At 40.2% G+C, this 576,716-nt stretch overlaps 7 protein-coding genes and 3 long non-coding RNA genes across 26 annotated transcripts; 5 read left to right on the forward strand and 5 right to left on the reverse strand.

The window, feature by feature from the left end:
- Positions 1-6,250: 6,250 nt before the first annotated feature.
- On the forward strand, positions 6,251-236,882 carry LOC110833768 (Cbl-associated protein). Its single transcript, XM_087358416.1, has 28 exons — positions 6,251-6,394; positions 8,726-9,376; positions 90,482-90,633; positions 96,640-96,713; positions 99,417-99,527; positions 115,728-115,796; positions 122,308-129,255; positions 164,473-164,690; positions 168,516-168,834; positions 169,765-169,854; positions 170,189-170,322; positions 170,518-170,532; positions 171,363-171,435; positions 173,237-173,272; positions 174,803-174,962; positions 176,661-176,778; positions 177,443-177,475; positions 178,614-178,706; positions 184,921-184,982; positions 186,109-186,281; positions 220,594-220,798; positions 221,675-221,818; positions 223,727-223,841; positions 226,274-226,385; positions 228,079-228,201; positions 230,022-230,197; positions 231,728-231,810; positions 232,114-236,882. The coding sequence occupies exons 2-28, from the start codon at positions 9,281-9,283 to the stop codon at positions 232,280-232,282; spliced, it is 10,101 nt and encodes a 3,366-aa protein (XP_087214542.1). The 5' UTR covers positions 6,251-6,394; positions 8,726-9,280; the 3' UTR covers positions 232,283-236,882.
- LOC147872192 (uncharacterized) lies at positions 7,307-8,748 on the reverse strand. The gene is made up of 2 exons (XR_015537766.1): positions 8,624-8,748; positions 7,307-7,870 (listed from the first exon to the last, which is right to left on the reverse strand). It is a non-coding gene; the product is annotated as an uncharacterized LOC147872192 (long non-coding RNA).
- A 1,497-nt stretch (positions 236,883-238,379) lies between the features above and the next one.
- On the reverse strand, positions 238,380-268,453 carry LOC110833756 (A disintegrin and metalloproteinase with thrombospondin motifs 1). Its single transcript, XM_087358419.1, has 15 exons — positions 267,165-268,453; positions 264,652-264,788; positions 255,669-255,761; positions 252,864-253,087; positions 252,231-252,383; positions 251,490-251,603; positions 250,200-250,373; positions 249,042-249,170; positions 244,289-244,476; positions 243,153-243,277; positions 242,793-242,925; positions 242,229-242,554; positions 241,360-241,625; positions 239,746-239,980; positions 238,380-238,752 (listed from the first exon to the last, which is right to left on the reverse strand). Exons 1-15 carry the CDS (start codon positions 268,393-268,395, stop codon positions 238,465-238,467), a joined length of 3,816 nt encoding a protein of 1,271 aa, XP_087214545.1. The 5' UTR covers positions 268,396-268,453; the 3' UTR covers positions 238,380-238,464.
- On the forward strand, positions 245,304-384,698 carry LOC110833757 (uncharacterized). Of its 4 annotated transcripts, XM_087358425.1 has the most exons (4): positions 245,304-245,377; positions 245,560-245,621; positions 246,137-246,316; positions 374,309-384,698. In XM_087358425.1, the coding sequence occupies exon 4, from the start codon at positions 374,315-374,317 to the stop codon at positions 375,956-375,958; it is 1,644 nt and encodes a 547-aa protein (XP_087214551.1). In that variant the 5' UTR covers positions 245,304-245,377; positions 245,560-245,621; positions 246,137-246,316; positions 374,309-374,314; the 3' UTR covers positions 375,959-384,698. The 4 variants fall into 4 exon arrangements, 3 of the variants coding, with proteins under 3 accessions (XP_087214551.1, XP_087214552.1, XP_087214553.1); XR_015537764.1 differs by lacking the exons at positions 245,304-245,377; positions 374,309-384,698 and adding an exon at positions 247,876-248,141 and having other exon boundaries at positions 245,393-245,621; XM_087358426.1 differs by lacking the exons at positions 245,304-245,377; positions 245,560-245,621 and having other exon boundaries at positions 245,650-246,316.
- Positions 276,223-293,308, reverse strand: LOC110833760 (uncharacterized). 2 transcript variants are annotated; one of them, XM_087358390.1, is made up of 4 exons: positions 293,229-293,308; positions 286,839-287,015; positions 281,641-281,813; positions 276,223-278,352 (listed from the first exon to the last, which is right to left on the reverse strand). In XM_087358390.1, the coding sequence occupies exons 2-4, from the start codon at positions 286,963-286,965 to the stop codon at positions 278,095-278,097; spliced, it is 558 nt and encodes a 185-aa protein (XP_087214516.1). In that variant the 5' UTR covers positions 286,966-287,015; positions 293,229-293,308; the 3' UTR covers positions 276,223-278,094. The 2 variants fall into 2 exon arrangements, with proteins under 2 accessions (XP_087214516.1, XP_021927909.2); XM_022072217.2 differs by lacking the exon at positions 293,229-293,308 and having other exon boundaries at positions 286,839-288,103.
- Positions 384,699-386,985: 2,287 nt separating the features above from the next.
- LOC110833767 (uncharacterized) lies at positions 386,986-394,181 on the forward strand. The gene is made up of 3 exons (XR_002544324.2): positions 386,986-387,049; positions 387,713-387,826; positions 393,917-394,181. It is a non-coding gene; the product is annotated as an uncharacterized LOC110833767 (long non-coding RNA).
- A 559-nt stretch (positions 394,182-394,740) lies between these two features.
- Positions 394,741-396,551, reverse strand: LOC110833765 (peptidyl-prolyl cis-trans isomerase). Its single transcript, XM_022072234.2, has 4 exons — positions 396,342-396,551; positions 395,713-395,929; positions 395,491-395,627; positions 394,741-395,408 (listed from the first exon to the last, which is right to left on the reverse strand). Exons 1-4 carry the CDS (start codon positions 396,534-396,536, stop codon positions 395,337-395,339), a joined length of 621 nt encoding a protein of 206 aa, XP_021927926.1. The 5' UTR covers positions 396,537-396,551; the 3' UTR covers positions 394,741-395,336.
- A 356-nt stretch (positions 396,552-396,907) lies between these two features.
- Positions 396,908-432,853, forward strand: LOC110833759 (cell division cycle and apoptosis regulator protein 1). Of its 4 annotated transcripts, none has more exons than XM_087358422.1 (21): positions 396,908-397,266; positions 397,409-397,484; positions 397,673-397,815; positions 398,031-398,111; positions 401,504-401,712; positions 404,561-404,766; positions 406,202-406,343; positions 409,074-409,205; positions 410,473-410,698; positions 412,075-412,370; positions 417,078-417,300; positions 418,275-418,349; positions 420,550-420,750; positions 421,977-422,153; positions 424,955-425,077; positions 425,334-425,543; positions 427,039-427,269; positions 427,591-427,771; positions 428,747-428,854; positions 430,647-430,882; positions 432,026-432,853. In XM_087358422.1, the coding sequence occupies exons 2-21, from the start codon at positions 397,433-397,435 to the stop codon at positions 432,260-432,262; spliced, it is 3,489 nt and encodes a 1,162-aa protein (XP_087214548.1). In that variant the 5' UTR covers positions 396,908-397,266; positions 397,409-397,432; the 3' UTR covers positions 432,263-432,853. The 4 variants fall into 4 exon arrangements, with proteins under 4 accessions (XP_087214548.1, XP_087214549.1, XP_087214547.1 ...); XM_087358423.1 differs by having other exon boundaries at positions 396,908-397,174; positions 420,568-420,750; XM_087358421.1 differs by having other exon boundaries at positions 396,909-397,174.
- Positions 432,854-437,212: 4,359 nt separating this feature from the next.
- Positions 437,213-514,038, forward strand: LOC110833763 (uncharacterized). Of its 10 annotated transcripts, none has more exons than XR_015537942.1 (16): positions 438,049-438,274; positions 439,886-439,949; positions 441,174-441,335; positions 461,120-463,016; positions 464,281-464,452; positions 465,992-466,123; positions 488,629-488,685; positions 494,244-494,367; positions 495,305-495,430; positions 498,990-499,013; positions 500,863-500,898; positions 501,085-501,204; positions 503,306-503,449; positions 505,561-505,634; positions 506,376-506,444; positions 510,897-510,967. XR_015537942.1 is itself a non-coding variant. In XM_087358989.1 (16 exons), exons 3-16 carry the CDS (start codon positions 441,204-441,206, stop codon positions 510,903-510,905), a joined length of 3,063 nt encoding a protein of 1,020 aa, XP_087215115.1. In that variant the 5' UTR covers positions 438,049-438,274; positions 439,886-439,949; positions 441,174-441,203; the 3' UTR covers positions 510,906-511,120. The 10 variants fall into 10 exon arrangements, 9 of the variants coding, with proteins under 9 accessions (XP_087215109.1, XP_087215116.1, XP_087215115.1 ...); XM_087358989.1 differs by having other exon boundaries at positions 506,429-506,444; positions 510,897-511,120; XM_087358981.1 differs by lacking the exon at positions 506,376-506,444 and having other exon boundaries at positions 438,051-438,274; positions 510,897-514,038.
- Positions 440,951-448,121, reverse strand: LOC147872193 (uncharacterized). The gene is made up of 2 exons (XR_015537943.1): positions 447,396-448,121; positions 440,951-441,993 (listed from the first exon to the last, which is right to left on the reverse strand). It is a non-coding gene; the product is annotated as an uncharacterized LOC147872193 (long non-coding RNA).
- Positions 514,039-576,716: the final 62,678 nt, after the last annotated feature.

A 576,716-nucleotide genomic window follows, 5' to 3' on the forward strand; every position in this document is an offset into this window, starting at 1 on the left:
TTACTAGATACCCCATCAGTACACATGTTAATTAACCTAACGAGATTCTTTGGTATTCCAAACTCAACCAAAATGCCATACAGTATGACTTCTGCTTCCAAAAATGGAGAAAGGTTACTTCACCTGCATTAAAATTATGAATGTTGCAAGTCTTAGCAATACCTCCAGCAATGAAATTGTAGCTAGGTGAAAGGTGATCTTTAGACAGCTGCCTCAGTACTAGTTTTTCACCACTAGATTTGCAGACTTATATAATTTAATCTTCTTGGGCTACCAGCCTTGTCAGGTGGCTGCAAGGTGAAAACACGAATATTTCGAGAACCATCTTCATCATCCTCAGGATACTGAAGTTCGGAGCACCCTGATTACCCTGAGGGTGAAGATGGTTCTCGAAACATTGGTGTTTTTGCCATTCAGCCACCTGACATGGCTGGTATAGCCTGAGAAGAATTCATTGTACTTAGTTGCCATAAAAACTTCAGGTTATACCTTGGCATAATTTTTACATCATATATTCTGATCAAATGACAAACCATCACGTTTTGTACTCTAAATTCTCCACTGTGAGTGACTAAGCACAACATAAGTGTTCGCCAACTATGCTGAAAGTTCACCATAGTACATATTTTACCAAGATCAATATGGTTTCTTTTAAAAATAATTAATTTTGTATTTCATAAATGTTTCTTCTAGCCTCTTCATCCAGACCGGCTCTGGGGCTGTCCCATCCTGTGCAATGGGTACTGGGGTCCTTCTTTGTTGGGGATAGAGTGTGGCTGGGGTATGACACTGACCACTCACCCTCCCTCTAGTGCTGAGGTTTAAGAATGAGTAGGAGTTATACTCCTCTCCCCCTAAGTGCCTACATGGCATATAACAGGACAGCTTTACCATTTTTTTTTACTTTTTAATGTATTTCATTGTTATGTGCTCTTTGCAGCTTCTAAACTTACAAGAAACCATCAAAATCTATTAAATACTAATTTTGGGTTATTCCTATGCATTTGATTTGTTATTTGGGACATTTTTTCATTTAACACATTTTTTGATAATGTAAACTTTATTTTAATTTTATTAAAATTTTACAACGTTTCTTCAGATGCTACTGCAACATCACTTCTGCCAATATTCCATTATGAAAATTGCACCTTTGGAAGTTTTATTGGGATATTACTCAATTTTATTGACCATTTGGAACATTTATAAAATAACACGTACTGCAATACTATGAAGTTTGATTCAAAATTAAAACTTGTGTATAATGGGCCAAAGGATCTATTACTGGCTTTCAGTGAATTAATTATTTCATATATGATAATTAAATTTAGCTAAGAAAAAAGTGACTCACCTTTTTGTTTAGTAGAGTAATGGAAATCCTCTCTGCTGGATGTTCCTGATGATTTCACATCTGGATGTATAGGAACCAGACACTGATTGGCCAGTTGTGATATTCATTGTTACATTACAGACTCGTTTCAATTTAATGTCCATATCATATGTGAGAATTTGCTTATCTGATATTGTTGCTTGAGAGAGTGAAAGTGGCAGTCTGTATCACGTGAATCCTCCATGACAAAATGTCATCCTCACCTTCGGGTGCTGAACAGATAAAAGAGGTTGGAAATTTGCCAGTTTATGCAATTACCGATTTTTTCAGTTTAATATCCCACGCAAAAATGAATTGAGCTTATCTACTTTAAATCTTAGAACACTTTATTCCAGATGACGACATCTCGATGCGTTATTTCTTGTTAATGTCTTTAAGGGCAAAATAAATTGCAATTCCATTATGGACGCTGTTGGTTTACGTGTGCCGGCGAGTTAAATAAGAGAATTTTCTACTTTTAGTGTGAGCAGTGTGCTAAGACATAGTCCTTCAGTCAGGTGAGTCATCGCTGCAAATGACGTATGTAAATCTTTGGGCGTATTTAGCATAAGCATTGTCTCCCTTGAGGGCACGTTCTCAATAAGGGAAATGATCTAGATAGGTTGTCTTGATAGATGATCTAGCTTGGTTATCTGTTTCTTGTATTTCTTTAACGTTTTACATTTATATTAGTGTTCCCTGGGTGGATTATTTGCTTTAATTTATATTTCTTCATTTATTTTTCTTTGTGTATAATATTGTTTCTATTTTGGGTTTGCCTGTATTTGGCTGTTATATTTAATACTGTATTTGTATATATTTAGTTAATCTGGTTGTGTAATGTTTTTTTATTTAATTATTATTGTGTGTATAATCAGTGTTTGCCTCTTATTGGCTTCTTGCTGTTGGCAAACACTTAAATAAATGAATTGAATTAATTCTAATATACAGTTGTGATGAATGTGGTGCCTGCAAATAAAAGGTACCAGCATATCACTTAGCTGTATTTTTATTGTTATCTTTAACTACTTTTTTGATATATTTTCTCCTGCATTCATTTGTTCTTGGGCAGTTGGTAACAGCGCTCACTGAATAGTCTGTTAATGGAATTCAGAACATCAAAATTAGTCAGTATATCCAAATATTTGACATTTTTATTTATATTTAATCTTATTTAGTTATTGTAGTATTCTACTTATATGTGTTTACATTTTTAAAAACTCCTTTGAACTTGCATGAGTAGTAATTCTGTTGTATCACTTCTTTTGCTAAAAATTGACTGCAGCAGTGCTTTTGTCTTGTAGGATATATTTTTTGTTTGACAGAGAAATTTGTGTTTTTTTATGTGAATGAGCTGTCATTATGGTGCTTCTGCCCTTTTCGTATTTAGTTAAAGTCAGCCTATGAAGTTAATTACGTTAGTTGTGATACGGTTTACCTAAATATAAATTTTGGGAGCTTATTCTGTAAAATGATGTTTCCAACCGTATAGGGATAATTTTTATATACAGTTACCATAGAGGGTATCTAAAATTAAACATATCTGAGCAATACATTTGTGTTATAAAATATTATGGTTGAAGTTTTGTAATATTTTATAATGAAAATGTATTATACAAGAAACAGCATTATAAGATAGTATTGTCATCTGCTTATCTCAATGTAAATCAGTAGGTTCTAGGAAAATTGGTAGTAATATGTATGACAGTTTGAAATTAATATTTCTGTGCAGTTCTTTATAAAAATATAGAAATACTTTGTTTTATGATAAGCAGTTTTCTGACAAACCCCCATAAAGCCCAAATCATTCAAATGGATCATAAATGGAGACTAAAATGAAGGGAGGTGTTCTGTCTCCTCATGAAAATTTTATTTTTGGACGTACATTCTGCAAATTGATATATCCATAGTCTGAAATGCTTTTATAGGGTTATGTTCTACTCTTACTGTCAGTCAGGAATATGAAGAATGGAAACAAATGATCACATGCAGTATTTAGAAACTGCCTTGGATTCAGATTTAGACATGAAGAAAAGGAAGATCCCAGCCAGGATCTTGAAATTGTATGTGACCAACAAAACCTCCCAACTGCAAGGGCAGAGCCTTGGCGACAGTGTTGCTGGTAAGTGAGGTTATAATCATATCTGCTGAGCTAGGGCTGTCAGCTCCCAAAGCCAACGAATTTGGGGAATTATGGATGTAATTATCTGAAATGCTTGTATTTTACAAATGTATTACCAAATAGGAATAGGGAGTTTGGTAAGAACTTGTAAGGCCTACTTTTCTATTACACACAGTTCCTGCTGCACAATTCTTTGTGTTAATGTTTCATTTTGGTTATGTAATTGTAATCCATCAGCAAAACACAATATTGTTTCTTTTATGAAAAGAACTTACAACTTTAGTACCGTACAGTCCTAGATTAAATTTGCCATATACAGAGCATAATAATTTTGTTTTGCACCATCACACAATTTGTATTTTTTTAAAACTTTTAAAGGCATAATATTTACGCCAAAATTTCGTGAATATCGGTTGATTGGTCAAAGATTGAAAGGGGAGAGAACAAAGTACAGTAAGTTAAAAATTCTATTTTAAATTTCACGCCGTTAGATTTGTCATGTTGGTAATAAACTCCAGTGAACGGTGGCGTGTTGAGAGCGCGGTTTTCAAGCTTTGTGTGCAAAAGTATGTTTTCTGGCGTTTCTCTTACGATTTTACAGTCACATTTAATCAACGTTAGCAGCCTGGGATGTGTTTATTTTATTGAAACATATATCCAGTGAAGACTTTGAAGTAAGTCATAATTGCTTCGATGAGTATTTCTTGTGTTTTAGGTTATGGTTTGGAAAATGAGTAGCCATCTTTGGTTAAATTACATACTACGTAGGTTTCTGTGTGACCTTCGTACACAGACCTAACAGTACAGAGTATTTTCCCTTTGCCAGTCGATATGTTCACTTGTTACTCCTGGATTTAGTGCTTTACACTATATTTTGAATTTGATTATTTGAATGTTAAGTTGCTCATTAAGAAATTGTCTCCTGTTACTTCCTAAAAGTAATTTACTGACACGTTTTCCATACTTATCCTTATTCGAGACTGAGGTGAATTTAAGCATAAAGTTGTTAAATCAGGTACTAAATGTCACTTCAGATCCTAATTGCTTTTCAGAATCGAGCGTCAAGAGGAGTTAGCACTGACTTGTAATTTCGACATTGGCAGCGTTTTGATGACCTGATCCTTGCAAACCCAGAATTAACTAGCGATGAATTGCATTTTTGTATAGGCATAATATTTTTAATATATGTAACAGAAGTAATGGCGAAATACCAAAAAAAATGTTTGTTTTAGGGGCTCTATTGATCCGGGGAAACTTTAAGGGAGGGAAAGGGAGTGGTCGTGGGGGTATAGAGCTGTCACGCGCATGCGAACTATACCAAGGGGTTGATTCTATAACGGAATCCATTACTGACACCAGGCTGCAAATAGTTTTAGAAGCAAAACCCCTCTACCACCTGTGAAGTTAGGATAGTGAATTAATTCCATGTAATTTGTTCACAGTTTGTGTGCGAGGGCTTCGGACGTGACATTGCCACGCCCATCCTAATCTTTACATTGCAATGTGACGTCTTGTAGTTTTCTTAGAAATATATGCTTATACTCTTTTCCTATAGAGGTATCTAAAGGATGATTGTCAGTAGGATTTGACGACGAAGTTTAAACATGAAGTTCTTGCATTTGTAAAGACCATTTTTGCCTGTTGAAACTCTTCGAGTGTGTGTGGGCTAAATTATTAGAATGTCAAAAACACAATTAGCAGAATATATCCTTCCGCGTGATGTGCTAGTTCTGGACAATATCAATATTCGTTCCCTGACTTTTAATTTTATGTACAGTCTGCAAATATTAATTCAGAATAAGTTGATTCCTTGGTACAGACAGGTTTGGCCTTGGAATATAATTTTAGTGTTCATAAAACAGAAAAATCACAGTCAGAATGTACGCATTGTGAAAATGCTTAAGTTCTGTGATCACGCTAATGGCTTTGAAAACGTTCGAAGGTCGTCGAATGTCTTTTGTTTTTGTGTTTTAAATGTAACGCTCTGTGCATGAGGTTATTCCGTATTATGGCTTAATCTGCCTCGTTGCTGCCACATAGGTGAACTGGATAGCTGGGCTACAGACTCGCTCGCTTCAATTGCTCACATCAGTACAAAGCAGCAACCTCCATCAGTTAGTAAATTTGTGTCTGAACTGGACGCAAATACAAGAAAGAAACATATTCTTCTTACTAGAAATAATTGTTAGTATATTTTATAGAGATTCTACTGTCAAATCAACGCAAATGTAGGACATTTTTAGGTCAATTTCAGTGGTTTGAATGATTTTTCGTGTATGTTGAGAACAGTATCACAAAACCTAAAGTGGCTTATGATGCAAATAAATTACCGTATGAAGACTAAGACAAAAAAAAAACAGGAGTATTTATTATGTATGCATTAAAATAATTTCTGACTGGTAGAATTCGTTCATATAACCATTTACTCCGGAACCCATCGTACCAGAATATAACATTAACAACTCAAGGTTTGTGGGAATGGAAGGCTTCATGTGTTCAGCGTTATTTTCAATAAACCACTTGAGGGGAGGGCCTGCAGTCATATGTATGGGCGGGAGGGGTAGTTACTTCAATGGGTCTACATACGAAACCGCCATAAAAGATGGCCAAGCCATGTTTTGCTGTGGTGGGGAATTAGGCGTGGGGGAGGAGGGGCAGAGCAGAGGGGAAGGGATCCCCAGCTAATGCCTGCAGACAGCGACTCGAGCGCTGGCAAGATGCGTGAAGCGAGTGAACCAGGAACATTCGACAGGAAGGTACAGTTCGGCGGAGAGAGGGGGGGTCTGTGACGTGTGTTGGACATGTGGATAGTGCAGTTGTAAACACTGTGTATTGTCACTAATCGACGTTTAGATATAACCAACCAAAGGCAAAGTTCTGGTGTTGTCAGCCTACAAAGAATAACGGTATTTAATGAGCGCTGTGCGATGTTTTAATTTAAAGTGTTTAAAATAAGATGTAACTACTTTTAAATATAAGCGACCGAAATCAACATTCTGGTGGTGTTGTTTTTTTTTTCTGACAGCTGCTTTAAGATATGACAGTCTTTGAATTTGGACGTATTTTAGTGTAATGTGGGTTAGTGTTGTTAAACACTTCGTGATGACATGAAACGAAAAGATGTTTAAAATTAACTAGCCGCAAACGCTTTGGTGTTGCTGATAGATACGTAACAACAGCATTTAATTCGATTAAAAGTTTAGTAATTACGCCAGTGTAAAGTGTGCAGTTAATTAGTAATGATCTGTGAATTTATTTTTAAACTTTGGGTCCTTCTGGTAAAATATTAAAATGACATTCAATATCGAAACAGAGAGAAACGTAAGTTGATTTAAAATGAGAAGAGGTGTTACCAGTTGGTACTTCACCTGGAAATTTTCTGTCTCATTTTCGCAGTGCGTCCTTGTGTTCTGCAGGTGGCGGTTTAATTAGTATACATTAACGAGATACTCTTTATTAGTACAGCTAATGAGGCTGTTAATGTAATGTATAAAGGCAACGTTTGTGCGTTGTTCCGTGTCACCTGATTATAAGTTTGTACACAGGAAATATATTTACACGGAGTAACCGACAATTTCTGACGTTGCTATTAATTGAGTTAGTGAATTAAATCAACTAACCCGTTTATACTCAGGAGAGTGACTTGCATTTGACATACAAAAGCAGGATTATAAACTAATGCCATTTGAAGCGACTTTCTGGTTTTATTTCTACAAATATTTCTTGCTGTTTGAGAAGAGATTTGAGTCCAATTTAGAACCAAATTTACGCTGACGTATTAGGAACTGCTTTTTGATGATATTTAAAAACCAGTCAGTTGAAAGTTATATTTATTCACAAGGCAGGCTATTGGCGAATGTATTTACAGAGGAATATAATGTTTGCTGAATTTACAAGTGGACTATATTCACATAAATGTTTGCCTCTTAATCATAAAATCTTCAAAAGACAGTATTTATTCATGGCCTCGCATATATTTGAGGAACGTTTTGAACCCGCAATGATTCTCTAGATACGAATCATTTTGTTATTATAGCAACATTAAGTTCTTACATTTTCTTTGTTTAAGTCAATTTCTTCTCTAAGATACCAGTACAATATGTGTACATGCTACTTTGTGTTATTCTTTATTATTCAAAGCCCCTCGTACTGTTTCAGAATTGGAATTTCAAATTATCGTATATGACAGAAGTAAAGAAAGGGGAGAAAGTGTTTTCACATAAGGAAAGTTCATTAAATGTAGTATTTGAGGTTTTCACGGCAGCGAGTCTGAAGATGACTGTCGTCTGGTAGAAGTTTACCGACGTTTAAGAGGTCCTTGCTGCCTCCATCATCAGGGCGATACTTCGGTAAACTTCCATCAGATTACACGACGAAACAACCTAGAAGACAGCCATATTCAAAGTTCATTAAAGTTTATGACTAACTCCAGATACAGAACTTTATACGTTTTGCAAACTGAATAATTATAATCGCGGTCCGTATCTCGGTATACAGATGTCTCAGCCCGGATTAATCTTCTCCTCTTACTAGGTTTACGGACAAACTGAAATAATAAGGATCACTTTTGATTTCTTTATTTTTACGAATTCCTTTAAAACTAGTTAACGGGTGGACATGCCCATTAAGAAAAAAACTACTGTCCTTAGCAGAATTGATCCTACGAGTATGCTTTAAAAACATTTTTGGACGAGTTTTGTTAAAATTTGGGGGCGTGATGCTGACCACTCACCCCCATCTAGTGCCGAGGTCAAGAAAGAGAGGAGCTATACCTTCTCTCCCCCCAAGCGCCTACATGGCGCATAGTGGGACAAACTTTACAAACTTTGTTAAAATTTGTATCCGTCAATTTTAACGTTTACGCGAAGCCCAACTATAACTTAAATCACATTTATCAAACACAAAATATCTTCTTTAGACTGATGACTTATCGAAACATTTACCGATGTTTAATTAAATAAATACATGCAGTATAAAATATATAGATTGACTTTGGCAAGGTTTTATGATACGTCTAAAGTATTTACTACTGATTAGCTTGATTAACGATAGATAAAATGTAATAAATAAACATTAAGCGTAATGAGTGCTTGAAAGAAAATTAATTTCTGTAATTTTCTCTTTATTATTCTTACCTTCATTTGGTTAAGCACAATGCTGTCTCGGAAGCAGATTTTAAATACAGTTGTACAGATTTACAATGAAACTTATTGTGTCTCGTGTCTGTTGTGTTGAAGGGCCGAAGGAAGGCAGAAGGAAGGCATGACGTTGGCAGGATGTAATCAGCTGACTGGCCCTCGCTATCCTGGTAGCAGGAATTGAATGAAATACACCACGCAACACGACAGAAGGAAGGCATGACGTTAAACACAACGCGACAGACACTTCGAAAAGTGGCCTAATTGTAGCTGTAATTACCAACAAAGACAGTGCAGAAGAGTAGGTTAATAGCTAACGCGAAAAACCAAGACACGTGCCTATGGAAATAGATGAAAAGACCTTCTAGAGTGAAGTTTTGATTTATATTTTAAGGTTAGGTGTACTTTTGCATTCTTACGACTTGGTAAATTGTGGTTCCACTATCTCATCGAAACCTATGTTAATAATCAATCATCAAGGAGGATTTTCTCGTGACTTTCTGTCACCGGTGGGAATTTTAATCTCCAGTTTTCGAGAGTGTCTTTGAGCTGTGACTACAACAATCGAATTCCCTTACGCCTTGTACCGCCAGATATTATAACAATACAAGTTCTGTGCTGTGATCGGTTTCCCACCGCTACAGTGATGACACCATGAGCACCAGAGAGATTTTCTTAGACGGGGGATCCCCGTGGGGATTCCGTATGCATGGCGGCGCTGATGTCGGCCAGCCTGTGAGGATATCACGGGTAAGTCAAGATTATGTCAGTAGTGCATGCGATCGTAGTGATCCTTGAAGAAGGACCAGTGTTAACTAACAAACGAATGCTTAGCAGAGGAAGAGGATTTATAAAGCGCGTTCGAAGTACAATCTGTGCGAATTTAAATAAGCCGTCTGTCCTCTTAGCGTTGTGAAGTTTCGCATTACGAAATTGCTTTCCTTCGTATGGCTTGTCATCCGATACGCGAATTCGCTTAACTGTAATGTTCCGAACAAAGTTGAACACGCGCTGGCGAATATTAATGACCTTTAATCACTTAAACCAAAGAGATGATAATGTTGCGTCATATTGTGATGATTATAATTGTTTAATTTTAACCGTCTAATCACAATAAAATATTTTATTAAATATTAAAATATTATTACTACAATTAACATTTAATATTTAAAATATATATTAAAATGATGCTCTTTCTATCGAAATGTTCGATTTACAATTAGAGCATCATCTTTTTCACGACATGTTTCGGTTTTCAATGAACCATCTTCAGGTGTAGAATCGATATAAATTCAAATGTAATATTCTAAATGCAATCCTTCGTCAGATGTCCATTAAATATCAGAAAGTTATCCTCTTCTAGATCAATTGTACTTTGTTATCACATTCAATGTTGTTTCGTAAATGTATGTCGCGTATAGCGTGATCTTGCGTGGGTGAAATGTTTGTAGTGGTTTTTTATAATCGGTCAGATATGAAGAGAGGAGGAGGTCTGTCTAGAAGTAATGTTGTTGAAGGCAGGAAAGGTGTTTATTTTCTTATTCTTGTTTACAGGATATTTTATATCACTTAGAATAATCTGACGTGTTTTCGTTAGAAACGTGAAAATCAATTATAACGTTGTTCTTATGGGAAATAGCGATTCGCTTTTCGAACTCTCACCATGAACGTTAACTGTTATTAAAAGCTGGAGTTTGTAATTACGGTTCAAGTAACCCCACCCTAAATTTACTCATGTTCCCAATTCTACCGTTCTTTGTTTTTAAAGCTGGGTAAGTCGCTGAGACTTCTCCAACAAAATGCTAAAGATATTTGATCTCTTGATTTGACTCTCTCAGATAATTTGAGAAATTCCGGCAGAAACAATTCTTGAATGATAAGGAATTATACTAATGCCAAACGTTTTGTTCGCGTAGTCAAATGGGCGTGCGTTCTCTGACCATTCGAGCATTATATATATCAGGGGCTCTCTGTCTTCTCCAGACCTAGGACCACATTGATCCTTGGTTTTAGACTTGCGTGCTGCAGGGTTTTAAATGAGGACAATTTATTAAAACTTCTTGGCAATTTATTAAGCATGCAACCAACTTAACGATTACAAACAAGTTTACATATCACCGAATATTTTTCTATGACAAAGTAAATCTTAAGTGAGATACAGTATTTGAAAATGCTTTTGCTTGAGTGATATTTAAATATCAGATTTAGATTTTGTATTTATTTGTTGTTGTTCGCATGCATCCCTCCAAATGTTAATCAGTAAAATGTGTCCTAGACTTTTTTCTCAAGGGCGAGAGGCACTGCCAAATACTGAAGGCACAACAAACATGATTTTTGATATCAGGTAACTATTTTTTATCGTACAGAGTGACAGAAATTTTGTAATGTATGAGGGTTGCATAAAATATATCGGAGGGCCACGTGTTTAGAACCCCTAATGTAGATCGGGGATGCGATGGGATGATCGTCTGTTAAAGAATCCTAACAGAATGTTACTTTCAGATTTGATTCCGAAACGAAACAGGACATAGGGCATAAACCGTCACAGGCCAAGAATAAATGAATCTAGAGGAACTTTTTTACTTCTTTGAGCCGAATAGTTGTTGAGTGAGTTCGCAGTTATCGATAAATCTTACTTTTCTTGCCCAAAGAAATCGATAATTACCCATTTTATTAAATCGAATACTATTCAAGGTCTTAACACAAGGAGCATGGCGAAAGTCAGGAATGGAGTAAGGTGTTACATTGGCGTTCGACTTTTCTATAGGATCTGACAGTCATTTGCTGCAGTCTTAGCTCATACCTTCTTCAAATGCCAAGATAACTTATGAAAACACTGGTAAGATATGTGAAAATTTAATGTTTATGACAAACATACGAAATTTAGTTGGTGGAGATAGAATAATTGAACAAAACTGGGAAGATGTATTAATTGGAATACACGGTTTTTAAAAACGTATTACTCGTTATTTTCGTACCACGTTTTACTTTATTTATTCCAGATAGAAATTTAATATCGCGCAGAGATTATTGTACTGAATCCAAGCAAATATTTTTTAATAAATTTCATATCTACTTTTGGTGTCACATATCCTCATGAAGATGATAATGAATTTAACTTTCACCTTCATATAAAGCAGGTGGTCTGTTGGAGTGATATGAAATCAAATTATTTCTGTTTGATACTTTAGCGCGGATCGCTTCGGAACCAAATTTTACCAAAATGTAGGTAATTTATACCAGCATCTACACTTTTGTCTACCGTGCCGTTCAGATTTTCCTATTAAAATTTTGTACGAATTTATTTTTCATATGCTACATGCCCCTCCCTTTGACTTGATTACCATTATTATAATAATGTCAAAGCACTTAAAATAACAGCATTAAATACGTTTGGAATGTACAACAAAATTGAACACAATTAAGTAAGGTAGATAAAAGTGAATTTAATCGCAGAATGTATGGTTTGAGGTTTTCACAGCGGTGAGTATGAAGATTTCTGTCTTCTGGGTTCATCGCCCTGATGATGGAGGCAGTATGACCTCCGAAACGTTGGTAAACATCTACCGTACTACCCAGCGCAACAAACCAGAAGACAGAAATCTTCTTAATGCAGAAATTAAATTTTTGCGTTCATTAAACCTACTGGAATATATCGGATACAGGATGAAATGTAATACAGTTAATGAAATTTAACAGAGACAGAACACATTTAAATATCCATTTACACGGAATAGATTCGACTTGAAAAAAGACAAATCTTACGACCTATCGACTGATGATGACGTTGGTTAACTTTCAGTTCATGATCGCCTCCTATCCCATTTCATACATGACACACTTGTAGGCCTAACCTTCGTTGTATGAAGTGAGTTAGCTTGTCTCTTAGTCTTTGTCGTGCTTGGAGGATCAATAGCTCGTAACAGACGCCCTGTTACGTCACTAATTCAATTTGAAGTTTCAAGACCATCATATCCGCGCAATTTTTCGTACCGCAGAACGCAATCTTTTAACTATTACATGACGCAAAGTCCTCTTAAGCATGTTAGAATTCCTCGGTTGATCTAAAAACTGTTTTATGGAATTATAATTTTTAACTTTTAACTTTACACTTGAAGATGGTTCAATGTAACCGAAACATATAGTAAAAGATGTACCAAATATGTAAATGATATTTTAATATCTTATGTATAAATTTTATTTATATACAATTGTGATTAGACGGAAAAAACACGAATAATTAAATTTTAATTCACAATATGACGCAATTATATCAACTTATGTTTTATGGAAGTTACTAGCGGTATAAAGAAAGACAACTTTGAGAATTTACCCTTTGAAGCTCGAAGCCCATCTAAAAAACATTTAAACATTCGGGCGGTGCCTCAGAGGAAACACATCGCGTCACCATTGCAACGATCAATTGATGGATGATCTTGATGGAAATATTCACTCTTTAGCCTGAGAATAATTAGAAGTCATACAGTTGGGCGTAATTCAGAACTACAGAATTTTAACGGTGGTACCTGTGGGTACCACTGTTCTTTAAAGTGTTAAATATAGTTCATATCATTGCAATACATGTTTCTTAAACACATTTTAATATTATCCTTTAATCTACTCCTAGATAACACAAAGTAGTCTATTTGGTTGCTTTGAGGTTTTCCCCTCATCGCTTTGTATTTATTTATTGTTTCCCCTCAGTTTTATGGTATGTCTCTGTTTTAATCAGCCTAACAATTTTCGTTGGAGTAGAAATTGTGAAAATTCTCATTATGCAGTTTCATCCATGTTAATGGTCCAGAAATTACCGTCTATTTTTCATACATGTTTATTTAGGGAATTCGAAATTCCTGTGCTATGTAACTCAGAGTTTTGTCTCGGAAATTATAAAACAAGGCCCTATATTAAGCCACCTAAGTTCACTGCACTTCTTCACTATCGATTATTATCGAAATCTGCGGTGGGCTGCGACAGCAAGACAGACGGACCATCAGAGCACGCCGTCGTATTATTTATTTCTGGAGCTCGGGACAGGTCGCCAGCGGGAATCCCCAAGAGGATCGGTTAATGTCCCCGATCATGCTTATCGTGATCTTTTTCGGTCACTAGTATACGTGCGCTTTATAGTTGTCTTTTTTTTTTTAGATTCTCCGTTCACTTGTCAGAGTGCGTGCTTAAGGAAATTATTTTATATGTGCTGTCCAATCTTTTAGCGGGGATAAACGGAGTTTCTAAAGGTGATATGCCAATATTAGCCTCAAGGGATTGCTAAGAAGTACCAAAAACACAGAGAATATTAAAACTTAAAAAAAGATTTGCCTTTCTGTACTTGTTAATCGAAAACGTAATATAGCCTGCATCCTACATTTTAAAATCTACTTTCATTTCCTTGTTAAGTAAGTAATCCAGCACTGATAATGACAGCTGCTTCGAAATCCCGTAAAAATTAACGAGCTGCCTGCCGAACAAAGGACGGTTTGTGTGTCTGAAAATAAATAAATATGTATCTGAACTGTTGGAACTGAATAACCTGACCTTGAAACACTCTTGAGTACAGAAAGCGTTTATAAAATTCAACACGTAAAGCCTGTGTTAGCATGTCGGTGAAATACGAGGTGTTCTTTACGTCGACTGTAGATGGAAGAACGTGTATAGTCTCACGCTCTGGCCGTATTCACTTCCGAATGAAACGCCCATCATAAATGTGGGTAGGATGTCTCGAACCATATTTCAGAGATTGGACTAAGCTGGTTTAGGAACGTGTCCAATAACGGGCTGATGCTGAAAGTTCGGGCTGTAGAGATTTTTATGTATTTATTTATTTATTTATTTATTGAAATTGAGGATAATCGTGATCGAAAGTTTTCTTTTAGTTCTGAAATGTTGTGGAAAGGGTGTTACGATGGAATACATATTTTGCTAAGATATAAGTAACTAGAAAGGCGTCCAGAATTTTAATGAAGAAACCTATTGAAAGGCAAATAGGTTGTGATAGTGTTGAACAGATTGAACTGGCTGAGATATTGTCTGGGTTTTGTTATTTTTGATATTTTATCTCTCAGGTTCATTGCTATTATTAAATTAAATCGTACAAGATTTTATCTTTGCCTGCTTTTGGCAGATCCACTGCTGGTGGCTTTATTTGTTGTTTGATTTGTCCTTCAGATTATGAGACGTTTAGTCACACTGAAATAGCGGTCCGACCTGAGAAAATATTTTAACTGCTTAGTATTTACGTCATTGGGGAAGAGATGGTTTCTTTCTTAATTTAACCGTTATGAAGGATTTATTGTAAATATGATTAAAGTGAGACTCTTAGATATATTTGTAGATCGATTTTCGTGACCATGTATCTCCTGTTCCCTAATAATTTTTCAACGAAATTATTTATTTGGCTCTTAATACAGAGTTCACGGTGATGAAATTTCTAAGCGAATAAAATCATTTCCTGATAATACGAAACGTTTGTTAAGGCTGTAATTTTGTCGAATGTAGAATAATAACATGGCGGCCTACCAAAATCTAGAGGCCGTATTTAAATTTCGGTATGATCGTGATAAGTGACGAGATATTCATTGGAGCGAAACGTGAACATTTCCATGGAGGTCATGATCATACCTAACATTTTAAACGAACGTTTATTGTGTTCTAACCGTGGTCACGATTTGAATTCTCGAGGTGAACGTTGTGATAATTTGTAGCTAGTGGAAATTATTCACGAAAGTAGATTAGTGAATTGTGTAATTACTCATTTATAGTTTTTGATTTTCTTACAGCGTTTATTGAAACATTTGAAAAAAGGTACGAGTCATACGTTATTGTCTCTTTGTTCAAAGTCGTTATCTTTTGTTATGCCATGTATATTTTGGTTTATTAAATTGTGTTGTATAATTCATTGGGGTCCGTAGTGGCCGCTTGGTCGCTGGGACCGTGGGTTCGAATCCCTCTCAAGCCATGGATGTTTGTCCGCGTTTTTCTGTGTTGTGCTGTCCTGTGCCTTGCGTCGGGCCGATCCCTCATCTAAGGAGTCCTACCGAATGTAATAGATCAAGCCAACGAAAAGTTGGGACCCGCAGATGCTCAAGGCACTTGAAGAACGGGTCGTTCCCACTATCCCAGTATATAATTCATTATGTACATATATAGTGACTAGTAGCCGAAACAGTACAGTGATTTATTGACATAAAACCGATGGCTGGGTTTGTAGTCTGGCGATTCTAAATTAGATTTAGTGAAACACAACGAAGACTGGGGTTTTACGGGTTTCTGTTATCGGAACATTTAACTTGTTACTGTTTTCTAACGTGTTAACGTGAAAATATTATTATAATTTAGGTATCTGGCAACCCTATTACCAGGCTTTGCTGTCTAATTTTATATTTTGTTTTTGGAATGTTACGGTTGGCGCAATGAACGACGAAATATACCGAGGTTTTGATTTGTCTGTGTGACGTATGTGACGTGTGAATGAAGGTTCTAGAACCTTGCTTTTCCGTTCGGGAAAAAGAGTTTAGATAATCTTCCATAAATAACTGCTGCCCATCAGAGTGTATATTTAGCAACAGTTCCTCAAACATGATTATCAACGTATTTGTTCTAATTTACTTTCCAAGATGAATATATCAACGAGTTTGGTTGAATAACATTTAAAATTGCATATTGTTACAGAGGTACATTTTGGGGATAAGGAAATTTACAATTGTAAAGCGGGCCTCTTGTCATCAAGACATCGCCCGCCCTGGGCGTCCGAAATATGGTGATTGACTTTGTGGAAAAGACACGGGTTAATGTCCAACAGCGCTCTTTTGTAATGAAGGCAAAAATCCCTCAGGTTCTCAAAGGCCACCTTGTATCACGGAGGATGTCAGTTGCTATAAATTTGAAGGTTTTTGGTAATAGACTGGTGGTAAGAATTGGAACGATACTGGGATAACACGAACTTGGGAATTTTTCTCTTTGCTGTTCGTAAACAAATATTTTATTGGTCTCTAAGAAAAAGAGGGGACGCATTTGTACGCAATGCGAGCTTTATTTAACTTGTTCGTGTTCTTATGCTCGATACTTAATAGCACAGGTTATCTGAAATGGAAGATTTCGTGTAACTACTAATGACACTTAAAGTGCATTTCGCCGATGGAGCAAACGTCTCCTTGTCTTCGTCCGTGTTCGACTGTGTTCTGTCTATATGCATGCAGAATGAACGGTTTTGATTAAATTTAATTGGAAGTTTTTTGAAGGTTATCCGTTAAATTGAATTTTGTTTAAATTACCATCTTATATGAAGATCTAATTTTATTTTAAAGTATGTTTAAAAATAATGCTGAGCAGATAAAATATTTGAAACAAAATTTGTGACAGTTATTAAAATGAATAACTTGTTATTTGCTTTGTCTTAATACGACGTGTTTTTGAGATAGTGACTGTCACTCGCATATTAACCGTTTTAAGCCGAAGATGATCTAAATTATGTTTAAAAACCGAGTTCCTACCGCAAATAAAACACAACCTGTCTTTATTATAAAGATCATTTTGTTAACGCAGTTTTAGGAAATACTCTGTGAAGTGTACTAAACCCAGAAGGACACTGTACGAAATGCAGTTACTGACTGTTAACGCAGGTGGTACATTTAGTTACCACTGAATTTTATAGAATTTAAGCGAACTTTCAAGAATTATAGGTACACACAATTCGCTGTTTGTGGTGTCCTTTAAACTTTGCCAGCCTTGATGAAGGTTATTTGTAAAATTGTTCACTAACAACGAAAATACTTTTAAATAAAATTGTTTTCAGTCCCAGCGTAAAATGTACCCTCGTAATTTTATAGGATAGAAACGAACGTAGTGTACAACTCTGAACTAACTCTAAAATTATCAATTTTTGCAGTTTATAATACTTGATCTCTTCGCACACGAATGAGATGATAAGAAAATTAAAAATAAAGGAAGATAAACGAATAATTTGAAGTCTAAATATTTTTCTTATATTATTAAACATTCTTAATTACCGAAGTTTCATAGAGTCCAGTGAGACGCATCCCAATTAAACCAACTAACTTGTTACAAAATGAATCTATTCATTCAAGAGAACCTGTTGCTATGATTACGAATAATGACTTGAAAAGTATATGGAAGGAAGCGGTAGTGTCCTAATTTAAATTTATATCCAGGAGTTTCTCTGGAGGGACTGGTAAAAACTACGAAACACCTGTCAGGATCCGGCTTAAAGGAGAGAGCGAAATAAACATGTATGAAGAACCACAAAAGAACACAGGAGAATGTAACGACAGTGAAAATTGTTATATCTGCCTCTACTGACGCTAGATTTTGATATTGGTGTTTCTTCGAAAAATTTGCTTGGTTAGTATTTTAAAACTTCCAACTTTTGCTTCAAGATTAATGATGAGAAAATATGGCGAAGGAGCGAAACAACACAAACCTGTAGATTCTCTGGGTTAGACTGACCTGCGACCTTTAGAACGTAGCGACCAGTAACGCTTTGTTCTAATTATTGTCCATGTGAAACTGATGTAATTTCTATTTATATTAAGTGACATTACAATTTTAATTTTTTATAAAGAAATGGAGGCGCGTGATATTAGCCTACACTCGTATAGGCGTTGACTATCTTCTGTTCCTTCCTGATAACATTGAAACTAATTGACCAATTATCATTTTAATTCATCACAAAGGGCATGTAATTAGATGAAACACCACTTCATATTTTTAATCTCCTATCATCGACATTGTCAGCATGACTGCAATGAAACGACTGACGTCAAAGTCGAATGACAAGAACTGCTTCCTATTCGAGAAGTTTCGAGTTCAAATCTCGGCCTGAAAACCGATTATCCTAACTGTGGGTCTTAGTGATTTTCCTCAGATACATCAGGTAAATGCCTGGATGGTGCCTGAAATTAGATCACGACCACTTCCTTCCACATCCTTACAAATTCATTATTCACTTATCATTGTATCGTTTGATACTACGTAATCAAAAAAATTGACAATTCGTTATTATTCCAAGAATAAACGAATAACATAAAGGCCAAATAGACTCGTGAACAGAGAGGACACTAGTGTTATTGGAAATTTGGTGTTGGAATATATTGTAGATTAATAGATATTTTAAAAATGTGCAAATTTTATAAAAGGTATTTGTGTGTAAAATGAAAAACAACATGGCGATTAGCGAAACGTAAGTTTGGTTTTGGGTTCAGCTGCGGTAACAGAAGGAACATTGTGATGCTTCGATGCAGCCAGTTTCTTGAAATGTCTGTAAACATGGCTTACACGTTTCTTTGCCTTAATGCTTTTAACAAGCAACGAAATTTTAAAATTTCCAACCCTCTCGCGACCACATGGTGACGCTTCAGGTATGTGTACGTTCAGATACACGTGTCGCCACTTTTCTTGTGATTACATTTATAGGCTATGTATGTGGGGATACAAATTTGAAATTAAAATAAAATAATCGACTCTTTATATTGTGTCATATGCCTTTGATTTCTTTGTGAAACTGAAAGAATTGTCAGTTGCTTAAACAAATAATTTCGAACGTTAGTATTATTCATTAGAATTAACAACCCAAACATTGGTTTTTCAATTAACGATTGATATTGAATATTTCTGTCTTCTGGGTTGTTTCGCTGTGTAGTATGGTAGATATTTACCATACTACACAACGCAACAACCCAGAAGACATAAATATTCATACTTACCGCTGTGAAAACCTCAAATCATACAACGATAGATATTTTTTGTTAATTCCATCATTGTAACACAAAACACAGAAAAAAATTACAATATCCACGTTTGTATTGTATTGTAGAGATGTTGAGATACGTATAGTTTCAAACACTCTTTTATGGAATCCGAAATTTCATTACTCTGGTCACAAAAGCCTGCAACTTAGCCCTATCCTGAGCCAGATTATTTTTGAATCCACACCATCCCGCCCTATTTTTATATTTCTGAATATTATATACGGATTAATTGTGCACGCATGCACATTTCTGTCTGGAAATCCTGAAAACACCACTTGGAAGATGGAAGTGTAAGTGGAGTATAATATTAAAATGGATCTTAAGGAAATCGTGTGGAAAGTATGGTTTTGATTCGTGTGGCTGATGATAGGACCTTATGGCGGTCTTTAGCGAATACGGTAGTGTACTTTCGTATTCCATAAAAGACGAGATTTTTTGATTAGTTGAGCAACTGTTAGCTTCTCAAGAAGTACTCTGTTCCGAGAAGTTAGTTACAAATTCCCTTTCACCACAATTCGCTTGGTATTTTATTATTAAACAGTGAATGTGCTCTGTCTTCTTGTGGCCGCTGTTAACTCTTTACACGAGTTCTGTGCAGATGAGACGTCTCTTGCTTACAGTCGACCGTAACATGAAGGCAAGAACTTACTTAAGTCACCTTGTTCAGTGACTTTGTTCAAGTAGTTATGCGCTCCCTCGTCATGTCAGTGTGGCTTATTTCCCAAGTTTCCTCGAAGCGTGTACTTAGTTTCGTCCATTCTTGGAGGGAAAATGAAGTAGGAATATTTTTCAAGGTCACCAGCGCTTTATATAACCAAGAATAAACACGTGAACGGCAGAAAGATTGCAATATTTTGTTATAACATTTCTAAAAAATATAGACCTAGAATTTAGAATTGTTACTAAACTTTGATCTCAATATTGGACTACAGTTCTGGGCATTAATACTTACTTTTGGGGAGATAAATAAACTTTTAAGAATGTGTTAGGAAAGCTTAGTAATGTAACGAGAATTTTCCATACGATCATTGTCATTTTTCTGTTCGACATCTACTCATGACCTGTTCAGGATTCGCTTTAATGCGGTTGTATGTGTTGATCGGAGCTCTTCTTAGGGGAATATTCTATCGACATTTTCAAGGCAGGCCTAGAGTTTGTTCCCTGTGAGCGTTACATGTCCCACACACCTATTCTTTAGTTTAATAACTGCAACAAATAGTAAGTAAAGAATAAAAATTTGTAGGTAATTATTATCTATAGTGTCAGTATTAATATTCCCAGTTATATTGTCGTTCTTTGCTGCTGGTACAACATTTTGTTCCCAAAACACTTTCAGTTTTTGTTGTACTGCTAGAGCGAAGAAATTTTACATCCGTATAAGCAGCACATAAAATTATATTTTGATGTATTTTATTGTTTACTTGCCCGAAACCGGACAAACGGACGATAAGATAACCTGAACTCATCGGTATCATATTTTTTCGAGTTTAATACGATCTTTCCTTAAACAGGAAAGAAGATGAAGTTCCAGGAATTAAAACGAGAAGCTGAGAATAGGGAAAACTGGAGAGCTCTTTTTGGGCAGAGCAATGGACCTGTCTTAAGACAGAATACTGAATAATAATAATAATCCGATCTTCGTGTAGTCACGAATATTAATTATATTGGAGAATTCTATCTTCTGGGTTGATGCGCTGTGTAGTCTGGTCAATGTTAACGAACGTTTCAGAGGTCATACTGCCTCCGTCATCAGGGCGATTCTTAGTATGAAGATTGCTGTCTTCTGGGTTGTTGCGCTGTGGAGTCTGGTCGATGTTAACCAACGTTTCAGAGGTCATACTGCCTCCGTCATCAGGGCGATGAGTATGAAGATTTCTGTCTTCTGGGTTGTTGCGCTTGTAGTCTGGTCGATGTTTACCAACGGTTCAGAGGTCATACTGCCTCCGTCATCAGGGCGATGAGTATGAAGATTTCTGTCTTCTGGGTTGTTGCGCTTGTAGTCTGGTCGATGTTTACCAACGGTTCAGAGGTCATACTGCCTCCGTCATCAGGGCGATGAGTATGAAGATTTCTGTCTTCTGGCTTGTCTGTTGCGCTGTGTAGTCTGGTCGAGGTTAACCAACGTTTCAGAGGTCATACTGCCTCCGTCATAAGGGCGATTCATCGCCCTGATGACTAAAAAACGCAACAACCCAGAAGAAAGAAATCTTCACACTCACTACTGTGAAAACCTCAAATCATACATTACTTATATTTCTTACGATCCTGTCCAAGAACTGAACTTAATCATCTATAAGACCTATTAGTTATTTTTTTAAAATTGGGGAAAAAAATTTGTGTATCGAGACATGAACAATCGATGTTAGATTCTCCAAGTAAGCAGTTTTCTGCTGTAAGCCTCTCATCAAGGAAGTGTGAAGCAAATGAAGCCGTTGCTTGTACGAAGCGGCCGTGTTCAGGCGCAGTGGTTTCTGACTAAAAATATTCCCTGTCTCGTAATTTGTACTCATGCCAAAAAATCTTGGTCCATGTCGTCATCTCTTTGGTTAGTTCAACCCAGCATGTCAGCGGGAATCAACCGATATAACTCGAGGTTCATGAGCTTAATCGGAACTAAATCCCCCCCCCCTTCCGACTTTGTTTGCCGTGTACTGTACGTGAAGATGTTGAATAGGGTCGGCGAAATTTGTTTGATTTAAATTTAAATTCGTGCGAAATTTGAGTTGTCGCTCTGAATGTCTGCAGGTGACTGTACGTGAGAACTAAGGACTCAGGAGAATGTTTGTCAGCACAGATGAAGAAAACGACATTAATTTTGTACTATTCTTTTACATTTCTAAATCTATCTTTGGTGATCGATAAGAAGGACTTAAGTCGAAGTTTGACGTAAACACATCTTTACTATATTGTCTATCTCAGTGGTATTCAACCTGGGGTACGCGAAGACATCTTAGCGGGTACGTGAAATTTAAAAAAATATATTATTTTATGATAAACACTGAATAATCAGTAATGTAATTTGTTTAATTTATTTTAGATGTAGATTATATACTACGTATAACTTGAATTATACACCAACAACTTTGGGGGTACAAAGTTGAAGAGAAATTATATCTGGGGGTACGCGAACAAAAAAGGTTGAATACCACTGGTCTATCTTATGTCTTATGATGAGGGAAGGAAGATTACATGTGGGTGAGAATAGAGTTCTCAAGAGAACATTTGACCTATGAAGGAGCGGAATAAAAAGTTGGAGAGTTGTTTAATAGTTTCTTGTATTCGCCTCGTTTTATCAGGACGATTAAATAATGTGGTGTAATCGTACGGACATCGAGGTGGGCGCCTAGCTGCACTCGGTTCGCGTGGAGGACGTCAATGATTCGTTATGGTGTACGAACAACGGCGTGGGTGGTGACGTCAATGGATGCTTTGGTCAAGAAAGACGATTTTCAAGCAGACAGAAGCAAAACTTGATTATTGCAACGCTGGTTTAATTAATTTTTCACTGCGGAATTTCTCTGGGCACAGAAATAAGGAGGAGAAGAATAAGAATAAGATAAATTCTTCCATTTACAGTACGATGGGAATGACAGTGCATTGGAGATACAAGAAATATATGCAGAATTTTTGTTTAAAAATCTCAAGAGGGGAGACCGTTTGTGGAGATCTAGAAATTGGTGGGAAGATAATATTACAAGACTGAAACGATGACCTCTTTGGAGTACAGTAACTTTCCAAAGGTGTTCTTTACGCTATATCTCGTAGGTGGTCGTTTCGCCAATGTTACACGAGGTAATTGTTGCGTTTTAGGTAATTCGTGCACTAATGTGACGCCAGACCATTTTGTGTCTCACGTCAATCTTGTACTAGTGTGAATTTAGACGATTTTTGTGCAACAGTGTCTTCAAACAATGGGACATCGATTACTATTGCTGCGAAAAACGTGACAGACCGGTCCATGTGTTCTTCAGTCACCTCAGAGCGTGAAGAACACTAACAATTCATCTCGGAGAACTAGTAGTAGTCTGTCCTTACCGGCTGTCAGTTGTCGATTATATTCCTCCAGGTATGATTCGGATATTGATAAATATTCTACGGATGAATTTGTCTGTTACTTGTTTGCGTTGGGGAAAGTTGTGGAAATCTCAGACTGGCTGTGGGTGAAGAAACAGAATAGCTGAATAGAAGTTCTGAACAGTCACATATAAATAAGACTGTTCGTCAGGAATCTTGGCCGAGTGACATTTCGCGTGTTAACTCATGTAGCGAGCGAACTGCAAATACTATTTGAGGGTTTCTGACACATTCCTCAAGAGTTCGACTGCATCTCACCCTCGCCGCTGTGCTACAGTAGACAAGGCTTCACACGAAGGACGTTTTTGATTTCAGGAGTTACAAATATTCAAAATCTGTAATTATATTTTAAGTTTCAAATTCTTTGGGTCATATAAACGAGGCAGCTCGAGTCGAAAAATTTCAGTCAATTCCATAACGAGACTTTCTGATAATTTAGGAACTGTGAAGTTTACGAACAGCAGAATTAATAAGACAGCTCTCATTCTAAATTCCAATACGGAATGTGAATAGGATACGCAGATGACAGTAATAAACTTTCAAGTTCCATAACTGTAGGGAATTTCTTGGTCAGATGCCCATCTTGATCTGCTGAAGGTGGACTATGTCTCACGGAACAGAAATAGCATTGTGACTTCTTCAGGGACAGTAAAACAGATCTTATCCGACTTATTTGAATATAATGGCCTCAAAATTTAAATCTCACACTCCCATATATTTTACAGAGACTTTAGAACATGATGCTATTTTGTTTCGGGCTTTGATATGTTTCGTTACAGCAATAAATGGCTCGCATTTTAAAAGTTATAATTTTGAACTTTGCTGAAGTTCATGTTTTGTAACATGTTCTGGGTCAGTCAGAATTATTAATTAAATATATGTAAATTGGTAAACTGTACCACATTTGGTGTATTTTTGTATAAAACACTCACCTTCATTAGTGCCTAGATTAAGAATACGAGAAGCTATGCCCCTATCCCTCCATAAATGTGCGTGGCGTGGTGCTTAGTTAAACAGCAGGGGAACTTTACTTCGTCTTTATAATACTGTCAGTAGCTTTCGTGAACGTAACAGATTCACATGGTAACACTAACAGTTAAAAACTAAATTGTAAAATGTAAGATTTGAGGTTTTCACAGCGGTGGGTATGAAGATTTGTGTCTTCTGGGCTGTTGCGCTGTGTAGTCTGGTCGATGTTAACCAACGTTTCAGAGGTCATACTGCCTCCGTCATCAGGGCGATGAGTATGAAGGTTTCTGTCTTCTGGGTTGTTGCGCTGTGTAGTCTGGTCGATGTTAACCAACGTTACAGAGGTCATACTGCCTCCATCATCAGGGCGATGAGTATGAAGATTTCAGTCTTTTGGGTTGTTGCGCTGAGTAGTCTGGTCGATGTTTACCAACGTTTCAGGGGTCATACTGCCTCCGTCATCAGGGCGAAGAGTATGAAGATTTCTGTCTTCTGGGTTGTTGCGCTGAGTAGTCTGGTCGATGTTTACCAACGTTTCAGGGGTCATACTGCCTCCGTCATCAGGGCGATGAGTATGAAGATTTCTGTCTTCTGGGTTGTTGCGCTGAGTAGTCTGGTCGATGTTTACCAACGTTTCAGGGGTCATACTGCCTCCGTCATCAGGGCGATGAGTATGAAGGTTTCTGTCTTCTGGGTTGTTGCGCTGTGTAGTCTGGTCGATGTTAACCAACGTTACAGAGGTCATACTGCCTCTATCATCAGGGCGATGAGTATGAAGATTTCAGTCTTCTGGGTTGTTGCGCTGAGTAGTCTGGTCGATGTTTACCAACGTTTCAGGGGTCATACTGCCTCCGTCATCAGGGCGATGAGTATGAAGATTTCTGTCTTCTTGGTTGTTGCGCTGAGTAGTCTCGTCGATGTTTACCAACGTTTCAGGGGTCATACTGCCTCCGTCATCAGGGCGATGAGTATGAAGATTTCTGTCTTCTGGGTTGTTGCGCTGTGTAGTCTGGTCGATGTTTACCAACGTTTCAGAGGTCATACTGCCTCCGTCATCAGGGTGATGAAACGTTGGTTAACATCGACCAGACTACACAGCGCAACAACCCAGAAGACAGAAATCTTAAATTGTAATAATTTAAACAGACATTTGTATTTCCTCGTGTTAAATTTCACTTGCTAATTGCATTGCGTCATAAGATACAAAAGTAAATGGTGTAGTCTCTGAATTATTCCCATTATGCACAAAACATTTAAGGGCAGTATTATAAGTTATTAAGTGTGTGGATTATAAAAAGTTTCAGGAATTATATTTATTTTGTTCCAATAAATATTGTTTGTTGTTGGTACACAGTGCTTTCCAATGTGATCTTCATACCAATTTATGTTAGTATTTATTTAAAGTGAAGTATATAAACTAATAAAAATAAGTGCCAAGAATTTTCTCTTGGCTGACGTGCCTGATTTGTGTTCGGAAGACGCCGTTAAATTTTAGCCAAAAACCTATTAACGAGACCGTTAGTTCGTCCAGGCGAATTTTGGAATGGTGTCTCGAAATAGGCCGTAACTGATTCCTATCGATAGTAACAATCGTATTCTGATCTTATTCTCTCTGCAATAGATATGACTAAGTTAAAGAACCTACGAAAGTATCAAGAAGGAATGTAGGCTCAGAGTAGCCGAGAATGTTAATTGGTAAATGGCAGCGAGTTGAGGGATTTAGAGTCAATGAGCCACGTGCGATTGTACCCACGCTTGAGTCTTCGCTCTGAAGCTTGGCGGACCTCTTAAGGCATCTGGCCTGAGGAATGTTTTAATGTAAACCCTTCAAGAGATCTCTATGGGAAGTTTAAAAGTAGTTCCGTAAAGCGTAGTGGCTTCGTTGACCTGGAGCGTTTCGTTTAACTGCAAGTTTCCGTTAGTGGTTTCTTTACGAGGTATTTAACCGCGCTGTTTCAAGGCTGAAGGCATCTAGCGTCCAACGTGGAAGTATTGTCAAATTTAATTTATACAAAAATTAAAAAATCTGTTTAGCCACAACGAAATTCTTCAGGGGTACGACACTTTGTTTTTCGTCCCTTATTCTTGTGAGCAGAACAGTGTTTGGTCACCAGAGGCAATGAATATCGAACCAAACCGACCTCAGCAGCCATTCTGGTTCACGAGACTGTGGAAACTAATTTCGCCCGGAGCTCTTTGCTTTTCTGGACAGTTCCATGCGTAGACGCTTATCAGGAGAACAAAAACCACTGTGTACTCCAGACTCGCAGCAAAGGAATGTTTGAGTACTCATATAGTTGTGTTATGTGCAGAGGAAATATTACGACCCAGATAAATCAACACAGGAAATTAAAAAAAATGACAATGATCTTCACAGTTTGCTTTCAACTAATACTGTTTGGCTATTAAATTTAGAAATGTGGGCAACGAGATAAATGTAGTTCCGGTACGTATTTGGAAACGAGAAATGCGTACAACATTTTTGGTTTATGATCACGATATTATTTGAAAGATCGTGACGTATAAATGATGACATTAACATGAATCTTAGAGAAACGAATTCAAGTGGCTCTGGATAGGCGTTTCAGGATTCCAGAAAAGGAAATATTTTTACCAGCTTAGTAGGAAAGCCTTTCTACGATGGAGTTACGAGTATTTATGCTTGTATTATTTTTAAAATATTACGGAACAAGAAGTTCTGGGAAGAATTTATGACGTAAGATTTGAGGTTTTTCACAGCGGTGAGTATGAAGATTTCTGTCTTCTGGGTTGTTGCGCTGTGTAGTCTGGTCGATGTTTACCAACGTTTCAGAGGTCATACTGCCTCCGTCATCAGGGCGATGAGTATGAATATTTCTGTCTTCTGGGTTGTTGCGCCGTGTAGTCTAGTCGATGTTTACCAACGTTTCAGAGGTCATACTGCCTCCGTCATCAGGGCGATGGAGATTTCTGTCTTCTGGGTTGTTGCGCTGTGTAGTATGGTCGATGTTAAACAACGTTTCAGACGTCATACTGCCTCCATCATCAGGGCAATGAGTATGGAGATTTCTGTCTTCTGGGTTGTTGCGCTGTGTAGTCTGGTTGATGTTTACCAACGTTTCAGAGGTCATACTGCCTCCATCATCAGGGCGATGAGTATGAAGATTTCTGTCTTCTGGGTTGTTTCGCTGTGTAGTCTGGTAGATATTTACCAACGTTTCAGAGGTCATACTGCCTCCGTTATCAGGGCGATGAGTATGAAGATTTCTGTCTTCTGGGTTGTTGTGCTGTGTAGTCTGGTAGATGTTAACCAACGTTTCAGAGGTCATACTGCCTCCTTCATCAGGGTGATGAAACCTCTGAAACGTTGGTAAACATCGACCAGACTACACAGCGCAACAACCCAGAGGACAGAAATCTTAATAATTTATGACCTATGTTTATCTGTGTGGTGATGCTACCAAGGAATATAAAGTAACAATTAAACAGTTTGATACATTGTTCTGCAAAATTTCCACTAATAAACACGAATAAATTTGTAATCCTAAAATGTTCATACTATCACCATATTTCCTATTGCCGACATTCAGACAGTATTTCATGCATAGCTTATATGTTTATAATTTATGTCAATGCAAGAATGGGATTTAAATTTCTCAGAGCAGCGAGTAAGAAGAAGTAAGTAGAAGTTTACTGACATTTCAGAGGTACTTGCTGCCTTCACCATCAGAACGGTCCTCATTAATACAAGATTTTACTTTCCTAACCCCAGTGAAACCACAAGCTGATTATCGAGTTGATGTGACTGTCGTATTTTTTTACAATGCACAAACGAGTTTTCTTAACAAATGTTGCACTTTTTAAAAATATTTTATACCAGGATTTAGGGTCTGTGCAGTTAGTGGCGCTAGTGTCGTTCACACCTTAAAATTTGCATGACCAGTATTTTAGAATTGCTGATGACGTGAATTATAAACTACTGGACTGGAGAGGGGAGACTGTAGTGACATGATGTCTATACCAGTTTTAATTAAAACCTGTCAGTTGCTTTAAATGTGGTTAGAGAGCGGGCAGACACACGGATATGATTTAACTGCATTCATAAGCCTATAGACAGATTGTTTCTGAAATACATAGCATTGCTTAGGGGCGTGTTATATGAACAGAACCAAAGAGAAAAAATTCTATGTAAACATGGGTTCTTGGACTTTTTTAGGTTAAGGATAAATGAAGTATAAACCAGGCCACTGGAAATATTGTATTTACAAATAGCTGGTTCTAACTTTACCTTTTACTGTTTTGCCAACAAAAAATAGCAAAGAAATGCTGAAAATGTCTTTTTACTTCCTCACAGCGTATTGCGCGTCGAATTAAAGGTTTTAGTACGCGCTTAAAACTGATGACGGAGGCAGTATGACCTCTGAACCGTTGGTTAACATCGACCAGACTACACAGCGCAACAACCCAGAAGACAGAAATATTCATACTCATCGCCCTGATGATGGAGGCAGTACGACCTCTGAACCGTTGGTTAACATCGACCAGACTACACAGCGCAACAGCCCAGAAGACAGAAATCTTCATACTCACCGCCCTGATGACGGAGGCAGTATGACCTCTGAAACGTTGGTTAACATCGACCAGACTACACAGCGCAATAACCCAGAAGACAGAAATCTTGAATAACGAAATACATTTTGCATTACCTTATTCTTGAAGGATTAGAAAATACTTATTATTGAGCGTGGTGCCAGTAACGAACTAGTAAAAATATATTCTGTATTCTAATGTAATTTTAGCCGCTATGTTGATATCTGATCATGCAGAATTCTATCGCGTGCGTTAAGGATGTAGAAAATCTTTATACTGTGGAAGATAAGTGCTCAAATGATGATTTGGTCGGAGAAGGAAAATTAAGAATAAATAAAGGATTGTGTCATAACTGTGTGGTCATCAACAGGCAAGCAGTGATATCGCTGTAGGCTTAGCAACTCTTGACTCCAGATGGGCCTGTCTTTGAACAAGGTTTACTCACATAAACTCGTGCTGACTTACGATTCCAACAGCTCACAGTATGTTGTCATGTCACGCGATGGTCCGTGGGTCACGTGTGACTTGTGCATCACACCCACTGTAATGATACTTTAACGGTACACAAACCTGTAGTCTTGCACAGAGGACTCTTTTGCATGTATATTTAATGCAGTGTGCGTTGAAATAATTTTGACACATTTTGGTCTTATGACAGATGCTCAATGTGGAAAGGTCACATTTTGTGACACGTTAAACTCAGAGGGTATATTTAAATACTAACTCTACGGAGCAGAATTCTTCGGGAACAGCGAATAATAACTTAGTTAATCAAGAAATTTTTCGTTCTTTAGAGAACCCAAAAGCTGTCCACTGATCCCAATCACAAGCTAAATTAATCCAGTCTACGCCCTCACATCCTGTTCGTTTAAAATCAGTTTGTCACTTCTGGTCTACGCCATTGCCTGTTCCTTTAAGGATTTTTCGAATAAAATTGGTAATGCATTTCGAATTTCTGTCTTGCGTGGTACACGCCTCGTAAATTACATTCTTCTTGGTGAGCGTATAAGGCAGGAATTAATGTATCAGTAATTTTTTTTAAATTTGACTGATTCCAAAATAGCATTGATGCACATACACACACATACCGAAAATCGTGGTCAAGTGTGATTGATGTGTACAGTCATCTCTGCTGTTATACGATAGTTGCATTCATGTAAGACGCCGACCTATAGAAAATCGCGTAGTAAAAATAACACCTTTCACTTTCCGGCCTATAAACCTAGCACCTCACACCCTATTGGCATATTGATCGCCCTGATGACGGAGGCAGTATGACCTCTGAAACGTTGGTTAACATCGACCAGACTACACAGCGCAAGAACCCAGAAGACAGAAATCTTCATTATCATCACCCTGATGACGGAGGCAGTATGACCTCTGAAACGTTGGTTAACATCGACCAGACTACACAGCGCAACAACCCAGAAGACAGAAATCTTCATACTCATCGCCCTGATGACGGAGGCAGTATGACCTCTGAAACGTTGGTTAACATCGACCAGACTACACAGCGCAACAACCCAGAAGACAGAAATCTTCAGACTCATCGCCCTGATGACGGAGGCAGTATGACCTCTGAAACGTTGGTAAACATCGACCAGACTTCACAGCGCAACAACCTAGAAGACAGAAATCTTCATACTCATCGCCCTGATGACGGAGGCAGTATGACCTCTGAAACGTTGGTTAACATCGACCAGACTACACAGCGCAACAACCCAGAAGACAGAAATCTTCAGACTCATCGCCCTGATGACGGAGGCAGTATGACCTCCAAAACGTAGGTTAACATCGACCAGACTTCACAGCGCAACAACCTAGAAGACAGAAATCTTCATACTCTGATGATGGAGGCAGTATGACCTCTGAAACGTTGGTTAACATCGACCAGACTACACAGCGCAACAACCCAGAAGACGGCAATCTTCATACTCACCGCTGTGAAAACCTCAAGTCTTACATAGTAAAAATAAACCCGGTACCTCCGCAGAGATTAAATTAGTCCTTTGAAAGTTTAAAGCGAAAGGAATGAAACTGCATAAGAGCAAACTCGTATATGCAAAAGTTTGCATTTCACAAACAGTTTTTATCGATTCATCGATCTCATTAGAGCAAATTCGCGTTGCAGAGATGACTGTATTTATAATTTTTATTCAAAATCAGCGATGTAAGAATTACTATTTAGAATAAGAATCAGTACGAGATACATTGTAAACCGTTATAAATAATAGTAAAATATATTTTTTTCATTTTTTGACTTGCTGGTTTCAAAATCGGCGTTATTCTGAATCGGCGCGAATCGAGGGCTACCTGTATAATCAAAAGCGGGACCTACGTGCATGCAGAACAGACTGTACACTTATGAAAATCTTTATGTTCGTCGCTAAGAGCTATTACTGCAAAAATTTAACCTAATAAATAGCAGATCTACTTTACAATCCATGAATAGTAAATCCCAATGCACTGCACATGTCTGGTAAGTTCGATTATTCCTGAGAAACAGTAGCTGTGGGACTGTATATGGTTTAAGCACTACAGTGGCTCCGTTTAGGCAAATTTGGAAAGTTATTTCACATCTATGGAAGTATGTCTTTATTTACACAGAATGTAAATAAATTATCTTTAAAACTTTGTTCGTGAATAAAACCTTTATGAAAAGACAAAAATACACTGTTTGAGAGTCAGCTGCGAGATTAACTCCGAACGTTTTGCCAATTTCCCGGTAGATGGTAGCACCCGTTGTTTTCCACTGTACTGTATCTGTCTTTGTGAATCAGGTCAGACGCCATAAAACCGAAGTGCGTGGAATTGTTTATCAAATGAAATGCGATGCACGGGTTCAAAGACGTTTCATAACATATTACAAGACGTCACCAACAAGATCATCGATATGTGCCTGATACAGTTTAGTTAATGGTGACTAGAAGTGTTTTTGCACAAGAAATGTACAGGGCGTCCACGTGTTTCTGATGAAAATGTCGAGAGGATACGCAGGATCTTTATCCACAGTTTAGTCGACACGAGCTGTACCACGTGAGTCGCAAATTCGACAGTGCATCAGGCGTTAACGAAAACGTCTGTTTCTGCATGCTTACAATTTGCAAATGATGAAGGCAATCACGCCGCCTGATAGGGTAGCCTGCGAGGAATTTGCAGTAACCATGCTTGAGAAACTGGAAGAAATGGATTAATTCCTGAGGAAATTTATGTTCTCAGACGAGGCTACATTCCACGTTTCTGGGAAGGTAAACAAACAGAGCGTATGCATCTAGGGATCACAACATCCAAATGGAACACATTAGAGACAGCCCCAAAGTTAATGTGTGGTGTGGCCTATTGCACGATCGTTTGATCCGATCCTATTTCTTTGACGAAGCGACTATGACTTCAGCCATTACCTGGGTATATTGAAAAAAATTGTATATCCACAGTTAAAAGAACTGCAGCCTGTCGTGTTTTTCCAGTAAGACGGAGCTTGATTGTGTTTGCAATCACTCCGTAATTTTGTCCTATGGTGATACGTAAAATATTGAATGTACCTAAATCCGGTGGCTGACATAAACGACCTGAAGGACAGAATTGCAGCTACTATTACATCAGTTGACGTTGACATGCTGCAACGTAAATGGACGAACCCTCAATATCGTTTGGATATTGTATATACCGGGTCTCCAATTTATGAGGTTACGGTCGTGCTTACATTACGTTATCGGCCGCTGCTGTTGACGTAGGCGGGACTTGTACGCGTGAGTCACGGGCGAGTCAGTTTCGGTGCCGCTAGTAACAGCGAACTACGAATATTTCTCGTCACTGATACATGTTATTATATTAATTGTTCTTACATTAAATTACAAAAAGAAAATATTCGACAATTTCCCAAGAACAGCTTCGTCGAGTATTTCGAAACATGTTAACGAGATGTGAAACTTGCTTGCAAGCACAAGGAAGTCACTTTGAACATCTTTTGTGATTTGAGGTAAGAACAATTAATGTAATAACATGTATTAGTGACGAGAAATATTCGTAGTTCGCTGTTACTAGCGGCACCGAAACTGACTCGCCCGTGACTCACGCGTACAAGTCCCGCCTACGTCAACAGCAGCGGCCGATAACGTAATGTAAGCACGACCGTAACCTCATAAATTGGAGACCCGGTATGTGTGTGTATAAGTTTATTTAGCGACACTTTTTAGAAGCTCAGACTATATATCAAAGTGTGATAAATAGTTCCCATGTTGAATGCGTGTGATATTCAGAACGAATTTTGAGAGTTTGTTTCGCAGATGACGCTCAAACTGTGTGTCTGTCTTTTCATAAAGGTTTTATATACGAGTAAATTTTTAAAGATAATTTACTTACATTATGTATGTTGACATTTTTAGCATTTAACTAATTCAAAGCAAAACGTTATTTTATTTGTAACATCGGGAAATATTGATAATCCCAGTGCAATACTTCAAGCATGTGTTCCAGTATAACGTTGGTCACATTGGGCTGAAACGTATTTTTTTAAGGGAATGGACGAAATAGAAATAAATATGAACTGATGTTGTGTGTTTTGCTACTGTTCAGTTACATGCTTTCCTTGCACTTAGTTCCTTTTGAGGTTACATCTACAAAGATGAATTGACAAGTTTATTTCTTATTGAAAGGAAATTTTCTCTTACAAAAAGAATTGGATGTATGCGATTTATAGCCACATTATGATTGAATTTTATGATACTGGCTATACCATTAATCTTTAGACTGGATCCGGCAGCTGACACTACACGCTTCTCGCATAGACCCGCCGCGGTAGTCGGTTATTCACGGCCAGCTTTCCCGCTGTAGTTTAACTTCCCTTATTGTATTTTAAGAGTCTGGAAGTGACAACCCTCTGCTTCTAAGCATACCTCACATCGTGAGAATATGTTCCTCGACGCATGTCAAGTTATTATATGGGAATAGTGAAAATTTCATACGTAATATTTTCTTTTCCAAAGAGGGCGGATTGGTCACACCCGATTATTTCAGCCCCCCCCCCCCCCACAAATGTCACAGGGATTTAAATCGGGTAATCGCTAAGACCACAGTCTCGACTTATAACTCGTTCGCTGAAGAATTCATGTCATGCAATCATAGAATTGTTCCCAGTCTGTGTTGTTGCATTATCTTGCATAAAATACCCGTACAATTTTTCTTCAGCAGTCATTTGATCGAAGAATCAATCTCTCATTAAGTTCGGAATTGTTTTGGTTAAAAAACACGGGCCCAATTGTCCTCCGCGCACTAATTACACACCGAACTCCAACTTATAAATCATGAAATGGCACTTCGTGAAGTACATGAGGATTTTTTTATGCTCCAGTATCCGTTATTTTGGCTGTTTACGTAACAATTTCGAGATTTATTTTAGTCCAGAACATAATTTTGTTACGATATTGTAAATCGTTGCTTTACATGACAGGATACTTCCTATGAAATTTTCTATGGAATATTCTCCATGAAGAATGTCGTATATGAATAAATTTTCTTCAATACGCTACATTTTCGAACCCTGTTTTCCACAACAACAATTATCTGTGCGCGTACTATCTCAAGGACAACCACGCTAACATACAGCGCTATCGAGATGTACCAGCAACCATCTAGTGACAGATGGTTACGCGGCCATCAGTGCGCATGCGTAGGTGTGAGGGCATACGAATTGTTCAGTATCAGTTTCTTGAAGATATTTGTGACGATTGAGGGAGCCATATACTGTATTTTCTTTCGTAGTTATTTTAAATTTGATTATAATTTACATATATTACAAATAAAGCAAAGTAATTAAATTTCACAGAATAATATGATTGCAATAAAATATGTTGCTGATAATGTTCACGCGTCTAGGCGTGGTTCATATTTGTGCTCTAATCATTAACAACGACGTGATGTACCCCCAAAGTTATTGGTGTATAATTCAAGTTATACATAGTATATAATCTACATCTAAAATAAATTAAATAAATTACAATACTGATTATTCAGTGTTTATCATATTTTTTTTTTTTAAATTTCACGTACCCCCTAAGATGTCTTCGCGTACCCCAGGTTGAATACCACTGATCTAGATGAAATAGAAGGTAATTACACACGATCATTCCCCCGTTCACATACGTAGAAACATTGTTTAGAAAATCTAAGCTGGGATCGTTCAGATTCACTGTGGGCTTTCCTATTTGCGTTTTCATTCTATTAAGTCGCCAGTTTTGTCTTTTATCCGGGTGGTAATACATATAAGGAGTTTTTATTGCTAAATATAGACAAATTACATATGGCATGACACCATAAATAAACTTAATGAAAATCCGTCCAGTCTACTTATTCAATTCGATAGGACGGACATCAGATTTGAAGCTGTAGTTCGGTTTGTAATATGTTAGGTTAGGTTAGGGACAACCATGCGCAGAAAGTCCTTTCCAAGGCCATGTCTCGCGATTTTGAAATTCTGTCAGCGGAGGTCATATAGTTTCCTGGTATCATTGGCAGTTGTGTGTTTGGCCATACCCACCACCCGACCGCCTCAATGGCCCTGCTTATTCTGTGTTCTGCAGGAAAGTGCAGAGGACACTCGAGAGCAAATGAGTTAAATTCAAAATAATCGTACATAAGAAGAACGTACAGTTCACACAAGTCGGAATGAGGAACAGTTCAGAAGCGAACAGCCGACACAGAAGACAGCAGATACGTAATTAAGAGGGCGGTAGTTCAGTTCGTGTTCAAAGTCCACACCATGCATTCGCCGACATGCAATCGTGGTCACTCGTAGAATACCAGCTCGTCACATCTGATGATTCCTTCTTGCCATGATGGCTGTCTCCTGGGTTGTAGCTCAGTTTTGTCTGGCAAGAAACTTTTCACCTTTTCAGACGCAGCAAGGACCCCTGCAACATTATAGTCCGTATTATTCTTCTTGGCCTCTGACAGGCGTATTGGGGGAATGTAGGGGAAAGTAGTGGGGGGAATTTTCTCAGAAGCAACGTAAGAGGTGCGATTGGAAAGTTTCAAGACTGCGCCTATAAAAACCCGCACAGTTATCTCAGGTATTAAATTCATCCATCACCCTCGAAGTAGTTCCCCTCGGAGTGAACACAACGATCCCAGCGCCGCTGCCAAGCCTGGAAGCATCCCTGGAAATCTTTCTTTGTCAGCCTGTCTACTTCGAGGGTGATGGATGAATTTAATACCTAAGATAAGTGTACGGGTTTTTATACGCGCAGTCTTGAAACTTTCCGATCGCACCTCGTACTTCACTGAATCATGCTGTGCGCGACTACTATCCGTGGCGTAAGAGCCCTCTGAGAGCCAAAGCTGACTAGCTGGCTGCTGGCCTCACGTTCACGATCATCCAACCAGATATAGGATGACGTGTGGTCAGCACGACAAACCCCTAGCCATTGCTAGCTTTCCTGACCGGATTACGCTACTCATTGTAACTCCCCAATTTCCTCACGATGCTGTCGGTCCCATACACTGGTCGAAAGCTCATGAGAAAATTTCTTCTTCCCCGAGACTCGAACCAGCGCGCATTCCGTATCGCCGGTCCGAAGCATGATGCCTCAGACCGCGCGGTCCGCGACTACTAGTCTAATGAAAAACATCTGCCGTACGTACCCAATACTCGACACACGTAGAAAACAACCCCGCACTCTGTATATTGCAGGAACAAAGAATGATATAGTTTGTTGTCGCAGATTGAAGAGACGTTTACACGATACACCCACATTTCTAAGTTTATGGTAGTAGAAAATTAAAATAGACGTAATATTCAGCTCAACTACTAATAACCCCTAACCAATCACTTGACCAGAAGTTCTAAGTGATAAGTCAACGTCTTGTGAATAATGTATTTAATTTAATTATCACATGTGAATTCATAAAGGTACGTTGTTTTATCGAAACACGTGCTCAGCGTAGTCTTAACAGTAGGATCTGAATCTAAACTGATCGTGGATTTAAACGTCTGGTGCATTAAATGTTAAGAAATAAACAGAACGGGTTACTAGCAACGGTGCAGCAACATCCGGTGATCTAGTGACATCGGCGAGTTAACGGGTTCGGAGGTTAAACGTTCGATGTCAGAGTCAACATTAACATGTCAGTGTCTGTTCTTTGTGATGAAGTGAATGGGTGAATGGAGTGTGTTCAGGCTGCAACGTAATAAAACTACGTTGTGTGGTGTTCAGAGTTCGAATTCAAGGTAGACATTCCACGGTGAGAAGCCATTTGATAAAACTTCTCTTGCTGTGGGCAAACCTGGCCGCCATGTGAATGATTCCCAATAAGGATGCCGCAGAGGCATATGATCAGGTGTTATTTGCGACAGAATTTTACAAACTCAAAGGATAATAAGAACTGAAACGAGGTAGCATCAAAGTTGGCCGGACGAAATAGTCTTGCAACAATTTTGTGGGAGCTAAAATTTCTACCGGTCACATAGTTTTTCTTTGTTTGTATGTCACAGTGCCTGTTTGTTGTTTTGTCTGCCAATTAGTTTCTTGAACATGGCTTTCTCCTGGTTTGTTGCACCGTGTAGTCTGGTACGAACCTCTTTTTCCTTCTCTCCGTCTCCCTATGCGACACGCCCCCGCGTTCCTATTGGTTCCCACTCCCTCGCGTGACTCTGACACCAGTCCCTAATGGTTCGGGTTAGGCTCTTCTTTAACTGCAAATTTCCTATAAATCCAGCGTTTTCCACTCACACGGCTTACTCATCGCCCTGACTATGGAAGCAGCATGGATCTCTGAAACGTCTTTCATCAGGTAAATTTCTACCAGACTACACGGCATTACTACCCAGAAGACATCCATTTTCAAACTCACTGCCGTAAAAACCTCAAATCCTACAATTTAGTTTCTTCCTATGCATTGAGCAATACAGCATTAGCTTACCTGATTTCAGTTAATTTTATTTTACAATACTTTGAGGCCATTATCATTCATATTCGTGAGTGAGGTTAGGTCATTCAGCGTTGTGACTAAGCTGGGGGCTGGAGTGTTGGGGTTTGATTCACGGCAGGGCTTTTATCTTCGACACCGCGTTAGACCGGCTCTAGGTCTCACCAATATTCCTATCGACGGGTACCGGGATTTCTTTGTAAAGTGGCCATGAGTCATATTCAGTCTGAAACAGTGTTCACTACTGTTTTAAAAGCTGAAGGCCCCGAGCTATTTATCTCTGCGGGACGAAGTGCGGGGAGAGAGGAGAAAAGCGACGGATACAATCAGGAGGACACTGCTTAGTTGGTATATACAATTATTATTCACCCTAAAAATATGCTGGCAACTGACGACCTGCGCTCAGTGACGTGTATAGGATCTGCCCTCAGCAAATTACATAACTGCTTGGAAAAACCAGACAGTTACTAAAGGAAATCAACACGTAGACTTCTGTGGATGTATTTCCTTCTGTCTGCCACATCCCACATCAATGATTCCGCATTACTTCCATCACTCTGTCCCGGACAGAACGGAGATTTAGTTGTCGATACACCGCTCACCGGGGTTTCGGGCGGGGGGGGGGGGGGGGGGGGGTTGACCCGCGTTATAAGACAACCGCGCTATAACCGATGCCTACAATTTTTTTTCCAATTCATTGATTCTCGCTCCGAACGGACTCCGAATATATACGCGAGTGAAATCCTACCATATCACCTATCACTTCTTTAAAAAAGTCTGTAACTTCTTGTTGCTAAGGAACGTTAATATTTTTCTCGAAATTTTTTCCAACGGCAGTGTCATACAGTAAGACTCACGGTATATCCGAATCCGCGGTATAAATGACGGCGTTATATCCTGAGAGCGGTGTATTTTCGTCAAACTTCACATTGGAAGCTCAACTTTTTTTTCTGAAAATTCTGTGTCTTTGGATAATTTCCACCACCACTACCCTTTAAACTCAAAACTGACATGGGGAAGATTTTTTATGTTGTATTTTATACGTGTCTCTTAATGCACGATTAATAACGATGAGCGTTCTATGTTGCACATCCTTGTTCGAGGATGTGTCGTGTGCGATATTGAAAATATAAATGAATGTTACACGCAAGGTTAAGAAGCTTTTTAACGATGCACTGGACGTCTGATAGACTGGCACAGGACACCTCAACAGAGGAATAGTTGGTTTCGCTGTGGCGTCTGGCAGAAATGTTATTGCTTCTATAGATTTATGTTCAACACTTTTGGTTGTTGACGGGGTAAATGGTTGCAGCCGCAGAGGTTGCGGCTTCTAGTTCATCTTGGCACGAGTCTTAAATGTATAAATTATGCAGAAGTACTTTCCGGTCGCTTTAAGCTGCGGGACATAATTTTCCACCAACATAACCTCCCGGCCCTAAGTTTTAACACACGAGAACTCCTTATGTTTAAAAATCGAATTTATTTTGGTGACCCTTCGCAATCCTGTGACAAATCGCGTGATTCATTTCGATCTTCAACTTTGTTATTAATTCCTGTAACTACTACAGGCTTTAGGTTCAGACCATCCGAAGGTCCCCATTGCACACACAAAGGACAGCCAAGAATCTTCGAAGATCTTGAGCCCTGTGAAGGACTATCAATACGATAGAGAATCGATTCCCGTTGGAGAGTATGAATTATCCCTAGTCTTACAGTCGTCTCCATCTACAGAACAGCACCAAAGACCATCCATGATGTGTGTGTCAGGAGCTCCTTTGAATGTAAAGATGGCCGCCTTCTGGAAAATTGCATCGTGTATTCTCGTAGACGTTGACCGACGTTTCAGACGTGTTTACTGCCTCCATCATCATGGAGAGCTGATGATGAAGGCGGGCTGTTGTGTTAGTGGTGTTGAATTTTGTGTTCTAATAACACAGTGTTCATTAGTTCAGGGATATAAACTAATTTTCCGTTTTTGATCTCTATATTTTCGACCATTTTAGCTTCCGTCTTCCAAGAATCGCGTTATAAACTCTGTCCACTGTGATTTTATGTCTCCACCCCTAAATGTTTTCCATAATGAGTGTTCTCCCATTTTTTCTATGCGCACATATCATAGTATTTTATTTTTAGTACTCCGCTCAGGTTTTAATTAATCCTTATTATAATTTTACACTGCATTCCACGCTATCGTCCACACATTTTTTGAAAGTGTAAAATATTTTACAATATAAATACCGTTGAAAAGTTTACAATGACTGCTGTGTAATTGCTAAAATTGCCATGAAATTTTAAAATTGCTCAGCTTACATAATTTGACTTATACCATCAAACCGCATTTTTAGTGACAACACGACATTATGTTCGTCCATTCTTTATGTGAGATTTTCACTGGCGCTGAAGTAGCCACGATGCCAGGAGGACTTGGAGGTAAAGCTTCGCTCCAACCTCAGCACAAGATATAAACGAGCGGTTGCTTTACTCCCCGGCCGATTTACCCCTGGGTATAAAGCCCCTGCACATGTGACGTATGCTAATGATCATGAAGTGAATCGGCCCTCAGTACGTCCCACGTACTGACCACATATGACGTAATCAATTAACTACAGAACGACCTCTGACATACGATAAAAAATTGCTAGCACCGCTAATTCCCACCCACATGTCCGTTATGACTTGGAGACAGATGAATTCCATGAAACTTAATAATTCACCTTCATTGAACATAGTAGCCCCCATTGTATGTCCAAAAATAGAGTTTATGTCGACTGTGAAGCGGTTACATGCGACCATAAAAACATCGCCCACTGTGAAAAAGACTCAGAGGCGGCAGATTTTCTTTGATCGAGTATTAGACCGGCTGTGCACATGCGCACTCAACACTTCTGTCTTGCATCATTTCTAATCTTGCACCTCATAGAATTTCAGACGGTTATCAGAGTTTTGAAGTAAAATATCGCCTTCATTTTATACATTTTTGAAGATGGAGGCAACGTGTTTCTTCGAAGCGATGGATCTACCGACGCGGCCCCAAATACCATAAGAATAACACAACTTACGAATGGTCTGTAGCATGGGACGTAACTCCAGCGATGACCACCAGGATGGCGTGGAAGTTCCTCAAAAACCTCCGTTGAACAGGTATCACATATTTTGTGAAATGGAGATCGAGAACGCGAAGTGCTTCCTGGGGTTGAGTTGCCGTTATAATTCGAGGTGGCTTTTTTATGGAGTTACGTCGCTTTTTGCACAAACTACAAGAAATGTTTAAGGCCCTTCTTCCAGTGGTTGCATTTTTTTACCGTTTGTTTAATAAGTATTGACACCACTCAAAACATTTGTGTTCATCGTGTTATATATCCATGCCACATGAACGTTATTTTATACTTAACCCGTGTTTGAGAAATTATATGCAAATTTATTTTACGTAAGACAAAGACAAAATGCCACGGTGGTCTAGCGGTTAGAACGCTGGCCTTGTAATCCTGGGGTCTCGGGTTCGATTCCCGGCGGTGTCCGAATTTATAACTTGTGTTGGGCAAGGCCGTGGTCTAGGCAACACGGAGTTTTCCTCCGGGGGCTTCCCCGGTTTATCCGTGGCATCCCAACAATTACTCCATTCACACACAGAAGAAGGCAATGGCAAACCACTTCTGGACTATCTGCCAAGAACGTATATGAACAGGTCCCAGTCCGAGAAAAGGATGGAAGGATCCTGTTCATATGGACCTGTCGTCAGACAGAACACTAAAAAAAATAAAAAATAAAGACAAAGACGATTGGCTCAAGTTCTGAGTTTGCTCATGTTGTACATTTAGGCTCAGAGTTTAACATTTAATTTTTGATGGTTAAATTCTGTAGTAGTAAATTTAAAGAATTGTTAAAATCCATTTGTACTGTACTAACATACTATAAATGGAAATTCGTCCTTTTAGTCTTCGGAAGTGCTTCTAAAATGGCCTACATGTCGGTCCTTACTGACGCTGACTGAGGCACAAGTTGTGTGATTAACATTTTCTAGATGTCATGATAAAGCTGTAAGTTGGAAGGCGAGTTGGGGGGAGTGGCGCTGTGCCACGATGATGACAGATGGAGTGGCTATGTAACGTGGTAACCAATAACCTTGTGACCCCGCGGGTAGAGAGACAAAGGACAAAGCAGTGAGTGAGTGGATGCTTCGTGTACGTCAGGAAAACTCTCGCTGCTATCAAAACCGCTCGTTGTATGTCCAATGACTGATTGTTCGAGCAAAATACACATCAGATTTCCGTGTTATCTCAATTCTATCTTGAAATAGGGAGCAATTACATTTCCCTATGCATTCATAACTACTGTATAGTAATTTAACTTTCCTGCGTCACTATTCCGAGAACTATCGTGGCTTTCCTAAGTCACTCCATGCAAATACTTAGATAAAATCTAAAAATCGACCATGGCCGTTTCTCTTAGCGTCGTTTCTAAATTATCAACCATAATCATTATGCCATTTGAGGCTTTATTATGTGTTTAATTAATAAAGCATCGCGAAAGAACCAAGCAAAATCATTGTGATGAAATAATCAGTGCTTATTTTCTTGATTACCGGAGAAAATATAGTAAATTCGTAATATGTGAATAAATTCACTGGTTTCGTTGAAAGCTGAGATGTAGGAAGTATACGTCTTCTGAGGGACGTAACTACTCATGAGTTTAAACAAGTTGGCCAAGATTCATACGCAATATGCTACTTTTACTTCTGGAAACCAGGCTCCAAACTGAAGTCAGAAGGCTATCTGACAGCGATGAACCGTACTGTGATCAATGTACCGTGCGGACATCAAGTTCCATTCGTTCAGTTTCCTCTACTTGTCATGTCATTTTAAATAAATTACTTTCCTCTGAGAAATAAACAGCGCACATATGCTGTATTTCTTGGAAACGTATGTTAGTATCTATCTACTACAGTACGATTAAACCAAAATGCTTGGGTGGGGTTGAGTGGAAGAAGGTTACATCGTCCATACGTTACCCCATGAAGAGAAGTGATTATAAGCCGTTAACCACTGTTAAACACAGAAGAAAGAACAGATAGATGGAATGAATACTCTGAAGGCCTGTATCAGGGGGGAAACATTGTCCAACAGTGTGATCGAGGAAGTGAATGAGGTTGATATGGAGGGAACAGGGGTCCAGTACTACGATCTGAATTTGACAAGAGCTCAGAAAGACTTAGGCTCAAACAAGGCAGTGGGAGTAGATGAGATATCTTCAGAATTATTGCAATCTATGGGGGATGAAGGAAGTAGACGGTAATTCAATCTGGTGTCCAAAATCTTTGAGTCCGGAGAAATAATATCAGACTTTTAAAAGAGCATTATCTTTGCACTTCCCAAGAAAGTGAGAGCACACAAATGTGAGAACTACCGCACAATCAGCTTGATATCTCATGCATCAAAATTATTAACTAGAATAATATACAGAAGAATAGAAAGGAAAGTTGAAGATGCACTAGATAAGGATCAGTTTGGTTTTAGAAAAAGTATGGGTACTCGAGAAGCAAATTTTGATCTTACGGATTAAGAAAAATAAAGATGCAATTATGGCATTTGTAGACTTGGAGAAGGCTTTAGACAACGTAAAGTGGAATAAGATGTTTGAAATCTTGAGGAAGGTAGGGCTGAAGTATAAAGATAGACGAGTTATTTACAGTATTTATAAGCATCAGATTGCCATAATAAGAAAGACAGGCATTTATTAAAAAGGGAGTATGACAAGGATGCAGCCTATCGCCCCAGCTGTTTAACTTTTATGTTGAGGATGCAATGAAGGAAGTGAGAGAAATGTTCAGGATAGGAATAAAGGTATGGAAAAATCTTACCAGAAGAAGAGATAAAATGGTGGGACACATTCTGAGGCACCCAGGATTGGTTAATTTGGTAATGGAAGGAACAGCTGAAGGGAAAAATTGTAGGGGGAGACAAAGATTGGAATTGAGGATGTGGGCTGGAAAAAATGTGGAAATGAAGAGATCGGCGCAAGATAGGCGAAAATGGAGGATCGCATCAAACCAGTCGAAAGACTGACGACAAACAAACAAAATTCAGTTGTTCAAAATTTCGTGTATTTAGTTTTAAAATTGTACAATATTATTTTACATTCCTGTAAGCCGAAATGTTATTGTAAGTTAATATTCTAAATCAGTAATAAATCAATAAATACGAGTTAATTTTGTTCTGTATATTATGTAACCTTTCTGTTATACGACACAATTTTAAACCGTGCCTATCTGACAAGTTTCAGCAACGATATTACTATTATCCAAAGTCAAAAGTCTGCAAATTGTTTTAAAAGACGAGGCAGTGGAATTGGCGGATAGACGAACTGAGAATCACGGTGCGCCCATATGTGTTTCAAAAGTAATAGTTTTGAAAAGATTTGGTAAAATACAGAACATTTTATAAATTATTAGAAATTTTTGACCTTGCTTCAAGGCTCTGTCGACAACCTGCATGTTGAAATTACTAAAAAAAAACAGTTTCAGACAAGTTTTAATAAGAATTCAAAAATGAATTTAGCTGTTGAGTACTAGTTTATTGCAGTATTATCTCTGGAACTGCACTGAAAATATATTTACACAATTCTTTCATAAAGTAAATTAAACATGGAAAAACTTCACTGTTACTTTAACCAGAATCCTGACAAAATCACCAACACAAAACTGAACCCCAGACTTCCAGACTTCTGTCATACTCAATCAAAGGCGAACCATTGGTTAATTATTACATTAGGAAAGGTCATGGACCCACACGTGAGCGATAAGATACATTTCGCTTATGTCACTCATGCATTTAACACGTTAGCCATGCAACAGTTGTTAATTATTGTGAGTGAGATAGACCGACCGCGACGAATCGTCTCCTTGAAGATGAGTATCACTCTCTTCCGACAGAGTTCAGCACAAGGGTTGTCGTTGTACTGGCTGTGAACGTGTCTTCGGCGTATCAGTCACCACGCAAAAGATGGCTTGTCTTCAGGATCGTTGCACCTTGTAGTTTAGTCTGGTAGAAGTTTACAGATGTATCAGAGGTGCTTGCTGCCTCCATCATCAGAGCGATGATTTACTGATGATGGAGACAGAAAGAACCTCTGAAATGTAACTGACGGTATATATCGTCGATGTCGTTGAAATGTCCATTGAAGTAGAATATGAGACTTAACTCTTTCGGAAGCATATGTAAATTAACCTACTCATTAACATAATTAATTTTTACTATAGGAATAGAGTTTGACATTTTATTTTACTGTTAGATGCAGCTGTGAGAAGTTTTTGTAGAAACATTCTAAATGCAGTTAATGACTTCTTATATCACACAGAAAATATATAGTTGAGTGAAATGAAGAAGAGATAATGAAATCTGTTCGAATGGAGACTCGCGAAAGAAATCCCGGCTGTTTTTGAGGTAACATCCAGAATTGTCCTGTAGAGACTCAGCAGAAGAGAAGCCAAGGAACCCCTCAGCGACTATATCCTGTGTCGCAATACTAATTCGACCCGGGGATCTCCCTAACGTTGTGGGTTGTGGTACAAGAACGCCTTGTTCTCACGCAACCCAATAAACTCTTACGTTTTACAGACCAGTGCTTTACGAGTTTGTAGGGGAGCGTTTCAGAACAGCACGTAGTTTCACAGGGAGGGACTATATATCCGTATTAATTACTTAACGTTGTAACGCACATACGATAAAGCGACTTGTTTATTAACATTGAGTAGAACTTTAGACTTTGGGGGGGAAAACCAAAGGTACAAATGTGGTTATGACATGTTATTTGAACTGTGACAATTACGGATAGATGTCATGGCTACATCAGTTCTGTAGACAGAATGAGTCCAGCGAATGAACTTCTTATTCTAGGTTTGTTTATTTTTTTTTTTCAGACGGTTTGGTTCTAGAGGGTAGATGTCTCGGGAGATCGATATGCTTTTGGGATCTTCGGAAATTAGGCATAGGTTATGAAGATGTGAACTAGTAAAATATTCTGTTCAATGACTGGCTTTTGTGAAACTTCGGGTTGCATAACAACACGGAATATCTTCATCTGTAAAATAATTATAGAACGCTCAAATAGACTACTATGTAAACAGTTAATTTGTTTAATTACATTGAAACACGCAAAGTTCAAGGTTTACTGTTATTGCTTATTTGATGATATCTCTAAGATCGCCCCAGTGTTCTCAGTTTGCTGCACACTTGTATATTTCCTAATTACCTTTACCTTAGCTCATCTCAATAAAATTGGCTGGTTTTTAAATTGCACTCTTACTTATCGAATATAATTAGTGTGATCAAATCAAGGCGAATGGCATTGGCGGGGTATGCAGCAAGTATAGAAATGAGAAATTCGTACAAAATTTTGTTCGAAAAATTGACGGGTATGATAATACTTGGCGGCTTAGGCGTGGATGAAAGGATAATATTAAAATTGATCTTGAATAAATGACCTGTATGAGGGTGTGGGCTGGATAATTCTGATTCAAAGTTGTAGAAAGTGACGAATTTCTGTGAAGAGATTAATGAAACTTCGGGTTTTATTAAATGCGGGGAATGCCACTTTTCTCTTTTCAATGACTTGTGTAAGCCTGGGGTCCCGGGTTCAATTCCAGGTGGTGCTCAAATTTATAACTTGTGTTGGGCAAGGCCGTGGTCTAGGCATCACGGAGTTTTCCTCCGGGGGCTTCCCCGGTTTCTCCGTGTCATCCCAACAATTACTCCACTCACACACAGAAGAAGGCAATGGCAAACCACTTCTGATCATCTCTGCCAAGAATGTATATATGTATGAGCAGGTCCCTGACAACCTGAAGAGGTTGGAAGGATCCTGTTCATAATATATGGACCTGTCGTCAGACAGAACACTACAAATAAAACTTGATGTGATTCAGTCTTTATAAAAAGTCTTAATTGATAACTTTGAGGCAGTCAAGAATTGCTTGGCAGTAGCCTATACAAATGTTGACAGAGTAATGTTATTTTTTCTTATGTTCACGATTAAACTGAACTTCACCGAAGTGTCTGTCACTCGTAGGATAAGACACCTTCATATGCCATTCGACAAATCACTACCAATAAGTTTGGGTAGAAACTGCAGTGTGTCCCACTTAACGTGGAACCCACCACGACACCATGCGGCAACAACAGCGAATAAAACTGTCGGTAAGTGAGTTAGTCACAACGCAAAACATAGCCGTTATTAGCAGATGGATCCAGAGTTACGTGTTATTCTGTTACATTTAATCTCAGAAGGTTCTAATTAAGGTTATTGTGACCAAACTTACCGGTAAATCTTCTAACGTCGATCGTACACATTTTCGCCATGATTCTTTCGATTGTAGATTTCTGATGTGGCCTGGCTCTTTATTTGATTGGAACTCTTTATGATGATAGTGATTCATATTCCTGAGTGCAACAGGGAAATCTGTGGAACGTGCCAGAAGTGAGACTAGTGAAGGAGAGGGAAGATTTTGTCCGCCCTACTCTGCAAGCCCTCGTGGCGTGGTGCCCAGGAACAAGGGTAGCTTTAGTGCAGGGGTCAGATGTTTTGATATTCCACTGGAGTCTCTCTGTGGTGAGGTAATATATCTTTCGACCACATCGGTTGTTTTCACACTTGTCAGATGGTAATAACTCAGCCTGTCCTACACAGAAAAGTATGACCAACTCCCCGACCCTGCTACAACTATTACGGCAGTGTTAATTTAGATGTGAATAATATCTATCGGAAATGATGAGTCATCGCATTTTCGTCTCCGTGTGTCAATTTTTTATCGGTTTATACAATGTGTTTGTTCTTTAACGTGATGGATAACTTCCGTTATATAAGATGGTTGTAGGGTGAAATGGTTCCACTCAATTGACTATAGAAACGGCAATACAATGGTCGCGCCCGATACACCGATTATGAAGTCCTCTTCGAGAAATTAAAGAATATGATCAGTCTAAGGAAATGTGACAAAGATGTGTTGTTAAGCTGACTTGTGGTTTTGGCGTATTCGTCGTCTCGTTTTTTTGGTGATAAACGCAAAGTTTTCGACGCTGTCTCGACTTCTATCATCAGATAAGAGTATGAAACGCATGCCTACTTGTTTGGATACATTGGAAGGAGCTATTTCTATCCCCGGAAAAACAACAAAGCAGGTTTTATACTTTCAACATTTGACGGAAGACTTTTCAAAGAAATATTATATTTAAAACCGTCCGGGGTTTTATAATTGGTGCACAATATTGAACAGACTGTTAACAAATTTAATGAAATGCAAATAAAAATGTTAATACTCACTGACTGTTACACTTGTACTGTTGATTTTATCAGCAGCTGAATTTATGACTGCACAGGAATCTTCGTAGCCGAATATTTATCTATCCTCATTATATAGACAGTGTTTCTGAAATGTTGATTTTTCATTCAGCGCTGACACGGCTGATTGGCATAGAAAATTTAAAATTCGCACTTAATGCAAGATTTGTGATCGGTTACCCAACAGCATGTAGGTAACTTGATTAACTGTAATAACAATAATTTTTTTCTGCAACAGATCAAACTTTCTACAACTGTTTCGATTAATTAGATTCTTTGTCAATTACCGGCAGATTCCCATGATTTTTCTCAGTAGTTCCAGCCTATTTCCATGGTCGTTTCGCTTCGTCTTCGTTAACCTGACTCATCTTTTGTATCAGGGTGCAATTTCTGTTCCAATACCTACTAGACTTAATACAGTGTCGTGAAACTGTCGAGGACATAAAAAAATAAACAGACTGAAGATTACATTACACCTGATTAACTTTATAAAGTTAATAATGATTAAGTTTTTTGTAAGTAGTGTAAGAAAATGAACTCATGATAGGGAGTCGAATTCATCAGCATTTTTTACCCCAGAGGATTCTGATCGGACTTTGATAAAATCTGGTATTAGACCATCCACGGAGACTAATTTAATTTTGGTCCCTATTATTCCAATGTAACCCATACTATTAACACGAAGCTCTAATAGAACATTCAAAATTTATCTAAAACTGCTCAAACCTACAAAGAATCGGTGATGGTTAGAGCATAGACAGCATTGAAATATACATCTTTCACTGGAAATATTTTTCGATATTATGAATACATTACGATAACATTGAATGTAACTTCTAAGTGTGCATCTCTACGTCTCTGGTGCTATTGACTTTGTTACAATAGATTTTTGCTTGCAGCAAGTGAACATCAAACTAATGTCTTAGGCTACATCCATAACTCTTGTTTTCCGGTAGTTGTTAAGAAATTGTTCAGTCTGAAGAATACTTCACCGTCTTTTGGCAATCACTTCTTGTCTTCTTTATCAATTTTCCCAATCATTCTCCTTTACCTCTGCAATTAAAAGTTTATAAAATGTAACTATTACCTCTGACATGTGTGTTTGTCTGTCTATATGTGATAATTCGAGAATCGCTAGGCAAATTATAATGAAATTTAATGTTGGGAAGTTGCTCTAAAATATGAAGATCGTTTATTTGAAGACGTATAATAATTTATACGTGGAAGTGACCTTGGGGAATCTCCAGCAGGACTCCCGTCTCACGTAACCACTTGAAGCATCCTGTTGATGACGTCGCCCTGTCAGACACACAGCTCTTGTTGAAGGAAACTGATCTGCATCTAAGTCTCTGCCTCTGATGGAGCCATTCATAGAGGTCAAGGGTTACGAGGTGTTTTGCCTTCGAAACAAAGGAAAACACACGAATTGAAAAATACAGTAACAGAGCAAACGCGCCGCAATTGTTACGATATGCATACGTTTTCTAACTTGTTATTTTATTTGTTACCGGAATATTAAGATGGTAAGATGGTAAAGTTGCGTCATATTGTGATGTAATAAGTATATATTAAATCTTGTCCGTCTAATCACAATAAATTCTTATTAAATATTAAAATATTACAATAATTAACATTTAAAATATTTAAAATATTAAATGACGTTTTTTATTGAAATATTCGATTTACATTATACCATCATTTTTCATGTTTCATGATGGTATAATGTAAATCGAATATTTCGATAAAGAACATCATTTAATATTTTAAATATTTTAAATGTTAATTATTGTAATATTTTAATATTTAATAAGAATTTATTGTGATTAGACGGACAAGATTTAATATATACCGGAATATTTTTTTCGAAGCTGGTAACATTCCTATTTTGATTTGTTTTCAGAGAGGAATATTATTCTGGCATTTCCTACTTTTGTTTAGTACTTAAAAACGAACTTTAAGAGGTTTATTAAACATAAAGAATGAAAGTTTTGTTTAGTGTATTTTCTGACCCACCAATCACAGCCGCTCTCACGTTTTCATGTAATTATATAGTACTCAACAGCTGATATATCGCCATTAATTACGAAACAGTTAGTTTCTCGGCTACAAAGATTCATCTTCTTCAATGACCTTTAAGTCAAGGACTTAATGACAGTAATACTGCTGGAAACAAATTTCAACAGTTCGTTTTTAATTATTGGTATTTTTCTCTGAACCTAGTCTTATTTGACGTTGGTATGACCGAATTGGACTTAACAGTGAAATATCCTCGGAATGAAAATCGATTCAAACTCAATCCCGCGACAGTGACGGCCTCTCTCAGGAAATTGCAGTATTTCCCTTTAAAATATTAAATTTCTTCACATCTGTGATTTATGTCGCATGAATTTCCCTTCAGAATCTGTTCGTGTTGTAAAGAGTAGCAAAGCGTGGAGTGAGGTTATGAGATTAAACTTTTGAAATAACATCTGCACTTCCACACTGCACTCACGCGTGTTTACGTGAGGAGTCGAAAGTCATGTAGGCCTATTTCAACCCCAGATTCTCCCCTCGTAATGACACTGACCTACCCTCATGTTATAGTTCCCCACTCCTCAAGAAAATTCATTATTTCACCCTCGTGTGCTTCGTTCCATTTAGCCCTCTTCCCCTTAATGGTAAATTGCCAAGTTCGGATGTGAAGGGGAGGGCAGGGATTGTCTGAGAGGGTGTCTACCGTCCTGTGTAATCGATTTTATTTTAGTTACATTTTGTCTTGATCCTCACAGAAACATTTCAAGACGATTTCGTTTAGGAAATTATTCTGTAAAATCTATTTCTTCCAGACTTATCACTGCATCGAAGATTTTCAGATAATGTCAAAGAGGGTAACAAACTAGAAACGATGGTCATTAAATCAGACCTCGCTGTAACGTCTCTGGCATCCGACCAGGGTGGTCTCCCAATTTGGGCAAGGGCTAGAAACTCCACATGACTAAGAGAATAGGCCTACTAGTTTATTTATTTATTTAGTGTTCTGTCTGACGACAGGTCCATATGAACAGGATCCTTCCATCCTTTTCTCGGACTGGGACCTGTTCATATACGTTCTTGGCAGATGATCCAGAAGTGGTTTGACATTGCCTTCTTCTGTGTGTGAATGGAGTAATTGTTGGGATGCCACGGAGAAACCGGGGAAGCCCCCAGAGGAAAACTCCGTGTTGCCTAGACCACGGCCTTGCCCAACACAAGTTATAAATTCGGGCACCGCCGGGAATCGAACCCGAGACCCCAGGATTACAAGGCCAGCGTTCTAACCGCTAGACCACCTCATCTTATTATTATTTAGTGTTCTGTCTGACGACAGGTCCATATGAACAGGATCCTTCCATCCTTTTCTCGGACTGGGACCTGTTCATATACGTTCTTGGCAGATGATCCAGAAGTGGTTTGCCATTGCCTTCTTCTGTGTGTGAATGGAGTAATTGTTGGGATGCCACGGAGAAACCGGGGAAGCCCCCAGAGGAAAACTCCGTGTTGCCTAGACCACGGCCTTGCCCAACACAAGTTATAAATTCGGGCACCGCCGGGAATCGAACCCGAGACCCCAGGATTACAAGGCCAGCGTTCTAACCGCTAGACCACCGTGGCGGTTTAGACCTACTAGTAAGTTAATAAAATGTTAAACCGGGCCTCGTACTAATAGCGGAGTTTTGTGTACATACTAATGAACCGCCAGGTTCAATAAAAGGCAAGGGACTTCTTGACAACTGTTAGCTTCACAAGGAGGACATTACTCCATGGAGTTAAGCCTACGGTGGTTCGAAATACCACGTGTGACTGGATAAATAGATGTATGAGTTATCGAAACGACAAGAAATGGCAAAACGCAAATTCATACGTCATATTTTGTAGTGTCAAATAGAATTTTATTTTTTATTTTATGATAACAAATTTTATATTTCACAGATCTGTAGCTTTTATTCTAAGCTTGTATCAAATTCATGTTTTTCTAAAGAAATACTGAACATCATGTGTGAGCTTGCGTGAAGTATAGATTCAGATGGACAAATCTATACGTAAATGTATTTCTCTCGACATTTTTAAATGGAGACCACACGTGTCTTCAACTACTTTCAAATGCTTACATACATGTGGAAATATAGACAGATGCAGCCCTAAAATGGGTGTCTTCTGGGTTGTTGCGCCGTGTAATCTGGTAGAAGTTACCGACGTTTCAGAGATCCTTGCTGCCTCCATCATCAGGGCGATGAGTCTCATGTAACTGCACGCGAAATAAACTAAAAGAATTTAATTTATAAAGTTATTTATGTACACTATTATGAAATTAGTTTTCTCACTGTTGTAATGCAATTTTTAAATATTACTTTGTTGGAGTTAAGTGAATTTAACCTTCGGCAACAGATGATATGAACATGTCAGCGCCAGCCATTCTTGTCTTCCGCGATCTACTGTTTAATGAAAGCAACAAATGTAACTTTTGCATCTGCTAAAACACCTTTATACGTAAATTATCGGATGTAATATTAAGTTGGTTAAATTATTTTAGTTGGACTTACGTCTGCACTAATACATGCGTATATGCAATACATAGACATCAAAAGGAGATCAATAAAATCTTCTCGGGCAATCATCCGCGTTAACTGGTTACCCTAGTAAACCGACGTTTCGGGAACCAAATCTGTCCCCATCTTCGGGGCTCTTATGTGACTGGATACCTCGTAAGTGGCACAGGCGAACTTCCGAGGTACCAGTTACATCAGAACCCTGAAGATGGGGACAAAGTTGGTTCCCGAAACGTCGGTTTACTAGGGTAACCAGTTAACGCGGATGATTGCCCGAGAAGATTTTATTGATTGTACTCGCCGCGAATGTCTCAAATCCTGTATCAAAAGGAGATGTTAACATTGCAAAATCATGAAAAACGCACTTGAAATATTATGTGTAGGTGTGGTCTGAATCGAAGCGCATCTTTCCACGTGAATTCCAGTTTCGTAACTTTCCTGTTCTCTGTAATTTATTTATAGACTCATTTGTTAACTGGTAGTTCCTTCCACTATCCAGGCAGCCATTTGTATATTGTGAGGTAATGGCACTCCTTCTCACATGGACCCTGTCAGCGCCGCTTCAATCACATCTCTAATCAATACTGTACTCTGCAACTAACTGCCTTCCTAGAACAAGCCTTCCAATTATTCCAACCGCATTCAACGTCATTGAATCTAACTTCAAACGAATAGGTTTAGCTCAGCAAATCCCTCTCTCATCTCACGCCTCATTTGAAGTTGGGCCTGTATAGGCACTGCACTGAACAGGATCCTTCCATCCTTTTCTCGGACTGGGACCTGTTCATATACGTTCTTGGCAGATGATCCAGAAGTGGTTTGCCATTGCCTTCTTCTGTGTGTGAATGGAGTAATTTTTGGGATGCCACGGAGAAACCGGGGAAGCCCCCGGAGGAAAACTCCGTGTTGCCTAGACCACGGCCTTGCCCAACACAAGTTATAAATTCGGGCACCGCCGGGAATCGAACCCGAGACCCCAGGATTACAAGGCCAGCGTTCTAACCGCTAGACCACCGTGGCGATTTACGTCAGGATACTATCTTAAAATAGGCCTTGGCTACTTGCCTTTCATAGTCGTTACTTCAAACATGTAGGGCCTACAACCCACGTGTCCAATACACATCTGGAAGGTCTGATGTTCCCACTGCGGTGAAGATAATCGATGTTTATCTTCTGGGTAGTAACCAAAGTCGATAACCTTTAGAACTTAGAAAAATTTATTTTCAAGTGATCACTTCTGCTGTGACGCTGTATAACGAATTCAGTTGATACAGTGCTGTTAAATACAAATTCCAAGAAAAGAACAACGTCGTAGTAGAGTGCTCAGTTCTCCTGCTTCATCTTTAGGAGGTCCCTGGTTCAAATCTCGACCCGGATACCGGCTTTCCTGACTGAGAGTTTTCGTGGTCTCCCTCGGTCGTTCGAAGCGAATTTAGGGTTTCTAATATCATTTCAAGGTGCACTGTGCAGTTGATACAGAGTCGCTCTCCCAGAGAGTCGCGCAGTGTGTGCCTTCGCGGAAGCCGTGCATCACGTGTTCCTGCAGCAGTATGACGGATGTGGCCCTCGGAGCGCAACGCACTTCGTGCTACTGTTAATTATTTTTAGATATAATCACGCGCAAAACGCTCAAACGAGGCTCAGTTTAGATTCAGGAGAATTGTCCAGTCCGTCTGTAGCATACTTAGACAGAGATGTTAAGTTGCGGTGTAAGTTGTCTGTTTCCGGCGATAAACAGTTGCAGTCAAGGATCTCAGAAGAATCCATGGCAGAGGCGCTCAGAAGGAACTTACGGTTGAAGTCCTCTGACAAAACACGTCGCTGTCGAGTGATTAGCTCTCCTACTTTTTAGACTGAAGGTCCCAGGTTCAAATCTCTTCCGGGGAAACGGCTATCATGATTGAGAGTTTCCGTGGCTTTTCTCAGTCTTATTATTAAAATGACAGAAAACCTTGAATTAGACCAATGCCCTTTGTCCTGTATTGTTTCTCATTTGTCAACTTTTACCTTGAAAGTGCAGGAAGCATGTTCTCCGAAACGATAATAACCAGTTTCAAGAAAACACATTGTGCCAACACAGCAGACAACAATATACCGCTGTAATTACATAACTTATTAGCAGTATACAGATATTACAAATGGAATAAGTTTTAATTTGATAAGAATTATAGGATCGGATGCATATCTGACGAAGCGCGCAACCAGATTGCTGTTTCAATGCAATTTACAACAAAGTTATGTATAGACTTTCTTTATAAAAGGGAGTGTACGAATGTCGATTCCTATTGGTGGTGGTGTTCTGGGTTTTGGTGTTTCGTCGCTAGATTCCAACCTTCGGAGAAGCGTACTCTCTTCAGGGCTAAAGTTCGGCGATTCTGGAACGCGGAGGGATTTATATAGGGTTAGAGTAAGTGAAGGCTGAGAGAGTGGACCAATCACGGACGAGAAATTGAATGATTTTTTCCGAAAAGTTGGCATCTGCAAACGAGTCTCGAAACACCAAAACCCACAAGTAGATCATCCTCACCACCACAAAAACCCCATATCTGATATCGATTCATATTGATTATAATTTCGACCCAGACATAAGAAAATTGGTTTCTGTGATCCAGAAAGATGGATTTAGTATTTTATCACATTCCATAAGAAATGCCTTTGCTAGCCGGCTCGTAAATTTCGACAGTCCATTGCAACGTTTTTATAGTTCAAACTTTTATCTACGTATGATAACTTGCTACACTGTCTTATGGAACTCTCATACCTAACAACCCCAGAGATAAAAAATCCTAAATCTCCAGATTTTTAGTCCACTTAGGAGATAAATACGAAAAGACTGAATCACAAGACTGACTTGTAACATGATCTATGAAGATGGCTGTCTTCTGGGTTGTTGCACCGTGTAGTCTGGTAGAAGTTTACCGACGTTTCAGAGGTCAATCTTCAGACTCGCCACCGTGAAAACCTCAAATCCACCATGATCTACGAGGTGCGATCGGAAAGTTTCAAGACTGCGCGTATAAAAACCCGTACACTTATCTCAGATATTAAATTCATCCATCACCCTCGAAGTAGTTCCCCTGGGAGTGAACACAACGATCCCAGCGCCGCTGCCAAGCCTGGAAGCATCCCTGGAAATCTTTCTTTGTCAGCCTGTCAAGCACCATCTGCGATTCTGCCTGAATCTCTTGCCAAAGACTCGCCAAAACGGCTTCGGAAACCTATGAAATGCTAAAGCAAGCATTTGGGGAGTCCGCAATGGGTCGTGCACAAACTTTTGTGTGGCATTCACGTTTTAAAAATGGCCGAACCTCTGTCGATGATGACGAGCGTTCTGGACGACCATCTTCGAGCACAACGCCCGAAAATGTTACGAAGATTCGGCAGGCCATTCACGAAGATCGACGTCGTACCATCAACGACTTGTGCGACATTGTTGGGATAGGCTATGGGACCTGTCAGCTGATTCTAAAGGAAGAACTCCACATGCGACGCATCATGACAACGCGCCAGCGCACACCGCCCTCAAAGTTCGGCAGTTTTTGGCCTCAAACACCATGGCCGTCATCCCGCACCCTCCTTATTCGCCGTGTGACTTCTTCCTCTTCCCAAAGATGAAAATTCAGCTAAAGGGAAGGAGATTTGAGACGATAGAAGAGATTCAGGCAGAATCGGAGATGGTGCTTGACAGGCTGACAAAGAAAGATTTCCAGGGATGCTTCCAGGCTTGGCAGCGGCGCTGGGATCGTTGTGTTTACTCCCAGGGGAACTACTTCGAGGGTGATGGATGAATTTAATACCTGAGATAAGTGTACGGGTTTCTATAGGCGCAGTCTTTAAACTTTCCGATCGCACCTCGTATGTATCAACTGTGTACAGAACTCCTTTTTACGTACATTTCTTTGGTAACACTTTCTTTACAAGCGAGTATGATGATTACGTGGGTATGAACACGTGTATTTGATTCTGAAATCAGAACCAGACACTGAGCGCATAATCTTAAAGCAGAGTTTCTGGAATACTGTTGGAGATCCGTGCAATATTCAGAGCAGCTGTCAGAGTCTGACATTTGCGCCTTTGAACTACAGATTCACCAAAGGATGTGATTAAGTTCCAGAGGACGAAAGTGGATTATGAATAAGGAAGATCAGATAACCTTGTGCCTGGCCTACAGACGTCATACTAAACGGACTTAGATTCATGAATAGTTTTCCTCATATTTTGGTACTCATATTGCCTGAGTAATTCAACAGTTTTCTTTTTAATTGTCTGTTAATAAATTTGTATATTACATGTAACTGACCTTCGAATATGAATTGAATAGTTTGAAATTGACGGAGATCTTACATTCAGAGAGAATCAAAATGACGTATAAGTGACGTATAAAATAAAAATTTCAATGTTAATATTTTGAGTTATAACGTTGTGTCGACTTAGAGGTTCAGTTAGATCGCCCTTAGTTTTCCACCACAAATATTTACCTTAAAGCGTCGTTGCCTATAAATTTATTTATTTTTATTTGGATGTATTTTTATTTAATAAAAGTTAGCCATTAACCGATTTTAATCAGAACTGCGGTTTGTTATATCCCCTGTCAGCAATGACGTGTGTTGATTGAATACGTTTCGGTCTAAGTCAGTGGAATAACTAGGATTTAAATATTTGTTTAATATTGTCAGTCTAATCACAATAAAATTCCTATTAAATATTAAAATATTGCTATAATTAACATTTAAATATTTAAAATATATTAAAATGATGTTCTCTATCGAAATGTTCGATTTACAATTAGAACATCACATTTCATACGACATGTTTCAGTTCCAAATGAACTATCTTCAGGTGTATAAATTATATAAACTTAAATATAATTTCTTAAATGCAACTTTTAGTCAGATGTTTGCATTTAAGAAATTATATTTAAGTTTATATAATTTTATACACCTGAAGATGGTTCTTTTAGAACCGAAACATGTCGTGTAAAAAGTGATATTCTAATGTAAATCGAACATTTCGATAGAGAACATCATTTTAATATATTTTAAATATTTAAATGTTAATTATAACAATATTTTAATATTTAATAGGAATTTTATTGTGATTAGACTGACAAGATTAAACAAATATATATTTATCACAATATGACGCAACTTTATCATCTCTAGGATTTAAATAAAATTTGTACTTTTAATATACAGTTATGTGATACACCAGACTCTGTAGTACATGCTTACATGCCGTTATAACATGACGCCCAAAGAAAACATGTTGAAGCACCAAGCACAGTCCCGACGTTCTTGGAGGCAGAGCGATATTTAATTTCTCTGCTGAAGAGGACCCGAAATAGAGCACGACGTCATAGGCCTACACAAATAATAGCAAAACAGCGAACGTGGGTTCACACTGGTGCGTGCAGTCCTGGTCATAAACACAATCCAGTAACGCACCGACGCGTTCTTGGTTCATGCCTCGGGTGGATGCATTTTCTCTGGGTGTAAGTTGGCTTAATAGATGGTTGTCTTCTGGGTTATAGAGTCGTGTAGTATGACAGAAATTTACAAGCGTTTCAGAGGTCTTTGCTTTTACCAGAATACAATGCGGTACAACCCACAAGACGTAAAAATCTCAAATCCTACAAAGTTTATTTAGTAATTTGGGAGTTCGCTGTACGTATTTATTCTTTTATCGTAATCTGCTCTATGAAACTTATGCAGCTGTTACAGAGACATGATATTAAAGACGCCATGTTGTTTAACACCGTGTTAAGTCACCATACGTTTGAATGAAGGTAATGTACGGGAGTTTACATTCCGTAGGGTCCGCGTGGCTTTGACAATTTTTTTTTTAAAAATAAATTATAATGCAATGATAATATTTGTTGTGAATTAAATAACTGATTCAATACTATTACTCTTCGAGAGACCTTTACATACGTGTTGTTCGGGGTCGTTCACTTTATAAACAAATGAAATTAGATCAAAAATTATTGGGCCGTGTTTCTTTTATGAGACTTGAGTTACTCAAGGCGGTGAAGATTGTCAGTGTTTGTCTTTTGGGTTATAATATCGTGTGGACTTAATAGTGAGGTTGATAACGTTGATATGCACAAACAGAGGTATGTATTTTTCCTCCAAAAAATGAGATTATAATAAAGACAAATATCGTATAAGACGGTATAAAAGTTAAGTATATACATATCGGTATTTCACAATTTTTCTTCTCATTTTACCTTGAAAATCCTAACTACAGTATTAAGCACACCATACGACACTTTAATACATTTTTATATACATGTTTCTTTATTAGATACGAGGTGCGATCGGAAAGTTTCAAGACTGTGTCAATAGCGGGCGAACCGGATGTAGTACGAGCTTCTGCCGCTAGGGGGTGCGGCCTACATTCATACTGAATCAGTGTGCCAGCCGGCATCATCGAATTAGCATTTGTTTCTTAGTTACGGGCGTTTTGGTAGTGCATTACACCGACCCTCCTGCGATTTCGGAATGGCGTGTGCATCAAATTTTGCCAAAGACTCGCCAAAACGGCTACGGAAACCTATGAAATGCTAAAGCAAGCATTTGGGGAGTCCGCAATGGGTCGTGCACAAACTTTTGTGTGGCATTCACGTTTTAAGAATGGCCGAACCTCTGTCGATGATGACGAGCGTTCTGGACGATCATCTTCGAGCACAACGCCCGAAAATGTTACGAAGATTCGGCAGGCCATTCACGAAGATCGACGTCGTACCATCAACGACTTGTGCGACATTGTTGGGATAGGCTATGGGACCTGTCAGCTGATTCTAAAGGAAGAACTCCACATGCGACGCATCCTGTCTGAGGACCAGAAGCAGAATCGACTTCTCGTTTGTCAGGAGCTCAAAGATCTTGCAAGAACCGACCCCAACTTCCTTTCTAAGCTCCGTGTGACTTCTTCCTCTTCCCAAAGATGAAAATTCAGCTAAAGGGAAGGAGATTTGAGACTATAGAAGAGATTCAGGCAGAATCGCAGATGGTGCTTGACAGGCTGACAAAGAAAGATTTCCAGGGATGCTTCCAGGCTTGGCAGCGGCACTGGGATCGTTGTGTTCACTCCCAGGGGAACTACTTCGAGGGTGATGGATGAATTTAATACCTGAGATAAGTGTACGGGTTTTTATAGGCGCAGTCTAGAAACTTTCCGATCGCAACTCGTATCTTTACCACGTTGTATTCACTGACATTTTGTTATGAGTAATGAATTTGTAATGAAGATGGAGAAATAATTTCAAGGCCATTGTCAGAACGGTCGCTCTGAGTAACTGAGGAAAACCTCGGTCACTATGCTAATTTTCCTGACCCAGTCGCTCAGCTACAGCCAAGCTGTCTGTTCCATGAATGTTCTCTCTCTGTGCGTATTTCTCCGTTCTGTGGCGCTGTATACAATAAGGAATCGATATGCGATGATGCAGTCGATAATTCACGGTGAAGAGGGGACAGACTCAGATCTGACCATGACGTGTTTTATGGATGGGGGGAACATTGTCAATCTTTCTACCAGTTTCTAATATCGACTGGGTTCACTAGCTGTCCTGAATATGATATCTCGCGTTTTCTTTCAAGCGTCAATTCGAATGCCGTGACAGTGCCTTTAAATAGGCCATGGCCGCATCCTTCTTCATCCTTTTCAATTCACTGTGCAAAATACAAATATTATTAACATATTTCTCATGTACGCGATTCGTATCTCGGCCATTAGAACATGTTATCATGAGCTTGGTCAGCTTTTGTGGAGAAATATCGGGTCATTATTATAACACATGCAATGTTTGGTTTCTATACTAACATTTGTGGTCACTGGTCATCTGAATCGACTCTCGCGGAAGTTGCTGTAGACCCTGGGAAGCTCTGAGCCACCGCCCCTCGGCGCCACTGTCACTGATCTCGTATTCGATCCCTGAACACAGAGTGCGTTGGCCTCGCGTGAGAGTGTCAGTGGATATTAGTGGCTCTATCTGGTGGCCGGCTGATTAACTTAACACACTCAGCATGCATCTGCCTGTTTGTGACTGGCTTTGTGAAAGGAAAAGGATTACCATTTCGAAATGAAAGTGTAGGTTACTGGATGATGATTGACCTTTCAGTATGTGCCTGATAAAAGAAAGCATAAATCGTGGTATTTCTAAAGCCACTGAATATATTTCAGTTTTATTTTATGATGACGGCAAAACTTGTAAGGCGATTTTTATTCTGGTCGACATCGATCGAGATTCAAATGATAATCGAGGAGTCTGGAGTTCAAGTCTAGGAGATGAGTTTTGGGGATAGCCGAAATTAATTTAGGGTCTTGATGTTGTGTTAACCTTCCGAATCTCGTATCAGTTATTATGATGATAAGAATAATAGTAACAGTCTCATGATTATTAGAATTCAACTTTTACGAACTCGACTTTGATCAAGGTTCAGATGCAAAGGAAGCCACCTGCTGATCTCGTGTATTAGTCAAATGCAGAAAGTATGCTGAAATTCGGATTTCATGTCAGCCCGCTTTCCCTAATCAGCAGTAAAACATGAGAGGCTGTTCTGAACACATGGACAGAAGCCTGCTGTTCAAATAAAGTGGTTAAAACAGTCGTTGAATAAATAATCTGCTTCCACTTTATGCAAATTTTAAGCACTTCACAAATTCTGTCACCAGTAGACTAATATTACGAGTGTCAGTCTTGCTTTACTGAATTTAAGTGTTCTTTACGCGAAGTGAAGTCTCATGTCCGTCCGTACGTTTGTGACCTAATATCAGCACGCTTAGAGAAAGAGTTTTCAGAATAATTTATGTTGAAAGATCTCGTTGCAATACAAATAACGTAACATGTCAGTTACAGCTGCCCCCTTAACTGAAATCGTAAATAATTTTTTTTTCAATTTGCTTTACACTCCTCCCATATGAATAATACTTTGTCCGGCCCTCAAAAAGTTATTTGTTAATTTGTTATTCGTTACTACAAGCTTATTTATTTTCTTTACACCAAAGGATTTTTTTTTAAAAAATCGTTGGCCTAAAAACCCCACAGTTAAACGCAAGTTTTGTACCTGAAATTTGTGTCACATTCAAACAGTTGCGGGATAAAATTTAAAATAATATGCAACTTTATAGTAATTTGTGCATATTTCAATAAGATTTATATTTCAGCGTACGAGGTGCGATCGGAAAATTTCAAGACTGTGTCAATAGCGGGCGAACCGGATGTAGTACGAGCTTCTGCCTTTAGGGGGTGCGGTCTACATTCATAATGAATCAGTGTGCCAGCCGGCATCATCGAATTAGCATTTGTTTCTTAGTTACGGGCGTTTTGGTAGTGCATTACACCGACCCTCCTGCGATTTCGGAATGGCGTGTGCATCAACTTTTGCCAAAGACTCGCCAAAACGGCTACGGAAACCTATGAAATGCTAAAGCAAGCATTTGGGGAGTCCGCAATGGGTCGTGCACAAACTTTTGTGTGGCATTCACGTTTTAAAAATGGCCGAACCTCTGTCGATGATGACGAGCGTTCTGGACGACCATCTTCGAGCACAACGCCCGAAAATGTTACGAAGATTCGGCAGGCCATTCACGAAGATCGACGTCGTACCATCAACGACTTGTGCGACATTGTTGGGATAGGCTATGGGACCTGTCAGCTGATTCTAAAGGAAGAACTCCACATGCGACGTATCATGACAACGCTCCAGCACACACCGCCCTCAAAGTTCGGCAGTTTTTGGCCTCAAACACCATGGCCGTCATCCCGCACCCTCCTTAGCTCCGTGTGACTTCTTGCTCTTCCCAAAGATGAAAATTCAGCTAAAGGGAAGGAGATTTGAGACGATAGAAGAGATTCAGGCAGAATTGCAGATGGTGCTTGACAGGCTGACAAAGAAAGATTTCCAGGGATGCTTCCAGGCTTGGCAGCGGCGCTGGGATCGTTGTGTTCACTCCCAGGGGAACTACTTCGAGGGTGATGGATGAATTTAATACCTGAGATAAGTGTACGGGTTTTTATAGGCGCAGTCTAGAAACTTTCCGATCGCACCTCGTATAATATGGGAATTTGTAATTTCTGAGTAAGTGTTATTAAAGATAAAGAAAATTGGTTGTTCATTTTTAAAAAAAAACTGCCAGGAGGAGTTTTTGGTCCGAGGGGAGAAAACGTTGTGTGACCCTGTTTTGAACAGTACTTTGATACTTTTATAAAATCAGTAATGTTTTAATATTTTTATATGATACGGCGAACCGTTGTACTCGGCAAGAAATGTAACAGAACATGCATTTCTTTACATAACGATCCTGATTATTAATGTCCCACGCCAAAGTCAATAAAATAAACAAATGAGTAGCAGAAACCGAAAAAGCAAATTTTCAAATAAACTTTGGACCTTTGTGTCGCACAAACTAACATTTTTTTTATACGTTGCATTTCTTTAACATTTCTATCATTGAAGTGAATCAGCTATTGCTAATGCAAGCGTGCATCTTCCCACTTGCCGATTCTTTCCGTCTGTCTGATGGTCCTACTTTCTTGGAATTCGCAAGTAGGCTGAGTCCACGCCTGCCTCTTCAGTCATATTCAGTAACTACGCGTCTCAGATTCAGTGGGAAAAAAGTCAATAATTCAGTGCACGTACATTCAGGACTCACACACACTCTTCGTGGTGTTCCAAGACCGTCCTGTCTCATTTCGGGGTACGCCTAAAAGGGAACCCATATTTCATTTTAAAAATTCCCTGCCGGCAAGTCCACATCGCCACGGTGGTCTAGCGGTTAGAACGCTGACTTTGTAATCCTGGGGTCTCGGGTTCGATTCCCGGCGGTGCCCGAATTTATAACTTGTGTTGGGCAAGGCCGTGGTCTAGGCAACACGGAGTTTTCCTCCGGGGGCTTCCCCGGTTTCTCCGTGGCATCCCAACAATTACTCCATTCACACACAGAAGAAGGCAATGGCAAACCACTTCTGGATCATCTGCCAAGAACGTATATGAACAGGTCCCAGTCCGAGAAAAGGATGGAAGGATCCTGTTCATATGGACCTGTCGTCTGACAGAACACTAAATAATAATAAGATGAGGTGGTCTAGCGGTTAGAACGCTGCCTTGTAATCCTGGGGTCTCGGGTTCGATTCCCGGCGGTGCCCGAATTTATAACTTGTGTTGGGCAAGGCCGTGGTCTAGGCAACACGGAGTTTTCCTCCGGGGGCTTCCCCGATTTCTCCATTCACACACAGAAGAAGGCAATGGCAAACCACTTCTGGATCATCTGCCAAGAACGTATATGAACAGGTCCCAGTCCGAGAAGAGAAAAGGATGGAAGGATCCTGTTCATATGGACCTGTCGTCAGACAGAACACTAAATAAAAAAATAAATAAAAATAAGTCCACATAAACTGTGAAAGAATGCCAGAAGGAACAGAGCATAGATAGGGCTTGCAACCAACTAGTAGAGCAGACAGTCTTTCAGCTATTCTAGAATTTGCTTTTCATAGAACTTAGTGGCGAAAACCGTGTTCACGAGAACCCACCTCTGGTCCACATGAATCAAGTTTTCACGCTCACATGTTACGTCCTTTAAGATATGGGCCTATGTTACCTCTTCCTCACGTGCGTCCTTTGTGTAGTCTGTTTCCTTTAGATTTCCGGACTGCATTTCTGTGTGTATTTCTCATTTATCTCATGTTTGGTACATGCATCTCTTTCACTTACTCGCGCAAGGCATCTGTAGGTCTGTATTTTGGTAAATGTTACAAACCAGCATACCTGCCATGGGCCTATAACATTTCTGTGCCGTTCAGGTTAGGTTACAGTTCGATTGGAGGCTATTATTTAAACTCCGTTGTTTTATCGAACACTTGTGGTTTGTAACACAGTAAAACTATTTCAATATTTGAATTTTGAACGCTTCGCTGATGTTGATAAAACATCCATTTCTCTATTACGTCGTAAAAATATGGCTGTGTAACTAATACCATGTCTTGTGAAACTGTTGGTGCCATAAAAAATGTTTTACGAATAGTTATTAAATTTTACTCTTTTAATTTCTCAGGGGGAAATATAAACTCAGGAAATTCACGCCACACTTCATGTGGCATTAATCTACAGTTGCTACTCCATTCGAATCTCCTATACAGGGTGATGCAACAGTCGAGGCACGCTGGCCATACTTAGAATGCAGTCTCTTTGTACGTAATCTCCTCTCAGTGGGTTCAACCACTTCCTTGTCAAGATATTCGTAAGGGAAATGTAAAAGTAAAGCAGCCCCACTACACGCCATGTACACGGCTTGGGGGGGGGGGGGAGATCCTACTCATTCTTGACCTCGGCACTAGATGGGGGTGAGCGGTCAATGGTACCCATTGTATAGAACAGTGGTTTCAACCTGGGGTACGTGAAATTTAAAAAAAATATGTATTATTTTATGATAAACACTGAATAATCAGTAATGTAATTTATTTAATTTACTTTAGATGTAGATTATATACTATGTATAACTTGAATTACACACCAAAAACTTTGGGGGTACAAAGTTGAAGAGATATTATATCTGGGGGTACGCGAACAAAAAAAGGTTGAATACCACTGGTATAGAAGACTGGGTGGGCCCCAGAGCCGGTCTGGACGCAGAGGCCAGAGGAAAAATCCTCTGCCCCCGTCAGGGATCGAACCCCAGTCGTCCATTCTGTAGCTAGACTGATGAAAAGTATATCAAATCTAAAACTTCTTGACGATGGTGAAGAGTCAATTGAATAAAAATTTTCTTGGATATTACCCATCGTCTAGTAAATATAAAACGTAAAAACGACGTTTCGGAGATGGGACTCTATCTCCGTCTTCAGGTTCCTACACAGTTGGGCCCACTAGATAGAGCTAATCCCTATCTCCGGAGATAGAGTCCCATCTCCGAAACGTCGTTTTTACGTTTTATATTTTACTAGACGATGGATAATATCCAAGGAAATTTTTATTCAGTTGATGAAAAGTAATTAAATTAAATACAAAATCTTAAGAAAACAACACATCCGCGTTTTCATTTCAAATATGTCATGATTTTCGCACTGTTCTGTAGATTAAAATATACATTATATATTAAATATACTTTACGGGTGTGGAAAAAGTCTGGCTTTGGGGGAACAGCACGCACGAAATATGTGGTGTTAAGGATCATTTTGTATCGATGAAGTGAAGCTCGTTTCGTCCATGCTCGTAGTGGTTATAATTCAGAGATAACAAGGTCAATGTCAGATCACGCATGCGTATTTCAGTTGCTTCCAGACAGTGTTGCGCATTACCGCTGTAAATTTATCGTGGACGGGGCTGACAGAGTGAGCTAATGGCTACGTGCTAGTTTGTCCGCGCTCTGAGCGCCCTTGAAGGTATTTATATTATACCAGAGCTGGAACAGAAGGTTGCACGCTGTGAGGTACAGTATTCTGCAGTGCTTTTTTCGTGGTTGTCGTACTCCATCCCTAGAAAGTCTCACCAAGCATATTCCGTATTTCACAACAAACATGCACTGTGATGTGTTGCATTCTTCATATTTAACCTCCGATTGATAGTGATATCGTACATTTCTTGTTTCTGCTAAAAATAATATCTGTTTTATTCAATGTCTGTACTCGTAATTATAGTAAACCAGGAAGTCTTTTAAATTGGGTGATAAAAGATACTATTTTAGAACATATCGGAACTCGCCATGCGCTTGTAAACAGAGTGATTAAGAAGTCCCTGTCACAACCTGATGATGCATGTGACATGTGTTCACACACATCTGTATCAACAAACTGGAGCTCATGTTCGCTACAGAACAATTTCGTTTGCAAAAACCAAGTGAACTGTATCTTTCCTGGATCTGTTGATAATTGTGTTGATGTAAAATCTTTTCGGTTGTCAACCCGAGGCCGAATTCTACTACATGAGGACACAGCTGAAGTGTAGGATTTGAGGTTTTCACAGCGGTGAGTCTGAGAATTGCTGTCTTCTGGGTTGTTGCGCTGTGTAGTCTGGTCGATGTTAACCAACGTTTCAGAGGTCATACTGCCTCCGTCATCAGGGCGATGATGGAGGCAGCAAGAGCATTAGAAACGTCGGTAACTACACACATGGACGCTTTTAAGTTACTTATGATAACGAAGTAATTTTAGTCGTTTGATAGCCATTATCTGCAAAACAACGCGTTTGAACAATACTTTCCAGTAAGCTCATTAAATATTTGTTTTGTTACAGCCACAATTTGTGAAATGTTTTTAACCTGTTCGGAAATTTATTAAAATATATCTAAAATGTATTTGGCCGTTATGTGAAACTAAAGTCAACATTATCCATGGTATTACTATAATTAACATTTAAATATTTAAAATATATTAAATGATGTTCTCATCGAAATGTTCGATTTACATTAGATCATCAATTTTTACACGACATGTTTCAGTTCTAAAAGAACCATCTTCAGGTGTATAAAATTATATAAACTTAAATATAATTTCTTAAATGCAACTTTTAGTCAGATGTTTATCAGATTTCAAATGATGTTTTCTTCCAGATTTTATTGTTAATGTTAATTATAGTAATATTTTAATATTTAATAGGAATTTTATTGTGATTAGACTGACAAGATTTAAACAAATATATATTTATCACAATATGACGCAACTTTATCATCTCATTATCCATGGTAGTTCAATATTCAGAAAGCGCATGTTTTTAGTAAAGATAACGCAAAAGTTTGTCCAGATTCTGTGTGATGTCATTACGCGAAAGTTAATTCCATGTGACATATTCGGCCTGGCAAGTCACGTGCTGCTACTAGCAGACCGAAAAATGTCGTACATGTTATAATTTTATGTAAACTTAACAGGTAATACTTTAAAACAATGGAAGTTATTAAATGACAATAAAAACAAAACAAATGAATAATGAAACTACGGACAGCGAAGTAGGTGGAAGCATCAATGACGTGTGAGAAATATCTTTGTATCTCCACTTAGGAATAGGTTTACGCATGCGCACATCATCACTTGCCTCAAAGGCTGTCCCACTATACGCCATGTAGACGCTTAGGGGAAAAGTTGCTACAGCTCCTACTCATTCTTGATCCCGACACTAGATGGCAGTGAGTGGTCAGTTGACTAATATTCCAGTGATTAATCACAATCACGTCAAACCAATTTTTTCCCCACATTCCTCATAGTAGGATAATTCATATCATTAAATCAAATTGAAAAATGAACGTAGCGCTTTGTTATCGTCCAGTTAGTCGATATGGCTACCGTAATTTGAACCCTCGATCGACTCCACAGTTTCGATTGTTGTGAATCGCCGAATCCAGGTCTCGATGTAGAAGCTCTGCACTAGTTCTAAGGTCCTTTCGTTCACTGAGAAATGTCACAAACACTCACACTCCTTCGTCTACCATTCAAGCAAATAAGCTACTTCTTTGTCATTTCCATGTCTACAATGATTTCCTGGCAAAGTTTAGTTTAAAATTACGTTTGAGACGATTGAACGCCATGGAGCAGTGATATAAGGCTATATAACAGTAGAATAAAAATTTACTTGGATATTATCCATCGTCTAGTAAATATAAAACGTAAAAAACGACGTTTTGGAGATGGGACTCTATCTCCGTCTTCAGGTTCCTACACAGTTGGGCCCACTAGATAGGAACCTGAAGACGGAGATAGAGTCCCATCTCCGAAACGTCGTTTTTTACGTTTTATATTTACTAGACGATGGTTAATATCCAATAAATTTTTATTCAATTGACTCTTCATCATCGTCAAGAAGTTTTAGATTTGATATATAAAAAACAGTAGTTTATTCATTATATTAGACGTCCATTTTAAGCATTATGTACTACGAAAATAACAAAACATCATCAACTACTACAAGGATTGGGCCTATTAACCCGTTCCAGACAATTGCTCTAGGGAACTTGTCCTCATTAGTCTTGTAGAGTGCATTTGAGTAGTGAGTGACAAGCCCACTGCCTCTGCACAATTTTTACTCAGTCCTGATTTGTCTGCTAGAGCCATCTAGTAGTGAATCAGGAGAAACATGGGTCAGAAACATGGCCGCTGAATTTTGCCGAAAAGCATCTCTTTCGTGCTTGCAGGTTTCTCTTACATGCAGTGGATTAAGGAACCAAGGACGATCTTTTGACCCTGGGCACAGGACACTGTGTACTTGTAATGTTCTCTGTTTCATCTGGGTCCTGAATACACGAATTCTTTTAAACGTAACTAACTGAAGGAACTGTTCTTCACGATAAGCCATGTTGTTTTGAGTTATCAGTTCCGTGATAACCGGGTTCAGTACGAGATAAAGAGACAGTGACAGAGTTGCCGCCGACGTGTGATGGAGGGCATCACCCCAAGGATACTAGATTTTGGGCCTAAGAACGCTTACAGACGGATAACTTTGCAACACTTCCCGCATCAGGTAGGCTACACACTCGGAACACTTTCTAGACGGACAGACGAGAATTTAGAACGGATAAGAACAACCATGTAACTTATAATTAATTGAATTAGCGTCAAAGTTAAACATTTCTTTCACACGAAAGTTTGACTGTACAAAGGTATCACCTCAGTTGCTTAAACTATGAATATCAAAGTCGTTTGAAAGATCATCGGAAGTTTTCTTTATCAAATCGCTGATGAGGTAGGCCACTGGTTGTGTCGTTTCGGCTTCAGGTGCACGATAGTATTTAATATAAATCTCAAATGCATTATTTGTAGCCTGAAAGTTTGCTTAATACCGACTCCTTCCACCGTTTTCGTTTTTCATATGAACTTTTCATGCACATTTTGATTTTCGTAACACGAGTTTCATCTCTGCATGTGATCATGGATCCAGGTATCATAACCAGAAACCAATGTTTGTGATGGCCATATTAATTTATTTTTCTGACGTTTATGTAATTTAAAAGCATTATATATATTGGACTCGTATTTTTATTTTACGACTGGCATTTTCTCTATTATATAGTTCTATTTTGCAAATTTATTTGAAAGTGGGTTTTCAAAATTCTTCTCATTTAACGTTTAAGTAGTTTAAAGTGGAATAGAAATCCTTTTCACTTTTAAATTAAATTCATTAGACCTACAAAATAAGTTGTCATTTTAATTCAGATTCAAGGTACATTTTGTGAAACCTGAGTATTTCTTTCAATATTACTGAACGTCGCCATTCATTTAATTCGGAATGTAAGCATGTGTGAAATTTGGCACTTTTTAAATTTGTATATAAATACGTCTAAAATTGAGTCCTTCCTTTGTGGTATAGGCTATCTAATAGTCTTCTTATACCTAAAAAACAAGACCTTACATGGATTAAATTACTTCCATTGTGTTAAGGATTAGCTTGTTTGCCTTACGATGATAAAAATTATATTTTCCATCCATAAAAATATCATGTAATGAAAACGTACAGTAGATTCCGGTTAATTGGGCAGTCGGTTAATCGGGGCAGCTGTTTGTTTGGGACAGATCTTAATGTACAAACCTTTTTAACTCTTTACGCGGAACTAAGCATAATTGGGCCAAAATGTCCTAGTCCTGATGTGTCCCAATTAACCGGAATCCACTGTAATTCGTAGGACGTTCGTCATCTGTTCTCAGGCCTTGGGTGTTGTCAATAGCTGCATGGATTTTGCTCGAGATGTCAGAATCAGCTTCTCTCATGTCAAACCTCGATTTAGACAAGAGAGTACCTCGATGTCAAAGGAATCATTATCTGTATAAAATCTAAAACTTCTAGGTCCGGAGATAGGGATTAGCTCTATCTAGTGGGCCCAACTGTGTAGGAACCTGAAGACGGAGATAGAGTCCCATCTCCGAAACGTCGTTTTACGTTTTATATTTACTAGACGATGGATAATATCCAAGGAAATTTTTATTCAATTGAATCATTATTTGGTCCACTCCCCTCCTTTTCTCGGCGATTAAAATGTATGCGATTGATTAAAAGGTCTGTTTAAGGTATATCTTAAGGACAATCTAAGAATGTTGTTGATACCCAAAGTGGTTGTTTGATCTCAGAGACGTAGTTCAACCTTAAGAATCCTCAGTAGAAACGAAATACGAAGCAGAAATGGCAACCGTTCGGCCCTGGTTTCGGTGCATTTTCTTCTCAAAATATTCTTACGCGAAGTTAAAATTTTCTCAGGTGAAATATTTTTGTCGTTGACGTATACTCGTGCGTTGTGACTTTTGGTGAACTGAGTATCTCTAGTTTTAACAAGGAGTTTAAAACTATGCTGGAAAGATGCATCATTACAGCATTTATAGTATGTATTCCGAAACAAGTTTTGTGAACTTCCTAACAACAACAAATCCGAGAGAGAAAAAAGAACGTTTGAGAAGCAAATTGTTCGTTCAGGTAATCAAGAAATCCTCGCCTTGTATAGAACATGAAGTTCTTTGCCGTGTTTATAAGACCCCGTCACTTTCCCTACTGTGAGCCATATGAATCCAATCCACACCCCCGAACTATATTTTCTTATGATAGTTTGTGTTACAACATATAAAATACAAAAATGCATACAAAATTATTTTTGTTGTGTGTTGGCATAACTGAATAATAAATATCGTACGCAATAAATCAGTGTAGAAACAACATAACACAGCGTAACAGAGAATTTAATCTACTTTTTAAACAACTGTATTTTGTTCAGGGAAGATTGTGTAGGCCTGTCACAATATAAGTGGCGTATGCAAGTCACAGAGTGTCTGTGAATTTGGAGTGATGATGTCAGTCGATTTTCGTGTGGGCACGGATTGAAATCACAGTGGGAGGGAGCCCTCGCCCGACGAATGTCAAACGTACTCCCTGTTGGAATGTTCCGTTGTGTCGATAACTGCACACACATTTCTTGCTTACTCATAAGAAGGCGTGTGCACCAAACATTATACGAACACGTAACATGTCATTTTCGTGTTTTGTCGCTTGTCTTGACCGGGTTCAAATCTAGAAGGAAAACATCGATGTCGAATTCAATAATATATTCACTTTTCTTGTTATTTATATTTGAAAATTAGCATAATTTTTTTAAAAAGATGGCTGTCTAGTGGGTTGTTGCGTGGCGCAATCTGGTAGAAGTTCACCGACGATTAAAAGGTGCTTGCTGCCTCCATCATCAGGACGATAATCGTCTGCGAACTTCTACCAGACTGAACGTCACAGCACCCCAGAAGACAGCTATCTTGATGTTCGTCTCCATGAGAACCTAAAATATTACTTGTTTCAAAAACTTCCCCTTAGGGAAACGCTTTTGGGGTCCAGGGACACAGTGAAGTTAATGGCAGCTACAATGCTGTAAAGGGACACGTGTCTCGGATATTATCAATTGTAAATCAAAACCACGGCCATATGGATAATGCCTGCGGGAAATTTGACCTGGATTCGGGGGGCGTTGGTCTAAATTCTGCTGACAGTTTACGATTCTCAGCCGCTTGAACCAGTACGAATTCTTGTTTGGTGCAGCAGGAATGATCAAGTGGCGGGTACGTTTTGTTTCACGCTCATTAGCTTAAGATTTCGTAGCAATCTGTTTTCATTACCCCGAATATCTGAATTTTGTTCGTGTCACACGTTGTAAACTTTACATAGCACAAAAATTATGTAACAATTTGAAATTGTTATATAAAAACTCATGGAACGAAAAATTTTGTGTTGAAATATTTCGTTATTTGTACATTTCTCTGCAATAAATTTTAACCCAATTCAATTGTTTATTATCAGTGTGCTGTATCAACAGCCAGAGGGCCAAGAGAAGAACACAATAATAAATAAATAAATAAAGGTAACAACAAAGATATTATGAATTTAGAGGACATTTATACATAAAGGCAAATTGCTACTGAATACATCTTCGTAACAACAGTTCAATTAAATTAAGTAAAGCAGATTAAAAGGAAAAGAAAATATTCGAAACATACAAGGTACGAAACCAGAGAATTTATAAAATAAAGATGATAACACGTAGTCAATGTCGTGTATAAGAGTTGTGAAAAGGGAATATATATGTTCAATGTAATTAATATTTAATATCTGGATAGTGACACAGTTATTGTGGAATGTGATTAAGGGAAACAATTTTTATTTCAAATATATCGAAGTCCCTGCAGACAACATCAGCAGCTGATGCGCATTTAGCAGAAGGACAGTTTTTAATTGAAGGTCTGTAACTGAACTTAGAAAAGTCTGTCAGATTCCGAGCAGGAATTCATAGACCGACAGCTTCCAGAAGGGAATTACAATATTTCACCGTCATCATAACTGATAGATATCTAATTATGTCATTACGACTACAATTAAAATATAGATATATATTATGTAATTTATTATTACTGTTTTTTTTATATCTCATATTATCCACCTATAAAATTGTGTTGCTATCCTAGTGTGTTAATTTGGATATTCTAAAATTTTAGTTCAGGCTTTTGTGAGCACTTAATTTATTTTCTATTTTAAGTTCCATTTCACTATTTGACTATACTGAGAAATATTATTTTGAAGATTACTGTTGTTCTGAATGTTGTACCGTGATAGTCTCATAGAAATTTAATATCGTTTCGGAGGTGCTTACTGCCTCAATCATCAGGGCGATTTTGTAGATGTTATTTGTGAATCATGATTGCCACCTAACTTAAACTCATAATATTAAAAATGAAGCAATTAAATATTAATATATTACTCTCCATTTAAAGCTCTGTATCATACGTATACCGTACCTCACGAATTGGAGACTTTGTCCTTACTGGTTCGCTGTTTTGTCCTGTTCTCTTATATTTTAATAAAATTGTTTTTATTGTTAGCACAGGTATTTCTGAATCACAGCTCGTGCTGTTGTAAATGTGACCTAGAGCGTGTAGTATCTTAATTTGAAGCAGTGTGTCCTCATTTCATCTCGCTACGGTTAAGATGGCGATAGCACATACAGTAAAGAATTTATCAAGCATCTGAGTTAATCGTAGTTGGTATTCTGCCGGGCATAACTGTTATACGAGGTGCGATCGGAAAGTTTAAAGACTGCGCGTATAAAACCCGTACACTTATCTCAGGTATTAAATTCATCCATCACCCTCGAAGTAGTTCCCCTGGGAGTGAACACAATGATCCCAGCGCCGCTGCCAAGCCTGGAAGCATCCCTGGAAATCTTTCTTTGTCAGCCTGTCAAGCACCATCTGCGATTCTGCCTGAATCTCTTCTATCGTCTCAAATCTCCTTCCCTTTAGCTGAATTTTCATCTTTGGGAAGAGGAAACCTTAGAAAGGAAGTTGGGGTCGGTTATTGCAAGATCTTTGACCTCCTGACAAACGAGAAGTCGATTCTGCTTCTGGTCCTCAGACAGGAGCCTTGGCACAAATTTGGCTGCGATGCGTCGCATGTGGAGTTCTTCCTTTAGAATCATCTGACAGGTCCCATAGCCTATCCCAACAATGTCGCACAAGTCGTTGATGGTACGACGTCGATCTTCGTGAATGGCCTGCCGAATCTTCGTAACATTTTCGGGCGTTGTGCTCGAAGATGGTCGTCCAGAACGCTCGTCATCATCGACAGAGGTTCGGCCATTTTTAAAACGTGAATGCCACACAAAAGTTTGTGCACGACCCATTGCGGACTCCCCAAATGCTTGCTTTAGCATTTCATAGGTTTCCGTAGCCGTTTTGGCGAGTCTTTGGCAAGAGATTCAGGCAGAATCGCAGATGGTGCTTGACAGGCTGACAAAGAAAGATTTCCAGGGATGCTTCCAGGCTTGGCAGCGGCGCTGGGATCGTTGTGTTCACTCCCAGTCGAACTACTTCGAGGGTGATGGATGAATTTAATACCTGAGATAAGTGTACGGGTTTTTATACGCGCAGTCTGGAAACCTTCCGATCGCACCTCGTGTGGTGTCCTACCTTCTTTCTTATGCAAGAGATGGAGTGTTTAGGCTTGTAACACCAAAAATATGGCAACCCTAGTCATGCATGCAGCTTCTATGACTGTCTTCACCGAATATAATGTATGATTCAGTAGGTAAAGTCTCTTTTATGCATGGCGTGGAAATGATGTTGACATTAAGGTAGGAGATCTTCTAGTGTTTTATCCTGATCCTTTGTTTTTGAGGATAGATTGGAGGGAAACTTGTGAAGCCAAGAATTTCGAATGCGTTCTGCGTGACAGAACGTGTGCAATAGATGGGGTGATAGCTGTTGTATGTTTCTGACTTGAAAGACGCGATTTACAATATTCCTGCTTGGTTTTAGTAGGCACTGTATTCAGGAGACGTAGCCATTGTTTGGGGACTTCATGGGATTAACATATTGGCTGTACTATCGCGGGCGCAGTTGTACGGCTTCGTGAACAGACCTCAATGGAAGATCTGAGGTTTTCACGACTATGAAATTTGCTGTTTGTCTTCTGGGTTGTGACTCTTTACCTACGTCTTAACGCTGCAGATAGAGGCAGAAAGCCCATGTCTCTCAAAGTTAACTGCAAACACTTAACTTAACCCAGAGGACCATACTCCACGTTTTTACCGAATGTCGTAGTTGAGTGGTTAGCATTCGTACTTCGTATTCTGGAGGTCAAACGTTCAAACCTCGACCCGGAGACCGACTTTCCTGATTGAACTTTCCGCAGTTTTTCTCGTTCCTTGCAGGCAAATTCCAAGGTGGACGTGACCTCTTCCTTCCACATGCTTTACAATTCATTGTCAGTTCATCATCAGGGCGATGATGGAGGCAGCACGGACCTCTAAAACGTCGGTATACTTCTGCCAGACTACACGTCGCTACAACCCAGAAGACAGCCATCTTCGGCTTTGAAACTTTGTTCCAATATTCAGATTAATATCCCTTCTGTGATATGACTCAGCTTCTGTGTGACTTTTCGAAATTGTGCTGTCCTCTGCCAGACTGAATTTTTAATTACTTTGGTATTAATAGTCTTTATTAAAATGGATCATTCAAATTCAGTATTGTGGCCCAACACATCGCATCACATTTTACCCAAAATTTGATTTTATTTGTTGTCGGGGAAGTACGATATTGGAACTTAATAAACTCTTACAAGAAAATTATATTTTTGGCATGATGGAAAAATCTCAGAAGCTAATTATTATTTTTAAGAACAGCTATTTCAGTAGTCACAGGACTAATATGTTTAGTCTTTTATTATGAGCAGTGTAAAACGCGATTAAGTAAACTCATAATCCATTGTACACTCTCCTTAAACACGCAGCGGTTATCGGAAAATTGATGATAGTTTCAAATACCATCATTTGTCTGCTTAGCGAAGTTTGATATTCACCTTGTTCTTCATTTGTTTCGCGCTGTCTGCCCTCAACTTCTTCATGAACACTACTTCAGACTGTTTCATCCGTCTCTTCCTATTTCTACAGAGACCACGCAGGTTCTGTCTCCTTCTGGCCGCACACCACTGTCCATGTTAACTCGAGACGAACCAGTAACTTTGAAAGACAACGGGAATAACGGATTGTCATCGCCAACAGACCGTCTCTTTTCATGGACCAGAATTTTTACTTAGCTTGGCTTAATTTACAGAACAAGACCGAACAGCTTCGTGTAGCGGTAAAGCCTTTGTACTCGGGAGACACCCAGTTCAGATCTTGGTCGGATTACCCGGTGTCCTGCACTTGTCCGCGTTCCTTTCAGGCGAATGCCGGAATAGGACTGAGATGGGTTAAGTCCACCTTCTTATAAATCCTTACGAACTTATATTAATAATCACTTTTCGCCCTGATGATGGAGGCAGCAAGGACCTCCGAAACATTGGTAAACTTCTACCAGAAGACAACCATCTTCATTAATTATCTATCCACCTGATTCGACGCTGTGTAGCATAAATAGTTGGAACAGTGTCGATAAATAACCTAATGTTCAGTATGATTCGAGGTTCTGTGTTCTGGGTTGTAGCGTCGTGGAGTCTGGTACAAGTTTACCGACGTTTCAGAGGTCCTTGCCCTGACAATGTAGGCAGCAAGGACCTCCGAAACGTTGGTAAACTTCTACCACACTACGTTGTGCTAAACCCCATAAAAATAATAATCATTTTATAGGACTGTATTTTGCTTTGTTGAAGCTACATTTATTTGGCAAGAATATCGTCTCTTCGTCGTATTTTATTATGATTGCATGCAAGTACACACATCGCTCTCGTATCGGCCAGGTGACAGAATTGGACATGGGGCTACATAGATTATTCACGGTCTACGTCAGTTCACCAGTCTATTTTCTGGTCACAACCTTCAAACAGGCTATAACCCTTCCCTCCCCAGTCCATACAAGGTCACTATACGATTATGCCATCACATTCAACGTTAAACCACCTCTGATATCGTCACTGTGTCCATGAACGGCCTACAACAAATATTGTGTTTGACGTAACGCCAATATTTCAGCATGCGAAGTGTTCCGAAGGACGAACAGAGGCAGAGAGAGGACGAGGGTAGCCGAAACAGTCCCCACATAACAGAACGCGTATATGTTAGACGTAATTTAAATGTAGAAATGCCGTCAAATGGCGGACGAAAACTGAACTAAATTTAACTACTCACGACATAATGTTTTATCGTAATGATAGATTTTAATTAATAATGTATCGAATGTTTAATCAGAGCAAGCTAAACTCATTTTATGCAACTTATTTTAAATGTTTGTGCTTCGTTTTGAAAGTACTATTTGAAATGTACATTCGTCGTTAAAATTGTCCGATCTTCATGAAGACTGATGTTATGTAATCTATCTACAGTTTTTCGCAAAACTTTCAAGTATCAAGTTTTATTAAAATTGGTTTATCCGTTCTGAAGTTGTTTCATGTAACCTCAGGAAATGATCACGCTGTGGGTCACACCAGCTGTGCATAAACTCGCCATATTTTTCCTACTACTCATAAATACCGTAGGTAGAACTGGATCCACCGATTATGGCCGTTGACCTTGTACGGGGTGCCCAGTATGCTGACCACTCAATGAAGGAAATAAGGAGTTTCCGTCGGTCAGTATAGTCTGTGTCACTGCAGAAGTGTAGAAGCCTGATAATTGTTGTCTTGCGACTGTGCTGTGTTAACAACATGCTAGCTGTTCGCTGCATTCTCCTTTCAGGTCGTATAACAACACTCAGACAGACAAACCACCGACGCCTTAATCAAAGAATGACGAAATGAAAGCCTGGCTATTGGAAATAAATATCTCATTTTGTGACAACGTGTTGAAAGCTCAACTGTACAATTTAATCAAATTAAATAACTCTAAGCACAAATATTACGTGATTTATCAGATTTTAGCAGACAAAGAACGTCCTGTGCTGAGACTTCCCGATTAAAACCCCATTGAACTTATTTGGACAGATGCAAAACAATGGGTTGCAAGCAAGAACACAACATTTAAAATTAAGGACGTCGAGCATCTGTGTCGCCAGAGATTCGAAGAAATTGGGCAAGAGGAATTTGATAATATATGTCAGCATGTTGAAAAACTTGAACAAATTTATTATGAGCAAGAAGGCATAATCGAAGACGCTATTGAACGTATTATAATTGAAGATTATGGAGCGAACAGCAGCAGAGGTAGTGATGAATCGAGTGATTTGTCAGGGATCGAAGGTCTGTGAATAAGATAAAATTATGTAATAATCTCTGCAGTGTTAATTATCTAGTGATCTGTAGTGTAGTGTAGAGAAATCTACTTTCCTGTGTTACATATCGTGGTGATATCTTATTTGGAGTGTACCGTACGCGGCCTCCTGCCATCCCTTCCAGCAAACTTCCGGTAACTGACTCGCTCCAAGGTTCCAATTCACAAAAGTTCATCGGCCAAAAACGCTGGTGACAGCGCTGGCGAAGGTGTGTACGCTCTTAACCTTGTGATGTGTCATAAGTTGTTCGGTTAAAATCGTGGCTTTGCGATTAATTATGTAATAATCCCATCGCGTATCTGAATAGGATTTAGATATCCTGATCAGCAAACGAGATCAAATCCGTGTCTTCGCCTATCTGATGCACGTTGTATCCAGGGTAGATAAAGATAGTAGCCACGAGAAATTTGAATTGAGGGTTCCTCTAATGCGAAAAATTCGCGGTAGACGGTGGCAGAGGTCTGCATGGGCCGGGGTATAACAGATAATGTTACGGGCCGGGGTCGGCCCTCATTCAAATGCAAGTAATCAAACTTCGTATAGAATTACATATGGGCTCCAACATCAGTTTTAGGTCCAATTTCTGTCTCGTCCCAAGAAGATTCTGTGCATCTGTCTGTAATTCACTGATAACACATTTGTGGGTGGTGCCATTGTGTGTTGTTAAGAGGCCCCACTGCAGCAAGGATTTTGAGAGGGGCGTAGTGACTGTGAAAATGTAATAATAATGAAATACTAACATGTCCAACCGGGTGAGGGATTTTGTCTCAAAGGGTCTACCGTTATTGAAACAGGATATCATGTGGGGCAGGACTTAATAAAGCTCTTTATTAAGTGTTCCTTCTTAGGAACGACATTCACGAGCTGTGTGTCAGTTCGGGCGGCTTTGATTTGATAACCATTCAGTTTAGAATTATTTTTTAATCATTCTCTTCAGAAAACGAAATGCACTCTGAGGGCATCTGAGTCAACGTGCTGAAGTGAATATTAGGTCTTGCTTCATCATATTATGTACAATATTGTACAACTTTAGCTTTCGAGGATGAGCCACTTAGTGTGTTCTAAATTATCAAACGTTTCGGTAAATATTATAGTTGCCATCTTCAGGGTGAATATGTGATGGTTGAACGTTATTGGAATCCTTATATAGGGAAGACAGTATGTTCCAGTTGGATGTGATGGGGCTGTTACAGATGTTAAGGAGCGGGGTTAATTTTATTTACAGAACAGCGGCCCATTCGGTAACCTGAAAATAACACACGCCTGTCGAAACGTATAATTACATAATTTATCTCATCAAAAAGTGTGGAATGAAAACAATGTTAATACTGAATAATTTATAATTTGTACTGTACAGGGAATAATATCAATGAGATTAAATAAGGGAATATGAGGTAGATGACGTAGGCTTACAAACGCTTGGCTCGAAAACCTAAAGGGAAAATATCATTTGGAAGACCTAGGCATAGAAGGAAGGGATGTATTAAAATGTATCATAAGTAATTAGGGGTGGACTGAATACTTCTGTTTCGACAAGGGACCAGTTTCTTGTTCTTGTAAAACGGTCGACCTATTGAAAATTCAAGGTTCATTAAAGGCGGGGTACCTGTGGAATGCAAGTGTGTCCGAGTTGGCATCATCTCTGATAAGGGCTGGATACAGCGAGCATTGGTGGAGCTAGCCAGGCGTGAGTCTCGACGGTGCGTGTGGTAGGACTTCCGGCTTTCAGAGTTTCCATGTGGCACTCCTAGGTCTTTACGTCGGAATGCCACACGCACTCACATCGCCAAGACAGTTTCTGATTCACCTTATGCTACATGTTTGCAGTGATATCGAAGTACGCACATACGAGTGTTGAAATTTAATTTCGGATGCGGGAAACAAATGAACTTATGACTCCGTGGAGTCTTGAGAATGTAATGGTCGCTCATCTAGCCAACATTTTTTCAGTTTTATGGGACTCTCAAGGCTCCTACCCTGAGCCAGATTAATCCAGTCCACACCATCCCACACGTTCTTACTTTAAGATATGTCTTATTATCATCCTCTTCCTACTTTCTCATCTTTCGACTGAAAGTTTTTATGGTTTTTTGTCGTTCCCGCACGTGCTACATGCACTGTTAATCTAATCCTCTGTGTTTTCCCCTCTGTCGCTCTAGTTGACAGTGTAGTATGTTGTAATAACCAGCGACCACTCCCTTCCCCTTGCTTTCCATTTCAAAATGCATAATCATCTTTCATCTGATTCGATGTCAGGCAGCCTCAGGAGTTGATTTTTATACTAAGTTATGTACGAGGTGCGATCGGAAAGTTTCAAGACTGTGTCAATAGCGGGCGAACCGGATGTAGTACGAGCTTCTGCCTTTAGGGGGTGCGGCCTACATTCATAGTGAATCAGTTTGCCAGCCGGCATCATCGAATTAGCATTTGTTTCTTAGTTACGGGCGTTTTGGTAGTGCATTACACCGACCCTCCTGCGATTTCGGAATGGCGTGTGCATCAAATTTTGCCAAAGACTCGCCAAAATGGCTACGGAAACCTATGAAATGCTGGATGAATTTAATACCTGAGATAAGTGTACGGGTTTTTATAGGCGCAGTCTAGAAACTTTCCGATCGCACCTCGTATTAGGTGTGGCTCGGGATCGATATTTAACTTGGAGACCGTTTAATCTGCCTGAGAGTTTCTGTGGGTTTCGTAAGTTTCGGAATTGTTTTTATTAATTAAGCCGCAGTCTATCTTATGTCGTTACGTAACTTGAGATTCCGACAGTGTTTTCTTGGACCATCGGGTCGGAGCCGACCCCTGGTGACATTATGAACAAGTTCCCTCTGACAGGGACCTGTTCATATGTTTCCTAGGCGAATGATCCAGAAGTGGTTTGCCATTGCCTTCTTCTGTATGTGAATGGAGTAATTGTTGGGGTGCCACGGAGAAACCGGGGAAGCCTCGGAGGAAAACTCCGTGATACCTGGACCACGGCCTTGCCCAGCACAAGTTATAAATCCGGGTACCACCGGGAATCGACCCCGGGACCCCAGGATTACAAGCCCAGCGTTCTGACCGCTAGACCAGTGTTGGTAACAAAGCTTAATTAGATGAATTTGTGCTGGACACACACCAAATTTGTTATTTTTGCATCGTAAATGAGTTTATTTCCGGTTACTGCTTTCAGTCGTACCTTCAAAGTGAAAATTTGCTGTTACCCGCTCTCCTCCATACGGAGGACAATGTGCTCTGTAAGTTATTCCCGGAACTACTTCTTTGCCGTGAAAGACTCCTGTCTGGGCGCTCCATCGTTGTTCATTTGCAGGATGTGCTTCTGTTTACATTGTACTGTGCAAACGGTCGTTCCACTGTAATTTAATCTTCGTCAAATTAAAGCGACTAGGTGTCTCTTTATTGTTGGCCAAGATTGCAATTTGTGTTTAGCGGATTTTTTTTTGGGGGGGAGGGAGCTGATGAAAAGTGACGGTCGTACACACACACATAACAAATCTTGTAAACCAAATTTCCAGTAATTTCAATTGAATAGTAATTCAATAAATGTGACTAAATATTGGCGGGATATTTGGGAGCCGATTCCCGGCAGAATCCAGCTGATTTCCTTGAGATACTTCGTTTTTGCCTCAGTAACTCGAGGCAGATGCTGGGATAGTCTACATCCATTTATTCCGCTTCCTTCCCGATTCGTCAGTTGCTCCGTACTTAAATCATTGATAAAGACAACAGTCCCAGAAATCGTTTTGTTTCTGTAACATCCATAATGGGGTTTTCGGTAAAGACGGCTACAGCTTCTCGCTTACATTTAGTAATGGGCTCTGAGGCTTCCACGCTCACCCTATACCAGGGGTCGGCAACCGAATGCTCACAAGCCAAATTCGGCTCTTTGTGTAAAATCCCTCTCTGACATAATTAAGAAAATTGTAAAAAGTTGAAGATAGCCCTTTTCTGGGATGTTACACCGTGTAGTCCAATATGTATTGACAAATGTTTCGGATATGTTTGCTGCTTCCATCCTCAGGGCGATCTGATGATGGAAGCTGTAAGCAGTTCTGTAATACTTCGCAACATCCCAGAAGACAGAAGCCTTCACGCTTCATTCATTTCTACATAACCTCAGAAACTGATACAGCTTCGTGAAAACTGAGTATGTAACCATCACTGACTGCGAGTGTGAATAAAGACATTTCCATCGACCTGCATCGTTCCGCTAGTTACTTTACAACTGTTCTTCGTAAACGAACTCTCCCTTACAATATATCCCTCCTGTGTGGCAACACCAATTAGATTCAAGAGCGCTGCTAATGGTCTTTTTTATATTACGTTTTCTGTTTCATTCTTTCGTTAGCTTGTAGTAACTACACGCTACATTCTTGCGAGGACTTACAATGGTAGAACTGCAATTGCTTCAAGAATAGCCCACAACTGTTACAACTGCAATACTTAAGGCCCCTAAGATTTTAAACCTAGATGATCAACTGGCTATGTAGATACCCAACTTAAAAACTACCAAACTAACTACTTAATTAACTAATGACAGAGCTAAGTAAGTGAGTGTCCGAAAACTTCGTTTCTTGTAGAACCCGAGTCATCATCTCTGTAATAATGGACCGTATCTTGAGCCAGTTAAATCCACTTCACATCCCGTGACCTGTTCTTCTAACATTCGTGTTTGTTATTTTCCCATTTATTTTCACGTCTTTTCAAATGATTTTCCAATCAAAATTTTGTAATATTTTTATTTTCTCTCCTCATGCTATATAGCGCGCCTCCTTTCTAGTTTAAAGCGGCAAATTGAATTATATGAAGTGGTTGGATACATTGACACTTCATAACAACAGTGAAACCTATTATTAAAGTGTGGAACTTAAGGAGAAATACCAAGAGGTGTTCCATCTCTGGTGTAGTTTTATGGACAGCCTTAATTCTACAGCGTAATTGTATTAATTAGTCTCAAGTTACATAATTATTATTTACTTAAATATCGATGAAATTATGATTTTTTTTAACGGAGGTCTTGGAGGTAGGAACTGAATAAGTTGAGTTATAATTAAAGAGCTAATTTATTTGGGATGGTTAGTACTCGCAAGACGGTGTGGATGAAGCGAGAATACTTAAAAGTTGTTAGCCACCACATGTCGTCTCTTGCTGGAGGAAAGACGAAGGGAGGATAAGAAATTCTGTATATTTCAGTGGAGCCCAGTCAGTTGGTAGGAAGGACAGATCGCCAGTCGAGTCGATGTTTGCTTGTCAGAACGCGTGTCTGTTTCCGTTGTTTTCCGACAGGTGAAACAGTGAAAATGAAAAGAAGTTGTGGTCTGGGAGTTGTCGCTCAATGAAGGTTTGGTGGTTGGCACATGCGTAGTGTTCAGTTACTGCATGAATTGTTAAAGAGAGCGATAGAATTGGTCCAAGGTTATGTTTCTAACACACGGCGTAAAAGTAATCGTGAAGAAGTTTTAACAAGACACTACTTTCTTAGGAAGTTTGGCTTGGACATTAAAGTAATAATATGGTGCCGAGATTGAGAGTGAGCTGAGGTTTCCAACCATACCATGTCACTTAGATGGTTGTGTACATAGTGTAAGATGAATCTAGAGTGCAGTGATTTTGTGTTTTGATTTACGTAGTATTTTCAGAACTTAAGTTTGCAGATAAAACCCATACGTACACCGTATTCCTTTTAGTGGGAATTACCGTGTTGTGTTAACTATGTCACGTAAGATGTCTTTTTGCCTTATCACACGTGTTTGTGTTTAAGCCAATGCGGTGTGTGTCTGTGCCTGCTAACCTGCTTTTGTCAGTATTGTATAATAGACACGAAAGTGAAGTGCTTTCACAAAAGTGGTCATTTCCGAATTAACATGTTAAGAAGTGGTTACTGACGTGACGTCATGTTGAAATTTTGCCATGGCGGGAGCGGACGTCGTAGAGAATACGCGGTTAGTAGACAACTCTATAAAGTACAGTCACAGTGTAAAACAAATGCGTCAGTGGTTCTCAGAAGTAGTTTCTTGGACGATTCCAGCGGGATAAAATATCACAAAATTTTGGCCAACAACAACAACAACTGAGAATGAATATTTTTTAACGAGACATAAGAAAAGTGTATTTCTAAGCTTGTGTCTGATTTAGATTTGTAGCTTATCGGTTCATGCCGCGGACTACATTTTGAGGACCACTGGATTTAGGGTCAAATATTATGATATATACCATGCTGGATTACAACTGTTATATTATTGTATTGACTCCAACCAATCAAGAAACCACCAAACCACCAATGTGATTGGAAATAATGTATATATTTCAAGCATTTCATTTGCAACTTTCTGCGTTATATTGCTTGATGATTGCTGAAGATCAGCTTCATCCTCTAGTTGCAATGATTGTGATTAAGTGTTAAAACGTCACTGTCGGTTAAACCTCAGTTTTCAATAAATAGGTTTTAAACCTGTGTGATGATAATGCAGTTTTGTGAAGTTATTTGTCGAGAAGTTTCGGCATAAACATACCACCATCTGGGTTGCGTCATGCTATATCAGGAGTTTTCGTCATTGCCAGTGCATCACTAACATATCCAATTACATGTGTGGTACCGTAGAGTAGTGTATAAAATGAACACGAGAATAAATTTGCTTAAGAAGATAGTAAATGGAACTATCAGCTGAAATGTTTTAGATACAAACGCATTTTGAATAACATTTTAACCAAGTACTGACTGAATATGATACAATTTAACCCTGATTTTACTAGAGTAGTTTTTGGAAATCGTGTTTAACTTCTGTTATTCCCACAATCTTTCCAGGAGCTTATCAATAAGAGGCTGATAGTTTTTGATTTAATGTTCTGTCAGATATAACGTTAAGAAAACGTGTTTTATGATATAATGTGACTTCCTTATTACACGGGGGAAATAATCGTGGTAAAAAAAATAATAAGACGTCTGCACATCGGTGGGCCGCAGATTGAGAACCGTTTTACATCATACTTGCACAGAGCTTACTTAGAAATAAAATATGTATAATATCTCTTTAACTGCTCAAAAGAGTTGTTTAACATTTAAAGTTGTCTGTAACAAATTGAGATTTGAGGTTCTCACGACGGTGAGTCTGAAGATGGCTGTCTTCTGGGTTGTTGAGCCGTGTAGTCTGGAATAAGTTTACCGACGTTTCATGGGTGCTTGTCGCCTCTATAATCTATAACGATGAAGGCAGAACGCACTTCTGAAATGTCGGTAAACTACGAGATTACCTGTTTGCAGCATTAAGTCTAATTCAGTAGTATTTTTAATAAATTTTCATAATGTTTGAGTAAATTGTTCTCACTTCATAACTCTGAGACTCACGAGTCGATAAGAAAGGACGAATCGGTTTCCAAGTTGAAAAAGGTTGTAGCACATGAAATTGGATAATATTTGTGATACTCTGGCAAAGACGGAAATTTTTCCTGACGGCGGATGTAACGCTGATGATGGCATGTTTATGCTGAAAAGAGTTTGTATAAAGAACACCTAAAAGTGTAGATGTATAACAAATACAAAACTACATTCTAATAATACACGACGGAAATGTATACAATAAACACTGTGGTAAAGAAAGAGTGGATTATCGTCAAACTTCTAGCGACTGTGAGATGTTTTCGAAAGTACGGCTTGGCGTTTTTCTGCCCCCATTTCGATTTCTTATCAGATAAACAGAACATCCAGTAGCCTTCGGGAATTCCTGGCATGGTCAATTAGCGTCCAATTTCGAATAACATTTTTTTTCCAAATACTCACCATAAAGGAACTTTAAATGCGGACTTGGAATTTATCTTAAGCTCAGTCAGTTACGGTATTTTTTCGGCGTAAGGTTTTACAACTGTAATGAACTTAAAATTTATGGAAACGAGGTATCCCCCCCCCAGCCTAAAAACATTTAAAATCTCCTGTTTCTCTTCCATGTCAACACACTGCCTCCCCGTTACATCATCATTCCCGTTAAAAATATTTCATAAGAACCGCCATTTTGTTTTAGAACTACAGAAAAATTTGTAAGATTTGAGATTTTCTCAGCGGTGATTATGAAGATTTCCGTCTTCTGGGTTGTTGCGCTGTGTAGTCTGGTCGATGTTTACCAACGTTTCAGAGGTCATACTGCCTCCGTCATCAGGGCGATTAGTATGAAGATTTCTGTCTTCTGGGTTGTTGCGCTGTGTAGCCTGGTCGATGTTAACCAGCGTTTCAGAGGTCATACTGCCTCCGTCATCAGAGTATGAAGATTTCTGTCTTCTGGGTTGTTGCGCTGTGTAGTCTGGTCGATGTTAACCAACGTTTCAGAGGTCATACTGCCTCCGTCATCAGGGCGATGAGTATGAAGATTTCTGTCTTCTGGGTTGTTGCGCTGTGTAGCCTGGTCGATGTTAACCAGCGTTTCAGAGGTCATACTGCCTCCGTCATCAGAGTATGAAGATTTCTGTCTTCTGGGTTGTTGCGCTGTGTAGTCTGGTCGATGTTAACCAATGTTTCATAGGTCTTACTGCCTCCATCATCAGGGCGATGAGTATGAAGATTTCTGTCTTCTGGGTTGTTGCGATCTGTAGTCTGGTCGATGTTAACCACCGTTTCAGAGGTCATACTGCCTCCATCATCAGGGTGATGAGTATGAAGATTTCTGTCTTCTGGGTTGTTGCGCTGTGTAGTCTGGTCGATGTTTACCAACGTTTCAGAGGTCATACTGCCTCCATCATCAGGGCGATGAATATGAAGATTTCTGTCTTCTGGGTTGTTGCGCTGTGTAGTCTGGTCGATGTTTACCAACGTTTCAGAGGTCATACTGCCTCCATCATCAGGGCGATGAGTATGAAGACTTCTGTCTTCTGGGTTGTTGCGCTGTGTAGTCTGGTCGATGTTAACCAACGTTTCAGAGGTCATACTGCCTCCATCATCAGGGCGATGAGTATGAAGATTTCTGTCTTCTGGGTTGTTGCGCTGTGTAGTCTGGTCGATGTTAACCAACGTTTCAGAGGTCATACTGCCTCCATCATCAGGGCGATGAGTATGAAGACTTCTGTCTTCTGGGTTGTTGCGCTGTGTAGTCTGGTCGATGTTAACCAACGTTTCAGAGGTCATACTGCCTCCATCATCAGGGCGGTGAGTATGAAGATTTCTGTCTTCTGGGTTGTTGCATTGTGTAGTCTGGTCGATGTTAACCAACGTTTCAGAGGTCATACTGCCTCCGTCATCAGAGTATGAAGATTTCTGTCTTCTGGGTTGTTGCGCTGTGTAGTCTGGTCGATGTTAACCAACGTTTCGGAGGTCATACTGCCTCCGTCATCAGGGCTATGAGTATGAAGATTTCTGTCTTCTGGGTTGTTGCGCTGTGTAGTCTGGTCGATGTTAACCAACGTTTCAGAGGTCATACTGCCTCCATCATCAGGGCGATGAGTATGAAGATTTCTGTCTTCTGGGTTGTTGCGCTGTGTAGTCTGGTCGATGTTAACCAACGTTTCAGAGGTCATACTGCCTCCGTCATCAGGGCGATGAGTATGAAGATTTCTGTCTTCTGGGTTGTTGCGCTGTGTAGTCTGGTCGATGTTAACCAACGTTTCGGAGGTCATACTGCCTCCGTCATCAGGGCGATGAGTATGAAGATTTCTGTCTTCTGGGTTGTTGCGCTGTGTAGTCTGGTCGATGTTAACCAACGTTTCAGAGGTCATACTGCCTCCGTCATCAGGGCGATGAGTATGAAGATTTCTGTCTTCTGGGTTGTTGCGCCGTATAGAAATCTTTACAGAAAAGTTATAAATTCACCGCATTTACAGAATGTCAGGTTAATGACTGTCAAGACGAGGTATACACGTGTAAACTTTGTCCTGCAACTTTCTCTTGAACTCGCTTATACCTTACAAGCCCCTCAGCTAGAATCTTATCAGTTTGCAAGCAATTACTCCACTTTCTCCCACCAGAAATCGTGTTGGCAGTTCACATTGGAATGGTCATTGTTTGTGTATTAATGTAGTAACGTACGCAAAACTTTATTTCGGAGCGTGTTTTGATAGTCACTTTACAGAAAATACATTTCGTTACATAGATTCACTTACTCTGTTTATTAAAGGGTCGGCCTGCCGTAATTAAATATTAAGTTTTAACTACTTTTCTAATATTAGTAAAAAAAAATATTATGTCGTATCAGGGATTTTGATGGGAGGTCGATTCGTACTAACTCATTTAAATACGAAGAAGACACTCTTTTAGTATATTGCGCCTGTAATCTCTGCCCCAGAGGTCTGTCACCTCTTCATACGCACAGCCATGAGAACCTGAAATCTCGCTTCTAAGGCGATCCTTTTAAACAGAATCTTGTTGATTTTAACTTAAGTTGTTTTGACATCTGCCAGACAAGTAAAATGCGTTCTACTTACACTGCCTATTATTTTGTGATAATTATTGACGTACGTTACGATGGACAGGACGCATGGCGCAGACTGGAGAAACAATAAAGGCATACAGAATTTTTGGTAGGTACCACAACTTCGGTAAGCGTAGAGAATTGGAGTTTATTTATAGTTTATTTAACGACGTTTTTTAGTAGTTCAGACTATATAGAGTCGAATTAAAGGATGATAGTGGATAATGAAATGGAAAGGAAAGGATTTGGAAGGAAGCGGTGGTATCTTCATTTACGGAGCTGTCCAGGTGTTTGCTTGGAGGGACTGAGGAAACCTACGAAATATCCCAGGCAGGATAGCCGGTCTCCGGGCAGACGTTTGAAATCCGGGACCTCCCGAATACGAAGTAGGAGTGTTGACCAATCGAAATGGAAGTTTAATATTATCATTGATCTTGTAATTGATTGTGTTACTCAGGAGGTGTAGGTTCGTGTCTATTTGAGACCTTGTGTTGAAATTGTGACAAACCTTCGCATTTCTTAATAGCAGGAAATAACTAATTAGCTCAATGACGGACTGATAACCTCTTGCATTGTTTAGCACTTCTGACAATAATTGCTTCCAGACTTTAACATTAGCAGAGAACATCATTTTAATATATTTTAAGTATTTAAATGTTAATTGTAATAATATTTTAATATTTAATAATAATATTTTATTGTGATTAGACTGATAAAAATTGAACAAGTATATATTCAACACAATATGACGCAACATTATCATCTCATTAGCTGTTATCCAAATTATCAGAAGCATTTTTTAAGATTAATTTGATTATTCCGTCGTCTACATCCTGATATGTTGTGTGGTTGTTTAACATGATTACCACGCTCAGATTCTGTGCTGCTTTATTCTTTCTTTTGTGTATTTCAGCTTGGTCTCCTTGATTTATCCACCTTAAGCCGAGGAGAAAAGTGCAAACACGAAGTTCCTTGTTTTATAACAGAAAACCTCCTTAAGCAAGGCAGCCTAGGTGATCTGCCAAATATTATTAAGGTGATAAAATCAAGGACGATACAGTGGGTTCAAATCTCGGCCCGGAGATCGGCTATCCTGACTGGGTTCTTGCTTAGTTTTCCTCAGTATCTCCAGGCAAATACCGGAATTGTGCCTTAAATTAAGCCACGACCGCTTCCTTCCTCATCCTTTCAAGTTAATTATTCACGATCATTATCTCATTCGACGCTATAAAGTCTGAGCTACTGAGAAGGCGTCGTTAAATAAACTATAAATCAATAATATACAATGGGATAGTAGAGTAGTACGTAAGGGATAGATTCTAGGGGGTTCAAGGGAAGAGGGAAGGAAAAGTTATAAAGAAATAGGCAGCTTCGATGTGGAACAGAAATTCTTCTCAAGAACCTAATAGTCGGCCAGTCGATAAATGTCCTGCCCTTTACGGAACGAAGGACAGTAGTCAGACCCTTTGGAGCAGATAAGGGAAATAACGGATAGGACGTACCACAGTTCGAAGCATCCTGTAACCCCCGCTCCCCTGGGTTTGGTTGCTTTCCCTTGGAAGCAAGGCGCTGTGACGTGTTGGTATTTGTTTCACGCAACATCTATCTTGTACGTCCCACAGGTGAATCCTGGCAGCAAGGCGGCGCAGAAGGGTGTCCGAGAGGGAGACGTCATATCGTCCATCAACGGACAGTCCACTCGCAATATTACCAACAGCGACGCTCATGCCCTCTTGCGGAACGCCGGCCAAACTCTTCATCTGGGCCTCAACGAGTGAGTAGAAACTGTAGTATAAATACCTCCTGCTTGTTACAGTCCACAGATCAGGATAAAATCCCTGCTAGGGATTCGTTATACGCGCATGCGCAAGATTTTGCGGTGAGTGACGACCCGTCCTAAAAGCATTTCGTTCCACAACCACTGAACGAACAGCAGATAACAGATCAAATCTAAAACTTCTTGACGATGGTGAAGAGTCAATTGAATAAAAATTTCCTTGGATATTATCCATCGTCTAGTAAATATAAAACGTAAAAAACGACGTTTCGGAGATGGGACTCTATCTCCGTCTTCAGGTTCCTACACAGTTGGGACCACTAGATAGAGCTAATCGTCCGGAGATAGGGATAGAGTCCCATCTCCGAAACGTCGTTTTACGTTTTATATTTACTAGACGATGGATAATATCCAAGTAAATTTTTATTCAATTGAACAGACAACAGGCTTTCATGTGTTCTAATGGGCACAGCTTTAAGATTACCTCACAGTGGCACAGTGATTTAATCTAGAATATTATCGCAACACCCGCAGAACACAGTTCAGGTGCACTCACCACACACTACTCGTAACTGCTTGATGTTTTCAGTCTGTGTAGTAGCGTAAAACTCTGACGTATCACACTTCCCACCAATAGCAGCCCTCTAGTCCAGCTGATAAGAAACATTCCCCTTGCACCGACCAGAAACGACTTCCCCCAGCAGGGTTTTCCTCGTGATCTGTGGACAGTACATGTGACCGACTACGCGCTGGACGACCATGGTCAAAGTTTGACGCTTTTGGGAAAGTACGTTCGTGGACACATGGAAAAATTTAGTTATTTAACAGAGTTCTATGAACTGCAGAAGTTGTGTGGTGTTCATCGAAATGAGAGAATGGTTATGAATCGTGTTTTAGGATTTGAGACGAACCATGGTCCCTATTTGACATTCCTGGAATATTCCTGCGGCTGTCTGAACGGCCTTAGGAAAACATGAAAACCTGTCAGAACTTCCAATCGTGAAGATTTAAATTCGAACCGGGGACCTCACAAATTCTAACCATTACACTACCACACTCCTCGGCCATGTGGCGCATAAAAGAATCTATGAAACGCAATCACTCGCAGGTAATTTCTCGCGTATGATACGTGATTCTTGTTACATTTTAATTAGATGTTCAGACATTGATAAACGTTTCCCTGCATCAACGCTGGGTTAGGCGTATGGGCTTCTTGTGGGTGTTGCTCAGTACTGGAAGCAGATGTATTGTGTTTCCGGATCATTTAACTGGGCGTTACAGTGTACCATATCTCTCTGTTCCACTGCAGAACACCGCTGTGTAAAACGATGACTTCAGTTCCAATAATACAGGATGAGCTCAAAAGAACTTTACAATTTTAAAACGAAACAGAAAACAAATACGGCGCATTTAGAACTTCACACCTGCACTAGTCGATAGAAAAACTCTCAAAGTTTTGTACACACCCTACGGAGACTCGATATGTGCTCCACGAGACACACAGCAGATGTCGAGACGATAATCCAACTCGTCCGAAACTTTGTTTAGTGTCCCCAGTGATGGAAGTTGTGTCAGCTGTGATTAGCTACCTCAACTCTGGCGTAAACGGATACTCGGCTGGGTGGTTCCGTGTGAAATTTTGTGTAAATGCACGCTGCACAGCTGTTACAGACTGTTTCTTCAGTATAACTGCAGAACACACCAACTACTCTGTTGGGCGGGTAGCCATTTTCAAAACTAGTGGCATCTAGCGGAGGCGCGCAACAACAACGACGACTCGAGTCATTTGAAACAAAACTTTGAGAGTTTTTCTGTCGATTTATATGGGTGTGAAGTCCTAAGCACGCCGCATATGTTTTCAGTATCGTTTTAAAACGTAAAGTTCTGTTATGCTCACCCTGTATATTGTTTTATTTGTTAATGGCTGTGCACCAAGAGGGAGTTTCAGCAATAACGTTGCAGGGTGAACACAAATATTCTGAAAGGTTTCAGATATTTATTTGACAAGAACAAACAAAAATGGAATTTTACAACACGGGAAAGAGGACTTCAAAATTTCTTGTAACGTGCGGGACAAGTGACGAATTTCGACAATAACCACTAGGAGCGCAACTGTTGACATGGCAGTAAAATGGCGACTCAAACCAAGAAAGCGCTTTGTGTATTCGGGTTGCATTGGGCGACAAAGTCTGAATATTTTTTTAGCGGGGTTTTCGGAGAAGTTCTATAAAATCCTCCATATGCGAATTCAATTCGCTTTATCAGGTTATGCCAACGGACTCGTATGCATAGAGAATTTTAATTTATAACGCAAAATCCGGAATATAAAATGTAAGGTGATTTTAATCAAATAAGTTAAAGTTAGCTGTGTAAGAATACAAGGAAGTATATGCGCATTCTAGCCCAAGCAAAGTCACAGAGATTACATGTAAGTTAACATAGGCCTACGTGCTAACTCCCTGGATGGTTGAGTCTTTCGATTGGTCTTGACATCGAGACATGTCTGCGGTATTTCTGTTTATGCGAATTTGTGATGTTTATTTTGTCGTAGTATTTTTCTTCAGTGTGAATAATGCGACGATATTTATTAGTTTTAATTTGTTTAAAAAAGTAAATGCTCTTTGTTTTGTGTGACAGCCAATGAATGGGATGGTGGGTGTTGGTCATATTCCATTATTTCCATATATTTTATTAATGCATCAGTGACTTATCGGCCGACAACACGAGCCTGCTGGTGTCTTGTACACAGTAAAATATTTCCTGGTTCCAGGAATGCTAAGAAAAATTTTATAAGCTGAATAAACATTAACTTTTATAGGATATTATTTATTTGGATTGTATTTAAGGAGATTGTATCACATTTAAGACTGTGTAGCGTGAATGAGACGGAATATAAAGGATATGTAATGAAACGATTGTGGCATATTTGAAGGTACTATCTTACAATTCGATTGAACGACTGGTGTTTGAAATTTGTGGGCTAAAATCCTTTTCTGAGGGCAGGAAAACCACAAAACGGTCTTGATAGTCGGTGTTTGAACAGACCCAAATTTCAATCATGTGCGTGGAAAATTTTGTAAGTTTTATTTTCATCTTTCGATGTTTGTCAGCGTAAGGAATAAATTATTCCATATTTTTCTTCAGTTGTCCCAGCACATACAGTAAATTAACGACAAAAACAGAGATGTGAGCCAATAGATCTCAAATAACTCGTGTGTAGTATACGTGTATTTAAAACAGGATTTTAGACTTCGCAATCTCATGTGATTGATTCTGTCCTGTTCTATTCAGATCGGGTGGACTGTGGGAAAAATGTGTTCCTCCACCCAGATCGCTGTCCTCATGTCACGGCGGTAAATAGGACAGGGCTGACCTCAGAATCTGAAATGCGAAGTTCCCGTCGACACACAAAGTCCCTCTACGGACTTAATTTTTTTTTTGATTCGGCATGACCGACCCTTCCTATGATGTATGTGCCTGGAACAAATGATTGATGCGATATTTTTATTGGCTGTTTCCGGGATGCGTTTACAAAGGAACTTTTATGTTGGCTTCAATACCTGAATTTCTTGCTTAATCCAGTATTTGATACTTTTATTATTAATGTAATCCTTGTATGCAGGTCTGTATAATGGTTGCATAGTTGTGGACAATGGCTATAGATTTTCGTTTTAGCGAAAACCACGTCATTAATTACGACTGTTAACGGCAAATAATTACCAATTAATATGACGAGCGTAATCATGAACTATGCAACTGTTTCTTCATTATTGTTGCATTTAATAACAAGAAGTTGGTTTTTATATAAATCAGGGGTTCTCCGATGTATTTTGTGCTGCCCGCCCAAAAATTGTATTACTCTGACGAAAAATACTTACTTGATATCATAATAAAGTTTTATTGATATTGTTAGCATTAGGCAATATTTTTAATTGTCAGAAATTGTTCAGCTTTTTGAAATACGTTAAAGTAAGGCGCGTTTTAATGATGAACACTTGAAGGGATTCTTGCGAATTGCAACGAGCAGAAGTTTAACACGATATTGAAAGATTACTCAAGAATAATCTGTACCAGATATCGTATCAAGTACTGATTTTGTTACGGTGGTCTAGCGGTTAGAACGCTGGCCTTGTAATCCTGGGGTCTCGGGTTCGATTCCCGGCGGTGCCCGAATTTATAACTTGTGTTGGGCAAGGCCGTGGTCTAGGCAACACGGAGTTTTCCTCCTGGGACTTCCCCGGTTTCTCCGTGGCATCCCAACAATTACTCCATTCACACACAGAAGGCGGCAATGGCAAACCACTTCTGGATCATCTGCCAAGAACGTATATGAACAGGTCCCAGTCCGAGAAAAGGATGGAAGGATCCTGTTCATATGGACCTGTCGTCAGACAGAACACTAAATAATAATAAGATGAGGTGGTCTAGCGGTTAGAACGCTGGCCTTGTAATCCTGGGGTCTCGGGTTCGATTCCCGGCGGTGCCCGAATTTATAACTTGTGTTGGGCAAGGCCGTGGTCTAGGCAACACGGAGTTTTCCTCCTGGGACTTCCCCGGTTTCTCCGTGGCATCCCAACAATTACTCCATTCACACACAGAAGGTGGCAATGGCAAACCACTTCTGGATCATCTGCCAAGAACGTACATGAACAGGTCCCAGTCCGAGAAAAGGATGGAAGGATCCTGTTCATATGGACCTGTCGTCAGACAGAACACTAAATAATAATAAGATGAGGTGGTCTAGCGGTTAGAACGCTGGCCTTGTAATCCTGGGGTCTCGGGTTCGATTCCCGGCGGTGCCCGAATTTATAACTTGTGTTGGGCAAGGCCGTGGTCTAGGCAACACGGAGTTTTCCTCCTGGGACTTCCCCGGTTTCTCCGTGGCATCCCAACAATTACTCCATTCACACACAGAAGGTGGCAATGGCAAACCACTTCTGGATCATCTGCCAAGAACGTACATGAACAGGTCCCAGTCCGAGAAAAGGATGGAAGGATCCTGTTCATATGGACCTGTCGTCAGACAGAACACTAAATAATAATAAGATGAGGTGGTCTAGCGGTTAGAACGCTGGCCTTGTAATCCTGGGGTCTCGGGTTCGATTCCCGGCGGTGCCCGAATTTATAACTTGTGTTGGGCAAGGCCGTGGTCTAGGCAACACGGAGTTTTCCTCCTGGGACTTCCCCGGTTTCTCCGTGGCATCCCAACAATTACTCCATTCACACACAGAAGGTGGCAATGGCAAACCACTTCTGGATCATCTGCCAAGAACGTACATGAACAGGTCCCAGTCCGAGAAAAGGATGGAAGGATCCTGTTCATATGGACCTGTCGTCAGACAGAACACTAAATAATAATAAGATGAGGTGGTCTAGCGGTTAGAACGCTGGCCTTGTAATCCTGGGGTCTCGGGTTCGATTCCCGGCGGTGCCCGAATTTATAACTTGTGTTGGGCAAGGCCGTGGTCTAGGCAACACGGAGTTTTCCTCCTGGGACTTCCCCGGTTTCTCCGTGGCATCCCAACAATTACTCCATTCACACACAGAAGGTGGCAATGGCAAACCACTTCTGGATCATCTGCCAAGAACGTACATGAACAGGTCCCAGTCCGAGAAAAGGATGGAAGGATCCTGTTCATATGGACCTGTCGTCAGACAGAACACTAAATAAATATGTTAAACTATTAGGAAGGCAGTTTGGGTGTTTAATAAATTGTCATGAAATTTAAATAAATTTCCCTCATTTATAATCTTGCATCCTGCGAGTTAAGTAAGTTAAGTAAGGGTAAACATGGCACTAGGTCTGGAGAACCCCTGGTTTATATGTAAAAACTCGGCATGAATATCATGCCGAAGAAGCTATGCCATAATTTTTCAATCCTTACTTTCAGCAGATAGGTTGCTTGAAAGGAGGATTGTGAAGTGTTTGAAAAAGACGCATGTTTTACTAGAACATATGCTTACGCTCATAATACCTGTTACTGGTATCGTTTTATCTTCCAGGGAATGCAGTGGCTCACCCAAGCGACGTATTCACAGAAACATTCAGCAAGAATCGAAGTCGGAATGTGTAAAACGTAAGTGACATAAATTGTCTTGCACTCAGTATGATAAATGTTTAGCTCAGGGGTCGGAAAACATTTTTTCTAAAGGGCCAAATAGTAAATATTTTAGGCTCTGCGGGCCAAGAGGCAAACTCGAGGATATTTGTATAGGTAAGCCTACTTATGTAACAAGAAAAAAACAAGTTTTAACAAATTTATTGAACAAAATGTAACGTAATAATAATAAGTAGACTACAATTGTTTGAAATAGAGCTCTACTAATGAGAAGAATGGAATTGCGTGTTTATGAGATGCCATTTCACCAAACTGAGGTTTAAATTCAGTACTCCCTATCACCAAAATTGATTGTAAATGTTCATCCTTAATGCTGACCTGTATTGAGATTTTACATATTTTATCTTTGAAAATGTCTTTTCACACAGGTAGGCGCTGCCAAATACAGATATATGATCTTAATTGACCGTATTCATCGCTTGGAAGACATTTATAGAATTCTTTCTCTCAACTACTCAACTCGGCCGTTTCGTTATAGCGCGTATTTTGAAATTTCAAATAATTTAAATAGGTAAAATCCGTTCTTAGCTCGCGGGCCGTACAAAAAGGCGGCGGTCCGTAGTTTTCCGACCCCTGGTTTAGCTTATTCTTGAAGGTGACTCGAATAACTGACAAAAATCGCGGATGAATACTGGCGGATTGTTTCCAAATTCATATAAGAAGGAAGCAGGAGAAATGTTGCTACATTAGAAACGAATTATACATTAGCCAGTTACATATTTACTTGGTAAAAGATGTAAGAAAATTACCTAAGTCCAATCGCTTGCCCTTTTAGCAAACCCTTGGGGAAACACAGCTGTTTCCTCTGAAGGAATATTGTAGTAGGCCAGAGAACCAATCTAGAAGCCATCTCCAGATATTACGCTTGTAAATGTAATGATACCTTTCTTCCTTTCTTTCTCGTTATTATATGTGTTACCGCCAATGTATGAAATCCGGCAATGTACAGAATGGCTAAAGTCAGTAGGCAAAGTATGGAATAAATCGTAATGTTAATATTGTTAGGTTGTGTAAATTAAAATTAATCAAAATCGATTGGGTAAGCTGTCAAGATGGAGGGTGTGTATGATAGTCGCGAAAACACCAAGGTACTGAATCTGAACCTAACAAAAGTTTTGAGAATTAATAAAATTGTTTTGTATACTAACCTAACCTAACAAAAGTTTTGAGAATTAATAAAATTCTTTTATATACTAACCTAACCTAACAAAAGTTTTGAGAGTTAATAAAATTCTTTTATATACTAACATAACCTAACAAAAGTTTTGAGAATTAATAAAATTGTTTTTTATACTAACCTAACCTAACAAAAGTTTTGAGAATTAATAAAATTCTTTTATATACTAACATAACCTAACAAAAGTTTTGAGAATTAATAAAATTGTTTTTTATACTAACCTAACCTAACAAAAGTTTTGAGAATTAATAAAATTGTTTTATATACTAACATAACCTAACAAAAGTTTTGAGAATTAATAAAATTGTTTTATATACTAACCTAACCTAACAAAAGTTTTGAGAATTAATAAAATTGTTTTTTATACTAACCTAACCTAACAAAAGTTTTGAGAATTAATAAAATTGTTTTATATACTAACCTAACCTAACAAAAGTTTTGAGAATTAATAAAATTGTTTTATATACTAACCTAACCTAACAAAAGTTTTGAGAATTAATAAAATTGTTTTGTATACTAACCTAACCTAACAAAAGTTTTGAGAGTTAAAAAAATTGTTTTATATACTAACATAACCTAACAAAAGTTTTGAGAATTAATAAAATTGTTTTATATACTAACCTAACCTAACAAAAGTTTTGAGAATTAGTAAAATTGTTTTGTATACTAACCTAACCTAACAAAAGTTTTGAGAATTAATAAAATTTGGTTTATATATACTAACCTAACCTAACAAAATTTTGAGAATTAAAAAAATTGTTTTATATTAAGTTTTTGCAAATATAAAAGATAAAATAAAATTGTATAAATCGTATTATAGAAACGTCTTTGTTATATACTTTGCCTAAAGAATCTGAGGCATTTTATAAAATTCCTAGGTATTCTATAGAATAAAATAAACTTTTAGTTGCATACATTACCTAAAAGTTCTAGGCATTTTATAAAATGCCTGGGCATTCCATAGAATGCCTGAATTTCATACTTTGCCAATTGACTTTAGGCATTCTATACGGTGCCGGATTTCATAGTGTGTCGGTAACATTACATAATTGATAAAGCTATTAGACGGGTTTCAGCCACAGAAAATATCAAAACCTCAGGAATGAAAGCCGGAATATATTCCTTTTCATAAATCAATTAAGTAATCAGTCAACTTGTAAAGCGAAGAACACATTATGGACATGTACACGTCCATCTGCCGATCTTTTCGTAGGGAGTGGGCAACGGACATTAGCGTTGTCATTGTCGCGTAACAACGTTAACCGTGGTTCAACTACTGAAACGCATTAATGAGCAATGAGAACATCGTACATTAGTGCAACGATTACCTAAGGGCATCGTTGTTTAGTGCAGCAGTGACCTACGTGATGTGGCTTAAAGAACGCCTTTGGAATGCCAGCACAATCCAAACAACGCGTGTTTATGATCTTGTGTTGCCACAGGAAGTTTTTAAATCTGAGCCACTTAAGCGTCTGATGTTGCAGGGTCTTCCGCCACCAAGACGACGACGACGACGTCAACTACTGTGCGGACCGCGTCGGCGTCTCTGAACTGCAGCACGGATGCCAACTGTAACAGTCAGATCCCGACTAAAGGTCAGTTCCTGACACCAGGTTCTAACTTTCAAAGTGCACAAACGTTTGACTGCTTTTACGTAACGTCACATCTGCCCTCGATAAGTTTCTGGGCGTGTGAGCCATGATTTGAATATTGGCGTACCGCGATAATTTCAGTCTTTGTATATTCTTCATCGTTATAACATTTTCACTCCAATGTGGAGCACAGGTGGTTTCTCTGATCTATTTAGACATTTGGGTAGGACTCTTTGGACGAGTGATCAGCCCGTCGCAAGGCGTCTATCTGTACACAGGACAGCAAAACACAGAAAAACGCGAACAAACATCCATGCCTTGAGTGGGATTCGAACCCGCTGTTATAGTATCCGGTAATCTTTGTACATTGAACAAGCTTTATTTCGTACTTACGTAATTCTTTTACATTGTCACCGATGGAATATGTCAAAAACGTCTATTTCTTAAGTCGTTTTCACAATTAAATTTTCATATATTCGCCTATTACCTTAGGGGTTCTAACCCTTTTTCGCTGGCGTACCACTAATTCTAATTTAACACACCAACCAAATGCGTTCAGGGAAAACTTATTTATGTTAATAATTATTTTTCGATTTTCTTACTTAGTTCGCTTACCACTCAACATTGACTCGCGTACCATAGGTTGATAAACGCTGTATTACCTGTCTGGTCGTGTGTAACGATTAAACCGCTGAATGGATTTTCGTAAAAATTTATTTTGGAGCGTTTTACTATAATTTAACTACAAATTCTAAATTTGGTTGAAATTTGTCAAGATCCACTTCACATGACGCTAAAGGAAATTTCTAAAAGGACTTCCGCTACTATACTACACGGCCAGAGTCCTAAGGGAACATACCCATGAAAAGTTGTATGTGTAGACTCTTATATAGACGGTCAGAGAAGAAACTTTTATGAGCTTATGATGGATGATCATACCATCACAACGTTCCTACAGCACAGGAAGACCCGGGCAGACGATATCTGTACCCGAAACAGAGTAGGCCTATGTGAACAACCTGTTACCTATAAAGATGTTAGGATACTTCTGTGTCTACAGCCTATGAGCGGAATGGTGTAAAATTTCAAACAGTGGCGGAGCGTGACTTTTACAAAATTGTTAGCGAAGTCCCAAAACGTGGTCGTGTGGAGGATCTTGAAGATTTTGTCAGTTGAGCATTTTTTTGGCATTTCATGTTTCGTGATGCACAGCCAAAAGTTAAAGTACGGAACACGCGTACAACAAACATTGCCAAATTAAAGTCGCGAAAAATGTGTTCCTGTCCAAACCCAGCACGCAAGCAAGTGTTAACATACCAAGACTTTGTATGATCTTAGATTTTCTCAGCGGTGAGTATGAAGATTTCTGTCTTCTGGGTTGTTGCGCTGTGTAGTCTGGTCGATGTTAACCAACGTTTCAGAGGTCATACTGCCTCTGTCATCAGGGCGATGAGTATGAAGATTTCTGTCTTCTGGGTTGTTGCGCTGTGTAGTCTGGTCGATGTTAACCAACGTTTCACAGGTCATACTGCCTCCATCATCAGGGCGATGATTATGAAGATTTCTGTCTTCTGGGTTGTTGCGCTGTGTAGTCTGGTCGATGTTAACCAACGTTTCAGAGGTCATACTGCCTCCGTCATCAGGGCGGTGAGTATGAAGATTTCTGTCTTCTGGGTTGTTGCGCTGTGTAGTCTGGTCGATGTTAACCAACGTTTCAGAGGTCATACTGCCTCCGTCATCAGGGCGATTAGTATGAAGATTTCTGTCTTCTGAGTTGTTGCGCTGTGTAGTCTGGAGATGTTAACCAACGTTTCAGAGGTCATACTGCCTCCGTCATCAGGGCGATGAGTATGAAGATTCCTGTCTTCTGGGTTGTTACGTAGTTCCTATTGTTCCGGTGTTAGTTGACGTGTCTAAGCTCCATACATTCCCAACAGTTTTAAAATTCGATTACACTATACATCCTGAAGATAATTACTGTTGTGTGGATGATTACGGTATTGTTATTGCACGAGGGGTGGGTTAAATGAGGGAGGAGCTCCCATGTTCTTTCGATGCCGCCTTGAGACGCTTGAGGGATTCTGACCTTATCCCACCCAGTCATTCCTGTGTTTGACTTGAGGTACAAGATATCAGTCTTTCGCGGTGGCTGACGTGACCCAGGTGGCACTGAGGTTGGTCGTGTGGGTAAATAGTTGCCCTGTGTAAGTGGAAACGGAGGTAGAATTGTACTGGGTGTCGTAATATTTTCAGGAAAAGTTTTAATTAAGCTTCAGCACCCATGTTCCTAAATGCGTAAGGCCAGTATATGAAAAATGCGAGAAAAATAGTGTGACTGGATAATGCTAATAATGACGATAACATTTAAAGTAATAATGGAGATGCTAACTTAATTTATACGTCTTTATAGTAAAATGTGTTTCCACTGTCTCATCAGGCGATTAGTTGAATAATCAGTTTGACAAGTCTTTTCGAAATATACGAATATTGGTCTCACCTAAATTTACATTTATGTACATGACTGATTGTCTGAAGATGGCATACCGAAGCCGAAACATTTTACCATTACAACTTTAATATTTTAACTGGTAAAGCTTGTGTTGGTGTAGACAGAAGTTTTAAAAAAAGAGTTTACTTTTCTTTGATATGTCTGCGGTGTTAGGAAAAATAAAATGATTAAGTCGCCGAGGCAATTTCGTGGAGAAATTCTCCGTATTAAAAGGAAAAAGCAAGAACTAAGTAATCTCATTTACATTTAACGATGTGTGCCATGAAATGCTGGTTATTAAGTGCATTTCGCGTAGAATTTATAGGCGTTTCTATTGTTGTTTCTGTTTCTGAAATGTAATGTTTAGCGACTTAACCCACTCTTCCATAACAGCGTAGATTTCTCGTAGTGAAATCGGGTTCCTCGTATCTGACTACGAACGCTGATAACATTATGTCAAATCCTATTCGTGGTTGTCTGGCTTACTGAATGTTTAGTGATTTGTACTTACAAGAAAACAGTAATAGAAAAAAATTACACAATGATGAACTTAAAATTTGTGATTAAATTAGCAGGATGAAAAGGGCGGTGAAAGATTAATGCGATATTCTATTTGGCTTTAGAAATCGAAGGCTTTTACGCATAGATTGGAAAATAATATTAAAGGGTTATTGGCTAAGGTACGGTTCGTGGTATTTGTGTATTCCATAATCACATGTAATTTATAGATCAGCTGAAAAATAATTTACTGAGATCGTTAGTTAATAACCTTCTTCTCTGTTAGTTTTGGTGGTGAAAAGAGTTTCTGTCTCGAACACTATCAGACGCAACATAGTTGTGAACTATCGGAGATTTTAAAGATCTTGCAGGACCAGAAAAAATTGTAATCTGTTCCGTTACGCGTCGGAACTGAGGGCTCGCGCGCAGGAAATGCGATGAGATTGTTCTCATGCCCCTTTTGTGAAACTGAGAAAGACGATGGAAAGAAGAAAGAAGAGCAGAAAGCCCGTAGAGACGTCGGAAGACACGAGGAGACGAGGCCAAACGAAAGTGATTGCCGTGTTCCTGACGGAGGACGATGTCGTATACCGCCGCGTCATCGCTGGAAGAAACGTCGAGATAGTTTGGCAGACGTTTTCCGTGCTTTCGGCACGGTCGTGCGGCACCGGCGTCGGAACACGGTGAAAATGGCTGCAAGGCGCACGGGTAAGTCCTGACGCCCAACAAGGTTTTATTTAGTGTTCTGTCTGACGACAGGTCCATATGAACAGGATCCTTCCATCCTTTTCTCGGACTGGGACCTGTTCATATACGTTCTTGGCAGATGATCCAGAAGTGGATTGCCATTGCCTTCTTCTGTGTGTGAATGGAGTAATTGTTGGGATGCCACGGAGAAACCGGGGAAGCCCCCGGAGGAAAACTCCGTGTTGCCTAGACCACGGCCTTGCCCAACACAAATTATAAATTCGGGCACCGCCGGGAATCGAACCCGAGACCCCAGGTGTACAGGTACACGAACTTAAAGACTACGGACGCAAAGACGAAATCCCGTGTAAGCCTTCATCTGGGAGGACAACAAACAATGCTAAATACAGATTTCTGTCTTCTGGGTTGTTGCTGTGTAGTCTGGTCGATGTTAACCAGCGTTTCAGAGGTCATACTGCCTCCGTCATCAGGGCGAGCTACCAGACTACACAGCGGAACAAACCAGAAGTCAGAAATCTTCATACTCACCGCTGTGAAAACCTCGAATCATAAAATATTAAATAAGCTGAGGATTGGGGGGGGGGGGGGGGTTGTACTCAGAAAACATATTGAAGTATTAAAGCCCGTAATTTCTCCTTAAAATTATGAATTAAAATTAAAATTTCTGTTTTTAGTAATTGTTCATTCAACAGTTTTTCACCTCGCCTTTACCAATGATCAGAGATAGGTAGTGGTCTAGCGGTTAGAACGCTGGGCTTGTAATACTGGGGTCTCGAGTTCGATTCCCGGCGGTGATCAGATTTACAACTTGTGTTGGGCAAGACCGTGGTCTAGGCATCACGGAGTTTTCCTCCGGGGTTTCTCCGTGGCATCCCAAAAATTACTCCACTTTCATCATCATCTCGCAAAAAGGTGGTCCCGATCGAACCCGTGTACTGATGGGTCATGAATTCTGCTAACCACCAATGCACACCATGCTGAATGGTGTGTACTGCATACGAAAAAAAAATAGTTTCGTGAAAACTTTAATAACTCTTTTTATACTGTCCTTCCTTTTAAAGCATCTTTATTCGATTATCGTGGCATTTCAGAAGCTTTATTACAGCGTAGTGCCTCAGAACGTCTAAATCTAGCGGTGTTAAACAAAGAATTAAATTTGGAAAGAATCGTTTTATGGCAATCGAACAGAGAAGGATGGTTTGTGGCGTTGAGTTACAATTCTCCCCTCGTTTTCCGTTTGAGTCGGCGTATGAAATTGTCCAAGGAACGATACATTTTTCGGCGGAAATGCTACACAATAGCAAATATGTGTCCGTCTGTTCTAAACCATCTCCAGACGTCTACCGATGAAACACCTGTCACAAACAACCTCACGTAGGTGCACGGATTTTGTTCTATAAGTGTTATTCCTTCTTCACGTAAATTTATTTTCCTGATTATGCCTTTGCATGTTTCGGCCACTTTGTGATCATCCTCAGGTGGCACACAAATCGATTACTAATATTGTATACAAAAATAAAACATACATTAGGAAAACAAATGTTATGTGGATTTAAAGACTTTTTATAGTAATTACATTGCATTACACAGCAGGACGCCTCTAATTAAGACTGTCCTGATTGAGGATTTGTTGGGGGGGTCCTGAGATCCTTCAAATAAGTCCTAGGATGATATCGTAAAATATGCCACGACGAATTTTTCTTCAGTGTCCTTACTGATTCATAATTTATTCCAATCATTTCATTGCTAAATAAAAGCTCCGATTAATAAATTCTTGAATAACAGGTATTTATGTTGCCATTACTCAGGGTCCTGAAACAATACTTCAGATGAACACGAGGCTATCAGCGAGTTAGGAGAGGCTTTAAAAAGACACGTCCTGTTCCTCCCCCCCCCCCACGCGAGTGCTTAAAATATCCGAAAATAAACCCCTTTTAAAAATAACACTTGGACCAATGACCAGTACTGATGCACACTTAATGTCGCTTTTGCATTAAACCGATGCATGCGTCAGTAGAACTGGGCATGAGAGAAATGACAAGCAGAGACAAAGGGACGCAAAAGCCGAGTGGTTTTGCTTCCTGGAATGCATTTGGATGAGAGATGGTTCAGACAAAATCCTTTTGACAGTATTTTACAGTAAAATGTTCTGTTTTAGAACAAAATGGATTGCACAGTTCAAATTTGTTATGGTGCATAGAAGTATACAATACCAGATTTTGTATGTCAAAGATATTATAACATTTCAGGTTTCTAAGGGTGAAAGTTTGGGTTATGACACCGTGTAGTGATGTAGCTTTCTCCTTCCAGAGAAACATGTATCCTCTATCTTCAGGGTAGAAGAATGATGTAAATTTTACATACGGACGAATTACTTATGGGGTATTCGTCTTACTGTGTTTTTTATGCGAATGAATTTTAATATTATGGATATTACATGCATCAGTGTTAATAAAGTCCTGTATTAAGTTACAACAAACATTTTTCCTTACGATATTTTATAATGCGGTTAGAATGTGACCTAATAAGACCGTTACCAGACTTTGTACATTCCTGTAATTACTTTTCTCACATTATTGCTATTCTTGGGTGCAAAGTGTCTTTATCAGCGTAATTAACACGTGTGGTTGAAATCTCATTGCTGCTGAATCTTTATTTTGCTCTCATTATTAATAGGTTAGCAAATTTGAAAACGGTAATTTATAACGGGGTCCTTTCCTGGGGGTAAAACGCGGCCGGGGTGTGACGCTGACCACTCACCCCCATCTAGTGCCGAGGTCAGGAATGAGTAGGAGCTATACCTGCTCTCCCCACAAGCGCTTGCATGGCGTGCATCAGAACAAATTATTTTACAAAGGAAGAGGTTTAATTTTTGAAACCAAATCGAGTCGTCCAAGAAATTAATCTCTTTATTTTATACGAATTTAGCACGGGAAATTTTACTTTGCGTTCAGTTGACAGATCTCTGACGCTTAATTGTCTTCATTATCAGGAATCGATGGTGATACTCTAGCAGTTTGATCAGCGAATCGAAAAGAAGCAGACAAATGCAATCGCATTGCGCAACGTCTATTGTATTTTGCGTCTCTTTTAAAAATTTGGAGTTTGTAGCTTCTACAATAAAAATAGCACACACAGACGATTTTCACCGTCCCTGTAGCTGTCACAATTACACACACACGCACAGGTAGAGACGGACGGACGGACGGACGGATATACTTCTATTGATTCAGTGACGTCAAGCGTGTACTAATGAAACAAGTGATTCGATACGGAATGAAACAGGATAATTGGGAAGGCGTCCTCGAATAAGCAGCGTATAACTCTCACAATTTTCGTATCGAACACATCATCTTATAAGAAAATGCTGTCTTCAGTTGAAGGATTTGGTGCAAAACGTGATTTAGCTTCAGAAATGCCGAATCGTATTGTGTTTTTACTACGAATTAGCAGAACATTTGTCATAAAATGATAGGGATCCAGTATTCATGTTCTTTGTGACCGTGCTTTTGACATATTTTAATCAGTTATCCACGATTGCTTGTTTCTTTAGCGTGAAGCTGTTTGCTATTTATGGCGGGTTGCAGCGGTACTCAGGGGTTTCTGGAACCCTTGGAGATGGGAAAAATTTATAACAGAAAAGTACAGGTTGCGTTCAGAATTTCGGAAACCCGTTACTACCATTGCCTTATTGTGAACTAGGTTTTCAGGTTACAGTAAAACCCTTCAAGCTGGACATCCCTTTATATTGGACACTTTTAATTGGAACCTGCAAATATCCTATAATTTTACATGTCCGCAATATCATATATCTTGGACACCCATATATCCTGGACACCCCTTTATATTGGACACTTTTAATTGGAACCGGCGAATATCCTATAATTTTACATATCCGCAATACCCTATATCTTGGACACCTCTTTATATTGGACACTTTTAATTGGAACCGGCGAATATCCTATAATTTTACATATCCGCAATACCCTATATCTTGGACACCCCTTTATATTGGACACTTTTAATTGGAACCGGCGAATATCCTATAATTTTACATATCCGCAATACCCTATATCCTGGACACCCCTTTATATTGGACACGTTTAATTGGAACCGGCGAATATCCTATAATTTTACATATCTGGAATACTCTATATCTTGGACACCCCTTTATATTGGACACTTTTAATTGGAACCGGCGAATATCCTATAATTTTACATATCCGCAATACCCTATATCTTGGACACCCCTTTATCCTGGACACCCCTTTATATTGTACACTTTTAATTGGAACCGGCGAATATCCTATAATTTTACATATCCGCAATACCCTATATCTTGGACACCCCTTTATCCTGGACACCCCTTTATCCTGGACACTCCTTTATCCTGGACACCCCTTTATATTGGACACTTTTAATTGGAACTGGTGAATATCCTATAATTTTACATGTCCACAATACCCTATGTCTTGGACACCTCTTTATCCTGGAACTTGAACACCCCTTTTGTTGTAAGTTGGACAGGTTCACGCACTTAGCTTCGATGCTTTTCAGGGAAACTTTTTCAGTTACATATTTTGTTATTTTGAATTTCTGACTGATGAATGCCTCCTCTCTGGAGGATTATCTTATGGACATTGAACCCATCATTTGAATGCATTGCAAGTGTTTAACTATGAACCTTTAACTGGACTACAGTATTGCAGAAGACACAGTTTTAACTCCGTCAGTACTGTGCTTGCATTTGAGTTCAGACTGTGTTAACAGAAATGGAAATTTTCTTTTTGCGATGGGGAAGCGAAAATTGGTGGGATTAACTTTAGAAAATGTTATTGAGGCTGGGGTGTAATGTGCAATACATGGGAGTGGGCTTCAAAAGATTATTATTAATACTATTGTCATTAATTCTTAATTTAAGTAATCCCTCAGTAGTTAGTGTATGTAAGTAAATAGATTATATTGTCATTAGACCACAATCTGATTTTTCTCTTTCCCTCTATCTTGGACACCTCTGTAAGTTGGACACATTTTCGTGGAACCCCAAGTGTCCAACTTAGAGAGGTTTTACTGTATCACATCCAATACCTTGTTCCCTTTACATCCTCTGCATAAAGACGATTTAAGTCTAATGTCGTGACTGTTTTTCCAACCAAGAGTTTTGTTGACTGCCACCAGGTACCTTAAATTTTCCTTCCGGCGCTGCATCCATGGTAACCACCTGTCAATTTAGGTGACTGCAGTTGCTAGACTACAGTTTGTGGGGGACGTGGAAATAGAATTGATGATCAAATGTGATTGGCATTGTTTGTCATTAAACTGTCCCATGTTCTATTCAAGGTTAACTACATTTGACTGTAGCCATTCCACATTGATACTGGGTGACATCTTCGGTTTCCTTTTATTAATTTTTTGAAAGATACGTTAATTGATGTATTCTGGGTTGTTGAGCCGTGTAATCCGGTAGACGTATACCGACGTTTCAGAGGTCCTTGCTGCCTCCATCATCAGGGCGATGAACAAAAACCCAGAAGACAGCAATCTTCAGACTCACCGCCTACATACGTTAATAAGAGTATATTTTATTGCATACTTTTATAAGGTATTTTTAAACCGTTATTCTTTTGGTAAAACCTAAAACTAAGATTTGTCAGAAATGATTGTGCGTTCTTCGATCATAAAATGAGCGTGTAATGTGGGAATCCTGTTAGTGTATTCGTCCTTTTGTCAAGCGGAAGACGGACCAAAACCTAATCTGTTGAGCCTCCTGACGGAGATGGTCTCAAACCTGAACCGAACCTGAACCTGTGGTTGAACTACAGCCAACTTTGGAAACTTTATCATTTCAGTAACACCCGGACGCTGGACGAAGTCCGAAAGAACACTTTAATACATTGTATCGCACGATCGTCAGAAACTCTCAAACTTGGCTAAGAACGCTTTCGTAAGAAATGTGTACTGCAAAATGGAACGGGTATTCGGTTTTACGTGATCGTTAGTGTCACCCCAGAGATTCCCTGTAAATACACCTGTTACAGACACATCATAGACATTCGGTAATCCCATACATGACAGTACAGCTTATATTGTTTTTGGTAAAGTCTTATCGGCTTTTGTCTTTAATACCTGGTCGACTGTCAAGCCTGTCGGTTTCTATGTCTCCGACGTTGGATTACTTGCCTAACACAATAACTCCATGGTACTTGCACATGGTCTTTCTTAAGAAGTTTGTATTTATTCATTTTATGAAGACATTCTTTGTTACGGAATCCAAAATTTCTTTACCGTGTTCACAAAAGTCTTTTACTGGACCCTTTCCTGGAAAAAATCGAGTTATTTCAGTCTTTCATTATACAAGATGATTCAAAAAGGACTTTACAACTTTGAAAGGGTATAGAAATTTATTCAGAAGGCTTACAGAATCGGTTGAGGTGTCATTTTGTAGCAAAATGAATCAAGTGTTACCTCAAACAGTCATTTTGGTTCGATGTGATTGCCATTGGTGATACTGCAGACATCCCACCTGAAATCAATTTCTTGCCAAACACGATCCATCATATCCGGTGTCACTTCTGCAACTGCGGCGGTGATTCGAGCTTTGAGCTCAGTGAGATTGGCAGGTAAAGGTGGAACAAACACACGATCTTTAATGAAACCCCATAAGAAAAAATCGAGAGGTGCCAAATCTGGAGAACGAGGTGGCCATGCTATCGACCCTGTTCGACCAATCCACCGACCTAGGAAACGGTTATTGAGGAAATCCCGGACTTCTGAGAGGTAGTTAGGTGGTGCGCCATCTTGCTGGAAGTGAATGCGTCCTTCTTGGCCATCTTCGTCTAACTGTGGTATGAGAAAATTTTCGAGCCGTTTTCAAATACACTGCCGCTTGCGCTCGCGGTGACGGAATTCGGTACTACAGCACAACGTGAGTCAAACTTGATTTGGTTTGTTACAAAATGACACCTCAACCGATTCTGTAAGCCTTCTGAATAAATTTCTATACACTTTCAAAGTTGTAAAGTCCTTTTTGAATCACCTGGTATGAGCCCATATCTAAGTATACCTTCCTCAAAGTCAAGTTCCCTCTTGAAGTTTTTAAACCAAATTTTGTGTCTGTTTCCTGCTTTCGTCTGTTGCACATGAACTGTCTATGTCACTGTTCTGAATTACCGAAAAGTAATAGGCAGAGTGTACGAAACTTCTCATTGTGAATGTTGTCCGTGTTCTTTGACCTTCTACTGCAGACACCCTCCACAGAACATTCTTCTCATATCCCCCTCAGTCTGAGTTACTCCCCAGGGGCAATACATATCGACTGACATATCGGCTGACATATCGACTGACATATCGGCTGACATATCGACTGACATCGGCTGACATTCGACTGACATATCGACTGACACATCGACTGACATATCGATTTAAGTTGATATAAAATCATGTACCTGTGGAATCCACTGGATTTGTATGCTTACAGTATTGTCACTCGAGTATAATTGGTTTTTGTATTAATCTGTGGTCTAATGTAAAGTTAAAAAGTTTCGATTTTGTACCTCCTCGACTCCAATACGCCTGCACTACTTTGTACATCCACATTTGGAGCAGGCTTTTGTTTTGTAGCATTTTAGAGCGCGTCAGACTGACCCATTTGCATCGTGGGATTTCACATTTTAGTCTTGGAGTGTTAAGTACAGCGAGCAGAGGTCTCATAATCTAGGAAAGAGATATATTAGACCAGGGTGGTCCAACTTTTTTCCTTGCTCGGGCCAGAACAGTTTTCCTGTTGGGCCCAAGGGCCAAAAAAACCCTACTGTCACTATTTTCGCATTGTCGTTAAATACTTATTCAGAAATGACAAATTACAATTGCTTATGCTGAAATATAAATTTTATTTAAATGTTCACAAACTACTATAGAGTTGTATATTATTTTAAATTTGCCCCTGCAACAATTATTTTTAATAAACTGGTTGTACTAACTAGTAAAAAATAACATATACTTTCGTAGGCCGCCAGTTCTACCACGCTGTATTAGACCGTATTAAGGTATATTTATATAGGAACGTAAAGATAACGACACGAGCCCTTGCCGATTTTTCATAAAATATTATTCAATGTATTTCAATGGAACAGTTTAGGAAAAATATCGTTGGAGACGTAAGTTGGGCGAGACTCGTTCGTGGAACGGACGAGCTCGGAGTCAATATTGAAAAACGTTGAATAATATTTTCTGAAAAGTCGGTAAGGGCTCGTGTCGTTATCTTTACGTTCCTATAAAAATAGACCCTTATTGAAGTAAATAAATATAGTATACCATATCGCCGAAGGGAATGTAAAGCTGTCACACAAAACTAGTAAAGTATTGATTGTTCGCTGATTTATCAAAGAAACGTAATTACATCACAACCCATAACGGAGAACAGAAGAGGACGAATTTGTCTCCTTAAGGGCAGCAACCAGCAAGACGAATCATTCTGGGCGGACTGCATAGCTTCGTGAGACTTCCGTCAACACTGCACGGAGGTGAACGCCAGTTTCCCGCTATGGATCACAGAGCTCATTCATTTTAGTTACGCCCTTCTAGCTCCCCCCCCCACCCCCCACCCCCTACCTTTCTGCCGGTTGACTTCCTTCCTGTGCCCTTCCGAATGACTACGCCCTCTGGTGCTGGACGTAATGCAGGAACGGTGATGACATCAGTAACAAGCTGTTGCTGCCAGTGAGGGTCCGTCTGGGTTCGTGACTGCGAAGTAAGTGGAATCGAACCCTCGACCTTCCTCAGAAAGTTCATGTATCTAGGGAAGAATACGTACTTCGTGTGCCGAATAGGGGTCCTTGCTTCAAAACTCGCTGTTCCATTGAAGTGACGCTAACTGAATATCATCAGCTGTTTGGGTTTATATTGGACAGTGACTCGAGGGTTTTCATCGACGACGTATCATCTACAGTGGTTAAGTATCGTGACTGTCTTCTAAGATATTTTCCTGTGTATTTCTGTACAATATTACTGACGTTTCAGAGGTATTTACTGCCTCCATTATCAGGACGATTATAGAAATTTCACTGTACTACATGACGCCACATACCAGAAGACTGTGATCGTCATGAAGATATCCGTCTTCTGGGTTGTTGCGCTGTGTAGTCTGGTCGATACTGACTCCGTCATCAGGGCGATGAATTGCCCTGATGACGGAGGCAGTATGACCTCTGAAACGTTGGTTAACATCGACCAGACTATACAGCGCAACAACCCAGAAGACGGATATCTTCATACTCACCGCTGTGAGAACGTCTAGTCTTACATAGTGATCGTCATATTTGTTGCCGTCAGAACCTGAAGTATCACATTGTAGTTCATGCATAAGCGAACCAAAGGAATTTGGAAGGAGGTGGTTATGTTAGCACAGTATAACTACCACTGCATTTGCTTGGAGATGCAGAGGAAACGAGCGGGAACCTCAGTAATGAATAGCCGTCGATCGAGATGGAATTTGAACACGCTACATCCCGAGTATATTACCGCATTACTAAGTTGTAAAAATTTTTCGGGGGTTGGGGGAGAAGTTGGTGATGGATGTGTGTAAATATTAATATTCTTTTTTATTGCGTGAGGATATGAATTAAATTCATCTTGTCGCCATTGTCGAAATCTTGTGAATACGATAATGAACATTCTGGTTCCATGTAAAACAAGAAATTTGTTGACCAGCTGAGCGACTGTCACCTTCTCAAGCACTCTCATCTATGCAGTTTGTTTCATTTGAATCTTATTCATACTGAAAAGTTTATATCGACTGATAAATTCTATAATTTAATCTGTACATGTGATTGGTTTACCTTCGATCGTTATTGACGGTTCGCTGTTCTGAATGGTTCATAAATTAGTGACCAACAGATTCACAAATTGAACCTTTCACATTCGTGTTTATGAAATCGAAGACAGCAGACATGATTCAAAATTCTGTAATACGATTTCGTTAAAATAATTTTATTACATAAATATTTTGTCCAAAAATGTATTAACAGTTGAACTCCTGACTCGTTTGTTAACTAACAGTTAATACCTGCTACTTACCTTGCTTTGTGTGTGTACTGTAAATGATGTCCGTTTGTCACGTAACTTCGATCGCTCTTTCTGTTATGAGACGATCTTTTGGTGACATTGAACTATATTAAGACGTTAATAATAACAACAGTAATGTAATTGTGACAAAATGAGTAAAAACTCTTGATTTAGCATCGTAATGAACAGGATATATTGTACATGGTTTCCGATTCATTATCAACTGATCTCTCTTTTTGTCAGCAGTTGAAATCTGTATTGAAACCAAAATAAAACGTAAATAAAGAACAGTGAAAGTATCCAAGCTGCTTAGTCACTACAGGACTAGTGCTGACACTCAACAGGCTGGTGGTTATAAAGTGCATTAGTTGGAGCCAACAGCAATGTAAGAACATTCGCGGATTACAAAAATGTGATGATAGAATTTCAATAATAATAATTAATAACTTCGTACATCCAGTATCAGTAAATCCCATTCTAAGGGATTGATGATGATGATGATAATCGAATGGCGGGCTGTTCTGAACACTGTAATCAATGTCTGGGTTCCATGAAAGCAGGGGAATTTTTGATCAGTTGAGCAAATACTGCCTCCGTCTTCAGGGAGATGAATCGCCCTGATGACGGAGGCAGCATGACCTCAGAAACGTTGGTTACATCGACCAGACTACACAGCGCAACAACCCAGAAGACAGAAATCTTCATACTCTGATGACGGAGGCAGTATGACCTCTGAAGCATTGGTTACATCGACCAGACTACACAGCGCAACAACCCAGAAGACAGAAATCTTCATACTCTGATGACGGAGGCAGTATGACCTCTGAAACGTTGGTTAACCTCGACCAGACTACACAGCGCAACAACCCAGAAGACAGAAATCTTCATACTCTGATGACGGAGGCAGTATGACCTCTGAAACATTGGTTACATCGACCAGACTACACAGCGCAACAACCCAGAAGACAGAAATCTTCATACTCTGATGACGGAGGCAGTATGACCTCTGAAACGTTGGTTAACCTCGACCAGACTACACAGCGCAACAACCCAGAAGACAGAAATCTTCATACTCTGATGACGGAGGCAGTATGACCTCTGAAACATTGGTTACATCGACCAGACTACACAGCGCAACAACCCAGAAGACAGAAATCTTCATACTCTGATGACGGAGGCAGTATGACCTCTGAAACATTGGTTACATCGACCAGACTACACAGCGCAACAACCCAGAAGACAGAAATCTTCATACTCTGATGACGGAGGCAGTATGACCTCTGAAACATTGGTTACATCGACCAGACTACACAGCGCAACAACCCAGAAGACAGAAATCTTCATACTCTGATGACGGAGGCAGTATGACCTCTGAAACATTGGTTACATCGACCAGACTACACAGCTCAACAACCCAGAAGACAGAAATCTTCATACTCTGATGACGGAGGCAGTATGACCTCTGAAACATTGGTTACATCGACCAGACTACACAGCGCAACAACCCAGAAGACAGAAATCTTCATACTCTGATGACGGAGGCAGTATGACCTCTGAAACATTGGTTACATCGACCAGACTACACAGCGCAACAACCCAGAAGACAGAAATCTTCATACTCACCGCTGTGAAAACCTCAAATCGTACATCTACTTAGTTATTTCCTGGAGTTGTTTCTAGATTTTTATTAGTTCTTTAGTTACGACTCAAAGTGGCTCCAGTGATTACCGATATGACAAAATATTATGTTCCACATTCGTTGAATTTCGGTGCTTAAGTTTTTGTATTTTAATTTATTTTCGTACTCCTTCTGTATTAAATTCTTGTCTGATGGAATTGCTACATCAGTAAGCAAATTTTGGTACGTGTGGGTTATCGGGACACAAAACGGGAGAGTCGAATATCTGGACTTGGATTGGACGGAAAATTGCGCATGCGTATCAGAATACCCGTATACTCGGTTGTTGTTATCGGCTAGTTCGTTCAGTTACTTATTGCTGTTCGGTACCATGTTAAAAATTTGGGATCTACCTAACGGTGAGGAAGATTCTGTCTCTTTTATGCAGGTTGAAGGAATACTACCGAAAGCGAGGTACTGTGCGAATAATCACGTTATGAAACTATATTTCAGTGATAACTTTCAAGTATATGTCATTTATCCACATACATTAACCTAACCTAACTTATTTTTAAAGCGATGTGACCCGATAACCAACAAGTACCGAAATTTTATATATTTTTTTATTCGTAATTACCATGTCAGGCCTGTTTTTCAAAACAACTCGATCTGTTTCGTATTCCTTGATTCTACAGTGCTGTTGTAAACATTCCTTCCCCCCCCCCCCCCCGCCCCCGCCTGCCTGATGATTCCGATGACGCATTACGTAGTGGAGCAGGTGTTAGCAGCCAGCAGACGTGATGTAACGTGGTCACGTTTCTGTTTACAGGAGACCTCAAGGACGGGCAGAATGGGGGCGTGAAGGAGAGCTCCACTGTTTCCACAACAGACTCGAAAGGTGAGCACATTCATCTTGTTGGAGCATGGTGAGTCCTAACAGCTTGCTTCTTTGCTAACAGCCAGTAGCTTCTGCGAGAGTGGCCCAATGACCCCCCCCCCCCCCCCCCACTCGTCGGAGTAAGATGGCGAATACACACGCGTGCCCATGTGACTCAAAATGTTGTTTGCATGACAGCTTGAAGGTATCTCAACTACACATGACCTTGAGTGCGCAGAAGTTGAAAATGCGTTGTGATCATAAGTCGGACGTTGCAGCTGTGCGCGCAAAGCTGGTGGCCGTGTCCAAACTTATACCAGTTTACCTATATTAGCCTGATTTGTGCCAACCACAGAAAGACTTATAACGTTGTATGGGGAGGTTACGTCAATCCAGTTGTCTTCAGTGTCGTGTTTTAGTTGTATTTATATAAACTACTTATCTGCCTTGACATGCTCCCGTAGAAGATATTTTTTTCATGAGTGGTCTATATTATCTCTTCGCTGTTTTCCTCTTTTCATGCTACGAACGAGATATCTCGTTCAGAAACACCGAATTCTTGCGCCCTGAATTCTTGTTGTCCTTTGTTCCCTACTAAGTATGCTCTGTATGATTGGGTACTTTCACCTCCATTTTGATTGGACAGATTCCGCTGTATAGGGTACGGTGGTGACATTTCGACAATTTTTTACTGTGTGGATTCTCAGGATTAAAAAATACAATTTTTAAAACATGTTTATGATATAATATGAAGTATTACACACAGGAATGTTATGTCAAAGTTTTCCAGAAAGCAAAAATGTGTTCGACAAAGACTTTTAAATATAAAAATATTGATCTAAATTTTACCGCAAATGGTACACGTTTTCCTCACGAAAAGGCATTTTTTTTCCCGAAAGCACCAACACCCAATTCATTGTATCAAGTTGGTAACAAATCCAGCCACAATTCTCGATTGATATCTCGAACAAAATTCACAAATTGTTTCATTATTTCTTGACTGGCAACACTTTCTTCATAACCTTAGACAGAAGTTGGGTAAGTTGTCTATGTTGTGGTTTTTTTCTGAGCCGATGTCCTACTCGAAATCTTTGTCTGAGAGGTAACGTCATTACTTTGAGCAACAGTTGAAACAGAACTCGGAGCACGTCGTAGTACCTTTTGTCAGGAACGACATCTTTTTGTAAGGGCAAATGAACACACGAGACCTTCAACAGCTCCTCCCACACTCGCTGTTTCGTTGTACGCTTCTGCAAAGAGTGAGGAAATCCGATCTTCACTGACAGCTTCGGTTGGATTTTTGTGCAACAGTTTCCACAAGATTCTTTTCGACTGTTTGGCGACCGAAGGCCTTTGGTCATCATTATTCAACAACTTCATTTTCTTTGCGTACATTGTGTTATGTCGATTGAGATATAATAATGTTAATGAGAAAGGAGTAGTGGCATATTATAAGGTACTGTTGATACCTTAATAGGATAGCAGATATCTCGTTTTGGGTTCGAATCCGGGAATCCCCTAAATGCGAAGCAGGAGTGGTGATCACAGTATCACTAATTCTGTGGGTTCATTTGTTACCATTGAAGCAGATGTGTTGGTACCAGGTGGCGTGTCTAAGTTGAAGTATTACAGTCTTCGTCTCCTAAACTTCGTATTTGTTCTGTCTTTTGTTTGGTATAATTTTGAGTCTTACGAAGGAGCCGTGTGCATTATTTAGAATTCTCTCACACAGAGTAGAACTTCTCCGTCTGTTTCTCTGATGTAGTTGCGAACGATGATTCACTAATTGACTGATTTTCGTGAAACTATGTGTGATCAGTAGGCTATAGGAAATTAATTTTTATTAACAATGCCAGTATGGCGAAAGATTATGAGATCGGAGCGAATGTATCGCGAATGGGAACGGAACCCTGGAGATTTTTATTGTGGTGTACTTGAAGAGTATCCGATATAAAATGTTTGTTGTGGGGTTATTTACGAAAATAGCGAAATTCGCTTCAATACTGATAAATATTAATACGAGGGTCGCTCATTAAGTAATGCCCCATATTTTTTTCCTCAGAATATATTTATTCAAGATGGCTGAAATTTAGTGACAATATAAATCAATGTTTCCTTTACACATACTATTTTTCCACATAGTCCCCATCAACTTGTACGGTTTTACGCCAGCGTGGAACAAGTGCATGCATGCCTTGCCGGTACCAGCTCTTGTCCTGTGCACGTAGCCATGTCCTCACTGCTTGAATTACGCTCTCGTCATCTTCAAACCTTGTTCCGCGGATAGCATCTTTGAGTGGCCCAAAGAGATGGAAGTCGGAGGGTGGATGGGGCAGCACCGTCCAACCCAATTTGGTGATTTCTTCCCGGGTTCTCAGACTTGTGTGAGGGCGTGCATTGTCGTGCAGGAGCAAAATTTCTGCTGGATGCTTGTGAGGCCGAACTCGTCGGAAACGCTTCTTGAGGGTTTCAGGGTCCTGATGTACGCGTTTGAATTGATGGTCGCACCTCTTGGCATCACATCCACAAGAATGACCCCATCACTGTCCCAAAAGACAGTCATCATGACTTTTCCGGCGGAGGGAGTTGTCTTGAATTTCTTCTTTCTCGGTGATTGAGGATGATGCCAATCCATTGACTGCCTTTTTGTCTCCCGCTCAAAGTGGTGTATCCAGGTTTCGTCACCTGTAATGATCCCTCAGCATCAAAACACTCCAACAATTCAGAAGAAATTGTTTTCCTTTGAATCCTGTGGTCTGCTGTGAGACTTCGTGGAACCCATCTTGCGCACACCTTCGAATATGCAAGAGCCCGGATAATTGCAATTACACTTCCATTGCTGACTGAAAGCTGTTGGGCCAATTGTCGAGTTGTGACGCGCCGATCCTCACGAATAATGGCATCCGCGCGGTTCAACATGTCTGGAGTGGTGGCTGTGGCAGGACGCCCAGAGCGCGGCAGATCACGGAGCTCGGTTTCTTCACTTCCTGAAGCTTTAACTCTCTTAGCCCAGCGACCAACGGTGCTCCTATCGACTGCACAGCTTCCATACACAGCACACAAACGTTTATGAATGTTCACCACCGTTTCTTTTTCAGCAACAAGGAATTCAATTACAGCTCGTTGCTTGTAACGAGAGTCGTTCACAGACGACATTTTAACAGTTCACTACAGCTCCGCCATTGGTTGGAATCATTTGAAACTCCGTACACGAACGCGAGAAACATCAAATCTCAAGCATGTAAAAGTACACTTTTCTATCTTCATTATTGGCTGAGAAAAAAAATGTGGGGCATTACTTAATGAGCGACCCTCGTAGTTGTAACATTTGTGAAGTTCGTCTCGTGAACGGAAGGTTGCCGCTTCGAATCTCAGTCTATTCATCAAGTACTAGTAGGTACAGTCTAACAGACTACCTATTCTAACGATATTTTCCTACGTGCATATAAATTATATAACTTATAGACCATAATTAATTCGTACCAAATCTCTTCTGACTCAGTTTTTTGAATGACTAACCTTGTCAACAGCTTAACCTATACAGTCGATGTGAGCAGGTCGTTAACAATTAATCGATTTCTGCATTATTTGTATTTGTGTAATCGAACTCTCGCAATTTCACTACCAAGTAGTCTGTTAGTTGTTATGCCTTTGCAATAGATGGCACTGACGACATTGTTCCTAGAACTCTGGTGTTTGTTTTTGAAAATGGCTGGGCTCCAAGCGTCCGGTCGGCTGAATGTATATAGACGTTTGCGACGAAGCAGCGATGACAGACAGACAGACAGACGGTAAAACTGGCAGCGTCCCTCAAACACAGTGTTTCACGAACAGGCGTTTAATACATACACACGCAGGCCTAATCACGTCCAAATCTGCCCTGACAATTACTCGCCTTCTATCCAATGGGGCCAGGAAGCTTTTTACCCGGACGGTTCCTGAAGACTTAAGATCACGTGAGCTTCACTTTCATTTCTCTGTACGTCTTTATGGTGTGTTGCTATAAAACATTTATCGATGTTTGTCTTCTGGGTTGTTAAGGTATGGTGACGTGTAGGTTAAAATCCGAAGGGCGTTCACTGCACTCACTCACTCACAGGCTGGCCAGCGACTGGCGCTCTCTGCGGGCGGGAAAAAATTCACGCATGCGCATGAAGGCCCCCCCCCCCCCCAAACCGGAGGACACCTTCCGTGCTTCATTTGTTTCAGTGGGAAAAATTAAGATCCAATACATTTTGAACAGACCTCGTACATGAAGACTTTGTATCTACAAACATTCTCTCAGTTCTACCGAAAGTTCCCAGCGCGAAAAAAGCAACAGGCAGCTTACACAGTGTCATCCATCCCCCTGTGCCCATTTGACTATTGCTGTCTCGGGTACCGTTAGTTGTCTTGGCATGTAAACTCTCAGATCTGCGAGGCTGTACTAAATATTCGAGTTTTATCGCATTGTTTACGATACAAATACGTGAATTTGCGCAGACAAGAACAAAACGTGACGTGAAGGTTGGTTTCTTATTTTATAACGTTATATGAACTGATGAGGTTTGAAACGTCGATTTAGATCGGGAAAGGATTGTATACGGTGAACTGAAAAAATGGGTTTGTAGCGGTGGTCTATTTTAGTACGCCGGTACTATACCGATATTCGTCCGAATGGACTGAGAAAAACTTTTTTTTTTCGTTGGCTTGATCTATAGACATTCGGTAGGACTCCTTGGACGAGGGATCGGCCCGTCGCAAGGCCACTACCTGAACACAGGACACGCGGACAAACATCCATGGCTTGAGAGGGATTCGAACCCATGGTCCCAGTGACCAAACGGCACAAGACCCGTTTAGTACTAAGTAATAATAAAGTTACCTGACAAAATACGGAACATCTACAAATTTTTATCGATTGGTCGACACTCTAGCAGAAGTCTGTAACGTTGTCTTTATGACTAAAACTTTACATTTTAAGATATAAAATGGTTCTAGTAATTTAAATGTATACTTTTATATCTGAATATTTTTATTTACAAAACCATTTTATTAATTAGAAATTATAATATTATAATTATGATAATATTAATAGATAATATGCAAACGAAAAATATACTTCGTGGGTCACTGGTGATCTGTTGAAGATGGAAACGCATTTTTAAGTGATCAAGTCTTTCGAAGATTTTGTCATAACATCGCAATGAAATTCGTTTGGTTTCACGTGTTACAGTCGAGGACATTTGGACTCAGAGTAAAAAATATATAAGCATTTTCACGTTTTTAACTCGTTCGTTTCTCCTGTTTTATGCAGCTTAGAAGACAAATTAAAGTCAGCATTCAGGAATTTAAAATCTAAGGACCGTAACGGAGTGAACGTTAATTTCTACGCAGTGCATGTGTTTCCTGACTTGTTAACTTTCCCCTGGCATTTGTTACGAAGAAATGAGAAGGGCCACGAAGTGTCTCGGGACAGTCATCGTATTGAATTTGACCGAGGACACCATAAATAGGTCAATCAGTACAGTGACTGGGCAGGGCGATCTGGGTTCGATTCCCATCCGAGGCATAGGATTTTTTTTTCTAGCCTTTGCGTCCATATTGGGGATCTGAGGCCCACCCAGCCTCCTGTCCAATGGGTACCGGGGTCCTTTCCCGGGGGTAAAGCCGGCCGGTCCGTCCTGCTGACCGAGGTCAAGAAATAGTAGGAACTACACCTCCTACCCCCTAAATGCCAACGATGACATGTAACGGGGGTGGCTTTAATTTTACGCCAGAAATGTTTGGTTAGACGTAAAGGATTCATGGGTGGTACAGAAGCCCTCTGGTTTATAAAAGCGCTTCCAAGGTTACAAAATTTTACCGATTTTTATAAGCCAATAGGCTTAATTTATTTATAATCTAAATCAGACCTTGTTTTAAGTATCTTGTGATGTTTTCCAATAACTTTCCTTGCATAAATGAACGTTGCAGTCAAGTTGTTACTTTTGTGTCGTATTCGGGAGGTCCGAGGCTCTAATCTGGGTCCGAAGATCCGGCTGTCTTGAGGGTTTTCCTGGTCCCTTCAGGCAATTGCCGCGATAGTTATTGAAATTAGGCACTTATCGCTTACTTGAATGTCCTTTACAATTAATTCATTTTAAATAATCCTATGATTCGACGCTGATAATCTGAACATAAATAAATTCACTGTATAATATGTCTAAAGTTGAATCGCCTTCGAACTCTACTTCTGTCCAATGTCAGTGCACTGTTTTTCTCTGCATTTCTTTGGTTAATGATACAGCTCGTACACAGCTTCAGAAAACTTTATTTATTTTTTTGTAAAAGTCCGACCGATTTCAGTTGGGAGTGATAACACGTGTGCAGCAGGCTTACTAATATGTGCCAATTCCACCCAGATGTGCAACTAATCAGGTATTGTGTCGTGTGCGACTGACATTAACAGTATTTTTATAGTTCCCATTAATACTGAGAAATGTAACTTTAAAACAGAAATACTCTTTGTTTTCTCCTCCCTGTGTTCGTCCTTCTTGTCACTCAACTTCAGGACAGCGTCGCCGTCGAAGACAACAGAGCACACCTCAGTCTCAGCTGCCTGAAGACACGATCACAGACACACGTAAGGCAAGCAAGGTATCGCGCAGTGTGACGTCATTAGAAGGTACTGGTAGCAAGTCGCGCAGGCGCAGAAGATCTAGAGGAAACAGCAGACGGAAGTGTCGCGCGGGGAACGCTCTCGTTGTCGAAAGTGACGTTTCAGGAACGGAACAGAAGGCGGAAGAACTAGATAAGGAGATGTCCACGACGGAACCTGAAACGGACGCAACGATGTCAGATATTGGCGGGAAAGCTGAAGGTGATAACGCTCACAGAGGCGAAACATCTGAGGTTGATACAGAGGATGTTGTCACTGAAAAGCTACTAATCACGGAAGAAGTTTCGTCCGTTCATATTAAGGAGAGTGTCCGTGAAATTGTTCATGAAAACAGATTGTCAGCAGGAGGTTCGTCTTCAGAAGTTGGTGACAATGCAAATGACGCGTCACTTGCTATTGGGAAGGGAAGTGTACTGGAAGGTACTCGAAAGGAAGACGTATCAAGAGCTATTTTGAACTGTAACAAAGGCGAGAAAGCTGCACCACTTGTAGATGTAAAGTCGACTTGCAGATTAGGAATAAAAAAGGAACAATTTTCTTTTGAAGGTAAACTATCTGATGAGATTAGAAACACACGAACCGGAAATGTACAGGTGTCTGAAAGACGTACTATTTTGAGAGATAATGTTGAACAGGAAATGACCGAAATTGATATTAGATTGAAGAAAAGTTTACAAGTCCAGGAAATTGATCAGGGAAAGAAATCGAATGTAGACGTTGGCTCAGAAGCCTCAAACACTGGAAATGTGATAGACGTTCATCACCAGAAGGATGTTACGGAAGTTGACATATCGATTATTGGTCGAGGAGAAAACGAAAATAAAATAAATGAAGATGAGGATAAATGTGAAAAGTCAGAAATTTCTTCATGTATGGCAGCCTGTGAAAATGTTTTGTTGTCAGATGGCAAACATGTACGGGGAAGTAGTGCGGACAGGACTGAGTTTTTGATTGAGGATGGAAAACGGAACTGTTGCCGCGAAACAGCGGAATACTCTTTGAAATCGGGAGTGCCGAGTTCAGAATTAAAAGACCGGAGATATGTCACTGTAGTGAAAGCTGTGGACATCTCAGACATGAAGACTGACCATAGTAATGTTGCTGAAGAGCAGAATAGTATAACTGGTGATAAAATAGAAGATTCGAATTTTTACAGCAAAGCAATAGAATGTAATGTATCACTTTCCGATAATGACATTATAAACTTACAGTGTGCAAAAGAATTCGGTTTATCCGATGAATGCCCCAATAGTCGACGTTCTCCTGCTGATTCAGTGACAGTGGAAGAACTTATATCACCCGGCAATCATCAGGACGTTGAGGAAATCACAGATGGTGTAAACTTTCGCGGAACTGTTTCGGACGTTTTGATGAAGACATCAGATGGAATTGGTAAGAACTCTTGTAAATCAGAAATTTATGGTCATGAACAAGGTGAATTTTCATCGGAAAGTTCAGTTTCCAAAGATTCTAATTATGTGAGAAAACATTTCGAATGCAGTGATGTGACTGAAGTATGTAGCACAAAGGCAGATGCGAGTCGAGATGATGATATAGCAGGGCCTTTTGCGTCGGGCGACGTCAGGACAACAGAAAGCAATTCACAGCCGACGCTATGCGCTGATGTGAATTGTGACGCAGAAGTCACACTTTCAGTTAAAAGCGACATTGCCTCGGAAGATGAGAGTGTAGTTCGGGTTTCAGAAGTCTCTGCAGAGATAACGGATCGCAGGCCTTTGCATCAACAGAAAGACGCCTGTCTCATTTCAGAACAGTCCTCGCCGGAGTGCAAGGCTGTTGTGTTGGAAGCAGTGGGAGACGAGGTGTGGGAAGAAGTGGTAGAACTGCCCTCCACAGGAACATTTCGCGAGGATGATAGACTTTCGGAAGGCGTAGTGCCGGGTGGAGATGAAAGACGTCGCCTCATGACGAATAGTCCTGTCTTAGTACAAAATACAAAACTGTCTCAGGAAGAAAAGGAACTGTTGGATCCACGTCCTCTGGTTGATGCAGAGGATGAGGAAACCCTGAGACGTTTCATCCACAGCCTCAATCTGGCGGATTACAGTAAAGAAGCAGTTCGAGCTAGAAGTGTCATTTTGAAAGATGGTAGCACGATAGAAGAGATGTACGCGGCAAGAAGGGGAAGGCGACGAGCGCCTTTGGAGACTTACTGCAGTCTGCAGAGGGGACTGGATGTGATCCTAGAGGAGAATAGCAGTGACTACAGTGACGGCGAGAAGCGGGTGGAAGGGGCAAGGGTTCTGGAAGACAGGCCACGGGACAAAGCGTGGGAAGAAGCTATCTTCATTCCAGAAAAGAGTGAGCTCTTGTATCTTAGTTCTGAGAGTGATGAAGGGGGATGCGAGAATCTTGATGTTATGGGAAGTGCAGAGTCTGGGATTCGAAACCGCTCTTTGTATTATTCGGAAACAGTTGAGGCTGATGGTATGGGCAATGGGGAAAGTGTCTGTCGTGTTTACCAGAGGGTAGAAAACGAATCGAGGCGTGTGACAACGCGAATTATTTCCGAAGAGGTTAGTATCGATGTTTTCTCTGAAGAGATGGAACAAACTTTGGAAAATGTTGGTGAAACACAGGAGTATGATAGTGAAGACGACGACGGGGAGGGAACGGGCAAGGTAGTTTGTGGGGGAGGTACGGGGGTAACGGTTGAACTGGCGGAAAGCAGTGACGATGAGGACGTGAAGGGTACGTGGAAGAGGGGAAGGACACAAGAAATGCAGGACGCTGTCGAGATCGTTTACCTTGAAGAGGACAGTGGCAGTACCAGTAGCAGCAGTTGCAAAGCGACGAAGCAAAACGAAGGAGAGGCTGCAGACGATGCTGACGCCGAGGAGGAAGACCCTGATGTGTTGTACGAGGGGGTTGAGTTTCCCGTTGTTGGGGCAGGAAATACCGTAGACGTAACGGGTGGTGACAAAGGAAACTCTTCGAAGACCAGTATAGGAAGCGCTGTGTACGAAAATGTGGAATTTCATAGAAACACAGAGGCAGTGTTGACAACTGAACAAAGGAATTCGGACATTCCTGTTAATTTAGAAGAATCAGCGAACTGTGTAAATGAATTTTCATCAGATATTTATGAAGACGTCGAATTTGTCAATTTAATGAGTTTACCACGTAATCCCAACGTAATTCCTTACAGCGACTCCGGACATTATGACAGCACGCATGCGTGTGTATTAAACGACGATCCGAATAGAGTTACGGAACAGATCACAGAGGGTGATGAAATAGTTGACAGCGGAAGAGAACGGGACAAGGAAGATGAGGCAAAGTCTTCTGGGCAAAGCATGCCCGAAATTGAATGTAGTTCAGAATTAGAAAGCACAGCGCAAGTCAACGACGACGGAAACATTAAGGAGGTCCTTAGTGATGTAAGGTGTCACGAAAGTAAGTCCTTTGTAGAAACTGATCATCAGTCTATAGAACAACGAAAAGTAGGAAAAGTTGCTTCTGAAACCGTTATTGTTGATAATCCACAAATAAATTCCAATTCTAAAACAGTCGATATTGTTAAACGAATTTTATGTCTATTACCCCAAAGAGAAAGCATAGATAATGGAGAATTAAAGTCTATTATATCGCAGTTGACTTCAGAGAGTACTGAGACTAAGTCGTTAAAAGAAGCAGACGGCATTGAAAAAGATACTGGTCTTCAAAGGGAAATTAATAAGAAATCTCCCCAGATTCCGCCTCACATAGAGGCAGACGCAACATTGTCTATTAGCGATATATATTGTAAAGAACTGGGATGTAATCCAAATACAAGAAAAGAACAAAGCGATTTAGGCTCGAAGTCGCCTCGCATGTCACCAGAAACTATCACAGGGCACGGAATTGAAGCGGTTCATGACAAACGCTCACGTGAAACAAATTATGAATCTTTCCGAACTCCGTGCCAAATCGATTCACGCATTAGAATGTTGAATGAAGGTACACAGTTTGGTCACTCCGAAAATAGTGTACATCCTGAAGCTCTTCAGTACAATCCGGCTTTAAAATCGGCAAGTACCGCGCAGAAGCAGAGCATCGAACAAGAGAGGTCGAATAATGTTTTTGGGGAATACGAAGGCCTAAGAGATGATGACGATGGTGTCGATGACCTCTACTCGATTACTCCAACAAATCGATCTCGTCCTGGGTCTTCGAGTAGTGACGCAGGGTCCCACGGGACAGCTGTCTATTGCCCCGGGAGATTTTCACCTCAGTCTTCAGACGCAGATATTTCGTCTTACGCTGAGGATACCGTAGCTGAAAACAAGCCAGTGCGTAATAAAATATATTCTCCTCTGAACATTCGAAACAGAACACCTAAAAATCACAGTCACGAAAATGTTTCAGAGTCCAAGAAAAATATTTCCCCGACATTTAGAACTGAGACAGAAATTAATAGCAAGATGTCTGTGTCTCCAAAGACTCTAAAAGACCTTTCTGTTGCCAAGGTAATGTCCCTGCCGCGTGGGGTTCATTTACTTAATGTACTGGGAATCCGTGTTCTTTTGAGAAGTCCTGAGAAAAACTATGACAATAACAAATGTGTGAACGTCGATATGCAATATTGTACTCCACCGGTCTCCGTCGCGTTTAGAGCCAAGGACAAACCCCTTTTGTCTGGCTCCTTGCCAGATATCTCATCCGTGCAACAGGAGACGACGTTAAGAGACCAGTCAGTGAAATCCCCTCTCCCACCTGTTATTTTTTCCCCTTCTCCAGCAAAGAACGACTGGTTAGGAATGCCTACTAAGGAAGACCCAAATTTGATGGTCTGTCTGTCACCCTCACAACGACGAAGTTATCAAGGTGAAGTACCGACACCGGAAGAAGCCGGATATCTTTTGGATTTACACCGCAAGTTTATCCAAAGGCGTGGATATCATGAGAATCCTCATCCACCGCCGTGTAGAAGAGCGTCTGGGATATCTAATGAAACACCGTTACCGAATTATTGTCCCAGCGATAAGTGTCTTCATCGAGAATGTGGCTGTCGGAAACCGGCGTCATCGTCTGAGGCATTTGCAGAGAGTGGGGAGACATCTCCAGCTTTTGAACCCATACCACCTTCAAAGTTTAGAACTTTACTTGCGTCATTAGATTCAAAAATACACTCCAAGGGGAATACGAGGGAGGTAATAGGCGGGTTAGTTGGTACACACGTGGAGGAGAGAAAAGAACTAGGTTTAAGAATAAATGAGGGTAAGGAAAAGGAAGGAGGGGGAGAGAAAGAGAGAGGTTATGATACGAGTAGAAGTCGACTATTGGCAATTCTCCGAGCTTCCTCTGAGCCTCAAGAAATGCAAACGAGACACTTACCTCCATCATCTTCCTGCAGTCCACCACCGTTACCTCCTCTGCCTCAAGCGTACGAGCACCAGGTCGCCATGCTGGGATTCTTACAGCAACACCGAAGACCAGCAACGTTCTGCTGCACTTCCGATCAAAACGACTTCGAGCAAAGACCTTCCAGTCACCCAAGTCCGAGTTCCGGTGACAGCGACCTGCAGTCGCCAACAGTAAAATCCATAGATTATGGTAAGACTTCTTCAAGGTCGAATACGATTGAAGGAAGCAGAAATAGGAAAGAGAATGTTTCGTCTTGGAACGGACAGGGTGTAAGTGATGAGAATAACAAGGAAAGACTTAAAGTGCGTTCTCTCTCTGATTGGCTTCACCTGGTTCGTTATGGTGGCGGAACCAATAAAGACACAGGTGGTACACAAAGCAAGGACTCGACTCCTCCCGTCAGCGCTTGTGTGAGTACACAGTCTTCACCAGGACCCATTAGACGGGTCATTAAGGACCCATCACCTAAACCAGAAACACAGAAGAAAGAAATCAGCTGTATGAAAGAATACCAGAAATTAAAAAGGGATATTTTAGAAAGACGATTCTCTTTGCCAGAGAGACAATTAGAGCAGGCGTACCAACCGGAACAGAAGTTAGTAAAACCACCAATGCTGCCAACTTCAGCACGTGATGACGAAAGACACGAGCAACAGTTAAAGTTGTTACAGCAGAGACAGCAACGTCAACAGATGGTTAACAAAACACGACCTCCACTGCCCCAACAACAAAGCAAACAAAAATCGACAGAGAGAGAATTGGAAACGCAAGAAATATTCGTTCCTGTACGAGAAGAACAAAAGCAGGAATCGATTGTCGTTCAGGAAGAACAGCATGTAGAACGTCGATTCGATGCTGATAATTATCGAATATCGAAGAAAGGAGACATTGCGATTATTAATAGCAGTGTCACAACACGAGTATCGAAAGACGATCAATCGATTGTAGGACGCAAGGGAACTGAAGTGGAGAAGAACGTTAGGCAGATGCATCAGCATTGCAAATCACTGCAACGACCAAAGTCAATGCCACCTCCTGTAGAATCTCTAGTGACAGGTGGCGAGATCTTCCGGCAACAGATGTATTTAGAGTACATGAACGAAGTCGCAGAGAGATCTCAGAGACGACGACAGAAAGTAATTCGACTGTCATCTGTTCCACGTGACGAAGCCCCGGCGTCGGAGGGAAAAGACGCCGCCCCTGCCGCAACTGTACAGCAGCTGGAGAACGAGTTCATGGGAAAAGTGCGGGAGAGAATGGACAAGCTAGGACTCGAGTGCGAAGAAGTGTTCGATGATGGGACACAGAACGAAACGGAGAGTGGGACAGACAATTGTTACGTCATATCGGGTGGAGGGGCGAGTCACGGGGTCGGTGGTGGGGGTACTTCTGTCAGTCAGCTACCAAAGCATCTGCAGGAGTTCCTGGTCTTCGCCGGCGCAACCGATAGTGACGTCAACAGTGACGTAGACGGTGAGTTGACACCGTGGTCTGTGTGTTAATTGTCTGTCTTTTGACTAATCTCCGTGACTCTGTAGTGAGTACATGAGTTGTACAAGTAATTAAGCGTGTCTGGACTAACAGCGTACCTGGAACTAGTGGCTAACATACATAGATTACTGTTCCTAACCACCGCTGTGTTGCTGGTTAAAAGTAAACTTCCTCCTTACCTTAAATCCAGCAAAGTGATTGATCAGAGTTGATGTTCCAAGTGTGAACCGAACTTGTGGTTACGTGCTGTGCGGGTTTCACCTGTCGCTCATCGAATGTGCACTGATAAATGAATGGCGTGCAGAAATTGCCTCATTATAGCTTCGTTCGCCGTAAATCCCACATACGCATCTGCTAGAAATAAGAGAGACTAACTCAGTTAAAACACTCTATTTCAAATAGACTTTCCACAAAACACATTCCAAAGTACAAATGCTGCTATTCGAGAAAGTAAATTATCTTTAGTGCTTTATTTCCTTGTTGAAAATCGATAAATATAGTACAAATTTCCGAAATGAAGTTCACAAAATGCTGGCAGTCGAAGTTCGTCTACACAATATTTTAGAATTTAGTTCCACAAATGATACGCAACGCTTCTTCGCCAACTTATTTTATTTTTGTAGGATGAGTTGTTTTAATTCATTGAAATTACCGACGTTGATAAATTCATCAAAAAATATAATCAATCATATATTTAATTTTGAAGTGCAAGGGAGAGCTTTGGAGATAAATCTGGAAGAGGGCTGCTGTCGAAGAAACGACGATCTAGTGTAGCGCCTGCAATACAGGCAACTTCTCTGCCTCACGTGTTCAGCGCGTAGTCTTGGGTTGTTGGCAGGCGATGCTGTGCATCTGTAGTGAAATTGAACGCAAAGGCGAGGATGATAGAACCGGATTTTAGTGCGAAACAAGACGTAAATATAACAAAATTGTCAATCTTAGTTTCTGTGCAAGAACAGTGCGATATTTATGGCACTCGGAATGAAGATATTGACATTGAAAATAGTACAAATCCCATGCGTTTACTATCACTATTTTACACGAATCACACGTGGTGACGTTGTGAACGTTTTAGGTGAAACACTGATAGAGTTTGTTGTAGGAACAATTACTTTTTTATGATTGTAGGTTCGTTTGGGAGCTACCAAGTGAAGAAACTTGGATACTAACATGATTATAATGATGTAGACAGGATTTAACTAGCTTAGATGAGGTTTGAGTGGAGGACTTTTGTTTTCTGCATTACAGTTTTCGGTTACACATCCAGAGAATTATTTATTTATCTATTTCTTAACATTTCATATTTAAAACAACATCATGGCGCCCACGGGAAATTTTTCATTTTTTTTAAATTATGAACCATTATGTATAGGTGGGCAGATGAAATGTTTTTACGTCGTGTACAAACGCTTGAATCTAGACGTTGACTAATCATACACTTGTTATGAGTGACTAATTTTAAAAATCAGTATGTCATTGTATTACTTGTTAAACAGCATATTTCGTATTTCTTATTATTAAATACAGTCTGGAGTTGGAAACATACTTAATCAGCACATGTTTTTGACTGTACAACCATCTTCAGGGAGAATAACAAATACAGTCATCACTTGGTGAACATCTATCCCTGCTATATTGAAAGAAGCTGAGAGACAAACTTTTACGCTTACGCTAAACAATTAAAAGTTTAACTTTGGTATTTATTTATACTTTCTTTAGATAGCACAATTTTATTCCTCGAATTAATCTGCTATTAACTTCTTTGTTACTATAATTACGATTGTTTAGTTCGTGGGCGAAGAAAATGGTGTGGGAAACAAGAATTTCGGTTATGGATTTGTATACTTGCAGATCGAGGATTTGGTTGAGTAATTCGCCGCCAGAGCACAGGTAGCAAGATTTTCAACATCAGGCGTTAGTCACTTCCTCGTGTGTGCTGGCAGCCTCTCTGCCTTGAATACAAACATGACGTTATGACGCAAACTACACACAAGTTATCTTTTTAAGACTTGAAATAATAAAAAGATTTTTCTTGAATGCAATGTCTATGACTTGGTTTCCATATGTAGTCTGTCTGGTTATGTAGGTGTTAAGATATCAGTAAGATATCTCTGCGGTGTTAAGATTTTAATGAGCAACTGGAACTTTATTACGTATTTTACACATTTGTAACTGCACAGGCAGACTCTATGAGTATAGGAGAAGAGGTGAGGAGAATGTTTGTCAAGGACAGATGAATTTGCGAAAATTACGAATTTAAGAGCTTCAAGTATTATGAGGACGGCGACGAGAACTGTAGAACGTGTGATGGAACATATAATTATATTAGAAAATTTAAAGCTAAGGGAGTTTTTATTAGACATTGGCATAGATGGTTTGGAATCATTTGATTCACCTGTCTTGAAGCTTTCGAACATTTTTGTAATCATTCCTCATTTCTTCCATGCGTGCTGCGTGTCCCGTCAACGTAACTAAATATGCAAGAAAACAAAATATGTCTGCGCGTTGCACGCGGTTAGACCGAAGGACTGGCAGCTGTTGAGCCGCGGGGGTTGGGTTAATGGCGGCAGCGCAGGCGCATTATAGCGCATGAGCAGTTCGCGGAAGCATTTTGTATCATTCAGTATTTGCCGTGATGGTGGAGCTGGCGTCGCTCCAAGGCAGAAAGTAGGTCTGTAATGTTTATCGAGAATAGTTCACACACACTTGTGGTAAAAGGAAACGGTACCACTTCTTGTAGTCCACAGGCCATGTTAAAACAGCCGAAGCATTTGCAGTGCCAAAACAGGGCTTGAAAGTTCGAATAAAAGTAAAAGAGAACGGAAAATTACTACGTGTATATTTTGACATTGACTCTTACTTCTTACGCTATCTGTTGGCGGTACTAGTGATGTTGGTATTGTTATTACTAGTAGAAGAGCCTGTGTTTGTGTTACAGTTGAGTAATTCCTGGCCGCCTCGGTGGTGTAGTGATGGCGCGCTAGTCTAGTATCTAAAAAAGTCCTGTGTTTGATCCCAACCGTCGCTTTTAATCATTAAATAAGAAATAATTGAATTCTGTCAGTACATGATCGCCAGCCGCCTGAAACTTTTGTAGCCTGTATCTCATGATAAGTAATGCAAATAAGATACATCTGGGACAATGTTAATTCCTTCATAACGTTTGTTCGGGTGGTGAAGCTCAGGAGGTTAAGAGTGGGAGTAAACGGAATTAGTCTAGGATCGTGCTAAAAGGTGACCTTTGGTATTAGCGGTGTTGGAAACCTTTAGGTTCTGCTACAGAAGACATGTTCTGGTAAACGTTTGACATCGTACGGAGAAATGAAGGTAGAGTCGGTGGGATAAATATATTTTAATAATACACAGTTAAACCCCGCGAAAACAAAAATCATTGTGTCATCAGAAGAAGACTAAAGGATAAATTTCGAGTCTTGAAAGGGAAATAAGTATTCATATTAGTTCGTCAGAGCAGAAACAAGAGGCCGCTATTTCAGGAACAAACCATAGAGGTTGCTGACACTCGATGTAGGCGAACTGCCACTAAAACATATTATGTATAGCGCGTGCGCAGATTACTTCCTGGCTAATTTTAAGTTCCACACAGAATTAGGGCAAAGTACAGTCCCTCTCATGAATCACATTTGTCACGCCTTTGTACACAATCTCTCCCATCGCATGGTTCTGAACGTAAATTACAGCGACCACTCTAATTGATAACTTTGTTGAGTCTGTGCAATGCGGTCTGCTGATTTGTGATACCGTGAAGTCTTTTAAAGGGTTGCCAACGTTTCGAAAGTACATATCCCTTTCATCTGACAGTGTTGTAGAGATGGTCGAATTGTTTTAGTGATTTCACGCAAGATGGTATTTGATGAAAGAGTTCAATGTTAAATAAATTATTACACTAGCGTTAACAAAAGAGCGTGTTATTGCGATTTAGCAGACCTAATTGACCCTGATATTGTTTTACTGCAGAGAGCAGAAAGTCACTGATGCAAAACTACTTCACATTGCACGCGGCAAGAAAATGTTTTCCTTGTATTTCATTAAATATACACAATTCTGAAAATTGTTTCACTTGAAAGAAATTTTTAGAGAAAAATTTTGTTCTGTTCAGTTTTATCTATAATGAGCAATTTTTAATGCACTGAAAAACTGATAAGGAAACAGAAAATGGGGAGAGCAATAAACAATCGATATTATACCATTTAAGTTTTATTTAAATAGGAGTCATAGTAAGGTGTGAATTTCGATTGCTTTTAATACCTTTCGTTCTGAAGTCATAAAACAATTATTTATTACAAGGACTGTATATTTAAAGTAAGTAGTCTTACATGTAGGAATGTCATATCATACGTAACTTATTTTTTTAAAATAATAACTAATTTTTACCGACAACCTTCTTTTTCAATGTTTGTCTCAAAAATAATTCAGTATTAAAATCAACAGATATTTCCGCTGATTTGTAAACAAAGTCTTCTTTAATTGTGAAAGCTTTATCCCTACAGTTATATGATGATTCGTATTGGTAATGTCATTGATTCGAGGAAAAAGTGTCTGATTGTGTTTCATATATTTTCATACGAAGACAAGTGCATTAAATTCAGTGGGGCTTCCTTCTTCTTTCCCCGTGGACAGCTACGATCTGTCGAGCGATTTCTTCCTGTGTGTTTTTTTTTAAACAAGAAGTTCTTGGCTGGCTGGCTGTGTCCATCGACACGATGACGTCATGTCGTTAACTTACCTAGAAAGGTCTTCAGTGCAGATGAAATAACAGCTCACCAAGAGCAAACTCTTAAAACATTTTCAAAGTTGAAATGACAGTGAATTCTTATGGCTTATGCTGGCACTAGTAACTTGGACCAATGTTGAAATTTTACCACAATTCCGTATACTGGATATAATCGGAAAGAAATTAAATTCGCTCTAGAAGTCGTTCATTCCAATCAGTTTTTCCCAAGTCCTCCTTCGAGAAGAAAAATAAATCCCTCGTGGGGCACCCATCATATCCTAATTTATTTAATTGTCGTTGAAGCATTAGGCGAATTATGTAATTTCTTAAGCTCCTTGTGTTCTCCGCCCCTCTTGGAAAAAAAATTCTATGTGGCACATTTTCTCAGACATCGTAAATCAATACTTTGTGTGTGGGTTTAGAGGCACATCAGCTTTTGTGGTTAATTGCATGTATAGCTAGAGGCCAAGTTTCTATATAATACATAACACCAATGCACAATGTTTGTTATACACCTTGATTTTTTACTTCCTTGAACAAATAACAAATAATTAATAACAAAAATAAGTCATAACGTAAAATAAATACGTAATAAAGATCTACCGCCACGGTGGTCTAGCGGTTAGAACGCTGGCCTTGTAATCCTGGGGTCTCGGGTTCAATTCCCGGTGGTGCCCGAATTTATAACTTGTGTTGGGCAAGGCCGTGGTCTAGGCAACACGGAGTTTTCCTCCGGGGGCTTCTTCCCCGGTTTCTCCGTGGCATCCCAACAATTACTCCATTCACACACAGAAGAAGGCAATGGCAAACCACTTCTGGATCATCTGCCAAGAACGTATATGAACAGGTCCCAGTCCGAGAAAAGGATGGAAGGATCCTGTTCATATGGACCTGTCGTCAGACAGAACACTAATTAATAAATAAATAAGTGATGGCCACGGTGGTCTAGCGGTTAGAACGCTGGCCTTGTATTCCTGGGGTCTCGGGTTCGATTCCCGGTGGTGCCCGAATTTATAACTTGTGTTGGGCAAGGCCGTGGTCTAGGCATCACGGAGTTTTCCTCCGTGGCATCCCAACAATTACTCCATTCACACACAGAAGAAGGCAGTGGCAAACCACTTCTGGATCATCTGCCAAGAACGTATATGAACAGGTCCCAGTCCGAGAAAAGGATGGAAGGATCCTGTTCATATGGACCTGTCGTCAGACAGAACACTAAATAAATAAAAAATAAAGATCTGAGACAAATGCAACGACTCTTTTGAGTTTATTAAATATTTAAAAGAGGAGAAAACTATTATATTATTAGTACTGAATAGGATCTAGTGACACACTTCTCTTATAACGCCGATGATCCTTCTAGTTTCATAAGAGACCAGCTAATTATCTTCTGTGCAATTAAATCCTTTTAAGAGGGACACAATTATTTATATGAATTGATTTCGAATAATTCGGCCCTGTATTGTCTGCTGCAATAGTTTCAAGGTCATTTACATAATTTAATATAATTTGTTAATGGTGAAATTTAATAGAACTTGGAATCCTTTATCACTTTTGAAGCTGTTGGTTTTTGTGTGTGGAAATGTATGAGATTATGACTCCTTCCGTTTCCATCCTCATTCGGATAAGAGGTCTGCTGTCTGCTGTTGCATGGTGCTTGTCGAAACTGCTTGCGTTGAGAGCATCCCTATCACGGAGACCGTCTTTACACTGTGCTGACATGATGTAGAGACTCAAGAAATACCAAATCCATTTCCGTGTTTACAAAAGCCCTTCATCAGCCCCTGTCAGGTGAATCCAGTCCGCACCGTTGCATGCTATCTTTTTATGACAAATTTTAATATTATTGTGTCTTACCCTCCGTGGTCAATGTGGGTTCTCTTGTCTTCAGGGTTTGTGACTAAAATTGTACGTTTCTTATCTGTATCTTGTGCGCTAAATGCCCTGCTCACTTTACCTTCCTTGATTTCGTCATCGTAATGATATTTGGTGAAGAATAAAAATTATGAAACTCCTTGCTATGCAGTGTTATACAATCTCCTGTCACTTACTGGTTCTCAGTATCTCCTCAGTTTCCCGTTATCAGGGTATCCTCAGTCTACATCCTTTACTTACAGTGATAGATCAGTAATCTTACACATCACACATGATTAGGCTGAAATCGGACAAAAAGTGTGAGTTGTACAGAGTTTTTATAGATTTGCCACATCCAGTAAATGTAGATGCATACGATCTATTGGCCAGAATACGTATATAAGGATAGATAGTGTAACAATCAACGCCACGGTGGTCTAGCGGTCAGAACGCTGGCCTTGTAATCCTGGGGTCTCGGGTTCGATTCCCGGCGGTGCCCGAATTTATAACTTGTGTTGGGCAAGGCCGTGGTCTAGGCAACACGGAGTTTTCCTCCGTGGCATCCCAACAATTACTCCATTCACACACAGAAGAAGGCAATGGCAAACCACTTCTGGATCATCTGCCAAGAACGTATATGAACAGGTCCCAGTCCAAGAAAAGGATGGAAAGATCATGTTCATATGGACCTGTCGTCAGACAGAACACTAATAATAAGTGTAACAATCATAGTCGAAAGCTGACCTGGGCTTCTGTTAATATTCCATACGCACTTCAGTTAATCTTGAAACAGATCAAAATCGATGTCTGTTTCACCCTTTCCGTATTATTGTAAATGTTAATCTTAATTTAATTTGATGCGAAGTTACCTGTGCCTGACGAACACGGTTGTTTATATACTGGTGTGAAAGAACAGTTGTTGGCTCCACTGATTTGTGTTCAGTAATTGTCCGTTTCGGAATTCAGCCCACTTTCTGTTCCTATCGGCATGTCCTGTGTTACGCCATTCAAATCTAGTGATTTTTTTGTAATGTGTCAGGGAATTATGAATAACCATGTGTTGATAGAACTGTTTCGTAGATCTCCTCAGTCACTGTAAGTAAACACATGCAAAGTATTTTTAAAGTAGACCACGGCATTTTCTTTATACACTTCTCCGAATTTATCTTTCGTTATAATGTTATTCCTCATTCGACGTTCTAGACTATAAATAACCTATAGTAAACATTGCGTCTTTAAAAAATCACGAAAGAAAAATAATTTTATCTTCCGCGACTCTAAAGTATTACTTCTGTATGTGAGGCCGACAAGAATTGTTTCTATAAAGAATTCTATTTGAATAGGCCACTGCAATTTTTAATTTGTAGAAATGATGGAATTTAAAACCAAGCGTCTTTAAATTTATTATGTGCTAATGCATGAGCTGCTATTTGCATGTGCTGTAGATAGATGTAGTTTTTTAATTATATTTTACGTCATGATACTTGATTGTTATACACTATTAGTCGGCATAAGAGCTCTTTGATCTATTATATTTGATTTGGTCTTCACATTATCAGATTGTGTTTGTTGATAGAGCTTAGTTTTTGCATGGAATTGGTTTTGATTAGTTTTAAAGCGCCTGTTATTTTACTAAAGCCTTCTTTCAAGTCAAATTTTCCACAAATGTCGTTACTAGTGTTTATAAAAATACGGCAAATTACTCGTCTGTGGTGAGAACCCTGATTGTGGGCTGTAAAATTATAATAAAATTATTAGCCATATCCAAAATTTTCTGCATCCAAATTTTTGTATTTACTGGTGAAATCCTCAGACATCTATGGAGTGGAAATTTTTGTGTGACTGGTGACATGCTCTAGCGTACGACATTTGAGATTTTCACGACGATGAGAATGAGGTCTTGCTGTTGGTTACGAACGTTATCTTGGCGTTACGACCCAGAAGACAACAATCCTCTAACATCTGAAGATGGCTGTCTTCTGGGTTGTTGCGCCTTGTGGTCTGGTAGAAGTTCTCCGACGTATCAGAGTTGCTTGCTGCCTTCATTATCAAAACATTAATTATTGGAGCAACAAGCACCTCTGAAACGTCGGAGAACTCTACCAGACTACACGGCGCAACAACCCACAAGACAGCCATCTTCAGACTCACCGTCATGAAAACTTAAAACGTCATTGCTGTAATATTTGTTGTCAGCAGTTTGTAATTTACGAACCTTAGCCCGCTAGATCCTGAAGTGTAATTAATTTACGATCCAGTTGCCGTGTAAACGAAGTCTTTTCTTACGTTCTGAAAGGCGAAATGACTTTAGGAAATAACAGGTGCACTAGGATAGATGCAGCTTTGTAACTTGACATTGTGTGGAAGGAACGAGAAGGACTCGCGGTGGTGATTCTGGTGGTGATACTGCCTGTAGCCTTCTGAACGAGATAGACCAAGCTCTGAACCTTGCCCGAGGCTTTCTCACGGCTACCACACAACCAGGTTGGTTTGTTTGTTGAAACCAGTGAGAGGGTCCTGCCTGAGGAACGTTCTTCAGATGCGTCCTCTATGTGACGTTTGAGGCGTTCGTCAAATTGTGCTTTTTAGGATCACAGTTGTTCCGAAACCGTTCTTTCTCTCAAACGAATTGTGTACTCTACTGATATGTACGTTTTGTAAGACTTGAGGTTCTCACAGCGGTGAGTATGAAGATATCCGTCTTCTGGGTTGTTGCGCTGTGTAGTCTGGTCGATGTTAACCAACGTTTCAGAGGTCATACTGCCTCCGTCATCAGGGCGATGACGGAGGCAGTATGACCTCTGAAACGTTGGTTAACATCGACCAGACTACACAGCGCAATAACCCAGAAGACGGATATCTTCATGTACGTTTTATTTGAAGACAGAAATCTTCATACTCACCGCTGTGAAAACCTCAAATCATATGTTTTGTTCCCGTCTTTCCTGGGTTGCTTAATACCAGAATTTATCCTATATGCACCATGGGGGGGGGGGGTTATGGCAAAACCCCCAAATAGGCGATGAGTACATGTGTAACAGACCTCTGTAGTCGATAGTGTCGTTAAATATTCAACGTATTTTCATTACGTGACTTAGTATTGAATGTAATGCCAGATCATGTGTTGTGCTATATAATGTGTTCAGTTTACTTTGCTAAGAGGTTCCCTAAAATTTCATATAAGAACCTCGTAAAAACTTCAAATTTAAATAAACAGTTTCAACTTTTTTCCTTTGTTTTCCGCGCGTTGTCTGCTGCAGCTCTGTCGATAAGTTAATCCTGTTCAGGTAAATCTGACAATCACCAGACCCGTGGGCATTGGAATTTCTAGATTTGTATACGTTCTTTTAAATAAAATAGGAAGATGACGGCCACGGTGGTCTAGCGGTTAGAACGCTGGCCTTGTAATCCTGGGGTCTCGGGTTCGATTCCCGGCGGTGCCCGAATTTATAACTTGTGTTGGGCAAGGCCATGGTCTAGGCAACACGGAGTTTTCCTCCGGGGGCTTCTTCCCCGGTTTCTCCGTGGCATCCCAACAATTACTCCATTCACACACAGAAGAAGGCAATGGCAAACCACTTCTGGATCATCTGCCAAGAACGTATATGAACAGGTCCCAGTCCGAGTAAAGGATGGAAGGATCCTGTTCATATGGACCTGTCGTCAGACAGAACACTAATAATAATAAAAGTACCCGGTATGCGGTTCTTAGTCACATAGGTTGCCGCCGTGTATGAAACGGTTTCCAGTGATGATTCTTAGATAAAACAACAGCATTTATTTAAGAAACGGAGCCCTCTCACTGATTTTAGATTGTGGGTTTGAATCTGTGTTGTGTGTCCCACTTTGTCTAGGTCTGATTTGTTTGTCATTTGTGTTGATGTGACAAGTGTAAAGTGTTTGGCCTTGTCATGTTGTTACAGCGTTTGTGGTATATGTCTTTGATGATGATTTGAAATGTTTTGAAAGATATATTCAAACTTACTGTTGATTTATCACTGTTTGTCCCCAGGCATTACTTAAATCTGTTATAAATGGAACGCCAGTGAAACAGAAACCTGTACAAAACGGAATGTCGATTTTATATTTTATTAATAAGAGTGGAAGGGTATTTTTCAAATTTGTTCCCTGTGATCTAGCGTCCGTCTTTGACCTTTATGTTACTTTACTACAGTTAGAAATTTATTGTTTACAAACTAATAAAAAGTGTAAAGACGCATACAAGCTTCATTGCAGATAACCCTACACCGTACCGAAAAGTATTAGAAATAAATCTTAGGCTATGTTGTAACCATGTGCAAAGCCGTTTGTTCGATTTTCTTTAGCGCCACTGGTCGTTTTATTTATGAATCTGCCTTGACCTTAAAGTGAAAGAGGCCTGTACTGTGATTTTTAATGTAAAGATTTTTTCTGTGACTCTGCAATCCAATCGGGGTCTTGGCCGCCTCTTTTCGGCGGTTTCTTGATGTATTCAGACGTTTGGTAGGGCTCCTTGGACGAGTGATCAGACCGTCTCAAGGCCTCTATCTGTACACATGACAGCTAAACACACAAAGACGCGGGCAGACATCCATGCCTTGAATGGGATTCGAACCCACGGTCCCGATTTCCAAGCGCACGACTCCCACACCTCAGACCTCGTGGCCACTGACCGTCAATTAAAAGATACAGAACAAAATTAAATTTTCCAACAGTTTTTAGTGTAGTTCACATGTTTTAATTGAAGATAACTGCATTATAGGATGTTGCGCCGTGTTGTCTGGTCGATATTGACCGATGTTTCGGAGGTTATTTTTTTTTCCATCGTCAGGACGATGAGTGATCGCCCTGATTATGGGGGCAGTACGCACCTCTGAATTGTCGGTCAATATCGACCGGAGTACATGGCGCGACATCTCAAAAGGCAGCCGTATTTATAGTCGTTGTTGTGAGACTCTGAAATGTCATTCGGTAATTGGTTTGAGAGATGAAAGAAGCGGTCGGACAGGCGTTGTTTCCGGATTCTGGGTTGATTATTTTAATTTCGTGAGAAGGATGCAATCAAATTTGCCAGAAAGCCGTGTGAGCATCGGCGGTCCTGTAACCGATAACTGTGTAGCCTTGCTGTTATCCGTTTCAGACACGTTTCGCTGTGCTGGTAATAAACTTCCATACGTGGGTTATGCCGGGAAATTTATTCAAAGGATGTAGGCCAGTGTTGTTTCTGCTGTAATTTTAATTAGGTAAGTGAAGCTTCCTGCAGGAATAATTGATAGGCTGTAGGTTGATGTACGTTCTTTAAATTGAAGATGACCATAATTTCTCTTCTATTGTTTCTTAGTTTCAATTCCTACAAAGTAAATGTCACAGTAAATTTGATATTTGGGAAGTTTCCAGCTCTAGTCTCGACCCTACCGTCTTATATTTTCGTGGTTGTCCTCAGGCGAATGCCAGGATTTTTCTGTAAATTAGATCATTGTTGAGAGTTAAAATAATGTAGGCAATTCTCTCATCTCAATCTATTTATTTTATTTATTCAGTGTTCTGTCTGACGACAGGTCCATTATTCTGCCCAAAAAGAGTTCGCCAGTTTTCCCTATTCACAGCTTCTCGTTTTAATTCCTGGAACGTCATCTTCTTTCCTTGTTTGAGATCGTCGGTTATCTGTAACCGTCTTCTTCCCAGTTCTCGCTTTCCTTCAACCTGGCCTTCGGTGATATCACTCAGTAATCCATTCCTTCTCATAATATGTCCCAGCCAGTTAGCTTTCCTTCGTGTAATGGCCTGCAGAATGTTTCTTTGCTCGTTGACTCTCCTCAATACTTCTTCGTTGGTCACTCGATCCGTCCACCTGATCTTCTCTATTCTTCTCCAACACCACATTTCAAAGACACTCCATACGTAACACTTCACTAGTTTCTTCTTCATCTCCAAGCCCAACTTGCTAGTGAGAAGTATCGTCTTCTTGACGAAAGCTGCCTTGGCCATGGCTATCCTTGCTTTTACCTCCTTGGTGCATAGAGCGTCCGTCGTGATTAAGCTTCCCAAGTACTTGAAGTGCTCCACATTCTCCAGCTGTTGGTTTCCAACTACAACGTTCAATGGTTCTGCTCTCGGTGCTGTCCTCATTACCTTTGATTTTTCAATGTTGATTTCCATTCCATACTCTCTACCCGTTTCCACTAACTTGTCCATCATGTCCTCTTCCTTCGCCAATCTATGCTAAATAAATTATACAGTTAATTACATGTCGTTAAATAACTTGTGTGGCGTAGTTTATGGTGATTTCCCTTAGTGTCTCGTTAGAACCCTGAAATGAACCACCACCGCATGGGACCTGCTGTTTCTTTACGACGAGGTATGTTCGTTTAGGGTCTTCTGGGTGTAGAGTCCTGTCGAAATGGTGACTCGATTGACTCCTTCAGAATTGCCGTCAAAGAAGGAGCGAGTTTGTCAGCCCGTCTGAAACATTTTAAAAGAATTGAAGCTGGTATATAAATAGAACACTGAAATAAACCATGACCACTTCCAGTTTTCCGCAGTCATCCTCTAGTGTATTTTACGCTAAATGACTTCTGAAAGTTGGTGCATCATATTTAAACGCAGACCATCCAAATGCAAGTCATATTCTGGAGGTCCCGGTTTCAAGACGGGGTCCGGGAACCGGCTGTCTTGCTCCACAGATCGGGAATAGCTCGGTCTACCCGATCGAACAGAAAACGTGTCTGTCCTCTTTTTTACCTGAAGACGGAGGATGGATTATCCTTCGAAACGAAGTAATTAATACTTCTGAAAGGCTTTTTTCTAAAAACGGACGGCTCGTAAAGTTTAAAACAAATAAAGATGTGAACCACAGTAGCAGTAGAGAGTTATAAAATTCGACCGTTTAAATCTCGTGCCTTAGTCAGTCTTCGGCAAATGGGCTATAACTTTTCGTATTTTCTTATCTGGTGAATCAAAGGTTGTAAACATATAGTTTGTTAACTCCTCCATTTACGACCTTTTGACTTCTATGACCTCCACCAGCCTGGCAAGGGTGGAACAATTCAATTTGTAGGCGGGAGCGACCCGTTTAATTTGTTGGTGATAAAGATTATATTTGGCGTAGAGGACCAAAATTTTCTGACTCACGAATTTATTATGGTGAAGCTAAAAAGGAAAACACTTCGATCTTTAGACATTTTTATGGATGTCCTTCCTCCGACTCATTTTAACTTCCATAACCACTGCAATTATTACAACATTAGATGGTATAGTTGCGTCATATTGTGAAAATATATTTAATTAATTATTCTTGTTCGTGTAATCACAATTTAAAATTAAAATTAAGATAATTAAAATATCATGTGATGTTCCTATCGAAACATTCGAATAATTAATTAAATATTACAGCATTGTTAAATATGCAACATATATATATGAACGTCACAGCTATAGGATATTTTATATTCGTCCAGCTGATGCCTGCAACATCCTTTTCGTTTCATGTTCCCAGCCTCTACTTAATTCTGTTTCCTGATTTATTTATGATGTTTAAAGTTCTTCTCTCTGCTTTCTCTCTCATATTTGTTTTAGCTCCTGTGTCTTATTTATATTTTCGGTGAGATTATGTGAGTGAGCCAGCGAGCGGAAGTGACGTAACTGGGTGAAGGCGGGAACTTGGATTTGACCTCAGAGTAATTTTAGCGCCAGAACTCATTTTACCAAACTTCTCCGACATCTGGTAGGAGAGACGAGATGCAGATTATGTTTTTCTTTTCGTATCCAGTACACACCATTCAGCATGGTGTGCATTGGTGGTTAGCAGGATTCACGACCCATCAGTACATGGGTACGATCGGGACCGCGACATTTAACACTCCTGCTGTGACCCCCTTTTCGCGAGAGTGGAGTAATTGTTGGGATACCACGGAGAAACCGGAGAAGCCCCCGGAGGAAAACTCCGTGATGCCTGGACCACGGTCTTGCCCAACACAAGTTGTAAATCTGAGCACCGCCGGGAATCGAACCCGGGACCCCAGTATTTCAAGCACAGCGTTCTAACCGCTAGATTGTTCCCATGATCCTTTAAAAATTAAATTTTGTTCATTTCTGTATATCGTAACGAAACAGAAGTATCCGTCTCTCTGTTCCATAACACCATTTTCACAGCCCATAATTTAAATTTTATACGTGCACATATTTGGTTCTATTAGATTTTGAAACAAAGAATGTTGAATCTCCCACAAATCTGAACGTTTGTAATAGGCCTAAATATATGTTAATAGTTCACTTAAATACTGAAAGCCGTTGTCTAATAGCAACACGTTTGCTTGAATCTTTTCATTATCGACTTCACGATTTGTCTAAAAACTTTCTGCCTATTAATTACGAGTGAAAACGTGTCTATAAGTGTTTCACTGTATGAAGCCTTCGTGTAGACCTGTAATGGTCGGTTGTCAAATTTGATCATAGAATGATCAATCACAAATTAAGAAAGCTGACTCATAAATTTCCTCAAAGTTGTTCATGGCGCAATTTCGTGTTGACAGACGGGGAGACGTCGAAGCTAATAATAGAAGCTCACGCATTTGTGCGAAACGCAACCTGTAGGCCAATGAGGAACCAACTGTATGTGCCCTCCCCAAGGAGAATAATGTTTGAACAAGTCGACCGAGACCCATGAAACTCAGTGCGAAGTTCGTGGCATTGCCTTCAGGAGTTTCTGAAAGATGGCTCCACAAGCTAAGAGGGTTGATCGACGCTAAGCCATTCGATGGAGATTGCTTACGATTTCATTATTATTATTATTTGTGTTTGTTTTGTTTTATTTTTTAATTACTGCTGTCTGTAATAGCTAAATGATTGTTGTACAGCACACTAATAATGAAGAACTGTATTGAATTATAAGGCTGAAGTTGCGACAGTCTTGATAGAAAATGTCTGTTTATGCGAGAGCACAGTTGTGTGTTCAGCCATGATAGCACACGTGAAGGCGAGATCAAAGTAGCTCCACGGGAAAGCGTGTCTGCTGGCTCGTAGCCGAGCCCTCAAGAGAACTGACTGGGAAGCGTGATGCACTGGCGCTGTATTGCGTCTGAAACTGAAACTAAAAATGGTTGCCATGGAACCAGAGGTGAAACTCAATGGAATGTTTTAAGGAGCAGAGTAGTATACAGGTCCAAACTGTTTCAGTTTCTACTGAAAACAGATGTCTGCCGTGAAAGATAGGTATCATGGCCTTGGCACTTTTATAAACTCAAGTTACTGAATGCAGACTCGTGCATTAATTTAGGGACGTTCGCCAGACCTTTGAACTTTAACCAAGGTGAAGGGTGTGGCCTGGAGATTCTTCACTCATTTTGGTTCTCAGAAACACCGATAGGTCTTCGTGTAAAGTGTACATTTTTGTTGGCCGATTTTCACATAAATTGGAATGCATGAATATATTTTAATAAAAGTCGCCGACAGTCCTATCAGATTTTATGAAAATTTCTTTAAACTCTCTCGTGTTACTTCGTGGGTACGCCAGACGGACGGATGGACGAAATTGTTTTATCAGACGCTTCACAGGGATGAGAAGGCGCATTAATAGTAAACTGTAACAAATTTGTAGACATGATCATAATCTCTTTGTGAACTAAATTTCGGTTGCCAGCCACCGTGTTCATATAGTTCACATAACGTTTGCTATAGTACTTTGTAGTGAGTCGCGGCATCTCGTAACCCATGTTGCAGACAATGTGTCCCAACACTTTGAATTTTTTTATTTAGTGTTCTGTCTGACGACAGGTCCATATGAACAAGATCCTTCCATCCTTTTCTCGGACTGGGACCTGTTCATATACGTTCTTGGCAGATGATCCAGAAGTGGTTTGCCATTGCCTTCTTCTGTGTGTGAATGGAGTAATTGTTGGGATGCCACGGAGAAACCGGGGAAGCCCCCGGAGGAAAACTCCGTGTTGCCTAGACCACGGCCTTGCCCAACACAAGTTATAAATTCGGGCACCGCCGGGAATCGAACCCGATACCCCAGGATTACAAGGCCAGGGTCTAACCGCTAGACCACCGTGGCTTAACACTTTGAAGACCACCTACTTAATAAGTATCTCTGCATTTTGTATAATGCTTGCTGCAAACAGGAATAATTTTCAACAGGGTGAACCAGTTGATATTTGTAATTGTGAAACGTTGTGTTTTGTTTGCGGTACAGGCTAAATTCTTTATTATTTAGACGAGTTTAGGCTTAAAAGATTTAAATTAGGATCAACAGATCGTATTTCGTGGATATGAGACGTAGCCACCTAGCGGTTGAAGTCGCGTGGACTCGAATTCGGAGTATAAGTGTTACGAAATGGATGCAGGGATTTGGCAGACGTTCAGTTGGTCGTCTACCGTCTACCGTGGTGAAACTTGGCCGTCGTTGAGAGCTGGGAAGAGTAGTTCGCTTCGGAGTTGTGGGGAATCCAGCCGCTCCAACTATCGAGACTTATTTATACAAGTTCTGATTTTGTGGATAACGCGTTAACTGTGTGTGCTGCTGTGTTCACTGGCTTCAACACTTCTGCTGTAAAGATTTTTTTAAAATATTTGTCAACTGCTTTTTCATTACCACGAGGATTTCTGAAAGAATTGTAAATTTCACTGACTTCGGACTATTTTGAGAATCCAATTACCCAACCATCTAGGTTTCCTTTCTTTTCAGGAAACTGTTAATTGTAAACAGCTTTATTAGTAGTCGTACATCAAACCATATCAATTTTATCCAATTTCACAAATTCTGTTCCTGTGCCTTTCACGATTATCATTGGCCAGCTTTGTGGATTTGTCTTAGGAAACTTCTAAATTCAACAAAAACAAGTAACTGAATTTCTGAACGAACCCTTTTCTGTCACAGACATCTTTTGCCCTACTATTGGCACTGAACATGACATGTATCAATGTGTTGTTTATTACACCCCATATTTTAATTATGGTCAGAACACATACTGGAAATTTTGTGAATAATTAATGTAAAGTAATTTATTTAATTTACTTTATATGTATATAGTTTAGACATCTGAGGTTCATTATTTTATGAAATTTACCACGAATCACATAACTACTATTTTGAATTTCACAGATTAAATGTGATTCTTATAGTTTCTTCCTTTTACTCAAGAATAAATTGGCTTACCATTACAAGCCATTTTTCTGTAATAACAATTAATTTGTATAAAATATTATTATGTAACATTTTACGACGTAGATATTTCTTCAGCTGTGTTTACGTGATTATACCAGTCTTGCGACACTTTTACAGGTTATATAAAAAACAAATTACATAATATTTAAACTTTTCTGGCAACTACTTTTGTTTTATAATAAACGTAACTTGGCAACAGTTTGTCTAAAATATCTCTAATTATTTCGTCTACTTGTATAATATTTCAAACGTAAGGAGGCTCAGGGTCTGTTTTATGATTTTATAATAAAATAAGCAACTTCTACACTGGCAACAGATCTATTAATTATTATGTCTTTATAAACTTTTATAATGAGTTTATAATAAAATAATTTGCTCTTATTATTCTCAGAATCGTTTAAGTAGAAAAATACTGAAGAAATTATTTTTATTTTACTCTTAATAAGACTGTGCTACAGTGTGAAAATTTTTGTATTCGTCTGTAACATTACGATAAAATGGAACTCTGAATTTTCGAAGACTCTTGGATGGAACTGATTGTGAATATCTGAGTTACAAAAGGAAGAATTTAAGAACTAAGGACACGCAGGGATGCATGTTCCAGGTTCTACTCCAGTATTCACTCCCACTTTCAAAGCTACTGTTTTTAAACCAGGTAACGTAATACGTCACATTGACTGTTTATTTTGTGCTGCTGTTATTCAGTTATGTATTTTGTGTAGTCTGTTTAATTCAGAACGTGCTTGAGACTGTAATTAGATTTCGTGTGGTACACTGAGAACGAGGACGAAGACGGTTCTCCATTAAACCACCTTACAGAGCTGGTAGCCCGAGAAGAATTCATTATAGATTTTATGTACTCTGTTATTCGTGTCGTTATACTGTTAAGATTTCTCTCGATTAAGGTTCTAGGAAATGGTTGTTATTATTTAGTCAGGATGGACACCTGTGAAATCGGTAATTTTCAGAATAAATTACTGAAAGCAGTTATACCTGATAACATAGGATTAGTGCCTAAATTATTATGAACTTCCTAAAAAAAGTAAAATTCGTGTAAAATTTAAAAAATATTCGTATGTTCTTTTAAAATGTGTAATGTACAGGAAATGCAGTGTATTATTTTTTGATCTAAATAGATTACATATTTGTGGCACATGCTGTAAACAGTGGCACAGAGAATAATTTTAAGTATGGAAGTTAAACTCTTGCTGCCGTGTGTCATAAACGTAACATAAACATATATTTATGATTAGATTTTGTGAAAATGTGTACATTTTGAATAATGCTTTAGAGCAGTGGTATTCAACCTTTTTTGTTCGCGTACCCCCTGATATAATTTCTCTTCAACTTTTTACCCCCAAAGTTGTTGGTGTATAATTCAAGTTATACACAGTATATAATCTACATCTAAAATAAATTAAATAAATTACATTACTGATTATTCAGTGTTTATCATAAAATAATATATATTTTTTAAAATTTCACGTACCCCCTAAGATGTCTTCGCGTACCCCCAGATATAATTTCTCTTCAAGTTCGTACCCCCAAAGTTGTTGGTGTATAATTCAAGTTATACATAGTATATAATCTACATATAAAATAAATTAAATAAATTACAATACTGATTATTCAGTGTTTATCATAAAATAATATATATATTCTTTAAATTTCACGTGCCCCCTAAGATGTCTTCGCGTACCCCAGGTTGAATACCACTGTTTTAGAGGACCCCCCGTCCCCTTGAAAAACTGTTTTCTCATAGACAACGATAACATTAAAACAGATTTTAAATAAATAGGTCGTGAGAATGAGAGGTGGACACAACTGGAAGAAGATTTATGTCCGTTGAAAGAATTTGGTGTCAGGTGTTGAGACTTTAGATTCTTCTGTTAGAAATCATTTTTATCAGTTAATTTAATTGTACGTAAACATAAACCTGGCCGTCAGTATCAACATAAATTCAACTCGTGTCATTGAGATTGATTTAGCTTATATGTAGGTCATTATTTTTGGAAAAACGTGTAACTAACACTCCCACATACGCTTGTCCAGTAGAACTGTAAATGTCGATCGTTGCGAAGTTAAGAATAGATGTGAGTGCCTCGTATTCTGTAGCTTACGTTCATTTTGTTTAACGCCAAAGGCGCTATGTTCGGTTAGTAAAGGGGTCACGACACAGGCGGTAATGCACAGTATGCAAAGACAGGATCGCCCTGTATTTATTTTCAGAATTTCTTTTTTGGATATGCTCTTTTTATGTAGGCCCTTATAAGGGTACTGATGTATGATTTGTGGTTTGTGGTATGAAGATTTCCGTTTTCTGGGTTGTTGCGCTGTGTAGTCTGGTCGATGTTAACCAACGTTTCAGAGGTCACACTGCCTCCATCATCAGGGCGATGAGTATGAAGATTTCTGTCTTCTGGGTTGTTGCGCCGTGTAGTCTGGTCGATGTTAACCAACGTTTCAGAGGTCATACTGCCTCCATCATCAGGGCGATGAAGATTTCTGTCTTCTGGGTTGTTGCGCTGTGTAGTCTGGTCGATGTTAACCAACGTTTCAGAGGTCATACTGCCTCCGTCATCAGTGCGATGAGTATGAAGATTTCTGTCTTCTGGGTTGTTGCGCTGTGTAGTCTGGTCGATGTTAACCAACGTTTCAGAGGTCATACTGCCTCCGTCATCAGTGCGATGAGTATGAAGATTTCTGTCTTCTGGGTTGTTGCGCTGTGTAGTCTGGTCGATGTTAACCAACGTTTCAGAGGTCATACTGCCTCCGTCATCAGTGCGATGAGTATGAAGATTTCTGTCTTCTGGGTTGTTGCGCTGTGTAGTCTGGTCGATGTTTACCAACGTTTCAGAGGTCATACTGCCTCCATCATCAGGGCGATGAAGATTTCTGTCTTCTGGGTTGTTGCGCTGTGTAGTCTGGTCGATGTTAACCAACGTTTCAGAGGTCATACTGCCTCCGTCATCAGTGCGATGAGTATGAAGATTTCTGTCTTCTGGGTTGTTGCGCTGTGTAGTCTGGTCGATGTTAACCAACGTTTCAGAGGTCATACTGCCTCCATCATCAGGGCGATGAAGATTTCTGTCTTCTGGGTTGTTGCGCTGTGTAGTCTGGTCGATGTTAACCAACGTTTCAGAGGTCATACTGCCTCCGTCATCAGTGCGATGAGTATGAAGATTTCTGTCTTCTGGGTTGTTGCGCTGTGTAGTCTGGTCGATGTTTACCAACGTTTCAGAGGTCATACTGCCTCCATCATCAGGGCGATGAAGATTTCTGTCTTCTGGGTTGTTGCGCTGTGTAGTCTAGTCGATGTTTACCAACGTTTCAGAGGTCATACTGCCTCCATCATCAGGGCGATGAAGATTTCTGTCTTCTGGGTTGTTGCGCTGTGTAGTCTAGTCGATGTTTACCAACGTTTCAGAGGTCATACTGCCTCCATCATCAGGGCGATGAAGATTTCTTCTTCTGGGTTGTTGCGCCGTGTAGTATGGTAGATGTTTACCGACGTTTCAGAGGTCATGCTGCCTCCGTCATCAGGGCCCTGATGACGGAGGCCTATATTAATTTATTACATAAAGGCAAAAATGTTAACAAAGCTTTTTAACCCCTCAAAGCATAGTGGTACATGTCAGCCGCAATGTCTCGACAATTTATAAGTCTTCATTTTTTATTTTTGGTATAATTGTAAAGGTAAACTGCGATTATGTCCTTGAACAGCGTTAACAAACTAATCTTAGCAATGGTGAAGTGTTGTGCATTCTTTGCGGTACAGACCGAATTATTAAATGAAAGCAGATTGCCAGGATTGCTACTGTGGAAAGATTTTAGAAACTTTATTCTTATTAAGCTTTCTTGCCCGAAAACTTATCATACGCCTAATCATCCGACTCGTAGATCAGTTCTGTATTATCTTTTCACAGTACATTGCTATTCTACAATTAGTAAGGTTGCGATAGGATAGCATAGCAAACCACGGCACGGGATTGGATAGGTTTCGGCAAGATTGGACAGGTTTGGATAAAATTGGACAGGTGTAGGCAGGTTAGTATAGGTCACTTAAACTTAAGTTAGGTTAGCTTAGTATAGGTTGATTTGGGCTAGGTTAGGTTAGGTTAGGTTAGGTTAGGTTAGGTTAGCTTAGGTAAGGTTTGGTTTTGTTATCATTTTGTTTTTGAAGTTCTCACAGCGGTGAGTATGAAGATTTCTGTCTTCTGGGTTATTGCGCTGTGTAGTCTGGTCGATGTTAACCAACGTTTCAGAGGTCATACTGCCTCCGTCATCAGGGCGATGAATATCATATTCGACCAGACTACACAGCGCAATAACCCAGAAGACAGAAATCTTCTTGTTTTTGAAAGTTTATGTCGTCCGGAGTCTATTGTGCGACGTTTGAGATCGTGTCCTCGCACTCTCAAATTTACATAAACTTCCTCGTCAGGACTCGAAGACAGGACACTTTTCAATAGTGTGGCATTTGTTTCTATAACCTCCTTTTCGAAATAAACAATTCTGGTAATGACGCGTTTTTCTGGCGTGCTTATTATTGGAGCTACTGAAAATATCTTTACCGGTAATCGAACCCAGGATAATTTTTTAATGGTTCTGAACGTTATTTCTTCAATTTCTTCTTCGAACTCGGAACACTTTCCGGAGTTTTGACCCCGATATATCTTCCTGATCTTAGGTAATAAATATGCCAAGTTTGGTGCAAATCGATATACCCGTTCTCGTGCTGTAAGAGAACAGACAGTTTCACAATTGCAACTTCTTGTGAAAAGTTGTGTGACTCGAGCTTCAGACTTAACTGGTTAACAACACTTTCTACACAGAAAAGTTCTTTCTGAATGTTCAAAGAGCGCTGTAGTTAATGTAGAGACATGATAAACTATATTCTTTTGTCGTGGTGTTCTGTTAAACACAAACTCATTGCGTCCAGACGGCCTGCAAGTGGATCTCACTGAAATGGCGGGGAAATGTTGAATTATCTGCGCTCAGCGCAGGATCCAATAAGCAGATTTTAAATTAACAGTCCTGAATCCTCGGATTGGACAACATACGCAGGCGCAGTAGTCCCCGCGTCCTTTTCCTTCTCTAAAGACACGTGACAACACTTGACGTGTAACAAAGCTTAACTTTAAAGCAGGGATTCTTTTCCTCCGCGCCCATCCTCTTTCTAATGTACGGAATCTTCTCTTTTGGCATCAACATTCCTTTTTAATATTTTGGAGAAATAGGAAGAAGATAGGTAAGTTTGACTTTGCGGTCGGTGAAAGTGTAGTCAATTGGCTGACAGATACGGTTTTGTGGACAGGTAGAAGTCAGTAGGTACATAGTAGGCTAATAGGAACCAGATTACTTGCTAGATGAGCTCCCTAGTGCTGTGGATAGTTGAACTCGGCACGGCCTGGTCGGTGCTCGGAACGGCCGGGTAGAAAAAGCGCGGAGGTGCGCGCGCAGTATTTATCACCTTGCTCTTCACCGCCGCGCCAAGAGTTCGCAAGTACTCTGGTCCTTACTGTACGTAGACGTAGATTACGTACTCAGGGGTGCGAGTTGGTAGGCGGACGCTTAGATAAAAATATAAGCAGAACCCGCGTGCCGGCGGGTGAGTAAGCAGTGTTTGAAGTAAATGCACAACGATTTGTGTTCTCGTGAATTATTGTAATGTGTGCTGTTGCAGTGTGTGAACTGGCCCATTACACTCGGCAAAGAAGTTACGCAGAATATCCTGAGGGTGTTTATTGGAGATAAACCGCTTTTACGTATACACCAAGGATGAATTTCTGTTTATTTTGAAAAGGTGCCGTGCGCATCATCTTAGGGCCACGTGATACAGTCCAAGTCCTCGGCGAACACTGACAGACAGACGGTCAGACCGCAAAAAAAACTTTTGTGGGGGAAGGTAAAGTCCAAAATCTGCTCTTGATGGTTCATCCAGAGCGCCGTTGGTTTTCAGTTTCCCCCTCCCCCGACCCATCTGTATAGTTCTGCTCCTAATTACTTATTTGTTTTGGAAAAGACAGGAGGGAATGGCTGACTCAAACCAGGAACAAAACTTGTTGTGACAGAGACCATCAGTTAATCTTCAGAGAGAAACTCAGTCTCGTTAAGTTACAAGTAGAAACACTCATTTTAATTTTAACTTTGTTCCTCATTCGATGAGACACAACATCGAAATGTATCATTTACTAAAACGCCTAGCAAATTATCACAGGAATAAGGCATTCATAATTTACATCTTTCTCTATGTAGGGGAGGAAGGGGCAATGGCGTTCAGGCACTTTTTTTACGAACGGTATCAGATAGAAGCTTCCAGCTGGTGCTGACATCTAGTGCTCCATTCAGTGAAGTGCAACAGTGAATTCCGCCATTTGCCTCTGGTTCAGTTATCGAGGTAGTTGCACGTGTCTGTTTTGTGCTGCAGTGATCTAACACACTTAAGGTTATTCAAGACTTCTATCTTAACGTTCTGTTAGAATTTGTACGTTCAAATGATTTAGACGTGCACACATGTTGTAAACTAAGATATATGCGTGTTACTTACTAAGAAAACACATTTTATTCACTCATTACCTTATTTACTTCAGTGACATCTTGAAGCTCAATTAGTGACCGTTATTACCCCTAAGAGTGGGGAATACCGGTCAAAGCTACTTCTTCAGTTATCATTTTTCTAGAGAATTTTTGTTAGGTTCAGCATATTTTATACTACATACTTAAGAAGTAGACCCTTCAGACCAAATGTCAGTTTATATAAAGTATCAACTTTTGCATATACTTTTCGATTTATCTAGCTTTTCTCTTAAGTGACCTCCATTTACCCATTATCCCCTACATCTCATCTGAGGTAAATATTTTTTCAATGATGTAAGTACTTAGTAAATTGTTAGAATGTTAAACAGTTTCTTTCCCAAACAGACGGTAATTATTCTGATTTTCAAGAAATGTTCTGCCCCGAGCATCGGTTCCGTCATTGTTAAAGCCTGCCTCGATTTGCGCCGGTCCAATTTGCGCCGATTCAGAATAACGCCGATTTTGAAATCAGAAAATCAAAAAGTGAAAAAAATATATTTTACTATTATTTATAACGTTTTACAATGTATCTCGTACTGATTCTTATTCTAAATCGTAATTCTTACATCGCTGATTTTGAATAAAAATTATAAATACAGTCATCTCTGCAACGCGAATTTGCTCCAATGAGATCGATGAATCGATAAAAGCTGTTTGTGAAATGTAAACTTTTGCATATGCGAGTTTGCTCTTATGCAATTTCATTCCTTTCGCTTTAAACTTTTAAAGGACTAATTTAATCTCTGCGGAGGTACCGGGGTTATTTTTACTACGCGATTTTCTATAGGTCGGCGTCTTACATGAATGCAACTATCGCATAACAGCCGAGATGACTGTACACATCAATCGCGGGGACCAACGAATTTCCGATTGTAAGTGAATAAAATATATATTTTAAATTCCCTTTATTTTATTTACGTTATTTCAGAGCTTTAAATATAATGCCATTTTATTACCCGTCAATGTTTGGATGCTGGGAACGCGTGTCATTGACTTCCCATTTATTTATAAGGAGTTTCAATTTACGCCGATTCCGTTTACGCCGGTTCGTCCAGGAACACATTCCGGCGTAAATCGAGGGCTACCTGTATATCAATAACCAGTTCCGACCAGTTATTGTCGCCACAACCTATTCCACTTAGATCGAGTTTATCAACCTGCCATCTGCGTCTTGATTTTTCAGTCAGTCTTCTCACGAGAGGATGTAAACAACTGTGAATGCATGTAATTTATCTCTTAGGTTCTAAAATTTGCAGTAAATGTGATTAAAACCGTTTTGCCACAGGCTATTTGGCGCTGAGAAGCGTTTTGTGTGGAAATTTCATTGCGGAAATGAAACAAATGTCTTTACGATGTCTTCCCATCGGAGGTTAATATTTGAAGGATCTCGGCTTTATTGCGATGACACGGTAAATTAAAAATAAAATAGCACATAGCAACATGGTATAAAAGACTTCAGCCAGACCTTAAATAAATGAAATGGATAATTGAATGGAAGTTACCAGCTTTGTTTTGAATTTTGAATGAAACTTCCTTCACGTACTGTAGTCAGGGCATAAAGGAATGGAAACGTAACTTCTATGGGGGAAACAAAAATGAACACAGAATTTTTATGAGGAAGTCTTTTGGAAAACTGACACATGAAATGGTGAGATGGAAATGTACTAAACCACCGTAGGTCGTGGTTAGCACTCCTGCTTCGTATTCGGGAGGTCGAGGGTTCAAACCTCGGCTCGGAGACCGGTTATCCTGACTGGGATTTTTCGTGGTTTTCCTCAGTACCTCCAATCAAATTTTGGGATATTACCATGGACCGCTTCCTTCCACACCCTTTCCCATTCATTGTTTACTATTATTCTCTCATTCGTCGCTATGTTGTCAAAGCTACTAAAAATAATTCGTTAAATAAATAAATACAAAACGGTGCCACTAGAAAGGAGGTTGGGAAAGTTAGAGTTGGACTCAACTGGCTCAGGATCGTGTGGCCATGGGCGATGTTACCATAAAGTATGTCCCCGGGGTTCCTACTTATGTTATTTCTCATTTTATTTTATCTCGTGACCTTGTTCTACTTTTTGAACTGGTAATGTTTCTTCCTTGTTTCTGTCTAAAAAGATTCTTTGCGTCATTTGAAATGCCATCATTCACATTTGATGATCTCGTTCCACTTCCTTTGCTTCGTCTCTCGCCCAAATCGTCTAAACAAGTGCAGGAAATGTTGTAGGTGTTGTTGAGGCTCGTAGGTGGGTGGGTGAATCACTGGTTGGCACTTGTCCGCTGGCTTCACCTCACGACTCATCTACAGCTTTTATTAGACTGTTGTCACTTTGTTGCACGAAACTCAGAAACCGAAAGGGATTCGATACGGGAAATTTAACGACGTTTTCCACGAATATTTGTAACATGTTCATCGATCTCATTTGTTCCTGACCCATAAGAAAGACGAACAAATAATAATAATTCAATTAAATTATTTTTATTACAGATGCAGCACAACAAAATAAAGTAAATACAATAATAATATAATAATAATAATAAAGTTCCTAGGTAACAGACAGATTAATAATTAAAACAAAGCAAAAAATAACATGATTATTTATAAATTAATAATAATAATAATAATTAAATAACGAATCTTGTGACCGACAAAAGATAAAAAAATGTTGACATGTCAACGACGAATGATGAATTATTTCTATTACTAGAGCAGAGCGCTCCTTTCGGAGTCCCTCGGGGGGTTGGCGAAGTTTTAAAAACTTGACCAACCCCCCGAAGGAGGGGTTGGTCAAGTGTTTTAACCCCCCTTTGGGGGGGTTGGTTGCGTTTTAAAATCTTGAGTAAGAAACTAAACCAACCCCCCGAATGGGGGTTAAAACACTTGACCAACCCCTCCTTCGGGGGGTTGGTCAAGTTTTTAAAACGCAACCCCCCCCCCCCGAATGGGTGCTTAAAACGCAAGTTTTAAAATCTTGAGTAAGACACTAAACTAACCCCCCCGAATGGGGTTAGTTAGTTTAGTGTCTTACTGAAGTCATTTGTTTACTCGGCATTGTTGTGTTGGTACAACAATGCCGAGTAAACAAATATAACGTAACATTGTTTGATGACGTCATTTTTTGATAGATGACAAATCACAAATTTTTAAAGTAGATTGTTGTTGAATCACGAAAAATGTAGGAGGAAGTGGTCGTGGTTTACTTTAAGGTACTGTCACGAGATACACTCGGAGAATATGTGGTTTTCCGCGCCGAGATTTCTTTCAGACAACATTGCAACTCGTTTCTTAAAATATTCCCACCCCCACGTTCTAAATACACTGCTCTTCATAAGTCCTCGTATTCCTTTGAGATAACTTTTCCGCATACGGAATCTTCCTGAGTTAACGCAGGAAAGTAGAACTGATATTGTCCTCTTTGTGTTTGTGTTTGGCAGTCGTTATGTGGTGGAAATATCTTCTATCAGAAACCATCCACAAAGCGGATCGTAAAACCTGCGAGTTACTCTGCTAACCGAAGAGTATAAAGATGTTTTTTCTTTCTTCGAATTTCTTTGTACCGGAGGGCGGTCATCCGTACTTAGCGACCTTTCGCCCCGTCTGAAGCGATAACTCGTCTACTTCTTCGCCATTTTGGGGAAGGAACGGGAAATGCGATAAAACCATAGTCGTCATCTTCAGGAGCTCGTACTAGCTGCTCATCCAGTCCCCAACTTTTCAATATTCCTCTCAGACTGTAAGATATGGAAAGACGTTCAAGAAACTTAGCCAACGTGTGCTGTTTGTTTAACAAGAGATAATTCGATTTGATAAAATACTTTCTATTTTGCACTATGACCATTTTATTCATTAACATATTTCCATATTCATAGAGATAACTCTCGTTATAAGCGTAGTTTGCGTTCATACGAATCGCCGCGTGTATCTAAAACGCGTAAAACGGGAAACATAAAATGACCGTGGATGTTATGAGTTTTCATCATGAGAAGCCTTAATTTGTAGTCCGCGGCGAAAATATTTTGGGGTGAATCAGTGAAACTGCGCGCGCAAGTCGGTGGTCCAGAGCGGCAGGTTTTGCCATGGTCGCGGATGAAATACTGATGCTTTTCGTGATACCGAGATGAAACCGCGGATATACGACAACGCTGATAGCGAAATAGGGAAAACTTGAGTCACTTGTATTTGTTGTTTATTTAATGACAGTGTTAGTAGCTCAGACTACACAGAAAACCCAAGACTTGATTATTAAGACCTTATCATTATTCGTTTTCGATGTTTTAGCAACATATCTACTATAAAAATTTGTGATTCCTCGTTGTCGTCAATAAATTACGTCATCAACAATGTCAACAGATATTTTTTTACTCGCCATTGTTGTGGAACACAACAATGCCGAGTTCAATACAACAATGCAGAGTAAACAAATAACGCTTCACAGCAAAGAAATCAAAATCTATCAACCCAGTTGCATTATCACTGCTCCAGAAGCAGCAAATCGCATTCTTGAATATTGACTGACAGTTGGCCTAAAACATCAGAAAAGTGAAAGAAGAAGTTATCAGGTATTTGAAGTACCAACTCGAACAACTCCTACAAGGTAAACTGATACTCATTCGATATATTACGATTACGAAAGTATTATTTAAACTGACTTTTGATCGATTTTAAGACGAAGATTTGCAGGGGTGGGGCTGGACGTAAGTAGTTGACTGAACAAGAACTGTTGGTCTCTGAACAGGGACGTAAAGAACTACAACATCAGACCTACTTAACAAGTAAAGAAAAGCGAAGGGAGATTTACATTGATAAACGTAGAAAATCTTATTCAGCAAGAACAGAAGAGCAAAAACAAACAAACGCTTTTTTGCAAGGGTGGGGTTGGACGTAGATAGATGACTGACCAAGAAAATTGGCCTCTGAATAGCGATGTAAAGAACTAAAACATCAGACGTACTTAACAAATAAATAAAGCGAAGGGAGACCTATATTGATAAACGCAGGAAAACGTATTTAACAAGAACACAAGAACAAAAAATCAGACGAAGATTTGCAAGTGTGGGGTTAGACGTAGATAGTTGACTGACCAAGATCAGTTGGCCTCTGAACAGCGAGGTAAAGAACTAAAACATCAGGACTATTTAACAAATGAAGGAAAGCGAAGTAAGACTTACATTGATAAAAGTAGAAAAACGTATTCAACAAAAACAGAAGGGAAAAAAATCAGACGAAGATTTGAAAGGGTGGGGTTGGACGTAAGAAGCTGACTGACCAAGAACAGTTGGCCTCTGAACAGCGACATAAAGAAGTAAAAAATCAGATTAGAGAAAGTGCTCCGAATAAGACACTAAATTAACACCCCGAAGGGGGATAGTTTAGTGTCTTACTCAAGAATTTAAAACGCAACCAACGCCCTCGGAGTATTTTAACCACCATTCGGGGGGTTGTTTAGTTTCTTACTCAAGGGTTAAAACACTTGAATGAGACACTAAACTAACCCTTCCGAAGGGGGTTAATTTAGCGTGTTACTTAAGATTTCAAAAAGCAAGCAATTGTTTTAACCCTCAATTCGGGGCGGTTAGTTTAGTTTCTTACACAAGGTTGGTGGCGTTTTACAAACTTGACCAACCCTCCCTAGGAGCTCCGAAAGGAGCGCCCTGCTCTAGTTTATTATAAATTACAATATGTCTTATTTGGGACAATGAAAAAATATAGTTTTGTGTAATGTTGACTCCAACAGTGCATCTTCACGTCACAGACGTCGAATAATGCACGCCATCTGCACAAGAGAACGCTCGAATGTAACATACGAGGTGCGATCGGAAAGTTTCAAGACTGTGTCAATAGAGGGCGAACCGGATGTAGTACGAGCTTCTGCCGCTAGGGGGTGCGGCCTACATTCATAGTGATTCAGTGTGCCAGCCGGCATCATCGAATTAGCATTTGTTTCTTAGTTACGGGCGTTTTGGTAGTGCATTACACCGACCCTCCTGCGATTTCGGAATGGCGGAATTTGCCAAAGACTCGCCAAAACGGCCACGGAAACCTATGAAATGCAAAAGCAAGCATTTGGGGAGTCCGCAATGGGTCGTGCACAAACTTTTGTGTGGCATTCACGTTTTAAAAATAGCCGAACCTCTGTCGATGATGACGAGCGTTCTGGACGACCATCTTCGAGCACAACGCCCGAAAATGTTACGAAGATTCGGCAGGCCATTCTCGAAGATCGACGTCATACCATCAACGACTTGTGCGACATTGTTGGGATAGGCTATGGGACCTGTCAGCTGATTCTAAAGGAAGAACTCCACATGCGACGCATCGCAGCCAAGTTTGTGCCAAGGCTCCTGTCTGAGGACCAGAAGCAGAATCGACTTCTCGTTTGTCAGGAGCTCAAAGATCTTGCAAGAACCGACACCAACTTCCTTTCTAAGCTCCGTGTGACTTCTTCCTCTTCCCAAAGATGAAAATTCATCTAAAGGGAAGGAGATTTGAGACGATAGAAGAGATTCAGGCAGAATCGCAGATGGTGCTTGACAGGCTGACAAAGAAAGATTTCCAGGGATGCTTCCAGGCTTGGCAGCGGCGCTGGGATTGTTGTGTTCACTCCCAGGGGAACTACTTCGAGGGTGATGGATGAATTTAATACCTGAGATAAGTGTACGGGTTTTTATAGGCGCAGTCTGGAAACTTTCCGATCGCACCTCGTATTACAAGTAAAAGCAAAGATGTTCTACTATACGCCATGTAGGCGCTTGGGGGGAGAGGAGGTATAGCTTCTACTCATTCTTAACCTCGCCTCTAGATGGGGGAATGGTCAGCGTCACGCCTCGACCGCGCTTTAGCCCGGGGAAATGAGCCCGGTGCCCATTGAATAGGAGGCTGGGTGCACCCCAGAGTCTGTCTGGCCGCAGAGACTAAAGGAAAAATCCATTGCCCCTGTCGGGGTTCGAAAACCAGTCGTCCGGTCGATAGTCAATCACTAATGCCAGAGCTATGTTGCATCTCCAATTTTATAACGGTTCTTTGCATATACGCTGCTAAGAACTAAATGGCACCCTAAATATCCTAAAATAGCCTAGTCCGAGTGGTTATTATAAAAATCCGTAGTACAACTTCCTTCGGAGGGGAAGTAATGCCGGCGGTCCCATGTCGTAGATTTACGGCACGTAAAAGAACCTTACGTGCATGATACGAGATGTTTCGTAAGCAAAATTCAGCGGCCATTTCTCGACCCAAGTCTCTCCTGATTCACTACTAGATGGCTTTGGCAGACAAATCAGGATTGAGTAGAAATTGTGCAGAGTCAGTGAGCTGGTCACTCACTACTCATTAATGCACACTTCAAAGACACAGAAACCTTCCTCATGGGAGGAGGCCAAGACTCGAGTGGTTGTTAGGTTGTTTTGGAGCGCAGCTGTATCAGCTGTCACATCGCAACGTCGTATTAAATATCATAAAATTACTGTCATTAATGAATACGAGGGAACGTGAGGAGAAACGGTTGTAGCATTTTTGATTTTCTTGACATTCTGAAAATAAATATCATTTATTTCCCCACATAGTATTAATCAGATGTTTGTAAAGGAGTTGCATTGTATTTGCTTGTTTCTTTATGTGGAACTTATTTTTAAATTTGTATCTTAAGTGCGTCATGTTTGTGTTGAATCAAATACATATATTTATTTTACAGTCTATACACAAATACGTCACAAATACAACTTGGTATGTTTTTCATTATATTTTATATTTACAATCATATTAATATTTATTTATTTCCTATGTCAATTCCATACTCATTTGCATAATAACACTTGGAAATTAATTCCACAGATAATGAACGTCTGAATACAGACACCAGATCATTATGAAGACGGAAAATTCTACAAACATACTAAAAGATCAATAAATGCAATGCATCAAAATGTATAATAGTTTTTAAAATAATATAGATTGATAAACCTGAAGATGATGTCATAAAACATCGAAACATGTCGTCCAAAAACAAAAATAAAAGCGCTGAATAATGTAATGTCGTACTACGATAAAGGAGCGCCATAAATATAACATAATATACTTTATACTGTAAATGTTATAATATTTTAACAACATTATTTTAAATAAGTTTGTGTATAGACTGTTAAATAAATATATGTATTTATTTTTAAATATTATGTGCATTGACTTCGTGCTTCAAAGGATTAAGTTACTGTCCCAGAAATTTGTCTGTAGGAACTGAGGAACAGCATGTAAAACCTTTGTTGGGTTTTGGATCGCCGGCCGCATTTAGAACCAGTTACTCCCAAAAAGCGAATTACAAAACTTGGCTCTGTGCCAACTCCGTCAGAACCGAGATCTCGCGAGACTGTGACGATCCGATTACAATGGAGTTTTAAAACATGGGGATCATCCTCCATTTTATTACACATTTGCTTCGGAATTACATCTTTCAGAGGTTTTAGAGTTTCAGAAATTATCCCTTTTCAGACAGAATTATAAAACAAATAATATATAGTGGAAATGCAAGTGTTTATCTGCCTTAACGTCTCAGTTTAAGGGGAACGGCTGTCTGCTGACGTTACACGTGAACCGAAGGGTTCGTAAATAGAACCTCTATCGGATACTTTATATGAATCTTTGTCTCCAACGTAAGAACTTTATTTGCCGTAATCACGAAATAACTCTGCTAGGTCGTTATTTTAACGTCATTCGTGGTACATTTATTTATTATTATTTATTTAGTGTTCTGTCTGACGACAGGTCCATATGAACAGGATCCTTCCATCCTTTTCTCGGACTGGGACCTGTTCATATACGTTCTTGGCAGATGATCCAGAAGTGGTTTGCCATTGCCTTCTTCTGTGTGTGAATGGAGTAATTGTTGGGATGCCACGGAGAAACCGGGGAAGGTAGAGGGTATAGAACGAAGCTGTCGTGGCCTGTTTTGAGGTGTAGTCTAAGAATATTCCTGCAGGAACGAAATAATCTCTCTGAAGTCCCCAATCAGGATGGACTACCTCCTGGTGCAGTTTCCGATTCCAAATACGAGGAAGCAGGACTGCCAACTGCCGTACCACGAGCCCCTGTTACAGTCACGTGGTATTCAACTGGGTCTTAGTGTATAGGACATCAACAGTCTAGCTTGATGGGCTTCGTGACTTATTTTGGTGCCTCCAGGATTATGGGTGCAACAAAATTTTGAAACGTAATTCACGTTCGGTATAATTTTGTATATATTTTTGTGTCATGAAGTGTCATATATAAAACGACAGGGTGTAATAACGGGCTTGAATATTTTATTTATTTATGGTTGATTTAACTACGGTCAGTAGCTTATATAGTTCTGAGTAGAACGAAAGGATGATTAATTAAGTGGAATCGTAATAAAGTGGAATCGATAGACCCTATGGAAGGAAGTGGTTGTGGCCTGATTTAAGTTACTGTCTCGAATTTGTCTTGAGGGACTGGATAACATTTTTGTATTCGGGAAGATTGGGGTTAAAATTTCGGTCTCTGGGCTGAGACTTGAACCCGGGGTCTCCCAAATACGAAATAGGTGGCCGGCCACTTATCAGCGACGTTCGGTAGGTCTGTGGACTTTAATTTTGAAGGTGGTAAATCTTTTTCGCGCTACGTAAAGGTAAATTTTCTGACTACTAAATTATTATCAGCTAGTACGAAAGTGAAATCATGAACTATTCAGTCACGTGGTCGTAATTGTCTTACCTGTGCGCTGGCTGCTGTGTGGAGTACACGGAAGTGCTTCTCGTGTCTCTCTTTTTTATTTCATCTCTCTTATTGAATTTTGTATGGGCACTGGGACAGTAACGTAACATAGAATATTTAAGCCGACCCTTAAAAATTTATTCCAAAACAGAAGTACTGTATGTCAAGAATTTCGGCTCCATCCGAATTGGTTATGTAGAGAATGTCTGACATTCTGGTTCAAAAACATTCGGGTGTCTTCAAAACATATACATTCTGTAGTAAGTAGATGCTTAACCCAAACATTTTAAGGTGAAAATTACTTTTTATAATTATTTCTTCCTTTTATACCAATACATCGAACACCATTGTCGAGCATTTTGTCTGTATTCTCGCAAGGCCCTGGGTTCAAATCTGAGCCCGGAGACACATGTCCTCATTTAAGGTTTTGGTGGTTTTTGTCAGACGCTCCAAACAAATTTTTATTTTATTATTCCACGCCCGCTTTCTTCCACATCTTTTCTAATTCATTCATTAATCGTCCCATTATTTCATGTTACATAGCCGAAGCAGTTGACAAAGCTTCGTTAAATAAACCAGAAATCAATCATCGCTAAGTCGATACACAAAGAAGACGTCTTCGTAGGTTGTCGTACGACTGCAGAACAAATCTTTTAAATGAAACTTAAAACGTGGTAACTGTGCCAGTAAATCTCTGTTCACCATCCATGTGTTAAGATGGAGATTTGAAGATTTCTGTCTTCTGGGTTGTTGCGCCGTGTAGTCTGGTAGAAGGTCCTTGCTACCCCCATCATCAGGGTGATGCATCGCTCTGATGATAGAGGCAGCAAGGACCCCTGAAACGTTGGTAAACTTCTACCAGACTACACGGCGCAACAACCCAGAAGACAGAAATCTTCAAAATCACCGCCGTGAAACCTCAAATTCTACGCAAGGAGATTTGTCTTCAGTTTTCCATACGCTTTTATGAATCTTTACCTTACGGTTTGCTTCAAAACTTGTCGCAGTCGTCTTCATCTCTGTGGTTTGGATCTCATTTAGAACGTTCTTGTATGTGTATTCCAGTGTCAACAAGCATTGAAAACAGACATTTTCTTGTATGTTACTGCTTAAATTAGACACATTCTATTTTGTTGGTCAAATTAACACGCGGACTCTTTAACTGTTGAACAGGAGTTTGGTCGCCATCTCTAAAGCCATCTAGCGGCATAACCGAAGACTCTGACGCTAAGAATAATCAGGATAAGAGGACGGAGGGGGACGATGCGCCCCCAGTGGTTTGGACCCCTAAGAGTGCCGGCGCCAGTCCTACCACAGAGCGGAAGGAGTTTCGGCCAATCAGCTTCCAGTCTCCAACACTGCCAAGGAAGAACAGGAGTGCCACCTCTGACGTGAGTTTGCAACTGGGCATTAATGAACTCCAACCTAAAAAAAAACAAAAAAACACAGGGTTACTCGTTTTCAGATATTTTCTTTGTTGTACTTCATAATTCCTAGTAGACATCGCAATGCAGTGGGAAAACTCTGCTGTCTTTTATTCTGTAGTCTTCCGGTTCGAATATTATCCTGGGGATCGGATATCCCGTTTTGAAAAGTTTTCTGGGGTTCCTCGGTTATTATTTAGTGTTCTGTCTGACGACAGGTCCATATGAACAGGGTCCTTCCATCCTTTTCTCGGACTGGGACCTGTTCATATACGTTCTTGGCAGATGATCCAGAAGTGGTTTGCCATTGCCTTCTTCTGTGTGTGAATGGAGTAATTGTTGGGATGCCACGGAGAAACCGGGGAAGCCTCGGAGGAAAACTCCGTGTTGCCTAGACCACGGCCTTGCCCAACACAAGTTATAAATTCGGGCACCGCCGGGAATCGAACCCGAGATCCCAGGATTACAAGGCCAGCGTTCTAACCACTAGACCACCGTGGCTCTTGTTCCTCGGTATCGTCGGACAAGTGCTGATAAATAGGCCACGACTATTTCCTCCTGAGATCCTTCACGAATTGTAATTCATTTCTCAGTAGACGCTACATAATCTGAGCAGTTTTCATAGATCGAAAAGGTAACGAAATACTGACGTGTTTATAGGAACACACAACATGGGAAGGCGTCATCCCTTGAATTATTAAGAGGGGTGACTCATTTGCTGTTCATATTGTTGAGGTCTTTTAGCCCTGGGAATAATGCTCTGGATGTCGTGTTTACAGTGTGCAGTACCCCGACACTTTGGAAATGTATTATGAAAATCTAATCCCATGCTTATGTGTTGCGATGTTGGTGATAAACTCATGTATTACGTATTTTCTACTCTGAGTAGAAATCAGGTTGTCCCAGACAAGAATAAATGGAGGTCTAGTGAGTTGTAGCTTAAGTGTAAAATCTGATTAACATCAGATTCTATCAGCGTTAACCTCCGTGAACATACCCTCTGAAGTTTACAGGTTTTATCATGTTATTTATGTAATATTTCGAATGAAATACCACAAAATCCGCTAATATGGGCGAAGTGAATTGTAGGAACGGCTTATGGGTTGGTCGTGTCTGTCCGCGTGATTCAACTCGAAAACCATTGGACGGAATAAGACGAAATTTGGTGTAGAAGTTTTGCCATTGGAGACTACCCTAAACGCGCACCGACAAAACAGTCACAATAAAACTGGAATAAAAACATCACTATGTCTAAAATAACTTAAAGCCAAAGCCACCACATTACGGGCCATGTAGGCGCTTGGAGGGAGAGAGGTATAGCTCCTACTCATTCTTAACCTCTGTGTTACAATTGAAACGTCCAACACGCTGATGTGATTATTAAGTCTGGTATTTTCTTCAAATGTTTTAATATTATTATTATTTATGACAATTAATATATATTCTTAAACACAGGCTTAATCAGAGGTTAATGCTGCGGTTAGGCCGTGGGCTGCTAGACCTCCGACACTGGAAGAACATAATATAAAAGTTTTATTACAAACACGACAGCTACGTATTATTTTAAGTGTTTTCTTCGCCTGTTTCGACTTCTTTTCATTTATTAACTCGTGTTTGCTTTCTAATTGGCTTTTGGGCTATTCAGTCGGCACCCAAATAGAGGAATTTTTATTTTTATTTAATAAATTAATTGAATTTCTTCGAATTTCGGTGCTGTTAGTGGGGTTGAGGGGAGATTTAATTATGTCGAATTTTTGCGTGAAATACCCTACGAGGTGCGATCGGAAAGTTTCAAGACTGTGTCAATAGAGGGCGAACCGGATGTAGTACGAGCTTCTGCCGCTAGGCGGTGCGGCCTACATTCATAGTGAATCAGTGTGCCAGTCGGCATCATCGAATTAGCATTTGTTTCTTAGTTACGGGCGTTTTGGTAGTGCATTACACCGACCCTCCTGCGATTTCGGAATGACGGATTTTCATGAACAAATCAACTTTTGCCAAAGACTTGCCAAAACGGCTACGGAAACCTATGAAATGCTAAAGCAAGCATTTGGGGAGTCCGCAATGGATCGTGCACAAACTTTTGTGTGGCATTCACGTTTTAAAAATGGCCGAACCTCTGTCGATGATGACGAGCGTTCTGGACGACCATCTTCGAGCACAACGCCCGAAAATGTTACGAAGATTCGACAGGCCATTCACGAAGATTGACGTCGTATCATCAACGACTTGTGCGACATTGTTGGGATAGGCTATGGGACCTGTCAGCTGATTCTAAAGGAAGAACTCCACATGCGACGCATCCTGTCTGAGGACCAGAAGCAGAATCGACTTCTCGTTTGTCAGGAGCTCAAAGATCTTGCAAGAACCGACCCCAACTTCCTTTCTAAGCTCCGTGTGACTTCTTCCTCTTGCCAAAGATGAAAATTCAGCTAAAGGGAAGGAGATTTGAGTCGATAGAAGAGATTCAGGCAGAATCGCAGATGGTGCTTGACAGGCTGACAAAGAAAGATTTCCAGGGATGCTTCCAGGCTTGGCAGCGGCGCTGGGATCGTTGTGTTCACTCCCAGGGGAAGTACTTCGAGGGTGATGGATGAATTTAATACCTGAGATAAGTGTACGGGTTTTTATACGCGCAGTCTGGAAACCTTTCGATCGCACCTCGTATATATTTTAGTGTAACTGAGGCTGTGCATTTATTTCTTAAATATATTCTTTGCAGAATGTCTGTAAAAGATGTTTTTTTATGGATATATGTAGGATTTGAGGTTTTCACGGCGGTGAGTCTGAAGATGACTGTCTTCTGGGTTGTAACGCCGTGTGGTCTGGTAGTATACCGACGTTTCAGGACCTCTGAAACGTTGGCAAGCTTCTATCAGACTACACGGTCCAACAACCCAGAAGACAGTCATCTTCATTGTTAATCGATTTCTGTGTGTTGTGTTTAGAAGGGGATCCTAACGGTGGTTATTTTAAACAGTTTAATTCTTCTTCTTCTGTGGCTCTCCGGTACATATTCGGTCCATGGCCTCCTCAATTCTCCCCTTCCATTCAGTCCTCTGTTAGGTCCGTCTGTCCGAGGCTTTGATTGAGGTTTCGAAACATCTTCCTTTTTACTGTGCAAGGTTGTTAGCCTTGCGACCAACCCCCAACCTGGAGGACCAGGGTACCTGTCTTAGTCTGACCTCTCCCCATTCGACCAATCTGGCTAGGGAGGCCCTACCAGTAGCTCTTGGGGTCACTGAGGTACTCAAGCCCCACCACCAAGACAAGGTGCAGGTACCATTAAGTGGGGAAACACTTTCATTAGATTCGCTAATTTACTAAGTGCCAATGCTGACGTATATAATTTAGTTTATTAAATTGTGTTTATCTCATTCATGAATGAGTGTATACAACTTTTTGGGGGATCTTGTACATAAGTGTAATTGACTGAATGCCATTCGTGACTTAGCTTGTTTAAAAACATTTTTCAGCTGCATAAGTGATAAAGCGTCTAATGGAAGTGTAAGTGCAGACTGTGACTTAGGGACGTTGTGGTAGGAAGTGGTAATGGAATATCTCAAGATGCTGTCCGGAATTTTATTTGCAGACGCTAAAGAAAACAACAGAAACTCTCCATCGTGGTAGCTGACTCTAACTCTAACCTCAAACCTTCAAACTATTTGTAACCTGTAGCAACTCAACTGATACAATCAGTAATTATTCTAGCTCATTTATTGAGTAGGATTTGAGGTTTTCACGGCGGTGAGTCTGAAGATGGCGGTCTTCCAACCTCATTTATTGCTTCAGGACATCCAGCCTGGAGTAACTACATCGTCAGTTGCACAGGAGCCAACATCGACAACGTCTTTGTCATCAGTGTTTCCACCCTGGCAACATCAGCAGTCCCGGGACGACAGCACTCTCAGCTTTGGGTCAACAGTTCAGTCACCAACCAGTGACAAGTCGGTGGCCTCTTCCACAATCGCTTCGACATTGGACAGACGACTGGTGCAGAGTCAGAGTGCGCCTGCATCCGGTCTTTCTGCCCTCGCTGCTGGCGGCCCCAGTAGCAACAAGCTTCCAAGGGCGCAGAACCCAACCATCACACTCCTGCAGAAAGCTAGAGGTGTGTGTGTGTGTGGCAACAAAGTTAACCTAACTTTTCAAAACATTCAACTTTAATTACTTCAGATCTAAAACTTCTTGACGATGGTGAAGAGTCAATTGAATAAAAATTTTCTTGGATATTATCCATCGTCTAGTAAATATAAAACGTAAAACGACATTTCGGAGATGGGACTCTTATTTACTAGACGATGGATAATATCCAAGAAAATTTTTATTCATTTAATTACTTCATTTGAAAACGGTATCCATTAATGATGCTATGCTGGTAGGATATTTTATTTTTAAAAATTGAGAAATTTAAATTTAAATTTCAGCTTTAAAGTAGTAAAAAGATGTCTCGTCAAATTATTATAATAGTGCTAATGCACTTTTATCAGAAAGCTTTAGATTGATACTGTCCATTAAGTGCATTTCCAGTGTTATTTTACAGTGTCTCATTGTTTTCTGATTTCATTTGGGGTAAAATTAATTTATTTAATGATTGAACTCCACGAATTATTTTATAGTATCAAATGGTAGAATGTTGATGCATAATGGATCAGAAAGGACATGGAAGAAGTCTGTTTTAGGAAAGTTTTGCGGCCCGATTGAATATTTAGTTATTAAATTACATTCGTGTGCAGAATTACGTGTTAGAATGATTATAAATTGTGATATAGGCAGATGTACCAAATAACTATCTATAGCACAAGGAAGACACGACAGAGTCAGCCAGTTATGCAATCCAATCGTTTCAGAGAGTCCTTCCAGGCCGGTCACTTTGTATCGTTTTTATATCAACTTTGTCCCTGTATTAACTTATTTATATTCACAATTCATAATCATATATTGTCTGATATTTCATTGTTTAACCTTCAGAGCTAATAACAGCCTTATTTGTGATAACTATAAGTGAACTTCTATCATAATGAAGGTCTCTTGTTTTCAGAGGGGCAACTTCCACGTGGAGCGTTATATTTAGATCATAAGATGAACTCGAAAGAAGAGGATAAGTCATATATATCGCAGAATGAGATCTGTAAGTCTGCATTTAAGTTGTAAGGACCTTTTTTTAGTGTGGTAAACTGTAAAGATGATCCATAATACGTTTAGGATTGTATAAGTTAAATATTGATCTACTGAGTTATATCATTTCACATAAACAATCATTCTGTAATTATGGAAAGTTGCTGCCAACATAATAACATCAATTTTAAAAATGAGAAATATTAAAACAAAGTTTATCTAATAAATATTGTTAATTACTACTAATATGCTATCATATTTACTAAGCCTTGGCTTTTAGAATATTTAAAGTATCTGATAGTATAAATGAAACCTACGTGTGCTACATGTTGGTATTTTTTCCACAGTATATACAGTAAAGAAGGAATATGAAAGCAAAGGAGAAACTGATCAGCGGAAGAAGATTGTAGAGCTGGGACCGAGAAAGTTTGAAGGCATTGGGCCGATGACAAAAGAAGGAATTCCTATCGTGCTACGATCTGTGAGTTTTTCGCCATGTCTGTGATCAACTTTGTAGCCAAGATTTTAGCAGACTTGAAGGCAGACTTCAAATTTCTGTATTTTAGCTTCTGTTTTTGTAGAAATTTGATGTTTCTTCCCCAAAATACTGTTATTGTCTTTGTATTAACATCTCGTGGTTGCTTACTGCTTCTTTGCCTTTTTTCATGCAAACCAGAATGGAACTCAGATAGTAAGTAATCTACAAGGTTTTTTTCTGATCCAACTGAAGTCAAGTATTGTTCAATAAAAAAATAAAATTAACTTTCCTGTCAGTCCAGGCAAATATCAACGTAGTGTTGTAAGTTAAGCCACGCTCACTTCCTTCCATGTCCTTTCAAATTCGTTATTCATTGATTATCTTGTTGTTTGACTCTACAACAATCTAACCTAACACTTACAGTGTCATTATATAAAAATGTACAAAAGAAACAAGAAATGGATTGGACGTAAACCTCCGTACCTCCACGGGCAACTGAACTGTGTGTGAAATGTGACTCATAGCTGATAAAGATTAAATTTCCTTCTTAATTTCTGTGAAAATCTGATTCAGGAGTATTGACAGTCACAACGTGTAATACTTGAACTTATTTTCCATCATCACAACATGTCTCTCTCAAATTAATTATTTTTTTTCAAAACATGTTGCTGGAATATTCAATGCTGTTCCAACCATGAATTAAATTCTCTAGCATTACATCCAGTTTTTAGTGTATATGAAATAAGTTAATCAGGAATTTATTCTTACTAAGAAAATGGCTTAAGAATTATTTTCATTGCCTTTCTCTCTTGTGTGTAATGTAAACATCTATTTCCTACAATCAAATTACATTTGCAGCTTTAGCTGACGAAATACTGATAATCGTCTTCTTCTATGGCTCTTGGGTCCGTATTAGGTCCATGGCCTCCTCAATTCTCCTCTTCCATTCAGTCCTTTTGTTAGGTCCATAATACTGATAATACAAGAATTAATTTTCTCAGAGGCATATCTGCAACTGATTACCATTATTGTATATATTTCAGGAGGTGAAAGATGCAAACCAAGCAAAATGGTACAAACGAATGTATGATTCACTACATAGAACTGGAAAAGATGGTAAGTTTCATTGTAATTGACATTTTTTTTACACATTTTACTTTTATTTTAGGGACCTGTTTTGAGAAATGTCATACGTACATATTCCGCATTGAATTTAACTGTAAAAAAATGTTTAAAACTATTTTGGGATTATACCATATTTTGAAAATGGGAAGAACACATGCTTTTATTCAAATTATTCAGTATTTATGGTTATCAGCTCTTTAAACCCATTGGTACAATCCATACAACAAATGTCAAACTCTTAGAATTTTCGAAGTTTGAAACTGGAAGTGTGTAAGCGTACGGCTGGTGCATAATTCCAATCATTTATAATCTCCATATGAGCCTTTTGTGTACCTTCCATTGTTTACAAAGACACCGCCATTATATGTGTCTAATTTGAAGAAAACCTTGAATTAATCTTAATGACTTTTTTGAGTTGTGTGGGTCTATGTTCCATCGAAAATTGAAGGTGAAGATTATATTTTTGTTTGGCATCAGTTTTTTTTTGTAGTAGCTGCTGTGGCACATAAGTTACCAGCTGCAAATCCAAAACTAAATACAAACTTTATGCAACTGCCATTCTGTTGTTTTGCAGTCTACGAAAAACATGTTTTTACAAACTCGTACTTTATAATTACTTTTCTCAGAGTTTAATTTAATCTATTACAGAACAGGATTTCAATTGTAACTTTTAAAATATTATGTTATAGGTCTAAATTACCATTGTGAATAAATATATTTTACTTTCCTCTACGAGTGAAAAAAATATGTTAATAGTCTGTGACTACTGCTCACCCAGTTATAGAAATTTAGTAATCAATTCAGTATCCTACCCTGCTTCTTATTCTTCTTCTATGGCTCTCCGGTACGTGTTCGGTCCATGGCCTCCTCAATTCTCCTCTTCCATTCGGTCCTCTGTTAGGTCCGTCTGTCCGAGGCTTTGATCGAGGTTTCGAAACATCTTCCTTTTTACGGTGCAAGGTTGTTAGCCTTGCGACCAACCCCCAACCTGGAGGACCAGGGTACCTGTACCTCTCCCCCTCGACCAATCTGGCTAGGGATCTTACCCTGCTTACCTTTATAATTATGTCTTATGCATTAATTTTTTTGTAATTGTTTTCTGTTGGATTTTTCAGAACAAAAGAAAAATAGTTTTCCAGAATTCTTTATGTTTGCTAGAACAGTTATATTTATATTTTATAGTATGTTTTCTACACTGCACATTAGAGTAAAGGTTCAATACAAAATTATGAAATGAATATCATTTACAAAGAATTTTTAAGGTATTAACAAAAGTACATGATTTCAAATAAAGAAAATTTTTGAGATATTGAGGAAATTATGCAATAAAAAGTACATTGTGTGGCTTTCTGAGAGTAAATAAATCTAGAAGGTTGTTATAGCATGGGAATGTAGTATAGATAGGGAAATAAGAAATGCCTATATTATTTTGGAAAATTTAAACTGTAGACTACAGATTGAAGAAATACGCAATAGACTGCCAACTGCAAACACAGTTTATGACATAAAAGGATTACTACTGATAACAGTGTTTTTTATATAACAGTTTCCGATAATATTAAGTTGACTTATTTTACAATTTATTAAATACTGAATGCAATTTTTATTCATAGTGTAATAATTAATATACATTGTTTTAAATATTTTCAGTAGAGTTCATTCAATGTAATACTTGTGAAATTGTGTTAGTCTAATTTAGTACAATGTTCCACAATGTCTGTGTCCTTGTGCTGTTCAATCATGATTATTACAAGTATTTAAATAATATTTACAAATCCATTCTTTTTTGCAGACGAATATGTTACAATCCGATACAAACCACGGAGAGGTGATGACATTTCACAATATACATAAATAACATATAACACTGCTGATCTATAAGCTTGCACAATGAATTAAAAGGTTCTAATAAGCCATGATGCTTTGTACATAACTATCTAATTTCATATTTTTCTAGCCTGCCACTAAAAATGGGTCTTGTAGCTATAACATGGGGTTAATAGTGGTACCAAATTTTATAGAAATTTGTTGAGTAGTTATGTAGATGAATCTAGTGGATAGCTAAACAACACCTCCTCTTATGTGTTTATTACATGTACTTCATGCTAAAACCAGATGAAAACAGAAAAATTAAACTAGAAATTTCAATTTCAAAACACTTGACTGTGATTTTTTATATCATGGTACCTAAACAGAGGCATGGGTATCTCTTTTTATCACTTTATTTGATGTTTTTAGTGTGAATGTAAAATTTAATTTATTAAAGTTATAAGGAAGATGAATTTTTTTGAGGTAACATTACATACTATATACATGTCAGATCAAGATGATATTATTTATATTGCAAATATAACTCTGCATTGCTAATTATCTTCTAAAATTATTTTTAGATTTATTGTAAATAAGGTTATGTTGTATCGAAGTTGAGGGAAGTGGAACGTTTAATTTCCTGGACATTGTTACATTAATTTCAGACAAATAAAATTAATCGTATGTCTGTGAATGTTGACACAAGACAGAGTGGCTGACAGAAGCTGTGGTTATTCTTTTGCACTGCTTCCTTTGACACGCTGATCTTGCTTTTGGTTTTCACATTCAACTTTACAATGTTACAGCAAGGTGGCTATGCTTTCACAATTTAATCTTGGCTAATTAACTCTTCTACTGTTATGGGTGGTGCACTTTTCCAAAATATGATGTCTTATGTAACACTGATTATTTGTTTTAAAAAATTACATGGATATAAAAAGGAAATGTAAGAATTTAATATGTTAGATACAGACTGAATTGTAAAGGTAATTTTAATAACAGTTCTATTTATATGTGCAGTTGTCAAAATTTTGAAACTAACTCGTGTCGAAATTCTTACAGTCATTTGAATGTAGATTAAATCTATTGCTAATGTGCTTTATTTATCAAATGTGAAATGGTAAAACTACAGTTTAGAATATACTATAAAGCAAAACAAAACACACCTAACACAGCAAGGATGTGGAACAACTTTGTTTAACTTTGGAATCTGTCTTTGTGGCTGCATGCAAAGCACATCTTGGAGAGAAATAAGATAAAATGTTAAATTTTCAGAGTGAACAAACAAGAATAATATATTTTAAAATTAAAATCTGCATATGATCTAAAATATTGCCAGTGAATTTACAAAACATATATTTAAATTTCTTTTGTGGGCTGAACAAATGCTGATATTTGGTAATGCATTATGTAACTTAGATAAAATTTACAATCTCCCTGAAACAAAAATATATATTAAATGGGACATATAATTTACACTTTAGCACATATTCTTACATGTAGTGTATTGAAACACAGATCAGAAGAGAATGTAAATTCTGTTATGTAGGTCACTACCCGTACACATCTCCTGGTGGTTATCTGTCTGAGCCTGAGCCAGGTTTGTACGACTCTGACATTGGCTACTCGGCTAAATATGCAACACTTGATCGGCGGCGGATCAGGAACAAGGAGAATGATTTTACCACCAGCACACTGCCAAGGTCTCGGTGAGTTGAGAGTCAGTTTGTTATAATTAATGTAGAATTTTATATGGAACATCTACCCTTCAGTTTAATGAAGTATCGGGTTCTCTTCCTTCATGTTTGAAGTTCTGGGCAGACCTCTTAAAAGCTACACTCCTATTGCAGACTTCTAGTCCTAAATTTTGTGTTGCTAATGTTATCATTAGGTCATGCACATTAATGATCTCCACAGTAAGAGCCAGTTTAACTCAAGATTTAGTGTCTTGGATTTTCATGTAGAATGAAATCCTACTTGAGTCAGAACTTTTTATTATTTGAAACTGCAAATACGTTACAGACTCTTGTTACTGTTATTTTATTTTTAAGATCTCATTACGTAAGTACAGATTTTTTTTCTATGTTAAGTGTATCAGCTACACCACGATATTTGATTTGTTGACTTATAAATAATATGTAATCTGTAGGAATATTTATAATCTATTTTATATGAAAACCCATATTTCTAGTTCCAATTGTCCATCAGTTATCACTCAAACCAAAATTAAATTTAAGAATTTATGGCTGCCATGTTGTTTTACATTATACAAAAGATCATGTTAACAAAGTTGCAAATTTTTCAGGTTCATTACCAATCATAATTCCATGACCTCATATTGTCACTCCTGCTTCCCAAGTTTCATGAATCTGCATGTTATTATTAGTGATTATAGGAAATTATAAATTTGAAATTGGGGTACCATGTATAGTATAATGTATTTACTAAATTTTGTGCAAATCTATCGGGTTGTTCAGAAGTTTAACATAGGGTCACATAGAAAATGTGCTGTTCTCATAAGTCAGTATAAGGGTAATGAGGGCTTATAGATGAAGAAGATTTTTCAATGGTAAATAACTATACTGTACAGTATTGAATGTTTCTAGTATGTCTCAGAACATGTGAACATAATTCTGTTTTGTCATTGTTACTACAAGAGGGGCTCCGCATTTTTAACTATCCTGGAAGTCAGATGTGTTACATTTAGCCTCCATTCAGAAAGTAACCAATACATAGAGTGATCTGAATGATGAAATGATTGACAATGATGCATTGAAGATCAGGACATAGGAATGAAAAATAACTCAGCAATTTTTATTCCATGTAGAAGTTCAGTGTGTGCTCCATTTTAGGCTCACACATCAAAGAAATATTCTGTTTCTGACCTGACATTTGTTAGTGTTTTATGATTAACGCTTTCAACAGAATATTTCCCCTTTTTAAATTGTCCCAACGTGGTGTAGTTGGCGGAACAAAAACTTCATTATTGTTATAGCCACATAGAAGAAAGTCAAGGTGGGGATAGATAAGGTGAATGTGCAGAAAGGACATGTGACCCCCTCAGCCAATCCAATGATAGAAAACTGGTCATTCAGGAATATTGCAGCTTTGTTGTGTTGTGGGAATGGGCACCGTACCATCTTGTTGGAACACAACATCCAGTTTTTCTTCTAGCAGCTGGAACATAACCCAAAACACCGTCATGTTGCAATAAACAGTACAGTTTATTATTTGTTCAATAAAGAAAAAGGGACTGGCCATTTCTTTCAGAGGTCACAATGGAAAAGACATTCACCTTTGGGTTGATACTGCAGTTGCTAAAACACAAGTCAGTTGACGTGCCCACATTTGGAGCAGAGACTGGCTTAGTCCACAAATATAATGTCATAGTGTGTGTTTTGTTTCAGTTATGTTCCTCACCCTGCATCAATCAAGTATGCTACTGAGGTGTACAAAAACCAGCCTGGCAGGATAGAAGACTATGAGCCTGGGCACTCGTCGATCTCTGACAAGGAGACAAAACAGGTCAGATCTTCTGTCACATTACTCTTCTCAAACAGTTGCTTGCACCAAAGCATCTTTTGAGCATCACCTGTATTGAACATATGTCCAAAAGTTTAAAAAGTGAAGAATAAATAGTAAAAAAATAATTTTTTAGCAGTGCAGTGAATATCTGATAATCCGTAATGAAATATAAGTCGAGATAGTCTCTTAGTAGGTTAGGGAGAATAGATTTTTGTGGGGCCAGGGGACACACAAGGTCTAATAACAAACTTAATAATCTCTTTTTTGCCTGCAGTGAAATGTTTTATTAACTTTCAAATTCTGATGATCTATCCAGTATTCACTGTTTGAAATGGTGAAAAAGTTGTTTTGGGAATGTGTATTACATTTTTCTCCGTTGTAACACCATATAGTCATTTTAGGTGGTTACCAACATCTCAGAATAAGAGTTAAAGTATGACCAGCATCCCAATTGTTCTGGATTGTATATCTTGTGTTCCTGTATGATGAAATTTAATTTAACCAGTAACATTGTGAAAAATATCCTATCCTTTACATCAGAATTTGTATGGAATATGTCCCCATTGTTTCCTGTGATGCTTTTGTAACATGTAAAGTTTCATTGTAGAATGTGGACTGTGTCTTGTAGTTGTTGATTTTCTAATTGGTATTTTCTTCCTTCTAGTGGTGGGACGAGGTTCTGGATATATTTGATGGGGTACGATACACATTTTTAGTTATTTTCCATAAGTTTTTTCCTGAAAAATCTTGTATTTTTAATATTTCTCTGTAAGCTCAAATGTTGTTATGTTGTTTAAATTAAGTACAAGAAACACATTAACTTACTTACATACATAATTGTCTTGTGAACCAATGATGTCCTTCAAAACCAACCACAAACTTAAAAAAAACTTTTGATGTCTCACTGCAAAGAGGTTAGCTCAAATTTAATTATATTTATGTGGTATCCAGTTTGGATAGTGCATTGGGGGTCCTAAATGGGGTTCTCATGGTTTTCTTTGTTCCCTCCAAGTAAACACAATGTAGTACACTGAATCAGGCTCCAAATACTTTCTCCACTGCCCTTTCAAGTTCACTTTATTAGATATTAAATAACACCTTTGTGTGATACCATATCATTATACAAATTACAAATAATACACGTAGTTTTGAACATGATAATCATCATTTACTGAAATGGATTTTATGAATATGCTTGTATGAACTCCATTACTTTTGATGTTTTGTGTACTTTTCCAAATAACCCTTACACTCTCAAGAAAAGAAATTAGTGATAATGTAAGAAATATATTATCTTTAGGGAGTTGTTATATTTTTAGGGGAATTCCATGCAGTCTCCTCAAAGTTCACTTGTTAGATGAAAAGTGCAAAATTTGAAGTTCCTGAGTATACAGTTATTTCTGTTCTCCAATTTTATTTAGGCCCAAATAATTTTTACAGAATTTTTCTCTTGAAGTCCCTCATCTTAAAGACCCTTAATCCTTGTTCTTCCTTAAGAGAAAAGACCAAGTTCCACATTCACATAAAATGGAAACAATTACAGTATATAAAACAGCATATGTTGGAATCATTGGTTCACTCTCTGAAATATGGTTATGTAATTAGGAGACACTTACTAAACCATTAACGGTTTGAGTCACGCAGTATACATAAATGTAAAATAAATTCTCACACATAGTGAAAGATAATGTTTATGTTGTAGTAGCAGCTTAGTGGTTAACTGGGGATTCTGTTGGTTTCTGAAAAAACTGATACTGGTGTTTGTTTTCTCTTATTTGTTTTTTGTTTTTGCTCCATTTTCTTCTGTCGCTCGTTCGTGGGGTTGTTAATTCAAGTGGCTGGAAACTCACTCTCCGCACCACCACCACCAACACCACCCTAATTATCGTAGCTCCTCTTTTTTGACTGCTGACGCCATCTACCAGAGAGTAAGACCTGCGCACGGTTGTTATATTTTGATCTGTCTTATTTACCTCTCCTTTCTCTGTATCTCTCTTGCTCATTAGTTTACTCCCCTCTTATCGGCTCTACTCTGTAGCAGCGTGACTCATTTATAACATTCTTCTAAGCATCGCATTGTGATGGTTAGCAGGAAATATTTAATATTACTGTGTCATACTGAATTAGGTGAGAAAAAGTTTCAGACAAACATAATAAGATTTATAAAATACTGTCATTTGATTTTTTCTGGTATATAAAAACAATGAATATCTTCTGTACAGCAGGTATTGAATGGTCCTTTTCTGCAGAGGAAGGCATTTAATATGTGAATCTATCACTTCCATTTGTGCTGATATTAAAAGTTTGTGGTACTGATGCTTTAATTTACTTCACAGTTTCTATATGTATACATGGTGAGATGCTTAAGGACAAAATTTGAATGTATCAATACACATTTTATTTACAGACAATCTGCTCTAGTAGAGATTGATGGTTGCATTGATTTAATGATTTGAAATTGATTATTTACTTCAGCGTTAATTTTTAGCAAAATTACTGACTTCTCCAGATGTTTATAGAACATAAAATTAATGACAACAGCAAAAGCATAGTAGGTAGTTTTAATACTTTAACTTTCTTCTGTCTTGTTTCTGGAAATTCATAGACTGAACAGCAGTCATGGTGGAACATTGTGATGTTCTCTCCATCCAAATTAATAATATAATAAGAATACAAAATATGTAAAAACTGCTTTTGTCTTCAATCCTATTCCTGTGAACTTGATTCTGGTTGGAAAACTTTGCATTTACCCTCATCTTAATGGAACAATAAATCCTATTTTTATGTACATAACCCAGAAGTGCTGTATGTATGTATGTGTGCGCGTGTGCATGTGCGCACAATCCATGACATGAAAGAAAGTAGTCTAACTACATCTGAATACCTGCATTTTGGGATTTATGTTCTTTAACAGCAGCGATACTTTGGATATTCACATGAAACAAAACACAGTAGTACTGAATATTACAGCACTCCTGCTTTATATTTGGTAGGCCCTTGCGTTGACCTAAGGCTATGAAAATGGCTATCATGAGTGGTTTCCTTTCTTCCCCTTAGTTCCACCAGGCAAAAGTCTGGTTAGTAGCTTACAGAAGGCCATATACCTTATTCCTTCTTCATTGTTCATCAATCACATTCCTTCCTTTCACAGTTGAATCTTCATATCCTATGCAGTTGACACAACTATTAAATAAAGCGAGAAACAAAATGCAGTATTTCTTTGCCCTAAGCCTTATCAGTTCACAATTCATAAGTAATTTTATCACCACCATATACAACAGCCTTTCAGCAGAAGAATTGAATGTTAAACAGTAAATGGGTCACGCTGTTGGTCTGTGTTTAAGTGCCGACTCCTTAACTCACCGCATTCCATTCTAGAGCATGGAGGTTTTACCAACCTTGCTTTCTGTCTGCACTTGAAGACTGTTAGTTTGTAATCTTCTTACCAACTGTTTTTGTAATCTTGCATTGTCTCTTCTTCATTGTCCATTAAAGATTTCTCTTTTGTCCTTATTACATTCCTGCAGTATCTTAATCATGAATTGAGAATCGTGGTATGTTGGCCCTTCAGTGTAGAGGGACATTTCTTTATACTATGATTAATATTTTGTCTTTACTAGAGGAACTTGTGTTCTGTGCACCATTTGCAGCCACTGGTTTATGCTTATTTCAAGTGTCTGACTTTTTAATTACATTAATTAAACTTTCACTTGAATAGAAAGTGATAGTTTAGGATATCACTCTACTATAAATCAATTGCAAACTTTATTGAAGTAGCTGAAAAATTAATTGCTTTCTTGATTCCCTGATGTTAGATGCGAGCGTAAAAATAATCTGGCTCCGTGCACTTGGGTATCTTTTTGATTCCTTGTAACCTGGCTCTTTCAGATTCCAGAACATTCATTTATCGATGAATGAATGGATTGTGCATTTGATAACACACAAATATTTTTATAATCGAAGTTTGACGGGTTCTGAAAATGGTGTGACACGTCATATAATTTTTTTTTTTTTACTTTGTCCATCATCTGGGAGTCTTAAAAGTCCACAATGTTTCAGAAATTGATTCTTCTTCCATCTTCAGGTGACAGAGGACCAAAGTGTAATCTATTGGGTCATCTGGTCGAGACTAGCTTGACTAGGTGGCCCAGTAGATCAACAGATTAAGCTTTTGTTCGCTTGTCACCTGAAGCGAAAAGTAGAAAAAATTGTGAAATTATGTGCTTTTTAAAACACTCACACTGTGGACAAGGTCCCAAAAATAATTTTACGCAATATTCCTAATAATTCACCTTACTTTTACAGTTAATGAATAATAAATATAAGTGACGGATCTAAAATTGAACGCTTTACGTGTAATATATTTTTCTTCTTGTACCTAATGTGGATTTACTTTCGTACTCAAGACTTTCTGTAATTGAACCCTCTGTTAATATGTTTGTTTTTAATACAGCTTCACGATTTATACAGTATTTTATATTTTTGGTGAAAGCTGTTGTGAACACTTTGATGAACCTTCAGGTTCTATAAAAGTTTGGAAATTTTTGACTAACTGAGTGACTGTCATCTTCTTCAGAAGGACTCTGGTCCATGGAATTAGTTTATATTTTTGGTAGCTAAAGGTTCAGTTGTTCCAATTGTATGTTCTGTTGCATGCTCCTACGCTGAATACATAGTTAGAATAACAGAATCTGACAGAACTGCTGTGTCGGAACAAGCAACATATTGTGAACTTTATGTGTGCTCAATTATTATAAGAAATGTTATTTTTCAACAACAGTTCAACCTGAAATCTATTTAATTTTAATTTGGAAATAATAGAATAAGAAAAGTATGAAACAAAAGACTAAATTTCCTTCCAACCAACTGACAGTAGGATTGTCGATAAGCCTGTGAGGAATTTCTGGCATAACTGCGGTATGTTAAAGTGGAGTGGCATGACAGTCTGACATTGATCCGTCATACAAATGATATTTGAAAAATGAACGAGCAGTGTAAAATAGACTATTAGCTGACAAAATAAGATTTCTAAAACATAACAACAGGATATTCTTTACTTTACCACAGAAGAAATGAAGACAGTCTACAAAATCTCAAAATTTAAATAGAATCTTTAGAAGAAAAACTTCTTGTGCAAAAATAACCTATTTTAACTTACACATTGACTGAAATAATAAGGTTTCCCAAAGAAATTGTAGTTTAATAGGAAGATCTCTACTCCCAATTCTACTATTAGATGATGTGATATTTAAGGTTAAAAATGTCCTCAAGGCCAGAACTTCTAATGGAATAAGATGACATCACATTGTGTTTTCTTATTAATTATTCCTCATAGAACAACATTAAAGGGTTAATAGTTGTCTTCAGGATTGTGTAATTGTGTTGGTGGTTACTAATGATATTCAACCCCAAATACTGAGAGAGTATTTTTCCTCTGAAATACTGGTAACCTTTTACAAGACTGCATGCTGTAATGGCTTAATAGATCACAGTTAACATCTTCACTGCCCTGAGAGCCTCAAATCTCATACATTAAAGGGAATTATGAGGGCAATTTCCTCCTTAAATGTTTGCACCAGAATGAAGAATGTGTTTTTTTCTAATAATTAAAAATTCACTGATGAAAGAACAAACTTTTTAGCATAATAGATTTGTTAACCTATTAGGTAAAATGTATGCTTTATTGACTGAATTTTAGGATACTTCCTGATATTAATTCCTACATGGTGTGCTACTATCCATATGTGTTTCTTGAAGTTTTTATCAACACTTATGAACATAGGCATATCTGTTTTGTAGTTGACTTGCAATATTGAAAGATAATATCACTCTTGTAAATTCTGACAACCTTCTCCTGGCATGCCCAACTTATCTGACTTTGTCTTTTAGGCATGAGGTTGATGTGATTTCTTCTTCATTAAATTTAGGTTCACTCTTCGTTTTGTTTTGCTTGATGATACTTTACATTATAAACAAGAGAAGAGCATAAGAACTGAATGTTTTAAGGATGTTGTTGATAATATAGATATTGTTGTGTTTTTAAATAAGATTAATAAATATATGTGTTTACCTTCTAAATTTTTAATTACCAGTGTTATATGTGGAATTTTGTGTAAGTACTTCAAGATCTCACTGTATTTTGATTGCCAGTCTTTTTTCTTCTTTTATAGGAACTTTAATACTTGAAAGGAACTTCTTAAATTATTAATATTAACTCTGTTGCTAGTTATTAGCATTAGCAGAGATCTCTATCCTTGTCATACAGGGTATACACAAAAGAATGGTGCGGTTTCAAAAGTTAATAAAAAATTATTTCTCACCTGACGGTGTATGTTGTGCCCGTGTAAGGTGAGAAATAATTTTTTTATTAACTTTTGAAACCGCACCATTCTTTTGTGTATGCCCTATATTATAAATAATTCTGAATAAAATTTTCATATTGAAGAACTTCAGCATATCTGATAGGTGTCATATTGCTGTTTCCTTTAGTATCATACTATTACATCTTTCATTATATTATTGTAATTAGATTTTTGAATATGCTGTATATCATACTCTGTACCAGATATATGCAGCTATGTTTTAAAAAATACTGATAATATATTATGGCGGTTTTCATTTGTATGTGCTAATTAATGAACCACCTAAAAACATTGAAAGCATAAACAAGCTACTTGGCAATATGTGTCAGTGGAGTCGTGAAAGTTGTGCAGTCTGAAAATATCCGCAGCAATACTACCACATTTATTGCTGTAATTCAGTCAGTTATTCCACACAGCCACTCATGAAATGCTTCTGCTTCTTGTTCTTGTCTTTGTGTCCTTTCCTGTCTCTTTCAGATCTCTTATTGATTTGTTATGCAGCATGGGTTTAGATGTCTTCTGCTATAGATTTGAGCACCTATCTCATTATTTAAAGTTTTAAATTTTAACATATTCTTAATACATCACTTATTTTATCACACAAAGATCACACCAGAGTTTGTAAGGCACATGGACACAAGATTAACATTAAATAAAATCTCAATGAAAACTGAATTTTATGATGTTTTTTAAAAATCTGCAACAGAGAGAGTGATAACCAAATCATCTCATACTGCAAATGAAATTAAAATACATCCAATTAGGAAATGTATGCATAGTGTAACATATCTGATGCATTCTGCAGAATTTTATCTTTGTAAATGTTTTCAGAGATATCAGAGTTGTCAGGGAGTCAGCAGTTTCTGTGTGGTCAGGGAATCAAAGTGAAGATGTCATGATGAATTTCTCAAGTGGGTTCCCCAACCTGTCTCTTCCATGCACATGTAGATCTTTATGTAAAATGCCTATTATTTTTGTTTGATTTAATCAAAATTGGATTGTGACAAATTTTATCGTACTCTCCAGAAGAAGATTTTATGAAAATCCATTCAGTGATTCTTGAGTTGTTCCATGCAGATATACAGATTGATAGACATTTTGGCACTAAAAGGCAAATTTTGCAAAGTTAAATTTTGAAGATGACTGAAAACAGATATAAGTATTTTCAAAGATGTATCTAGCAATGGTATATTTAAACACTTTATGGTTTGCCATGTATGTTACCTTTGTATGCTGTAAATACATACTGGAATCGTTGTTTGTTCTATATTTAATTCAACAGCACTATGCAAACTGCAGAATCAGATGATAGGATGGTAATGTGTCATTAACCTGTCTGCCTTGATAGGGTCATAAAAACCATATAAACTCAGACAGAAGATTTCTTTCTTCTGATTTGTTGCGCTGTGTAGTATGGTAGATGTTAACCAACGTTTCAGAGGTCATACTGCCTCTGTCATCAGAGTATGAAGATTTCTGTCTTCTGGGTTGTTGCGCTGTGTAGTATGGTCGATGTTAACCAACGTTTCAGAGGTCATACTGCCTCTGTCATCAGAGTATGAAGATTTCTGTCTACTGGGTTGTTGCGCTGTGTAGTATGGTCGATGTTAACCAACGTTTCAGAGGTCATACTGCCTCCGTCATCAGGCGCTGATGACGGAAGCAGGTTTTATGTGATTGATACAAGGCATCACTCCCTCTGTTGTTGCAGTTACGTAATATGCATGCATTTCACCATTTGAGAGAGCATAGTTTTAAAGTGGCTGTTTTCTGATTGCAGCAGGCAACCGCAGAACCACAGACAATCCCGTCAACACCATTAAACAAACCCTTCATGGCATAGTAAGTTGAACAGTTAGTTATCAGAAAGACTAACCAGAATCTGAAACTAGCTTAGCATGTCTTCACTTGCATGATTATCTTCTGTCTAATAATGTAGGAGTGTTGCAAAGAGCTCTAGGACTTTTCCAGCCTTTTGTATGGACTTTGTCCCTTTCATTTTCTGTATTACTTTGTTTCTCAGTGTGTTCATCATTACCTTTCTCTGATTTAGTCTGCAACACCATCTAGGTCTTCCTTGTGGTCCGCCCGTCACACATTCCTAAGTTATAGTTCATTCTTGTCCTTTAGACATAGCCAAACCATCTCAGCTGCAAAGTTTCTGTCATCTCCTTTTGGTCAACAATTTTTAACACAAACTAATATCTTTGTATAACTCTTCAAAGATTTTTAGTATTGTATTGTGGTGGAGAATGTTAGAAAAATAATTTCTAAACAAAATAATAACAGAAAATATCTAAATTTATTATAATTTAAATTTTGTTATGACTTATTTTTTCTATTCATTTCTTGAGAATACTTGAATTTTGACAAATTTTAATTAATTTGGTAGAAATTATGGTCCTGATCTACATTTTATTTATGAAAGCTAATTGTATTTCATTTCCTTTACTGGTGTTCATAATTTCTCTATTAATTTTTCTCTATAATTCTTGATACAGTATCAGACTCCTCCCTTCAAAGTTTTCTTTTCGAACAGATATGTTTTGTTCTTTCAGATCTTTCAGTTAAGAGTAAAATGAATCAGTTCTTTTGGCCATCTAAATTCTCCCGTTATGCCTGTATGTCCATACCATTATGACATTTTATTTTCTAACTCATGCAGTATACTTTCCTTTACAGCCATTCCTTCTCGAAGTATTTGATTTTTGATCTTAATCAATCTTAAACATCTCTTTCAAAAATTAATTTTTGTTGATTTCAATTCAGCATTTTCTGTTGAAAACAATTGATACTTTATATCAGATTGAAGAAAATTATTTTTCCTTTTCTTCACAGTATCGTGTTTTAAGCTCATAGTTAGTTATGCTATAAGAACAAAGTATTCTGTATTTTCACTCATGCATGTGTTTGATATAAGCAGGAAACTGCATTATCATCACAAATACGTTGTATGTTTACATTTCAGTGCTCTGAAGGATGGCTATGAGAGTGATTCAACATTGGTGTTCAAGCGTCGTGATGAGAACCTACAGAATCAGTTGAGTCCTGCAGAACAGAAACTGGCATACAAAACCATTCAGAAGGGTGGTGAAGTCCCACTCCATGGCTTACGGAAGCTTGCACCTGAGCGACCTAAAGGTGAGTCTTACGAACTATTATTTGGTGTTTGTTAATATCTCCAATTGTGTGCACTAACCAGTGCAAAGGTTTTTTTCAAGCAAGTAGCATTTATTGATGAGTCGTATGAGTACCATTATTAGTGACATGTCTGAGAATGGCTTGAAGTTTTTATACAGAGAATTACACTTAGGTCTTTAGGTACATAAAAGTTATTTCCAATTTTCGGTGTTCACCCATACCTGCAGCAAGTAGGGTTTTTTTTATTTACTCATTAACAGCAAGTCCAGAGAGCGTATAGTCTGAAATTATTTTTATTGAATAATGAAAGAGTACATGACTGATCTATGAGACCAAGAAAATCTAAGATTACATGCATACTATGTGAAAAAGTATACATACTGATTTGTTGAAAAAAAATTCTTCCTTAATTCATTTCTATACTTGTGGGTCAATTTTTGCATAGGAATCTCCAACTGTATTTATTTTCCAATTTTTACATTTTGTCTACTATCCTCTAATTTCCTCTTCACCTCTTTATTTCTCTTAACTTTGTCTGTCCATTACATGCATGGCCCCTGAATCTTCTTCCACTCATTTTCATTTCCAATAATCTTTTTAACATTCTATGCTCGCCCAATCTTTTAACATGTCCAAACCATCTCACTCTACTTTCCTGAATTTTGTTCTGTATTTCCTCCACCTTGAACTATTCTCTAATGTACGTGCTTCTGATTCTCTCTCCCCCCCTGTTTTGCCTACTGTTACCCTCAGGAATCTAATCTCTGTTGCAAACTAAAATGAAATGTGTTTAATTAAAAATAAAAGCATTTGTCAGTTATATAAATCATGCATACAAACAAAACTGTTTACACATTAAATAACACTTTGTGCCAAACGTGTCTCGACCTCAAGAGGTAGTCATCAGTGACAAAAACATTAATTCATTAGTCTGTGTTTGCCACTGATGATGACTTCTTGAGGTCGAAACGTGTTTGGCACAAAGTGTTATTTAATGAATAAACAGTTTTGTTTGTATGCATGATTTATATGTCAATACACTGCACGGTATGCAAGGTTTTAAGATTTGTCAGTTACCAAGAGCAGTCAGATTATTTATACTGTGAGGTATGAAATGCATTCATATGCAAATTAAGAACTGGTTTCTATTGACCAAATTTTATGCAGTCACGACGTAGAGAACAGAAATTTTGCATCTCTGTTTTGTATATGTGGGTCTGTGCATATTGCCTTTGATTGTGTGATATGCTTTGCAGATTTTTTCCGCTATTCTGAGATTCATTGAACTTCAGACTTTCTCAGACATGTTCTATGCTTTTATTATGGGTGTTTCTCGGAGCAGTTAATCAATGTTGATGCTTCACTTTTGCTCTGTTTCATAAATCTTTCTCCATTTGAGAAGGCAAAGGCTAATTAAAAATTCTTCACTTGCTAAAATTTTCCAATCAATCCATTTTCTAAGCTGAAATTAAGAGCTGTTGTTGATTTTATCTTATTTTCAAAAAATTAATATATGGAGACAACTATTTTACCATATGTTTTGTATGCCTATGAAACATGGTGTCTTACATGAATTGAAACAACATGATAACAAAGTAAATGAAGAAAGTTTATGTAATATTGTTAGTGTAGTCAAATGAAAGAGGTTATGGTGGACTGGACTTGTAACTAGGATAAAGAAACAAAAGTTCATAGAAAGTGGCTACTAGGAAGGCTGAGGAGATGATGGGAGGATAATATTAGAACAAAATTAGAAAATTAGATTGTGATTATGTAAAATGATTCAGCTGTCTCACGATAATGTTTAGTGGCAGGTTTTAGTTTTTGCAGTGCTCGTCATTGAGGTTATAATACCAGAGAATTAAGTTCGTTATGTTTGTAACTCTGAAAAGGAAATATGAAAAACAAAAGTGGAGTTTCAACAACTGATTCAGAAAATGCTTGGTATTTCTTAATATTGGACATTGAGAGAATTGACGTATTATTGATATAGTGGAATTCAGAGCTCCTTTCTGAAATGTGGGCCTACAAGGTTCACATTATTATTTTAATCACTAGGTATCATTATCAACATCAAATTAGGAAGTCTTATGAAATTAATTGTTATATGGTATGTTTGTATTTCAGTGTTAGCATTATTATTGTAAAATATTTAATGTTTTGTTGTTACCCATTTTCTGGAACATGTCTGAATTCAGTAATGTATTCAGGTAACACAACTTTAAACACATTGAATTGAAAGTTATGTTGTTACATAACATATGTAGGAAATGTTAAACTGTTATGTTAATTGGCATGCATAATGTTGGTGTTGGATCTGCCTGCTTGAAGTATCTGTGCTTCCGTTGGTGTTGGATATATTACATTGGTTGAGGCAAATATTAACAAAAAGCATGTCTGCTCGTGGGGAAACATGTAGGAATTATAATGGCCTGTGTAACTCCTAAATAAATATATCTTTTAGGTTATGTCTTCTAGAGAATTTGCCTTTGAGTAAGTTAAGACTCCCTGAGAAATATTATTTAATTTATAAACTATTTGTGCACCATCTGTTCCAAAGTTGAAAGGGAGGTTATGTAAGGCAAGCTGCAATTGATTGGACATGAAATTGTCATAACCTGTTGCAGCTTTTATGTTATCCTTATACTGTATATTATTGATCTGTTTGTAACATGATAACACTGGCATCTGAGAATTTCATATTTTATACGGGAAAAACATTGCTTAGTCACTTTGTAAAAGTATATGAGAAAATCATAAATCTAAGTTGAGAAGACGGATGGAATATAAAATTAAAGATGAAATTTAGGTTTCAGAGACAACAGGTAAACAATTAATGTAATTTTCATACTTACTTGTATTTATATTTAAACAGCATTTATATTAACAAACAGGAGATTTCAAAAGCATTAATCAGATGAAATGTTTTCAAAGGACTAATGCATAAAATAAAGAATAACTATGTCAGATGTGAAAAAAGTATGGTTGCCAATGACAAAAAATTCTAGAAATTTCCAAATGCTTAAAGGGGATAGATAAAAGAAGGTGTTTTGTATCCTCTGCTTTTCGGCATGGAAGTAGATCATATTATATAAAAAGCAACAGAACAGAAAAGGGGATTACAAAAAATTATGGTATATGCAGTTGAATAGTAAAAAGGAATGCACAGAATGAAAGCGCTTTGGAGAAAAATATTTTGTATTAAGTTTTCAATTTAGATAAATGTGTGGTTCTGATAATAAGTCAGAAGACAGGAAGCATGGGAAAAATAAAATATAATAATCATAAAATAAAAAAATCTTTATGTACATGGAATTGTTAAATAAGTTACAGAAAGTAGGATTTGAGGTTTCCACAGGAGTAAGTCTGAAGATGGCTGTCTTCTGTTTTGTTGCACTGTGTAATCTGGTAGATGTTTACTGACGTTTCAGAGGTACCTGCTGCCTCCTTCATTGCCCTGATGGCGGAGGCAGCAAGGATCTCTCAAACATTGGTAAATGTCTACCAGATTACACGGTGCAACAACCCAGAAGACAGCCATCTTAAGTTACAGAAAGTGTAAAGATTATGGATGATTTTACCAATTAGTAAGGGAGATAATATTCTGTAAATAGGGACTGCTGCTAGATATAAATTTAATTGTTCATATAAAGAGTTTTGAACGCCAAATGAGAAGAACTGTGCAGAAATGCACCACCTAAATAAATAATTTGCCCTTGTGACATGCTATTTTAATATGCACTGAAGTAGTGAAAGAACAATTAAACATATAACATTTTAAATTTAGGTAGATCAAAGAGTAAACAAACATTTAATACAAGATTGCATATAACACATCTACAAAGAAGTTAAGAACAACATTTTTAGTATTTTACTACTGGAATTATGGAAATCGTTGTGTAAAGTTGCTCAGGAAGTTTTGGGTAGAAATAAATTATCTAAATAAATAATTTTTATTCCTTCTGTAGCTCTCGGAAAGTATAAAGTATAGTATAATAGGAGTAACAAAATAAATTAGAAGGCACATGAGAGATTTCACAACCGGTCATTCTTACTGGCTCTTATAAAATGGAGTAAATCATAATTTTTGCCATCTCCACCCTCATCTTCATTAAAATTTACTGTGTATACCTTTGTTTTATAGCATGATTTTGGAGGCTATTTCATTTAAATGATGTGGTGAAAGGGTTTGCTGAAGCCTGTGTCTTCCTGATGAATCACATAGTGTAGCTGAAGTCTATGTTTGTTAGTGGGTTAACTGCCTTAGTTCTGTCCTTCAGTAGTGCAATATGAAAATCTTACAGATTTATTCTATGTGAAGCTGTTATTTTGAAATGCTTTATAACTCTGTATCATAACAGATTATTTCACCTGGAAATTTATGGAAGATCAGACAAGAACCCATCATTTTCCCTACAATTTCTAAGCACATTTATCGGTACGCAGTCATTGCCCGCAGAAAGCTTTATTTCTAAGAGTTCAGTGCTATTGTCAGTTTGTTGCTTCCATGTCATCGCTTCACCCAATGGTTTAATTTCATTTGCACCAAGGAATCAAATTCTATGCTGAAGCTTTAATGTACATCCCTGGTGTCTGATTTGTTTGTAGCAGTAATATTTTCGTGATGGTACGAATTTGGCCTTCAGATTTCAAGGTAGTAGAGACCCTGCACATTTATTAACAATATCAGAGAGTTCATTAGGATTCTGAGGTCAGCTGTCCATTACGTTCTTTTCTTTGTCGTCTCGCATTCCGCTGGACTCCAGTTGAAATATGATTACTAAAGAGGTTATCAACTTCATCTTCCCTCTAAAGGAATTAATCTGAGGATGTCTACATTTATCCAGGTTGCACACCCATTGGCTGTTCGTGATCATTTGATTTATATTAGTCAATATGTCGAGATTATGAAAGAAGAAATTTTAATATTCAAAGTTTATCACCAAAAAGACATTTATTAGTTGTGTTGTAACAGTGTAATCTCAGTAGATTGAACGCAGCATACAGGGGCGTTAAATTTATTGTATATTTAAAAATATTTAGCTACTGCGGAGCCAATAACTCATAATTACCTAATTACACATTTCTTTCCTACTGCTGTCTTGAAAGTGGAGTAGAACACACAGAATTTACCACTGCACCGGCTTTGATGTACTGTATCTTCTTTGAAAATTTCCAATAGTGTCGAGATATTGAGCACAACTTCAGCATTGGCACCAAATCACTTCGCAGCCTAGTGCAGTAGTAACTAAAATGGTTTATCCATTTGCATAACTATCATGTTGTGTCTCTCTCCCATCCTCTCCCTGCAGACATTTCTGAAATTGAATATTTCCCTCTCTCTCCACATCTCACAAGAATTCGTGTCCACAAGCAGAATATCACCCCCCTACGAGAGATTGTGTGTTACCCTATTACTAAAACATACACAAATGTTCCTCCTGTGTTCTCTTCATACAAGCGCACTGCTCCATCCTTGATTCATGTGACTCCTAGAAAACCGCCTTCCGATCCCTCACCTCCTTCCCCTCCGAAGAGGCTATCCTCGCACCACAGTTCCACCCTCCGCCTATGGTCAAATATGAGGCAGCCCTCTCAAGCCCACACAGGCCCTGCTCGATCCAGGCATGAGTCATGCTTCAGAGACACTAACGTCAGTTTCTTAAGAGATCGTTTAAGCCACAAATTAGGAATGCACAGCAGAAATGTTGGTCAGCGTGATCATCCAGTCAGAACGACAAGGACCACTTCCTCAAGTCCTGTAGGAACCAGAAGTAGTTCAGGTGGCGTAGGTCGAAGTAGGTCGGTTCCAGAAGAAAGTTTTCTCAGGAACAGAAGAGCAGACGTGACTTCATCTGAAGTACAATCAAGGAAAACCCAGCAGGAACATGTTAAGAGACTTAGTAGGTCTCCTGACTTGACAGCACCAAGAGAAGTTCGTAAGATTTTGCGGAAACAAAAGGAAAAAGATACAAGGGAGAGACTGGGTGTGAGATCACTGCCTCCTGGGACTGTCATACGTAATTCAACGATGCTCTACTCGTCTGCAAAAAATGCAGGTCTTCACTGCCATCCTGAGGAAAAGTCACTTCATGTGACAGTAGCAATTTCACCAAAAGGGCAAGAAATACTCCAGCCTAAAACAACAAATAACACTACTTCCAAGACATCCTCTGTCGCAGCTACTAGCATTCCCTGTTCTAAGTCACCATCTCCTTCGCTGTTGCCAAATCTAGGATTTCAAAAAGAAAGTTTGTGTCCAAGACAAACAATGAAATTGGGCTCACCAGGTCACCATTCCCTCTCTTCTTCTTCATCAGCATCAAAGACAAAATCTTCTGTTTCTCCAAGTCCTTCAAGACCCAGTAGTCCTTTGAAGAGAACCAGTAGGAGTGCGAATAGGGACTGTGCAAATGCTGAATCACTGAGAATAAGTAGGTCTTCAAGAACTGTCACGCCTTCACTAATAGAGCTAACAACAGATGAAGGTAACAGAAGAGTAAGGAAAAGCACCTTACCAGATGTCAAGAAACGCACAAAAGAAAAGTCACATGTTCCAAGTGTAAAATCAACAACGCCTATGACAAAAACAGTCAGTAAGTCTACAGTTCAAAGTTCTGGCAAGGGACGTGAGAAGGAAGGCAAAGAAGACATTAAGAAGAAAGTGAAGAAAAGTAAGGTTAACAGTAATGGCGAGTCAAAGCGGGGCCATGCTTCTAAAAGATGTGCTATTACAAAATCTTCTTCATCATCATCAAATAGCAAAGGCAGAGTTAGCAGTGAAGATAAGAAAAACAGTAAGACTGAGATGCCCATTTCAGTACCAAGAATTGAAACAGTGATGGGTTTCACTGCTGTACCTGCTACCAGAAAGTTAGCCACACAGTGTGACAGGCTACTGGATTCAGTTACTCATCACAATGTGGGTCCCCTAAATACGGAATCCTTCTTTCAGCATCTTCTTCTAAGAGACATGCCACCTCCGAAACTATCGGCAGCAAGCAGTCTCTGCAGATCTTCATCTGTCTTGCAGAGGACCAGGGAATTTCACGAACAAGTCACAGGGAAATCACGCAGGAGGACAGAACCCGCTCTTGGATTGCTGAATGTCTACCTAGCACAGAAGAGACCTGTTACAGAGTCGAAGTTCCGAAGTCTGGACCGTCAGTTGAATGTGTCATCAAGATCCCCAAGTCCGACCTATCGAACTGGGACGTTTCCTGTGCGGCCACATCTTTTACGGTTGAAGAAAGATAGTTCTAGACACGAACCAGATGGTGGAATGTTTTATTCTTTGAGTCCATCAAGAAGTAGAACTCCAGAGAGCGAAGTAAGGTCGTATTTGAAGATAAGGAGTTCCAGTGAACCTCCTATATTATTACCGTCCACAGGAGCCGTGTCAAGAAACCATTCACCTCGCATCGAATCTCGACGCGAAACGCCATCAAATGTTGCATCCTCATCACGTTGCCAGTCGCAGCCGTCTTCGCCATCTCCGACTAGATCTGCGGCTTGCAGACGAATCAGAGGAACACGATCGCAGTTGGCGAAAACAGTGGAGAGTGTTGTTGGATTGAAGAAAAAAGGCATTCGTGCCAGGAGTGCAGGAGACCTTGAGGATGAGAAACAAGACCGCAGGAAGGAGTTGAGAACACTCACGAAAATACATGCAAACAGTACAAATTCCTTGAATATATCCCACGTCTCTGATCACAGTGAATATCAGTCCTATGTTATGGAACTGGTACACTCCACGAAGAAGTCGGAGCGATTCCGGGAACTTCATAAGTTCTACTCGAGTCTCGAACGTCTTGGACAATTGGAACGAACGACATCGACAGGTGATCTCAGCCCGCGTCTCAAGGGCGAGGAAGTTATTGACTATGACCGTTGGAAGCAGTTGAGGTCAAAGGAGAGAGCGGAAGCGGAAATGAAGGTTCTGTATACGACGCTTAAAGAGGATCAGAAGGAGAAGGATTTGTTGTTTTTGTCTAAAGATGCTGAATCTTTGCGATGGAGAAGCGAACGAGACAGGGGTCTTCGTTGTAGAGAGAAATCCGTGGAGAATCTTAAGCAACATTTTTGCAAACTAAGTACTGAAGAGTCTGATTTAGAAGCCACAAGAAGAAAGGAACTTGATGCCAAGAAAGACGTTTATAAGCCTCTGTGGCGTGGGTCGTCAGTAATGAACCTTGCAAGTTGTCTGTCTTCAGTAACGAGTTCACAGAGGGGAAGACCTGTCGGTGGGGACACCAGAATCCACAGCACGTCAAGGAGCTTAAGCAGGCACTCGCCAGGAAGATACTCAAGAGAAATCGGTAGCCGGCTGTGGAGCAGTCTCTCAGTGGACCAGGTTAATGCCTTGAAGTCTCAGCTGAGTGAGATATACAGCTCTATGCCGAACGCGAAACACGATAAGCTGATGAGACGGGAGGATTACGAGATACCGGTACCTCCAGAGAACGGAGAAGTTAGAAGATTTCGGGCAGAAGAGGAGAATCTTCACGTGCGTTGTAATTCTCTGCTGACCCGTGATCAGCTGTACTCGCCTCTAGTTCGTCGCAGAGAAACGAGACGCACTGAGAGCATGAAGGCAGACTCCATCAGTTGCCTGCCGCACTTGAAGAAAAATGGAAGTAAACTGAGACATGAAGCGTCCAGATACTGTCCAGATCGCGCAAATCCACTGTCAGAAACCGAAAAGAAACGTTTGTCAATGACCTTGAGCCAAGAAGTCCTGGATCGTGTCACGAGAAAGGAGAGAAATGGTTCAATGCCGGTTGTGAGAGGACGGGAGACAAGGGGTGCAGTTGCTGCCGCAGCAGCCAAAGACCAGAGAAAGACTTCGAGTCTGAGCTCCAGTCCCATGCTCTCTGAAACGATTTCACCAAGGACGTGTTACTCGCTGGAAATGTCAGAAGAAGATGCTTCCTCCTCAAGAAAGAACGACTTTCTTCTTGTGCTGACCCCTTCCGATGGTTCACAGAGTCGACAACATGAGGTTCAGAAAGTTGTAGAGGAGTGGGCGAACTCTAAGCCCTCGACCAGTAAGGCAGTTGACGCTGGGGACGAGAGGAAAACTCAAAACGGTGTTGTGGCCAGATTAGTGAAAACAACGTCTGCAAGCGAAACGGAGAGCGCTAGCTCTGACACGTCCACGAGGACAGTGATCCATCGGGGCAGCAGTGGAGAGGATGTACTCCAAAAAGTGGAATATTTTGAAAGGAAACAAATAATGGCGGACAGCGATACAACTGGTGCTCAATCTAAAATTTTCGGCAGGGTCTGTCGAAGCGCTAGTGATATCAGGACTCCAAGACTACCCATTCTGACACCCAGCAGTCGTGCAAAAAGTGCCCCAGGGGCATTTTCTACATCGCAGAGTATGGCAGCTCCGTCATTCCAACCTCCTCCCACAAAGCTCCGACCGTCTCAGTCCTTTGCTGATCTCAAGGAGTTATTTGGGGAACAGAGTCGTTTGAGGTACTCAACAGTGCCGCTGATGACCCAGAAAAGACAAGAGTCCACATCTCCGCCACGGCGTCAAGACGGAGATTATCGGCATGGTCGTCAGGGCAGAGTTAGTCCATACAGGACTCGCTGCAGGAGCAGTAGTACTGAGAGTCTTTTCCGACAGCGGTCCAGGAGTGTTTCCCCCGATCCGACAAAGTATTTACGGGCATATCTGCAGATGGTAAAACGCGGGGATGTCAGAAGGCTCTGCGACAAGTTTGAGAGCCTCGAAGACCTTTATCACTATTCTGCTGGAGAAGATGGGAAGCTCAGGAGGCAGTTTATTTTGAAAAGACATCGCAGCGATCCAGATCTTGTGCGTGACTTCTTGGCGAGAAGAGTATCTGATACTAATAGAGTGGTAGTGAGAGGACAGGAGGTTGGCGACGTTCGATGGCTCAGGCGACGCTTTGAGACGTGCTGTAGGGGGCGAAGTCGCATCCGGAAAGCAAGGCCGTTATCTCCTGTCCTTAGGATTCCGTTCAGAGCCGAGGACAGATTCATGCCTCACATAAACGTGATAAGCAAGACCGCGTCTTTGCAGCGTTCGTCGACCGTTTCTCCTCAGCTTCAAGAGGTCCTTTCAAAGGACGAAGGCTTCACGCATTTTCATACCGGTGAAGTACATCGAATAAGAGAGAAGTTTGAGACGCAATTGTCTTTAATGGGACAGATGTTCACGTCGACTCCGGATGTCCGAGAGCTGAGGGACATAGCCCCTTATTTGGGGTGTCACTGGGTGGCACACAGGTTTCCTGACACCCGGCCCGATAGCAGATCGCTGTCCTCGCCCGAACTGAGACCTGCCTCTCCAGTAACCAGGCCATCTTCCAGGGAGTCACGCCCCAGACCCTCATCGTCCTCCCCCACACGATCTCGTAGGCAACCCCTCTCTATCTTGAAACCTCAGCAGCCTCTGCAGCAGCGCCAGACAGCTGCAACTACAGCCGCGACGAGTGACGTCAAACCACGAGATGTGTTTGCAAATCAAGCGTTTGATCCAAGTGTTCACCGCCCGTTGTATCGCTACCAGCCTGTCGATAACGCTTCTGGAACTGGTCAACGGTACGCAGAATCCAAGTGGTGGTGCCGCCAGTTTCCTCCGCGACCCACCGTCACTTTTAAAGGTGCTAACAGCTTCACTATTTTCTGAATCAAGTTTCTCTTTTTAAGTTAAGGAGTACAAATGTAAGAATCTTTTAATCGCTGAATTGTCGAGAAGAATGTTCAGTCTTTGATGAGTTTGTCGTTTTGAGTAGCATTTTTGCCTATCATGTGGGGCGCAAGGAAGTCATCATGCAGAAACGAGGCCTTGTTTTTTCGCAATATTTCAAGTGCAATGTTCCGAAATGTGTACTTTTCTCGCGACTAAGGTCAGCCAAGAGAGTTAGTGTAATTCTGCCTTCTTGTTTGACGTCGCAGTCTCTTTCTCGCCAGGGTCTAAGATTGTTTGGAACTGTAAATCATCGTTAAGATAAGTGGTAGGAGTTCTTCAGTGGAGAATAAGTGTATCGCGCGTCCTTGCGAAGTGTGCTTAAAGGTTGTGTTTGATATATTTATCTGCTAAAAGTAATTTAAGTTCATGTTTTCATGTCTTCCCCAGTTATGACTGTGTAAAGGTTATATTTAACTCATCCCTGCTAAGAGTATTTAAAGACCGTACTTTACATGTTTCCCGTACGAGTGAGGTTATGTAAGATTTGAGGTTTTCACAGCGGTGAGTATGAAGATTTCTGTCTTCTGGGTTGTTGCGCTGTGTAGTATGAATCGCCCTGATGACGGAGGTAGTATGACCTCTGAAACGTTGGTAAACATCGACCAGACTACACAGCGCAACGACCCAGACGACAGAAATCTTTGAGTAAGGTTGTGTTTGACAGTTTTTCCTGTCATATATCTATATTATCATGTGTTACATAATTTGCCTCTGCCATTTTATATTCAATGCCAATTAATTTTGTTTCTTTACGTGTTATGTATATACTCTTTTAATGTATTGACTTCGGGAGAGATAGCTTTTCTCATTGTCATGTGAACTAATCGCATGTTGTGGGCAATTGGTTTATTCTTAGCTATAGTGTCATAGTCTAGCATTACATGTGACCTTTATATATTATCTTCGTGTTCTTTGCTAGTTGAATGACTGAAGCATCTTGAATTGTTCTCCAGACTGTTCTTATTGTTTCATTAGACTAGTTCTACTTTCAGTTAATACAACGTTGTATCGGTTCAGGTACATGCTAGAAAATTTGTTTTATTATGATTTATTTTTAAATAGGACCACCTGAGTAAAACGTTTTAAATTATACATCCTGCATTAAAGTCAATTTTCGTAGCTTATGAGTCACATAAAATGAACTTACCGCTAAAAAAGAATTATGATTTTTCTTTAAAGAATGCTTGTAATCTTAAAATTAGGTTTTGTTAGTTTGTATTAATATAATATATCTGGCCTTTGCCAAGTTTCCTGTCGCACGAAAAACTTCAAATTTTCTCAACCGGGCATCATCATTTCTCTACTGTCCTGTCATCGGGAGCTAATGCATCTCCGATCAGAGGTCGTGTCTGGAAGCATAATCCAGAGCAACATAAATACAGAATGTTCCAGTCAGTATGGTGACTGACAACGGACTTGACCGAGGTTCGATCCCCGGCAGGGACAGAGGATGTTTCCTTTGGCCTTTGCGTCCAGATCGGGGCTCTGGGTCCCAACCAGCCTCCTGTCCAATTGGTACTGGGGTCATTTCCCAAGGGTAAAGCCGGCCGGGGCGTGATGCTGACCACTCACCCCCATCTAGTGCCGTCGTCAAGAATGAGTAGAAGCCATACCTCCTCTCCCCCCCAAGCGACATACGTGGCGTGTAGCGGGACAGATTTTTCATTTAAAACTTAGTTTATGTCATCTGTTGGGGAGCTGGGGATTTGCGTCTGATCTGGCACTAGGGAATCAGGTTCAAACATTCGTTTCACTGCAAATAAATTGACTGGACTGGTGAAGTCTTGTCATACCAGCGTAGATCAGCTTTGGACATATTCCAGATTAGGTGCTGGTGTATTTTTTCGGAACGTTGTTTTGTCTACGATTTAATTACCATCCGTTACATAATCTGTTGTTAAGGGAACTTAATCGCGGTGTCATTCCCATTCAATTTCCTTAAGATGATTGTATTATTGTCTTGGTGTGATTTAAGGTTCTCACGGCATCGAGTATGAAGATTACTGTCTTCTGGGGTGTTGTAATATGGTAATTTAATGACGTTTCAGAGGCGTTTTCTACCTCAGTCAATACTCATCGGTCTAGTGATTGAGGGTGCAAGCATATCTGAAACGTCGGTAAATACCTATCACTGCACGGCGCGGTATCTCAGGAGACAGCCATATTCATGTCATTGTCTATTTTCTAGAAACCGTTCATAATATATAATTACTTATAATTTACATAACTTGCGTAACATATAGTTCGTAACCAGAATTTACTTCATTCTGGTGGATATTTAGTGACTTATATTTTTCGGATATACAAAAATGTAAAGTATCTAATTAATGCGTGTAAAACCTTTAAAAAACTTTTTCATTCGGTTGTGCCAATTTCGATTTCTCTTGGAGTGTATTTTTTTCGAAAGTTTGTTAATGAACGTCCTCGCTGAAGCCCAACGTGAGATCACCGGTAATAGTAGCCATGTTGTTGGTCAGTTGTGGACGCGTGCCATGATATTGAATGAAAACCAAGGTCGCCAAATGCAATTAGGGGCCCCTCGCTTATTTTGGGTGATCAAGGTAATCAGAAATATTATTTTTATAAATGAAACGTTAATAATTTCGAGTCTAAAACGTGAAATTCAGGGCAATTGAGACCGCGTTAAGAAAATGTTTTTACGAGACGTAAAATAGGTACAGAATTTTGTTTGTAAAACCTGTAGCAGACACCGTAGTGTCCGGCTTGCTGACAGCGTCACTAAATGAAGCAGGAATTAAATAATTTGAATACACTGAAATTATAGAAGGATCAGATGTGGCTGTTCTACATTTTCGGGCCTGATATACCCTCGTTAAACCGCCCATAAAATTAGGTTTACGACCGAAGGTTTTGGAACGTTCTACCAAACAAATGTACCAACATTCTGAACAGTTTGTTGCTTTTTACATAAAGCTACAACTAAAGATACCGATAGCTTAAGGCGTTAGTTCTTAGCCGTTTTTATCTCACGCCCACCGTACGATCTAAAACCACAATGAACTTTTCCATCACCAGAAAATGTTTTTTTTTTATGTTTAATGGTTCTACGAAAAGTTAGTGGTAATACGTGTTTTGAGAGATGTAGAGTGAGAAGGTGCAGACTGGATTGAACTGGCTCTTGTGAACACGGCAGTGAACCTTCGGATACCATGAAACGTAGAGGATATTTTGACTTGGTGCGTGCGAAGGCTCTCGAAGGTAGTTGGTTACTTTTATTTTTTTTTAATAGTGTTCTGTCTGACGACAGGTCCATATGAACAGGATCCTTCCATCCTTTTCTCGGACTGGGACCTGTTCATATACGTTCTTGGCAGATGATCCAGAAGTGGTTTGCCATTGCCTTCTTCTGTGTGTGAATGGAGTAATTGTTGGGATGCCACGGAGAAACCGGGGAAGCCCCCCGGAGGAAAACTCCGTGTTGCCTAGACCACGGCTTTGCCCAACACAAGTTATAAATTCGGGCACCGCCGGGAATCGAACCCGAGACCCCAGGATTACAAGGCCAGCGTTCTAACCGCTAGACCACCGTGGGTCGTTACTTACCGTTCATAAAAATGCAAACGGTATTAATGGCCAGTTTTATAATTCACGTGAAAAGTACAGAAAAACAAAGCTTTTAAAGCTATGAAATACTAATATTTACAACAACTTTAAATAAGCAATCGAGGAAAAAGTAAAATACGTAAAGAATAAGGTTATGGTGATGAATAAATAATTCACTCTTTTGAGTTGGCATGTTTCTCGTTTCATACTTGTTCTGTTTTATCACGTTTGGGTTTATGCCGAAGTAACTTTTCAATCATTTGACGTATTTTCGTGGGTTTTTTTTTGTATCAACGTCGTGCCACTAGAGGCTACTCCCCATTTGAACCTTACGTTTTTTTTCTTTCGAAAAAATTCATATGGCGGCCGTGTGGTCATGCGAGGCGGGAGCGACACTAGCGACACATACGCAGGGTTCTGAACTTTTGTCTCGAATAGGCTTTTCGTTAAATATAATGATTGTTTTTTCAAATGTAAAACACCAGCATGTCAGCATCGCAAAATCTGAAAGCATTAGGATCTGTGACATAAGACCCTTTTCCCTCTCAGAAAGGACGCTAAATTCTTCATTCTGGCAAATATTCGTCGACCCATGACGTACGGTTGACGACTCATCCTGTTGGAGGAGCTCCAGCGAAAAACAGAACTCACTATCACAAGTCGCGTTGCAGTGGCCAACACTTTTCCTTCGGACTCGCGAGGTCCCTGGTTTGTATCACGGCTCAGAGATACGTCGTTGTTTCCTGGGAGTGCTGTACGGTACCCGGACCAAACTCTACGTTTCGCCTACGTCACTAGTTTGAGGATACTACGTAAACCAAAGACGTTACCAACATGGACACTGAGACAGCGATTTACAAAGTACTTCCTCTGGAAAGTAATGTTAATAGTATATAGATTCGTCCCGATTACTATACTCTGCAGTAAAATTGGTCACGGTCGTTCTTATACACATCGTTTCCCAATTGTTTTTCATCGTATTGTTGATAGTTTCCATTTGACGTTATACTTATTACTTGATAAAATATCGTCAAATAAAGACCCAACATACGAGGTGCGATCGGAAAGTTTCCAGACTGCACCTATAAAAACCCGTACACTTATCTCAGGTATTAAATTCATCCATCACCCTCGAAGTAGTTCCCCTGGGAGTGAACACAACGATCCCAGCGCCGCTGCCAAGCCTGGAAGCATCCCTGGAAATCTTTCTTTGTCAGCCTGTCAAGCACCATCTGCGATTCTGCCTGAATCTTTTCTATCGTCTCAAATCTCCTTCCCTTTAGCTGAATTTTCATCTTTGGGAAGAGGAAGAAGTCACACGGAGCTTAGAAAGGAAGTTGGGGTCGGTTCTTGCAAGATCTTTGAGCTCCTGACAAACGAGAAGTCGATTCTGCTTCTGGTCCTCAGACAGGATGCGTCGCATGTGGAGTTCTTCCTTTAGAATCAGCTGACAGGTCCCATAGCCTATCCCAACAATGTCGCACAAGTCGTTGATGGTACGACGTCGATCTTCGTGAATGGCCTGCCGAATCTTCGTAACATTTTCGGGCGTTGTGCTCGAAGACGGTCGTCCAGAACGCTCGTCATCATCGACAGAGGTTCGGCCATTTTTAAAACGTGAATGCCACACAAACGTTTGTGCACGACCCATTGCGGACTCCCCAAATGCTTGCTTTAGCATTTCATAGGTTTCCGTAGCCGTTTTGGCGAGTCTTTGGCAAAATTTGATGCACACGCCATTCCGAAATCGCAGGAGGGTCGGTGTAATGCCCTACCAAAACGCCCGTAACTAAGAAACAAATGCTAATTCCATGATGCCGGCTGGCACACTGATTCACTATGAATGTAGGCCGCACCCCCTAGCGGCAGAAGCCCTTACTACATCCGGTTCGCCCTCTATTGACACAGTCTTGAAACTTTCCGATCGCACCTCGTACAGAATGCTGCAGTGCGAATAGTTGCCATCTTTTGCATTCGTTGCAGCACTGAGCTTCTTCAGGCTTCTGTGGGTCCCACGGCCCATCAGGTGACAACCGACCACTACGTCAGATGTTACATGTGGCCGTTTTTCGCTAAAGTAATGAGATATCCTTGCTCAGCTTTGCAGGGCCTGCATCATTAACACAGCGTGACCGAGAAATCAAGCTCCGTTACCCCCACAGGAAATGACGTGTCCCCTGAGCATCCAGGGCTTTGCCGTCAGCTGAAGACATCACTCTCATTTAAATGCCTTCATTACAGATGCCTGTAATCTATGCGCCGTGTTGTCTGGTAGGAGTTTGCCGACGTTTCGGAAGCGCTTGCTGTATCCGTTATGAGGGTGATGATAGGCCTAAGTCGCGCGCTCTGGTGATGGAGTCAGCAAGCACCTCCGAAACGTCGGCAAACTACTACCAGACTACACGGCTCAACAGACCTGAAGACAGCCATATTCATTTTCGCCGCCGTGAGATCGTAAAATCTAGCCTGCATTACAGATTACATAGGGACGGATTTGGATAATTTGGCTCTATAGCCAGCATCTAACCAGGAGTCAACAAGCTCTCTCTCGCCCTGGGGAGCAGTACCATCGGTATTAACCTTCTGTGCAATTTGCCATTTCTGTTTACCTTTGCTAGCAGGAGCATCTGGTTTTATGTTTCCAACGTTTTTATCAAAACATTTTCGTCACAAAAAAACCGACTTTCGTGCTCGCTAAAACATAGCACAACCGGTGTTTCGTTTTCCAGAACATACTTAATTTTTTATGACAATTCTTCAATTCGATATTTCGCTGCGTGCTTGGGAAAAGCTTGCTGCATTCAGGTGGAGATCCACCGCCTTCAGGTTTTGACATTTTCATAGGTTCCCAGCTCTTGTAAATTTCATTTATTCCATTCCCCTCTTTTTAAAAGTTTCCCCTTACATACTTTTATGTTACCACTTCCATTTTAACATTTTCAACTGCGTTGATGTCAGTGTTTTCCCATTCCTCCGGGAAAACGGAAAATAAATGTGAAGTCTCATAGGCATATAATTAAATAATTATGAACTTTAGAAAATCAAACTGTATGATGCAGAGTACTTCAGAAGCTAATTGTCATTCAGTCAAGAACTTAACCTTCTTTTATGAAATGCACAGTTCATTCTGTATTCACTAGAGCCCGCCACTGATTCCTACAAAGAAAAAAAATCAATAAACAATACGAACACTATCGCTTTCATCAGGCCTCTGTCACAAGACAACACAAAAGACCACTGGAAAATATGCGAGCCCGAATGGGATTCGAACTCGCAACTCAAATATTGACTTGTTTTGTGGGATGTAATATCGCTGCCTTAACCCCAATAAACCATTAACTTCACCTTGTGTAACGTTCTACAACGCTTACAAGATCTGCGTCGTCTTTCTATATCGATATGTACAAGGTCGCTCTCGATACTTGCGAGTTCTGTTATTATCTGTGATCGCGAGGGCCCGCTCAGTTCTCGGCTTGTCGTCAAGTCGCGTGGGTGACTGTGTGTTTGTGTGCCTCGGTGTTCAAATGCCAGCATTCAGTGTGGCTATGGAAAACAGTAATGGATTTTCAACTTCAACGTCTCCTTCGTCGTCATCGCCTCGAAGTGAAGTCGTGACACCCGTCATATTCAGGAATACTTTACAATCGAAAAATCACGTGTCGAACATCAACAATCGACACAGCACCGGATCTCTCATATACGGGCCTTTGCCTTACAGTTAGTAAAAGTTTTGTGTATTATTGATAGTGAAAATGAAGATGACTGTCTTCTGGGAAGCTACGCCGTATATTTTCGGCAGTAAGCACCTCTTAAACGTCGATCAAATTCTAATGAGGCTGTATGGTGTAACATCCCAGAATACAATCGTTTTCTCACTTGTATTGATGGTGATTGCCATCGAATGGCACTGATAATCGTATTGTGTAGTGAATGTGTAGCATTGTCACCCAGCTTCTAGGGGGGGGGGGGGGGGGGGGAATGACTACAAGTGAATGTGGAAGGAGGCGTTCGCTGCCTGTTTTAAGGTAGTCACAGTGTTTTCGTGGTAGACAGAAACAAAGCCGTTGTGGTGGCAATACTGATTGATATTGACTTATAATACATGCTCTAACAATTAACCTAAACTTCTGTCAACTACATACCTGTGTGTTTAAACGTCAGTTTAATTGTCGTTAACTGTTCATTGTGATGTTGTTTGAAGACGCTTTATCAGCTGCAAATATTTAAAGATGTGTTAGGGAAATAAGGCATGAGGGTGTGAACTGAAATTAGTGGTTGACGTAAGGTCTGATTGAGATTGACGGTTGACTGTAATATTTGTAAATTATAGATCTTAAGGAGTATTTTGTGTTGGATCGGTTTCAGAGACGGCTTTTATATTGACGATGTTGAGTCTGTGTTACCTAATGATAGTAAATTCCCTGTTATCTAAGAAGACGAAGTAATGGTGTCGCTATTTGTCCAGTCCACCAGTGAAACAGATCGGACTTATGCCTCTGTTGTACTGTGTTGAAGTTTTTATGATTTCTTATGGACAGCGTAAAAGAGGACTGACGAATGCGCGAACAAGTACCTTCATGTTAAAATTCGACTCGTCAATTATCGAGTTTCGAGATATCACAGAGAGACGCCATTTTAAAGAAAAATCGAGAATTGCAAGATGGAATAATTGTATTGGACTTAAAATGTATGTTTCATTTTTTTTCTATGCAGTTTTTGTTCGAAGCATTTGTCGTTTCGACAGATATTTTGCGACTCGAATTGAGATGTGCACGTCTTGCCTGGTTTTAATCAAAATTGATATGTTTCAACACATTTTAGTGAAGCTCGCCAATACGAAATTCTATGAAAATCCGCTCGACCGATTCTCGAAGACGCACAGACATTGCACGCGGATTAGCACTTTTTTTTGTAACTTCGTTACTAACGCTTCCAAGATTTTTTTTACGAAAGTCATAAATGTCCGTGAGGCATATGTTTCGTGTTATATACGTACCAATTTGTAGCACTGTGGCTTTCTAGTTTTATGGCGCCAAAGACCGAACATGGCACTGTTACCATCCGCTACATATTTGAGAGGTCTCAGGTTCGAGTCTCGGCTTGGAGGCTGTCTGTTTTTTTTAGATTTTCTCTTAGCATCCAGGCAGCTGGGATCTTCCGAAAAATAGGCTATTTTAGTTCCTACAGCCTTTTAATTCACAAAAAAACCTACCGCTCGGAACCCGTGCGGTTGAAATACAGTGGTTCAATTAGATATTAATTTAAGATAAGAACACGTTTCAGCTTTTGTTTTTTTGTCTTGCGAAGCCATTGTATGGAACCTTGAAACAGTCGGCAACAGCAAATAGCTAAGCGTGACCTCTTTTAGACCTTGAGTCCAGAAGCTCCGAATTGGGAACTGCCCAAGTGTCTCACTGCATGGACTTAGCGTACACGCGTGAGTCAGTTATTCGCGTAGTAGTTCGCCTACCTTCCAAAGTTGCACTAAGTAAATTACGGAAGAATGAATTCTAACGGTGTACGAAGTTTGACACTGTTAAATTGAATAAACTTTCTCACGTTGTCTCTAGAGCAAAAACCCCGGTTTGCAGCAAAGTACCCTTGAGGTAGTATATTTGCGTCATATTGTGAATTAGGTTAATATTTTAATATTTTCCGTCAAATCACAATTTTAATAAGATAATAAAATATAAAATATTTAAAATATCATTTCACGTTCCGCATCGAATGATCGATTAACGTTCCAATTTGTAAATCGATCATTCGATGCGGAACGTGAAATGATATTTTAAATATTTTATATTTTATTATCTTATTAAAATTGTGATTTGACGGAAAATATTAAAATATTAAAGTACCCTTGGTATATATCAGAATGAGATCGAATAATAAATTACGAAAGGAAGTAAAGTAGAAGAATAATGAAATGACCTACCAGGTTTTAGATTCATCTCCGGAATTAATGAACATTGGATGTCTGGAAATTAACAAATTTTGAGTGCAGATATTTTCCAAATAAGTTAAAATATAAAAGTTTAACTATTGAAAATGGACTTACGATCTGTTTTTTGCGGTGTAAATTATTTTACAAAGGCATTCCGACACTAATTTTCAATAATCAGCATTTCTACTGCAGGGTCTGATACCTCGTCAGCTTTAAGGTCAGAGTAGGGTCATTTAAAACTTTGCACAGAAAGTCGTTTCGTTATTAACAAAAAGAAGAAAGCTCTCACGTCGTAAAAGCTCTTTGTTTGTTTGTAATTGTGCTGTTTGAGTCTTCTGTGAATCTCAATGCTCGAAGGCAGTTCTGATTTTATAGCCTGTTAATTGTCTATTTTTATAAAACCTGAAGGTGCTTTATAGGTACAACATTTATAAAACCAGCAGAAAAGAAAAAGATGGAATGCTGCTTATAAAGGAAAAGTCAGATATTGCTGATTTTCTCTGTTATACTTTGGTCCAGCAATTAACCTTTTCCTTGAAGACACGACGTCCCCAGACCTTAATGTATTCAGTCAACAAACAATACTAAGAACGAAGTATGAATTACGTCCGAAGTTTTCCATTTGTTTAATCTTTCTTGTGTCTAAACGTTTTTCTTTAACTTTGTTTTTCAATAATTTTAGTTGAAGTTCTTCTACGGAAGTAGGGGGAGACCAAGAAACATTACACTGAGATGTCAGGATATCATCTGAGTTGTAGTGCCGTGTACTCTGGTATAAGTTTAGTTGCCTCCATCACCAGGGTGATTAGTATGTCACGCGTTGCAGTTTGTACCTCCGAAACGTCTGTAAACTTAAATTGATAAACTACTTAAGTTATAGTCCAATTACACGGTGAAGTCGACAACAGGAAACGTGCATACAAATTAACAGTCATACGAGGTGCGATCGGAAAGTTTCAAGACTGTGTCAATAGATGGCGAACCGGATTACTACGAGCTTCTGCCGCTAGGGGGTGCGGCCTACATTTATAGTGAATCAGTGTGCCAGCCGGCATCATCGAATTAGCATTTGTTTCTTAGTTACGGGCGTTTTGGCAGTGTATTACACCGACCCTCCTGCGATTTCGGAATGGCGTGTGCATCAAATTTTGCCAAAGACTCGCCAAAACGGCTACGGAAACCTATGAAATGCTAAAGCAAGCATTTGGGGAGTCCGCAATGGGTCGTGCACAAACGTTTGTGTGGCATTCACGTTTTAAGAATGGCCGAACCTCTGTCGATGATGACGAGCGTTCTGGACGACCATCTTCGAGCACAACGCCCGAAAATGTTACGAAGATTCGGCAGGCCATTCACGAAGATCGACGTCGTACCATCAACGACTTGTGCGACATTGTTGGGATAGGCTATGGGACCTGTCAGCTGATTCTAAAGGAAGAACTCCACATGCGACGCATCATGACAAGGCGCCAGCGCACACCGCCCTCAAAGTTCGGCAGTTTTTGGCCTCAAACACCATGGCCGTCATCCCGCACCCTCCTTATTCGCCGTGTGACTTCTTCCTCTTCCCAAAGATGAAAATTCAGCTAAAGGGAAGGAGATTTGAGACGATAGAAGAGATTCAGGCAGAATCGCAGATGGTGCTTGACAGGCTGACAAAGAAAGATTTCCAGGGATGCTTCCAGGCTTGGCAGCGGCGCTGGGATCGTTGTGTTCACTCCCAGGGGAACTACTTCGAGGGTGATGGATGAATTTAATACCTGAGATAAGTGTACGGGTTTTTATAGGCGCAGTCTTGAAACTTTCCGATCGCACCTCGTATCTGTTAGCTTCGAACACTAAAAGGGAACCACCAATTAAGGTCGAAACATGTACTGTCTTCTCAATAAATATTGAAACTGTTACAGGAACAAACGAGGTTTCATTGTGTAGGATTTGAGGTTTTCACGGCGATGAAGTCTGAAGATGGCTGTCTGCTGGGTTGCGCCGTGTAGTCTGGTAGAAGTTTACCGACGTTTCAGAGGTCCTTGCTGTCCCCCGGTAGGCACTTAGCCTGCTTGAACATTAGGATCGTAGGTTCGAATCGAGCTTGTGCTAACGACAGTGCATGCAATGAGTGTCTTTTAAAGACACGACAGTTGAGGGCCAATTATGTCATGGAAATGTAGGTCCTAGTTAACTGTTGAAGTGTTCAGTGTGATTAAATCTTGATCCTGACTCAAGTACCGAGAAACTTGAAATCATTTGTGACGTCACATTCGTTGATAAGATAAACATTATCGATGCCACAACCGTTTATGATGGCAGATAACGAAATATGAATCGCCCTGATAAGGTGTCTCGCCACGTGAACGCATGAGAGAGATGAGGCAACTCAGAGACAAGTTCTTATCACAAATTCCGGGCTTGTGACAGTTTTCAGTCAGCGATGATTAGCTGAAGTTGATTTGGGTTTCTCGTTACGCGATCTTCTATCTTTTATCAGTCTTTCTTTCTCATCTCGAATTGCTAGTCTGGAACCGAGCTGGGAATCTTGGTTGAAGAAGTCTGACTTATATTCTTGAAGTATGCGGTTCGAATCTCGGCCAGGCCTCCAGACGAATTCCTGAACAGAAAGCGTATTTTGGAACGTACAATGGTCCCAGTTACAATTGCAGAATTACAGCTCTGATCCCAGGGCAATTTATGAGGGAATTTTTGTGGACAGAGGTTTGCTTCACTTCAGTGAGTTGTTCTCCGAGTGATTTCCTTCCTTCTGTCGCCGCCCTGAGTCGTGCTATTTGGCCTTACTCCGATAAAAGGAAAGCTGACTCCATGAATAAGAGACCTTCTTGATAAGCTAACAGAACGCTCGGCTAGAAAACTGCCCGCCTTCTAAAACACGAAAATTCATCTCGTGTTCACAACAGTCGCCTTATGAATCCAGACTACAACCCAATCCTATTATCCTATTAGATTTTTAATTAGCAAAAGCCCTCCATCTGCTCTTTTGTCTTCCAGATGTTTTATTTCCCTCAGGCTGTCCAATAAATATTTTGTACGCATTTCTTATCTCCCCATTTCTCGTCACATTTGATCATCCTAATAATATCTGGTAAGCCACGGTGGTCTAGCAATTAGAACGCTGGCCTTGTAATCCTGGGGTCTCGGGTTCGATTCCCGGCGGTGCCCGAATTTATAACTTGTGTTGGGCAAGGCCGTGGTCTAGGCAACACGGAGTTTTCCTCCGGGGGCTTCCCCGGTTTCTCCGTGGCATCCCAACAATTACTCCATTCACACACAGAAGAAGGCAATGGCAAACCACTTCTGGATCATCTGCCAAGAACGTATATGAACAGGTCCCAGTCCGAGAAAAGGATGGAAGGATCCTGTTCATATGGACCTGTCGTCAGACAGAACACTAAAAACAAATAGCTGACGTTAAGCACAAATTATGACGTTTCTCAGTACGCAGTTTACTTCAAGCTTCTGTCATTTTATTCCTCTTAGGTTCAAATATTATTTCAAGCATCACTTGTTTAATTTTAACCGTCTAATCACAATAAAATATTTTATTAAATATTAAAATATTATTACTACAATTAACATTTAATATTTAAAATATTTAAAATATATTAAAATGATGCTCTTTCTATCGAAATGTTCGATTTACAATTAGAGCATCATCTTTTTCACGACATGTTTCGGTTTTCAATGAACCATCTTCAGGTGTATAATCGATATAAATTCATTCAAATGCAATCCTTCGTCAGATGTCCATTAAATATCAGTTATCCTCTTCTAGATCAATTTTACTTTGTTATCACATTTTAATATTTTAATATTTAATAAAATATTTTATTGTGATTAAACGGTTAAAATTAAACAATTATAATCATCACAATATGACGCAACATTATCATCTCATTCAAGCATCACGTTAAAGTAGTTGGTCATGCCAATGTTATGTTGGACAGTGTCCAACTTGATATAAATGAAGTTTCTGTAATTAGCTCTTCTCCCTTCTTTAAGTGATTGGTTGTCGTATTGACAGATTTCTTATTAATTTTTTGTCATCCGTTCAGATCGGGATCTTTTGAGTAGAAGTCTGTACGTCAGTCCTGTATGTCAAGTATAGCCCAACTATACAAACAGGCGCTGCCGAAGGCAATGAACCTTTGGAGGCTCGATTAAATTGGTCCCATGGGGGCTGTAAGCCTGCGTTATCCAGCAATTTTAGGGTTCCGAATGAAAGTTCCATTTTACGAGCTTCGTATTTCTGTTAGTATGACAATTAACATTCGATTTTCTTTAATGTTGGTACAAACATTGGACACCTGATTTCTCTCGGTACTTCTGGTTCACGTTCTGGTTTTTCGAGGATTTTCAGACCTTCCGATATAAATAATAATGCACGTACAGGGCGGAGCGTTCTTGTTAACCGTGTTAGCCGGCTAACACTTTGAAAAACGAATAATATCTCGTGCCTGCCTTTCTTTTGTGGTACCCCATACATTGGAACAGAGCAGAATCAATCAGATAAAAATGCATCGTTAAGTATTTTCAAAGAGGCTATTGCGGCATGTTTGAAGGTACCTGGAGGTACTGAGGAATTTCATGATATTCTCAGTCCAGGATAGCCGTTGACTTGGCGAGGTCGGAACCGGGTGCACCTGGAGCGTTGTCGTTACACCATTAAGCTAGACGACATCTTTTTGAAAATATAAATGTTATTATAATGGTTCTCATTCGTATTTTATTAGACGATTCTTACATATATATGGTTATAACATGAAGATGCACAATAATGGAGGCAGTATGACCTCTGAAACGTTGGTAAACATCGACCAGACTACACAGCGCAACAACCCAGAAGACAGAAATCTTCATACTCATCGCCCTGATGACGGAGGCAGTATGACCTCTGAAACGTTGGTAAACATCGACCAGACTACTCAGCGCAACAACCCAGAAGACAGAAATCTTCATACTCATCGCCCTGATGACGGAGGCAATATGACCTCTGAAACGTTGGTTAACATCGACCAGACTACACAGCGCAACAACCCAGAAGACAGAAATCTTCATACTCATCGCCCTGATGATGGAGGCAGTATGACCTCTGAAACGTTGGTTCACATCGACCAGACTACACAGCGCAACAACCCAGAAGACGGAAATCTTCATACTCATCGCCCTGATGATGGAGGCAGTATGACCTCTGAAACGTTGGTTAACATCGACCAGACTACACAGCGCAACAACCCAGAAGACAGAAATCTTCATACTCATCGCCCAGATGATGGAGGCTATGACCTCTGAACCGTTGGTAAACATCGACCAGACTACACAGCGCAACAACCCAGAAGACAGAAATCTTCATACTCATCGCCCTGATGACGGAGGCAGTATGACCTCTGAAACGTTGGTTAACATCGACCAGACTACACAACGCAACAACCCAGAAGACGGAAATCTTCATACTCATCGCCCTGATGACGGAGGCAGTATGGCCTCTGAAACGTTGGTTAACATCGACCAGACTACACAACGCAACAACCCAGAAGACGGAAATCTTCATACTCATCGCCCTGATGACGGAGGCAGTATGGCCTCTGAAACGTTGGTTAACATCGACCAGACTACACAACGCAACAACCCAGAAGACAGAAATCTTCATACTCATCGCCCTGATGACGGAGGCAGTATGACCTCTGAAACGTTGGTTAACATCGACCAGACTACACAACGCAACAACCCAGAAGACGGAAATCTTCATACTCATCGCCCTGATGACGGAGGCAGTATGACCTCTGAAACGTTGGTTAACATCGATCAGACTACACAACGCAACAACCCAGAAGACGGAAATCTTCATACTCATCGCCCTGATGACGGAGGCAGTATGACCTCTGAAACGTTGGTAAACATCGACCAGACTACACAATGCAACAACCCAGAAGACAGAAATCTTTTTACCCACCGCTGTGAAAATCTCACATCATGTATCATCATTATTATCATCATACCTAAGCTCATCATCTTCACCGAGACTCGAGTCCTGGTCACTTTTCATGTTTTTAATTACTTTCCTCCTCAAAACCAACAATTTTGTTATTTACGCCTTTTGTCGTGCCTAGTTTCCGAGCTCTAGAAATCTTTTTCACTGGGAGTCGAACCCAGGACAGTTTTCCGGGTTTGGGGCGTTGTTTCTGTAATCTCCTCGTCGAAACAGACAACTTCAGTCTTGACGAAGTTCCTCTGCCGTGCTTAGTTTCCAAGATACAGGAACCAACTTTACCGGGTTTCGAATCCAAGACACTTTTTAGGGATGTTCACCTCTTTGAAATATCTTCCGGGTTTCTGGAAACAAGTGTCTCAAATTTGATTTAGATTGGCAAATTCATCGTCGAGAAAAATACGCCGACAATTTCAATAAATTCGAGAAATGTTTGTATTTTCTTATCAGTATTTCATGTCTGCCAGCTTATCATAGGCCTGGTGTTCCGACACGTAAGCCCGTCTGTGTGTACCGTGAAATTATAATCCTTGAACCCATTAACGTTCATCGTTATCGTATCATCTTCGCCAGTTAGCTTTAAAGATATTCGTCAGGATTATACACCCCGCGGTAGATTCATTTAAGAAAATATTAGAATAAAAATTTACTTTTAAAATCTTTAAAGATTATATTTGTCATAAAAATTGTTAAAATCAAGTATTCTTGATAATGCAAGTTCTTATGATGAAAATCCAACACATAAATTATTTTTAAGCTACATTCGATTCTTTTCGCTTTGAATGCCAGGAACATAAGCTCTTTGCAAAACGAACTTTGGACGAGATTTCGTCTCTTGTATCTGCTTTCAAGGCCTGGCACTTAGCTTTGCTGATTAACATAGCGAAACGTAGTTTAACGGGAAACTGAAAACGTTTTAACTGACATTAGTAATTACACTGTATTATATAGTGGTATTTTTGGAATAAGTATTGTTTCTATTTAGCAAATTATGTTCAAAATATGTCTTCTGCCATGTTGTCCCTTACACACACGAGGCCTAAAGTTCATAGTTCTTTGCTGTAATGGTCTATGACTGTGATGGACTGTTACAATAAAGTTCTTGGACATTATCCATCGTCCTGATTTTAATTAAAACGTGATTTGAGAGTTATTATAATCCATATTCCAGTTAATCTGTCCATCTCTTCGTGCAGAACTGCTCTGGCGTGCAGAACGAGTTCTTGCTTTCTGTCTTCCATATGCAGCCTCCCTCTGACTAGTAAGATACGCCCTCCTTTTGGACTTTAAGTCCTTGTTTTCAATTCAGAGTCCAACAGACGTTAATCTTTACTTTTTCCATGTCTTTACGAAGTGTTATCAAGACTGACGTGACGTATCATATGTCTGACCTGTACGCCCTTGTATAATAATAATAATAATTTTAATAATATTAATAATAATCCGTGGCGTAACAGTCCTCTGAGAGCCAAAGCCGACTATCTGGCTGCTGGCCTCACGTTCACGATCATCCAACCAGATATAGGATGACGTGTGGTCAGCACGACGAACCCCCAGCCATTGCTAGTTTTCCTGACCGGAGTACGTTACTCATTGTAGCTCCCCAATTTCCTCACGATGCTGCCGGTCCCATGCACTGGTCGAAAGCTCATGAGAAAATTTCTTCTTCCCCGAGACTCGAACCAGCGAGCATTCCGTATCGCCGGTCCGAAGCATGATGCCTCAGACCGCGTGGCCCACACTCAAATCTATCAAAGAAAGCATCTTAAGTGACTAGATACCCATAATTCCTCGAGGAATATTCATAATCGTTATAAAAGACCACCGTTAGACCGGACATTGAAGTACCACAGCATTTGAAGCGCCTTTAAACCTGCTTAAATTCAAGGCCAACTTGAACATTTTTCATTTAATCTACGACTGTATGAAATTCCGGTTACCTACTGCCTAGACGTGACGTCACACCACGGATAAAGTACTGAACGGTGAAGAAGCGAGAATGGTAATAGGAGACATCGTGATAAAAGTTGTTTGGAATGCAATCCCGAGAACGTTATATAACTCTACCCGATCCTTTAAGTTTGTTATATACGATGAGAAGTGGAGGGGGTACAATGTTTTTCATTACGTCATTCGGTAACCAAGGTTACGCGAAATATCCTATACGACGTAGTGGGAAGCCAAAGTCTGGTTGGAACAGTTGGCGTCTGGTTTTTTGCGCCTGTTTTGACGTGGTAGTGAATAGGAGGACCGCTTCCGCGAAGTGAGAACCGCACTCCATCTTGTGTGCAAACACTGGACGGTAAACATGGAAATCTGCTCTCCGTACATATCATGATTCTTCTCTGGTCTCCTGCTTCTTCGACAGTGAAGTGCGTATCAAGGAAAACAAATCTAACATGAGCGTAGCAACACAAAGTGTTTTTATCTTAGCGGTTTATTTTAAAGACGATGCTTACGAAAATGAACTTCAGTTTTTCAGTCAGTGTACTGCCTAAAGGTACAATTTGGCTGCACGCGACAGAGACAAGCGACCGAGGCAGGCGACAGAGACGGGAGACGGACACATCGCAGCTTGTCGCCACACACTTTTGAGGTGACGACCGAGACATGCGGCAAAGTGTTTGTTTTCTTTGTTTTGTTGAGACGTACGTGCACATATTCTGTGAAAAATGAGTACAAAAATGCTTCTAAAAAGGTTACTCGAAGAATAAGAAGAAGATAATGTGTTGCTGTGTTATTTGTTGCGAAAGAAACAAAGAAAACCTAAGAGTTCAATATTCAAAACCAGACGTGAAGAAGGATCTTTCTGTCTGTTAATAAACAATCATTTATCATTAGAAGAAGATAATTTCAGGAGTTATTTCAGATTGAATCATAAGCCGTTTGGTTACGTACTGAGTTTAACAGAAAAAACATACAAACTCGACCTCAGGATCCAACAGTGGTCGGTTTTCCGCTACTAATTCTACCAATTGCTCATCTTGGTCACCAGTAAATTTAATTTCCGCCATTACTTTACTCAACAACACACGTGCTGCCTGAGCCCGTCGCGAGACACTACTGGTCCGAGAGCGGTCTCCTGTGCTTTGTCTCTGTCTCGCGCTCGTAATTGTACTTCATACGATTGTACAGAGAGCAGACAGGAAGCGACCAGTCTCGGTCTCGTAACTCTGTCGCCTGCCTCGGTCGCTTGTCTCTGTCGCGTGCAGCCAAATGGTACCTTTAGCCAGTGTTTCGCAACATTTCTTCTCCTTTCCCTTACTGCGCGGAGTTCGCAAAAAATCCACGACGGGGAACTTGAAGGAAGAAATTTCGTTTTAAAATGAATATTACCGGGGAACTGGACCCCCAACCAAAATCCTTTGCACAAAGGACATGTTACCTGACGGGATAACCTCTCATCAGTAGCAACAGACCCCAGTTTGAATAGACGAGGCTCCCGTTTTAGTTTTAAGGCTCTGTTTACCATTGCCAGCCAGCAATGCGTTTCGTACGTAGGAATGGTGTTATTTAGCAAGGGACGATGTTCTGCGCTTGCGCAGGATTCCGCCCTCGGTTCGCTTTTTGGTTGGTTGGAACTGGACCGCGAATATTAAGGTATGACTACGTGAGGTTTATCGTGATCCCTAAGTCGATGCAATAGAGTTCTACTGTTGTGACGTTGCTAAATTATTAATATTTTTTATTAGAAAAAAATTGATAGGCAGTGTCGGACACTGCCGCAGTTATTTTCGTGAAAACGTCAATCGTGTATAGTATATTGAAATTAAACAAACTTTACGTTGCCTATATTCGCGGCAGTACTGCGCGTTGGTTTTGGGTCCGGGCCCGGCGTTTTCGGTGTCATTCTCTTTGGAATTTTGTGCTCTACGCATTCGTGCCCGAATTTTGTAATTTTGGTTTTACTTTGCCCTCATATAACGCGACATTTTAAGAAAATCGGGAAATTTTCAAACTTTTTCAAATTCACAGCCTAGTATCTTTTTGAGTTTTTGAGATACACACTGGATGGCCAGGATGAGTTGTAACATATACGCTCCTCTTCAAAACAACACTTGGTTCACTCGGATCGGATAATTAGTCTCTGAGTTATGGACACGTGTCGAATCCGGAAAGTCGAAAATCGTGGGTTCATTTTGCGCGTGCGCAGTTCGCGACGTCCGACCACCACGAATGTCGGAGCGGTACTGGCACAAACTTTCATCCTTCCTCTTTAAAACGAGACTAAGATGGCTGCGCTATGTTTATTTGTAGCCGAGTTATTGAAGTTTTAAATTACTTCGACAGAAACTGTCGCTCATTTGGGCGCGATTGCCTCCCCACACCCGGCATCGATTTTAAAGACGTTTTCACGTCAAAAATACGGAATTGTGTTTGAATCGCTGATAAGTAGATATAACTCGGAGATGGAGAATATGGTGTCTTATTAATTTAAATAAATTAATGTGGTGATATCTTGAGGTTGTAAACTTTGTTGGCGAAAGAAACCATCATGGAAAAGCTAAGGCAAATGTTTGAGAATAATCGTTTTAGTCATAATATTATATGTTATGGTTTCACGACATTATGAACGTCGTTGGCTACCCAGACATGATAAGATTGTGACACCGTGTATGCAGTGACAAATTTTGGAAGTAGACGTCATTTATAATTAAACTGCCCGCTTCTGTGCTTGCCGTACGAAAACCCGTAGTTGATTTTGAAAGGTAGCACGTATTTGAGATTCTAAACGAATCTCCGACCTCGCCTCGGCACGTATTTATATGTTATTCAATGTAAACTAAGGTCTTTGTGTTGGCCGTTCGTGTATTCAAATCCTTCATCCATATATCGATTCAACCCCTGTTAAATTATTATTAGAGAACAGTATATATTATTCTTCCAACTTTATTCAGTGGCATTTAAGTGATATAGTCTTGTCTGTGCTTGAACTGAAGCAGTTGAGAGGACATTTCAAATTAGCTGAATACATCTAGTTCAAAAACGGTTTGTTATACGTATATAATCGTTTCCTATGCCAACGCTGTATAGTATTCAAAACTCCAGACCTGTTCCTTAAGAAAGTTTACCGTGGTTTTAAATTCCGTCCTCCCCTTCTGGAAGCTGTCGGTTTCCGAATTCCTGCTCGGAATCTGACAGACTTTTCTAAGTTCAGTTACAGACCTTCAATTAAAAACTGTCCTCCTGCTAAATGCGCATCAGCTGCTGATGTTGTCTGCAGGGATTTCGATATATTTGAAATAAAAATTGTTTCCCTTAATCACATTCCACAATAACTGTGTCACTATCCAGATATTAAATATTAATTACATTGAACATATATATTCCCTTTTCACAACTCTTATACACGACATTGACTACGTGTTATCATCTTTATTTTATAAATTCTCTGGTTTCGTACCTTGTATGTTTCGAATATTTTCTTTTCCTTTTAATCTGCTTTACTTAATTTAATTGAACTGTTGTTACGAAGATGTATTCAGTAGCAATTTGCCTTTATGTATAAATGTCCTCTACATTCATAATATCTTTGTTGTTACCTTTATTTATTTATTATTGTGTTCTTCTCTTGGCCCTATGGCTGTTGATACAGCACACTGATAATAAACAATTGAATTGGGTTGAATAGGCTATAACCTGTGTATTTACAATGTGAAAGAAGATGTACGTAAATCACATCCGAAGGAAGTTAACAAAAAGAATGTATCTCGGAATACGAGGTGCAAATCTGAGGAGAGCGGTGGATGATAGAAATAAATGAAGAAGTTTGGGCTGGTATGGTCTGAAGATGGCTGTCTTTTGTACGATTAACCATTTCTGAAAAAAAAAAAAACTTGCAAGTTCGATCGCAGCTTTATGTCAACAGACAGACAAACTGAATCCCCCGTATTAACCTTCACTCTTAAGCCCCTAGTACTATAAATAGTTTACGAGATAAGATGGCCGATGAGCTGTAGCGGAGTCTGTATTTTATACCCTTTATGCATAGAATTGATTAAATTTTAGTATTTAAATTCATACACAGTACTGTATATATTATTTCGTTTCATGGGACTATTTTTTTGAAAAATCAGCTGGTGAGCAAATTTTATCAGCTTCTTTTTCTCTTATTTACATAAATGTTGATTCTTTATCATCCAACAGTTTTCAAAACAAATTTGATCAGGAGAAATCCTTTTCTGTCGTTTCAGACGTCTCAGGAGTGAACGAGGTAATTATACCGAATGGTAACCCCGGGTTAAAATCTTGATCCGTAGACTGACTTCCTTGCTGAAGACTTTCGTGGTATTCCTCAGTCTCTCCAGTCAATTGTCAGTATTGTACCTTGACTTAGGCCACGACCGATTCCTTCCTTATCCTTTAAAATTCGTTGTTTATTAATCACCCTATTATTTGACGGTGTGTAGTCATGTCTACTGACAGTGTCATTGACCGCCTACAGCCTAAGATCGTCTGATAATATTTTAAGAACTCGGTCCGTACCGCATAGAAAACACCACACTTCACCATTACAAAGATCATTTTATTAACGCTGTTAAACTGTTTACGCTTAGATTCATAAGAAACACATAGATAAGAAATAGACGTATTGAGTGTTAAAGCAGGTAGGACGGAAGGAATTTAAGATAAACCACAAATGTGTTACCTACATTTAAAACCGTAAAGGTAATTGATATAACATGCAGTTTGAATTTCAACATGTTATGAAGGTCTACTTTCTCAAGTAACTAACGAGGTTCGGAAACGCTATCATCCGTGGAGTACGGCATTAGGTTTCCGTTGTATCTACAAATGCAGAACAGCAAACTTGTCTGTTCTTTGTGTTTAAACCAATTCGTTTGGAACGTTCCTTGTGGCCGCTAGGTGTCTCAGGCTACTCAGTCATTGGATAGCGAGTTCGGAAATGAATGATTTGTGGGCTTGTTATTTTTTTTAGGTTATGACTCTTAAGATGCCTGATCCTCCATACAAAGTCTTACCGCCAGTCTTCATAAATATTTTAAATTCTGCTAATTATAAACAAGGTCGAGCGATAGAGCCAAGAAAACGTATTTTTGTTTGAATGCGGTATCCTTAGTGGCCCTGTATTCCCGCAGAGTACCAGAACGTCAGAAATACGCGACTTAACGCAGGCCGGTGGCGCCTACAGATGCATTTTGACGACATGTTCTGTGATACTTCAGGTGAGTAATCTTTTTTGCGACTGTACTGAGGCCGCGGAAAAAATAAGTCACGTGGATCAACCCCCTCCAGCGTAGTCACGTGTGCCCCCCCCCTCCAGCTGTTTATCCATTCCATTGACATTAATTTTGGTAGTGTTCCTTTCCGCCACAAGCGCTGCTGGGCTGGTTGGCGTAGGCCGGAGGGAGCCGCGAGCGATGTCGTCCCTTCCGCAAGCTCAGTCGAATTGTTAAGTACTTCTAGATCGCTGTTGGGCAGTTATTATAGTTGGAAGTGTCTTGAGTCTTACATGATGGAACTCTTCAGTTTCGTTCTTTATGTATATCGGTTATTATGTCGGTGTAGATATAACCTAAATATTTCTTGACTGTATAAATATGTTTTATTAAAAACAGGTGAAATTTTTTGCACAGGTAAGTTAAGTTGAACTGTGGAGCGGCACGTTTTGGGTCAATAAAAACTAATGTTACCCTCTGAACTCGATCGTAAGCAAATCAGAAACACGAAATGATGACTTTGGAATCGTATTATTTGTATCTTCACTAACCAAATATTTTTTTGTTCTCAAATAATCGGGAATATCTCAGAATATTCCAAATGTCTTACCTAACCTATTTTATCATATTACACTTATAATTTCTTCTCAGTATGTTTTCTAGATTGGTAGACAATTCTATAAGCACTGGTTTAAATTCGCGATCTGGCGAGTTCGCGCTGACATGTTAATCGTTTTTCAGGGAAGAGACAGGCGTGGTTGCTCGCGAAATATGTGTTTAACAGCCGGCGTGTTATGATGTGGGTCGGTGACACGAAAGTGTCACGAGCGGAGACTAGGCCACGCATGCACGCACGCACTCATTCACATACTAACGGTCTTTGTCGTTCGTCGCAGAGTCGCCTCATCGATACGTGGAGTCGGAAGTGACAATTCACTACCGGAGTCCCGTGCGATCCGAGGCCAAGGAAGTGCTGTCGGAAGAGGAACTCGCCAGACGGCAGGCCGAGGCCATGCGTAGGATATACCAGGAGGAGCGGAGGCGGAAGTACCTGCATGAGCTACAGGACATGAACAGCAGGAGACACACAGACAATTTCACGTGAGTACCTGAGCCATAAGGACAGCTTGACGTAAACATTAGAACAATGGGAAGACCGAGGAGGTAAGTGTAAACATGAATTCTTTAGGTACTCTGTTCGAGTCTCGGTCGGCATCCGGGTGTGCTCATGTTGTACTGTTCGGCATGTCTGTAATTTTATTGCTGGGAAATGTGAAATGGAAATAATCCATGAATTTTAGAGGCTTTACAGATTTTAGTCCGGAATGTTATTCTAGAAATCGCAGAATGTGATGCTAAACGAGTGTCACAGAATTTGTTACGTCAGTGCGAAATGTGCTTGGATATTGGAGGACACTTTTTTCAGCAGCTGTTGTAGTATACGCAAAGTGTCATTTAACCTGGCTTTTTATATGATGTGGGCATGCAATGTTTTAAACAAATTTTTAAAGGTACCTTTTTGGTACTTGTGGGTTATCGGGACACATCGCTTTAAAAATAGGTTAGGTTAGGTTAATGTATGTGGATAAATGACATATATACTTGAAAGTTATATTTTATTTGGATATGCATGAGATGTTAATTGTTGTTACAACCTGTCGCCGGAAGCCAAAATTCGCTTATTGATTTTATAATCGTTTTAAAAATATCGTCGTCACTGTTAGGTAAATCCCAAATTTTTAACATTGTACCGAATAGCAATAAATAACTGAACGAACTAGCCGATAACAACAACCGAGTATACGGGTATTCTGATACGCATGCGCAGTTTTCCGTCCAATCCAAGTCCAGATATTCGATTCTCCCGTTTTGTGTCCCGATAACCAACAAATACCTTTTTAAATGTAGCTATTTATTTTAATATTTATTGACTGATTCTGCTACGTATTTATGTGATATATAAGCCATCTGTCACAGACCATCGCAGAAGTCACCAATTCCTCTCAACCGTTACGATGACTTCTTGGACGATGTTGGCTACAAAGGGAAACCAAGAGACCGAACACCCGAACCCAAACTGGTGGCACGAGCTCTCTACAATTTTGTTGGGCAAACATCGAGGTAAGACGAGTTTGCCACAGTAAGTGATTCTGTTGTGGTTCATAATGACGTTTTGGGGCTCAGTCACGAGATTTAGTGTGGCTACAATTTAATTTTTCTTCAACCAAAGAAAAGAACTTGGAGCTCTTTATGGTTCATGTACCATTCACATCAGTCAACTTCATGATGGGGAAAGAGACGTGCATTAATATGGAGTTTCGGAGATTGCCAAAAAGATAGATATGGATAGATGGATGGATTGTTGGGTAGTTGTAGAGTGACAGGGTTGAATGTAGATATACTAGAAATATATCTGTAAATATGATTTTAACTATGTAAACCTTTTTTCTGTTTTAAAATTTTAATATCATTATAATTGTTATAGTAAAATGGTATTTGAATGGTTTGGTGAACAAAAGAATGAATTTAATTGAGAATTGTTTATAGAGAATGATATAAGTGTAAAATTGTTAAATTTAAATGGGGAAGTACTGTAGAAAACTGAGTGAGTTCCAAACATCTTATTTGTAACTCGTGTATTGCACGTTACTGTATCGTTTTTCAAGGATGGTTTGGTACACTCATCTTTACAGGTTTCACGGTTCTTGAAATAACACTTTTACTGCGATAAAATGTAATTGTTCTTAATGTTTGCCAGTAACGTCAATGAATGTAAGTTGCACTTTTCTTTTCTGTATGAGAGTTCAGCTTCCTCTAATTAAAATAATTTTATGAAATTGTATATTATTTTCTAATTATACAACTTTACAGTTTATATCTTAAAGACACAAATTTAATAATGCATTTTTCTGATTGGCTCACCCACATCTGCCCTACACAAAAACTGGCAAGTGAGTTCCTGGGAGTTTGAAATTACAGAAATTTGTGTCCTCATTTATTCCTTTTATTTGAATTTGGTTTATGTAATTGGCTGAAGTTAATCATGATCTTCTAATTATTTAGCCTCATCTCTCAGAGGCAGACCCTGAAACTATTTTAAAATTTTCATCAGTCGCTTCCTTCAGATGTCCGAGACTAATGACTGGATATGCTCTTTGTTTCTTAGGGAGTTCATTGCCTTCTACATGATTAATAAACTCTTCTCAAGCCATCAGCCATGTCAGATGGATAGAACTCGCCGATGTTTCAGGGACCGTCTCTGTCCCCATCGTCAGGGTTTCTGATCAGACGGCTGATAGCCTGAGAGGAGTTTTTTTTTAATTTGGATTTCCACGAAAGGTTTAGATTATTCAATCTACATAATTATTAGAGTAACACTCAGCATCCTGCTGTGATAAAATTTAAACTGTCTAATGTAGAATTTCTAAAGCTGGTACACATTACGCTATTTATGGTTTGCACGTGTACCCTAAGCCAGAGGTATTCAACCTTTTTTGTTCTCGTACCCCCAGATATAATTTCTCTTCAACTTTGTACCCCCAAAGTTTTTGGTGTGTAATTCAAGTTATACACAGTATATAATCTACATCTAAAATAAAATAAATAAATTACATTACTGATTATTCAGTGTTTATCATAAAATAATATATATATTATTTAAAATTCACGTACCCCCTAAGATGTCTTCGCGTACCCCAGGTTGAATACCACTGCCCTAAGCCATGCTGTGTTTTGAATTTCCTTCCATGTGTCTTTTAACAAAACAAGTGTAAAATATAAGCCCCAGGGCTATAATGTAAAATAATTGGATAGTTACGACACCTTGGTTCTAGCCATGTACTGGATTCAAAGCACTGACCCTGGAGTGATGTGTTGCCCGTCTATGGTTAAACGTGCTGTGTTCATAAAAGTATGACCTTTTGCACTTATAATATTCTCCATAAATACTCCTCAGTTATTGTTTAATACTGCATCTTAACGTCATTGTCATTAATTATGATGGAATGAAACTTTGTGGATGTGTGACAGGGAGCTCAGCTTCAGAAGAGGGGACATTATATTCGTGCGACGCCAGATTGACAAGAACTGGTATGAGGGAGAGCACAACGCTATGGTCGGCCTCTTCCCTTTCAACTATGTTGAGGTACAGGTTGTCTTCTGATGTCAGTTTGGTTTATGGTATTTGAGGTTATGGCAGTGAATATGTGGATTGTAATTTTCTGGATTGTAACATTGTGTAGTCTTGTAATTGGTTACCAGAGTTTGTCTGAAATGTTAATCACCTACGAGACTACATGGCATCACAACTCGGAAGACTACAATCTATGAGCAGTTTGGTTACTGACAAACAGAATTGTATGATTTATGAAATTGTTGTAACTTCAATTGTAATTTACTCAAACTTTATTTATTACCCTATATTGCTGCTTTATTTAAATTTTCTCAAATATTGAATTATTCTCTTACATATTTTAACACAGAAGCTGTGATATGTCACTTATCGATGTGATTGGCTGCATTGGAAGCTGTATCTGTGAGCTTAACAAAGGATAAGGCTTGAAACTAACCTCGTTTACTGTTTAGACCTTTTATGTGCCTTAATGGCATTGTGTTTAGGCACAAGGATAACTTGTAAGCGGACTGTCTTCTGGGGTGTAGCACCTTGTAGTCTGGTAGAAACTCGGTGTCATTTCATGGTGATTACTCTGATGATGGAGACAGTAAGCACCTCTGAAACAATGGTCAGTTTCTATCAGATTGCGTGATGCAACATCCCAGATAACAGACATTTCATTGTTGTCACCATGAAAACCTGAAATATTACCAAGGATAACATTACTTATACCATTTTATATATACAGGGTGAGTCAGAAGTATGTTTACAAACTTCGTGTGCGTGTTCCAGGATCGAAAATAAGAACAAATGTTCCTATGAACTTGGGGTCGCAAATGTTTCATTTTCGAAATAATATCCAAAAATAAATTTCAATGAATTGACTTCATACCAAAGTGAATCTATAGCTTCCAGCAATGATTTTCAGTTAACGTTTGGGCAGGAATTGTTGGCGACATACTTATTGGTCCACACATGCTTCCATCACGTCTAAGAGGACCTTCAAATCCGTGATTCTTAAGAAAACACTTGCCAGGTCTCCTTGAAGATGTACCACTGAATACAAGAAGACGAATGTGGTTTATGCATGACAGAGCCCAGCACACTTCTCCCATCGCGTCAGATATCATCTTAATGAACAGTATCCTCAGCGATGGATTGGGCGTGGTGGCCCAGTAGCATGGCCACCGAGGTCACTGGACCTGACTCCATTGGACTTTTATCTGCGGGGTCACTTGAAGTCCGTCGTCCATGCAACACCCATAAACAATGAAGACGACCTATGGGAATGTGTGCAAGATGCATACCAGATGATTCGAGGAAACCCCAGTGTGTACGAACAAATTCATCAGTCTTGAGTACGTCGTGCTCGTGCATGTGTTGAGAATGGAGGAACAACCTTTGAGCATCTGTTACAAAGAAACATCCCTGTCCTTTTACTTGGCAATAAAGGCATACATTGACAATTATCTTTGCCTATTATTTCGAAAATGAAACATTTGCGACCTCATGTTCATGGCAACATTTTTTCTTAATTTTGATCCTGGAACACGCACATGAAGTTTGTAAACATACTTCTGACTCGCCCTGTGTGTGTGTGTGTGTGTGTGTGTGTATATATATTGGCTAGCATTACTTTAACTTTGTCTTCATAACAATAGAATCTTAGTATCAAAGTATGACATGTGACATGATCCACACAGTTTAGTCCACTTTACATCCTCCCATTTTATTTCCCTGAGGAACATTTGTTACGGAATGATCAAAAAGTTGTGTGACCCATATTAAAATGTTCGTTGGTGGTTGCAAATAAATACAATTTGTTTGGATTAATAAATATACAATGTCAGTGTGACTTTATAAGAGCCCGTACAGGTCACATCATGTTGCATTCTGCTTATGCCAGTCCATAAATTGTCAATTGGTGCAAGGATGTCTTTTTTCCACAAGTCTAATGAGTGTTGAACGCTACCTGGCATCTCGTTCGTACTTAACTTGCCAGAATGAGTTTAGAAATATATTTCCCAGTTCTTTCTGTACCACAAAGATTGACAATATCTCATCTCGTGAACCATTTTTGTGACACATGAAGCTTGCAGAAACCATTCCAGTTGACATTTGGTGTTAAGCCATGTCAGTGTGGATGATATCTGTCAAACTTTCTTATGCTCTGGATATTTCCATCACTTTATATAACATTGTTTTTGTTTTATGATTTCAGTGCAATGTATTTTTTGACAAATAGAATGTGTCATGGGTTGCATGACTTTTCAATCTCCTTATATAATCTTCCCACTTCCATTATGGCCTTAAAAGTGTCTGTTTTCCAAGAGATTTCCCTTTTGAAATTTTCTTTATATTTATTCTTACCCTTGTCCATGCTGTCTGGGATTACATACAAGTAATATTCAAATTGTCCTATTTTTTTATATCATCAGCATATGAACATTGTGTTTACACAGATAATCCCATATGATGGAATTCGAACAATACCCAAGCTACCCAATGAAGGCCAGGCACGTGCCAAGTTCAACTTCATTGCACAGACACATCTTGAATTATCTCTGGTCAAAGGTGAGAGATTAAGTCAGCCGCATGTGCAAGTGAGGTTATGTCTTCCCTTTAGTAAGAATGTTTTTTCTCCCTTTCTAGCATGTCCTCTCTCTAGTAACATTTTCTAAAACTGATATCTTTAGATTCTAGTTTTGTTCTGTTAAATATACTGTAGACATTGTCATAAGAAATTTGCAGATTGAATTACAGCATGAAATGTCATATGAATGAGATTGCATTAATCATCTCCAGGTAATTGTAGTACAGCTGAGAAAGATCTTCAAACTAAATTAAATGTCCAAAATTATCTCCAAAGAAGATGTATTGGCTTTCAAGGAGAAACACCTGTATAAGCTAAACAAGTAATTGAAAAGAAAATTAATTTTAATTGTCTACTTTAAAATGTAGCAGCAGTAAAGATATTGATGTCAATACAGAATTAAAAGGCTCTAAAAATGTGGAATAGTAGGGAAAATATATTGCTTTGGAAAGTACAGTGGAAAACATTTGCCAATTCCATGTACGAAAATCTGTCTTAAAAAAAACCAAGTCACTCAGCTAGCCCTGAGATCTTCCAAGTAGTCTCATCCTGTTTTATTATTTTACCAGGATTTTGTATGGATTTCTCGTTCATCCCATGTATGCCCTGACCATGCTATTTTGTTTCATTATCCTAATAATATTTGTGTAAAAAGTACCAATTAAGAGGCTGTATGAGTCACTTCCTCCTTCGTATGTCCAAACATTCCTTTTAACGTACAGTTCCAACAAATCCTCACCATGTTCTTACCTAAAAGCAGAGGAAAGTTGCTTTTGTTGTATAAAGTTATAGAGGTATTAACTCTAATGTGGTTAAGAATACTGGACTTTGTCAGAAAATCAGAACAAAAGCTGCAGAGATGCATTTTCTGATACAAGCTGGAACCCAAGCATTTGATCAAGAGTACATTGCAAACATGAGAAAGCGACTGAGCATTAGTATATATTAATTAACAAATAAGATGGTTCCAGCATTTAAGAAAAGTGGAGAATTTCCGTGTCTCATTATTTTGTGAATGACAAGAGACCTGGTATGTCTGTGGATGCAATGGAGATGCAATTTTAAATTTAAACATGTTTTAAAACTTTTTGCAATTTATTAATAAGTGACCTGAAAATTTACATTTTGAGCCAGAACAATTTAATCAAATAAGAAACAAGGTTTTCACAGTACTGAAAATTTTGTGTTGTGGTCTTGTGTTTAAAATTGACCCTGAAATCTTTCGTTAAACTGAGTAAATTTACCATGAAGTTTACTGAAGGACACTGAAATCTATACTTCAGTTATAAACTGATCACATTTTCCTTAAAGTTCTTTTCCTTACCTAACTTAATTTCAAAATGCTTTTATGATTCAATAATACAATTTTTATTCTACAGTTAGTTGTAAATAGCTTAGTTACATATCCCCCCCCCCCCCCCATCAAAAAAAAAGAGACAGTTATACCTTCGAAGGAGAGGGCAAGAACAAAATTATTTTCAAACCAGTTTCTCTTGGATTTATTGGATTAATACCTGCAACTGCTGTGTCTGCGTGAGGTTTGTCAACCAAAATGGTGTATGCAAAATATAGATCTAGGCCTTTGATTTAAAAATCAACAAAAACTTACAATTAGTGATCTGTTGAGTAATTTGCAAAATTTATTTTAGTGATACATGAACCCTTGTGCATTAGGTGAACTTGTGGTGCTAACGAGGCGTGTGGATGATAACTGGTTTGAGGGTCGCATTGGAAATAGGAAAGGAATCTTCCCTGTATCATATGTGGAAGTCCTTTCTGAACCAGGTGAAAAACCAGGTATGTAACTTTAAAAACATCATCTTCATCACTTTAACTAACCCCTTTGAAGTATCAGACATTTGTGTGTTTTGCGATTCTGCTACATGCCACATAGCATTTCTTTTTAGTTTATTTACACCGAGTTCGATAACTATTAAGAATGATGTGTGTACAAATGATACTACATTCATCTCATATTTTCAGTCAGGATAAGACTTTGACCTTCTGAGGCCCTAAGCTATGTCAGTTTAAAGAGGTCCCAAGAATTTCTAAGTTGAAGTATACATTTATTATTCTGACTGAAGGGAACATTAAAACACAAACATGAATGAATTAAACTATCATAAGTAAAATATGAATGTGGAAAGTTACATGTTAAAATTTATAATGCATATTTTTTATACTTGTCTTATTGTGAGGCCCTAAGCCAGTGGTCCCCAACGCGGTGCCCGCAGGTGCCATGGCTTTTTTTGGGTGCCCGCGTTGTTACGGAAAGAGGTTATACTGAATAATGAAGGCCGTTAGACCATGAACATTATAAAATCAAAGCGCAGATCTCAACTTACTGATGCCCATTTTGACGATTGTTTGCAAGCAGCAACATCATCCTACACTCCCAAATTTGAAAAACTGGCTGATGAAATGCAGCGCCAAACATCACACTAACTTCCCACTTGAGTAATAATAATTGTACTTATAAAGCTACGTATTTTTGATTGCGTGGTTTCTTGTATCATTAAACGTCGTGTTGTGTTGCGTATTATTTGGTGTCCATATCTTATTTGTCCAGAGAAAAGAAAATTTGGCTTGGTTAATTGGTTGGTGCCCGCCGCTATCTCATAAACTCTCAAATGTGCCCGTAGGCTCAAAAAGGTTGGGGACCACTGCCCTAAGCTGTAGTTTACTTTACTTGGTGTGTGTGTTTGCAGTATTTACACAAAAATGTCTTTGATGTGTCCACCATCTTTTGCCCTCTTTGTACATTTTTCAGCCTCTCACTTGTATGAAAAGAAAAATTCTGAATGGAATTCATAAAAGCCTTCTTTACTACCATATTTATTTCCAGTCCTAAAAATTGTAATTGCTAATGTTTCATTTAGGCAGTGTAAGTGGATTATCTAACACTGAAATGTAAATTAGCCCATGAGTTAGCATGTCGGGTTCCTTCACATATGATCGTGTGATCAAATTCAACATTTAGACACTTTTTATTATTGTTTGCAATTGTAAATATTTTATAGAATTTTAGCAGGTGTGTTTGTGAATGATCCGAATACCAATTTCACATGCCTTGCCCAAATGTTTTTTTTATTTGCTCACAGACTGAAAACTAAAGAAAACAATTAACAATTTGCCATGTCATTATTTTACATTCTGCAGAAGTTACATTTGCAATAGTTGATTATTATTTTGAAAATCTGTTATCGTTCATCATTTTAGTTCCCTATATTAAGTAAGCGGCTCTGCTGTTGCTTCCACTTTTCAAGCGTACGCATCTTTTTCCTGTTGTTAATACTGGTTAAAAGAAATTAACACGTCACCAGTGGCTTAACATTCATACCAAATGCCCTTTGAAGTTGTAAAGGGATACGTATGCACTAGTGCATGTACGCGCACACAGAGCGTGGTGATCACTATATATCTTTATCATTTTTAAGAAAATAATATAGTCTAAAAATCTAATATCTATTATTGTGGGTTTTAATGTAAGACATTATATTGAATTCAAAAACAAGTTAATAGTCGAATTGGAAATGATCTAGCAACTAGTGATTGTTGACCTGATATGTAATGTGTCGTTACAATGGTTGTATTAAAATTTGTTATTAAAACCGCAGGGACCCCTGTAGCTCCGTTATCAAAACCTATCACATTGCCTGCGTCACACACGGTCCTGATGAATGGAAGTGGGATCAAACAGTCGATGGGACACCACAGCTACCAGCCGTCGTCATACTACAGCCAGAATAAGATGGCTTCCTCATACACATCCAGCAACCCATATGCAACACTGGTATGTACAGTCGATCTTCGCGGTTCTGAGCGGACCATAGTTCAGTTTATTTGATCAGACTGTCTTTATCTCTTCCTTCCAATCTCTTTCAACTTGAAGTTTATCATTTGAGTCAGCTTATGGGTAATATATCTGTCATTAACTTATTACTTATGTCCTTTATCTTTTGTATTAAATTAATTTATCTTAAAATTAAATATTTGTAGTTCTTTTAAATATAATAATTTCTCTTCTTATCTAGAAGAATGTAGTGTGTTGATCTTGAGACTTGCATTTGAAGTTGTTAATTTAATGATTCCATATTTAGAATTGTTAGTGTACTGTGTGTGTGGGTAATTTACCTTTGTTTTTTCTTTTTTCTGTAGTCATAACACGTTATACTCGAGAAAATAAAAATAAACAGTGTCTTTCTCTTTTATGAGGGTTGTTCAAATGAAACCTGATTGTGGCTTTACTTCTAAAGTACATAGACGGTTACAGTTGATCACGGCTGTGTACGACACACCACCACCCCAGCAACGACCACAAGGTGTATGATAAAGTGGTTCATTACAGCAAATGGGGACAGTGTGGTACAGTAAAATGCAGAATTTGCCCAAATAAGACCAACAAGCTTTCATTTTGTTCCTTGGTACCAAGGATTGTCAACTAATCTAAAAAAATAATGGGAGAATGCATGATGTGTGCCATCATCAAGAGAAGTTGCCCGGCATGTTTACATGGGGTGTCATTGTATTGTATGATAATGCCCGTCTGTACATTGTCCACACTACACATTCTCGAAGGTGTTGGACCTTCCCCGCATATAGTCCAGATCAGCCTGTGACTTGTATGTGCTCGGCCCCCTCTTTAAAGTGCTTAAGGGTCGTAGAATTGGGTAAGGCAAAGCCATCAGAATTGTGATGGTGTAGTAGCCTAAGAAGTTCTTTGCAGAGGAGGATTCATTGGCTATGCATCAATGCTCTGTTTCTTCACCCAGAACAATCTGTAATGGGTTTTATTTGAACAAACCTCATACATAAATGAATATAAGTATTTTGTATATGGGTACACTGGTAATTCTAGTTAATTTTCTGGTAACAGACCTGAAAAACATTGTAGGATTTGAGGTTTTCACAGCGGTGAGTGTGAAGATTACTGTCTTCTCAGTTGTTGCACCGTGTAGTCATCGCTCTGATGACGGAGGCAGTATGACCTCTGAAACGTTGGTAAACATCGACCATACTACACAGCGCAACAACCCAGAATACAGAAATCTGAATAACATTGCACATTCTAAACCCCACTACTGAACCACTGAGCATCTTCAATCGAAATGATATTTTTTAAATAAAAACCCCCTGATATTTATTTGAATTAGATTCTTCTAGCTCATTCTAGACTTTTAAATTGCCTTTAGATAGGTTTTTATATCAAACATAAGAAAATTATTTGAAAAATATTTAATTCCTATACAACAGAGGAATAGATATACAATATAATGCTTATGATTGTATTCTGACTTATAAACTTAAAACTTTAATTCAACAGCCCCGCCAGAGCCAGACTTTGAAGCAGCCACTGGCGCCTGTCAACCAAACGCTGCACATCGATACACACTCTGAACCTGTCCCGTAAGTTTCTTGTATCAGAGTCACTTCATAAAATGTTTCAGTTTCTAAAAGACTGTGAGAATATAATAATACAATTAAAAATTCTTCCATATTAAATGTCTCGTTATAACAAAGTTATGCAAAAGAAATTCCTGGATGTTTTTGTCTTTTGTAGCTTTAGTGTCCGGACATACGTACAATACAGAAGTGAAATATGCTTACATAAGTCACATAAAATTCATGAGATAGAAGCCGACTAACAAATCACACTGAGATATTGACCTGAGTAAAAAAAGCAGTGTTCTCTGTTGCATGTGACGACAGGTATCGTGCGTTGTACAACTACCGGCCACAGAATGAAGATGAGCTGGAGTTGTGCGAAGGAGACACAGTCTATGTGATGGAGAAATGTGACGACGGTTGGTATGTGGGGTCAAGTCAGAGAACTGGCTACTTTGGTACCTTCCCTGGCAATTATGTTGAAAGAATATGAGGTGAGCTTAGGATGCATCGAATTAGGTTAGGTTCATCATACCCCATCACACGACTTGGAACAGGTTAATGTAAACAATGCTCAAGATAAAATTCACTGTGGCTTCCAGTTCATTTTGGTGCACACAGTCTGTTGCACAAAAAATATTATCCGTGATCCTGATAATGTCTTTCTGTTGTACTCAATAACGAAGACTTTACGAAGTAAATGTTGGATAAATATTTATGACTGTGTGCCATGGCTTAGTGCAGCTTGTCATGCATTGCACTAAATGCCACTAAAACGTTGAGCCCAGAGTTAAAATCCAGCTGATAATTACGTAGTACGGATATAAATCCTCTTTTCGTATCTAATAAAGGTTATAGCTACAAATGAGATACATTACTCTTCTGATGCGAATATCTTACATTGTCAGAGAATAGATTTCTTCCGGCTTCTGTCCAAAGTGTTTATAGCTTTTCACCAGAATAACATTCTGCGAGGAAAATGGGAAAATCCAAGGTATTTTGTAGTCAAAAGAAAGTCAACATGTGGATTCTACACTACAATTTGTTATCGTGTTGTGATAACTGTATGAAGCATGGACACTGCTATGAGAACCGTATGAGTAAATAGACATACAGGAATGATAAAATATTATATGGCGTGGATTAGAGAGGCGGTGGGTGTCGTGTTGTCCTCTATGAAGTACCGTTCTTGCAATTCTTAAGAGACACTGAAAAATGTCTAACAGGTTACGTACTTCCGAAGTGTAAAATTAATGGTAAATCTGCTTAACTGTTATTGTCATAGTATTTCAAGAATTATGTTAGGTGGATTATCACTAATTTCATTCATACAAGTGAAGTTTTTCTGTTCTTTTGTAGGTTTTGAAATTTTAATCTTTTTCCATCAATGCAAGAACTATATTGCTTACAGTGAAATATTAATTATTTCCTTTGATGATCATCCGTGAACACTTTAATCATCCATTTACAAAGAACCCAACAGTTCTTCATTATTCCCACAACTGCTTCTTTTGTGGGTCCTATTCTGGGCCACTTGTCCTGTTCACAGCTCAGTATCTTTCCATAATACTCATTTTTTTAATGGATTTACAATAAAACCGTATATTTCTCCCCGCCCCCAACCAATGTTGGCCAATACAGTCTTATCCATAATTTTATGTATTACTTTTGCCTAATATAAAGCTAGAACATTTGAAATGAGGACATTTGTCTCATATAAACATAGTTACGCAAGTTTATTTTTCTGAAGCTGTCGGAAAGCTTGATTATGTAATTTCTGATTAAATAATTCACTACTAAATAGTGACATTATCACATCCTTTTCCCTGGATAAAAAAGATCGACAGCATTTCAAAGATTAGCTCTCTCTCTCTTAAGTTATATGAAGGCATACATATTGTGTGATTGCTCATAGATAAACCCAGCTTTCAGGACTTTTTTCCGTGTTGTGTATCCTCACTGCGAACGCTCTCCGTACTCCACCACAAATGTAGGAACTGCACGTATAGGTTTTATTTTGAGCATTGTAAAGGTGTGAGATGTGGCCAAGTCCATTTGTCTTTGTTATTTTGATATAAGCAGTTGGTTTATCCAAATGAAATTTTTATATACCAAAGAATCATTATAATTATTATTATTACTATCTCATTGATTTATTAGAATAATTTCTATTCATGATTACACTATACATACTCATGTCAGATTTAATCCGAGTCTTTGCCTGGGTTAACGTAACTGCATTAATATTGTCAGGTGTAAATACGGTATACTGGTAAATTCTAGAATCAGTATGAAAAAAGTGTGCCACATTTTCAAGTGGACTTGTTAACGGGTCGATTATAGTTTTACAAATTTGAGTTGAAGAATCGTGGTTGGATTTTGTTTCGAGAGTTGCTTGTATTAAGCAAATTGTGAGTTACAAGCTAATAATCAGTCATTTCTTCTCTGATTATTTCTGCTCCTAACTCAGCATCTACAATTAATTTGTTGGTTTATTATCCAGAGTTTATTATATTTCAGCACATCTACCAGTGCACCCTCTGTCAGTCTTTGTATGTTTATGTTTTTTATCTTTTACGTTTACTTCTAATTTGAATAGAAAGCGTTTTCTTGTCTTTTATGCAGACTTTGTCAAACCTACAAAATATATTTTACTGTCATGATATGACTTAAGGCAGTGCTTTGGAAATACCTTTATACAGTTAACTTACATTTGATTTTCTTTTGTAAAGTCTTAATTTGGTTCCTGTCTGATCTTTCCAAATTTCATGTAGTTTTTGTTTAATTGTTTTCTCTGTCTCCCCTTTTTTTATAGAACTGATATGACGAGAATGATGTAAAGGTTTTTTGAGTACAAGCTCTACCTAATATTGATTATCTTATTGTGCTTCCAAGGGCTTTTCTTGTGATGAAAGGAAAAGGATTCCGAGTTTTTTTTTCCGTATCGCATATTTGAAAGAGAACAGTGATAATATTAGTCACGGCTGGTAAATAAACACAGGGAAGTACTATTATAGTAGGTTAATGTACATATGTGCATCGAGATCACCTACCCAAACCTTTCTATAATTGTCTGCTGGTCGTATATAATGACTAAGGGTGTGGTAAATAGTTTGTTAAATGGAAAACAGAGTGCAGCATCTGCCTGTTAATGAAAAATACTTCAAAGTTTATAAAATACAAGTAACAGAGAAAAAAGGGTAATTTTTCCAACTTGTATGTCTAACGTGGAATCTAGAATGGGAGACGCACTCCACTTGTGGAGTGTAAAGGGTTCGGTAAAAGTATCTTTGTTTTGTTTCCAGTTGAATGTAAATATTTGCTTGTATGAAAGATCTTTCTGTTACTTTAATTCATGCATGTCTTTGTTTTCCTGAAATATCATTCTTGTACTTCTAAAAGCCACAATTATCTTTATTTTTTAAATACTGTGCCTCTGGAACAGTTTTTCCTCATACATATAAGACTACTGCAAATTCTGATTGATACAGTCAAGATTACTTCAGATAATGTGACTTCCAGTGTCACGTTCTTTATTATCCACACTGTTGTGATGTAATTCTGTCTCCTAATCAGTAGAGTTAATGATAAAGTCCATCCCTATGTCTTGGCTGGTATTTTTATAAGAAGATGTTTAGTGATAACTGTTAGATGTACATACTGTACAATTTTTTAATTATTAATTAATTAATGGATTTATGCTGCATGTGCACTGCTTAGATACATTTCTGTGTTGAACTATCTAGTCAGTAGCCAAAGTTTTCAGTCACAATGGATGAACTAAATATTATTTATCTTGTATTTGGGGACCTGTCGTTCGGGCTCTCAGTTGTTGTGTCCACATGCGTTTGGTCTCGACACATTCATTGCTGATGATAGTAGGCAGTTTGGTTCTCAAGTGAGAATGAGCTTTAGCACTGGTGATGGCTTGTATTGCCTTACCTACAGTCCACAGAACAGGAGAAAAGCCCTGCTAGGAATTCGTTATACACGCATGCGCAAGATTTCGCGGTGAGTGACGACCCATCCTAAAAGCATTCGTTCCACAACCACTGAACGAACAACAGATGACAGGCTTTCATGTGTTCTAATGGGTATAGCTTTAAGATTACCTCACAGCAGCACAGTGATTTAATCTAGAATATTATCGCAACACCCACAAAACATATTAGAGTTGCACTCACTACACGCTACTCTTAACTGCTTGATGTTTTCAGTCTGAGTGTAGTAGTGTAAAACTCTGACATATCGCACTTCCCACCAATAGCAGCCCTCTAGTCCACCTGATAAGAAACATTCCCCCGTGCACCGCCCCAGAAACGACTTCCCCCCGCAGGGCTTTTCTCCTGGTCTGTGGACTTGTCGAAGTAATTCGTGCTTTGTTTGATAAGTATCATTTAATTTCTACGAAATCTTCATAGATATTCAGAAGGAATCTCTGAGGAATCAGGATATGTATGTATTTTTGACACATATTCATTAACTGATGTGTTTTTAAATGAAAACTTTGTTAGTCTGTTCCGACTAAGCCACAGCCTTCGTGTTTTAACAGGTATTATTTACTGGGCAGTGAATGTGTTAAAACCAAACTCATCAGCTCTTCCACATGAATGTTACAAATACTATTTAACAAAATTTATTACATTACATTAAATGGCAGGCTACTTGAAGCTCTCCCCATATTCTAGGTAGGTTGTCGGAACTACGGATTTATCACACGTGCAGATACCTTAACAAATTGCTGTTTTTTGTATGTTTCATTGTGTCCTGATAGGATGATTATTGACTAAATGAAGACTCAATTTCATAGCAGTGCCTTTATAATGGTGACATAGATTAATAGAAAGTATGAAAAATATGTATCCCATGTATTATTATTTATTTTTCAAAAGAAAGTGCTAATGCTTCCTTAGCTGCCACCAATCTTGTAATTAAAAATTATGATGGGGTGTATTCTCCGTTGGCTAGAACAATCAAACTATTCATAAAAAATATGTTTTCCAGTGATAATGATATACGTTTTTAGAAGCACAGCCTACAAATGTGAAAACTGAACACCAATAATGCATTAGAATAAACTGAAATAACATTGGTTTTGTTTTGATTATTTTTCTTATCATTTTGTATTGTTTGCAGCCATATTTTTAACGTGTCCGAGCAGCTGTATTATATTCACAGTGAATAAAGGTCAACTAGCCCACATTGCTCAGTTTACAGTTCAAACAAGTCTGCACTCCACTCTGCCCTTTCAGCAGCAAAACATAATACAGTAAAACCTCTCTAAGGTGGACACTTGGGGTTCCACGAAAATGTGTCCAAGATAGAGGGAAAGAGAAAAATCAGATTGTGGTCTAATGACAATATAATCTATTTACTTACATACACTAACTACTGAGGGATTACTTAAATTAAGAATTAATGACAATACTATTAATAATAATCTTTTGAAGCCCACTCCCATGCATTGCACATTACACCCCAGCCTCAATAACATTTTCTAAAGTTAATCCCACCAATTTTCGCTTCCCCATCGCAAAAAGGAAATTTCCATTTCTGTTAACACAGTCTGAACTCAAATGCAAGCACAGTACTGACGGAGTTAAAACTGTGTCTTCTGCAATACTGTAGTCCAGTTAAAGGTTCATAGTTAAACACTTGCAATGCATTCAAATGATGGGTTCAGTGTCCATAAGATAATCCTCCAGAGAGGAGGCATTCATCAGTCAGAAATTCAAAATAACAAAATATGTAACTGAAAAAGTTTCCCTGAAAAGCATCGAAGTTAAGTGCATGAACCTGTCAAACTTACAACAAAAGGGGTGACCAAGTTCCAGGATAAAGGGGTGTCCAAGATATAGGGTATTGTGGACATGTAAAATTATAGGATATTCACCGGTTCCAATTAAAAGTGTCCAATATAAAGGGGTGTCCAACTTAAGGGGTTTTACTGTACTGTATTTATCTGAATAAAAGAAAAGGTAATGTCATCATCATCCTTTACAGTATTATGTCCTGTTGACCAGATACGTATTTAAAGAACAAAATCTTTACATAAGTTTGTTAATCCTTTTAGCAGTTAAAACTTGGTATTTTATGTTTTTAAGGGATCCTATCAGAGATCATTATTTCTAGGAACAACTATCTCCAGTAGCCTTTCATATTAAGACATCCTCGCCTTGTGATGTTTTCTGAAGATTTGGCAGCTGTCGTCATTGAATACTTTGGCTAATACTTAGAATACTTTTGGCTGGTTGATGAAGATGATGATGACAAAAAATGAGTTCTTGTAAATTCAGGGTCTGAGAGGGACTTGTACAAATTTGGAATATTAGTTTCTGATTGTGTATAATTTTAGGCTTGGACCACACGACCGTACAAAGTACGTCTGTTGTAACGCACATCGTGATGTCCGTCATAGAATTATGATTTGTAAGTACAGACAATACCATTATTTTTTTTCTAAATCCTTTCAAGCTGCCACGGTAATTGGCGCTCGTGTGGTGTCCTCACCTACGTCCGTTGCAACAGACGTACTTTGTACGGTCGTGTGGCCCCAGCCTAAAGTCATCAGTAACAGGATGTGAGAAAAGTATGAAAATTACAGGTTTCTTTTATTTCATACTACTGTATAATGGAAGGTCTTATCATACTTTACAATTTCAGTTTTGTGAGATATCACTCGGGTAGCATATTCATAGTGAGACTGCATGATTTACAGCAGAGTTTTCTGAATCCTGGGATAACACAGTAGTGCCCCAAAAGGTTGGTTAGACTGCAGTAAACGGATGCATCACGGCGGCACGGTTTTGGTATGTAGCACAGAGGATCATGTCTCCTGAATGTTCCATGACAAGCACGTTGTTCGTCAGGGGGTGATGGACCACAATCGAAGAATGGTTCGCCACGAGGAGCTGAACAACGAAATTCCCGTTTCTCAAATCCACGGCCACAACTAGCAGAGCACTGAAACATAAAACATAATGTACGTAATAAGTCCCTTTCTACGTAGGTTTCGTTGAATAATCTGTAGTTGCTGAGTTCATGAAATTTATCTACTGTCGCAGAATTTTTACTACAAAATCATGCCATTGGAACCTGTTTGAGTCAGTTCAATCCAACCTACGTGCCAAAAAGATTTTTCTAATATTCATTTTAATATTATAGTTACTTCTATCTTTGGTATCCCAATTAACATTTTTGAGTTGGTATTACGAATCTATTTTTAATTTGTGTTTCATTGCCTGTCTCATTTCCAACTAACAAACTGATTGGCTGGCTGACTTAAGTGGGTGACTGATACATCGAGTGACCAACGGACTGATTAATCAAGTAACTCGGTCGTACAGAGATTTCGTTTGTCTTATAAATACACTTACATAAGATTTTATACACAAGTTTAAGACTTTAATCAGGATGACGGTAGTTTCATAATTTGTACTTTTCACATTATAAGGGGAAACAAATTGAGGAGAATGAGTTGAGTGGGGCATGTGACAGGAATGGGGGAGATGAGAAATTCATATAAGAAACCTGAAAGGAAGGGTATGGTATGGAAACTTTGGAGCCTTCTGTCTTAGGTCGCGTTCCAACGGCTTGCTCTCTTTAATAAAATAATGAACCTTCGGGTTCTATAAAAGACGGAGAATTTTTGACTAGCTGAGCAACTGTTGGCTTCTTTGAAGAACTCTTAGTTTTCTATGGTGATTATGTTAATGGGGATAAATGTAGAATAAATGTTTTAATCATGTGTTCTGCATACTAATCGTTTGGAATCCTCTCGCAGAATGACTGCAAATTTAACCTTCATTAACAATCATCATGTCTTATTCGCAGGACATTCCAACGTATTACTAAACTGTTAACCCCAGAGTTAAAATCAGGCTGACGTCCGCGTAATATGGAGATATAAATCCCCTATTCCTGTACAATAAAACTTTATGCTAGTTCATCACATACCTGTGACCAATTGCCACTGACCCAGTGTGCGGGGCATGGCACCCGACTGCAAGGTCTTGTGGTCTCTGGTTTGACTCCAGCTGGGCATTGCTGTGGGTCAACCATGTGTCGCCATGGTGGCTCGTTACCGTCCGTGTGATTGTGGACACAGAACACCTGACGCTCCTGCATGCCGCGAGAGCCACAGGTTGACGTGCATTCTTCCCACTCCGCAGGCACCCACACGAAGTCACAGCTTTGAAATGGAATGCACAGCCCTCTTAGTGAAAACGTGACTTCAGTACATGCAGGTTGACCCATTAGTGAAGTGACATAAAATTGTCGGTCATCATCATCATCCTTTCCCGTATTAGGCCACGAGGCCTGTTACGGTCTTGTGTTTTCTGTCCATCTCTTTTGAGGTCGGCTGAGAGATCTTTTCCCAGCAGGGCGGTATTTCAAAATTGCCTTTGGGAATCTACTGTTGGTCATTCTATCCAGATGATTTGTCCTATTTTGTTGATATTGCCAAATTAAAATTATCAGTGTTACTTTTAAAGAGATGAGTTTGTAGATTCACTTCAACTTTATCTCATATACTACTTACAGATGACCATATATAGTATTCACATTGAATTCCACTAAGTCTGTCTGCTGCTGTATTACTAACTGGACCAGAGTTGATGTTAAGAGGCTAGTCAAGAAATTACCCACCTTTCATGTAACCTGAAGATTTGTTACCACGTCCACAAGAACTCACCCTGTCCTGAACCATATGAATCCACTTGACACCCTCAGACCCTATTTCCCAAAGATCCTTTTCAATATTATCCTCCCATTTAGGCCTTAAGTCTTGTCAGGCTTTCCAACCAAAATTTTGTATGCATTTCTCATTCCTCCCCTTGTGCATTAAATGCCCATCCAATCTCACCCTCCTGTGATCTGATCTTTCTCGTGTCCAAATATTTGGACAGCTGCTTTATTACTGTAGAGATTAATTTGTAAACAACAGATGAAAGGATGATTATGCATTGTGAACAATGTACTATTGTGTTGTAATTAAATATATTACTTGACATTTCATGGAATAATTCTACCTACTAAGAAGCCAGTCAGGATAATTGGTGCCACTACGATTGAGATCAAACCATTTGTCTCCCCATATATTACTATGCTAACCTGTTACATTCACTTTGTCATGGTGGTGGGGCTTGAGTACCTCAGTGACCCCAAGAGCTACTGGTAGGGCCTCCCTAGCCAGATTGGTCGAGGGGGAGAGGTCAGACTAAGACAGGTACCCTGGTCCTCGAGGTTGGGGGTTGGTCGCAAGGCTAACAACCTTGCACCGTAAAAAGGAAGACGTTTTGAAACCTCAATCAAAGCCTCGGACAGACGGACCTAACAGAGGACTGAATGGAAGAGGAGAATTGAGGAGGCCATGGACCAGAGAGCCATAGAAGAACCTATTACATTTGCCTGCGAAGTACAAATATTTACTGTTGTTATTTAACGAGGCTATCTGATGCAAGATCTTGCGATCTCTAGTTTAGTTGTCAGTGGTCATCTCTCTGGGTGCAAATTTAATCCAGTAAGTTTTTGGTTTGTGAAGTTCCTGTTCACAGAAAAATTTCTCACCTGATGAGGTTGCAGCGTTCTGTCTCGGAGGAAGGCTTGGCAACCAGCGAGCAGTGTCTCCGAGGCACAAGACGTCCTGTGTCGATATCCCTGCAGGCCACGGTCTTGAGGCGTCGGCCTCCCCCGCAACTCTTTGAGCACGGGCCCCAGCCACCCACCTGCCAAACATAGCGTGAGCCTGCCGCATACACAGTTTCATGTAGCGTGTAGCTGCTGTTGGCTGATACCGTCACACCAGCGTCCAGGGCAGCAGACTCTGCAGACACCTGCAATGCAGCAGCCAGAACCCAGGGTTTATATTGTAACTGAGTTACTGCGTCACAGACTAGGAGGTTGAGGGAGCATTTGAGAGAGTAGTCATTGAATGACTGACTTGTTTACCAAGTCACTGACAGACTGACTCCATAGTACTTCAGTAGTTGACAGCTTTGGTCATGGAAGCTGATGGTATGTCACCGGAATAGGTTATTGGAAAAATGAACCATTGGGCCCTGACCTTAGGTAGTTTTATTAAGGTCGCATCTTCACAATGTAGTCATAAATATTGCCCTCACATCTGTGCCTAGATCTACAACTGATATTTCCCCTTAATTTATTCAGTCCAACGTTAAGAATTTCTAGTTTCTCCCATTTCTGCTCCATACCCCAGCCTTCTCGTCCTTCTCAATTTGACTCTCCTAAGCACACAGATTATGAGTACGAAGCTGCTATATCTAACTTCACTTTGACCCTGAAGAGGGAGGTGATATGTTCCTGTGAAATATTTGTAACTACCCAAAGATTGAACAGCGTCGCAACCCAGATCACAATCCACACAAAGCCGCGTCATTATATAATTTATATTAATCTTTCTGCCCCGGAATACTCACCGACACAACTAGTTCTGCTAGGAGTGGACCTCTAGCTACCAGTTTCTCCTGGCTCCCCTTTCTCTCATAGTGGAACTTTGCCCCCTCAACAATGACTGTGCTGCTGGTGTTTTGCTCTTTACTTGAGGGGACCGTCCACACAGTGACCGTTCCATATATCGGCACTGGACCTGTTGTCTTTAGCCTCAAGTCATTGGGTGAGGCAAGACTGTACTGTCGGCTGCGTCTGTCTCGGAGTACCAATATCACATCCCTCTCAGGGACTGTAGTGACATCTATCCGCATGTCACGAGCCAGACGAGGGAATACTGCTACTCGTGTCATTGCTGCAGGCATAGTTATTTATGGTACAGGTATAAAAAACATTTCAAGGGCTCTCATTTGGCAACATCAGTCCACAGCAAACATCTTATTATTAAGAATAAAATTAATAAACCTCTTCATATTCAATTTCTCCATTCTTTGTTATTCCACGTACTGAAGATTTAAGACGATCGGAATTTTTTAATGTTTTACAAGGAACAAAAATTGGTTTTCTAACCAGAAACCTTTCGATGAACTCACTTCTATGCAGTTTCCGGTGAAAAGCGTTACTGACGTTGTGACACTTGGAGTTGTTACCCCCACACACGCCACAGGAGTTTTCCTTGACGGTTGAGCCCAAGACCCCATCACATCCCAGTACATGGCAGTGACCCTGAGGACAACAGATGGCGTGTGTCAAAGAGTAGAACGGAAACGTGGTCGGTACTTCGATAGACCAAATATTTACATAACTAGTCAACGCTAATTAACAGACTATCTTAAGAAGTGGAGTGTAACCTGAACCAATTCATTGTGCGCGGACTCCTTGTCTCTCCATCGGTAACATATTTGCAATGCTCTGTGACTTCATTTACGTGTACACCAATTGTTCTGAAATACCTGGACACAGATACTGTTGTCGTAGTTGTCGTAGGAGCAAGGCGTACCGTCTAACAGGTTCTCTCCCGACATGAACACTTCCCCAGTTTCTCTGCTGACGCACGTCAGCTGGCATTTCATGGAACCTGTCACAGTAATGCACGCGCGCACATTAAAATTAAAGCAACGCTCTCATTGCGAGAGTGAAGAAAGTGGAGTGAGAATATTTGGATCAGGGGAAGTTGAACCAACGGGAGAATGATGGAAATGACAATGTATAAGTTAAATTTCAGAAGGACAGTCTCTTGAGAAATCCTAGTTTTATTATTTCTGTTGTAATTAATAATCTTATTTTTATTCCTTTCTAATTTCTTATTTTTATTTTCATTCCCTTTTTTGTAATTTTTATTGCTTGCTTCTCCTAACTTTGCTGTTGGCTTTGCCTTTGCCCATTTGGACACCCCTTTGCCTCCACCATCTCAGGGGGACTGAGACTGCGCCGGAAGGCGTCCCCACCCGTGGGGCTAGGCCCCTTCCCGTCGGGACACTCTCGAGTGAAGCCTCCCACGCCTACTCCCAAATTGGAATTTTTTATTTAACCCCTGGGACTTTCGCACCCAGGACCCTCCTTCTTTGGGGGCTGACCCCCAGAGTTTGTTGGTCCAGGGGCTTTGCCTCAGCTACCAAGCTTGGACATCCCTGTGTTTCCGTCATCCTGGTTGCAGAATTAGTGCAAGAATGACCTAAGATGATAGAACTTGAAAACCTTTAGAAGATCGTACTTGACTTAATGGTACAAGTCTCTGAAAATTTTGTTGTTACTCAGTTTACCAAGAAATTTCCTGTTTGTGTGGAAGCTGACAGTTCATCACCACACACACAAAAGCCTGACAGACTCGACTCTTTGTTGTGATCCTGTCGAGTCCAGTCCGCATCTTTTTCAAATGTTAATACAACGAATTGATTTTCAAGCGACTTGTCCCTCGAAACTGTACGCATTTATCATTTCCCACCCTTTTCATCCGTCTTGGTTTTCGCGCCCTAACAACATTTTAAGATCACAGGTTATGAAAATCCTCATTTTGCAGTGTTTTACAGTTTAGACATTCATATAAAGCCATTAAACAATATAGGACTGAACCAAGCTGTGTACGTACTCGGGTCTGCCTCGTGTGCGAGCCAAGTATTGTTAATCCTGTGTCCTAGCCCCCCGACAGGTACAATAGACGGCAGTCGGGCACACTGCTGTGCCCTGAAGTCCCTCAGGGGCTCGGGGCAGGGCGACTGACCGCAGACACGAAATTCCTCGCTCTTCCCAGTACAGTCCTCTCCTCCATACGCGGGTCTAGAAGACACACAGACACAGCCGTTTCTCCTGGATTTAAGACGCACTTCTTCAGCATTTTAAAATTTCTGAAATGGGGTACATCTTGCATTTGATGGCGTCAAAGAATCGATATAGCGTTTTTTTTTTCAGAACACGTTTTTTTCTAAATCTTACAATCGATGGCGTCTTAGAATCGAGGAAATACGGTAATTAACTGATAAAGTAACTAATTAATGAACTCCATGGTTTTATTACGTCCCTGAGTAGGACGTTAAACATCATTTGTTATATAACAAAATGTCGCCCCAGGTGGCCACTTTACAAGCCTGTTCTCCTTTACAGACTCTGCCCTCACCAGCTAGATAAATTCTCTTTTGCCTACTTTAGACTTTTTCTTGCCAAAAGGTGAATTTAACTACCGGTGTAATCCGGTCATCCAATTTGTCGGTCAGTAAATGACGAATTCTCGTCCATATCACGGCCCTCGGCAAACTATAACATCTGTTCCTACCTGTGATGTGCTTCAGATGCTTCACGGTGCAAAGAATCGAGAAATACAAGAATCAAGAGACCTTACCGGTTTCATTATCTTCAGTTTATTAAGATGATTATGGTTTCTGCATACTTTATTCTGTTTCTAGTTTTTCACAATTGTTAATTATTTTAAACGATTTATTTTTACGATACTTTTAAAACATGCATGTTTACACCAGTACATCCGGTCTATAAATTGCGTCACCGTGTTAGAATATCGAGTTACATTCGTGCTAGTAAGTTATTCTCCAAGTATCCGTGGAGAGTCAGCACAGAACGCTGAGAATTATTGCCTGTTCATTGGTCTTATTATCTTTTGCACGTAGAGCGTCCAACGGAAATCCGATGTTCACTTCGGCAAGATCCGTAAAGAGCCGAAAGTAGTGTGAGTAATCGTGTAATGTGTTTTGTACTAGTGACGTGATGCTGAACCATTTCTTCTCGTATTTATTTTCTAACGTTTGTTTGTTTGTTTAAAAGGCATAACTGTGATAGTGTTAAGTTAATTTTTGTGCAATGTGTTATAATCAGTGAACTTGAATGATTACTCATAATAATTCATTGCAGTCGTAAAACGTGCACGTGCATTCTGTTTAACCTGTTCAATGGCGGTGATAGGATTTCAGCCGGTAAGTTTGGTAGTTAGCATTATTGTAGAAGCTTCGAAAACACTGACCCAGATATTACAACTTAAGGCGGCATGAATTAGCTGTGCAGTTAACAGAAATGTTTCCCATTTTACCCTTTTCAGTTAAATCTGTCTGAATAACATTTTAGTTTCGTCTGATTCCATGAATGCCTATAGGTACAATTCTGGCATTGCTTAAGACGGGCATACAACATGTGGCAACTTATTTGTGCAGAAGAAATAAAAGCAGGCCTTTCTTAACCTCAAGCTTGGAAATTTGAACAAAGTATCGACAACGTTTGGAATTGTTTGTGAGCGGAGAGAAAGTGCCTGATGCAACCAAGTGAAATAGGGCTGTCAAATGCACTATATTATATATAATTTAAGTACATTCATTTTTAAGACACTTCTGACAATAATAATAATATTTTCCTAGAACCAGTTGTCCAGTCTCCAGACGAAACCCGGCTCAAAATTTTAAACGGTTATAATTGCCTTTACCGTATTGTTTCGTAGTTTTCATCAGCTCGAAGATGCATAAACTAAGACGACAACGAAGGAAGAATAAGTGAATTATGAAACAAATTGTGTTCCAATACGAAAGTGACAGTTGAACATTTCTTCTCCCGACATCTCAAAATCTGCTGTTACCATTCATCGTGGTCCAGCACTTCCATCTTGCAGGAACTTCGAAAGGTAAGTGATAACGCAATGTACCCTATTGTACAGTCTAACAGATCTACATTTGCCTTTTTGTTATGGCGGACTGGGACCTTTTGTTCTTGCATGTTACGCATTCTGTTGCAGTTTTACTGAACAGGCCTGCACTCATTGGCGTAGATTCCTACTAGATTTTCTTTAAAGTTCTCTTCCCCAGTTTCACAACGTTTTTGCCCGTCTCCCGAAAACTCGAGTTTCATGAAACTTCATATGACGCTGGAGGCCACCCCAAATTTGTAGTACCTTTTAAAGTTCTACCATTGGTACACCGCCGTGGCGGGACGCGAAATTCTGAGGTGGGAACAACACTTAATAAGGGGCCCATACATTTGTGTAACATCAGATCGTGGATAAATACGAAATATTTATAAATGTAAGGATTTATAGAAAGTAAAAACAATAGTATTATGGCGGCGCTAAATCTGTAGCGTGTGTAGTTTTCTGTCTGACAGCGGTAGTTAACGAATCATTTATGAGTAGTTTTTAATCAGATACAAATATTATAATGCGTCCCGTATGAGTGGTGTTTTATATATAACAATTACAAATATGGTTACGTTGCGAGAATTTGAGTTTACATCGGTTTAATTTTACGTAGATTGGTACATCTGTAAAAAAAGTAAATAACTGACTGGTCTTATCGCTCTCACTATTAGTCCATCAGCTAAAAACATTTGCAATAAAGAAGACGCCATGTTCTTCGCTGAACTTTGCTTCAATAACATTAAGTAAAAGGAAATAAACAATGTATGGGTGTGTTTAAATTAATAGTGTTTTGTTGTGCTTGGCAAGAAAGTAATTCGAAGTAAATCAGAAGAAAACTTTTATTACAGTTCATTTGTTGAGAAATATTTTATTTTAGTTAATGCGATATTTACAGACACTGAAAGGACCTTGAGCGTTTTCAGCGTTTAAACCAGTGACAGTGAACTTACAAATGGCTGGTTATTTTACGACGATGTATTAAATACTGATGTTATAGTGCGCAGGGTGAGGTGTGTTATATAGTGAAGCTATTATGCCATATATTATGTTCGTCCTTCAGGATTATTAGCTGGTACTAAATTAATTACCGTAGCTTTATATAAAGCAAATGCATATATTTATTTATACTAAAGTGTAATATACGCGGGTGTTAGTAAAGTGTTCAGAATTTGATTTCGGAAAGAAGTTAACATAAACTTTTGGCGTAATGTTCTGTTGCCATCACGAATGCTAGTAACGACTGGACAAGACAGAAGATCATGAACAGAATCACCTAATCTTATAATTAAATCTACTCCTCTGGTAAAAGTGCCAAAATATTAAACACCGTTAATATAGAAGCTCATAATTCTACATAAACCTGAGCCAGCCCAACCTAGTTAGCGTCCTCACAGCCTATTTCCCAAAGATTCATTTTAATATTATGCTTCCATCTTCTCATCAGTATTCCTTTTCCTCCTTCGACCGTTTTACACCTCTCGCTCGTGGCTTACATACGCACGCTTAGAATCCTGGGCTGACTGTACCTCATAAATTATACCTTGTTGCAGTTGCGATGTGGCGAGACTGTCTTTGTGGAGCTGGGCCGCTGTCGGGTCTGTAGTACATGCCCCAGATGATATACGAGTGATAAAGCAGCTGTGAAATGCTGTTGACAGGGTAATACCGAATGCTTCGGAGAATAAACTGTTCGTTACAATGTCGCGTTGTCCACTACAAATCACATATGAACTGACCTGGGCCCAAAAACAGGCTTGCACAGTGAAGTAACCTTATTTTTGTAATATTTTTCTTTTATAAACTTCTGCAAGCTTAAGCTCTGTGTATACATACAGTAAAAACATAGATTATTACTCTCTATTTCCGGCTTAATATTTTATTGTTTTAAAATCTATGAAATTTGGGGAAGTCTCGTGTCTTCTGCAGATCATAGAAACCTGTGTGTTCTAGGAAAAAGGCTTAGTTTAACACGGTATGCCGAGACTAGCCTAGAGAACTGTGTTGTAGACACGTCATAAAATGAACAAGGCGTCCGATATCAGCTTCGTATCCAGGTTTCGTATTCTCACCTGACATAAAAGGGGAAACATTTCAGACGTTGCCTACGTTGTTCTGGGTTTCGACGTCGTGTAGGCCTTCCACCGTTCCGAAGAAAATACAATAAATTTCGGTTAATCGGGGCAATCATTTATTTGGGGCAAATCTTTTAAAGAACGAACCTTTTTTAACTCCTTACGTCTAACGTCGCATAATTGGGGCAGCCGCCTATTTGGGCCAAAGTCCCGATGTGTCCCAATTAACCGGAATCCGAGTATACCGTCTCCATCTTCAGGACTAAAGATGCAGATAATAAGTTTATCCGAAACCACGAGTAACAAAAAAGCCGTGCTTGGGGTGAGAGGAGGTATAGCTCCTCTCTTCCTTGACCTCGGCACTAGATGGGGGGTGAGTGGTCAGCATCACGCCCCGGCCGGTTTTACCCCCGGGAAAGGACTCCGGTACCCATTGTAGAGGAGGCTGGGTGAGCCCCAGAGCCGGTCTGGACGCAGAGGCTAGAGGAAAAATCCTCTGCCCTCGTCGGGGATCGAACCCCGGTCGTCCAGTCCGTAGCTAGTCACTATACTGACTGAGCTATGCCCTTCTAAATTTTCCCCGAATTCCTAATAGGCAAATCCTCCATCGACCAGAGACTCTGGCTAAACCCGGAGCGTCTCACCTTGGATTATCACAGGCTCTGCTCCTGAAAGTGACTCCAAATCCGCACGTCCTGGAGCACGACGTCCAGCCAGACCACTCGGACCATCCGCCGTCCCTCGGGTTGTGCGTCACAGGGTCGAAACCAAACCTGGATCGAAACAGATCGTCGCTTAGTGCCATCTGTTAAGTGTGGATCACACTAGGTTCCCCTCGTAAACACAACACACGGATACCGATAACAAGGTTAATAATATCTTTTTATCAAATCTAAAACTTCTTGACGATGGTGAAGAGTCAATTGAATAAAAATTTACTTGGATATTATCCATCGTCTAGTAAATATAAAACGTAAAACGACGTTTCGGAGATGGGACTCTATCTCCGGAGATAGGGATTAGCTCTATCTAGTGGGCCCAACTATGTAGGAACCTGAAGACGGAGATAGAGTCCCATCTCCGAAACGTCGTTTTACGTTTTATATTTACTAGACGATGGATAATATCCAAGTAAATTTTTATTCAATTAATATCTTTTTAGTACATCTGAATTTTCTCCTACCATCTACGACTAGTTATTCCATGTAGTGTCTTCCTTTCAGGCTTTCAAAATAAAATGTAGTCGGTATGTGCTAGGCCTACATGCCTCCATCATCAGGGCGATGAGTTCTGATGATGGAGGCAGGAAGGACCTCTGAAACGTCTGTACACTTCTACCTGACTACACGGCGCAACAAACCAGAACCAGTTTTTTCTCTGAGGGAAAGAAAACATTTTCAAAATTCAACATACGTTGATAATATCACAATATTTTTCAATATATGAATTTAATGATAGCAGAAAATGTAAATACGTGTGATATTCCTTCCAACTAGAAGTGATCTTGCGGACCGACATCTCGAGCAACGCTTCCAAGTGATAAAGTAAACTTTTCTGAACAACTTGTAATTTGTTTCGTTGTTGCATGTGGGTTTTTAAGAAAGAAGCGTTGTTTTGTCGAAAAACATGAACAGCGTGGAGTAAATGTAGGATATTAATCGGGCCAACAGGGGATACGGTGTTTAAAACCCAAGAATCTTGACGATTAACATTGTCATTGATTTTTTTCATTTTCTGAGTGCGTTTTAAACGAAACACGAACCCACATGGCTCGTTACGAGAAGACGAAGGGGCTTGCTTACCTGCGTCGGTCCACCAGCACGCAGAAGCCGCCCACGCACCAGTGATTCACTCCGCATTCCGTTCCTTCCAATGGCGGTCCCTTCTTCGTCTTGCAGACGAGCGGTGCCGAGAAGTGGCTACACCACAGATGTGAGCAGGGATCGGGAAGGTTCAGCGTCCGGCACAGCGAATAGCTGCGGTAACAAGAACGAGGTCATAAACTGTTCAGTCTATCGTGACTCGGGAAACATTCCACCTCACCGGTAACGTTTCCAACCCGTACTCTGCCTGGACCCTGATTTACCTAAGAGGTTTCGATCTTTCCATGTTCTTTCTAGTCCGTTTTTAGACGCATTTGCAACTAAAAGTAGCAAGATTTTTGTTAAAATCTAACAATAACGGGAACTTTACCTGAAGTTTTTCTGCATGCAGAAGTGACTGAGTGGGGTTACATTTATTAGGTTACAATAATTTCCTGGGGAATCCCCACATAATTCCAGATAGTAGAGCAAATACTTAGGGAGTCCTTAGTGACATTACCCAGCAACACAAGCGTCATCTACCCTGCTACCAGAGGGTCATTGACCCCCACATTTCACTAGCATTGTTTCTAGGGTCAAAGGCCAAATTCTGGCAAATACGTCAGAATTTTTAAGCCATATACAGATTCTAACTTGTTTCTCTTTGAACGTTAACGTTTTTTTTCCTCGTTCGATCATTCTAGTCCATCAAGTGTTTATCTTCGTCAGTTAAGGCTGTATGTCTTCCACTCCCACGTCATTTTAGTAAACACAGTGATTGATGTTTTCATGTTCATTAGTCATTAATGACGTAGATTAAGTATCACGTGTTCTTTCCCCATAACTTCTTAACTTTGGCCATCGTGGTTTTAACAAGAACATGACCCACGCGAATGGCGAGGGTGAGCTGCATTTCTATGATGTTTTCGACGTTGCCGTATCTCGCGCACTATTTTTTTAATTAGTGTTCTGTCTGACGACAGGTCCATATGAACAGGATCCTTCCATCCTTTTCTCGGACTGGGACCTGTTCATATACGTTCTTGGCAGATGATCCAGAAGTGGTTTGCCATTGCCTTCTTCTGTGTGTGAATGGAGTAATTGTTGGGATGCCACGGAGAAACCGGAGAAGAAGCCCCCGGAGGAAAACTCCGTGTTGCCTAGACCACGGCCTTGCCCAACACAAGTTATAAATTCGGGCACCGCCGGGAATCTAACCCGAGACCCCCAGAATTACAAGGCCAGCGTTCTAACCGCTAGACCACCGTGGCTATTATCTCGCGCACTTACCCGTCTCCAAATTCCATGCGGCACTGTTCGTCCATCGAAAATGTCGCTTGCAACGTCGATTTGAGGTGCGTTGCGTTTCCCGCCTTGGGATGGTTTCGCAGACACGGCCATTGCCTGCGAACACGACAGACAATTAGAGAAAGAAGCACGGGGAAAATCAGTGTTTGAAAACTGTGGAAAGTTTCCCCGTCGAAGAACGGTAGTGTGGCAGAATGGCGCGCAATGTCAAGCCTTAATAGCATTCTGTTGGTTCTGAAACATGGTCTGGCGCACTATCCAGTGTTCTTAGTGAGAATACTATACAAACATTGAATCTTGGGCTGAATTGTTTTGGTGCTTAAAGCCGAAATTTGAATGCTCCAGCGCGCCCTTAACGAACCATACAGTGACAAGATGCAATGTTCAACGTCTTCGTAAGTCTGTAGGAGATGTAATGGACAGTCTGCTGTACGAACGAATGTGCAAACATATATTTATTATTTTATACAAAGACAATTTGGTATTCCGTGGTAGACTATCCAACCTAAGAGCACATGGCAATTCTTGATGAAGATATTGATGTAGCACATAATTTCAGATGTATTTTCTAGAGCTAATATAAATGAATCCCGGAGAGAAAGTCTGTCCCTGGGTCACTGACAGACAGCCCTTAAGATGGTAGCAATGAATGTATTTATTAATTGACTAATCCGTGCTTATGAGTTACATTTATCATGTCACATGACCATCGGAACAACTCACGCGGCCTTGGTGTGAAACTCCTTCTTGGAGCAGACTGACCAGCTGAAGCGATGGAACGTGGCCGACACCATCGGCGCCATGACACTTCCGGTTACCGCGTCGTGAATACAGTTGTTGCCAACTGCCTGGTCGCCATCATGGGTCAGACCCAACCTAAGAGTCGCTCACAGCCTTCATATAGTGTACATACAGGGTACTCATAAAGCAAAATTACAAGCACAATTGTTCTTCTCATGTACCCTCTGTGTGATCATGAATCTCTTTAGGCCAAAATATTTAAGTAATTCTTTTCCATAAGTCCAGTGTGTGTTTTCTTCAGCAAGAGTTTCAGTTCCGTATCTGTGTAATAGGCATAACGTTACGTGTCAACTTGTTTTAGTTCAAGAGAAAAAACACAGATGGCATGTGTTTGGAAACGAAGCGTTCGTGAAAATATTTGGATGTAGGAAAGGTGAAATAGCTGGGAAAGGCATGATAAAAATATATGACAAGGGACTTAATAATTTCACTTTCCTTTTGAAGATAGAGTGATTAACTAGTATTAATATTTATATGTTGTTCGACTGGAGAAACACGAAATCAATTCCAGTACGCACAATTTAATTCTGATGAGCGTGAAGCTTGCAGACTTACACGTGTGCCACCTCGTGGGCAATAATAAAGGCGCTGGTGAGTCCCTCGTCCCTGTTGAGGGTGCAGCTCCTTGCCGGGTCGCATGCACCTGACACGGGGGCGTAACCCGATGGCCCTCCTATGTCCGCGCGTGTCAGCCACACAGCTACATCGTGTTGACCCCCAAGCTGTTCGTTCCACCTGTTCACGTTCTCGAGGGAGCGTTTCGAGTTGCCGTCAACCACCTGCGTGAACAAGTGCGATGTTATTCGTGTGGCATGTTTCCTTGTCCATCTTTTTCTTTCTGAAATCTCTGCGTGTCTATGGTGTTCTTAAGATCATGTACTCTTTCTCAGGTTCTTATACAGAACGAAACGAGATTCGTGCACAAGATCTCCATGACTTGGTTCTTTGTTAAAAAATAAGTCGATATTATTGTACTGCACATTTCCTGTGACGTTTAGTTTTCATAATTCACGTTACCGTCAAATGGTCCAAGCTGTCAGATGATCAAACCATGTGCGTTCGTAGTAACAACGTTTTCAAAGCGGCTTCTGTCCTCTTCAAAGCAGACAGCAGTGCGCCGATGGCATTCTCTCGAACATTCCTTGATATGTTGGCATCGACCGTTGTCACAGTTGCTTGAAGTCTTTCCACGAGATCTTTGATAGTCCTGGGAGGGAATGTTTAACCGTTCCCCTTCAAGCCCCCCCCCCCCCCCACACAAAAAATCCATTGGAGTTAGATCCGGCTACCGAGCGAGGAAACCATGCAATCGGCCCTCCAAGTCCATTCCACCTTTCTGGATATGCCGCGTTCAGCCACTACCAGAGATGTTCCCCATATTGTGCTGAGACCACACAACCTCTGCCTCACAGCCAGAGGCACATCTTCAAGCTGCCCCTGTGGAACAGTTTTAAGAAAATCACGATATCGTTGAGTAGTCAGCCTGTCAGGTAGCGAATAGGGGCCCACGACAATGTCCCAGGCGATATCAGCTCAAAACTGTACCCACTTCCGCGGATAGCATGGAATTATCCTGTGCCCAGAGGTGATGTTTATCTCACCATCACGCGTAAAACACGCATTGTCTGTCTGCAAAATATTGCGTAAAAATAGCTCATCTGCAGCGTGCTAATATCGTAGCCATTCGCAAAATTGCATGCGAGGATGACTATCATTTGGAAACCTGCGCTCCGCGGGTATTCGAATGGACGTAGTTGCTCGTTATGAAGTACGTCGAGGACCCTCGGCTGGGGCAGTCCCAATTCTCGTGCGATATCGCGTGAGCTCCTCCACGGTTCTCGTTCCACAGGTGCAAGTACCTTCGTCTTCATTGGGTGATGTCTGTACAATCCGTGAGCGACCTGCATTCACACGTGCCGTAGGCGTTACACGTCCGATAGGGAGACGCTGTTCCAGTCGTCGAAACACATCAGCGTCTGGATGACGCGTACGAGGTGCGATCGGAAAGTTTCCAGACTGTGTCAGTAGAGGGCGAACCGGATGTAGTACGAGCTTCTGCCGCTAGGGGGTGCGGCCTACATTCATAGTGAATCAGTGTGCCAGCCGGCATTATCGAATTAACATTTGTTTCTTAATTACGGGCGTTTTGGTAGTGCATTACACCGACCCTCCTGCGATTTCGGAATGGAGGATTTTCATGAACAAATCAAATTTTGCCAAAGACTCGCCAAAACGGCTACGGAAACCTATGAAATGCTAAAGCAAGCATTTGGGGAGTCCGAAATGGGTCGTGCACAAACTTTTGTGTGGCATTCACGTTTTATAAATGGCCGAACCTCTGTCGATGATGACGAGCCTTCTGGACGACCATCTTCGAGCACAACGCCCGAAAATGTTACGAAGATTCGGCAGGCCATTCACGAAGATCGACGTCGTACCATCAACGATTTGTGCGACATTGTTGGGATAGGCTATGGGACCTGTCAGCTGATTCTAAAGAAAGAACTCCACATGCGACGCATCATGACAACACGCCAGCGCACACCGCCCTCAAAGTTGGCAGTTTTTGGCCTCAAACACCATGGCCGTCATCCCGCACCCTCCTTAGCTCCGTGTGACTTCTTCCTGTTCCCAAAGATGAAAATTCAGCTAAAGGGAAGGAGATTTGAAACGATAGAAGAGATTCAGGCAGAATCGCAGATGGTGCTTGACAGGCTGACAAAGAAAGATTTCCAGGGATGCTTCCAGGCTTGGCAGCGGCGCTGGGATCGTTGTGTTCACTCCCAGGGGAACTACTTCGAGGGTGATGGATAAATTTAATATCTGAGATAAGTGTACGGGTTTTTATAGGCGCAGTCTTGAAACTTTCCGATCGCACCTCGTATCTCGAAAACCAGGCGTCTCAGGACATTTCGACTTTTTTGACAAGGAATCGCACTATGGAGATCTCGTGCGCGAATCTCGTTTCCATCTGTATATACATCCTCTCTGTGCCATGTTTTTTTTTTTTTTTTTTGCAGAACTAGACGTATTGGTCGACACTGTGTAGACTCAGATACTGAAAAGAGCGTCGTTAAAAACTATGAATAAATAAATAAATAAATAAATAAATAGACGCATTGACGAGAAGGCCAGAAAAGAACGATATTTTCAAATATGGTTTATTCAATGATGCATTTTACACTACGTTGGTAAAAGACGTAGACTGATAAGATGATTATGAATGGTTGGGATTAAAAAGATAAATCGGGCATCGAAAATCTATGTTTCTGTTGTAGCGTAAGTAACTGGGGAATCCCTAGGTTAACTAAGGAATCCGCGAGTTGAAGAATTCCAACATTTTATGTAAATTGTGTTTACCTGACTGTCTTTTTCATCTTCAAAAAAAATCATCCGGACGATGACCAATCGCATGTTCGAGTCCAAGGAGGGGTCTTTGTAGATGGCACTGACCTATAAGCACAACAAACAGCGAAATAATTAAATCGATTCTGAGGATATTTATAGATGCTGTTTCTGCACCAAGTTGCGTTGTATCGAATGAAGTACCAGTTGATTTTTACTCATACGCAGACACCAAATTGTGGAAGGATATTCGAAGTTTAACTTCGACATCGAACAGAAGTAAATGAACATCTTCAAAGAAAACCACGGAAGCATTTGGATTAGGGTTTCTAAAATTCCTGCCCAATGTTCCAATTCTATGCCCCTAGAACATAACGCACCTACGATTCGACCCAGGATTTACAACATTTTGTTTGAATCTGGTGTACCTAAGAATTAAAATGTACTTAAGTGAAACAATTATCAAAATTTGTGTAGGTTAGCATTTGTCCGATACATTTTCTATTCAGAATGACCTGAAACAGAGAGATGCTCTATTGCAACTGCTTTTCAATTTTGCCTTAGAATATGTCGTCAGGACAACCCAAGATAATCAGGGCGGATTAGAAATGAATTGGACACATCAGCTTGTGGTCTATGCTGATGATATTAATCTGTTGGGCGATAATATAAATACTATAAAAGCAAACACAGAAATACTCTTAAGGGCTAGTAGGGATGTTGGTCTAGAGATAGATGCAGAAAAGAAAGTACATGATCATGTTTCGGAATCAGAATTAAGGACAGAAGCAGAATCGTTCGAAAATATGACAACATTCAAGTACTTGGGGATGACACTGACAAGTCAGAATGAGATTCATGACGATATCAAGAGCAGATTAAATCCAGGGAATGCTTGCAATCATTCAGTAAAAATCTTTTGTTCTCACGGCAAAAATCTAACGATTAAAATATACCAAAAAGTAATTTTGCCAGCTGTGCTGTATGGGTGCAAAACTAGGTCACTCACTTTAAGGGAGGAACACAGATTGAGGGTCTTTGAGAACAGTGTTGAGGAAGATATTTGGACCTAAAAGGGAGGGAGACGGATAGCGGAGAAATCTACATAATGATGAGTTTCACGGCTTGTACTCCCCACCTGATGTTGTTAGTGTGATTAAATCGAGGAGTATAAGGTGGGCGGGGAATGCGAGAGGGGAGGGGTGTTTACAAGGGAGGATAACGTTAAGATGGACCTTGGGGAGATACGACTCTGCAGATAGCTCGGTATAGAGTCCGGTGGCGGGATTTTGTGAACATGGTGATGAACCTTCGAGTTCTATAAAGAAAGTGGGCTATTCTGTGACAAGCTGAGTATACAATCGACTTAAAAACATCCATGCACCATATAGTGAGTGAGTGACATTCCGACCTAGTGATTAGAGCCCCTGGAACCCTATGGAAAAGACGGCTGAAGAGGTTCCGCACAACACAGTGCTCATAAACAGAATAATTACAACGTTCTGTCGAGAATCTAATTTCTGCTGAGCTACCACTATGGTTTTCCGACCGAAGTTCTAACCACGTGACACAAAAATTAATGGTGAGTGCAAGTGAAAGGAGTTGCCACTATAAATTTATTTTGTTGCTAATTAACTAGGTGGCTTACAGAACTCGAATGTTCATCACCGAACTAACCAAAGCCCTCCACCGGACCCTGTACTGGGCCAACGAAATCCAGTCTCCTTCAACTCCTATCTCCCATAGATCCCGCCTGACATTATCCTCCCATCTACGTCTAGGTCTCCCCAGCGGTCTCTTCCCCTCAGGCTTCCCGACTAATTCCCGGTGCACACCTCTTGTCCCATCCATGCGCGCTACATGCCCAGCCCATCTCATTCTTCTCGACTTAATCACCCTGACAATATTGGGGGAGGAGTACAAATTTTTAAGCTCATCATTATGCAGTTTTCTCCATTACCATCGTCTTCTCTCGTAGGCCCAAATATCCTCCTCAACAACCAATTCTCAAACACCTGCAATCTGTGTTCCTCCCTCTGAGTGGGAGACCACGTTTCGCACCCATACAAAACAACAGGCAGAATTATTTTTTGAATTTGTTGCTATTTTTAGTATCTCCTTTTTTTTGTGTTTATTTTTGGTGATAAAAATCTGATGTTGACAGAACTTTTAAATATAGAAGTACAGTGTAAATGTACACACTTTTTTCTTTCGTTAATTAATCGTCATTTAAATGTTTTAAACAAATTTATATGCGTGAATATGATGCATTATGTAGGCTACAAATTTTCAGAACAGTGAGTTGTGTCTGATAACTTTCATGAGGTTCCATTTGTGTTTCATGTAATGCAGGGACTGTAAGTACCGAAGGGATTAACATGAAGGTAATTTCATTACATATGGTGTAATAGGTGTAACGCCAAATCTGATCCTTTGAGCAGTTCGGACAGGCGGGCGGACTGATGGAGCTAGCTTTCTATTAAATGGGCTCTATGCAAGGACCGCATGTACCAAAGACTGAAAACCTCGGTTGTAAGCCTAGGAGCAGAGTTTGGTCGTGTTGTTGCGCCCGGACTGACTATGCGATACCCGAGGGCTGACTGAGGGGCTTACAGGAATGTGCGGTGCCAGGAACGGCAGCGGATTCGGAGCGCCGTGAAATTGATAGCTCCTGGAGGTTCGAGGAGCGCACGTAATACAGAGGGCAGGGGTGAGTTCTGTTTAGAGGATCGATAGTTAGTTCCTGGATGCCCCAGCAACACAGTGGAGACCTTCGCAGTTCTGACGGGAAGTCCGATATACATTTAATATAAATTTTAATGTAGGTTTTAATTTCAGTCTTCTACGTCAGTGGTATTCAACCTGGGGTACGCGTACCCCCGGGGGTACGCGAAGACATTTTAGGGGGGTACGTGAAATTTTAAAATATATATATATTTTATGATAAACACTGAATAATCAGCAATGTAATTTATTTGATTTATTTTAGATGTAGATTATATACTATGTATAACTTGAATTATACACCAACAAATTTGGGGGTACAAGTTTTAAGATTGAGGGTACAAAGTTGAAGATAAATTATATCAGGGGGTTTATTTTTTATTTTTTTTAGTGTTCTGTCTGACGACAGGTCCATATGAACAGGATCCTTCCATCCTTTTCTCGGGCTGGGACCTGTTCATATACGTCCTTGGCAGATGATCCAGAAGTGGTTTGCCATTGCCTTCTTCTGTGTGTGAATGGAGTAATTGTTGGAATGCCACGGAGAAACCGGGGAAGCCCCCGGAGGAAAACTCCGTGTTGCCTAGACCACGGCCTTGCCCAACACAAGTTATAAATTCGGGCACCGCCGGGAATCGAACCCGAGACCCCAGGATTACAAGGCCAGCGTTCTAACCGCTAGACCACCTCATCTTATTATTATTTAGTATTCTGTCTGACGACAGGTCCATATGAACAGGATCCTTCCATCCTTTTCTCGGACTGGGACCTGTTCATATACGTTCTTGGCAGATGATCCAGAAGTGGTTTGCCATTGCCACCTTCTGTGTGTGAATGGAGTAATTGTTGGGATGCCACGGAGAAACCGGGGAAGTCCCAGGAGGAAAACTCCGTGTTGCCTAGACCACGGCCTTGCCCAACACAAGTTATAAATTCGGGCACCGCCGGGAATCGAACCCGAGACCCCAGGATTACAAGGCCAGCGTTCTGACCGCTATACCGAACAAAAAGTTGAATACCACTGTTCTACGTTATTCGTTCACTCCCCGGAGGACAATTTAGTTCGTTATTTTTATTAAAGTAATTTATTTTGTGACACAATGTAAGAAAATAAATAGGAGTTAAGAATTGGTGGATAGTAGCCAAGAAGAAAGAAATTTATTTGGAAAGCCTAGGCCCGCATCGGGCTGTAGTGCTAATGATGATGATAATAATGTAACAAAATAAACGAGCAGAGGACACTGTAAAAGAGCTGAATACAACTTATAAAAAAGTTGTAGCGTAGCAAACCCTTGTGATTTTAATCCCTTTAATTAACTCCAACACATGTCCTCTATTTTTCGCGAAAATGTAGAATTTGGTTTCAGAACTTTTTTTGATAAACTTAAAAGTGATTATCACCAGGCAGTACACACTGAGTTCTATTCAGGGTAGAAATTTTCGGTAATCGGTAATTTTACCGAACTGAGCAATATGATAGCTCACTTTGTGTGATTTTTGTACACACCACCATTATCACCTTTAATGACAGATGTCGGACTATATGAAACGTAATAGGGTTGCAATCAACGTGCTTTGTAGATGCCATTGTAATTAACGATGCTCGTAGAACTGTTTCCTAAGTTTGGTAACAAACTCCAATCAAAATAGGAGATAACTGTCATCGCATTTACTTTCATTTTGTGATTTATCTTTGATGATTAAAATATTTCTAGCTCTATTTGTTTTCGTGTTAATCTGTTATTGGTCTTGCTTTGTATTTTATCTTCTTTATATACTACTAGTTTTGGGCCAGCGTTCCATCATAGGGGTTTAGGAAAATAAATACACTGTATATTTATTGATACTTACATTTTATGTCTCTCAGAGATAAATAATGAAAACTAATTTACTCCGAGTCCTAATTTAATGAAGAGTGGGCGAAAACCTTGGTGGCAAATATAAGTTGAGTTCTTGCTCAGATAATGTGACGCAGAGCGTTACCACCTTTTACCGTACGCATGTCGATAAATAGATTTTAATTAAGTTTAACATTGGAGAGATTCACAAAAATCTGTGGAACCATTTCATTTTTCGTTTAGATTGACAATTTTGACAACGACTTCACATAAGAGCACGTAAGATTTTGAGCTCGTCTGAAATACTTGCGAAAAGAAATAGCATGAACTGATCTCTTAACTTAACTAACTCCCTGGTACCAGAACCTTCAGGTCCAACACCCACAACACCAAAGCCGGCGATCTTCTAATTTGGATAAATATTAAAAAAAAACTTAAATACATAAAATTTACCTCTCTTCAATGATCATCCACCAAAGTATTAATTAAAACTAAACGTTATGGTCCTTCTCGAAGGTATCACCACCTTGTCGAAGGCAATCTGCCGGGTGAGGAGGCTTGCGTGCTCAAATGACCCTTAGGGCTATGCCGGCCTGAGCTTCGGCTCATGGTAGGGTCACCCAAGCCGGACAGGTCTAAGGAGATGCGCTAGACTAAGAGTGATACCCTGGTCCTCCAGGTTGGGGGTTGGGTGTAGGGCTAACAACCTTTCACCTTTAAAAAAAATATGTGTTACGAAAAAATCAACCAAGCCTCGGATCAGGACGGACTCTTTGGCACGACCACGGCAATTGAAAAAGGACATGAGATTTGGTACCTGGAACATTAGGAGCCTCTATAGGGCTGGGGCACTGAAATCAGTGTGTAGGGAATTAGGTAATTATAAGTTAGACTTAGTGGCAGTGCAGGAAGTGCGATGGGAGGGGGAGGGCACGATCCCAGTGGACAATTTTACATTTTTCTATGGAAAGGGGAATGACAATCATCAGCTAGGGACGGGTTTTTTTGTTCATAGCAGAATTAGGGCAGCAGTTAAGAGAGTAGAATTTGTTAGTGACAGGTTGTCTTACGTAATTTTGGAAGGACGTTGGTGCGACATCATTGTCCTTAATGTTCATGCCCCAACTGAAGACAAAAGCGATGATATCAAGGATAGCTTTTATGAAGAATTGGAATCAGTATTTGATACATTTGGCAAGTATCACATGAAAATTCTGCTAGGAGATTTCAATGCAAAAATTGGGAGGGAGGATGTCTTCAAACCCACAATAGGCAGCGAGAGTCTCCATGCACTTAGTAATGATAATGGCGTCAGAGCAGTGACCTTCGCTACGTCAAAAGATTTAATTGTAAAAAGTACAAAATTTCCACACCGTGATGTTCATAAATACACTTGGACTTCCCCAGATGGCAGAACACACAATCAAATAGATCATGTTTTAGTAGATAAGAGAAGGCAGACAAATGTAATTGATGTGAGATCATTCAGAGGAGCAGATTGCGACACTGATCATTATCTGGTGGTAGCAAAAGTGAGGGAGCGGCTTTCAGTAAGTAGACGAACTAAACAAAATTTTGACACAGAAAGATTTGATTTGAAAAAATTAAGTGAGGGAGAGGCAAAGGAACAATATCAAGTTGAAATTTCGAATAGGTTTCAAATTTTAGAGACAAATGAGGATAATGAAAGTGTGGACATCAACAGGGAGTGGGAAAATGTCAGAAACTGCATCAAAATTTCAGCAAAAGAGAAACTAGGATACTACAGGAGAAAGCAAAATAAACCGTGGTTTGATGAAGAATGTTCAAAATTAATAGATCGAAGGAAGCAAACAAAATTTCAATGGTTGCAGAACCCAAACAAAACAAATGCGGATAATCTATGTAACGTGAGACGTGAGGCTAGTAGAACCTTTAGGACTAAGAAAAGGGAATACCTGAAGGGCAAAATTGCTGAACTTGAGACAAATAATAAGGAAAAAAACATCAGAGACCTGTACAGAGGCATTAATAACTTTAAGAAAGGATATCAACCCCAGACTAATTTGGTAAAGGATGATAGTGGCAATTTGCTTGCAGATCCAATAAAAATTGTGAATAGGTGGAAAAATTTCTTTAGCGAGCTCTTAAATGTTCATAATACTGGTGATATTAGACAGATTAAAATGCATACAGCTGAACTGTTGGTGCCAGAACCTAGCTTAGATGAAGTGGAACTAGCCATTGGGAAGTTGAAAAGTTATAAATCTCCAGGAATTGATCAGATTCCGGCCGAATTAATTAAAGCAGGTGGCAAAGGGTTGCATATGAGGATCCATAAGCTTATTCAGTTAATTTGGGATAAGGAAGAGATGCCACATCAATGGAAGGAATCCATAATTATTCCTATTTATAAGAAGGGGGACAAGACTGAGTGTGGTAATTACCGAGGAATATCGCTGCTATCAACCTCATACAAAATTCTATCCAACATTCTTTTGGCAAGATTAACCCCATATGCGAATGAAACTATTGGGGATCATCAGTGTGGGTTCAGACGAAACAGATCAACGATTGATCAGATCTTTTGCATTCGTCAGATACTAGAGAAAAAATGGGAGTTCGGTGGGACTGTACATCAGTTATTTATAGATTTCAAAAAAGCCTATGACTCTGTGAAGAGAGAAGTGCTATATAATATTCTTATTGAATTTGGTATACCAAAGAAGCTAGTGGGTCTAATAAAAATGTGCTTAAATGAAACCTGCAGCAAAATTCGAGTAGGTAAATATGTATCTGAGACATTCCTCATCAAGAACGGTCTAAAACAAGGAGATGCTTTGTCTCCCTTGCTCTTTAACTTTGCGCTAGAATACGCCATCAGGAAGGTCCAAGGTAGGCAGGAGGGTTTGCAATTGAACGGGACACATCAGCTATTGGCATATGCTGATGATGTTAATTTATTGGGGGACGATATAAATACAATAAAGAGGAACGCAGAAGTTTTACTAGAGGCTGGTAGACAAGTGGGGCTGGAAGTAAATTCAGAAAAAACTAAGTACATGTTAGTATCTCGTCATCAGAAGACAGGCGGGCAAAATTATCTTAGGGTAGCTAATAAATCCTTTGAAAGGGTTACAAAGTTCAAATATTTGGGAACAACAATAACAAATCAAAATGATACTTGTGAGGAAGTTAGGAGGAGACTAAATTCCGGAAATGCTTGCTACTTCTCAGTCCAAAATATTTTGTCTTCCCGTCTGATTTCTAAGAACCTGAAAATTAAAGTATACAAAACAATAATCTTGCCTGTTGTTTTGTATGGGTGCGAAACATGGTCTCTCACTCAGAGGGAGGAACACAGATTGCAGGTGTTTGAGAATCGGGTGTTGAGGAGGATATTTGGGCCTAAGAGGGAAGACGATGGGGCGTGGAGAAAACTGCACAATGACGAGCTTAAAAATCTGTACTGCTCCCCCAGTATTGTGAGGGTGATTAAGTCGAGAAGAGTGAGATGGGCGGGACATGTAGCGCGCATGGATGGGACAAGAGGTGTGCACCGGGTACTGGTTGGGAAACCTGAAGGGAAGAGACCGCTGGGGAGACCTAGACGTAGATGGGAGGATAATCTCAGGCGGGATCTATGGGAGATAGGAGTTGAAGGAAACTGGATTTTGTTGGCCCAGGACAGGGTCCGGTGGAGGGCTTTGGTTAATTCGGTGATGAACCTTCGGGTTCGGTAAGCCATCTAGTTAGTTAGTTAGTTAAACGTTATGGTAAATGATTACATCATGTGCAGTACAGTTAAATTTTTGTAATTGACCTGACAACACGTTACTGTTCCCACCACGGGTAAGAAATTTCAAAATGTACTGGAAGAAGTGTGTGTCATTCTGTAGTAATTTCAATTATTATCATCAAAATGACCGTCACAGTGGCCGCGTGGACTTTGTGCCGCTTGGTCACTGGGACCGTGGGTTCGAATCCCACTCAAGGCATGAGTGTTTGTCCGCGTTTTTGTGTGTTGTGCTGTTCTGCGTACAGGTAGAGGCCTTGCGACAGGCCGATCACTCGTCCAAGGAGTCCTACCACTGTTTATAGATCAAAGCCAACGAAAATTTGAGACCCTCAGATGCTCAAGGCACTGAAGAAAGGATCGTCTAAGTATCCTAAGTAAATATCATCAAGATACCGCTGCAGACATCCTGAAAACGCATTCTGACCGAATGTGATTGGAATGCAGGCAAAAATACCTACCCAGTGGTCTATAATTTCGTTTCCCAAACCGGTGTAGTGACACTTAATAGAAAACTGAAGCAGTTTTTGAAGATAACTTTTTTGTTGTGATAGTAAAGTAATAAAATGCCTGTCTTTCGTCAGTATTCCGTTGCAGAAACCCAGGGTTCTTTAGAAAAGAGTTACAGAAACACAGCAGTAATCTGTGGCATGGTACTTACGATGTTCATGAGGGCGAGGACGTATTGGCGTACTCGCTGTCGCCCGTGGAATTGGATCACCGTGTGGTCAACTGCCAGGGCGAGCTCCAGCCACCGGGGAGGCGCGTTTACACTGAACCCCAGTGGCCTGCGCTTATCTGGACACAGGCAAAACAGACTCTGGGCATGGGCAAGAAATTTTGTTTCTTGTTCTGTTTACAGAACTAAATTTTAATCCAGATTAATAATCTTTTGATTACACTCGAATAGAATTGAACAGATCAGTAGAACTTCGTGTGTCGTATTGACATTCATGTGACGAATTTTGAAGTCCACAACCAGTTTATTACTTTATAGGCTCGATTTTGTAATAATATATCAATCAGTGACTTAAGTTGATCACATGATACGGCCTATTACATGTGAAAGTGTGTGCTGAAAGACAGATGATAGTAGAACCCCAAATCTTGGACAAGAGGGTAAACATCTACCATACTACACATCGCAACAGACAACCCAGAAGACAGAAATCTTCATTATCATTTTTATTTGTAAAACTGTTATTTATTTATTTTGTATTCCTTCCGAATCCCCATCCGGTGCTTCGGCCAGTCCCACGTTCCCTCTCAAGCACTCGGATTAGCTCCGATCCGGGCCGAGAAAACGGGTCACTTCAGCTCATGACCAGTTAAATTTTAGTCTTGTTAGGTTCTGTAAATCCTTACTTCTGTTTCAAGCTGCGTGTTTCTCTTCGATGTGATTACAGCAGATTTACTTTGAACTGGGCAGCCATTACGGTCGTGTCGAAAAAAACTGACATATTTTTGTTAAGGATGTTTGTTATTTCTTTAATCGTTTCTTTCAATACGTATTTCATTTTACTTTTCGAGGTTCGTCAATTTTTACTTTTTTTTTTTTTTGTAAATTACTATAAATCTACCCGTCAAGAATGACAGTAACATAGGAAGCAGCGAACATTTGCATTATACCCGGATTATCGTGTTTCTTATACGATTTCCAAATCCAAAACACAATATTTGAGGTTATAATAACTGGAAATAGTGATTTAAAAATTATCGCCAACCAACACGTACAGAACGTCCGAGAAATATACACATATACACAAATTCAGTGAATAATATAAATATATTCTAACAAACTAAGCAGTTACATACGCCAGCATTGGTATTTAGTGAATTAGCTAATCTTGTGTAGGTGTTCAAAATGACCACCGTTAGCTTCGTGACATAGTTGACAGAGGTGAACAAGTAACTGACTAGCAGCCATCAAAGTTGCTGCTCTGTATACATCTTTTTGGGACACCGTGTATATTTTTATATATATCGTAGGCTATATATTTCATTCTGTGATCAATTTGTTAAACAATGTCATTGTCTTCTGAATCTATAGTTTTTACGTCAATAATCAGTTTCCGATAAAGAAGTGAATCAGTTGAGAATTAAGAAAACATATTTTAAACGCGTGTTCATGTATCTAGGTGAAAACTGTGGAAAGTATACACATTAGATTAAATTCTGTAGTTTGTTTTCTTAATTATTGTTTAATTTTAACCGTCTAATCACAATAAAATATTTTATTAAATATTAAAATATTATTATTACAATTAACATTTAATATTTAAAATATATTAAATGATGCTCTTTTCTATCGAAATGTTTGATTTACAATTAGAGCATCATCTTTTTCACGACATGTTTCGGTTTTCAATGAACCATCTTCAGGTGTATAATCAATATAAATTCAAATGTAATATTCTAAATGCAATCCTTCGTCAGATGTCCATTAAATATCGGAAAGTTTCTTAATGAGAACATTAATAGGTAGGAGTCAATGAATACATCTTATGCTGAAGAGATGTAACGGTAATTTTATAAAATTATCAACAACCAACCAACAAACACATGTCTGGGTACTAAAAATATAGGCTAGTTATTGGGATTAGATGATGCAAGATTGGGTCTGTGCCTCGTAGCTTCGTATGATGTGAAGCTTTCACGGCGACAAGAGTATAATGATTCTTGTCGGGGTACAAGCCGTCCTCGTCCTCAGTACCCAGAGGACGAGGACGAAGATGGTTCTCGAAAAGGTGTTTTCTCCATTAAACCACCCGACACGGCTGGCAGCCCGAGAAGAATTTATTATACTTTGTGGCTTCATTTACCCGGTCTCAAATGAATGGTTAAAGTGATGATGCGATAATGAACCAGAGAGCGGGCTAATGTGATACATAATGTCCATTTATAGTAGACACGCGCCGACCCATTAAATTTTCATAATCTTCCGAAAACCAGGCCTGAAAGGATAAGGCCTACTTATTGGAGATTCGTAATTATGTTTTTTTAATTTAGTATAGTTAAGGCGATTAAATAAAATTCAGAAAAACTAGACAAACAAAAAAGTACATTCCGATTTAAAACCTTGTTGAAGCAAGGCTTGATATGTATGGGGGAATAATATTAAAGTGAATCACAGAAAGTGTCCACATAACTTGGTCGGGATGCCGTGTTCCTTACCTTCTGTCTCATGGCCACTGTCAAGAAAGTAGCCCACTTGTTCCTCTCGCTCGAATTTCCTCCGAATGTGTTCGATCGTGTGTTCCAGGCTTTCATCAGGTTGTCCCACGGGATGTACATCGGGTTCATTCTCCGGAAAAGAAATGTTTTCCCTTGCAGTCGTGTTTGAGAACTTCATCTCTGTCATGTTGTGCCTCCAGTAAGATTCCCTTTTAGACCTTCCCAGGCAGACAGGAACAACCTTACCTATTCCACCAGAGTCATTCCTGACCCCCGGCGTAGTCCGTTGGCTTGAGTTCCTTCCTGACCTCTTGCATTTGTCCCCAAAATCTTGATCATTTCCCAACTCCAAACTTGTTTTGGCTTTATACACCAGATGGGGGTGTTGGCGATTTAGCTCCCCAGTGAGCAGAAGAGGTTGTATAAAATAGGAATCCCCGTTGACTTGAATCAAGCCTGTCATATCCCCTGTTTCGCTGTTTTCAGTCGAAGTGTCGCACGTTGTGAGGGCGACAGTGGAATTTATGTCGCCTCTCACGAACCCAATTTGAAGTTTGCAGCCTCCGTGAGTTTCCACTGACTCTGTGTTTCCTTTAGTCACCCATTCAGCTTCCAAACCATCTTGTATGATTAACAAATGATTGGTTTTTACTTCTAATATCCAGTTTTTAAGTGATATAGTAGTTATATCATCTGGTTTGTTCCAATTTGCTCCCATATCTGTAGATTCATCGTTAATTTTCTCATCAAAATATGTAGTTCGGTCGTTTGGTACATTTTCTACTCTTATGGTGGCTTCCTCCTGAACATTTCTCTTTTCTAATGTTATATATGTATTTTTATTCGTGTTTGAAGACACTCGTTCCCTATTGGAATCAGTTTTACTCGTTTTAGCACTGTTTGTGATGCTTATCACATCTTTTTTACTTTCATTATCTGTTGGCACTTCTACGTCATTTCCACTTCTGAAAGTCGGAGAATCACTGTCATATCCCTTAAAATGTGTAGTATATTCTGGTTGGACTTCGCCGCCGTCGATGTTTCTCTTTACTCGTGGCACTAAATTATTTGTTTCGGGAGTCATCACCAAGGGAAAGACGATGTCGTATTCATCAGAATTCTCCAATGTTTCTAAAAGATTCTTCAGCGACTCCTGGATATTCCATCCTGCCACTACATAGAATTGCCATAAGATCACTGTCAGAAAACACAAAATTACAAAATATGCCATTCTAGGAAGAAAAACATATGTCACTTAATGAAAAGTCTGGAGACTGTACTGACACTAAGACGTCTTCTCAACTGGATTCTGTCGTCAAGTGAGTTGGAACAGCATCTTCATGTTCTCTACGTCTCCTGTCAGAGGAATCGTTGATACGGAAGGAAATATGTTTTTGTTAATGTTTCGTACACTGTGTCCACGATATCAATGCCCCTGAACCACACATTGCACTGAATATCACGCAACGGGAAGACCGAGGTCTGATCCAGATGTTTTACTGAACTTCGCGATTTAATGTACGAGAGTAATTCGCCATTGACCGGAATTTAAGTAAAGTATTTTATTATTTACTGCGGTCAAAATATTTAAATGCTTGTATGACCTTGAACATATTGTAATGAAATCTTATCGCCTAAAAACGCAGGATAAGACTTTCTGTACAAAATAATTGAATAAATAACAAACAATCTATCACCATACTATAAGACTATGTGAATAAAATATGAAACGCAGGCCCGATGCGTCCCGTGAAGAAAATGAGTCTGGCCTTAGACGTTTTAGGATTTGTAAACAGCAAGGCCTTTTATAGGCCTTCCTACAATTTGATACGAGAAAATAAAATATTTTAAATTATTTACGTTACAGGCCAATGTTAAACCACTATCACTTCAAAATATACCCTCACTCCAATGAATTTGGATGTAAACATCAGCAGAAGTTACACAACAACAGTAATTAAGTTTTAGTTTATAAGATTATAATTTTTAACTTTTAACTTTACACCTGAAGATGGTTCAATGTAACCGAAACATGTAGTAAAAAGATGTACCAAATATGTAAATGATATATTAATATCTTATGTATAATTTTATTTATATAAAATTGTGATTAGACGAAAAAAACACGAATAATTAAAAGAGAAAATAAGTGAAATTTATAATGGCACCAGAGTTTAATGTACCATGTCCGTATTAATTACTAATAATGACATTTTTATATATTTTGACATCTACAACTTATGGTTTGTCACGTAAAATAATTAATAACTCTGTAACAGTTTCTGCAATACTAAACTTCTCGCGGGGCCCTTTGGCTCGCGGTCTCTTATAAATATCCCTGACGCCCACTTCCCGACTACAAATATTTCTCCACCCTTCTATAGGATCTTCTTCAAGGTATTTATCAAAATTATGAGGAAATTCCCTGCTACTGGACATTTTTTGTTCACCGCGATGAGCACCAAAGCTCGCCAATGGATTCAATTCATATCTTCACAGTCTATTTTATTTTGGTCCATTTAGTTGTTTCCATCATCTCATCTAGGTTCTTCCTAATGACCTCTTTCATTGAAAGTTTCATAACAAAATTGTGAGTTCGTTCATGTTTCGATAGGCGTGTTTCATGCTATCCCTTATGATTTTACCAGGTAAACAGTGCACACTGAGGGGAATGCCAAGTATATTTTGTGTATTTGGACTTAATAAAGAGGAAATAATGGAATAATTCCGACATTTATAATTTGTATCAAATTTAAGTTACTCACGGCTGTGAAGATGTCCATATTGGTCTTCTGGGTTGTAATTCCGTGTGTGACTTCGAGGAAGGCGGAAGCATCTTCAGCACTGAAGATGTAGACATTATGTTTCTCCGAAACGTTGGTATCTACATTCAAGTCCACGTGGCTTTACAACCCAGAGAACCGGCATCAGTAGTTTAATTTATTTGGGTTTTGTGTCCGGTTTTGATAATTTTGTATTGAACTCAAAGCCGGTTGACCCGTAGAGACAGAGAATTGATTGAAAATGATAAACAAACGGACATGACAATTAATTTGCAGGCACAGTGAGAACGGAGTCATTCAGAAGAGACGTCAGAATGTATTGAGTGATTTAATAAATCTACCATAGAGTTTGGATTTAAGGTTCTTATGGCGGTGAGTATGAACATGGCTGTTTTATGGGATGATACGCTGTATAGAACACCACGGTGGTCTAGCGGTTAGAACGCTGGCCTTGTAATCCTGGGCTCTCGGGTTCGATTCCCGGCGGTGCCCGAATTTATAACTTGTGTTGGGCAAGGCCGTGGTCTAGGCAACACGGAGTTTTCCTCCGGGGGCTTCCCCGGTTTCTCCGTGGCATCCCAACAATTACTCCATTCACACACAGAAGAAGGCAATGGCAAACCACTTCTGGATCATCTGCCAAGAACGTATATGAACAGGTCCCAGTCCCAGAAAAGGATGGAAGGATCCTGTTCATATGGACCTGTCGTCAGACAGAACACTTATATATATATATATATATATATATATATATATATATATAAACCAGCTGTATAGTCTGATAGACGTTTACCGACGTTTCAGACTGCGGTCGCTTAGTTGACTGAGGGAGCAGACACCTGTTAACCGTTGGTAAACTTCTACTAGTCCACACGGCATAACAACCCAGAAGACAGTGATCTTCAACAACAAAAATTGTTTTGTTTGCTTCGTTGCATATTAAGCGACCTTGTATCAGATAAACGATAATCTGTCCCACATTACAAGCGTGGTTTTCAAATCCGATACATGAAGTCCGATTATCATAATCCAATGCATCATTTTTGTGTCACATTTTGGTGGGGTCGACTGGACCTAGCAACACTACGTGTGTGTTGTTTCAGTTGAATTTCGAAATAAATTCCTCCCAAAAACGCATTGTCTCATTATCCTGCACACCCAGTGGCGTTATTCGAGTGAAAGAAAGTGTACAAGGGCTGGCGTTGTATGTTAGTGCGCTGTGACGTCATTATATCGCTCGGTCCTTGAAGGCAACTAGGACAAAAACGTTCATCTGAGAAACCACAGAATAAGACGTCTGAGATATTGCTCTGGTTCGTGGCTTGGAAGACTGATTCAACAAATAAAAGCTCGAAGACGGAATAAAAGCTAAGGCCTAGGAATCTTATAAGAACCCTTTAAAGCTTAATGTCAACTGCATGTACCAACTGATTTAACAATCATTGACTCTGAATTTTAAATTTATGGGTTTTGAATGATTCTCAGGTAAATAGGGATTATTTCCTTTTGGCCTTTGTAACGGCAAGGGTTGTGTGTTTTTTCGCGGTACGGATTGAATTCTTAAATGTTATTCAGACTAACTTCGGCTCGAAAGCGTTGAGGACATTTGTGATATTGGACTTACGCTAGTATTCTAATAAGTCCTATACTTTCAAGATATCACAGTCCATTTTAAGTTGAAGTGAAATTTAAAATGCTTCAGTAAATGGGTTTCAGGAAGTCTAATTATTTTTCAATCAGAAGATATTCTGAGACATGTAGACGATGTTGTTTTAGTGGGGAGAAACAGAGGTGTATTGAAAGAAGCAATTATTTTCTTGAGTAGAGCAGCGAATGAAATGGGACTTACAATCAACATACAAAAAACACGGAAATAACAAAAAGGTACCAACAAATTCAAGAATGCTTAAAGTGGATGACCAGGAATTTGAAAGGGTGAGAGAATTCAAATATCTTTTATCTATTCTAACAGAAGATAATAATATTACTATTGCAATAAAAGAGAGAATTGTAATGAAAAATTGAGCTACTTTTGGTCTAAAGAAATAATTAAGCTCACAATATTTAGGGAGACAGACAAAATACACTAAATATAAGACACTTAAGTCCTGTACTTACCTATGGAAGTGAAAGCTGGCCCCTCACAAGGAAAGATGGAAAAATCTCCAAATATTTTAAAGAAGGTTATTAAGAAACATTTATTGCCCAATTAAGGAAAAATGGTATTTGCAGAGCAAGGTATAACCACGAACTTTATAAATTACATTGAAAGTGATTAAAGTAGGATGGTTGAGGTGGCTGGGACACTTTTTTAGAGTGCAGGAAGTCAACTGTACATACACCAGAGGGTAATAGACGAGTAGGCAGGCCTGCTGTCAGGTGTCTGGATTCAGTTTAAGAATATCTGAAGACAATGGACGTTGGTAAATGGAGACGAAAAGTCACAGGATTGGGACCAATGGAGGGCAGTCGTAAAAGAGGCCAAGGTTCATCATGGATTGTGGCGTCCGCAGAAGAAGAAGAAGAAGAAGGTATTCTGATAGACAGAGTGGGACGTTCGGACGTCACAAATTTAAGGACGCTGTAGGCTAAGAAACCTTGCCGGAACGTACATTCATCATGAAAGCAAACACCAACATGCAGACCCTTCGTTCGGCTTTACACATTTATTCATCTGTGTAGTAAAAACATTGGGTTATTTATAACGTGGAACAACAGTGGTTTTCTTCACGATTGTGCACGCAATTTTCGACATTATTGGTACGGACATGAAGTATTAATAGACAGTGCATTAGTTCTTCTCTCTGTGACCATATTTGTATATTCATTTTAAATCCGACTCTGGGTAACATCATATAGTATTTTGTAAACTTATATTGCTTTTTAATTTTTCAAAAAGGTTTTCCTGCACTAATGCTTACATTCTTTACAGGAAATTTGAATTGACGGCTATAATCTACACAAGTAAATAAGTAAGAAAAAACAATTATACCAATTCAGTGGTGTAGGGTCTTTCTTGAAAATTTGATTGTTATTCTTATTTTCAATAAATTTAACATTTCTATGCAGTCCGAATGTTCATGTTCCTATTTTAAGCTTGCAGTTTTATCCCATACTGACTTATCTGAATCTAGTCCTCACTTTCATAGACCAATTATCCACTTTAATATTATCATCTCATCTAAATCTGTATCTCCTAATCGCAATTTTCCATCAGGATTTCTAATACACTTTTATATCCATTTATTGGTTTTCTGCTCCTTAATTTAATCACCCTAACATAAAATATATGAATCGTTCAAAATAAAACATATTATTATGTAGTTGTCAATATTCCCATGTTATTTACTCCGTGTTGATATAATATATTAATACATTAACATTTGTTAATGATCGGTGAGGTAATTTTCGATCCTTGACTGACGCTTATATCGATCGTGTTCTTAAAGGAAGCCACAAGGATATAAATTCTGAGGTGTAGATTAACACGAACGATACAGGTCTGTGTTTATTTGCTGCCTGTTTTATTAAGCGCATTCTCTGCAAAAAGTGGGTACTAGGAGTTCGCTTCTCATCGTCCATCGGTCCTCCAGTTGCAAACTGCTTAAAGAATACTGATCAAACTTCTAGTTTTTGTCCGTGTCTCTTCAATACAGCTCGTATCCTCTTCGAACTTCAAATTAAACTTTTTTGCGTTTCAAAAGATTGATTAAAGTTATAAAATACAAATATTGGGAAGATCTGTTGCGTAAGACTTCAGGTTCTCACAGCGGTGAGTATGAAGATTTCCGTCTTCTGGGTTGTTGCGCTGTGTAGTCTGGTCGATGTTAACCAACGTTTCAGAGGTCATACTGCCTCCGTCATCAGGGCGATGAGTATGAAGATTTCTGTCTTCTGGGTTGTTGCGCTGTGTAGTCTGGTCGATGTTAACCAATGTTTCAGAGGTCATACTGCCTCCGTCATCAGGGCGATGAAGATTTCCGTCTTCTGGGTTGTTGCGCTGTGTAGTCTGGTCGATGTTTACCAACGTTTCAGAGGTCATACTGCCTCCGTCATCAGGGCGATGAGTATGAAGATTTCCGTCTTCTGGGTTGTTGCGTTGTGTAGTCTGGTCGATGTTAACCAACGTTTCAGAGGTCATACTGCCTCCGTCATCAGGGCGATGAGTATGAAGATTTCTATCTTCTGGGTTGTTGCGTTGTGTAGTCTGGTCGATGTTTACCAACGTTTCAGAGGTCATACTGCCTCGCCCTGATGACGGAGGCAGTATGACCTCTGAAACGTTGGTGGACATCGACCAGACTACACAGCGCAACAACCCAGAAGACGAAAATCTTCAAGATCTGCTGTATTTCTGTATGGTATTGTCTTGTATTATACGTATACTTTGCTGACAATATTGTGTCATAATAGACACACAATAGAGTGAGGTTAAAATGACGTACATAACCAGGAACTTTGTAATTTTTACCCCACCACACATTATTAGAGCCATTAAATCTGAAAGGATGAGATGTGCCAGACATGTAGAAAAATGGGGAGAAGATAAATGTATACAAAATTTTAATCTGAAAACTTGAAAGAACTGACCAAAGTTGCCTAAGCCCTGATAAGAGGGTTAAAAGTGAATCTTAAATAAATTGAGTGCTTCGACGTGAACTAGATCAGCTGGCTCAGGGTAGAGTCCAGTGGCTGGTTTCTGTGATCTCGGTAATGAAACTTTGTGTTCAGCAAAAGACTACTGTAGTTCTGTTTAGATTTAGGTAGTTTATTTCTTGCTTACTTAATTTAATATAATCTGCGTAAATTTATGTAGTAAGATTCATCTGTATTAGCTCTGTTAACTGTTGCTTTGTGTTTAATAATAATAAAATTAACATTTGGATAAATGAGGGTTGGAATGTCGCAAATGTCAGATTGCCACAGTAACAAAGAAACAGATTTTACTGCAAGCTTTAAAACACTTTGGTTTCAGCAGTAGCAGTGGAAAACGTGATATTTCGCCAAGAACTCCCCGCAGTTGATTCGTAAGCTTCTCCCTGCTTCCACGGCAACTTCTTTTACATGTCAGTTGTGCGGGACAGTCCAATCAGAAGTAAGACGAAACTGTTCAGCTCTTAATAACACGATTATCTCTGCCGGAGGCTTCCTGTTAGAGCTTCACTGAGCTGCCGTCTAATTGCCTCCCCCAAAACGCTCCAACTTGAAAATTAGACGACGTGTTATGTCGGTCTTGGCAGGGAGAAAGACAATGTCCGTGACTGATCCTAATATCCTGATTACTCGGGCAAGAAACTGCTAATTTGATTCCGCCTCGTCCTTAAGTGTGTAAATGAAGGTGGTGTAGTGGATGACAGATTGCTTTCCAGCTGACATTCTCGTGCATAACATATTACAAACGGGTGGTTTGGAAAGCTGAATAATGTATACGTTACACTCCGATTTAGTCTTTCGAAAATATTATACTTTAATACAGAAAAGTTTATTAGTATAATTTTGATATAAAGTAAAGTAAAGTAAAGTTTGTCCCACTATACGCCATGTAGGCGTTTGGGGTGAGTGGAGGTATAGCTCCTCTCTTTCTTGACCTCGGCACTAGATGGGGGTGAGTGGTCAGCATCACGCCCCGGCCGGCTTTACCCCCGGGAAAGGACCCCGGTACCCATTGTAGAGGAGGCTGGGTGGGCCCCAGAACCGGTCTGGACGCAGAGGCTAGAGGAAAAATCCTCTGCCCCCGTCGGGGATCGAACCCCGGTCGTCCAGCCCGTAAGCTAGTCAATATACTGACTGAGCTATCCCGGCTCATATAATTTTGTTATAGGCCTACACATTTACCTTCAGAAGTAAAAGTTTTTTTTGTATAATAAAGTCTGTGAGCAGATGTAAAATTCAGTTGAACATCTGAATCTGGTAATGGATTTCAGAGCAATCCATCCTTGTGGAGAAAGCATTAGAAAACTAATAAATATACTTATCGTTACCGTGAAAACAAGCTATAGATTAATAACTGAATCCTACCTATAATTAGTAATTAAATAATTTATTATGAGCGTTATGTATGTGGCTTCAAATGGTTTACGGTCCAAAACACCTTATGCATTACACATTTTTAGTAACTCATCCGTTCTTTGCTGTTGATAAGTTGCTGTTATTCTGATATGATTTCTTTTAAGAGCTGGCGTTCTCACTGCTGGGAGTACAAAGAGGCTGTGTTCTGGGTTGTAGCGCCGTGTAGTCTGAAAAAAAATTACTCTACCTTCTATGATTCCTCTTGCTTATTCAATAAATAAATTTATTTGTTTCATAAACTTATTTACAAATTGTATACGGTCAATCTAACACGCCTAAACCCCACAAAACTTAAAACTCTCCTTGTAACTACGTCTAAATTGTTATTTTAATTATGGCTAGTTGAAGTTAATTTAAGTATGATCGGTTCGATTTACAATGAGCTTTGAGAATATGATTACGTGACTGCTCTTAAGCACAGCATTACTGGGCTTACATGCATATTTACCAGTATATTTCTTTATCTGACGTTTCTGTGAGCATAATTTTTTAACTCGTCTCCTGTTACATTTTTTATCTTAGGCTCTATATTATCCTCGTCTGAAACCATAAAAATATCCCTTCAAATCTATTTAAATTCTATGCCCACATAAATAATATTTAAGAATTCAGCCCGTACCGCAAAGGAAATCCAACGTCTCCTTTACAAATATCGTCCTGTTTATGCTGTTTAGGGAAATAATTACTATTTGCATTGAGTATCATACGAAACATATTCGTACAAAATGTAGAATTATTGATTGTTAAAGCATGTGACACACACGTAAAGTTGAGACTGGACTTTAAAACGATATCAGTGGAAGTTATTTTAAATATAAATAGAATTTTTGTCTTCAGAAATGTATTTTCTTGCGGAATGCGTTGTGAGAACTATAACAAATTTCTGATTGTTTCGAGAATCATCATCGCACTTCTCTTCTAGGGTGACAGAAAAGAAAATCTTCGAAGCTGGTCACTGAAGGACGATTTGTTTTTCTTTCGCAGAAAAAAATCATTTTCGCCTAAATTTAGTCTGCCCGAAGTTTTTTGTCAGTGATATTGTTGTGTTGTTCTTGACTGAAATTTGCTATCACGTAATTCCATTTCTTCGCGTTCTTGAAAACTTTTGAATGCAAGTTAATAGATGCTGGTATTCTTAAGTAACTGATATTAAATTTGCTTATATTGTTTTGGAAAATTTACGTTCCGAGATGATTATTTAAAAGAAAGAACGATATATAGAACATGGCTCTGATTTATTTTAGTCTTTCTTATTTTAACATAAATTTCAGATTCTGAAGAAAATTAATATTGTGTGTAATCTCACTATAAATTCATATGTAGCCTGTATATGTAATTTCTCTCGATACGATGATTATTTTCCATTGTAATTACGTGTCTTTGATGGATTTTACTCTGAATAGTACCAGCTCCTTGTTACGGGACATTGCGTCTCTCAAAATATTTTAGTGTTAAAATACGCTATAGTACTGTACAAGTTAAAATATCAGATGTAATTCAAATGCTCAGTGTTCTTTTGAATTTTTGAATAGAATTGACAGAAACGGTTATTATTAAATAATTCGTAAGAAGCGGCTGTTATTAAGCTATTCACAGGCTAGGCTAGGAGAAGTGCTGTATATAAAAGGTCTCTGATCCACGATAAGAATGGCTTACATCATTACAGATTACGTTTGACTTAAGTCCTATAAAAACAGATATGAAAGTATTAAATGTTTTTATATGTTTAAGGAAACTTCGATGTGGTCTGACGTGACAGTTTTATCCGTTTTATTAGTTTTTTAACGCATGGTCCGTAGCACGTGTTGCTCATCTTTTGAATAATATTCTTTGTCCCCTGTCTCGCCACACGTAATAAATTCGCAGTTACCAACGAAACAGGAAATACAGTCCACGACTGTAATCTTGAGACTTGCAAGGAATGCAGGACGTCCCCCACTTCCTCACCCCGAAAGTCTCAAGATTACAGTCGTGGACTGTACGAGCAGTTTTATAATTTCCACAGCTGTCAGAAGGGAATGTAAATCCAGTTGGTACTTCTGTGATTCCGAGGAAGGCCGAGGGGAGGGGGGTGTTGGTCACGACGTGAAGGCAGTTAGTAGGACGACGCCGAGGACGGCGAAGAAAGTGGAGTGCTGGTGGTTAGAGGCTGCGTCGTTCATCGTGTTGCAGAGAGACTTCTCGCAACAGGCAGTGCATGCGTACAACTTGGTACGCTCCCCTATTACTATGCAACCAGGCTCGCACTTGTTGATGCAGTTCCGTTGCAGAGACCACAGGTGCTTGGAGGGGTAGGACGAGTTCTCGGTCGAGGTGGAATAGGAGTACCGCTTCACCTGCAACGCACAGGTTCAGCGTCAGGCGAGAGCTCACCTCGGATGGCTGTCTTCTGGGTTGTTGCGCCGTGCAGTCTGGTAGAAGTTTATCATCGTTTCAGAGGTCCTTGCTGCCTCTATCTTCAGGGCGATGAGTGAAACGTTGGTAAAATTCTACAAGGCTACACGGTGCAACAACTCAGAAGACTGCCATCTTCGGAAAACCTCAACCCCTACTTGGTTTTACCTTTTTTTAGTACAGTTATCCGTCACCAATCGCGGATTAAAGTATCCAGTTTTTCTGTTTGTATGCAGTTTTTTAAAGTGCGGTATTTTGCGGTTTTCAGTTTATGTTCAGACGAAAAGTAGCACGTGGCTTTCGTATCAATAAATGCACATTTGTTCAAGGCAGAACTGTAATTTGATCCACAGCCAGTTCTATAGCTTCCAGACTGTCAACAACCACCATATAAAACATTCTTTATTAAGCCACATTACACGGGTGGTAGCCCGAGGAGAATTGATTATAATTAGTCACCGTGGAAGTTTTAGATCATTAACCACCGTAATTCTATGAAAAAACCATCAAAAGGATCGTGGAAGACAAACCGCGGCTTTGAGTATCTCAGTGTTTTTTGGGAACTTAGCTCTCGCTGTTGGCAAATAATTGCTCTAACCATGCTAACATGCAGTTTATATTGTCTAAAAATCACAGTATAGTTAACGTTAACTATGTAGACCAGAGTTCGGAAACTTTTTCATTACCGATGGCCGCATTGGCTATTCATAATCTTTGTCGAGGGCTTGTCTTGGACAATAAGCGAAACTTTATTTCTGTAACTTAAAGCATATTTCTGGTATTTGCTTGAAATCAGATAGCATACAGGTGTATTGTAAAGACATTCCTTGTTGCCTTTAAAACAGTCCTGATTTGAAGTAATTGTTAATTTGATAAAGCCACAGTTATTAATACCACAATAATTTTCATATTATTTTGTTCATTGTCATTTGGTCTGATCACCGGAACATTGCATTTTTGTAGAAAAATACGGTTGTAATGTTACAGGCCTACACATATAAAATTTTTATTCGTTTCATTAGAACATCCGTTTGCAGCACTGGATATTGTACTCCTGATCAGCAGAAATGTTTGACTTTCTCGCATTGGCAAATTCCTAAATTGGTGACCCGCGGGTCACAGTTTTCTGACCCCTGCTGTAGACCTACGTTTATTTTAGCGATCTTCTGAAACACCAAATAAATTCAGACCAGGGGCTGGTGGGTTTAAAGTATACGTCAAGTGCAAAGCAAATAAGACGTTGGTACATCTGCCGGCAACTGCGGGAAGTTCCTCAACTCTGGTTGCTTACTGCAAGGGCCACGGAAAACCAAGGGGCGTGTTATTTGAGATATTCCGTTCTGCGTTAAGTTTTTAAGTGTTCTCCCCTGATGTCATTCAGAGGTGTTCAAAATGACGAACGTTATTTTCGTGAAACAGTTTGACAGCGGCGAGCAATTGACTGACAAGCGACCACTGAATTATAATGTATATACATCTCTTTGGGACGCTCTGTCTAAGACATTAGGAAGCTTCTTTCTCTGGTTTTGTTGACAGCTAAGCGACCTCGATAATGTCCGTGATCATTCTTCTCGTCTTCGTGGCTGTAGGGAAAATATCTTAAAGCCCACACTCTTGAACGTGAAATGTTAATATAAAAAAAGTAAAGTTTGTCCCACTATACGCCATGTAGGCGTTTGGGGTGAGTGGAGGTATAGCTCCTCTCTTCCTTGACCTCGGCACTAGATGGGGGTGAGTGGTCAGCATCACGCCCCGGCCGGTTTTACCCCCGGGAAAGAACCCCGGTACCCATTGTAGAGGAGGTTGGGTGGGCCCCAGAGCCGGTCTGGACGCAGAGGCTAGAGGAAAAATCCTCTGCCCCCGTCGGGGATCGAACCCCGGTCGTCCAGCCCGTAGCTAGTCACTATACTGACTGAGCTATCCCGGCTCATGAAATGTTAATATACGAACTGTAAGTTGTGTAATAATAACTTAATAAGACCAGTGGATTTAAGTATTGCAGTTTAAAAAGTGAGCTAACCACATACAAATTTTGAAACTGGAAACAACTGGAACTTGAATATCATTATGAATATATAAGGCTCGATGTTAAATATTTGTATTTATGCTAAAGAATCATGGAAGTGTAATACGGTCTTTACGAAAGACACAACACATCATAAGAACACGACCCAACGTCTTACTGAAGGTTAAAATGTTTGTGTGGATCATTGATAAACCTGATCGATATCAATTAAAAAAAAACACATTACGAACTTCACCGAACGTCGTGATCGAATGGTTAGAACTCCTGCTTTGTAATCAGGGAATTCCAATTTGGCTTTGTCACCGATTATTCAGAGGTTTTCGTGGTTTTCATCAGTCACTGTACTGAAATTCCTGAATAGTTCCTTGAATTAGGCCAAGACCGCTCCCCACATATTTTTTACAATTTATTATTCACTAATCATCCTGTAATTCGACGCAATAACTCAGCCTCTGAAAGAATTGTTGCACGAACGATGAATAAGTGTGACAATGATTTGAAACCTCAATTAAATCAGCAGATCATGTCCAATTTAAAGCAAAGTTCTTGTTGTCACTAAAGATGAGTGAGATCTCATTCACATCTGCTTATCCGGAGTGAATTTGCATGTACAGAGTGTCCCAGAAAGATGAAAACACACAACGATTACTAACTAACTAACTAGATGGCTTACCGAACCCGAAGGTTCATCACCGAATTAACCAAAGCCCTCCACCGGACCCTGTCCTGGGCCAACAGAATCCAGTTTCCTTCAACTCCTATCTCCCATAGATCCCGCCTGAGATTATCCTCCCATCTACGTCTAGGTCTCCCCAGCGGTCTTTTCCCTTCAGGTTTCCCAACCAGTACCCGGTGCACACCTCTTGTCCCATCCATGCGCGCTACATGCCCCGCCCATCTCATTCTTCTCGACTTAATCACCCTCACAATACTGGGGGAGCAGTACAGATTTTTAAGCTCGTCATTGTGCAGTTTTCTCCACGCCCCATCGTCTTCTCTCCTAGGACCAAATATCCTCCTCAACACCCTTTTCTCAAACACCTGCAATCTGTGTTCCTCACTCTGAGTGAGAGACCATGTTACATACGTCCGAAATGTGTTTACATCTTTCTGGGATGTCTGTATATTGCGTTAAACCATCGTGCTGTAAAACAGCTCCGTCTCCAATTTATTAACTAAATGACGCGGGAGACGCCTGGCTTACCATGCAGGTCCTTCGGTCATCGCGACACTTCTGTATGAAGCTGACTCCGCTGGTGTTGAGATTGCTGCATCGTTCCCCGGCGTCCATGCTATCGCAAACGAAGCAGGACAGATCGTTTGCCTTCTCTGCTGCTTGGGGCGTCTTATGTTCCTTCTGGTTCAGCAGTGTGGTGGCTGCAACAAGACTGCCAGAATTTTCCAAAACAAAATCAAAATGCTAACAGGCACTCTGAGAATTCGGCTAAGTACGTCTGAACATTAACCGACTCCACCGAGCATAATTATTCACATACTCAGGGAATTTCGTGTTGATTTCGAAGTTTCATGACCGTATTCACAAAATCTCATCAATGGACCCTATGTCAAGTAAGGTAAATTCATAAGATGGTAAAGTTGCGTCATATTGTGATATAATAAGTATATATTAAATTTTATCCGTCTAATCACAATAATTCTTATTAAATATTAAAATATTACAATAATTAACCTGAGGATGGTTCTTTTAGGAACTGAAACATGTCGTGAAACAAGAAAAATGATGATCTAATGTAAATCGAATATTTCGATAAAGAACATCATTTAATATTTTAAATATTTTAAATGTTAATTATTGTAATATTTTAATATTTAATAAGAATTATTGTGATTAGACGGACAAAATTTAATATATACTTAATATATATTTAATATATAAGATAAATTCAATTAACAGCTTCGCAATAAATTTCGGTTGAGATTCGTTTTAATAATATCATAACCTCCACGGTGGTCTAACGGTTAGAACGCTGGGCTTGTAATATTGAGGTCCCGGGTTCGATTCCCGGCGGTGCTCAGATTTACAACTTGTGTTGGGCAAGACCGTGGTCTAGGCATCACGGAGTTTTCCTCCGGGGTTTCCCCGGTTTCTCCGTGGCATCCCAACATTTACTCCACTTTCATCATCATCTCGCGTTAAATGTCGCGGTCCCGATCGAACCCATGTACTGATGGGTCGTGAATCCTGCTAACCACCACGCTGAATGCTATGTACTGGAGATGAAAAGAAAAATAATATCATTCCATCTGCGTCTACGTCTTCCAAATTATAACGTCCGTTTATGGTCTCTATTAAAGTGTTTGTATTAGTTTCTACTTATTTATCTCATTTAAAAGCATTGCGAATCCTTTCGAAACAAAGTAGGTTTTATTTTGAAAACATTGTCAGCCATTCCAAACCATTAAAAATTGAGTAGTATATTTTGGGATTTGCTGGTAGGAAGGATAGAGATTTAAAATGAGCGTCGTGTCGCCTCTAGGACACGGCTTCACGTAAAATTTTATCCAACCAATAAAATTGTTTAAAGAAACTACAAACATGTTAGCGCATAAGTCGACCAATGTGCTCACAGGATTTAATACACGCTCTGTTGGGCTGAGAGTTTGAATCCTATTCGATGCTTTGATGTTTAAACTGTGGAGTTATCTGATCTCCGATTAAAGAATCATAATACAATCTCAACGTAAATATTGGGGCGTGCTAGATCAATGTGCGTAATCCATAGACGCAACTAATATTATAAATGCCCATCTTTCAGGTTTATATACCTGTTAGAAACAAACTTTTTAATAGGTCTATTTACTTTCATAATAGAAGTGTTCGTTATTCGGCTGATCAAGAAATTCCGTGGAAGATGGCTTGCTGTCTTCTGGGTTGTTGCCATCTTCAAACCTCAAATCATATAAATTCAGTGGAGTTATAGAACCCCAAAGTCAATTATCTTTTTTTTTAAGAAACCCGACAGAAGACCGTTTATAACCACATGATCCCTTCTGCGCATGTCATAAAATAGTGTAATAATTTCACATTTCGTGTCGAATTCTTTTCACCCAAGTTTGTTATCTCACACTGTTTCTTTTAATCGCCCTAAAAGTACTGTAATTACTGATAGTAACTTAGTATTGTGGTCATACATAAGAAACAATTTCACTCGTATAAAAGCAATGAAGGAAAAGAGGACAAATGGATGGACAGAGTTGATGTAATTTCGAAATGACATTTACACGAAAACACACAGGTATCTATGGAAGTGGATGATGTATTTAATTTATGAAATGGTTTTCTGAGAATCTGAAGTAATCCCATTTAGAAGATTTCCGTCTTCTGGGTTGTTGCGTTGTGTAGTCTGTTCGATGTTATCCAACGTTTCAGAGGTCATACTGCCTCCGTCATCAGGGCGATCGCAACAACCCAGAAATCTTCATACTCATCGCCCTGATGACGGAGGCAGTATGACCTCTGAAACGTTGGATAACATCGACCAGACTACACAACGCAACAACCCAGAAGACGGAAATCTTCATACTCATCGCCCTGATGATGGAGGCAGTATGACCTCTGAAACGTTGGTAAACATTGACCAGACTACACAGCGCGACAACCCAGAAGACAGAAATCTTCATACTCATCGCCCTGATGACGGAGGCAGTATGACCTCTAAAACGTTGGTTAACAACGACCAGACTACACAGCGCAACAACCCAGAAGACAGAAATCTTCATACTCATCGCCCTGATGACGGAGGCAGTATGACCTCTAAAACGTTGGTAAACATTGACCAGACTACACAGCGCAACAACCCAGAAGACGGAAATCTTCATACTCATCGCCCTGATGACGGAGGCAGTATGACCTCTAAAACGTTGGTAAACATTGACCAGACTACACAGCGCAACAACCCAGAAGACAGAAATCTTCATACTAAGAATCGCACTGATGACGGAGGCAGTATGACCTCTGAAACGTTGGTAAACATTGACCAGACCACACAGCGCAAGAACCCAGAAGACAGAAATCTTCATACTAAGAATCGCACTGATGACGGAGGCAGTATGACCTCTAAAACGTTGGTAAACATTGACCAGACTACACAGCGCAACAACCCAGAAGACAGAAATCTTCATACTAAGAATCGCACTGATGACGGAGGCAGTATGACCTCTGAAACGTTGGTAAACATTGACCAGACCACACAGCGCAAGAACCCAGAAGACAGAAATCTTCATACTAAGAATCGCACTGATGACGGAGGCAGTATGACCTCTAAAACGTTGGTAAACATTGACCAGACTACACAGCGCAACAACCCAGAAGACAGAAATCTTCATACTAAGAATCGCACTGATGACGGAGGCAGTATGACCTCTAAAACGTTGGTAAACATTGACCAGACCACACAGCGCAAGAACCCAGAAGACAGAAATCTTCATACTAAGAATCGCACTGATGACGGAGGCAGTATGACCTCTGAAACGTTGGTAAACATTGACCAGACTACACAGCGCAACAACCCAGAAGACAGAAATCTTCATACTAAGAATCGCACTGATGACGGAGGCAGTATGACCTCTGAAACGTTGGTAAACATTGACCAGACCACACAGCGCAAGAACCCAGAAGACAGAAATCTTCATACTAAGAATCGCACTGATGACGGAGGCAGTATGACCTCTAAAACGTTGGTAAACATTGACCAGACTACACAGCGCAACAACCCAGAAGACAGAAATCTTCATACTAAGAATCGCACTGATGACGGAGGCAGTATGACCTCTGAAACGTTGGTAAACATTGACCAGACCACACAGCGCAAGAACCCAGAAGACAGAAATCTTCATACTAAGAATCGCACTGATGACGGAGGCAGTATGACCTCTAAAACGTTGGTAAACATTGACCAGACTACACAGCGCAACAACCCAGAAGACAGAAATCTTCATACTAAGAATCGCACTGATGACGGAGGCAGTATGACCTCTGAAACGTTGGTAAACATTGACCAGACCACACAGCGCAAGAACCCAGAAGACAGAAATCTTCATACTAAGAATCGCACTGATGACGGAGGCAGTATGACCTCTAAAACGTTGGTAAACATTGACCAGACTACACAGCGCAACAACCCAGAAGACAGAAATCTTCATACTAAGAATCGCACTGATGACGGAGGCAGTATGACCTCTGAAACGTTGGTAAACATTGACCAGACCACACAGCGCAAGAACCCAGAAGACAGAAATCTTCATACTAAGAATCGCACTGATGACGGAGGCAGTATGACCTCTAAAACGTTGGTAAACATTGACCAGACTACACAGCGCAACAACCCAGAAGACAGAAATCTTCATACTAAGAATCGCACTGATGACGGAGGCAGTATGACCTCTGAAACGTTGGTAAACATTGACCAGACCACACAGCGCAAGAACCCAGAAGACAGAAATCTTCATACTAAGAATCGCACTGATGACGGAGGCAGTATGACCTCTAAAACGTTGGTAAACATTGACCAGACTACACAGCGCAACAACCCAGAAGACAGAAATCTTCATACTCATCGCCCTGATGACGGAGGCAGTATGACCTCTAAAACGTTGGTAAACATTGACCAGACTACACAGCGCAACAACCCAGAAGACAGAAATCTTCATACTAAGAATCGCACTGATGACGGAGGCAGTATGACCTCTGAAACGTTGGTAAACATTGACCAGACTACACAGCGCAACAACCCAGAAGACAGAAATCTTCATACTCACCGCTGTGAGAACCTCAAGTCTTACATAATCCCATTTAATTTTAAACAGAAGTACAAATGTTAATTTCCGTTCAAAATTTGAATTAACCTAAGTAGTCAGACAGGATTAATTATATTTAGCAAATTTTGTTACAGAACCAGAAAGTTGAACATTGCTAATACTTAATTCAGACGATATATTTCGTGTCTTTTACGAGTACTAATCTCTTATATATTTTAATATTGTTCTTCAGTAATCTCATCGGTCTACCTATTTGTTTCTTTACATTTGGATTTTCCAACCAGAACTAACGAACTCATTAACTTCATGGACAAGAGTCCTTTAAAAAAAACTCATTACCGTGTTCACGTGAGTCTACCACCGGTTTGTATATCCTTTATCAGTTGATTACATCCAAACTAGATTTCCCTAATATTCATTTTAATATTATCCTCCCACCTACGCCTAGGTCTTTCGACTGGTTTCGTCCCATCAGGTTTTCACAACCAAAATTGTGCTCATCATCCTTGATTTATCTGTTTTTTTTATAGTTTTTTTATAAAAATGAAATCCTTAAAATATAAATTAAGGAATAAAAACAAACAATAAAGCTAACAATAAAGATGGTTTAAAGGAGACTGTCACCTGTCACAACCCTGCTGTACAGAACAGCTGTGATGAAAATGGCTATCATTACGCTGGAAGGTTCCATGCTTGAGTAAGTTCCCGTCATGCTGAGAAGAGCTGTATAAACCATTGAAGTGAAACACATCACTCACAGACACGAAAAGCGGGGCATCCCATTTCGTAGAAATCCAGTCACTGGCGATATGAAACAAAGGTTACTTTTATATCAACACGAAACATTATTTAAAACAATCAGAATCTAGATTCAACACTAAAACTCTCCACTTTATAGAAGCAATTAGTTGAATGACGTGTTCGAACTGCAGCGACTCCATTTTGGTTTTAGTATCGATTGAGAGTGTGCGCGGTGCTGCTCTATGAGAAAGTGGTGACTCGTTTGATACGTGTGAAAGAAGGAATAAGTACCGAGAAATTTGTCATAAATGAGAATCACAGCTCAATACAATAATGTTATTAAGAATCGTACATTTTTAATGAGACATGTCTATAGCGCAGTAGTGCATTCAGTTTCTGTAAAAGAATAAATATATTTTTTTTGTGTCAACTTATTATAGGTTATGTTTACAACGGACTTGGCCGAGTCATGGAAAGATTTTTCATGATGATCAATTGCCCTATCTGAGGCGTCTTGCAATAATAATTTACAAAACTTCTACACCACAGGCGACCAACGCCCGATTCGAGGCCTTAGAAACAAGATAGCGTAGTTATAACAAATGCTTTGCGCATTCAGCCAGTCTGTCATATTTCCTTACAATAATCGGTTTGGTGGGAACTATTCAAATCTCGCTCGTTCATTCATAGATTCATGTCCATCCACCCGAGGCATCCATTCATTTAAGTCCAGTAACAATTGCCCGGATGTAGTTGTATTGATTTCCACACCTGTCGAGCCACTGATTCCCTCCCCATTTGGAAACTCCCGATTCCTAGTTCGCTTTCTGCCTGTCGTGTGGCGCTCCAGTACAGACTTGCTACTAAAGAGGACAGCGTCACTTCGCTTTAGCTTACACGTGTAATTCGTAAAAAATAAAAATTTCAAACAGCCGTACCAACTTTACAGAACAAAAATGATTTATTGATTTGTTTGACAACGTCTTTGCCAGCTGCTTGAGTTACTTGTAGTTGGTGTGCAATAACAGCTGAATTTTTAATTGCGAATAGAGAATGAAGTCAAATGAGAAAACACGTCAAGGTTAGGTTAGGTTAGTACCCAGGAAAACCCGCACATGGTACAGCAGTGCTGACCATTATACCACGAGTATATGTTTACAATTATGGAATTTGCAGTAAATAAATAAAAAATAAATAAATTAGATAACCAACCAACAATTAGTTCTCAACCCGAAGATCCGGGATCAACCCTTGGGCAGTCCATATGAGATTTGTTGTTGACAAATGCTCTGGGAAATTTTTCTTTGCTAGTTTTTTCACCAAAAATTCCATATCACCTTAATTATGATGGATCTATTTAAATCCGGAGTATCACATCACTTACTGTCATCACATTTATCGATATATGATTGTTAATTAAGCAAGCTAGTTAAGTAATCAAGCTAATAGCCAACTAATTAATCATCCAGGTAAATACATATTTTGAAATGAAGAAATTACTCTTGTTTCGGAAACCATTATTGAAAAATGTTGTGGAACGAAGGTCACATATGCCCTGGGCTCAGATGTCAATCGCAGTTAAGATATGTATTTAATTAGAATAGGGGTCGTCTAGTGGTTAGAACGCTGGCCTCGTAATCCTGGGGTCTCGGGTTCGATTCCCGGCGGTGCCTTGTGTTGGGCAAGGCCGTGGTCTAGGCAACACGGAGTTTTCCTCCTGGGGCTTCCCCGGTTTCTCCGTGGCATCCCAACAATTACTCCATTAACACACAGAAGAAGGCAATGGCAAACCACTTCTGGATCATCTGCCAAGAACGTATATGAACAGGTCCCAGTCCGAGAAAAGGATGGAAGGATCCTGTTCATATGGACCTTTCGTCAGACAGAACACTAAATAATAATAAGATGAGGTGGTCTAGCGGTTAGAACGCTGGCCTTGTAATCCTGGGGTCCCGGGTTCGATTCCCGGCGGTGCCCGAATTTATAACTTGTGTTGGGCAAGGCCGTGGTCTAGGCAACACGGAGTTTTCCTCCGGGGGCTTCCCCGGTTTCTCCGTGGCATCCCAACAATTACTCCATTCACACACAGAAGAAGGCAATGGCAAACCACTTCTGGATCATCTGCCAAGAACGTATATGAACAGGTCCCAGTCCGAGAAAAGGATGGAAGGATCCTGTTCATATGGACCTTTCGTCAGACAGAACACTAAATAAAATAAGAAGTCATCAACGAATGTCAGTGTGAAACGATCTACGAATAGAGAACGAATCGTGAAGATTGTCACATGTGTGTTGATTGCTCCGAGCCAGATTTATTTCTTTAAACTTTATTTAACATAGCTTAGACTATGCAGTGTCAAACGAGAGGATGATAGTGAACAATGAATCGGAAAGGATGTGGAAGGAAGTGATAGTGGCCTAATTTAAAGTATTATCCCGGCATTTATTTGGAGGGACTAAGGAAAACCACGAAAACATCAAGGATAACCAGTCTCCGGGCCGAAATTTTGAAGGGATCTCCTAATACGAAGCAGGAGTGCTAACCACTGGACCATTTTACGTCATTCTAACGTAATGTATAGACTACATATAGGTGTATGAAGAGGCCACCTTAATGACGTGGAGATTTGAATGAGAAAAATACTGACTCTTTTGGAATGGAAATTCATTCAGTAGCGGTGCAGTTCATATCGATACGTCCACATTCTCCTACCCTACATCCCTTTTCCATTGCTTAGGCCGTTCCAAAGATTAATCCATGTTTGAATTACATTCGTACATGTTCATATCACAGACTTTTATACACTGTTTAAACCACACTACTCGTAGTATAGAAACTGGTTTGCGATGTTAAGTGTAAAACTGTTTTAAGATATATTTTCGATGCACCAAGTTTAAATGCTATTGACAATGACGTATTTTCAAAGCATGATAATTATTTCTGAAGTTGGCCATCGTAATAAGTGTTTTAAAAAACGACGTTTCGGAACTTGGATTTCTTTCCTTCATAAAATAACAGGGAAGGTAGCTTCTTACTCCCTTCAACCTCTTGGACAGAGCTGGTTTTGATTCCCGGGCATCATGTTTGAAAATAAACTTCTGACTATAGACAGTGTCCAAAATAATTATAATGTTTAAGATGGCTGTCTTCTGGGTTGTAGCGCCGTGTAGTCTTGTAGAATTTTACCAACGATAGTAAACTTCTACCAGATTAAATGGCACGGTAGAAGTTTACCGTCGTTTCGGAGGTCCTGGCTGCCTCCATCATCAGGGCGATGAGTCATCGCTACACGACGCTTCAACCCAGAAGACAGCCATATTCATACTCACCGCCGTGAGAACCCCAATTTCTAATTATCATGTTTATTTTTGATGTGGTTAGTATTTGATTAAGTTCGATGGTAATAAGTGTTTTATATCTCCCCGTATTGTGACATATGCAGCATTTATTAGTTTTATAACGCGAGCTCTTATCTGCATTAAACATCTGGGGCACAGCTAAAAGTGATTTATACCAGTCGCCGGACGAAAGTTTGAGAAACACTGCACGTGGAAAATCGAATTAAATTGTTTTCAGTACCTCGTTAAACACTCGGATTTGCCTTACGCCCAGTGTAAATCCAAGAGGTATGAACTATATTTCGATGTTTATCAAGTCCCTTTATGTCGTATTTCAGAACAAATCCGAAGCTTCTGAAAATTGTTGTAGTTCGGTCACTAGAATGACTGGAAGCTTTGCCCCTCTTCCAATCCCCAGAGTCCCCCTGGGCTCTCAGCGCGTTATTTGTTCTTGATTTTTTTTTTTTTTACATTCAATCTCGGAAGATACATAGAACGCGGCAGGAGAAATACTTTATAACAGCGTGCCAATTCGCTTTTTACGCTGACAGAATATAATTTCTATTTCTATTTCAGAGAAACACCGTTTCTGGAAACACTTCAATTGAACAGTACTAGTTGCAGTGCATTTTGTTCTATACAGCGATTACTAATCGTAATACAAAGGGTATCAGCCTAGTTGGATACTTAAAATATGGATTTTTGGTATCATTTTTGAGAGATCTGTTGATCACCAGCATCTATCAGCAAGTTGATATGAAGATCATGTCGTTAGTTTTATCTCTGAACACACAGAGAATATTTTAAATTCGTATCGTAAATATCAAGATGGTTGCCAAGCCTTATTTTACGTGATTCAGTCCCACTTAATCCCTTTTTTAAATCCTGTACTATAATTCCTACACTGTTTCCTGGTGCCATGTTATATTTTAAAACAAATCTGATGGTTATGAAAACTGTTATAACTCGGTCGATTGAAAGACCATCCTCTAATCCAGTGGTATTCAACCTTTTTTGTTCGCGTACCCCCAGATATAATTTCTCTTCAACTTTGTACCCCCAAAGTTGTTGGTGTATAATTCAAGTTATACATAGTATATAATCTACATCTAAAATAAATTAAATAAATTACATTGCTGATTATTTAGTGTTTATCATAAAATAATATATATGTTTTTTTTAAATTTCACGTACCCGCTAAGATGTCTTCGCGTACCCCCCGATATAATTTCTCTTCAAGTTCGTACCCCCAAAGTTGTTGGTGTATAATTCAAGTTATACATAGTATATAATCTACATCTAAAATAAATTAAATAAATTGCATTACTGATTATTCAGTTTCTATCATAAAATAATATATTTTCTTAAAATTTCACGTACCCCCTAAGATGTCTTCGCGTACCCCCGGGGGTACGCGTACATCAGGTTGAATACCACTGCTCTAATCTAATGTGTACTAAAGGAGGGGAGTATTTTGTCGAGTTGAAGTGACCACTCACTTCCATCTAACGCAGGGGTGGAGGAACATCTGTCAGAGAGTTGAATCGTAGGAATCTTAAATAGAAATGCAAGGTGCAATAAATGGTGATTGTCCTGATTAGAAAATATTGTTATTCCACTGCATTATTCACCAGAAGGTATTATGTAAAACTGTTTTTATTGTAAACCATTTGATAAAGACAGTTATAAAACCTGTGAATTTCATACGACCTTGACCACTGAACAACAGGAAGTTCACATCCTGTCTGGAAGATGTGGCTGGCGAACACATTGGTGTACCGTACTGTTCTAGAGTTCGTTGCTTAAGCGTAGGAAGAACGCCAAAGAGATTGTGTGATATATATGAAGATAGTTATATTGTAAGTCGAGAAATAATCTGACATTTCTGGTTGATATCATGGGACACTCTGATAATATGAATGTAATTATTCACACGAAAAGCATATTTAGGTACGTATGAATCATACGAGTATACAGCTGTATAAGCTTTTCAAGCAAAGCCACTCTTGTTTTAGAACGGAGGAAATATATACATTTTTTGAATATACAAAGCAGTGACGTGAGTTGTAGAGCAGTCAGTACATGGAGTGATATTTCCCGATCCACTCGCGTGCACTTTATTGTGGTAAAAAGTTCTGTCCATATTAATTAGACAGACAACTGTTGATAGATCTCCTACCCCTTTTGGACACTGAAAAAACCTGCTATTGCATGCTGTTCGTCCTTGGTACAAACCTTTAGTGGAACACTTAACTTTACGTCGTATTTGGTACGAGGTGCGATCGGAAAGTTTCTAGACTGCGCGTATAAAAACCCGTACACTTATCTCGGGTATTAAATTCATCCATCACCCTCGAAGTAGTTCCCCTGGGAGTGAACACAACGATCCCAGCGCCGCTGCCAAGCCTGGAAGCATCCCTGGAAATCTTTCTGAGCTGTCTGGCTGCTGCATCATGACAACGCGCCAGCGCACACCGCCCTCAAAGTTCGGCAGTTTTTGGCCTCAAACACCATGGCCGTTATCCCGCACCCTCCTTATTCGCCGTGTGACTTCTTCCTCTTCCCAAAGATGAAAATTCAGCTAAAGGGAAGGAGATTTGAGACGATAGAAGAGATTCAGGCAGAATCGCAGATGGTGCTTGACAGGCTGACAAAGAAAGATTTCCAGGGATGCTTCCAGGCTTGGCAGCGGCGCTGGGATCGTTGTGTTCACTCCCAGGGGAACTACTTCGAGGGTGATGGATGAATTTAATACCTGAGATAAGTGTACGGGTTTTTATACGCGCAGTCTTGAAACTTTCCGATCGCACTCGTACACTTCCTTTGTTGCTGAAATTCCCTAGATTGACAATCCGAATCCTCTATCCATTATGTATAGCTCGAACCAGACCGAGTACCTCACCTACAGTCACAGTAGAACAAACATGTACTCACCACGTTGAGCGGCACAGATTCCGTCAGCAACTCTTAACGTTCGAAAAATCCCTCTTAGAGTAAAGATCGTGCAAATTGATAAGGATCGAAAGACGCGTAGTTATGACGTGGTTCGAGGGAACCGTCCTGGAATCGGCGTTTCTCATTGGTCAATTGGGTTTGTTCTACTTTCCTAACCGCAATATGGAAAGCACGTATTGCCTTATTTCCCAAGAGAAAAACAGAACTTAGATTATGTTTCGTGCGGTAGGACTTCTAAGGACTTCCGGCCAATCTTCCTGTATATTGCGTAACAATGTAAAATTCAAAGATTTATGAAGCAATTCATACACAGGGGTGCAAACGGACGCTGACAAAATATTAATTTAAGTTTTTATAAATAATGTAATTTCATCGGTTATATGAAAGTGGTCCAAATTTCGTCCACCTGCTATAAGATGTACAGGGCTAATTCAGTGGGTTACAGGAGCGAAGAAAGTAAAAATATAAAAAAATAATTTATATTTTTGTCAAAATAGTTGGAATTATTATAAAAAAATATTCCACAGCATTAACTTTCACATTGAACTGTATTAGAAGATAATTCGAAGAATGTAAAAGATTTAATGACAGAAATAAGTATATATTGTTTAAATCTTGTCCGTCTAATCACAATACATTCTTATTAAATATTAAAATATTACAATAATTAACATTTAAAATATTTAAAATATTAAATTATGTTCTTTATCGAATATTAAATGTTAATTATTGTAATATTTTAATATTTAATAAGAATTTATTGTGATTAGACGGACAAGATTTAAACAATATATATTTATTATATCACAATATGACGCAACTTTACCATCTCACGACAGAAATAAGATAGTTTAAATGAGAATAAATCGTCAAAGATAACTTAAGTCATTCGTATATTGCGAACAGATTACTGTTATAATCCAGTATTGAAATGAAAGAGGGTATAAGAGACTTTCAACTTGCCTTCTACCTTTTAGAACAACAACTTCACAACTTTTGTGTTGCACTGTGGTAATACCACATTAAAAATGCGATTGGGAGAGAATTTTATGTTAACCATTTCTGGCTCTAAAATGGAAAATAACTGATGTACATTTTCGCCTCGCTGTCTTTTTTCTCTCTCTTGAAAAGAGATGGATGCCTTACTCCGTTCCTTATAGCCACGGTGTATGCCACACGCTTGACATCCTTAGCACATAATCCATAATATTTGTGCTCCATAACAAGGCAATACCGTACAAACTCCTCTACCTCTGTAGATAACGCTGGTTTCCTTCCTATTAAGGCTTCTACCGTGTTCCTCCCGTTGCTTTTCACGTAGTCCTTGAGAGTGGAACGAGGTAAGTTGAAAGTTTCAGACGCTTTTAAAAACCCCATCGCTTCAGCAGCCCTTTTCATGGGCCCTTTGTCCCAAGACTTCCGTTTTATCGGAATCTACATGAAAATAAAGTTTATGTTAATGTGAACACGTTATTTAATTTTTTTTCCTAATTATGCCTATGGGCGGGATTAGGAACCATTAGGTGGGCGAAATTAGAATTAAAAAGACTTTCCAACATGGCAGCGCGTACCTGCGACATGCTTATGACAAAGTTGTTAAAACTGACATGCAATAACCTCTGCAAATGCAAACGACACAATCACCTTTCGATGTATTTTCAGAATTAATAAACGTGTTTCCAAAAACTCAGGATATTAAAAAAAACTGAAAATGTTTTGCTCTGGAAACTGAGCGTGGCCGAAATGCATTACTCTTTCACAGAACACTGTTGCCAACGTCACCGTATATTTCCGTGTTTTTCCTCAAAAAGGGCCATGGCCACCTTGGCGAAATATCGCAGTGGGCGAAATTTCCCTTACTTTTTAAAGTATTCGTACTTATGCTCTGTTTTGCAATAATCGTGTCTCCAACATCGCGGTGAAGTGGCTACACCCTGTGGATTGTTTTTTTAGAATATGTTTACAGATAACACGGAATAAAAACTAGAGTTGATGGGCGAATACCAATTTGTGTTTATACGTAATACAATTTTAAGGCAAAGAAAGTTTCACGTGTGTTTCGGTAAAACACAAGGCCATAAAGATATACGGGGAATTTAGGCAGGGCTTTAAAAAAGTGAAGATGTCTTGTTACACGCCATATAGACGCTTTGGGGGAGAGGAGTATAACTCCTACGCATTATTAACGTCGGCATTAGATAAAGATTAGTGGACAGTTTCACGACCAGGCCACCTTGCCTCGGTAAACACTGAATAGGAGACTCCGGACACGATGACGAAAGGAAAAATGTCTGCCTCACCGGGTTTGGCTAAATGGAGCTAGGAACCAGACATTGATGTTTGTGATTCATGACATTACAGTCCCTGTTGGTAACTGTTTCAGATTCTGCTGATGTAATTAAGGTGCTTTTGTAAGATATAGACTTTATTTGTGAGTAAATAAATTATGGATACATTGTGACAAAGGGGTATAATTACATTTATTGTACAAAGTAGATGTATTCTGCTAAGAAAGGGCTTTATTCTATAATATTCGAAAATTTTAATTTAAATGCCAGTGGTCACGCAGAACAGAATTCGAGACAAAATTTCATTACTATACTACTCTATTATTCTGCTCTGTTTTGCTAGGATTGGTAAGTGTTTCAGAAACTTGTCTTCAGTTCTTGAACACTTATGGCCTTGGCGTAAGGTCCTTTACGTAATTTCTGATTGAAATAAACACAGAAATAAAAAAAAACTGTTAATGGATGAACAAGTACTAGCCGTTCAGAAGAGCTCTGTAAAAGCAACAGTTAAATCTAATCAGTCCAGTGTTACTACTGGGCGTTTAAAAACACTTAAGTATACGCCATTGTAATTTAGTTGAGTGTACAGAAGCACGAATCCCAGGGTCGACCAATGAGCCCGTCCGTCTACTGTGCACTCGTCAGAAATCGATGCTAGAGTACACAAGACGTGTTCCCGGGCCGCGAGCTCACGTGGCACATAAAGTGTCCCGAAGGATTAGTGGTTCTCAGTTGAGAGTGTTGAGGGGCCACAGAAAGACTCCAGGCTTACAAAAACATGCAGGATCGTATCATAATAATTTATCTTTGTGTACTAGCAGACAGCAATGTGTGGTGGTAACGGTTAAAAAGTTTAAAATAACTTCCGTTTCAATGCTACACACAATAAACTTTGGTTAAAGGCTGTGGTCCTTTTGCCAATAGAGATCGTGGAAATGAACGTGACATGCCATCTCTTGGCAGCTAAAGTTAACTGTCTGCGTCTATTCAACAATAGAAATTGTACCTTACCACGTAAAGTCTTCCAACAGGGAAATGGGTTGGTGCCGTCAGAGTTTAAAATCTATTATTTTTGTAACTTGGAATGTTTGTTTTGAGTGAACGTGGATTCGTATGTTGCTATTTTACATTGTTCGTTCCTTATCACCGTAGCTTTGAGGTCAACCTAACCTCCAATGTAACAGGCAAAGGGATTTCTTTCCGGATGATACAACGGTCTGAGCGTAAAAATGACCTTCACTTTCTGAAATTTCTTTATGGAACTTAATTAAGCACCGGGAACATTTTATCTTTGTACCTTTTATGACTATGACACTTATACAGCAGTTCTGTTTTCACTGTCTGGCGTGAGCTTAGTTTCGCTACACCCAAACGTAGATGTCGTTACTGTTCTGGTGTAATTCACGTCTCGTCGTCTGTTCATACGTGAGCATGGCCGACCTAAAGATGGCATTCAGCGAGTACACATCATATTTCGCGAGAAATAAAGCATCATGTGTACGCAGAAAGGAGAGTAATTCATTCTGAATGACAAAAGAGTTCATCAACAGCGAAACTTTTATGGGTTATTCCATTTTGCCTGCTCCGACTCCAAATGTAATTACTAACTTACGAGTACCATTTTTTTAAAAAAATGAAACTAGACTGTATGTATGAAGAGGTCTGAAAATGATTTAATGTTGCATGTTTAAACTCTGACTATAGGCGTCGTCATTCTACCTTTGTATTCGAGAGTCATCCGGTTAGAGTTTTGACCTTTTCGCATTCTAGTGATTTCCCCAAATCCATCAGCGCATAATTCCGCGTGGTACCTTAAAAAGGCCACGGTGGTCTAGCGGTTAGAACGCTGGCCTTGTAATCCTGGGGTCTCGGGTTCGATTCCCGGCGGTGCCCGAATTTATAACTTGTGTTGGGCAAGGCCGTGGTCTAGGCAACACGGAGTTTTCCTCCGTGGCATTCCAACAATTACTCCATTCACACACAGAAGAAGGCAATGGCAAACCACTTCTGGATCATCTGCCAAGAACGTATATGAACAGGTCCCAGTCCGAGAAAAGGATGGAAGGATCCTGTTCATATGGACCTGTCGTCAGACAGAACACTAAATAAAAAAAAATATTGTACACGTGGAGGTTGCTAGGAGGCGTTAAACTGACCACAAACAGCCATCCAGTGCTGAAATCACAATGCGTCCGTCTGTACCTCGGCTCTCACTTTCTTCATTAAGGCATTGGGCTTAATTAAGCACAGGAAACCATTACGCTGAAGACGTTAGTTGTCGCTGAAACATTTAATGATGTCTCCCCATACCCCACCCCCTAAGCCCAGAACGTAGCAGTGCTTCTTGAATCCGTGGCAAGTGTCACCTGTTGAACTACTTACTTACTGACTCACAGCTCTTCGTCTGTTGCTAAGAAACGAGTGAAGCTTACGAGAGGTTATGTCTCTCTCTCTTCGTCGTTTATTGCAAGGAAATGTGTCATGTCTTTGAAATCCAAGCATTAAAATAAGTGTTTTTTTGAAAGACGGAGGGTGAAGATAAGAGTATCAAGCGATTTTCAGTTGTTTTTATTATTATTCTGTCTTAAGTGTGTCCCTTGTGGCTACAACATGGCGTATCCTGATACTGTGGGTGGGGGAGACACCCTCCAGATATGGAGGGTAGTTAACGAAAACACTGAATGAGCTGTCGTGAGTAGCCACCAAGGGATGTTTCTCCAACTTGAGTGTTCAGCGTTGAGCAAACACTCTCAACCGTGGAAAGATATCATGTTATAGGATATTACACAGGAACACGGTTATTGTGTAAATGGGAGGAAAATATTAAAATAATCTTAGGGAAGTATTTTTTTTATTTAGTGTTCTGTCTGACGATAGGTCCATATGAACAGGATCCTTCCATCCTTTTCTCGGACTGGGACCTGTTCATATACGTTCTTGGCAGATGATCCAGAAGTGGTTTGCCATTGCCTTCTTCTGTGTATGAATGGAGTAATTGTTGGGATGCCACGGAGAAACCGGGGAAGCCCCCGGAGGAAAACTCCGTGTCGCCTAGACCACGGCCTTGCCCAACACAAGTTATAAATCTGAGCACCACCGGGAATTGAATCCGGGACCTCAGGATTACAAGGCTGGTGTTCTGACCGCTAGACCACCGTGGCGGCTCGAAGTATTGTTACAGCCTAATAATTATCTGTTACTAGAATTGTTTTCCTATAGCTACTGACAATGCGTCAGAACACTGAGAGTTAATTAGATAATAGATTTTACGTCACTGTTGGATTGTATCTCATATTTCTTAAGTAAATGAATGCAAGTAAACTTCGTAACAGTTTACAAGTATAAGCTTATTTATTTTTGCATTTATTTCGACAAATTTATCGTCTACCACATTATTTCATCAATATAAATCTTACGTAGAAAGACAACTGAAATGTCCAAAGTACAGACCACAGGATACAAGCCATCTTATGTAAAAGGATGTTGGAATGTGGGAATAAATGAGTTGGCTCTGGATGGGATCACATGGAAATTTCTGAATATGATGATAAATCTTCTAATTTAGTACAGTGTTGTTTAAACGACTGGATATAAGGCACAGGATGGCGATATGAAGATATTAAAAATTGAAGATTTCTGTCTTCTGGGTTGTTGCGCTGTGTAGTATGAATCGCTCTGATGATGGAGGCAGTATGACCTCCGAAACTTTAGTAAACATCTACCAGACTACACAGCGCAAGAACCCAGAAGACAGAAATCTTCATACTCACCGCTGTGAAAACCTCAAACCATACAAATTAAAAATTGAAAAATTGGCCTAGAAGGAAATTATTAAAACAGGAGAGGTTTCGTAGATTACCTCAGTGGCATTGCTCGGCTCAGTTGTATCTGTACTCAGTCTTGGTTCCGGCGATGTAAACTGTTATGCTGAGTTGTGGTAATTTTGCCAGTCCCTCGAGATTAAAACTGTACAGTCCCGATAAACAGCCTGCATCTCCCTGATTACTGACACACAGTATCTCATCCAAAGCTACATAAACTCTACAGTTAATAATGCAATCTGAAAAATCTGCGAATAGACGAGAGAGGCGACAGTAGAAACTGCGGAGAAGATCTCTCAGAACATATATAAGATCGTGGTCGAAGCAAAACTAATTTTATCTCTATGCCCAATCAAGATGTATGGAGAATGGAGGTATTACTCCACGTATTTTAACCTCGGCACTAGGTAACTGGTCGATTTCACACCCCAGACACTTTACGACCGCGGAAAGAGAGTTGTCGCCCTTTGTATGGACCCCAAAGCCGGTTTTAAAGCAGCGGCTAAGAGAGACGGGCCAGAAAATGCACGCATAGCGTACAAATTCCGGCGCGTTCGCCAAATTTATCCGTTGACCTCCACGAACGGCGCTACTGACGTTTATGGAAACCCGCACGTGGTTACGTTGGCGTCTGTCTGGCTGGTGACGACACCAGGGATTCCCCACTTTCTAGGGCGTCTTTCTTACTTGTATCCTCCTAATTTATAAAAAGTGTCATTTCAGCCTGAAGTTCTTACATGATACAATCATATTTATACATTCTTTATTGATAAAACCAAAACCCAGCAGAAAGGGTTCACTTGCAAAGGCAAGAGTTCTGGTTGACCCTCTGTGTGTGATGCAACTGAGGACCGTGTTCGGCCGAGCGAGTCGTGAATTGCATATATCACAAACAACGTCTGCTAAATCCTGTACAAGCGGTTATTTACGAAACCGTACAAACTACAATTGGTCCAGGATCTGAAACCAGAAGATTTGGCCGTGCGATATAAATTCTGCCGGGAGATCCAAGCCAGGATTAAAAATTAGTGACTTGCACTCCAGGTTTATTTTTAGTGACGAGGGTACTTTCCACATCAACGGTAAAACGAACCCGAATAATTTCCGTGTTAGGGAACAGAAAATCCTCATGTCACCTTCCAGCGCGAAAGAGGTTCACTGTGTGTTCTGTACCACTTCAAAGAAGTAGGTTTATGATCCCTTATTCGTCTTTTAAAACACCGTCACGGCTAACTCTTGCATAGACTTGCTTACCTTATGGATTCTGTCCCAAATGGAAGAGGATTCTAACGACTTTATCTTCCAACAAGCCGAAGCACCGCCTTATTTCCACGTGGCTGTTCTGAACCCCCTGAACGTGCACCTTCTCCGGAAATGAATCGGTCATGCAGAAGCCAATGACGTCGTATGGTGCAGATGGCCGCCTCGATCGCCAGACTTACTAGAGTTGAGGCAGCGAATCACATCACTAGGGACTCTGCTCAAAGTTTGGAACGAGTTGGATTGTCATCTTGACATCTTCTGTGTGTCTCGCCGAGCACATATCAAGTTTCTGTGAAGTGCATACAAAACTTTGAGAGTTTTTCTATCGACTGGTGTTTATTTTCCATGTCGTTTTTGAAAGTATAAAGTTCTTTTGTGCTTGTGTAGCTTACGGACGACAGACCACAGGGCAGGCTGGACTCTAGTACAATGATATATAAAAAAAGGCTGCAGTTGAAACAGTATTTTCGGTCTGTACTCTCAGTGAAAGCATTTTCCTGTTAATTGTTCCCACTTAGCAAACCAAAAATTATCTACAAAATATAAATTGGACTTGCTAGATAAATTGCGTTATTTCAATTTTAATTAAAGTACTGAATGAAACATTCATTTCGTCTCATTAACCATTCGATAGGTACAGGATGCCTGTTAACTTGTTTACACTTCGATGAAGGAGGGACAAGGTCTGTCTCGGGTACATGGAAATACATACCCCATAAAGTGGTGAAGAGATGGGATAATAATAATAATAATAATAATAATAATACATCATTCGAAAGACGCTGACGTAAAATATATAGTCATTCCTCACAATAAAACTATATAACACATGTAATACATATTAAAAACAAAATGTATTTCGGAAATAGCTGCTGCACAATGTACCTTAGGGTAAGGTTTGTCTCGGGTACCTGGAAGTAAATACCATATAAAGTGGTGAATAGATGGAATAATATTAATACAATATCAAAGCAAAAAGTGGATGGAACTTCACTCTTTATACATTTTAATTCCGTGGTGCTTTCATTTAGCTCTGGGACAACTTTACAACCTCGACATTAAAATAATATGAGCGATTAATTGCACGCTCCGTCCACTTTATCCCGACGAAGGAACTCCGGTGCCCATTGGACAAGAGTCTGGGAGGACCTTAGATCTTGTCTGGACGAGTTGGCAGAGAGAAGTAAGTTAGAAAATGCATGCGAAGGGTAATAATTCTGCTGAGTTTGAAAGTAATTCGTTGACAACTATTTAATAGCGGAATGCCCAGCTGTAGATAAGGAAGAATATATAGAACGTTGGGATCGGGCGTGAATACAATTTTATTTCAGTGTTATCTGTAACCAAGTGGAAACGAACAGATGATATGAACGTGTGCCAAAGCCAGTTGAGACAAGTCAAACTCAACTTGCTACACCACGGGTAAGAAATGTGGTGAATAAGAAATAGAAATTATTAAAATATAGTGCGTGCGATGTGTGATAATTATTGGTGCAAGATGAATCTTGTCACGTTCATTTTAAAAGTAGTTCGATGACACCCCTGGTAAACAATAACAGCTTGGTATTACAAAGACAGCTGTTTTGGGAATGAAAATTTTGAAAACTTGACAGTTCATTTCTTTCAAATATACTTCCCAGTATTCACTGTGTATGCCACGGTGGTCTAGCGGTTAGAACGCTGGCCTTGTAATCCTGGGGTCTCGGGTTCGATTCCCGGTGGTGCCCGAATTTATAACTTGTGTTGGGCAAGGCCGTGGTCTAGGGAACACGGAGTTTTCCTCCGGGGGCTTCCCCGGTTTCTCCGTGGCATCCCAACAATTACTCCATTCACACACAGAAGAAGGCAATGGCAAAACCACTTCTGGATCATCTGCCAAGAACGTATATGAACAGGTCCCAGTCCGAGAAAAGGACGGAAGGATCCTGTTCATATGGACCTGTCGTCAGACAGAACACTAAATAAAATAATAAATTCACTGTGTAATGAAACTCAGGGATAAAATTTGGCCTTGTAAGATAATGTGCAAGTACAACTAGACATAATATAATAAATTATTGAAGGCGAACACACATTTATTCTTACCTTCTGTTTCCTGTTTGTGTTTTTAGATTCTTATCTTATTCTATTTTATTCTATTTCTCCTTCTTCTTATGCTCGTAGAGAGCACGTAAATTAGAATAGACGAGTGATGGATTCTGTTGAGTGGATTCACAATAGCAAGTTTCATGTCATCGTTGTCACAGAAATCAAGAAGCAAACCTGTAATTAATGACGTCAGTGGTAGGTCTGGCGGGCTCTCCTCGTGTAGAAAACGTAGGTGAAGTCTTCATTAATTAATAAAAGTTAATTAAAATGAGTCTCTACCACAATATTATACCATCTGATTATGCTCTTATCCATGTGGCATTTTGCACAGAATTAAAATTAACGTTGAAAGGAGGAGGAAAGTGTTGTCTTGGACTTTATTCATCAGATCTCAAGTGTGAGGCCAGGTCAGTGAGGGTGGGCAAAAGATTTATCTCGTTCTGTCCTCCTACCTTTTTAAATGAATACGGAAGAAGGACACAGATTCCGAAAAGTTGTAATTTTATAATATTTAGACGGTTTACAAACTAAAGAAAGGCGGTCAACACAATGTAACGCAATATAGTCACAAACCTTTAAACTTCGAGAATAATATAGTTCGATATTACGGAATATTTGTTAACAAAGTCTGCGTGTAACTGAATTATCGACCACAGACTCAGCGCTGTGACTAAACAAATACATTAACTAGGATATTTTGGTGAGGGTGAGTTGAACACGTGACTTCTCCCCAAAGTACGCTTCTGTTAGAATATATTAACCAGCGGTTCTGAATCAGGAGGTGTGTGAAGTACAGAAAAATTAGGTAAAGTCTTTGTTAGAACATCTTGTTGTTTCAGTAGTACACGATTACGCGTAGTTTGAGATTAGTCGTAAATAAATAGGGGTACATAAGGTGTTGCCCTGAGACGAAACGTTAACTGAAAAATTGTAAGAAATGTTGTCATGGTCGATTCTGCTGCTGTAGTTATTAAAAACGCTGATAAGTCGTGATTAGAGCTTAAAGTAATTTTGGAAGAATGTAACATATTTCTTTGTACCCCGTGGAAATTTCTGCACAATATACCTAGTAGTTGATTTGCTAGTGTAACTCGCATTTATGAATTCCTTCCTTCATAACTGATGTGGTTGTCGAGGCTGTACCACCATCGGGCCACTGTCGTATCTTCTTTTGCGAAAACGTACCGTGGTTGGATGTACCATGTGCAGCCGACCATGTGCATTAAGGCTGAAGCGACGTCCTGAACTTCATGGTCGGTGATCACAAAGACGTTCGCCATCCCCCAACCTTTGTTTACTGTCTTTCACCGCAAAACAAGATCATGAAATTTAACCGAAGTTTCTCTTTGAAGTGATCACGACGTGTTTGGGAGTTCCCGGGTTCGACTCTCTACTCGACAGGTCAGCTGTCGTTTTTCTCAGTCTCCCCAGATGGCTGCTTAGATAGGTTCTTAAAATAGGCGATATTTTAGGTTATAACGACAACGATTATGAATATGCTTGTCTTCTGGTATGTTTCACCGTGCATTATGGTAGATATTAGCCAATGATAAAGAGATACATAGTTCGTATAACATTAGAGCGATAGCCTTGAAACGTCGACGAATATCTACCAGACTGTACAGCGCAACATCATAAAAGACGCCTATCTTCAACTTTAAAATTGTTACAACAGGTACCTTCCAAAGCCATTTGTAGTCATTAACGAGACCATTCTACCATGCAATGATTTTTAATGACGTGGTTTAGATACGTAAAGTAAATTAGTAATCAATGAGGACGATCATCAGATACGTGCGTCTCTTGCTTACTATTGCATTACTTCAAGTACGAGTGTTTTAACGTGATATAAGCATTAGAACGGCCTCCTTGATGCTCGTCACGGTCTAATTGATCAAGAATGTCGTAGACGCTCGAAAAGCGAGCGAGCGGATCTGCGTCACCGCTAGCAGACGCCTCGCCCCATCAGTAGTCCGCTCGCTGTCGCTGGGGTAAGGCGGACGCTAGCGCCCTTAACGAAAGTGACAAATTCTAGCGCGAATTGGGAAGGAAGCAGTGTGCCTCCACTAACAGGTAAGTAAGCGTCACAAAGATTAACCGCGATCGACTTCGGTATGTCTTTTTTTTTTTTTTTAGCAAAACGTGAAAATGTTTGTTTCTTACAGTAACGTTTATTTATCAAATTTAAGCTATTTAGAACATTTCAGTTATTGTTTATTCACAGGATTATTTAACGACATTTGCCACCGTCACTAAATAAATGGCAATAAATGAAAGAATAAATTTCAGTGTTAACTTGTAAAATATCGAATACGGAAGAAATTATTCGTTGTCTGTCTTAAAGTGTTCTCTCAGCGTTTGATAGACCTAAAGTAAGTCCCCGGTTCAAGAATCAAACCCGGGACTTCCTGAAAATAGCTACTGTCAGTGGACTCTCGCTTTCCGCTTCTATTGTGTTCAGGGCAGAAGCGATTTATATGAGTAACGTCTTGGACAAGCAAGTTGATAATTGTATTAAATAATGAACACGTACGACTATTCTCGTTACCGCGAGGTTTAAGGCGCGCATATTCTTAAACCACGAGTATCGCGGTCCTGAATCGCGCTAAGGAGAAGTTGTTTGTCCACATTTGTGCCTTGCTCTGTTTTAGTAGAGGCTTCGTAGTGGTGTGGTCTAAAATTGCATCGTATTTAAACTTTCCATTGTATAGGAATTAAGTATCAAGCAGATTAGGATAAAGTTCCTAATCCATTACAGACGACGAAAGATTAACATATATCACGTATTTCAGAGAGACTAAACATTGTGCTAAGCTTTGGGTTGCCTGTTGCAATAGACCGTTAGTAAATGCATTTAGGCGACAGATAAATCTTGTGTTATGTAACGAAGCTTTATCAGTGTCTGCATGTGGAAAAACGATTTTCCACAAAATGTGATGTGCTTATTATTATAACGATTAGTTTATTTTGGAAAGACTGACGAGAGATGGAAATCTTGTAGCTTCGAATGGCTTCCAATGGTAGCATGTCTGTGATGAATGGGAAAGATATAGAGACTGTTTTTAGGTGCTATTTTAGAATTTTGTTGGAAGGACTGAAGAAACATCGAGAAATCTCTCACTAAGCTTACATAGTCTAGTTCCAGCAAGGATTAAAAATGGGTACTGATAGAAGACCCATATTACTTCTATGAAAATTCTCTCATTAAACTGTTGATTATACATTCATTTTTATTTAAATTAAAAATTTTCCTGAATTCTGTTTACGATATGGATGGAGATGCCATATTTATGTTACTAAAAATCTTTTAAACAAGTTAAGAACGTTTGCATAATGAAAGGCTTCATATAAATTAAGAATTATCTTATAAGAGCATAATATACTATACTAGTGTTGGAGATTTAAAAATATAGGAAATTGCCTGTTCAGAACTAGAAGTAAATGGAATAACAGGAATTAGTAAGACGTAATGGGATGCCGATGGAGGAGAGTTACGGTAATAGAAAAATGTTTCATAGCTGTGGACAGTGACAACTTTGTGAAGAGGACGTCCTCGATTCATAAAAAATCATTTTAATAAATATTATTTATTATAAATTATAACAAGGACGGGTTGATCTTGGTTATTTATAATGCACAGATAATAAGACGTCTACTTTCTTGTGCTGGAAAAGATGGGCAGAAGCTGCTGTGGCCTGTTTTCGAGCAGATTGCTCATATGGCGTCCATCAGGATGGCCCTTCCTTGTAACAGAATAAATTATAATTCCTGTCCGGCATTCAATTCGTGTATATCTAAGAAAAAAAGTCTTAAAGGTATTTTCCTTATGCCAATTTCCGCTCTGAACTGTTTATTACGCTTATTGGTTAGGTTAGGTTAAGTTATTTTATTTTTTACTTTGAAGTAAAAATTTCCTCGCCTTTTGCCCCTAATTTATGCAGGTTAGAAACATAATAACTTAACAGGGCTTAAGATTCCTGTCTTCTGGGTCGTAGAGTCGTGTAGTCTGGTAAAATGTGACCGGAATTTTAGGAATACTTGCTGTCTTCATTATCATGGTCCTAAGAGATGAGGTTTTTACGGTGGTGAAAATATGGTTTGAGTACAAGGCGTTAAGTTTCTACGAAATGTTGGTGACAGTCTACGAGAATAAAGTTTCACAATTTAGAATTCCGCAGTCCAAGTTATTTAAGTTTCATTTTCGTTTTAAATTTAAACATCCACTAGTAAGTTGCAGCGTGCTTGATTTTTCAAATAGATTTAACGAATTTATTTCATGATTAAAGCTTTTAAAAAATGACGGTGATGGAACAAAACTCTGTTTTAAAAGCCTCCACTGAAAGCTACATTCATCTGTTTCGCTTAAGCGGCGCATTCATGAAGCTGTCAATATATAGCCCATGTTTTCGGGCTGCTGGGAACATAAAGGAATAGTGACGTGAAATGTAGGCGACATTTTACTGTTAAGGCCAGTATGATGCTTTAAATTGTGAACATGTATAGTAAAATTAACTTTAACACCATGTTCTGGATAATTAACTCGTTTTATAAAGTATGACATATATATGACACTGTTAAATCTCGCGTGTGAAGTTATGAGTCATAACATTGTGGCTGGATCTAATTTTGTTATGTTTTTTATGATCTTTACAATCCATGTACAATTTGGGATCATACATGCCAGTATTTTTCCTCTCTCGAGTCTCTTGGACGAATGTAATTTTAACACTTTTCAGTACACTGTAACCCAGGGCCTGAGGAACTTCAGTCGACTCTGTTTCGAGCTATCGAATGACAAGACTACAACATACATTATGTACAGTCGACGACTGTAATCTTGAGACTTGTAAGGAATGCAGGAAGTCCGTAGCGTTAGAGTGGCCACACACGCTACGGCTTACCGGAAGGCCTGCCTTCCAAGTTAAGGTCGGAAGGTAAGCCTCAGACCTCTGAGGGTCCACACACGTACAGACTTTGTGCTCAGTCTTTTTATTCTTCAGTCGATGCTACAAAATGTTCAGTGAAGACGATGAAATTTTAATCGGTCTTGCTGTTACTTTAATGTTGAAAAATAAAAGAAAGTTGAACGTTCTAAGTTGGTTAGATGGATCAAAACATTCTCACTTAAATTTGTTGAATGAAACTCGATTAGAGCCGACGGACTGGAATGGATGAGGACACATATTTGGAACTGTTAAACTTAGGATTTGAAGTTCTCGGTGGCTGGTTGAGATGACTAAATGCTACAAGCCTTGCCTTTACCCTCGTCTCTGCCCACACACGTTGCGACTTGTAAACATTCAGTAAGTCTCGAGGCAAAAAATCAAGAGACTGCAGATTTATCGGAGGCTCGGTTTCCGGTCAAACCTTCCGGCCAAATTCACCACACACGCTCCGGTTTGCTGGAAGGTTGGCCTTCACAGACGTAAGCCTTCCGGTAAGCCGTAGCGTGTGTGGCCACCCTTAAAGGCAGACGCTATCATTCCTCCTTTCTCCTTCACCCCACTTCCTCACCCCGCAAGTCTCAAGATTACAGTCGTGGACTGTATGTCGTTCTTGTTGTGACAGTTTACTTAAGATCTCCAGGGGTGTTTAATACATAAAACATTACAGCCTACTACTCTTCAGCTGATGATTTCTGTCTTCTGGGTTGTTGCGCTGTGTAGTATGGTAGATGTTTACCGACGTTTCGGGGGTCATACTGCCTCCGTTATCAGGGCGATCGCAACAACCCAGAAGACAGAAATCTTTATACTCACCGCTGTGAAAACCACGTATTCTTTTCTGTTTCTACCTTTCGTAGCTCCGTAGGCCTACATTGATACAGAGATCGATACTTAGCAAGTTATTATAATGAAACGTGAATTTATATTCTTGTTTTGTATGAAAAGGTAGCATTGCTGAAATATCATTACAGATGAAATGTTAGTAAAATTCTTACACTTTGTCGAGTGTCTGTATCTTTATTCTCCCCTTAGTGCGATAGACCAGACTTCATATTCGAACGTAAGAATTAGTAGAGTTATTGTAATGGATATAAATTACAGGCAACTCTCGGTTTACGAACGATTTCCGTTCCGAGACGTTGTTCGTTATGTGTATCTTGTATTCCTGAGCTATTACGATACGTATCGTATACATTAACAGCCATTTTAAAGCATTAAAACCACGTACTAAACATCGAATGGCCTATACAATACATTTTATTATAACGTATGTATGCGTTACGCGAGAAAACATTCTACGCGGTGTGGCATGTAAACCAACGTTTCTTTACTGGCTAGATTAGTTTTATTAACCAAGAACAGTTCAGTATAATTATCATATAATAATTTTCTTATAATTATTGTAATAAATACATTTTTTAAAGTTTATTTATTTAAATCTCACAATTATGGTCACTATACGTTTGGCATTTCGTATTATAAGGAACTCTATCTATTGGCGACTTAAGAAATTTTGAATGAATTGTGACGTTCTTTATAGCGAATGTTCGTAAACCAAGAGTTGCCTGTATCAAAGTATCAATCATCAACAATATAAATTCCACTTCACAAATTTATGCCAATTGTGGTCCCCTTTCTGGTTTCAGTCGCCCAAAATATCTCTCTGAATTGTGTCCTTGTTCTTAATGAATTTTTTAATGTTTCAGAAATCTTCCTCTCTGTGTTCCATTAACGTCTTGTTCAACACAGGTTATGTTTATTTAAATGTCTTCTATTCCTTATCATTTTGTTGTTATTCACATAAATTTATTTTAGCTCCAGTAATATTTTTTTACACAATGATCAACTAAATAAGATAGACGTGAACAGGATATGCATAACGCATGGGAGAGATTATAAACATAGGGCTACAACATTTGGTGGGGCCCAGACAAGTTGAAGACCTTGTTTTAAAGAAGAAGATAATACTGAGAGTGATCCTAAAACACGGTGCTTGGATTGTGGACAGGGTTCATCTGACATGGCTCTGGTTCATTGGGTGGCCGTTATGAATACAATGGACTTCAGATAAATGGTTCGCCTAGAGCATTTACATTTAACTTTCAAGTTTCAATATTGATTGAACACACAGAATAACAATGCCATATAACTTTGAGAGCTAAGGTAGTCTTTGATTCGTGCATTTGGTATGCGGAAGTTGCATTGATAATGTTTTTCTTGCCTTCTGGTTTAATTCAAACCTAAAATATGGCACAAAAAGACAGTCTGCAGAATGTACCTTGTGACGTCATGGAAACTAGAATTCCTAGTTGAAAATTCAATTGTATTTTAAAAAAACCTTCGCTACGTCACAGTTACAAAGTTAGATTGATTAATGTTTTTAAGTAAACAATTACGTTACATCATCTCATTAAAATTGTCCGATTTAAATAAAAATTCTCATGGCTGGGTAGTTTTCGTGAAACCCCGAATGTAAAATTTTATAAAAATTTGTGCATCATTTCTCGAGTAGTCACGTGTTGAAGGACAGAAGGAGTGATTCTTTGCCGCTCTCCACAGTTGCAAACGCGCCTAGACATTACATATACGCTGATCGCAGAAAATGTGTCGGAGAACCTCACATGGTCCTCAGGCTTTGGGTTGAATACTCATGTTCTATGCAGCATTTTGCTACCGTCATCGGGGTTAGCAAAACGACAGTAGGGAACGTTTGGCGTCCAAAGTCTCCTCCCTTTGCGCTCTCGAGCTACCTTTGTCTGACTCAGTTACGTTTAACCCTTCAGAGGACAGCGATAATATTTGTGCCTCCAGCTGTGACATTCAGTGGAGTAGTTTTGCAATTTGCCCGCAGAGTGAATTCATTGGTTTCAGACGATTCTCAGAATAAATTATTTTCCTAAATAACATTAATAAATTGTTCTAGTATTTTCTTGGGGAAGAAACTGAATTTTTAAATAATTCTTAGTATAAGACATCACATACACTGAACACTTAAGTTTAAAATCATATTTCTAAGAAAATGAAAGAGGAAAATAACATCTCGTTACATCGCAGACGTAACTTTTCATCCGAGCAGCCATCAGCACCAGATCCATTCCATAAAATCGCACTAGGTCACAGATATAAGAAAAATTAATGGTGGCTTATATTATATGTCGTGTTCGTATTTGCCTAGTCGCTGTATAAAGAATTACGTCGCTGAGGTGACAGTTTTCAGTGAGAAAGAGAGCGGATATGTGACGTCAGGATATTTTAAGGTTTTGTGTGGTTTTAATAAAGATTAAATTGTCCTTCTACATGTACATCAGACACCCCCCCCACCCACGTGTTAGAATAAGAAACTATTTCGGTGTTGCGAAAACTTATTGGCTGGCCTGTCATACAAATCTTTGCGTTCCGTTATGCGGTTGTCATGGATCTGTGTTGCTTAGAGCAGTGGTATTCAACCTGGGGTACTCGAAGGCATCTTAGGGGGTACGTGAAATTTAAAAAATGTATATATTATTTTATGATAAACACTGAATAATCAGTAATCTAATTTATTTTAGATGTAGATTATATACTATGTATAACTTGAATTATACACCAACAACTTTGGGGGTACAAAGTTGAAGAGAAATTATATCTGGGGGTACGCGAACAAAAAAGGTTGAATACCACTGGCTTAGAGAGACGGTGCTAATGTTTGATTCGGCATATTCTGAGAAATTTCATATGAACTAAATATTATACCACGTCTAGATTATCTTAAAACTGAAGAGGAAACTCCTAGTTTCTAATGCTAACATATGGTTCAACAGGCAATGTCTATACTATAAAGTCTACCCTAACTTTTGTGAAACGCCTTATTTATTTCTAAATCCAGTTTAAACCATTCGATTAAATGAATTAATTTCCCAGATGCCACTGATGATGACCTCTTGAGGTTGAAACGCGTGTGGCAATAGTGTCTTTCTACAGTATTAATAATTGTTTGTTTACTTATTTTATACGTCTAGACTAGTTTCTCAAATGAGATGTGAGATATATATCTCCAGAATAAAGTGAAGTTTCTTTCACCTTTCATGTTCCATAATTTTCATTTTATCTAAAATAAGACGTTATAAAATTCTTGGTCATATCGTCCTGCCACATAGGTTGAACTCCTCAAATTATGACTGTGTTATATTTATTTTTTTCGTATAATATCCCTGAATTAGGGAAACATAAATATTCAGGTTTAATAGATAAAAGAGTAATGTGAAGCTTCAACAACACAACTTGACATGTATACATATCAAAACCCTTTTTCTTCCAAATGATCATTCAGTAAGGGCCTAACCTAACAAAATATAGTATACCTTTCTTTTTCCTTTCATCTGACACTGAATTACATATTCGTCCCACTACAGCTTGTTTTAGGAATGTTTCTTATAGGGTAGATGTTTGGCATTGCTGTGATTTCTATGCCAAATTTAATAGTTTTCAAGGATTACTATCGTCGGTGTGTTAGTAAATTGAACGTACAAAGGAATATTTAATACGTTTGTAGATAACTCCGTAACCCTCCAGTGTACCTGATTCCACATGCCTAGTTCAATAATTTATCGCCTTATCTTGTTCTTTTGTCATCGCATTTAACCGTTGTGAATGAGTGAAATTCGGGATTTATGTCATTTTTCTATAGTATGAAATGTTCTTCGAAGTTCCTACGACAGACATATACCTTCTTCACTTACAGTTACAGTTTCAGCTTCAAACTGTTTGCTTTAATACTTCTTACTCGCTGCTTTGGTAGATTACCTGACAGAACTCCCTTGACGAGAATATACAGCCAACTGAAGGAGCTCCCTTGTGCATGGAACGTCATCAAGACTTTGTAGACCTGCCCTGAAGGTGGACTAAATCACTGTCCATATAGCTAACAGACTAATTAAGTAACTTGTTCACTGACTCGCCAAAATGATTAATTATCCGGCTATTGGATTGACTTACTTTACGGTATAGGATCTTACCTGCGAAGTCAGTGCATATTTGACAGATGTAAGGATGTTCCCTGGACACTGTCCATTATATGGGGTACAGATTGTATCTAGAACGTTTCAGAGGCTGGATCTGCCTCTGTAAAGCTACCCGCAGGTGTACAGATAGCTAAATTTTGTTTAAAATGTCCGACTGAGAATATATTCCCCTCAGATTTCATGTTTGTTCCTGAAGACTGAAAGAAACAGCCTGCGAAACATCAACTCCATGTAATGGGGTAGTTACCAGGGAACACCATTATCACATAATACTAAACCATTTTCAAAGGACGTTTAGAACTCTAGACTTAAAAGATGTTTAAATAAACCATAAGTAAAAATAAATATATGATTTCAATAACGTAATATGTTTAAGATACGCCATTTTTGTGAATGTTCTTGAAATAAACAATGAAAGTTTTGTAGTGCATAACGATTTGACCTACTGATCCTAACGAAACTCGGTACAGTCAGCCCATGCTAACATTTGTTTCGGGAAATGGGTTTTGAGACGCATCTGTGTTTTAGTGTGAAGAAATTTTTGGCGTGAAAACACCTGTTCGGTTCTTTGCATCAGAAAGAGCATTTTGACAGATCAAAGAAATCACTTCTTCTCGTGAAGAGAATTAAATCGAACAGAGGACTACCGTAAAGCGAAAATGAATCCAGTACGAATGTGTCCAACTGTTAAACACTTGCATTAAAGTGATTATTATAATTAGCGACTGACAAAATTCTCATAAAATGTATGTATTGGAAGAAATTAAAAGCGATGTAAGTTTTGAATCTTTCACGGCGACTGAATTCAGTGAATGTTTCTCGGGATCACCTTATCGACTGCGAAGACTTCGTTGTAAGTGAAGGCGATATTAATCGATCTGTATTGAATTCAGATCTGCAGATAAATATTATACGACCCGGGATCCACACTGCGGTGATTCTACTCCTGGATTAAGAATGTGATAAGTAAACTGTTGTCATTCTGCGGTAACTACTGATAGACTGACTATATGGCAGACGTGATGGCTACATCTATGTAAACAGCATAGCTCCCATGCTTGAATACAGACTTTTCTACAAACGCGTTTTGACCTCAAGAGGTCATAATCAGTAGCAAAAACATTAATTAATTAGTCTGTCTATTAAAATCATACAATTCGTGAAACGGTGTTCTGTTATAAAACATCCTAAAAGGTCGCACTTTATAAAATTATACTTCATGTAATACCACACTGAACGTTTAATTGCACGTGAGTTGGTGTATTATCTAAATTGAGTCAAGTTTTACTTGGAGATCCCGTTTTTGGTCTACGGTGAGCCGTGGTTGAGTTGTCTGTGCCTGGATTGTGAACTCCAACGTTGCGTGTTTTATAACAGACCATCGTTTCATGAATTGTATGATTTTAATAGACAGACTTATGAATTAATGTTTTTGCCACTGATGATGACCTCTTGAGGTCGAAACGAGTTTAGCACAAAGTGTTATTTAATGTTTAAATAGTTTTGTTTGTGTGCATGATTTTATATATAAATACACTGCACGATATGCAAGGTTTTAAGACTGTCTTTCAGTGCAAATTCTTGTACCATATATTTGTCTTGTGCTAGAATCTTAATCAATCAGACTTGCCGAAACACAGAACACGAACACATTATGAGGCAGAAAGCCTTTTTGACAAAAATAAAAAGCTTTATTACCCATCTTTCCGCTGTTAATTAAAAGTAACAGTGACGTCATGATTCCTCCCGGAAACAAAAGCAATCTAGTTCCGGCATAGCTTATCTGTAAGGAGAAGTTAAACTTGGCTGAATGTACGTGTTCCTAGCGATTGCAAAGCGTCACTCATTCGCCGGTGAAATTTAGAAACGTAGGAGAGTGTCGCTCCAAGAGCGTGTTGGAAAGTAATTTCAAGGGACAATCAGACTCCATAACGCGTGATAGAATGGGACAAGACACACAAAGTGTTGTCAGTTGGGAGTTAACAATCGCCAGTCATTTTTATAATTTGAACTTAATTGTTTACGTACTCATAAGGTAAATATGTTGAAATTGAGAAAATGTCAAGAAATTGTAGCCAGCTTTACAGGAATCAAGAGACAATAATCCTAATGATTTAGTAAATCACCTATGCATGGGAAATGAAATACTTGATGATTTATTATTCTCTTTAATAAAGCCACATTTACGAAAAGGGACACTGTTATGAGGAAATCTATATTAGCTTAATTTTCTTTTAAATTTAATCTTCCATAGATAAGTTTCTGGTGTATAATGTTTATGAACTGGGTTAAAAATTATTTTTATGTGATTTATAAAAAAAACTTAGTGACTGTCGCTACAGCAACAGTGAATGGTCTGAGGTACTGCCATGACCTATAACTTCCGGCTTTTTACTGTTCTTACTTAAATTGCCAGAATTAGTTCTGGAATACGTTTCCCGATTCTCCTGTGCCAAACAAATCGACGTTATTTCGTCTGGTAAACTCTTTCTGTTCCCTGCAGAAACTCATCACCGGATTGAGTCGAACATATGGAAAACAGGAATTTCACTCATCCCTAACACGGTGGACATTTCCAAAATTTAATATATATTTTTTGTTTTCTGATTTTAGTGTTTCTTTTTCCTTGACAAAAATAATATAGTACGTCAGGAATGGGTCGTTTTGGCATCACTTTTCGACCACTCCAAAAAAATTTGAAATATATTTGTGACCTGTCACTCACTCCACTATGGTGCATGGATGTTTTTAAGTCGATTGTATACTCAGCTTGTCACACAATATCCCACTTTCTTTATAGAACTCGAAGGTTCATCACCATGTTAACAAAATCCCGCCACCGGACTCTGTACTGAGCTATCTGCAGACTCGTATCTCCCCAAGGTCCATCTTAACGTTATCCTCCCTTGTAAACACCCCTCCCCTCTCGCATTCCTCGCCCACCTTATACTCCTCGATTTAATCACTCTAACAACATCAGGTGGGGAGTACAAGCCGTGAAACTCATCATTATGCAGATTTCTCCGCTATCCGTCTCCCTCCCTTTTAGGTCCAAATATTTTCCTTAACTCTCTGTTCTCAAAGACCCTCAATCTATGTTCCTCCCTCAAGGTATGAGGCCACGTTTCGCACCCATACAGCACAACTGGCAAAATTACACTTTTGTATATTTTAATCTTTAGATTTTTTATATGAGACGCGAGGACAGAAGATTTTGAACTGAATGATATAAAGCAGTGGGTTTCTTTTTTTAAGTGTTCTGTCTGACGACAGATCCATATGAACAGGATCCTTCCATCCTTTTCTCGGACTGGGACCTGTTCATATACGTTCTTGGCAGATGATCCAGAAGTGGTTTGCCATTGCCTTCTTCTGTGTGTGAATGGAGTAATTGTTGGGATGCCACGGAGAAACCGGGGAAGCCCCCGGAGGAAAACTCCGTGTTGCCTAGACCACGGCCTTGCCCAACAGAAATTATAAATTCGGGCACCGCCGGGAATCGAACCTTTTTTGTTCGCGTACCCTCAGATATAATTTCTCTTCAATTTTCTACCCCCAAAGTTGTTGGTGCATAATTCGTGTTATACATAGTATATAATCTACATCTAAAATAAAGTAAATAAATTACATTACTGATTATTCAGTGTTTATCAGTGTTCACGTACCCCCTAGGATGTATTCGCGTACCCCAGGTTGAATACCACTGATATAAAGAATTCCCCGGATTTAATCTGCTCTTGATTTCGTCATGAATCCCATTCTAACTTGTTAGTGTCGTCCCCAAGTACTTGAATGTTGTCATATTTTCGAACGATTCTGGTTCTGTCCTTAATTCTGATTCCGAGACATGATCTTATACTTTGTCTTTTTCGCATTTATTTCTAGACCAACATCCCTACTAGCCCTTAAGAGTGTTTCTGTGTTTGTTTTTATAGTATTTATATTATCACCCAACAGATTAATATCATCAGCATACACCAAAAGCTGATGTGTCCAATTCATTTCTAATCCGCCCTTATTATCTTGGGTTGTCCTGACGACATATTCTAAGGCAAAATTGAAAAGCAGCGGCTATATAGCACGTCCTTGTTTAAAGCCATTCTGAGCAGGATATTTGAGTTGTCTTAGATTTTCCTACGCTGTGATCTTGTTTGTGATCTGCCTCTATACCAAATCTCGCAGACGTAATTACGTTAGAAAACTTTTAACCTCCGGCCTAATAACCTGCGAGAAAATTAGGGTTACATATTTGACGACGCTGTTTCAGCTGCAGAGATAATGTGGAGTGTGATGAGAGGATGGTTTTGTATGCCTAATTGAAAATGGGTCTGTTCTTTAAATTTGAAGATTTTGTAAAAAATGTCAAGTCCTTGATATGAGATGTCTTTGACTTATCGCATTACCGCAGAGCTAACTTCCTCACTCAGTGAGGCAGCGTACATCCTTCGCTTTCAGAAATTTACACTGGTTGAGGTTAACATCAGTTTCATTATTGTAATTACTAACTAAACACGGGCCAGTGTTGATTAGTTCGTAATAACATATTTTATTGTCGCTATAAATAAATGATCGATATTTCACTGTAACCAGTAGCCGTGATGCGTTGCTTGGTTCATTAAACTGACGCAGCAGTGCAGTCTCTCGGCCATAGGACTGAATATCCCTCATAGAGGAATATTATCGTTTTCTTCTCTCCTGAAGACAAATTCAAGTTTGTACCCTACATTGTATAATGTGGAGATTTATTCAAAACACTTCACAAATTGTTATTCAGGTGACAGAAATCAAGGATAATAAGATGGTGATTCATGTGGTCGAACGGGAGAGATGAGAAATGCATATAAAATTTTGCTGGGGAATACCTGAATAGAAGACACCACTTGGGCGAGAGACAGGAAGATGTGGACTATATTTATGTGGCTAGGATATTATCCAGTAGCGGGTATTTGTAAACACAATATTGAACTTTTGAATTTCGTAAAAGTGCAGGGAATTTCTTGAACAGCTGTACCATAAGCGAAACCTATAGAAAATATTAATATGGGAAGCTAAATATAAGAGTAAGTTTACAGCATTTTAATAAATTGCCCGCGATTCGATAAAGGGTAAATGCGGTCGCAGGTCATGGAATATTGATAACCCCTGCTTTAAATTATGTAGCCCACCAAATTAACTTAAATAACTACACTGTTATTAATCATTCGACGTTCCATGATCCATATCTGCTCCATAATTCGTGTAACTCCGTTAAAGTATTTGCTAACTGCTTCATTGCCAGCTTTCCTTCAGTATGTGTGTTGTATGTATGAGAACTTGCGAAGTACTGATAGCAGTTAATACCGTCGTTAAACATTGTTAATTCCCCGACCAATAATTCGGTCTGCGGCGTTAATCGGTGACAATCCAGTAATCGTATTATTGTTTGATTTTCCCGGCATTTTGATTCCGAACATAAACATAAAATACCTTAAATCCTTTTATCGTTTTGATTCCTTTTAGACGCGTTCTCAACGTCTGTGCGGAGCGTATGTTAAAATTAATTTGTCAGTCCGTCTGTATGTATACAGGGTGAGTCAGAAGTATTTTTACAAACTTCGTGTGCGTGTTCTAGGATTAAAAATAAGAAAAAATGTTCCTATGAACATGGGGTCGCAAATGTTTCATTTTCGAAATAATGGCCAAAAATAATTTTCAATGCATGCCTCTATTGTCAAGTATAAGGATAGGGATGTTTCTTTATAACAGATGCTCAAAGGTTGTTCCTTCATTCTCCACACATGCACGAGCACGACGTACTCAAGACTGACGAATTCGTTCGTACACACCAGGGCTTCCTCGAATTATCTGGCATGCATTCTGCACACGTTCCCATAGGTCGTCTTTATTGTTTATGGGTGTTGCATGGACGACGGACTTCAAGTGACCCCACAGATAAAAGTCCAATGGAGTCAGGTCCGGTGACCTCGGTGGCCGTGCTACTGGGCCACCACGCCCAATCCATCGCTGAGGGTACTGTTCATTGAGATGATATCTGACGCGATGGGAGAAGTGTGCTGGGGCTCTGTCGTGCATAAACCACAGTTGTCTTCTTGTATTCAGTGGTACATCTTCAAGGAGACGTGGCAAGCGTCTTCTTAAGAATCACAGATTTGAAGGTCCTCTTAGACGTGATGGAAGCATGTGTGGACCAATAAGCATGTCGCCAACAATTTCTGCCCTACGTTAATTGAAAATCTTTGCTGGAAGCTGGATTCACTTTGGTATGAAGTCAATTCATTGAAATTTATTTTTGGATATTATTTTTAAAATGAAACATTTGCGACCCCATGTTCATAGGAACATTTTATCTTTTTTTTTGATACTGGAACACGTACACGAAGTTTGTAGAAATACTTCTTACTCAGCCTGTATAACAATTACAGACCGACTGGACGGATTGTCATGACATTTAATATTGAGGTGTTTTAGAACAAAATTTCCAGCTATTTCAGTTTTGTTTGAAATCAGCGAACAATAATGGGCACATTAAACGAGATCCATGTGAATTTCTGCGGTTTGATTTGGTTATTACGTCATCACTGGTTTTTGTTTTCACAAAACTTTGTTTGTGCAACAAACATAATGCTGTTTTTATCAGCGCAACATATGTTTCTTGTTGAACAGTTTTGTACTCGTCCAAAAAGGCGTATCTTTCGCACATTCCTGATGAACCTGGATTAAATGAGTCAACGGTGTCACATTTCGCAGAGTTGGTACGAATGTGTTTAAACAGTTTGTCCTCAGTAGAGTGGGGAGGTTTCAACATATGTTGTAATTAGTTTAGTTTTCATAGGCCTCATGAACATTACATTTAGCTTTACGTTGCTTGACTTTAAACTAATCCGAAACACTGACTCCAGACTTCACGTTACTTGGCGCCATTGAAAAGGTAAAATGCTTCACTTCTTTCAACAAATTGTAGTAACAATTAAGAAACAAGAACAAAGAAGACATTTTGAATTTGTTTTCTCGTTGTTATCAAGCTTTGAGAATTTAATATAACAAGAAACATATTCTGGAAAAGGCGTCAAGATTGTCACGCCATGCATACATTTCCTACTTTGTTCCATTTTACATGTACCAGTTATAATAATTGTTAGTTAGATCCATCGTCATCTTCATTAAGTTCCTCCGAGACCTCTTACAGCGGCTATAAAACGATGCACGTCAAGTTGGGTTACATTTCCTTTTCCTTGATACAGCGTCTTTCCGGAGACATCAATGTCTGCAACACGACTTCATGGACTACACGTTATTAGTACTAACCTATTACTAACAAGAAGTATGAAGTTAACTGTCTGTTACACGGGAAAAACTTTAAAGTAAAGTGACATCTAAATTGAAGATTTCTGTCTTCTGGGTTGTTGCGCTGTGTGGTCTGGTCGATGTTTACCAACGTTTCAGAGGTCATACTGCCTCCGTCATCAGGGCGATGAGTATGAAGATTTCTGTCTTCTGGGTTGTTGCGCTGTGTAGTCTTGTCGATGTTTACCAACGTTTCAGAGGTCATACTGCCTCCGTCATCAGAGTATGAAGATTTCTGTCTTCTGGGTTGCGCTGTGTAGTCTGGTCGATGTTAACCAACGTTTCAGAGGTCATACTGCCTCCGTCATCAGGGCGGTGAGTATGAAGATTTCTGTCTTCTGGGTTGTTGCGCCGTGTAGTCTGGTCGATGTTAACCAACGTTTCAGAGGTCATACTGCCTCCATCATCAGGGCGATGAGTATGAAGATTTCTGTCTTCTGGGTTGTTGCGCTGTGTAGTATGGTCGATGTTTACCAACGTTTCAGAGGTCATACTGCCTCCGTCATCAGGGCGATGAGTATGAAAATTTCTGTCTTCTGGGTTGTTGCGCTGTGTAGTCTGGTCGATGTTAACCAACGTTTCAGAGGTCATATTGCCTCCGTCATCAGGGCGATGAGTATGAAGTTTTCTGTCTTCTGGGTTGTTGCGCTGTGTAGTCTGGTCGATGTTAACCAACGTTTTAGAGGTCATACTGCCTCCGTCATCAGGGCGATGAGTATGAAGATTTCTGTCTTCTGGGTTGTTGCGCTGTGTAGTCTGGTCGATGTTTACCAACGTTTCAGAGGTCATACTGCCTCCGTCATCAGGGCGATGAGTATGAAGATTTCTGTCTTCTGGGTTGTTGCGCTGTGTAGTCTGGTCGATGTTAACCAACGTTTCAGAGGTCATACTGCCTCCGTCATCAGGACGATGAGTATGAAGATTTCCGTCTTCTGGGTTGTTGCGCTGTATAGTCTGGTCGATGTTTACCAACGTTTCAGAGGTCATACTGCCTCCGTCATCAGGGCGATGAGTATGAAAATTTCTGTCTTCTGGGTTGTTGCGCTGTGTAGTCTGGTCGATGTTAACCAACGTTTCAGAGGTCATATTGCCTCCGTCATCAGGGCGATGAGTATGAAGTTTTCTGTCTTCTGGGTTGTTGCGCTGTGTAGTCTGGTCGATGTTAACCAACGTTTCAGAGGTCATACTGCCTCCGTCATCAGGGCGATGAGTATGAAGATTTCTGTCTTCTGGGTTGTTGCGCTGTGTAGTCTGGTCGATGTTTACCAACGTTTCAGAGGTCATACTGCCTCCGTCATCAGGGCGATGAGTATGAAGATTTCTGTCTTCTGGGTTGTTGCGCTGTGTAGTCTGGTCGATGTTAACCAACGTTTCAGAGGTCATACTGCCTCCGTCATCAGGGCGATGAAGATTTCTGTCTTCTGGGTTGTTGCGCTGTGCAGTCTGGTAGATGTTTACCAACGTTTCAGAGGTCATGCTGCCTCCGTCATCAGGGCGACAACCCAGAAGACAGAAATCTTCATACTCACCGCTGTGAAAACCTCAAATCATACATGACATTTAAATTGTTCATTATCTGAGTTTAGTAGCAGTAGACCACACCCAGATGTTTGGGCCTAGGAGGAATGAAATAAGTGAGGAATTTAGAAAAGACATAACGTGGAGCTGCGTGAATTGTACGGGTCACCTAGCATAGTGAGGCTAGTGAAATGTAAGAGGCTTAGGTGGGGCGGACATGTAGCACGCATGGCGGGGAGTCAGGGTGTGCATACATAATTTTCGTGGGAAATGCTTGTGGAAATCAATCACTGGGCAGACCAAGAAGGAGATGGCAGGATGATATCAAGATGGATCTTAGGCAGGTGGGCTGTGAGGGTGGTAAATGGATTGAGTTTGGCTCAGGATCGTGTCTGGTGGCGGGCTTTAGTGTTGTCGACGTTGGACCTGCGGGTGTTAGTTGGACGACACCATTGTTGCCTTATTGATAACCGTACTTCAACACTGTTCTTACATCAGTCTTTTGATATTACAAGTGTTTTGCTGGGCACGCTGATGCAACCTCGTCTCTTATCCGTGTAGCACATAGGACGAAACTGGGTTGCCGTTCAAATGCTGAGCTTGAATATTTAGGGCTTCACTTGATAAGAATCCGTTATGGAATTCTTGAGTTGAAATATGGATTCGGAATGTATATACGGCGTTATTTTTAATTTCATCGTGGCCAATTACGGGCAGAATTAATTTGTTTTTACCTCTTTGTAAAACCTCCTTTCAGGAGGACGGAGTTTTTATTTAATGGATTCTTTTATATTTGTTGTCTGTCGAGACTCATGGATCTAATCTGTGCTGTTATGGCCCCTGTATATTTATGGCCTATGTAGAGAGGATTTTGACCCCCGAAATTGGGTCCTATGTTAATCCACGGGTCTTTAAATTTCCTCCTGAAATCTTTCACAGAAAATTGGTATTCGCTGGACCAACTTCTTCCGAAGATAATGAATAATTTTTAAAAGTGTGAATTACACCCTGATCTGTTGGTTGAATAAGGGCTGTGGCGTTTGGAGGTAGGACTATTACATTGATATCAGAAATACGTGGAGGGTGTTCAGGAGAAGAGTTTTAAAGGGAACTTTCACTCTCTCACAGTAAGCCTTCAATTTATGACGGAGTTCACTGGCAAAATAAGACTAAAAAAAGCTTGTTATAATCCAAGCTTTCTTATGAGATCGTCATACAATAGGAAGAACTCCCTTAGAATATCTCTTGAGCGCTCGAGGGTTTTCTGAATGTTATACCGTCAGAGGTTTGATTTTATACTCTCCAGATGCATCTCCACCAAACAGTAGTTTGCAACATACCGTGGGGTCACCTCTTGCGCTGAGACATATTTTGTTCTCAGCATCCGCTTACAGATCAACCCGGTTTTATCGAGATTAAGCTATTTTGGGGGGAAATATCTGTGTCTTTCAGTTGTCGCTTGGAAGAACAATGGAAATTTCTCAGCAGCAACTAAATTAGCTGCTGTACCTTCGCCTGTGGCTGAAGGAAACGTTCAAATCACCCATCACCAGCAGCAAAGGATTGCTCTTTAGGATCTGGCCCATTAGCATTCAGGTTCTTAAGCAAACTTTTGGTTTAATGATCATGGTGGATTTTCAATCCACAGAGCCAGCATCCTTTCTAATTTCTTCATAATCGGCCCCCTAATTTGTTTGATCTTATTATCCGTCATTCTCGTTGAACTTCTACGGATTTCCTTAATTTTATCAGCTTGTTTCTTCATATGGTTCTTAAAGTCGATTCGACTATTCCCATGGCTGTTGCTATGACAACCTTAACCTTTCGTTAACGTTTATACCTCTTAATCACATCCGATGTTTTGAAGGTAACATATTTCCGTTGTTTCTTGCCATTGGTAACAGTTTTGTCACAGGTGATTCGTTTGCTCATCATCACTTTTAGGTTATGAGTCGACTGACCACGCCTAAGCGATAATGCGCGCGCATCTCGCAGCATTGCAGGTGATCGGGCATGCGCATTACATTATTTATAGCAGCTCCTATAGCGAAATCGCTATAACGAGGGATACCTACGCACCCAAGAAAAATAATTGATGACTTCACGCAATGAAGGATTTCTAACGGATAATTGTAAGCCGACATTAAATTCGGCCTATAATCGATGGTATGGACCACTTGTAGTCGTTATTTTAACAGCCATAAAGTTATACGGAAAATTAAAGTAAGTATTATGCAATAAGGTGTTGTAAGCTTTAAGCTTTCTTCAAGTTCAGTAACTTTGTGTTCGCTGCCATCTGTCAGAATGTACTTTGCTAAAAAAAATTGGACTACGTTGATCTTTATGTCAGTGAACGTGTTGTTCTTTGGGTTATTTAATGACGCTTTCCCAACTATATAGGTTTCGTAACGTACATGGACAAGATACTAATAAAAACAAGTTGAGAAGGACGTGGAAGGAAGTGGTCGTGACGTATTTTAAAGATTACTCAGATATTCTTCTGGAGGAAACGTAAACCACGAATAACTGTAATCTAGATGGCGGTTCTGCTGACCTAGACGTTCGATGAGGCTGGTGGTAACATGGAATTTGCCTGCATTGTTGAGTATCAAATATTACAATAGGCTTACTGATTCTGAAGGGTTCTATTGTCTGTTGTCATTAGTTTTTTTTGTTCGGGCTTCTGGGCTTTGACCATCTTCTAGTTCTGTGAACAAAACGCAGTCTCTTCACTTGAGTACGGCAAGAGAAAAGTTTCCGAGATAAATTACAGCACCGGAAGATCATTATGTAGGCCTACGTATTGAAGATGCTCCGCTTTATGCACGGGTTCCGCATTCGGCCTTCATTCAACACGGATTGATGACGTTACATTTTGAAAATTAAAGTGTGCCAAACGCTGAAGATTGCAGGGGCGTGCTTCATATTCTAGGCATTCAGTTCTTCGTAATTAAAATAATTTGTAGCTGATGATGTATAAGGTAATATATAGTGTACTATTATGACTTATTCACTATCCTGTTGTCTTTTAAGTTACGGAATCATGTTATATAATAATGTGTGTGTGTTTGCTTGTATGCATGTATGTAATGTGTGTACGCACTTATCTATCTGTCTATCTATCTATCTATCTATCTATGTATGTATCTATCTATCTATCTATCTATCTATCTATCTATGTATCTATCTATCTATGTATCTATCTATCTGTCTATCTATGTATCTATGTATCTATCTATCTATGTATCTATCTATCTATCTATCTATCTATCTATCTATCTATCTATCTATCTATCTATGTATCTATCTATCTATGTATGTATGTATCTATCTATCTATCTATCTATCTATGTATATCTATCTATCTATATATCTATCTATCTATCTATGTATCTATATATCTATCTATCTATCTATCTAACTAACTATCTATCTATCAATGTATTTATCTATCTATCTATGTATCTATCTACCTATCTATCTATCTATCTATGTATCTATCTATATATGTATATCTATCTATCTATCTATCTATTTATCTATCTATCTATCTATCTATCTATCTATCTATCTATATATCTATGTATCTATCTATCTATGTATCTATCTATCTATCTATCTAACTATCTATCTATGTATCTATCTATCTATATATCTATCTATCTATCTATCTATCTATGTATTTATCTATCTATCTATATATCTATCTATGTATCTATATATTTATGTATCTATGTATATATGCATGCATGCATGCGTGTAATAAGTCCATCAAGCACTTTGTTCACAGATTTGGTCTTCACTTGGACGCGCACAGAATTTGCAGAGGACAGAGTTAGGAAATTGCAGTTTGCATACAGTAAAGGGGCGAATTTCCTTCTGCTGCCTGAAACAGTTTGAGTTGGTGCTGAATGCATTTTAATCTACAGCGAGTTAACTTGATAATTCTCCCGACCCGAGTCTATCAAGTTTTAATGGACTGTTATCGATCGCTCGGTCGAACAGGCAGCGTATCGCATTGTGGAATCTGCAATGGCACTATACGCCTGTGATAGCACATTAAGATTCTTAATACTTTCAGTAGTAATTGCCTTTCACTGCTTTAAGCTATCGAATTTAGGAAAAATCTCGTCTATTATTTTCTTTTTTCAACACGTCGCGTCTCTACATGACTTCTTTCGTACATACGTACAGTTCGCCTTCATGATTTACTGCAGGTACGAGGTACCAAACTTAATTTAAATACGTTCAGTAATTTTTCAGGATGAGGGTTTTAGTTTATAGAGAATGTAAATTCACGCATAAGCCTATGTTAGTAGCAAGAAACGAGTATGCTATAAATGGAGCTGCCAATTTTGAGTGTTCATTACATTTAAGAAATTCATGTGTGGTTCATCCTGGTAGACACAGCTGCCTTAAAACTGTTGTTATTTTTTAAAAATAAAATAATTTATATCTTTCAGAAGGAAAACTAACTCTCTTTTTCGTAGTATAATTCATATTCCATGTTAGGCACTCCCGCATACAACCGTTACAAAAGATGGCTGTCTTCTGGGTTGCTTCCATCATCAAGGCGATGAGTCGCCCTGATGATGGAGACAGCAAGGACCTCTGAAACGTTGGTAAACTCCTACCAGACTACAAGACTCAGCAACCCAGAAGACAGCTATCTTTAAACTCACCGCCGTGAAAACCTCAAATCCTACTTAACCGTCATACATTCTTACCTAAAAATAATAATCATTATATATCGTATTACAGCACGTGATTTTATCGTTAGTTTTTATTTTTTATCATATATTATATGACTTATTCGTTTCCTTAATTTCTGAACGTGACTGTATCCCATTAAAATGTTTTCACAAAGTCTCTATACAATCAGACCAGAGACTGGCTTGTACTTGTAGGATTTGAGGATGACTCATCACTCTGATGATTGAGGCAACAAGGACCTCTGTAACGTCGGTAAACATCTACCAAACTACAAGGCGCAACAACCCTCTCGTATCTGGTTAATGCACAATATGCATTGTGGTAGCGCTACATTTTCATAACAAGCGCTTCAAAGACCAGAAAAAGAGACTTAACAGTTTGTGCGAGACTTCATAACGAAAACATTAATTAGAAGGCACTAAATGTTCACTGTGTACGTTTTCACAAGATATCAACTTGATGGGTCTTACTCATACTGTGGGGATTTAACCTTTTCATCTCTTGAGATTCTTTTTGATGTTGCGTTTTACTCTAATTAGATATAAATTTTAATATGCCTCCTTTGCACGGAATACCTTAAAGTCTACAGACGCCAAAAGACTTCAGCGCATGTAACGGAAGTTTCTTGTTGTTTGTTATAATAAATTTCTTTTGTTTTTTGAAATCCATTACAGGTTTGATAGAGCCTTAGATCAATTTTCATACTTTATGTACTAGGAGGTGCATCCTAGATGCCTTTTTATTTCTTATTAATATGTTTAAAGCAAAATTAATTGTTCTTTTTTTATATTCTGTCAGTAAACAGATACCTACAAGGATAATTAGAGACTTCTCTACGTTTATGATAAATCTCAAGGTCAGTCCCTCAGAAAAACGTGTTTCTGCTTTCAAGGAAAGTGCCATTTGTCACAGATTATATAAAGTTTACGGACATTTTATAACGATAACGGTGGTCTAGCGGTTAGAACGCTGGCCTTGTAATCCTGGGGTCTCGGGTTCAATTCCCGGCGGTGCCCGAATTTATAACTTGTGTTGGGCAAGGCCGTGGTCTAGGCAACACGGAGTTTTCCTCCGGTGGCTTCCCCGGTTTCTCCGTGGCATCCCATTCACACACAGAAGAAGGCAATGGGAAACCACTTCTAGATCATCTGCCAAGAACGTATATGAACAGGTCCCAGTCGGAGAAAAGGATGGAAGGATCCTGTTCATATGGACCTGTCGTCAGACAGAACACTACAAATTAAAAATTAAAGTTTATAATTATAATTAATTTCCTTTTGTCCATGTTCTGAGAGTTTCATATTATACATTTGGACTATGTTTATGTTTGTGTTTAATGATGTTTTTTGTATTTAACGTAAATGTAGCTTTTATTGTATTATTTCATCTTATGCTATTAGTTTAGTACTTGGCTGTAATTGTTTTTCCTTAGATGTTACCAGTCGCGTAAATAAATTAAATTTTCACAATGTTCAGAGGTGAAATATAACGTGCACAAAGTTAGATGTTAGGTTACGAAGTGCCTTGTCTTCCCAAGAGTCTGCTGACAGCGAGGGGATTCGGTTTTGTAAAACAATAAAACTGTTGCGGAACAGACGACCAGGTACAGCGAAGAAAATGAGAACATACAAACAAAAAAGAATATGGAAGGTTTAATAACTGGCCGGGCTGTCATAATGTGCAAACAACGAGATAGGCCTGTACAAACAGAGCGGTATGGGTGGATCGATTGATCGATTGATGTATGAACGAAAGAGTCCGTTAGATACACACAGTCTGACTGACATAAATATAGAGGTATAGGTCTATTTAGGTAAGAATAAATAATTAAAATCAAGCCCACATTCGAAATCTAGTAGCTTTATATTTTTATTTTTCTTACGCCGTATATTCTGTCTAAAATGTTACGTGTTTTATCGCGTCATTTCGCAAGTTTTATAGGATTTACAATTTACGTCACCACTGCTCATCAACCTGGCTAATATATCTAACCCGACGCCCAACAAACTATGATACATCAGCACGAAGACCCAAAATACGCTTTGAATATTACAAGAGAGGTTAGGGTAAAATCACATTACGGGGAGTAAAGCAATAGACAGTCAGAGAGCAGGAGAGACAAAGTTGATTTCCAGAAATTCCTGCCGGAGTGTCCTCTTGCCATCCCCACTTCATGCCCACTTCATTGGGTTTAACTGGCAGGTTTCAGGATACACGGTGACAGGAAAGGCAGTTACGACACAGTTTAAGTCGGGAATCAGCTTGTCAATATAAATTGGAGTATAAAATATATGAACTATGAGCCGGGATAGCTCAGTCAGTATATTGACTAGCTCCGGGCTGGACGACTGGGGTTCGATCCCCGACGGGGGCAGAGGATTTTTTCCTCTAACCTCTGCGTCCAGACCGGCTTAGGGGCCCACCCAGCCTCCTCTACAGTGGGTACTGGGGTCCTTTCCCGGGGGGTAAAACCGGCCGGGGCGTGATGCTGACCACTCACCCCCCATCTAGTGCCGAGGTCAAGGAAGAGAGGAGCTACACCTCCACTCCCCCCAAACGCCTACATGGCGTATAGCGGGACAAACGTTACTACTACAATATATAAACTAGGCCTGATACTGAGAAACGAACTGAAAAGTAGAAAATTTTAACGAAATAATTTTATTTTTAAAATATTATTGTAAACTTAGGGAAATATTAGTGTGAATTAAGACTGTTGGCTCAGAGAGATGTCTGTTAGCGGTGATGAGCCTACTGCCGTACGGTGTGAATTGGCCAGGAAGTCTGTTTAAAACTTTCTGGTCAGAGGGACAGATAATATAAGAAAACGGAAAAAAGTCAGTTTGAAAAATGCATGGTTCGAGGAGAATAAAGTCATGACAAAATTTTAAAGTAAAGTAAATCAGTTTCAAAGGTATTCTTTGCGCCACATGCGATGGATTTAATATCAAATTGTTTACCATGACGGCTGACAGATGGCAGTACGAAGATTCATGTGATCACTGACAGATGGCAGAATCATGGAAGATCATATTCCCACCTCACAAATTTAAGCATTATATACGTTTTTGTTGCAGATTGTAGGAAATTTAAAATTGCAAGTTCGGAGACTCCTCGAATGGCATAATATCTTTACCAAATTTCATGAATATCCATTCAGCCATTCTTGAGTTATTACAATATGCATGCGGGCTATGGTGGCGTGACGTCATCGCAGATTTTCATGGTTAATGGCATCAGCTCGTAGGTTTATCATACCCCGTCTTTGGTCTTCAATCGCCTTGGTATTGCCATATGTTGGAAAATAACAGAAAACATTGGCGGGGAATTATAGAACGGCCAAATCTATGCAGTTCCTTGTTATCAGGTCTCTTGAGAATGAGCACAGCGTATTGAAGCTAAAAGAACTTCAATTTGTACGGAAGATTACGTGCAGGTATTGCGAGTATTAATAAATCGGGCTTCTGTGTACGCACCCACTCGATTCTCGTCCCTGTCACATACATGAATAGAGCGCGTTCAGACTTTGTTTTTCAGATAATTTGTGTTAATGAATTACGTCAGAAGTTAGGTACTTGATTTCTCGAAATGACTGATTGATATGTTCGTAAAACCACAAAGGACTGTAATGGAATAACGAATTAACTAGAGCGTTTGTTCGTGATTTAATTGAGGATGCATCTAATTAAGATGGAAGTGAACTTTTCTCTCGCGTTCCCCAGAATCTGACATTCAATTTTTGCAATGGCGCTAGTGACGTACGTGTTATCTGGGTGAGCTACTTTGACGCCCGTGCCATGACACTTTTTCCCTTGTCAGCAGCTCTCAATCTCTTTTTCACCCCTCTCAGATGAAAGTAGGGTGTTTCGATAAATGGATTTTTCAATACAGATTCAATAGTGTGACAATATTCTGAGCAAGGCCCTGCAAGCTAGTGAACGGCGACATTCGACAGTCGTATTCTAGACGAACACTGGCATCCACTGATTACCAACATCTGTTATGTTTTGTGTTAACCCTCTGAAGAACAAAATTCATCAAAAAAATTCTTTAAGTTAATTTCCTATCTCAGACAAAATATAATGCATCTAACTAACTAACTAGATGACTTACCGAACCTGAAGGTTCATCACCGAATTAACCAAAGCCCTCCACCGGTCCCCGTCCTGGGCTAAAATCATGGTCGTGCCAAAGAGTCCATCCAGATCCGAGGCTTGATTGATTTTTTCGTAACAGTGTTTTTTTTTAAAGGCGAAAGGTTGTTAGCCTTATGCCCAACCCTCAACCTGGAGGACCAGGGTATCACTCTTAGTCTAGCGCATCGCCGTAGACCTGTCCGGCTTGGGTGACCCTACCATGAGCCGAAGCTCCGGCCGGCATAGTCCTAAGGGTCATTTGAGCACGCAAGCCTCCTCACCCGGCAGATTGCCTTCGACAAGGCATCACCAATACAAATATTACGTGGTTAATGCTGTTTTAGGGAAGTGCCGTTTGTTTTGAGAGTTGTAAATAATCTCTGGACGGAATTCATAATTATTTCGTGCACTCCAAAGCATGTAGTAGTACATATTGCCACTGTAGTTTAACCCCTTGCCCCGTGTATTTTACCTGCCCGCTAAATTGATTGCATTTAAGCTGTTTTTTATTTGCCGTCCCACCACACAAAAGGCATTTTAAGCATACAGGTCACGTTCCCTACCTACGTACTGAGCTGGTAAAAGAATTTCATTGTGAAACTTTCAGCGAGGAAGTCACGAAAAGTTTACGCTTTTATCAGCGGGTTCCACGCAAATATAAACCATTTGGTTACCGCGCTGTTGCGAACTTTGGACACAGGCTTGAAGCTCCGTCACTATGTACAGAATGGGGCAGGGAAACGGGTGATTTTAAAAAATTCTTTAATTAAATAAATAATTTGTAAAGATTTCCGTCTTCTGGGTTGTTGCGCTGTGTAGTCTGGTCGATGTTAACCAACGTTTCAGAGGTCATACTGCCTCCATCATCAGGGCGATGAGTATGAAGATTTCTGTCTTCTGGGTTGTTGCGCTGTGTAGTCTGGTCGATGTTAACCAACGTTTCAGAGGTCATACTGCCTCCGTCATCAGGGCGATGAATCGCCCTGATGACGGAGGCACGTTGGTTAACATCGACCAGACTACACAGCGCAACAACCCAGAAGACGGAAATCTTCATACTCACCGCTGTGAGAACCTCAAGTCTTACAAATAAATAATTTGTATTTGACAAATTACAAATATGTCATACCGTTTATTTCTTGAAGATGATATCCTCGAGGTGGCCTCGGTTCCTGCCCTGGCATTTCTCAAATCTTCCACTCATCTTTCCCATGACACGGACTAGCATCTCCAAAGGAATTCCGGCAAATTTCTCACGAATTCTTTCTTTAAGTGCCCCCATAAAAAATCGCATGCTAACGGGTCTGGGGACCTTGGAGGCCATAGAATGTCATCATTCCTGGAGATGGTGTGGTTATGAAAAAACAGTCGTACGGTGTCCACTGACACCTTGATGTAAGAGACCTCGCGTCATCTTGTTGAAGACAACTGGCCTCATTAACTTGAGGAAACCGAGTAGCTACTTCATCAGTCACAGTTCCATTATCATCTTAAAAGAAATATGGGCGATAATGCCTTGAGATGAAATTGGACAACAAACTGTTATCAGGTCACTGTGCTGGTGGAGTTGGCGAGGGTTACGAAAGGTAACGAAAGTTTTGTTTAGTTTCAAACCCGTCTAGATGAAAGTGAGCTTCATTAGACATCCATAGATTGTAAATGAAGTCTTCATTGTAATCTATTTGAGTCAGCATTTTCTGATATTTTTTTTACGGGTAAGGAGATCGTGAAGTTTTAATTCTATGCGTTGTTTTCTGGTGTAAGGGCCCTTCTTATTCCACCTGGAGGCTACGTTTTTGAGAGCAGAATCAGTGTCTTCAAAATTACTTACCCATTTTCTAATGGCATGCGCGGACGGTACGGGATTATGTCGCCGAAGTTTAAAGTAAACGCGAAATAAACGTGGAGCGGTCTCGAACCTTTCGCTGTTCGTGTAATATACCTTGACGGTGAACGCACATTGTGCACCATTCCACTGTTCCATGGTTACTAAATGGTATGATGTGGACAAGAGAATGTCCGGTGACGCAGTTCCCCCTCCACACCGGTACCCATAAAACCTGTTTTTAAAATCGTCCGTTACACTCCGTCACTCTGTGTTTTAGTGCAACCAAAATAAGAATGTCACAGTATGCCGGAAACAGCGATGGAAATATGAAATAATTACAAAACTTGTGAGGGAAACTGTTGAAATATCTTATTATTATTTAGTGTTCTGTCTGACGACAGGTCCATATGAACAGGATCCTTCCATCCTTTTCTCGGACTGTGACCTGTTCATATACGTTCTTGGCAGATGATCAAGAAGTGGTTTGCCATTGCCTTCTTCTGTGTGTGAATGGAGTAATTGTTGGGATGCCACGGAGAAACCGGGGAAGCCCCAGGAGGAAAACTCCGTGTTGTCTAAACCACGGCCTTGCCCAACACAAGTTATAAATTCGGGCACCGCCGGGAATCGAACCCGAGACCCCAGGATTACAAGGCCAGCGTTCTATGGAAAACCAAAATGAAGATGGTAGGGTATTATTAAAATGCAGATTATGAAGTGGGATACAAGGATGTGGAATGGATTGTACTGATGCACTTACATGATCGTGTTACAAACGTTTTGATTAATCTGGGATTTCAAGAAATTGAATGATTTTTCTGTATTGTTCTCTGTGTTACGTGATGTCCCGTTCTGCTGGTGTTTCCAGTTGATATAAGATTGAGGCTGGCTCTGATTTTGCGTTACTTAATCCTGTCTCTGGAAGCACATTAAAGCTCACTAATTATTTCTAGATTCGTTGTAGTGACGATAAAAGTTGCTGTCTCGCGCAACGGAAAGCGAGGCGGTGTCGAGAGAGACAGCTTTCAGACGTCTGAGAATTTCTTGTAATCGCTTAGTTTCTAAATCAAGAGAAAAGACCTGAAATAAAAAACGAAAAGCCGTGAATAACTTGTAGATGGTGAGACTAAATGTCGTGAGCATTAATTTAATATTTCACATAAATTAGAGCTTGTTGTATACAACCAGCCATCTGATGTCACAATCAGTATTACAGGAATCTGCCAAACGAGTCCGCGTAGCGCACGGCATTTGTTTACACAAAACCGGTCCAGCGCCATTGATCGCGGTCAGTGAGTGCCCCGCGTTTTTAAAGCACAGAATGGTCGCAGGCGTGTGTTTATAACTCCATAGACCCGAGTCATTTTGAAAAGCTAATGGCCTGCTATTTATTGAACCCGAAGGTTAATTATTGCGTTTACAAAAGCCCCCACCGGTCCCTGTCCTCAACCTGATGAATCCAATCCACTGCTGAGTATTCGGAGGGACCCGATTACTAATTTCCGTTTTTCAATAAGGTTTCTCATGGTTTTCTTGGAATCGTCCAGAAAAGTGTTGGACCAGAACAATTTAATATCTTCTCCACTTCTGCCAGGATTTAACTTCTAGACCGTCGTTAAACAAACCAAGGGACACGTTAATAATCAAAATCGTAGTGTTTATGCGTCGGAAATTGTGATTTTTATAGCTATTCTTACCATCAAGATTGTTCTGAGATATTTTTCTTTGAAAAAAGTTAAGATTTGAGGTTATGTTTCGTGAATGTGAAACTCCAAGAAAATGGTTCACTTTTAGCGTAAAATCAGATAAAAAAGATCCTGTGTGTGCTGTGGACTGGATTTATCTTTTCGAACGTGTTCCATTGGGTTGTGACACCGTGTAGTCTTATAGGTTGTTAATGACGTTTCGGATGAACCTATCGCTTCTTTCTTCAGGATGCAATGTCAGTACGGGCCACGGACCACGTTTAAAGTATTTATGCAGTAGAGAACTTCTCATGTCATTGTTCGGATAAGATAACATCGCCAGGATTCTCAACTGTCGATTTAAAGTCGAACAACGGTCTCCCGCTGTTTTCAGACTATGAAAGCTCATACCGGCTGTGAATTTAATCACACAAATGGCCACCCGTGGATTATTAGAGACGGATGGACAGTGGAAACAGACGGGCAGTGAGCGACCACAAAAGCAGAGAAATGATTAAAGTTTATTACTCCCTTATGTGCGACACAGTGAGTCAAGGTCTGATATTGCACGCAGACAAACACTGTCTCGCTGACAGGATTAGTAGCTAGAATCGCCCTTATGGCATCGCATAAATCTGTAGTCAGCGTTAGGCATAAACGTTTTGAATATCAATGAATTTAATAAGAACTAACACTAAAGTTTCATTAAAATTTGTTCCTTGCAGTTATTGTAAACAGAGCGAGGCAAAAAGACACTCTAGCGTTGTTACTGAACGCGTCTAAAACTGATTAAATGATTTTACCATAATCATGTGCTGAGTTTTATATCAAATTTTTGTACGAGGTGCGATCGGAAAGTTTCTAGACTGCGCGTATAAAAACCCGTACACTTATCTCAGGTATTAAATCCATCCATCACCCTCGAAGTAGTTCCCCTGGGAGTGAACACAACGATCCCAGCGCCGTTGCCAAGCCTGGAAGCATCCCTGGAAATCTTTCTTTGTCAGCCTGTCAAGCACCATCTGCGATTCTGCCTGAATCTCTTCTATCGTCTCAAATCTCCTTCCCTTTAGCTGAATTTTCATCTTTGGGAAGAGGAAGAAGTCACACGGCGAATAAGGAGGGTGCGGGATGACGACCATGGTGTTTGAGGCCAAAAACTGCCGAACTTTGAGGGCGGTGTGCCCTGGCGCGTTGTCATGATGCGTCGCATGTGGAGTTCTTCCTTTAGAATCAGCTGACAGGTCCCATAGCCTATCCCAACAATGTCGCACAAGTCGTTGATGGTACGACGTCGATCTTCGTGAATGGCCTGCCGAATCTTCGTAATATTTTCGGGCGTTGTGCTCGAAGATGGTCGTCCAGAACGCTCGTCATCATCGACAGAGGTTCGGCCATTTTTAAAACGTGAATGCCACACAAAAGTTTGTGCACGACCCATTGCGGACTCCCCAAATGCTTGCTTTAGCATTTCATAGGTTTCCGTAGCCGTTTTGGCGAGTCTTTGGCAAGAGATTCAGGCAGAATCGCAGATGGTGCTTGACAGGCTAACAAAGAAAGATTTCCAGGGATGCTTCCAGGCTTGGCAGCGGCGCTGGGATCGTTATGTTCACTCCCAGGGGAACTACTTCGAGGGTGATGGATGAATTTAATACCTGAGATAAGTGTACGGATTTTTATACGCGCAGTCTTGAAACCTTCCGATCGCACCTCGTATCATTTATGGAAGTCTGTTATACCACTCTTTCTCAGAGAAGGTCAGTCAATTTTGTAGGTTAATGTAATTCATGAATATGTGTATATATATGTATGCACGTGTTACTGATACTGGTAAAGTTTAAGCATTATAGGCGCAACGGGCATATAATTTATTACTTATAATTTATTTAACGACACTTTTTCGTATTGTGCAATTTCTTCTAAGCTTTTGGCGATGAGTCACGCAGCTCCTGCCAGGATGCGAGTGTTTAACCATACACGTAAAAGCGATGTATACAGCAAAACTACAAGCTGCACTCTCAACCTTTGTTCAGTTGATTAAATTCGTATAAAAGTTAAAATTAGTTTTGCGTATTTTAGTGCTTTAGGTAAGGCACAGAAAGACACGTAATTGCATGCTGTAACAGTAGCAAGGCATTTTCGAAATTTAATTACCGCTTAATGCCATTCTAAATATTTGATTTCTGTATTGTCGATACCTTGAAGCGTTCAGCGTGATTTTTCTCCCTAACACAAGGTAGTATGTCGACCCTGCTACGGCCACGTCATCTCACCTGTGGAAGCTAACCTAACACTAGCGCTATCATCTTTTCAAGGTATTATAAGGTCGATGATCGCTTGCAGCCACACATGGGCCATCTTGCGTTTTTATTGATCCCACATCAAAACGAATGGCGCGTGGAACAGCTTTGTTTCCTGGCTGCAAAGCAAAAGACAGTAGAAAACGGTCGGTAACTAACCTCGTAGACACGGGTTCGTCTCCTGAACGTTTAGTTTGGAATTTGTGGCAGATAAAGGGACAGTGTCACAAGTTTTAAGATGTTCTTGTTGCCTCAGTCATCAGGACAACTATCATCGGCCTAATGAACGAGGCAGCAAGGAATTCTGTATCGTTGGTTAACTTCTACAAGACTACACAAAATAACAGTCATCTTAATAAGCTTAAAAATTATAAAGCTCCCCAGCCTCTGCTATTTCCCTTATAATCCTTTCAAATCCGAAACTCAGCGTAATATTTTGTAACGTGCTGGTATTTATGGTGGGAGTTGGTAGCTCAATCTCAAAGCCGGGGGACTATCTGTAAGCTCTTCGCGACTCTTTATTCCAAAATATTAATAAAATTTATAAGTATAGGTAGAAATTATTAACAAAAATTTCATTAGACTCGAATGACGCAGAGAATATCAAAGTAAATTAAAAGATTTAGTTTCTTTGTGCTGTTGGAATGACTTTAAAACACCTGGCACATTTACGTTCATCCTGTATGACATCTTGTGAAGGAAATTATGATTTTTAGCATTCAGTTGTTTATCGTTAATATACTGAAGACGGTAGTGGTGAAATCGGACGGAAAGACAGTTAAGGGTGTATGCTGTTCTGCAATTCATCGACGGCTGTTTGCAGTCTTCTTTGTAGGTGTAGCGGTATCGAATAGAGCCGCCTCTCCTCTTAAGGTGGGCTTGCAATTTGGCTGAGTGCTCTGTGGTCACTCACACAGTGTTATTCAAATTTACAAGTTCCACAAACAACTTGCCTCTGTCAGCATCGAAATAAATTTTGTTGTAAAAAAGTAATGGAATAAACTACGAGCGAAAATCTACTAAATGGAGAACTAAATCTCACGATGAACAAGGATTAATCCTCGTGTCTGTTTTTCGTATTACGAACTGGTGGACATTTGTTATACAGGGTTATTCAAAAAGATTGTCGGGGTTTTAAAAAATCACTACACGTAGTACAGATGAGGTAGGAATACGAATCTTGTTTTATTGTGTAGCAAAACTCTCAAAGGTTTTTACATGCATTGTAAATGCTCAATATGTGCGCCTTTTGTCACTCTGCAGACATCTGCACGATAGTCCATTTCTTCCCACACACGCCCTAGAGTGTCAGCGGTGATGTTTAGAATGGCGGCTCTGATACGCACCTTCAGATCCATGATAGTCGCAGGTAGAAGGGGGGGGGGGGGCAAAGACTCGATCCTTCACGTAGCCCCACAGAAAAAAATCACATGGTGTTAAGTCCGGTGAACGAGGTGGCCAGGAGCTTCTGATCAACGCCGGCCCCGCGTCCGAGCCATCGCTGCGGTAAGTACTGGTTTAAAAATGCCCTGATTTCCCGATGGAAATGAGGTGGGACGCCATCTTGTTGAGGTACGAAATCATCTCTGTCCTCATTCAGCTGGGGTAGCAGCCATTCAATGACCATATCCAGTCCTGTTATTGTCTGTTCGGCGAAGAAAAACGGGCCGTATACCTTCATTTTGGAAACAGCGCGGAACACATTTCGCTTTGGGTGAGTCACGCTGATGTTCAACGTAACATTAGGGATTTTCCGTCTCCCAAACTGGAACATTGTGTTTATTAACTTTTCCACACAAATGAAAGGTTGCTTCATCAATAAAAATCAGTTTGTCACAAAAGCCATCTTCTTCTATTAGTTGTTGCAGTGGTCATCAGGTGTTGAAGCTTGAAACAGCATTAGGCGATATGGCTTCATTCTTAAGCTTCTCTGATCTGGTCCACTTTCGCTTCCGACACGGAGGGACGCCCACAGCTTTTTACTTTACACAAGCACCCCGTCTCCACAAATTGTGCATACCACCTGCGAATGGATTGTCGGAGGGCGGATCATTCCCAAGTTTCGTGTGGAAGTACCGCTGGACAATGATAACGGATAGACTTTGATGATATTCGAGAGTACAAAACGCCTTCTCCTTTCCGTTAGCCGCCATATTGCAAAAGCTGACACCTGGCGGCCAAACGCGTAACTACTGGATGACGGGCGGTACATAACGAAATTTTCCAGTGTAATGATAATAGTCGTATGTTTAATGCATTTCCCCACAGAAATTCACAAAACCCCGACAAATGTTATCTGGATATTTGTGATGTGACATCGCTCATACGTTAATTCACTGTCAGATGTAGAACAATAAGGCTTGTGTCTTGTGTATTTAACCGGAGATCCGTTGCGGAACCAAGTTAGTCACACAGAATTTTCGTGCGAAGAATTTTCGTAATTTTCTTTTTGAAGATTTCTGTCTTCTAAAGCAGTGGTATTCAACCTGGGGTATGCGAAGATATCTTAGGGGGGTACGTGAAATTTTAAAAAAATATATATATATTTTATGATAAACACTGAATAATCAGTAATGTAATTTATTTAATTTATTTGAGATGTAGATTATATACTATGTATAACTTGAATTATACACCGACAACTTTGGGGGGTACAAAATTGAAGAGAAATTATATCTGGGGGTACGCGAACAAAAACGTTTGAGTACCACTGTTCTAAACTATAGCGCCGTGTAGTCTCGTAGAAGTTTTCCGACGTTTCAGACAATATCCTGATAATGGAAGCAACAAAACTTCTGAACCATTGGTAAATTTCGGCACAACATCCCAGAAAATAGTGATCTTCAAATGTGTGAATAGTTATATAACACTAAAGATGTTCTTAACAGGGTTAATAATGCGAGTGAATTCGGTTTGATCTGATGAACGCATTGAGAAAAGACTGTGAGGTTGAATCTCTCCTCGCCAACAAAACCGAGTAATTATTCAGTGTCCAGCATTCACCAGATTATTGAAAACGGATTTGTCCAGGCGATGATAACACAAAAGAACAGAAGATATGGTAGCTCCAATATTAGAGCTCTTTGCACTCGCACAAGAAGCGGGGAGCGTTGAAGCGGATGACTGCACAGCCAAATCGGATCAACGCCAAACATTTAACTGAGCGCACACACTACTTTGCTGCTCCGGCCTCGCTGTACTTGTGTGGTCAAACTCCACTCCCAATAAGGTCTACATCCCTATGCCAGTTAATACTACACTGACATTTAATGGTTTTTGAAGCTTTGTTGCTTAGCAACTGAACCTAACATCGTCTGTGACGACACAGACCTGTTACTGTTTACTAAATGACCTGACAGAAAGGTCATAGATTTTAACGGTCTGAGGAGGAATGAATTGTGATTGACCACTGATCAGGGCTCTAATTTTCATATATTCGCTCGTTTTCCATGTTAACCAACATTTGGATAACGAAAAATACAGTCTTTTGTTTTACTTTCGTGGTTCAGTGATACTCCATACATTGGAACCAGTCAGGTCATTGGCTCAACTACTGTTTGTCTAAGCGGAGAATTGACTCGACCTTGAAACCTTGATGTCATGCTGAATGTTGCTCTAACAATTTTATTATTTATTTAGTGTTCTGTCTGAGGACAGGTCCATAAGAACAGGATCCTTCCATCCTTTTCTCGGACTGGGACCTGTTCATATACGTTCTTGGCAGATGATCCAGAAGTGGTTTGCCATTGCCTTCTTCTGTGTGTGAATGGAGTAATTGTTGGGATGCCACGGAGAAACCGGGGAAGAAGCCCCCGGAGGAAAACTCCGTGTTGCCTAGACCACGGCCTTGCCCAACACAAGTTATAAATTCGGGCACCGCCGGGAATCGTACCCGAGACCCCAGGATTACAAGGCCAGCGTTCTAACCGCTAGACCACCGTGGCTCTCTAAGAATACTGTCCCTTAATAAATACCTTTCCGTTGTTCGAGCAGTCTGCATGATGTGTGGTAGATACTAAAGTGAAGTGAACCGACTAAAGAACTAGATTCTGCATGAATTAGGAAATTGTAAAAATACAAGAGTGAGACGAAATACTGAAGTTAGAAAACTAATGGAAAACTAAGAGCTAGTTGATGTTTTTATACCGTGTATTAGAACGACTGTGCGCCTGCGCAGATGGGTAATTCCGCATAAAGGTCAAGTCAGTTCTCCGTTCAGGTAGACAGGCTGGCTGCAGGTAGCTAACGACGGATTTTACCTGATCGGTTCTGCTGTGTTCCAGTGAATGGAATGCCACTGAACCACAAACATAAGACATGACTTTTTATTTTCCGGGTTTCAAAGTGTTAACCGGGGTAACACGATAAATATGCTGATCGCCCGCTTATTTTTCACTTGTTGAAGTCCTTGTTCTTCTTGGGTCTGATTATTGTCCTTTTTAACGTTGTTGTTCGTAGATACGATTTCGGCGTGAACCATCCAGATCAGTCATCGGTCATCCGAATTTTAGTTTATGATATGTTTCAGTGAACATATTTTTAAGTCACCCTATAGCTAATTTATTGTTTCCTTCAATTCATGCGACACACGGGCAAGGGAAATTTTATCCCCTTTTCTTCTGACTTAGATGTGATGTTACGCCACATGTTGGGTCTTGCACTGTCGTGTAAGTTCAGGCACCGGCGAACTGCAAGGCCAAGCGTTGTTACGTCTTCAAATAAAATGAGAGTATCAGATGTAAATTTTGAGAACACTAATTTCTAAAATTTTCCGGTTTGTGAGATTAACAGAAGTACCTAGAGGACCCGCTTGGCAAACTTTCAACAAGGCTGTAGAGAACAGTGGGTTGTTGAAAACACACATGGAAGAGGTCTACTTGAAGTAGCCCTTTGTGAAGTTTCTCTGTTTGCTCTATGACATTCTGTTGCTGTCGGGACAAAAAGTCTCCAAACAGAAGTCTGTCCTGCAGAGCTACCAACAGAGCCCACTGACTCTCCCCTCTGTAGAGCGAAGTGGGTTTGTAATTGGGCTATTTCTCAGTGCTATACAAACAGGGGAGGTTGTTTACTGGGAAATGGGACGAGAGGGTGATTACGTACATGAATCGAAATGGGAGAAAGTGGTTTTTCCCTTTTTTCAGTGGAATAACCCTTAAGTACGAGGTGCGATCGGAAAGTTTCAAGACTGCGCCTATAAAAACCCGTACACTTATCTCAGGTATTAAATTCATCCATCACCCTCGAAGTAGTTCCCCTGGGAGTGAACACAACGATCCCAGCGCCGCTGCCAAGCCTGGAAGCATCCCTGGAAATCTTTCTTTGTCAGCCTGTCAAGCATCATCTGCGATTCTGTCTGAATCTCTTCTATCGTCTCAAATCTCCTTCCCTTTAGCTGAATTTTCATCTTTGGGAAGAGCAAGAAGTCACACGGAGCTAAATCCGGCGATCCGGCAAGATATCTGAGCTCCTGACAAACGAGAAGTCGATTCTGCTTCTGGTCCTCAGACAGGAGCCTTGGCACAAACTTGGCTGCGATGCGTCGCATGTGGAGTTCTTCCTTTAGAATCAGCTGACAGGTTCCATAGCCTATCCCAACAATGTCGCACAAGTCGTTGATGGTACGACGTCGATCTTCGTGAATGGCCTGCCGAATCTTCGTAACATTTTCGGGCGTTGTGCTCGAAGATGGTCGTCCAGAACGCTCGTCATCATCGACAGAGGTTCGGCCATTTTTAAAATGTGAATGCCACACAAACGTTTGTGCACGACCCATTGACGACTCCCCAAATGCTTGCTTTAGCATTTCATAGGTTTCCGTAGCCGTTTTGGCGAGTCTTTGGCAAAATTTGATGCACACGCCATTCCGAAATCGGAGGAGGGTCGGTGTAATGCACTACCAAAACGCCCGTAACTAAGAAACAAATACTAATTCGATGATACCGGCTGGCACACTGATTCACTATGAATGTAGGCCGCACCCCCTAGCGGCAGAAGCTCGTACTACATCCGGTTCGCCCTCTGTTGACACAGTCTTGAAACTTTCCGATCGCACCTCGTATCCTAGCTCGACCGAGGAAAACCACGTTGAAGTTCAGGATAGCCGGTGCTTCGGCAGATTTTCGAACCAGATGGCTTCAGAATAGAAGGCGAAGATTAACGGTTGTTCCAAACAGTTTAGTATGTTCCTACACTGAAAAGATTAAGATTCTGACTTTGATAAGGGCTTAGTGGCTATTGCGACTTATTAGATAGATTTATGACGTGTTTGTTACTTAATTTTTTCATTCATTCACAAGCCTGCAGAAATTCAAGTGCTTAGTTGCACGAGTCGAGTAACTATATTCAAGTATAACTCGCTCCAGTAACACGCCTTCTTACCAAACCCGTGTGAACAAGCTTTGAGAGTGATGCAAGGCGAGTTAACTAGACAGAAATGAGACTGACTAGCATTCCTGTGTTATAATTCGATTCCAGCTGGAAATCTGCGGCAACAGTTACGACTTCTAGTTCCTTCAATCCACTGTTATCACCATACCTTAAAGTAGGCCACTACAAGTTCCTCCCATGTCCTTTGCTATTCGCCATTAAGTTAATTGTATCCTTTGTCATCCTGCGTTACTTCATATTATACAACGTCGTATGGAACGATGCGGTTGAGTGGTTAGCACACTTGCTTTGTAATATAGAGGTCTCGGCTTCATACGTCGGCCCGAAATATATAATATTCTGTGTTAGTTTAAGGATATATATTATTATAAGTTACGTTTTGTTCGGTTTTAAATTAACGCAGCGATATTGACCTATTTCGTGTAAATGCTTTGGGTCAAAACGTCGCGTCATATGCCTTAGGTTTCTCTAACGAAGTAACCTGAAAGCCACGTGGGGGTCACTTGTTCTATTTTACCATCGATTCGTCTAATGGTATTGATACATTTCGTGATCATTGAAATTTGTTGATTGTCACATGCTATTTGGTTAGTTTGATGGATGCTTCAGATGCGTAGATGTTCATATCTGTTTACACAAGTAAAGTAAAGCTGAATATTTCCGTCTTCTGGGTTGTTGCGCTGTGTAGTCTGGTCGATGTTAACCAACGTTTCAGAGGTCATACTGCCTCCGTCATCAGGGCGATGAGTATGAAGATTTCTGTCGTCTGGGTTGTTGCGCTGTGTAGTCTGGTCGAAGTTAACCAGCGTTTCAGAGGTCATACTGCCTCCGTCATCAGGGCGATGAGTATGAAGATTTCTGTCTTCTGGGTTGTTGCGCTGTGTAGTCTGATCGATGTTAACCAACGTTTCAGAGGTCATACTGCCTCCGTCATCAGGGCGTATCAGGCGGAAATATTCATACTCACCGCTGTGAGAACCTCAAGTCTTAAAGTAAAGCTGTCTCACTATACGCCATGTAGGCGCTTGGGGGGAGATGTGGTACAGCTCCTACTCATTCTTGACCTCGGCACTAGATGGCGGTGAGTGGTCAGCATCACGTTGTGCCTTACCCCCGGGAAAGGACCCCGGTACCCATTGGATAGGAGGCTGGGTGGCCTCCAGAGTCGGTCTGGACGTAGAGGCTAGAGGAAAAATCCTTTGCTCCCGTCAGGGATCGAACCCCGGCCGTAGCCTGACTGAGCTTCGCCGGCTCATATCTGTTAATACAACCCATCTAAAATGAACGCAACTGTCACTTGTAGGAATTACCGTGTAAAAGTAATTTTGTTGTTTGTAAGGAGTGATACTTGATTTTTATCGGGAATGCCTGTCGCGTTCGGTGGTGAGTCAGGCGGAAGCCTGGGAGTGACAGTTGCGTTCAACTTTATCAGTAAACGCCCTGTAGTTCTGTCTGTGACTCCGTGTATAAGCCGGTCTAATAGCCGCTCATTTACGCTCATTTGCAAATATTGCCTCAAATGTCTTTTACGTTGTCATACTTTTGTTTCTAATGCAACATTTTTATTAAAACGCTCAGTCCAAATTTTTCGATGTTTACTTAAAGTTTATTTTCAGCAACAAAAAATGTTTCAAGTAAAAATTGTACATGTCAGTGAGGTTAAGTTATGTTTTGTGTTCTGCGTTGTTATTGAACTATTAAATTTGTGTGAAGAGGTCAGCAGAACTCTTTCAGGTTTATTCAATGTGTCGTCTACATTTAATTTAATTAGACTCAAACATTGTTTCATTAAAAAGTAATCAGTAGCTTAGAAAATAAAACGTCCAAGAAGTGCTCTGATTTTTATTAATTTTTGCTTTAGATTTTCTGTTACATTTGACGTTTACAGGACCGTCATTTTAGTACTGTTGTGGTCTACACAAAGATTTTTAACAAACTGCCGAAGTAGTCATACAGCATCTCAGGTTTCATAAAAGTTGGCTGTAGATGGCAAATGGTCCAAACGTTTTTAGGTGAAACATGAAGCTGTAGTGTGCACATCGACCTGTAAGGCTCATATTTCTTTCGGAAACCAGTCTAGAAATACAAATAAATTCTACGTTAATCTGTGGAATCATGGCCACAACTTCCGTTCAAATAACGGAAGTTACTTTGTTAGAATCTTATCTTTAGATACGTATTTGTCATACCTTTTTAATTATCAGATCTAAAACTTCTTGACGATGGTGAAGAGTCAATTGAATAAAAAATTTCTTGGATATTATCCATCGTCTAGTCCGGAGATAGGGATTAGCTCTATCTAGTGGGCCCAACTGTGTAGGAACCTGAAGACGGAGATAAGAGTCCCATCTCCGAAACGTCGTTTTACATTTTATATTTACTAGACGATGGATAATATCCAAGAAAAGTTTTATTCAATTGACCTTTTTAATTGTTTATTAATATTGTGTTTAAATTATATAATTGTTTTATTGAATTGTATATTATTACGTTGAATTGGAGATACTTTTATACGATATCAATATCTTAATATCCCTCATAGAGCTGAATAATGATTTGATTAGTTAAGAATGAAGTGTGATGTAATTTTTGTTGGTGTAATTTAATTGATCATTTAGGGTAAAGATTCCCCTGTTACTGTGATTATTTTGAGCGGTATGAGACATAGGATTAGTTATCTTCGTAGACGTTTTAGCGGCGGTTTTGATTCGTTGTGAACCGTCATAGGATTGAGAATAAAACATTTATGAGAAAACGTAGACACGCAGTCTGAGAGTCATCTCGGAGAAAATCTAAACGTTACACCGAGTTCGTGGTAGATGGTATCGCCCGTTTCTTTCCAGTGCACTGCATCCATCGTTTTTAATCAGGTCAGTCGCCATAAACCCGTAGGAGAAGGTACAGTGGGTGGAGTGGTTTCAGTTCATAGCTGCAGCACCCCCTATAATTTTTTAAAAATTGAAAATTTTATTTTTTGTGTTTATACAGGATGTCTACAATGAAACGCTCGAATTTTATCGTATTCTCAGGAAGTAAGGAATAGAGATATGGTCTATTTATTGACAAATATCAGTCACACAACACATCAATTTTAATTAAAAAATCAATATACTTGTACGTGAGAACCGTTGGTGACACGTAGGATATCTAGTCTGTAATCGAGTTCCGCCCAGGTCCGCTGCAACATGTCCGGAGTGATGGTACGGACAGCTTCCACAATCCGGGCCCGGAGGTCTCGAAGGTCTCGCATTTAGTGGCGTAAATTCTGTCCTTCACGTATCCCCACAAAAAGAAATTCAGTGACGCGATGTCAGGGGAACGTGGAGGCCAATCCGCAGAATCTGCACCTTGAACGCATAGACACGCAACCGCTTTCGGAGAACCTTATGCACAGTTGCTCGTGGCATCTGCAGTTCCTGTGAAGCCCGACGAATTGGCTTCCTTGGACTTCGGATGAACGCTTGACGGACGTTCTCTACCTTCTTATCGGAGACACGTTGCCGGCCTCCTCCGTGCCCTTTCAAGACGCTCCCGGTCTCCAGAAACTTTTGCCATGCTTTAATCCTCTTCGCGTCTGGTGCTGCTTTCTGATAAACACGACGAAACTCCCTTTGCACCTTCACAATGAACTTAAACTCAGAAAACCACAAAACTCGCGGCATCTCCTGAGCTGACGCCATCTTTGGGTGAAATGACAACAGCGCCCTAACGGTGGCCCGTGAGGTAGCCTAAAAATTTAGGCGGGAATTTGAACTCCTGTAGTAGAAAACCATTTGCCTATTTTTAAAAACTCTCCAAAGTCAGGGCGTTTCATTGTAGACACCCTCTATAATTTGTAACACTTTATTACCTCTATATCATTATTTTAATATTGCCCCTTACGTTGTCATTATCCACTAATCGCCTGAACTGACAGTAAGTCCGCGCGCGAGGAGTGTGAAGGAGAACGGGGCTATCATCCGGCTGCAAGGATTTCAGCGCGGCTGCCCGGTCAAAAGTAGAGAGCGCGGTGTGAGGTGGAGTGAGGTACAGCGCGTATCGGGGCTGCAGTCCCCGCAGCCGGCTCATAGTAAACTCGCTTGCCCGGTTTAGACTGGTTTCTGTATCGCAATCTATTTTATGGTTATTGTTAATGAGTGTTCAATAATTCTGTGTGCTGACTATTTTTTGATCTGATAATGACAATGAGCAAAGGAAGTATGTCATATTTACACCAAATTACTTTTTCTCAATTGTCTTTGAGTGAAAAAAGTTATGTAAAAGTCATGGCCGTCCTCTTCTGGAATTACAAATAGTTAAAACATCGTCGAGCACGTATGGGTTTTCTCCTGATGTAAATTTACTTTTTATTTATTTATATCGTTATGTGTTGAAAAACTATTCTGATTGTTCAGACTCACGAGCCGACACTGAGTGGTTTATGGAAAGGAAATCGGGCACTCAGAGTTTATTTATATACACTCTGTATTATAGAAGTTGGAAGTGTATTTAACACAATAAAAACGTGTTATCACGACTGAAAACTATTAATGATTTTGGTGACAAACATGAAATGCTTCGAAGCGATCTTCGAAACCCATAATTAGCGGGTAACAATAATTTAACGGCCATGGGCTTTGGAGAACCTTTTAATGGTCGTGACACTGGCCATACCTGTGGTCAGCGTGTTTATATTGAACTGAATATTGTGTCATTACTGTCAGGTTGTTTGTTGCAATTAAATTTAGTTACGGGGGTTAATGACGAAAATTCGGCAGTTTTCCGAGTGCCGCAAGGATTGATAATTTACCTCCGAACTGACAGCCAAGTACTGTGTCAGGGAACGGAAAACATTTCTATTACCTAAGGAGGAAGTATGTGTCGAAATTCGAGTTAGGAAATGCTCTCACATTGTGAAAATTATGACTGTTTTGTTTCTGTTATTGCCACCAGAGTTTCAGTTTTTGGATGTTAATTTCTTCGGCTGCATATAGATGGCACGGACGAGCAAGAACCTAAATTATAAAATCGGTCAAAAATCATTCGAACGGTTCCTGAATTTTAAGTAAAACATAAAGATCACTTCTGTGTAAGTCTCTCGAAAAGCAGAGAATTCGCGAATAAAATGTATTTGATATAAAAATGTGCTTTATTCTTCTGCACTATTTCTGCGAGAATTTCTTTCGTCTATAAAAATTTACGAATTACACTCGAGATGCGCTCAGAAACCCATGTAGGTTAGGTTAGGTCTGCATGTAAAAATGTCCGTTATTTTTTCTGATTTAGACCGAAATTTAAATTTTTCGACGAAATTTAGTATAAGTTGTCAATATCAGAGTTAGCGGAAAACCGTTTTAACTGTTCCGAAATTGTTACGTGACAATATACGGACGAACAGACAGAAACGAATCCAGTGGTGTCTTTGCGCGCCAGATATAGCATATACGATGTTTAACACAAACTATTATGCCTTTAACATTAAACCACAACCGATGTCGTTAATAGTAAAGTGATCCTCGCGTGGACACAATTATATTAAAGCTAACTAGATTTTTCGAAATGGTATAAATTCATCCACATACATGTGGTACTGTGGAAGATATTTTAAATCAGTTTGCGTCGGTATAAGTCTGTTGTTGGGAATCGTTATCCATGCATTATTACCATAGAAAGTGGTGGATAGTTAATTATTACGTGCCTCGTAATCTTCTGAGTTCCCTGTGCTATCTTCATTGCAATATAAATTCCATTTTCGCATAAACTGAACTGTAGCTCCAAGAGACTCTAATAAGAAGTCTTTTCGCTTTGTGTGTCACATCTCTGCAGAACTGAGAACTTTTCTCTTCTCTTTGTTTCATCTGAAGAACGACCATGGTTCTTGGGGCACGATGAAAGTTCTGTCATGTCTTACTGTCATTAAATTCTCCTAAGATCTAGAAATAAGACAGGGGTTAAAGCTGCTTTCCTACTACGTGACTTTTAATGACGAAGAAATAACTTTTGTTGAACACGTAGTTCTTTGTGCAGAATGTAGAGGACAGCAGTAGAGCATCGCAGAGAATAAATACGAGGTATACGTGTGAAATAGAATCCTAAAGGAGAACCGTTGTACAGAAACATGAAAAGAACATGTCAGGTGAGATTAAATGAGGGCGGTTCATCCACCAGATTTTATTACAGCAGTACGTGTTTTATGAAGTCAGGCAGGGTTAGAAAAAAAACTGTTAGATGCATTTCCGAGAAATAAGTGCTGAGAATACCTTGGTAAAACCTTGTTTTAATAGTTACGGATATAAATGTTCTGAGACTGTTACTAGTTGGCGTTTAATTTCTAATTTATGGAATTGCAACTCAGTAATCCATTTTTAATTTTGGAATTGTTTGAGATAAAAATGTTCATAGCACAGTTTGCGTCTGTACCATGTTAGATGGCGCGTCCTCAGATTTGCGGATGGAGGAACAGCCTCCAGTTACGGAGGTTAGCTGCGAATATATTGAATACGAGGTCGCGGATAGCCGATAAGGGGTGGTCCTCTAGCTTTGAGGTTGGGCGTGGGGCTAACAACCCTTCACAGTAAAAATGTTTTGTGTTTAGAAAACAACAACTACAACAAAGCCTCGGAATTGGGCGGATTGTATGGATTTACGATCCAGGCGACGTTTAAAGGACCTGAGAATTGGAACGTGGAATGTAAGGAGTTTATATAGAACAGGGGCGTGGGTTACATTAACTATGGAGGTAGGGAAGTATAGTTTGGATATTGCACGAATACAGGAGGTTAGGTGGCCTGATAAAGACTAACAGAGGGAAATACATATTACGCCGTGGAAAAGGGAATAAGGTCCACTGCCTGGGAACGGGTTTTTCTTTTTAGAGAAAAGAGATCTTCAGCGAGCAGTTAAAAAAGTAGAATTTTTTAATAATAGGCTGTCATACTTAGTCATTCGTAATCGATGGTGTGATATTATTATTGTAAATGTGCACACACCGACTGAAGATAAGGTGAAAGGTAGTTTTCATGGAGAATTATGTGTATTTTGATCAGTTTAGTGGATACTATATGAAAATTCTGCTAGAAAATTTCAATGACAAAAGTGGTCGGGAGGTTATTTTCAAACCAATTATAAGGAGTGAGAGTTTGCATAAATGTAGCAATGACAATGGGGTGAGATTAATGAACACTGCCACATCCTGATATCCATAAGCACACTTGGACTTCCCTAATGAGGTGACCCACAAACAAATTGATCAGGTTCCTATCGATCGGAGTAGACAATCAAACATCGTAGACGTGCTATCTTACAGGAGAGAGGACTGTGACCCTGACCATTATTTAGTGATAGCCAAATTGAGGGCAAGACTCAAGGTCAGAAAACATGCGGGGCAGATGCACAGGTTTCAGAAATTCAACGCCAAGAGTATCAGGCAAAACTTTCGAATAGGTTTGCAATCCTAGAAAACGTTGAAGAGAATACAGAAGATAAGGACGTAGGCCTGTTCTCAAATAAAGAGGGAAAGATATGGCAGTGTAAGGCGCGAACCAAGCAGAACTTTGAGGAATAAGAAGAGGGAGTATCTAAAAGATCAGATAGGGGAATTGGGAACGAACAGCAAAAATAGAAACATCAGAGAGTTTTAAAATTAAGAAGGGATACAAACCTAGGACACATTTGATCAAGAACGAGAACTCGTGGGCTCACATGGCATCGTAGACAGATGGAAAGATTACTTTAGTAAGTTACTAAACGTTCACGTAGCTGATCAATTTACCGAGCCCGAAGTACGTACTGCACAGCCCTTAATCTCGGAACCGATCCTTGCTGGAGATGAAATTGCCGTTGGGAAATTAAAACGTTATAAGTCTCCAGGCGTCGACTCAATTCCAGCGGAACTAATCCAAGCAGGTGGTAGGACACTGCACTCAGAGATACGTGAGCTTATAGAATCGATTTCGAAACAGGAAGTACTACGACAACAGTGGAAGGAATCAATTGTCCGTATCCATAAAACAGGGGATAAACTGCGCTCTGATGACGGAGGCAGTATGACCTCTGAAACGTTGGTTAATATCGACCAGACTACACAGTGCAACAACCCAGAAGACAGAAATCTTCATACTCATCGCCCTGATGATGGAGGCAGTATGACCTCTGAAACGTTGGTTAACATCGACCAGACTACACAGCGCAACAACCCAGAAGACAGAAATCTTCATACTCATCGCCCTGATGATGGAGGCAGTATGACCTCTGAAACGTTGGTTAACATCGACCAGACTACACAGTGCAACAACCCAGAAGACAGAAATCTTCATACTCATCGCCCTGATGATGGAGGCAGTATGACCTCTGAAACGTTGGTTAACATCGACCAGACTACACAGCGCAACAACCCAGAAGACAGAAATCTTCATACTCATCGCCCTGATGATGGAGGCAGTATGACCTCTGAAACGTTGGTAAACATCGACCAGACTACACAGAGCAACAACCCAGAAGACAGAAATCTTCATACTCATCGCCCTGATGACGGAGGCAGTATGACCTCTGAAACGTTGATTAACATCGAACAGACTACACAGCGCAACAACCCAGAAGACAGAAATCTTCATACTCATCGCCCTGATGACGGAGGCAGTATGACCTCTGAAACGTTGGTTAATATTGACCAGACTACACAGCGCAACAACCCAGAAGACAGAAATCTTCATACTCATCGCCCTGATGACGGAGGCAGTATGACCTCTGAAACGTTGATTAACATCGAACAGACTACACAGCGCAACAACCCAGAAGACAGAAATCTTCATACTCATCGCCCTGATGACGGAGGCAGTATGACCTCTGAAACGTTGGTTAATATCGACCAGACTACACAGCGCAACAACCCAGAAGACAGAAATCTTCATACTCATCGCCCTGATGACGGAGGCAGTATGACCTCTGAAACGTTGGTTAATATCGACCAGACTACACAGCGCAACAACCCAGAAGACAGAAATCTTCATACTCATCGCCCTGATGACGGAGGCAGTATGACCTCTGAAACGTTGATTAACATCGAACAGACTACACAGCGCAACAACCCAGAAGACGGAAATCTTCATACTCATCGCCCTGATGACGGAGGCAGTATGACCTCTGAAACGTTTATTAACATCGAACAGACTACACAGCGCAACAACCCAGAAGACGGAAATCTTCATACTCATCGCCCTGATGACGGAGGCAGTATGACCTCTGAAACGTTGATTAACATCGAACAGACTACACAGCGCAACAACCCAGAAGACGGAAATCTTCATACTCATCGTCCTGATGACGGAGGCAGTATGACCTCTGAAACGTTGGTTAATATCGACCAGACTACACAGCGCAACAACCCAGAAGACAGAAATCTTCATACTCATCGCCCTGATGACGGAGGCAGTATGACCTCTGAAACGTTGATTAACATCGACCAGACTACACAGCGCAACAACCCAGAAGACAGAAATCTTCATACTCATCGCCCTGATGACGGAGGCAGTATGACCTCTGAAACGTTGGTTAATATTGACCAGACTACACAGCGCAACAACCCAGAAGACAGAAATCTTCATACTCATCGCCCTGATGACGGAGGCAGTATGACCTCTGAAACGTTGATTAACATCGAACAGACTACACAGCGCAACAACCCAGAAGACAGAAATCTTCATACTCATCGCCCTGATGACGGAGGCAGTATGACCTCTGAAACGTTGGTTAATATCGACCAGACTACACAGCGCAACAACCCAGAAGACAGAAATCTTCATACTCATCGCCCTGATGACGGAGGCAGTATGACCTCTGAAACGTTGGTTAATATCGACCAGACTACACAGCGCAACAACCCAGAAGACAGAAATCTTCATACTCATCGCCCTGATGACGGAGGCAGTATGACCTCTGAAACGTTGATTAACATCGAACAGACTACACAGCGCAACAACCCAGAAGACGGAAATCTTCATACTCATCGCCCTGATGACGGAGGCAGTATGACCTCTGAAACGTTTATTAACATCGAACAGACTACACAGCGCAACAACCCAGAAGACGGAAATCTTCATACTCATCGCCCTGATGACGGAGGCAGTATGACCTCTGAAACGTTGATTAACATCGAACAGACTACACAGCGCAACAACCCAGAAGACGGAAATCTTCATACTCATCGTCCTGATGACGGAGGCAGTATGACCTCTGAAACGTTGGTTAATATCGACCAGACTACACAGCGCAACAACCCAGAAGACAGAAATCTTCATACTCATCGCCCTGATGACGGAGGCAGTATGACCTCTGAAACGTTGGTTAACATCGACCAGACTACACAGCGCAACAACCCAGAAGACAGAAATCTTCATACTCATCGCCCTGATGACGGAGGCAGTATGACCTCTGAAACGTTGGTTAATATCGACCAGACTACACAGCGCAACAACCCAGAAGACAGAAATCTTCATACTCATCGCCCTGATGACGGAGGCAGTATGACCTCTGAAACGTTGATTAACATCGAACAGACTACACAGCGCAACAACCCAGAAGACAGAAATCTTCATACTCATCGCCCTGATGACGGAGGCAGTATGACCTCTGAAACGTTGGTTAATATCGAACAGACTACACAGCGCAACAACCCAGAAGACGGAAATCTTCATACTCATCGCCCTGATGACGGAGGCAGTATGACCTCTGAAACGTTGATTAACATCGAACAGACTACACAGCGCAACAACCCAGAAGACGGAAATCTTCATACTCATCGTCCTGATGACGGAGGCAGTATGACCTCTGAAACGTTGGATAACATCGACCAGACTACACAGCGGAACAACCCTGAAGACAGAAATCTTCATACTCACAGCTGTGAAAACCTCAAATCTTACATGAGTGCATTAACTTCCGAGGTATCTCTCTTTTGTCAACGTCATAAGACTTTTATCGAATGTTCTTCTGGCACAGTTAACGCCATTTATGAATGAATATATCTGCGACGATCAATGTGGATTCCGCCGTAATAGGTCAACTATCGATAGGACCTTGTCAATTCGACAAATATTAGAGAAAAATTGGAGTGTGATGGGTCATTACACCAACTACTCGTATTTTGGGCCTTTAGTTTCTAGTTACTCAGCGGAATCTCATAAAAATGGCCTTTATAATCCGCCCGTCTTTACATTTGTCTAATTTCTCTATCAGTCTAGTTGCTAGGCGACATTTCTTTTAGACTTAAAGCAGTCTGTGTTCATAGCTATTTTGTTTCTTAGACAGCCTGTGCTGCTCCATGGTGGTAGATAATGGAACACTGGTCAAAAGAAAATATGTACCGTGACAAATAAGATATTTTGTTATTATTTTAATTATGTATTTTAATAAAGCCCTGATAAAGAAAATACGCTTTTACGGTTAGTGTGTGTGTGTGTGCGCGCCACCAAACGTGAGAAATAATGCGGGTTTATATGTTCGCGTCAGGTGTGATTTGTAGATCTGCTGTTGATAATTCAGCATTTTCACACGAACTGAAACCATAGCAGCACGTGTACCAGAGTCTTGAGGGTGCAATGTGGTCGCCACTGAACAGGAAGGAGCGAGTGCTGATAATCTCTGGACATCGGTCGCTTTCCTTTGCTTTCAGTCCAACTAAGAGACGGGGAATACTGTTGCTATGGAAATGTTCACGTCTCATTGGATGGACCACAGACAGGGATGAGAGTGTAAAAAACAACGTAACAGAGTTTTTCTCTGACACATTGAAGCAGATACACCAATCCGCTCAGCTTTAAATACAGTTCCTCCCACCCCACAACCAGTACCAGTCGAAATCCGTCTACCAGTTTCTTAAATAAAATATGCGGCCAGACAAAGGGACAGATGGACATGACGTCACCATTTTGCTGTTATTCTATATGCTCAACGGAAAGAATATTCTGTACTTTTCCAAAGTGACGATATCTTGTTTTGAAGTGAATTAATATTTTCAATGAGCTACCACATGAGCTGTGTGCTTTTTCAGTGGCTGTCGGAAATGCAAATATGAAGGTTATAAACAGTATTGATACAGCAGAGTCAACTCAGTACCTGAGCTCTTCACTAGATGGCACTGTGGTATGAAAATCCAGCCATCTGAAAGTGAACTGTGAAAGCATTTTCTTGTCATCACTGCATTATTCATTTAGGTGCAGAGAAGGTTGAACAAATTGTGTTGGTAGTAGGCTTACTGTTCAGATTTACCAGCGCTGCTTTTTTGTTTAATAGAAATAACTAATTATCTAAACGTGAGTGCGTAACTATTAAATAAATATGTTGTATCTATGCATATGTTTGGTCGCTGTGTCCTGGAAACCAGCATTTATCGATCCCTTATTACTGCAGAAGGTAGAGTTAATGCAGGCTTGAAATTGATTTTTCCATTACGTTATGGAGCTAGCCTCCCTTGCTCGTTGCTTCTTCAAGGTGGGATACGCGTAACCCAATAAGAGGCGAGAGTCTGAAAGCTGAAATTGAGTTTCATTTTAACTAATTGCCTTTACGAACACCAGCGAGAGTTGTGATTGAAATTACTTTTAGCTTTCTTTAGTATTTGATATGCTGAAGAAGACTTGTGCGAAAATGTCCGCGTCTGTTTTGTCTCAACAATCCTACCAAGCACCAGTCACAGTGGCCTCGCTGCCTGGAGATCGTGGTCTCGAATCCCTCTGGAGACATGGATGTTTGTTATCGTGTTATTGTTTTGTGACGTCCTGTGTATACAGGTGGAGGCCTTGAGACAGTTTGATCGCTCGTCCAAATGTTTAAATACAGTTTGATCAGGAACTCAGGCAAACATTTCGTAACACAACTTTTATTTGTGAAGAAATAACATTACATTGAAATCAGTAAACAAAATAGAATATTACATTAAGTGTTAGAAATGTCCACCGCGACTGGAAGTAGTTCGCCAGATGAGATATTGTAGATTTGAAAATGGTCATCTTCTGGGTTGTAGCGCCGTGTAGAAGTTTACCAACGTTTCAGAGGTCCTTGCTGCCTCCATCGTCAGGGCTACAGCAGATTTGTTTGGCGCAGAATAATCGGGAGAGAGCTGATTGTGGCAAGTTAGGTAAGAACGAGATACCAGGTAATTTGTGAAGAAGACGCCTTGAACTTTAACTGTTGGAAGACAACTGACCAACTGGCTGACCGGGTTACAACATGGCGTAGTCTTCGTGGGATATTTTGTAGTCACAGAGATATTGTGTGTTTATTAATACAGTAGAACTGTATTGAACTGCAATCATCAGTAAATATTTTAACACGGGTTTCGTGACTTCTCTATCAGAATGCAAAGCGACCAAGGTCCTTCAAGGACTGTAGAACCACGGAGTAAATACTGTTATGAAGTAATGAAGTAATTTTCGATTTGTATAATGCTCGCCGTGAAGACAGTGCCTCAGAAATATGTACTTTAAATTCCAGTCAACCCAACGTACTATCATGGCCATCTTGTGTCACGTGATAGAGCTACAGCAGAGCGATTCAATTTGTGGAACGGTAATTTTGTGCTTCTATGTACCTCGGAGCAGTTTCCTACTTTTAGGGCGATTTCTGTTTAAAGTGGAAAATAATTACTTCAGATCCTTCGAATGTAACTATGTACTTTTACATTTGATGAAACACGTGGAATTTATTACATGTAACAAAGTAAATATACGTGTACAGATTTTATGTGGACATTTTACTGTGTTTAAGAACACAAACTTGGATATGACGCGATATTCAAGGTTAAAATAATAGCCTTCGCATAATCTAAACCAGTGGTATTCAACCTGGGGTACGCGTACCCCCGGGGGTACGCGAAGACATCTTATGGGATACGTGAAATTTAAAAAAAAATATATATATTATTTTATGATAAACACTGAATAATCAGTAATGTAATTTACTTAATTTATTTTAGATGTAGATTATATACTGTGTATAACTTGAATTATATACCAACAACTTTGGGGGTACAAAGTTGAAGAGAAATTATATCTGGGGGTACGCGAAGACATCTTAGGGGGTACGTGAATTTTAAAAAAAATTATTATTTTATGATAAACACTGAATAATCAGTAATGTAATTTATTTAATTTATTTTAGATGTAGATTATATACTATGTATAACTTGAATTATATACCAACAACTTTGGGGGTAAAAAGTTGAAGAGAAATTATATCTGGGGGTACGAGAACAAAAAGGGTTGAATACCACTGATCTAAAAGCCTGCTAGTCGACATATCATATGGAGATAGAGGTTCAGGTTCGAATACTACAGGCCGATGTGTGTATGTTTGTGCGTGCATGCATGTATGACATCGTTTTCCTTTTCGCCCGTCTCTGGTAATCTTACGTCGCATGCTTAAAATATTATGCTACAATTTATTGTGAATGGGATAGTCCTTGAAAAAGAGAAAATTACTCATTGGTCTCTCCCTACTAATCCTGGGTTTTAATTGTTCGGTGAATATAAATCATTGTTATTTCTACAGTATGTCCCAAAAAAATATGCATACGAACAATGTTGATATTCCGTATTATAATGTGTTCATATTTTTTAGATCTTCTGTATTTTCCTCTTGTGGATTATTCGTCTTACCTGATAATTTAGTTGGGGTTTCTCGTGGTGTTATTCATGCTCACCAGGCGAATACTAAACGATATATTAAAATAGACCATAACCGTCAGGTTTTAAAATCCGCATCTGCTAACAATTATCATCTCATTTGCTATCAAAAACACGGAAGATCTGGACATATAAAACAATAATTTTGCTTGCTGTCTTGTATGGTTTTGAAACATGGTCTCTTACATTGAAGGAAGAACGTAGATTACAAGTGTTTGAAAAGAAGGTTTTTGGAAGACATTTGGACCTAGAAGGATGAAATAAGAGGGGGGAAATCAGAATATTGCACAACGAGGGGCTGCGTGAACTGTACGGGTCACCTATAACAGAGAGGATTGTGAAATCTAGGAGACTCAGAAGGCTGGGTATATAGCACGCATGGGGGCAATGGGTGCATACTGAATTTTGGTGGGAAGTCCATCTGGAAGACGACCACTGAGCAGACCAAGAAGGATATGGGAGGATAATATTAAGATGGGTCTTAGGGAGGTGGGCTGTGAGGATGGTAAATGGATGGAGTTGGTTCAGGATGGTGTCCGGTGGCGGGCTTTGGTGTTGGACCTGCGGATTCTTCTACCAGGGAGTTATTTAGTTGGTCAGTTAGTCTGTTTAGAATTATCGGACGTCTTGTGATATTCGACAATATTCGTATAGCCGAACTTGTGAACCTAACTTAACAGTACAGTTAACCGCCTAATTAAACAATCAGGTTGTCGTAACTTTTCGGTTCCAGTCTCCCGAATTGCACCCACACTGGATTTGTTTAATTTCCTTCTTATGAGGTGTGCCTTCGTGTCTTACCTTGAAGCATTGTATTTACAAATGCCCGAACGAGCAAGGCTGGTAAGAAAGTATAATTCATTTTGTTTGTTAACGATGACTCATGATCCGGTATAATTTATCATGTGACAAGGCGTTTGACAGTAACATTCGCTTGCCTGCTTCTGGAATGAATTTTTCGCTGCAAAATGACTCAGACTGTTCGATTAGTCGCTGACTCTCAGATTACGCAATTCATTGGCACATTTTGACTGTTGAAATGCGTCAGCTCATTTGGTTCACTTTGATCAGATGAAATCTGAATGTTTTGTTTACAGGATCAAATATGTAATTTATTTACACGGAAATTTTGCAATAATTTTGAGACGTTTTTTTCAAATTATACAATTCATAATTTCATAGGAAATGTGAGAAAGAGAAATCAAGTACCGTTTTAAGGATGTTCCGTCAAAAGTGGTTAAGGTGAATAGCTTTGCGGCACAGACGGATAGTCAGGTTTCTAATTCCCAGCGTGAATACAAAAATTACTTGATCTGAAGCTTTCACGGCGACTAAGTACAATGAATTCTTCTCGGGCTACCACTCGTGTCAGGTGGTTGAATGCAGAAAACACCAACGTACCCTGAGGACGAGGACGAGGACGAAGATGGTTCTCGAAACGGTGTCAACCACCTGACACGGCTGGTAACCCGAGAAGAATTTATTAATTATAAAAGCCTTGTTCTTCACAACGTTGTAGTGGCTTCGGAAACGACAATGATTATCTTATCGGCACTAAGGTTCCTCTCATCTGGGATGAAGGATCAACCTTTAAAATATAGTGGAGAGTTTCAAAATATATGGAAGTTTACCTCTATGTCTTTTTTTCTTTTATTAAGTACAGACTATGCAGGAGATTCAGAAAGATTCCACAGAGAGATATATTTGCTTTGTTATATCAGCAATAGTATGTCTGCTTCGATTATAATTCAGTTCAATTCAATTCATATATTTAAGTGCTTGACAACAGACAAATAAGGCCAGTAACAGCCAAGCACTGACAACAGTACAGGATAAAATATAATAATAAAAGTAAAACATTACAAATACAAAAACAAACAAACAAATGAACTAAATATATAAATGTACCATATTAATAATGATAATAATTCAATTAATTTATAGCTTAATAATTCACAAGTATATTAGCTAAATAATATGCCTAAGTAATATAATAATTAAATTAAAATCAGTTCGGTTATAAACAATACATAGATAACATACAAAATAAAATATTATTACTAAATAAAAACATTTAAAAATAAAACCAGTAAAAAATTTACAAAATTAAAAACCCAAAAATGGACAAAAGGGAAATATTTAAATACAATAATTTATAATAATAATAATAATAATAATAACTATTAGTGTTTTGCAATATGACATGTGGAACAATTTCAAAAAGTACAAAGCTTCACCACTGATAGTCTAAAATAGTTATCAAAAGTAGAAAAAATGCGTTCATTGCTTTTGTCAGTAATGGGATTCTAAAAAAATGTTTCATTATAATTCTTCCAGTGAACAACAGAATTAAGATTTTGTCCACAGGTATAACAAAACGCACTTTTCTTTTAATTCCTTCGTCCAATACACAAGCTAACGAACGTACCTGTATTGGTGCGTACAATGTTATACGGTTGGATCGTGCTTGTTATGGGAACTAACGTAAAACCATTTTTCAAACCGGTATGATGCTTTTTCATTTGTACGGTCAGGGAACAAAGAAAGATATATTTCTACAGTTTATAAATAGGATTGATTGACTGAGTGCCAGCAAAGCTGGCTCACTGACTGTCTGATTGACTGGACGTCTGGTTTGACTGGTTGACAGGATGTGATATTCTAGGAATTTACACCGATGGAGGCACTATGACCCTCGTTGTGTAACCACCTGTCCTCAAAATCTACCCAGTCACAGGGCCCGGAAGACCACACAAATTACAGTTCCACCGCCATGGAAACCTCGGATATCCGATCTCTGATTTCTGTTTATAGCCGAATCAGTTGTTTTGATTGTCTCAAACTATTAATACATAATATTCTAAACAATGCAAATAAAAATTCTCTTTTCCTCAGGAGGTAGGCAGTGATAGGGTAGTTTCGCCGCCATAATTGCGTCTCATACAATTAGGTTAGATGGAATTTCATCCTCGCCACACGTAATTTTCTACAATCGTGGTCTGGTCTGTTCCTTGAGTCAGTGCTGACTTAATGACGGAAGAATTTATTCGCTGTAACCGGTGACTAATAGATGGAAATGGTAAATATTATTGAATCGAGTTGACTCATATATATGACCATGTCCATAAATTCTTGCTGTCCACAACTCTTACAAGTAAATTTACATTAGCGCTACTCTATTATATTACATCTTCAAATAGTAGGATTTAAGGTTTTCACGGCGATGAATCGAAATCTTCTGGTTTGTAGCGCTGTGTAGCCTGGTAGAAGTTTATCATCGTTTTAGAGTTGATGATGGGGGCGACGAGGACCTGTAAAACGTTGATAAACTTCTACCAGGCTATACTGCGTTACAGCGCAGAAGACAGCCATCTGGAGATTCATATCTCAGTAGAATCAAACAAATTTATTTTCCCATCTTCGGACGGGTATTTTTCAATATTTTAATTCCCTCAACTTCTTATTTTTAAAGGTTGGAGATTTAAACGTAATCGAATTGGCGAAGGATAAAATATGCGGTCATCTCAATGACGATGGTTATCAGTTGAATAACCGAAATGTTCTTATAAGGTGGATTTTAAATCGTCTTGTTAACTGGTTCTTTAATGAGCGTGGGAGGAAATAAGACAGACGACAGTAGATTTGAATTATTTAAATAATTCACTGCTTTATTATTCACACAAGGATATGAACGGAGTACAGAGCACTAACATTTCCACCCGGATGACATTCTCACAAATTGTAAAGAACAAATCAAAACCAATAAAATCTTCTCGGGCAATCAACAGCGTCAACTGGTTACCATAGTAAACCAACTCTGTTCCCATCATCAGGGTTCTGTTGTCATCAGAACCCTGAAGATGGGATAAAGTTGGTTCCCGAAACGTCGGTTTACTACAGTAACCAGTCTGGTTGATGTTAACCAGCGTTTCAGAGGTCATACTGCCTCCGTCATCAGGGCGATTAGTATGAAGATTTCTGTCTTCTGGGTTGTTACGCCGTGTAGTATGGTCGATGTTAACCAACGTTTCGGAGGTCATACTGCCTCCGTCATCAGGGCGATGAGTATGAAGATTTCCGTCTTCTGGGTTGTTGCGCTGTGTAGTCTGGTCGATGTTAACCAGCGTTTCAGAGGTCATACTGCCTCCGTCATCAGGGCGTTGGTAAACATCTACCATATTACACAGCGCAACAACCCAGAAGACAGAAATCTTCATGTTTTAGGTACGTTTTTATCGTGTGTGTCGATTCTACTAAACTGACTTTCAGTATGCAATAAATCGATTAATTATTGATTTTGGCAGCATTTTATTTTGTCGTCCTTCCTGGACTTTATCAACAAAATTGAATGTTTGTTGGATTTGGACAACATGGAGTATAGCTACCAAGTCATAAAAGACCTCTATATATACGTATTTACGTAGCATGTTTAAATAAATATGGAATAGATCTGAAAATGTTTCAGACAAAAGTTTTGGCACGCAGTGAGCGTTCTTCTTTATCTCGTTGTTTTTTTGATAATACACTATGAAGTAGGCCCACTGCAAAATGTCTAACTTGTGCCAAGCTGTTCATTTCGGCGATCTAATTTGCCCCTACGCCTATCTTACACACACGTGACAGTTCGAAATTCGATTAAACAAATTTTAAGCGCTTCAGTCTGAACCAGATCCTACTTTCAACTTTCAGCCTGTGACTAGACTGGCTGCAAGGCATGTTCGGCCGTTTGGAAACGGTACTGCACATTTCCGCCGATAGGAGGATGAAGGTCTGTGTTACTCTACTCACCAGTGAAAGTAATAAAATATGAATACATACTAAACAGCGTTTCATAATGAGATTTTGCGTGAAGCATTTCCATCCTCCCTCCCCAGTGTACCTTTCTGAAACTGTGCCATTAGAAGCATTCGCAAGACAGTGTTTTCGTCCCACCCTGCTGAGAGCAAGAGTGGTTCAAAGGTCTATGCCTCTGTGTGAAGACGAGAATTTTAGTTCAAGCTACTAAGTGAGTCAGTAAAATTTAACTCAGAACGTATTACCCTAAGACCCATTTTAATAATATCCCTGTGCCCGAATTTATAACTTGTGTTGGGCAAGGCCGTGGTCTAGGCAACACGGAGTTTTCCTCCGGGGGCTTCCCCGGTTTCTCCGTGGCATCCCAACAATTACTCCATTCACACACAGAAGAAGGCAATGGCAAACCACTTCTGGATCATCTGCCAAGAACGTATATGAACAGGTCCCAGTCCGAGAAAAGGATGGAAGGATCCTGTTCATATGGACCTGTCGTCAGACAGAACACTAAATAAATAATAATAATATACTTGCCAGTCTCTCAGGCGATTTGTATCTGTGAGGCCTTTTAAAGTCTTCCTTTTTTAAATTATTTTTTTCCGATAAATAGATGTACACGGACTGTTTCGATTTTCACATTATCACATTTACGCTTCAGGTATTCGAATTTAAACCGGGAGACCGACATTTTTAACTAAGGTTTTCGTGTCTTTTCACGGTCCCGTGTACAACAAGTCTGTGGCAGTAACTTTAAAATAGGCCACGACCTTTTATTTAACCTTTCCCATAGTTCATTAATCACCATTATCTTACCATTAGACACTAAATAATTCATTCTGCGATAGACATCGTTAAATATGTGAAGAAATAATATAAACTGGAGGTTTTTGTTCTACTTCAAATGTTATTGCCAATCCTCTTATCTTTGTATACCAAACGTCGTCACCGATTTTTAGCACTCGTGCTTTGTATTCGAGAGAGTCAGAGTTAAAACCTCAGCCCAGAAAATAAGCCATCCTGGTTCAAGTTCTTCATGGTTTTACACATTCTTGGCAAATAAGTTTCAACCACTTCCATATATTCTCAAATTCTTCATTTACAAATCATCCAACGTTTTAACGCTTTATAAACTATGTGGTTGATGAATTGTCGTTAAATGAACCGAGAATCATGATTATTATTACATGGATTATACCATATGACATTTTCCAGAATCAGAATTAAAATTAGCGTTAGATCCAGCCAATCGCTAACTTCTGTCTCGCAGTTGCATCCATGCTCCCAGTGATGTCCGCGCCAGTACGTGGTCGGTCTGACACCTTCATCTTATTTCTTTACACTCTTTTTGTATTTATGGGTGGATTTTATCCATTTTCAGACTGGTTTCCGAAAGTAAATACACCCTGACCAGTGCATAAAAAAAATATATTTCTTTGTACGTTTCTAATCCTAAAAAAAATATTTTTGAAACTTATGCCATTCTGACGTCATGTTTCCCATCTTCATCTGTTCGTGGAACTTCATGGACGTTCACAATGTAAATTCAGTTGATTGTGTCGTTGCTGCAGGAAGTGTTTGGCCGTAAATTATAGTGGCAAAGTGGGTCTACCCACTTCGCTCTTAAAGCCGCTTAAAAGGCACAGGGGGCGATGAATGTGCTGTTGATTGAATTTGTGACATGCTACACAGCGCTCTCTGTGGCTGTCAGACCGACACCGTATCGACTGACCCAATTAAGTACTGGCACTAAATTTTCTGTGACTGGATGACAATTTAAGGTGTCTTACCTGCTTTTCCTTGCTGACCTGTTGGCACTGTCTTGTGTGCCACATATTTTATATACTACCTCGATTTGTATGGGTGTGGAACTTGGTCTTTGAAGATAAGGGACAAACACAAGTTGAGGTATTTTGAGAACATGGTGCTTAGGAGAATATTTTAACCTAAGAGAGATAAACTGATTGTAAGCTGGAAAGATTGCTTAAAGAGAACCTTCATAATTTGTACTCATGTCCAAATGTTTTATTATATATTTAGTGTTCTGTCTGACGACAGGTCCATATGAACAGGATCCTTCCATCCTTTTCTCGGACTGGGACCTGTTCATATACGTTCTTGGCAGATGATCCAGAAGTGGTTTGCCATTGCCTTCTTCTGTGTGTGAATGGAGAAACCGGGGAAGCCCCCGGAGGAAAACTCCGTGTTGCCTAGACCACGGCCTTGCCCAACACAAGTTATAAATTCGGGCACCGCCGGGAATCGAACCCGAGACCCTATGATTACAAGGCCAGCGTTCTAACCGCTAGACCACCGTGGCTTTTTGTCCAAATGTTACGATGACTCAAAGAAGCCGGGAAAGGTAAAGCATATAGCACGTATAGAGAGGTGATAAATGCTTACAAAATTTGTATTTAAAACCTTTGAAGATAAGAGACTACTCGAAGGACAAGACGTAGATCAGGCGGATCGTAATGGATATCTGGGAAATATGGAGGCAGGGTGTGGACTGGGTTCTCTTGTTTTGCTGTTGGTCTTATGGGTTTTTAACGTCATGTAGACTTGTAGGAGCCCTGCGGATTGAAAAGGTAATTTCAAAACTGAACAAATTAGTTGAAAGTAAAATGAAAAACGCAACTGGAAGTGCGGACAAGTGCTTCTACTTGCAGATAGTTCTCGCAAGGGATCTATATGTTAGATGGAACATTCCCTATTGAGTTTTGAAGTATCAGGTTTGAACGTCTTTTGACTGATGTGGAAATATTTCTTCCCAAGTGTATTATAATTCATGTCATATTGGTTTAATTCTTCGAAGACTGTCAGAATGTCACAAAGATGTTCCAAAGCATCCATTTATGCAGATATTGTCTTGTAATGCTCCATATATACTCGTCATAGAGTTGGTAGTTTGTGTTTTGTCTTATCCCACTTCCGTCTATCTTCACTATTTAAAGTAGCTTTCTGAAAATTTATATTATTATGCGCACCTTTAAAGTCTCTTTTGAGCAGAAACCAATGCTGTGGTATCAAACGTAACTTAAAGTCCAAATACAGTTCTGTTGAACGATGTATATGTATTGTCTCTTATGCATTCATCTTCGTTCTCGTTCACAGCGAAATGTCAAGCCAGAAATTCAATTTATGTAAAAAGCACGTGAGAATACAAATATTCTTTAGGACGGCAAACTAGGAGATGTGGCGTAGGTCTGAGACATGGCGATATTATTTAATTATTTTTTAACAAGACATTGTTCAGACAAACAAACAAAAATGTCGTGTAATATTAGTCCAAGGCGTACATTGAATGTATGCACAGGATTGGACATTTTTCATCGTCTTTCCGTCGAAACTTCAGCGTTACTGAAATTGTTTGTGATTCTGTCTTACAAATGATAAGCAGTTGGGTCCATTGAAAAAGTGTATTAAGTTGTATAGTAACACATGATGAATAAAATATAAATAGCTATCGAAATTTGGTGTGTTTTTAAACAAAATATAGGATCAGTTTAATACTGTACTTTATTTACCAGGGCAGTAAATCTGAACGTCGAGTTAAGGCGTTCAGTAACATTCATTTTGAGATTTCAGGTTTTCACGGCGACGAAAAGGGTATTGTGCCGTGTAATCTGGTAAGTCTGGTAGAAATTGCCCGATCGACAGTCACCGCCCTGATGATGGGCGCAGTAAACACCTCCGAAACGTCTGTCACTTTCTACCAGATAGTCAATTGAATCCTGCATCGAACTGTAGGGAATGTTTCCTGGCAATCGCCTATTATATGGATGGTTTTCTTCGGGATTTTCAGGTATTTGTTGGGATAACCATTTACAGAAAGCCATTAATCCTCTCGGTAACTGTCATGGTCATTATCTGTTCACTGTGTTTCCTTAGGGGCAAGGCCGTATTGTGAACCTGGCGGGTTCAGCCTTCCGTGAACTTTTTTTGGCATGGTTCTTAGACAGCACCGTAATCGAGAAATGGTTCCAGCGCTTAAGTCCAATTCCCGCTGATGAAAAGTTAGCTACTTCATGTGTGGAGTTTCCGGTTTTGATGTTGGCTTTTGAAGAGACTTTTTTTGTAACTGAAGATTATTTCCGTTTCCAGTAAATCGTGTGAGTGTGTCGGGGGGTTGGGATAGAATCAATGCAAAACTCAAATATGAAATGCGATGTAGGTATTAGTAAAATATTCTTAAGCATATGTTAGAATACCAATAGTGATTCTAACTTCGTTCTCATAATTTCTTCCATTCGAATTCTGGATTACTATCCTCAAATAGACTCTAGTCTTGGTATCAGTAGTTTATCCTAGTTTCCAGGGCTGTAGGATTCAGGGCGATATTCACGTGTTTTTTGACAGGGTCGTGGGCTTGCCACAGGCAACATGGCGACAAGCGTATGTAATATAGAAATTAGAACTTCATAGATGTGTAATTATTTTTGGCACACGCGTAATTTCTTGAGCTGTTTATTGCTCAATTACGCACTTGAAAGTGTGAAGCTGTCACTAAATAACAGCGAGACCGCTCTTATACCAAGATTTATGTTTGTCTCTTCCGACCTGGAACTGCGTGGCGAACTGTTAATGCAGACATCAAGGGGAGAGCAGAGACTTGGGCAATATTTTTGATGACTCACGTTAATACATATTGGTATTATGCTACTAATATGTCTCTGAATGATATGATACGATAAGGGTATTTATTTATTAAAATATTTATTAAAAACTTTTGCCGTCAATCACAAATATAATATTGTTAAAAGATTAAAACATCATTTAACGTTTCCTATCGAGTACTCGATTACATTGGAAACTTACACGACTAGTTTCGGCTATAATTTAGCCATCAACGGGTGTTATGTAGTTTAAACTTATTACATGAAATTACTGATTGTTATTGTTTTTATGATTTATATTCTTCATTTTTCTGATGATGTTCTGGTCCATTTGTATTTTTCTTCGTTGGTTGTATTATCACAGGTCACTATTAGGTTTTTATTTCTTATTTGTAGTGACGTCAATATTTTGTGTATGACTGTGAAGTAAAGTTTCAATTTTATCGTCGTGTAAGTCGTGTAAGTTTCCAATGTAATCGAGTACTCGATAGGAAACGTTAAATGATGTTTTAATCTTTTAACAATATTATATATTTGTGATTGACGGCAAAAGTTTTTAATAAATATTTTAATAATATATAATCACAATATGACGCATTTACAATATCTTATACGGTATTTATTTATTAAACCGCTTTTATTATGTGCTTCTTTTTTTTTCATCCATTATCTAGCTGCCTAGAAGCCACAGTGTTTCGTAAGTTGATTTTACAACCGTCTTCAGGTTAAAGGAGGACAACTGCATAATCTGTTGCCCCTCCCCAATCTAGCTCGACCACCCCAAAGGAGAAAAAAACAATATGACGTGCCATCATCAGAAAACTTTCACTTTGCTTTTACTGAAGCCTTCTTTCGTTAAGTGAATACATCAGACAAATTCCTAATTCTACAGACTTTTTTCTAGGTTTCATTGTATAAATAAAATAAAATTTTTCTGTTTTCTGTTTTTTTAACCTGACAGCTTAGCCTAAAATATTTATGGTTCTGATGGGAACCTGATTAAAGGACAACCCTGTTTTGAAGAAACTGTGCTAAAGGCTTCAGACGTCTGCCAGTTCTGATTGCAGGATTTCAACAAAATCCACTCCGTGACGTCATGTACGGACTAACTTGGATCTCTAAAACACACGAGTTGTTCGCCTTGCATAAAGAATGCCTAATGTGGGACCAATTACCTTCTAATATAAACCGATTCATCACCTGTTATAGGACACGATCCATTTTAATATCATATTTCAATCTTGTTTTAGGTCTTCGAAGGTGTCAAAATCTAAAAAAATTATCGGAAATACAGCGGCCTCTGTTTGTTTTGTGCTGAGGAGCACAAAACAGAACACAAACAATTGCTGATGTTGGCTTTCACCAGCAAACCAATAATCAATAAGAATATAGAGCAGCAATCCTCGGACTGTGATTAAAACCATTTGCCAGTTGCTAGTAATCATTATGTTCTGTTTCAAAGAGAGCAAATGCATTTTTGGAGGAAATCTAATAAAGTTTTTAAAAGACGACGCGAAAGGAATTTTATCAAGTTTCGAGTGCGAGACGAAATTAGAGTACTCTTTAATTTTTATAAGACTTGTAGGAGATGGCGTTGCTAATATTAGAAGTCTCTGCAAAGCTATTACATTATTACGAAAATTCTTCACTGTATATACTGAATTGGTTATTAGACTAAACATCTACAGATAATTTCATATTTAGCAGTTTCTTTCTAATACAGATGGGTGCATGACAGGTCTCGTAAATATAACCTATGAGATATTGATTTTATTTGCGTTTTGCAAAAACACATTAGCATTAGTTAACTTCACCGTTTCTATCTGCGTGTGACAAAAGATGACTGTCTTCTGGTTTGTTGAGCCGTATAGTCTGGTAAAAGTTTACCGACGTTTCAGAAGTCCTTGCTGCCTCCATCTTCAGACTCACCGCCGTGAAAACGTCAAATCCCCGCTGGATAAAGATTTTTAAAATGAATTTGGCAATAAAAACTATTTACATTAACTTTTACTGCAAAACTTAACTTTTTTTCATGTCCAAACAGTTTAAATTAACACTTTATATATTAGCATATAGGCCTACATGTATTTACATATAATGTATAAAATCTCTGATTATATTAAAACTATTCGAATAGACGTACTGCACCAGACTCAATTCGAACCTTAACAAATATGTTTCTGACATGTCACCACACATGTTTCAAATTTTAATTAATGTCAAATACATCCTCGGGTCACCATTTTGTTATTTACTATGTTCATAAACCTTGATATAAATGGCGCATGTTTTAAAGCGGTGTGTTACAGCCATCCCTTACTTCTAAACTGAGTGCAGCCATAGTCACTACCACCTCAGAATTATACACGACTATCTTTTTTACGTTTTTAAAATAAAAATTTTAATTATACCAAAGTGATGTAACCTCCAGTGCCACGATGTTCGTATATATGTCTAACTGCATGTTTTTCCCCTCTTAAAGCACGTAAACCAACAGAACTCGGCATGAATGTCGTGTAATTATTTGCCTCAATCTTGTTTTAAAATTCTGTAAAATAATCTAGAGAAATGAAATTTTGTGTTCTCGCAATACGATTAAGTCAATGAAACAGCATTAAACTGTCGTGTGTGGCCAATTTATATGATGGGAAGGAAAATAGAATAAGCCTATAACACGTAAGTCAGCTTTCTTTGTCCTTTTTAAAAAATGTAACACGCCGCAAGGAGGATTTTAAGGTCTGGGGCTTGGAATGCTTAGGGTTGGGCTTCAAGGGTGGGGATTAAAAGGTACAGAAAGGGAACACGGAGCTTCCACGCCACAAGAGGGAGAGAAGTCCGTAGGGCAAATCTAAGCCCTCTGAAGGAAAGTCTTAAACAACCACCTAGGGGCTCGAACAGAGCTGAACCTATTTTGTGTATGTGTGTTATTTCCTTTGATGTGCTCGTATTCATAGTGAAACGGGCTAAAGGAAAAAGAATTTCATGTTCATCGCGAAATTACGTAATCCCATCAGATTTAATCAAGTCAGTATCTTGAGGACGAGGACGAAGATGGTTCCCGAAACATTGGCGTTTTCATCTTTCAACCACCTGACATGGCTGGTAGCCCGAAAATAATTTATTATAATTCGATCATACTTGAAACGTACATTGTAAATAAATATGCAAATTCTATTACGTACTAATTACGAGCATGTGGGCTGTCACTCTGTTCGCTTTTATATAACACTCTACCAACGTGAGCATCATTGTTAACATTATATGATAAAATTACTGTTGGTGAATAAAATACGTATATTATATTAATAGGACTATTATTATTTCTATATCTGGTCTGGTCTAGCAGTTAGAACGCTGGCCTTGTAATCCTGGGGTCTCGGGTTCGATTTCCGGCGGTGCCCGAATTTATAACTTGTGTTGGGCAAGGCCGTGGTCTAGGCAACACGGAGTTTTCCTCCGGGGGCTTCCCCGGTTTCTCCGTGGCATCCCAACAATTACTCCATTCACACACAGAAGAAGGCAATGGCAAACCACTTCTGGATCATCTGCCAAGAACGTATATAAACAGGTCCCAGTCCGAGAAAAGGATGGAAGGATCCTGTTCATATGGACCTGTCGTCAGACAGAACACTAAATAACATAAAATCTGGTTGGATGATCGTTCACCTCTCCTTAGGCATGTGATCGTGAGGCCAGCAGTCAAGCTAGTCGGCTTAGGCTCTCAGAGGGCTGTTACGCCACGGATTTCATTTCATTATTATTTCTGTTACTTATTATATAATTAATGTCACATCATGTTACATTGAGATAGGCTCAGACCTTTTCCTTTGGTTCATCATCATTAACATTAGTACTCCTACTACCACCACCATCATCATCATCAGAATAATTAAATATGAAAAGCATTTAATTTCGAGAAATAGTATCGTAATACATCACATTTTAATTATAACTTTAATATCAAAGAAAACCCGTAGGTGGAGACACTGAAATACAATTATAAATTATTGTGTAAGTCCTCGATGGCTTAAAAAGGAAGAACCAGGGTAGAATTCGCAAAGGAACTTCTCTGTTATTCATATTCATTCGTTGCTGTTAAACTGGCCCGTTGTTTAGTTACGTGTATACAAATTATTAATTGAAAATACTTTAGATGCATCCAGAAGATTGACATTTATTTTTCTTATTAAGTTTTTCGGGATCAGCCCTTATGGACCTGTTATAATCCAGAAACGTTTCTGGAAGAAGAATCGAGTTAAGATATTTGATAGGATTACGCGGACGAGATTGGTGATACCTGTTAAGAATTTAATAGAAGAATTAAGAGATCTGATTCGGATAAGAAATCCATTAGTGTCTGATTTGACACCATCCGGAAATAATGCGCCTCCTTTCCTGTACAGACTTGCTTGAGGCATTCGATTAATTTTATCTTACTGGCTCAAAAAAAGAACAATCCCAGAAAGTGGTTTATCCGCTTCAGTGCCTTCTAAATGGAGCGATTCAATCAACTCTTTTCTCTTTCGAAGAGTAAGTTAAGCATTTTGACGGTTTCGAAGAAATTGGAAGTATTTAACGTAAAACCCATGATGCTGACTGATTTTATAAACTTGTACGGAACACATTAATACTTTGTATCTTGGTTTTAAGACGCTACACAAGATTGAATATGAGACGGGATAGCTCAGTCAGTATAGTGACTAGCTACGGGCTGGACGACCGGGGTTCGATCCCCGACGGGGGCAGAGGATTTTTCCTCTAGCCTCTGCGTCTAGACCGGCTCTGGGGCCCACCCAGCCTCTTGTCCAATGGGTACCGGGGTCCTTTCCCGGGGGTAAAGCCGGCAGGGGCGTGATGCTGACCACTCACCCCCATCTAGTGCCGAGGTCAAGGAAGAGAGGAGCTATACCTCCACTCCCCCCAAGCGCCTACATGGCGTATAGTGGTACAAACTTTACTTTACTTTTTACACAAGATTGAATACAGTATTATTGCACCAAAGTCCGTGACGTCATTTCATAATTGAAATGGGAACAAAAAATATCTTCTAATTTTTTTTTTATTGTTGGTAGGCATACACATTTTTCGTGGAATAGTTTCTTTAAACCTTCATTATCGCTGTATGTCGAGCTAGAATCATCAACAATATATTTTAGTTTTATTTCGTTTCGTCAATACTTGCCCTAAGGCCCACCCAGACATATGCATAGTGGATAATGTGGATAAAACAGCAGGAACTTTATGCTGACCGCGGTGTACGTGATTCTTGATCTTCGATTTCCTATACGTCTTAATTGTATGGTGTTAAAGCATAGGACATCTGATATAGAAAACTCATAAGGTTATATTCTGTTTAAAATATGATCGTACTAGGATAACGATCAAGCTAATGTCGTAAAATTAGAAGAGGTACTTCCACGTTACGATATCACCCTGAACCTGATGTACTAAACAGTAGTTCAACAAAGGATATTCCCTATAAAGATCATTTCGTCGGAGATAACCCCTATTTATATATTTAACTTGTCTCCTCCACTTTATTTAGAAGAAAAAAACAGGAGTATTTCTGAATTATGTCCGCGCCCACCTCGTGATGAATCCAACGCACCCTCGCAAGACTGACAGAGATACACTTTTCACGTAATTGTTACAAAATATCGAGACTGTGACGAAGTACAACGAGAAGCGAAACTTAGACGAAGTTCAAGATTAAAAATTTTAAAAAGCATTAACTTCGCCGTCGCTCTCTTACGGCAGTGATGTTTCAATAGTGAGACAAGGAACCGAAGGTTGATTCCAAGGCTCAAAGATCACATTTCTAAGGCGAAATGCAGAACGCAATCTTCTTGATCACGAAAGAGACGGCAGAATTTCACATGAACTCAAACATCAAATTGTAGACTTAAATTCCCACGGCTGTATCTGATTTCAACATTTATCTTGAATGGAAGATTAGGTTACAAAATTAAATCAAAAATTCTCATCCGGACTTGGCATTTGGAGGACTTTTTAATGGATTTAAAGTTTAGTCCGAAACGGGACAGAGTTTTATAAATTCGCAGCTGTTTATAATGATGATACCAGTCCTTAACAGCATCACGGATTATACTTTTGCCCTGTTCAGGTTAAAAGTATTGAAAGTATCAAGTTTTGTTGAACGTCCGTGGCTTTCTTAAAATATTTTCGGTTCGTATCGAAAGACCAGCTTCGGGAATTGGTTTTCAATTATTCTTTCCTAAATTTTCTGTTCATTTATCATATCTTCTATCGGTGTATTCTCGTCTAATGTTCCCAGTTCTTCTGTAATATCATCATTATGGTTAGTCATTTCGTATCCTACGACTGGCCTGATGAAAAACAATTCTATATACCGACTCCGTTGTCATGGTTTGTCACGTCTCTAAATCCCCAGCATTGGACCAATATAAAAACATGGGTATAATAAAGTATTTTATTATCCGAAAGATTTTGTTTATATACGCTACGTTATTTTCCCGCAAATATAATACATTTTGTTTTAGTGGGTGAAAGTTTTTCATGAAAATACTCGTAGGTCACTCAGTAAATATTATTGTTTACGTAACCATCATTAAAATATAACGAAATGAAAATCATGCCATTACAATCTCCCTGTGACTTTTATTCTCTTATCACCGGTGTTTTAAAATTGGTTTGTATGAGTTTAATTTATGCGACAATTTAAACCATACAACTCTTATTGACGAACGTTTTATTTCCGAAGACATGGTAAAACGTGTATATAAAGAGGGAAGAAACAATAAGCATGTATTGATCCCGGAAGCCGTAACGCCACTTCAGTTCCTGCACAGGGAAACGCAATATTCTTGTAACGTCATGTTACGAAATTCGCCGCCAGTAGCAAGATTTAATTTCATGGAATATTTAAAAAAAAAAACGAAGTAATAACTATATTTGTTAACGTAAATTCAAAAATATATTATATTGATATAAATTATCGTTCCTTCCATTCGAAATTTTCCTTGTGTAACGAAATTTTATAATTCCATGCGATAGTTATAAATTTTGAACGTTGAATTTAAAAATGTCTAGTATCTTCACAGCTCCAAAATGCTACGTGGGCTCCCATAAGAGCTACATAAATGAAACGGGAAACATATGAGGCCAGATAAGCGGAAGACAGCCACAAGTGACACTATAAATGTAACAGGATACTTTTATGTCATTGCGTTACTGACGATTTCAGATTGAGGATTATGGATTTGTTTTCTTAATGCAGACAAGAGCAGTGGCTAAAACGTGCAGGTTTACAGCATTCAAGTCCAAATATAAAATCAATTCTTGGAACAAGGCTAATTTATTGTCATGTTTCCTCCACCATCACTCGATCAACTGGAAATAAATGTAACGGTTATACTGTCATAAATGACCCTCGTTTGTTAAAAAAGGAAACAAAGGTGTTTACGACGTAAAGACAAAGTAGACAGTAAAATAGAATTAAAATAGAGATTCTTTTAAATAGACGCGGTCTGACTCTCATGCCGTACTGTACAGTCTCTATTTCCGTTGAAAAGGAAACATGTTTAGTTCAATGGAAGTATTTCTGACTTGTATTCAGAGGGTGCTAGGCTTCGATCTTTGATATTTACAAATTCTCTTCTTTGCATCGTAAATACAACAGGTTGCTCTGTGTCCACAGGTCGGCATGAGACGCGCATCGTACACGCCCTTGCCTTCCCAGGCTCCTGCCGAACCTCTCATCGTTGTGGAAGAGTCCGGCGGTACGGATGACGAGGAGGCGTCGAGCAGAGAATCATCGCCACCTCTGGCGCACCCGGGGCTGCTCTCCCCCTACCGCGACATGAGGAAGCATTCTCTGCCTACCCCGTCCTGCGCCTCGGGTATCACGGCCAGTCAGGTGCGGCGCCTGTCGGAACACGGCGCCGAGGGCAGAACTGCAGCGTCAGTGAGGGAGGCCGCCTTCCTCGCGACACTGTCGTCCGCCCCGACGCCCGCACCTGGAGGCAGGCGCCACTCCGTTGTCACGATCTCGCGAGCACCAGTCACCCCCAACTTGTTCGGCCGGGGACGCCGAGAGTCCATCGCGGCGTTCCCGGCCAACTCGATGCAGGCGACACGGGTGCTCGCGAACCGACGCGACTCAACCTCGTCCGTTCCCCGGCCGCCCAGCGCTTCTGGCAGCACCAGCGGCAGTAACTTTAATCTGCAGCTTGATATCATGGACGACATCGCGGAGATCAAGGCAGCCAGGAAGGTTCGTCTCAAGATGTGGAAGACTCCTAGTCGAGAGAGAGTCTGCGAGGTCCAGCCTTTGGACGGCACTGCGGGTACGTCTGCCTCTGCGACGAGATATCACCAGGTATCCCCAGGACCTTCCTCCAAAGCTGATACCGTCGCAACGACTCCCATATCGCGTCGTTACTCGGACTTCGTCCCAACGCAACCGGTACAGCATCCAAAACGAAGAGCTTCTGATCAAGTCCCTCTTTCCGCATCTGCATCCTCAGCAGCGCCTCCGAAACCATCTTCATCCACGGGTATCGTCTGCTCCAACACAGATCTTATGTCGATCCTTTCTTCTCTAGCTTCCTCGGCACAAGAGATCAGCAAAGATCCCGAAGAGGAAACTGCACCCAGAGTGCCAGCATCCGGCAAAGGCAAAGAGTCAATGAAGGAGGTACAGAGAAACAGCAGCAGCAGCATCTCCGCAACAGCATCTGCAGACCAGAAAAGAAGTCGCCTGAAGAACCTGCGATCTAACAGCTTCGATGTGTCCATGCTGCTTGGTACAGGAGTCAAGTTGAAACAGGACACTGGGAGATGCAGCATTGCAGGACCGACGAGCTGGTTTGTCAAACGACACCAGCCGAAGAAATCGGATCCACCCAAGGGACAGTCATCCGTCGTAGTCAGTCTGTCACAAGACAAACCAAATGTAAGCGTTGTGCAGAGTTCAGACAACTCCTCGAAGCCCCCTTCCGAATCAGAGCAACTTAAGACGTCGCCGTCAAAGAGTTCATCGCCTCCAGATCACAAAGTTGTCTGGGATGGGAAGAGTGGCTCCGTCGTGGACGCCCAAGTTCTTGGCAGCGCCATTGAAGTTTTCCTGGCCAGACGAGGAAGTGGGAACGACAGTTCGGGCGGTACTTCGCCTCAGAATTCTAAGCAGTCTCCCACCAAAAACAGCGGCAAGGCTGTAACTGGATCTGCAGGACCGGAGACGTCGTCTTGGTTTTCTGGAAACAAAGATGTTGAGGACGAAGCGGGTGCCTCAGATACGTGCGACACGTCTCTCTGCTCCACACTCAAGGACTTGTTTGTAAAATAATGACCCGCTGTCTGGAATTTCTGCCAGCTCGACGAGCATGTTATTACTTCTGTCTTGTAAAGTAATTTAATGTCGTCGAATCTAGCACATAGGAAAGACGAGCGTTAGACCTAGTGAGATTCTCCTGTCGGTGGATATTTGTTGTCTCATTATATAAACGTAAAGACTTGTAAAAAATGACGTTTATTTGTTAAAAATATAAGGTGAGTCGTAGCTGATCTCCCGAGGTATTCGAAATATACGTGGAAGTGTGAAGAAACACAGCGACAAAACTTGTAGTAAGGAATGAAATGAATGTATCAGCTTCATCGAGACACTTTAAACCAGATTTTTTCGTTGTCCCCCCCCCCCCTCCCCCAGTTTTGGTTGCCCTAGAAAAGAAATGTCTGACATGTAGTTCAGCGATCTGTGATATATTTCTATCTTAGTCAGAGTCCTCGTTGAACTCAGTCCAATATTCCGAAGGTAGGACTTGGTCAGAAGACGTAGAAATTTGAAAACGTAACTTGAAAGTATCGTGTTCGGATATATCGAAATTGGGGCCGTATCTTGAATTCACGTTTCAAGTCAATATTTCTGAGCTGTTCCAACTTAACTTTTATTAAACACATGTAATTGGATTTAAAGTGAATTACTCGTAGTTGGGAAGACACCAGTTCACTTATCATGTTCACTTTACGCAGGCTCACTTACACTCTAGTCTCTTGATGGTCTGTCGAATAATTGAGTTCAATTAATGTTTAAAAATCGGGTATCACAGCCCATATTTCACAGTTTAACACATTAGGTATCCCATTCATACCAAAATGCTGTTTGAATATAGATACAGTAAAACCCCTCAAGTTCGACACCCCTATATCCTGGACACTTTTAATTGGAACCGGCGAATATCCTATAATTTTACATGTCCACAATACCCTATATATTGGACACCCCTTTATCCTGGAACTTGGACACCCATTTTGTTGTAAGTTGGACAGGTGCACTCATGCACTTAGCTTCGATGCTTTTATGGGAAACGTTTACAGTTAGTATTTTGTTGTTTAGAATTTCTGACTGATGAATGCCTTCTACCTGAGGATTAGCTTATGGTTGAAGGTGTGAGACATTGGAATGCAGTGAAAGTGCATCGTTATTCTTTTGTTGAACCCTTCACTGGACTACAGTACGTATTGCTGGTACAGTTTTAACTTTGTCAGTACAGTACAGTCCCACTATAACGCTGGTCGCGGGGAACAGGGGTAAACCCGCGTTATAGAGAAACCGCGTTATTACGGGAGTGCATCAGAAAAATCGGTACAAGTACTGGACGTACTGTACGGTACGTACAGTATTAATAGACTATCGCCATTTAAGAGTATACATATTTATTTAACTATGTTACGATTGATTTTTACGGAAAAAGTAATAAATAATTAATTTGGCTTGCATTTAAAATAATTTTGAGTTCTGTGTGAAGGATAATTGATGAACTTTTTTCTCTTTTGTTGCCCTGTGGGGGACATGAGGTACCCGCGTTATATCTGGAACCGCGGTATAGCGAACCGCGTTGTAGAGGGGTTGTACTGTACTGTGCTTGCAACTGAGTTAAACAGTGTTAACAGCAATTACAGTAGTTAGATTATGTAAGTAAATAGATTGATTGTCGGTAAACGTAAAGTATTGGTGCCAGTCCCTTCGAGCTCATCCATGCAAGTTTAATTTAGTGAAAACAAAATTTGTAAAAATTTAATATACCCTTTTGATTTTTCTTATCAATAATTTCCATTTTGGGAAGGGCTCCATAATACTCTACAATTACCACATTGTCATTACACCGCAATTTGAAAGGATGATTTTCCCCTTTCCCTCTATCCTGGACACCTCTGGAAGTTGGACACATTATCGTGGAACCCGCAAGTGTCCAAGTTAGAGAGGTTTTACTGTATTTCAAAAACAGAAGTTGAAATTTAACCCCTCAAAGCATATCTTTGTGTTTTCTATTTTATTGGTGCTCTTATGGCACCTCCTTTCCCAACTTTAGAGAAACACAGCGTTTCATGATTTTGAAGTCATTTTTCAATCTCGTGTGGTTTGGTTTTCTTGGTCAACAGCACAAGAAGTCTTCTGTTGAAATACTTGGCGACAAAAAAGTATGAAAGATTTCACAACAGTCTGTATTGGTACATTCTTACTTGTAGAAACTAAGTCTCCAACTGTAATTTAGAATTTGTTATCATAATATATTGGTCGATCACATGTTTTCAAGTTGTAAGTTGAAAGAATATAATTTCTTTTAATCATAGGGTGCTGAACTGTATTCTCACCAAAAACTTATTGACCACTTCTATTATTACGAGTCACTATTTAAATTTGGATTGTTACTGACGCTGCTTGACAGTCCGCATATTCGGCTCTTGCGTTGTCATACCAAAGTGCCTAGGTCTGTGTTACACACTAATGGCACTCCATCACTCACATCAAACAAGCCATCTCATGCAGCATCGAGGATCAATTGACATCAGGGCTGTGTACGTTAATCTATTTTGAGTCTTTTGTCGTTGTCCTCAGTCCTATCATCTTTATGATATTGGTTAGAAACATGCCAAGACCGCTACATACTTGTTCCCTGCCCATTCTAGTTCACCATGGATACCTGTCATTTCATTCGACCCTAAATGACATATTAGCAAATACAGCGTCGTTAAATGATCGAATGGCCTCATACATTTTACATACCTTAAAACTGATAGGTAAAGAGAACTATCAAGTAGTAGAATTTGAGGTTCTCATGGCGGTGACTTCTGGGTTGTAGCGCCATGTAATTTGGTAGAAGTTTACCATCGTTTCAGAGGTCCTTGCCACCTCCATCATCAAGGTGATGACTAATCGCTACACGACACTAAAACCCAGAAGACAGCCATCTTAAAACTAAAAGGAACTTTGCAATTGTCACTATTTGAAAGAAGGGTATAGGATAATTACTTTGTCGTGGTTGAAGCTCAGGGATTCTGAACATCTCATTAAAGATGTCAGGTCTTGAAAACAGCTCTTACAGGGGCTGACATACTAACTCATATTCTGTGAAAGTAAATGGTATATTTTAGAAAACAAAGACGCTTCTAAAGTGTGTTTTTAGCAAGTAAAATTGTTTGTATGGATCAGATTTGAAAACATAACCTTCAAATCAGCAGGCCGATGAACAACAAATCAAGGAAAACTTAAAATAAATTATGTAGTGTTACATTTTTGACTTCATTATCACTGTTACTTTTTCAAGACACTTTTCACCATTTTACAAGTGATCATTGATTTTTAACTATTGTACAATTTTGATGTAAATCTACTTATTTTAGTTAGTTATTTAAGTTTGCTGATTAAAAATAGAGAATAAAATATAATAAAATAATCCACTAGTGTTATGTTAAAATCTTTAAAAATAATGGGTCACAGCACAGAGATGTCCACTTGTTATGTTTTCATCTGTGGATGGGCATGTTGAATGTTTTGTGATCTCTTGCCAAGGGAACACATTATGACCGTTTTCGGTCAAAACAATTAGTTCAGTATCAAAGAACACTTTTAAAATAATGGAAAATATGTGAAAAAGTGACAGTGATTTTGAAGTATAGAATTATGAAAGTAATACATTCTTCCTTATATTTCTAGCCATGCTAATGCAGCACAGATTATACATTGATAATGTTAATGATAATACCGATCATTAATTGTTTTTGTTTTAATGAAAGGTTACTGGACTAAACTTGCTTTACAGCATCACATTCTACATATATTATTGTCTGTTTCCAATTTGCTCTTGGTATGATTTCCACATGGAAATTTTTAAACATAGCTCGATAATGTGCATATGTACAGTTTAGACGAGCGTTTGTGTGAATGCAACATATGCATTAAATCAAAAGTAAATACGTGAAGCATCTTATTTGCCTGTGCTAGTCTGTTATGTTATCTACTTTTAATTCTTTTTTCTATTTTATTGTGGCTCTCCATTCTTGGAACTATGCACACATATTAACAGGACAGCATAACACAGAAAGACAGAGTCAAGCATCCGTGCCTCAAACCTACTAACACGGTTTAGGAAAGTCATTATCATTAATGTAAGTTATTTTTTAAATTGGGCAGACATGTTGGTGGCTCTGTTTGATGGGCACCTGGCATAAACTATTATGATTAATGGAAACCGCAGAAAAGCCAGAAATAGACTAATTCAAGATTACAAATGACTGGATTTATGACGCCAGCTATAAGTTTACAAACACTTCAAGTTTGAGACTTTGAAAATTTCAAATACTTGATTTTTGTTGTAGAGTGTGCATTCCTTTCTTTACTTCATCACAAAAGTGAAGGTACGTCACGTTTTCATACTAACCCCCATAATCACACTGCGGAAACACGTCCGTACTTCACTTTAGCTAGAACTCGGCACCATTTCATCAGTTGTCTGTATACAACTTCCCTATCCAATTAACCATTTGCATCCTAAATATTTTTAAATTTTGCAACCTTCAACCATTTCAAATGATCATCTTCTTCTTGCCTCTTTATTTTTAATTTTTTTTACATTTTCTTACCATTTTTAAATTGTTCTTGCCCTACTGAGAATATTTCCAACATGGCACTGACTGGTGTTTTTTACCCATTAAAGGGAGAAATAGTTGACAGTATTTTACTGGCTTACACATCCTTTTTATAGCAACATTTAACAATATATTTTACCCCCTATCACACAAATGCAAATGTATCAGTGTTTTTTAACTTCCTTACTGTAATTAGCCTGCAGACTGGAGTGTTAATTAGTAAAAATTGGCAGAAAACTCTTTCATTGTGGGAGAGTCCACCAGACCTGTTAAGCAGCGAAAAATGGGGTGAATCTGTAACTTCTACCAGAATTATTTGAATTTACCTATTACTGTTCATAACTTGTTCTCTTTATATTTACATTATCAAATAAATGCCCCTGCCAGTAGCAGATTTATTTACTGTAATGTCCATATTTGGAATGCTGCCATTTACAACAGTGATCCAAAAAACCTGATTATGTTTAATTTGTTAACGCAGAAGTTTGTGCACAGCGTTTTCACAACTGAATACTCCAGAGAGTCGTCTACAGGGCCATTGGAAAAATATGGTTTTGCATTCATTTTGAATTCATTATAATGCTTAATGGTACATTTGTATTGCCACAGGTGGAACTTTACCAGAAAATTCCTTTCAAAATTACATATGGTATTTCTGTTCTAAGACTGAGAATGATGTCATATGGAGTAGTACAGTATCAGGGTTTGACTGTATTTTAAATCATTAAAGTTTAGTGTTTAATAAAACCTCATGCACTATGTATTTTTAATGTCATGGTCCTCAAACAAAAACAATATATTTTATCCCAACCATCACCACAAATCTTAAAATATAAAAAGTATGAAAACCCGCCACTATAAAACAATCCTCTGAAGATCTGAGAACAGAGCTAGCTCTTGAAACCTCAGATATTGGAGAGTGTCCAACATAGTATTGGTATAACGCATTCACAAATAATAATTTCAGAAGGGAAATATCTCGGAAAGCAGTCATGACAAGATAGAAGCGATAGGAGAATGACACTGAAATTTGTCTTATGGAGGGAGTCATGTTTGTTGGACTTGGATGGAACTGGCTCAACATCTTTTTAATTTTCAGATTTTGATGTCAGTAAGTACTTGTTACTTTGTATAGTTCCAGTCTTGACCTTCCGATTTTCTGTCATGAAGTTCATTTCAATAAAATGGAAATTGCTTTGATTCACAAGATACAGTAATATATTTTAATTCGTTAGATAAGCTATCAAATAAAAAAAAACAGTGAATAAATAAGTTTAAGGTGTATGTATACACATCACCACTCACATCATTACAAGATTGTTGAGGTAAGTTTCTTCTGAGTCATTTATAAATACTGCGTGTTTAAAAATGATTTATAATCCACAAAACTTTAAATTCGCTTTCTTAAAAGATCTTGTGTGTTGTTTAGGATAATTTTCGTGAAACTGAATTTATGTGTAATATTGTAAGTAATGTTTGCAGCAATTTTATTTCAGGAAATATAACTTCAAAACATTTCACATATATTTAAAATATCAACACTAAATTGTAGTGAGAATGAACTTAGTGATAACCGTATTTATATTCAATATTAGGTGTAAAATAATAAGATTAGAGTGACACTGCGAACTCAAGAAGAGGAAATACTGTTTTCATAGATGGAGATATTTTTGTCTGTTATGTGGACATTCATTCCATAAAATGTGACAATATGTTGTTTAATTCATGTTCTTACTACTGTCCTGTTAAACTGAAAGTTGATACACATTTTGAATAATATTCCTGTATACTTGTATCGTTCCTACCCACACAAAACTAGAGTACCTGCAGTGGTAGTTGAGAATCTTGTCTTCCTCGACTGAGCTGGAAGACTGTCTGACCATATGCTAAATGTACAAATACCTGTAATGATGTGTTCTCAGATAACATTTAATGTATCCTTAAAATGGATGACTGCAGACGAAAAAATTAACGTTAAGATATGAGTAACATTTCCATACCATGATATTAGTATTTTATATGTGTAAAGTATGCAATGAATGTATTTTTCATTCTGATGCTTCTTCTCTGTTGTAAATAGTCTGCAGGTAATAAATATAGCTGGTATTTCTGTCTTAAAGTAAGTAAAGTAATAATTATTAACTGTGTGATCTACACATTTCATTATATTATATTAATAGAAATTCAGATTTATTTATGTACAAACAGGTACAACACTTTCTTCTGAAATATGTAAATATCTGAGATCATTTAATATTCTTTTAACATAATTATGATAAAAATTATATTTGTTTTAAAAATTCAAAATTTTCGATGGGAATTGTATCTTAAGGTATTGTTAAAGTGCTGATCTACAGTGACTTATTATCTTAAATTGTTTTAAAATTCAGTCCCATAACCATACATTTAAAGATTAATGCTAACAAGTTAACTTGCATAATTAAAATTATGTATGATGATAATTCAAAATTAAACTTGCAAAATTCAATTAATGTTTTCTGGAATTATCTGAGTACTGATATTGTTTAATATTCAATCTCTATAACTGTAGTACTCTAAAGAATTGTATTTACAGCTGTGAAAGTGACTATCTATGCCCTTCATTTTTCTACTCCAAATAAAATCAGGGAAGAAAAATCTTGTCTTGTTGATTGTAACTTTCCAGGCTGTCTTACAAAAAGATCCCCATGCTTTGAAAATAAATAAGATAGTTTGTGTTGAATATTAAAGTTTATTTATTACCTAAAGTTAAATATAAAAATCATTAGTAAATTACCAGTTGTAACATTTCAAAAACAAATGTCTACTTCCGCCCCCTCCGTCATGCAAAGCGCGCACAAATTTGAAGCTGTGGGATTGTAGGAGCTCTGAGTAGAAATAGTGATGGCATAGGAATAGTCTAATTTTTAACTTGTAAATAAAATGTTATTCACAAGCACTAAAATTCTAAAAATATTATTAACATATTTTATAGAAATATGGAAGGAAGAGAATGTATGAAGACTTGGTATCCAAAGTTTAAAATATATTATACTGTATAATTACCTTCACAGGTTATTCCATTGCACTTGAAGAAATATGTGATAAATGGAACACAATAACGATGTTTCTTTCAATTAAATACGAATATTTTCACAATTTATTATGCATTTCATCTGGTACCTGTGTAGCATTGAATGTTAGTGATGAAGGCCCTCATAGGAGTTTATCTTGTTCCTGAAGATGTAATGTCTATGACAGCACAATGTAAATATGTCCCCATCATATGTATATTCATATACTTGTAATATGGTTAGATATCTTGAAGATTTCTGTCTTCTGTGTTGTTGCGCTGTGTAGTCTGGTCGATGTTAACCAATGTTTCAGAGGCCATACTGCCTCCGTCATCAGGGCGATGAATATGCCAATAAACCTTGTGGCCTAATGAGCCATCAGGTTTCCGGTGGATATCTATGTCGAACCTGATGGCTCATTAGGCCACAAGGTTTATTGGCGTATTCATCGCCCTGATGACGGAGGCAGTATGACCTCTGAAACGTTGGTTAACATCGACCAGACTACACAGCGCAACAACACAGAAGACGGAAATCTTCATACTCACCGCTGCGAAAACCACAAATCTTAGATAGATATCTTGTCAGATTCTGTGTCAATTCAGGTGAGTTACTTCATTTTATGTGTGTATTTTCTGAGCTACAAGTTGTTCATCTTGATTGTTTAATATATTTAATTTATTTAAATGTACAGATATATAAATATTGAATCTTCATGTATTACTGTTTGTAAAACAAGATGTTGATTGTTTATCATCAGTGAATACATTCAAAAAATATATTCATTCTCTAAAAAAAAAGATTTAATATTTCTTTTTCTGTGCAGGTATATGTAAAACTTTTTAATATGGATATAACACAAATGCTGTAAATTAGGTACAGATGTGAATAATTATATTTTGAGTGTGATATCTGTCTGGTATTATATGTCAGCATCACATAATCAAAAATCCCTCGACTTTACTTCTGTATAAATTGAACACTGAGTCTTATATTGGCTGTTTGTTGTTGTTGTTACATTACAATAAAAATTATTAACAACTGTGATTATCACTGAAACAAAGTATCTACAATGTAGTTCATAAATAAACATGACTGTTGAAATTATTAATACGTAAATTTTTTAAATCTTACATAGAGGCCATTGGAGTTGATGAAATTAAGGAAACATAAATATCTGTCATTGAACTTAAAATTATGAAAGTAGTGACAGCTGTACTGAAAACCACGTAAAGCCAATGTATCACTTGTTAACTTGTGAATTAAATATGGGCAAAAATACAGTTATTTAATACTTAACCTGTGTTAAAATAATATTGATTATTTTATAAAATAATTGGGGCATCTGTTTACAACAGCAACTTAGCATTATATGTGATTACTAATCTACCAGATTTTTTTTTTTCAAAGTTCACAATTAATAATATTTCCATGTACAGTACAGGTATTTCCCATCTTACACATTACTTGCATAATAGAAAATTCTTGTATTTGGTGAAATTTTATTAGTCAGACAGATTTCTCATAATTGCATTTCAGTAACCAAATTTGATCAACATATTTGTAATTAAATTATTTTTATGACTATATTTCATTGCATCATTTGACAGCTGTTCGTGTGACTCCAAGTACTCGATTGCGTCTGCCTCCTTCACTTCATCAAAACGAACTTCTTTAACCATTGCAGTTTTTTTAAAATTTATTCATCAAACTCTTGAAAATCATGAACAGAATGAGGAAGCAATTTTTTCCACACGTCAGTCACATTTCAGCCCAGGCTTCAGCTGTGATGTCTGTGTGCATTTTTGATGTTGAAGGATTTCCAAAATTCCTTCTCAGTAGCTTTATTTTTATCATTAGCCAAGCGAATAAGCTTCAGATATAGCAATCACTCCTAAGTCCATTGACTGTAGAAGTGGAATTATATTGAGAAGCAAAAAGACAATTTTATGTGTTTCTGTAACGTCTCTATCACAGGAAGAAGACCACAAGAACTTTGCAACAAGCAAAAAGTCCATATACTTCGACTTTTAGTTCATAGTACAGTTATCGTTGAACCTTTCAGTGAATGTTTGGTCTGACATCCAAATCTTCTTCGCAGACTGCCAGTAAACAGGAAGGAAATATTTGAGAAGTCCCCTCAGTGTACCAGGATTACCAGCATGGCAGATTTCAACAGGCTTCACCATTCAGGATTTTCATCTGATCCTTTGTCGCCTTCATTCTTGAGGTTGTTCTCGTAGGCATGCGCATTGAACATTTGCTCGGTTGAATAACCGCTGTGTCTACTAGCGTCACCCTATCTTTGTCTCCTATTCCTTTTCATGGTGCACATTATTTGTTAAACGAGGCTGTAGAAACTGACTCGTATGTTTTCATCTTGTGTAGAAAATACTTGATAATTAATGGTTATGTTACCTTAATTTAATTTTTGCACCAAGGAAGTAAAAGCAAGGATAGCCATGGCCAAGGCAGCTTTCGTCAAGAAGAGGATACTTCTCACTAGCAAGTTGGGCTTGGAGATGAAGAAGAAACTAGTGAAGTGTTACATATGGAGCAGAGACTTGGACACTCAGGAAGAAGGAACAGAAATACCTGGAGAGTTTTGAAATGTGGTGTTGGAGAAGAATAGAGAAGATCAGGTGGACGGATCGAGTGACCAACGAAGAAGTATTGAGGAGAGTCAACGAGCAAAGAAGCATTCTGCAGGCGATTACACGAAGGAAAGCTAACTGGCTGTGACATATTATGGGAAGGAATGGGTTACTGAGTGATATCATCGAAGGCCAGGTTGAAGGAAAGCGAGGACTGGGATGAAGACTGACACAGCTAACCGACGATCTAAAAGAAGGAAAGAAGATGAATTTCCAGGATTTAAAACGAGAAGCTGAGAATAGGGAAAACTGGAGAGCTCTTTTTGGTCAGAATAATGGACCTGTCATCAGACAGAACACTGAATAATAATAATAATAATATTGTTTTCTGACAACTATGGATATGTTGTAATAGTATGACTAACTTGAAATAGGACTGATGTATTTGCTGACAGCTAGTTGTTATGAACCAGTTATGACCACCGCATCAACTCATAAATGCAAACACATGTACGTCAGTTTGTTTTTGTTCTTGAACTAATTGGATTTTAGGTTTTCCATTTCCATCAAATCCCATCTAAGTATCGGTCTTTTCATTTCTTTTTGGAAAAGCCAGTGGGCATCGTGGCTGACAGTGGATTGGAAAATTGTGGTTTGATCCCTGGAATGGGCAAAGAATTTCTCTTCTAACCTCTACATCCACCCAGTCTCTTACTCCGCGGTTACTGGAGATCCTTTTCCAAGGTCATGATGTTGACCACTAACCCCATCTGGTGCCAAGGTCAAGGATGATTAGCAGCTGCACTGCCTCTCCCTACAAGAGCCCCCATTTCATGTAACAGAACAGCTTTACTTCAGCAACTGGTAAACATTCCTTCTACACGTCTTTCTCTTAATTATTTGATTTCTCTGAGTATAATTGTTTGATGGTTTTTCCTTTGTTACTATTTTTAGCCACAGATTACCATTGCTTCTGGTTTTGTTTTTGATAGTTTTAAGTTATATTGATTTACAAATTGTATGTGTATTTAAGCGATATGCTGAAATCTGTAATTCATTAGGTTTTGAAATCAATATCTTATCTGCGTAATAGTTCAAGTGAAAATAGCTGTAACAATCCACATCCTTGTGATATTTATTTCATTGTTATGGCAGGTTCAGAGATTTATCCAACCTTTCAACGAATATTTATTTCGTACTACAGCAAGTGTGCGAGTTGGTGACCTTGGATTATACGTGCCAGAAAAAGCCGTCTTGATTTGTTTTCTTATTCTTCATCCCGTGCCTTGTTCCACACAATTTCTGAGCGTGACTGTACTTCGTTAGAATGTTTTCGCGAATTGTCCAAACAAGCAACTGGCATTTAACCGTTTAATGCGCTGTATTTCTACACGAAACAATTGAAAGAAGACTGGCACAAGAGACGTTGTGTGGGACTGCGTAACAAATTTAGAAGGCTTTTAACATTCACCCTGAAAACACACACACAAAAATGCGTGAATAACTCTGAAATGTATTTCCTTTCAGATCGCTGTAGCCAAATCTGCCACAGCGTTGCAACAGTACGAGCTGTAGAATAATTAGAAGTGGTTGGTTGTCGACGACACGAAATCTGGATCAAAAGTCAGGATCCGTGAGTTGGTCAGTTTCTCGAATTATTTCTATTGGGCTTTAGAAGGCAGTTCCTTCCGTTGTTTATCTTGCGTCATTTATAGACTCGTTTAAGATCGTCAGTTGTTTAACGGGAATCAATGGTCTTTTGTGGCGATACGAAGTACCGACAACTGTTCCTTAGAATGTAAAAGAGATCGTAGAACAATGCTTGGATTGTAGAATTTAGCTTTATAGTACGACAACTTATTTTATACAGAAAGAAACTAAAGCCTATTGTTCACATATAGCTATGTCAATAGTTAGGTAGTACCGAAGTACATTTCTTGGAATGTTTGACTTTTTAACAACAGTCAGTTCATAACGCTTTCAAAATGTGACTAGCATTCAAAATATTGGCGTGTGAAGAAACGTGTAAGCTAATTGTCTCCTAATTTCCGACTTAGAAGCCGTTTTGTTAGAACCACGTAAGTAGCTTTTTTCTCCGTGTCGTTGAATAACTGCTGAGTACCACTGAATAAATCAATCAAGGTCAGGCTATGCATGGCATGCTTGCCGTCTCATTCAATGATTCATGCCAACAATATGTATTTTAGGAACCATACAGACCGCCCTAGTTCTACGAAATCGATTAAATTAGATACAATTTGTGAAACGGAAGTCTCCCGTGTTAAGTGACTCGAATCACACAAAACTGGTCGTTTTAAGCGTCCTTTACACATTATTTATAAAACTGAGGTTGGCACGACTGTCCACCCGCAACTTTCGTCTCAGAAACTACTGATCGGATTTTGGAGGCGTATTTTATATCCTGCATGATTTATGTACACATTTAGTGTCACATTCAGCTGTAAGATGTGTATGCCTGTAAGCAATGGCGGAAATGAACAAGACCAGTTAGGCTTATGAGATTAAAAAAAATATCTGTGTTCTTGTTTACGGAAGACCTGAAATTTAAGAACATGGAACAGGAGATATTTTAGACTTCTTCATCCAGTGCTCCTTTCTGGTGATAGCCAGTTTTTAGTTCAATATATTAAAAATCTATAAAATTGTCGGACGTAACCTCAAAATACTGGTAGTCCAACTCTTTTTTTTTATATAAAAATTCTAGTTGGTCTTTGTCTAATATTGACAGGGTGATTACGCTTGGAGACTGAACGGCTGTGTATTGGGAAATATGAGGTGTGTACAAAATTTATGTTGGCAAGGATCATAAAGAGGTAACTTCTGACTTATAGGTACTGGAATGAATCTTGAAGTTTGTCCTTGAACGGTCGACCTTTGGTTGGTTTGTGATAAGGAAGATTCTATGTTTTCCAAAATTTGGGGTCATTGAATGATAAAAAAACTGTCAGGTACCATTCTTGTGCGTGTTTCATTCAGATTTTTGAAAATAATAGAAATTAATAGGTACGTAGAAATTGAAACAATATAATTTAATCCTGGTGTTCGGGGACAGGGACGATGTTTTTAGCTTAGAGAGTACGAAGCCTGGTCTTAACGGCTTAAGGTAAATAATTCAGGTTCTCACCACTTTTCATAGATGGCAGGATGAAATTAAAAGTTTCTTAGGAATCTAGGTTGTGAGGTTGTTGCGTCAAATCAATATTTTTTTTATTTTTAGCCTAAAAATCAAAACTCTCACTTTTGTGCTAATCAATTATGTAAAATATGTCATAAATGATATACTTTCGCGTCATGTTTTCTGTGCACATCAAATGCGTATTCCTTCTTGTTTTTTTTTTAAACTAATTCTAAAATTTAAAATTTTGCATATAATGTTGGCAGGTCTGAAAACTACCCTGAAGCAACAATCTATTCTGTTTATAGTTTAGATGCGTCATGTTTGTGTTTTCAATTCATACATATATTTATTCTTCAAGTCTATACACAAACTATATTAATATTGATGTTAAAAATTAAAATTGATATAAATATTTCGCGCTATTCATCGTTTCCTCGATGTTACAATTTGCGCTATATATTACAACATGTTTCGATGTCTCAACATCATCTTCAGGTTTTATTTTTAAAACTATTCAATATTTCTAATGCACGCTTTTCAGTATTTGTAGATTGTAGGTTGTAGTTGTGGATGTTCCTTTTTTCTTCTGATTCTTTTGCATATTATGTGGCGTATTGTGTTATTTGTTCCTTATTTCTGTGAAATTATCAACAATATATTAACGTTATTAATATTATTTTTATGTAAATGAGTTTGGATATTGTTATAAAAATTCACTATAAACATAGAAACACAATAACATACCAAGAGTTTGATGTGTCGTGTGTCCTCGGCTGGTCAGGCCTGATCAGGTGAATGTCAGTTCATAGACTGGTTTGGTGTACTGATGTGGGTCGTATATATAGGTAGAAATGGTGTTAGGGGGTTGGGTCAATAACCTGGATTGTGTTAAATATAGGATTATTTAAATATGGGTTGTTGTCGTTTAGCGCAATATTTTGTTTGTGTGTACGTTGTATATAGTATTTTTCTATAGTTTCTCTATGTCGTCTATTTTGCAAGATCTTTGTAATGTCCAATGTTTGTTCGATTCCCCCATATGTGTGCCCCGTGTTTAATATACGTTTTGCATAAGCTGAGTAATCCTTATTATGTTTGATGGCTGTTATGTGTTCTTTGTGTCTTTGTTTAAAGGTACGTCCTGTTTGGAAACGATGAATAGCGCGAAATATTTATATCAATTTTAATTTTTAACATCAATATTAATATAGTTTGTGTATAGACTTGAAGAATAAATATATGTATGAATCTGTTCTGCTTCGTATTCTTGGAGGTCTCGGGCTTAAATCTCGGCCAGAAGATTCGTTGTCCTGATTGTGGTTCTCGTGATTTTATCGGTCGCTTCAGGTAAATTCCGGGCATCACCTTAAATTAGGCCACGACTACTTCCCTACATTAATTTTCTAATTCAATTTTCATAAACCTGATGTGGTCTGAGCTACTGGCGTGTTTAAATAAGCCGTAAGTAAAGACAAATACACGAAAGATGCTTTGTATTATTCGGTAATAAATTTATCGCTTTTTCGTGAAAATTATGTTTGTTTCAACTGAGTATTAATTAATCATTTTATTAAAAATTATTATTGAAATCTGTTTGTAGTATTGTTATAGTGTATTCCATTTGAATCAGATGGCAGCAGACTCGCTGATCAAACTTTGTACATCCTTGACTGTAGGTCCCAGTTAGAATTATACCGCTTATTATAAAGCCGCATTGTTGTATTCTGTGTGTATATTCCATTCGACTTGTTTTCTGGAAGCAGCTGTATATTCTGTAAGTACTTTAGCAGAGGACGGAAATGGACGACAGTCGTCATTTGTTTTGCAGTTTCAACAACAGACCTCCCCCCCCCCCCCCCTCCTTGACCTACCTCTGGGCGGTTCCTATAGCGGATGGAATGGAAAAGATATGAGGATATGGCTGGTAAGTTTGAAACCCCCAAGAAGGGCTTTCGAATTTTAGGCTACTTAACAATGGGCTTGAAACGTTGGTTTCTTTCGCTGAGGGAATAATTCAAACGACAACATCGTAATACTTGAATCCAGTTAATGGATAGTGGTGTTATAACTGTTAATACCCTTAACACTTGTATTGATATCAGTTCTACGTTATTTTGCAATTAAAATGTTCCTACATCATCCCACAACGACTTTTGGCCATCCTTGGAAATTGTAAAATTAATACAAGTGCAACAGTACTTATAGTTTCCTCCGGACGTATTGTATTGGCTGGCTTCCTTCCAATGAAATCGCTTCCTGCATCCTTTCTTGAGCCATGAGAGAACAAACGCGCAAATAAACATAACCACAATTCCAACTTACCTATAAAAACAAAACGCATTACAGTACGAACTTTATTACGAAATCGCTTATGTAATCAGAGTTATTTCCTTCTTCCTCTTATAACTGTGTATATTTTATTTGCTCTTCTCCATCACGTATAGTCGACACAGTGACCGGTGGAGAAGCTGGCGGACGGGCCTAGTCTGTGTACCTGACGTGGCACGGTCAGTGCATTTCTTTTGTTTGGGCGCTCAGTCCGATAAGCTCCTCGGTGCAGTCAGCATAAAGGTCTATTTATATAGGAACGTAAAGATAACGACACGAGCCCTTAACGATTTTTCAGAAAATATTATTCAACGTTTTTAAACTGAACTGTTTAGGAAAAATATCGTTGGAGACGTAAGTTGGGCGAGACTCGTTCGTGGAACGGACGAGCTCGGAGTCAATATAAACAGTTCCATTGAAAAACGTTGAATAATATTTTCTGAAAAATCGTCAAGGGCTCGTGTCGTTACCTTTACGTTCCTATATAAATAGACCCTTATACTATCGCAAAAGAGACTCGCTCCTAGCCTTCCCCTTGAAAATTCCACTGGTCAAAAACTACTGCGCCGACTATACCGAGGTTATAGTCATGGTACGGTGTTTAATTAAGTACAAAGACAAGTTTCACCTTTGATGTAGATGGGAGGATAATATTAAATGAGTCTTCCGGAAGTAGGGTCGCTGGATGTGGCCAATGAAGGGTTCATGTGAACATGGCAGTGAATCTAAAAGTTCCATAAAAGACGGAAAATTTCTTTATTAGCTGAGAGTACTGTTTGCTTCTAACCAAGGACCCTGCTTGTTTAATACCTGTCAAAACCTCTGAATTTATTTATTTATTTTACTCTTACGATTGCAACACTTTATCTTCAGAGTCAGTTCCACCGGAAGTTTATTCACCAAGCAGTTCGGATACGGTACAATGGCGGATGTGATTTGACATGGCTTATTTCCAAAAAGTGGTACTTGTACATATTAATAGAGATGCGGTTTGTTTCTGTTGAATAAATTTTTTTAGAAGAATATTTTTATATCAGGCGGAATTTTTTCAGAAACCCAAATTCAGAACTGACTGTACTGTTTTTAAAAAAAATATAAAGGTCGTACTATTTAATAACATTTTGAGTATTACCGTAGGTAGAAGTTCCTTTTCTGGGTCTTCTTATGACCCGCAAGCTGTAGGAAAAATAACATAATAGACCGTAGTACGCCTGGACTTAGAGCCACCGTTAGGTTTCGACAGGTAGGCGCCATAAGATAATGTTGGATGAGGGGTTCTTTACAAACGCAAGAAAGATAGATAATTCCGTTTCCTCCTTTGAAAGGCCTTGAAGTCTGTTAGAAGTTTACTAACGTTTCAAATTTCTTCCTGCCTCCATTATCAGGGCGATGACTCATCGCCAGTCTACACGGCGCTACAACCCGGAATAAATCTTACTGCCTTGGTGGTCCTTTAACCAATACTTAGTTCACATTACCACAATGAGGACAATTATCTGTTATTAAGACTTTGGGAGTCGATAGTACCGTTAGTGAAAAAAACTATTTTCCTTTTCGGTATAATTTACACCTCAAGAAATACAAGCTAAAAAAGACACACTGAGAGTAACGCTTATCGAGTGTCTTCAAACCTCTGTCAGGTCCGTGGAATTAAATTCAAAGTACAGTTCATGCATTCGTCTGGAGACTGAAAATCACACATGTATTCCAAAGACATTGAGGGGAATGAGTACAAGGCAGCGCGCGCATTCTTTGTAGACACACAGCAGCTGCAGGGGAAGAATGCATCGCCGCTATTTCAAGTTTGAAGGGACTCGCTTTAACTCCAAAACACGTCACAACCCAGAACCGACACATTCACGGCCTTTATAAAAGCAAGTCATGCGCACTAAACGGAAACTTGTAGGTAGACCAAGGGGAACTGGATTCTGGGAAATAATAATGTGAACTGGTTTGGGATACGATCCAGTACCGGATATTATGTCGTGGTCTAATTACGGACGCATAGAATAAAATAAGAAAAGTTAGATGGCCGGTCTATTAACCCAGATACAAACCCTCAAGATAACACAATTAGGACATACAGAGAGTAGATTGATAAGCGAACTTACAAATTTGATTCGACTCAACCCAGGTTTCTCTTAGTTTATCTCAGTTCTAGGTTGAAGCTAGTCTAGTATACCGACATATTTAACTAACGAACTATTCCTTCATAATTTGGTTCTTCAGTTACTATACATTTCAATTAGTATTTTTTTTTCCAGGTACTTACCTAAGAAAGTCTAAGGTCGGCTACTTCACCACTATTCAGGATGTCTGCAACATTTCGTGTTTTCTTTACGGTGGCAGTGGTGATGCACGTATGCGTTTAACCAACATCGTGACGCGAAGGGGAAACACGGCATATCTTGGATGCGACTGCCTTTTTCACCAAAAATGTAAATATGTAAGCCTCAAATGGATGGTCTGTGCATCAAACGTTTGGGGGCAGAATAATGAAAATAAAACCCTCATTTTCTGATTGATCAATTTCCAACCTTCTGTTACGTAGCGGTTCATGCACGTAGATTTAGCACCAATATTTCTCATTTTGTATAATCATACCAACAACAAATGTAAAAAAATTCCATTAGTTATCGTCACATGTGTAATGGCCGTCTTTAGTTGTAGTACCGTGTAGTCTGCCTCCATCATTAGCGACCTCTGAAATGTTGGTAATTTGTTACCAGAATAAACGTTCTACAACCCAGAAAATAAATCTTCACTGACCACCGCTAGAACCTCAGATCATACACTGGAGCCTTGCTCTTATCGATCGGCAACTGAAATATCGACCCAGTCCACGAAACCTACATTGCACTTCTTGGTAGATGGCACCCTCGACCGCCTGAACGCTCTATCTTATAAATCAGCATCTGTTAGAGCCTGCATTACAGAATGGAAAATTTTCAAGCACTCTCAAGGTCGTCTTATCCATACGTCTGTCATGCACAAAATGATTATCATTGCCACATTCCACAACGTGGAACCAATGCCACCCTGCCCCCAAACCCCCAGAGAGATAAAAGGGTAAATTACATAACTTGCATAATTTACACTGTATTTATTTTTCAACTGTATTAAACGACGGAAAATATTAGAACACAAGGTTAATAAAAAAAAACTTCCATCCAGAATCTAGCACACATACTCTTCTCAGGAATGCACAGTTAATTAAACATTACTTCATTACTAGAATTTGCATATATGTAGACTGCAGCATATATATATATTTTTTGATTCAAAACAGCAACTTAATACACAATCTACAAGTATTTTTAAAAAGAAGAAAATCTAATGAAAACAGTAACTAATATTAAGACTAAAAGTTATACAGAGTATCATTACTGATGCCTGAAACAGAGGATTCTTCTTAACCATGGTATTTGGCTGGGACATGCTCTATTTAATGTGAGGTTTGTATTTTGTTGGAATTTTACTTAACTAGGTAGTTCTTTGGCATACCACCACCTAAACAAAAAAAGTAACTATTTTATGGAATGATGGGCTGAAATATACAGCATTGTCACATGTGCCACAATTACTGCAGTCAGTGTTTTTATGATTTATATTACCAGCTGAAAATTAGGAAAGTCATGCATTTTATGCTGCAGGTAAATTGGCAAGGAAAATGTTTAGTACAGTTTAGAGTTGGCCACAATCCACAACTGTGATCTTCTTGCTCGTCTTGCCACTCTGGGAACCCAGACTCTCAAGCTGTAAAATAAAAATTAAATCACATAAGTCTACAGACTCGGCAAGGTTTAGATTTCATTTTATGGAAAATAATTAAACATACTTTCTTCACAACATCCATTCCCTCTACAACAGACCCAAACACAACATGCCGGTTGTCAAGCCAGCTTGTTTTTGCAGTGGTAACAAAGAACTGACTCCCATTAGTATTTGGTCCAGCATTGGCCATGGAGAGGATGCCTGGAAACAATTTTTTTTTTTTTTAGAAATCCATGTAACATGTACATATTGAAATGATTAATGTATGAACTATATATATGCATACCTGGTCCTGTGTGCTTTAACTGGAAATTTTCATCCTCAAACTTGCTACCATAGATTGATTTTCCTCCAGTGCCATTGTGGTTGGTGAAATCACCTCCCTGGCACATGAAGTTGGGAATAACACGATGGAATGTGCTACCCTTGTAACCAAAGCCTTTCTCGCCCGTACATAAGGCACGGAAATTTTCTGCCGTTTTTGGTACTACATCATTTCGAAGCTGAAAGTACAAGGGCGTCAAAATTAGAATTTATACAAGACACGTTACTATTTAACTTTCATATGAACATGTAATATCCCTTTAAAAATTTCACTTTATGAGTTTTACTTCATTCAGTATTCTTAATTACCAGCCTTATCAAGCACCATTTTGGAAAGCATTTACCGTTCACACTAACGCCAACCTCGTGGATGCAAAAAGCACAATCATCAATACTGTGATATGCTTATTTCGCAAAATTTGTAAAAATGTACAAATTAAGACCACAAAAGACGGATAATTCCAGCCATATGACAATGTAGACAAAAACCGGCACCCTCCGTCAGCCGTAAACTACAATCACAATGGACAGGCAATGCCATCATGCTATTTTAACTGTACCTATGAAAGTATAAATCCAAAACCTACTTACCTCCATCACAATTCTTCCTACACGCTGGCCATCAGCATTCATATCAAAATAAACTCTTGGTAAACACATTTTAGTAGATAGAGTACGAACACCAGCTACAAACAAACTCGCCTGCAAACCTCTGCCGATACCCACACCAAGCAAGGAAGACCAAGTACTCGACTGGCGGTAAACGCACAGCGCTGCGTGAGCCATTTTAGCTGCAAGTGATATGAAGTTTAATTTAATAAAAACTGTACCTCGTAGGAAACAAAGCAGTTAATTTAATTTACTGTATTATTTTAATAACGGTTTAAATATGACTTTTACAAATATATTTTTAAATATGTTATCTCAATTAATATGTGATATCTGAGAACTATTTTCTCTAGCGAAAGTGAAACGTAGTCCGTGTCATTACTGCTGTAGAACAAAATAAAACTTGATTTGAAAACATTAACATTTAAATATATTGTTACTTATATAATTTTAATAATTATATTTTAAGAATTGTTATATATATGTATTTATATATATATTACAGTTTTGAAAATCAATCTGACTTCATTCTGGAGTAGCCATGATTTTAACGCATGCTCAAATTGTTTTGGCTACCAATAAAGTCAATGCCATATTACTTAAATGCATAATAATTTAGCAGCAGGCATTATTATCTTCCAAAAAATATTTGGTTGATTATATAATTAATAATTCAAATGATATTTTTATTTTACGTGATTTAACATTTTTGCCGGTCTATGCTACGTAGTAAATGGCGTTACCAATTGTGAATACCAGCAATGTGTTGTGATATTTATGAACTGCCGTTTATAGGAAGTAATATTTGTTGTTAAGTATGTATAATTTTATTTTTGAAGTAAATGTTATTTATATTTTCGCGTATGACGATATTTCTTTTAGTTATACTAATGTTTAAAGACTATAGGTAGGTTGTAAATTGAAGCACATTTTTGTTGTTATTGTTTTTAACCTAGTTATCTATGCAACAGTGAGGTTTATGATTTGTATGAGTGCAATTAATATAATTTAGGATAGGCTTATAAAATGAATAATTTTTTATATTGCAGATCATTGGAGAGGTACAAAGCACCATGTCACAGTTTGGAGCGACTGCAAAAAATCCACCGTGGGTTAGGACGACAGGTAAGTTTGGTATTTAGTCGTCAAGGTAATAATATGTGTTAACTCTTTGAAGTGCAAAATACAACTTAATTTTAAAATTGATACATTTCTTTACAAGGTTATCAGATTTGGTAGGTGTACTGGACTGGCGTGGATTGCAGTCATCATTATGTGATAGTGGCTTTAAGTGAAAACCATTTTGTCTACAGCTCAAACGATGGCTACTGGTGTGACTCAGCAGCAACAGCAGCTCCAAACGCAGATGATGGGGCAGACCACTATGGTTGCCAACCCGACCATGGTTCAGTATCAGCAGCCACAAGTCTTCCAGACACCGATGGGAATGCAACAGGTTGCTAAATGTTGCAATATTGGCTTGGCTTGTAGGATAATTGTTGAAGTGAAAGCGCAGGTTCCGGATAGCAGTATGTGATACCTGTATTGCTGCCTCACCCAGTATATCTGTGCCTGCCTGGAACACCCACGGAGGTTGCAAGTGCAACATAGGTGACATTACCTTTGCAGTATCATAGTTAACGTTGTCCATCCCATTCCATTCTATTTCAGGCTGGAATGACCATGACGTCAATGACAGGTGCAATCGGTGCTACAAGTGTTGCAATGCCAACAGCACTTGGAGGGACTCAGGTAAGTTTGTCGGGTAGTTGTTGGTGTCAGATGCATGTTAAGTGTGCCACACTTTGTCATTCCCTAATTTGGTAATAATTTAATTGAATCAGTTTTGTAAATTGATTGTAGGTTGTCAGGAGTGAATGTATGTTACCTTTAAAATATGCAATTGGCATTAATCATTGTCTTTTTACAAAAGAGAAAGATTTTTATTGCTCTTTGCCAGATAAAAGAATTGCTTCCTTTTATCTTAAGATTGTGGTTGAAAGCAAAGGGAGTTGAATGTGTAAACCCCCTCTAAATATTACTCTGATTTTTAGGTAATAACACAAGAATACAGTTCATGAAAATGGAGCACTAATGTGTTATAAATTTATCTCTATAACTCACTTTCTGTATTCAGTTTGCAGTTGCAGTATTTCATGTTGACTTTTATAATTTACTTGTTCAACATGAGCAGTTCTAAAGTATAATTTTTGGGCATGGAAAGGAGACAGCTAAAATTCATACCATTAAACACACAAGTTAGTAATTTTTTTGCAAACAGGAAAATAAATTAAACATGACCTTATCTTGGTTATCAGTCAAGAATTAATAGGCCTGCGTGATGTTACCGGGTTGGCTTCACCTTGCCACTGTATGAATATTTTTATGAATCATGATGATGGCATATTAAGAAATTAGGCCATCGCTAATTTCTCCAATATCCCTTCTACTTCATCGTACATAGTCATCCTCTGTTATTTGACATAACATAACCTCTGCTGTTTGTACAACATAAATGAATCAGCCGCTGCCAAACAACGTTTCGTCATTCTCCATTGTCAGGTGTATCTATGAAACTTAACTGAACAGAAATTTTTTTATGCTGAAACATGGGCCCAAAATGAGATAAATAAAAGCAAAAGTTAGCTTTGAGAAGATTGTTTCATTAACACAATCACACGGTTCATATGGCTAATCTTTGGCTAATTCTGTCACTAATTCTCTGTTCTCAAATTTCTCAAGTAACTTGAGCTGTTGTTTTACTGTCTACAATTTTTTTTATTTTCAGCCATCATTCATAGGATTCACGAGTGTTAATTAACTGTAATTTTCACGTAACAAAGAACATTGTAATGGAATTGACTGTAAGACACTAGTGTTTGGAAAAGTCCAAATGCACATGTAGAATTCTGTCTCACCCCACCTCCAATACTTCCAGTACTGTCATAAAGCAGCAAAAAAAGGTATTCAACTGTATCTTCTGTGAACCCAAAATCAGTTCACCACCAATGGTCATAGAAAGTTATCAGTAGCCTAGTTTACATGTGGAAGAAATTGAGTGTAGAGCGCCTAAAATGGAGGAAGTAAAGCAGGCCATTAACAAATTAAAAAATAATAGAGCCCCAGGACCAGATATCGTTAATGCCGAATTACTGAAAGAAGAAAACACAGTTTTATTTAAAAAAATTACTTATAATAATGGTAAAAACCTGAAGATAGAAGAAATACCCCAAGATTGGGAGGAGGATATTATATGCCGAATATTTAAGAAGAGAGGAACTAGAGTGTAGCAACTATCAGGGTATAACGCTGTTAAATACAGCATATAAATTATTTTGTAATTTGCTGTATGAACGACTTTAACCAAATGCTCAACAGATACTGGAAACCTATCAGTGCAGGTTTAGGGCTGGAAAGTCCAAGTCAGATCAGGTACACACATTGAGACAGATCTTGGAAAATACTCATGAGTACATTGTCAGAATGTACCATCTCTTCATTGAATTTGAGGCTGCTGATGACAGCATAGGTAGAGATAAGCTTTTCGAGGCAATGAAAGAATTTCAAATACCAAACAAACGTGTAAATGAGTAAAGCTACACCGAAAATGGTATGTTGCAGAGTTGAAGTAAACAATGAATTGTCTGAGGCCTTCAGATCAGGAATGGACTAAGATAGGGGGATGCACTGTCAGGTATGTTATTTAATGTTGCCCTTGAGAAAGCAGTACAAGCTTCAGGTATAGAAGAAATGAGGCACAGTATACCACAAATCAGTGCAAACACTTGTCTATGCCGATGATATTGATATTATCGGGAGAACATAGAGGGCAGTTAGAGAAAGACCTGCACGAGAGATGGGACTACAGGTAACTGAAGGAAAAACTAAATACATGGAAGTAACAACAAAGCAGAAGACATTTAAGGTGAACTATGAGTTTAAATACATGGGTACTGTAGTCATGAACAATAAATGCTAAAATGAATCTTTGGATAGGAATTGCAAACTGCTGCAATCATGGATTGAAGGACATGCTAAAATTGAGATACCTGAAAAGGGAAACATGGGCAGGCCCTATAACCCTTTATTGAAACGTGTACTTACATATCAGAGTGAGAGCTTGAGAATTATGGGCCAACAAGAGGGAAGGATGGCGAATGAAGTGCAGTTGTGAGCTATTTGACTTATATAAATCCCTATAAATAGTGAAGACTCTCAAAATGGGGGAGGCTCAAGTGACTAGGACACCTAACCAGAGCAAACGAAATATCTCCATGCAAGAAACTAAACTTTTCCAAGCGTGAAGGCACAAGGAGGGCTGGGAGACCCAGCTTAAGGTGGCTAGACAATGTAGAGAAAGATCTCAGAATCTTTGGTATACGAGGATGGAAAACAAAGATGCTGGACAGGAACCTATAGAGGAGGTCAAGACCCACACAGGGTTGTAGAGACAGCAAAGAGAGAGAGAGAGCAGAGTTCTTGCATTTTGAAGGTGACTGTCTTCCGGTATGTTGCTGCGTGTAGTCTGCTGCCTTCATCGTCAGGGTGATAAATCTCTCTGATGATGGAGGCAGCATGGACCTCTGAAACGTTGGTAAACTTCTGTCATGCTCCATGGCACGATAACCCAGAAGACAGCCTTCTTCAGACTCACCAGCATGAGGACCTCAAATCCTACTCCTTACAGTCTGCTTTACGTAACCAAGAGAAAGTAATAATAACTATTTGCATCTTGGTGCCTGGACACCTGCTCAGCCCACCCTCCCCAAATGCTGGTCCTGTGTACAAGTGAACTTATCCAAGGTGATGGCCTCTGGTTACATGCTTTTTATATTGAATTTCTGTCAACAGAAAATGGTATAAAATGTTATTAGTGTATTTGGAAGGTGCCAGGTTTAAATCTTGGCCTGGAGGCTGGCTATCCTGACTTATATTCTCGTGGTTTTCCTGTCCCTCCAGGTAAATTCCAAGGTAGTACTTTAAATTAGGCTGCGGCTGCTTCCTTACAGATCCTTTCAAATTTGTTATCCACTGTTATCGTCTCATTCAATGCTGTATAGTCTGAGCTACAGAAAGAAAATGTAGCTAAACTATAAATAAGTAACACAGTTAATTTTAAAGTATAAATGTTTGCTTGTTTGCAGATGTTCCCGCAGGTGGCCACGGTGAGCTACCCAACACCGCGGGCACTCAACCCAGCAGCTTTCCAGACTGCTCCTACAGTTGCTGCAGTCCCTCCAGTACCCCCTGCAACCCCCAATCCTTCACCGAAACAGAGGGTCTTCACTGGCACCGTTACTAAAGTCCATGACAATTTTGGATTTGTTGATGAAGATGTTTTCTTTCAAACAAGGTGAGATTTAGTGGTTTGGGTACATAAATTGCATTGTAGTTATAACATGTTCTTGATGTTGATGAAAATGTTCGGTCTATGCTTGTCATTGAAGTCGCTGTTTGTGATCTCTATGGCTGCGTTTTACATTCTTCTCCACAACTTGCAGGCCCTATAAGTTAGAACTGAACTGTACGACTGTAGCTGTTAATGAAAGTATTATTTCTGTGTGTGTGTGTTAGTTATGTCCGATTGTACAAATATTTTTGTGTGTTTCGAAAGATATCGTGCGTTCATCAACAGCTACAATGGTTCTCGGCAAATAATGAAGAATCCACCTTATCTAATTTTGTCTAGTACAGATTGTATTAGATCTTCCTATTTTAATTTACCTTTTCCCTCAGCATGTGCAGAATGTAGGTTGCAAGTTGAGCAGCAAGTAGTCCCTTCAGAATTCATAAAAAAAAACAGTTTTGTCACCCATGCTTGAGAGAAGTAGCAATTGATATTGCCTAGCACTGTCTTGATATCAGCTATGGTCGGAGATGATCGGTCTATGGTCGTATTGCTTTTGGTAGTGGGGACTGTTTTTGCATTTTCTTTTTGTTCCCGTCCAGTATGGTTTCCTGCACGATGAGGTACAGTAAATCAAGGTCAAAGAGATGAAAATAATCAATAGGCTTAGTGGAAAACAAAATATCTTCTTGTGTGAGATTTTATATTTTTATGGCAGCAATAGTTTAGAGGTTGTCTTGTTTAAGATGAATCCACATTCCAGCTCATCTTCACATTCAGCCATAAGTGGTTTGTCTGAGATATTGTCAGTAAAAGCTGTCCCACTATAGACACTTGTGGGGAGACCTTGGTACTAAATGGGGTGAGTGGTCAACATCACCCCCCAGCCGTGCTTTACCCTTAGGAAAGGACCCCGGTACCCATTGGATAGGAGGCTGGGTGAGCACCATAGCCTGTCTGGATGCAGAGGCCAGAGGAAAAATTCTCTGCCCCCATCGAACCCTAGTCGTCCAGTTCGAAGTCAGTCACTATACTGAGTGAGCTACTGACTTTAACAATGAGTTACAAAATTACATGGTTTCATAATCCAGATGGCTACAATCTAATGATCCTTCTTTTATTCAGGATTTTCAGATATGAACTAGATTTTTCATTCTTTCTTAATTTCTCTGCTGGCTGTGAACCTGCCCTGAAAGATTCTATGCTGCAGAGATGGGAGACGTAAGACATTTTATTCTTATGCTGTAACCAAAACTCTGGGTGAAATTTGAATCATATTCAGTTGTGGCTTACAAAGCAGCAAGAAATTTCTGATTATTCCCTTCTCAAAATTTTCAGAATTTTACAAGCAGTTTTTAAACAAGACAGCAGTCACGTAATTTCTAAAAGCCTGTTTGACATGGATTCACACATGTGGATGAATGGTGAGACAGGTCGTTCCCATTATGCACTTGTTTCATGCAAGGAAAGCAAAAATAAAAGTTTAATTTGGACATTTGCGTTATTTCTGTAACGAGGGTCGGCGTTGCGACCTGGATTGTCAACCTTGATTTATTCACGTCAAATTAAATCAGTTACAGTGGTCTGAACATACAGTCAACTCTCTACAACAACAACAACAACACACTTCGTGTCTCTGTTCTCTGCACACACACACACTCTGTCCTCCGAGTCTATCTGGTCCCTTGAGTTCGGCGCTCTTCCACACATCTCTTACACATCGGCCCGTAGCACCCCACTGGACACACGCTGGCTCCTCGGCTGCCACGGTCCACGTATTCGGTGCCTGCTCACGCAGCCAACCTGTCCTTACTTGGCGTCGGCCCATAGCACCCCACTGGACACACACTGGCTCCTCGGCCGCCACGGTCCTCGTACCCGGTGCCTGCTCACGCAGCCGACCTGTCCTTACTCAGCGTCGGCCCGTAGCACCCCAATGGACACATGCTGGCTCCTCGGCCACCATGGTCCACGTACCCGGTGCTCGCTCACGCAGCCGACCTGTCCATACTCAGCGTCGGCCCGTAGCACCCCACTGGACACACGCTAGCTCCTCAGCTGCCACGGTCCACGTACCCGGTGCTCTCACACGTAGCCGACCCGTCCTTTCTCAGCGCCACACCAGACCTCTCGTTGGCTCCACTCTCTCGGCTCTCACGGCACACTTCTCTTACGCCCGATTCACAGCTCTGTTCTTTCCACACTCCCTTTCCAACAACTCTACTCTCAACACTCTCTCTTTCCAACCACTCTTCAACACTTTCTCTTACCAACCACTCTACAACACTCTCCCTTTCCCTTTCCACCAACCAACCAACCAACCAACCAACCAAAAAGCTAACTGAGGGCGGAGTCCTGCGCAAGCGCAAGCATCGTCCCTATCTAGGTGAAACCATTCCTGTGCACAAGGCGCATTGCTGGAAATGGTAAACGGTCTTAATATAAAAAAACGGAAATTTTGCTGACGCTAACGGGGTTTCGTCATGGCGGGAGCCTCGACCATTCAAACTGGGATCTGTTGCTGCTGATGGGAGGTTATCCCATCAGGCAAGTTGTCCAAAGGAATATGGTTGGTTGGATCTCCTGGGTTTGAACCCAGAGAGGGAGGGGCCGTTTTGGCTGAAGGCCTCTGTGGCATTCCAAAAGCAACAATGTCTATAAATAGACACAACAATGCCGAATACGACAATGCCAAATACAACAGTGTCTATAAACGATTACAACAATGCCAAACCCAATAATTTTAATAAACAGACAACAATGCCAGATGCAACAATGTCAATAAACAGACAACTAAACTCTTTATTGACATTGTTATGCTGCTCTCAAGGCAACACATCACATTTCATTACAGCTGCTGTGTGAAGGGCTCAAACCCAGTTGTTGGAGACCGAGTGTTGGTGGAAGCCTCATATAACCCCAATATGCCATTCAAGTGGAATGCTACCAGAATCCAGGTGCTTCCCATGACAGGTGCCCCCACTGCTCGGACCCAGAGTACTCTTAGCAAAGGCTTCACTGCTACAGCTCAGAACAGTTACAACGCTGTTCCTCCTCCAGGTTTGTCTGCTGACTGTGTATCTGTTCCCATGTGACAGCGTTTGAACAGTTGAATAGATTTTTTAATATATTATATTGGGGAGTTTTACAAAAAGGTGTCAACACATTCAAATTTTGTTTAAAATCATATAACATTGGACACGTTACATGTAAATATACATACCCAAATACTCTCACCTCTAGTGTACGAGGGGCAGTCAGAAAGTTCCCGGAATAGTGGTATAGCATTGAAATAGTAGGACATATGGCAACACTTACCTAATCACCTTCAAAGTATGACCCTTACACACACACACACTTGCTCCATCGAACCTGCCATTGTTAGAAGCACCGGCGGAAGGCTTCGTTTGGAATCTTCCGGAGTTCGGCCGTCACATTCGATTTGATGTCCTCCATGGTTGCGAAATGCGTCCCCTTGAGGCCAATTCTCAGAGTAGGGAACAGCCAGAAGTCACTCGGAGTGATATCCAGAGAGTATGGTGGTTGGGTGATGAGGGGAATGCTTTTCTTGGCGGCGAATTGCTGCACAACCAGCGAGGTGTCGAATGCGACGGCCGAACTCCGGAAGATTCCAAACGAAGCCTTCCGCCAGTGCTTCCAACAATGGCAGGATTGATGGAGCAAATGTGTGTGTGCCGCAATGGTCCTACCTTGAAGGTGATTAGGTAAGCGTTGCCATTATGTCCTACCATTACAGTGCTATACCACAATTCCAGGAACTTTTTGACTGCCCTACGTATTTTTCTAAATATTTTTTGGAAGTCTGAAATATTTTGATAAGAAGTTGTAGAGAAGGGTGAAGAATACACATTGCCCATAAGTCTTACAATTTTGGGGTAATTAAATAAAGGGATTTATATCTTGTAACTCAAGAACTGTTAATTGGATTTTGGTTAGATTTTATTTCAGAGATCAATATCTGATTCTTTTAAGCTGTCTGTAGGAAAGCGGCACAAGCTAGGATTCATGAATTAAAAATCTGTTCTTTTCAAACAGTTTGAAAGAATAAACTGATTCTAGATATTCTTGCCATTTGATTCCTCCCTAAAGAAATTTTATTTACTACTCTTGTCTGCAGTCTTTCTCTCACAAGACTTTGATATAGCACCTAAACTGCTGAGATTTAGTTCAAGGAAGCTTCAGTTCTAATAATACTTTTCATTGCTTGAAGTTTTCTGTTGCTTTTGTATAATAGGTGTTTCAAGAATTAAATTGTCTTGAATAAATTGCATTAATGTCTTATGTTTGCACATGTCTGGACTCTGGCTCAGACCTTTTTTTAATCTCCATTCATTGAAGAATATGTTGCCATTTAAAATTTCCTCTCAAGGGAATTTATGTTTAGGATATCCAAAAATGAATATGCATTTCAGTAAATTACACATATGGATATTAAATCTAAATTGGTGTTGCTGAAACAACTAATTTCTTTTAGATGAAAACTCTGGAAGCAGTTTCGGACGAAGTAGTCGTAAACCGAGCGTGAGCAGTGGACGCAGGGACCGCTCAAAAGAACGTACTCGTGATGCAGAAGAAGACGAGACGGAAAGGAAGAAAAGAAGAGAAGAGAGGGCAAGGTATGTGTATGTATATGCAACTCACTGAAAATTTTGTGTTCTCATTACGATTTTTCTTTCATGACCTTAGTACGGCTTCCATGGGGTGCATACAAATGGAATAACTACATGAATTTTATGGCAACCATAACCTAACTTGCTTAATTTGCACGTACTTGCATTTGTTTTCTTCCAGAGATTCTAAATAGCTTGATTGTGTTTTTCTGTGAAAATTCATCTAGTTAAAGTCTTTTGACAATTTTGCCCTCTGCCTTCATGGTAAGTGTGATGGAATCAAAGTATTTCTTCTTCTTCTATGGCTCTCCGGTCCGTATTCAGTCCATGGCTTCCTCAATTCTCCTCTTCCATTCGGTCCTCCGTTAAGTCTGTCTGTCCGAGGCTTTGATTGAGGTTTCAAAACGTCTTCCTTTTTACGGTGCAAGGTTGTTAGCCAACCCCCAACCTGGAGGACCAGGGTACCTGTCTTAGTCTGACCTCTCCCCCTCGACCAATCTGGCTAGGGAGGCCCTACCAGTAGCTCTTGGGGTCACTGAGGTACTCGAGCCCCACCACCACGACAAGGTGCAGGTACCATTAAGTGGGGATCAAAGTATTTGGTGGGAGACTAATACAGTGGGATTCTTTTACGCTGATGATAGGATGACTAGTAAAGAATTCCCACTGGTGAATATGAGGTCATTGCCATGGTGGAATCTTGGCATTCCCTATATTTACAAAATTTACTGTCGGAGGTTAGGTATGGGTAGGCACGTAGAAATGTCTGCAGTTCATCCAGTTGGTCTGAAACTGTTGGAATGTATTCTTAAAACCTTGCATACTGTGTAGTGCAGTGGTCCCCAACGCGGTGCCCGCAGGCGCCATGGCACCCGCCAAGGCTCTTTTTTGGTGCCCGCGTTGTTACGGAAAGAGGTTATACTGAATAATAAAGGCCGTTCAACCATGAACATTATAAAATCAAAGCATAGATCTCGACTTACTGAAGCCCATCTTGACGATTGTTTGCAAGCAGCAACATCATCCTACACTCCCAAATTTGAAAAACTGGCTGATGAAATGCAGCGCCAAACATCACACTAACTTCCCACTTGAGTAATAATAATTGTACTTATAAAACTACGTACTTTTGATTGCGTGGGTTCTTGTATCATTAAACGTCGTGTTGTTTTGTGTATTATTTGGTGTCCATATCTTATTTGTCCAGAGAAAAGAAAATTTGGCTTTGTTAATTGGTTGGTGCCTGCCATGATCTCATAAACTCTCAAATGTGCCCATAGGCACAAAAAAGGTTGGGGACCACTGGTGTAGTGTATTGGAATATAAAAAACATGCATACAAACAAAACTGTTTACACTTTGAAGGACACTGATGATGACCTCTTGATTTTGAAACACGTTTGGCATTAGTTTCCTTCAAAGTGTAAACAGTTTTGTTTGTATGCATGTTTTTTATATGTTGGAATGTAACTTGATATGTTCACTTCTTCACAGTATTAGGCCACAATAGATCGTGTAATTTATGTCTGTTAATTTTTGAACATAAGTGTGGAATATTCTACATTCAGTTTTACATATTTATATCAATACTGTAGAAATTCATGAGAACACTTAAATTTTTCTTGAATTCTTGTGTGTGGTTATTTTCTGTACTTGGTCTTGTGTAAGATTCGTACTTGCATAGAGCAGATGCAGTTGTTTTTGACTGGTGGGATTCTGTTTACTTACAGCCAAGGGTCCCACTATCAAGTGGTAATGCCTTATTGCCCATTCAACACTCAACTGCTGTCTTGTTTGTTGGTGCAGTTGTAGTCTCTGCATGTTAAGAGTATGATAACATAGTGCAAAACTTTTATTGACAAATTAATTGATCTGTTATTATTTTTGTGTTATTTAACATGCTGCCAATTCACTTCAAGATATTTTAAAAATCTCTAAAGGTAGCTTGCATTGGCAACTTCTTTTTATCCATCCTATATGAGGTTTTGCATTTTCATTAACACGCTATTTAATTCATGAGTGTAATATACTTTATGTGTAAAATATTAAGGTGTTTTATGTTTTAATATTGGAAGATCACTACTTGAGTTTGTGAAAGAATGTTTGGCCACAGTTGTAGGTATTTTGTATCCATCATTGTACAGTGAGTTGTCCTCGGTGGTCTAGTTGTAGCATGCTTGCCACTGGTCCCAAGGCTTGCAGGTTCAAACCCAGCCGAGGTCGATGGATTTTAATGGATGATAGAGATTCGTAGCACGGCTTCCTTCGGAGGGGAAGTAAAGCCGGCAGTCTCATGTCGTAGATTTATGGCATGTAAAAGAACCTTACGAGCATGAACAAGATGTTTTGGAAGTAAAATTCAGCTGCCATTTCTCACCCATGTCTTTGGTAGAGGTCATGTGATGGGCGGATCGCTCGTCCAAAGAGTCCCTACAAAAGTCTAAAGAAAGTAGATAGAAACTTCTGTAAGAGGCCCCTATGCTACATGTCAGAGAGAAATGGGTATTGCACATTGACCAGGCATACTGGTGACCTTGTAGCCGACTTAGAATCGAGCCTAACAAGGGGACCCAGTTGATCGTTATCCCCGATTTGGTTCCAGTTTTGCAGTGTACCCTCTTCTCACTTCCTGGTCTGATTTTGTTTTAATTGTCATTAATACATTCAGTGTAAGTGACCCGTTCAGACACAAAATATGGGGATCACTGTTGTCAGTTTCCACTGATCTTATGTCCAGGGAGCGAGAGGAAAAGGAAAAGAGAAGTCCATCAGTTCGTCGCCGTAGCAAGAGTCCACGTCCAGTGCCAAGAAGAAGAGCTAGAATAGTTCCTCGCTACATGGTGCAGATACCTAAGATTGCTCTTGATATGTAAGTGTGCTTGTATTTTGAGTGTATTTTGATACCTCTGATATCTAAAGTAAAATATATTTCTGTATTTAAAGTTTTAATGTTTCTGACAGTGGAATGTTGTATTGTGTTAAATTGCTCTCTTGGACTATGTTCATTGTTTGGGTTTTTAAATTGTAGAATTACAATGTTTCAAAAGCTGGAGTCTGCTTTCATCATCAGGTGAAAGAAATAGGTTTTCTGTTCTTGTTCCCCCTTTTTATCTGATGGTGAAAGCAGAATCCAGCTTTTGAAACACTGTAATTTTATAATTTAGGTGATGGACAAAGTCCAGAAATGTAATTTAACATGTTTCTGTTGGCTGGACAGCTGGTGTCTTAGAATTAATCTCTATTACCCATTTTTGAAACAAACGTTTTGACTATAAATACCCAAACAGATTTATCAAGTAACATTAAAACAGGCCTGCCCAACCTGTACCACAACACAATGTTATGTTACCCATGAAGACATTTGAAATAAGAAAACACCTTTTAACCCTTTCCCTGGCAAGGGCGCAATAGAACGCCAAAGCAATTCCACCAGTTTCCTAGCAAACTATGAAAGAAAACTTATCACCACTTCCATATTCCCAAGTGACCCTATCATAAATCCTTATTCTTAGTGGTTGTTCTTTGCTGGGATTAAAATAACTTTGTCGACGATTGCCAACATGTATTGTTACGGGGATGTTTTCTAGTTAACGATTTGCAGATGTGCAGACATCAGCATCGACTTCTTTCTGATATTTTCATTGCCAGTCTTATTGTGCAAAAGATCACACCCAAGTTTAAATCAGTGCAATTGTGATTTGAAAAGGTTATGAGCTTTTGGTTTATGGAGACATATATTTCATTACTAATTCATTTTGTAAAAATGTACTAAAAATAAACGCACTCTAGCCTAGGTTGTGTATTGCATTTTTTACAAATTTTTCACATTTTCATCAGTATATTTTTATTGTATATAATGTATAGAAAAATATGCAGATAAATGTATATATATGTGTGTGTGTAATTATACGTATGTATTCTACATTTCATATATTGAACTTCATGTTGTCCGCATACAGACCAAATTTTGCCCAAATTGCGTGCACAACAAAAAAGGTTGGCAGTCCTTCATTAAAACACAGTGGAGCAGCATAATGTAACATTCTTGTGTTGTAATAACATCTCTTATTTGTTGGTAATGCAGTAGGGTATTCGTTGAAATGCCACTGTAAGGTGCTGAAAATGGATTATTTCAGGCCTGAAGCTGATGTTTTGGAGTTGCGAAGGCGGTACGCAAACATGTATATCCCATCAGACTTCTTTTCTACCAATTTCCGTTGGGTAGACGCATTTCCGCCTCATAACCCATTCACCCTGGAACAACCTTGCTCGTTTCATGTGATGAACAAGGAGGTTGACGCTGTATTAGAGAACCTTGCTGTGCTGGAGCCTCCAGATGCTGATTACCTTTTCTCTGCCAAGGTAAGATTCATATCTGTTACAGTACTTGACCCTCTTTCATATATGAACATTGCAGTATGTTCAGTGTCACAGTGCTGCATGAAGTGTGAACATGCTTGTACTTTCTCACTTTGTGTCCTGTAGATGCAAAGATACAACAAATCTTTGTTTTGTTGAAAACTGAAAGCTTCAGACATCTATTGGGAAGTGATTGCCCTACATTGCCACTTTAATTCTTCTTGTTTATTTCTTTCTTTGTGTGATTGACATGAATTATGATAGTTCGTAAACCAAGCCAGTGTCCAAATATTGTTTGTATAAAGTGGACTTCATTACGTGCAGAAGAGAGTTAGATAAAACACTGATGATGTTAGAATGTGATACCCCATACTCTGATGACAGAAATGCTAGTTTTGATTCTGAATGTGAACATCAGAGTGGCACTAGAAAACTTGAACCATTTGCAACAACCAATTTATTACCAAAGCTGTGGAAAGGAAGTAGATTATGGAAATGTATTTCTCTGGAAAAACATGAATGAGCACAATCTAATATTATTTGACCATCTGACCAAAAGTCACATTTGTAACTGTCCTTGGATGATTAAGTTTTTCACCTTTGTGACATTGTGGGTTCTGTCGGACTGAGTTAAATGGAATCTTCTGTGGTGTGCATTCTTTATATCAGTTAACAATTACTACATGGTTAGCAACTATCTGAACGTGCATATCCACACCATTACGCCTCCATTCCCATGTTCTAGTGCAGTGGTATTCAACCTGGGGTACGCGAAGACATCTTAGGGGGTACGTGAAATTTAAAGAAAAATGTTTTATGATAAACACTGAATAATCAGTAATGTAATTTATTTAATTTATTTTAGATGTAGATTATATACTATGTATAACTTGAATTATACACCAACAACTTTGGGGGTACAAAGTTGAAGAGAAATTATATCTGGGGGTACGCCAAGACATCTTAGGGGGTACGTGAAATTTTAAAAAAAATTATTTTATGATAAACACTGAATAATCAGTAATGTAATTTATTTAATTTATTTTAGATGTAGATTATATACTGTGTATAACTTGAATTATACACCAACAACTTTGGGGGTACAAAGTTGAAGAGAAATTATATCTGGGGGTACGCGAACAAAAAAGGTTGAATACCACTGTTCTAGTGTAAAGGTAATATTCAAACAGATATCAGGGTAATCCTTATTTCAGGCATGCTGTTGTGGAATATACTACAGTTATAATAAGTATTTTTCCATCTAAACAACTATTATTTTGTAACATTGTCTTATTCCAGCCACTTCATGTTTCTCTCAGCGCCCTCTGTGCGCCCGTCCAGACTGACTTTCTATATGTAAATGTTTTCTTTGTTGTTAGGTAATGCTGATGAGCATGCCAACTATGGAAGAAATCTTCAGAAAGTGCTGTGCTCTGGCTGAAGACAAAGAAACTAAAGATTCATCTGATGACACCAGAGACTTTGTCCATCCAACACGTCTTGTCAACTTTCTGGTTGGACTGCGGGGGAAGAATGAAACTATGGCTGTTGGTGGGCCATGGAGTCCATCTTTAGATGGGTCAAACCCAGAAAAGGATCCGTCAGTTCTCATCAAAACAGCCATCCGGACCTGCCAGGCTCTCACAGGCATTGATCTCTCACACTGCACACAGTGGTAGGTGACAAACCCAGGCCAGTTTTCATCTGATCTTACTTAATTTTTAAGTTTCATGCGTGAGGGTTTCAGTTGTATCTGAAAGTTTCAAATTTGCAGGATGTTACATTTTCTTTCCTTTGATGACTGATGATGTTTCTTTGCAGGTATTACATGAGGTTATGTTGTCTTTATTTGCAGTCATATATAAAATTAGAACATAAGCAATGGAAAGTCGTGTTTTACCCTTACTAGGTATTTGTTATTTGTCAGCTTTGGAAGCTCAATACGATTAAGGTGCACTGTCCCACATGCATATGTGCCCTGTGACTTCAAGTATTCAGACAGTTCCAAAGATGTAAAGCAGTTGTCCATCATGATAATATAATTACTGTGATGCAGAGGTGATGTTAATTTTCGTTTCTCTTCTACTAATGCCAGAACAGTTCTTGCTGGGTTTTTTTTGCACATTTTGCCTTGATAAACATGACACTCATAAATGTAACCTGAGACATGTCATTGGGGCATCACAATTCACAATTTTTGTCAGGTTATATTGCCTTTTGAAATGTATGGTGCTGTCATCTCTGTTCTGAAACTGATCTGGTAGTCTTAAGTTCTTGAAAGCTCTCATTCAGGGCAGTAGTTGAAAAGTCGATTGTATACTCGGCTCGTCAAAGAATAGCCCACTTTATGAAACCCGAAGGTTCATCACCATGTTCACAAAATCCCACCACTGGACTCTATCCTGAGCTGGCTGCATTCTGTTGCAGATGATAACCTCGCAAAATATTTTTATTTAGTGTTGATAGACAATGATTATGCAAATGAAGGGAAATTTTGGCACTTTTGGGTTATCAGGACACATCGCTTTAAAAATACTTGTCATTTATTGAAATAAAATATAATAACTTTCAAGTATATGTCATTTATCCACACACATTAACCTAACCTAACCTAACGTATTTTTAAAGCAATGTGTCCCGATAACCCACAAGTACCAAAATTTTTATATGACGGGAGCTTATAACTGTGATTTTATGGGTTTAATATGAGCATTTTCATGTCTTGCAAAGCACCAGCATGACAGTAACTTTGACCGTTGAAGTTTATTTTCAAAAGAAGCAGAAACCAGTCTTTGTCATGACACCTCTCTCTCTCTCTCTCTCTCTCTCTCCATGTTAATGTTTGGTTACTCTGTGAGTATCATGATTGTCATCATCATCGTTGCCTTTCTTGTTATCTTATGTATTTATGACTTATTTAATGAATGGCTGGACAGAACATGAAGAAGAACACAATTCGTAATGAAAATATTAAAACATTCCACTAGTTCCTAAGATTAAATGTGTAACGTCATGTGATAGGATGATTAATGTGTAATGAATTAGAAAGGATATGGAAGAAGTGGTCATGACCAAATTTAAAATGCTACTTGGAGGGACTGAGGAATACCACAATATGACTAGTATTTGGTACGAGATTCGAACGTAGGAAGGACTTCCATGATGTGTTATAGGAGTGCTGTATTCAATTTAGTTGTTATTGTCAACAAAACTGCCATCATTGTCACGATTAATAAACCATCAGTGTGACAATTGTTTTTATTTGGCTCCAGTGTGGATGCTAGGTATTTGTTAACTGGCAGGAGCAATTTGGAGTTTTCCTATATCACTGCATTCAGAAGAGAACTGGAATCGTTCCAGTCTTGTGTTTAGCGGACACATAAGTTGTTGTCTGCTAGATTGTGAAGATGATGATCACTCATAAATCTTGCAGCAATGTGAAGAATATTCCTGTATTTCTGCATGGCATATTGTTGAAACATGGGCTCACCTGTATTTTGATTTATTTCTGTTTTTAACACAGTTCACTTTAAATTCAGAAGATTTTGGAATTAGATGGTATGCTACATTTGTTTTAGAAATGCACCTAAGAAATGCTGCTCCTTTTATGTGTTGCAAGAGAAGCTGCATAGAAGTGTTAAGATATATTAAATGTTAATAGATTTGGTGTTCTGCACTTCATGTTTTTAAAGTGTTGTTTCTATTTGTTTTAAGACTTTTCTTCTTTGACTCCAGTTTTTATTTTATAAATACTATTCATATTAACAGCAGTACACCCATTTGTCAGCTAACAGTTCAACAATGTTGCAGACATTTAAATTGGTAACATGTTATGATTTTATGTTGCTGTTCTTTGTCTCCAAGTTTACAGACCTTTATTTGATGGTTAATCGTTTTTCATATATAACAGTGCAACAGTTTTATTTTAGGAGCCAAAGCAACTTTTATTTTTGAAGAAGCTGCCTTTTATTTTCAGACAAGCCATTTAGTGTGCTTGTAACATTTGCTGTGTGTTTTCACAGGTGAATCAAATTTTGTCTGTAGTGTTTTGCACTGAAGGGATATTATTTTATGATACTTTTTCTGTGGGCTGTTGGGAATGTTTAATTATTAGATTGCTTTCTGTGCTTTGCATTTGTTATCCATTTGTCCCCACCTTTGGGATAACATGCTGCTATGTTTTCCAGTTGGTATTATTATAGTTAGTATTTACTCTGGTAAGTGGTATATTATATTTTGTATTTGGTGTATTCTTTCAGACTGCTGTGATCATTTACCTTGTGTACTTTGCTCTGTGTAAGTGGTTCCCAAACTGAGATTCATGAATACACAAGTTTCAGGTACACCAGAAGAAATGTGTGTTGGTAGGAACCTCATTTTTATAACAACACTTCCCTGGATTTACTAATGAGCCATATTGTCAACTTAAATGTTGTATTCTTCATCACCAGGTGTCTTTCTAACTATTTTGTAAGGAAAGAGACTGAAATTATGTTACATTGAGGGGGGGGGGGGTGGAGGTGGGTTTGATGTACAGTACAGGTAGCTCTCGATTTGCGCCGATTCAGAATAACACCAATTTTTAAACCGTAAAGTCAAAAAGTGAAAAAAATATATTTTACTATTATTTATAACGTTTTACGATGTTTCTTGTATTGCTTCTTGTACTAAATCGTAATCCTTACGTCGCTGATTTTGAATAAAAATTATAAATACAGTCATCTCTGCAATTACGTACGTTTCGTTAACATGAATTTGCTGCAATGAGATCGATGAATTGGTAAAAGCTGTTTGTGAAATGCAAACTTTTGCATATGCGAGTTTGCTCTTGTGCTGAAGCAAAGAGGAGCGTTATGGCATCCATGAGGCCTTATCGTGAAATTTTGAAAGAAAGAAAGAAGAAATCACGACAGTTCACACTACATGCCTTCTTTGAGAAACATGACGCTCCTCAACCAGGGACTTCGTTGAGAACTAACGCCGCTTCATCACGCCATCGCTCATTGTAAGTGTATAAAATATATTTTTTTAAATTCCCTTTATTTTATTTATGTTATATCAGAGCTTTAAATGTAATGCCATTATGTTACTCGTCAATGTTTGGGTGCAGGGAACGCATGTATTGACTTCCCATTGATTTACATGATAAAATCGTTCCAATTTACGCCAATTCCGATTACGCCGGTTCGTCCAGGAACACATCCCCGGCGTAAATCGAGGGCTACCTGTATATAGTGTCACTAGCTCCTTTCCTTCCAAAAGAGATTTGACATGTGAAACATTGTGCATTAGTAGAGATAGGGCAGGTTAAGTTGTTTGGCAGTAGACAAGATGTACATGTATGATACAGGTTGGTGTTTATTATTCTAATGTTTTCAAGGAAGGAGTTTTTCAAGTGGTAAAGTTTGGGAATCACTGTTGTAAGTAGTGATAATTGTTGTTGTGTATAGTGATTGTGTAAGTCCTGTGCTATTGTTTCTCCCAAAAAGCACCGTGAAACAATTTCTTACGATACTTTTATTGCTGTTGCAGTTTTTCTCTCATGCTTGTTTGCAGTTTGTTGATGTTAAGTGTTATGCAGTTTGAAGAAAATGGGAGTCAAACGAGGCAGGACTCTTCAACAGTTCCTTTTTGACTCGCATACAGAATTCTTTTCTGCATATCACATAACCTTTCTTTCCTTGAATCAGAATTCACAAATCTGGAAGTAAAGGCGAGATTCTTTTTACTTTCGTTAGGTAACTTAAGAATGTTTAATGTTTATTGCGTTTGTCATTTTAATGGAAGAACTTTTTTTTTCATGAAATTTATTGGTTAAAAGTTTTTGTTTAGTAGGGCCCACAACAGTTTTTTTTTACACAACTTATTTAAAAAAGGTTTTATTAACTTGATTTATAATATTACACTTTGTAATGGAGCTTTCAGAGTGTTCTTGTCAGTTTCAGCAATGCATAATATTATAAACAACATTTGAGCCTTATATAAGGGCCTGTAACATTAGCACTAGAAACTGGTAAATTACCATTTCTTCACTTTATTTCTGTTTGTAAATGGAACAGTATTAAAACAAGTTGTCTTACATGTGTGCAGCAGAACAGAATGTTTCGTTTCACATGTGCCACAGCTTCTTCGCTGTGATCAGAAATTATATTTGTGTCAGAGTACGGGTGAACTGGATTGTCCACAGTTCAGCACCTATTTGAAGTTGTCCTGTAAATGATGAATAATTGGAATTTTATGAACCATTTTAGCATGTGCAGGAAATGATCTAATTATCCATCTGGCGGCCATGGACTTCCAGACTTGCTTGTCGCTCATTCGCTTCTGACGCTAAGGTAGCTGATGTTGCTTGTAATGCGAGGGTAACTTCTGACCCTGACAGGTATCGGTTCCTGGAGATTTACTACCGGCGAGGCGAGTCTACTCACAAAGGGCGTGTGGTGCCAGCGCGGGTTGAAACAGTGGTACTATTTCTCCCAGATGTTTGGAGCTGTGTTCCGACACGCCTAGAGTGGGACGGCCTTCATCTCAACTACAAGAAACAGCTGGAACGCAAGCTGAAAGCAGACCAAGATGGCACAGATGGAGTCAATGCAGATGAAAAGGCACAGCCAACCATACACATCCCTCTTTATGCATCTCTTTTCTTAGAGACCTTACTTTTCTTTCTCTGTTTTCTCCCCCTGTTCATTGTAGAGTGTAAGTGTGTGCGCACATGTGAGAGAAAGTGACTCTTTGCAGCCTTATTGTTTATGGTGATTCAGATTTGTTCAGTTTGCTGACAGGCAGTGGTGGAGCCCATTTTTGGGGATGTAGGTCAGTGGGATTAAACTGAAACATGCAGTCATCTTTTGAACCACAGGATTGTATCTGGAGGTGTATTTTGCTTCATGCAGGAAAAATGCCCAAAAGTCGCCGGAGTTCCACCAAGGCTGGCAAAGCGTGAAGGGATGGTGTTCCGACATCGATGCTGTCCTCACGATCAAGGGGGGCTTGCACTTGTTTGTAGAATATCCACTATATATAGCGACTTTCTGGCTTAAGGGTATGGGGAGACGGGATTCTCAGTTTGTCATCAGGAATGCTGACTTCTGGTCGACGACTTGGGCAGATAACCATGTCTAGCTATGGGGTCAGAGTTTCCCAAGCAAGGTGCACATCAAATGGAAGCAGACAGCTTCAGGATCATTAGTGTTTTAATGCATAATCCAGTTCCTCATGCTGTTTAAGAAACTAAAATAATGTTGTTCACAGCAGCGATGATATCAGATGTAAACTGCATTAACTGTGTGGTGTCAAAGCAAGTCTCATATGATTGTTCTTGGAATGCATAAATATCTGATCTTGTTTTGACATGGTTTTTAGTTTTGTTAATAATGCTGAAAAGGAAGTTGAATGGTAAGTTACCATTCAACTTGACTTTCTAGGAAGGTGGTGGTTTTGTGTGTGAGGAGTGTGTACTTCTGTTTTGATTGTGCTTATTGATCTCCCTGCCATGATCCATTCCGGTGTGTTTAGAACCATGACAGATGATGAGTAAGTGTTGAAGAGAAGTTAACAAGTTGAATGTTGGTTACAGGAAGGCGAAGAAAGTACAAGTGAGATCAAAAAGGAACCAACACACTTCTCTGAGCTGGATCCAAAGGGCATGAAGGTGAGTACTCCACTTTAGATGTGGGAGGGATGGTAGTTAATGAGGAAAGGAGGTAATTTGCATAAACCTGTGATTCTAAACCTTGTCTTGCTGTGACCCTAAATTGGTCACTGACAGAACCACCTGACCTTTAGATGTAATCTTGTAAGCACGTAATAGGGCAAAAGGAGTAGTTCTGGGAAGAACGTACAATGCAATGCTTCAGTCTCTATGATAGGTTAGAAGTAACTGATTTCATAATTATGCAATTTACCGATCATTTCTGTGTGTAATTTCCACCAGCATGGATTCAAATTACTTTAAATTGAATCAGTAATTTTTGATAGTGGTCTTATTTCATTTTTGGCAAAAATGAGTTTTGAACATTTTTCATATTTTATTCACACACTCATACCTTTCTGCTCTCTTTTGAAACAAGGCTACTGAATGGCCAGTATCTAACTTTGCTTTTGAACAAGCCTTATTTCTGGAATAAAGCTGGTTTTAAAGTGAGCTGACAAAGTTACATAACTTTGCAAGCAATGTTGTCACATGCATTTTGAATACAGTGTTTTAAATCTAGATGTTGTTGCATCACTACACATAGAGGATTCAAAGAGCATACTTTTGATCTTTAAGTGCCAGCGTTACCTGTTGTTCTGTCCTTGAAGAAGGTTTGTTAAGAACCAGTGCCTATTAATATGCTATAAAAGATTGACATGCATTGTTTGGCATCCTACATTTTGTGGGACAGTGGTGATGATAACTGAAAAGATAAATTTAATTGGTTTGTAGTTAAAAAACTAAAATATTATGTGGTAGGCCTATATATGTACATAATGATAAGTAAATGATGGCTATCTGATGTTAAGAAAGAGACACAGTGATGTTTGTGATTCTGAATATTAAGATGACTCTTTAACAGCTGTTTCAAAAAGTGCTGATTGAGGTTAGCTCTTTTAACAGACCCCACAGAGTAGGTACCCCCCCTTTTCTTACACCTGAGTATGAAGACAGATCTGGTTTTTGAAACTTTGTGTATTTTTTAGAATATCAGACAATGGTCAAAGTTCAAAAACTTAATAATCCAGAATGCTTACAAGGTGTTTTATCGTAATGCCCATTCCCATGCGGTGAACACTGCCTTGGATTTGTCACTTTGTGGCTTTCATGTGTTCAGCCCCCTCAAAAAAGTGCTAAAGGGCTTAGATTTGTGTCCAACAGAGGCATCAAGATTGCAGTGGTGGGTCGGTCCCAACAGCAGCCCAGGAAACTCTTTACAGAGGAAATCCTTCAGCTGGTGCAACAGTGAGACGTCTGTCTCGTTGCTCATAGGGACTATTTATAATGGCTCTGCTCATTTTTCCAGAACAGATCCTGAATGGGTTTCATTTGAACAAGCCTTGTACTTACTTCTGAGCATATAAAAGCAGTGACTTAATTGGTAGTGAAGAAACTGGTAATTTAGAGACAGGAATGAAATATCTTTTATCCAGGAGGTGGGTAATTTGCAGGGCTTGAACCACCAGATGCAATCCAAGGGTTTTGTGGTCTGAAACAGAGGTGAAGGCATGTCTGAGCACTCATATGTATTGTCTGATAGAATTCTTCCAGTGTATTATTGTATGGAATTCCATTGAGAGGCAGGTGGTTCTGCCTTAAGGTCCTAACCTATATTGAATTTTATCCCGAACATGGTTTTCCCATCTTTCATCACTTCCATGATTTGTCATGTGTAAGTTAATGTGTTGTCTGAGTATATAATTGACTCAGCCTTGAAGTATAGCCCATGTCCAGTTGGTTATAATAACTCTTTCGCCTGCTTGTCAATAAAGATATGAACATAAATTGAAAAGTTCCTGTTTCATCACTGCTTTCTAGATGTCATATAGATGAAAATATCTTGACATCCATGAATTATACACAAAAAGAAATCTTCTAAACAGTGGCCAGATTGAATTTTAGGAGGTCTAGCAGATAATCTGTTATTGACTTTAATTGGGTAGTTGGGTAAAGCTTAATAATTCTTTCAAATTAATTTTTTATGTAGAATGTTTAAAGTGTGGATGAAACATGGAGTAGATCCTTCTGTCAGTGTTGTGTGATATTCTTCTCAAGGTCCCTCATAATTTTAATTTTGCATTCATACTCCAATGGTCCAAGTTCGAGATATTGCCACAACTAGTAATGTGGTGGTTTGCTGTTATGTGCACCTGCTCAGGTGAATGAACTTCGACAGGAGTTGGAGGCACGCACCTTGAGCCCAAAGGGGCTGAAGTCTCAGCTTATAGCTCGACTCACCAAGGCCATCAAGACTGAGGCAGAGAAGGCTGAGGAGGATGAAGTGAGGAAGGGAGATGACGCTGAGCCCGTTCCCAAACAGGAGATGGAGGACAAAGATGATGAGAAAAAGAAGAAAGAGGTAAAACAGAGTGTGAAACTGAAGCATACAGTGATTAGAGATGCAGTACTTTCTGTAATAGTTTCATAAAATTATTTTTCTGTCTTGATTGTAGTGATTTATGTTTAGATTTTATAAGGATGTGTGAACGTTCAAGTTTTTTGATTGTGGTCTTCTATGTTGTGATGCTGTGTGGTTGCCAATGCTTCAAAGGAATGTTGGTAACCACCTTCATGTTGTCACAACCCATAAGACCACAGTCTACATTTTCACAGAGATGAGAACTAGAAATAGGGGTTGTATCTAGAGTGGACATATAGAACACAGTGGAAACAAGTAATAAATTCAAAATCTTGATTGGAAATGCTCAAAGGAACGGTCTGTATAGTAGACTTGAATATAGATAGTAGGTTAATATTAAATAAGGCTAAATGGAAATTAGTTCTGAAAAGGTCATCTAGATTGAACTGGCTTAGATTGCTTATTATATAGGAAATGCTGTCTGTAGCTCACACTATTTAGCACCAAATGATGAGATGATTAATGAATACTAAATTGGTTGTGGGCTATTTAAGACGTGTCCCAGAGTCTGCCTGAAGGGGCTAAAGAGAACTATGAAAACTCCCAGGAAAGCCTGTTTTGAGCCCAGGATCTCCTGAATATGAAGGAGGAATACTGACCGCTCAGCAGTGACATTCATTAGCTGGCTCTTGTAAACACAGTAATGAACCTCAAGGTTCTGGAGAAGGTGGGAAATTTTCATAGCAGCTGAGTGCCTTTTGAAGATTGCTGTCTTCTGGGTTGTTGTGCTGTGTGGTCTGGTAGATGTCTACCAACGTTTCAGAGGTCATACTGCCTCCGTCATTGCCCTGAAACGTTTGTTGACATCTAGCAGACTACACGGCGCAACAACCCAGAAGACAGCAATCTTCAGACTTACCACTGTGAAAACCTCAAATCTTACATGAGTGGTTTTTGATTGATTGGTTTGGTCAGTCAGTCAGTCAGTCGGTAGTGAGACATATGCAGCTGACAAATAGGGTTCCAAGATTATTATTTCAATGGGATTTTATAAACAATTCAGTAAATTGCCTACAAAACTTGAAAATTAAAATCAGGCACTAAGAATGTAATTGGGAAAGGAACAATGCTCATATTTTTATGATTATTATTGTGTAAATACAAAATAATTTATGCAGTTTATGTGGTACTGGTTTCTTTCTGTAATATTCTGTTTATTTGTGCAGGAGGAGGAGAAGAAGAAGCAAGATGAACGAGAACGAATTGCCAGGGAGAAGCGATATGCATTGCCAGAGTCTCCTCATATTGTTGTCCATCCCTCGCGTACAGCTAAATCAGGCAAATTTGACTGTACCGTCATGTCTCTGTCCCTTCTTCTTGATTATCGGCCAGAAGACACCAAGGTGCGTAGAATTTACTAAATGCATGTATATTTTATTTATTATGTATCGGTACAATTCACATAATATGCACAGGACAGGATTGGTGCACTACATCAGATATAACATATTTTTTGTGTTGGAAGGTTCCTTCTTTCAGTCCTTCCTTTGTTCTTACATGTGTGCATTGTTTGCATCAATTGTGTAATGATTCCAGAAAATATTAACCACTTGTTAGAGTATTTTATTTTAACCTTAATCATATGGGAATAGGGAATTTAAACCCCTATGCTTTCTGGGATACAGGCTGAACTTTAACTTTGGGGGTTAATGGTTTAATGGTTTGCTAGTGTGACATACAGTCACCTGAATTGTGCATAAGCCATGATGCATGGATGATGAATGTTGAAGCTTCTTCTTCTATGGCTCTCCCGTCCGTATTTGGTCCATGGCCTCCTCAATTCTCCTCTTCCATTCGGTCCTTCTGTTAGGTCCGTCTGTCCGAGGCTTTGATCGAGGTTTCGAAATGTCTTCCTTTTTACGGTGCAAGGTTGTTAGCCTTGCGACCAAACCCCAACCTGGAGGACCAGAGTACCTGCCTTAGTCTGACTTCTCCCCCTCGACCAATCTGGCTAAGGAGGCCCTACCAGTAGCTCTTGGGATCACTGAGGTACTCATGCCCCACAACCATTAAGTGGGGGAATGTTGAAGCTTCCAGTGTGAAATCTGTTTATTTTTTTTTAGTTCTCCCTTTCTTTACTGACTCATAACATAGTGTAGGTTATACCACTGTCTAATTTCAGAAGACCAAGCCAGTGTGGTATAACCATTCCACCTAAATCAAGAAATCTGAGTTGTGGTTATATAACCATTGTGTCTATTGTGGATGAAATGTTACTACCTTAATTTTGTAAGACCAAGCCATGATGGCTGTATTTTCTCATATACCACATACATTTCTTGGAAGATGTGACCATATCTCAGAGAACATGGCATGAGTGTGCAACATTACACAGTGAATTTTATTCTGTAAGGTGCTGTGCCCCCCCCCCCCCCCCCCCCCCCCCCACACACACACACACACACACATGAGTACTGAGGGTATGTGTTTAAATCATTTCGCAGCAAAATATTCTGAAACAGAAGAAAAGATTCACATATACATCAGTGGGAATGAGCAGTTATGTAGTATTTATTGCATATCCTTCCTCATAATTTTACCATAACATTTCATAATGAATGTGTTTCACTTATATTTCCGTTGTATTATGCTCTAAATTTTCATTTAAGGTGTTAACTTTTATAATAATTTTTGTGTGAAATTTCTGTGAACACAGAATAATTGCTAAGGCACTTATATATTTTGTTGATTAGTTCTGTGTTTAGGTGGTAGCGTAAGAAAATTAAATGAAAAAATATTTTGTTAAGGACGATTTTGTGGCAGCCATGCCATGCATTGTTACTGGTTTTCCTACTCAGTCAGTTGTGACTGTGGTGGTTACCCTCATAAGTCAGCATTGGTAATGAAGAGAAGTGTGAATATTCACGTTTGACTCCATGTTGTGCAAGATTCTTTTTGTGTACGTTATGTATAACTTCATTAAACTGCAGTATTTGGTGTTTTTATGTGCATATTATGAAGAAGAGTCACATGAAATTCAGAATAACATTTCTTGAGGATTTAAGTTCCCTGCAGAAACAGCGTTCAGAGTAGTGTCGAAAGCGAGAACAACTGGTCTTTGACAATATCAGAGACGGACTTGAACATGTCTTTCATAAGCGTCGTAACTGCCTTGCACAAGCAAGAGGGAGTATCAAAAGGGACTGTGAGAACCAAGAAAAATTATTGTACCTTGGCATAGCCATCTAAAAATGTCCCTGTACTTAATGGGTGGTACAGATTAATACTTAATAATAATCTGAATTAAAATTACTATTATCATGTTGTTAAGTGGGTAGAAACAGGATTAATATTGCCGTTTTTGACGTAAATATGTCTATACGGAAGGGTCATTCCGCAAAAAAGTGTAACGAAAAAGTGACAGGAAAATGTGTAACGAAAATGTATAAGACAACAATGGTTAGCTTGCGTGCATTGTTATGTTACCTAGGAAACGTCATCTGTTTACTCGGCATTGTTGTGTTATATTACTGCCGTCACCAATCCGCTTTCGTAAGAAGATGTATGACATTGAAGATAACATTACATTACATTTCACTACTTTACATTACATTTCATTACTTTACATTACATTTTATTACATTACATTACAGAGACGTAAATATAAATTAAATAGAGAGACGTATTTACGTCAAATTCTCCGGAACCGTGGTTCCACTGTCAATTTTTTACCTGTCATCGTAGCACCAGTCAAAATTACTTTACTGGTATAAATGTCTGGTTGTTTGTTACTGCTTCAGTGTTTTGTGAATTGCAGATTAATTGCTAATTTATATTAGTAATTTAATTTTATGATTGTTAATTTTTTGTGTTATGGATGTGGCTTTAATGGATATACCTGTTGCAAGTTTTACTGAACAATTTTTTCTGGTTGGCATACCTGAGATTATATTTTGGAGGCTGTTTTGAAAACTACACTTTATTACATAGGTTCACAAATTTAATATTCTGTTGACATAAATTTTGTTTCTTGTACCACTGAATTTTTCCTTTCTAACTGAATTCAGTAGGGGTTTTGCAGCCATAAAACCTCTCACTAAATTCTTCCTTGATTATTCCTTTTTTAAAAAGAAGTCTTACTAGATGTTCTCATGGCTGTGATCAGATTAGGAAAACTCTCTCTAATGAAAGATCCCTTTTTCAGGAACACTCTTTTGAAGTTTCTCTGTTTGCGGAGCTCTTCAATGAGATGTTGATGAGAGACTTTGGATTCCGGATATATCGAGCTTTGAATGATGCTCCTGAGCGTGCTAAAGAAGATGAAAAGGTGAGATGCATCTGTGATGGTAACAAGTATTGTACATGTAATAAAGAGGTGTTCATGTTTTCATTACAAGTTGGTATCTAGCATTGTGTACTTAATGTTGATAGCATAGAAACTTATTGATAGTACATGAACATATCTTGAGGCATTGAAACTAAACTATAAAATGAGCAAGCACGTAGCTGGTGGCATGTTTCCAGAATATCCACTGGAATGCAAGTTGTTTTGTTTTAATTTCTGTATTTGTATGCTTTTATAGGATCGAAAAAAGGAGCGTGACAAGAAGGATGAGAAAGATAAGAAGGACAGGAAAGATGATAAGAAGAATGGCAAGAAAGAAGACAAGGATGATAAGAGAGAAGACAGAGATAAAAGAGAGGATTGTAAGAGTAAAATTGATGAGAAGGAGAAAGATAGAGAGAAAAATGAAGATAAAGATGATGATGATGAAGAAGATGATGATGATGAGGTATGAAAAATGCTCTCTGAAAAACAGTTAATGGAGCTTGGACATAAAACTGATCTTTTCTGTTGTTATTTAGTACACTGAAATCCTCGTTACTCCACGTGCGCACACAAATTGATTGGAAGCTGTAATAATCTAGAATACCTATTTGCTATGTTTGGATGAAAAGTGCCCCTGTAAGAAAAATGGCATTTGAGTTTGGTTTGTGATATGTGTGGTCTGTCCTTGTCTGGTTCTGTTTTAAATATTCGAGAAAGACCAGTTTTTCTAAACTAAAGATCTAGAATTATTCTACATTCAAAAAATTCTTGTTATGTCATGATGCCTGTAGCAAAATTTTGCAATACCACATAACTATTGTGTTTCAACATAGTCTGCAGTGTTTTCTAGAACTGAGTGGCACGTGCCATCTAACTTCACCACAAACTTGATATGAGGTGGGAGGACAAAAGATTTTGGACTGAATGATAACAAGCATTCCCTGAATTAAATCTGCTCTTGATTTTGTCATGAATGTCATTCTGACTTGTTACTGTCATCCCTAAGTACCTGAATTTTGTCACATTTTCGAACAATTCATTGGCTATACTTATATTCTGGTTATGCTCCCAATTCTGATGCCGAGATATAAAAATGTACCATGTATTTTTTACATTTATTTCTAGACCAACATCCCTACTAGCCCATAAGAATGTTTCTGTGTTCACTTTTATAGTATTTATATTCTCGCCCAGCAGATTAATTATCATCAGCATAGACCAAAAGCTGATGTATCCAATTCATTTCTAATCCGCCCTGATTATCTTGGGTTGTCCTGACGGCATATTCTAAGGCAAAATTTAAAAGCAGCGGCAATAGAGCATCTCCCTGTTTCAGGCCATTCTGAATATGAAATATATCGGACAAATGTTAACCTACACAAATTTTGCTGGAGGTTTCACTGAAACACAATTTAATTAACCTGACTAGCTTCTTAGGTACACCATATTCACGAAAAATATTGTAAAGAGCTTCTCTTTTATCTGAGTCATATGCTTCTTAAAGTCTATAAATAGTTGATGTACTGTCCCATTGTACTGCCATTTTTGCTCTACTATCTTGCAAATATATAAAATTTGATCTATTATGATGGAAGCCTTACTTAAGTTCCTCAATAATTTGATTGACATATGGAGTCAGTCTCGCCAGAAGAATGGTGGATAAAATTTTGTAGGCAGATGATAACAAGTAATTATTACAGTCAGTCTTATTATGCTTTTTATGTTTTGGTACTATAATGAATTTGTTCCATCACTGTGTTCCATTTCATCAATATTTCATACAGAACATATAAGTCTGTGTGTCTCAGAGTGGAATGTTTCGCCTCCTGCTTTGATCAATTTGGCTGGAATCCGATCACTACCCAGGGTTTTAGCTTCTTAGGTACATAAAATTCAAGCAAAATATTGTTAAGAGAGACAGCCATCTTCAATGTCCATGTATTGTTTTCTGGTTTCAGGAGGATGAAGATTCAAAAGACAGCAAGAAGGAGAAAGAAAGAGATGACAAAGACAGAAAGAGAGACAAAGATAAGGACAAAAAGAAGAAGGAACGAATGAAGCTGTATACTGAGGATCCACATTTACTCTTAGCATTTGTATATTTTGATCAGTCTCATTGTGGATACATATTTGATAAGGATATTGAAGAGCTTCTATACACACTGGGACTGAACCTGTCAAGAGCACAGGTACACACACAATGCAATAACTGTCTGTTAACAGAACGTAAAAGTTAACGTTACCAATACCAGCTTCCACCTTCAGACACAAACTTTAGCCATTTCAAGCTAGCTGACATTCTCAGCATATTTCTGTAAGGTACATTTTAATGTCATCCCATCTGGGTGTTTCAACAAGTTCTGGTTCCATTCTACTTTCCTCTTTCCTTTGCTTGTTTCTCATGACAGCTCTTTTCTTACGCACTGTCACAATTTTGCTAGCCCAACTAATCTTCCTTTTTTTCTATACGTTTCATATAAGGTAACACTACTGTAATGTTTCTGACACAGGTGCGAAAGCTAGTCCAGAAGATGGTGACACGGGATTCATTGCACTACAGGAAACTCACAGACAAACCAAAAGCAAAGGAGGAAGATAATAAAGATAGTGACAAAATGAAAGATGCAGCAAGAGAAAAGAGTAAAGAGAAAGATCCAGCAGTAGGAGAAGCATTAGCAGCTCTTGCTTTTGGTATGTATCTAAGTTGCTATATTTTCTTGAGTACCCTGCACATTTTATTCTGAAAAATATTACAAAAATTAGGGTGTGAGCCTTTATTAGTGATAAGCTTGGAAAAATTACTAAGTGCAATCACCACATTAATTTCTATGACTGAATTCAATATAACGTTAACTTTATTAGCCAGAGGAGAGTTTACAAATGAGTGGGAAGAATCAAAGGACCTGGATCGTTATTGACTGTACCTTAGGTTGAAGTTAAGGAACAGATCAGTTAATGTATCGGGGCCAAGAACCATGCAACCAAATCTGAAATGGGCATTGGCCATGGTTATACTTACATAATTCATGATCTGGAATACCACAAAGTTTGTACCAGATGAGTTGTGAAGCAGCCGACGTGTGAATGAATACATCAGCAGAAACCATTTGTCGTCATACTGTGATGAAGCAGAATACTTTTCTGAATCGTACTGATAAAGGATGTTGAGATCTGGGTACCACAAGCATGAATATACGAAACAAACAGTACAATGGAAGCACATATCCTCTCCAATCACCAGAAAATTCATATCTTAGCCTTTGACTAGAAAGGTTACATTAAGAGTTTTTGGGAACCCGTCTGTCATATTCTGCAATAACCATTAGACTTATATTTAAATATAGGTTATAAGTCTAAAAAGTAGGCTGATGATTCACGTGGTGGTGATGAAATCTCTTATGGTGCCATTTGCCATTTTAGTAGGTTTACCCTTGTTAATACATATTGAGCTTTTATGAAGGAGTTGTAGGTTTTAGTACCGACTCCACAGCCCTGATTTTAAGGACAAATAATTTTTTAAATAACTGCAACACAAGTAAATATGGTTTTAAAATATTGTATTATTCTGTAAATGACACAATTTGTCAGTTCACAAAACGTCCATGCAGAAATTACACCATTGACTCTGTAACTTGACAAATTAATGAAGAATTGTTCCCTTTTTAGGTAACAAACGATTGTTGCCAGTGTTTTCTGCAGGTGGCTCCCCACCGTCAAAACGTGCGAGGAAGGACACAGAAGATCCTCCCAAGGACAAACCAGCTATACCTGATGGTAATTTTTCATAACTGATGTGTTAATAACTACATAAAACACATAACTACATAAAGTAGAACACTTGTCACTTTTGTGGATTCTTATGATCAGTGCATGAAATGGATATATCTGAACTGCTGCTTCTCACAAATAAAGCTCACTATCTCATCTTCGATTACCTCAAACTTCTGTTTGGATCCTCTGAAGGCTCTTCGATTACTTGTAGTCTCCATTAGAAGGTCCTTCTTCTTCTTCTTCCAGGCTCTTATACACACCTCACTGACTTCGAACCTTCTCCCAGCATCCCAATTTCTGATTTCCTCAGCCACTCAAACTATCTTCAATTTTTCATTTGCTGTGAAAGACCATAATCTCATACCCTTCATACTCATTTTTCAAATAATAACTGAAGCAGGTAATGGTCAGCCCCACTTTAAAAGGACAAGGAGCAGGTAGAGAGATACAGTTAGGTAAGCAGTGATTCATACTCATGTAAGCCATGCACCCCATTTTACAGGTAAATTATTTTTAAAAAAGTGTGCAAAGGAAGTACAATATTTCCTAAAACAGTATTAACCAATTGATCTTTGTAATGGTGAACTGTAGTGTTTTATTTTTGGTATGGACTTGGTTCTTAAATATTTAGATGGCCTTTGGCTTCAAAGGGTTAAGATGAGTAACAACATCCCAGAAGACAGTCATCTTCAAACAGACCACCGTAGAAACCTCAAATCCTATTATAAGTAACATCTGTTTGAAACAAGTTTCAGTATGTTGTACAGTGTGTCCACAAAGTCCCTTCGGGGTTTTGAAAAATTGTGGCGCGCAAACAAATTGAGCTTGCCACATGCGGTTTGCGGCAGATTACAGTGAAACTCTGGAAGTTTTTTACTGACCTCAGTAGACCTCGATGTGGGCTCCCTTGGTAGCACGGAGAACATCCAGACGATATTCGAGCTCTTGCCATGTTCTGTGGAGCATGTCCGCTGGAATAGCCGAGATCGCAATCCTGATACGGGTCTTCAGGTCAAGTCTGTTAACTGGTGTTCGGAACACATTGCTCTCATTGGGGTCTGCAGGTACGCGCGTACCTAGACAGGACATTTCCAGGAAGATGGATAGGCAGAGACGGTCCAATGCCTTGGCCTCCACATTCACCAGACATAACACCACTGGAATTTTTCCTGTGGGGTTATGTCAAGAGCAATGCGTTCTGAACACCAGTTACCGGACTTGATGACCTGAAGACTTGTATCAGGAATGCAATCTGGGCTATACCAGTGGACATGCTCCACAGAACATGGCAAGAGATCGAATATCGTCTGGATGTTCTCCGTGCTACCAAGGGAGCCCACATCGAGGTCTACTGAGGTCAGTAAAAAACTTCCAGAGTTTCACTGTAATCTGCCTCAAACTGCATGTGGCAAGCTCAATTTGTTTGCGCGCCACAATTTTTCAAAACCCCGAAGGAACTTTGTGGACACACTTTATATTTAGTGAAGTACAGATGAATAGGATTGCTGTCTTATATCTGTGCTGTTTGTTGTATTTATTAACAATTATGTAACAAGATATTGTTAGTGGTTTTCACTCGTACTTCATACTTGGAAAGTTCCGTTCCTGAATATTTGCTCAGTGAATAAATTTTCATAGGTTTCTTCAGCGTCTGTGGGCAGTTGCTGAGATAGTGACGTAAGATATTCTACAACGGCTTCCTTCCACATGCTCCTTAATTCACCATTATACTTTGTGCTTTGTAATAAGAGTGTGCTTTCCATTCCATTATTGTGAAATTTGACTCTGCGTGCAGGGTTTGTGCTCTACAAGGGTGGACTTCTGGATGTGGAGAAGCTGATGGGTCAACTGAAACGAAGCGAGAAGGCTCGGACTGACACAGAACAGAAGATGCTGGTTCTGAAGGAGGAAGTCAGCGGGCTGAAGGAGACAGCAACCAAGTCTGCCAATACAGTAAATGAGCTGTCAGCGCAACTTCACGACTACAAGGAGAAGTTACGAATCACTGATCAGGACCTTGCCAAAGTGAAGGTTTGTTTTGTCGTTCACAAATTCTGTTTATTATTTTTATGACTCATGTGTTTTTGTCCACATATTGAAATGTGTACAAATATATACATGCTTTATATTTTCTATACAGTTCAAGAAAATTGAACTTTTAAATAAATATTTCACATTGTGAGTTAAGGATAGCAACGAATATTACCTATTAAACAGGGTTAGCAATGTGAAAGTTGCCTTTGTGTGAAGAACCATCACCAGTACAGATCTTGGTGACCTATTATGGTCTTGGATTTTTTGCTCATCTCTTCATCAGATATAGGAGCCAGGATAGCTCAGTCAGTATAGTGACTAGCTACGGGCTGGATGACCGGGTTTCGATCCACAATGGGGGGAAGAGGATTTCTCCTTTAGCCTTTGTGTCCAGACCAGCTCTGGGGTCTTTTCCCAGGAGTAAAGCTTGGCTCGGGTGTGATGCTGACCACTCACCCTCATCTAGTGCCGAGGTCAAGAATGAGTAGGCGCTGTACCTCCTCTCTCCCCAAGCAACCTACATGATGTATAGCACGACTGCTTAACTTTACTTTATTAGATATCCTATTGATCTTCCCTTACATCAATACAAGGTGGACACTTGGGGTTCCACAAAAAGAACTGAAGGACCCTTAACTGGACTACAGTATCGCAGAAGACACAGTTTTAACTCCGTCAGTACTGTGCTTGCATTTGAGTTCAGACTGTGTTAACAGAAATGGAAATTTCCTTTTTGCGATGGGGAAGCGAAAATTGGTGGGATTAACTTTAGAAAATGTTATTGAGGCTGGGGTGTAATGTGCAATGCATGGGAGTGGGCTTCAAAAGATTATTATTAATACTATTGTCATTAATTATTAATTCAAGTAAGCCTACAGTAATTAGTGTATGAAAGTAAATAGATTATATTGTCATTAGACCACAATCTGATTTTTCTCTTTTCCTCTATCTTGGACACCTCTGTAAGTTGGACACATTTTTGTGGAACCCCAAGTGTCCACCTTAGAGAGGTTTTACTGTATATGTCTTATCTTGTTCACAGCTTCTGTGTTAAGGCAAATGTAAACTCAATCAGACTGGAATACTGTAAATAAAGTTAACATGCGTACTTGACAGTTTTGATATTTGTGGTTTTTACAGATGAATGCTGAGACTTTCTTTGTTACACTGCATGAAATTCAAGAGAAGATTGTGCCTGTGTTGAATTCAGGAGATGTTCAAATAGTTCACATGGACATAAAAGACGAAACGTTATCGGACATCGTGGTGAAGCACGAAAGTCAACATGAGAGTCGATGGGGCGATAAGGTGGATCGACAGGATGAGAAGAAGAAGGTGGAAACAATAAAAAGTGAAACTGCAATGGAGTGTAAATGAACTGTGTGTGTATGTGAGTGGCTTTGAGATCTTTCTTCGAAATGCTCGATAGAAGGTCTGGAGAACTTATTCATTGTTTGATATTTTATTGTTTTTATTTATAACAATAAGAAGCACAATATTTTATAATAATAAATATTGGTTGTTAATGTATTCAGACCTGTAGTTGAAAATTTTCAGTGTAATCAGCTGAATTCCTGTGGTTGGAAATTTCTGATGTCACACAGGGTTTATGATCTGTTCTTGTAGTCTGTCTCAGTCACTTTTTGGCTGTTATGAGATGTTATTTATAGAGAACAGTTTAGTCAGTATGTGAGAAAGAAAATTATCACTGAAATATTGATTCTTGAAGGTGTTCTAAACATTTTGTCACAAAACTTGCCTTTTTGATAAAATGGCAGGAGTACTTGTGTAGTACTGAATTTTCATCGTGGTCTGAATATGTAATATGTATTTTGAGTGTATCCGTAAATTTGTTTGCACTAAAATATGTTTATATTGATCTGGATGAGAATTGAGTGAATGAATTTAATATAGTACAAAAATTTCTTTATTAAAGGTGACTGCACCCAGCAGGGCGTTACGCTGAAACGAGCGTATTATTGAATTTTGGTTATTCACAGCTATGAAGATGTCAGTGTCGGTAATCTGGAGAAACATACTGTCTCGATCTTCAGGGCTGAAGTGCTCGGAAATTGGAGACGGTATGTTTCTGAAACATTAGAATCTACATGCAAGCTACACAGCATTACAGCCAGTAACACCAACATTGATAGTGGTAATATTTGTTTTGTGTATCCATTTCATGAAGCAGTATCTGAGATGGGCTGGGCATGTAGTGTGCATGGATGGGACAAGAGGTGTGCACCAGGTACTGGTTGGGAAACCTGAAGGGAAGAGACCGCTGGGGAGACCTAGACGTAGATGGGAGGATAATCTCAGGCGGGCTATATGGGAGATTGGCGTTGAAAGAGACTGGATTTTGTTGGCCCAGGACAGGGTCCGGTGGAGGGCTTAGGTTAATTCGGTGATGAACCTTCGGGTTCGGTAAGCCATCTAGTTACTTAGTTAGTTAGTACCTACGCTGATATCTTTTGTGAATTCCTTGGGGCTAAATAAATGTTTCATGGGGTGTGCATGGAAATATGCGTATGTTTATGATTTGTCCCAGTATTTGTTTTAAGGTAATTTTCAGAAAAAAGTAATATAATTATTATTAATAAAAAGTAAAGTTTGTCCCACTATACGCCATGTAGGCGTTTGGGGTGAGTGGAGGTATAGCTCCTCTCTTCCTTGACCTCGGCACTAGATGGGGGTGAGTGGTCAGCATCACGCCCCGGCCGGCTTTACCCCCGGAAGAGTACCCCGGTACCCATTGTAGAGGAGGCTGGGTGGGCCCCAGAGCCGGTCTGGACGCAGAGGCTAGAGGAAAAATCCTCTGCCCCCATCGGGGATCGAACCCCGGCTGTCCAGCCCATAGCTAGTCACTATACTGACTGAGCTATCCCGGCTCATAATTATTATTAATAGTAATTATAAATATTAGTAGGACTCCTTGGACGAGGGATCGGCCTGTCGCAAAGCCTCTACCTGTACACAGAATAACACGGATAAACATCCATGGCTTGAGTGGGATTCGAACCCACGGTCCCAGCGACCAAGCGGCAGAAGGCCCATGCCTCAGACCGCGCGGCCACTGCGGACCCCGCACTAGAATATGCCATCAGGAAAGTCCAAGATAGGCAGGAGGGTTTGCAGTTGAATGGGACACATCAGCTATTGGCATATGCTGATGATGTTAATTTATTGGGTGGTAATATAAATAAAGAGGAAGACTGAAGATTTACTAGAAGCTAGTAGAAAGGTTGGCTTAAAAATAAATTCAGAAAAAACTAAGTACGTGTTAGTATCTCGTCAGCAGACAGACGGGCAGAATTATCTTAGGGTGGCTAATAAATCCTTTGAAAGTGTTACAAAGTTCAAATATTTCAGAACAGTAACAAATCAAAATTATATTCACAAAGAAATTAGGTCTCTCACTCTGAGGGAGGAACACAGATTGCAGGTGTTTGAGAATCAGGTGTTGAGGAGGATATTTGGGCCTAAGAGAGAAGACGATGGGGCATGGAGAAAACTGCATAATTATGAGCTTAAAAATTTATACTCCTCCCCCAGTATTGTCAGGGTGATTAAGTCGAGAAGAATGAGATGGGCTGGGCATGTAGCACGCATGGATGGGACAAGAGGTGTGCACCGGGAATTAGTCGGGAAGCCTGAGGGGAAGAGATAGCTCAGGAGACCTAGACGTAGATGGGAGGATAATCTCAGGCAGGATCCATGGGAGATAGGCGACTGGATTTTGTTGGCCCAGGACAGGGTCCGGTGGAGGGCGTTGGTTAATTCGGTGATGAACATTCGGGTTCCCTGAGCAATCTAGTAGTCATTACAGTGTGGGTAAGATAATTGTTGAAGTGGGTATCATGGAAATTTGGAAAGAAGACTGGACAGGCATACTCTTGGGAGTACACAAACATTCCAAAGGCATTTCTCATCACGTGTTATTCTTGCATAGTCATCCTGTTAGATTATTGCATCGTAGGTCATTCTTGCACTAATGATATACAAGGTAATTCTAGTGTCAGGTTATTCTTGTGTAGAAGTGAGACCAAATTATTGTTGCTCATAGGTTTCTTTGAGCAATGACCTTAGATTATTTTTGTTTTATGTGATCAGAGTTCCCGGTGTTGCACAACTATCGGTTCTGACCAGGGCTGTGGAGTCGGTACTAAAATCTCCGACTCCAACTCTGACTCCTACTCCTTCATAAAAGCTCAATATGTATTAATAAAGGTAAACCTACTAAAATGGTAAATGGTACCACAAGAGATTTCATCACCTCCATGTTAATCATCAGGCTACTTTTTAGGCTTATAACCTATATTTAAATATACGGGGTCCGCAGTGGCCGCGCGGTCTCAGGCGTGGGACCATGGGTTCGAATCCCACTCAAGCCATGGATCGCGTTTTTCTGTGTTGTGCTGTCCTGTTTACAGGTATACGCCTTACAAAGGGCCAATCCCTCATCCAAGGAGTCCTACCGAATGTCTATAGATCAAGCCAACGAAAAAGTTGGCACCCGCAGTGGTCAGGCACTTGAAGAACGGGTCGTTCCCAGTATCCCAGTATTTAAATATTCGGCTAATGGTTATTGCAGAAATCTGTTGGTTTGTAGACAGTTTGTATTCTTAAGGTACTGGAACCAAAGTTACAATGCACCCACACCATGTGGCTCAATGCGTCGTTGAATCACCCTAAGCGTGAGGCAGCTGACAGCCCACGCGGTAGCGAAAGTGTTCTTAAGATTTTATGTCGAGGTTGGAGTCGGTACGTTTTTACCGACTCCACAACCCTGATTCTGACAGTGGGAATTGTTGGATCCCATTTTTGTCCAACAGTGGGTTGAATCACTGTAACCTGCTCATCAGGGGCACCAATACACTGGTGGCTCCACCCCAACAGAGGGCATAATGGTATCTGGTGGCTCTGACCCATCTTGCAGGCTCACTCTTTAAGGGGGTCGTGCCGCTGCGGTGGATTAGCTATACCCTGGGCCCGCCAGAGCATACCCAGAATACACCCCATTGATAACCTCTTGCATTCCAACTGATCACTTGTTAGAATTACCCTCTATAAGCAAAAATCCAGCCCAATATTTGCTATATGCCTTAAATCACATCTTTCACTGCATGTGCAAACATATATCAGAAAAACATGCCAACTTTTGTGGCAGATGCAACATACGAAGAAAATTTGAACCAATACTTAAATATGTGTATATGCTATGTTAAGGGCTGGTTACAACTGCTGCATTTGCGTTAAGAAAATTCATATTATTTTCCTGTTTTGCTGTTTGATAAGGCGCCTGCTTCACAGAGATATTAATTCAAGCTTTTTATTTATCCAAGCACTTCCAATTCATTGGCATTTTTAGGGTTGAACACTGACTTAAAAAAAAACATGAAGCACAACCATAGAACAATTTTCTGACTCTTGTTCAGTAGCCTAGTAATATAAAACACAATAGATCAAGGACATATTTTCAAACATTTTGCTGTGATGTGAAGACCAAGCATCAGCTGATACCTGCTGTGTTGCGACTTTAGTGATTTCAGGTTCAGCCTTGAGCCTGAGCAGATCATTTCAACAAGTGTGTTAGCAGAAGTGAATTGTGTTTCTTTGTCCCATGATTCCAGTTTGAGTATGCTGTATAATTTGAATTATATTTAATTTATGCACTTTGTTTTTTGCAAAACAAAGCAGCAGCGGTTTAGAGAGGAAAGACTAACTGGGTGTGAACAACATAAACCGGTCTTGAAGGTTAAGAATTTCAAGTTAGGGTACTGGACACTCATAATACTGTCATTCGCCATTGCCCGATATAAAATATCTCAAGATGACAAAACGTGTATTATATGGAGATCAGACAATTTTACGAGTATCAATCTTTTTGACGTAAATACGTATATACGGAAGGGTCATTCGACAAAAACAGCGTTACGAAGATGTGTAGGATCCATACCAACAATATGTACCGACGATGGTCAGCTTTTATATGAAATCCTGGGTGCGAGAAAAAGGATTCGAATTTCCAACACGCCTGCAACAATATTGGCCGAACATGCTGTAACGCTCTTCTCATTTATTATGGATGCTGTATAATTGCCTGAATAAACCTTATTGCAATCCACTCCTTTACCTAAGAAACTAATTGTTACGTCTTTTGTTTATTCGGCATTGTTGTGTTACATTACTGCCGTCAACAACCCGCTTTCCTTATTGCGGAAGGAGCTGAGCTGTGAATCGCTTGTAGAAGAAGTGCGTCGTAGAGTAGATAATATTGTGCTTTTAAAAACGTTTTAGAATATCACAGGTACTTATCTTATATAAGAATTATTAAGAAATCTGTGATAACTGCCCTCCACTCTCTCCATGTTAGTTTTAATTAAATTGATCATTGGCGGTGGACATCGTGGTCTCTTACTACTGAACAAAGTCTGAGGTAAGGGATTCCTATTTTTTATTATTATTGTTCATCACATTTAATGTTTTCATCTGCATTTGTGAACTCGTGTTAAGAGAATTAGGCTCGTCTTCTTTTGACGTAAATTCGTCTATACGGACGGGTCATTAGGCAAAACCAACGTTAGTTACGAAGATGTGTAAAATCCAACGCCGAGTCACCTTTAAACGTTCATTCCCCAGGAATGGTAAGAGTAAGGGTAATGTAACCTATATGTAAAATGATCAGTAAATAAGGACCTTTAAGAATCTGTAATGTATTTTGTTGTAATTATAATTGTTTATACATTTATTGTAATTTTAATGAACCAATGTGTACAATTTTCAATGCATCTGGCGCGTTAAGCGCCCGCCTCTCGAAAACCGTAAGAGATGGATCGGGACATATTGCGTACGAAATACGTATTACCTCTTGAGCTTTCCATATCTGTTTTCAGATTTTACATATCACAAATGGTTTAGGTTCTACAAACATTTATTTATACAAATAAAGGCGCATCGCACTTCACGCTACTGATACATTTGCGTATTTATGACAGATTCTCTGGAACCGTGGTTCCACTGCCAATTTTTTGTCGCGAGTAAGGCAGTACAGAAACCCGTCATACACTGACTTTCATTCATTCGTTTATGGAGAAGCAGACATATGTAATTCTCAGCAATCCGTGCACCACGCGCATGCTCAGTACGAATTCTCGTGCGTCACAGAAATGGAACCAAGGATTCATTGGGTTCACTTGTGTGGCATGGCCGATAAGTGTGATGACAGGTGGTGTTTTGTGCTAGATTTTAAGCTTTTTCTCCAAGAATAAAAGTCTGTGATATTTTCTGTGAGTGGCAAAGAAAAACGGTTTGATGCCAGTTTGCAAGTAGCTATGCATACCGCATTGAATGCTGTTTATGTGCCCTGGCAGCGTTTTAATAAACGAAAAGGTAAGAAAGATGTTATTCAGCGAGTTACATATTTGCGTTTACGAATTGTATTGTAAAAACAAAGCGATTAAGCAGTTGCACTTTAACTTAAACCTTAAGCATATGTTTTTACAAACTAACTTTAACCGTTGTAGCATCCTTACATAATGTATAATGCTGTATTAAATGACAGGTTGACGTTGGTATATTAATTATTTTCATGAAGAAGGACTTTTATTTTGTGAAATTTCACTGTTATATCCATACGTAAAATGGATTATTATTCCTAATTGGCTGCTTGTCGAATTAGATTTACATAAGTCGTTAATAAAAAAAATCGTATACATGTGCAATGACACAAATTGACGAGGTTTCTTATGAATGGTGCTGTGAAACAAAATTTCTTTGTCTCATATACTTATTTAACTCTGCCAGAAGTATCAGAAAAATAAATACGCATATGAATATATGCTTCAATCAGAAGTCCATAATTTGAAAAGAAAAGACATATTTCTATTTAATTATGTACAGGTCAGACATGATGCGTAAATTCTGCCTCATGTTGCAACTGGTCTAAAAGACCAGCAACATGAATAATGTTAAGATGACCTAAAATAACCAAGAAGACCTAAGGTAATGTTACAGTTTCACTTAACCTGTTATTGACTATTGCTGACATATTGATGTTATGGGGTATACAAAGCCTTTTAACTCAGAATTTAATCTCTAATTTACAACGTATGACAATCATGAGATGTGATTGCTCATTGATTTAAGTGATTGGTGGGAGTTGAAATACCAGCTTTATTTTGTTTACTTTAACTTAGGGTCATGCCAAGAATGATTTTTAGGTCCACCAGCCCATTATTCAGCATACAATGGGACTTTTTTCCTTGATATATCAACATTATAAGACAAGACTATGTGTCAGTAGAATTGTGGCAGATGATACATGAATGAATATGGAGCAACAGTAAATTGATACTGACAAGGGAAAACTAAAGTATGCAGGGGAAACCTATTTCAGTTTCACTTTTTCCACCTCAAATCCCACATGGTGTGATGTGGGTGTGAACCTGAGGCACTGTGTTAAGGAACTGTTGATTAAGCACCTGAGATATGCAACAACCTTCTTGATAATTAAATGTAAAAGTAAATCTCACATTCAGTGGCAGGTATTTAGGGCCACCAAAGTTTTTGTTGCTCCCAGTATAGTATTTGAAGTTTTGTAATTTTGTTCATTTGGAGGGACTTTTTATTTGTAATGTAGTTTTAATTTCAGAGGAGGTAGATTAGTGTGTTGAAAGAACTGACTTTCGTGTCATCAGTCTGATTATTATGAATATATTTAATAAAATATACATTTTCTTCGGCGATTTTAAAACCCCCCTTCCCAAACATTATAAATGTGCTGCTGTTGGACTGGATTGAACAGATGCAGGGTAGAGTTTTTAGTTGTCGTTTTGGACGCTCATATTGTGATAAGAGTATTAATTTTTATGTAACTGTTCTTTGAAACAGTTGGTTTAGAGGCAAGGGAATTCTTCGAATGACTAGTAGATGTCAGATTTCTTAAGCTGTTATAATGTCCACATTTTTATGTACATAATAATTTATGTTTTGTTTTTACAGTATTTTATTATTATTCGTGGCAAGCCAAAGCATCTGAACAAGTGAATACTTTCTTTTGCTATTAGTGAGTATTTCAGTCACTGAGTTCAGTTCACTGAGTGTCTTCTCACCAAATGAACTGGTGCATGCAGTTGGGTGGTTGTTGGGAACTTTGCCATTTTTTGCATATGTGTGTCCAGGTTGTTGGGTCTTTTGATCATTGACTTTTTTTCCTCCTACAGAAAATGCTGTGAGCTAATTTAATGTCTTCTTACAAAGCTTTGGAGCCACAAGGGATTTTTGTGCCTGCTGGAATTTGTTTTATTGTTATGGAATTTCTATTCTATAGAACTTAGTTTCTTTGCACGTCATGTCACATGTTTTGTGTATTATCTTTGTTCTCTTTCATAACTTATAATAGAAATTACACTGTGGGGTAATGGCATTTCTACAGTGCATTGAAACTAAGTTATATTTATGTAATGTATCTTTCTGAAGGTATTTTCTGGACTGTCTGTATCAATAATGTGCGTTTACAGTCGTCTATGCTAGTTGGGTAATATTTGGTGAAGTTATGGTGCTTTATCGACTGCTGAGGCAATATCGTATTGATTGAGATTTTATAGGATGATTACTGTAAATTATAACTTGGGAGGGATATTGAAAAAGGCTTGAGTGTCTATAGTATTTATATTTGTAGAGACACAGCAAAACTGTCAAACTTGAGCAAGTCCCTGGCTGTAATATGAATGTTACTAATGTTATTACTATTTTGGTTAGTGTTAAAAAGGAAGAATTCAAGTTGCATTTTTAACATTTATGTTTATCTTTGCTGGCCGCAGTGGCCACACAGTCTGAGGCATGGACCTCGTGTGCCTGGTCGCTGTGACCATGGGTTCGAGTCCCACTCAAGGCATGGATGTTTGTCCGCATTTTTATGTGTTTGTATAGGTAGAGGCCTTGCGTCGGGCTGATCACTCTTCCAAGGAGTACTACCATTGTCCAAATAGATCAAGAAAATGAATGAATAAAACCTCGACACCTGTGGGTAAAAGAGGTTGAGAGAAAGAAAGAAAGTCTAAAACATGGAATTGTCACACATTATAATCTTCAGTAAGGTCAATTACAGTTTCTTCCATAACACAAGAGTGTTAACCTCCAAATTACAATGCTCAATTTATTAATTTTACCACATGTAATCACTTGAAACTCTGAGAACCTCTGTTTCATGACAATGAAATTCAGCCAGAATAAGTTGTGGTTTTATGTTGTCTCTTTATAGAGAACAATTATGTGATTGATGTTTCAGTCCACAGCAGTGCTTTGAAACAGGACATTTATGGGCTCATGCATGTCATGTAAAGCTGGGAAGGAACCATATGCATACACCACCTCACCAGCAGCGCGCCCGACACGACACACTTGCTACTACCACAGCATGGAGAATGGGCCGTTCAGCGCTACTACGCAGGTGAGCTGACCATTCTTACCTTATATGATGGAATTAATCAGAGGCAATACTTATCTTCATATTTTTTTTACTTTTACAATACTGTATCAACTGCTTATGTTATGCTGAGCATGTTGAGGAGACATCTGAGAAGTTTTGTGAACCAACCAATGAATTGCCAACTTTTATACATGTAAAATAGTGTTGTTTTTTCCCTGCCATTATATATGCATTCATATCTTACTACCTCTGACAGGCCTTACCATCTATCACTTTTATCAGAACATTGAGTCTTCGTTGAGGGTTGATCGCAGTGCTAGCTTTGTACTGCACTCAGAAGTGTTCCTCTGTAAGAAATAGAAAATGGGCAAAAAGCTCCATATACTGTACATTAAATTTTGTGTGTATTTTGTACTTATAGGGGAAAGTGTCAAAATGCCACTTGTGTGCCATTAATTTATAATAACGAAGTCATATCTGTAATTATGTATGTTCAGTGGGCATCCGAGACATCATGGCCATAAAGCAAACTTTTATCTCCGATGACACATCTTCCTTTTAATTCCTGTTATTTGTACAGCATTAGATGCTTGGTTGCTTTGAGGGAGCTGTTTGGTGTGGGTAGTGGCTGGCGTGGCCCAGTGACATCAGCCTGTTTGATTTTTATTTGTGGGAAACCCTAAAACAAAATGTACAAATCAAACTTTTACACAGTTAAAAAATTGATGGAAAATCTCTGGAGGGAAATTTTCTCTATTTCTTCAGAGTAACTTTAGTGCACGAATGTAAACAGTTTATGAAGGTGTCTAGAATTCATGTGAATCGATGGAAGATCACTTTCAATATCTACTGTAATGTGGGTAAGTTTTATTTGTAATCTGTTTAGACTGTAGGTTTATCATTTTCCCTAGTTTTCCGAATCTCTGCAGGTCTCACTCGGACAGGATTAGTGTCCACTTCTTCCACCTGATAGGTTAAATTATTTGGGGCTGTGCTTGCGGAAAACTCACTAGTATTTGTATGTGTGTGTTTGTTACTTATGTTTGTGTATATATGGACGTATGAAAGGTTGCGGGGACGGTCAGCCTTTATGGTCTCTGTGTGGGATAAAGGTTAAGTGTGTTTATGATTGACATATGGAATCTGTATTCTTAAAATATTGTTAGGGTTAAAAAATTGTCAGATTTGAATTATTGAGAGTATAAAACATGTATTTTTTATTGTGTCAGAACCCATTAGAGTTGTGATAAAAAATCCTTTATCTAAGGGAGAATGTATGATTTATAGGTTTGGGCAATGCTGTTTCTTACTTCTCAGTTTCGTAACAGTGAGAATACGTACAGAGTTTGTGTGAAGCCATTTCTTTGTATGTTAACAATATAGAAACATGCCAATGGCTCATAACTTTGAGAGAATTTCTGACAGTGTTTAGTAATTGAAAATTTGAACTGGCAGAAATTATGCACATAAATTAATTGACAAAAAATTTTACGTGATATTTTATAATTTTTACTATCTCCTCTAAACTGCTGGAAAAAATAAAAGCAGAGCCATCAGTTTCTAGGTAAATTCTGGTTGATAAAGTGTAATATTGAGAATTTAATTATATGTTATTAAGTATAACTTTCAAAGTGCGTGTTTCGTAAAACCCAGCCTGTTGGTGGAAATAACATAGTGCGTAGCATGGCTTGTGTTTTTCCTTGTTGTCTGATTGGAAAGAGGTGGGAAAGGAATATGGGAGAAAGATGGTAGAGATAAGAGCAAAAAAGTGGCAAATGAAGGAAAGATAAGGGGTAAGGGAAGAAGGTGCAAAAGAAATCATTTTCCATTGAATTCAGATGATTCTTTCCCACTAGTTGATTTATATTGACTTATTCATATTATATATTATGTTGTTTCTCCGCATGTGGATCAATTTTAGCATGAGTCACTGTCCATTCTTGAATTTCATGTACTGTCCTCCAGTCTCATCTGCTCCTCTCTACATTTCTCTTAACTTGGTCCATCCCTCTTGTGTGTGTGATCTGTCCCTGGGTTGTCTTCTGCTCATCTTCATTTACAATATTATTCTTGGTATTCAATGTTCATCTATTCTCTTGACACGTCCAAATCATTTCAGTCTGTTTTCCTCAATTTGGTTTATGATTTTCTTCTTGAGTTCTTCTCTTATTTATCAATTTCTTTTATCCCTTTTCCATTCATTTTCATTACCATGTTTATCCTCCATATATCTCTAGGTTTATTTGCCATTCGTGTTCCTTGTTTACGCTTTCCCAGTGGGTTAGTCTAATTTGTATTGAGTTAATTTTTTATATATTTTTAAATTAAAAGTAACTGAACCCTAGCAGTAACAGATACAGGGAGGAGACCCTAATGCCTACAAATAATATTTTAATATTTTACCTTGAGATTATACGTTTGAAAATTATTAAATTTTGTAATTATATACAAGTCTGTTGGAAATGTTAGGTTTATTTTCTTATATTTAACGGGGCTTCATATTGGGTATTAGTGGGTCGTGTGTTTGAGAGGCCTGATTTAGATGATTTAAGTTCCTCCCAGAACTTTGTATTAAAAAGTGTACAGAAGCATTTTGTACTGTAGAAGTAAGAGCAATAGGACACGACCAAGTGCTTGTCATTTTTGTATGGTTGGTGATGCACGTGAATGTGAAACAAACTCCCAGGAACAGGATGCAACTTGGAATGGTATCTGCCAGCTGTTCAGTTTAGTCAGAACATGGCATTTTTGTCCAGTTATTCTGCGTTAGTCGTGAAAAGAACAGTTGCATAAAGTAAGAAGAGAAATGCATGACTTGGCAAATTTATTCTGAAAAGAATAGTTAGAATTTACAGTTACAGGAACTGTCCTGAAGCTGAGATCTGAGAAGTGAACAGTTTTTTCACTTTAACAATATTCAATGTTAAAATAAATCAGTTCTTACATTTAACAGTATAACGAACAAAGTACTTCTCTTCACTAAGTATTGTAATGATGATTAAATGATGAGAGAAAGACGAAGCCAAGGCACTTTTGTGTTTATTTGTGTTGTATTTAATGTTGCTGTCAGAAGCTCAGACTGTATTGCATTGAATGATGGGGTTGATTAATGGAAGGAAGTGGTCATGGTCTAATTTAAGGTATTATCCCAGCACTCTACTGGAGGGGCTGAGGAAAATCCCATGTTTAGAATAGCCAGTATGTGGCCCAGGATTTGAACCAGAGACCTGAATACAAAGCAGAAGTGCTACTCACTTGGCTCTGACATTTGGTAGGCCAGGCAAGGAAATGTCTGTTGGAAAACCTCATAGAAAGGCTGTTTTTGAGTTTTGGAGTGAATTTTTAAGACAGGTTGTGGGGATGTGAGTCCCGCGCCGTAGCCACACGGTCTGAGGCATCATGTTTCGGACCGGCGATATGGAATACGCACTGGTTTGAGTCTCAGGGGAGAAGGAATTTTCTCAAGAGCTTTCGACCAGTGTATGCGACTGGTGCCAAGCCCAGCATCGTGCGGAAATTGGGGAGCTACAATGGGTAGCGTAATCCGGTCTTGAAAACTAGCAATGGCTGGGGTTCGTCGTGCTGACCACACGTCACCCTGTATCTGGTTGGATGATCGTTCACCTCTGCTTAGGCATGTGATTGTGAGGCCAGCAGCCAGCTAGTTGGCTTTGGCTCTCATAGGGCTGTTATGCCACGGATTTAATTTTTTAATTTAATGTGGGGATGTGAATTGGTTTGAAGTAGATGAAAATGGGGTACACTGGTTGGCTGCTGTGATAATTATGTTGCTGAACATTTTGATTTCTTGATCAGCTGAAAAACGTATGGGCAAGGAACATTCTGATTTAGTCTGTCATGATGTTTGCTTGCACAAATATAACATAGTTCACTTGTATACTAGTGGTAATTATGTACAAAAATGGGAAGGTAAATTGTATAATGTTCAACTTGTGGACTTTTACGCTGAATGTGGAGGCATTATGATTGAAACATTACATAACCACATGTTGATACAGTGTCACAACCCAGAATTTGACAATCTGAACTCTCACTTCCCTGAAAACATTAAATCACATATATGCACAACAACAACAATAAACATGTAACACATATTAAAAACAAAATGTTTATCAGAAATAGCTGCTGCATTATGTATCTTAGGGGCAAGGTTTATCTCAGGTACATAAAAGTAAATACTCTCTAAAATGGTGGATAGATGGAATAATAATGTTAATCGATAGTTGTCACCATATAGATTGAGCATTTGAAGGAAAGTGGACTTCATAGACTTGAGGGATTGTGGAATACGAAAGAAATCAATATGGAATTTGTTGTGGCCAACTTTGAAGGTTTATCCATTCCTTCATTCACATGATGAAGTGAAAATGTGTACTAAATGTTGTCCCCTTTCTGTAGGAACTTTGTGTTCGACCTCTCGGAACTTTCTGTTTATTGAGATCGAAAACAACCCGCTGATGTTCCATATCCCGATTGGAAATAGCTTTTTGGTGCTACAGTCGAATTTGAAGTTTGGACTGTTTCACTCATAGAGATTTCTTAAAACTGTTAAGAAAAGTGGTAAGGTATCTTACACAGATGGGTCGGTCATGTAGTATGCAGAATTAGAGATATGCGTAATGTCCACAAATTCTTGGAAGATCTGTAGGGAACAGACTACTAGGAAGACCTAGGCATTTTTTTTTGATAATATTAAAATGGGCCTTAAAGATGATGTGGACTTCATTCATTTTGTTCAGGACAGGGATCATTGTACATGGTTATGAGCCTTCAGGTTCCAGAAAAGGCACCGTATTTCTTTACCTTTGCCTTGATATGACATTGCAGAAAAGCTGGTGAATGGTTGCGCCTTAACCTTTGTTCATATTTTACTGGCTGCCTAAGTAGTTTGACCTTGCTGCCACTCCGATTGGTCCAGAAACAATGTTACTTGAAAGTATGTATTGGAACCCCAAGTTTCAGCACTATTAGAAGCGTGACTCTGAACCCATATTGAGCCACATCCTCTCTGGATGTTTACTGTAAAATGATCCTGAGCCACGTCAGGTCAATCCACTTTATAATTTTGTGAGACCCATATTGTTCTCATCCTTCCACCTGCTTCTTGGTTGTTGATTTGCCGGTATGGGTTTCCTCGAGATTCGTTTTCAAGCACAGCAATTTATTTTGCATAGTAACTGACAAAACCGGGTGAAGAGTGTAAATTACGATTAGTTACCACTTTCTAACGCCTACACAACAATTTTGTTATTTGTATTGTAAAGCGGCTACGTGTTTCGGCATGTAAAATGTCCTCTTGAGGTTTCTACACATGTTAATTTAATTGCTAAGTGCAGTCTGCAGAAATAAAGATTTCGCGTGTCGAAACATGTAGCCGCTGTCAATATAAATTATTTAATTTCCGAATATAGACCTATTACACAACGTAAATTCTTCATTGTCTATAATCATTTGTTTTAGGCGTAGATATTTCCATAGACAGTTATTTCTTAAATTATGTGATGTGGGACGTTAGAAGTGGGAACAGTATGAAGAGAGATGAGTGAAACAAATGGTTCTATATAATATCTCATAGGAACTATGGTAAAACGGCTAGAAAAGCCAAACCCTGTCAGGACTTAAACCGCATAGGTTGAAATTTCAATCAAGATTTGAAAGTCTTCACTTATGAAAACATTTTGAAAATACGTCATTTTCTAACTGCCAATATCGCACTTCACTCTTGGAATTTTTTTGTTCGTGAAATATTCACCACACTGAAAACTCTTCCGAATATAAATAGTAGATCTGAATTGTATCTGTACTTAATGTAGGCTTATTAATAGTGCTTTCGATGAGCCTTTTTTCTCTTTTCATAAAATTCGCTAGTTCATTATGGTCTTGTTGTGATTAAATTAGGGACACAAAAAGAAATCGCAAGTCATCTTTTAATTTGGTCCACCAATATACAATTTAATCGAAATCCGTAGAGTAGTTGAGGTTATGAAACATGTAAACAAGCACAGCTTCCTGAACATGGCGTGCTGCTCGAAAACAAAACGTCCAAGGACCGATACTTACACAGACATTTCTCTTGTTTTTGTGCACAGAACACATCCATTAAGTGAATCGCATGTTTCAGAAACACTCAGTAAATTTAATTTCAACTAATGAAACCTTGAATCAGGTATTGTAAATTTTACGTGAAAATAGGTTATAAACATCCCTACTAATTTTGTATGCCAAATGTCAACAATTATAAACATGGCGACTATGCGAAATGTTGGCTTTCTTTATATTTAACGCAGGTATAATCTGTGCTGGAGCAATAATGACAATAATAAAAAACAATCCAACGTGTTTACAGTTGCAAGAAATAAAAGAATACTAGTCTACGATTCGAACGTTTGAACACAGCACTCCAGTCCACGAACCAAATTACTGTTAATTGTTGGATTTCAGCTCAGTCAATATAGTGACTGACTACAGACTATATCGGAGTTCGATTCCCGATAGGGACACAGGATTTTTCCTCTAGCCTCTGCGTCCAAACAACCTCGGGGGCCCATCCAGCCTCCTGTCCAATGGCTTCCGGGGTCTTTGACGCCGTGCAATAGGAAAGTAGGCCGTATGAGTTCTATCTGGAATTATTTGTTCCGTACGTGTGCCATATGGAGAGTCCGGCTGAACTGTGTGAGGTAGGCGATCTGTGATACAGATCACGACCACCGTAACCTTTAACTGCTGTTTCATGCGACCGGGTTATGACGACCTTCCCTTGCAGTAGGTATTGATTTTCGGGTTACGTTTATTGCCACAGGGAGAAGTGAGGGCTCTGGCTTCGCTCTGCAAAGTATATCACGTGGTCTGCTTTCCCCTCCCACCTTTATCTGTACAGTATTTGGTTCGATTCTGATACAAACTATTCACATTGCACATGATTTGAATGCAGACTTAAAACAGGTGTATTTGCGTGTGAGGGTGACCTTATAAACTCCTTGACCTCTTTCTTTGTCACCGTAATATTTATCTTCGTAATTTGAGGAATTCGGCGGATTATTGAGGTGGGGACAGAGGGTTTTATTTGTCCTTGTTCAGGGAGGCAGTTCGTGCCTTATCGTTTTTTTTCTGTTGTGGCCTGTTATCTGAAACGTCAGGCGTCGGTCCATGATGGCGTCGTTGCGTCATCCTGGCGCCCTGACCTCGTATGGTCCGACAAAGAGAAGAGAAGTTAAAGGGGATTGTGTGCGTGGAAAGTGATGTAATACTTGAGGGTTATCCTGCGGTCCAGTTGATTAGTGACAAGACAATAGAATGAAGACGTAGATATCTGTGACATTAATCATTCACGTTTAATTGACTGTACACGAGCTGTTATTATGAGAGTAAGCTGTGTAGTTTCTGTTATCAGATGTAAAAAGATGTGTCTTAAGAATGTGATGATAGGAGGTTGTGATTCTCAGAAGTAACTGAAGGTTTATCGAGCGATTTCCGATTTGTTCCTTACCTCGCCGTCTTCGTAACATGGACATGTCCGTGGATTGCAATACAACGGTAAGATAACAGCTGTAAGACTGTTATGTGTTTGTCGTGTGATAAATATTTCCATGAAGTTTATTTTTGTGTACGAGCGTACGTTTGTAAGATCGTATAGTATACCTATGCCTGAAGGTGTAATTATTTTCAAGACGTAATCGTACTGGGTTGGAGATAAGTAGGCATTCTAAATCAAATTTAATCTTTGATCAACTCATTCTTATATTGTCAGGATGATTAAACTGAAAACTATTATGAGATGATAATGTTGCGTCATATTGTGTTGAATATATACTTGTTCAATTTTATCAGTCGAATCACAATAAAATATTATTATTAAATATTAAAATATTACAATTAACATTTAAATATTTAAAATATATTAAAATGATGCTCTCTATCGAAATGTTCGATTTACATTAGAGTATAAGATGATGCTCTAATGTAAATCGAACATTTCGATAGAGAGCATCATTTTAATATATTTTAAATGTTTAAATGTTAATTGTAATATTTTAATATTTAATAATAATATTTTATTGTGATTAGACTGATAAAATTGAACAAGTATATGAAAACTATTAGATGAGCGGAGTACGTACCGTGCATGGCTGAAACCTTCCCACAAAATTTTACTTGGAAACCATAATGAAAGATGCACTTATTATCGTATTATAAAATCTCTGCCTTTTTCGTATTTTTGACGTATTCACAATACTGTATGTGGGTAGAAACCATTTTAAGTGTGGAAAAAATACTGGATAATATTTAAATGATGTGTAACATGCCCCATAGTACCTTATGTTAGTAATTTCACCATGAGTTTGTATATAAAATGTTAATAATTTTATTTACAATCTTCCTCTTATATAAAGCATGCCATAGGTTAGGTCAATATGCTTTGTTCAGTTCTGAAGGGTAATAGTGAACGATGGTGTGTGATACTACGTCACATCGCCCCTTTGCCAAGGTTGTTGTGTCCACTGGGCCAAATAAATTAGAAACGGAAGCCAGCTTTTTGCCTTATTCAGGGTATCAACCACGAAGATACGTGAAGGTTTCCGGGCCGATTGGGGCTGGAAGTCACAGGTTGAATTTTTTAATTTAATATTTAATAGAAATTGTATTTTGTGAGGAAAAGGGACCAAGTAGCTAGCTGTATAGGTCTGTATATGCCTGAGCTGTGTATATGAACATCGTTTATGGGGTGGGGGGGGGGGGGTATTCGACGTGTTTGTCAGAAGACGGTCAGCCCGAGTTCGTGGTGACATACATATCAAATCCACGTGCGACTGTCCTATAGTTTTTAATATTTTGATAATGTGACCTAAATTTAAGGAATCAGTCTGATAGTATCTGTGTACAAGGATATGAGAAATGAACGTGACCGTTTTACAACACTTTTCTGACTTCATTTGCATTCTTTGCGCGGAACGCGTAAATTGACGACAATGTAAATTCCTCATACTGCAAAGATTCGATTAACTGGATGATTAATGAACAGTAAACTAGAAAGGATATGAAAGGAAGCGGTCGTGAATTATTTAAGGCACTGTCTCGAATTCTTCTCGGAGGAACTGAGGAACATGCCCTTACAATTTTGACTCACCCTGTATACAGCAACTTGTCGCTTTACGATGATTTGATTGTTGAGTTTTCGTAGTAATGTACTTCTGTGTACGCAATGATTTTTTAATATCGTTCATGTAGAATCCACCTGTCGGGAGTCTTTCCCATAGCCAATTACTGCCCGTGTAATGTTTGTCGTGTTGAATATCGCCCATTTTTATGTTCTGTCTTCACATATCTTGACAGCCATGACACCAAAACGCTCGTCATCATCGCATTTTGCGTTACAAGCCTGAACTTAGTCTTGGTACGAACCTGGCTGTTATGGAAAGGTTGAAGCAAGGCGAAGAACTTTTTCACTATACGAACAACGGACTTCGAAGAGAGATTTCAGTATCAGTGTTTCCCGTGGTGTGACATTCGGAATACGAAGATTTGACGACTGATACTGTCTGTCTAGGATTCCATCACATTGCATTCGTAGTTTATAATTTACGCGAGAAACAGCCCGTATGCATTTTTAGGCTTACTGATTTTAAGCCATCCTCGCGTCACGAAGGTTAGGATTAGAAATTTCCGCCTGTACGAAGTTTTATAATGAAGTTGATACATTCCGCATGGCTTGTCATCCGAACGCGAACTAGTTTATCCGAAATGCGCCGTACAAAATCGAACACGTGCAAACAAGAACACAAAGGACGCGTAACGTCTCACTTAGTGAAACGAGAGGAGGTGTGAAGATGACTTTTTGGGGATGTTGACAGACTGCGAATACTTCTCAGATTATATCCCTTTGGTGTATCGGTCAAACACCATCACACTGACCGTATTTAACAGCGTATTTCGGAAACACCAATTTGGTCGTGACTCCTGGCGTGCAGTGCCTCGAAGGCAATGGATGACAGACTAATCCTGAAAACCGTCTGGGATAAGGGGTGGTCAGAATGAGCTCATCGCAGTGTGGACTTCGAAGGAGAACATGTGGAAATTGATGAAAATGAAGCATGAAAGATGTTGCAGTCTCGCGCTGAGGATTTGGCAGACAAAGGGTCGCACAAGTGACGCACTGTTTTATCCACAGCTTTGACAAGTTGCCTTGCTGTCTCACCTTTCGTAAGTGATAGGACTGGTGGTACTAGAGATATACAGAGTTGATGGCCCCAATGTGGGACGAAAGTTAAAGGCGAACTTGGTTGTTTTTAGAGAGCTGTGTACAGCGAAGAAGACTACAAAGGTTTATAATCCGTACGGGAATACAAACACGCACGCTTAAAAATTCTGAATTTTCAAATGCTCGTAGATGAAATTGTTTCTGCTAGGACAGAGGTTCCCAAAGTGTGGGAGGCCGCGAGTGGTTTTCTGAGGGGGGAGGGGCGTTTTGTTTGCATGAAAACGTTATTTTAACTAAATATGTAGAAACATTTTTAACATCCTTTGATTGGTTGAGGCAGTTTAGTTGTCTTACTCATAGCTAAATTTTATGGCAAATCTGTTTGCTTGCACTTGTTATGGAAGGGGGGCGTGAAATTTATGAAATGTTTTAAAGGGGGCGCAAGGTATAAAATTTTGGGAACCTCTGTGCTAGGAGCATTGTTTTAGAACAATTGTTAATAAAAGATTACGTTAATTATCTTACTTACGGTGCTTTTGCTTGTAATTGTGCAAAATAATGTGTATGTAACCGCATCTTGTTAATGAACAGGGTTCGAACTCCTTCAGGGTTCATTAATTTTTTAACCTTGTGGGCTGATGTAACGAATGTGCCTGTGTATATGCTGGGAAATCTGTATTTCCATAATCCAGAATTGCAGTGCTCTTAATTTTCGTTTCCAGGAAGAGTTACGAGCCGTGTCAGGTGGCTGAATGGTGAATAACCAGAATATATATGGTTTATTCACCATTCAGCCACCTGACACGGCTTGTAACCCGAGAGTCTTTAATCAACTTCAGTCGCCGCGAAAGCTTCACTTTATACAATATGTAAATTAATTTAATATTCTATATTCATTAAACATGATGTGCCATGAGTTAGCTTCCAGATACATACAAAATTATGGAGACGTTGCATTGGTTAGAACCCCATATTACTTCTTTGCTTTTAAATTTTATAGTTTCGAAACGTCATATCAAAAAGAAATTGGAGAGTAACAAATTTGTTTTCGAAGAACTGAAAAAAGAAATTGTCCAATTTCATCACGAAATACATGATTCTTTAACATTAGAGCAAATTTATTTTAAAATCTGTAAGTCGGAGAGAAAATATAACGTGTTTTTTTTTACCAGTTGTACTACAATAACACTTATGAAATTATTAAATCTGTAACACTCGTCACGTCTCCATGGAGAAGACCTCTTCTTCAGAAGCTAGTAGTCGCTTAACTAATCGAAAAATGTTCTACCTCTTACGAAACGCAAAGTGTTCAGAAAAGCACCGCTACGTGTCTCTGTCCTTAGCCAAATTAATCCAGCCTAATACTGTCAGCGTATAATTGATTTGCTTTTAACACAAAAGCAATCTGTTACACAAGAGATTTCCTTTTATGTTCAAAATGGCTCTTTTAATCATGGCCGCTGACCTGCGCGCTGATGATATCAAAGTTAGAGAATACATCGACTGTTCACGGAACCCCCATGTGTCAGTAGGCTTACTAAATTAATTAGTTAAAAGACATTTTATGATTCTTACGCGATCTCGTAAATAACCCTCGGAATGAACCGTGACTTTTTTTACACAGTCAGCTATATTTCTTCTAGACGGTCAGTGATGCGTCGACCGGTAATTGAGCTTCGATCGTCTTGTTTGTGGCCTTGCACAGGATCAGGATAGCTTGCACTGATAATTGCCCCATCTATGTTTGGTTTGATATTAGCTTACCTTGATGCTTCTTAGAGGCCTGAAAGTTTCCAGTAATGACGCTAGGTGGCAAGAGGATCTTTTTTTTTTATAAGGACAGCTACCGTTAGGCAGCGTTTAGAAGTAATTGTAATGTTGATGTTAATACTTTGAAATAATTTAGTCGGCTATGTAGCAGGACAGATGTTTGTAATTTTATGTGGAAAACGAATGCGAAAGGAAAGGAAAAAGATGAGTGCGAATGGAATAAGTAAAACGAAGAAAGGACTTAAGAAGATACGAAATAAATAATTCCATGTTTAATATCAACTAACCTCGAAAAGTCTGGGTTCTGTCAATAAGCAAATGGACAATCATTAGATCCAGTGGTTAAAGCAGGATACGTTTCTTTGACATCGCTTTTGGAGTTTGGCTTTGTAAGAAAGCTCTTTCTGTCCGCCTATGAGTCATACAGAACGCGAGTGGAAGTTGAATCCGTTCCCACGTTCGGTTCTCAGATTTATTTAGTGTATTTACAAGACCTCTCTTGCCTGTGATACAGCGTACAGATAATTTGGAGGGAGGGAGGCTTCATAATTGCTGTGGGAATGCAATTGTTCCTAATGTCATGGAGGAAGTAAGTTCAAGAAGAATAGCGAAAATCTTTCTCCAGTCTGGAGTGCACGTTTTCCAGATGTGTTCTTTTGTGCTTTTACGAACCTCATCTTGCACCGAGACAATTAAAATTTGTTTATTTACATCGAATGAATAAGCTCACTGATTTAATCTTGTTTTACTTTGACGGTAATCTTTGTCTTTCTGTTTTTATCCCGTCGTGATTCATCATACATAATATTTAAATATTTAATGAATGACCTTGAATGCGATATTAAAATACAATAGGTCTGGAAGAGGAAAACTTTCTGATATTTGATGGACATCTGACGAAGGATTGCACTTAGGATATTACATTTGAGTTTATATAGATTATACACCTGAAGATGGTTCATTTAGAACAGAAACATGTAGTGTAAAAGATGATGCTCTAATGTAAATCGAACATTTCGATAGAGAGCATCATTTTAATATATTTTAAATATTTAAATGTTAATTGTAATAATATTTTAATATTTAATAATATTTTATTGTGATTAGACTGATAAAAATTGAACAAATATTTAATGAGTGTTAAGTAGGATTTGAGGTTTTCAGGGCGATGAGTCCAGAAGATAGTTGTCTTACGAGTTGTAACGCTGTGTAGTCTTGTGGAAGGTGAAAGGCGAACTTATACCAGACAGCCATCTTTGAATGAATGTTGTCTGTTGAATTAAAGTAACTTTTTTTACGTTCCATCAGCACATTTAAATACTGTATGAATTTTGTTGGACAAATGAGAAATCAATGAACGCCAATTTTACCGTTCCGCTGCAGATGCATTTTTGCAAACTACAAAAAAACAAACATGTTTAATTACATTTATTGCACTTTCTCGCTCCATTTGGAAATTTCTGCAAACTTTTCTGCATGGACTTTGTGCAGGGAAAACGAGGTTAGGTTTTTTTTTGCGTTCTTTACACTAAGTGCATAGCCAGTCCAATCGATTGAACTCGAGAATCACTTGATGTATATCGATGAAGTTTGATGTGGAAGTTGTGTTGTTCTGCAAAAACCTCAAAATCGTGCTTTCGAATTTCCTACGAGCGGTGGTAACAAAATTACGGATGAGTAAAATCTTGAGATGGGCACTGAGGTGCTGCGATCTGGTGGCCAAAGTGGGAAGTAGCGAACAAGGCGGACTTAATAAATAAACCTGAATGCACGTTGCAGATGTAAAGAACGCACGAGGATTGTGCGTGGAATACGTTTATTGTGTAATAGGTCGGGTGTTGTGGTGAATATATATTTTCTCAAAGAGAATATGCCGATCCTGGCGGTGATGTCAGTCAGAACTGCACCTGTTGTGAGTGTGAACACAGACAGTCAGAGGATACCCATCCTTGTAACATCGGACGCAAGCTTTGGTGATAGCTCAATGGACCTTCACGTTCTTTTCGTAAAGCTTTTCTTGGCTTCGCTGTAACATAGGAACGATTTGCCGTGTGAATTTCGAAATATACAAGCAGTAATATGGTCATGTATGTAGTATTTCCCACTTGGCAATTTTGAGCCACGATATTTTATGAAATTCATTATGAACGTCATGGCGTTTGATATAATTTATGAGGAAGTGGGCTGTTAAAATTCTTTACATAAGCTGCTGTCTGTTTCGCAGACATTTTCCGCGATTTAGTCAGGTATGAATTTGTTATCGTTGAAAAATGGCTAATGAATTTATTTCCACCTGTGAAGAAAACTGGTTTACACGAATCTCGTCTTACATGGAAATTTTTGCGTCTTTACATTACAGTAGTCTTTATCATCCGACCTAAATAAGACCGAAGGACTCGGTTAATACGAATAATTAATGAAGGATAAATGCCAACTCAATTTGTAACCCAATTGATGATATTATTAAATTTATAGTAAAATACATACAGTATCAAATGACGTCACGTCGAATAATCGGGACCCCGCTGTACTTCGATTCTGTTCCCTGTCAGGGGGTTATCGTGTGTTCGTTTTCATGCGTATTACCAGAAGAAATGATCGGTGTTGTGTAAAGCCAACGCTACTAATTGATATCGGTCTAAATTAGCTGAGCGCATTGAAATGAGGAGTCCTTGTATTTACCTTTCAATGACAAAGCATTCCGTTAACTATTGGACACACAAACCTTCGGTCTTAGTGTCATTAGGTGGAGTAGGGAAAGTCGGGTGATGTTTGTTCTTGTTCGCCCAGACGATCCGACGCCTCGAAGTGATACGTCGGACTTCCCTAACCGCGATCGATCCAACGCTGAAAGTAGAATTGTCTCCTCCTCTGGCTGCTATTATTACATGTGGCATCCAGACAGGAAGAAGACGTGGGAAGACGTGAGAAGTTTAGTAACTCTGTTGATGCCATGGGAACTGGCGAGAGAGCATAATACATCACGTCCTACAATTGAGCGATGCGTACGTGTACTAGGTGAGAACTTGAAGGGAAGGTAAGGAACAGGCAGTTGTCTCAAATACATAAAACGTACATTTTACACCGCGCAGATATTCTAATATCCATTATTATATTAATAAAATGGAAAGTTCCAGTATGTCAGCAATTATCAAGTTTTTTTTAATTCACTTTTTGCGAAGCGTATTTTTTTTTTGAGAAACTGCCATTGTTCGTAGGGTTTGGCTGTCTTCTGAGTTGTAGCGCCGTGTAGTCTGGTCTAATCACGGCGATGGGTCACTCATTGCCCTGATGATGGAGACAGCAAAGGCCCCTGAAACGTTGGTAAACTTCTACCAGATTGCACGGCGCAACAACCCAGAAGTCAGCCATCTTCGGACTCTCCACCGTGAAAACCTCAAGTCCTACTTCGTATATTAATGTATTTCGGTGAAACGTTTGTTGAAAGTATACAAACGTTTGAAGTTTGTCAATTGATAAGTAGGTAGGTAGGAGTTGGTTAAATTTTATGTTGAAGAGATACGTGTATGTTTTTACATTGCCTGCAGTCTAATAGTAATTTATAAAATGTTTACCAAGCAACGCTTGTCCGTGAAGAGACAAAGTGAACACCACGGTGTACGGGTGTCCTGTTATGGAAGCCAAAGATTGTAATAGTGAGGATAAAAATTCTCCGTAGAACCCTGCCCTGAGTTCAGTTTTCAGAATTATTTTTTTCTTCTTCTAAAATCCGAATTTTATACAGAACGAGCACAAGAGAACTTTACACTTTCAAAACGAAACAGAAAACAAATACGGCGTTCTTAAAACTTCACACCCACGTCAGTCGACAGAAAAACTCTCAAAGTTTTGTTTCAAATGACCCGGGTCGTCGTTGTTGTTGCGCGCCTCCGCTAGATGCCACTAGTTTTCAAAATGGCTACCCGCACAACAGAGTAGTTGGTGTGTTCTGCAGTTATACTGAAGAAACAGTCTGTAACAGCTGTGCAGCGTGCATTTTACACACAATTTCACACGGAACCACCCAGCCGAGTATCCGTTTACGCCAGAGTTGAGGTATCTAATCACAGCTGACAACTTCCATCACTGGGGACACTAAACAAAGTTTCGGACGAGTTGGATTATCGTCTCGACATCTGCTGTGTGTCTCGTGGAGCACATATCGAGTCTCCGTGATGTGTGTACAAAACTTTGAGAGTTTTTCTATCGACTGGTTTAGGTGTTGAGCTCCAAGTAACCCGAATTTGTTTTCCGTATTATTTTGAAAGTGTACACTTAATTTGTGCTCACCCTGTTGTTTCTTCCAGTTTATGTCTAAGCATGTTATGTTAGAGGTGAATGATATTGATGAGATGACAAAGAAACATCTATGCCCTTGTCGGGAATCGAACCCCGGTGAAAAAGTAAACATTTATATCACTTGAAGATAATCCGGTGAGCCGCTGCCTAGGCATAAAAAGTGAATAGGCTGACGGTTTGCTACTCACTCTAGGTTTCTGCTGACTAATGGCTACTTCTTCGTTTGAAGCTTCAACAGCCATTTTATTTTTTTCATAGTGCGTTAGAAGCAGGAATCTTGTCGTAAAGTATAATGGTTAGTCTGTGGAGCCGCGGGTCATGGTTTACGAGTTTTTGCCCCCAAAAATTCGTAGTTATGGTAATGATTATTGTCAGCTTTGTGGAATCACTCAGTGTTAATATTTAAATATTCTTGAATATTTTGTCCCTCTGTGTTTATTTAGGTGCATCATTTAACGATGATGCCCTTTCACAGGAGTTGCCAGCCACGTGATGACCTCGAATGGGATTGTGAATGACCGCGAGAATATGAAAATATTCATAATTAATTTATTAGCCAATGATAATCGCAACTCGGATTTTTTTTTAGAATTTCCGAAACATATTCTGTCACATTCCGTCAGGCAATCGTCCAGACTGACACCGTAACTCATTGGCGTTCCATCAGTTATTAATGCTAATAATAGATGGCCATGCGTTACTTATTTTTGAGCCCAAGAGCTCGCATCCTTGGAGCACTCATTCTGAGCTTTCATGCTCTTCTTTTCAAAATGAAAGTGTATTGGAACTGATACTTGAAGAACAGCCACATCTGGGACATGTGAAATTACGATATCAAAGTCGTCTTCATATTCCGCATTTTAAAAACGGAACCAGGATTAGACGGAAAACTGTGTTTATCGGAAAATATCCCCGATAGAGCGAAAGACTTTCTTAATCCGATAATAAATGGAAACTTAACTCGGGACATTATTGTTTTCTGTTCATAAGGTCAGCAGTGAACTAAATTGAAATTTATCTGCGAATGAAACTTCCTTTCAAAACTGGGAAGTAACAGTTGAGCCCGACCTTCAACAAAAGTTTGTAGAAAATACTATAATCGTTGTTTCTGTACTCGTGTTCCGCGTTTTAATTTTGCCGTTCTTTACACGCGCGCACAGGATATTCTTACAGCTATGAAAATCACAGTTTTGCAACTGCCCTATTTTTGACGTAAATACGTCTATAAGGAAGGGTCATTCGGCGAAAAAGTGGAACGAAAAAGGGAAACGAAAAAGTGTAACAATGGTTACCTAGGAAACGTGTTTACTCGGCATTGTTGTTACCTAGGAAACGCCATCTGTTTACTCGGCATTGTTGTTACCTAGGAAACGTTACATTACTTTACATTCAGGTACCACGGTGGTCTAGCGGTTAGAACGCTGGCCTTGTAATCCTTGGATCTCGGGTTCGATTCCCGGCGGTGCCCGAATTTATAACTTGTGTTGGGCAAGGCCGTGGTCTAGGCAACACGGAGTTTTCCTCCGGGGGCTTCCCCGGTTTCTCCGTGGCATCCCATTCACACACAGAAGAAGGCAATGGCAAACCACTTCTGGATCATCTGCCAAGAACGTATATGAACAGGTCCCAGTCCGAGAAAAGGATGGAAGGATCCTGTTCATATGGACCTGTCGTCAGACAGAACACTAAATAAATAAATACCACAGACCCATCTTAAGCGTAACTAATTTAAGTTATATAAGCAAAGTCTTAATCAAACTTTACTCAATTGTAAAGAATGTATAAAGGAAATATTTAGAATAAAGCCAATATATAAACTTCCTTTCCGTATAGACGCATTTACGTCAAATTCTCCGGAACCGTGGTTCCACTGACAACTTCTTTTTCTCACTTCTCTTCTACCCATTAAATAGTTGTGTTAAACATTGCTACTTTACCTTTGTCGGTATTAAAACCATTACAAAGGAGGCAGAACATTACGTGACATAATATTACTTTTGTATTTTTGTTTTTGGAAGGGTAAATCAATAAACACATGGACAGTGGTAGCTTATGGCAATTTATTGATCATTCGTTCTTTGTTGTGGAACAAATAAAACTTATATTCTCAGAGGAAAGGCTTGTGGATTTGCTGTGTGCTTTGCTTCCAGTAGAATCCATTCTGCTGTCTCTTGTCTTCTCTGTTCAGCTGACTGGACAGAATACCTTATTCCTGCTTACGCATTGTGTGGTCAGCAGTACAAACTTAAGACATGATTCCATTCTTCTCCCACAAAGTTATTGTTACAGTTCATTCCAGCTGTGCAGACAGTAGAGTTCTGTATCAGAATAGATGTACGATGTAAGCAAACAGGTTGCATGAATTGCATGAACTGATTTTCTTAAATGTTTTGCACTTCTGCTTTATATATCTTTCTTGGGTCAGTGGTTTTTCATGTCTCTAGCAAATGTCAAGATGGCTCCTTGATGCAAGTCGTAACTGCTTTCTTCTGCATGTTCAAATATTTGCTGAATCCATGGTGCACTGTCTTCCTTAAGAAGTTCATCATTATTCAGACAATCAGTAAATTCCTTCTTTTACGGAACCTGAGGGTTTATCATTGTGTGTGTGTGCAAAGACCAGACATTAGATCCTGTTCCAGTCATTTTAATACAAGTTTGCATCTTCACAACTTATTTCTCAAGATATATTTTTCCCCCCATAAGTCTTCCTTTTCTTGTAGATTTTTAAAACTTGTTTTCCGAAGAAAATTGTATGCACACTTCTTCCATTTTTTCTGCCCATCATGATTTCTTTACACCCTGCTAATATTAGTGAAGAATGCAGTTTGTGAAAGTCCTTATGTAATTATCAAATTTTTTTTTAAATGTGATCTCCTAGGTCACAGTAATTCACTAAGCATTTTCTTCATAGAAGCTGTAAATCTGTGGAGATGCCTGCATTGCGTAGTCTGGTAGAAATTGATCGATGTTTCGTTGGTGTTTGCTGCCTCCATTATCAGGGTTATGATTCATGTTCTTCATTGAGAGCAAGTGTGAATGAGCCAGGGTAGTTCAATCAGCACAGTACCCGAATGAGGACTGGATGGCTGGGGTTGGATCCCCGACAGGGGAAAACGATTTTTTCTCTAGCCTCTGCATTTAGACGAGATCTGAGGCTCACACAGCCTCCTATCCAATGGGTACAGGGTTTTTTTGCCCAAGGGGAAACTGCAGGCAGTGCATGATGCTGACCACTCACCCCCATCTAGTGCCAAGGTCAAGAATGAGTAGGAACTGTGGCACCTCTTCCCCCCAAACACCTCCATGGCTTGTAGTGAGCCAACTTTACTTATAAAACATTTAATTTTAATGCTGTCATATCACTTTTTACATGACATAATCTTTGAATTTGATACATTGCCATTTGTAAACTAAGGAAGTAACAAAAGGAAGCATTGTGGCCAGATATGTGAATAATGTTTTATCCAAAATTTGCTGGAAATGTGCTTATATTAGCATTTATTTTTTTCGTTTTTAGGGCGAGACCAAGGGATTGGCAAAACGGGCCACACCGTACACACGTGGCCAGGTTACGCTGTTTGGCTTCAAGCGACGCCCTGCGTCGGCAATACCAGCTCCCGTTACCAACGCACCCACCCCAATCTTGGATAGTCCTGGGAGCTTAGCCAGTAGCAAGACAGCTTCCAAGGAGTCACTCAACAGTATTAGCCCAATTCCATCAGGGAAATCCACCCCAAGGCTCGCTCGGCCAAAGAAAGATGTGGATGGAAACTTGATTAGGACCAATCGCTTTGGCTTTCGAGGCCCCACTGCAGGCTCAGTCACAAATAAAGTCGCTGATTCTAACTGCAATAATAACACAGCTGTTATGTCTTCACATCGTGCATCAAGCCATCACAATCAGGGAAACCACAACGTTCTCATTGCTGAGAAACCGAGGGCTAAAGGGGGTGGTAAAGTTGTTACACCTGTGACTCCTAGAATAAAACACTCTTCACAGTCTGTTGCAAGCAGTGGTGGTAGTGGCAAGACAAAAAATCAGCACTCCCTCGTTTCACAACTTGGGAATCATGAACAAGGGAAAGCTTCCCGATTCACCCTCCAAACTTCACTGCTACCCAAACCTCAGTATCCTATTCGACTCACATCTGTTGATAGCGAGAAAACAACAAAAGGAGCTAAAACAGCTGCAAACAACAGCACAAGGAAGGTGTCATACCAGGTGTTGGGTGGAGAGGAGTCGTCATCAAAGGAAGGCTCACTTAATGGTGATTCAGGAATTGGTAGCCACCAGAGTGGAGCTGCGTGCTATGGAGAGACGGATACCCTGCAAGGTATCGAGCAGCTTGATAGCAGTCCAACGTTTGGCGTTCGTAGAAATCGTAAATCACGAACCCTCGAGATGGTCGTGAATGGCCAGTACTTTGATGTTCGAGACCTAAAAGATGAAGTTTCTTGTACTGCTGATGATCCAAATGTAATTACTGAAATATCTTTGATCTCAATTCCAAGTTCAAAACCTACAAGTGGTGCAATCAAAATAATTCAAAACACTGGGATAGTACAACAAAGGTCATTGCAATATCAGAGGCAGATCACGAGTAATAAGAGACAGCAGAATTCTTCCACTGCATCCTCAGATGAGTTCCAGGATGACGAAGGTCTTGGTGGAGAAGAGGAGGAAAAAGCTTTTAGAGACCGATCACACAGTGAGAAGACTGAATCTGTTAAAGACCTTTTTGCACCAGTCGGTATTGAGGAACAGGAAGACTGGGGACATGGTGAGGCAATGGCAGAAGAGTACAGTAGCTCCAGTGAGGATGGACGTGCTGCCCATTGTAGTTCATCACCTGAAGATATGAACTTGAATGTTACAACTGCAGCAACAGTTGTGGAAACTGTTCAGCAACCACAGTCTGTCATACTTGCCATCGAGGATCCGTTGTTTGCAGCGATAGCGGCTGCTGCTTCACCAACTATGATTGAAGATGAGACATCTCCAGTTGATAGCCTCTTTAGTAGCAGCACTGCCACCAGTACTGCATCTGATATTATGGAGAAGGACCATGACAAGCCGCTGTCAGACCTTCTCCAGACGGATAACAGTAAGAATGTGCAGGATCCTTACAGGTCTGCACAGCAATCTGCGAACATGACGAGCCCTGACAGCCCTGGAACTCCCACCAATGCCTCCACATCTCTGTCTCTGTCTGTGTCAGAAGGAAGAGACTTCCTTATTGATGATGAAATCGCAGATCAGCCTGGGCTGACGTTTGGCGATGGTAGTAATACTACGCCGATAGGACAAGGTGGCAGTGGTGACGTGGCCACGTCTTCTGGAGGCTGTACCAGCCAACTTTTATCTATGACAGAAAATACAGCTACACTTGTAGACTCCTCCAAATCTAGACCAGGTATGGCTCTACACGGGAACTGCACAGTGCTTAAATGGATTCTTTTTCATTATGAGTCCATCATTATAACCATTCCATTGACTTGTTTTACCTGCAAAATGTGTATATGATTTATTTTCTTTTTCCTAAATCATAGTTTTATTACATGTTTACTTTAACGTTTGTTTACATATCTTTTATCTTCCATTATTTCGGTTTTGAGCAACACAGTTTGCCTTATATCTCCTGTTCTCATATTCAACTGAAAATGTCCCTGCATATTTATATCATCATCTGTCCTGTAATCTCACCCCAGTATCATAACTTTATCTTCTTCTTCTTCTATGGCTCTCCGGTCCGTATTCGGTCCATGGTCTCCTCAATTCTCCTCTTCCATTCGGTCCTCTGTTAGGTCCGTCTGTCCGAGGCTTTGATCGAGGTTTCGAAACGTCTTCCTTTATACGGTGCAAGGTTGTTAGCCTTGCGACCAACCCCCAACCTGGAGGTCCAGGGTACCTGTCTTAGTCTGACCTCTCCCCCTCGACCAATCTGGCTAGGAAGGCCCTACCAGTAGCTCTTGGGGTCACTGAGGTACTCAAGCCCCACCACCACGACAAGGTGCAGGTACCATTAAGTGGGGCATAACTTTATTTTAGAATCTAGCCATACAAGCCAGCAGAAACTGCCATTGTTTCTGTGTCATTGAGTCTAATATCTCCTCAGTATTTCTCATTTAGAAGGCATATTAGGTGTTCTTCACACTCTAGCATGTGTGAAGAACACGCTATGGACCCATCTTTTTCTGACACATTTTTCCTGGGAACTAGGCAACTGGAAGTCGTTGTCGCAACAATGACGAACCAGTGCAATTTTTGGAACATTGGTGAATCATTGTGAACTGAGGTAATCATTGCCTCAGATTGTTGCAAAAAATGGCAGGATCTCATTGCGGCTATGACCTTGGATATCATTATTGCCCCCCATGGTACCGTTGTTATATTTGTTGTTCATTTGGCTACCCTGCTGACATCAAGGCCCATGATGTGGTGTGAAGAACGCTTTGGAATTTCAGCGCACTCAAAAAAGTACACTTTTCCGATCTTATAATGGTAACTTTATCAGATATAATGTATTTTTGTTGAGGTGTAACTGATAAATCTTTTTAAAAAAGAATGGGAGGAGAGCTGAAATATTTTTTGTAACATTGATAAATCAGAGTTGCATTTCTGCAGGCTTTAATCTTTTTGTAATGTGATGCATCATTATTCAGTGTTGTCTGTTGCAGCTCCAAAAAGACAAGTTTCAGCATCTGCTGATGGCAGCCCTGTGAGGGCAAGACGAATTAGCAGGACCGGATCTGTTGACACCCTCTCTCCCTGTGAGAGCATCGCATCTGATGACCTAATGCTGGACTACGAGCGCAGCGAGGGAAGCATATTTGACTGTACAGCTGAAAGGTAATGTCTCGTTCAGTCGTGCACTTAAATCTTATCTGGTGATCAGCCACATAAGTATGGAATTACAATCTAATGTGTTGGTGATTGTTACTCTTTACATTATGATAGTTGCATGTCAGTTGTGATGATGGATGATGTGCAAGCCTGATGATGGAGACAGAAATTCTTTGAAACTTTTTATTTTATCTCCATACTCAAACGTTATTGCATTCAGTCACTATGAATGCTTCATATCTTGTGCTTCAGTAATGTCATTGAGCATGTTATCTTAAGTAGTACTAATGCCGATGTATTTATGAGGTACAGGTTGTGGCTAGAACTTTTGAGCACGGACGTGCCAGAGTCTCCTCTCACAGCTCACTGATACAGGGGACGCCAATCCTATCTTTCACTTTAGGCTATTGCAGTAAATATGGTGAGAGGCAATGTTCTCCTACACATCCTTCGCATATTTACAGTGTGCACCATTGAATCATTTGTATTAACAGTTACAGGCATACCTCGGAGTTATTGCAGGTTCGGTTCCAGACCACCGCAATAAAGCGAGTCACACAAATTTTTTGGTTTCCCAGTGCATATAAAAGTTATGTTTATCAACTCATTATTATGAAACTAAGTCCCGCGCGTTCTGAGGCATCATGCTTCGGACTGGTGATACGGAATGCGCGCTGGTTCGAGTCTCGGGGAAAGAAATTTCTCTTGAGATTTTCGACTGGTGTATGGGACCGGTGCCAACCCAGCATCGTGAGGAAATTGGGGAGCTACAATGAGTAGCGTAATCCGGTCATGAAAACTAGCAATGGCTAGGGGTTCGTCGTGCTGACCACACGTCACTCTGTATCTGGTTGGATGATTGTTCACCTCTGCTTAGGCATGTGAACGTGAGGCCAGCAGTCAAGCTAGTCGGCTTTGGCCCTCAGAGGGCTGTTACACCACTGATTATTATTATTATTATTATTATTATTAAACTAATCTCACTTAATATATTCAACTTATTTACCTTGTATTTTGTATAAACATTATTATAAATAAAAAAAGCTGTCCTGATACACACCATGTAAGTTGTTTGAGGGGGGAGTGGAGGTATACTCATACTTTCTTTTGACCTCAGCACTAGATGGGGGTGAGTGGTCAGTATCAAACCCTGGCCGCTCTTTACCCCCAGGAAAGGACCTGGTACCCATTGGATAAGAGGCTGGGTGGGCCGCAGAGCTGGTCTAGATGCAGGGGCCTCCATTGGGGATCGAACCCCAGTCGTCCAGCCTGTAGCTAGTCACTATACTGACTGATCCCAAACAAATAATAAATAAGTTGAGTGACAGGAAGAATGAAAGTTGTGTTCTGTAGTACATGTATCAGAACAACTAGGCCTGCCAGTGAGGAGGATCAGGAAGAACTTTTCTGAGAGTTGAATAGCCCTTAGTGAAGTTGATATCAAAGTTACATAATCAAAGCATGGAAGTAAAGTCATTAAAAATTTTCTGTGGTTTGTGTTTTGTGTGGCACTGTCACAATTATGGGCTTTGATTGTGATTCCAGTCGTCTGGACAATTCAAGTGGGGTCCTGCATCAACTGGATGAAGTGACGGTGATATCGGAGCTAGAGGCACAGTCTGACAGTGTTCTGCGGGAATGGTCATTGCTGCTTGGAACACGCGCCAAGGAAAATGGGTGAGTAGTCCCTCACTCCTGTAATGTAGTCTAGTGGGGTGCAACTGGAGGTGCATTATGCACATACACATTTATAATACATGCTTCTCAGACATTTTAATCCTTCTTCTGTAATAAATAAATAATTCGTGGCGTAAGAGCTCTCTGAGAGCCAAAGCCGACTAGCTGGCTGCTGGCCTCATGTTCACGATCATCCAACCAGATATAGGGCGACATGTGGTCAGCACGACGAACCCCCAGCCATCTCTAGGTTTCATGACCGGATTACGCTTCCCATTGTAGCTCCCCAATTTCCTCACGATGCTGGGTTGGCACCAATCAAAAATTTCATGAGAAATTTCTTTCCCTGAGACTTGAACCAGCCAGCGCGCATTCCGTATTGCCGGTCCGAAGCATAATGCCTCAGACCGCACGGTTACGGCGCAGGACATCCTTCTTCTGTATGTAAAGAAAAACAAGCTTGTGATGTCTTGTGTTTATCACCCTGGACATATTTTCAAGAAGATTTGTATGAACATATCCCACAAGAGACCACCTCACCTTTGTTTCAGTTTCAGTTTTGTACCATCAGTGATATAACTGTAACAGCCATGCAAATTTCTGAAGTGGGAGTGACAGTACCACTACCACTACTTATTATAGGGTCCTGGAATTTTTAGTGGTACTAGATCTTAAATATTTGCAATTATTGTTAAAATATTTTTTATTTTTGTTGGATGTAAAACTGAAATTGCTTCTGTGCATTTGTATAAGTAGAATTGTGTAATGGGGGAGGGGGGATTTTACAAATAAATTAGTTCAGTCTAAACAATAGATTTATTAATTCAGTAAAACATGTAAAAAATCTACGTGTCTTGTAGGATTTGAGGTTTTCATGGCGGTGAGTCTGAAGATGGCTATCTTCTGGGTTTTGGCGCCACATAGTCTGGTAGAAGTTAACCGACGTCTCAGTGGTCCGTGCTGCCCCTATCATCAGGGCATTGATGGCGGCAGCAAGGACCTCTGAAACGTCGGTAAACTTCAACCAGACTGTGGTGCAACAAGCCAGAAGACAGTCATCTTCATCTATATGTCGTAGTTATGTCTCTCAGCAGCATGGTCTCAGTCCCATTATGTCAGTATTATGTTGTCTTTATATACAGTAACCTCGTTCTGAGTTCAGATTCATTAACCCCTAAGGATACTTTCAAGGAAAGTGTTGCTGTGTGCTCTTATGGGTGTGTGCATGCACATGCGTGTTTATGAGAAAGAGAAATATCTCCCTTCTTCTTGTGCATGGTTCGCTTGTCCAATAGATGGCAGGGTGGTGCAGTAACGAGAACCCTTGATACGTATATAATATAACACATCTTGCAGCTAGGTATGGTGGGTTGTAGCTGTAGAATGTTTTTGTAAAAGTGACGTGAAACCACTCTCGTCGGTTTATGTTACAACCGTACCGTTCAAATCGCATTACATGATTGTAAAATAATTCTAGCGTCTATCCTTGTTTTAAGTCCATGGGAGCTCAGTAAGGTGACGTTTCGATCCTCAGGAGGAACATTGGGCAATTTCTATTCTTTGTTACTGTCCAACAAACTCTTTAAACGTTGTGTATCAAGGTCAGTTTCCCATGTGTTAAAGATGTCCGGAATATTGAAGTAACCATCCACATCTTAGTTGGAGCCCATGAGCTTCTAGGGCTTCTTGCTGTATTCTTATTTTAGGTAAAAGAATTTAGGGGAAAGTAGTCACTCTAAGCTCTTTTTATCGAAACAGACGCATCAGTATAGTGACTGGCTGCGGCCTAGACTAACGACATCCGATTTCAGACAGCACTAAGGATTTTTCTTTTTGTCGCCATGTAGACCACCCATCCTCCTGTTAAACGGGTACCACCAGCTCGTCCCCAGGCAATAGAGCAGCTGGGACATGTAACTATTCCTCAAATCCCTACGCATCTTTAAGGTCCTTTTGCTTCTTACCGAAACTTATACTGTGTTCAGGTAGATGACCTTATTTTGTCACGGGAGTGACTGGTAATTTATAGTGTCTGTGGTCCACACGTAGATAATAATTAACAAAATATGATCTTCAAATGATCCAACACATCTTGTTACCGCAGCTGTAATGAATGTAACTTATATTTGAAATGTAGGGAACCGGCTACTGCCTTGTGTTTTGTGGTTTTCCGCAGACCCACTGTGAGAATATCAACTTGAAGTTTTCAAATAGATCATGACAACTCCACATCTTTTCTATTCCTAATTTACAGCCATACAATCTGCTATATCGCTCTGTAGGCGACGTAGTGAAATGTAATAATCTAAGGGACGAGATAAACATGATTTTTGTGGAAGATGGGGTAACAGATTTTAGAATTCCACACGATAAATACTTCTTTGATATAGCCTGATTTGGGTTTTTCCTGTGCCAAGAAACTTCTCGAAATTCTTATTAGAGCAACATTTAAGATCGGTGTACTGAGAAGCCTCTACCATCACAGGACAACAGATGGATTCAAACCCTTGATCTCAATGTTTGAGTGGCTTCCGGAATCAGCAGATGCTACCCTGATTTTAATTTTCAAGTTACCGTCACAACAGTGGAAAGAATCAATTGTCCGTATCCATAAAACAGGGGACGAAACTGAATGCAGTAACTTCTGAGGTATCTCTCTTTTGTCAACGTCATAAGACTTTTATCGAATATTCTTCTGGCACAGTTAACGCCATTTATGAATGAAACTATCGGAGACGATCAATGTGGATTCCGCCGTAAAAGGTCAACTATTGATGAGATCTTTAGCGTTCGATAAATATTAGAGAAAAAGTGGGAGTATAATGGGTCAGTACACCAAATATTTGTGGACTTTAGGAAGGCATTTGACTCAGATTGAGTTTGGAATGCCAAAGAAACTTGTAAGGTCAATTACGATGTGTATGAATGGGGTATCTAGTAGATTTCTTATAGCTATCCTTCTGTCAGATCCCTTCCCAGTGCACAATGGCATAAAACAGGAGAATGCTTTATCCCCAATGCTTTTTAATTTTGCTCTAGAACATGTAGTCAGGAAGGTAAGATGGAATCAGGAAGGGCTCGAATTGAATGGTCTGCACCAGGTACTTGCCTATGCTGATGACGTCAATTCGCTGGGGGAGGGTGTGGGTACCATAGCCAAGAATGCGGGAACTCTCCTGTAGACTAACAAGGAAATAGGCCTAGAAGTAAATGTAGACAAAACTAAATACATGGGCGTAATGCGAGATCAACATCAGCAACAGCGGAACATAATTTTAAGTAACAACAATAACAAGTATAAATGAGGTCCGTGGTGAAATTAAGAGTCGAATACATTCGGTTAACGCTTGTTTTTATTCAATTCAAAAACTGTTATTCTGTTTGCTATCTAAAACACTGAATATCAGGATATATAAAACAATAATTTTGCCTCTTGTCTTGTCTGTTTGAAAACGAGACGCTCAGGACGATATTTTGACCTAGGAAGGATGAAATAAGTGGGGAATTTTGAATATTGCATAACGAGGAGCTGCGTGAATTGTACAAGTTATGTGGCGTAGTGAGGATAGTGAAATGTAGAAGGCTTCTATGGACTGGACATGTAGCACGCATGGGTTGGGAGGCAAGGGCTGCGTACAGAATTTTGGTAGGGAATACTTTTGTACAACGACCACTGGGCAATCCAAGAAGGAGATGGGACGATGATATCAAGATGGATCTTAGGGAGGTGAGCTGTGAGGATGGCAAATGGATGGAGTTGGTTCAGGATAGTGGCCAGTGGCGGACTTTGGTGTTGTCGGTGTTGAACCTGTGGTTTCTGCTACCAGGGAGTTACCAATTGGTCTTGTCAGCATTTGCGACATTCGTAAAATTGTGGGTGGCTGTAATGATGGGACCTCGAAACATTTTGACGTTCTGGAAGGGTAGTTAGTGGGGTCCGCAGTGGCCGCGCGGTCTGAGGCGTGGGCCTTGTGCCGCTTGGTTCGTGGGACCATGGGTTCGAATCCCACTCAAGCCATGGATGTTTGTCCGCGTTTTTCTGTGTTGTGCTGTCCTGTGTACAGGTAGAGGCCCTGCGACGGGCTGATCCCTCGTCCAAGGAGTCCCACCGAATGTCTATAGATCAAAGCCAACGAAAAGTTGGGACCCGCAGTGCTCAGGCACTTGAAAAACGGGTCGTCCCAGTATCCCAGGAAGAGTAATTGAGTTCTGTGGTAGTGATGTCTGATTTGACTGGATATCGATTTCGGAGCATTTCCCGTTTCCGCTCTTTTATGATCAGCGGTTCCTCAAATTCATTTCAGGCGAGGTATTTAACGACGAGGTATCAATTGCAAGTGTTGTGTAGTGTCAAATTAGATATGAAGTTTATGAACGGTGAATTGGATGTATGTGTGAGGAAGTGGTCGTGGTGTACTCGAAAATTTGTTAGTATGGAAGGATGCACAACCAAGTTAGTATATTTACGTCTGCAACCGAGACGAGAGCTTCATAGGGATGAACATAGAGGCCAGACACGACGCGTTACCGATGAGCTATTTTGTGTTATAAATTTGTTTGATTGCGTTGATAGAAGCGCCTACAAAGATTTGTGAAATCGAAACTACTTGCTTCGACGTGGCATTTTTAAATTTACTGTGTGCAGTGCGGTTGAGTTAACGATGAAGTTAAACTGTTTTTCTTCGTAATAGCAGCGTCCATGAAATTGCATAAATGTCTTAGACTACGAGGTGCGATCGGAAAGTTTCTAGACTGAGCCTATAAAAACCCGTACACTTATCTCAGGTATTAAATTCATCCATCACCCTCGAAGTAGTTCCCCTGGGAGTGAACACAACGATCCCAGCGCCGCTGCCAAGCCTGGAAGCATCCCTGGAAATCTTTCTTTGTCAGCCTGTCAAGCACCATCTGCGATTCTTCCTGAATCTCTTCTATCGTCTCAAATCTCCTTCCCTTTAGCTGAATTTTCATCTTTGGGAACAGGAAGAAGTCACACGGAGCTAAGGAGGGTGCGGGATGACGGCCATGGTGTTTGAGGCCAAAAACTGCCGAACTTTGAGGGCGGTGTGCGCTGGCGCGTTGTCATGATGCGTCGCATGTGGAGTTCTTCCTTTAGAATCAGCTGACAGGTCCCATAGCCTATCCCAACAATGTCGCACAAGTCGTTGATGGTACGACGTCGATCTTCGTGAATGGCCTGCCGAATCTTCGTAACATTTTCTGGCGTTGTGCTCGAAGATGGTCGTCCAGAACGCTCGTCATCATCGACAGAGGTTCGGCCATTCTTAAAACGTGAATGCCACACAAAAGTTTGTGCACGACCCATTGCGGACTCCCCAAATGCTTGCTTTAGCATTTCATAGGTTTCCGTAGCCGTTTTGGCGAGTCTTTGGCAAAATTTGATGCACACGCCATTCCGAAATCGCAGGAGGGTCGGTGTAATGCACTACCAAAACGCCCGTAACTAAGAAACAAATGCTAATTCGATGATGCCGGCTGGCACACTGATTTACTATGAATGTAGGCCGCACCCCCTAGCGGCAGAAGCTTGTACTACATCCGGTTCGCCCTCTATTGACACATTCTTGAAACTTTCCGATCGCACCTCGTATGTGTCACTGTAGTAGTTGGAGGTTAGAAGACTGTTTCACGCTGTGCCTACCTTAACCCCAGTGATGATGTCGCGGTGCCAATTGTACAATCGCAGAGACGTTATGCACATGGGCGTATTGTAAGAAATGGGGAAAAACATTTGTAACTATCTCGATCATCCGGTCCACATTTCATTCCTCGCCTCTGACAAGTCCCTTGTATGAGTTAAGTATTTCCTTGAATCAGTTGGAGTAATTATAAAAGACGAAATGCCTGGCGCTTCAGGACTTGCATATTTCAAGTTCCCTCACTACGCTATTTTGCCCACCCCTTCCTTCCAGATCCGCTCTGCCTAACACGAACTTGTTTCGCAGGTGTCCTGGTGATCTCTCTTTGTTTTCTCTTCTGTGGCGAGGAAGTCACAGACCTCGAAGGTGCGAGAAAGAGTAAAATGGAGTCTGCAGATTGTTTTGGTCCTGCTGCTATATTCGTCATGTATAAATGCCAGATAAACTTTATCTTAAGGTTAAGACTATATTCCAAAGATTTTAATTAATTAAAATATATATATGTCATAGCTGTAACTAGCTCGATTTTTGTTTCGCGTTGTGGCTTGGAGTTTGCTCTTATTCGCCCCATTAATTCTCTTACGATGATTTATTTATCGATTTCTTGTGGCCTTTTTCCATTCTGCGTCGTGTATTTTGCATTATTTATTTCTGTTATATTTTTTTATAGTTGTTCCCAAATTTTATATGTCCTGTTCTCCTTTTTTGTTGCATTAAATCTCTCATTAATTAGGGCACTGTCTTTGCAGGGAGTAACCTCCCGATAACGAGTCTCACTCTGTATCTTCGTTCTGATTCTTCCTGGGGAAAAATAAGTTATGATATAACATCCGTTGGTATCTTGTGGTACAGGAAATAGACTTATGTTGGTGTTAGTGGGTGTTTGGATTTACCTTCAGAACAGAGCACTTTTCGGAAACGATGTTGTTTGTTTTCAGGTGAAAAGGTTGGGCGTTATTGATCCAGTTGATTCTTTTAGAAAGATCTTTTCTCAATTACTGGACGACCCCACTTTGTCACCTGAAGACAGAAGCAGATCCAGTTTCCGAAACGTTGCATTCTCTTCGAAATGCTAGGCGATGGAAGTCTTATAAGCCCAGTATTACTAATTATAATATACCATCATCAGATCTTTGTAGAATCGATTTGTAGTGATCTGCTGTTTCACGAAAATCGTATGCCTGCGACTAATCGATTGTAGTAAACTCGTGGTTTGGCCGTGAAATTAAGGGGCTTTGAAGTGGCACCAGGACGTTGATCCCAGGATCGAAATCTGTGAATCGAGGCAGGATATCGATTATCGAAATATATCGAGACTTGAAGAAATATGCGTACACGAATCCGTAAGCAGCTGTTGTTATGATCAAGTAATGTAATTGCGGGAAAGAAGCTTTTTCGTAACTATTTACGGTTTCGAAAGTTTTTATTGTTATTTTGTCGAACGTTATTATGAAATAAAGATGGAACACGTGTCTTGTGAAGTCTGTGTATGCATGTTACGTACCAGCTGGCACGAGTAAGCATATTTCCACGTCGCTGTTATAAGAACCTTGCCTTGTAAGTGGGGCAACGCACTGTTGCAAGTGACACGCCAAACTGATCGCTCAGAATTATTAATGAAAAAGTACAGGTTCTAAGTAGAGTGATTGTCTTGTAGGTTGTTATCAACTCTTACGATGTAACCTATTCCGAATATGAAGGCAGTAGGTAAACCCACCTGCAAGACTGTGAGAATCCGTAACCCAGTTGACCAAAATCCTCCGTTTAAACCTCGTCTCTGAATTAACGTGTTTCATAGTTTAAGGAGGAATGGGAATTAATAACGAGTATTTGAAAGTAAGTTATTGTGGGAAATATATCAGCCCACTAATGTGGAAGTGGCCGTCTTAACTTGTCTTCAGATTGTGGATGGTGGAGAAGGCCTCAAGATATGGTCTCTGACAGCCGACAAGGGGTGATCCTCCAGTTTTGGGGCCAGAAAGAAGGAGATAACTTTATGATAGTTGCTTTTAAACTTTGCTTTAGAATGTGTCATCAGGAAGGGCCAAGAATACATAGAGGTCTGGAGTTGAATGGGGCACATCAGCTTCCTATATTTCTCGGGAGAAAACGTAAATACTAAAGAAGAACCACAGAAGATCTGTTAGGTTTCTGGTGTGACGTTACTCTGGAACTGACGCAGAGTAAACTAAGTGCGTGGTCTTGCCTCGTCACAAAATCATTATATGAAGGTAGCTAATAAATTCTTTTAAAATGTAGCGAAATTCATATATTTGGAAACGACGGTAACAAATCAGATTTGCATTCACAAAGAAATTAAGATTAGACCAAATTCGAAGAATTCTTGGTACCACGCGACTGTCTTCCCCTCTGCTGTCTAAAAACTATTATTAGGATGATCCAATCAAGGAGAATGAGCGTGGAAACCCCAAAAGGAAAGACCTAGGCATAGATGGGAAGATAATATTAAAGTGGGTCTTAGAGTTTTCGTGTGTTGATTGGATTCATCTGGCTCCAGTTAGGGACCGGTAGCGGGCTCTTGCGGACATGGCATTGAACGTTCGGGGTTCCATAAAAGGCGAGTAATTTCTTGATTAGCTGAGCGTAGACTCCGTCTCGCTTCTCAAGAGCAACTCTGCTCCTTGGAATTGGAATTTAAATGGAGAATTGAGGCTGTTACATCGGAAGGAAGGTTGAAATTTATAGCTACGGCTCACCTTGTGCCCTGTCGCTGGGGAAGTAGAATTGAGGGGGGGGGGGGGGTTCGCGGTTTAGTGATTTGCGATTAACGTACTGTCCACAGATCACGAGAAAAATCCTGCTGAGGGAAGTCGTTTCTGGTTCGGTGCGAGGGGAATGTTTACTGCCTGGTGGACTAGAGGGCTGCTATTGGTGGGAAGTTTGATACGTCAGAGTTTTACGCTACTACACAGACTGAAAACATCAAGCAGTTGAGATTAGCGTGTAGTGAGTGCACCTCTAATGTGTTCTGTGGGTGTTGCGATAATATTCTAGATTAAATCGCCGTGCTGCTGTGAGGTAAACTTAAAGCTGTACCCATTAAAACACATGAAAGCCTGTCGTCTGTTGTTCGTTCAGTGGTTGTGGAACGAATGCTTTTAGGATCGGTCGTCACTCTCCGCTAAATCTTGCGCATGCGCGTGTATCGCATTCCTAGCAGGGATTTTCTCCTGATCTGTGGACTGTACGTCATCCTGTTCGAGAGGTCTCTCTCAGGAGGTCGATTATCCTGACATATTTGTCTTGGTTTTCCTCAGTTCTTGCGGGAAAATGCTGAGAGATTGCCTTAAAATGTCGCACAATCGTATTTGCTCGAGTGCTTCTCGATTCGTCATTCATTTATCTCCGCAGTCGACATTCTGTAGTAATTGCAGTTTTGAATCATAGTTAAATAAAAGTACATAGCCGTTACACTGGTATGTACTCACAGCTCTGAGGGAAATAAGGACACACTGAATTCTTGTGAAGGTTGCCACTTTGAAGGACACTGAAATCACGAAGTATTAAACTAGCAGTGGAAATAATCTCTTGTTTCTGTTTGTAAACTGGAAAACAAATCAAGTGCGTTGTTAATTGGTCCCTTGAGAATGCGACGGATAAGGAATCCTATGTTAAAGTGACAATTCGTTTGCGGGGAAATCACATAAACCTGAGTATTAAATACGTTCTACACATACGAAAATATTTAGTATTTTAATAATTTTTTTTCAAGAAACTTAGAGCACATAATATTTATTTGTTAAGGTTTGGTACTGCTTTGGAAAGTAAACGCCTTGAGAATTGTACCAAATTCAAATGAGGCAGTTTCCGAATGTTCACGTGATCATGAATCTCCGCTTTTGAGCGACGTAATAAGTCTATTTGCGACAATATGGCGCAGGTAGTGTCTCTGGGACGGTATCTGCTAGTCACCTGTTTTGCGATGCTAGCGCTGTTCCACGCAAAGTGGTAGTGGCGACGTATTAGTCATCTGTCCTCCCTCCGTCCCTCCTTCTCCTTCTAGTCCAGTGTGTTCTCAGCTGTTGTGCTGGTCGGAGTGTGCGGGCGTTACAATGAAGGAGCCACTCGGCGTTGCTGTGCACAACGGGTAAGAATAATTTTTGTTACAAACAAAACTGAAATGTTATTTGAACGACTCATATTGAAAGTGGCTAACAAGCAAGACATTGTGGCTACAGCCTCTTCACAAAGCAACGTTCCGATCTCGTCTTGGAACGTTTTGTGCAGGAGTTGGGGTAGTAGTTATGAATCCTCCCACACCAAGAGAAAGAAACTGTAGACGTCTTCATGCATTAATCATAACGGAAGCATGTTTTAATCCTTTCTGCACATTAGATATGTTTTTACTAATATATAGCACAGAATGTAGAGATTGGATAAAATAACAGGTTCAGCTTTCTTTTTTTTACGAATTTCACGTCTTGTTTTTTTTTTGAGTTCGTTTAATTGTGTGATGTCGGATTGGTGTTTTGGTAAATAGATCCAGATTACTCGTTTGTTGCTTTGGGTTTCTTGTTCCGTTCTGTGATTTTGATGAATGTGCTACTTTACATTTTTATTTGAACGATCTGTCCAGACCTAGAGTATTGTATTTATTTTTTAGTAATTTTGTAGTGTAGTGTGGTGTAAATTTATCTGTGACGTAATGGCTGTCTCTTTCTCAACTTTTATTAAGGCTTTGACAGGGATGTTCTTTTGTTAAATCTTATGTGTACCACCTGATTCGACTTCTAATGGTTAAGTGAAGTGTTTTCTTCGCGGTACGGTCTGGATTCGTAAATATTATGAAGACGAGCTTCGGCTTCAAAGGGTTAATCAGCTGATTTTCGTAATTGTGAGGTGTAGTGTTTTCTTCGCGGTACGGACTGAATTCATAAATAATATTCAGACGATCTTCGGCTTCAAAGGGTTAAACAACCGTCGAGTGAAACTTCAGAGTAGAAGTCGAATGTGACCCAATTTGAAACCACTTCGAGCTTCGTAGTCGTTGACTGACATATGAGACTTGAACGATAATTATTGGAGGTTATCAGGAACTTGTTTAGCATTATGATGAAGGTCAGATATGGGGTTGCACAGTTCAGTACGGCAGAGTCCGGATTGTCCGACCATAACGGGGTCGAAGAACGGTCGGATAATACGGAAGCCTAATGGAAAATAAGAGGGTGAATACCTTCATTTATAACTCAATGTGTATTTTCGTCGTGAATGAGGAACATGGATTGAAACTTAATTGAAATTTATTAAAAATAGCTACTGCATGTAGCAAACGGATTCACGTTACTGTATGAGGTTCTCACAGCGACGAATATGTCCACGCTGGGCCTTCTGAGTTGTGAGGGCGTGTAGGTTTGGTACGTAGATACCAAGGTTTTGTAGGATCGTGCTGCCTCCACCTTCAGTTCTGAAGCTCTGTAGGAGACATGTTCCTCAGAAACGTTTGTAGCTTATCTTCCTACAAATCGTGCATTTGTTTTAAAGAAATTTATTGGTTTGGTATTTTTATTAATTTTCTTCCGATTAAATATATAACTTAGGTTTGACCATTTCTTCGTCATGTAGTGTGATATAGTGTTTTAAATGAACGCGGAATGCGGGTTTAAAATCTCTGATTAAAAGGAAAGTTTTCGCCGTGAAGTTTGTCCACAACCGGTACTTGTTATTTACTACGTGAAGAGAGGGAGGAATGTGATATCGCTTTGGCCTGTGGATGTGTTTCTGGGGCAATCACACCGCAGTGCCTCTGAAAATGTCATAATACGCGACTCTCTTCTGCACAGCTGGACTTCGATTCCGAGCATTTCATCGTAGAAGGAAAGAAATCCGGAGAGTTCTTTCAAGTAAGAGGACAGACCGCTGTGTTAGATTGTAGATTTATGGAGCTTGTTGCCCTTGTAAGTGGATGTTTCCTGGCCGTGTTTAGGCGAATGAGGTTTTCCAGCGATGACCAAGTTGCCGGTTTGCCTTGGTTTTGAGATAAATTGTCTTCCTTTATGAAAGATTCAGTTTACCGTAACGCAACAAGCGAAACAAACACCAGCGTTGGTTAAGATGTGGTCACACAAGAAATGTTTTAGGGGACACAAGAACATTATGAGTTTCACAGTTTGTAGTTAAATGAAGAATAATATGGACGGGACATACAAAGTTGGTATAGTTGCGTCATATTGTGAAGATATATATTTAATTAATTATTCTTGTCCGTCTATTCACAATTTAAAATTTAAAATTAAGATAATTAAAATATCATGTGATGTTCCTTATCGAAACATTCGATTTACAGTTAGAACATCTTTTTCTTACGACATGTTTCGGTTCTTAAATGAACCATCTTCAGGTGTATAAGATGTTCTAACTGTAAATCGAATGTTTCGATAAGGAACATCACATGATATTTTAATTATCTTAATTTTAAATTTTAAATTGTGAATAGACGGACAAGAATAATTAATTAAATAAAGGGACATACAAAGCAATCTTCTACGTAGGATTTGATAGCGTTTTTTGAACGCGGTGATGAACCTTGGGATTCCATAAGAAGGGACTAATTGAACAGCTGCTGAAGGAAATATCTGATTATTACTATTGTAATTTTCTTGGGACGATCGTTGCCAAATTCTTTGTGCATGTTTCCAGCATGTTGGTTTTATCGCCCGGTTCATCGTTCGTCATATTGCTATTTATCACACACCCGCATTGAGAGATTTTCAACTGAGTCGATATGATGGCGGTCGTGCGCAACATCAGTGTTATCAATAACAGCGACATTGATTTTCGGGTAGAGCCGGGTCGTGTACAGACGTCAGACGTGTTCTAATCTAGGGGAACACGTTTTCGAATGATACAAATAATAATAGGATCCTAAATCCGTAGTTTAGACAGCACCGACATCCGTGCATGGAATCGATCTCCGATCAGCCACGTTAATAGTTTAAGTAATTCAAGCAAGAAACGCGGACAGGTATCTGACCCCGAACGGGATTCGAGCCCGTGATATCATGGATTGCTGTGTTCTGGGTTGTAACGCCTTATAGTCTGATACAAGTTTTGAGATGTTTAAGATATCGTTGCTGCCTCCATCGTCAGGGTGATGAGAGATGGAGGCAGCAAGGACATCTGAAAGTTCGGCGAACTATTGAAATCCACAAGACAGCGACAACCCAGTCTCACCGCCGTGAAAACCTAAAATCGTCTTTGTTTCTAGTTTCGAACTCTGAACCGCGTATAAGGAGGCTGTTGTTAATTGGAAGCTTCACCGGTAGAGCGTTGTATTTTGCAAAAGGTTAAAGAGTTTGTTACGTGTTTGTCCTTAGTGTGCCCCGTTTTCTTGGTCTGGCTCGACTGTTCCGCACGTAACGTTTGGCCCGGGAAGTGAACCGTGGAACGCTGTTTCTTTGTTCCACAGATGCACTTGCTTAGATTTTAACTGTCTTCTGTTGTCTGTGCCGTGTAATGTTCTGTTGTTCTAACTTCTTGACGTCAGTAGGATTTGAGGTTTTAACAGCCATGAGTCTGAAGACTTCTGTCTTCTGGGTTGTCGCGCCATGTAGTCTGGTAGAAGTTTACCGACGTTTCAGAGGTCCTTACTGCCTCCATCATCAGGGCGATGGCTCTCAGACGTCGGTAAACTTCTACCAGAGTACACGGCGCAACATCGTACAACTGGCATCCAGTCCTTTATCCAGTTTCGCATGTCATTTGGAATTTCACTGTTTTTATGCATTTAATAATATCCAGTGCTGAAGTGACTTAATGCCTAAACCTGGTTTCTGGCCCACTAGGTATTGCACTTGTAAAGAAATTAGGTTTTGGAAATTTCTGTTTAGCGTGTCTGCTTGTACTTTGTCGACGTACTCTCGTATCGTCTTCATGTTTTCTGTTTCGGATTAACTCAATAGCAGAGTGTTAAGAAACTTGTCAGGGAAAGAGTACTACTGTTATTTTATTTGGAAGATAAAATCGTGTGCCACGGTGGTCTAGCGGTTAGAACGCTGGCCTTGTAATCCTGGGGTCTCGGGTTCGATTCCCGGCGGTGCCCGAATTTATAACTTGTGTTGGGCAAGGCCATGGTTTAGGCAACACGGAGTTTTCCTCCGGGGGCTTCCCCGGTTTCTCCGTGGCATCCCATCAATTACTCCATTCACACACAGAAGAAGGCAATGGCAAACCACTTCTGGATCATCTGCCAAGAACGTATAAGAACAGGTCCCAGTCCGAGAAAAGGATGGAAGGATCCTGTTCATATGGACCTGTCGTCAGACAGAACACTAAAAACAAAACAAAAAACTATTGCATACATTCAGAAGAATATATTTTTACGTCTGAAAACGTCTTCGGAATTATACTGGGATACTGGGAACGACCCGTTCTTCAAGTGCCTGAGCACTGCGGGTCCCAACTTTTTCGTTGGCTTTGATCTGTAGACATTCGGTAGGACTCCTTGGATGAGGGATCGGCCCGTCGCAAGGCCTCTACCTGTACACAGGACAGCACAACACAGAAGAACATCCATGGCTTGAGTGGGATTCGAACCCACGGTCCCAGCGACCAAGCGGCCCAAGGCCCACGCCTCAGACCGCGCGGCCACTGAGGACCCCTTCGGAATTATAATTTTTGAAAATGTATCTGGTACCGTATATTGAATTCATGTTTTCACGGCGATGAGGAAGATTATCATCGGGGTTTTGATGCCGTGAAGATTTGTCGGTAGATGGCCAACGTTTCGGGTTAACATACTGTGTCCGTCTTCAGGGCTTAATTGGCGATGCCATTTCAGCCCTTAAGATGGGAACTATGTTTCTCCGAAACGTTGGTGTCTACCGACAAGTCTACCTCGCGTCAATACCCCTCCGGTATTGTTTCGAGGTGTTGACAGGTGTCTTCTTCATGCAAGTGAACGCATAAGGCTGAGACCTTGTCTGTCCTTTCTCATATTTAAATTAGATTTGATCGGAGAATGGCCTTTTGCTAAAAGCTGTGGGTGTATTTAATTTTAGTCAATATCAATTTGTTAAATGTTGTACTTGGTGCATTCAAGTGCGTACGCGTGCGTAATTAAAATCAGTAACTTATTTTAAACTTTTAACTCCTTTTTCTATAGGGCCCATATTTATGATCTTGGTTTTATGAAAGATTTAAGTATGAAAATTTCCATGCCCCGTACATTAAACCTGTTGAAGCTAAAATATTTTCCACGAACTCTTTTAAGTAGTTTTTATCTGCAGCCCTTTGCTTCGAGGCAGTTGTGTGTCCTAATATGGTGAAATAGATTTTGGCTGCGACGTATAAAAACTTATTTGCATGTGTGGGGCTGTAAGGTGCGCGCGCACACAAAAAAATACATTCACAGAAACCAGCGTGATCGGTTATATATAACTCGTGTCTTATATGATGTTTAAGTAGAAATTAGCATTAAAAAAAATTGATAGGCAGTGTCGGACACTGCCGCAGTTATTTTCGTGAAAACGTCAATCGTGTATAGTATATTGAAATTAAACAAACTTTACGTTGCCTATATTCGCGGCAGTACTGCGCGTTGGTTTTGGGTCCGGGCCCGGCGTTTTCGGTGTCATTCTCTTTGGAATTTTGTGCTCTACGCATTCGTGCCCGAATTTTGTAATTCTGGTTTTACTTTGCCCTCATATATCGCGACATTTTAAGAAATTCGGGAAATTTTCAAACTTTTTCAAATTCACAGCCTCGTATCTTTTTGAGTTTTTGAGATACACACTTGGAGACCAGGATGAGTTGTAACATATACGCTCCTCTTCAAAACAACACCTGGTTCACTCGGATCGGATAATTAGTCTCTGAGATATGATCCAGTTTATGGACACGTGTCGAATCCGGAAAGTCGAAAATCGTGGGTTCATTTTGCGCGTGCGCAGTTCGCGACGTCCGGCCGCCACGAATGTCGGAGCGGTAGTGGCACAAACTTTCATCCTTTCTCTTTAAAACGAGACTAAGATGGCGGCGCTATGTCTATTTGTAGCCGAGTTATTGAAGTTTCAAATTACTTCGACAGAAACTGTCACTCATTTGGGCGCGATTGCCTCCCCACACCCGGCATCGATTTTAAAGACGCTTTCACGTCAAAAGGCTCAATGTGTGCAAAATATAAATAACGAGGAATAATTAATTTTCAAATGTTTTCCAATACGATACGTTTTAAACCCACGTGGTAGCTGTCAGCGCGTTCTATGAACGACGTCTCGTTTTTCATAGCATCTTTTCTGAAATTGGGGTTGCGTCTTAAAATCGATTCACTGCCTCGTATATTTCCGCCTAGATGGGGAAATAGATGGAAGTGGACACGAAATCAAAAAATTGCGAATGACCCATTTGGAAAAAATGCTTGTGGTTTGGGTACAATAAAAGAGCTGACTTCTGTACGCTCTTAGATTTTTGTTGTAATTTTTTCCATTAGGCTCTTAGTTTGTCTTCTATGTCAGATTGGTTTCGTAAGATAAAATAATTATTTTTTATCTCATTCTTGTTATTAATGTAGACTTTTCGCCGTTTAAAGGGAGAATAGAAATGTAACAAAAGATACGAATTTTAATCCAGAGAACACGAAACCATTGTTTACCAGTTATTATTATTTATTTAGTGTTCTGTCTGACGACAGGTCCATATGAACAGGATCCTTCCATCCTTTTCTCGGACTGGGACCTGTTCATATACGTTCTTGGCAGGTGATCCAGAAGTGGTTTGCCATTGCCTTCTTCTGTGTGTGAATGGAGTAATTGTTGGGATGCCACGGACAAACCGGGGAAGCCCCCGGAGGAAAACTCCGTGTTGTCTAGACCACGGCCTTGCCCAACACAAGTTATAAATTCGGGCACCGCCGGGAATCGAACCCGAGACCTCAGGATTACAAGGCCAGCGTTCTAACCGCTAGACCACCTCATCTTATTATTATTTAGTGTTCTGTCTGACGACAGGTCCATATGAACAGGATCCTTCCATCCTTTTCTCGGACTGGGACCTGTTCATATACGTTCTTGGCAGATGATCCAGAAGTGGTTTGCCATTGCCTTCTTCTGTGTGTGAATGGAGTAATTGTTGGGGTGCCACGGAGAAACCGGGGAAGCCCCCGGAGGAAAACTCCGTGTTGCCTAGACCACGGCCTTGCCCAACACAAGTTATAAATTCGGGCACCGCCGGGAATCGAACCCGAGACCCCAGGATTACAAGGCCAGCGTTCTAACCGCTAGACCACCGTGGCGTGTTTATCGGTAAGACTGTTGAATGTCTCACTGAGAAGTTTCCTTTGAACTTTTTCCATTCGTGAAGAGAGAGTTTGTTCGTTGAACCTATTGTCTGATCCGGAAGTTCAAATGATCGTCCCGAAACATTACGAAGCGTTTCTACGGCGAGGGGAGAGTACCCGTTCTACCATCACTGACCATAGTTTCACTGGCTTTGCTTATATGTGTAAGTAGACCGGAGAGACTTGCGGAAAACCACGAAAACCGTTAGTACAGCCGATCGCCGGCCGGAATTCGATGGGCGTCTTCAGAATCATACTCGCCGTCAAGCTAACCTGCCTCCTTCTAAAGTGGTCTAGTTCCAGACTTCGGCCTGGTTGGGAGAAGGGTAACTCGCTAAACGCGTAGTAGTAGTCGAGTATAAACCGTGAGTTATGCATACGTCAATAGTTTGTCTACAGAACAAGTACATGTACTATTATTATTTATTTAGTGTTCTGTCTGACGACAGGTCCATATGAACAGGATCCTTCCATCCTTTTCTCGGACTGGGACCTGTTCATATACGTTCTTGGCAGATGATCCAGAAGTGGTTTGCCATTGCCTTCTTCTGTGTGTGAATGGAGTAATTGTTGGGAAGCCACGGAGAAACCGGGGAAGCCCCCGGAGGAAAACTCCGTGTTGCCTAGACCACGGCCTTGCCCAACACAAGTTATAAATTCGGGCACCGTCGGGAATCGAACCCGAGATCCCAGGATTACAGTGAGCGAGAAATAATGTTTCTCGTTGGACAGCACGTGCTTCCTTACCTGTTACCCTTCCCACTCAGCTGATCTCATTATCTGTTGCTTATAACGGACGCGGAACGCTCGATTTCGTCCCGGCTACTGTGCCAGGTTTCTCTCTCTGGTTGAAATATCACGGCGTTCATTTCTACACGGTTCGGTGCTACGAAGTAATGAGAGTGAAACAATGAAAGGGTTACTTTTTGCCTGTCATTGCAGTTTCTTTTGACGTCTGGTTCTTAAACCGTGAGTCGTGAGGTTAATTCTTATGGTAAATTACTTAGTGCCCAATTTTAGTCCGTTGTTTGCCTTCTTTGTGTTTATCTTTAGGGTAAATGGGGTTTCGTTACTAATTAATATTTTATGTAAACTAATTTCAGTAATAAAATGTAATCACTAGTATGCTCATGAGCCTGTAGTAAAGGATATAGGCCTATGTAGTAATAGAATCTGTCATTGTCTTTGTAAAATATGACGATTCCGTTAAATATCTTTATTGATACTAATTTAATATTTTACCATTAATGTGTATGATAGTCGCAGAACGGCCTAAGATTGTTGACCTTGTAACTAAACAAGCCGATCTGATGACTGTGTTGTCGACTGCCGGTCGTAGGTAAGTCGCCAGTAGTGAGAAATATTATCGAAACCTTGAACATAATACAGGGTGATTCTAAAAGGACTTTAAAACTTTGAAAGTGTATAGAAATTTATTCAGAAGGCTTACAGAATCGGTTGAGGTGTCATTTTGTAGCAAAACAAATCAAGTTTTACCTCAAACAGTCATTTTGCTTCGATGTGATTGCTATTGGTGATACTGCAGACATCCCACCTGAAATAAATTTCTTTCCAAACACGATCCAGCATATCCGGTGTCACTTCTTCAACTGCGGCGGTGATTCGAGCTTTGAGCTCAGTGAGATTGGCAGGCATTGATTTCGCTAGACTACGGACAAAGCTCTCCCTCACTCGTCCCACAACAGCACTAGAAACACGCGGGCGACCTGCAGATTTGTCATGGCGAACAGAACAACCAGTCTCAAAAAAATTCTTGTGCCAAGAGTAAATTGTAGGTCTACTGGGAGGATCCTTGCCATACTGGGTGCGAAAATTTTGTTGAACCATTGTCGCAGATTTCGTTTCTTCAAACCACAGCACACAGCGAGCGCACTCCGCACCTGTGAAAGTAGCCATTTTGAAATGCACTGCCGCTTGCGCTCGCGGTGACGGAATTCGGTACTACAGCACAACGTGAGTCAAACTTGATTTGTTTTGCTGCAAAATGACACCTCAACCGATTCTGTAAGCTTTCTGATTAAATTTGTATACACTTAAAAGTTGTAAAGTCCTTTTAGAATCACCCTGTATTTTTGTATTCGTGGTGGATTTTTTGGACTGAATGCTGTAATTGATTTTGCTTCTGAGTACAGAAATACCTTTAATTTAGAACTGTTTAAACTAGAGGCTTTGTTTAAAGTTGAAAAATAATTTACTACGAACTCATATTTATTTTACTCTACAGAAGAACATAAATTATAAGTATTCGAAAACAATGCTAAGGAACTATTTGTACGGAAATTAACTAACTATGAATGGAGGGAGGAATTTGGATAACGAGGAGGTTTATGATTTATAGTTCCTCTACTGCTCTTAAGGTTGTGAAATGAAGATCACGATGGGCTGGGATTTAAGTTTGGGTGGAGGGAACAATCGTAATGTACAGAAATTTGCGTATTTTGTTGGTAAAATACCATTTTTGATTACTGGGAAGTAGTTGGCAAGATAATATTAATATAGCCAGTAAGGATATACGTGTTTATTCATTTACAGTTTATTTAAAGACACTTTTTCAGTAATTCAGACTATGCAGCGTCGAGAAGTTGGTGTTGTAATACGTTGAAGTGACGAACTTTAGATTAATATTCAGTGATGGATTTTGTTGTTATCAGAGACTTTATTTTAAGATTTATTTCGTGACCGTCCCTTTCAGAGTTGCCCCACAGTACATGAGTGACTCAACAGAACTGTGGGAGACAGGAGAACTAAATTAAATTGAAGTGTTACCGGTAATTGTCCCACTTACTGACGCTTCACGGAACAAACTACTGTAACCCAGTGCTAACATTAGTAAAGGAAAGGCAAATTACTATTTTGTCTGTGCAGACCCTGCCTGAAGGCCTCTGGCTCCCCATTATAGCAGTACATGTGTTGTAAGGTCGTCTTCAGCAATGCTTCTACTGGAACAAGACCAGGCACGCGAATAAAGATTACATAAATTAGTAATCTGCTCTGCAAAACATCGACCAGTATTTATTTTAAATACCTGAAGATTTCGATGAGCACTGATGATGGAGGCAGTAAGGTATTCTGAAACGTCGGTCGGTATAGTCGGCGAAGTAGTTTTTGGCCGGTGGAGAAGCTGGCGGACGGGCCTAGTCTGTGTTCTTGACGTGGTACGGTCGGCGTATTTCTTTTGTTTGTGCGTTCAGTCCGATAAGCTCCTCGGCGCTGTCAGCATTATTCTATCGCGAAAGAGACTCGCTCCTAGCCTTCCCCTTGAAAATTCCACCGGCCAAAAACTACTACGCCGATTATATCTGTCAGACTACACGGTGCAAGATGCCACAAGACTGTCATTTTCATTAGTTTTTGTGGTCTGAATGTGAAACGGGCGGTCCTCATTAGATCGATACAGGATTTAATCGAAATCCGATGTTGGGCTCTGTATAAAGCGTTGGTTTCGTGCACTTTTTACAAACGTGATTCATCGTACCGATTTAAGAATTCGGATGCGTTTGCTTCACCCCTCCGGGGCCACGCTTGAGAACCTAAGTGGGTGGGTGCCACTGTACTTTCTCGGACATTCTTTTGTTTGCTGAGATCTTTGCATGGTGCGGGCGTTGACCCAGTTCTGGCGGAAGGAAACTCTTCTGTGTGCGTTTATTTAATATCGCCAACTGCACGAATATAACGGCAGTTATATTACAGTAAATAAATTATGCCCGTGAGGATGACCGCAGCGAGTTGAAACATGTCTCGTACAGGTAGTAATCAGTTTTGACAGTATTTTTGTTGTATCTGGCTGTGTTAAGTAAACGTACTGAAATGTAATTGAAAGGGATAAAGAACTTAATGTATTTTATCTTTACTATGTATGGGAAGACAAAAATAACTGCATACGAGAATTATACTCGGCATTTTATGTAATCTTATCATTTCACGCGATATTACTTAACATCAGTAGTTGATACTGTCGTTAATAACCTGTGAACTATCAACCAACGTTTTACCTGAGTAATTCGATCATGGCGACAGCGCGGACATTTCTGTCATATCACTGAAAAGAATCGCCCACTTTTCAGAATACGAAACTATTTTGGTAAGGTGTCTATGCAGCATTTCGTAATGTCATTGAGTGGAAAGTACTGTGCTTCAGTGACGCAACTCTGTTTTCACTTGTCTCTTTTAATAAGGAGAATTTCGCGATGCGTTTCTATTTTTTTTTAACCAATTGTTAGTTACTCTTTTTTCCGTATCGTAACAGCTAGTGTTTCGAAATGTACACATTGTCGGCCTGCAATCGGCCAGCTTGTTGTGAAGTAAGATGAGATTTTATTTAGTGTAAAAGGACGTCAGTAGAGCACGTGATACCGGTTTAACGTCTCTTCCAAAGGTATTGAGCTGAGCCGGTAGCAGATGGAGGGGGGTGGTGGTGTTGATGGCGCGCGCAGTCAGTCGGCTAAAGGTCGAAGCGTTTTCACACAGTGCAGTATGCGCTCATTTGATGGGGTTCGTGCGTCTCTGGTTCGCGATGTCTGGATTACGAGTACGGGAACGTCACTGGATGTTTGGTTAGTTAAGATCGCAGGTAACCGTGATATAACGAGCTTTTGCCGTGATTATTCATTCCCAGAAATATCAAGTACAGTTTTCAAATTTACCAGAAGTGGAAAGTAGAATACGTAATTGTGTAAACACTAGAGATCAATCAACCTACGGTAATGTTAAGATTGTTATGAAATCACGTAATTCTTTGTGTGATTTTCTGAAATTTCGATGTTTATTTACTCAGTATCAGGGATTTGCTTTTCCTGGGATGATGACATGCAATAATAGATCGTGCAGTCGTTGAGATGGGTCATGGTGATGTCAGGTTGAGTTGTGTAAGTCTTCAAGAATCCATTATTGCATTTTTTAAAAATGTTGAGTGAGTGTAGTGTCTAAATCGGTAACAGTGAAGTGTGTTCATGCAAATGGTTACCATAAAGAGCTGGATTTTTACAGCAGTATCTGGCTATGTCACACTGTAATCTCTCGAGTGGTTCGATAATTCCCGATGCCACACCAACCTTCTGCATCGTCTTCAACTTCTACACAACCCTCTTCGTCTCTGGATGGAATCGGCAGCGGTGCAAGGAGAAAGAGATGCGATCTCCATCCGGAGGAATCCGGGACGTCGTCTTCATCGCCGGGTCCCAGTTCCCCGACGACCCTCGTCAAATCTTGCAGTCGTGGTCGGTGCGAGAGGTCAAGGTTAGGTCTACGTTCTCTTGTCATTTCAAGATAACGCGGACGTGTAGAAAGGTCAAAATCTTCTTTCGCCGCGAACATAGTCCGAATGTCAAGACATTTTACAGATGCGCACGAACCTGTGACGTCAGTTGATTTCGCTTTCTCTCTCTCTCTCTCTTTTAGCTGCGTTTATTGATTTCTCTGTTGATCTCTTGGTCGTTAAATGTTTAGGGAAGAGGACGTTGTAATGAATGCGTCTCGTGAAACAAATGACTTGTTAAATTTATGATTGTTTAAAATAATTTTTTTTTCTTCAGATTTTCGCTCGAAACGTTGATGGACTTTGTGGTATCGGCGTCTCTTCCTGTGGACGGGTAAATTTTGAAGTAGTAGACGACAGTTGCATGCGGAATGTTGGTCAACTGACATGCTACTTGCGAGGGCATGAAATATAATTCCTCTAGTTACAGAAATAGTTAGTATAGAAAATAGGCGAGAAGGTAGTACTTAATCTGCATGAAGGAAGGAAGGAAGGAAGAGACTGAATTTGCAGGAATACAGGCTCAAGGGATTTTAATGAAACTCCGAATTGAATGAAACTTTTTTGTTTACAAACTTTGTTATGGTCAACACAACTCTTGAGTTGTTTGATTTTGTTATTGATTTTTAAAATAACGCAATTTTTGTGTGACACCCAGTTTCAGCTGTTCTGAGTAACATTTTAACTGTCATATTTCTGCGAATTTTTTAACTAATTTAAAATTACGAATTTTGTAACAGATTGGCTGTATTAACTTATAAACGTGTACGAAGGACTAGATCTTTTGAATTTTTTTGTGGATTCTTATATATATATATGTGTGGTTTATTTAATGATGCTGTCAGTAGTGTGGACTGTTTAGAACCAAGTGAGGGATGATTGATGAATTGGAAAGGATATGGAAGGAAGCTGTTACATTCTACTTTAAGGTACTATATCAATATTTTGCCTTGAGAGAAACCATGAAAACCAAAGTTAGTATAACCGGGATGTCCTGAATACAAAGCAGGTATGTTAACATTGAGTGATAGATTCGTATAAAAATTGTTACGTGACTTCTGTTATATTAGTATCATCGGTTTATTTTTGGGGAAATTTACTTGAAATCTGATGTATTTTGAGTCGTATGTTGTATTTTGATTATTAGATGAAAATTGTATTGTTTTTAATTTATTTTCAGCACTTATTGGAAGTTTAAAAAATATATTTACAATTCCTTTAACAGGTTTTATTTTGATGCCATAAAACTATAATTGTATTTCCTTCAGATTGCTTTAACGTGTAGGTTACTTAAAGGCGAAATACATTTTTGGGTATATCTCATTAAGTATTAATCAGATAGAGATGTTTCAAATTATTCTTCATTGATGGAAATAATGAATAATTTTGCCATTTTAATAACAGATTAGTATGATTTGTGAAGATGGGTTAGGTAATTTATTTCCGTATTGATAACGCAGAATTTAGAAGCATCATCGGAATTAAGAAATGCTCGTTCTCTTAATGAGGAACAAAAAACCTTTATTTTATTTGGAGTTCTAAAATTTTTTTATTTTCTTCTCATTTTCAAAAATAATACGTTCCAGTAATATAATTGCCAGTAAGAATAGCTGTTTTCAACAAAATTGACCTGTGATACTGTGTCAATGTTCTGATTTGAAAGACGTGTTTTTGAGTTTGACGTGATATTTTAGCTGCGTGAATTCTTACTCTGTGTCAGTTTTTCTGTGTTGAGGACAATTTAAATTTATTGTGCGATAGAATCTCAGTTTAATACTTCTTATGCACAAAATGGTCTATTATTTTTAGTGAGTTTTATCTGTATTTCACTTAATATGTACTAATCTGTCGACCATGCCAGGATTTCTGAACATATCGTCTGCATGTGGTATTATAGCACAAAATTTGAATAAACCAACCATTTTTGACGTAAATACGTCTATATTGAAGGGTCATTCGACGAAAAAGGGAAACGAAAAAGTGTAACCTGGTTACCTAGGAAACGTCGTGTTTACTCGGCATTGTTGTTACCTAGGAAACGTTACATTACATTACCTTACATTTGTAATCCTGGGGTCTCGGGTTCGATTCCCGGCGGTGCCCGAATTTATAACTTGTGTTGGGCAAGGCCGTGGTCTAGGCAACACGGAGTTTTCCTCCGGGGGCTTCCCCGGTTTCTCCGTGGCATCCCATTCACACAGAAGAAGGCAATGGCAAACCACTTCTGGATCATCTGCCAAGAACGTATATGAACAGGTCCCAGTCCGAGAAAAGGATGGAAGGATCCTGTTCATATGGACCTGTCGTCAGACAGAACACTAAATAAATAAATAATACCTTACATTACTTTACATTACATCACATTACATCACATTACATTACTTTACATTTCATTACATTACATTCAGCTACCACATTACATTACCTTACATTACATTACTTTACAATACCATCATCTACCACAGACCCATTTTAAGCGTAACTAATTCAAGTTAAATAAGCAATGTCTTAATCAAACTTTACTCAATTGTAAAGCGGGTATAAAGGAAATATTTAGAATAAAACCAATAAATAAACTTCCTTTCCGTATAGACGAATTTACGTCAAATTCTCCTGAACCGTGGTTCCACTGACAACCTTTTACCAGGGTAGAGTTTTTATAATTTAATGTATTCCTTTATCGTATATTGATCCGAATATGATGACGACTTCATGAAAATGATATATGTTTGGCAAATAAATAGCCAATAATTGTGTAAAAGTGGTTGGTTTATTCAGTTTGTGTGCGTAGTTGAAGAATTTTTGACTGTACTTTACGTGTCTAGGTGTCTGGCATTGATGGAATGACCGTTGAAGAGTTTTCGTAGTTAGAAGCTGTACACGAGATCCATGCAGCTTATGATGCAGAATATAGAAGTAGGTTTTAGATCAGTGGCACCCTGACTGCAGTTTGTGAGCCCTTTGAGTGTACAAAAAATATTTCTGGGGATTCACTAACATTCACAAAGAATAATTAGGTATTTTAATGTTGCTGTTTGATATACATTTTAGTTTTATCCATTTCAGAAGGGAAATGAATGTTAAACGAAAAAATAGTGGGTCAGTTGAAGTGGGTTTCTGGACGGTTTAGAAGACACGTGAGGAAAGAATTCTTGGAAGGCGGAATATAATTATATATGGGACTTTGCCCATTGGTTTTTTTAGGAAGATGTTCTTGGAAAACTGAAATTTGGAAACTTTTTTTTAAATTATAATTGTTGTAGAATGAATGCCATTTTAGTGAAATAAATCATTGTTATCTGTTTGAATTGGCTCTGTAGAAATACGATTATTACGTACGTCTACTGTTAATTTACCTTTAAGATGTCATTGTGTGTTGTGATGTTTGAATGAAGATGACACATTCTAATCCCCCTTAATTTGTTCATTAAATTTAAAATGGGAACTAAAAATGGCGTCACATCTTTACTGTGGACCTTCCACATCAGATTATACTCATTACTTATCTAGTGATTTGGCTAATGAAACATAGTTTCATAAAACGGAAGAATCCAGATCCAGATGAATCCAATCCATACCACCCTATCCTATTTCTCTAAGATCCATTTTAATAATATCCTTCCACCTGCGTCTCCAGTGGTCTCTTCCCTTGTAGTTTACCCACCAAAACCCTGTATGCATTCCTCTTGATAAACACTGAATAATCAGTAATGTAATTTATTTAATTTACTTATATACTATGTATAACTTGAATTATACACCAACAACTTTGGGGGTACGCGAAGACATCTTAGGGGGTACGTGAAATTAAAAAATATATATATTATTTTATGATAAACACTGAATAATCAGTACTGTAATTTATTTAATTTATTTTAGATGTAGATTATATACTATGTATAACTTGAATTATACACCAACAACTTTGGGGGTACAAAGTTGAAGAGAAATTATATCTGGGGGTACGAGAACAAAAAAGGTTGAATACCACTGCCCTGGATGATGGAGACACCTCTGAAACACGGCGCAAGATTCCAGTAGACAGTGATCTTTATCCGTGGCGAAGCTAATGGCGCATATTTTGCAAGCCCGTTGCCGAAATACATGTAAACGTTTATCCACACGAGTCCGGAAAGTCTTTTCTGAGTTACAGCTCCGTTTTCCTTTACGAAATTTCCGACGCAGCGTCGTAACTGTAGCAGCAGGTATTTAACCCCCGTTTGGAAGTAATTATTGCGGGAAACTTTTCTTTTGGAGGTGCCTGACCTTCATAATGTTGCAATTTGATCGCTCACAAAAGATTTGCGTGTCTTCCATTTCGTGGAATGAATGAAAGTAAGTTAATTTTCACGAAACATCTGGTAAGAATAGATTTGATTTGCAACAGCGATACAGCTACACTGTTGAACAATGTTGGCATCGTATTTCTACGGTTGCCATTGGATAACAGGAAAATGACTAATTGAAATTTGATTGGTCGACACGCGGAATTTATACGTTGTAAACAACTGTAATCATAAATGACACAGGTAGTTGCTATTGAAGTTTTTCGTTCCGCTCTGTTGGTACTCCGAGGGTGGGGTGAAGGGAATCAGTGAAAATATGACGCCACGTCGAAAATTTTGAGGATTTAACTGGGAAAGCAGGATTTTTCAGAACCATGTTCATGTGAACTTTTTCTTTGTATCTTAAGTGCGTCATGTTTGTGTTGAATCAAATACATATATTTATTTTACAGTCTATACACAAACTTATTTAAAATAATGTTGTTAAAATATTATAACATTTACAGTATAAAGTATATTATGTTATATTTATGGCGCTCCTTTATCGTAGTACGACATTACATTATTCAGCGCTTTTATTTTTGTTTTTGGACGACATGTTTCGATGTTTTATGACATCTTCAGGTTTATCAATCTATATTATTTTAAAAACTATTATACATTTTGATGCATTGCATTTATTGATCTTTTAGTATGTTTGTAGAATTTTCTGTCTTCATAATGATCTGGTGTCTGTATTCAGACGTTTATTATCTGTGGAATTAATTTTCAAGTGTTATTATGCAAATGAGTATGGAATTGACATAGGAAATAAATAAATATTAATATGATTGTAAATATAAAATATAATGAAAAACATACCAAGTTGTATTTGTGACGTATCCTACGTCTGATAGCAGGAGACGATAAACTGTAACTGGAGTATGTATGTTGAGCATGGTTTTTCGTATATTGCTGGATGAACTACGGTACATACATTGAAAATATTTGTAAGTCAGATAATCGTTTAAGAATGTGACTTATTTTTACGTAATCTTGACGGAACTTGTTTGTTACATCTCACTGTTTCAGGTGATTGGTTTATGAATATAATGGAGTTTAATTCTTCTTGGCTGATGGGTGTCATGCAATGACTATATAAGATGTTGATAAATATACACAAGACTGAAAGATGTTATTAGTGAAAATAAATTCTGTCTTCTGAAAAGTGATTGGATGTTACAGATACTGCTTGAGACTGGCTTTGTATACTTGAAAAGGTTTATTGGCTTCAAGTCCCCAGAAATGTCTGGGATGACACAAAATGATTGACAGCATTTAGTTACATAAATTTAATAATGAAATTGTAATGAAGGAACCAACATCCATATTAGCATGAATGATCTATGAATTCATGTAATGAAGTACATTTAATAGTTTTTGCAAGATACTTAACGAAATTAAATCAAATTTAGTTACAGTGCTTAGCGAGACTGTGTTGAATGATGATTCCACTTCTTTGGACTTTATGTTCGTCTCGTAATTTTAAAACTTAAGTTTTTATTCCGTAGCTCACTTTACCAATTTAAACTTATGTCTAGCAAGTCGTGTTTGATCTTTGTTGCAGGTTGGTGAGTGGACGGCCAGCCACAAGAGTATTGAGGTCACGAACTGGCAGTACTCCTGATTCACCTCGCTCCTTGGACCCAAAAGCTCGTGTCACAGGGAGTCCATTGAGGCCACCGAGGCAGGTGTGTATGCAGTAGAAATAAACTGAAAAAGTACATTTCATATATTTTCTTTTATATTCACGAAGATGTTGACACATTTTAATCCGCATACACATTTATCACGCTGTTCCTGAAGCCCATACAGTGTGTGGAAGAGAATTTTTCTAACTATACATTTGGATGCGCCTCAAAATACCAGTATATAGCAGTAAGACATTTTTAAGATGTGTTTAGTGTTCTCTGCTGTTGCGTTGTGAGAGTCTACCAACTACAAGAACAAATGCTAACCCTCCATCATTTCATAAAATTTTGAACTAAAATGTTTAATATTACAGCCCATTTTCCACAAATGCCACTCAAAATGTTTAAAATGGGTTTTTGTATATGTTGTGTGTAGCGTGATTTCTTGCAAAAATTTTATTGAAGAACCTGAGTCGAAGAGACCGCTTCAAAGACTTGTAGATGGGAATGTAATATATAAAATATATCTTAATCCTTTAAATCGTGACGGTAAATGTATGTCCCACCTGCTTCAGCAACGAGTAATTATTTATTTGATATTTATGGGTTTCATATGATTCTCAGTGTGAATAGGGATTATTTCCTTATACAGTTGTGTTTTATTTGCAGTACAGACTGATATAATTACACGTTATTTCTAAAACTTGTCAGTTTTTGCTGTGCTCCGAGTAGTCCTAGTTTCATGTAAATTTAACTACGTTGTCACCAATGTTGTAACTGAAGAAATGTTTCAGTTGTACTGCAATATTTTTCACCAGGGTTTATAAATACTAGTTAAACGTGCTCGCTGATTAACGAAATGTACATTCCTGTACGCTTACACTGAGGCTAAAATTGTATGTCTTTTACATAGACTGTATGTAGGATCTCTGAAATCTGACCCTGAATTGGTTGGCATGCAGAATTTTAAATGCTGGATGCGCTGATTTCCTCACAGGCGACACCAGGCTCAGAAACGGAAGATGGTAGCCTCAGGTTAGATCGAGGCACCTATCAGTACATGTACCAGGACATAGTGAACATCAAGACAATGCTTCTAAAGCTCAAGAGGGTCTTACAAGAGGTATGTAGCACCATGCATGTTTGAATGTTGTGTGCCAAATTTTGTAATTTGGACTTCAGTTTGTTTCTTCTTAAAAAAAAAATAAATAAAAAATAAATAAATGTAATTTTCGTAACTTAGCTGGATCTGTTTGCAGTGTTTCTGCTTGCCTACCTAAACCCTCAACCCTTGACATTTGTTCAAAATAAACAGTGAACTTTGGGTTTCCTTTGCAGCCATCGTGACCTGTCTCCCTAAGACGTTGGGTGCTCTCATTTAATGTAAAGTATTTTCTGACTGTTGTAAATACTGACAGAGTAGGGTAATTGGTGTTGTAATCAGGTGTCTCCAGCACAGGAAAATAGTTATCTAAAAGAAGATGTTGTTAGCAGTTGCTGCAACATTAAATTGTAGCCAAATGTCTGTGTATTACCAAATACTGCAAACATTTTTCTTATTCCACATTGAAGAATGATCGTCTCTACTTACCGCGAAATTAAATTTTTATTTCCTGATCCACGAGCATGCATTCTTGTTCTGCGTAACACTGCCGTCTAGTTTGAAGAATCTGATGTATGTAAATTTGACATGACTGCAATGCTGTTGAAGTTTTGTGCTTTGAGCATGGTTATTGTGCCTGTGTCGATGTTTCTCCATTGTAAGCCATTATAAGATTGTAAAACTGTGTTTTGTAAATATATTTTATAGAATAGTTGATTGATGTGTTGGTAATTTCTATTTATATAAATAGATAATAACTGAACCCTCAGAATGGAAGATTCATACCCAAACCTCTGACTGTATAAAGCCAAGTGTACTTACAGCCATTCACGTTACTTTGCCTCACGACAACTTTACTCGCAGCATGCAATCGGTTCATTTATATTTTAATTTTTGGCCAAGTTATTAAAATTCTTCATTACACTTTATAGTGAGATTTCAGGTTTTTATAGAGGTATTTACTGCCTCTGTCATCAAGGCCTGATGATGGAGGCAGTAAATACTTCTGCAGTAAATACTTACTCCATGGAGCCAAGTCCTTCCTGAGAAGCCAACAGTCGCTCATCCACTAAAGAAATTCCCAAAGGTTCATTACCATGATTACAAGAGCCCGCCACTGTTCCGAATCCTGAGCCAGATGAATCCAATCCATACAACCCCACCCTGTTTTTCTAAGATCGATTTTAATATTATTCTCCCACCTATGTGTAGGTCTTCATAGTGGTCTCTTTCCTTCTGTTTTGCCCACCGAAACCCTTTATCCATTCCTATCTCTCATATGGGCTACATTCCCTGCCCATCTCATTCTCCTTGACTTGATCAGTCTGATTATATTTGGCAAGTAGTGCAACTTACGAAGTTCCTCATTATGTAATTTTCTCCGGCCTCCATCCATCTTATATCCAAATATTCTCCTCAGCACCCTGTTCTCAAACACCCAGAGTCTACGTTACTCCCTTAGTGTCAGAGACATTTCACATTCACACAAAACTACAGGCAAAACTATAGTTCTGTATATTTTAATCTTTATGTTTTTAGACAGTTGACAAGGAGACAAAAGTTTCTGAATGAATGATAGCAAACGTTACTCTAATTTAATCAGCTCTTAATTTTCTCATGAATAAAATTTACATTTGTTTCTGTCATTCCCAAATATCTGAACTTTGCCTCATTATCAATTACCCATTAGCTGTCTTTATGTTACGATTTTGACCTGTATTCTGGTGACAAGACTTCAACATATTCTTGGTTTTCTTTGTGTTTACTTCTAGACCAACCTCCTTATAAGCGCCAATTATGGTGTCTGCATTTTTCTTTGATATCTGTTATCCACCAATAGATTTACGTCATCACCATAGACCTGAATCTGATGTGTCCCATTCAATTTCTGTCCCACTTGGTTTTCTTAGGCCTTCCTAATTGCATATTCCAAATGAATTTTGAAGAGCAATGGTGTTAAATCATCTCCTTGTTTTAGACCATTTTGTGTAGGAAACGTGTCAGACATGTTTACCTATATAGTGGGATACTGGGAACGACCCATTCTTCAAGTGCCTGAGCACTGCTGGTCCCAACTTTTTGTTCGTTCGACCTATAGACATTCGGTAGGACACCTTGGATGAGGGATCGGCCCATCGCAAGGCCTCTACCTGTACACAGGACAGCACAACAGAGAAAAACGCGGACAAACATCCATGGCTTGAGTGGGATTTGAACCCACGGTCCCAGTGACCAAGCGGCACAAGGCCCACGCCTCAGACCGTGCGGCCACTGCGGACCCCATATTGTCTAAGACTAGTACAAATAGCAATGTTTTCTTTGTTATTTTCCAAGTCTCTAAGTCTTTTATTTTTAAGCAGTGACATGGGTAGGGCATGGTATAAATGATAAATATTTACAGTATTTTGATAAAAGGTATGAAAGGAGACCATTTGGAAGATTGAGGCGTATATGGGAGGATATCATTCAAATGGATCATGAGGAAATATGGTTGGAGGGTATGTGCTAGATTCATTTGGCCTATAAAAGGGGTGGGTGGCGGAGAATTTGACTACCTGAGCGTACTATTAGTTCCACAAAAAGGACTTTGCTCCATGGAGTAGCTCATAGTTTGTTTTAAAGCACTGCGTTACTAACACTTCTTGTGTGTCTGTATTTATTGCGTTTATATTGTTTCCTATGTTCGACCTTATTACTGTCATTTCATATGTGGACTCAAGCTATTTGCAGTGTTATCAGTTACTTTGTTATGTGTAGGTAATGCTGTATGTGTTAGCACACTTTTCATTGGCTCAGGAAACATCTACATATTAGTTAGCAACAGCGTTTCTTAGGATGTAAAAAATTTCCGCAGTGATCATTACCGTTGTAATTCGACATGTGAAATTTGTTAATAGTATGAGGTTGTAAACTTGTCTGCAAATTTTCTATACAGCAGTTTTTGTGTATTAATATGTATCAACGTAAAAATAGCATTAACCTTTGGTGGAGCAGAAAAGTAGTTTGTACAATGATGTGGATAGTTTCTGAGCCAAAATAGTGCTTATGATCTCATAGGCAGTTGGAAGTGTCATGTTTTGATTTTATTATGCTGCTGTTAGCCCTTTAGTGTCAATCCAACCTTTGCTTCGGCTGTGCGCACTGCCCACACTGAGTTGAAGCATTTGTTCTAATGAATATTCTGAGGACAAGATTTTACGTATGGTGCGTTCTATTCTGTTATGAAATATTGCATTTCTGCCTGTCCCTTGTTTGTGTTAATTTATGAATGACTAGTAAAAGAAAACATTAATATGCAGGCCTTTTCTGTCACGGAAAAACAAAAGATAATATGAAATTTATATGATGAGAAATTTTTGGCGGCACAGACTGCTGTTCTGTTGGAGTTCTGAAAAGATGCTTGAGGTTCTTGGGTAGTATCAGACATGTTTGTTAGGGCAACATGAAGTAAAACTGTCTGCCATATGGGATCATAATTATGTATTGAATGTTTATGTTTTTGTTTTGTTTTTGTTCTGTTGTCCTGTTTGGTGTGTGCTCGATTGTTGTGGTGTGATGCTGCCATTCCCTCCCTTGGCAGAATGAAGAGAACGGTTTGATGAGGGTAAGGCGCAACCTAAAGTCTCTGGCATGGAAAAATGAAAAACAATGGAAGATAATAGAAATGTGCCTCAGGAGGTACAAAACTGTATGTGGGATAGACTCACATGCATGGTTAAATTTGCTAAGACTGTGCGCGTTTCACATTTATTAAATTGTGATTTGCATGTTCTCCTAGTGCTTGAAAGTAGTTGAACAAATTTCTCAGATTTGGTCATTGGAGCATTGACATTTGTTTTGAACTTTAATAGGAGTCTAAATGCATTGAGTTCTGAAGATTCATTCTTGAAGTTTTGTAAATGTACCTTCTTTCGTTGCCAAGGATAACTTATCTGGTCATTTGTCTATTCCAAATTTCATTTTCAGATTGTAGTGCAAGGTTTACTACCATAAAAAATGAATAGATGAATAATTTGTCATGAACTTAGGTTGAATTAAATTATGTCGTAATATATTACTCAAAAGCTGTGGTATTTTTTAAAATTTTGTGATTTTTTAAATCTTTTTCTCTATTTCTTTGATACAAAAATATTCAGTTTCATACAAGTGTTTGTTTGTTCATTCTAACATAATATTATGGGCTGTTATTTTCTCTCCTTATTTGTTTTGAATCTGATTTAAATTATACCAAAGAAGGTAATGCGGGGAAATGAAATATGTTGCAACAGCTTTTTATTACATTCTTTCTACCATTGCTCATTGATATAATTATAATTCAGAATTGCATAAGCAGTACAGTTGACAGATAACTAATAAATGAAGACCCCATGATGCATTATATCTAGGCATTATTTATGTAAGTCTTCTTTTCTTTGTTATGTGTGTCTATAATAGATACATTCATAGAAGTACAGTTCACGTCATCTGCTTGTACATGAGGATTCAAGTCCTTAACACAAGTGACCTGTGCACATCTCCTAATAGTTACACTGTCAAGAAATCAAGTGTTTTATGGAACTGTCCATGTTTTATATTGTGCCTACAAATAACGTTGTACTTTTATAACTATTGACATATCATTTTGTGTTGGCATGTGCAGTCAAGAAGGAATTATAAAATAACAAGTTTTGATAAAATATTTGTTTAAAACAGCATTGCATGTTGCTTTACTTCTTGTTTCATTAGTTTTATATTAAGTTCCTCAATATTATTATTGTTTATTACATAATTGAAATTTGACTAGGTACTTTCCAGTATTTTGGAATAATATTGCAGGAAAATTATAGCTTGACAAGAAAGATACAGTTTTATGTGGTTTGGTACTGACATAATGGTTAAACGTGCATGTCTTTGCAGCATATTTTGATTTTGTCACTCCACATAATGTGTGGTAAATTATTGGTAAAAAAAATTTGTAGTTCATTTATATGTTTTTATTTGTTGAAGTCTTATGTGTCAAGTTAACAAAAATGTTAATTTATTAACATAAGGAACAAAAGCATGGTATGAAGTTTAACAACTGATGAATCTGGGTCGTCTGATTATATCAGGTAGTGGTTTTCGTCTCATACTTCCTGTAATTATGAACTGGAGTAGCTCAGTCAGTAGAGTGACTGGGGGTTTGATCCCTGACGGGCAGAGGATTTTTCTTCTAGTCTCTGCGTCCAGATCAGCTCTGAGACCCACCCAGCCTCCCATATAATGGGTACTGGGGTTTTTCCCAGGGGTAAAGCGTCCCCGGATTCTGACATTGACTACTCACCCCTATCTAGTGCTGAGGTTATGAATGAGTAGGAACAATACTTCCTCTCCCCACCCCCCAAGTGCCTGCATGGTGTATAGTGGAACAGCTTTACTTTTCCTTTTACTTTTACTTCCTGTAATGATAACAGTGGCTTATTTTTTAATTTCAGGCAGAAACTCTCAACCCATTCGATGGAACATTGAAGGTAAGATTTGCAGAAAGAAATTTCATATCTATAACAGCCCAAATAGGCATAGTACTTGGAAGCATGATTATGAAATAAAATAAACGTAACACTTAGTTAAGTTCACAGCACAGTGTGCAGGCCTCAGTTATGTTTTAGACTGAAATTGTTATCTCATGGTAACTTAAATTTGTTTTATGTGTATAGAATGGTCTCTTCTACACCTTGGCAAGTAGCGAGGTGATGGCTGGTGCTGACACAGAAGATGGCAGTGAGTCAGGTGTTGGCCATTCACCGCAAGAGGAAGTGGCAGATCTTCGGCGGCAGGTAGATCTATCTTGCTGCTTTCTGCCATACCTAGTGCTGCAGGCTGTGAAAAGATTACTATGGTTTTTTATAAGACGTTAATATTAAAAGATAGAGAAAGACATGTTCCTAAGATATGCATGAACTCTTGAAAACATATTTTGCATGGTTGTGTGTATCAGTCAATTTAGTTTCTGCCTGTGGATTGGATGACGGGTTCAATCCCTGACAGAGGCAAAGGATTTTTCTTCTGGCCTCTGCATTGAGGCCAGCTCTGGGGCCAAACCAGCCTCCTGTCCAGTGGGTACTGGGTGTCTTTTCCCTGGGGGTAAAGCATAACCAGGCCATGATCACTCACCCCCATCTAGTGCAGAGGACGAGAAAGAGTAGAAGCTGTATCTCCTATCTCCCAAAGTGCCTTAATGGTGTGTAGCAGGACAGCTTTACTTTATCATTTATATTACCCACGATTTTAATAGGATATGAATTTTGATTTCAGAACGAGAATGACGTCTTTACCAGAATATTGACTAGATTAGGAATTTCCATCTCTTTGTACTCTGTCATTGACATTATCCCTATTGCTGTTTTATAACGATTTTAAGTGTTTGAGTTTTGGTCACCACAGAGTTTTTGGTACCAAATTGCCGTATTTGTCAAAGAATATTCTTGTATAATACATATAATAACCAGTATCTCTCAACATAGATTGATGGTAGAGTCATCATGCTCTTCAGAATTCTGACAGATGCTGCAATCCACCTTCTGCAGTTTGGAAAGAGTAGCAAAACAGTTTACATTTTGACTGACAGCGTACCATTCAAATTTCCAGTCTGATCAAATGAAATTAACCATGAGATAGACTGTTAGGGCCAAAATATGAATCCAGGCCTCCTCAGTATATAGCAGGAATGACCATGATTTTTAGTAGATGTTGGTGATTTGTAAGGAAAGCGTTAAAATCCAGTGTTTTAAGACTGTTGAATTGTAACACCATTTTTACATGGCTGATTGCCTGAGAAGTCTTCACTGTGTTCAGTTGCTATGAAGGCTTAACATCTTAATAATTATAATAAGGCCTCAAATTATATCTGAAAGAACCCTGTAGCATTAATAAATAGTTTGTATTTAATGACATGGAATTCGTACAGGTATGAAACGTAAATAAAAATATAAATTGCAAAATATTTTAAAACATAACGCTCAGTAAAAAGTGTGAGTGTGAGACAGATGAAGTAAGGAGCAAAGTAGAATATTACATTGTAATAAAGTTTTGATTTGCAGCGAGTGGAATGGTTAAATCAAGGAAGATATTATGGGGTGGTTATGCAGAAGAAATGGGAAAAACATTAAATGTTTGCATTATTCAGGTGGAAAACTTACAAGGTGGGACAATAAATTGCATTAAAACTCATCTTAAGGAGATACTGTGTCAAGATTGTGTATGGTGAAGATGGCCTTTGGTATTTGTGATGTTAAACCCCAAGGTTCTGTTACCATAAAGTTCGTAAATTATTTTGTTACTTCATGTATTTTGTGAGACTTAAGCCCAAATTGACAGGTTTTCTTTCTGTTCTATAAGTTATTTTCAGTAAGATTTGGAGTTTTCACAGCGGTGAGTATGAAGATTTCTGTCTTCTGGGTTGTTGCGCTGTGTAGTCTGGTCGATGTTTACCAACATTTCTGAGGTCATACTGCCTCCGTCATCAGGGCGATTCTTAGTATGAAGATTTCTGTCTTCTGGGTTGTTGCGCTGTGTAGTCTGGTCGATGTTTACCAACATTTCTGAGGTCATACTGCCTCCGTCATCAGGGCGATTCTTAGTATGAAGATTTCTGTCTTCTGGGTTGTTGCGCTGTGTAGTCTGGTCGATGTTTACCAACATTTCTGAGGTCATACTGCCTCTGTCATCAGGGCGATTCTTAGTATGAAGATTTCTGTCTTCTGGGTTGTTGCGCTGTGTACTCTGGTCAATGTTTACCAACATTTCTGAGGTCATACTGCCTCCGTCATCAGGGTGATGAACAACCCAGAAGACAGAAATCTTCAAGTTATTTTAATTTTTCATGTACTGCGAAGCTGAATAATCTCAGCAGGACACTGATATTAAAATGGCTTACAGGTGGTGTTCCTGCAGCAGCAGATGGAGGAGAAGGAACGAACAATACAGCTTCTTCAGCTGCAGATGACAAAGTACACAAATTCTGATTCTGTGACACATGCAGCTGCTAAAGAGTCCTGCAATGCTACTACACAGACTGAGAGGGTATGTTTTCATTTTGAAACAGCTGCATTTAGTAGGGATTGCCAATCTTTCTTGGGTGATGGGCAACTATGAGGAGCTTATAATTTATTGCGGGCACCACATGAAGTAATTTGATTATAACCGTTTTCTCACATCTGTTTCACTAACTGGTCAAACACGAAATATCATGAGAGTGTGACAAATAGTGTAATTAGACAATTAATAGGTTAACAATTTGAAATTTACTATGAATATTCTAAAATTCTTATGGACACCCCTACCTATATCAAGGGCACCAAGGTGCCTGTGGGAATCCTTTTGGCAAACCCTGGCATGAAGGATGATTTTCTGAAGATGTGTGACAGTGGTTTTTTCATTATTCCAGTATTGTGTTTGACATTGTCCATCGTCTGGAGTGTAGTTTGTATACATGTTCCAGGAGATGGTTCTGTTTTCATCTGGCATTGTCGTTATATTGAGAGATTATTTTTTTTTAAAAAATTTGGATACTTGATTATCAATGTGTGAATTATCCAGTTCGCAGATTATCCATGCAGGTCTCTATGCACAACTTTAGTTTAATGTGTTTGTGGGAACTGTATTTATTTCTTCTTTGTTGGAAAACATTTACCACGAGTTCTTATCGAGAAAAAAACTCCATTGTTTAAAACAGTATTGCTGGATTCACAGAAGACCATGCCCAAGAACACTGTATTCAACATTAATTTCTTTCCTCAGTCCTATTTTGTTGTCTTATACATCAGCAAGAATTATGAGAAGATGAGCCTGGTAGCATTCATTATCTTATGGACACAATGACTCAGTATCGGCCCCATAATCTTTGGCTAATTCTGTCACCCTCTCCATTTATATATTTTTCAAGAAACTAGAACTGTTTTTTCACTCTTAGTACAGTTTTCTGATGATTTTCAGCCATTTTACTTAGGATCTACAAGTTTTAACCATCATTTCCACTGAACTGACTCAATACAGTGTAATGGAATTGACTGTAAGAAAGATATTTGAAAAAAGACCAATTATACCTGCAGCATCCCCCATCCACAATCACGATCAATAGAACAGATCTTCTCCTCTACCACCACCATACTGACAGCAAGGTACCAAAAAAATATCACCATCTGCAGATCCTCTCAAAACCAACCACCACTCTCCAAATAGAAAATTGATTCAACCATCAAACAAAAGTACCCATCTTTGTATGTGCACAGCTGTTCTAATACACAGCATAGGAACCCCAGCAGACTCTGTTCTCAATTTTCTAGCTCTCTGCTCTTTCATTTGTACTTGTATTCTTATTAATTCATAGTTTATATATAATTTACTACGTTATTTGGGTAGCTGATAAAACACCAATAAATAGTATAAATTACGAGAGACAGTCAAAAAGTTCCTGGAATTGTGGTATAGCACTGTAATGGTAGGATATATGGCAACGCTTACCTAATCACATTCAAAGTAGGACCCTTGCGCGCACACACACACACTTGCTCCATCAATTCTGCCATTGTTGGATGCACCGGCGGAAGGCTTCGTTTGGAATCTTCTGGAGTTCGGCCGTCACATTCGATTTGATGTTCTCCATGGTTGCGAAACGCGTCCCCTTGAGGTCCATTTTCAGAGTAGGGAACAGCCAGAAGTCACTCGGAGCGAGATCCGGAGAGTATGATGGTTGGGTGATGAAGGGAATGCTTTTCTCGGCGAGGAATTGCTGCACAACCAGCGAGGTGTCGAATGTGACCGCCGAACTCCGGAAGATACCAAACAAAGCCTTCTGCCGGTGCTTCCAACAATGGCAGGATTGATGGAGCAAGTGTGTGTGTGTGTGTGCGCACAAGGGTCCTACTTTGATTGTGATTAGGTAAGCGTTGCCATATATTTTACCATTTCAGTGCTATACCACTATTCCGGGAAATTTTTGACTGCCCTACGTATGATGATTGCTCCAGCAGTAAGAACATTTTTAGTAAGGGGGCAGTGTTATAGGACAGCACTCTGCATGATGTCACAGTTTCAAGGTCAACTAAATTCTCCTCAGACAGTAGAAAGGCTAGTTCATATGTGTCTGCAATTATGTAACACAAATCCCTCTTCATATCATTAATTTGTCGCAGGTTCGACCAGTGTCAGCAGGACCATCTCTCCTTCAGTCACTGCCATCAGAAGGCAACATGGGACCCCTTGTGAGGTAAGCAAGTCTTTGGTTCTTTTATGAAACTCAGCTATTAAGTTTACATCAGTTGATAAAGATGGCAAGTTAATTGTGGAAAATTAAATACCTTTATTGAAGACTAGACCAGCAATGACAGAACATTGTAGTGCCCTGTTACGCCACTGGTTTGTTCTTTATACTCAGTGGTGAAGTTTCAAAAATGTGGATGTCTGTCTTTCCATATGGAACAACTCAAGAACTGTTGAACAGATTTTCAAGAAGTTAGATATTAGGAAGTTGCAGAAATCTATCGAGCTGGGCAGCTGAGTCAGTATAGTGACTGACTACAGACTGTAGGACCAGGGTTTGATCCCTGACGGACAGGATTTTCTTCTATCCTCTGTATCCAGACTGGCTCTGGCACCCACCCAGCCTTCTGTGCAGTGGGTACTGCGGACCTTTCCAGGGGGTAAAGCGTGGCTGGGATGTGATGCTGACCACTCACCCCCATCTAATGCCAAGGTTAAGAATGACTAGGAGCTGTACCTTTTCCCCCCACAAGCGCCTACATGGTGTAGTGGGACAGCTTTACTTTTTTTTTTTGACTGAAATCTAGCAACCAATGAAGACCTGCTTATGTTCATGTTACGATAGGATGCTATCTGGATTTACGGACTGCTTAAAGGATTATCTCAGTCCCTTGAGTCAGAGTTACGTTATGTTATTAACAAACATGTGACCTTCTTCCCACAGGCTGTATTGATTTATTTATTTCAGGCTGACTCAGCAACAGTAACTGTTACTTTTACATGTCTGGCTGGATGCTGCAGCTTCAGGATAGGGAAGGTAGAGTGTGTGTCCCAAGTGGACCTTGGTTTTGGTGTGATGATTTTGTTAGCTGTAAACATGCTCTGTTGCTTACACTTACTCCATTATTGCTTCCTATGTGCAGCGTAGTCATTCATAATGTGCCTCTCATTCCATCTTTTGCCTAAATGATGTGTGGATGGTGACCGTAGATATTACTTCCAGTTGGAAGTAGGGCTCAAGAGGAGAGTCTGGGGCGTTACCTTAAATCATTACCTGAGGTACTGAAATGCTACTTGTTAGCTGTGCGTGTACAAGTCAGTTGTACATTAACCTTAAAGTATGCGCAGATATCCGTCCCACAACAAATATTTTCATCTCGTATTACACACATTTTCTCTGAGAGTTAGTGACTGAAAAATTTACTAATTTCGCAAGAGGCGCATGAAAATGGAGAAGAAACTGAGCAGTAGCACAGTATACATGTATATAAGAGGGACTGAGTTTGAATCTTGACTAAATTACTGGTTTATAACTTTTTTTTTGCTAGTCTTAGTAGGCAGTTGCTGGTATAGTATCGTGAAATAGGCCATCATCACTGCCGTCCTCCAGTGCTTTGTCTACTCGCTGTTCACTATGATCAAATAACATGTATAATTCAAACGGTCGTTGAATAACCCAAGGACCTAACGTATTCATAAGAAAAATATGTGTAGGAAGTAAATATCAAATTTGATAAAATAAAATGAAACCTTTGATAAAGTCGCATATCAAAAATACTTTACTTATTTTTCATACTCCCATTTTAACATATTCAGACATGGCTGGAAATTACACTACCCTTCAGTCTAGATATGTTTTGACCAACAGGAATATTTTTACTGTAGAATGGAATGTGTTAAAATATTAAAATGACTATGTGTTTGCTGTTCTTCTGGGTTGTGGTGTTGTGTGGACTTGTACGTAGATAACAGTGTTTCAGAGAAACGTACTGTCTCCATCTTCAGTCCTGAAGACAGAGAAGTTACGTTTTTCCAAACTCTTGGGAGACTGTCCCTATTTCCATCATCAGAGTTAATGTGATGAGTAACGCAGCTACCCATTGTGCAGTATTTATACCTACAGTTGAGTCTTGAAGCCTGGTGTCCTTGCCCTAAGAGGGCACATTCAGTACATTAGATAATCATGTCACTCATCAAATTAACAGACAGTGTGTGAAACATTGAACATTAACTCGGTTCACACAGAGCTCATTGTCCGTGAAGACGTTATTGCTTTGAAAGTGGCATGGTTAATACTGGGCATAGGTGGAATGAGATGCATAGAATGTGTTGTTTTCTTTTATCCTTGTCATATTTATTATATCATTTTTACCTCCCATAATATAGGAGAGGAATGTGGCATGTTTGTATTAAATATCTTTTATTGCCATAAGGAACACTGATGGTCCATCAGAGTCTTGCATCTTTATGCAAGATATGTGCAACTAAAACCAGAAGGTGCTTCATTCGCTAAGATTGGTGTATTGGCCTACATGTCTCCTAGTATTGAACAAAATACTCGCACTATGAACTGTCAGATTTATCAGCACCTATCAATGTTATGTGGGATGTAATTAACCTGCAGTTACATATGAGAAACTGTCAGTGTTTTACTTAAAGTGGAGAAAGGTCATCGTAGAGAAGTGTATATTTGTTATGTCCCTTGATGAGCATGAACATGTATGTATATGTAAATAAGAAGTAGGCTCAAAAAACATGCACGTTCACTAAATTGCGAGGTTTTTAGAATGTCTGTCACATGATACTGTTATATTTGATTACTTGGCCAAATTATTGGAGGAAGTATGCTCTTTTCGTTATATGATTATGAATTAAAATTTAGTTAGCCATCCAGATTGGCCTACTTCTTTCAGCTGCTGAAACATGAAAAAATTCAGGAAAATTGCCACTGAAGAAGTTCCTGAAACTTCGGAATCATGACGAATATACTGTTTTAAATTAAGCAATGTGTTCTGGACTAAATGGGATAAGAGTTTATTGACACTATTGACAGTAGCAGTTTGAGAAGTGGGACACATACTCACCCTGAGGAAGCAATGAGTGGAATCTGAGCAGGGCAATCACTGAATACATCACTCATTGATGTAGAAATTGACTCGCACCATCCAATTCCAAGTACTTGCTACTGGAATGCACAATATTATGAAGTGAATGAATGCCACGATGAAAATATACCTGTGCTGGATGGAGATATGAGCCGGGATAGCTCAGTCAGTACAGTGACTAGCTAAGGGCTGGATGATGGGTTTGATCCCCAATGGGGGCAGAGGGTATTTCCTCTAGCCTCTGCGTCCAGACTTGCTCTGGGGCTCTCCCAGCATCTTATCCAATGGGTACCAGCGTCCTTTCCTGGGGGTAAAGCCCAGCTGGGGAGTAATGCTGACCACTCACCTCCATCTAGTGTCGAGAATGAGCAGGAGAAGTATTAATTCATGCTTTCTCAGCCTCATCAGGGATTTAAGAATGACACTAGAGTGGCTGTGACTGTCTATGTTATGTGGTAACACAATTCAGGAAGTATTAGCTGGTAGCAGTAAACGAAATAATAAATTAAGTAGAGGGGGAACCATGATGGTTAACACATCACCAGTTTGAGAAATTTGGAATGCAGGAGCACATTATACCTGAAGCAAAATCCATGTGGCAATAAAATAAAATTATTTTGTAAGTTATTATATCAGCCACAGGTGTTACCCCTCTCAGTCTTTGTACAAATCTCATTAACCTTGTTTTTAAACAGATTATCCGTGAAATGTAAAAGGATGTTCTTCATGAGACAGTTAATATTGCCATAAAATGTTGAAACATAATTTGAAGCTTAGAAGTTTCAGCCCTGTGGTGTTTGTAGAACTTTTAAATTTAAAATGAAATTACATTGTCATTGTCACCAACTAGTATTGTCTTTGTTATTCTTGCCATCATCTCTGTTATATTCTGACAAATGCATTCTTCTCTGCCACCATCGTTGTTGCATGGCTTTCTTCAGGCGGACCATACAAGTACTGGAACAATATCTCGTGTCACTCCGTGCCTTTCTGAATCAATGTACATAAAATCACTACTTTCATTGTTACTACATAACATCTTCAGTTGATACAGTGTCAGTAAATAAACATCCAGATCATCCTGAAACTTGTAATTGAGGCATCATGTGGCCTTAGACAGTAGGAAGGTTGAACACCGGGCAAAAAATTTTGTTTTGGCAGTTTTGTAGAAGTATCAGTACATGGCGATGAATGTATTGTGTGCATGTCCAATTTGATTGTTATTAACCCAGTATTAAATGAACTGCGATAAATATCTTATTCTCTTTACGCTGCTTCGATCAGACTTTTGGTGTAAGTACTTAGTGAATAACATATATAATTAAAATATTTTTAGTTGAGTCTTGGTTAATATCAAGTTAATAGAAGAATTTACTGCCTTATTCTCCTTTTCCTTTGCAGAACATTGTTTTTTAAATTTTATTTTATCATATTTAAATGCTTACAGAGAGAGTTACATCTGCTGTTGAATTAGTATATACTTATTGATAAATTTAATCACAAGGCATATTCTGTTCAGATACAGTTGACAGTCTTAATTATTGTTGAATATTCTGTCAGTTTAAATGCGTAAGTTTGTAGATCTTTCCACAAGCCATGTTATATTTCATTTATCACGAGAACAGTTAATAAAAGTCTAAAAGTTAATATAATTAGTTTAGTTACCAAATTATTGCATATGTTTTATTTTTGAGGCAATAATTAGAACTCAAATCATGTAACTTTGATGTCACTATCTATGAGTTTGTGGTAAAAGGATCATAATATAAAGTAAATGACACACAGGTACCTACCAGTCTATTTCACTGTAGTGCACAAACAGTTTGATATTCAAAATGGAAAAAAGTTTATCATACTTCAGATTTGACTGATGAAATTACATCTTTGAATGGACCACCTTAAAATAAATGTAGATTTGGACAACTGAAAATGATGCAACCAAAAGAATCGTGTGGGTTTCCTTATAACAAAACCTTAGCAAGCCATTTAAAAGATACATTTTAATACTATAACAATGTAAATACAGACATAGAACATAATAGTTGACATTTATTTTTTTCATGAGTTCTGACCCTGTTTAGTTATTTTCAACTTTGTTGTGCATTACAGTAATATTGCCCTCAGCATTAAACTGGCATATGCACTTTCTGGCTATTTCCAATTATGTTTTACCTTCTACAACTTCCTTTTGTTGTTTTTCTTCTGGCTTACTGAACACTCCGGACTTCACAGATCTTGAAAGCAGTGTCACACTTTGTGGGATCCGCAGACTACACTGTGAGAGGATGTAAATCGTAAAATGCGCCGTTCTAATGCCCGTTCGTCTTTAATATTCAGTAGTGTTTCTATGCTGCCATAATATTTCATTACTTAATCTTGTGCAGTTTGACTGATACATGGGTCCAGAGGAGACAGCCATCACTGGGAAAGCCGGAGGTAGGACGACAACCAGTAATGACAACTTCAAAATTCCCAGGGAAAGGGGTCTGGAAGCAGCGAAATAGCTTGGCTGCCTCAGAACTTGTTGCTGCAGTGACATCTAGATCCGAGCAATCGGGCATCCCTACAAGGAAGTATAGTGCTATTACCACATCCTCAACATTACCAAGACGAAGTCACATAGGAAGTAACAGCATAGCAACCAAAACCTGACAGAATTTGTAGATTTGTATGTTGTATGTTGTGATATTTTGAATATTGATGGTGGTCCAGTTGCCTGCTCTAGGATATCGAAGATCCTTCTTTCCCACACATTCATATCTGAAATTGACATGTATTTAAAATTAAAATGGGTAGCTGGCATATTAATTGCTGAATAGCATACTGTGTACCTCATAAATTTTTCTCTTTATTTTCACACATTCCATTGTACATTTTTATTAAATTATTGTTTTAAAGCATGAAATTATTGTTAATGTAAACATGTCCAATTATAATAGTAATATATCTTAAAGACCCAAGGTCATTCTGGTTACGATTTCCTATTGTAAATAAGTTTTCAGTGGAAATTATTCCAGATCTTCAGTGTAGGTAGTTACAGTGATATAAAAACCCAAAACATATTAGTAAAAGTATCTAATTTCTTTTATTATTGCAATCATTTGCGACTCAACACTGACCAGTATCTCATCGGCCTATAGCAATCTGGTGCAGGCACAACAGTCAAAAAAACTTCTAATAATTTCTGTCCAAAATGAACTCTGCAGTTGTACAATGATTTTACATTATTTAAAATTAGACTTTCTGTAATTACATACATCTTGCAAAATATACTATTAATTGGTAAATATGCTAGGAATTATATGAAGCATAAATACATAAATGTAGTATATTATGACTGTTATTTGTTGTTATAAAATTAATCAGGAAGAGGCATACAACCCTGCGATGTGTATATTTATTGTTCTTTGTACAGAAATGTGAACGAGCAGAGTGGGAAACATATTTGTATATATGTGGTATTTTATAGTGTGGAGGAGATGGGAAGATAGATACGTGGTAATACTCGGGTGCTGGAAATACTAAATGCGCTAATGTAGGTGATTTTTAAGTTCTGTTGGCAACTTGCAGAAAGGGAACTGCAAAATTTAAAGAATTAATGGTCCAAGCTCACTGAACCAAAGCTACTGTATTTACACACAAAATTTTCACCCCTAAATAATGGCTGCTCCACAGTATGGCATGAGTTTGGTGCTCTGTGCTTCCATAAACAAAAGCTGCATTTGTATGATCTGATGTTTTCATGGTGACCAAGTATAATGAATTCTACTTATGCTACCAGCTGGTAGCCTGAGAAGAATTCACCGCAAAAGCTACATTTGTTTTCTTAAATTTCTTTTTTATATTTCACTGGTAGCTGAATTTACATGTTCTTTTAGTCACTGACATTATCAACATTGATGATGGCTGTCTTCTGGGTTATTGCACTGTGTAGTCTGATAGAAATTTACCGATGTAAGATTTGAGGTTTTCACAGCGGCGAGTATGAAGATTTCTGTCTTCTGGGTTGTTGCGCTGTGTAGTCTGGTAGAAGTTTACCAACGTTTCATCGCCCTGATGACGGAGGCAGTATGACCTCTGAAACGTTGGTAAACATCGACCAGACTACACAGCGCAACAACCCAGAAGACAGAAATATTCAAGTTTACTGATGTTTCAGAGGTCCTTGCTGCCTCCATCATCAGGGCGATGAAACGTTGGTAAACTTCTACCAGACTACACTGCGCAACAACCCACAGGACAGCCATCTTCCGACTCACAGCCGTGAAAACCTCAAATCCTACTTATCAATATTGATTTAGTGTTCATTCTTTTTGAATATACTTGTATACGGGAATTGTTCGGCAACGTTTAAAGCTCAAGAGATTGAAAATAGGAAGGAGGAGCATTTAGTTTTTAGTTGGTGAATAAGTGGGTTTTTAGTGAAGAAACCAGTGGAATTAAAATACATTGTATCTGGCCAGACATGTTTGAGGTCTAAAAATTAGGACATTACTAAAGTATGTTGTGTAGGTGTCAAGTAATCAGCTCTGCGCGTGTCATAAAAAGTTTTAAATTTAAAGTGTGTGATGTAGCCGGGATGAAATTAATCTTTATGGTGTGGGAATAAGGGATTTAAATTCCTGTAATACATGTCTTACAGATTCTTAGAGAATTCAGCTGATTCTGAAAATTTACGAGATTCTCTCTTCAGAATTTGAGATTTGAACTGTCATTAAAAGTATGATGATAAATATAATAATTATATGCAGTGAGCACACTTATGAAAATGGCACTGAACAGATTGTTTACCTATTAACGGGAATTGCTGATGGTGGAAACTTTTAATTTAAATCCAAATTTTAATGTGATTATGAAGGAAATTGAAATATATTATAAATGAGTACACTATTCATCTGTTTCTGCCATGAAATGGTTTTACTACTTCAGGACTTTTATGATGCAGTACGTTTGTGCTCCTGCGGTGTTGCTTCGGCATTTATTGATGATTTGCCTCTTGTAATGAGACAATGAAGCAGGTTGCTTGTGGTGAGAGGCACAATTATGTTTTATTTGTAATAATATCACGCAAATGCAGTATTTAATTTACTTTTTCTTTTAAAGTAACTGGCTCTTAACACAAACAATAAATTAAACTGATTTTCTTTTAGCATTTTTCCTTAATTTAGTTTGGTCTTCTTTCTTTGTAAAATGGGCAATGTAATTTTTCACTTTTTGCCTCAATTTTTTCTTATTTCCTTGAAACACTGTGTGAAAAATGAATTGGGGAAAATTCGAATAGAAATTGTTTCTGTGAGCTACCTACTAAACATGGACGAAATAGATTAAGAAATGTTGTCCCTATAGTATTATTGTGAATGGTGCATCTCTTTTGGCTTTAATTTATTTTAGTAATAAATAAACATATTATTGTGTTTGGTCAGTTAAAATACTGTTATATACTTCCATTAATACATGCATTTGTAAAAACCAGTGAAATCCTATGTTTCGGTGAAGAATAAAATAGCATCTGCATAGTATGAACGATTTTAATGGTCAAGTCATTCATTTAAAAATAAAACAAACCATTGCTATTCTAATTAACTCCAGAGTCAATCATTATATGATGTCCCAGTCAGTCCACATTCTGATTGAGATTGCAAAAGGGGCTCTCAAGTTTTCCATTCAGTTGGCTTTCCTTTTTCATGTCACATTTATGACATTTCTGTAATCTCCATCTTCTCGACTAGCCTCCTCTTCATGCTAAATACTAAGTACATGAGCACCACAATTGCTATATCAGGTATACTTCTTCTTTCTCATCTCCCTTTTTGCCTTTATAGCGTCAGGGTTGATTGCTCGGTCCATCTCCTCCATTCCTTCTTACCCCTTGCTAAGAATTTTATCTGTGTTATACTTTTCAATTTTGCCTGTCCTGTTTCTCTAATAGTATCGAAGTAGCTCTTCTAGGTCTTCCTCTTGTTCTGGTACCCTCAACTCTAGCTTCCAAAAATTGTTTCGTCTTTCTTTCATCTGCCATTCGAACAACGTCCTAACCATTTCAGTTGTTTTTCTTCTAATTTTGTTTTAAGTGATTTTGGTATACAACTGTTCGTTTCTTTCAGGTTTATGGATGTTTTAGAAATTGAGTCCCATTATATTTATTAAAATTCTGTCTTCCCAATTTTGGATCCTTCGTACCTCAACGTTGCTGTCCCATGGCTTCAGTGGCACTTCCAAATTTCTTATAGGGAACTCGAAAAATGAAGGTTGACTTTACCCTTGTCACTACCTCTTTCTGCAACTCAAAATTTGGAATCCAGACCAAACTTTAATGAATTCTTATCAGGCTACCACCCATGCCACGTGGTTAAAAGGGGAAAACAACGTTTCAGAACCATCTTCGCCTTCATCTTCAGGGTACTGCAGCTAGAGACAACCAACCTACCAACCAAAAAGCTAAGAGCGGAATCCTGCGCGACTGTGAAATATCGTACATTGGTAGATAGCAGGTACCTGCACACGAAACACATTGCTGGAAATGGTAACAGTGTTGTATGGTTGTCTAGTGGAAGGAATAATAAATTTCGAAAATTTATCAAAATTTGGAACATGCACATCAGAAACATGCCTCTCCGTCTCTGCCTGTGTCGTTCTCTTCCGCACCCGGCCTCTGCCAGTGTATACCAGACCGTCGCTGATGTGCCCGTTCTCTGCCTCAACCAGTTTATGCCTGACCCAGAATTTTCCGCACCGGATCTCTGTCGGAGACGGTGTCTGGCCGTCCGTGTGTGGTGCGGCTATCAAAATTAGATTTTTTTAAAAAAAATTGAAATACGTAAATGTCCAAAAAAAGGTATTAACCGAATTTTTTTAAAAAAAATTTAAATTTTTTTTGAAGTTGAAATTTCTTTTGTGCGCTCTTTGGACATTTTTTGATTTTTCAAAAATGTTGAAATTTTATCCAACTACTCTCCAACTGATCTCTGCCAAACACGGTCTCTGCCGTGTCACGTCTCTGATGAGCCAGTTCTATACCGGACCATGTCTCTGATGAGCACGGAGACCGTGCACATCAAGACATGCCTCTCCGTCTCTGCCTGCGCCGTTTTCTTCCGCACACGGCCTCTGCCGGACACGGTGTCTGCCGTGTCCGGTCTCTGACGAGGCCGGTCTATACCTGACCATGACTGATGTGCCCGTTCTGTGCCTCTCCCAGTCCATGCTTGACCCAGCCTCTTCCACACCCGATCTCTGCCGTTACTGTGTGTGGTTGTACCACTATTAAATTTCGAAATTTTTTAAAAATTTGAAAAACGTGAATGTCAAAAAAAAGGAATTTTTTTTAAAATTTTTGAAACAATTTTTGAAATTTGTTTTGTTTTGTACTCTTTTTGGACATTTTCCAACATTTTTTGATTTTTCGAAAATTTTGTCCGAACTACTCTCCAACCGATCTCTGCCGTGTCACGTCTCTAACGAGCCAGTTCTATACCGGACCATGTCTCTATTTGCACGGGGACCGTGTACATCAGAGACATGCCTCTCCGTCTCTGCTTGTGCCGGTCTCTTCCGCACCCGGCCTCTGCCGGACACGGTGTCTGCAGTGTCCGGTCTCTGACGAGGCCGGTCTATACCAGACCGTCGCTGATGTGCCCGTTCTCTGCCTCTACCAGGCCATGCCTGACCCAGTCTCTTCCGCAACCGATCTCTGCCGGAGACGGTAACTGACCGCCCGTGTGTGTGGTTGTACGACTATCAAAATTCGAAAATATTTCGAAAGTATCAAAAATTTGAAAAACGTAGTGAATGGCAAAAAAGTATTCAACCAAAAATTTTCAAAATTTTGAAAAAAAAATTTAAGTTGAAATTGTTTAAATTTGTTCTGTGCCGCTCCCAGTCTCTGCTTGACGCAGTCCCTTCCGCATCTGGTCTCTCCCGGAGGCGGTGTATAGCGTTACGTGTGTGTGGTTGTGCGACTATCAAACTTCGAAAAAATTTCAAAAATATGAAAAACGTAAATGAGATAAAAAACGTATTTAACGAAAAATTTTCGAAATTTTCGAAAAAAATTTGAATATGAAAATTTTTAATTTGTTTTGTTTTATGTGGTTTTTGTACATTTTCAGCACTTTTTGTTTTTCGAAAATTTGGAAATTGTTTCCAAACTACTCTCCAACCGATCTCTGCCATACCCGGGATCTACCGTGTGACGTTGCGGCCAACCAACCAACCAATCAAAAATCTAACTAAGGGCGGAGTCCTGAGCCTCTGCCTGCACCGGCGAAAGTCGACGAACCCACTGCCTCAACTTCCACGGGCGAACAACCCACTTCCAGTGGCCGGCAATTCAGCTACGCTGAGGTTAGCGCGGCGTACACAGGGATAGTGGCCGGGCGACCGTTAAAGGGGCGGTCGCTGGGGGTGGATTCCTCGGCACCGCTCCCCACTAAAGTTGGGGCCACGAAAGAGGATAAAGGAACGAGAGACGAGAAGGCGTCCCTTGGACCTTCCCCCGTGTCCAAGTCCCCCGGAGGGAGAAGGGCGCCACGGTGGTTTCCGCCGCTGTCGCACACTTGGACGCTCACCCCGCCGCGTTGAAAACGCCGAGCGGGACGGTCAAGCCCATAGCCAAGGGACCCGGCTTCCAGCCGGGACGCGCTTCCTCGACGGAGGTGGCACTGAGGCGCAGGTCTCCCGGGGCTTCTGGTGACTTGTCCGGGCTTCTGACCGTCACGTCCTCAGACACCGCATCTCACGCCCAAGTGGACAAACCGGCTCCTGTAGAGCGCCGGAACAAAACCCCTGTGTACGTCTCCGGAGTGAAGAAAACACACAGCTTCCTATAGAGGATTCGCGCGGACTCGGCCTGCGGGATCGTGGCCCAGATGAAGGGAGACCTTGTGACTCTGGTGCCCGTGACCGCCGACGGATTCCGGGCCACTGTCAGGGTCCTGCGATCCCTCGTTGAAGGCGAGGGTGTGAGTTTTCAAATATTCTCCCTCCCCGAGGATCGATTCGTGCGCCTGTTAAATAAAAATTTGGGAACGCGCATGCCCGAGGCCGAGATCCTTGAGGAGCTGGCCGCCATGCACATTGACGTGCAGGGTGTCATGCAACTCCGATCGAGGCGGCGGGACATGGACCAGGGCGGTGACTGTCCCCTCACGCCGCACTTTATAGTGTCGGTAGTACGGGGCCACGATGTGGCGAAGGTGCGTGCTCTAACCGAGATCTGCGGTCTGCGGGTCAAGGTGGAGACTTACGTCGCACCGAAGGGGCCCATGCAGTGCAAGCGGTTCCAACGCTTCGGACACATGAACCGAAACTGCGGTTATGCACCCAGGTGCGTGGCCTGCGGGGACGGCCACCCATCCGGATCGTGTGTCACCTTCAAGCTGCAGTTGCCGGGGCAACCACACTGCCAACCACAGAGGTTGCAGTAAGTGGAAGGAAGCGAAGGCGGCCGCTGCAAAGCGTGCGAGAGGGGAACGCAGCCGAAAGGACGGCGTCTCCACGCGCCTGCCAGCGCCCAAATCGGCGCCAGCTAAGCCTTCTCCGGAACAGGAGAACCTGGGCCCTAGCTGGAACCACGTGGTCCGTGGTGGCCGCATCATCAAAGCCCAGGCTACGAAGAACACCGCCTCAGCGCCGTCCGGCGCTGTTGGACGGGATGAGCGGCAGGACGGCAATGCTAAGCCCGCACGTCCTGTAATGCCGGTGGCTAATCCCACCGCGCCCGCTCCCAAGACGACCGGCCCCGCCTCACCAAAGGGTCATTCGCCGCTAAAGGGCATCACAATTCTCCTGGAGAACCTCTCGACTCATGCCTGAGTCGAGTTGACACGTCATCTTCTCGCCGCGGCCCCTTCCATGAAGGGAGGTCCGTCCACGAGCCGTCCTCAAGAATGTTATCCTCCTCATATCCGAGGACTACTGCGCGGACTAGGAGACACGGCGGTAAAGCATTGCGGCTGCCTTTCTGGTACGCCGACGGTGATCGCGGCAGGAAGCTGGAGCTGGAACAGTTCCTCGGTGATCACGGAGTCGACGTTTGTCTCCTGAACGAATCACCCCACGACGAGTCTTGAGAAGTCGCTTGTCCCAAGTCTCGAGAAGTCGCTTGTCCCCAGTCTTGATACGTCTCTGGTCCCAAGCCTTCAGAAGTCACTTGTCCCAAGCCTTGAGAAGTCACTTGTCCCAAGCCTTGAGAAGTCACTTGTCCCAAGCCTTGAGAAGTCACATGTCCCAAGCCTTGAGAAGTCAATTGTCCCAAACCTTGAGAAGTCACTTGTCCCAAGACTTGAGAAGACACTTGTCCCAAGCCTTGAGAAGTCATTTGTCCCAAGCCTTGAGAAGCCACTTGTCCCAAGCCTTAAAAAGTCACTTGTCCCAAGCCTTGAGAAGTCACTTGTCCCAAGCCATGAGAAGTCACTTGTCCCAAGCCTTGAGAAGTCACTTGTCCCAAGCCTTGAGAAGTCACTTGTCCCAAGCCTTAAGAAGTCACTTGTCCCAAGCATTGAGAAGTCACTTGTCCCAAGCCTTGAGAAGTCACTTGTCCCAAACCTTGAAAAGTCACTTGTCCCAAATCTTGATAAGTCATTTGTCCCAAGCCTTGAGAAGTGAATTGTCCAAAGCCTTCAGAAGTCATTTGTCTCAAGCTTTGAGATGTCACTTGTCCCAAGCCTTGAGAAGTCATTTGTCAAAAGTCTTACGAAGTCAATTGTCCCAAGCCTTGAGTAGTCACCTGTCCCATGCCTTGAGAAGACACCTGTCAAAAGCCTTGAGAAGTCACTTGTCCCAAACCCTGAGAAGTCACTTGTCCCAAGCCTTGAGAAGTCATTTGTCCCAAGCCTTGAGAAGTCACTTGTCCCAGGCCATGAGAAGTCACATATCCCAAGCCTTGAGAAGTCACTTGTCTCAAGCCTTGAGAAAAAAATTTGTCCCAAGCCTTGAGAAGTCACTTGTCCCAAGCCTTGAGAAGTCACTTGTCCCAAGCCTTGAGAAGTCACTTGTCCCAAACCTTGAGAAGACACTTGTCCCAAGCCTTGAGAAGTCACTTGTCCCAAGCCTTGAGAAGTCACTTGTCCCAAGCCTTGAGAAGTCACTTGTCCCAAGGCTTGAGAAGTCACTTGTCACAAGCTTTGAGAAGTCACTTGTCCCAAGCATTGAAAAGTCATTTGTCCCAAGCCTTGAGAAGTCACTTGACCCAAGCTTTGACAAGTCACTTGTCCCAAGCCTTGAGAAGTCACTTGTCCCAAACCTTGATAAGTCATTTTTCCTAAGCCTTGAAAAGTGAATTGTCCAAAGCCTTGAGAAGTCACTTGTCCCAAGCCTTGAGAAGTCACTTGTCAAAAGTCTTGAAAAGTCACTTGTCCCAAGCCTTGAGAAGTCACTTGTCCAAAGCCTTGAGAAGTCACAACTCCCAAGCCTTGAGAAGTCACTTGTCCCAAGACTTGAGAAGTAACCTGTCCCAAGCCTTGAGAAGTAAATTGTCCCAAGCCGTGAGAAGTCACTTGTCCCAAGCCCTGAGTAGTCATTGTCCCAAGCCTCGAGAAGTCACTTATCCCAAGCTTTGAGAAGTCATCTGTCCCAAGCCTTGAGAAGTCACTTGTCCCAAGCCTTGAGAAGTCACTTGTCCCAAGCCTTGAGAATTCACTTGTCTCAAACCTTGAAAAGACACCTGTCAAAAGCCTTGAGATGTCACTTGTCCCAAGCCTTGAGAAGTCACTTGTCCCAAGCATTGAGAAGTCACTTGTCCCAAGCCTTGAGAAGTCACTTGTCCCAAGCCTTGAGAAGTCACTTGTCTCAAGCCCTGAGAAGTCATTGTCCCAAGCCTTGAGAAGTCACTTGACCCAAGCTTTGACAAGTCACTTGTCCCAAGCCTTGAGAAGTCACTTGTCCCAAACCTTGATAAGTCATTTTTCCTAAGCCTTGAAAAGTGAATTGTCCAAAGCCTTGAGAAGTCACTTGTCCCAAGCCTTGAGAAGTCACTTGTCAAAAGTCTTGAAAAGTCACTTGTCCCAAGCCTTGAGAAGTCACTTGTCCAAAGCCTTGAGAAGTCACAACTCCCAAGCCTTGAGAAGTCACTTGTCCCAAGACTTGAGAAGTAACCTGTCCCAAGCCTTGAGAAGTCACTTGTACCAAGCCTTGAGAAGTCACTTGTCCCAAACCTTGAGAAGTCATTTGTCCCAAGCCTTGAGAAGTCACTTGTCCCAAGCCTTGAGAAGTCACTTGTCCCAAGGCTTGAGAAGTCACTTGTGCCAAGCCTTGAGAAGTCACCTGTCCCAAGCCTTGAGAAGTCCCCTGTCCCAAGACTTGAGAATTCACCTGTCCCAAGCCTTGAGAAGTCACTTGTCCCAAGCCTTGAGAAGTCACTTGTCCGAAGCCTTGAGAAGTCACTTGTCCCAAGCCTTGAGAAGTCACTTGTCCCAAGTCTTGAGAAGTCACTTGTCCCAAGCCTTGAGAAGTCACTTGTCCAAAGCCTTGAGAAGTCACATGTCCCAAGCCTTGAGAAGTCAATTGTTCCAAGCCTTGAGAAGTCACTTGTCTTAACCATTGAGAAGTGAATTGTCCCAAGCCGTGAGAAGTCACTTGTCCCAAGCCCTGAGAAGTTATTGTCCCAAGCTTTGAGAAGTCACCTGTCCCAAGCCTTGAGAAGTCACTTGTCCCAAGCCTTGAGAAGTCACTTGTCCCAAACCTTGAGAAGACACTTGTCAAAAAGCCTTGAGAAGTCACTTGTCCCAAGCCTTGAGAATTCACTTGTCCCAAGCATTGAGAAGTCACTTGTACCAAGCCTTGAGAAGTCACTTGCCCAAGACGTGAGAAGTCACTTGTCCCAAGCACTGAGAACTCATTGTCCCAAGCCTTGAGAAGTCACTTGTCCCAAGCTTTGAGAAGTCACTTGTCCAAAGCCTTGAGAAGTCACTTGTCCCAAACCTTGATAAGTCATTTGTCACAAGCCTTGAAAAGTGAATTGTCCAAAGCCTTGAGAAGTCACTTGTCCCAAGCCTTGAGAAGACACTTGTCCCAAGTCTTGAGAAGTCACTTGTCTAAAGCCTTGAGAAGTCACTTGTGCCAAGCCTTGAGAAGTCACCTGTCCCAAGCCTTGAGAAGTCCCCTGTCCCAAGACTTGAGAAGTCACCTGTCCCAAGCCTTGAGAAGTCACTTGTACCAAGCCTTGAGAAGTCACTTGTCCCATACCTTGAGAAGTCATTTGTCCAAAGCCTTGAGAAGTCACTTGTCCCAAGACTTGAGAATTCACTTGTCCCAAGGCTTGAGAAGTCACTTGTCCCAAGCTTTGAGAAGTCACTTGTCCCAAGCCTTGAGAAGTCATTTGTGCCAAGCCTTGAGACGTCACCTGTCCCAAGCCTTGAGAAGTCCCCTGTCCCAAGACTTGAGAAGTCACCTGTCCCAAGACTTGAGAAGTCACCTGTCCCAAGCCTTGAGAAGTCACTTGTACCAAGCCTTGAGAAGTCACTTGTCCCAAGCCTTGAGAAGTCATTTGTGCCAAGCCTTGAGAAGTCACCTGTCCCAAGCCTTGAGAAGTCCCCTGTCCCAAGACTTGAGAAGTCACCTGTCCCAAGCCTTGAGAAGTCACTTGTCCCAAGCCTTAAGAAATCACTTGTCCCAAGCCTTGAGAAGTCACTTGTCCCAAGTCTAGAGAAGACACTTGACCCAAGCCTTGAGAAGTCACTTGTCCAAAGCCTTGAGAAGTCACATGTCCCAAGCCTTGAGAAGTCACTTGTCCTAAGCCTTGAGAAGTCACTTGTCCCAAACCTTGAGAAGACACTTGTCAAAAGCATTGAGAAGTCACTTGTACCAAGCCTTGAGAAGTCACTTGTCCCAAACCTTGAGAAGTCATTTGTCCCAAGCCTTGAGAAGTCACTTGTCCCAAGCCTTGAGAAGTCACATGTCTCAAGCCTTGAGAAGTCACTTGTCCCAAGCCTTGAGAAGTCACTTGTTCCAAGCCTTGATAAGTCACCTGTCCCAAGCCTTGAGAAGTAAATTGTCCCAAGCCGTGAGAAGTCACTTGTCCCAAGCCCTGAGAAGTCATTGTCCCAAGCCTCGAGAAGTCACTTGTCCCAAGCTTTGAGAAGTCACCTGCCTCAAGAATTGAGAAGTCACTTGTCCCAAGCCTTGAGAAGTCACTTGTCACAAGCCTTGAGAAGTCACTTGTCTCAAACCATGAAAAGACACCTGTCAAAAGAATTGAGAAGTCACTTGTCCCAAGCCTTGAGAAGTCACTTGTCCCAAGCATTGAGAAGTCACTTGTCCCAAGCCTTGAGAAGTCACTTGTCCCAAGCCTTGAGAAGTCACTTGACTCAAGCCCTGAGAAGTCATTGTCCCAAGCCTTGAGAAGTCACTTGTCCCAAGCTTTGAGAAGTCACTTGTCCCAAGCCTTGAGAAGTCACTTGTCCCAAACCTTGATAAGTCATTTGTCCCAAGCCTTGAAAAGTGAATTGTCCAAAGCCTTGAGAAGTCACTTGTCCCAAGCCTTGAGAAGTCACTTGTCCCAAGTCTTGAGAAGTCACTTGTCCCAAGCCTTGAGAAGTCACTTTTCCAAAGCCTTGAGAAGTCACATGTCCCAAGCCTTGAGAAGTCACTTTTCTCAAGACTTGAGAAGTAACCTGTCCCAAGCCTTGAGAAGTCACTTGTAACAAGCCTTGAGAAGTCACTTGTCCCAAACATTGAGAAGTCATTTGTCCCAAGCCTTGAGAAGTCACTTGTCCCAAGCCTTGAGAAGTCACTTGTCCCAAGGCTTGAGAAGTCACTTGTGCCAAGCCTTGAGAAGTCACCTGTCCCAAGCCTTGAGAAGTCCCCTGTCCCAAGACTTGAGAATTCACCTGTCCCAAGCCTTGAGAAGTCACTTGTCCCAAGCCTTGAGAAGTCACTTGTCCGAAGCCTTGAGAAGTCACTTGTCCCAAGCCTTGAGAAGTCACTTGTCACAAGTCTTGAGAAGTCACTTGTCCCAAGCCTTGAGAAGTCACTTGTCCAAAGCCTTGAGATGTCACATGTCCCAAGCCTTGAGAAGTCAATTGTCCCAAGCCTTGAGAAGTCACTTGTCCCAAGCCTTGAGAAGTCACTTGTCCCAAGCCGTGAGAAGTCACTTGTCCCAAGCCCTGAGAAGTTATTGTCCCAAGCTTTGAGAAGTCACCTGTCCCAAGCCTTGAGAAGTCACTTGTCCCAAGCCTTGAGAAGTCACTTGTCCCAAACCTTGAGAAGACACTTGTCAAAAGCCTTGAGAAGTCACTTGTCCCAAGCCTTGAGAAGTCACTTGTCCCAAGCATTGAGAAGTCTCTTGTCCCAAGCCTTGAGAAGTCACTTGTACCAAGCCTTGAGAAGTCACATGTCCCAAGAATTGAGAAGTCACTTGTCCCAAGACGTGAGAAGTCACTTGTCCCAAGCACTGAGAAGTCATTGTCCCAAGCCTTGATAAGTCACTTGTCCCAAGCTTTGAGAAGTCACTTGTCCAAAGCTTTGAGAAGTCACTTGTCCCAAACCTTGATAAGTCATTTGTCACAAGCCTTGAAAAGTGAATTGACCAAAGCCTTGAGAAGTCACTTGTCCGAAGCCTTGAGAAGACACTTGTCCCAAGTCTTGAGAAGTCACTTGTCTCAAGCCTTGAGAAGTCACTTGTGCCAAGCCTTGAGAAGTCACCTGTCACAAGCCTTGAGAAGTCCCCTGTCCCAAGACTTGAGAAGTCACCTGTCCCAAGCCTTGAGAAGTCACTTATACCAAGCCTTGAGAAGTCACTTGTCCCAAACCTTGAGAAGTCATTTGTCCCAAGCCTTGAGAAGTCACTTGTCCCGAGACTTGAGAAGTCACTTGTGCCAAGACTTGAGAAGTCACCTGTCCCAAGCCTTGAGAATTCACTTGTCCCAAGCCTTAAGAAATCACTTGTCCCAAGCCTTGAGAAGTCACTTGTCCCAAGTCTAGAGAAGACACTTGACCCAAGCCTTGAGAAGTCACTTGTCCAAAGCCTTGAGAAGTCAATTTTCCCAAACCTTGAGAAGTCATTTGTCCCAAGAATTGAGAAGTCACTTGTCCCAAGCCTTGAGAAGTCACTTGTCCCAAGGCTTGAGAAGTCACTTGTCCCAAGCTTTGATAAGTCACTTGTCACAAGCCTTGAGAAGTCACTTGTGCGAAGCCTTGAGAAGTCAACTGTCCCAAGCCTTGAGAAGTCACCTGTCCCAAGCCTTGAGAAGTCACTTGTCCCAAGCCTTGAGAAGTCACTTGTCCCAAGCCTTGAGAAGTCACTTGTCCCAAGCCTTGAGAAGTCACTTGTCCCAAGTCTTGAGAAGTCAATTGACCCAAGCCTTGAGAAGTCACCTGTCCCAAGAATGAGAATTCACCTGTCCCAAGCCTTGAGAAGTCACCTGTCCCAAGCCTTGAGAAGTCACCTGTAACAAGCCTTGAGAAGTCACCTGTCCCAAGCCTTGAGAAGTCACATGTCCCAAGCCTTGAGAAGTAAATTGTCCCAAGCCGTGAGATGTCACTTGTCCCAAGCCCTGCGAAGTCATTGTCCCAAGCCTTGAGAAGTCACTTGTCCCAAGCTTTGAGAAGTCACTTGTCACAAACCTTGAGAAGTCACTTGTCTCAAGCCTTGAGAAGTCACCTGTCCCAAGCCTTGAGAAGTCACTTGTAACAAACCTTGAGAAGACACTTGTAAAAAGCCTTGAGAAGTCACTTGTCCCAAGCCTTGAGAAGTCACTTGTCCCAAGCATTGAGAAGTCACTTGTCCCAAGGCTTGAGAAGTCAATTGTCCCAAGCTTTGAGAAGTCACTTGTCCCAAGCCTTGAGAAGTCAGTTGTCCGAAGCCTTGAGAAGTCACTTGTCCCAAGACTTGAGAAGTAACCTGTCCCAAGAATTGAGAAGTCACTTATACCAGGCCTTGAGAAGTCACTTGTCCCAAACCTTGAGAAGTCATTTGTCCCAAGCCTTAAGAAGTCACTTGTCCCAAGCCTTGAGAAGTCACTTGTCCCAAGGCATGAGAAGTCACTTGTCCCAAGCTCTGAGAAGTCACTTGTCCCAAGCCTTGAGAAGTCACTTGTGCCAAGCCTTGAGAAGTCACCTGTCCCAAGCCTTGAGAAGTCACCTGTCCCAAGAAATGAGAAGTCACCTGTCCCAAGCCTTGAGAAGTCACTTGTCCCAAGCCTTGAGAAGTCACCTTCCCCAAGCCTTGAGAAGTCACTTGACCCAAGCCTTGAGAAGTCACTTGTCCCAAGCCTTGAGAAGTCACTTGTTCCAAGCCTTGATAAGTCACCTGTCCCAAGCCTTGAGAAGTAAATTGTCCCAAGCCGTGAGAAGTCACTTGTCCCAAGCCCTGAGAAGTCATTGTCCCAAGCCTCGAGAAGTCACTTGTCCCAAGCTTTGAGAAGTCACCTGCCCCAAGAATTGAGAAGTCACTTGTCCCAAGCCTTGAGAAGTCACTTCTGCGAAGCCTTGAGAAGTCACCTGTCCCAAGCCTTGAGAAGTCACCTGTCAAAAGACTTGAGAAGTCACCTGTCCCAAGCCTTGAGAAGTCACTTGTCCCAAGCCTTGAGAAGTCACTTGTTCCAAGCCTTGAGAAGTCACTTGTCCCAAGTCTTGAGAAGTCACTTGACCCAAGCCTTGAGAAGTCACTTGTCCCAAGCTTTGAGAAGTCACTTGTACCAAGCCTTGAGAAGTCACCTGTCCCAAGCCTTGAGAAATCACTTGTCCCAAGCCTTGAGAAGTAACTTGACCCAAGTCTTGAGATGTCAGCTGTACCAAGCCTTGAGACGTCACCTGTCCCAAGCCTTGAGAAGTCACCTAACCCAAGCCTTGAGAAGTCACGTGTCAAAAGATTTGAGAAGTCACTTCTTCCAAGTCTTGAGTAGTCACTTGTCCCAAGCCTTTAGAATTCACTTGTCCCAAGCCTTGAGAAGTCACTTGTCCCAAGCCCTGAGAAGTCATTGTCCCAAGCCTTGGGAAGTCACTTGTCTAAGCTTTGAGAAGTCACTTGTCCCAAGCCTTGAGAAGTCACTTGTCCCAAGCCTTGAGAAGTCACTTGTCCCAAGCCTTGAGAAGTCACCTGTCCCAAACCTTGAGAAGTCACTTGTCCCAAGCCTTGAGAAGTCACTTGTCCCAAGCCTTGAAAAGTCACTTGTCCCAAGTCTTGAGAAGTCAATTGTCCAAAGCCTTGAGAAGTCACTTGTCCAAAGCCTTGAGAAGTCACATGTCCCTAGCCTTGAGAAGTCACTTGTCCCAAGCCTTGAGAAGTCTCTTGTTCCAAGCCTTGAGAAGTCACTTGTCCCAAGCCTTGAGAGGTAAATTGTCCCAAGCAGTGAGAAGTTACTTGTCAAAAGCCCTGAGAAGTCATTGTCCCAAGCCTTGAGAAGTCACTTGTCCCTCGCTTTGAGAAGTCATTTGTCCCAAGCCTTGAGAAGTCACTTGTCCCAAGCCTTGAGAAGTCAATTGTCCCAAGCCTTGAGAAGTCACTTGTCCCAAGCCTTGAGAAGTCACTTGTCCCAAGCTTTGAGAATTCAATTGTCCCAATCCTTGAGAAGTCACTTGTCCCAAGCATTGAGAAGTCACCTGTTCCAAGCCTTGATTAATCACCTGTCCCAAGCCTTGAAAAGTCAACTGTCCCAAGCCTTGAGAAGTCACCTGTCCCAAGCCTTGAGAAGTCACCTGTCCCAAGCCTTGAGAAGTTACATTTCCCAAGCTTTGAGAAGTAAATTGTCCCAAGCCGTGAGAAGTCACTTGTCCCAAGCCCTGAGAAGTCATTGTCTCAAGCCTTGAGAAGTCACTTGTCCCAAGCTTTGAGAAGTCACTTGTCCCAAGCCTTGAGAAGACACTAGTCCCAAGCCTTGAGAAGTCACTTGTAACAAACCTTGAGAAGACACTTGTAAAAAGCCTTGAGAAGTCACTTGTCCGAAGCCTTGAGAAGCCACTTGTCCCAAGCATTGAGAAATCAATTGTCCCAAGCCTTGAGAAGTCACGTGTCCCAAGCCTCGAGTAGTCACTTGTCCCAAGGCTTGAGAAGTCACTTGTCCCAAGCTTTGAGAAGTCACCTGTCCCAAGCCTTGAGGAGTCACTTGTCCCAAGCCTTGAGAAGTCACATGTCCCAAGCCTTGAGTAGTCACTTGTCCCAAGACTTGAGAAGTAATCTGTCCCAAGCCTTGAGAAGTCACCTTCCCCAAGCCTTGAGAAGTCATTTGTCCCAAGCCTTGAGAAGTCACTTGTCCCAAGCCTTGAGAAGTCACTTAGACCAAGCCTTGAGAAGTCACATGTCCCAAGCTTTAATAAGTAAATTGTCCCAAGCCGTGATAAGTCAATTGTCCCAAGCCCTGTGAAGTCATTTTCCCAAGCCTTGAGAAGTCACCTGTCCCAAGCCTTGAGAAGTCACTTGTCCCAAACTTGAGAAGTCACTTGTCCCAAGCCTTGAGAAGTCACTTAGCTCAAGCCTTGAGAAGTCACTTGTCCCAAGCCTTGAGAAGTAAATTGTCCCAAGCCGTGAGAAGTCACTTGTCCCAATCTTTGTGAAGTCAATTTTCCCAAGCCTTGAGAAGTCACTTGTCCCAAGCCTTGAGAAGTCACCTGTCCCAAGCCTTGAGAAGTAACCTGTCCCAAGCCTTGAAACGACAAATTTCCCAACCCCTGAGAAGTCACCTGTCCCAAGCCTTGAGAAGTCACTTGTCCCAAGCCTTGAGAAGTCACTTGTCCCAAGCCTTGAGAAGTCACTTGTCCTAAACCTTGAGAAGTCATTTGTCCCAAACCTTGAAATGACTCTTGTCCAAAGCCTTGAGAATTCACTTGTCCCAAGCCTTGAAAAGTCACTTGTCCCAAGCCTTGAGAAATCACTTGTCCGAAACCTTGAGAAGACACTTGTCAAAAGCTTTGAGAAGTCACTTGTACCAAGACTTGAGAAGTCACTTGTCCCAAGCCTTAAAAATTCACTTGTCCCAAGTCTTGAGAAGTAACGTGTCCCAAGCCTTGAGAAGTCACTTGTCCCAAGTCTTGAGAAGTCTCTTGTCCGAAGCTTTGAGAATTCACTTGCCCCAATCCTTGAGAAGTCAATTATACCAAGCCTTGAGAAGTCACTTGTACCAAGCCTTGAGAAGTCATTTGTCCCAAGCTTTGAGAAGTCACCTGTCACAAGCCTTGAGAAGTCACCTGTCACAAGCCTTGAGAAGTCACCTGTCCCAAGCCTTGAGAAGTCACCTGTCCTAAGCCTTGAGAAGTCACCTGTCCCAAGCATTGAGAAGTCACTTGTCTCAATCTTTGAGAAGTCAATAAGCCCAAGCCTTAAATAGTCACTTGTCCCAAGCCGTAAGAAGTCACTAGACCCTAGCCTTGAGAAGGCACTTGTCCAAAGCCTGGAGAAGTCATTTGTCCCAAGCCTTGAGAAGTCACTTGTCCCGAGCCTTGAGAAGACACATGTCCCATGTCTTGAGAAGTCACTTGTACCAAGCATTGAGAAATCACTAGTCCCAAGTCTTGAGAAGTCGCTTGTCCCAAGTCCTGAGGAGTAGCTTGTCCCAAGTCTTGAGAAGTCGCTTGTCCCTAGTCTTGATAAGTCTCTGGTCCCAACCCTTAAGAAGTCACTTGACCCAAGCTTTGAGAATTAACTTGTACCAAGCCTTGAGAAGTCACTTGTCCCAAGCATTGAGAAGTCACTTGTACTAAGCCTTGAGATGTGACTTGACCCAAGTCTTGAGAAAACACTTGTCTCAAGCTTTGAGAAGTCAATTGTTCCAAGCCTTAAGAAGTCACTTGTCCCAAGCCTTGAGAAGTCACTAGTGCCGAGCCTTGAGAAGTCATTTGTCCAAAGCCTTGAAAATTCATTTGTCCCAAGCCTTGAGAAGTCACTTGTCCCAAGCCTTGAGAAGTCACTAGTTCCAAGCCTTGATAAGTCACTTGTACAAAGCCTTGAGACGTCGTTTGACCCAAGCCTTGTGAATTCACTTGTCCCAAGCTTTGAGAAGACACTTGTCCCATGTCTTGAGAAGTCACTTGTACCAAGCAATGAGAAGTCACTAGTCCCAAGTCTTGAGTAGTCGCTTGTAAATGTCTTGAAAAGTCGCTTGCCCTAGTCTTGATAAGTCTCTGGTCACAAGCCTTGAGAAGTCACTTGTCCCAAGCTTTGAGAAGTAAATTATCCCAAGTCTTGAGAAGCCACTTGTCCCAAGCCTTGAGGAGTCACTTGTCGCAAGCCTTGAGAAGTCACTTGTGAGAAGCCTTGAGAAGTCACATTTCCCAAACCTTGAGAAGTCAATTGTCCCAAGCTTTGAGAAGTCACTTGTCCCAAGCCTTGAGAAGTAATTTGTCCCAAGCCTTGGGAAGTCTCATGTGAGAAGCCTTCAGATGTCATATTTCCCAAGCATTGAGAAGTCACTTGTCCCAAGCCTTGAGATGTTATTTGTGCCAAGCCTTGAGAAGTCAATTGTCCCAAGCCTTAAGAAGTCACTTGCCCCAAGCCGTGAGAAGTCACTAGTGCCAAGCCTTTAGAAGTCATTTGTCCCAAGCCTTGAGAAGTCAATTGACCCAAGCCTTGAGAAGTCACTTGTCTCAATCCTTGAGAAATCACTAGTCCCTAGCCTTGAGGAGTCACTTGTCCCAAGCCTTGAGAAGTCACTTGTGAGAAGCCTTGAGAAGTCACATTTTCCAAGCCTTGAGAAGTCACTTGTCCCATGCTTTGAGAAGTCACTTGTCCCAAGCCTTGAGATGTAATTTGTCCCAAGCCTTGAGAAGTAACATGTCACAAGCCTTGAGAAGTCACCTCTCACAAACCTTGAGAAATCACCTGTCCCAAACCTTGAGAAGTCACCTATCTCAAGCCTTGAGAATTCACTTGTCTAAAGCTTTGAGAAGTCATTTGGCCCAAGCCTTGAGAATTCACAAGTCCCAAGCCTTGAGAAGCCACTTGTACCAAGCCTGGAGAAGTCACTTGTCCCAAGCCTTGAGAAGGCAATTGTCCCAAGTCTTGAGAAGTCACTTGTCCCAATCCTTGAGAAGTCACGTGTCCCAAGCCTTGAGAATGCACCTGTCCGAAGCCTTGAGAAGTTACCTGTCTCAATCCTCGAGATGTCACCTGTCCCAAGCCTTAAGAAGTCACCTGTCCCTAGCCTTGAGAAGTCACCTGTCACAAAAATTGGGATGTCACCTGTCCCAAGCTTAGAGAAGTCACCTGTGTCAAGCCTTGGGAAGTCACCTGTCTCAAGCCTTGAGAAGTCACCTGTCCCAAGCCTTGAGAAGTCACTTGTCCCAAGCCTTGAGAAGTCACTTGTCCTAAACCTTGAGAAGTCATTTGTCCCAAACCTTGAAATGACTCTTGTCCAAAGCCTTGAGAATTCACTTGTCCCAAGCCTTGAAAAGTCACTTGTCATAAGCCTTGAGAAATCACTTGTCCGAAACCTTGAGAAGACACTTGTCAAAAGCTTTGAGAAGTCACTTGTACCAAGCCTTGAGAAGTCACTTGTCCCAAGCCTTAAAAATTCACTTGTCCCAAGTCTTGAGAAGTAACGTGTCCCAAGCCTTGAGAAGTCACTTGTCCCAAGTCTTGAGAAGTCACTTGTCCGAAGCTTTGAGAATTCACTTGCCCCAATCCTTGAGAAGTCAATTATACCAAGCCTTGAGAAGTCACTTGTACCAAGCCTTGAGAAGTCATTTGTCCCAAGCCTTGAGAAGTCACCTGTCACAAGCCTTGAGAAGTCACCTGTCACAAGCCTTGAGAAGTCACCTGTCCCAAGCCTTGAGAAGTCACCTGTCCTAAGCCTTGAGAAGTCACCTGTCCCAAGCATTCAGAAGTCACTTGTCTCAAGCTTTGAGAAGTCAATAAGCCCAAGCCTTAAATAGTCACTTGTCCCAAGCCGTAAGAAGTCACTAGACCCTAGCCTTGAGAAGGCACTTGTCCAAAGCCTGGAGAAGTCATTTGTCCCAAGCCTTGAGAAGTCACTTGTCCCGAGCCTTGAGAAGACACATGTCCCATGTCTTGAGAAGTCACTTGTACCAAGCATTGAGAAATCACTAGTCCCAAGTCTTGAGAAGTCGCTTGTTCCAAGTCTTGAGAATTCGCTTGTCCCAAGTCCTGAAAAGTAGCTTGTCCCAAGTCTTGAGAAGTCGCTTGTCCCTAGTCTTGATAAGTCTCTGGTCCCAACCCTTAAGAAGTCACTTGACCCAAGCTTTGAGAATTAACTTGTACCAAGCCTTGAGAAGTCACTTGTCCCAAGCATTGAGAAGTCACTTGTACTAAGCCTTGAGATGTGACTTGACCCAAGTCTTGAGAAGACACTTGTCTCAAGCTTTGAGAAGTCAATTGTTCCAAGCCTTAAGAAGTCACTTGTCCCAAGCCTTGAGAAGTCACTAGTGCCGAGCCTTGAGAAGTCATTTGTCCAAAGCCTTGAGAAGTCATTTGTCCCAAGCCTTGAGAAGTCACTTGTCACAAGCCTTGAGAAGTCACTAGTTCCAAGCCTTGACAAGTCACTTGTACAAAGCCTTGAGACGTCGTTTGACCCAAGCCTTGTGAAGTCACTTGTCCCAAGCCTTGAGAAGACACTTGTCCCATGTCTTGAGAAGTCACTTGTACCAAGCAATGAGAAGTCACTAGTCCCAAGTCTTGAGTAGTCGCTTGTAAATGTCTTGAAAAGTCGCTTGCCCTAGTCTTGATAAGTCTCTGGTCACAAGCCTTGAGAAGTCACTTGTCCCAAGCTTTGAGAAGTAAATTATCCCAAGTCTTGAGAAGCCACTTGTCCCAAGCCTTGAGGAGTCACTTGTCGCAAGCCTTGAGAAGTCACTTGTGAGAAGCCTTGAGAAGTCACATTTCCCAAACCTTGAGAAGTCAATTGTCCCAAGCTTTGAGAAGTCACTTGTCCCAAGCCTTGAGAAGTAATTTGTACCAAGCCTTGGGAAGTCTCATGTGAGAAGCCTTCAGATGTCATATTTCCCAAGCATTGAGAAGTCACTTGTCCCAAGCCTTGAGATGTTATTTGTCCCAAGCCTTGAGAAGTCAATTGTCCCAAGCCTTAAGAAGTCACTTGCCCCAAGCCGTGAGAAGTCACTAGTGCCAAGCCTTTAGAAGTCATTTGTCCCAAGCCTTGAGAAGTCAATTGACCCAAGCCTTGAGAAGTCACTTGTCCCAATCCTTGAGAAATCACTAGTCCCTAGCCTTGAGGAGTCACTTGTCCCAAGCCTTGAGAAGTCACTTGTGAGAAGCCTTGAGAAGTCACATTTCCCAAGCCTTGAGAAATCACTTGTCCCAAGCTTTGAGAAGTCACTTGTCCCAAGCCTTGAGATGTAATTTGTTCCAAGCATTGAGAAGTCACATGTCACAAGCCTTGAGAAGTCACCTGTCACAAACCTTGAGAAATCACCTGTCCCAAACCTTGAGAAGTCAGCTTTCCCAAGCCTTGAGAATTCACTTGTCTAAAGCTTTGAGAAGTCATTTGTCCCAAGCCTTGAGAAGTCACTTGTCCCAAGCCTTGAGAAGTCACTTGTCCCAAGCCTTGAAAAGTTACTTGTTTCAAGGATTGAGAAGTCACTTGTCCCAAGTCTTGAGAAGTCACTTGTCCAAAGCCTTGAGAATTCAATTGTCCAAAGCCTTGAGAAGTCACATGTCCCAAGCCTTGAGAAGTCACTTGTCCCAAGCCTTGAGAAGTCTCTTGTTCCAAGCCTTGAGAAGTCACTTGTCCCAAGCCTTGAGAAGTAAATTGTCCCAAGCAGTGAGAAGTTACTTGTATCAAGCCCTGAGAAGTCATTGTCCCAAGCCTTGAGAAGTCACTTGTCCCACGCTTTGAGAAGTCACTTTTACCAAGCCTTGAGAAGACACTTGTCCCAAGCCTTGAGAAGTCACTTGTCCCAAGGCTTGAGAAGTCACTTGTCCCAAGCCTTGAGGAGTCACTTGTCCCAATCCTTGAGAAGTCACTTGTCCCAAGCCTTGAGAAGTCTCCTGTCCCAAGCCTTGAGAAGTCAGCTGTCCCAAGCCTTGAGAAGTCACCTTCCCCAAGCCTTGAGAAGTCATTTGTCCCAAGCCTTGAGAAGTCACTTGTCCCAAGCCTTGAGAAGTCACTTAGACCAAGCCTTGAGAAGTCACTTGTCCCAAGCTTTGAGAAGTAAATTGTCCCAAGCCGTGAGAAGTCAATTGTCCCAAGCCCAGTGAAGTCATTGTAACAAGCCTTGAGAAGTCACCGGTCCCAAGCCTTGACAAGTCACTTGTCTTATGCCTTGAGAAGTCACTTGTCCCAAGCCTTGAGAAGTAAATTGTCCCAAGCAGTGAGAAGTTACTTGTCCCAAGCCCTGAGAAGTCATTGTCCCAAGCCGTGAGAAGTCACTTGTCCCAATCTTTGTGAAGTCAATTGTCCCAAGCCTTGAGAAGTCACTTGTCCCTAGCCTTGAGAAGTCACTTGTCCCAAGCCTTGAGAAGTGACCTGTCCCAAGCCTTGAAACGACAACAATTCCAAGCCTTGAGAAGTCACTTGTCCCAAGCCTTGAGAAGTCACTTGTCCCAAGCCTTGAGAAGTCACTTGTCCTAAACCTTGAGAAGTCATTTGTCCCAAACCTTGAAAAGTCTCTTGTCCAAAGCCTTGAGAATTCACTTGTCCCAAGAATTGAGAAGTCACTTGTCCCAAGCCTTGAGAAATCACTTGTCCGAAACCTTGAGAAGACACTTGTCAAAAGCTTTGAGAAGTCACTTGTACCAAGCCTTGAGAAGTCACTTGTCCCAAGCCTTAAAAATTCACTTGTCCCAAGTCTTGAGAAGTAACGTGTCCCAAGACTTGAGAAGTCACTTGTCCCAAGTCTTGAGAAGTCACTTGTCCGAATCATTGAGAATTCACTTGCCCCAATCCTTGAGAAGTCAATTATACCAAGCCTTGAGAAGTCACTTGTACCAAGCCTCGAGAAGTCAATTGTCCCAAGCCTTGAGAAGTCACCTGTCACAAGCCTTTAGAAGTCACCTGTCACAAGCCTTGAGAAGTCACCTGTCCCAAGCCTTGAGAAGTCACCTGTCCTAAGCCTTGAGAAGTCACCTGTCCCAAGCCTTCAGAAGTCACTTGTCTCAAGCTTTGAGAAGTCAATAAGCCCAAGCCTTAAAAAGTCATTTGTCCCAAGCCGTAAGAAGTCACTAGTCCCTAGCCTTGAGAAGGAACTTGTCCAAAGTCTGGAGAAGTCATTTGTCCCAAGCCTTGAGTAGTCACTTGTCCCGAGCCTTGAGAAAACACATGTCCCATGTCTTGAGAAGTCACTTTTACCAAGCATTGAGAAATCACTTGTCCCAAGTCTTGAGAAGTCGCTTGTCCCAAGTCTTGAGAATTCGCTTGTCCCAAGTCTTGAGGAGTAGCTTGTCCCAAGTCTTGAGAAGTCGCTTGTCCCTTGTCTTGTTAAGTCTCTGTCCCAACCCTTGAGAAGTCACTTGACACAAGCTTTGAGAATTAACTTGTACCAAGCCTTGAGAAGTCACTTGTCCCAAGCCTTGAGAAGTCACTTGTACTAAGCCTTGAGATGTGACTTGACCAAAGTCTTGAGAAGTCACTTGTCTTCATCTTTGAGAAATCAATTGTCCCAAGCCTTAAGAAGTCACTTGTCCCAAGCCTTGAGAAGTCACTAGTGCCGAGCCTTGAGAAGTCATTTGTCCCAAGCCTTGAGAAGTCATTTGTCCCAAGCCTTGAGAAGTCACTTGTCCCAAGCCTTGAAAAGTCATTAGTTCCAAGCCTTGATAAGTCACTTGTACAAAGCCTTGAGACGTCGTTTGACCCAAGCCTTGTGAAGTCACTTGTCCCAAGCCTTGAGAAGTCACTTGTACCAAGCAATGAGAAGTCACTAGTCCCAAGTCTTGACTAGTCGCTTGTAAAAGTCTTGAAAAGTCGCTTGCCCTAGTCTTGATAAGTCTCTGGTCCCAAGCCTTGAGAAGTCAATTGTCCCAAGCTTTGGGAAGTAAATTTTCCCAAGTCTTGAGAAGCCACTTGTCCCAAGCCTTGAGGAGTCACTTGTCGCAAGGCTTGAGAAGTCACTTGTGAGAAGCCTTGAGTAGTCACATTTCCCAAACCTTGAGAAGTCAATTGTCCCAAGCTTTGAGAAGTCACTTGTCCCAAGCCTTGAGAAGTAATTTGTCCCAAGCCTTGAGAAGTCACATGTGAGAAGCCTTCAGATGTCATATTTCCCAAGCATTGAGAAGTCACTTGTCCCAAGCCTTGAGATGTTATTTGTGCCAAGCCTTGAGAAGTCAATTGTCCCAAGCCTTAAGAAGTCACTTGCCCCAAGCCGTGAGAAGTCACTAGTGCCAAGCCTTTAGAAGTCATTTGTCCCAAGCCTTGAGAAGTCAATTGACCCAAGCCTTGAGAAGTCACTTGTCTCAATCCTTGAGAAATCACTAGTCCCTAGCCTTGAGGAGTCACTTGTCCCAAGCCTTGAGAAGTCACTTGTGAGAAGCCTTGAGAAGTCACATTTTCCAAGCCTTGAGAAGTCACTTGTCCCAAGCTTTGAGAAGTCACTTGTCCCAAGCCTTGAGATGTAATTTGTCCCAAGCCTTGAGAAGTCACATGTCACAAGCCTTGAGAAGTCACCTGTCACAAACCTTGAGAAATTACCTGTCCCAAACCTTGAGAAGTCACCTTTCTCAAGCCTTGAGAATTCACTTGTCTAAAGCTTTGAGAAGTCATTTGTCCCAAGCCTTGAGAATTCACAAGTCCCAAGCCTTGAGAAGCCACTTGTACCAAGCCTGGAGAAGTCACTTGTCCCAAGCCTTGAGAAGTCAATAGTCCCAAGTCTTGAGAAGTCACTTGTCCCAATCCTTGAGAAGTCACGTGTCCCAAGCCTTGAGAATGCACCTGTCCCAAGCCTTGAGAAGTTACCTGTCTCAATCCTCGAGATGTCACCTGTCCCAAGCCTTGAGAAGTCACCTGTCCCTAGCCTTGAGAAGTCACCTGTCCCAAACCTTGGGATGTCACCTGTCCCAAGCTTAGAGAAGTCACCTGTGTCAAGCCTTGGGAAGTCACCTGTCTCAAGCCTTGAGAAGTCACCTGTCCCAAGCCTTGAGAAGTCACTTGTCCCAAGCGTTGAGAAATCACTTGTCCCAAGCTTTGAGAAGTCACTTGTCCGAAGCCTTGAGAAATCACATGGCCCAAGAATTGAGAATTCACCTGTCCCAAGCCTTGAGATTTCGCCTGTCCCATGTCTTGAGAAGTCACCTGTCATATGCCTTGAGAATTCAACTATCTCAAGCCTTGAGAAGTCACTTGTCCCAAGCCTTGAGAAGTCACCTGTCCCAAGCCTTGAGAAGTCACTTGTATCAATCCTTGAGAAGTCACTAGTCCCTAGCCTTGAGGAGTCACTTGTCCCAAGCCTAGAGAAGTCACTTGTGAGAAGCTTTGAAAAGTCACATTTCCCAAGCCTTGAGAAATCACTTTTCCCAAGCTTTGAGAATTCACTTGTCGCAAGCCTTGAGATGTAATTTGTCCAAAGCCTTGAGAAGTCACATGTCACAAGCCTTGAGAAGTCACCTGTCACAAATCTTGAGAAATCACCTGTCTCAAGCCTTGAGAAGTCACCATTCCCAAGCCTTGAGAATTTACTTGTCTAAAGCTTTGAGAAGTCATTTGTCCCAAGCCTTGAGAAATCACTTGTCCCAAGCCTTGAGAAGTCACTTGTCCCAAGCCTTGAAAAGTTACTTGTCCCAAGCCTTGAAAAGGCACGTGTCCCAAGCCTTGAGAATTCACCTGTCCCAAGCCTTGAGAAGTTAATTGTCTCAATCCTCGAGATGTCACCTGTCCCAAGCCTTGAGAAGTCACCTGTCCCAAGCCTTGAGAAGTCAGCTGTCCCAAACCTTGGGATGTCACCTGTCCCAAGCTTTGAGAAGTCATCTGTGTCAAGCCTTGGGAAGTCACCTGTCTCAAGCCTTGAGAAGTCACCTGTCCCAAGCCTTGAGAAGTCGCTTGTCCCAAGCGTTGAGAAGTCACTTGTCCCAAGCCTTGAGAAGTCACTTGTCCGAAGCCTTGAGAAATCACAAGTCCCAAGCCATGTGAAGTCACCTGTCCCAAGCCCTGAGAATTCACCTGCCCAAGTCTTGAGAAGTCACCTGTCATATGCCTTGAGAATTCAACTGTCTCAAGCCTTCAGAAGTCACTTGTCCCAAGCCTTGAGAAGTCACCTGTCCCAAGCCTTGTTAAGTCACCTATCCCAAGCCTTGAGAAGTCACTTGTCCCAAGCTTTGAGAATTCAATTGACCCAAGCCTTGAGAAATCACTTGTCCCAATCCTTGAGAAGTCACTAGTCCCTAGCCTTGAGGAGTCACTTGTCCCAAGCCTTGAGAAGTCACTTGTGAGAAGCTTTGAAAAGTCACATTTCCGAAGCCTTGAGAAGTCACTTGTCCCAAGCTTTGAGAATTCGCTTGTCCCAAGACTTGAGAAGTAATCTGTCCCAAGCCTTGAGAAGTCACCTTCCCCAAGCCTTGAGAAGTCATTTGTCCCAAGCCTTGAGAAGTCACTTGTCCCAAGCATTGAGAAGTCACTTAGACCAAGTTTTGAGAAGTCACTTGTCCCAAGCTTTGAGAAGTAAATTATCCCAAGCCGTGAGAAGTCAATTGTCCCAAGCCCAGTGAAGTCATTATAACAAGCCTTGAGAAGTCACCTGTCCCAAGCCTTGAGAAGTCACTTGTCCCAAGCCTTGAGAAGTCACTTGTCCCAAGCCTTGAGAAGTCACTTAGCTCAAGCCTTGAGAAGTCACTTGTCTCAAGCCTTGAGAAGTAAATTGTCCCAAGCCGTGAGAAGTCACTTGTCCCAAGCTTTGTGAAGTCAATTGTCCCAAGCCTTGAGAAGTCACTTGTCCCAAGCCTTGAGAAGTCACTTGTCCCAAGCCTTGAGAAGTGACCTGTCCCAAGCCTTGAAACGACAACAATCCCAAGCCCTGAGAAGTCACCTGTCCTAAGCCTTGAGAAGTCACTTGTCCCAAGCCTTGAGAAGTCACTTTTCCGAAACCTTGAGAAGACACTTGTCAAAAGCTTTGAGAAGTCACTTGTACCAAGCCTTGAGAAGTCACTTTTCCCAAGATTTAAAAATTCACTTGTCCCAAGTCTTGAGAAGTAACGTGTCCCAAGCCTTGAGAAGTCACTAGTCCCAGGTCTTGAGAAGTCACTTGTCCGAAGCATTGAGAATTCACTTGCCCCAATCCTTGAGAAGTCAATTATACGAAGCCTTGAGAAGTCACTTGTACCAAGCCTCGAGAAGTCAATTGTCCCAAGCCTTGAGAAGTCACCTGTCACAAGCCTTAAAAAGTCACTTGTCCCAAGCCGTAAGAAGTCACTTGTCCCTAGCCTTGAGAAGGATCTTGTCCAAAGCCTGGAGAAGTCATTTGTCCCAAGCCTTGAGTAGTCACTTGTCCCGAGCCTTGAGAAAACACATGTCCCATGTCTTGAGAAGTCACTTTTACCAAGCATTGAGAAATCTCTAGTCCCAAGTCTTGAGATGTCGCTTGTCCCAAGTCTTGAGAAGTCGCTTGTCCCTAGTCTTGTTAAGTCTCTGGTCCCAACCCTTGAGAAGTAACTTGACCCAAGCTTTGAGAATTAACTTGTACCAAGCCTTGAGAAGTCACTTGTCCCAAGCCTTGAGAAGTCACTTGTACTAAGCCTTGAGATGTGACTTGACCCAAGTCTTGAGAAGTCACTTGTCTTATCTTTGAGAAATCAATTGTCCCAAGCCTTAAGAAGTCACTTGTCCCAAGCCTTGAGAAGTCACTAGTGCCGAGCCTTGAGAAGTCATTTGTCCCAAGCCTTGAGAATTCATTTGTCCCAAGCCTTGAGAAGTCACTTGTCACAAGCCTTGAGAAGTCATTAGTTCCAAGCCTTGATAAGTCACTTGTACAGAGCCTTGAGACGTCGTTTGACCCAAGCCTTGTGAAGTCACTTGTCCCAAGCCTTGAGAAGTCACTTGTACCAAGCAATGAGAAGTCACTAGTCCCAAGTCTTGACTAGTCGCTTGTAAAAGTCTTGAAAAGTCGCTTGCCCTAGTCTTGATAAGTCTCTGGTCCCAAGCCTTGAGAAGTCACTTGTCCCAAGCTTTGAGAAGTAAATTTTCCCAAGTCTTGAGAATCCACTTGTCCCAAGCCTTGAGGAGTCACTTGACCCAAGCCTTGAGATGTTATTTGTGCCAAGCCTTGAGAAGTCAATTGTTCCAAGCCTTAAGAAGTCATTTGCCCCAAGCCGTGAGAAGTCACTAGTGCCAAGCCTTTAGAAGTCATTTGTCCCAAGCCTTGAGAAGTCATTTGTCCCAAGCCTTGATAAGTCACTTGTCCCAATCCTTGAGATATCACTAGTCCCTAGCCTTGAGAAGTCACTTGTGAGAAGCCTTGAGAAGTCATATTTCCCAAGCCTTGAGAAGTCACTTTTCCCAAGCTTTGAGAAGTCACTTGTCCCAAGCCTTGAGATGTAATTTGTACCAAGCCTTGAGAAGTCACATGTCACAAGCCTTGAGAAGTCACCTGTCACAAACCTTGAGAAATCACCTGTCCCAAACCTTGAGAAGTCACCTCTCTCAAGCCTTGAGAATTCACTTGTCTAAAGCTATGAGAAGTCATTTGTCCCAAGCCTTGAGAATTCACAATTCCCAAGCCTTGAGAAGTCACTTGTCCCAAGCCTTGAAAAGTTACTTGTCCCAAGCCTTGAAAAGTCACTTGTACCAAGCTTTGAGAAGTCACTTATCCCAAGCCTTGAGAAGTCACTTGACCCAAGCCTTGAGAAGTCAATTGTCCCAAGTCTTGAGAAGTCACTTGTCCCAATCCTTGAGAAGTCACGTGACCCAAGCCTTGAGAATGCACCTGTCCCAAGCCTTGAGAAGTTACCTGTCTCAATCCTCGAGATGTCACCTGTCCCAAGCCTTGAGAAGTCACCTGTCCCAAGCCTTGAGAAGTCACCTGTCCCAAACCTTGGGATGTCACCTGTCCCAAGCTTAGAGAAGTCACCTGTGTCAAGCCTTGGGAAGTCACCTGTCTCAAGCCTTGAGAAGTCACCTGTCCCAAGCCTTGAGAAGTCACTTGTCCCAAGCGTTGAGAAGTCACTTGTCCCAAGCCTTGAGAAGTCACTTGTCCGAAGCCTTGAGAAATCACATGGCCCAAGAATTGAGAATTCACCTGTCCCAAGCCTTGAGAAGTCACCTGTCATAGCCTTGAGAATTCAACTATCTCAAGCCTTTAGAAGTCACTTGTCCCAAACCTTGAGAAGTCACCTGTCCCAAGCCTTGAGAAGTCACCTATCCCAAGCCTTGAGAAGTCACTTGTCCCAAGCTTTGAGAAGTCAATTGACCCAAGCTTTGAGAAATCACTTGTATCAATCCTTGAGAAGTCACTAGTCCCTAGCCTAGAGAAGTCACTTGTGAGAAGCTTTGAAAAGTCACATTTCCCAAGCCATGAGAAATCACTTTTCCCAAGCTTTGAGAATTCACTTGTCGCAAGCCTTGAGATGTAATTTGTCCAAAGCATAGAGAAGTCACATGTCACAAGCCTTGAGAAGTCACCTGTCATAAATCTTGAGAAATCACCTGTCTCAAGCCTTGAGAAGTCATCATTCACAAGCCTTGAGAATTTACTTTTCTAAAGCTTTGAGAAGTCATTTGTCCCAAGCCTTGAGAAATCACTTGTCCCAAGCCTTGAGAAGTCACTTGTCCCAAGCCTTGAAAAGTTACTTGTCCCAAGCCTTGAAAAGGCACGTGTCCCAAGCCTTGAGAATTCACCTGTCCCAAGCCTTGAGAAGTTAATTGTCTCAATCCTCGAGATGTCACCTGTCCCAAGCCTTGAGAAGTCACCTGTCCCAAGCCTTGAGAATTCACCTGTCCCAAACCTTGGGATGTCACCTGTCCCAAGCTTTGAGAAGTCACCTGTGTGAAGCCTTGGGAAGTCACCTGTCTCAAGCCTTGAGAAGTCACCTGTCCCAAGCCTTGAGAAGTCACTTGTCCCAAGCGTTGAGAAGTCACTTGTCCCAAGCCTTGAGAAGTCACTTGTACGAAGCCTTGAGAAATCACATGTCCCAAGCCTTGAGAAGTCACCTGTCCCAAGCCCTGAGAATTCAACTGCCCAAGTCTTGAGAAGTCACCTGTCATATGCCTTGAGAATTCAACTGTCTCAATCCTTGAGAAGTCACTTGTCCCAAGCCTTGAGAATTCACCTGTCCCAAGCCTTGTTAAGTCACCTATCCCAAGCCTTGAGAAGTCACTTGTCCCAAGCTTTGAGAATTCAATTGACCCAAGCCTTGAGAAATCACTTGTCCCAATCCTTGAGAAGTAACTAGTCCCTAGCCTTAAGGAGTCACTTGTCCCAAGCCTTGAGAAGTCACTTGTGAGAAGCTTTGAAAAGTCACATTTCCGAAGCCTTGAGAAGTCACTTGTCCCAAGCTTTGAGAATTCACTTGTCCCAAGCCTTGAGATGTAATTTGTCCCAAGCTTTGAGAAGTCACATGTCACAAGCCTTGAGAAGTCAACTGTCACAAACCTTGAGAAATCAGCTGTCCCAAGCCTTAAGAATTCACCTTTCCCAAGCCTTGAGAATTCACTTGACTAAAGCTTTGAGAAGTCATTTGTCCCAAGCCTTGAGAAGTCACTTGTCCCAAGCCTTGAGAAGTCTCTTGTCCCAAGCCTTGAAAAGTTAGTTGTCCCAAGCCTTGAAAAGTCACTTGTCCGAAGCTTTGAGAAGTCACTTATCCCAAGCCTTGAGAAGCCACGTCTACCAAGCCTTGAGAAGTCACTTGTCCCAAGCCTTGAGAAGTCACTTGTCCCAAGCCTTGAGAAGTCACTTGCCCAAGACTTGATAAGTCACGTGTCCCAAGCCTTGAGAAGTTACCTGTCTCAATCCTTGAGATGTCACCTGTCCCAAGCCTTGAGAAGTCATCTGTCCCAAGCCTTGAGAAGTGACCTGTCCCAAACCTTGGGATGTCACCTGTCCCAAGCTTTGAGAAGTCACCGTCTCAAGCCTTGGGAAGTCAACTTTCTCAAGCCTAGAGAAGCCACCTGTCCCAAGCCTTGAGAAGTAACTTGTCCCAAGCGTTGAGAAGTCACTTGTCCCAAGCCTTTTGAAGTCACTTGTCCCAAGCCTTGAGAAGTCACCTGTCCCAAGCCTTGAGAAGTCACCTATCCCAAGCCTTAAAAAGTCACTTATCCCAAGCTTTGAGAAGTCACTTATCCCAAGCCTTGAGAAGTCACTTATTCCAAACCTTGAGAAGTCACTTGTCCCAAACCTTGAGAAGTCACTTGTCTCAAGCCTTGAGAAGTCAATTGTCAGAAGCCTTGAGAAGTCACTTGTCCCAAGCCTTGAGAAGGGACTTGTCCCAAGCCTTGAGAAGTCACTTGTCCCAAGGCTTGAGAAGTCACTTTTTCCAAGCCTTGAAAAGTCACTTTTCCCAAGCCTTGAGAAGTCACATGCCCAACCCTTGAGAAGTCAATTGTCCCAAGCCTTTAGAAGTCACTTTTTCGAAGCCTTGAGAAGTCACTTGTCCCAAGAATTGAGAATCTACTTGTCCCAAGCTTTGAGAAGTCACATGCCCCAAGCCTTGAAAAGTCACTTGTCCCAAGCCTTGAGAAATCACTTGTCCCAAGCCTTGAGAAAACACTTGTCCCAAGCCTTGAGAAGTCACTTGTCCCAAGCCTTGAGAAGTCACTTGTCCCAAGCCTTGAGAAGTCACTTGTCCCAAGCCTTGAGAAGTCACTTGTCCCAAGCCTTGAGAAGTCACTTGTCCCTAGCTTTGTGAAGTCACTTGTCCCAAGCCTTGAGAATTCACTTGTCCCAAACCTTGAGAAGTCACTTGTAACAAGCCTTGAGAAGTCACTTGTCCCAAGCCTTGAGATGTCACTTCTAGCAAGAATTCAGAATTCACATGTCCCAAGCCTTGAGAAGTGACTTCTCAAGGCTTGAAACAGGTGTCTTCTCAAGGCTTGGGACAGGTGACTTCTCAAGGCTTGGGACATTTGAATTCTCAATGCTTGGGACAATTGACTTCTCAAGGTTTCGGACAAGTGACTTCTCAAGGCTTGGGACAAGTGACTGCTCAAGGATTGGGACAAGTGACTTCTCAAGGTTGGGATAGGTTACTACTTAAGGCTTGGGATAGGTGACTTCTAAAGGCTTGGGACAGGTGACTTCTCAAAGCTTGGGACAATTGACTTCTCAAGGTTTCGGACAAGTGACTTCTCAAGGCTTGGGACAAGTGACTGCTCAAGGCTTGGGACAAGTGACTTCTCAAGGCTTGGAACATGTGACTTCTCAAGGCTTGGGGCACATGACTTCTCAAGGCTTGGGGCAAGTGACTTCTCAAAGCTTGGGGCAAGTGAATTCTCAAGGCTTGGGGCATGTGACTTCTCAAGGCTTAGCGCAAGTGACTTCTCAATGCTTGGGACAGGTGACTTCTCAATTCTTGGGAGAGGTGAATTCTGAAGGCTTGTGAAAGGTGATTTCTCAAGGCTTGGGACAAGTGACTTCTCAATGATTGGGACAAGTGACTTCTCAAGGCTTGGGGCAAGTGAATTCTCAAGGCTTGGGACAGGTGACATCTCAAGGCTTGAGACAGATGACTCTGAAGGCTTGGGACAGGTGACTTCTCAAGGCTTGGGACAGGTGATATCTCAATGCTTGGGACAAGTGACTTCTCAAGGCTTGGAGCAGGTGACTTCTCAAGGCTTGGGACAGGTGACTTCTAAAAGCTTGGGACATGTGACTTCTCAATGCTTGGGACAAGTGACTTCTGAAGGCTTGGGACAAGTGACTTCTATAGGCTTGGGACATGTGACTTCTCAAGGCTTGGTACAAGTGAATTCTCAAGGCTTGGGACAAGTGACTTCTCAAAGCTTAGGACAAGTGACTTCTTAAGGGTTGGGATAATTGACTTCTCAAACCATGGGACAAGTGACTTCTCAAGGCTTGGGACAAGGGACTTCTCAAGGCTTGGTACAAGTGGCATCTCATGGCTTGGAACAAGAGACTTCTCAAGGCTTGGGACAAGTGACATCTCAAGGCTTGGGACAAGTGACTTCCCAAGGCTTGGGGCAAGTGACTTCTCAAGGCTTGGGGCAAATGATTTCTCAAGGCTTGGGGCAATTGTCTTCTCAATTCTTGAGACTAGTGACTTCTCAAGGCTTTGGACAATAGACTTCTCAAGGCTTGGGCAAGTGACTTCTCAAGGATTGGGAATAGTGACTTCTCAAGGCATGGGGCAAGTGACTTCTCAAGGCTTGGGGCAAGTGACTTCTCAAGGCTTGGGACAAGTGACATCTCAAGGCTTGGGACAGGTGACTTCTCAAGGCTTGGGACAGGCGACTTCTCAAGGCTTGGAACAGATGACATCTCAAGGCTATATAAAAGTGAATTCTCAAGGTTGGGACAAGTGACTTCTCAAGGCTTGGGACAAGTGACTTCTCAAGGCTTGGGACAAGTGACTTCTCAAGGCTTGGGACAAGTGACTTCTCAAGACTTGGGATAAGTGACTTCTCAAGGCTTGAGACAAGTGACTTCTCAAAGCTTGGTACAAGTGACTTCTCAAAGTTTGGGACAATAGACTTCTCAAGGCTTGGGACAAGTGATTTCTCAAGGCTTGGGACAAGTGACATCTCAAGGCTTGGGACAAGTGACTTCTCAAGGCTTGGGACATGTGAGTTCTCAAGGCTTGGGACAAGTGACTTCTCAAGGCTTGGGACAAATGATTTCTCAAGGCTTGGGACAAGTGACTTCTCAAGGCTTGGGACAAGTGGCTTCTCAAGGCTTGGGACAAATGATTTCTCAAGGCTTGGGACAAGTGACTTCTCAAGGCTTGAGACTAGTGACTTCTCAAGTCTTGGGATAAGTGACTTCTCAAGGCTTGGGACAAGTGACTTCTCAAGGCTTGGGACAGGTGACTTCTCAAGGCATGAGACAGATGACTTCTCAAGGCTTTGTACAAGTGACTTCACAAGGCTTGGGACAGGTGGCTTCTCAAGGCTTGGGACAAGTTACTTCTCAAGGCTTCGGACAAGTGACTTCTCAAGGCTTGGGATAAGTAACTTCTCAAGCCTTGAGACAAGTGACTTCTGAAGGCTTGGGACAAGTGACATCTCAAGGCTTGGTACAAGTGACTTCTCAATTTTTGGGACAATAGACTTCTCAAGGCTTGGGACAAGTGACATCTCAAGGCTTGGGAATAGTTACTTCTCAATGCTTGGGACAAGTGACTTCTCAAGGCTTGAGGCAAGTGACTTCTCAAGGTTTGGAGCAAGTGACATTTCAAGGCTTGGGGCAAGTGACTTCTTTAGGCTTGGGACAGATGACTTCTAAAGGCTTGGGACAGGTGACATCTCAAGGCTTGGGACAGAAGACTTCTAAAGGCTTGGGATAGATAACATCTCAAGGCTTGGGACATGTAATTTCTCAAGGTTTGGGAAAAGTGACTTCTCAAGGCTTGGGACAGGTGACTTCTCTAAGCTTGAGACAGTTAACTTCTCAAGGCTTGGGACAGGTGAGTTCTCAAGGCTTGGGACATGTGATTTCTCAAGGCTTGAGAAAAGTGACTTCTCAAGGCTTGGGTCAGGTTACTTCTCAAGGCTTCGGACAGGTGAAATTCTCAAGGCATGGGACAGGTGACTTCTCAAGTCTTGGGACAGGTGACGTCTCAAGGATTGGAACAGGTGAGTTCTCAAAGGTTGGGATTGGTGACTTCTCAAGACTTGGGACAAGTGACTTCGCAAGGCTCGTTAAAGGTGATCTCTCAAGGCTTGGAACAGGTGACTGCTCAAGGCTTGGGACAAGTGACTTTTCAAGGCTTGGGACAAGTGACATCTGAAGGCTTGGGACAGGTGACATCTCAAGGCTTGAGACAGATGACTTCTCAAGGCTTGGTACAGTTGACTTCTCAAGGCTTGGGACAGGTGACGTCTCAAGGCTTGGGATAAGTGACTTCTAGAGGCTTGGGACATGTGACTTCTCAAGGCTTGGTTCAAGTGAATTCTCAAGGCTTGGGACAAGTGACTTCTCAAGGCTTAGGACAAGTAACTTCCCAAGGCTTGGGACAAGTGACTTCTCAAAACATGGGACAAGTGACTTCTCAAGGCTTGGTACAAGTGAATTCTCAAGGCTTGGGACAAAAGAATTCTCATGGATTGGGACAAGTGACTTCTGAAGGCTTGGGACACGTGACTTCTCGAGGCTTTTGACAAGTCACTTCCCAAGGCTTAGGGCAAGTGACTTCTCAAGGCTTGGGAGAAGTGTTTTCTCAAGGCTTGGTACAAGTGTCATCTCAATTCTTGGAACAAGAGACTGGGACAAGTGACTTCTCAAGACTTGGGACAAGTGACTTCCCAAGGCTTGGGGAAAGTGACTTCTCAAGGCTTGGGGCAAATGATTTCTCAAGGCTTGGGGCAATTGACTTCTCAAGGCTTGAGACTAGTGACTTCTCAAGGCTTGGGACAAGTGATTTCTCAAAGCTAGATACAAATGACTTCTCAAGGCTTGGGACAAGTGACTTCACAATTCTTAGGACAAGTGACTTCTAAAGGCTTGGGACAAATGACTTCTCAAGGCTTGGGTCAAGTGACTTCTCAAGGCTTGGGACAAGTGACTTCTCAAGGCTTGGGACATGTGATTTCTCAAGTCTTGGGACAAGTGACTTCTCAAGGCTTGGGAAAAGTGACTTCTCAAGGCTTGGGACAAGTGACTTCTCAATCCTTGAGACAAGTGACTTCTCAAAGCTTGGGACGAGTGACTTCTCAAGGTTTGGGACAATAGACTTTTCAAGGCTTGGGACAAGTGACTTCTCAAGTCTTGGGAAGAGTGACTTCTCCTGGCTTGGGGCAAGTGACTTCTCAAGGCTTGGGACAAGTGACATCTCAAGGCTTGGGACAAGTGAATTCTCAAGGCTTGGGATAAGTGACTTCTCAAGGCTTGAGACAAGTGAATTCTCAAGGCTTGATACAAGTGACTTCTCAAGGTTTGGGACAATAGACTTCTCAAGGCTTGGGACAAGTGAATTCTCAAGGCTTGGGGCAAGTGACTTCTCAAGGCTTGGGACAAGTGACATCTCAAGGCTTGGGACAAGTGACTTCACAAGGCTTGGGACAAGTGACTTCTCAAGGCTTGAAACAAGTTACTTCTCAAGGCTTGTGAAAGGTGACTTCTCAAGGCTTGGGACAGATGACTTCTCAAGGTTTGAGACAGGTGACATCTCAAGGCTTGGGACACGTGACTTCTCTAACCTTGAGACAGTTAACTTATCAAGGCTTGGGCCAGGTGACTTCTCAAGGCTTGGGATATGTGATTTCTCAAGGCTTGAGAAAAGTGACTTCTCAAGGCTTGGGTCAGGTTACTTCTCAAGGCTTCGGACAGGTGAAATTCTTAAGTCTTGGGACAGGTGACTTCTCAAGTCTTGGGACAAGTGACGTCTCAAGGCTTGGGATAGGTGACTTCTCAAGACTTGAGACAGGTGACTTCGCAAGGCTTTTGAAAGTTGACTTCTCAAGGCTTGGGACAGGTGACTGTTCAAGGCTCGTGACAAGTGACTTTTCAAGGCTTGGGACAAGTGACATCTGATGGCTTGGGACAGGTGACTTCTCAAGGCTTGGGACAGTTGACATCTCAAGGCTTGGGACAGGTGACGTCTCAAGGCTTGGGACAAGTGACTACTCAAGGCTTGGGGCAGGTGACTTCTCAAGGCTTGGGACTGGTGACTTCTAAAGGCTTGGGACATGTGAATTCTCAATGCTTGGGACAAGTGACTTCTCAAGGCTTGGGAAAAGTGTCTTCTAGAGGCTTGGGACATGTGACTTCTCAAGGCTTGATACAAGTGAATTTTCTAGGCTTGGGACAAGTGACTTCTCAAGGCTTAGGACAAGTGACTTCTCAAGGCTTGGGACAAGTGACTTCTCAAGACTTGGGAGAAGTGACTTCTCAATTCTTGGTACAAGTGGCATCTCAAGGCTTGGAACAAGAGACTTCTCAAGGCTTGGAACAAGTGACCTCTCAAGGCTTGAGACATGTGACTTCCCAAGGCTTGGGGAAAGTGACTTCTCAAGGCTTGGGAAAAGTGACTTCTCAAAGCTAGATAAAAATGACTTCTCAAGGCTTGGGACAAGTGACTTCTCAATTCTTAGGACAAGTGACTTATGAAGGCTTGGGACTAGTGACTTCTCAAGGCTTGGGACAAGTGACTTCTCAAGGCTTGGGAGAAGTGACTTCTCAAGGCTTGGGAAAAGTGACTTCTCAAGGCTTGTGACAAGTGACTTCTCAATCCTTGAGACAAGTGATTTCTCAAGGCTTGGGAGAAGTGACTTCCCAAAGTTTGGGACAATAGACGTCTCAAGGCTTGGGACAAGTGACTTCTCAAAGCTTGGGAAGATTGACTTCTCTTGGCTTGGGGCAAGTGACTTCTCAAGGCTTGGGACAAGTGACATCTCAAGGCTTGGGACAAGTGACTTCTCAAGGCTTGCGAGAAGTTACATCTCAAGGCTTGGGACAAGTGACTTCTCAAGGCTTGGGACAAATGATTTCTCAAGGCTTGGGACAAGTGACTTCTCAAGGCTTGGGATATGTGACTTCTCATGGCTTGGTACAAGTGACTTATCGAGGCTTGGGACAAAAGGCTTCTCATGGCTTGGGACAAGTGACTTCTCAAGGCTTGGGACACGTGAATTTTTGAAGCTTTTTTCAAGTCACTTCTCAAGGCTTGGGACAAGTGACTTCTCAAGGCTTGGGAGAAGTGACTTCCCAAGGCTTGGTACAAGTTGCATCTGAAGGCTTGGAACAAGTGACTTCTCAAGGCTTGGGACAAGTGACCTCTCAAGGCATGGGACAAATAATTCCCAAGGCTTAGGTCAAGTGACTTTTCAAGGCTTGGGACAAATGATTTCCCAAGGCTTGAGGCAATTGATTTCTCAAAGCTTGAGACTAGTGCCTTCTCAAGGCTTGGGACAAGTGATTTCTCAAGGATTGGGACAAGTGACTTCTTAAGGCTTGGGACAGGTGACTTCTCAAGGCATGAGACAGATGACTTCTCAAAGCTTTGTACAAGTGACTTCTCAAGGCTTGGGACAGGTGACGTCTCAAGGCTTGTGAAAGGTGAGTTTTCAAGGCTTGGGACAAGTGACTTCTCAAGGCTTGGGATAAGTGACTTCTCAAGGCTTGAGACAAGTGACTTCTCATAGCTTGGGACAAGTGACTTCTCAAGGCTTGGTACAAGTGACTTCTCAAGGTTAGGGACAATATACTTCTCAATGCTTGGGACAAGTGACTTCTCAAGGCTTGGGAATAGTGACTTCTCAAGGTTTGGGGCAAGTGACTTCTCAAGGCTTGGGGCAAGTGACTTCTCAAGGCTTGGGGCAAGTGACTTCTCAGGCTTGGGGCAAGTGACTTCTCAAGGCTTGGGACAAGTGACATCTCAAGGCTTGGGAAAAGTGAATTCTCAAGGCTTGGGACAAGTGACTTCCCAAGGCTTGGGACAGGTGACTTCTCAAGGCTTGGGACAGGTGACTTCTCAAGGCTTGGGACATATGACTTCTCAAGGCTTGGGACAGGTGATATCACAAGGCTTGGGACTTGTGATTTCTCAAGGCTTGGGACAGGTGACTTCTCAAGGCTTGGGACAGGTGACTTCTCAACGCTTGGGACAGGTGACGTCTCAAGGCTTGTGAAAGGTAAGTTCTCAAGGCTTGGGACAAGTGACTTCTCAATGCTTGGGATAAGTGACTTCTCAAGGCTTGGGACAAGTGACTTCTCAATTGTTAGGACAAGTTAATTCTGAAGTCTTGGGACAAGTGACTTCTCAAGGCTTGGGACAAGTGACTTCTCAATTCTTGGGACAAATGATTTCTCAAGGCCTGGGACATGTGACTTCTCAAGGCTTGGGATATGTGACTTCTCATGGCTTGGTACAAGTGACTTATCATGGTTTGGGACAAGTGACTTCTCATGGCTTGGGACACGTGAATTTTTGAGGCTTTTGACAATTCACTTCTCAAGGCTTGGGACAAGTGACTTCTCAAGGCATGGGAGAAGTGACTTCTCAAGGCTTGGTACAAGTTGCATCTGAAGGCTTGGAACAAGTGACTTCTCAAGGCTTGGGACAAGTGACCTCTCAAGGCTTGGGACAAAAGAATTCCCAAGGCTTAGGGCAAGTGACTTGTCAAGGCTTGGGACAAATGATTTCCCAAGGCTTGAGGCAATTGACTTCTCAAAGCTTGAGACTAGTGCCTTCTCAAGGCTTGGGACAAGTGATTTTTCAAGGCTTGGGACAAGTGACTTCTCAAGGCTTGGGACAAGTGACTTCTGAAGGCTGGGGACAGGTGATTTCTCAAGGCATGAGACAGATGAATTCTCAATGCTTTGTACAAGTGACTTCTCTTGGCTTGGGACAGGTGACTTCTCAAGGCTTGTGAAAGGTGAGTTCTCAAGTCTTGGGACAAGTGACTTCTCAAGGCTTGGGATAAGTGACTTCTCAAGGCTTGAGACAAGTGACTTCTCAAAGCTTGGGACAAGTGACTTCTCAAGGCTTGGTACAAGTGACTTCTCAAGGTTTGGGACAATATACTTCTCAATGCTTGGACAAGTGACTTCTCAAGGCTTGGGAATAGTGACTTCTCAAGGCTTGGGGCAAGTGACTTCTCAAGGCTTGAGGCAAGTGACTTCTCAAGGCTTGGGGCAAGTTACTTCTCAGGCTTGGGGCAAGTGACTTCTCAAGACTTGGGACAAGTGACATCTCAAGGCTTGGGATAAGTGAATTCTCAAGGCTTGGGACAAGTGACTTCCCAAGGCTTGGGACAGGTGATTTATCAATGCTTGGGACAGGTGACTTCTCAAGGCTTGGGACAGATGACTTCTCAAGGCTTGGGACAGGTGATATCACAAGGCTTGGGACATGTGATTTCTCAAGGCTTGGGACAGGTGACTTCTCAAGGCTTGGAACAGGTGACTTCTCAACGCTTGGGACAGGTGACGTCTCAAGGCTTGTGTAAGGTAAGTTCTCAACGCTTGGGACAAGTGACTTCTCAATGCTTGGGATAAGTGACTTCTCAAGGCTTGGGACAAGTGACTTCTCAAGGCTTGGGACAAGTGACTTCTCAAGGCTTGGTACAATTGACTTCTCAAGGCATCGGACAAGTGAATTCTCAAGGTTTGAGTCAGGTGATTTCTGAAGGCCTGGGACAGGTGACATCTCATTGCTTGGGACATGTGACTTCTCAAGGCTTGGGACAAGTGACTTCTCAAGGCTTCGTTACGTGTGACTTCCCAAGGCTTGGGACAAGTGAATTATCAAGGTTTGGGACAAAAGACTTCTCATGGCTTGGGATAAGTGACTTTTCAAGGCTTGGGACACGTGACTTCTTGAGGCTTTTGACAAGTCACTTCTCAAGGCTTGGGACAAGTGACTTCTCAAGGCTTGGGAGAAGTGACTTCTCAAGGCTTGGTACAAATGGCATCTCAAGGCTTGGAAAAAGAGACTTCTCAAGGCTTGGGACAAGTGCCCTCTCAAGGCTTGGGACAGGTGACTTTTCAAGGCTTGGGAGAGGTGACTTCTCAAGGCTTGGGAGAGTTGACTTCTCAAGGCTTGGGAGAGGAGAAGGCTCAAGGCTTGTGTAAGGTGATTTCTCAAGGCTTGGGACAAGTGACTTCTCAAGGCTTGGGACAGGTGACTTCTCAAGTCTTGGAACAGATGACTTCTCAAGGCTTTGTACAAGTGACTTCTCAAGGCTTATGACAGGTGACTTCTCAAGGCTTGGGACAAATGACTTCTCAAGGCTTCGGACAAGTGACTTCTCAAGGCTTGGGATAAGTGACATATCAAGGCTTGAGACATGTGACTTCTCAAGGCTTGGGACAAGTGACTTCTCAAGGCTTGGTACAAGTGACTTCTCAAGGTTTGGGACAATAGACTTCTCAAGGCTTGGTACAAGTGACTTCTCAAGGCTTGGGAATAGTGACTTCTCAAGGCTTGGGGCAAGTGACTTCTCTAGGCTTGGGGCAAGTGAATTCTCAAGGCTTGGGACAAGTGACTTCTCAATTCTTGGGACAGGTGACTTCTCAAGGCTTGGGACAGGTGACTTCTCAAGGCTTGGGACAGATGAATTCTCAAGGCTTGTGACAGGTGACATCTCAAGGCTTGGGAAATGTGATTTCTCAAGGCTTGGGAAAAGTGGCTTCTCAAGACTTGGGACAGAGTGACTGCTCTAAGCTTGGGACCGTTAACTTCTCAAGGCTTGTGACAGGTGACTTCTCAAGGCTTAGGACATGTGATTTTTCAAGTCTTGGGAAAAGTGACTTCTGAAGCCTTGGGAAAGGATACTACTCAAGACTTCGGACAGGTGACTTCTCAAGGCTTGGGACAGGTGACTTCTCAATTCTTGGGACAAGTGACTTCTCAAGGCTTGGTACAAGTGTCATCTCAAGGCTTGGAACAAGAGACTTCTCAAGGCTTGGGACAAGTGACTTCTCAAGGCTTGGGACAGGTGACTTCTCAAGGCTTGGGTCATGTGATTTCTCAAGGCTTGGTACAAGTGGCATCTCAAGGCTTGGAACAAGAGACTTATCAAGGCTTGGGACAAGTGACTTCTCAAGGCTTGGGACAAGTGACTTCTCAAGGCTTGGCACAAGTGACTTCTCAAGGCTTGGGACAATTGACATCTGAAAGCTTGGGACAGGTAACATCTCAAAGCTTGGGACAGATGACTTCTCAAGGCTTGGGATAGGTGGATTCTCAAGGCTTGGGACAGGTGACGTCTCAAGGCTTGGGACAAGTGACTTCTCAAGGCTTGGGGCAGGTGACTTCTCAAGGCTTGGGACAGGTGACTTCTAAAGGCTTGGGACATGTTACTTATCAATGCTTGGGACAAGTGACTTCACTTGTCTTGGGACAAGTGACTTCTAGAGGCTTGGGACATGTGACTTCTCAAGGCTTGGTACAAGTGAATTCTCAAGGCTTGGGACAAATGACTTCTCAAGGCTTAGGACAAGTGACTTCTCAAGGCTTGGGACAAGTGACTTCTAAAGGCATGGGACAAGTGACTTCTCAAGGCTTGGAACAAGTGACTTCTCAAGGCTTGGTACAATTGGCATTTCAAGGCTTGGAACAAGAGTATTCTCAAGGCTTGGGACAATGACCTCTCAAGGCTTGGGACAAGTGACTTCCCAAGGCTTGGGGCAAGTGACTTCTCAAGGCTTGGGGCAAATGATTTCTCAAGGCTTGGGGCAATTGACTTCTCAAGGCTTGAGACTAGTGACTTCTCAAGACTTGGGACAATAGACTTCTCAAGGCTTGGGACATGTGACTTCTTAAGGCTTGGGAATAGTGACTTCTCAAGTCTTGGGGCAAGTGTCTTCGCAAGGCTTGGGGCAAGTGACTTCTCAAGGCTTGGGGCAAGTGACGTCTCAAGGCTTGGGGCAAGAGACTTCTCAAGGCTTGGTTCAAGTGACATCACAAGGCTTGGGACAGGTGAATTCTCAAACCTTGGGACAGGTGACTTCTCGAGGCTTGGGACAGATGACTTCTCAAGGCTTTGTACAAGTGACTTCTCAAGGCTTGGGACAGGTGACTTAACAAGGCTTGGGACAAGTGACTTCTCAAGTTTTGGGACTTCTCAAGGCTTGGGACAAGTGACTTCTCAAGGCTTGGGATAAGTGACTTCTCAAGGCTTGAGAGAAGTGACTTCTCAAGGCTTGGTACAAGTGACTTCTCAAGGTTTGGAACAATAGACTTTTCAAGGCTTGGGACAAGTGGCTTCTCAAGGCTTGGGAAGAGTGACTTCTCCTGGCTTGGGGCAAGTGACTTCTCAAGGCTTTGGACAAGTGACTTCTCAAAGCTTGGGACAAGTGACTTCTCAAGGCTTGGGACAATGACTTCTCAGTGCTTGGGACAAGTGACTTCTCACGTCTTGGGACAAGTGACTTCTCAAGGCTTGGGACAAGAGACTTCTCAATGCTTGGGACAAGTGACTTCTCAAGGCTTGAGACAAGTGACTTCTCAAGGCTTTTGACAAGTGTCTTCTCAAGGTTTGGGACAAGTGACTTCTCAAGGCTTGGGACAAGTGACTTCTCAAGGCTTGGGACAAGTGACTTCTCAAAGCTTGGGACAATAACTTCTCAGGGCTTGGGACAAGTGACTTCTCACGGCTTGGGACAATTTACTTCTCAATGGTTGGGACAAGTGACTTCTCAAGGCTTGGGACAATTGACTTCTCAAGGCTTGGGACATGTGACATCTCAAGGCTTTGGACAAGTGACTTCTCAAGGCTTGGGACAAGTGACTTCTCAAGACTTGTGACAAGTGACTTCTCAAGGCTTGGGACAAGTGACTTCTCAAGGCTTCGGACAAGTGACTTCTCAAGGCTTGGAACAAGTGACTTCTCAAGGCTTGGGACAGGTGACTTCTCAAGGCTTGGGAAAGGTGACTTCTCAAGGCTTGGCACAGATGACTTCTCAAGGCTTGGGACAGGTTACTTCTCAAGGCTTCGGACAGGTGAATTGTCAAGGCTTGGAACAGGTGACTTCTCAAGGCTTTGGACAGGTGACTTCTCAAGACTTGGGACAGGTGACTTCGCAATGCTTGGGACAGGTGACTTCTCAAGGCTTGTGACAGGTGACTGTTCAAGGCTTGGGACATGTGACTTCTCAAGGCTTTGGACAGGTGACTTCACAAGGCTTGGGACAAGTGACTTCTCAAGGCTTGGTACAAGTGACTTCTCAAAGTTTGGGACAATAGACTTCTCAAGGCTTTGGACAAGTGACTTCTCAATGCTTCGGAATAGTGACTTCTCAAGGCTTGGGGTATGTGACATCTCAAGGCTTGGGGCAAGTGACTTATCAAGGCTTGGGACAAGTGACACCTGAAGGCTTGGGATAAGTGACTTCTCAATTCTTGGGACTAGTGACTTCTCAAGGCTTGGAACAGGAGACTTTCAAGGCTTGGAACAGATTAATTCTCAAAGCATGGGACAGGTGACATCTCAAGGCTTGGGAAATGTGATTTCTAAAGGCATGGGATAAGTGAATTCTCAAAGCTTGGGACAGGTGACTTCTCTAAGCTAGGGACAGTTAACTTCTCAAGGCTTGGGACAGGTGACTTCTCAAGGCTTGGGACATGTGATTTCTCAAGGCTTGGGAAAAGTGACTTCTCAAGACTTGGGACAGGTTACTTCTCAAGGCTTGGGACAGGTGACTTCTCAAGTCTTGGGACAGGTGACGTCTCAAAGCTTGGAAGAGGTGACTTCTCAAGGCTTGTGACAATTGACTTCTCAAGGCTTGGGACAAGTGACTTCTCAAGGCTTGGGACAAGTGACATCTCAAGCCTTGGGACAGGTGACTTCTCTAAGCTTGAGACAGTTAAATTATCAAGGCTTGGGACAGGTGACTTCTCAAGGCTTGAGACATGTGGTTTCTCAAGGCTTGGGACAGGTGACTTCTAAAGGCTTGGGACATGTTACTTCTCAAGGCTTGGAACAAGTGACTTCTCAAGGCTTGGGACAGATGACTTCTCAAGGCTTGGGACAGGTGACATCTTAAGGCTTGGGACAGGTGACTTCTCTAAGCTTGAGACAGTTAACTTATAAAGGCTTGGGACAGGTGATTACTCAAGGCTTGAGATATGTGATTTCTCAAGGCTTGGGAAAAGTGACTTCTGAAGGCTTGGGACAGGTTAATTCTCAAGGCTTCTGACAGGTGACTTGTCAAGGCTTGAGACAGGTGACTTCTCAAGCCTTGGGTCAGTTGACGTCTCAAGGCTTGGAACAGGTGACTTCTCAAGGCTTTGGACAGGTGACTTCTCAAGACTTGGGACAGGTGACTTCGCAATGCTTGGGACAGTTGACTTCCCAAGGCTTGTGACAGGTGAGTCCTCAAGGCTTGGGAAAAATGACTTCTCAATGCTTGGGACAGGTGACTTCTCAAGGCTTGGGACAGGTGACATCTCAAGGCTTGGGACAGATGATTTCTCAAGGCTTGGGAAAGGTGACGTTTGAAGGCTTGGGACAGGTGACTTCTCAAGGCTTGGGGTACGTGAATTCTCAAGGTTTGGGACAGGTAACTTCTCAAGGCTTGGGATCGGTGAATTCTCATGGCTTGGGACAGGTGACTTCTTAGGCTTGGGACAGGTGACGTCACAAGACTTGGGACAGGTGACTTTTCAAGGCTTGGGACAAGTGACTTCTCAAGGCTTGGGACAGGTGACTTCTCAAGGCTTGGAACAGGTGACTTCTCAGGGCTTTTGACAATTGATTTCTCAAGGCTTGGGATAAGTGAGTTCTCAAGGTTTGGGACAAGTGACTTCTCAGTGCTTGGCAAAAGAGACTTCTGAAGTCTTGGGACAAGTCACTTCTCAAGGCTTGGGGCAAGTGACTTCTCCAGGCTTCGGCAAGTGACTTCTAAAGTCTTGGGGCAAGTGACTTCTCAAGTCTTTGGACAATTGACTTCTCAAGGCTTGGGACAAGTGACTTCTCAAGGCTTGGCACAAGTGACTTCTCAAGGCTTGGGACAATTGACATCTGAAAGCTTGGGACAGGTAACATCTCAAGGCTTGGGACAGATGACTTCTCAAGGCTTGGGATAGGTGGATTCTCAAGGCTTGGGACAGGTGACGTCTCAAGGCTTGGGACAAGTGACTTCTCAAGGCTTGGGGCAGGTGACTTCTCAAGGCTTGGGACAGGTGACTTCTCAAGGCTTGGGGCACGTGACTTCTCAAGGTTTGGTACAGGTGACTTCTCAAAACTTGGGACAGATAACTTCTCAACGCTTGGGACAGGTGACTTCTCAAGTCTTGGAACAGGTGACTTCTCAAGGCTTGGGACAAGTTACATCTCAAGGCTTGGGACAAGTGACTTCTCAATGCTTGGGACATGTGACTTCTCAATGCTTGGGACAGGTGACTCTTCAAGGCTTGGGACAGGTGAATTCTCAAGGATTGGGCAGGTGACTTCTCAAGGCTTGGGACAAGTAACTTCTCAAGGGTTGGGAGAAGTGAATTTTGAAGGCTTGGGGCAAGTGACTTCTCAAGGCTTGGGACAAGTGACTTCTCAAGACTTGGGACAAGTGACTTCTCAAGGCTTGGGGCAAGTGATTTCTCAAGGCTTGGGACAAGTGACTTCTCAAGGCTTGGGACAAGTGACTTCTCAATGCTTGGGACAAGTGAATTCTCAAGGCTTGGTACAGGTGACTTCTCAATTCTTGGGACAGGTGACTTCTCAAGGCTTGGGACAAGTGACATCTCAAGGCTTGGGCAGGTGACGTCTCAAGGCTTTGGACAGGTGACTTCTCAAAGCTTGGGACATTTGATTTCTCAAGGCTTGGGACAGGTGACTACACAAGGATGGGATAGGTGATTTCTGAAGGCTTAGGACAGGTGACTTTACAAGAAAGGGACAGGTGACTACTCAAGGCTTGGAAAAGGTGACTTCTGAAGGCTTGGGAAAGGTGATTTCGCAATACTTGGGACAAGTACCTTCTCAAGGCTTGGGACAGGTGACTTCTCAAGGCTTGGGACAGGTGACTGTTCAAGGCTTGGGACAGGTGACTTTTCAAGGCTTGGGACAGGTGACTGTTCAAGGCTTGGGACAGTTGACTTCTCAAGGCTTGGGACAGGTGATTTCTCAAGGCTTTGTACAGTTGAATTCTCAAAGCTTGGAAAAGGTGACTTTTCAAGGCTTCGGACAGGTAACTGTACAAGGCTTTGGACATGTGACTTCTGAAGGCTTGGTACAGGTGATGTCTCAAGACTTGGGACAGGCGACTTCTCAAGGCTTGGGTAAAGTGACTTCTCAAGGCTTGGGAAAGGTGACTTCTCAAGGCTTGGGACAGGTGACTTCTCAAGGCTTGGGACAGGTGACTTCTCAGGGTTTTGGGACAAGTGACTTCTCAAGGCTTGGGACAAGTGAGTTCTCAAGGCTTGTGACAAGTGACTTCTCAGGGCTTGGGACAATAGACTTCTCAAGTCTTGGGACATGTCACTTCTCAAGAATTGGGACAAGTCACTTCTCAAGGCTTGGGGCAAGTGATTTCTCAAGTCTTGGGACAAGTGACTTCTCAAGGCTTGGGACAAGTGACTTCTCAAGGCTTGGCACAAGTTACATCTCAAGGCTTGGGACAAGTGACATCTGAAGGCTTGGGACAGGTGACATCTCAAGGCATGGCACAGATGACTTCTCGAGGCTTGGGACATGTGACTTCTCAAGAATTGGGGCAGGTGACTTCTCAAGGCTTGGGACAGGTGACTTCTAAATGCTTGGGACATGTGACTTCTCAATGCTTGGGACAAGTGACATCTCAAGGCTTGGGACAAATGACTTCTCAAGGCTTGGGGCAGGTGACTTCTCAAGGCTTGGGACAGGTGACTTCTAAAGGCTTTGGACATGTGACTTCTCAATGCTTGGGACAAGTGACTTCTCAAGGCTTGGGACAAGTGACTTCTAGAGGCTTGGGACATGTGACTTCTCAAGGATTGGTACAAGTGAATTCTCAAGGCTTGGGACAAGTGACTTCTCAAGGCTTAGGACAAGTGACTTCTTAAGGCTTGGGACAAGTGACTTCTCAAAGCATGGGACAAGTCACTTCTCAAGGCATGGGACAAGTGACTTCTCAAGGCTTGGTAAAAGTGGCAACTCAAGGCTTGGAACAAGAGACATCTCAAGGCTTGGGAAAAGTGACTTCTCAAAGCTTCGGACAGGTGACTTCTCAAGGCTTGGGACTTGTGATTTCTGAAGGCTTGGGAAAAGTGACTTCTCAAGGCTTGGGACAGGTTACTTCTCAAGGCTTCGGACAAGTGACTTCTCAAGGCTTGGGATAAGTGACTTCTCAAGGCTTGAGACAAGTGACTTCGCAAGGCTTGGGACAAGTGAATTCTCAAGGCTTGGTACAAGTGACTTCTCAAGGTTTTGGACAATAGACTTCTCAAGGCTTGGGAAAAGTGACTTCTCAAGGCTTGGAAATAGTGATTTCTCAAGGCTTGGGGCAAGTGACTTCTCAAGGCTTGGGGCAAGTGACTTCTCAAGGCTTGGGGCAAGTGACTTCTCAAGGCTTGGGACAAGTGACACCTGAAGGCTTAGGAAATGTGACTTCTCAAGTCTTTGGACAAGTGACTTCTCAAGACTTGAGACAGGTGACTTCTCAAGGCTTCGGACAGGTGACTTCTCAAGGCTTGGGACAGATGAATTCTCAAGGCTTGTTACAGGTAACATCTCAAGGCTAGGGACATGTGATTTCTCAGGGCTTGGGAAAAGTGACTTCTCAAGGCTTCGGACAGGTGACTTCTCTAAGCTTGGGACAGTTAACTTCTCAAGGCTTGGGACAGGTGATTTCTCAAGGCTTTTGAAAAGTGACTTCTCAAGGCTTGGGACAGGTGACTTCTCAAGTCTTGAACAGGTAACGTCTCAAGGCTTGGGACAGGTGAATTCTCAAGGCTTGGGACAGGTGATTTCACAAGGCTTGGGACAGGTGACTTCTCAAGGCTTGAGACAAGTGACTTCTCATAGCTTGGGACAGGTGACTTCTCAAGGCTTGGGACAGGATGACGTCTCAAGGCTTGTGACAGGTGAGATCTCAAGGCTTGGGACAAATGACTTCTCAATGCTTGGGACAAGTGACTTCTCAAAGCTTGGGACAAGTGACTTCACATTGATGGGATTAGTGATTTCTGAAGGCTTGGGACAGGTGACTTCACAAGAATGGGACAGGTGACTTCTCAAGTCTTGGAACAGGTGACTTCTTAAGGCTTGGGAACTTGATTTCTCAATACTTGGGACAAGTACCTTCTCAAGGCTTGGGACAGGTGGCTGTTGAAGGCTTGGGACAGGTGACTTCTCAAGGCTTGGGACAGGTGGCTGTTGAAGGCTTGGGACAGGTGACTTCTCAAGGCTTGGGACAGGTGACTGTTCATGGCTTGGGACAGTTGACTTCTCAAGGCATGGGTCAGGTGACTTCTCAAGGCTTTGTACAGTTGACTTCTCTAGGCTTGGGACAGGTGACTTCTCAAGGCTTGGGACAGGTAACTGTACAAGGCTTTGGATAGGTGACTTCTCAAGGCTTGGTACAGTTGACGTCTCAAGACTTTTGACAGGTGACTTCTCAAGGGTTGGGACAAGTGACTTCTCAAGGCTTGGGACAGGTGACTTCTCAAGGCTTGGAACAGGTGACTTCTCAATTCTTGGGACAGGTGACTTCTCAGGGCTTGGGACAAGTGACTTCTCAAGGCTTGGGACAAGTGAGTTATCAAGGCTTGGGACAAGTGACTTCTCAGGGCTTGGGACAATAGACTTCTCAAGTCTTGGGACATGTCACTTCTGAAGGCTTGGGACAAGTCACTTCTCAAGGCTTGGGGCAAGTGAATTCTTAAGGCTTCGACAAGTGACTTCTCAAGTCTTGGGGCAAGTGACTTCTGAAGTCTTGGGACAAGTGACATCTGAATGCTTGGGACAGGTGACATCTCAAGGCTTGGGACAGATGACTTCTCAAGGCTTGAGACATGTGACTTCTCAAGGCTTGGGACAGGTGATATCTCAAGGCTTGGGAAAAGTGACTTCTCAAGGCTTGGGGCAGGTGACTTTTCATGGCTTGGGACAGGTGACTTCTAAAGACTTGGGACATGTGACTTCTCAATGCTTGGGACAAGTGACTTCTCAAGGCTTGGCACAAGTGACTACTAGAGGCTTGGGACATGTTACTTCTCAAGGCTTGGTATAAGTGAATTGTCAAGGCTTGGGGCAAATGACTTCTCAAGGCTTAGGACAAGTGACTTCTCAAGGCTTTGGACAAGTGACTTCTCAAAGTATGGGACAAGAGACTTCTCAAGGCTTGGGACAAGTGAATTCTTAAGGCTTGGGACATGTGATTTCTGAAGGCTTGGGAAAAGTGACTTCTCAAGTCTTGGGACAGGTTACTTCTCAAGGCTTCTGACAGGTGACTGCTCAAGGCTTCGGACAAGTGACTTCTGAATTCTTGGGATAAGTTACTTCTCAAGGCTTGGGACAAGTGACTTCTCAACGCTTGGTACAAGTGACTTCTCAAGGTTTGGGACAATAGACTTCTCAAGGCTCGGGAATAGTGACTTCTCAAGGCTTGGGACAAGTGACTTCCCAAGGCTTGTGGCAAGTGACTTCTGAAGGCTTGGGGCAAGTGACTTCTCAAGGCTTGGGGCAAGTGACTTCTCAAGGCTTGGTACAAGTGACACCTGAAGGCTTGGGATAAGTGACTTCTCAAGGCTTGGTACAAGTGACTTCTAAAGGCTTGGGACAGGTGACTTCTCAAGGCTTGGGACAGGTGACTTCTGAAGTCTTGGGACAGATGAATTCTAAATGCTTGGGACAGGTGACATCTCAAGGCTTAGGACATGTGATTTCTTAAGGCTTGGGACAGGTGACTTCTCTAAGCATGGTACAGTTAACTTCTCAAGGCTTGGGACAGGTGACTTCTCAAGGCTTGGGACATGTGATTTCTCAAGGCTTGGGAAAAGTGACTTTTCAAGGCTTGGGAGAGTTTACTTCTCAAGGCTTCGGACAGGTGACTACTCAAGGCTTGGGACATGTGACTTCTCAAGTCTTGGGACAGGTGACGTCTCAAGTCTTGGAACAGGTGACATCTCAAGGCTTGGGACAGGTGACTTCTCAAAACATGGGAAAGGTGACTTCGCAAGGCTTGGGACAGGTGACTTCTCAAGGCTTGAGACAGGTGACTGTTCAAGCCTTGGGACAGTTGACTTCTCAAGGCTTGGGACAGGTGACTTCACAAGGCTTGGGACAGGTGACTTCTCAAGGCTTGGGACAGGTGACTTCTCAAAACTTGGGACAGGTGACTTCTCAAGGCTTGGGACGGGTGACGTCTCAAGGCTTGTGAAAGATGAGTTCTCAAGGCTTGGGACAAGTGACTTCTCAAGGCTTGGGACAATTGTCTTCTCAAAGATTGGGACAAGTGACTTCTAAAGTCTTGGGACAGGTGACATCTCAAGGCTTGGGACAGACGAATTCTCAAGGCTTGGGACAGATGACTTCTCAAGGCTTGGGACAGGTGACGTCTCAAAGCTTGGACAGGTGACTTCTAAAAACTTCGGGCAAGTGACTTCTCAAGGCTTGGGTCAAGTGACTTCTCAAGGCTTGGGTCCGGTGACTTCTCATGGCTTGGGACAGGTGACTTCTTAGGCTTGTGTCAAGTGACGTCTCGAAACTTGGGACAGGTGACTTCTCAAGGCTTGGAATAGGTGACTTCTCAAGGCTTGGGACAGGTGACTTCTCAGGGCTTGGGGCAAGTGACTTCTCAAGGCTTGAGACAGGTGACTTCTCAAGGCTTAGTACAAGTGACTTCTCAAGGTTTGGGACAATAAACTTCTCAAGGCTTGGGACAAGTGACTTCTCAATTCTTGGGAAGAGTGACTTCTCCTGGCTTGGGGCAAGTGACTTCTCAAGGCTTGGTACAAGTGGCATCTCAAGGCTTGGGACAAGTGACTTCTCAAGGCTTGGGACAAGTGACTTCTCAAGGCTTGGGACAGGCGACTTCTCAAGGCTTGGAACATGTGATTTCTCAAGGCTTGGGAAAAGTGACTTCTCAAGGCTTGGGACAGGTTACTTCTCAAATCTTCGGACAGGTGACTTGTCAAGGCTTGGGACAGGTGACTTCTCAAGTCTTGGGACAGGTGACGTCTCAAGGCTTGGGGTAGGTGACGTCTCAAGACTTGGGACAGGTGACTTCTCAAGACTTGGGACAGGTGACTTCGCAATGCTTGGGACAGGTGACTTCTCAAGGCTTGGGACAGGTGACTGTTCAATTCTTGTGACAGGTGAATTTTCAAGGCTTTTGACAGGTGACTTTACAAGGCTTGGGACAGGTGATTTCTCAAGGCTTGAGACAAGTGACTTCTCAAAGCTTGGGACAGGTGACTTCTCAAGGCTTGGGACAGGATGACGTCTCAAGGCTTGTGACAGGTGAGATCTCAAGGCTTGGGACAAATGACTTCTCAATGCTTGGGACAAGTGACTTCTCATAGCTTGGGACAAGTGACTTCACATTGATGGGATTGGTGATTTCTGTAGGCTTGGGACAGGTGACTTCACAAGAATGGGACAGGTGACTTCTCAAGGCTTGGAACATGTGACTTCTTAAGGCTTGGGAACTTGATTTCTCAATACTTGGGACAAGTACCTTCTCAAGGCTTGGGACAGGTGACTTCTCAAGGCTTGGGAAAGGTGACTGTTGAAGGCTTGGGACAGGTGACTTCTCAAGGCTTGGGACAGGTGACTGTTCATGGCTTGGGACAGGTGACTTCTCAAGGTTTGGGACAGGTGACTTCTCAAGGCTTGGGACAGGTAACTGTACAAGGCTTTGGACAGGTGACTTCTCAAGGCTTGGTATAGGTGACGTCTCAAGACTTGGGACAGGTGACTTCTCAAGGCTTGGAACAGGTGAATTCTCAATTCTTGGGACAGGTGACTTCTCAGGGCTTGGGACAAGTTACTTCTCAAGGCTTGGGACAAGTGAGTTCTCAAGGCTTGGGACAAGTGACTTCTCAGGGCTTGGAACAATAGACTTCTCAAGTCTTGGGACATGTCACTTCTGAAGGCTTGGGACAAGTCACTTCTCAAGGCTTGGGGCAAGTGTATTCTCAAGGCTTCGGCAAGTGACTTCTCAAGTCTTGGGGCAAGTGACTTCTCAAGTCTTGGGACAAGTGACTTCTCAAGGCCTGGGACAAGTGACTTCTCAAGGCTTGGCACAAGTTACCTCTGAAGTCTTGGGACAAGTGACATCTGAAGGATTGGGACAGGTGACATCTCAAGGCTTGGGACAGATGACTTCTCAAGGCTTGAGACATGTGACTTCTCAAGGCTTGGGACAGGTGATATCTCAAGGCTTGGGAAAAGTGACTTCTCAAGGCTTGGGTCAGGTGAGTTCTCATGGCTTGGGACTGGTGACTTCTAAAGGCTTGGGACATGTGACTTCTCAATGCTTGGGACAAGTGACTTCTCAAGGCTTGGGACAAGTGACTACTAGAGTCTTGGGACATGTTACTTCTCAAGGCTTGGTATAAGTGAAGTCTCAAGGCTTGGAACAATTGACTTCTCAAGGCTTAGGACAAGTGACTTCTTAAGGCTTGGGACAATGACTTCTCAAAGTATGTGACAAGTAACTTTTTAAGTCTTGGGACAAGTGACTTCTCAAGGCTTGGTACAAGTGGCATCTCATGGCTTGGAACAAGAGACTTCTCATTTCTTGGGACATGTGACTTCTCAAGGCTTGAGACAGGTGACTTCTCAAGGCTTGGGACATGTGATTTCTCAAGGCTTGGGAAAAGTGACTTCTCAAGTCTTGGGACAGGTTACTTCTCAAGGCTTCGGACAGCTGACTGCTCAAGGCTTCGGACAAGTGACTTCTGAATTCTTGGGATAAGTGACTTCTCAAGGCTTGAGATAAGTGACTTCTCAAGGCTTGGGACAAGTGACTTCTCAAGGCTTGGTACAAGTGACATCTCAAGGTTTGAGACAATAGACTTCTCAAGGCTTGGGAATAGTGACTTGTCAAGGATTGGGACAAGTGACTACCCTAGGCTTGCGGCAAGTGACTTCTCAAGGCTAGGGGCAAGTGACTTCTCAAGGCTTGGGGCAAGTGACTTCTCAAGGCTTGGGACAAGTGACACCTGAAGGCTTGGGATAAGTGACTTCTCAAGGCTTGGGACAAGTGACTTCTAAAAGCTTGGGACAGGTGACTTCTCAAGGCTTGGGACAGGTGACTTCTCAAGTCTTGGGACAGATGAATTCTAAATGCTTGGGACATTTGACATCTCAAGGCTTGGGACTTGTAATTTCTCAAGGCTTGGGACAGGTGACTTCTCTAAGCTTGGGACAGTTAACTTCTCAAGGCTTGGGACAGGTGACTTCTCAAGGCTTGGGACATGTGATTTCTCAAGGCTTGGGAAAAGTGACTTCTCAAGGCTTGGGACAGTTTACTTCTCAAGGCTTCGGACAGGTGACTACTGAAGGCTTGGGACAGGTGACTTCTCAAGTCTTGGGACAGGTGACGTCTCAAGGCTTGGAACAGGTGACATCCCAAGGCTTGGAACAGGTGACTTCTCAAAACATGGGACAGGTGACTTCGCAAGGCTTGGGACAGGTGACTTCTCAAGGCTTGGGACAGGTGACTGTTCAAGCCTTGGGACAGGTGACTTCTCAAGGCTTGGGACAGGTGACTTCACAAGGCTTGGTACAGGTGACTTCTCAAGGCTTGGGACAGGTGACTTCTGAAAACTTGGGACAGGTGACTTCTCAAGGCTTGGGACGGGTGACGTCTCAAGGCTTGTGAAATGTGAGTTCTCAAGGCTTGGGACAAGTGACTTCTCAAGGCTTGGGACAATTGTCTTCTCAAAGCTTGGGACAAGTGACTTTTAAAGTCTTGGGACAGGTGACATCTCAAGGCTTGGGACAGACGAATTCTCAAGGCTTGAGACAGATGACTTCTCAATGCTTGGGACAGGTGACGTCTCAAAGCTTGGACAGGTGACTTCTAAGAACTTCGGGCAAGTGACTTCTCAAGGCTTGGGTCAAGTGACTTCTCAAGGCTTGGGACCGGTGACTTCTCATGGCTTGGGACAAGTGACTTCTTAGGCTTGTGTCAAGTGACGTCTCAAAACTTGGGACAGGTGACTTCTCAAGGCTTGGAACAGGTGACTTTTCAAGGCTTGGGACAGGTGACTTCTCAGGGCTTGGGGCAAGTGACTTCTCAAGGCTTGGGACAAGTGACTTCTCAAGGCTTGGGACAAGTGACTTCTCAAGGCTTAAGACAAGTGACTTCTCAAGGCATGGGACAAGTGACTTCTCAAGGCTTGGGACAAGTGAATTCTCAAGGTTTGGGACAGGTGACTTCTCAATTCTTGGGACAGGTGACTTTGTCAAGGCTTGGGAATAGTGACTTCTCAAGGCTTGGGACAGGTGATTTCTCAAGGCTTGGGACAGGTGACTTCACAAGGATGGGATAGGTGATTTCTGAAGGCTTGGGACATGTGACTTCACAAGAATGGGACAGGTGAATTCTGAACGCTTGGGACAGGTGATTTCTCAAGACTTGGAACAAGTACCTTCTCAAGGCTTGGGACAGGTGACTTCTCAAGGCTTGGGACAGTTGACTTCTCAAGGCTTGGAATAAGTGACTTCTCAAGGCTTGGGATAAGTGACGTCTCAAGGCTTGGGAAAAGTGATTTCTCAAGGCTTGGCACAAGTGAATTCTCAAGGCTTGGTACAAGTGACTTCGCAATGCTTGGGACAAGTGAGTTCTCAAGGCTTGGGACAAGTGACTTCTGAAGGCTAAGGACAAGTGACTTCTCAAGGCTTGGGACAAGGTTTCTTCTCAAGGCTTGGGATAAGTGACGTCTCAAGGCTTGGAAAAAGTGACTTCTCAAGGCTTGGCACAAGTGAATTCTCAAGGCTTGGGACAAGTGACTTCGCAAGGCTTGGGACCAGTGACTTCTCAAGGCTTGGGACAAGTGACTTTTCAAGGCTTGGGACAGGTGACTTCTCAAAGCTTGGGACAGTTGATTTCTCAAAACTTGGGACAAGTGAATTCTCAATACTTGGGACAGGTGACTTCTCAAGACTTGGGACAGGTGACGTCTCAAGGCTTGGAACAGGTGACATCCCAAGGCTTGGGACAGGTGACTTCTCAAAACATGGGACTTGTGACTTCGCAAGGCTTGGGACAGGTGACTTCTCAAGGCTTGGGACAGGTGACTGTTCAAGCCTTGGGACAGGTGACTTCTCAAGGCTTGGGACAGGTGACTTCACAAGGCTTGGGACAGGTGACTTCTCAAGGCTTGGGACAGGTGACTTCACAAGGCTTGGGACAGGTGACTTCTCAAGGCTTGGGACAGGTGACTTCTGAAAACTTGGGACAGGTGACTTCTCAAGGCTTGGGACGGGTGACGTCTCAAGGCTTGTGAAATGTGAGTTCTCAAGGCTTGGGACAAGTGACTTCTCAAGGCTTGGGACAATTGTCTTCTCAAAGCTTGGGACAAGTGACTTTTAAAGTCTTGGGACAGGTGACATCTCAAGGCTTGGGACAGACGAATTCTCAAGGCTTGAGACAGATGACTTCTCAAGGCTTGGGACAGGTGACGTCTCAAAGCTTGGACAGGTGACTTCTAAAAACTTCGGGCAAGTGACTTCTCAAGGCTTGGGTCAAGTGAGTTTTCAAGGCTTGGGACCGGTGACTTCTCATGGCTTGGGACAGGTGACTTCTTAGGCTTGTGTCAAGTGACGTCTCAAAACTTGGGACAGGTGACTTCTCAAGGCTTGGAACAGGTGACTTTTCAAGGCTTGGGACAGGTGACTTCTCAGGGCTTGGGGCAAGTGACTTCTCAAGGCTTGGGACAAGTGACTTCTCAAGGCTTGGGACAAGTGACTTCTCAAGGCTTAAGACAAGTGACTTCTCAAGGCATGGGACAAGTGACTTCTCAAGGCTTGGGACAAGTGAATTCTCAAGGTTTGGGACAGGTGACTTCTCAATTCTTGGGACAGGTGACTTTGTCAAGGCTTGGGAATAGTGACTTCTCAAGGCTTGGGACAGGTGATTTCTCAAGGCTTGGGACAGGTGACTTCACAAGGATGGGATAGGTGATTTCTGAAGTCTTGGGACATGTGACTTCACAAGAATGGGACAGGTGAATTCTGAACGCTTGGGACAGGTGATTTCTCAAGACTTGGAACAAGTACCTTCTCAAGGCTTGGGACAGGTGACTTCTCAATTCTTGGGACAGTTGACTTCTCAAGGCTTGGAATAAGTGACTTCTCAAGGCTTGGGATAAGTGACGTCTCAAGGCTTGGGAAAAGTGATTTCTCAAGGCTTGGCACAAGTGAATTCTCAAGGCTTGGGACAAGTGACTTCGCAATGCTTGGGACAAGTGAGTTCTCAAGGCTTGGGACAATTGACTTCTGAAGGCTAAGGACAAGTGACTTCTCAAGGCTTGGGACAAGGTTTCTTCTCAAGGCTTGGGATAAGTGACGTCTCAAGGCTTGGGAAAAGTGACTTCTCAAGACTTGGCACAAGTGAATTCTCAAGGCTTGGGACAAGTGACTTCGCAAGGCTTGGGACCAGTGACTTCTCAAGGCTTGGGACAAGTGACTTTTCAAGGCTTGGGACAGGTGACTTCTCAAAGCTTGGGACAGTTGATTTCTCAAAACTTGGGACAAGTGAATTCTCAATACTTGGGACAGGTGACTTCTCAAGACTTGGGACAGGTGACTTCTTAAGACTTGGGACAAGTGACTTTTCAAGACTTGGGTCAAGTGACTTCTCTAGACTTGTGACAAGTGACTTCTCAAGAGTTGGGACAAGTGACTTCTCAAGACTTGGGACTAGTGGCTTCTCATAACTTGGGATAAGTGACTTCTCAAGACTTGGGACAGGTTTTCTTCTCAAGCCTAGGGACAGGTGACTTCTCAAAATTTAGGATAAGTGACTTCTCAAGACTTGGTACAATTGACTTCTCAATACTTGGGACAAGTGACTTCTCATGACTTGGGACAGATGACTTCTCAAGACTTGGGACAGGTGACTTGTCAAGACTTGGGACATGTGACTTTTCAAGACTTGGGACAAGTTTTTTCTCAAGACTTGGGACAAGTGAATTCTCAAGACTTGGGACAAGTGACTTCTCAAGACTTGGGACAAGTGACTGCTTGGGTGTTGAACACGAGTTGGATGGGTGGACGTCCCCGCAGGCCACGCGCCTGGGTGCATAATCGCAGTTCCGCTGCGTGTGCCCGATGTATTGGAACCGCTTGCACTGCATCGGCCCCTTCGGTGCGACGTACGTCTCTACCTTGATCCGCAGGCCGCTTATTTCCGTGAGAGCACGCAACTTCACCACGCCGGGGCCCCGTGCAACCGACACTATAAAGTGCGACGTTACGTCTTTGACGAGCCAGAGGGAATGAATGGAGGATTCGGCTATGAGCAGTTGAAGAGACCTCACCTAATTCGCAAGGAGAGCTGCCAATGGAAAAGGAAGAACTGGCCTTTCTCAAGGCCCTTCTAGGAGAGCTGTCGCAGGCGGCCCTAACGAAGCTGAAGGCGGACATAATCGCCGAGAGACCGTGGCATCCGCCGCGGTCAAAGGGTGGGGCAAACGACCCACTGGTCAGTTTGGTGGGCGCCAACAAGGCTCTGTCGGGGAGAAGGCTCCTGCGTGCAGAGACTGGCACAGGCAGAAACGGAGAGTCTTGTCTCTGATGCGTGCGGTCTCCGTGCAAATCAGAAACATGATCCGGTATACAACTGGCTCGCCAGAGACGTGACACGGCAGAGATAGTTTGGAAAAAAAATTCAAAATTTTCGGAAAATCAAAAAATGCTTTAAATTGTCCAAAAAGCGCACATAACCAAAAAAATTTGATTTTCAAGAAAATTTTGAAAACATCAAAATTTTTCCTCTTTGTGCGCATTTCAATTTGCAGCATTTTTTATTTTTCCAAAAGTTAATTTTTTTTAAAGAAATTCCCTACCAGAACCGCTGCCTAATCCGGTCTCTGTCAGACTCGGTCTGTGCCTCACAAGGTCTCTACAGGAGTCTGTCTATGGCTCATCCGGTCCCTGCCGGACACGGTCTGCGCCCCACCCATCTATGCTCGACGCGGTGTCTGTAGGACTCGGTCTCTGCCTAACTCGGGCTCTGTGGAACTCTAAATCTGCCTCACCTGGTCTTTGCAGAGACGGCCCGTCGAAGATCGGGTCATACGGAGACCGGATCGTAGAGACACCGTGTGCTACAAAGACAAGGTATGGCAGAGACCGATTCCGGCAGAGATTGGTTCGCCTAGGAGTCGGGTTGGGGAGAATTTTGAAAAGAGAATTCAAATTTTTCAAGAAATAAAAAAATGCTGGAAATTGTCTAAAGAAGCACAAATCTAAACAAAATTGAAACATTTCAACTTAGACTTTTTAAAAAAATCTAAACCTTTTGGTGTTATGCACATTTCAGACAATTTGCTGCATATTTTGAATTTTTGGAGATTTTAGAAATATCAAATTGTTTTCAAAATTTTCCCTTCCAGAAACACTGCCACATTTGGTCTCTGCCAGATTCGGTGTCCAACTGACTTTTTCTGTGTGACACAATGTGTCTATAGGACCCGGCCTCTGGCTCACCCGGACTCTGCCGTAAACTGTCTGTGCATCACCACGTCTGTGCTCGACGCGGTGTCTGCATGACACGGTCTCTGACTGACGCGGGCTCTGTAGGACTCGGTCTCTGTCTCACCTAGTCTTTGAAGTGACGGCCCGTGAATGCCCGGGTGATACGGAGATCGTTTGCTTCAGAGACAAGGTATGGTATAAACAGGTTTTGGCGGAGATTGGTTCAAGCAAGGGTCGCATTTTAGAGAATATTGAAAGGAAATTTCAAATTTTACTACATTTTCAAGAAATCAAAAAATGCTGGAAATTGCCCAAAAAGCGAAAAAACCTGAAAAAATTTGAAAAATTTCATCAGCATTTCCAGCATTTTTCGATTTTTCGAAACTTTTCAAAATTTTTCAAAGGTCCCCTCTAGAGATGTATGCCAGTCTCGCTGAATGCCACATCCTGTCTCTGACAGACTTAGCCTCTATCTGACCCAGTTGCTGCCTGCCTCGGTGTGTGCACCAACCGGCCTCTGCAGGACTCTGGTCTCTGCAGGTCCGTGTCTGCCACACGTGTTGTCTGCCGCACCTGGGCTTCTCAGAGACGGCACGTCAGAACCGTGTCATACAGAGACCGGTCCGTACAGATCCCGAGTCAAGCATAGGCCGCATTCGTCAGATACACAGTACATCACAAAAAGTCGGAGAGAGCCCGGTTCCGCAACGCATCAGGTGATGGAATGTTGAAAAATAACACCTTCAAATTTTTGTCGAAATTTTCAAAAATTATTGGTTTTGTGCGCTTTTCAGAGACTTTCCAGCATCTTTTGAGTTTTCGAATATTTTCAAATTTTTTCAAAAGTCCCCTCTAGAGATGCATGCCAGTCTCGCTGAATGCCACATTCTGTCTCTGACAGACTCAGCCTCTATCTCACCCAGTTGCTGCCTGCCTCGGTGTGTGCACCAACCAGCCTCTGCAGGACTGTGGTCTCTGCAGGTCCTTGTCTGCCTCACGTGTTGTCTGCCGCAACTGGGCTTCTCAGAGACGACACGTTAGAACCTTGTAATACAGAGACCGGTCCGAACAGATCCCGAGACAAGCGAAGGCCGCATTCGTCAGATACACATTACATCAGAAAAAGTCCGAAAGGGACCGGCTCTGCAACGCATCAGGTGGTGGAATTTTGAAAAATTTCAAAAAAATCGAAATATGATTGAAATTGTCCAAAATGCGCACAAAACCAAAGAAATTTGAAAAATTTCACCTTCAAATTTTTGTCGAAATTTTCAAAAATTATTGGTTTTGTGCGCTTTTCAGAGACTTTCCAGCATTTTTTGATTTTTCGAAGCTTTTCGAAATTTTTTAAAGGTCCCCTGTAGAGATGCATGCCAGTCTCGCTGAATGCCACATCCTGTCTCTGACAGACTCAGCCTCTATCTCACCCAGTTGCTGCCTGCCTCGGTGTGTGCACCATCCGGCCTCTGCAGGTCCGTGTCTGCCACACGTGTTATCTGCCGCACCTGGGCTTCTCAGAGACGGCACGTCAGAGCTGTCATACAGAGACCGGTCCGTACAGATCCCGAGTCAAGCTCAGGCCGCATTCTTCAGATACACAGTACATCATAAAAAGTCCGAGTGGGACCGGTTTTGCAAGGCATCAGGTGGTGGAATTTTGAAAAATTTCAAAATTTTCAAAAAATCGAAAAATGCTGGAAATTGTCCAAAAAGCGCACAAAACCAAAACATTTTGAAAAATTTCACCTTCAAATTTTTGTCGAAATTTTCAAAAAATTTTGGTTTTGTGAGCTTTTCAGAGACTTTCCAGCATTTTTGATTTTTCGAAAATTTTCAAATTTTTTTAAAGGGTTCCGCTATAGATGCATGCCACTCTCGATGAATGCCACATCCTGTCTCTGACAGACTCAGCCTCTATCTCACCCAATTGCTGCCTGCCTCGGTGTATGCACCAACCGGCCTCTGCAGGACTCTGGTCTCTGCAGGTCCGTGTCTGCCTCACGTGTTGTCTGCCACACCTGGGCTTCTCAGAGACGTCACAACCGTGTCATGCAGAGACCGGTCCGTACAGATCCCGAGACAAGCGCAGGCCGCATTCGTCAGATACACAGTACATCAGAAAAAGTCCGTGAGGGACCAGTCCTGCAACGCATCAGGTGGTGTAATTTTGAAAAATTTCAAAAAATCGAAAAATCCTGGAAATTGTCCAAAAAGCGCACAAAACCAAAAAAAATTGAAAAATTTCACGTTCAAGTTTATGTCGAAATGTTCAAAAAATTTTGGTTTTGTGCGCTTTTCAGAGACTTTCCAGCATTTTTTGATTTTTCGAAAATTTTCAAAATCTCTTAAAGGTCTCCTCTAGAGATGCATGCCACTCTCGCTGAATGCCACATTCTGTCTCTGACAGACTCAGCCACTATCTCACCCAGTTGCTTCCTGCCTCGGGTGCGCACAAACCGGCCTCTGCAGGTCCGTGTCTGCCACACGTGTTGTCTGCCGCAGATACACAGTACATCAGAAAAAGTCCGTGAGGGACCAGTCCTGCAACGCATCAGGTGGTGGAATTTTGAAAAATTTCAAAATTTCCAAAAAATCGAAAAATGCTGGAAATTGCCGAAAAAGCGCACAAAACCAAAGAAATTTGAAAAATTTCACTTTTAAATTTTTGTCGAAATTTTCAAAAAATTTTGGTTTTGTGCGCTTTTCAGAGACTTTCCAGCATTTTTTGATTTTTCGAAAATTTTCAAAAATTTTCAATGGTCCCCTCTAGAGATGCATGCCAGTCTCGCTGACTGCCACATCCTGTCTTACAGACTCAGCCTCTATCTCACCCAGTTGCTGCCTGCCTTGGTGTGTGCAATAACCGGCCTCTGCAGGTCCGCTACGAGAGCCGTGTCGTTCGCGTACTGTGCTAACTCGATCTGGCGGGACGGTGTGGGTATGTCGTTGACATACAGACTGAACAGCACAGGGGAGACGAGTCCGCCCTGCACAAGTCCGGCCAGCATGTCACGACGTGTGGACTTGGCCGTCTGGAAGGAAGTTTGAAATGTCCGGCCAGCGAGGTAGCACGAATAGTATTCACCAGGTACGACGGGAAGTTGAGGATGGTCAGTTTGTATAGGAGGCCTTCGACCCAGACTGTGTTGAAGGCTTTGGCAACGTCTAGGAAAACCGCGCCGGTTAGCCGCCTCTCGTCATGGTTTCTGTTGACCCGTTCGACGAGGCGAGCCAACTGCATCGACCTGCCGTGTCTGGGTCGAAACCCAAACTGCTCGTCGCGCAGCAGCCAGCGTTCGCTGACCTCGTGTACGACCCTTGTTAATAGGATCTTCTCGCAGAGCTTGCCGACCGTGTCAAGAAGACTGATGGGTCTGTAGGAAGAAGGTAGCGTGGGATCCTTCCCCGGTTTCAGTATGGACACCACGCGAGCGTGTTTCAATGCCGAGGGGAAGTGCTGCCTGCGGAGGACCGCGTTGAACACTTTCGTGAGAAAGGTTATCGCGCGCCGTGGAAGATGTCTCAGGACCCTGTTCGGTATACCGTTGGGGCCCGGAGCCTTGCCAACCTTGAGTCCCTTGATGGCCTGGGCGACCTCCGAGGGACTGGTTAATTTCAGTTCACTTGCTCGCATCGCCTCATTAACCATGTCAATTACAGCCGGGTACGACCTGTTGTCTACCGACTAGAATTGGACTTCAAGGTTGTCGGCCAGGGATTCTGCCTTCTCGGAGTTCGAGAAAGCCAATCCTCCCGGCACTAGCAACGGGGGCGACGGAGTGGGGACTCGCATCACCCGCTTGGTCATCTTCCGAAGCGACTGGTCCTCGCAGTCCAAGGATTCCAGCGTGTTGCACCACTGTTCGTTCCTCCACTCATTGAGCCGATAGGTCACCGACCTCTGGAGTCGGTTGACATGGGTCTTAAGAGTGGGGTCCCTCGTGACCTGCCACCGCATCATCAGCCGGTTCTTCAGGCGTATTTCATCCCGAATACTAGCGGTCGCCTGTCAACGCGGTGTCGAAGCTTGGGAGCGGACGCCGCTGTTGCTTCGAGGATGGCACTGGTCAGCTCCTCGACGCACTTGTCGATTGCCTCCTTGTCGTTTACCACGGGATTCCCCGGGAGTCTGCTTTCGAGGCAAGCCTGAAATGCACCCCATTCCATTCTCGCGAAGTCCGGGCGGTCAGGTAGGTTTTGAAAGGATGATCGGCACGTGGTGTCGATGAGGACGGGCTGGTGATCTGAGCTGAGTGCGGGGCAGACTGTCAGATGCATCGGTAGAACGAAGTCCTTGATGAGGACAATATCAAGGACATCGGGGGTTCCGTTGAGTGTGTAGGGAGCCGTGGTTGGGGAATCCGGCCCGTAGATCAAGCAGGAATTTCTGTTGGCGTAATCACGCAGGAGAGAGCCCCTCGCAGAGATCAGCCTAGAATTCCAGTCCGTATGCTTCGCGTTGAGGTCACCAGCCAATAGGACCGGGATACCCCCGCTCAAGCACTCGGTTAGGTCCGACTCAATCCATGGCCGGGTGGGCGAGAGGTATGCCGCCATGAGCTTGACGTTTCTGGTTGCCAGCACCAGGTGAATGGCGGTTGCTTCCAGTTGCTGCAGATCCGAGACCTGCACAGGGTAATGATCAATGCCACTGCGGACAAGGATCGCCGTGCCTCCCCCACTGCGTCGGGCGGTCCGTACGGTGGCAAACATAGTTCGCGAACCTCAAGGCCCGACCCAATGTGAGGTGCGTCTCGTTCAGGAGGCAAACATCGACTCCGTAGTCACCGAAGAACTGTTCCAGCTCCAGCTTCCTGCCGCGAACTCCGTCGGCGTTCCAATAAGCCAGCTTCAAGGCTTTACCTCCGTGTCCTCTAGGCCGTGCAGTCATACTCGGCTACGAAGAGGATAAAGGTTTTGAGGACGGCTCGCGGACGAGCCTCCCCGTATGTGCGGGAGGAGGCCGCGGCGAGAAGACGGCGTGTCAACTCGACGCAGGCTTGTGTAGGGAGGTTCTCCAGGCGATCCGAGATGCCCTGGAGCGGGGACTGACTCTTGGGTGGGGTGGGGTCGGTCTTTTTGGGAGCAGGTGCGGTCTTCTTGGGAGTGGGCTTGGTACTGCCGGTGGCAAATTCCACTGCACCCGCTCCCAAGAGGACCGCACCCACTCCCAAGAAGACCGACCCCACCCTACCCAAGGGTCAGTGCAGTGGGATTTGCCACCGGCACTACAGGACGAGCGGGCTTGGTACTGCCGTCCTTAGGGACAGCCTGCCGCTCAGTCCGTGCAATGGCGCCGGACGGCGTTGAAGCGAGTTTCTTCGTAGCCTCAGCCTTGAGGACGCGGCCACCACGGATCACGTGGTTCCAGCCAGGGCCCAGGTTCTCCTGTTCCGGAGAAGGCTTAGCTGGCGCGTGGAGACGCCGTCCTTTCGGCTGCGTTCCCCTCTAGCACGCTTTGCAGCGGCCGCCTTGGCTTCCTTCCACTTACAGCAACCTCTGTGGTTGGCAGTGTGGTTGCCCCGGCAGCTGCAGCTTGAAGGTGACACACGACCCGGATGGGTGGGCGTCCCCGCAGGCCACGCACCTGGGTGCATAACCGCAGTTTCGGTTCATGTGTCCGAAGCGTTGGGACCGCTTGCACTGCATGGGCCCCTTCGGTGCGACGTACGTTTCCACTTTGACCCGCAGACCGCAGATCTCGGTTAGAGCACGCACCTTCGCCACGTCGGGGCCCCGTGCTACCGACACTATAAAGTGCGGCGTGAGAGAACATTCACCGCCCTGGTCCATGACCCGGCGCCTCGATCGGAGTTGCATTACCCCCTGCACGTCAATGTGCATGGCGGCCAGCTCCTCACGGATCTCGGCCTCGGGCATGCGCCCTTGCGTGTTGTTTGCCGCACCAGAGTTTTTATAGGTGGCACGTTACAGCCGTGGCATACAGAGACCGAGTCAGGCACAGACCGCATTCGTCAGAGAGACAATACATCAGAAACAGTCTGCAACCGCCCTTCCGCTGACTGTTTTCTTCTTACTCTGGTTGCCCCGGGATCAAACCCAGTAGCGTGCCCGGTTTGCTTGCGGTTACAGCTTGATATAACTTCGGATAATGCGGAAGGATATAAGGAATAATAATTGGTGTAGGGTTTGTCGGAAAGCACGATTCTCCGACTCTCAGGGATTATACGGGGACTGTGATAG

The sequence above is a fragment of the Zootermopsis nevadensis genome, unplaced genomic scaffold (genome assembly GCF_977971745.1).
Source record: "Zootermopsis nevadensis isolate Lab colony 2312 unplaced genomic scaffold, Znev_1.0 Znev_ptg000030l, whole genome shotgun sequence".
Lineage (NCBI taxonomy): Eukaryota > Metazoa > Arthropoda > Insecta > Blattodea > Termopsidae > Zootermopsis > Zootermopsis nevadensis.

Excerpts from the sequence above, each read along its gene's own strand:
- LOC110833768 (XM_087358416.1), top strand. The coding sequence starts at position 9,281 with ATGAGCACCAGAGAGATTTTCTTAGACGGGGGATCCCCGTGGGGATTC. Across the intron at positions 164,691-168,515 it reads ACAGGAGTGCCACCTCTGAC|GACATCCAGCCTGGAGTAAC; the intron begins GTGAGTTTGCAA and ends TTATTGCTTCAG. Across the intron at positions 177,476-178,613 it reads TTCTGGATATATTTGATGGG|TGGCTGGAAACTCACTCTCC; the intron begins GTACGATACACA and ends TGTTAATTCAAG.
- LOC110833756 (XM_087358419.1), bottom strand. The coding sequence starts at position 268,395 with ATGGCATATTTTGTAATTTTGTGTTTTCTGACAGTGATCTTATGGCAA. Across the intron at positions 251,604-252,230 it reads GAGTTTCACACCAAGGCCGC|GCAATGGCCGTGTCTGCGAA; the intron begins GTGAGTTGTTCC and ends TCGTGTTCGCAG. Across the intron at positions 241,626-242,228 it reads TAGCAGAACTAGTTGTGTCG|GTGTCTGCAGAGTCTGCTGC; the intron begins GTGAGTATTCCG and ends GCTGCATTGCAG.
- LOC110833760 (XM_087358390.1), bottom strand. The coding sequence starts at position 286,965 with ATGTGTTTCACTTCAATGGTTTATACAGCTCTTCTCAGCATGACGGGA. Across the intron at positions 281,814-286,838 it reads GTACAGCAGGGTTGTGACAG|CCACCACACTGCTGAACCAG; the intron begins GTGACAGTCTCC and ends GTCTTGTTGCAG. Across the intron at positions 278,353-281,640 it reads ATGACCGAAGGACCTGCATG|GTGAAGCGGTACTCCTATTC; the intron begins GTAAGCCAGGCG and ends TGTGCGTTGCAG.
- LOC110833757 (XM_087358425.1), top strand. The coding sequence starts at position 374,315 with ATGAGACGCGCATCGTACACGCCCTTGCCTTCCCAGGCTCCTGCCGAA.
- LOC110833765 (XM_022072234.2), bottom strand. The coding sequence starts at position 396,536 with ATGGCTCACGCAGCGCTGTGCGTTTACCGCCAGTCGAGTACTTGGTCT. Across the intron at positions 395,628-395,712 it reads GTTAAAGCACACAGGACCAG|GCATCCTCTCCATGGCCAAT; the intron begins GTATGCATATAT and ends AATTGTTTCCAG. Across the intron at positions 395,409-395,490 it reads GAATGGATGTTGTGAAGAAA|CTTGAGAGTCTGGGTTCCCA; the intron begins GTATGTTTAATT and ends TTTATTTTACAG.
- LOC110833759 (XM_087358422.1), top strand. The coding sequence starts at position 397,433 with ATGTCACAGTTTGGAGCGACTGCAAAAAATCCACCGTGGGTTAGGACG. Across the intron at positions 409,206-410,472 it reads CCTAAGATTGCTCTTGATAT|GCCTGAAGCTGATGTTTTGG; the intron begins GTAAGTGTGCTT and ends GGATTATTTCAG. Across the intron at positions 418,350-420,549 it reads TGGATCCAAAGGGCATGAAG|GTGAATGAACTTCGACAGGA; the intron begins GTGAGTACTCCA and ends GCACCTGCTCAG.
- LOC110833763 (XM_087358983.1), top strand. The coding sequence starts at position 441,204 with ATGGGCTCATGCATGTCATGTAAAGCTGGGAAGGAACCATATGCATAC. Across the intron at positions 464,453-465,991 it reads TTTGACTGTACAGCTGAAAG|TCGTCTGGACAATTCAAGTG; the intron begins GTAATGTCTCGT and ends TTGTGATTCCAG. Across the intron at positions 495,431-498,989 it reads TCAAGAGGGTCTTACAAGAG|AATGAAGAGAACGGTTTGAT; the intron begins GTATGTAGCACC and ends CTCCCTTGGCAG.